We start from the raw sequence: 467291 nt of genomic DNA on the forward strand, positions 1-467291 counted from the left end.
TTGGAATATTCACATTCAGTGGCGTATACAGAAAAAAATCGAGGTGGGGATCATAACTTTGGCGTAGAAAACTGCAGCTGAACTTTGAGAGAAACACCATGTGGTATGGGGCTCTCCCCCAGTAAAATTTGAAAATATATAGGCTATACTTCCAATTTGGTAGAGATTTACAGAATTTTCACTTGAAAAGTGCATGTAACATGTTCATGTCAGCATGTTCATAGAACATGATATATGAACTTTTATAATGTTGCAAAATCTCAATGTGAGGACGATGAAGTTAGTGATGATGGTTTAAGCAAAATATTGGGTATTTAAAAAAAAGATCATTGTTATCAGGTATACCTAGAAATATGTGAGATGAAGCGCTCTACCTTGTCTCAGGTTGTAGAGCACAAAATTACGTCAAAGATTTTTAATAACAGTATGTATGATGGTGACAATCGGAAGATATTGTTGATTAGAAACTGAAACTCATCAAAATTGATTTTTTATTTAAATTTCACTTGTTTTTGAAAAGTTGTAACTAAGTACTCATCGCAGATAGAGAGCTGCGAATGATTTCGTTCAAAATTTAATAATCTAAAAAAAGGCAAGAGCGAATTTTTCTGTCAGGTGACTGGGTTTAGCGGAAAATATCTGTGAACTGGAAAATTAACCCAAAATACGAGGTTTTTAGGCTACTTCATCTAGCACAAGGAAATTTCACATGCGAAAATTCGTTCTGGACTCTTCTTATGTATCAAAACAATGAATTAAAAAATTACAACCACAATATATATGTTAATCACACCCCCTTTTTTATGTCTTTATTGACTGGCCTATCAAGTAATTATAATTTCGTTTTTCTCTTACAAATTCCATAGACTCATGCTTTTTTATTGAATAACACATAGAATGGAATGGAATAGAATCTCATTATTCATTGAATTGTTTTAAAAATGATAACTTAGTAGTTGCCCTGAATAGGCCTACTGATTATTAGATTGAACTATCATGCTATAATAATTCTGGCTCCAAAGCAATTCTAAAACAAACTTTAATTTTTACTTCACCGTTTCAACATTATTCAATTTTTTTCAAGTTTGCATGATTTTTACTTTTGTGCTCAAGCTTAAATTTTGGAGGGGGGGATAAAACCATTTTCTCAAATATTCGGAGGATGTGTCATCCCTGTCCATAGTGGAAACTACGCCCGTTAATCATTAACAAACTGAGAAATTTTGGGGTTAGGCCAATACCTACTATCACTTATAATAGTAGGTACTGATTAGGCCTCTACTCTCTACAAAAAGATGCTTGAACATTTTTCAAGGATATGAACCACTCATACTTTTAACCACATGCATGCAACTGAATGAACTATAATCAATCAGAGGAATAGAATTTATATTGGAGTTCTTCACAATAATAAAATGTAAAAATGAAAAATCGACTCACTTTGGAGTGCTATCTGTAGTTTTCTGCTACTATATCTTCGACCCTACAAACCACTCATACTGTCTAGCTCATAATCATCATTGAGCTATTCAATCATTCCTAAAATATTTTTCTATTTTTATAAATACAATATGTATAAAGAAAATACGACATTGCAAGCTAAATTTTGTTGCTGATCCGGCCACAAAAAAAAATTCTACCCCATCACCATACGACCCTCCCCCCGCCCTGTATACGCCACTATACACTAGTCACTGTTATTTCATTTATTTCCATCACGTTAAGCTTTGAGAGGTAGGCACGGTACAAATCAAATCCACAAATCATAATCAGGCTACTTTTGTTCTTTCACTAATCCTGGTCCTGGGTAGAGTTGAAATAATAACTTTTGAAAATAATTGACCTCCTGGAAAAGCCATCTAATATTTTGTAGATGTCATTGAAATGAGGGCCCTCGGTTTATTATAAGTTTGTACGGTATTGAAAATTGAGATTACAGTACCTGCTCTTGACATTCAATTGAAAGTCTGGCAATAGATGTGATTGATAGTGAATCCACAATATCCATACTCTGAAATACATAGAATCGGAGTTATTAATTTCATGTTTTGAAATTAAAATTCATATAAAGAATCAAGGTACCTATAATACATTCTAGGTACATTGTAAAGAATGAATAGTGTATAACATCTATATGAATAAAAGTCTGGTGTGGCGCACTCACACAACTTTCCTTGCTCATTGAACTGTAAGCCCCATTCTTAAAAGAGAATAATTTAGAGGAATAACATAATGACGATTGGCAGCAACATATTTGAAACTACGGTCAGACTACTGTATATTTGTATATATAATTGTTTTCGCCCCACTTGGATGTAATGAGCTGGTTTTCGTGCGTCATATGGAATCTGAAAATGATTGTTTCCTGACCAGGCCGGTAAAAGTTTTACGGCCCTAGGAATGTAAAATAACCTTGAAATCAGCTGATTCTGATTTGATGTGAACGTGTTTACAAAATGGTTTATGAAACAGAATCAGTTTATGCTTCTAGAATTGAATAAAATATTCTGCAATAAGATACTATCATTTTATTTGGACCATTCAGATTCGATTTTCAGAGTAGGATAGAACTTCTAACCTCAACTTTCGCAGTCGACGATAACAAAGCATTGTTGACATCCAAATTGTCCAAATTTCAAGTGCGCTAAAACAGCTGATCAAAAAACTTTTCATTTTGTGTTCATTATTGAAGAATCAAAACATTCATTATAATATCATCTTATTGTCATTTGAAAGAATAGAAAAGTATAAACTCAACCTCCCACATAATTGAACATAATCTTTTGGGTTATTTAAACAGGTTATTTAACAGAATAAAAAATAAAAATACTTGGACTATTTCCTGATATCCAGATTATCTCAGGTTTGCTAGAGCTATGACCTTCCACTTTTGCTTTTGGAAGTGCTTAAATGAACAATTATTCTCATTATATTGTTTATTTTTCTATGTGGCGAAAAATAGCGTTCACACCACGGGCAAAAATGTTTTTCCAGCTCTCAATCTGTTCTAGTCCTCGGCCTACGGCCTCGGACTTGAAAACCGATTTCGAGCCGGAAAAGTCTCATTTTCGGCCCTAGGTGCGAAATATACTATTTCAGAGTACTTTTACCATTGTGTAAATTATTGTGAAATTCGATGATATTTTTTAAAAGTCGTCAAAACAGCTGTTCTATAGATGAAATATCTCTACTATGTGCTCTTTTTATGAACTGCTTTACCTACCTACCTCATGCACGAGAAGGACGTTACATAGTCCATTTCTCAAGGATGGGGTGGACCCCCCATTAGTTTCCCAGAAAGAAGACTCATGCCAGTTGATAGAGCTGGTAAATAACTATACAGGGTATGAATTTTAAAAAATCGGTCATGTCATTTTTGAGAAAATCGTGGAAAACATGTTTTTTTAGTAATTATCCGCCATTTTTCTCAAGAATATTACGGAGCTCCTGCAATTTTCCCAGAAATGAGACTCATGTCAGTTGATGGGGCTCATAGATAGCTATCCATGGTATAAATTTGAAGAAAATCGTTAGAGCCGTTTTCGAGAAAACCGTGAAAAACATGGTTTTTTAGTGATTTTCTTCAAAAATATTACGGAGCTCCTGCAATTTTCCATGAATGAGCTTCATGTCAGTTGATAGGGCTTATAAATAGCTATCCATGGTATAAATTTCAAGAAAATCGTTGGAGCCGCTTCCGAGAAAACCGTGAAAAACATTGTTTTTTAGTAATCATCCGCCATTTTTTCCGCCATCTTGAATTGAATTTCTTATTGTCGGATCCTCATGGTATATATAAGGACCTTAAGATTTCAAGTCAATCGGTTAATAAGGAATGGAGTTATCGTGTTCACAGACATACACACACACAGACCAACACCCAAAAATCATGTTTTTGGACTCAGGGGACCTTGAAACGTATAGCAAACTTGAAATTAGGGTACCTTAATTTTTTTGGAAAGCAATACTTTCTTTACCTATGGTAGTAGGGCAGAGAAAGAGAAAATCGAGCCTCAAATTTTGACATTCGATAACTTTTTTATGTGTGCACCTAATTTGATGATTTTTTTAGTTGTGTTTGTTATGTTCAGGAGCAGATTTATGGCCTATCAAATTTATGATCCGACTTCAGGACTATTTCCTACGGTCCTTCAAAGTTTACATGCAATCCTTATGGGAGGAGATTTGTGAGCTGGCCACATACAGAAATGAAAATCAGCTGTTATAATCAACAGCCGTCGGTAGATCTGTTTTTACTTTCCTTGCCCTACTACCATAGGTAAGGAAAGTAATGCTTTCCGAAAAAAATTAAGGTACCCCAATTTCTAAATTTCTTTACGTTTCAAGGTCCCCTGAGTCCAAAAAAGTGGTTTTTGGGTATTGGTCTGTATGTGTGTGTGTGTGTGTGTGTGTGTGTGTGTGTGTGTGTGTGTGTGTTGTGTGTGTGTGTGTATGTGCGTCTTTCACACGATATCACATCTCCCAGTTAACGGAATGACTTGAAATTTGGAACTTAAGGTCCTCACACTATAAGGATCCGACACGAACAATTTCGATCAAATGCAATTCAATATGGTGGATAAAATGGCAAAAATGTTGTCAAAAACAGGGTTTTTCGCGATTTTCTCGAAAATGGCTCCAACGATTCTGATCAAATTCATACCTAAAATAGTCATTGATGAGCTTTATCAACTGCCCTAAGTCCTATATCTGTGAAAATTTCAGGAGCTCCGCCCCATCAATGCAAATTTTGATTTTAGATTCCCAATTATCAGGCTTCAGATACAATTTAAACAAAATATTTCAAGTGGAACAGATTAAGCATAAAAATCTCTACAATTAATGCTTAGTAATATTTTCACCCTAAAATTGAAAATAAGCTCGAAGTTCGAGAAAATAAGATTATTCAATTGCAAACTGTTGGCAAGTGTTGATTCTATTAAATCATTCACTATGAAGAGATAGCAGACTTCGTGTGTCTGCAGCGCTATTGTCCTGTCACCAGCTGGCTCAGATCTTTGAATAGTAGACTTGAGTACGGTATGCGCGAGAATTTTCATAACGGCAAGGAAAGTTGTGTGAGTGCGCCACACCAATTTTTAAGAATTATTCTTATAATAATGCCGTGGTACGAACGACGTCCAAACTTGGGTCGTAGAATTCGAAATGCTGCAAATTTAAAATATGTACGGGAAAATCAGCAGCAAGGAGATATACCATCCAATTCCCAGCAAGCTGCATTCAACTATATCTAAAAATACAAACTGCTGCACAACTAACTAAGCACATAGGAAGTCCATATTAAGATATAAATGTAAATACTGATTGTTGGATAATTTTCATAACAATATAGTGCATCAGATTAAGCTAAGGCTACACACACTGAGGAGGCGCGGCTTTGTGTTACAAAGCGTTGATTTCATGGAGATTGCCTTATCACACCGTTCCACGCCATGCCCGATTCAGTGAGTTTGAGTTCTTCCATTCAAACCAATAAGCAAGAAGCACCTGGATACAAAATGCCGCATCGCGCCTCCTCAGGTGTGCATCCAGCTGAAGTTTATTGTCATGAGATGCATTAACTATTTGGCGGTACGAAGTTCACCAGGCCAGCTAGTACTTGATAAATTATCACTTTTTGCAAGTAGATTCAAACCTGAAATGATATTCTACCAAATAGGCTTCTAGACCTCGGAGTCTAAATAGATTTTTTGGAACAATGTCCAAAAATTGAATTTTCCTATTTCATTTCGACCAATGGAATTCAAAATTAATGTCGAGAATTTAAAGCTGAATAATTACCGTTCTCATTCCAGAAATGTGTATAAGTGGAAGCACACGAGGGCTGTTCCTTCGTGAATTAAAATACGTAATATAAATCAAAATTTGTGTCAGGGTGCGCCAGGGTTGTATCAAATGATGAGAATCATGCTGAGGAATTGCAGCCACATTTTTATTGATTGACAAATAAATTTAGAATAATAATGTGGAATGACATTCCGTTGAGGTTCTTCCGTATAAAGAATTTTTGTGTTTGGATGAAGTTATCGAAATTCCGGCACTGGGAATTTATTCAACAAAGTACACACCGTAATATATAAATATATAAGAGTGCTACAGACTGACGCTCAAATGCACTCAAGAGACAAATCAGAATATTACAAAAAATTGATATTGAATGACAACTAAAATACAAAATAGCCTAAACGAATAAGACTATAAGCTATAACGTGATATTTTAATGGATTACTGCATATTGAAAAGAAAAAACTATAAAGGAAAAATTCTATGAAGAAATAATAAAAAAATTACAACTAATCTCAATGACAAACTTCACAAACTAAATTGAAGAGTATACCCTTAACCAGAGTGCACTAGTATTCATAGAATGTGAAATTTTCATTGTGCACAGTAAGAAACGTAGATAGATTTCATAGATAGGCTAATATGAGTGCACTATGGTTAAATAATTTCAATTATCATCACGGACGTGATGTATATTTCCTCTTCATAACCCATATAATATATAAATATTACAACTAATAAGAATTATTAAATGTACTTGCATCTCAAAGTATATTTGATCTACATGATCCTTGATTAGAACACTTACAGCAAGGTCTATATAGAGAGGACCTTGACTCACCACAGAAAGTATACTGTAACCATTATTATCTGCAAGCTTTTTGAAGGGTGGTGTACCGTACTCACCTTTTCGATCAAATCGTTGGAAGTTCTCAATAGAATAACAAACAGTATTATATTAGCAGACCGTGAAAGCTGATCTCCATAATTGAACGTGGATGGATATTTAAAATCAACACTCAACGCATAGAATGAATGAAATATATGAAATGTTGTCAAAGCTACTAAAATAAAAGATCTCTTATCACAGACAGGATTCACAACTGTTGTTATTTCTTTCAATTCTGAATATAATATTCGAATATTTTCTAGTTTTGATGGTGTACAATCTGATGGCTTTAGTATGAGAGAATACCATTCATAAGATAGAGTTTCGAATCTTTCTTTGATTTCTTTCAAGATGAAAATTGTAGTACAGTGTACTGTGTAGTGGGAAATGATGTATAATTCACGACAAATAATTTGTAGCAATTTTCTCCAAACAAAGTCTGCACTTATTAACACTTCATAACATGAGGGAGAAAATCCTAAACTTATTCTTAAAGCTATGAGAATGATTATCCATTTACTTCCAACATTTTTTGTATTGTGAGAATATTTGAACTGCTCGATCCTTGTGTCAAATTTGAGAAGCTGATTGATTGTGTAGATAAATCTGGATTCAGTTGAATAGCATATGTAGAAGAATAATGTGACTAGGAAAGTATTGAATGTGTCATTGAAACCATGTTTTATGAAAGGCTCTATGAATCTTATTGAAATAACCACCATGACAGCCCACAAGAATGTAATTAATTTAACTTTGTGGTTGATAGTACCGTCATTTCTTTTGTCTATTGGAAATGTACTCAAACCAAAACATTTACTGACCATAAGCAAGGGCCACAACCTATCTATCACTGTTGGATTATGCAGCATTTTAATAAACTTATGGAGTTTTAAAAACACTTCTCGTTGAAGCGCAATAATTTTTAAACCACCAATTGATAAGTATAAGAAGTGAATTTCTACTGATCCAAATATGACGTACCGTAACTGAACTTTTGAAATACCGTACGAGCAATTGATAATCATTTCATCAATTATTTGAACTATTAAATATCCACTATAGGTATCAAGCATTTAATACGGTACGGTAAAGAATGCACTCTAAATATTTTCATCAACAAAATGAGAAATTGTCAACTGATAAAATCGCTTTTCAATTTTCTCTTGAATCAATCTATTAGTGGTTCAGCCATATGAATTATGTAAGCTGAGAAGTAATTTCCTTAATATGATTTTATTACGGTATCTTTTCAAATCAATTTCGCACTTTCTGACATTTATACGTAAAAACTATTAGGATCACCTCTATGCAATCAGCTTTCCTATGTCAGTCACCCGTCAGAAACGCTTCGATAATAGCTCTTGAGTTTCATTTTCTAGACTCCAAGAAGAGTACGTCTCTCAGTAATTGTTATTTTAAAACAAACCTGAATTTGTTTCAATTTAAAGCAACAAATTCGATAAAAAGTTTAAAGAACTGAAACTGTAAGATTTCTGAAGATTTTTTTGATTCTTAAATGTTGTTTTTCATTACGAACTGCTTACTATTGAATCACTTTTTTGTTATTAAATACGAGTGGCAGCAGTTAAATTTCTTCAATAAATGAATTTATCCACTTACTGTGGCAAAAAGATTTTTCGGTTGGTCCGCCATCTTCAATTATGCTTTTTTGATTGTCAATATACGGTACTAAAAAATTATTTCTTGTTGTGAAAATCATTGTTAGGCTACAATTCAATCAAAAAAGGCTTTTATTAACTAACTAGAAACTTCTGGAAACGGATAGTGGAATAATTGTAAACACGTCGCATGATGAAAAGAAATTTATTTTCTTTAGTCTTAAAGAATCAACCCTTTACAAAAATAAAGAAATTAACCAAACTAATGATTCTGTACAAGACTAGCTTTTATAATAAAAATGTAGCAAAAATGACTAAGGTGAACCAAATCTATCAATAATATTATTCTGTTTTATAATACAGTTGTTAATTTAAACTCATTTATATATTATATCATTTATCACATTCATAACATCAGTTCTGATTTCAAGCAAGTCAATATAACAAATTAATACATTAAATTGATAGGTATATCAAACAAAGTTATAAGATTACAATGGTATCCATAAGGGAGGTACGAACATGATTCATGAAAAATAAATGAACGTTCCAATATGTTAAATAATGTCTTGTATGAGACAAAATCATATAATTTGGTAAGATTGCCAAACCTGAACAGTCTGATTCTAAATAATGACTTTTTGATGTTTGAAACAGCAAAGTCACATCGAACTCAATGATGCTTAATACCATCAAATAATGAACATAAAATGTAATGAAATCATATAAAATATATTTTGATATAATACAATCCGAAGCAGAGATGCATTCTGTTGAGTGACATTGGAATTAGTCTAGTCACTATGTACATTGGTGCTTGCAAAAAAATTATATTGGTCATCTGATTATATAACGTATTATTTAGATACATGAGTAAAGTCCAGAACCATTTTTCCCATGTGAAATCCCCTTCTGCTAAATACAGAGTGTCCCAACAACAAAGTAGTTTTTGCTCATTTCCACTTTCCAGCTATTTCCGCTACATTCAGCCATCGGACAGAAAAGTCACTCACATTTTTTTTTAAATAGAATTTCGAGTAAGATGAAATCATTTGAAGCTCTCTATCCTCATTGAGCACTGATTAACAATTATTCAAAAATCAGTAAAAGTTTATGAAAAAATCAATGTTGATGAATTTTAGTTTTTTATCAACAATATCTTCCGATTGTCACAATTTTAATGCATCTTTCAAAATCCCTCTGCATGCTATTCTGTGACAACCTGAGACCAGGTAGCTGTATATAGATATGAGATATCTCATATAGATTTCCAGGTACACCTGATAATAATGCTACTTGTGTTTCAAAAAACACTTAATTTTTAGCATCAACCATCATCAGATCATCACTTACATCATTGTCCTCAAATTGAGACTTCACGAATGATATCGATTTCTAAAGTCATGTTCTATTAGAATCACCCGTTAGATGCACTAAATAACATACATTTTCCTAGTGGAGAGGCGCGCATGACACCTCAGGATCAAAATTTGATAACCCTCATAACTTTTGACAATGATCGTGCTACACTCCTCGATCCAAATTTACACTCCATTATCGTGCTACACTCCAGGATCAAAATTTGATTACACTCATAACTTTTGACACAATGATCGTGCGACACTCCTCGTGCTACAGCTCGTCAAGGCGTTTCAAAATCACGAATAATTCTTCGAATTCGATAAGAAAATGGAGATCAATTCTTGATTGGAGAATGTAAAACTGGAAAATTTACCGAAAATCCCATGTTTTGGGGGCATTCTGTATTAAGCACAACAAATTTTGCATGAAAAATTTGCTCTGCACTTTTTCATGCATCCAAAAAAAATAATGAATAAGAACTACAATATATTTTTTCAGGCGTATCCCCTTTTTCTTGTCAATATTGAATGAACTATAGTAGATTCATTCTAAAAGTGGATCATTTTCAGCACATTGATATTTCTAAAAAATATTCATGAATAAAGTTTATCGATTGGATTTACGTTTCGGAATATAGAATTTCCAGATTAGTGGAAGTTGTCTGATATTATTATATAGAAATTGTGAAAAAATTTCGAGAATTTGTTCAAAAGGAGAATTTAAAAAGCCTACGAATAGCCCATTATTTTCAATCCGTCACAGTGGTATTGGAAATTTAATGTTTCAATGCTTTGGTATTTAGTCTAAGTTCCATGAATCATGCTCGTACTCTCCATTATTTATTGATGAATTATCACATAATTACTAACTCTACTTTTTACACGATCATAAGATGAGCTAACTAATGATGCTTTACTATGCGAATTGCGAAGAGAAAGTGAAAGATAACATCCAAGTTTACAGACTTTTCAAAAACAGAATTTGTTTTTTGATTTGCCTTTGTAACTTGGAAAAAATAACAACACATCAAGATTCAACATCAACAACATATTACATACTCTCATTCTCATACCAACGTTATACTTCCACATAATTTTACACAATATACAAACAACAATTTCAACATCAAATTTCGGAATAATAATTTCTTGTTATACAGTCTTTAAAAGAAGATATTAAACATCAACATACATACAACTACATGATAAATTTCTTCTTTAGAAGGTAAACGTCATGCATGCAATAATTGTCTTCATCAATTTCGCACAGAATCGAATTCCAAATGCATTTGGAAGTTGAAAATAATACTGTCTCATTAACCGGAGACAAAAAATTTCAACCATGAACTGCAAATAGAACATAGAATCAAAATTCCACCAGAAGGTAACGAAACATTTCAATTTTTATAAGTGAAGATTGCTGGGAAGAAATTATCCACTCATTCAAAAAGAAATAGTTTTCGAGTTAAGTGCTGATCTTCCAACCTGATTTAATGATCTATCTTTATAATTTGTAATGGTCTATTCATGCTTTCCAGTAGTGTTCAACAATATCTAGCACATCATAACAATATCAACGGTTAATCAACAACAGGTATCAAGAACAGTCTAATTACATTGGAAGAACTATTCCAATTGCACAAGACTACAAGGATAGTCCCAATACAGAATTTATTTGAGAATTATGGATTCATAAGTTCATGAAGAATGCTGGTTTTAATATGTGTATTATTAAGTGCTTCATTTTACTATATAGTTACACAAAATTTCACTATTTGACCATGAAAGACAAAATTCTATTCTTATTTTGGTGTGGAAAAAAAGTGATGGGGGAGCTATTTTTTTAAATAATTCGGTTTTCTAATTCCTGTTTGACGGTCAAGTCCTACTTGTTGAAAGTATTTGAGATCTAATCAGATTAAAAAACTAATACTCTGGAAGTTATATCTGAATGAGTGTTTCAACTGCTGAATCTATAGTCTCATCAAAGTTCACATTAGTTTGTTGTGTGTAGTGATAGACTGGGAAGAATTTTGTAGGATCACCAGGTTCACAGCTTACAAGGAATCAGCGTCTTAAGAGAATTATTTCTAGGGGAAGGAATGCATCCATTTTATCTGGTTAATTAGACCAATGTCAAAAGTTGTTAGTAAAATATAGTTATTGTACGACAGGTTGTTGAACGTTCGAATTGATCAATTGTCGATGATAAAAATTCAAGGTTGTTCACTTGAGAGACTCCATGGAAATTCCTGGAAATATTTCAACAAGTTCAAGATGATCAAGTATCTAATGTTGTTAAATATAAAAGTAATCATCTAGAGGTTACAAAAATACATACAATTGGTTCAGTTCACTGAATTGAACGTTTTTATCCAGAAATCGTCTCTCATTGTACAAAATCTATACAAATTGGACACTGATACAAAAATTCCATTTCCCACTCGATTATAAAACTGGTATTTGCTTCATCTCGATTGACGAATAGTCGATAATCTTCTATATTAATAGTTGAATTAACAGATTTTTACAAAAATACATACTTAAAAATTATTGTTCTATTTGTAGCATAGCTGAAGCATTGATATGGTAGTTTGAAATTTATTTCAATGGAATCAATGCTTAGCTCTGCTGCAGGTTAGACGTTCAGGTCTGCCATCATTTTGCGGAAGTCGGAGAGGGTGTTGTAGTCCGGATCGGAGTCGATGTCGGCGAAGTCCTTGTTCGAGTCCGACTTGACAAAACTCGGATTGTACCTGCTCAGCGACAGAGGACATGGTAGAAGTTCTGGCATCACAGAATGATGAGTAATCAGGGCAGTCAGCGTAGTAAATTCTTTCGTGAATCCCTGCAATTGATAGAAAATGTAAATGTTATGGAAAAACATCATTGATAATATACATCAAGTTCAAGATAAGAGAGAAATCTGAAGAAACGTCACTCAACAAATCGATAATAGTTGGAGTGTCACAAAATTATTAGTCACTGAATATATTCTTCAAGTCAACTTCAACTTATTCTCTCTATGACTTCATAGTTCATCGTTAATGTATTTCGATTAAAAAGTACCTGTTCAAACAAATTATTGATTTATCTCGAATTATTACATCTACGATCATTCTACCAGAATTTTCTTCCATTTCAATTTATCAAAATCGGAAGAAAAAGTAGGCTAAAGTAGTAGAATTCATTTGAGTATTAGAGACAACGATAATAACACAAATTGACAGGAATAATTTGGTGGATCAATTCATTGGAAAATGTATAAGTTGAGATTTTAAAATGATTCTCACTTTAAAAAATCATCACACGTTTTTAATCTTACACGTTTTCAAAGCATCATTAGCTTTCTTAAAAACATTTATTTGAATACCGTATTGATAGTTCCTGTTTTGAAGATTTAAATCCTTTAAAAGGCTTTGAAAAATCTGTTACATGGTTTATCATTCTAACAACTCAGTAAATGTTGATTATGATTGGAGTACCTGTATACAATTTATACAGAACACACCTTCTTATTCTATGTAGAGGATACTTCAAGTAGGAAAAATAATCTCAATTGCAGGATCGTACTCGAATTGTAGTATCCATTGCCTATAATTGACGATCACCGATATTTTGAATTACTGTTGGTAAATAAGTAGCATGTAGCCTTACCATTACTATTTGAATCGAATAACTCACCTTGATTTTATATCCTTTATTGGTCCTAATAATCAAATAATGTGCAATACCGAGGGGCTGGAACTCTCGAGGTACTCTCAGAGATAACGCGAAGCAGCCTGGCTTGCTGGTACTCTCTCTCACCATGAAAGCTCCAACTGGTTCCTGTCCTAATACCTCGAGGGTGATCTCCCTGGAAATGAAGTTTTCATCCATTATTGATATCAATCTTGAGTTAGAATATTCAAATCAAAATTAAATATGATTATTTATTGGAAGTTATGGTAGTTTAATGTAGTCCGCATATATTGTAACAAAATATTGAAATCCATTTATAAGTTAAATATTCTTAATTTCAGTAGCCTACAATGAAGCGCTATTGTGATTTACCCGTAAAAGGAATCAAACCATGTATGTTTCTTCAATATAGACTTTAAAAAGCGTTATAATCATTATGAGAAGTGCAGATGATAGATAATTGATGAAATTTAAAAAAAATGGTCTTGATAAGATAATTGAAACAATATTCCAATGATTTGAAAGTTCTTATTGATAGAAACATTGAACCTGTCCTTTATATCCCATCTAAATAGTTTAGTAAGTAGCCTACTAGAGCCGAGCCAAAAAATTGAACCATATCTTCTACCCTTGGGAGAATAAGAGATTCGAATTAACGATAAAATATTAATGAATACATCTAACGACAGAATATAACGACCGAATAAAATAAACTGTGGTTTCTAGACCACGAGACTGATTTCAGATAACAGGTCCACACTCTCGCTGACATTCTTGAAATGATACTTCCTCCTGTGCTCAACTGTGGCCCATACTGAAGTAGACTATACTCTGTACAAAATAACTTTTGACTTGGGATTAACAAGCGCAGCAGAGAAGGCATCGAGTGGTAAGGATACAACGGCGGCTATGTTTCCGTTCGGAACCGGCCAACTTCTAGTGGGTATTCAAGCGCTCATGTTAAACTTACGAAGTTTCCTCTCTGACTAGACTGATTCTAATCCACAAATTGGCAGCTGCACTTCAACCTATGACTATCCATCACTGTAATTGGCTGATCTCCCTCCATTTCTCTGCATCACATATTCCTCCAAGTTAAAAGCTATTTTGTACAGAGTATAGCTGTATGCTCTCACTAATATTTTTCAAGGATACTTTGAATGTTCTGTAACTTTTTTGTGAATTTCACGAGTTTGATTAGGCCTATGTGAAATTTGTAATGAAATAATATATGTAGTCGCGTTACCTGGGTATACCGGCCTGGAACCATGGCGCCGCTCTCAGCTCTCCTTCCTCGGGTCTGTTGGTCAAACTGTCAGTCCTCTCAGGAGGGGGAGGTGGAGGGGTTGGCGTGGCTCCGGACACCGAACTGCCCGAGCTGATCTGCGATATTCGTTTGCCTTTGAATTCCTGCTCTGTTGACGCTGGTGAACTTTGCAGGAGCCTGTCAACAACAAACATTTCTAGTTTTTATACTGTCATTTCTACTCTGTGAAAAATAAGTGACAATATGTGAAAGAAAATATTGTCATTTTGACATAACTAATATGTGATAATGGGCAGAGTTTTTCTCATGTACTTCATAATATTTACAATTATGAGTGGCAAAGCAGAAGATCCATTGCAAATCTGGATATTTTTATAAAGAACAACTTAACTAGCAGAGTTAATGCAAAAAGCAATAGTAACAATAGTAGAGATAGTGATACGAACATAAATTTATCTTGTGTGACAGATGTTTATAATGTTGCTTATAATATTAGGCTTGACAGTATTGCCAGTTCAGTGAGTTGTGTCGTTCGTGTGACATCATAAAAGAAGGATGTTGTCGTTCTATAAACAATATGTACAGTATATTATTGTAAAAGAGCAGTACAAGTTTGTGATGCCTTGCTGTCACCAAGCTGCTCTTTGTAACTCACGTATAAGCCCTCACGAGCAGCTCAAGTTTGTATTTACTTGCTATCATAGCAATCTGGCTGATGCACTCTGTATGTATAAGCCCTAACGAGTAGCTCAAGTTTGTGTTGCGTTGCTATCACCAAGCTGTTCATTCTATGTATTTGCCTTCAAGATCTCTCAAGTTTGAGTTGCAATGTTATCACCAAGCTGCTCTGTTGTATAAGCCTTCGAAAAAAACACAATTTGGGCTTAATCAAGGTACTAAATGATAATATCGAGTTACCTGGCTCGCTCAGGTCTGGTGTCAGAGTTTTCAGTTCACAACTGATCAATCTCAGGGCCTCTGACATGACCTAAGGACAGCTTTTTAGGCAGCCAGGACCGATGGTTTAACGTATCCATCCCAATCAAGGTACTGACATTAGCAGTCACCTAGTATTTTCGATTGCAATGTGCTTTATGAGTGTGATTATGTACTTGATGAGTGGGCTTAATCAAGGTACTGACATTATAACTTACCTATTATTGTCGATTTCAATGTGCTTGATGAGTGGTTGGGTGGGAGGGGGTGGTGGCGCAGGGGGCATGGGGTCCTGCACGAGGGGACAGGCGTCGTCTGCGGTGGGGGTGCCAGCGAGGCCCATGGCGAGGCGCTTGATGAGGGGTGGCTTCTCGATGAGCCGCTTGTACGAGTTGAGTTCGGTGGGCGAGTTGCTCTCCTCGCTGCTGGGCGTCGAGTGCGTTGAGTCTGTCCTCGGGTGAGGACGCAGACCGGGGATGGAGGATGGTGGTGGAGGCTGCTTGTGGTGGAGCACCGACGTCGGCGCCACCTCAACGTTCATCTCTGTGTCGGCCGTCGACACTTTGCCCGGTATCTGTTTTGGCTGCAACAACAATAATTGCTTAGTTCATTAAATGCATATTATTTTGTAAAAAAATATTTCATTAGAGTGAGATTCACTGAACATTTTTAATATCTTTGCTACATTTTCCAGTTTTTTTTTTTGGCCAATAGCTTTTTTCCAACCCCGGAGATGCAAGTCTGAAATTATTCAAGGTTAAATAATAGCAGTTAAATCAAAATCAAGACTGCACGGTTACAGCACAACATATTACAATCTATATATTTTTCATCTTATTGTAGCTATTTTCTTTATTCAAACTTGAAGTTTTTTTCTATTATTATTTCTTATGTTCATTTATTTATTTATTCATGTGCTACGTCATTATGATCTATTTCCTTCTCAAAGCCTCACACGGATCATCACACGGGGGCACATTAAATCTGTTTAATATCACTTGTATTATTGAATATATTGTAAAGTGTGTTTTTTGTCCAAGTAATTTGAATTCTCACAAATTACATTAATACATTCGAACAATACTGACAGTTATGAGTGAATTCCACAATAAAAGAATACAAAAATATATTAATTGGTTAGTTTTATTAGTTTATTTATCTATTAACAAAATATCAATCAATATTAGTAACAAAAATCAACTATTAAAGTTCAATAATATTATTGAGTAGCAATCACTGCACGGAAGGGGGAAAGCTGGTAGCCTAGGCCGGTTGCAGACGATTGCAGTGGTTTATGGTTCGTCGGCAACCAGCCTAAAACTATACAAACCAGTATTAGAATGAACATCTGTTTTAGAATCAAATTTACTGTTAATAAACTTGCTGGAATATTGAATTTTATAGTCCAGTCAAGGAAAGATTATAGAAGGAAAAGTTGGGAAGACAATTTTTGACCCCGCAGTTCTGTTTAGGGTAGTTAGGAGGTAAACATATCAAAAGTCCCCACCCCTACCCCCTGTGCTAAGGTGGTGGGGGTGGTATGGGTATACCCTCTTTTGAGCATTCATTGTCTGGACTATTTAGTGTTTGATCACAAATTTCGAATGTTCAGCAATTGAACAAAAAGTTGAAGTTTGGAAGAAAGATGGCATATGATGAATCCATTATTTTCATTTGATCATTCAACTTAGATTTCAGTGATCATGAAGTTCTGCATGCTATAGAGAGTTAAATTGCAGAAGGAGATTGCAGAAGGAACTATTGAAGAAGGAAAAATAAATGAGAAATTATAAAGAAGGGATGAGAAACAATGGTTAAAGGATATTATATACTAGCAGGTAACCCGTGCTCCGAAAGGGTCCAATTAAAAACTTGACAAACTGAACACATGACCTACTGAAATCTTGAATAATTTAAAATAGGCCTATACCACCCTTGGTAAATTGAGAATCTATATGCAAAATTTCAAGGTAATCAGTCCAGACGTGATGATGATATAATACAATTCTTCCTTGTATTATACCGGGTGTCTATAAATGAATATCGGGGTTTTAACGCTTTATAAGATTTATTACATTATACTTACAGTTATAAATGATATGTCAAATGAAAGAGCAACTCAAACAGTTTTTGTTCGTTGGCACCAGTGCGCATGTGCGTGAAATGTTTCCGCGGCGATCCGCTAGAATGCGGTATAGCAAAGATGGTTGAACGTAACTGTACCCGACCGCTGGATTGGCCGCAAGGGGCCCAATGACAGAGCTTGCTATGCGTGGCCTCCACGGTCACCCAACCTAACGCCATGCGATTTTTACCTTTGGGGTTTCATCAAGGATCGTGTGTATGTGTCTCCGTTACCAGCTGACCTCCTTGAATTACGAAAGAGGATTGAAGCAGCTGTTGCAACAATTACAGAAGACACACTACTCAACGTTTGGGAAGAACTCGGCTATAGACTTGATGTGTGCCGTGTGTCAAATGGTGCTCACATAGAACACTTGTAAGCTTGTATATAAAACTGTTTGAGTTGCTCTTTCATTTGACATATCATTAATAACTGTAAGTATAATGTAATAAATCTTATAAAGCGTTAAAACCCCGATATTCATTTATAGACACCCAGTATTATAGATAGATGAACACAATGATAATAAGCTGATGGAAGAAGTTGAAGATAGAAGATAAGAAGTTTTCAAGATGGGCATTGGCCCTTAGTTTTGATGCCTAATAATGAAAAAGCACAAACTTTCGCTGAAACTGATATAAATACACTTCAAATGACCTTTCTCAAGCCTTCCTTTTATTATAAGAGAATTTCCAGCTATTGCAGATGTATCGCTCTCGCAAATGGCTATTGCTATTGCATGTGGCATGTTACTGGAGAATAAAATTTGGAAAACTCTAGAAAAACTTCAAACACGTAACTTTGGTGTTGGAACATGCTGTGCAATATGAAAAATGCCCAAATTGAAGCAAGTGGGTTGTTGAGCGAGGCCTGTGATGAATTTCACTTGACTCCTATTTTTGATATGCTAGCCGAAAAGCGTGGAAAGTCATTGTGAGACTTTCATCTTTTTTAATAAAATCTTGAGCCTCTTCAGTTATTGGGTGAGTGAAGTCGTGTCCTTTGTGCCCTCTTTTCAGCAGCATGTTATGAGACTTGCCGTATGCGCGAGTTATCACTCACTCGGTCAATGCTGTAGCAGTCAGCCAGAAGTATTCATTCATTCCTTTTCGCAACGTCAAGATCCTTTATGAAAATCCATTCATCTTGAATTCCATTTCGAGTATACTGTCGTGCATTCAATATACTCATTGATATGGGGTTATGAATATTTTGGACGCATACTACTCGAGCATCTTTCATGACGTAGGCTAGCGTGAACTTGATGGAAATGGGAAACGTAAACTGGATTGGAAAAGCTATCCGAAATTGGATTTACCAGTGAAAGCCTTGATATTTCAATATTCAGTACGAACCCAATGGTATCATTCTCTGTTCAAAGTCTTTCAAGTCACTATTCAAATTCATACAAAATTATGACAAGATGACCTTATCTGAGGTTGACGAGTGTTTTCATTTTTATTTTTATTGGATTCCCTTATAATTTTATACAATGTTTAAATAGTAGTTACTGCACTGTAAATTCAAATTAAAATACAGTGGGATAGAATTATTGTGAGTAGCTTTCTGAGTGCTCAAGATAAAATAATTATAGAAACTTGATTCGATTAAAAACTGATTCTACTCGAAGTTTAATTGAGTTCGTTTTCAACTATGATGATCATTGACGATTTTTCTATTGCTCATTCCTGTGAAACTAGTGACTTACAACAGACAAGTTTCTTCGAATATGTAAACCGATATAAGATTTGCTGCTACTTTACAATTCAACGGATACTACTGATATTAGTTCGCCTGTTCGTAGGATCTTTTGCATTTTACACTGTAACTGGGGAAGTGGGAGAGAATTCAGTGTGGAATATTCATTGCGTGGTCCAGAGTACAACCAATTATTATCGTTATTCATGCTCAAGTCCACTCTACTATATATCTACTCTCAACAGCGTAAATAATCGAAAAATAATGGGAACTATAGTCCATTCAAAATAAGTTCCGACTTTGAGGAATACAAGGAGCAATGAAATGGAGGGAGATCAGTCAATTACAGTGATGCATAGAGTCATAGGGAAAAGCACAGTTGCCAATTCATCGATTGGGACGATTACAGTCAGTCGTCTCAGTGAGGAAACTACGTATAGCGTATCATGAGCAGTTGAATACTCACTTAGAGACTACAGACCGCTGGCCGCTTTAACACGGCAACATCGCCACCGCTGTATCCCTACTTTTCTCTGCTCCACATAACCCTCCAAGTCGGAAATAATTTTGTATGGACTATAGTAGTCAAAACGAAATTAGACAATTATTAGGCATTAACCAGTGCTGCTGGAAATGGAGTTATGACCGGTACATTATTGGGCGAGCAATCGATGGTTGAGAGGAGATTCAGCCAGCGCGACCCTCGCAGGGGTTTGAGGGGTAATTATAAATCCAGGTGTCGGCCACCTGCGGTCAAGCAGTACCTTCAAACTGTCAACATTGTTTTAATGGGAAGCATCAATGCTATTTACAAGGGATACTGACAGTTCACAGTGAATCTAACCATAGGCCTTAGAGGCCGGCTAGAATAATTATTCACCACCCTCACCGGGTTGGAGCAGCCAATGTCTCCCCCGACCCAACCACAACCGTACCAGATGAAATTGGCCCGTAAGGCATCTCTCCGCTCATTGGTGAGTTATGATAAATTGGCCTGGCCGGCTGCTGTAAATTCACATAACCTCAAAAGTATGGTCGGCTAGTAGTAATCTGATCGCATGGAGTGATTCGTATATTGAAAAGCTATTGATTAAATCAACTGAACTGCCGGATGCAGCCATTAAAACAAGAGAGAGATATTTGGGGTTTTGAGGGAGGAATAGTTTAGATGTGCAGATGCCGGGTTGACGTCGAGTATGCTGGAGTGAGAGACGATTGGAAGTTCAAGTGATATTCTAGAGTATCAAATACAAATACAAATGGAGATAAATGGATAATTGCATTGATTACATGCTAATAAATATGAAAATAATATTATTTGATATTCTAGTAGTTGTAATTGTAATCCAGCATCTATGAACGAAATTCGAATCTTGGAAGAAACAGATGGTTTAGCAGGAATACTGCTGTTTTTCGCGTGATGTGAATAATTGGACAAGTATTATTAAAATCAAAATTATGATTGTAATAATTTGATGATAAATGAAGCAAAGAAGAATAATGTGCTGATAATCATGGATGAATTATTTCGTGATTTTCCAATAACATTCGCCGATTACAATTTTTTCAACTTCACTGTTGATTCCAGTTCAAAATGCAACTGGGAGTTTAATTCATATTGTTAAGTAGACTAGCGTTGCGCAAGGAAACTTTTGAATTGTTTCAAGTTGAATATCCAAGGTTATAAGAACATTCATCCACTTCTCATCATCAAGCTTGTTACAGTTGACTGAGAACATATGTGAAAACGTACTTCCTGGGGGTTCATCTCTTAAGATGGAGTCCCACGTTGTGAAGCCATTATGTGAAATGGTAAACCTTTGCCCCACTTGTTGGGTGATATTATGTAAAATGGTAAATTTAGTATATATAAGAGCAGTTGCTAAAGTCCCTAATTTGCGAATAAATTCGCAAATAGTTAAGGCCGTCCGGCTCGCAAATTTGCTGGGTTCAAACCGCAGCTCTAGCTCAGTGGTAGATACATGAACTTTCCAAATATATTTAATCACCACAAGGTTCAATGACTGGTGATTAATAATAATTCTTACCGCTGCTTCTATGAAGTTTTTGAAGAATACCAATAAGGAACTCAAAAAGACAGTTGATGACTGATTACCAGTAACCATGTATCCAACCGAGAATAATGAAGACCAACTATAGTTTTTTCTAGTTGATTTTTAAAACGCTCACCAAGAATACAGGTATCCACCAATTTATCCTGCCGAAATTCCTTAGAACTTACAACGCCAGTTCTGGAAGTTCTCTGGATCCTTATATGATATAACAGGAACCTTATTAATATAATTATTAATATGTTCTTTCTGGCAAACTAGTATGACTATCATCAAAGGATGATAAGTACTGAATGCTCTTAATAAGATCAATATTAATTGATTCACTAATTTTATATGCTGCAGAATATTTTTTCTTGGTACTGAGACAGCCCAAACTGTATATCACGAGATGAATTAGGATAAAATAAACTTCTATGATTTTGTATGCTGACATAAAACACAAAATATATTCCCATGAACAATATATATATATATATATATATATATATATATATATATATATATATATATATATATATATATATATAATATTTATAATATTCTTATATCTATAAATTTTCAATATATATAAATTCTTTTCTAATATTTGAATAATTATCACAAGGTTTATTGGCATTCACAATATTGTGAGCTTTAAAGATTATAAATATATTATATTTAATACTGATACTTTTTCCTGTTTTACTGTTTTTCCTGTATGCGGACGTGACCTTTCTCTTAAGGTCATTTGCATACAGTAATGACTTATTTCTGCATGTTGTATATGTATTATAATCTTTGTAACTTGTGAATCTCTATCTTGAATTGCTGTCCACTGTTATTTTATTGTATCTCTAGTAGAGTAGTCTTTTTGATGTATTTTTCGTTCGCAGTGTAGCTCTAGTAGAGTAAGCAATTAACTGTATTGTTTTTTGTTTTTGTTTTTTTGCTTCTTTGTTTTGTTTTTTTTTCTCATTGTATTTCTATAGTGGAGCAGAATGATAATACTGCATGCTTAGTTTTCTATTACTTTTAATTTTCACATGTTCTGTATTTTTTTTTTCACGCAGAAATAAAGTCAAAATTTATTATTATTATTACTTGGACTTCCAGTCAATTCAGAATTCTACAATTTAAAACCTGTTCGGTCTGTAGATTTAATATGACATGCTTTGATCAATTAGCAAATAATAATTAATAAAATTGATATTTAAAAAATAAAATCTCAGGGTTTTTAATGAGTCCGTGCCGTGCATGGAAGTAAGCTTCCTACATATATCAAATAGAATTCATAAAACGTTCTCATAAACTATATGATAGCACTCCACACGTTGCAAAATTTCCTTGATTCAAATCTATTTATATAGCGCTTTGATTAATTCCCCAACTCTTAACAAAAGGCCTTTATAAAACGAGCTTGTTTGATCTAACACTCACATTAATGATGTTCTTGACGGTCTCGTAGAATGAATTAATTATTTCCAATAATTAATTATGCAGGTCCTTTTCGTTTCGGCTGGGCTCGCGTGTGGTCCAGATTTCTTATAGATTTCTTTCCGAATTAAAGATATATTTATGGGAATTGATTACAATTACGAACTCTTCAACAACACTGAGTTCACAGATAAATAAACATTAATTACAAATAGTTCACATTTAAAAAAGGGATTGGCTTGATAATTTTAAAAATTTAACAAGAAGGAAGAACCCTAATTTCCATGTGCATCCTTTCAGAACGAGATCACAAGCCAGAAGTGGTTTTCAGAAAAATTTTATCTCTTCCTTGAACGATTTGTAAGCTTCTTTCTGATTGGCTTCTAATTTAACAAACTCAATACAATTGGTTGCTTCAGATTCAGGGTTTCTTCAACTTTATAACAGAAAAAATAAATAAAAGTATTTATATAAATATATGGAGTGATTGTCTTAAACTATTCTGATAAATAAATCGCGATATACGATGCTAACATGTAACATATATTTAGTTTTTTATACGAGTTTTGTATACCCTTGATTTTTGTACTTTTTTAGATTGTAATAAATATTTATGCAGCAATAATAGTTGTCCCTATTTATTTACATAAATCTTCCTCAGTAGACTATAATATATAATACACCTTTTGTGAGTAAACTTTATAATTCAAGTTGTACTGGTTGATCGAAAAATCAGCTGATTTGTTAGGTATTGATTCAAATAACTATCTATTTACTCTAGATCGATTGATTCATTTAAAAGTGTAAACAAATAATTCTAACCTCAAATGTACATGCAAACTTTTATTTTTTATGATCTGCCAATAATAAATAAGCCGCTTTATAATTTGTAATTCTGCCAATGGATCCTCATAGTTGTTGAATCACAATTATGCATGTTTTTTCTTATCATTCTAGATAATACGATTACTCTTTTATCACTAACAACATTCGATTTTACTTGAGTGGTTCTTTGACTAGGTTATTTTTCTTTTCCATTTTATAATTCTATTAAAGTTCAGTAGTTCATTTCAAAAATATTTTGTGGTGCTAAAATACCACGTGACACATATCATTATTGAAATGTGTTACTTGTGTTGTATTGAAATATCCCCTACCGCCATTCCATTGAAAAGTGATTCAGAACATTGACTGAATTTTTGATAAAGCATTCAAATATCATGATTGTGAACTCGTGTATTGTGTAATAGAAACAATGAGCATACCCAGGGCTGTGTTGCTGCAAGTTGACCAATCAATTGGTGGAATGAATAGTTCGTCATATTTTGGAATGTGAATTGAAACATGATTCGCTACAACTGAGTTTGTCATTTGGGTTGTCAAACTGACAGATCCATTGTTAACAGGAGAGATGCAGCTACATTGGGAAATTTCAATTTCATACACAATAATGACTAACAGGCTTTGATTCTTGTTCACTAAGCTGAAAACGTTGTTTTCATTAGCGATGTATTGAAACTTTGTTCCATCATTAGAAATAATACTTTATAATAATATAACAGCCAACTCCGTGCGGAGCGGTTTGTTGGGTTGAATCAGGGTGTGTTGGTAAGCCCCGAAAAACATACAGCCAACGAACGGTCATTAAAGAGGAGCCTCATCTAAATCTCCATTAATTAATGCGCATCTGAAACAACTAGAGTTGGTAACGAATTCCAACTCAGAAAACAGCGGATGTGTATGTAGCGGGGGAAATAAGAGCGGAGAGAAAGTATTGTTACAGTGATAATTTGTGAGGGGATTAGATAGGCAGGCATATGGTGTAAATTCGCGATTGTGTGTGTCGGAGCTCTCTAACTAGTATATTCTGCATGAATACATGGGATGAATACATATTAAATGGAAAATTCACCTTCCTCTTGTATGGGACCGGTGGAAACTTTGTTGGTTACCATTACTGAGATCCCTTCTACTCCGTCACGAGAATAATCAGTAAAATAACAAATAAACGTTTCTACGATAATAATAATTCAACTATCCCTCCTTTATGTGCAATATATTCCCAGTTACGATTGAAGATTCAAGGAATGCAATTAATGAAATTCACTGTACGTTCCAAGCGTACTGGTTCATTTGACTTCAAATGATGAGCTCTATATTAATTAACATCAGTCTTCGTGTTCATATCACGTGATGCGAGGAACGGTCTGATGAGAAAGAGGTGATTGGGTATGCGGGAAAGCATAATTTTATCAATCATCACACTGATTCCCCATCGGTTAACTCTATTATTATGCATTACTCAATTCTGTGAGCTTATCTCACTGCATAGCTCCAGTTGCAAAGTTTATTGTCGAAAATCCAAATCACGGCACACATCGAGCTGAATGCGGGAGTAGCTTCGGACAAGAACAAGCAAGAAAACTTAAATTACATTCCAATTTAATCAAACATGGATAATTATAATATTGAACAATGCTTGTTTTTGCGATTATTCTTCCAATGAAGCAGTTTTTATCACAAGCAGTTTTATCTGAAGAAGGTCAAATAATTATTAGAAGAATCTGAATGTTCATTCATTATTGATTGAGCGCTATGCAAAACGAATTACATCTAGGAGAATGTTCTGAGTTAGCAGTATAATGGTTTCAAAGTTCCTTTGGTATATTCATCGAGTTGATCAACTTTCCAAATTTTGGAATCCTCAATGTCTTTAAAATAGGTCTTTACCTTTCACAATTCCAAACTCAAGATGAATGGGAACCAGAAAGTAAAATTGATAGCTCAATGCTCAAAATAACTCTTGCAATTGAAGAGCTCCAATGATGATAATGATGATGATGATGATGACGACACAACTCTCAAAATGTGGTTCTGAAAACAAGAGCTGGTGAACCAATAATAAGTGCATCGACTCCATGTGAATGATTCAGTTTTGAGCCCTCGATTTTTGTGTCTGTAAGGGAAGAAGCGGAGGATATTGATGCCAGACCAAAGCAGCCAGCTCTGTTTACTTTGCCTGTACTGAAACTCCTTGTAAGCTAAAAATCGTTCTAATATCCTTCCACTTGAAACTTCTCAGCGCCAGAGTGCTTCTCTGGCAGCTCCCAAGCCAGATCCTTGCAGGCCGCTTATATTCAGCCAGGTTTTGTTTGAGTTCCTGTTCCAAATAGCTCATTAGAAGTATAAGGAGAGCATTTTCTTTTCGTATTAAGAATCGAATAACGAGGAAAAAATCTTCCAGTATACCATGGAGTTCGTTGTGTGATTTCAATAGATATCAATCTGAGAATTTGAACTAGTCTTTTGGTTCGTTTCCAAGATTATCGACAATTATTTGACCGATCGTAGTGAGGTCTATGTTTCAACTCGATTTGCTTTTGTCTGTCTGTATGTAACGCGATTACGGCCAAACGCGTTGATAGAATTCGATGAGATTTGGTGGGAATATTCATTTTTCAACTGCGCGTCGATGTATACACAATTTTTTTTGTTGAAATTTTGCATTTTTAGGATAATATGAGAAGAAAAGGAATTCAACCATACTCTGATATCAATATATATATATCATCTACTTTGAAGATTGGATCAATCCACTACCTCCGTTTATGGAGGTAGTGATCAATCATACTATCGAATTATTCATAATTAATCAGCTGACAAGTGAATTATTCATTACATGCATTACACAGAGTGACACAGATGTCTGGCCGTGTCTATTTCTATAAGGTAGGGTTTCAATTTTTTTTTTAATTTGCGAAACCATCAGTATCAATATTCTCACATTTGAAAAACAAATTTAATAGGTGATTAAAAATAGAATGAAAATGATTAAATGAACTTAATAATGCTGAAGAAAATATAATATTCTTGATTGAAAAAAATAGTTGAGAAATATTTTTATCAGATGGAAAGATTATCACGAAACTGGATTAATATCATATGGGATACAAATTCAAACGTAAACTAAGTTTATTAATATGAAGTGAGTTTTTGATCTTGGAGAAAACAAATAACAGTTTTCAAGAGTAAATATTATGATTCAACTGTGAATTGTGATTCAACCAAACACCTTAAAGATGGTTGACAAATATCAAATAACAGTTTTCAAGAGTAAATATTATGATTCAACTGTGAATTGTGATTCAACCAAACCTTAAAGATGGTTATCTCTTCAAGGTCTTTGGATTCAACTGAATCAACTAGAACAGGTGACATCAGATTCTCGTGGTAGATGAGAAAACTGTGTGAGGTCTACTGTTCACAAAACTACTAGTTAGTTTGTTTTCAAATATTCTTTTCAGTTCCGTAGTTTGGATTATCTACTGATGACGCTAATGTCAGCTGTAGCATACATTTCTTGATGGTATTTCGGTGACTTTTTATTATTTTATATAAACTAGTAGTTCTGTGAACAGTAAACCTCACGCAGTATTCTCATCCACAAGTACCAGATGTCACCTGTTTTAAATGTTAACAAACTCAGTTCACGTTTGAATTTATATTTCATATGATATAATTCATCCAGTTCCGTGATGATCTTTCTATCTGATGAAAATTAATATTTTAGAATCAAAAATATTATAATTTCTCCAGCATTATTTAGTTCATTTTTTTATTTTTATTCACCCATTAAATTAGTTTTTTCGAATGTGAGAATATTGATACTGATGGGCACGCATAATAATACCATGACTACAGAACAAAATATTGAAACCAAAGACCTTAAAGCTGCGATTAGACCAAATTTATTAAAAAAATGTTAATAACTCAATCCTTTTACATCATATTAGATTGAACATAACTTATCATACACATGATGAGCATATGTGTTTGTCAACTTCCGTTCAATCTAATAGAATCTATAAGGATTAAGTTATAACCATTTTGTTAATAACTTTGGTGTAAACCCAGCTTAAAGATGCATACCTCTTTAATGGCTTTGATTGAAACTATAGACCTTATACAAAAAAATACAGTAATAGACTGGCTTCTCTCCACACATCTGTGTGATCACTTGTCAGCTGATTTATGATGAATAATTGTATAGTCTGATTTTTACTTTCCTTGCCCTACTACCATAGGTAAGAAAAGTATTGCTTTCCAAAAAAAATTAAGGTAGGCCTACCCTAATTTCAAGTTTTCTATACGTTTCAAGGTCCCCTGAGTCCAAAAACATGATTTGTGTGTGTGTGTGTGTGTGTGTGTGTGTGTGTGTGTGTGTGTGTGTGTGTGTGTGTGTGTGTGTGTGTGTGTGTGAGAGTGTATGTGTGTGTGTGTGTGTGTGTGTATGTGTGTATGTCTGTGAACACGATAACTCCATTCCTAATCAGCCGATTGACTTGAAATTTTAAACTTAAGATCCTTATACCATGAGGATCTGACAATAAGAAAATCAATAAAATTGAATTCAAAATGGCGGATAATTACTAAAAAACCATGTTTTCACGGTTTTCTCGAAAACGGCTGATTTTCTTCAAATTTATACCATGGATAAATTTATAAGCCCTATCAACTGACATGAGTCTCATTTCTGGGAAAATTGCAGGAGCTCCGTAATATTCTTGTGAAAAATGGCGGATAATCACTAAAAAACCGTGTTCTTCACGGTTTTCTCGAAAACGGCTGTAACGATTTTCTTTAAATTCTTACCATGGATAGCTATTTAGATAGCAGGAGCTCCGTAATATACTTGAGAAAAATGGCGGATAATTACTAAAAAAAAACAAGTTTTTCACGATTTTCTCAAAATAACTTGACCGATTTTTTTCAAATATTCATACTCCGTATTATTTATCAGCTCTGTTAACTGGCATGAGTCTCCTTCCTGGGAAACTAATGGGGGGTCCACCCCATCCTTGAGAAATGGACTTTGTAACCTCGTTCTCGTGCATGAGGTAGGTAGGTAGAGCAGTTCATAAAAGGAACACATAGTCGAGATATTTCATCTGTAGAACAGCTGTTTTGACGACTTTAAAAAAATGACGACTAAAAAAAAAATCATCGAATTTAACAATTTACACAAAGGATAAAGTACTCTGAAAACAATTATATATACACATATACAAAAGTCTGATCGTAGTTTCAAATATGAGCAAGGAAAGTTGTGCGAGTGTACCACACCAGATTTTTACTCTAATATTGGCGTATGAAGGAGGCTCCTTTCTCCTTTTATATTATCCTTGAAATGCAAAATTTCCAAAAACCTCGTATATACGTCGACGCGCAATTTAAAAAGGAACATACCTGTCAAATTTCATGAAAATCTATTACCGCGTTTCGCGGTAAATGCGCAACATATAAATATATAAACATATAAACATTTAAACATTAAGAGAAATGCCAAACCGTCGACTTGAATCTTAGACCTCACTTCGTTCTGTCAATAATTGCTTCATTCTTTAAAATAATATCCCTATTTTTACAACCACTGCTTATAGAAGAAAACGAATTCAATTGAGAAGGATGTGCTATTCATGAGAAAATGCCTTTTGTTTTCTCCCTAGCTGTTTTGCATAAGAATGAATACCTTACAAATAGAAAAATCTTCGGTGGAATGAAAATAACTCTAGCAATCTATGGAGAATACAACAGTCATCATATGAAACATTTACATGAGATAGCCATGAAGCCTGAATAACGTAACTTAACTCAACTTCGAATAACGTAACGATGAACGTGTTACTTTCAAATCTGACCTATATAAACATTAACATTTAAACAGCATCGGTGAACTTCATCACTATTCAGTTTTCTTGATTTTAAAATTTACAAAATAGTAACTCAGGAAGTGAAATTGCAAATTTTTATTGAGAAAAATGAAGAACCCAAGACATAACCTATAAACTTGAGTGTTGATAGGAAATGACATTGGGTAATACGGCAAGGCAGAACATCCGAAAGGATCTCTCTGCCGATAAAAGCCATAAGAGTAAATAAATAAATCACTATACGTATTATGTGATGGCAATGAATAATGTCATCACGGTCACGTCAAGTACTCAACGATCAGATCTAAACTACCACTTCAAAAAATGTTGATAGAAACATAATTATGGATCTTGACGATTTTGATGGGCGAAGACAATCTCTGTGGGTTTTTTTTTAATGAAGTTGATTGTTTTTCGAGCAGCATCACCCCACGCAGTTTTGACCACCTGTTCAATGACTGTATCACTGATGTGAGCTGATTTACTCACACTGGAATGTTGTTTCCAAGGCCTTCAAGTCCAGTTGAGAGTTATTAAGTATGCACTAACTCAAAATCATGTGGGAAGGCTATGACGTTACCTATATCCTCTCAATATCTTATTGTTCGATGAAAATTAGTTATAGGCTTTAATATTTTCAAATATTTTCACCATACAGGAGGAAAATTCAGTTCCTGTATAAGATTAAAATTGAAAATCCTGTATAATACAGTTGCATAATTGGGAATCGCATACATTGATGAATATTAATTTTTGTAATAATTGATGGAACCCAGTGAATGATTTGCGGGAGAGTGTAGAACTTTCAAGCAATGGAGGTGAATTTCTTTTCTACTCAGCATCAAGTGGTCAGACTTCACAGGAATGAGGGTTGACTGATCGCTTTGTGTTGATATTCTCAAATGCATACATTCATGGCTTACTTTAGATATAGTAGGCTATGATACATTCTATCGAAGATTCATGTTTTACCCACAAAGCAGGAAAATCTCTGTTACAGCTGAGTACAATAATAGCTTACCGCGTTATAAAACTGTTCATCAGAACCGCAATTCAACTGTACTCAGTTAATAATATCATATTATGTGGTTTCGCACGTTTTGAATGCGAAAAATATAAGAAAATTGACGCGAAAACATATCATTTTCAATTTGTGGGTTGATGACATTGTGGTTGAATTCCTGTTTTTCAGCAGTACGATGGATATTTTATTGGAGGGGAAGTTTATATTCCAAATCAATCTCTTATACCTCTCTGACGACCCGAATAAATCGAAAAAACAGAGATAAATTAAATGTGATATTTATGTATAGGGGTTTATGAATAGGAGTTCATGTATAGGAGTTTATATAGGAGTATATGTGATATTATGAAGAGAGTAACTAGTGTGATATAAAATCATGTTATATAATATTTTTCAGATCAATTTTTCGATTTGCTTTTTTGAAGAAATTAGAAGCACATGTTACTGTATGTGTTACAACATTGCTGTTAAAATTAGGACGAAACTGAGTAGAAAATGCTTCCAGTTCCCAAATAAACTATACTTACACAAGACATTCACGATTCTAACATGCTATTAACAATTTTAAAAGCAAATAGTTTATCGTTTCTTCAATGACTTTTGAATAGATCTTTCTATGCTAGTAGAGTAATAATGATGAGATAAATGAGATGAGTGATATTCTCTCTTGCTCTCAACTTCTACTAATCACAGCTTTTTATGCTTATTTTCGATTCCATGAATCCTTTCAACGGAGTTGAATTCATCACATTAATACTTTTTAAGCAATATAGCTATATTTTTGTGCTACATATTTCAAACTCTGCAGAGTGATCTGCATCTGCACTACTTCCTCTTCAATTAAATTATACAATTTATTATTCATCTAAACAGAATCCAAATAATCCAGCAAAATACTGCTTTATTAATGAATACAAATCCAATTCGGAATTGAGCTTTCAACTCGCTGAAGATATAAAACATCCTCCACGTTTGTGAGCAACAGACTGTTCATTTCTTCAATTTGTCCGAGTTAGAATTCAATTCCGATTTCATGAGCTCGAATCAGTTTCAGCGATCGTTGGCAGAGTGAAAGTGGTGTTCTGCTTTCAAATTCAAATGAATTTGTTGCAACAGCAGCAGCGGGAGCAACGGCAGTAGCTATAGCATTAGAGCAGTTCAGGGGAAAGAAGGATTGAATGGAATGGGCGAGTGATGTCCGGCAATGGAGCTACGCTTGGCAGCATCAGCTAACACACTCTTGGTCCTCTGTCACACTAATTACCTCCATCGTAAACACATTAACCGCTTTCAGTGTGCAAGCAAGTAGCCCGCTGCTAGTCTCGGATCTCTCATTCAATGTCAATTTGCAGCGGCAGCAGCAGCAGCAACATCATGAGCTTGTAGTTGCGCCCAAGCGTTGTCGTGCCCTCGCTCTTATTAAACTGCACCGGCCCCTCTAATGGATTGACGGCAAAACATTATCGCATTGCTACGGCCTCAATCCCGGCGCATAAAAAATGCAACAGCAAAAAGCGCGTGTCCTCCAAATAATCGGACAAATGTGTTTGCCATGCTAGGCCACCGCATTCGACAAATCCGATTTGCGACTGCTATCCACTCAAAAACCATCGGCAATGCTGTCATCTGATCCCTATCAACAAACTGAACCCATTCCGATTATCAACGTAATCACCTGCAAAGTATGAGTGGGAGTCACCTCAATACTCTCGGTCAGTTGTGATACGGCCGAGCATACCTACTCAATTTATCTAATTCCAATGCGACTTGAGTGTAAGAGTAGTAACTGCAATAGTTGCTCAAAATTGTTACATACCCTTCCTAATATATCCAGTTTCTATCAGTTAATCTGATACACTATAGAGTTGATTGAAATTTGAAAAAGGAGTAATAATAATATTGAGTTACTCATACGAATTTGACTAGTTTGGTAAGAGATTCAATGACATGCATTCATTTTTGTGTCTTATAAATTGCAATGATGGAAAGCAATGTTATTAGATATAGCTCCTGAATATACAAACTCCATTGTACAACTGTAGGATTGACAGCAAGTAATAAATGATAGGATTGTTTTTAAGCTACGTTTTTGGAGACATTTGCAGGGACACATTCATTTCCTGGAATGCCATTGATGGATCGTATTGATAGTACCCTTTGAATGATTAATTTCAGGTTACCACAGATATGGATTGAACAGTGAATAAAGCTAGTATAGTCACTGGCTTCTGGAGGTAATGTATTGGGAGTTCAAAGAATACATCAGCTTTCCAAGGAACGTGTATTGATACTGAGTATATCCAAGTACCGAGCTCCATGAATATATGGGAATACTAAATACACACGAATTGATGAAGTATGCTTGTACTTTGTATAGAGTATCATACAATAAATTCATACAATCTACTCGACTATTATCTAGGAATAACAAGGATTTTTCTACCTGTCTTGCTAACAGTGTAAAAAGAATCCAAAATCCAATATTATCGGCGCGCACCAAGCTATTTGATCCATTTATTTCATCTATTTGATGTGATTTATACCCAGACCTTTTCCTGATTCGATAAATATTAGATTATACATTATATCAAGAATCATGAGAGGTTTTATCATGAAAACCAAATAAGAAATGAAAATCGGATTGAATTATGAGTGATGACATTATCGATTATTGATACAGTGTTGCTCTGATAGAACAGATAGGAAATGAATGAGAGAAAATCTCATCCAAAATAACGGGTATGGAAATTGAGACATACATATTATACTCAGTTGAAACATTCTGTACTCTCTGCATTTATCAAATGACAGATGCATCCATACACGGAATGAAACAAAAGAGTGTTTTGAAAACTCAGTAGTGAAAGATAAAAGGTTTGTTTTGTGGACGTGTGACAAGCAAGCCACCACCGACGATTGAAATATAAGCTTAATTAGAATAATAAAGCGGAAAATTAACAACCACTGTTCCATTATCCTCTCTTTTCCCAGTGAGCGTCTAATTAGCTGTGATAAAATTATGCATTCTAAATACGAGTACATTTGAAAGCTGCCACTTCGTTGTAACCAGTACATAGATCTGTGAAATGTTATCTTTACAAATCACATGCAACTGTCCCACGATGAAACTATTGTTCTTTTGTGAAGAGTTGAAAACGTATTTAAATCCTTTTCAGTTTCATAGTTGGGTGGATTAATGTAATATCATGTCGTCCAGTATTTTCTATGTTCAGCGTATTCTAAGTAGAGTAGCCTACACATGATCACCCACGATTCAAGCACTTTTAAGTACATGAAAATAATACACCTACAAATTTTTCAGATTTTTTTCTGACATGTGCACTATAAGTTCATACTTCCAGTATAAGGAAATTAGCATTGAAAAATGACCTTGACCGCATCAAATGCGTAAGAAAACGGTGATTGTACACAATTAGATTTTTCGATATTCTGCCGACACAAAATTCGTAGTTTATTGTCAATTTTTTCGAATTTGAGCACTACAAGTTCACGGAGCCGTTTTTAGCTCATTCAGGGAATCTACAATTTTCCTAAGTGCTCATACACAATAGTCACAACTTCCTTCTTTGTTGATCATCTGGTAATACTTTGTAGTTTGAGAGATAGAGGAACATGTTTTGATTAAACCTTCCATCTATTGGTGGAGGAAGCAAATAAATTGTACAGCCAATTCTTAACTTAGACATTGTCACCTATAAATTTGGAAGAAAAATAGGACAAGGACTACCTTATTATTTTATCTACCAGTTTTATTACATTAGCATCATTTGCATTGTAAATAGATGAATGAATAAATGAATAAATGAATAAATGAATAAATGAATAAATGAATAAATGAATAAATGAATAAATGAATAAATGAATAAATGGATAAATGAATAAATGAATAATGAATAAATGAATAAATGAATAAATGAATAAATGAATAAATGAATAAATGAATAATGAATAAATGAATAAATGAATAAATGAATAAATGAATAAATGAATAAATGAATAATGATAAATGAATAAATGAATAAATGAATAAATGAATAAATGAATAAATGATAAATGAATAAATGAATAATGAATGAATGAATGAATGAATGAATGAATAATGAATAAATGAATAAATGAATAAATGAATAAGAATAAATGAATAAATGAATAATGAATAAATAATAAATGAATAATGAATAAATGAATAATGATAAATGAATAAATGAATGAATAAATGAAAAATGAATAAATGAATAAATGAATAAATGAATAAATGAATAAATGAATAAATGATAAATGAATAAATGAATAATGAATAAATGAATAAATGAATAAATGAATAATGATAAATGAATAAATGAATAAATGAATAAATGAATAAATGAATAAATGAATAAATGAATAAATGAATAAATGAATAAATGAATAATGAATAAATGAATAAATAATAAATGAATAAATGAATAAATGAATAAATGAATAATGAATAAATGAATAAATGAATAAATGAATAAATGAATAAATGAATAAATGAATAAATGAATAAATGAATAAATGAATAAATGAATAAATGAATAAATGAGTGAATGAATAAATGAATAGATGAATACATGAATAAATGAATACATGAATAAATGAACGAATGAATGAATGAATGAATGGATAAATCAAGTGTGCCGAAGTAGGTCTGTGCCTATACTTGGAGACACACTTCACTCTTCATGCGTTTCCATCACCTATGTCATTTCTTGTAGGCCTATTATATTCCTTACACTATTATTATTTATATTATTGTTCCTTTTGATTAAAATTTTCAAAAACAAATTCCCTCCAATCGATCAAAACATTTTAGAAAACTTGGTAAAATGTTTTTTTTTTTTTGCCTGTTTGGCGCCTCTCTAACTTGGCACCCGGGGCAGCCGCAATCTGAGTACCCTTCTTAAAAATTCCCACTCACAACATTATAGGCTATCAACATTTTAAAAATTTCAAAAAAGGGTACCTGCTTGGATTTTTATCTATATTTCTTGATATACCTTGTTTCTATATCCTATCAAATTGTGTATGAAGTGTTGATGTTACTAACCCAGGGCAGCCTCTGCTCGTGTATTTGGGAGGCAATCACCTCCTGGAAGGTGGGTTGTCGCTGCAGCTGGGCTGCGTATGCCATTCGGAAAGCATTTCCCACTATCGAGTTGAGTTCTTCCGCCTGCAAACCCAAGCAAAACAGTCTCTTAATCTCTGAATTATTGTTACTCAAAATCTGTTACAAAATAGTAATCAACTATAAACATTCGGATCTCTTGAAAATAACACACAGAATATCGAGCATGCAATTAGAGATATGATGTAATTGAAGGAAATAATTACTCGAATTGCCAAAAATTTGGCAGACTGAACATCAAATCTCCACTGAGATGATTCGGTTCTGTTCCCAATTTGAATAATTTCAAAACACTTCACATCAATAAATAATAGCATTCCATATGATTCTTGAAAGTCAACCTTATTATTTGTTGTTCATTCCAGTTCCAGGTAACTGACTATTGGAGTATAATATTGGAAGTTCTTTTTCAAACATTTTGAAAGGATTCCAAAACTCAGAATATCATTTGTTGGGGGTTCAGACTCTCTCTGCTAATAATACCAAGAAATTATAATGTCTTCTACTGTTATCAGTAAGCAATCAGTAAGCAATATATTCAACAAGTATTACAGATTAAATCTATAATCATTCAGCTCATTAGTGTGTTGTTAACAAATTGTTTGTTGATGAGTAACTGGGAAGAGTATTAACAAATGTTAATCTGTTCATCTGATCGAGATGGTAATAATGTGATTATAAGTGAAATGTCTGTTTACTTCAAAAGTATTATGCCGATGGCAACAAAATATTTGAAGAATGACTAATATTTTGGTATTGGAATCTCTATGGATTTTTCAACTACCTTATATTTTTCATACTACATTATAGTCGTATAAAATCAGATAAAATCGGTTACTTTCTGTTGAAGTAGCCTTAGGATTATACCAAGAATAATCGCATGTAAACAAACTGAATTTGAGTACCGTTTGAATCATCTAGGTTTAGAGGATCGATAAATACCGTTAAATCCATAATTGCATTTTCTTGATATAAAACATTAATAGAAGCAATACCTGAATACTCTATTCCAATCAGCATGGAATTATTTCTTCCTAAAATCATTATTCTTTCAATTCTCTGATTTCTCTCCATAGGGTTTCCTGAACTATCTCATTCCTTCATACGGTTTCCTGAACTATTTCATTCCTTCATACATCTATCAATAATACTGTAGCCAGTTGATTCCGCCCACTATTTCGTGAAACCTCGAAGGGTGTGAAACAGAAAAACTCAAAGACTCTAATAAATGGATAGTTATGATTACTAAACTCATAAATATTCCAACAATTGCAATATCCTATTTGTTTCCATCGATAATTACGATAACCCAAGATTAGCTTTTTTCAAGGGGTTAGTGAGTCTCTTACACAACACAGATTTTCATGTAGTAAAAGTTCTCCATTGGAACCAATTTGGTATACAACCTGATTGTACTAATTGATGAAGATCTTCTGTGAAATGGAATAATAATGATATGGGGGAGGAGATAAATCCAATATTAGTGAATTGAATATGATAAAAGATGTATTTACAAGGTTGTAATGCACTAGAAACAGTGATCGACTTTCTTAGTATCTTCGCAGAATTGAATACAGAAGAAAGGAGTGGGATGGAGAAGTCTGAATTCCATTCCACTTTTAAAGCTCATTCTTGTGGAGACTATATGATACAAGGATTTTTGTCCGAAGGGTCTCGCTTGTCTAAGATGATATCGACAGTCTGTCGAAGAAGAGCGGGTTTGTCAGGATCCGGGATTTTTAGTAAATCCTTTTCTGGTGCGTTCGAAAGCTGGAGAGAGAAGAGCATGGCATGCCCTGCCCCGGGGGACTTCGCGGTCCCAAGCCGAGCGCGATTTCATTACATTTGTCTTCTCAACACTAGTCCCAGTCCCAGTCCCAGTCCCAACTCCCAGCTCTGTGAAAATTGTAAACAACCCACGATCGCACAGCACTTTTCTATTTCTCATTTTCACCAACACATTTTACAGCCACTTGAAACTTTTCCAGTTGTTTTTGAAAGTAGTTATAATTTAGTAAGAATTGGAGAATTATAAAAATCGGTTCTAGTTGCTATTTCTCCAAGTGGGGGTGATAAAAGTGACTGTCTACTTAATGACGCTCTTCTAGTAAAGTAGGAAAGACTACAATGGTTGATTAAAAGGGTGTTTAAGGGTTGTGATTTATTCGGAGTTCATATGGTAAATACTTGAATAATACTCACTTTAATTGTTCAAAATATTCATTTCTCCAGTGGCAATAATAAAGATTACATTGGATGATGTTTCCCTGAACATCAATATACATGGTGAATATGACGTGTATTGTATATTCAATATTTACAAATTTTACTTCATATTGACTATGTACATTGAAGTTCAAGGAAAAATCTTGAAAATCTGTTTTTTTCAATAGAGGTTTAATAAGTAAAGTTCCCCTTAAATGCATCCATCGAATACACATGAATAATCATGAGGAGCACGTAACATGGTACATGAAACGTGAATAATTGAAGTTAGATTGTGATTGAAGTCTGTCAATACCTTACTAAACACATGTGTGTATGACGGGCTGACATACCGATTTCATGGCATGGGAGCCAAGAATGGATGGATGGTGACGGCTAGGTTTAAGTAAACCAGTTTTTGAACATGTCACGAGAGCTAAAACCACAGAAAAAGAGAGAGAGAGTGAATCAGAGAGGGGTATAGAGAGGAGAGGGTACGAGAGAGAGCGAGAAAAAGTGCGCGAAAGGAACAGGTGTGACATATTGGAAAATGTCGTTTAGTTATGGAGTGCGTTATGGTAGGAACATGATGGGCACATCAGTTATTTGGACAACGTCAGGTGATGAATGGAATAATGAGCCGCGGGTTGTGGCACACCGCGACACAGTCGGCCATAGTGACGCTACACCGGGCAACGTACGCCAAAAGTACTGCAAAAGCAAATACACGCCATCACTGATCTCAAACAACATAGTACGCCATTTGTGCTCCTCTCACTCGCTCACTCTCTCACTCTCTCTCTCTCTCTCACTCTCTCTCTCTCTCTCTCTCTCTCTCTCTCTCTCTCTCTCTCTCTCTCTATCTCTGTGTGATTGAATAACCAATCTCTCTCTTTCCACCCACACACTCCCCAATTTCCCGAATTGTCGCTGCCCTCTCTCTAATCCCAAGCGAGCGTTTTTTTCACTCGATGAAAACTGATCGATCTCTCGATCACGTCTATGTCAACAACGCTCTGATTGGTTCATCATCAGAAATGACCTGGGAAATTCTATTTCATTCTTTATATTATTTTAAATTATTATCATAAGTATTTCAATAAATATTTAAAAGTTGAGGAAATTTAAGGGAAAATGATTGATCTACAACAGTCTCCATACATTTATATATTTTTTAATAATCATAATATTTGCAATTGAAGATCATTTCATACCAAAGGTGACACTACGCTTTAGTGATTATCAAAGTTGATGATGATAATTTATAAACTTGTGCGTGTGTATTGAAAAGAATAATAATGAGAACTGAATTTGTTAATTCCAAGTTAAACTTATAAATTTTCCGTAAATAATGTGAAATGATAAATTTCAAATTCACCGTAAAAGCATGTGTGATATTAATATGAAACACTATCAGGATGTGGAGGAAAACAAGTAAAAAGTGACACTTGAATATTTCAATCACAAGATTACAACCCCAACTAATTATATGCAAAGAATAGCTTGTTAAGAAAATGAGATCTCCTCTTCCTCTCCTCTCCTCTTCAACGCTGATAATTTATTTAATGACAACGCTGTTGATTCCATCACTCCAAACTTCAGTATGTCTAATTTTCAAATAAATTTGGCGAAAGTTACGTTGGAATCAAGATATGATCTTAGTCATTTTTGTGCTAAGAATATATTGAAGTCGAGGATTTTTGTAGCCTGATCCTCTGATTAGAAGAGTGGCTATTCATAAAAAGGATTACTGATCGAGCTTCTTTGGAGACCAACCAACGAAATTAGATGTTCAGAGAGACTAGGATCTCAAAGAAAATTTCTGACCAATAAGATAGAAAGAAATGAATAAATGGAAGTGCGATAGGTATCCACTGATAACAAGAATCTTTTCAGGCTCTTTCAAATCTGTTGATGCGCTTGAAAAGTCCGTCTGAATCCCACGAGGTTCCAATTAACTTTTGGCATTTATCAAGATTACTTTGTTCGTGATAAAGTTTTGGAGAACACCCAGTGCCTGATCGTGATCTATGATCGATGTTCAAATTAACTGTATCACGTAGTGAAGGCAACAGCTTCATTATACTTCCTGAAACTAAATCGCGTCGAAGACTAGACGAAGGTACTATACGAAGATATGCACAGCAGAGCCACTCGGATTCTAGGGAATCGAGCTTTTTTGGAATACTGTTAATACTTAAAAATAATATTTTGCTATAAATACTGAATGAATTTTTTAGTACGTAATAGAATACATAGGTAGTTCACTACAAACTGAGCAACGGAATTGATATTCTCTAAATACGAATAATGTGCTATCAGTCAATAAAAAAATCAAGTGAAGTGAAATAGAACTGAGATACACAACAGTTGTGAGTGATACATAAACTGTGAAATATAAGTGTAAGCTTCGAAAAGAAAGAGAACATTCCTGACAATGATGAACAATTAAGCAAAAATAATACTACTTATCCACAAAATCAACTTGTATGTCTTTAATAGTTTAAATGCCAAGACTGCAATAGTTGAGGAATGAATTTCAATTAATCTATCAATCCATTTAATAGTTCCAAATTGGAAGCGTATACTGCGATTCATTGAACATTACTTATTCACCTATTTTGTTGATATATAATCATCAATTGATAACAAGTTCTCATCATGAATTATCTATATAATTATCAAAGAGTTCCTAATCTTCCACTTTTGGAGAAAGTGTGAGATGTCTGGAAAAATGAGATGGGTGCTGAGTTATGAAAACTCCAGCAAGTGGTGGAGGTGGGAAAGACAGACGAGGAACACTTTGTTGACAATGGTATTTTGGTGTAGCCGGCGCCTCTCAAATAGTTGGCTTCATCTCCAATATACTCGCCATTCTTTCCTTCTCAGTTCATCTCCACTCACAGTAAACACAGAAAAGAGAAATTCGCCACTTTACGATCCACCCACTCTGTTTATCTTGGAAACAGTCACCCCAAATGAAATTGGACAGATATGTGATACGTGCTCTCCAGTGGTCCTCGCGCTCTTCTTAAACAATTCTCAATTTTATAGCACACTATTCAGCTCCAAATCTAATCTCCCATATATTTTTAGCTTTGTTAGTTACGTTATCACATTTCTAGGATGAAGAGAAGAGTGTTAAGTACATGAATGATAGAAAAAGTGTATTGTATCTCTTCTACCGTTTGTGTTTGTTCCAATTTCATTCCACTCTCAAGTCCCTTACAGTATGATCTGAATACTACTGTCCAAAACTGTATTTTAAAGAGAGGAATCTATCAGAATTATCGTATTCTCTAGAATGTTGATTTCATTTTGAAAAATTCATACCTTCTTCAGCAAGGGCACAGCTAATTAGCAATTATTGATTACTACTGTTAATCATTAGATTGGGAGATTGGAATCCCTGTACGAAAAGGGAATTCACAAAAGTGATTACAATTAATAATATTGGTTGAACAGAGATGATTATTAACTGAGCTATATCTATTTATAGAACAATTTTATAAAATAAATAGTCTAGAAATGTATAAATAATCCCTAGGCAACATCAACACTATGTCTTTGCAATTACAACTCAATGGAATGAGGGGAGAGACGAAGAACCCGATCAAATCAATAGGGAGGTTGGAAAGAAGATATATGGCCGCCGTATCCAGTAAAGAATATAGGTAAAGTCTCTCGCAAAGTGCTTAATGCTGTTCATTTCCTCTCCTTTTACTCTGTGCCTCCATTTGATTTGATTTGTTAAGTCTCTTTCAGAGTTCATTACAAATGGACACCTGCTACCAAATAGCTCGATATCAACCGAAAACCTGCCATTGGCCACAGATCTACTTCATCCATCTTAGTGAGATCTACACTCAGGAAGGCGTTGAAATCAGTGGATTTTGTAAATTTATGGCTTTTTGAGCCTTTTGTCATTATTTATGCCTCCACTATAAAATATACAATACGATAAGTAATGCGAGATACTTGTTCTATGCGATTTAAACTAAGTTGACTTCCCCAATTTTTCAAAAAGTTGATAAAAAAATACTCCTCCATAGAATTGATGGGAATTGGAAGCCGTAGAAATAAATTCAAATTTAATCAATTGACTGACAGATGAGTGCTATTGAAACAATTTGTGGTAAATTTATTAGACTCATACTCACAAAAACGAAGCAGTGATACTGTTGGAAGCATTCTTTGGGAACAGGTGAATCGGAAAAAAACGAAATAAAGCCAGTTTTATCTGAATGTCCAGCAGTGAAACATCAGACTGACATCTTTACGACAACCTATATCTACTAATTCAACGCTCTGCTAGCAATGATGCTCATTCCTTCTATGGTGCCAATAGTATGTTGCCTCAATTCCCTCTTATATTCACAGTCAGATTTATTCCAAGAAGAACTACGATTTACCCCAAAACTGTTTCTCATTCAAATACTGTACAAACAATGAGTTCATATGGAATCCATTTTTCATCTGATGTTCTCCTCACTTCAATTTTGTGATTCCCAAGTTATTTCGTTGATTGGGGATTGATATATTATATAATGTTCACAAGTCAGTGTAGCACACATACATACACTCGTACAAACACACACACACATACAGAACAATGCTTAAGAAAAACACATTTATAGTTCCAGGGGACTTGAAAACTGTTTTTTTTTCGAAAGCAATATTTTTGTTACCTAGGTGGAAGTGCGAAGGAAGTACAAAAACACGTTTCTGGGCTCAGGAGGCCTCAAAACATACATAAATCATGAAATTAGGGAACCTCCATGGTTTTGTGAAACAAATACTTTCATCACCTACTATAGTGAAAACACAATTACCAGTAATCTCACAGATTGATAACAACAAATCTCCCATTACAAAATCAAGAATATTGCTTTCAATCACTTAATGCTCAAAGCAATAACTTGTACAGTTTGAGTCGTGTAAAAAGGAAGAAGTATTCCCATTCAAACTATACGAATCCTTTAATTGCAAGTTTTGATTCTGAAGAATCAGGGACATCTAATGAATATTCTACAATATAGAATTGTCGTTTTCAGAGTCTTGAATCTTACTGGGAGCATCCATCTGTGGATCAATGCTCTGAAACTTGCTTCTGGAGGAAAAAGTTAGGAGTTCAGATACCACCATTCGTTCAGAATCACAGGACTGAAAAATGATTAATTAATGAATGAGTGCTCAGGTTCTTAGATATTGCTGCACTGGATCCTATTCAAGAGGCACTTCATCCTCAATGATCAAGGACAATAAAATAATTTCTAGATTGGCTGGGACCGTAATCAAATCAAAGTATCGCTTTGACCCTTTCTCTGCTTCAGTGCTTTGAGAAGATGGAGCATTGTCTCGAAATACTCTTCAAGTATCATGTTTTGATTTTTATTGCCGATTTTCAACTTTCCGATGAATTGAGAATGGATTGACTAGAGGCTCATCACAGAGAAAAATACAAGAAGAATACTCAGTCGGTTCAAAGGTGAGAGAAGTGTGAGACTTCGAAAAATGAAGTTTGGGAATTTTTGAATATATTGACTAAAATATTAGGAAACACGACATATATGGAAAACAAGACCTTCAGTTACATTATTTGGAACAACCGGTAGGACAAGTAGCAATCATAATATTTATTTCACTTACTTAACAATATTTTTATTATTATGTTCGTCTCCATCTCAAATAGCTTAATATATATATAATGTAGAGTCTCTCTACTTCAATATATGAATCATGTGAATTGTATACAAGCAAGGAACGGGACCTGTCACACATGACTCTAAATTCACCCCAACCAGAGAGAAGTGTCATCATTATCCTCAAAATAATTTTGCTAAATAGACTACTAGAAAGTAACTGGTTATTTAGAAAAGTCATTAGGGTTTAATAGAATCAACAATAGGCACTCAACAAACCGATCAATTTATTATGAAGTAACAATCAAGTACCCCTAAAAATAAATAAGGGTAATGGGATTCAAATAGGGATCATTAAATCCTTATTTTAGCGATCATTTATACATTTCATACATTTTTTTGCTCGACCCAAGACATTTATTTAATTTCCTATGTAATATCCTTACTTTAATTTCATCAATAAGGCTTCTCATTCGAGTTTTGATTCCAACAATAATGAATATCAATTATCATAAGTTAATTCTGCATAAATATTCAATCCTAACGCATATTCATAAATAGCCTTCTTCAGTTTCTGTTTTCATATTCAGGGTTTTTTTCTATTTTGCAATAAAACTTGGTTGATTGGAAGAAAAACATCTGATTCATGGAACATACCCAAGAAGCGTCTCAACCTTTCAAATCAATGAATAGTAAGAATCAATTCACACTTATCAACAATCCACTTATAGTATTTCAAGTTTGAATATTATCTCAATAGAGAATTAGAAACATAAGTAATCTAATCATCACGATTACTTATGCTTTCAAAAAATCGAATCATAGAAATTCACAAAAATCAAAAGCTGATTTTGATTTTTATTTGATAGAAATTCTCTGAAATTACCACCTCCGTGGGAATATGTTAGATTGGTGAGTAGTACACTTATTGATACACACTGTCAGTAATTTGCGAAAGTTTGGTTGGAAGGAAATTGATCTGACAATTCCTCTCTGTAGGTAGGAAGGAGAACAAGTACGATTACTAGAGAGTAACACTTACGGACCAAGTACACTTGGGTGATAAACACTGTATTAGGTACGTTAGGAAAGTTTTTTTATCTATTCATTTATAGAGACAAAATATTGAGCCCTATGTATTTCCTTGACAAATACAGCAATACAAGGTCATTATTTATACAATGAACATATAATAACCAAAGAAAACTCACAATATTGCAATATTAGTTTAGTTTGAATTGAGAAGGAGTAAATTGTTATTGTATGGACAATATGTAGTAAGGGAAATATGTACGATTACATGACTATCAACTAGTACACTTAGTTGATACACACTGTCAGTACGTTGCGAGAGTTTGGTCGGAAGGAAATGGAATGGACCAGAAAAATAGCAGGCGAGTAGGCGCGTCAGCCTGGCGTGAAAGTAGAGTATGAGCGTGAATCAAGTCGGCTGTGAAATATGGCACTCCTGGTCGGTGGACGACTGATCGACACGCATTATGGGTAATAAAGTGTGTGCTGGCATGTGAGTGCGTGAGCGTGTGTGAATGTGAACGAACGGGGAAACAGCGGCAAAAGCTTTTGCATGCGTCGGTCACAGGGTTAGAAAATTCCACCTTGGAGACCACTAAGCCACCACCAACACTACCCCATCAAAGTGGCGTATGAAATGACATCAGATTGCCTCTGTAAATAAGGGTCGTACATTTTATTGAAACAATTAACTGTTCTAGTCTAGTCTATTAATCTATAGGGTAATCTTTGTGAATCAACGCTTGATCAATTTATATTAGAAAGAACAGAACTTACTATTCACGATTTGATATAGCAGATTCCTAAAATTCTCATTGTAGATAAAAGATTTCATCCTCTCCTCAGCATGAATTAATACAACAAAACCTATTATCACATATACAAACCTGGTTGTCTGTGCTACTTTTCTATTTGATTGAGATAAGTGGATGAGATCTTTATAATGAGCAGAGAAAATATAGAACTGAATTGAGAAGAAAGCGTTAAGATGAAACAACAATAACCGATTGATTTTGTTGCTAATACCGTCTCATTCTACCACGTTTCCCTTCACTACGATTCTTATCTAGTCCATTTCATTAGCGGAACGTTGCGTTGAAAGATATTGCAGTCTCCTTCACAATAGAGATTCCTGCCCTGGAAATAGTGAAGTATATTCTGCGAACTGATAAAATGATGTATTAGGTGGAGGTCCACATCATGTATTCTGCACTCAATGATTTCCAAATTTTGTTTTGTACTCCAAGAATACATGAATGAATAAGTTTCAGTTATCTCAAGGAATTGACAGGCTTATAAGAACAGATGGAGGCAGAATCCTGAAATGGGAATAAAATAGTTTGATTGGATCCGGTAGGATATAAAAAAATAAGTCAGTGTGAAGTCTCCAAGATCACATAATTTGTTTAAGGATAACAGGAGCAATTATCTATTACTTGAATCTTTAGAAACAGCTCCTAGTTCTAGCAATAGTCAAAAACCATGATTTCTTAGTGTTCACCTGTTTCAATCAATAATTTTCCATATTTTAATCCATTGGCTGAATAAATGTTTTCCATATTGGATCGTATTCTATTCCAAACACTTCAAACACATTCAAATCTCTCCGAGTCACATAGCTTCTAACCCAGAAGGAGAAATTCATTACAACTAGAGAGTATTCACTCTAATTTTGAATTTCCCATACACTATGATTACAACACTAATCGATATTTTGAGCTTTTAGCTCTCAAAGATTGATTGAGAGCTCAAATTAGGAAGCATGAGTCAATTCATGTGGAATAACCGATTAGAGAAATATGTCCATCAAGGAAAACTTCAGCTCCTTCCCAAATGAAAGCTGATAACGATGTCACAAGAGCTGGTTTCTTGTGAAAGCAGGTTGGATTCATAAAGCAAATAACTTACATTACTCCGATGCGCAGAGCTGTGTGACTGTGCATACAAAACCCGGGATTAACTCATTAGGTTATTTCCACGTTGGTAGAGAGAAACTACAAAGGAACGCAAATAGAGTCGAGGAAATTTTCTCTGTACAAATATACCTTTAAATGCAAGCTGAGCCGCTGAGTTCAAGAAGTGGATGTCGACTTCATTACAACTTCATCTATGTCCGAACACATTCCTTTGTCTTGTGCCACAAAAATAATTGACCGTGAAATTGGACTGCCCAAAATTGATAATGCCAGAAGACTGGGTAAATGGTTCTATAATGAAGTTGAATCTTCCATTACGGAAGGATGGGTTTTGATATTCAACATGAAAAGTGACCTCTTGCATCATGGTAGATAATTAATACGGTAAACCTAGATTTTGTACAGAATGAAAGAACAAAGTCGATTGAAAATTATTAAATGAACAAATTGAAAGGAGACTACTATGAAGTAGATATGAAAATGAAACTTATGAAATTTTAAAAACATAATAAAAATGGAACTGTTCGAACACAGAATTCTAAATCCAATTCATATAAAACACCCACACTTTCACAAATATGAATGAATTTATAGAACTAAAAAGTTTATTTGTTGCATTCGAAAACAAATTGAATAATATGAGAGTCCAACTAGAACATTCTCTTGACAAAAGTGATAATAATTTTCCAACTTCAACCAACCCTGGCTGAAGTAAAGGCCAAAGATGTTTCATGTGATTATGTGACGACTAGAAAAGGCTAACCTACATTGACAGTATGCTGCTCCCTAGAAACTGTTGACGTAGAATACATAATGATAAATTAACGAGCATATCGACTAAACCGAGGACGGGCGGAGAAGCATTTTCAGAGCAAACTGAAATGACGTGAGCGGTGATGGTGCTGAGAACTCTTTGCAAAACGCTTCTTCTCTATCTCCATATCTAACTGGGCCAACATCAACCCAGTCATCAATCTAACTCTTGTAAGATATCTCCTATTGCATCATATCTGATATTAAGCTGGCATCAGAAGGAGAATATCGAGATACATAATGTGAGCTACATTTGAGAAACTAATGTTGTTCCATCACTTGCTGAAATCATTATGAAATAAATCTGAGAGTGATAGAAGAGAGAGAAGTCGCAACTCGTCGAAGTGTGATGTTCCATAATTTGAATTTGGATCAGTGAACTTCTTCGGACATCAAAAGCGATAATAGGCAAATATAATGAATAAAGTTAATCACTATAATCAAGATATAGATGAGAATCTTTTCCTAAATGACATGATCCGTTGAAAAAGTTTGATATCGAATGCGAATATGAGCTACAGTGAATGGAAAATGCTCTAATTCTGAATTGTGCAGATAAGTACTTTACTACGTTTTCAGAAGACGTGAGTAGTGAGTCGTGAGTATACCGCCTGGGCTACTATAACTACTCTAGTTATCTAGACAATCTGGAGAGCGAATGACTACTCTCGGCAACAACAACCTGTCATTCGCAAGAAAATTGTCATGCATTTACCTCGCCATTTTGATGGCGTTCTGCCTGCTCTACAATTGTCCTTAGTAGCCCGTAAAGGGAGGCGCGGTGTGCTTTTAGTGCGTTTTATACGGCTTTAGCTGAATGATGCAGCAATTTAACGGCGCCCCACAAACGCTATAACTCAACAGTTTCCTGTCAACAGACGCCGATCTCGGCTATCAACGCCTTATTCCGGTCACTGATAACCCAAGTACCAGCGTTAGGGAGTTCATCCCCCAACTAGCCTTGGATCAGTTTTCCTGTAGGAGATGACCACAACAACAGTATAAAGAAAACTTTATAAACCACAATGAAAATGATGGCGGAATAGCCTTTTAAATGCCATGGAAAGAGCAAAAATATAAAACTTTTTACGAGATGTATACTCGAATCCACCCTCATAATATGGTATCAGGACAGTTTTCCAGTAAAGCTTTAAAAGGAGGGTGTTTACAAGGGATACCACGATACAATAATTCTAAGATAGTCATCTACTTATTTCACATAATTCGAGATGATTTCGACAAGCCTTTATGGTAGAAAATGGTGGAATGATACATTATAATGAATACTCTTGTGAGGATGATAGGATAAATAATGAATTATTGTGAAACATTAATAATGAAATTGTATTTTCACTGTAATCTGACAACCTATTCCTTTCATTCTGTATTTTGTATTTATTGTTTAAAATTGCCTCACAATGAGAGACATTACATCATCACAAGGGCTAGTTACCTGATTGAAGTTAGCGGTAGTTGTTCTCTGTATGCTGTTAGTAATACTGGGATGTTGTTGATTATGAGAAAAAGTAAGTATGAGGCTGTTTTGGAATTACAATTCCCTATGAAAGAATATCAATGATTTCCATGCGATCAATGCTGATAGTTGAAAGTGGATCTCGCTATAGTCACACATAATGTCGGAGTTTCAATGAAGAATCTGCGTTTAGCTGAATGGTTAGAAGTGGCAGTGATTGTGAATAATATGTGTGAGCCTCTGTGATGCCGTTCACGTACACTGATGGTTGGCGAGAGGGGATTTTACGGAACTGTGCCATGGTTGATGCGGGCTGGCAGGCAGTGAGTGTGCTGAGCAAGGAAGGAATTCCGGTGTGATCCGCCTGTGAACAGGGCTCGCGGTCAGAAGGAATGTCAGGAATGCAGCTGGAGTGCGCTGGACTAGGCACCAGGACATCTCATTCCGATAGCAACCATTTCCAGACCAATTACCACAATCTGGGCGTATCTCCCACCCTCACCAACACAGATCAACTTCTCATCATTTCCCTGCACTCATCAATCGCACCGTAGTCGAAAATCCGACAGCATAGCTCTTCCACTTTTTTGTCCACTCAACCACAATTTAGAAATCGTTAGCTTTTTGAAACGGAACAGATCTCAGCTACCGTTTGGTCGGATTACAACTAATTCGCTTTAAGAGCTTTTAAAGGCTTATTCCGGTTGCTCACTCTGAGCGCATCTTCAAGTTTATGTTCAACTGCAACCTGAAAGATCAACAAGGAGAATTTGTTCACATTCTTGGGACAGGAATAAATTGAAGAGTATTATAACCCATCCAGACTTAAATGGTGGGATTAGGGAAGTTCTTTTTCACATTTTTCAGCTTTGGTTGCATAACTTCTTTTCCGAACGTGACAAAACTTATCAGAAAGTTGGGTAATGTCAGGCTATCTGACACATAATATAGAAATCAAAAAATAAATGAACAATGTGAAAGAGTTTGAGTTTGGAGTTATACGTCGTATTCCATTTGCCGAACAAATATCATAAACAATCGAAATTATGAGAATCTCAAGCCAGAAATATATTTCAGTATTTATAAAATTATCCTTGATCAAAATTCAAATGAAATATAAATAGGTAATGGAAAAAAACAATTACTGTAATAATTATTCAAGCTGGATATCACTTAAAAGTGGAAAAATAACGAAAAGCGAGTGAGCAGGCTGGTGTCAGAGTTTCCATAAGTATTTGAAATAATATTAATAAATTGAAGAATTGAAAGAGTTAATCATCATAGAATGTTACATGTAGAGATGAAGTTTGTATTATAAAATTCACTTGAGAGATGGCAGATGAATTAATAATTCAACAACAAAATTTAGAGAATGATAAAATTATTCTTCGAGAGCCCATGTCCATCGACGTACTACAACACCCCCCCCCCTGAAAATATTCTCAGCTGCTACAGCCCCACCCCTTGCATTGGAAAACCCAGAAGATTGGGACTCCCCAGCAAGATTGATTTTCAGCACCCAATCCAAAAATTTCTAGGACGTAGTCTAAACGTCCATCCAATACAGAGACTTAAAATAATCTATTTTCAAATATGAAAGGGAGGAAGGTAGTTCTGATGTTCACAGCAAGAAAGCACCTCTCAAGCCTGGGCAGACGACACAACCTGGGCATTACTTACGACTACTGTGATATTTAAAGGGATTACTTAATTCAATGACTCGTTATGTTCATTTTCACCACAAGCTATATTATATCCAAAGAAATAACTGTGAGATAATTATGAGCGAAGGCTGGTATTGAATTCCTTGGAATTAGTTTATTACACATTAGCTCAACAATGAAGAGTGCAGTGAATGAAGCTGACTTTTGAATTCTTCCGACTAATTGAAAATTTGAGTTACATTGAATTCTGTATCACGCAGCGGGAACGCTTTAATTGGTTATGAATATTGGAGTTTGACCTTTTCAGGGCTGAAATAAAATATTCAGTGAAGCGAAGCCAGGAAAAGATAGCATTGGAAATTCTAAAGAAAGCAACGTTGAAAAGCACCGCCGCCCTGAATTCAAAGAATTACATGCTAGCTTGGAGACCAACTATGGCTGTAATCTTAGATATGGCAAAAAATCCTTTGATGTCAACCAAATCGCTGAAAAACGATCTTCCTGAATTTTTAACAAAGGATTTTCCGCCTTTACATCATTATCTGCGAAAGGCTTATTCTCATCAATCCAGATGCAAGAAAAGCGGTACGCCAACCGAAACGCTATTCATCATTAGGAAAGCCCACACAGAAAACTAAGCAGGCGTTTTCAACGATCTGATCTATGTTAATTTCTTCCATTTTTTCACAGAGGAGCTGCACTATTTGTCCTTAATATATCATTCTATTATATAATTTGCGTTCTATAATATAGCAAACAATTTTTCAGGTTATTGTTTGGAGGAATTGCCAGCTTATCCCTTGGAGAAGGGATATTACAATTACAATTCATCAACTCTATGGAGAGCTCTCTTGGTTGAGAAAATAAGTTCATTGTTTGAATCATTGACATTAGATGGAAACGTGAAGGTGATTCATTAAAAATAACGAACAAATAAATTTTTTTTTAATATTATGGTAATTAGTAGAGTATGATTTATACCGAAGCTTACGAGAATAGTAATTTGTGATAATACAAATTGAGAAGGTACGTATACAAGAGATATGCACAATATTAACTCGGTGTTTTTCCAATCAATTCTAATAAAAACTCCAAAAAGTTTACATTTTGTAATTTCTCCACTTTCCTTTGGAGAAAACACGCCAGGATACAATATTAACAAATAAAAAAAATATTTTCATAGTATGCTCATTGATGAAATATGATTCGTTCCGCAGCTTACGAGAAAAGTTATTTGGTATAATACGAATATTGATAAAGTACATACATGGGAGGTATGCACAATATTAACTCGGAGCTATCTAAATAAATAATTACTGTATAATAAAAACTCCAAAACTTTTTCTAGTGTATATCTTGTTCTGTACACATATTTAGGGATATTATTAGCGAATCTTACTACCTATGAAACAACTATACATTTAATAAACAAGGCAGTAAAATTCCCCTAATGAACAAGGTAGTAAAATTCTTTGTGGGCCACCTATAAGTCCTGGAATGTTATTTGCGATCTGGACAAGTTAATGATGCACCGTCATCATTTGCATTGCTAATATCCTTTTCAGGATTTCATTTACCATAGTGATGCACATTACGGTTGTATATAATAATAATGCCCATTTTCAAACTCACATTATGTTTACGTAACCCTAAAATCATCAATTTGCTACTTGAAAACATTGATGACCTCCTTGGTTAGCCACTACTAGCAAGAAGTGAAAGTTCTGCTCATTGCAATTCAGCAGAGATTTATGATACAGTAATGATGAAATATGAATATTTTTAATGTTCTTCAGCCTTTCAACAGTTAATTCATGAGCGCATAAATTTAAAACAAGATTGTTACTATTGAGTAAACCATCGATTAATTGAACATGAGGAACTGAAGTATGAGCTTCATGAAACAAATCATCAATTAGAAAACTACAGAGAATAGTTATTTGTGCAACTAGTGCGCAAAGTGCCACTTTGAAAGAAACGTTTACGCACGAGCCATAGGCGAGTGCGGAATGATGGTTTCTTGAGTGCAGCAAAGTGGCACTTTGCGCACTAGTTGCACAAATAACTATTCTCTGTAGTTTTCTAATTGATGATTTGTGTCATAAAGCTCATACTTCAGTTCCTTCTGTTAATATGCTAGGGGTAAATTTTGATGAAAGGCTGACATGGACTTTACATGTTGATAGTATGATCAGGAAAATAAGTAAAAGTCTTTTCCTTATCAGAAATCTGGTGAAGTATGTTCCACACAACACCGTTAAAGTGGCATACTTTGCTACATTTTATTGTTATGTTGTGTACGGTATAGAGCTTTGGGGTGGTACTTCAAAGGAAAATATTCAAAGAGTATTTGTACAACAAAAGAAAGCGATAAGGTATATGGCGGGGCTCGGATACAACCACCCTTGTAGAGAAGCATTCCGATCACTATCCCTACTAACAGTACCCTCTATTTACATTTTCAGGCTGATTGTGCATTCTGTCCAAAATAGAACGAATTTCAGAATTAGAGCCCATTCACATTCGTATAACACTAGAGGGAGAGAAAACTTTGTAACTCAGCCTCATAGGAGGAAATTATTTGAGAGGAAGCTATGCAGGGTGCAAATTTTATAATAGACTTCCAAGCTTTTTGAAACTATTATCAACTAACTGTGGATTGAGAAAATTCAAAGCTAACCCTCATAAATTCTTAATAGAAAAAGCCTATTACTCGGTGGATGAGTTTCTGGAAAACCATCCTTGAAGACTATTAGATAAGTAGGTATTGTAAATTTTTATGTATTTGTTATGACTGACATGCTATATTTTCAAGAAAAATTTTTTTTTCTAATTGGCGCATTCTTGTACATTTTTATGTATATTTGAATAAAGATGATTGATTGATTGAAACTTTGCGCACGTATTGCACATAAAGTTTTTCCTACAGTTACCATAGAATGTGAAAAGTTAGTAATAGACGGTGAACATGTCCTATACCAAATAAAATGTTTGTTTGTGCAAATCTTTAGTATTTTCAATGCTGATAATAAATATTGCAACCATTTTATAACAGAATTATTCCAAATTTCAGTCTGAATGACAATAGAATGAATATCAATCATATTTTATTCAACAAATGTACAGATACATTGAATAACGTCATACATAATAAAATAACAAAACACATAAAACAGTCAATAACAAATTCATCACAATCAAATATGTAAAAATTCTTCAAATGAATATAAGGACAATCCTATCAGATATTTCTTCAGCTTGGCTCTAAAGATTGTCAACTCCTCTATGAATTTTAAATTTCGGGGCAGCATGTTAAAATATTTCTCTCCCATGAAAGCTGTCTTCATTTTGAAAAATTCTAAATTATGTCTCTGTACTATTCTTCCGGATCTAGTATTATATCTATGTGAAATACTACTTCTCTTTTCGAAATCAGTGAATTTTTTAAAGTACATTATTACATCAAAAACATATTGCCCATAAACTGTCAATATGCCTAGCTGAAAAAAAATTTGTTTCACCGAGTCCCTCCTTTTTATGTTCATGATAATTCTCAGAGCGATACTTCATTTTATAGTTAATTGAAGAGGTTACATCAATCCTCTCCAATTCCACATATTGCTGTCTTCCCTTCAAGTAGGATGAGAACCAGGACAGCTCTTTCCCCAGCACTCCCATGCCCTTGAGTGACTCTAATAAAGCATCATGATCGACACTGTCAAATGCACGTGTCAAATCCAGAAAAGTACCCATTACCTTATCACCCCTATCCACCGCATCTATAATCGACCCAACAAAATCTACTCCTGCTGAGATAGTCGATCTGTTAGATCGAAACCCATGCTGCTCACTGTCCAGTATGTTGTTGGACTCTAGATACTTCACCAACTGGTCATACACCACCCTTTCCAATATTTTTGAAAACACTGATAAGACAGAAACTGGTCTAAAGCACTCAGGACTTTTGGCATTCCCCTTCTTAAATATCGGTATGACTCTGACTATTTTAAAAGACTTTGGGAAATATCCCGATATCAGTGAAGAGTTAATTACATGAGTCAACGGCTTAATAATTGTGGGTAGAACTTTTTTTATTATCGCCATTGGAATGTCATCAGGTCCAGAAGAGAATTTACTTTCAAAAGTAATTATAATTTTTGCTAATTCATGTGATGAAATCTGTATGAATCTGAATCTTGAGGAGAAATGATTATTATTTTGAGCATTGAGTGTACTTAACAGACTAGAGCTGTTTGGAATATTTGGTACTACATGGGTTTCAACTGCCCTTGTAAAAAAGTTATTGAAAACATTACATATGTTGTAGGGGTCGGTTACAAGATCTCCTTCATTCAGAATACTACTAATATTAGGAAAATTAGTTGAGTTTTTGCCAACCTCAGCATTAATCATACTCCAAGTTACTTTACTTTTATTACTGGCTTCTGTGATTTTTTTATCGAAAAATCTCTGTTTATTTACGTTAATAAGGTGTCTCAGAGCATTTTTCTTATTAATAATTTGAAGTTTAACATCCTCGCTCTTAGTAATTCTATATTCTGTCTCAAGTTTGACCAGTTCATCTCTTCTGTCTACAACATCAGTGCATGACACTCCTTTATGACATTTAACATCTCTGAAGCGTATTGGGAAATTAATATCAAAAAAGTATTTAAAAATAGAAATAAAAGTATCATATTTCTCATTCACTACCGATTGGTAAACCTCTATCCAATTATGTTCCTGTAAATCTCTTATAAGAATTTTCAAATTGCAATCATCAAACTTACGGCTAAGTTTCCTTAATTTTTTATTTTTTGGTCTGTTGATATTCCTAATTTCAAATAGCTGAGCGTCATGATCAGAAATGTGAGTAATAATACCAGACACTTTTACATTATTATCATCGATATTTGTTATACAATTGTCTATTGCAGTTTCAGAGGTTTCAGTAATTCTTGTGGCAAAATCAATCTTATAGGTCATATTGAACATTTTCAGCACGTTATTCAACTTATGATAAGTAGTATTTTTTTCCAAAACATTGATATTTAAATCACCTACCAATACAACATTTTTAAACTTCCTGCATAATATTTCTAGTAAAATTTCCAACTTATCTAAGAACGGATCTAAAAAGCAGTGCTGTGGCGTCCTATACAAGCATGCCAAAACAAAGGAGAAATTATTATCAATAGAAAATTCAGAAACACAGCACTCAAACTCTTTTTCCTTAGCGATTAAGTTTATTGCTGGTAGATTTACACTTTTACTTTTTAAATCTCTCTCTTTATTCACAAGAATCATGACTCCACCCCCTATCTTATTACATCTACAATATTTAGAGATAATCTTATAATTGGGTATATTCAACAATGCTGATTCACCTTCTGACATCTTATGTTCAGACAAAGCTAGAATATCCGGTCTTATCTCTTCCAAATTAATTTTCAACAGATCTAACCGTGATGGCAAATGCTGGACATTTTGATGCATGATTGCAATTTTTCCGTTCTGAAATGTATTAAAGTTGTTTTGTTTAGGTACGGTAAATTTCGGATTAACACCCACAATGGGAGTAGAAGAGTGAGCTAAGTTGACAATATTATTATTCAGTGTCCCTTTCGCATTGCCCATAGTGGGTGAGGGTGGGGAATCTAGACTAAAAAACTACTGATATCTGCTTCGTACTGATTGATCGACAATGCAGTATCCCGATTACAATTTGTCAGGAGAGAACAATCCAGAACACCTGAATGGGTTTTCTTTATCAATGTATCAGCTGAGCTCACTGGCAAAGGAGGATCTATTGGATTCATCGCAGTAGGTATTGTTCCAATAGGCTCAGGACTGCAGGATACGGGAGAATTTGGCAGAGGGGGTAAATATTAATATTATAAAGTTATATGAGATTCAATTATAATAATACTTCATCTACAAGAAGTCATCAGCAAGTGTAGAAATGGCCATATTACTTGTCTGGATAATATATGTATTTTGAGCCATCAAAGAGCCTCACAAACGTTATACTTCACCCGTGATTAACAGTCTATATTCTCCTATCCGAAAACACAAAAGTTATGCAGAAAAACTTTGATTATACTTAAACGGTGCCCATTAATTTGTTTTATTGATTATTTGTCTATGCGATCAAAGCTGTAAGCTTATGTTTTAATTTTTCGAGTAATGTGAATAAATGGATAAGTTAATAGGCACAGGACTGATCAAGGATTAGGCTAGTGATCAGCCCTCAGGACAGACTTTAACCTGACCATTCTATGAAATTTTCATGTGTACTATTTATTCCAGTTCTAAATATCCTCAATTTTGAGTCTGAATGATATATTTTACACAATTAGTGTGAAAATATAGTTTCAGCTTGTTTTTTCTTGTTAATACATTAGTAAACGTGTCAATTTGGCCTTTCTGCTTTTCTGGCCAATCGCCCAGTTGCCGCATGAAACGTATAATTAAGGTTATAGGCCTACTGAATTATTTAAAACGTGATTAAATCATATTATATAGACATTACATTTACCTAAAATGCTGAACTTCAATCATTCAAGTCACTGTTGAGTAAACAATATATTGTAAATCCAGTGTTTTTGATTACGGTATTCAATAACATCTATTCTGTATTCTGTTTCTGATTCATCAACGGCATTCATTGAAGTTGTTCTACAAAAATGAAAGTAGAGATGTTTCGGGGAGTTGAAGAACTGAATAACTTTCTTTGAAGTGTAAATATTCATGTTTCAAACCTAATGGATACATTATTGTTTTGAAAATATAACCTTAGTATAAGTAGTAAGAGTAACCTAACCACAAAAGTGAATAAAGATATAAAAATACTTGATTCCTTGATCATAAAAATGGTCGATAGATGTTTCCAATGTCTTCCAGTTAAAAATATAGGCATCTCACACATAAAAAATCGTTCATGATAACTTTAATAAAATAAAATACTGATATTGAATACTATCAAAACTTCTTGTTTATTTACTGTTTGTTATTCAATATCTCACGGTAATAATCAGCTGTTTTACAAAAATTTCCAGCCAGCAACATATTCAGGTTTACCAACAATTCTTTTACTTTGCCGCACTCTACCGTCATAAAGCGTGTTAACTATTTTGTGTTGTTATGTTGCAAATTTGGAGTGCGACAAAGTTTTTGCCGCACTCAAATCTACATTCCCGCACTGGGTGTGGGAATAAGGTATTTTGCATACTATAATTGATGCGGGAATGAACACTTTTTCGGGTAACTGTAGGAAAAAGCTATAATTTAATCCATTTTAAACCAATTCACTAGCATGATATCTGAGAGCCTAACTAGGATTATTCTCTGATTTTTCCAATTGAGAGTTTACTGAAATCGTATTGAATTTCGAATGCAGGTATTAGCTTTTGTAGGCAGTGACTTAGAAAGCAAAGTTGATTGAGTAGTATGTGTAACAAGTGAGGAGTCAACAGTATGATATAAATTACAATAATGCTTGATACTTAAAATTCTTAAAAGAAGGATGAGGAAGGGTGTGGGGATCATAATGATGAGGACAGAATGAATTCAAGGATCTCATCATCACTTTGAAGAAGAGACAAGACCTTTTTGCAAGAAAAAAGTGAATGAAAGCTGGAAAATTTCAAGTAATATGAAAGTAGCAGATTACCATTGAAGATAAACGTGAAGTATCAAAGAGAATGGTAAACTGACTGAATAGTTGATTAAAATCTATTCAATGCATACAATAATGAAGCACACGGATGAATCAATCCCAGATTTGATTGAAGACACAAATGTCTACAGTTCATACATACAAGAATGATTGATTACAAGAATACCCAATGAATAATATGACTGTGCTATAATAATATATGATATACTGATATGTACTGATGAAATATTTATTTTTGTATAGGGAGTACTTATCTAGTGACTCGATCATTCCCTTGTTTAGAGGCACAGAAATAAATGAGTAATTCATGATTTTTCACGTTTAAAACTACAAACAAATATCCTTTCAAACATTTATTTGAAATGATCGCTTGATTCTCGCAAAAGACCCAAATCTCAATAGGAAAGATACAAATTAGATAAATACAAGTTGAAGTTGAGTGCTGGCTAATGAAGGTCCAGCCGTTGCTTTCTCATTAACGTTTTTGTGGGCTATTCACTCTTGTAGATCCACTACATAGCCAACCCAAAGCTATGCTCCGTCCTGATTAAATCTCACCTAACCTTACCATCGTCATTCTAGCCAGTTTTTCTCCTAAGCACTGGACTAAAGCACGCATACAAACGCACACTGTTTTCCACTTTTCCCCTCGAGAAAGCATGGAAGTCCCACACAACCTAACAATAATTGGACTTAGAGCAGTGTAACGTTCCTTAAAAGCGCTTACACGGCGTTGAGCTAGTAACCTCTCACACTCTGAGCCTGTATTGAAGTGAGCCGTTAATGTTGAGAGAGTTAGCACTTCTTGTAAGGGTCGAGACATTCTGGTAGAATGCCACTAAATTGACAAGGAAGAGGCATGAAAACCTTGGCACGTACAGCGAGAAACTGGATCAATCATCACTGATCACACAAACACTGCAAAACAGTCCCATGAAAAATATTTTTAACAAAATTTCAATATTCATAATAACCTTAAGGATTGAGTTTATTTATTGTAATGTTGTAGTTGAATATTGAAGAATGATATTGAAAAGTAAGTGCAATAATACTAGCAATGTACAGATGCAGACTTAAATCGAAACCTCAGAAAATGATCAAGTGATATGTATTTGCATAAATACATACATGGAGGCAACAGGTAAAACCCTTATATGTCTCCTTGAAACATTACAATACATATGTCTCCTTGAAACATTACAACATTCTTCATTCAAAAATTAGATTTAGAATAAATAACAAGCTAAGAATAAAACAAGAGTAAAATAAAATAAGAACAAAATAAATTAAATAACGAAAAAGCGTCTGAAAAATAAAAATATATCTTATAATAGCCGTCAGGCTCGCTTCGCTCGCCATATCCGTCTAGTATCTTATATTTATTGCTGAAACTAATTTCCAAAAGAAAAGATGAGAGGTGGAAAAATCTGGTGTGGGGCACTCACACAATTTTCCTTGCCGTTATAAAAATTGATCACCTGACGCTAGTGTTCACGCGCATCGCAAGTCTACTACTATTCAAAGATCAGAGCCAGCTGGTGACAGGACAATAACGCTGGAAACACACGAGATCTGCTATGTCTTCATAGTGAATGATTTAATAGAATCAACAGTTGCCAACAGTTTGCAATTGGAATAATCACATTTTCTAGAATTTCGAGCTTATTTTCAATTTTAGGTGAAAATGTTACGAAACATAAATTGTAGAGAATTTCATGCTCAATCTTTTCCACTTAAATCTTTTTGTTTAGATTATATCTGAAGCCTGATAATTTGGAATCTAAAATAAAACTTTGCGTAGATGGGGTGGAGCATCTGAAATTTTTACAGATATGGAACTCGTGGCAGTTGATAGAGCTTTTCAATGACTATTCCAGGTATGAATTTGATCAAAATCGTTGGAGCCGTTTCGAGAAAATCGCGAAAAACATTTGACATTTTCGCTATTTTAGCCGCCATCTTTAATTGAATTTTATCGAAATTGTTCGTGTCGGATTCTTAATTGTAAGAGCAAGAGCAATCCTTATATTGTAAGGATCTAAAGTTCCAAATTCCAAGTCATTTCGATAATTGGCAGATGAGATATCGTACACACACACACACACACACACACACACACACACACACACACACACACACACACACACACACACACACACACACACACACACACACACAAATATTTTTGAAAGCAATACTTTCCTTACCAATGGTAATAGGGCAAGGAAAGTGAAAATATGCACTTGAAATATCTTACATGGGCACAAACCATGTGCTACAGAACAAAGAATCATGTGGGCACTAAAGGCCATTCCACACAGCACGTGGCGTGCGTGGCTGGACGCATGCCACGCCGGCCACGCTAGCCACATGCCAATTCACACCGCCACGACTGTTGCGATGCTATACCGGCCACGTTTCCCGTCATTATGCAGGAAGATGTCAACTCCGACGGTCCCGTGGTGTGAATTTGGATTTTCTTGTGGCTTACCTTGGTTTGATGACTCCAACAGCAGCAGCAGTAGTGATAATGAGCTGGTTTTATTGTATTCGGTGACAGCAAGGGACCAGTGGGTACATCCAATCAATAAAAAAAGGAAGACCTATGGCGAATTCCATCATTTAATGCGCGACCTTGAGGCTGACAATGATAGTATACGTTCTATACGATAGTGTACGTCTAGTATACGTTCTGCGCATGCTCTGACCAAAACGTGGCCGGACACGTTTGAAAAGATCGCTCAGAGAGCGAACGGTAGCCACGCGAGGCTACTATAGCAAGCGTTGCCGCGTGGCCGTGGCTGCTATGTGAATTGCTTCATTTGATTAGCTGGGAAGCGATGTTTTGAAAAGTAGCTAGCGTGCGTCCAGCCACGCACGCCACGTGCTGTGTGGAATGGCCTTAAGAAGAAAAAATTTCATAAGGAAACCAGGCCACAAATATCTATCCTAAATAAAGCTGCGTTTACACCAAAGTTATTAACAATATGTTAATAACTTAATCTTTATAGATTCTATTAGATTGAATGGAACTTGACAAGCACATATGTTCATCATGTGTATAATAAGTTATGTTCAATCTAATAAAATCTATAAAGATTAACTTATTTAACATCTCGTTAATAACGTTGGTGTGAACGCAGCTTCAAGCCCTCCAGAGTGTTGCGGAATCTTCCACGAGAGCACCCAAAGACATCTGGGCGCCCAGAAAAGAGATTGAAAAGCCTCTGAATTCTATTGAATGGATAGTTATAATAACTTTCTATTCTGGAGCATGTTACAAAGAAAGAAAATGAAGAACGACGAGCTATGGATGAAATTTAGATATTAATTTAAGATAGTAAATAAGCAGAGTCTATTTTATCGTTTAGTAAATTGTAAAGGAAAATAAGGGATCTGACATCCCTCCTTGATTTTAATGTTTCAATTCCAAATATACACATCAGCGTATCAGTTGAGAAATCAAATGGACAGTATACAGTAAAATCAAGTTATCTCAGTATCTTTGTAACAACATTTTTTATTACCACCCCAAAACAATCAAGATTGTTCCAAATTTAAAAAACTTCTGATCTGGAAATTAAATTCCTGCTGACCACATGCGTTGCTGAGCCTATTCCTGGATGAGGCAACTTTCCCAATAACTCAATAATTCTAATACAAGTTTTTATATATTACAAACTGATTACCTGATAAATCAAGCTTATGTAAGAGTGGGATTATTTTATATTTCTAATGGATAATTTGAAAAAAGGTCATGCCTTGGAGGTAGGTTTTTACGTTTTTTTCTTGTTGAAAAGTTGATGAGAAATCAATATTTATGTATCGTCCAGAATCGAAGGACAGAAATTGTAAAGGTAATGTAAAACCGAATAATTTATCTGCTTGTCATCCTTGTTGCAACAGAAAATCGCTTAGAAATTCCAAGAATGACTCACAATTAAATCCTAGACAGGTTTGAGTGGTCTCTGGATGCTTGATTGCGGGTCATTGTACTTCGCGGATCTTGCAGTCGACAAAAAGCTTGGTGAAGAAATAAAGTGGTGCCAATGTGCCCTCCATTGCGATATTTAATCGACTGTGAAGGAAGTCATTTATTCAGTTACGGCAAACTCGGATGGCAAGCAAAAATGAGCAGGATAAAGATAAGTCTTCTCTAGAACCAGGTGAATGTTGACAGCTGCAATGATGGCGATGAGTAGATCCACTCCACGACATGCCAATGCACCCGACAAGATATGACAACACTAATTGTTATTTTTCCAATTAAAATTTCTTTCATGTCTAAGCTCCTGAGAAGTGAAATGAGAGCTTCCAAAAGAATAAATTGTTATCAATAATTTATTCCACAAGAATCAATTATAAATGTTAGATAACGTAAACAGGAACTTTGGAGCCTACAAATTCTTTTTTCTCTTAAATTGATGAATGCTAAATGATTATGCGGTTTTAGTTTAATACCATTAATATTATCTATATACTTGATTAAGTTCTGTTAATTTCAGGCTCGTACCATTCTCTATTGCCAATTGTAACACAGTTGCGAATAAACCAAACGACTTAAAGATATTCCAAATCTGATAGATAGTCAAATCCTCATTGATAATCTATTCTATTGGATCCATAATTGATATTCCAATCATATTGACAAACATCATATCCTTACTCTTAGTATATCCTTGTCTATTTTTATCATTCTTCTTATTCCTATATATTATCTATTTGTCTATTCATTATTTTCATGACGTTCAAATACATGGTAATTTATTCTCTCTAGAGCTGATTCACTAAACTCTGTAAACTAAACGCCATGAAATATGAGCTTCGCTCATCTCATTCGGGTACATTAAGATCATTATCCTCATTAGAAGAAAGGAGAGAGTTGTGAGTATAATCTCGCAACAACTCTGCAAGCATTGATACAGTGGGAAGCAACGGATTATAATTGCTTGCTTCAAGCAAGCATTCTCTCCTTGGTCTATTTCATCTCGCTAAATTCAGCAAGAAGCAAATCACGATGTAATCTTCTATGCTGAGAGTCATTATTTTGAGAGGTCTGTTCAATAAGAGTAGAATACAATATTTAACAGCTGTGGATGTTATTTTCCTCATCATTAATATTTTACTAGGGTTACAATTCCGAAGGGATCAGAATTTAATACTATCCCCTCGAGGAAAAACTGGAATATTGAATCAATAATTGACTTTCCATGAGAACCTCAGCAAAAAAATGATGATTCATATAGAATGTTACACTGTAGAAAAAACTGAAAATCTGAGTCACAGGATGAAATCTATTACATCAATGCGATCATTTACGAAAATAAAATCGACATTATTTCTAATTATCAAGGACTTCTATTGATTCCATAATCGAATAGTGCGTTAAATTTAATATGATCTTGCATACTTGGTAGCTGAAAATCAGAATTAAATAACGTAGAATGTATTCACAATATACTCTTGTTACAATATGGTACATACTAGCCCCTTGACTATATTTTCTTGTGCTTTGGAAGTTGGTGATACATTGTTACATAGATATTTTTACGTGCAATTTATTATTCTATAACTCACAATTGGTCGAAGTTTTCTCTAGAGAATTCATGACGTGAAATGATTACCTGAAACAAACATTAACATTCATTAGACAGTTGAAAGCAATACAAATCATTTGAGAACATTGGAAAATACAATCTTGTTGTATCAAAAAGGAAATTCACAATAAGAATTGAATTGAATTGAATTTATTTATTTCCATAAAATAATACAACATATTATAGAATATAATACATACACAGGGTATAGTAACTACAAAAAATTCAAATTAATTAAATAACGCAATACATAATAGTGGGAATTATCCCCATTAATTTGATAAAACCATTATTACTATTACTAAATACTATTAATTGGATTATTATTATAAATTATAGATCTATTAATATTATACGGGAATGTATTATATGGTGGATGTGCAGCATACCAATACCCTGATCATGAAATAGTAATTGCCCACATAGACTGTTTGGGAGTCAATGAGTCCAGCACTTTGCCAATCCAAAATTAATTTTATTGCTCTAATTATTAAATTAATGTTTAATGTTGAATCAACTAAAACCATCCCTACACCCTCCCCCCCCCCAAAATCATCTCACACACACACACGTCAGCTGTGGAGAATCAACAAGCAGCACACAAAGAGTAAATTGAGAAACGAAATAATTGTAGCTAGAGATTCCATAATAGATCCATGAATAATTCTAGATAGAGAAAGATATATATGAAAAATATATTGTTGATAATAACTATAATAATAATATATTAAAATTTCAGAAAAGGAGAACAAAAAAAATAAATAGAATAAATAAAATGCAATTGAAACTACAGTTGGTTAATCGATTTCAGAACACGTTCACACTGATCCTCATCCAAAGTCGTCAACCAGTTTGATATTATTCTTTTATATTTGGATATACCGCAGGCCCCGAGCTGACTTATTGGGAGTGGAACATTTGACATGATAACGTGACATAGGTAGGAGATATTCATATCACAGGCTGACCGAATATTTCGTGGAAGGCCAGAATGAAAACGGGCACCCCTTGTAAAATAGTTGTGGTTATCTTCTGGGTTGAAATGCATTTCATTTTTGTACATGTACATAAGAACTGTTTTAATAAAAAAAGCTGTCTGATTCTGAAAACAAGAAATATCTGAATAGTGCCGTTTAATCTGCTTCTAGATTCATTAAAACGATCTTCGAGCCCGCTGATAAAAGTTGATAGATCCAAGCCCTGGCAGCGATAAGCGCATAAGATGTTATATTTCTGGCCGTCCTTATAGCAATCAACATTTAAACAATTGACTCCTCCAACACTTATTTCATTGCAGTAAGCTTTCAATTCCGACTTCACATACATCAACACTCCATCATTTTATTAAACTTAACAGTAGTGTAAAAGCTAGAATATTCATCCAAAAAGGTTGTTCTCATCAATATTCATGATAGTATCTTTGACGAAATATTGTAGTTCTCTCATCACAAAATCTTATGACCCTAGCTGAACCACTGTACGTAACTTGTTTTCTTTCAGCCTGCTCTCGAAAAAAGCAAGAAACGCTGGAAAACGTAGATTTTGGGCTTATGTTTGACGTTACTTCAAATTTCTTCGGAAGTTTAAATTTTTACACCTGTTCCTAAATTTGACCATTTTCTGATCATTTATTCTCAGTTAAGTAAACGCAGAAAAATTTAGGAGACTCGCTGAAAAACACTAAAATACCTCCGATATTTGCGTATCTATGGCATTATCTCGAAGTCTTTCCAATATAACAGTTTCATACCAAATCTGAAAGTTTTTACTAAATATGAACATTATATATTCTTTTTTTCTCAAAAAAAAGATAAACCACTGGAATATCGCCTATTTTGGTTGTAACTTTGGGATATTTTTTTTAATTTGTCCTTAGTACTCCCCTAGAGGGCCAACTGAACATACCTATCAACTTTGAACTTCATGGTTTTGAATCTTAGTTTTGTTGATGAGTGAGTGAGTTCTACTATTTGGCTTTCTCATTTACAGATAAAGATAGTGGTAAAAAAATTTTGCGTAGTCAAATATCGAATTCTAAAGCTGCATTTACACCAAAGTTATTAACAAAATTTTTATTTCTCCGTCCTTATAGATTGTATTAGATTGAACATAACTTATCGTACACATGATGAACATTATGTGTTTGTCAAGTTCCGTTCAATCTAATAGGATCTATAAGGACGGAAAAATAACCATTTTGTAAATAGCTTTAGAAACCACGAGACTACAAAATATGCTCAGGAGTCTACGGTTAAAAACTACTAGCACTTGTTATGAGGCAATTCAGCACTATCTAGCTATTGAAAATGAAAATTTGAAGCTATTTCCTTTTAAACAACACTGTAAACAGTTCTTTATCTTTTTTGAATAATTTATTATGAATTATCAAAGTTGTAGTAATTTTGAAACACTGTATAACCTTGAAAATTCCTTCTCTGATGACGGTGATAACGCAAAATGTGGGATCTGGACGTTCGAATAAAATTCGATGCGTATGAAGTTGCCGCTTTGATCACATGCGCCACTGTATTCACGTAGTGGTCACGGCTGTCGTATATATATAGTCGAGCCTAGAGACGGCTGCTACACGGTGTCCGTACGATAAAAATCGTTGATCGACGTGTTTGTAATCACCCATTCATTCCATTGCGCCACTATAAAAATTTGGACGTTCGATTTTTTATCGGACGACCAAAATCGATGTGTGTGAAAAGCTGATTTTTTTTGAACGTCCAACGTTCAATCGGCTTCACTACCACATAGCAAACAGCTGATGCGAATAATTTAAAATGCACGATCACGATCAAAATCGTTATAAAATCGATGTGTCTGAAAGTCGTAGGGTCCCAATTGACAGAATCCCAAACGACCGAAACGCTATATTTTCCCAAACGGCCGAAAACTACTTTTTCCCAATTGGCAGAACGCTTTCTGTCATTTGCGACAAACTAGAGAAACTTTCTGTCGTTTGGGAAACCTATCACTTTCGGTCGTTTGGGACTCTCACCACTTTCGGCTCAATGCAACAAACAACGTTTTCTGTCGATTGGGAAAATTCTCTAAGTTTTCTATCATTTGGGATTCGGCTGAATGAGAAAGTTCCAGTTTCAATATTTCATTAATTCTGCCAATTGGGAAAAAAGTAGTTTTCGGCCGTTTGGGAAAATATTGCGTTTCAGTCGTTTGGGACTCTGTCAATTGGCATGCCACCTCTGAAAGCTACTTCAATTTTTGGTCGTACGGTAAAAATTCGAACGATCTTTCATCGAACGACCAAAATCGATGTGTGTGTAGCTAGCCTAGTTTATACGATGCCAATTGGCGAAACAATTGTCATAAGGCATGACATGAAATTATTGTCTTCGTATAAACACTTCAGGCCAATTGTCTTGCCAACTGTCCCGACAATTACAATTATAAAGCCCGAAATTCAACTGTCTCAGGGAGTAGACTATGGACAGTCAATTGGGCCCAGCGAGACCCCCCACCACTCGGAATCTCAGTTGTCAACAACAGATGACGAGAACTCGGACATGTTTGACTGTCAACTGACGTGCCAATAGTTGGCCGCTTATAAACATCTTCTCGTTTAACTGGCCTGGCCTCCGACAATCCGCAACCACCTGATGACAATTGTCCAAAGACAACTGTCACGCCAATTGGCATCGTATAAACTAGGCTTTATTCATTGTATATTTTTGGCAATAAAAATTGGTAGAATATTTACCAACAGCTCAAAAACATTTTGAATATTTTTTTCTGCTCATGTGAACCCTTCCCATTTCTCTCGAGGAAACCTTGACATTTAGACAATCTCATCCTGAAGAATAGGTAATTCTGGATCGGATTGCATCAACTGGAGCGACTTCCCATGGGAATTTCTCAGTACTGTCCAAATAAAGCGTCATAACAAAGGATGCATTCCTGTTCATCCCGAACTGGTAATGTTATTGCAGAGGCCGGGAAAATAAATATGGAATATTCGAGCAAAGCGCATCTAATGGCCATGAACAAGGCCAGTCACAGCCGGTGGTGTACAATGACGATGACCATGGTTGTTAACAAAGTCGGATACAAGTATGACAAATGGGTAATAATAACTAGCTATATAAATCGATGTTCCACATAATAGCACTGTGCCCGTATTGCTTTTCACCGTCCAGTAATCTAGGAAATCCTTTTCACGTCAAGACGTCTACGGAACAATGAGAGAACAGCCGGAAGCAGCACACCTCACTAAGTGAAACACTTGAATTTATTCACTCTTATTTCCATTCCAACTCCAACGCTACGTTTGAATGAACAGGATAACTCTGTAATAAGTGGCTGAATTTGAGGACTTAAAATTGAAAATATTTTTTCTGAATTTTCTTATTAACTGATGATTTCTGAGTTCATCCGATAGAGGATCAATCTTTCATCCACATACTACTACGTTCAGCGAAGACGTACTAATATCATGATAAAGATAGAGTTCTCCTTCTCATAGAGATTTTGCTGATTCGATCAATCCCATCAAAGTATCTCAATTCATATAATATTAAACCTTCTATTCCTTCATTCTCTTATTATTTCTCTATTCTTGAACATTATATACCCCCACTTTTTCTATTCTTCTTCACATTTCCCATTTAGAAATAATGCTGAAGATTTATATTATGCTGAAGATTTAGACGCCTCCCTTATTGCTCTAATGTACTAATTGCAGAAATTCAATTCAACTGGACGAAGAATGTGAATTATTTTTCATTTATATTTGTTGAAATTCGGATGTTGATTCGAATTCATCAACACAGCGTTCGCCAATGTTCATTAGAAGATTTGGGAGACAGTAGCCTAGGTGTTAACAAAACCGATCGCTTTTTTACTGGATCAAAAATATAGTTATTAATGCCAGTGCATTGATTTAGTAGCTTGATTTATTCATGACATAAATCACGCCAGAAAAACTAAATTGATATCACAGTGCAACGAACCACGTGCAAAGAAGTACAGCTTGTACCGGTATACAAACTTATGTGATTATCAAAGCAGAAATCTTTTTTCAAAGGGTAGTATTTGCTACCCTTTGATCCAACACGTTCAAGAACAATTTGATTGCAAGGATAATAATTTATTGAGACTACTCACGCTATGGTTCATATTATGTTTTACATCATACTGCATGCTTTGCTAATGGTTTTATCCACTGCACAATATCCGTGGCTCTACTAATTTGATTCTTGAGCTGTTACTATATCACATAGCTGCAATTTACTTCAGTTACACCTTCTGAATGAGATTGAAAACTTAGTTTCCCTTAAAATGAGTTTAAATCACTTTTGTTCTCAGGAAATGATAGTCTGACCTGGATATTCAAATTCTTTGAATAAATTCTACAAATGTTTGATGTGAATGAAAATAGTAGCTTATTTTAAGAAAAAAGTGTGATTCAAATTTCATTCATCAAATTGGAAACAATACAAAAGACGAATACAATGTAAGATTTAAAAACACTTCACTTATATGGGCTACTTTTGTACAAATTAATAAAAACAATATAAAAACTTGTAGTACCATTTATTATTAAAAACTTCAAAATTCAAACTATTTAATAATAAAGAGTACTACAAGTTTTTATATTGTTTTTATTAATGCAAGATTTATAAATAATGGATATTAAGTAATAAATACACACTAAAATTCCATCAATACATAAATACTTAAACTTAAATACTTTCAATCTGACAAGGCCAGCAAAACCTAGGTTTGTGCGCTGGCATACGTAGTATCACACTGATAGACTTTATAAGGGAAAGGGGAAAAAATGATGATCGTCAAAGAAAAAATGTTTGTGAGAGGGAGAAAAGAGGATGAGTAAGAAAGGTATGTAGTTTTGAATTACTAGAAAATATTATTGAATTTCCTCTGCAATTTCATTCAATTCTATTAATTGCAAAGTTGACCTTGAGATCCTGTTTATGAGGAAATTTCCCGGAATACAATTTATTTTATGGCATATATGATCCTACACATACTTAGTTTGTGGCATAGGAAAAATGGTTGGCGAATAAACACTGTACCTTTTCACATGAGCTGTGAACGGATTTTTATTCTTATTCCTGTATACAATTGTTTACAATAATTTGCCTGATTTTCAGAACTTTCAACTCGTTATACAGGATGATTCATAATTATGGTAAAATAATCTAATACGTGATAGTAGAGGTAAAAATAAGAAAAAAAGTTCTCATAAACATATATCCATAAACGCTTCATTAGCGAGCTATACAGGGTGTAAGATTTCGCCCGGAATTCAGTTCCTCTCGTGGAATTCACCGATGCTGAATTGTTTGGGGACTGGTTTTTGAAAAACTTATGCTGGATTCATATGAAAAAATATCTGAAAAACTGAATAAAACTAGTCTGGAAGCTGTAGTGTGAGTAGTTTTTGAGAAAAAAGTTGAAATATGCAAAAAATTCAAGTAGAAAAACACAGACTTCTACGTTTGATGCCCAATAACTTTCTTTAATGACCAGTAAACAAATAATTTTTCGCAATAAAAATTGTAGAGAATTTAATTCTGAAAAAATTATGTAAGCTGTGTGAACTAAATTTAAATAAAAGTTGGATAAAATGTATTCTTATGTAGTACATTACACCACAAAATTTGCTGTTTTATGAGGAGAGAACTAATAACTCACAGGTTGTAGCTGATTGCAAATAGAACATTGATTTCAAGAATCTGTCAAAGAATTATTTGTAACCATTTCACTTTGCTTTTGTGTTAAGTGTTAACTTTTTAAAAAATGACAGGTAATTTTAGACATTATTCATACTCCGAATTAGCTGACATGCATTTTATGTATGGAATGGGACACTACTGTAATAGTATTGAAGCAGGACGTTTGTATCAAGAGAACTTTCCTAACCGAGTATGTCCAAGTTCAAGGTTTTTTGCCACTATTCATCAACGTCTGTCTGAGACAGATTCTTTGATATCCAAAGAGCACATTTATGCAGGCAGAAGAACAAGTTCTTATTATTATTAAATTTATGAACATCCCGAGAAGAACACAAGAGAAATGTCAGTGCAGTTTAACGTCAATCAATCTATTATTTGGAGGATACTAAAAGAGGAACAATTACATCCATACCACCTCCAGAAAGTACATACTCTACTGCAACGAGACTGTATTCCCCATTCTGGTATTTGCCGATGGTTTTTAGTAAAACTTGTTTACCCAAACTTCTCAACAACCGTTTTATTTACCGACGAGGCACACTTTACAAGAACAGCTATCGTTAACGTCCACAACTAACATATTTGGGCAGCTGAGAATCCTCATGCCATCAATCCCAATCTTCCACAACATCAGTTTTCAGTAAACATTTGGGCAGGAATCATAGGAAATCATCTACTTCTGTTCGAGCTTCCTCCCAGGCTTAATGGCATAATGTACTAGTCTTTTGGTATAAGTTTAATGTCATTTAGATATGCTACTTTCATATTAAAAAAAACTTTTCATAAAAAACCGAATATTTTATTTGCAATCAGCTACAACTTATGAGTTATTAGTTCTCTCCTCATAAAACAGCAAATTTTTGTGGTGTAATGTACTACATAAGAATACATGTTATCCAACTTTTATTCAAATTTAGTTGACACAGCTTACATAATTTTTTTCAGAATTAAATTCTCTACAATTTTTATTGCGAAAAATTATTTGTTTACTGGTCATTAAAGAAAGTTATTGGGCATCAAACATAGAAGTCTGTGTTTTTCTCCTTGGATTTTTTGCATATTCCAACTTTTTTTCAAAAACTACTCACACTACAGCTTCCAGACTAGTTTTATTCAATTTTTCAGATATTTTTCCATGTGAATCCAGCATAAGTTTTTCAAAAACTAGTCGCCAAACAATTCAGCATCGGTGTATTTCACCAGAGGAACTGAATTCCGGGCGAAATTTTTCACTCTGTATAGCTCGCTGATGAAGCGTTTATGGATATATGTTTATAAGAACTTTTTTTCTTATTTTTACCTCTACTATCACGTATTAAATTATTTTACCATACTTAAGAATCACCCTGTATATATAGAGTTGAGGTGTTCTTTCTTTCTGGATGGGTCTTCAAACCTCGTCCCCATACTTTTATCACATATTGGAAGATGGCCTGAGCATATTAAGCGTAGTATATTATCATTTTGACTTATCATGTTTAGCTAATTCAATCTATGAAATAATTTATGATTGACCTATTCCATTTTTCTATAGATGTTGTTTCTGTAGATAATTATTCCATTTTAAATATCCACCCGGATGAATACTGAATTCATTGACCCTCGCTAATGCTGGGCAGCCACAGCAAATTTTACACATGAAAGATCTTTGATGCCATATCATGTTAATTCTATCAACAATCTGTCGTGTTACCATTTTTCTCAAATTATTGTACAAAATTATACTGCCCAGGATAGCCTAGACAACTATACTCCGTTCAAATTAACTTCGGACTTGGGATGGACCGACAGAGAAGGGTTAGAGCGGAGCAGAGAAGGCATACAGCGGCAGGGATACAACGGCGGCTATGTTGCCGTTGTGTACCGGCCAGCGTTCTCTAATTTCCAGTATTCAAGCGCCCAAGTTAAACTTAGGAAATTTCCTCTCTGCAATCACAGACTCGACTGACTCTATTCGAAAAATTTACAACTACGCTTCCACCTATGACTCAATCCATCACTGCAATTAGCTGATCTTCCTCCATTTCTCTGCGCCGCAAACTCCCCCAAGTCTGAAGAAGATTTGCACGGCGATTCAGTCTGCTAGTGCTACCTGGTTGCAGGTTCGAATCCTGCCGAATCCTATCGAATAGGCATGGACGTTTGATCATCTCATGTATCAACCTCGAACTTCCCATTACTCACGCATACGCAAAGATCTCATGTGGGCATCATCCGCAATAAAAAAATCATGAATTAAGAACTTCTAATTTCTTAAAAAAATTTCCTGTAATCAGAAAGTATAAACTGGTTACTCAAGATACTTATTCTTGATTTGGCGGAGCTTTCTCGTTAGTACCAAGCACAAGAAGATAAAACAACTCTCATCGGAGACACAACTCACTGCAGCTTGATGTTTATTCGCAATTAACAAGCTACAGTAGTAACTTATCCCTGTCTGCAAGTCAAACAGTGAAAAAGCACTTGTTTTATTTCTCAATACAATACTCCATTGATACACACTGCTTGTTCCCGACAGGATGTGAACCAGTTGTGAGTCCTGAGAACAGCTCGCTTCTGTGGGGAATACGAATTCGTTGAGCTGGCAACAAACTCAGGAAGAGGCCACAGACAGGACATAGAAAGTCGTGTATGTTCCATCTAACTTATGTTGAGCGGAATCGGTGATGAATTCAGTTACTGTTGCGTCCATTGAGACAAACATTTTCCGTAATGTTCTATTATGTGCTAATTAAGGGCATTCACACAACCGCCAGGACGTATTAGACCAAATTTGGAGGAGCCTCGTGCACCTGGATTTGGGGATAAAGTACAGGAAAGAAGCAATATCTACTTTGCAGGCTGAAGGAATTCCACTTGAATACCTAATTAACTCTTTAGAAGGACAAGAGACCAGGAAATCTCGAGAAAAAAGGCAGGAATGACGTGCGCAGGTTGCTTACCTCTCGACACAAGCGAGACTACATTCCTAACTAGACAACTCCATCCTGCTGCTCTCTTTTGTTCCATATTTTGTCAAAATTCCAGAATCTGGAGCATCTGATGTTATCTGAACCAGATAGATATTCTTATACGTCCACTATCAAATCAAATCAAATCTTTTTATTTGTCTCAAAAACATAATTACAATGACATTAATGGTTATAAAAGAAAAAAGTAAGATACAATACAATTCTATCATACAATGGTTGTAATAATACTTTGAATGGACAAAATACCTGAATTTTGATAAATTGTAGAAATCTAGATGGAATCTATAAGTAAGAGAATGCAATCATGAATTCCTAGTTGTCAATCTAGTGATTATAAACATTCATTCATTATCAGAATCCCTGCCACGAAATATATTGAATGGGTTTTTTTTTTACAGAGGATGACTCTTAGCCCAATCAAATAGTACATCGGACCAAACAATAATTAAGGTAATTGATTTTATTGTTTTAATCGGACCATTTGGGCATTAGTAAGAGTAATCTATGGTTTCCCACCAACATTTCTGAAGGCATAACTTTTGGCAGCCTGAAAACCAAGAGATTTTGGTACTTTTTCAGTTTTTTCACGATATCTCCAAAGCCAATTTCATCCTCTAGACTATTTTTTATGAAATCTACTCTAGTGAATACTTTATAATTTTCACACTATAACACTGTATAACGTGCACTTTTTATTTCCAACAATGACCGTTTTTAGCAATTAGCAGTTTGTCTGAATTCACCCAAAAGAAGTTAGCGCCAAATCATGAGTCTCATAAATTAAATCACCACCCTAAAATATACCTACCTTTTTCGTTCCAACTCTGTCATTAGTGATTGTATCGACAACTTAGTAATACTCCAATTACGATCAAAAAATATCAGATACCACTTTATAAGAAGTGAAAAGGAAAAAACATGGATTTTGCGATTTTTCGCAAAGTTGAAAAAATTAACAATTTTCAACGAGCTATAACTCGCTTCCTATTAGAGACAGAAAAACATTTAGGGGATGAAAATTGTATAGAATTGAATGCTCTTCAAAAAAGAATAGCGCAAAAATATTTATTGAAAAATTGGTTTTGGAGATATCGTGAAAAAGCTGAAAAAAGTACCAAAATCTCTTGGTTTTCAGGCTGCCAAAAGTTATGCCTTCAGAAACTTTGGTGGGAAACCATACATTACTCTCACTGATGCCCAAATGAACCGATTAAAACAATAAAATCAATTACCTTAATTTTTGTTTGGTCGGGCCGCATTATAATGACTATTTGACTGGGCTATCTCAAATACACCCACAGAAGAACAAACCGAACATATCCACATATTGATAGCTCACCACATATTGATTGGATATCAGCTCCAATAACTGACAGGCATGATCATCAATATCACTTCCAGCGGTGGTCCAGAATTCATCTCAACCATGATTCTCGAATTATATTAACTTTTAATGATAGAGTGTACACGGCCCAACTGGAAGGACGAAATAATGTCCTACCATTAGGACGTCCTCCACAAATTCATAGTAAATCTTTCGTACTGCAGGCAGGACCGTTCTTTGCACCATTACACAGAGGGAAATTTCACGTTTAAGCGCAAAAGAGTTGAACGTGGTAGCTCTGTCTAATCAGTAATGACTGACGATCTAAGAAAGGGTGACCGCGTTTATATTTACACGACTTATCTATAATTTTCTAATCTTCCAGGGGCTCCATAGAGGTTTCCAAATCCTGAGCAAAATCAGCCGAGAAATTCAATGGAACCAAGTAAAAGGTTGTAGCTCTAATGCTTGATGAGATAATCGGCAAAATTTCAATTTTTTACAATAATGAAAATAAATAGATACCTGATCATTAATTTAATATACATATTAACTGATTACTTTACCTGTTTACTTTTAACTGATGGGACACTCTTTATATGAGTATATTAATAGCGATTTATACTGAAAAGATTCTGATGTTAATTTCCATAAATTTCTGCATCACTTATCCTTTTCATAACTTATCTTGAAATTCTTAATTAATAATAAATCAATATAATTATTTTGTGAGTTGCCTCACTTTTTTCAAAATTTTAAAAATAAAACAGAAACACAAAAATAACAATATTGTGAAGATTTAATTTTTGTTCTCTCAAAAATATAGTTTCAGTTGTACTCAAAAATATAGCTTCAGTTGATATTCATGAATATGTTTAACTTTTATCACCCCATTATTATGCTCCTCATTCATTAGTTTAATTTTCCAGTTTTTCGTTTTGCTGCTCGCCAAAGCAAAGTGGTCGGGCGCAGGCAGGTCCAAGCACTCATGTCCAAGTAGTGCCAGGTTTGCGTCCTGCCAGAAGACCCATATACAAAATTCCTGCTGGTCCCTTCCGGCAGGACAAGTGCACTCTATCACTCACTCATCCATCCAACTTCGATCCTCATACATTATAATTCGAGAGGTATAGAATTAGATCCATTGCTCTCAATAATTCAATTTTCAAACATAAATAAAAAATATAAAACAGTAATTACATATAGTGATTGAATATCCCTCTCATGAATCTTACATTAGGTTCGATCAAGCATTTTCCTTGAAAAAAAACCAAATCAATGATTCCAGATTGAAAAGATGAATCAATGATGATTCTATCACACGGGAACTTGATGAGAACAATAGGAAGGATAGAAAAATGTATTTGAGCAGGAATACATTTTTGAAATCAACTCAACTCCACTATTCCAATCGAAATTGAAATTATAACCGTTTCTATACATCACGGAAAATACATAATATTCGTGCTTTGAAACGAGACGAGTTGAATATCAATATCATGAATGAGAAAACTAGGCCACTACTTCAATATGCATTACAATACGATGTAGGACACTTTTCAGAATTTATTTCAACCTTGAAACTGTACAATGGATACTGTTGAATACAAAATGAAACCTTACCGGCTCGCCAAGAACGTACTTGATGTTTACTTACTTCCAGCCGCTTTTTTGCACTCACTCCCCAGTCTATGTTTTCATTTTTGCAGCGAAATTTCATAATGCACTCTACAGACGGATGACAAGAGCTTTTCTTCAGCTTATTTCGTCGCCTTTTGTCAGACAGGCAGGCCTGCCAACGTCACTTATTCCGTCGAGCTGTGCGATAAAAAATGCAGTGCACTTTCGATAAGGTGGCTACAAACAGGCTATTTTTGTTCACTGACGCTCAAACTCCCTCATCTCGCTTTGAAACGTGTCTCACAATAACTTTTCCCGTCAAGAATCCATGGAAAAAGCTGATAACATGCATTTTACCGACTTGATGAAATCTCTCTGCACCTTATCTCTTTTCCTTTTGAGTGTCAACGGAGTGATGATGCGAAAATTGCATTTCAATGGAATTGCATCGAAGGATACATGCAAGAGGCAAGAGAACACACATTTATGCGCAGATCTCTCCATTTGTGCTTCCAATATCAGAATCCACTTTAGATTCAGAGCAGATTTCCCTCAAGTGAGATTCTATGTACTATCTAATGGTAAACCTAAGATGATGGGGACACAGTAAGGTCGAATCGAGTAATGGGTGAAAGCTCTAGAATTATAATTATTCCAACTATTTCCATTTATATGCGCACTCTAGCATGAACATAGGAGAGTGGCTAGATATAATCTAGATGCCATTACGTTAATTCCAAAATCAATATCGAAGCAGCGAAAGTAATTTGAAAGGGAGAAACACACAACACTGATGAAATAGTTTACAAGTAACATGTCCTAATGCAGACAAAGCTGAATCAGCTTGAGGAACTGAAATTGCTGGCATACTCAGAGCTGAAATTTAATGTTTATATGGTGATGATGATATAGGTATCATCTCAATAAATTCATTGAGTGATACAATTGACCAATTCATACTCTCACATCAAAAATACGTCTCATGCCTGCTGATGGAATGTACAAGATTTTTTTCTAGTGCTTAATATCTTGGATAAAATTGAATCTCTTTCGATTCTTGTGCTAGGATAGGATGAAGAATACAGTATTACAGAGTTGTTGGGATAGTTTTCCCATTTTCGTTTCAAGTAAGGCGTATTCAAGTTCGTTATTTTTCAAATGAATCGCTCGCTTCGCTCTCTCAGGTACTATAAATAGGTAGGCCTACTCTAGTTTTCGATAAACGTCACGATCCCTATAATTATCAGAGAAAAGTCTATCTCGGACAACTGAATCTTGCGTTCTGTTGCGAATTACGCTGCAGGCTCATTCGCCCGGTGCAGAATAAAAGCAATTTGACAGTCACCGATGTTGGGAGACTACAAATCCGACACACCTGGCTATTTAACGAAGTTTGTCTCTGCCTGTACAGAGGATGGGAAGCAGTGAGCAGTTTCGGCACCAGACCTACGACTGTTGACCTCAGGCTTCCTCCCGTGAATGGAAGCCTTAATAAGTTATAATTCGTTCATTCTGCCGGGCGGCGGACTAGGGCCATTGCGGCTACTTCCGACCCGCACACTCCATTAATAATGTCACCCCTTTCACGGTGTCTGTCCCGACAGTCTTGCACGGCACCACTCCCGACCAGTGTATAAATCTAGATTCGATATTAATCGAGTAAGTTGGGCCTGGACCCAACCCTTGTAGGCCGCCCTGCTGCACAAACTCATTACCAATTTCCTACCGAAGCATTCATGCTTATTACGAGTAAATGTATTGCCTCGACTTCAAATCAAGTTCAAATGCACACAACGTATTGATGTAGCTATGCAGATCTACGATTGACTATTTTCTATTGAATAAGCGGAAGTTCCAGTCAATATGAAAAGACTTGATTTTTTGTGAAATGGAATTGAACCCATTAGTTGGTTATAGTCTACCAACTGCGTTTATTTACTCAACTATTAAAATCAGTAATAAGTTTTCAAATAATAAATACTGAAACACGAAGACATTCTCAATTAAAAATAAGAATACTAGTAGTTCTGTGAACAGTAGACCTCGCGCAGTTATAAACCGCAGCCTCCTCTTATACTGTCCATCAGAGTAAATCTTGTCTATAAGTCGTGTCGGTGAGATATCGGTGTAAAAACGGCTAATGGCTGTCGGGGTTGGTGTATAAAAGAAGCTAACATCAAAAGCTAATCTCCTTCAAGACATACCAGCAACAGGACAGCCCAAGTTCAAAGCAGAGAAAGTTCGAGAGACAATACTATTTCATTTTAGTTATTAATTGCATGCGCTATTGCACGCAATCAATAGTTAATTAATTTATTTATTCACAATGGAGACAACGGGTTTCCCCAAATATGTCTCCTTAACAATAAAAATTGTACAGATACAAAGTAGAAAAGAAAAATAATACGAAATTATGCAATAATAAATAATACAAACAACGAAAATACCACCTAATTCAAAAATGAAAAATACAAAGATTTCAAATACTTATGAAAAAAGTAAAAATAAAACAAATTGAGAATTCAAAATTCAAAAATTATAAAAATTGAAGAATATAATAACAAACAATGAACAAAAATTTTATCAATAGAATAAATAACATTTGTAACTGAACGACGTCCAAAAACAATATGCACATCCACACTGATACACCAACTATTTATTCGATCAGATCATGCTTACACAAGATTTAATTATTATCATAATAACGCTTTCCGGAAATTAGCGCGAGAAAACCAGAAAACATCTAGGCGCCCAGACAAGCTGTTATAAGTTCTTTGCATCCTATTTGATAGTGCATAAAAATTGCATTCAATGAGGCGCATGCCCCATAATGAGGCATGCGATTTATAGTCTACACAGCAGCGGATTTTTCATCAAGTTACATTGAGATATTGAATTGCATGCGTCATGGCATGCGATTTATAGTCAACTCGACAGCTGATTTATGATGAATAATTCTATAGTCTGATTTTTACTCTAATATTGGCGTATGAAGGAGGCTCCTTTTCCCTTTAATATTATCCTTGAAATGCAAAATTTCCAAAATCCTTGTATATACGTCGACGCGCAATTTAAAAAGGAATATACCTGTCAAATTTCATGAAAATCTATTACCGCGTTTCGCCGTAAATGCGCAACATATAAACATTTAAACATTGAGAGAAATGCCAAACCGTCGACTTGAATCTTAGACCACACTTCGCTCGGTCAATTAAGCCCTTCATTTTGGATGAAAATTGGTGGATGGTAGAACGCTGTATTTTCTTAAAAGTTCAATCTAATATAGGAGTAACTAGATTTTCTGCAGTGATTTTCAACTTTCACATTCAAATCAATGCCATTTATAATCATTTTGAGATGTATCAAATGCATTTTCCAGTCAATTATAATTATGTGAGTTCTAATCTGGCTAATCGTGTGAATGAAATGCCCTTTTCATTGATCCGTATTAAGAATGAGAATAGGAAGATTTGTATCATACGATCCAAATCTATCGCTGTCAGGAAATCAATCAAAGAAAGAATTAATTATTAGTAACACTTCCAATAATATCCAAGAGAAGTATTGCTCGATGTAATGTATTAAAGAAGCATCCCATCCAAAAGATTGAGAATGAATAACGTACGGTGATCTTACATTCTTGAGTACGTAATCAAACATACATGGGAAATTACTCCAAGTTTAAAGGTGAATTACTTACGGTGGTTCCACATTCAAGAGTATATATAATCAATCAATTGAGCGTACAAGGAAACAGTATTTACAGTTTATCAACTAGCATGTATTTTAGGAGAGAGCCAACAAACTGGTCTGAAAACCGAGATTTCGAAACGAGAATTCCTTTCGTATGACGCTGTTTCGATGTATACGACGATCCGAATAGTAATAACACAAGACGTTCATGGTTGTTGGTGAGTGTGGGAGGTGGACGGAGGTGTGGGCTTGATGGTTCCCTTGTTCCAAATGCTCGTCGTTCCGACTCCATCCGACACGCCACTATTTCGCGTTCACTGATGACATTCCAGATAAGGCTAGGGCAGATTAATTCCACACACCGGACCAGTTGGTCTGATATGACGCGTGCTGTGCGGGGCAAGGGCCAATATACACTAGGTCGCCCAGCATCAGCATAGAATCAGTACTGACCATCTCATAAATCGTGAGCACCTCCCTGGAGTGAGTCAAAGAGGCGAACTCGACTTCACAGAATTCTTCAATCCCAACACTTTTGGTTTTGTTAATGCAACTTGATGTAGTGGAATTACTGAATTTGGAATATCTATGATACTGAGTTCAGCGTTTAAAACGTTCTTTTGAGGTTTCAATAAATCTCTTCTGTACTACTCAGTTGGAATTTATACTCTCACTCATTTTTTAACCCCTACTTCCAGTAGAGCATAAATAACAGATTCTATGGACAGTACTACACTACATCGCTTTGGTGGAGATGTAGCCATAGGGCGAGAGATTATAGCCATAGGATAATAGCCAGTTATGACGACTTTGATAGGACTTTAACAGTGATATATTAATATTTATTATGAACAATAACTTGTGAGCGTTATTGCCCTGTCACCAGCTGGCTCAAATCTTTGAATAGTAGACTTGAGATGCGCGGGAACACTAGCGTCACGTGATCAATAACGGCAAGGAAAGTTGTGTGAGTGCGCCACACCAGATTTTTACTCTAATATTGGCGTATGAAGGAGGCTCCTTTTTACTTTCCTTGCCCTACTTCCATAGGTAAGGAAAGTATTGCTTTCCAAAAAAAATTAAGGTACCCCAATTTCAAGTTTTCTATACGTTTCAAGGTCCCCTGAGTCCAAAAACATGATTTTTGGGTATTGGGTATTTTGGGTATACACTGTGTGTGTGTATGTGTGTGTGTGTGTGTGTGTGTATGTGTGTATGTCTGTGAACACGATAACTCCATTCCTAATTAACCGATTGACTTGAAATTTTAAACTTAAGGTCCTTATACCATGAGGACCCGACAATAAGAAATTCAATAAAATTCAATTCAAGATGGCGGAAAAAATGGCGGATAATTACTAAAAAACCATGTTTTTCACGTTTTTCTCGAAAATGGCTCTAACGATTTTCTTCAAATTTATACCATGGATAGCTATTTATAAGCCCTATCAACTGAAATGAGTCTCATTTCAGGGAAAATTTCAGGAGCTCCGTAATATTATTGAGAAAAATGGCGGATAATGACTAAAAAACCATGTTTTTCATGGTTTTCTCGAAAACGGCTCCAACGTTTTTTTCAAATTTATACCATAGATAGCTATTCATAAGCCCTATCAACTGGCATGAGTCTCATTTCTGGGAAAATTTCAGGAGCTCCGTAATATTCTTGTGAAAAATGGCGGATAATGACTAAAAAGCCATGTTTTTCACGGTTTTCTCGAAAACGGCTCTAACGATTTTCTTCAAATTTATACCATGGATAGCTATTTATAAGCCCTATAAACTGACATGAGTCTCATTTCTGTGAAAATTGCAGGAGCTCCGTAATATTCTTGAGAAAAATGACAGTTACTAAAAAACCATGTTTTTCACGATTTTCTCAAAAACGGCTCTAACGATTTTTTTCAAATCCATACCCTGTATAGTTATTTATTAGCTCTATCAACTGACATGAGTCTTTTTCCTGGGGTACTAATGGGGGGTCCACCCAATCCTTGAGAAATGGACTTTGTAACCTCCTTCTCGTGCATGAGGTATAGGTAGGAACACGGTTTTTACTTTTTCTTCTTCCATATACCGTGGGTAGGTAGAGCAGTTTATAAAAAGAACACAGTCATAGTCAAGATATTTCATCTGTAGAACAGCTGTTTTGACGAATTTCAAAAAAACATCGAATTCACAATATTTACATAAAGGAAAAAGTACTCTGAAAACAATTGTATATACACATATACAGTAGTCTGATCGTAGTTGCAAATATGTTGCCGTCAATCGTCTTTATGTTTTTCTCCTAAATTATTCTCGTTTGATATTGAGGCTTAGGTTTATTTAGCGAACTATATTGGAAATTTTAAGGTAGGGTTATAAAAAGGGCACTTTGTTCCGTGGATGTTTTTTTTACAAGAGAAATATTTGATCAAAATAAGAGGGAAGGTTTTTAAGCGAAAACAGATGATGTAAAATTTTAAATAGTTCAATGAGCAAGGAAAGTTGTGTGAGTGAACCACACCAGATTTTTCCTTTAATATTATCCTTGAAATGCAAAATTTCCAAAATCCTTGTACATACGTCGACGCGCAATTTAAAAAGGAACATACCTGTCAAATTTCATGAAAATCTATTACCGCGTTTCGTCGTAAATGCGCAACATATAAACATTAAGAGAAATGCCAAATCGTCGACTTGAATCTTAGACCTCACTTCGCTCGGTCAATTAAGCTCTTCATTTGTGTGTAACGGAAAATTGGTGGATGGTAGAACGCTGTTATTTCTTAAAAGTTCAATGACAATAAAGAAAACATTCATTGGCAATGTTAATCTAATATAGGAGTAACTAGATTTTCTGCAGTGATTTTCAACTTACACATTCAAATCAATTCTATTTATAATCATTTTGAGATGTATCAAATGCATTTTCAGTCAATTATATTATGTGAGTTCTAATCTAGCTAATCGTGTGAATGAAATGCACTTTTCATTGATCCGTATTAAGAATGAGAATAGGAATATTTGTATCATACGATCCAAACCTATCGCTGTCAGGAAATCAATCAAAGAAAGAATTAATTATTAGTAACACTTCCAATAATATCCAAGAGAAGTATTGCTCGATGTAATGTATTAAAGAAGCATCCCATCCAAAAGATTGAGAATGAATAACGTACGGTGATCTTACATTCTTGAGTACGTAATCAAACATACATGGGAAATTACTCTAAGTTTAAAGGTGAATTACTTACGGTGGTTCCACATTCAAGAGTATATATAATCAATCAATTGAGCGTACAAGGAAACAGTATTTACAGTTTATCAACTAGCATGTATTTTAGGAGAGAGCCAACAAACTGGTCTGAAAACCGAGATTTCGAAACGAGAATTCCTTTCGTATGACGCTGTTTCGATGTATACGACGATCCGAATAGTAATAACACAAGACGTTCATGGTTGTTGGTGAGTGTGGGAGGTGGACGGAGGTGTGGGCTTGATGGTTCCCTTGTTCCAAATGCTCGTCGTTCCGACTCCATCCGACACGCCACTATTTCGCGTTCACTGATGACATTCCAGATAAGGCTAGGGCAGATTAATTCCACACACCGGACCAGTTGGTCTGATATGACGCGTGCTGTGCGGGGCAAGGGCCAATATACACTAGGTCGCCCAGCATCAGCATAGAATCAGTACTGACCATCTCATAAATCGTGAGCACCTCCCTGGAGTGAGTCAAAGAGGCGAACTCGACTTCACAGAATTCTTCAATCCCAACACTTTTGGTTTTGTTAATGCAACTTGATGTAGTGGAATTACTGAATTTGGAATATCTATGATACTGAGTTCAGCGTTTAAAACGTTCTTTTGAGGTTTCAATAAATCTCTTCTGTACTACTCAGTTGGAATTTATACTCTCACTCATTTTTTAACCCCTACTTCCAGTAGAGCATAAATAACAGATTCTATGGACAGTACTACACTACATCGCTTTGGTGGAGATGTAGCCATAGGGCGAGAGATTATAGCCATAGGATAATAGCCAGTTATGACGACTTTGATAGGACTTTAACAGTGATATATTAATATTTATTATGAACAATAACTTGTGAGAATAATCGAACCCTCACAATCTATAGGATATAACCAGTAATGAATTGATTCATGGTAACGAGGAATAAAATTATGGTATAAATTTGGTAAAAATATTGTCAAAAGTCTCTTGTATCGATTTTCATTATTGCACCATTAGCAAACTCTATTCCTGCCATTTTCACTACTTGATCTTCATATTTTTTAAATTTTAAGGAAGTGAAATTTGTGGGGGGGGGAATGGGGGAAGCTTCAGATCTATGGACTACGCTTTCGTTTTTTGGAATTTGAAGAACTGCTTTTTTAAAAATGTTGGATATGTTCTTAAATGTTTCCAGATTACAGCTTTGAAACGCATGGTAAAATATACTTTTAATTCCATATTTTTTAAGAAATACATTATTGTAAACAAATAAAAGAGGACTCTAAATAATTATAAATTCAATGATATCAAGCTTGCCAATTATTTGAACGTTTAGCCGAGAAGTTATTTTCAAGTTGGCATCTTGCAACGCAGAAGCTTCACTTATCTCCATATTATGTGGCCACTGTAATCGCAACGCCCTGAATCTCGGATCCGGTGTGGCTGGTAGCTGCTTTATTGCACTCGACAGCTGCATTTTTTGTTTTAGACAGCATCAATTATCCCCATAATAATAATCGTCATCATCATCATCATCATCATCATCGTCACCAATGTACGCCCTCATTCCTCCAGCAAGAATCTCTCAAGACTTGCTTTTTGTCTCAGCATTCAGTTTCCGTAGGATGAACGCAAGTTGGACAATTTCTACAGAATAGAGATGGAACATTAATTCCTTTATCATTTATTGTATTTCTACAGAAATTCCATCAGAAAAGAAAACAGTCCATCGACACTCCACACAAGTGGATGTTAAATTGTGAAGTTACAGTAAGACCATTCAAAATTATTAATCAGACAACTCAAGTACATTATAATGTATTATAAATCACAATATTTTACATGAATACAATATACAATAATCATTGTGATACATAATAAATGAATTCATTGACTGGATGAAGTCTTAAAACTCATTTCTTAATTCAATTATTTGAGCCTACACAGTTCTAACATATTATTTCGGGCTTTACTCTGAATTTCTTTTTACAAGAATTGGAACGAGCGTTCAAAAAATTTTTTTTCTTATTGAGCTGAATTTTCTATATATAGAAGAAGTTTGATTTAGTGCGGAAACATAACATTGAAATCAATTATCAAGTTTTACAAGATTTTATAGTATTAAAATGCAAATGGAGCTCTGCACTTTTCCATCAATATCCCTGAATGTATATTTACGACGAAATTATCTCCATATCAAACAACCTACAAGAACTAGTTGGAAAACTACAAAATTCATTTGCATATCAAACCAGACATGTATGCAGTAATTAATGGAATTATTTTAATCATCACTTGAAATTACCAACGATGTGTTCTCCATTAACGTTGCTCCCGATTCCTGAGCAGTATGTACAGAATATTATAATTGGAATGCTCATAACGGTGTGGGATTGAACATTGAACATGAGCAACCTATCAAAACAGTCATGTTGACAAGATCTGCTTCGGATGGATGTATCTAATAATAATTACCAGCGAAGGCCTAGTAACCAAACCAGCGGGATTCTTGACATTTGCTCGATGGTTCATGAATTTATGCATTTTCCACGTCTGACTTTCGTCGATTATCTCGGTTTTAAGGACAAAACATGTTTCGTTAAACCGGTTTCCGAAGATGTGGGAGTGGATGAAATATTCTTGAAATAATCAAGCCTATTTAATTTCCACATACTTGGCCAAGATTGCTGAGAGAGTTTTTGTAGGATGAACGTATTTGCATCCAACTGCATCATCAAAACGATGAAACCAGAAGGTAATATGTTAAAAAATTTATAATAATCATACAAAATACGAAATAATGATCCGGTTGCGCAGTGTCGTTAATTATAATGCTTGGAAATAATTCATGCAAACACGACTTTCCTCATTGAATCGTGCTCCATGTAGCCTTCCTGCTTCAATTGCCCTAATTGCTTGATTGATGATATGGGGTACGATGATAGTAGGAAATTTTTATGTACCATTTTCTACTTCTACATCGATTTGTTGAGGAAATTACATGATATGCTAAACTTCAAAAACAGCTTTTAAAAGAATTTTGAAAGGTATAAAGCTGGAAGAAGCATATAATATGTTGTGATACATAAAAAATTCTTCATAAATGAGTCAAACATATATTTGGAAGGTGATTTGGAATTCTAAAATTGAAGAGGAACCTTCATAGCATTAATTCCTATGATAGAGCTATGACTGAAAACCAATTAAAATTCTTATTTCTTCCTCAAATCATGATGGGACCCCTTCAAAGCAGTCAAATATAGTTAAAAAATAGTAGTCAGAGATCATTTCAAAGCTTAAATTGTACATGAATAATTTACAACTCATTCTTTTCTTGAAATCTCACCTAAATCCATCCTGATTTGATGACGTGGTTTATGAAGAGGAGTAATAAAGTAGCAATGAGGGAGAAATCCAGAATACAGAAGAAAGTCGAAGACGTTTTGTACAAACACTTATTTTCAAATTACAGTGTAATTTGAAAATTTGTGTACCACATGAACAATAATTATGTCCAACAGGATGTGAATAATTTATATTCTATATTAGTCTATATAATCAGCTTCTTATCAATGAGATATTTTTAAATAAGTGAATTGGTGTTCAATCTACATGCATTTCACGTCTAGATCCTTCATTCTTATGATTGGTTCAAACCTCGTTTGTTACTCTCACACTTCACTGCTATCAATTTCCAAGACCCGAATCGTGTTTTATGTGCCCTTCATTCCACTCGATTTAATATTGCCGATTCCCCTTTCCATTGCATTTGAAAAGAATGCATATATTTCAGGCTACGAGGTAACTTCGTACCAAGGCAAGGCACCATCGATTCTCACGCGGCTTCCGTCATTATATTTTCGTTTGACAAAAGAGATTCTCCACTTGGCAGCCGATAGTGCGAGTGTCGTGGATCCAGCCAACTCTGTTCCAGGCAAAGGTAGTAGATATCGAGTGAGGTGACTCTGTTCCTCCTCGTACTCATTCTCTTCCTCCTTCTGTTTCTGATCATCCCAACTCCGCAAACCTCAACCAACCTCCTCATTGAGTCCGTACATCTTAGGCCAAACCTCAGCCAGATCAGTTCTTGACTGCTGAATTGATATGCTCCTACACTAAATCTTACTGATTCTCCGGCATCCGCAGACGTGTTTGATTTACGGCCTCCACTTATGCTGCCCTATAGAAAATTGAAAAATAATTTTCAGCTCAAGTTCAGGATCGAAAGCGATTAGCCATAAAAATTGATATTGGAAAGTGAAAAAGATTGGAAGATAGAACTGATAAGCTTTCCAGGAGGAAGGGAAATTCCAGAAATATAAGGAGAAACTTTTCATTTTTTATATTAGGGACGAATTCAAAAATGTTGAAATAAAAACACATATATCATCAAAATCTACAGTTTATTTGGTACAGGACCATGGTTTACAGTGACTCAGTCGAATTTTGGAAAAATGATGCTTTTTCTAGGATTCGTTTGGTTCAAGATACACTGTTTCCATTTTCAAGAGAATATCATGAAGAATAATCGACATCAATTATTATGAATATTCTATTATGAACTGAACTTGGACTTTCGGTGACGTTTTTGATAATAAATAGGGAGAAAAAGAAATAACAATAAGAACAAAGTGGACAGAATAGGATCATTTCAAATACAAGTGAATAGTAAGCGCGATTAATAGAGAAATAACGTGATAGTATGTTTTTTCTCACACTACTTGTTTCTATTTTATGTGAAAGTTTTGGAAAAAAGGGTGCTACAAAAATATTATCCAATTAATCAACATTCCAAGTAGCCCTATCAAAATACATTATAAGAAGAGAGATTGTTTTAATAAAACGAGAGTCTGAAAAATGGTTTGAAGATTGAAGAGGCTTCAGAGAGAAAAAAACACTGTCCAGGTGGATATCAAAGCATCAGTGGCAGCTGGAAAAACATGCCTAAGAAAATATATGAGAGCGACGTATATAATTTGCAGATCATGAGCGAGCACAAAAGTTTTCGTAGAGTATGTCAAATCAATAGACTCCTTGCTGGATGCAAAAGTGTTTTTAAGTAATACCTTCCAAGGGTTCCACATGAGAGAGCATTCTTTATTTGACTGAAGAGCTTCAAGCTGGGAATTGATGGACTGGAGGACCCTCCATGTCTGTTGTTCAAAAGAAGAAGACCTCATCATTTCAGTGTGATCCGGTGGAGGAGATGGTAACGTATAATAGGATAGGAGGGTAGCGTCTTCAGATTTTTCTCGATATGCAGCAATAAATGATTGTTGGCTGGGATGCAGCGACTTCATAACGAATGCTCTCTTTGTTAGAGGATTGTGTGTCGGGACGATTCACATTTAGTGGATTCGCGTGGGCATTCGGAAATGTATAAAATATGAAGTGGTAGTGGGGTCTATAGCTGGAGTGGCATTATGAAGAGCTGGGCAGTCAATAGTTTCCTTATAAGCGAGGCTCTTCGAATTGTCGGCTCAGTCGGGGTCGCTTTGTTGGCGAATGCGTTATCGACTCTCCAGACGAACGACTTCTCAAGTCACAATGTGAAGTCTGCCAGCTGGAATCAGTCGACTACTCCTGCTTGCACCTGCTCATGCTCAAGGCCCTTCTCCTTTCATCCCCACTTATCCATGGCCAAATCTTGAATTATGATTCACGATTCCGAATTGAAAGATACTGAGATTCACGAATCACCAGCTGTTTTCCCAGGACAAAAAGTGTAATCTTTATCGAGTAGAAATTTTTCAGCATCTACTTACTTTTAATTATTTGATAAATTGAAGTTTTTCGGCTCAGTATTGTGAGTGTATTTTATTTATTCATTCATTATTTCATTGGCAATTACAGAACATAATTATAATAAATATAATATGATTGGGAGAAGACAACAGGCATAGCCCAAAACTGTCTTCTCCCAAATTTTTACAAATAAAAGTTTCAAAAAAGAATAAGGTTAAGATTTCACTTTCACTTCAAATATTGTGAAACTATATTCCTAAAATAACTATTGAGCGTCTCTGTTCAAATGCTCCTCTCCTATTCCTCTTCGAGCACATTAGCACAGAAAAATTTAACTTTTGATTCACAGATAAAACTAACGTTTATGTTGTTATAAGGGATTTACTTCATTGACTTGAATTATAACCAGAACTATATACTTTACAAGCACTCTGATATACTTCAATAAGTTACCATATATTTTCTATTAAAAATTTTCTCTCATTTAAGACCATGAATTTCCTCTATAGAAAATCAGGAAGTCGATCAAGAAATAGTTCGAAAAATAACACTAGTCAAGTTAGTGAAATCCCTTTCATAAATAGTCCCTTTCAAGAATTATTTTTATATGCATCTTTGTATAGTCAAATCCACCCCACACCGTTAGAAATGTGATAACGATTTTTTAAACATTGGAGATTAGCTAGTTAATCTGTTATGATTACTTTATCGTCACTCTAAATGGGAGATGCTTCTGTAATCTCTTGTAATTTTCGGTATGCAGACATTGAGTGTTAAAAATAACAACACATTTTTAATTGACAGGAGAACATTTATCTCCAAAGATTAAGTTCATACATCCGGTATTAAGCTTGACAAATACATAATGTTTGCCCATTAATCTCGTTGAAGATCGTTTGGGAGGAATTTCGGACGCAGGACATTAAATGGACAACGTGAATAGGCCACGCCAGCAGCTTCCATCCCACGATTATGCTTATGAGTCGTAGTGAGAAACGACATGAATTCAAGGATTTCAGTTTGCTGCCCATACAAACTTGTGTCGCTTCTCAAGCCGAAGTATGAAGGAGATCTGTGGAATGCGCAGAGTCACTCGGCTGCTGGCCGAATGACATTCGTGTTCGATGTTTGGTGTTTGGTGCCGCTCTTGTAACTGCTGCTATTCTTTCTTTCATTTGCAGACGAAATGGGTTCAACCAGCTGAGCCTCCATCAGGGTTCAACCTAACGGTTGATCGTCTTCTCTCTGTTGCGGCCTTTTTTTTGCAATTATCGTTGAATTATGTCGAAAATACGGAAGAAAGAGGGTGAAATGGAGTGAATGACTCATCAATTTACAACGTTCAGTGAACGAAACGCGTTCGCTTACGAAGTGTAAGCAGATTTGAAGATTTTTAATGAAAACATATAGAGCTAGCTTTCTTAGTCCCTAAAGTAAGATGAGGATATTGCTATACATCTTGTAGTATTGATAATTTTATGATATAGTTTGTGGATGAAAGAAATTGTCCCTTAAGTTTCATGAGAATAATATTTAATGTCTTCATCCATTTTATTTAAACTATATTATTTACTCACATTTTTCAAATAATAACCAAGATAGAATAAGAACAGATCAGTGACATTCCACTCAACTAAACACTGGAAATATTATTCTCAATAGATATTTGCAAAACAATAAGGGATGAATAATCATTATTGGACGAAAATCCAAATTAAATGCTGTAAATCACCCCGAAGACTTCTGCTACTGCAAAAATCAAATATTTGATTATTAAATATGGTATAATGATGGTTATTAATTCATTAGCATTCGAATAATTGCAATATCTCAGTAATTTCCATCTGTAATAAGGGATGAATTCGATGTCTTCACAAATAAAATCGCCAGAAGTGAGAAGAGGCAGAATAATAATATAGAAGAACAATAAGTTTGTAATCATCATTCAAATTCCAAAAAATACCTTAAAAAAATAATCGAAGAATAGGAAGTTTTCTCGTCATATTCTGCTGCGTCCTTTATGGAAAAAACTTTTATTGAATTTTAGCAAATTAATCAAGTATAAATTGTTATATCACGAAAAAATTTGTAGTGATTGATTCCTTTCAAGTACAGGGAATGCGCTGTTATGAATCAATGAAACATCAATGATAATGAGGTAATGACCAAAATTGAAAACTTTAAAATCAACAACGTAGGCCATAAATAGGAGATGAGGATGTTGATTTTCGCAAGCCATAAATAGTTACTCAAGCTGCTCTGCTTCCTGGTTGTGGAGAAGAATCGCGGAAGTTTAATGACTTTGCGATTGGTGCGACTTGGACTTAGTGTGGCACATAAAATCAATTATTTCCGAGAGTGGAGCAGCGGGCCATGGGCCTGAACTTGATTGCCTGCTTGTTGAAGTTAAGGTACGGGGAGCGACGTTGTATTCCGCGGGGAGGCGGTCATAAACTGGGCAAGATAAGACTCGCAACTCGCATAGTTGGCAAGGTGAGATACTCCGTTGAAACTGTCAGGATTGGCTGAATGGGAAGCATTGATATTGTTAATGAAGAATGCTGACATTACGAATCTCACAACAGCGAGCATTCGGCGTACCTCTCTTGGAGGCGGAACTCTTTGGAGGTCCGTTTCGTTCCCGAAGCAACAATTCACAAACCGACCAGCTCCCACCTCCCAGTCCTCTGCGTATTCGCACTTCCAAGTTATTCTCGCCACCTCAACCTGGCTGCAAACTCGCGTTCCGCTCCGTCCAACCCGACATACCCTGCTCTCAGCAATTGACTACCAAACTACCTTCCAACAAACCACCGATAGTTATCAAGTGGGTTGCAAGCGTAGTTTCAACATTTGAATGAGTTCGCTTAGCGTGTTATCTATAACTTCTTGTTAATATACAGAGAAAGGTTAATAAAAGCAATATAAAAATCTTGAAGTACCCAAATCTAAAATCTTGAATCTTAATTTTTTAAAACTTTAAAATAGTTCAAAAACTAATGACCCTAACTTAGGTCATTTTCAAGTTGACAATAGTTAATAGTCTGTTAATAGTTATAGTTAGTTAATAGTTGACAATAATTAATGTAAAATACACTGTTGTATATCCATACTTTTTCACTGTTTGAGAAAACATTTTCAAAATTACCAAACAAACAAACAGAGATTTGAGCAACCAGGCATCTACTAATTGAAATGTAATGATTTTAGTAAACTGTATATCGGACAGGCTGGACGTGACTTTCAGACAAGATACAAAGAGCACATCAGAGTCATTAATAAACCACATAGCCACACAAACTTTGCTGACCATATTATATTAACAGACCACACATACACCGACATAGCCACCAATCTTGAAATCCGCCATATCTCACAAAAAAGCAGAAAACTCAATGTATTGGAACAATACGAAATTTACAACCACACAAAACAGTTTCCCAACAGTCTCCTAAATGATCAAATAAATTTCTCTTCCCACACACTCTTTGACAAAATAGTCCACAGTTCAAAATTACCGCCTCACTAAGTATCCACCAACCCCCACCACAACCTATTCCTCCACCTTCATCCCTTAACACACATAGCCTTATCATCTGAGTAAATTCCCACCGTCTGATGATGACCAACAACAGGTCGAAACGATCGTCACTACAAAAGTGTTTTTTTTTAATTCAAGTTCAATGTAAAATAGTTGACATTTCAACTTGAAAATGACCTAAGTTAGGGTCGATACTAGTTGTTGAACTATTTTAAAGTTTTTAAAAAATTAAGGGTACTTCAAGATTTTTATATTGTTTTTATTATTCTTTTAAAAAGTAGCCCATGTGAGAGAAAGGTTATATACCGTATTTTTCCAACCAAACACTGTTATTGACGGAAAAGATACCTCAAAAAATGTTAAACATTTATTGCGAAAGGTTGATAATTTGTATGAGACAATTTACTGGCATATTTTGAAAAAAGTTTGGATTAAAAAATACATTCATTTATAATAATATTGGGAGAAAACAAAATAATATTGGATAATAATTGAACAATATAATGTATATAATATGATATTAAATAAAATGTATAATGAAATAAAAACACACTTATATTGTCAGTAACTCAGTCGAATTTTTAAAATGTATTTATCTTGAATTTTATCTTGCAAGTTATGCAAGATAATAGTTATCGGATTGAAGAAGTAAGTTTACGTTACGTGGTATTCTGTATTCAGATTTGATATACTCATCTGTACTATTATATTATATTATGAAGGAAGGAATTGTATACATGCATACATACGTACGGGATATGAAATGCAATCATGTTTAACGCATCATCACCTCTGAACTACTGAACTGATTAACCTGTGCATAAAGATTCTCAATTTACCGAGAATAGTTATAGGCCTATTTTTATTTCAATTTATCAATAAATTATAATATTTCAATGATTGAAACAGATTTATCCAATTTATGATACAGAATTTACGTAGGATAAAGCACTAATCATATAGTTTTTCTTTTGTGAATTGTTACAGTTGTTAATACTTAGACTGTAAAACGAAATTCAATATATTTGTGCTTTCAAAAACACCCTTACGGAGCATAGGCGTAAAAGCTGCTTCTTCCAAATAAACATGAGCAAGGTATGAAGAGAATAAGTGGGAATAGTTAATAAGATGGAATATTAATAAATGTATCTTCGTAATTGAATCTCATCAATAATTGATAACTCAACTAGAACTTTTTCTAGACAAAATTTGTTCTCAATTCACGGTACCCGATTTTTTAAAGTTTGAGGAGCCAAGAAAGTTATTCTACCATCAACAAGTTGACGCTCAGATTGCTCATCAACTAGATAATTTCTTTGATTCAGTTGGGAACAGGAATCTACGAAAATTATTCCAATGAATATACAGGTCTAGTGTTCTCAATTTTCAACTAAAAGAGTAGGACAACATTCTTGTAATAACTATTAACCAATTTGATTATGCTGGCAAAGTAGGTGAGCTAAGAATAGCATATTTGAAGAGCAACTTCAACCTGTTGAACAGGTTGGGACAGCAACATTATTCAAAGGGTCAAGGCATGTGAAGAGGATCGAAAGAGTTTATCAACAGTTCGTAGTCAATCATCATTGGCTATAGCTACTTTCCTTGTAACATATAATCATTATTATGTGGAAATTTGATTTCGGAAGCAAATTTGGTAACCGTTGATTAAAATAAAATTGAGTCTTCACATAATAATTTGGGATTATTATGCTAATGAGGATTTTCGGAATCACGTTTCGAGCAACTATTCCGTGCAATTATTCCCAATATTAGAAGAGGTGGATGATTTCAAAGGCTATCACGATCAAAAATTGGTAAGTAATGTATAAGATTTCTTATGCATATAATTGATTTAAAAGGTACAAAGTTGTTCCTGTATCATTCATATCAACCAATAGAACTCTCTTCGTATTGAGTTCCAAGATAGTGATAATCAAATTTTACAATATTCATAGCTGCTTTCTGATTGCCCTACCTAATAACTAAATTAGCACGAAAAGAAGTATGCCTACGTTTTTGTCATCAATGTAATCGTCAAGATATATAATTAATCGATAATTTATTCCACTGGTTAAATTTGAAATAACTTTGAAGTGGAAATCATAATCTCTGAGTAAGTCTTAACAATTTGCCGCCTTGTGGTGGTGGCATCATCACAGACCAAGGCGAAACTATCACATATATTACCTGACCCGTGTAGTCTAGACTTTTATACATATTTTATATAAAATATATTTATATTTTATATATTATTGATAGTTGATGCTTTCCTATTTTCAAGTTACATTCACATTTACATTTCCTATTTGGAAGTGACATTTGGTTATAATAATTACGCTATTGGTAAAATTATATTTCGCTGATTTTGAAACTCACCTTCAATTGTTGTCTATGTCCACAATGTCTGCATGAGTAGGACAAATAATCTGGAGGATTTATGCTGACTGAGTCGTCCACAAGTTTCCTATAATGAACTCTGAATAGAGGCCCTGGGCCTTGACAGTTGGAACTCCTTCTTCCCATATTTTAGAATTGAAATTGTATTTTTGGCACATTACATTCTCAATAATTGAGAATAAGATGAACTATTCATTATTCACATATCACACACTGTCACAACACTTCACTGTTCACTTCCCTGAGAAGTAAAAAGCTAAAAAAAAACAATGAAATGATTGTAGTTTAGCAGAACTGATAAGCATTGAGAATAACAAACTGCAATGTGGGTGAATCTGTTTTTTGTGTTTTTTGTGGGCATTACAAAGAAAAACTAGATGTCACTATAGCATCAATCAGAAACTCTCTCAAATTTTGATTTTGCTTGAAGTTCCACGTACTAAGTAAATTCAATTGAAAACAATAATCTGTAGAGAAAAACAGATTTTCCCAATTTTGCAGTAAAGTATTATTTTAAATAATAATTATAGTTTTCTATAATGATTCACGATAAAATAATGATTCCACATACAAAATACAAAATTGCTGAGGATTACTAAACTGGTTAACATTCCTTTCACAAGGATAAATTGACAGTAGGTTTTGTTTAGAATCTTATTCAAATTGAGAAGACTAATATTCTAAGACAACAGAATAAAATAAATAAAATTTAAAAAAGAATAAAAATTGAGAATAAAAAAAAATTGGTCGGCCACTTTGAATTCAACTTCATTTTTTTAATGGGAAGGTGGACATGTGAGACATGGATTCCATACAGAATTCCAAGATAAAATAAAAATGGCTAGAACCGCAGATTGATAGCTCGGATCGTTACGAAGATATACACATTCGAAAATATTAATAAAGCTTCGAATATGAAAATTTATCACAGTAGGTTAGGACATTTGGTGTCTGAAATCATTCATCAAAATTTTAAATCAAAATAATTAATACCTCGCAGACCAAACATCAAACTCTCAGTTCAAACTGATTAGAAGTGTGAGTAGTGGTTACAATAAGTGTTTTCTGATGCAAAAAATTAATATAGTTCTGATTTTCAATATACTCATTATTTTTTTCAATTTATTAGTAAGCCTATCTAAATTTTAATATATTTGAATGATTCAAGATATCGATGCGTGGTTCTAGCCATTCATTTTCTTTTAAACCTGTCAAATTTTCTTTGTTAAAGAATACTTATCAAGCCGTTTCCGCAATTCTCGCCATCCTTGTATATCAATGTAGAACACAATGAAAAAACTTCTTTTCTAGAGTGTGGGCGAAATTCCTATCTGATTACAGTTGGGAAAATCTGATTGAGCATTTCCTTTTTTCTACGGGGTAATAATTTCCAGTAGCTACAAAATTACATAGCAAGGATATTTGTAGCACAGAGCCTAGCAATCAGATTCGATTAGAGGGACTGATAATGATAGTCCGTCAAACGAATTGTGTAATAAAAAAGTGATTTCATGTACCGTATGTGATGAAAACTCAATTTGATTATTTACATCACACAAAACAAAAGGACTGAAACGTGAAAGGACCAAAAAAAGCTAATCGAATTACCTAATTTCCTATTTGGAAAAAATGATGATGGGATGTTTATCAGTTGGAAATTAATTACTGATTCTTCGATGAACAAATTCAAATTATCCATCTCTTTGAATCAATTTCCGAATAATATGCTGCAATTTCCTCCTAGCATTCCATCTCACGTCGTGCATAGTATTTGTTGCTCCTGTAGAATGGTGAAACCAATAGGATTTCGAAGTTCTATCTCTATTGATTGATATGATATGTATTTGTATATATTCATGTATTAATGTATTTACTACTTTATTTTGATGTATTAATGTCAACTACAATAGAGATTTCAACAAAAATGTTTTTAATATGAACGATACAGCGACATAACGAATGGTCGTCAATGCCTGATGACAACTGCTTGATGTCAAACATTTTATTACTAGAACTAGCATTAGAAAATTGTGCTAATACTTGAAGGCTTTGTTCAGCTATTCAGTATCATGAGAAATAGCTTTTTTGCAACACATCAGCCATCATCAACCTCCATGAAACACTACTCTCATTGAAGGGCTGATGGAAATATTCTGATCCCAAAATTCGAATTGAATCAAAACTTTTGTAGGAAAATCTTTAAAAATGATGATTATTGGTTTTGTTAGTCGTCCAGCTGGAACAATATTTTAGAGAGCCTGATAAAACCCACATCAATGGGAACAGAATTGAGATAAGCTCCATCAACACGGTATATTTTTTATACATTTCCCCGAACATGTTTCTGGGATCGAAGAGGATCTGCGCCTAACAAATGGAAGCATTAGTGCAAAAATCATTTTTGTAGAAAGCTTTTCGCTATACTTTACTCGCGTAGCGCATCAAATATAATACGCATCTTGCAACGTGTTATTCGGGTGTGTAAGCTGTTCGGAGAGCCGATGAAAGCCGCGAGAAATCTGGAAAAGAGGCTCTGGAGAAACCTCCTTGATGGAGAGAGTGTGCATGTGTGAGAATACTAGGGCTGCAGAATAGTGTTGGTAAATGCGCGTGTGATCGCATTCATCATTCGCAAAGTCTTGAGTCGGCTGCTAGCATCACTGAGGAATCCGACCGGCAAGAGCTCCGGAATGTGTTATCTCCTCATAAACCATCTAATTTATGCCCTAGACCAGTTGATGGGTACCTCTTGAGCGTGAGCCTCTCACCCAACCCACATCAGTTCACGCTATAATCGGCTAAAAAACAAAATTACCAAGTGTTAGGCTACTAACATCAGAATTGAATTACTGAGGGCTGTTCTGCTTTCAAAGACAGGAAACAGTACTGACACTCATCATTTTAAAGATGCAGATGTCGAATTCCGATACTATTTTGTGTTCAAACTTATTCGAAATCGGTTATTTGTAGTACCTAATATAATCACTATTAAACCAATAAGAATGATCAATAATGATGATAATAATTTATCAGGAACTCAGTTGAAATTGTATTCGAATCATTTCCAGAATGAATTCTCTACTCAAGGGAATTATTATGACTCAATAGAAAACTTGGGTTGAAAAACACCTTTCATTCTTCTGAGAAGAGGTTATAAGAAAAGGGATGGAAGAATAAAATATTTTAGTTATAAAATAAGTGATAAGACAGATGGTAAGAGGAGGGGAACAATAAGATAATGGGCCATATGAATAAAGTTGAGCATTTGCTTATACTGCTTCATTTTCTATGAATAAACGTGAGCAAGACCTTTTGCTCATGCTCATCAAGAAAATAGTTTGAGCATTTGCACAAAAGTAAAAGCTTCTGCTCAAAATTGTATGAATAGACTAGAGCATTTGCTCAACTCTTGAAGCAAATGCTTCAAAAAATGTGAGTTTAGTCTGAAGCAGATACGATCACAACTAATAGTTGAGAACTATAAAACTTTTTCAGATTCAACCATGATACAAATTAATAAATACATAAGTTACCTATCCAATATAAAGATAGCCATCACAGAATAGGAAATAGGCATTTAAGAAGAGAGTGAAGACGATTTTAAGAAGGCTATGCTATTGATATTATAAGATATGCTTAAGATAATTATAGTGATGACATTTTTTCACGCTATTATTTCAAAATTCTAAACTCAACTAACCTATAACTCAATTCATAAATAGAAACAGAGCAGACGACGCAAACACAAGCGGTGTCTCCTAACTTGCATATTTAGCGCTTACGTGAGCTATAAAAACAAAGTAAGGCCACAAAGGCGAATCAGCTGATGAAAAATCATTAAAATACGTGAGCATTTGCTCCAGAGTTCAGGAGCATAAGGTAAGAGTAAAAGGTGAAGCTTATTCATATAGAAATGCGTAAATGATTATGCTTCTACCTAATGCTCATGAGCAAAACCTTATGCTCCATGCTCTTGCTCATGAGCATATATTTGCTCTGGTTTTATTCATATGGGCCATTGTTCAAGCTGAACGACTAACAAAAACAATAATCATAATTTTGAAAGATTTTTAAAAGGGGTGGTCCATTTCTTATTATGATTCGCAATTAACTTCTGTATTTATACAGCATATTATCGTCTGGTAATTATGGTGGAGAGGATTTCCACCGACCATTCTCTTCAACTACGAAGAATTGCTACAAAATCTCATCATCCACACTTTCTCCAGCAAAATCTACTGAATTTGTTTCTCACAAAACATCCAGGAGCGATGCTATATAATTATGCAGCTGATGGAATGGACAGGAATGTGTCAAGTTATGTAATAATATTGCACGTTTTCCCCTGAATCAATAGTCGCGGTCTGTCTGTTATGTAAGTTCAGAAATTCATGAATTCGGCTATTATGGTGATAACCCCCGTGAAGGCCCAGTGTATAATTAAACTGATGGGTTACATTAAGTAATCACTTGGAAAAGCAGGAACTCCTCTGATAAGTGAGCTTGGAACGTCGTCTCATACTGCTACAGTGAGGTCTATGTTATAATGGCAGTGGAGAAAGATAGGTGAACAACGTTGACGATCCTAACTGTCTAGTCAATGCCTTCTTGAAATTGATACAGGTTTACTAATGTAATATTAATTGTTCATCTTCGTTTAAAATAATCAATTATATTTTATTAAGCAAAACTTATATTTTTCAATAATTTCCTAAAGAATTTTCATCATTAAGATGAAATATCTTGTGAATTAATTATTAATTCTGCATTGTTAAAAGCCGATCGGGCAACAGAGCAAAGCTAGATAGAGATAGCGCTATCCGCTTTGTTGAATGATAGACAAGGATAGTCTCAATAGCATTGCTAATCAAACACTGCCATTATAACGTAGACCTCACTATAGTAAGAAACTGTCTGGTATTGGAATGTGTGATACGGACCGGACTTGAACGAAGTGACGTGCTTCGTGAACTGCTGTTAGCAGGGTGTCAGCTTGAAACCTGCTCCACCAACTGAGCTTCAAAATAATTCCCTGAGGTTTCAGAGCACATCTCACATTATACAACAATTTATCTCTAATTCCAATGGGATTTGGCATTTGGAAATGCCAATTTGGGAATCATTCTCAGAAAAAATAATGAAATTATTAATACGTTCAGAAGAGATGGAAATCTATTTTCAATTAATAGGAGGATGTCGAAATTACAATAAAGAGTATTGAATTTGATTCATTTTAGAAAAAACCCCTTACATTTTCAACGATTGTTTCACGTGAGATAAGCGTTCCCCTATATTTCCAACTGCTTTATCACACCTCTTCAATTAATAAAGATTGACCATACATTGAATCTTGCACTACCTATTTCTAATATTTCTACTAAGGAAGACACTGATATGTTATAAAATATGCATTTCTAGTGTGTGGATGGTTTATACTTTATGGACAACTGAGGGTGTTGTATCATCCAAAGAGAGGTGAATTCCTAATACTGTGTGTGCCAGACAACAGCATTGACGGTTTGTTGACGGCTTATCACAAAATTGTAAGCTACAATCTAATAAATATTTAGATTACGACTTATGTATGCTATTTTCGAGCACTACTCACTTCACTGCAAATATCACAAACTACAAGTATCACTATTAACCACAATAACCAGCTACACTTCAATTGTGAGTTGATAGACACTTTCGTAAACGTAGTTCACTAGAAAAAGCTAGCTGGTGGTCTTCCAGCTATGAAGAATGTCGCAGCTTTATCAACAACGTGCACGGTAGGCTGATACTGCGGAATGCGCCACCGAGGATACCGTTGCAGGTCTTCTGGCATCTGCCGTCCAGTGCAACAGACGGTTAGCGGCAGACCGGCTGCGACTTTCTCATCAGCGGTGAAACGACACGGAAGAAGACATACAACACACAGACACGCGTGACTATCTCGCAGACTGACTGCACTCGACTCGACTGGGTTCTGGGTTTGCTAGAAGAATGACTGTGCGTTAGTCTGGTGGGGGAGTCCTTTGCTTACCCCCTCCAGCCTTTCAAAACCGGTCACCGACTCCTCTGTAGAAAAATTCACAAAATACTGTCAGCATTCCGTACACTTAACACCAATGCTTCCCATTCCACCAATGCTGGACATTTGAATCTCACTACAGCACCAGTTCACAGCGGAACAAATCCAAAACGAAATGCCTTGCCTTGCCTTCCTTGCCACTGCCTTGCCTTCCTCCAGCAGAGCCTGACTGCTGCTATGAATAGCACAACGATGACGTCATCGCAACTATTTCAAACATCTCACGCCGATCGTGAAGAATCCAGTTGCAATCGAAACGTACTCGACGGTTTGTATGAATATGGAGTTCCACGTTGTTGTTTTGCTGCCAATTTCCAAGCAGGAGGCAAATCGACTTGTATTCTTGAATAATGTGATGTGGCAGGAAGGAGTACGTTGAATCAAATACAATATTATAGGGTATATATGATATCATTTATAGGAATGTGTTAAGGAATATCAAGTCCTTGGTCTCACGTATCACGTCCGAGGAATCCAGAAAGGTTCTGAAACATACCTGCCATCACGCTCACTTCACGCTACCTATAAATTCAGCTGATATTAAGTTTCTATTATTCATAGTTGTGTGAAGATAGACTATCATTCCTAAGTAGATAAGGCAGTGGTTGTCCTTGCCTTAGTTTGGAATAATATCTAATGGGAATGAGCGTCGTGCACTCAAGTCTTTCTCTTGATGCCAGTTCTGCGAACTGTTCTTATATGCGTCTGTCGCATATTGATATCACGCGACGTGATTCGAGTCTGCTATATTAGATATATATACAATATTAACATATGATTATGTTATCATGTTATCATATTATGATGTTCACATTAAGACGGAGTATCAAAAAATGAAAAAAGCTAACAAATCAATGGAAATATGAACATCACACAGAAGAGAATGGTGGAGAATCGAGTGAGAACTTCTAGTCGAGAAGCCCAACTTTCTTTTCAACTTTGCATATCCAAGAGACCAGACCAATAGACACATTTCTATGTTTCGAACTTTTCAATAACAAGATTTCACCAAGAGCGGAGAAAGCTAGGCAATCAAAGTGTATGTCAGCTTCCTCTTCTTGTACTTTCATATGTGTTGTACAATAAAGGATGCTTTATCAAACAACTTTCTGACTAGTCTCGACTTCCATTACATTCTTCCGATTTTTTTTCTCATAATTAATTCTACAGTTTGAAACATCTTTCCTTTATCCACCTTTGTATAATACACAAATGATTTCAGACTGCGGTTAATATCAGATAATTTTTTTTAAAAACATTTTTTTTATTCAAGATTTTTTTCGAAAATTTTCGTAGAGGTTTCTTACTATTGGTTGAAAATGGGTATTTCAAAGTGAATTATTTTATCTTTTGATGGAAACTTGAGAAATGATTCTTTTGATGAGTCTCATTCTCACACTCACACTCACACTCACACTCACACTCACCTCACACTCACACTCACCCTCACCCTCACACTCACACTCACACTCACACTCACACTCACACTCACACTCACACTCACACTCACACTCACACTCACACTCCACTCACACTCACACTCACACACACACACACACACAACACACACACACACACACACACACACACACACACACACACAACACACACACACACACCACACACACACCACACACACACACACACACACCACACACACACCACACACACACACCACACACACACACCACACACACCACACACACACACACACAGAGACCAATACCCAAAAACCACTTTTTTGGACCCCGGGGACCTTGAAACGTATATAGATTTAGAAATTGGGGTGCCTTAATTTTTTTCGGAAGCAATACTTTCCTTACCTATGGTAATATGGCAAGGAAAGTTAAATGACTGTTCTGTATGTAACCCATCCAGCAGTGCGGCCTCAGGTTAAAGACTTGCATGCTCTAAAGACGTTGCTTCATTTCGAATAATTGTGCTGTATTCGGTGTTGAGAATAAATTAATTGATTCTTGGTAAATTATCTATTTTGCAATTGGAAAATTCATATACTGAAATTTCAATAATAAATGTTCTAGAGGGAATAATGCTTTTAAGAGGGAACTTTTATCTAACAAAATTTGTAGAGGAAGATTTTAAAAATATTCTAGTTGAGAAAACGGTTGAATAGTCCGGGCGCAAATGTCATGGATAAGGCACTCCGTGGTTATTTTTGGGTAACAGCCGTGGAAGATGTCTCAATTTCTTCGTTAGGTCTATCATAATAAGGATCGTGATGATGATAAGTCGAAATCACAGGCAAACACCTCGGAAACAAGATGGCCGCCAAAATTTTCAGGGTTTTGCTATACCGCTTGTATTTCAATAACCATCCAAGATATTCAACCGTTTTCCGAGACGAAAATATTTTAAAACCCTTCCTCTACAATTTATTTCTAATAAAATTTTCCTCTAAACGCATATTTTTCTAGTTACAACCTTCAAAAGCCCAAAAAAACGTTTTTTCTAAATTTTTTCAAACTTCATTCCATTATAATTTTTTTTGTGCAAGAAATACAGAGAAATTTCAAAGATATAAAATTTAGAGTGCTTTTTCAACTTTGAAACGATATATCGCAATGCGCTGTATGTCGGAAAATGAGTACTCCAGCGCCCTCCAAAGAAAACTCGTTTCCATACGAGAAAAACGTTTTCCATACGCTTGAGGTAACAAGCTAGAACTATAAAATCGATTTTTACATGACTACTTCAAGATAGATACTTGCAAATGGTCTTTGTTACAACAAGCCAAATAAGATTATTGATAATGGAAACAATGAAAATATTCGACATCATTGAAAAATTCAAGATGGCGGTCATTATTGACATAACTCTTTATATCGCTTGCTATTCAGTTATTGTTAAAGATATCAGATTGGTTTCATCACCAAAGTGTTTAGAATCAACCAAACTATCATGTCCGAGAGAAACGTCTTATTTTGACCACTATCTTCATGATTTATTCAACTTCAAAAAACTTAAAACTTACATTTTTTGGGGACAATATTTCACTTTCCTACCTGTAAATGTATTCACAGTGGAAATGCACTGATGTTATTGGCATAGTTTTTTGGAATATTTCCAAAGCTTTAAAATGACATCTGGTTGGAGGCTGTAAGTCCATATTCCACGGCTGGAGCGTCATCGGAAAAAGAGAGAAAAGTACTGTTTGCAGCGGAAAAAACGCTTTTTCCACCAAATGCCAATCCCAACAATTAGAAAACCGTGTAACTCATGACTCCTGGAAGGTACAGACTTGGGAATGGTATCAATCTCTTTGTAATGCCTAGGTGCTCACTAAGAAATCTTTTGGCGATATTTCAACTCTAAGGGTGGTTTTTAAGGGTGTAAAGTTCGTCTTTTAGCATGTATATTCTTCTTCCAATCTCTTAATTATAATTGAAATGTCTATATCATATGTTACTATAGAACTATAATCTAGAGAGAGTACCTCTTCAAAACAGTTGTTGACTACTGGCAACTAAACTAATAATTTTGTCAGGTTGGCATTAAGTTGAGATGACTTCATTAGGTTGGCACCAAGTTGAAGAACTAAAAATTAAAATGCATTTATCTAGAACAAATTGATTAGGCACTAATTTTTATTTTTCATAAAACAAACTTTTATGACTGCAGTTGCTTCAATCAATTCATCCTATTCTATCAAGACTAATTTTGTTTGTATATCTGACATAGCAAAAACTGCTTAAACAGTTTCGATTAAATTTTAATAATTCAGTATGATATATGGAGGGTATTTTTAAAACTTCAGAAGTGTCCGTTGTGGAATATATTTGCAAAGAATGATGAAATTGGGCCAAAATATAACTTGGGCGAAATAAGGGGTTATTTAATAGAACGGCCAAATAGCTGTTGAAGCTTTTCCTAATGTAAAAATATCTTCCATAGAAGTAAGGCGCTTTTCCCATGAATCAATAATTATTTCCAAACATTGATTGTTTGTTCTGAAAATATTAGAGAATATGCATAATAGTTCGTTGACTGTCAGTATTCCTCATTAATAGCATCAAAGCTCCCCATTCAAACAATGCTGACACATTGATGTCAATCTTACTATAATTTGGTTACTTTAGATCAGATGAAGATAATAATGTTGATGATCGCTACTGTTTCAATTTCAATCATGTTTGACATTTTTACTTTCCTTGCCCTATTACCATAGGTAAGGAAAGTATTGCTTTCCAAAAAAAATTAAGGTACCCCAATTTCAAGTTTTCTATACGTTTCAAGGTCCCCTGAGTCCAAAAACATGATTTTTGGGTATTGGTCTGTGTGTGTGTGTGTGTGTGTGTGTGTGTGTGTGTGTATGTCTGTGAACACGAAACTAGGAACTCCATTCCTAATTAACCGATTGACTTGAAATTTTAAACTTAAGGTCCTTATACCATGAGGACCCGACAATAAGAAATTCAATAAAATTCAATTCAAGATGGCGGAAAAAATGGCGGATAATTACTAAAAAACCATGTTTTTCACGTTTTTCTCGAAAACGGCTCTAACGATTTTCTTCAAATTTATACCATGGATAGCTATTTATAAGCCCTATCAACTGACATGAGTCTCATTTCTGGGAAAATTTCAGGAGCTCCGTAATATTATTGAGAAAAATGACGGATAATCACTAAAAAACCATGTTTTTTACGGTTTTATCGAAAACGGCTCCAACGATTTTCTTCAAATTGATACCATGGATAGCTATTTAATTGATATGAATATGACATAAGCCCTATCAACTGACATGAGTCTCATTTCTGGGAAAATTCCAGGAGCTCCGTAATATTATTGAGAAAAATGGCGGATAATCACTAAAAAACCATGTTTTTCACGGTTTTCTCGAAAACGGCTCCAATGATTTTCTTAAAATTCATACCATGGATAGCTATTCATAAGCCCTATCAACTGACATGAGTCTCATTTCTGGGAAAATTTCAGGAGCTCCCTAATATTATTGAGAAAAATGGCGGATAATCACTAAAAAACCATGTTTTTCACGGTTTTCTCGGAAACGGCTCTAACGATTTTCTTTAAATTTATACCATGGATAGCTATTTATTAGCCCTATCAACTGACATGAGTCTCATTTCTGGGAAAATTTCAGGAGCTCCGTAATATTATTGAGAAAAATGGCGGATAATCACTAAAAAAACATGTGTTTCACGATTTTCTCAAAAATGACTTGACCGATTTTTTTCAAATTCATACCCTGTATAGTTATTTATCGGCTCTATTAACTGGAATGAGCCTCCTTTCTGAGAAACTAATGGGGGGTCTACCCCATCCATGAGAAATGGACTTTGTAGCCTCCTTCTCGTGCATGGTAGGTAGGTAGAGCAGTACATAAAAATAACACATAGTCGAGATATTTCATCTGTAGAACAGCTGTTTTGACGACTTTTAAGAAATATCGAATTTCACAATTTACACAAAGGAAAAAGTACTCTGAAAACAACTATACACATATACAGAAGTCTGATCGTAGTTTCAAATATGTTGCCGCCAATCGTCATTATGTTATTCCCCTAAATCATTCTCGTTTAAGAATGAGGCTTATAGTTCAATGAGCAAGGAAAGTTGTGTGAGTGTACCACACCAGATTTTTGCTTTTGATGCCAGCTGCTATTATTACGTGGAATAAGTTCTCATTGAGTGAAATCATAATCATTGAAGTCAATTATACTAAGAAAGCAATTTCTGTTTGAATATGTGTGTTTGTGGATATGTATGTATGTCGGATGGATCTCGAAACGGCTCTAACGATTTTTATTAAATCAGGAATATAGTGAGTTTGCAACAAAAAAATTTTGGAAAAGGTCTCAACTCTGGGAAAATTCGCTGAAGTTCCTTGAGAGGGGATTATCGGTCCCTCAAGTAGCAGCTGATCAGAAAAAAAGTTTCCATTTTCTGTTGAAAGCGTGAGGGATTACAATGAGAAAGATTACAATAGCTGTAGTTGAGTCAACAAATTTGGCGACCTAATTAATTAAAAACATTACAGTATTCATGGAACATCTGGAAGAATAGATTCAGAAAGTGACCGGATTATAGCAAATTAAATTTAAAATCGATCTTTTCAAACATATGGTAGTTGAATGTAATGTTTATTGTGAGGTGATAAAAATGCGACTAATTTCTTCAGCTTCTGTTGTATTGGTTCCTCTGCTGCTCTATGTTTGTACGCAGCCATGGCCTTGAGAGAGCCAGTTGCACTGTCTGTCAATCCATTATCCGGACTAAATACCATGAGAACCAATGAGAGAAGCCTTCTATTAAAAAAAAACCCTACTCTGATTAATTCTCATGAAATTCAAACCTGATTGAAATTGAACAGGCTTTTGTGCTACTGGGCCTGATATTTTCATGTTTCAATATCAGCTAAAAACTGGATCGAAAAAAACATAATATTTCATCAGCTGCTCCTATTTCCTTTCATGATATCATTACATGACACAAGACAAACCTATTGATATTGATAGATCACAATACCAAAGTTGTCAATCCTATTATATCAAGAGAGCAATTTCTGTATATGGTTATGTATGTCCAACGGATCTCGAAAACAGCTCTAACGAATTTCACGAAATTTGGAACATAGTAGGTTTATGATATAAAAAATCGATTGCACTAGGTCTCATTCCCTGGGAAACTCGCTGAAGGACATGAAAAGGATGATAATTATTCATTCTTGGAAAAACAGATGATAATTTTGTCGTCTGTCGATAACAGAAGATGCGAGTGCCTGTGTAGGAGAGAGATAGAATTATGTCCAGTTTTTGAATCTAGAAATTTTAATCGACTTGATCAAAATAATCTGATTTGTTGACATGACATGGTATATCATCCTAAAGTAGAGTATATCATAATTTTCAAAGTTAATCATTATTTTACAGTTTTAAGTGATTAGTGAGTGTTTTTTGTTCGTCGTCTGTCGATAACACAAGATGCGTGAGTCTGTGTGGGAAATCAGCTGTATAATCAATTAGCTTACCGTATCTCATGAGGAATTTAATCTTCAATTGCATCAAGCAAAAGCAAAAATAACATGATCACTGCTAATTTGATAATTGTCAACGGGAGATATTAATTGCCAATGAATAAATTCGAGGTCGACTCTTAAGCCCCGCCCAATATTCTACAAAACTCTCTGCAATTGGACCACTATTCTACAGAGCAGTTCCAACACATCATTTAATTATTCAAAAGATTTGACTCAATAATTTTCATGTCAAGTTGAGGCCTAATCTCAAAAACGATTACTGTATAATAGTTTTGGTAGAATTCAGATTATAAATGTTTCACAAAAATAATCTTATCTTTTAATTCCCGTAGCGAAGCATGGGTGCCCTGCTAGTAAGTTCTATATTAACTCGCTTCCGTTAACATCTGTCCCTATCTGTAACATACACGTAATTAATACTACTTGTTATAGCAATAATTGCTATGACGATTTTTTTTGTTCAAAGTGTTAAAATATGAGTAGAAGCTATTAGTGTTCACTTGATTATTCAATGCATAGGTACCGTACTCATTCATTTCATTATTTTTCCATCTATTAGTACCTTCAAATGTTGAGATCATTGAAACGGTTTGAGATATCGATGTACAGGTTTCGCCATTAATTTGTCTTTGAAATTCTGTATCGAAATTGTGTATCACCTTCTCAATTGAAAAATTGAAGTTGGATCCATATGACGGATCCAAGAAGGCGGACAAAAGTTTTTAAGTGACAGAAAGTTGTATTTTTGAATTGGAATAGGATTTCTATGGAACCTACTACTGTGATATCATACTTGTAAAATATATATTCAGCTGATTCCATAATAATTCTCACCAACTATGTATAATTAAAGATCCTTAAGGATATTCTTGGACACCCTTTTGTCCTGGGGTTGAGAAATCGGCCCCAAAGGCGGATAAACCAGTTTGAATGATAAACGGCATAAGGATGTAGATGGCAACGGGCAACCGCTACATTGAAGATCGTGTATGATTTGCCCTGGTAGAATCATGATGACAGGCATCAGAATCAAATTTTCCGGAGTTTCAAGTCCCCCAATCGGATCTCCGGGGGGGACAGTTTTGATGAATGCTTCCAAGATTTAAGCTCTTCGAAGTAAAGTGAGGATAGGTACCTGGAATGTAAGAAGTGTGCTTGAAATTGGTAAGGTGCACAATGTTATCCAGGAGATGAACCGCCTAAGTATTCAAGTAGTGGGTGTCAGCGAGTGTAGATGGAAAGATAATGGACAAAGAGATATTCTTGACAAAACTGTTTATTACTCAGGTAGTACCGATGGCTCAAACTCCAATGGTGTGGCTGTAATAATAGATCAATCCATTAAGAAAGCAGTAAAGAACTTTTTACCTTTGTCAGATAAAGTAATGCTTCTTCAATTGAACTTAGACATTGGCACTCTTAATCTTATTCAAGTCTATGCCCCACCCCAACTGCGGAAAAGGTAGATGAAATTATTGAGGAATTCTATGAAGATGTCAGTAGAGTGATGGAAGTAACCAGACATCAAGATGTTACTATAGTCATGGGTGACTTGAACGCAAAGATTGGACGGTGTCAAAGTAACAAATGGATTGGACGTTTTGGATTGGGAGAGCGGAATGAGAGAGGAGACCGCCTCCTTCAGTTTTGCCAGGAGTATAATATGGTTATTACAAATACTATATTTGAGCTACCTAAGAGACGGTTGTATACGTGGAGATCACCACAGGACTCAAAAGACAGAATAGTTCGAAATCAGATTGACTACATCATGATTAATCAAAGGTATAGAAATGCTGTCAAAAGTGCTAAAACATTTCCGGGTGCAGATGTTAATTCTGATCACAATCTTCTGGTGGCAGAGATCAGAGTAAGGCTGAAGAAAACAAAGCCGGCAAATGTATATACGCGTATTGATGCCAAGAAGCTCAAGAATGTCACTGTTAAAGCAAGAGTTTCTCGAGAAATAAATGATAAGCTAGAATCTATAAATGATCAAGTCTGTCTAATTGATGAGCCAGAAATGATATGGGAGGAGTTCAAGACTGCACTATTACAACCAAGTAGGAAGTATCTCAAGTGTGAAAGGTCAGATAAGAGTAAACAATGGATGACTGAAGAAATACTCAATCTCATGGAGGAACGACGTCAGTTCAAAGGTGGTGATCGGCAGAAATACAAGGAAGTTAACAACCAAATCCGATACAAATGTAGGAAGGAGAGGGATTCTTGGTTGAAGCAGAAGTGTGAGGAATTGGAACAGCTGAAAGCCCTTAATGACTCTTATAACATGCATAAGAAAATAAAACAGTTCACTGGAGAGCAAAGTAAGAGAGGATACTTGATGACTGACGAAAATGGAAGGATAATTTTGGATGTGAAGGAGCAACTGAAGTCTTGGGAAGAATACATTCAAGGACTTTTTGAGGATGATAGGGAGTTTGTTTGCTGTGATATTGATGAGGACTCTGGTTTGGATATTTTGAAGAGTGAAGTCAAATTTGCCATCAAGAATGTCAAAGGTGGAAAAGCTGTAGGTCCAGACGAACTTCCTGGAGACATCCTCAAACTTATTGATGAAGAGTATGTGGGAATTCTTACACACTTATATAATAAAATCTACAGGACTGGTGTATTTCCCACTGAATGGTTGAAGTCAATCTTTATCACTCTTCCAAAATGTTATACCCATCAACAACCTGAGGTATGCTGATGATACTGTCCTGCTGGCTGAGAACATAGAGGATCTCCAGAGAATGTTGAATAGTGTCATCACTGCAAGTAAGGAAGCTGGTCTAAGTCTCAATGCCAAGAAGACAAAGTACATGATTTTTACTAAAAATGCACCTCCTTTGGATGATCTCTTTGCTGGAGATGAGAGATTGGAGCGGGTAGATGCATACACATATCTTGGGGCCCGGGTAACTTCTAATGCTGATCACTACACTGAAATTAAAATCAGGATAGAGAAAGCACGTGCTGCATTTATCAAATTGAAGAGTCTACTGATATCAAGAGATATAAAAATGGATCTCCGAATACGTCTCCTTAAGTGTTTCGTGTTTCCAGTTCTGTTATATGGCATGGAAGCATGGACCTTGAATAAATTATGTGAAAAGAGAATTCAAGCCTTTGAGTTTTGGATCTAACGCAGAATGCTGAGAATCTCATATACAGACCATGTAACAAATGAAGAGGTTCTCAGAAGAATGGAGAAAAGGCCAGAGCTCATAGGTGAAATTAAGGAACGAAAGTTAAAGTATCTAGGTCACATAATGAGGGGAAAGAAATATGAAATATCGCACCTTATTATGCAAGGAAAAATAACAGGCAAGAGATCAGTGGGCAGAAGACGAATATCTTGGTTGCGCAACTTAAGGGATTGGTTCCAGTGTACATCCAATGACCTATTCAGAGCAGCTGTAAATAAAATTAAAATCGCCATCATGATAGCCAACCTCCGCCATGGAGACGGTACATGAAGAAGAAGAAGATGTATAATTACAAGTTGTGGATCTCAGAGATCAATAAAACAGTTCATAAGCGAGTTCTTTAACCCAGGGGGTCTTTAGTTTATGATGGTACATAGTAACAGTCTAAAAGCAATCATTAGGTCATGTCAGAGGCCCTGGAATTGATCAGGTGCGACCTGAAAAATCTGACACCAGACCTGAGCCAGCCATGCTACTCGCTATTATTATTATTATATTTTTATATAATAATACAGATGGTATCAATGAATTTTGCACTCTACTTGAATTTTCTGTACAAGTGACATAATTATATTTTCCACATTGATATTGTAGGCCTACATATTAGTTTTGAGTATCCATTGAGTTGGTTGAGTTATTCTTCAAGTTATTTCACTGGTGCAAAATTATGCCATTCATCATCAATGAGAATTCAGAATTTCAGAATTCAGAATATTGTACAAACATATTAGTTTTGAGTTATCCATTGAGTTGGTTGAGTTTTTCTTCAAGTTTTTTCTCTGTTGCGAAATTATGTCATTCATCATCAATGAGAATTCAGAATTTCAATCAAATCAAACAAGCTTTTACAATTTTATCTAATCCAATCAGATAGCGATACACTTCTATATACTTATATTTTCATAAGTAGCGATATACTTTGATATGAAAGTCAAAAATTTATCTTGTCATTCAGCAAATCGCCATTCCTTTACTGAATTCAGAATCCTTCAATGACAAGAGCGAATTGAGAGAAAGAGTCCCTTGCGAGAATGCTTAAACCCCTCAACCCATTTTCCGAGAGAGTTGTAATTTGAAAGTGACTCGAGTGTCAACTTGGTTTAACCCTTAATCAGGTATCTTATGCGATTCAAAATTACAAGATTACTTTTGGAATTCATGTCTTATTAAGTTACCAAAGCAGAATTCAAAGTTAAAAGGCATAACAAATGCATGAGGTTGGAGGTACACTTTGCAAGAAAGCATGCGAGAATTACTAACTAGTCTACTCTCTCGGTTATCGCTTCCAAGTTCTCGCGTACCGGTAACATTAATTGAATATGGTAGCAGCTGCAAATGAAAATCGTTCCCACTCTTCAGCCGAGCTTCTGAGAATGCAATTAAGCTGCGTCGAATTGAGAACTGAATAAATATCGCTTCTTCCTCATTTTGTTTTCGATATTTCTCAGAATGTATCTATCTTTAACTCGAACAAGAAAGAACAGCCGTGAGCCGAAATAAGGTCTCGCGATATATTGCTCTCACTTGAAAAAGAAAATTGAACTGTAAATAATTCGACAGTTCGAGAGAAAAGATTGAAAGCCATGTTCCTCTTCACACCCTCTCTTCCCTCGACAACTCCAACTCATTTTACAAGCTGCCACATTCCTGTGATAAAATCTTCATCAATTCGCTCCAAGAATTCTCAGAATGAAATATTTTGATGGGAAACTTTCTCTCGTGAAACTTTTTCGAGCAGTGTGGGAACGGAGACATACTTTCAAAAATGAATCAATTGACAAGCGACATACGACTTCACTCATCTTGGCGAATTTTCTGTCTCACAAAATACTTGTACAGGTTCAGGTCTCCTGACATTCATGACACTCATTTGCCCTATATTCAGCTATATGTGAATATAATTTTCAAAACTTTGCAACGTATCCTTTTCTTCCAGCCACATTCGAAAAATATACATTTTTTCATAAACTATGATTTGTGTAATCCCAAAAGGGTTTGATTACATCTGGTTCCTTCTGGAATGGATACTATATGTCAATTGACTTGTTTTAAATGAAATTTGAATTCTCAATATTTTCTCAAACATTTCAAATATTAAAGTAATGTGAACTAATAATGTTATCAGCATTATTATCCTGTCATCCAAGAACTCCAAAATTTCAACTAAACCAATTTTCCTTGACATTTTGTTAGATGATTTCCAATCGCTTCAAGAAACAACAATAATTCAGTATTTTAAGTCCAACTTTCAGTGTGGAAATTGAAATTGTTGGAAATTTATAAGATCCAAAAATTGAAACTTGTTCCTCATTATCCTATTAATTGAATGGTTGTGGCAATTAAAAATATTCTAATAGATTGATTGAATGAAACTTCCTTCTGCTGCAAACAGACTTGAGCGCCAAGAACATTTCATTCTCAATCAGCTGATTATGCTACTGAGCGTAGCATCAGTTGATGGAAAGCGGAATGCACGTGTTCGTGGAGCTCAACTCTCACTATAGGTAGATTAGGTTGGTAGAATAGGTAGACATGGTTTAAAGAAAATATCTCAAGTCTATTTCAGTATGATATATTCTTCATTCCAACAAATATCACATATCATTAACGATTATTATTAAAATATTGGGGGAAAAGAAACAATAATTAACCTTGAGCTACTATTCTTACTCGAATGTTTGTAAAATGACCAAGTCCAATAAAATGTTAGGTTTTCACTTTCACATAATTATGTGATCACATTGCAATATGTTCAATTGCACGTCATTTCATACATGAGCCGAAAAACAAAATCTGGAAAGTGCCATTGAAACACGTTGTGACATGCATCTAGATACCCACTGAACGCAAACAGCAAGTGCACGCGTTCAGTTTCAGTGTTCCTTTTGCTTTTTCTAGATTGTGTTTCTCATCTGCAGGCTTGGTCATGCATAACCAAGCATGCACTTGACATAGATACGTATTCAATATGATCACACCATAATTAACATAATACTAGTGAGCTTATCAATTTCTTAACGATTTAGTGTTGCAGGAGAAAACCACCCACCAACAGTAGTATGTTGAAGTCAATCGAGTTGGAAAAAGAAGTACAGTACTAATCCGGGATTCAACTTGCATAACTGATCTGTGTAATCACGGGGGCTTTGGCGGCTCATAACTTTCTGAACAGGGTCTGACGCCAAATATTGCAAGTCATTTGAAACAACGTAATTAACTGCTGTCAGCCAAATGTATTTCGAAGCACAAGCTCCAACAAGTGACACCACAAAGCAGAGGGATCAGCGAAGCCCCACAAGCAGGAGCTCTGCTCGGTATCTGGCCGTATTACTCATGTAGACATTCATCCTCGAAGTTCAGGGCTTAGCAAAGTTTGGGCGCGAAAGCCAAATTCATTTTGTGAGACGGCATTACCTAGCGGATTTGCTCAATGGACCACCTGCACTAGTTTTTCTGCTCCATTCGTCTTGCTGTAATGCCCTCAGCCCCAACACTAATCCCTTCAGGCTTCACTCGGCCAGCCTCTCTAATGAATTAGATAGCGTCGGCTGCTACTGCTTTACCTGGCTCCAGTTCACTTTTGCCATCAAATTTCCATATTCATTTCATATTCTGGCGCCCGATTATTAACCTTGTCGCTCTTATCACATACGCTCCTCTTTATCACACGGTTCAACTAAACTGTGCAATGTCTTCTACATGTATGAGCGACTTGGTTGAACAATCTGGCTGGATAGAGTTTTCGTTCCTGAAATTGATTTCTCTCTGATTTCCTGGTTTTGACAAATTTATGATGGGAGTATGAATGAAAGACCAATTTCAAAATCCAATTTATTTATTTATTTAATTTCCAACGGTATACACAATTTCAAAAGAATACAATAGTAACAAGATCAACAAAAATAACAAGACAAATATAAATATAAATATGAGATACATAACATAAAGTTAAATAAGTAACTTAGCAATCCAGCAATTCAAAAGTATAACAACTAATAACAGTAATATGAATGAAATGTACAAATATGCATTAGAAACTATCAGCGCAAATTCAACAACTTGAAGCAATTGCAAACAAAATATTTTAGCAATAGCAAAGTAAACACAGTAATTTACATGTAAGATACCAATTTCATGTGAACAGCGAGCATTTTCAAACTTGTTTCAATCTTACGTTTTTCAGTAAGCGATGTCACTACACTGATTAAGTATCAGAATAATTAACATGGAATAATTTGTCTACTGAGCATGAAATAATCATTGTCGATCTACAATGAATTATAAGAGAAATCTTCATAGAATGAATTTATTTTTTATTCTAAATCTTATTCACCTTTGAGTAATGTGGAATTAGCATTTTTTAAAAATCATTTCGATATGAACATAGAATTATAATTCCATAATTTTCTCTGAAAACTTCTCGCCAATGAATATAACATGGAAAGTGACCTAGTATTCGACATTTCCTGCAGTGATCTCATAGTAATGAAGTCAAGCAGATTCCCAATCCTGCATCTATGTATCATTCCTATGTATAAAATAATTATAGATTTTTTATGACTCCATTTTTGACCGAGCGAAGTGAGGTCCAAGATTCAAGTCGACGGTTTGGCATTTCTCTAATGTTTAAATGTTTGAATGTTTATATGTTTATATGTTGCGCATTTACGGCGAAACGCGGTAATAGATTTTCATGAAATTTGACAGGTATGTTCCTTTTTTAATTGCGCGTCGACGTGTATACAAGGTTTTAGGAAATTTTGCATTTCAAGGATAATATAAAAGGAAAAAGGAGCCTCCTTCATACGCCAATATAAGAGTAAAAATCAGACTATAGAATTATTTATCATAAATCAGCTGACAAGTGATTACACAGATGTGTGAGAAGCCAGTCTATTGCTGTATTTCCATAAGGTCTATAGTTTCAATCAGGTACTTGTGGATGAAAATACTGCGTGAGTTCTATTGTTCACAGAACTACTAGTAAAGCTGTATTAATTCATAGGCATCGCTATCTGTACTCAGACAGACAGGAGGATATTTATTTCTAAAAAATGCAATTTACAAAATAAAATACTTATATTATGTACTCAAACACAGTTTCATTACAAAAAACAACAACCAATAAAAACCATCTCATGAATACACCAAGCCAAATAACATTTAGAAATTGGTTTGCATGGGCGAATGCCTGTGCGCAAACCATAGTTGCATACTCAGATGTTTAGAAAGAGGAAGGACACACCAGATAAATCTTTAAAGCGACTGGTACAATGTAACGCTAACCTTGAATTTTCCCATACACTGAGCGTCCTCACAAACATATCAAAGGTATTCATTTGAATGCTTTCAAAAGCGGAACAAGTCCCACTTTCATTTACACATGTAAGATTGAATATCATTTGAATGAAACAGCTCATTGATTGATTCAACAACTCCATTTGGCGAGACGGGAGATACCGGTACTGGAAACAGGAGACTGAGAGAGAATTTCGAGCTAACACCTCCGTAGAAAAGCGCTACGACGATAAGGATGCTCAGGAGCGAATTTGCTGATAGCCGGCCGGAACAATGCCTTCCTGACAGTTATCAGCTGGCGTCTCCAAGACAGGAGGGTGTTTTACAGGATACGCGATATTGAGAACAAGCTGCTTAACACGGCTTGTTTCAGCTCTTGTATTATGTAAAGTTACTTGTAGTAGATACAATCTCCCTCTTCTAATTGAAAAAGGTGGAACCCTTTCGAAGGGGAGTTTTCGAAGTAACCAGTTACATAGATTTAAACAGAAGAGCAAAGGAATGTTAACTATAATAACGAATGCGTCGTGATACAAATACTTCATATTTATTTAAGTGTTCACATACTGGAAGTGGAATACTTGTTCAAAAGACCAAAAAGGACACCTTGTTTTGGAGTAGAAAGAAGCAAGTATTTAAGTATTGATCAGAAATCTTGAAATTTACTATAGTGATAAGACCTGTTATTCAACTAAGGTCGAAAGTTTCTTCTTGTTCACATTTGCAATAATTGACTGTTGTAACATGAATAAATCATAGTAGGCCTATAGCAATAGTCTGTATTTTTTTAGTACTTGGATTATTGATAAAATTCAACATCCATAGATTATCATCCATCAACAGAATTGTTACATTTGTACTGCTGTTATTAGATTGAAAAATGTATTTTCAATTTTTAGAACTCGTGGCTGGAGCTCGACGCTTCTTTTTCCAGTCACACCAAAACTATTGTATTCTGATGATTATTTTTTCATTATTCATTCATCAATTAGTGCATGCAAATAATTGACGATTCTAAGACGATTTCGCAGTTATAGTCATTCAATTTTCCACATTATTTAAAATTTTTATTTCTTTTCTTCTCGCACTCTCCCTCATAGATTTTTTTCTATTATGATTTTTTTCACAATGATTTTCCTACTCATTTATTCATTTATTTATTGGAAAAACTTCTTCTGTTTACAAATTTTGTCTAAAATCGTTCAATATTTATTCATATACATTTTTTCTATTTGATATTCATTTTTTTTCACGTGGGCAGGTTTACAGTTACGATATTAATCCACGTTTACACCAGTATTGTCAACAAAATGTTTCTTTTCCGTCTTTACAAATCCTACCAGATTGAACGGATCTTGGCAAACAGAGAGCAACAGATTGAACGGACTTAGTGCAGAACCACATCATGTGTTTGCAAAATCATGCTCAATCTTATAGAATTCATAAGGCCGGAGTAACTCTGGTGTAAACGTATCTTTTTCTCAATTCATACAGTTATAATGAGCAGGTTCATAACGTTTGTTGATTCAACAAATTTCAAATTTTCCAAAATTACAGAATAGTCTTGAAATTTCCTTCATATTGGATATTGATAAAGATTCTGTATATTTTGTGGGAATATGGCGATTAACACTGATAATGTCAATTTCGTGATTTATGTTGATGTTATTATGGATGAATGAACATTTATGGATGAATTCTACCGAATTAACATAGAATCTTCAGTAACTATTTTTATTAAATAGGACGACTAGCAGTCAAATTTCTTCAATAAATGAATTCATTCACTTACTGTGAAAACGAGATCTTTCGGCAGGTCCGCCATGAAGATGGCGGAGAGATCTCGTTGTCTTAGTGAGTGAATAAATTTATTCATTGTAGAAATTTGACTGCTAGTCGTTCTATTTGATAACAAAAAAGTGATTTAATAGTAAGCAGTTCGTGATGGAAAACAACATTGAGGAATTTTTAATGTTGAGTTCGTAGAAAATAGTTTCATTAAGAACTTTAGTTGAGAAAAACCTGAGCAGCAGACAGACGATCAAAATGCTATTTTTGGCATTTGATGCAGCTGAGCTTATCACGTGGCAGTGACAGTGATGATGCACCACAATAAATGGATATGCGCGTGCGCGTGTCTTTGATGGAGTTCTGGCTCGCTGGAGAGGAACAGAGCCGATAAGAGTTGCGAAACAAAGCCTTGTCTCTCGATATCATTCAACTATTATAGTTAGTACCCAGTTTTGAACTATTTTCATCGTTACCTACAGAAGAACATGGTCTGGTTTGGGAAAAAATCGCTCAGGAATTACTCATTCTTGCAGACTCCCTTTTTAATTGGAAAATCAATCATAATAGAGTTTAAAGGTAAGATTCTATCGTATAGAAACTTAATATTGGAAAAAAACAACTGCAATCAATCAAACTCTAGTTTGATACCTACCGCATTAGATTGATTTCTTTTAATCTCTTTTTAATGGATTCATCAATCAAAAATAAATAAATAAAATAAAAAATAAATACATACCTATTGATCTATACTGTAGAAATATACTTTAAGAAAAAGGTGACGTTGTTCTTAACTACTTTTGGAGTAGACAAAAAACCGCCTGTTATCTTTGCTTCATCCTAAATTATTTGAACGATAGAATTAGAAAAATATGAATTTAGCATGCTCAACAATTGACTATTGTTCTCACACTTGGGGAGAAATGGATAGTCCAGCGAATAAACAGACAGATTGACAATAAGAACTTTAAACAAGAAAAATATTTCTCTTCTTGAAAAACTGGAGACTTTGCAATGGTTTTCGCTGTACGAATGTTGAATGATAAGATTAACAAGAGAAATTGAATTTCAGTCTACATGAAAAATAGATGTAGCATACAATTATTTCCTGTCATAAAATGCACTGCAGATAGAAAAATGTTTTTCAACCTCTTCTTGATTATGCTCCTTTTTTTCTCTATATTTCCACCAGTCTTTTGTAAGTCTACAGTAAGTTGAAAAAGAAGTACAGTACTAATCCGGGATTCAACTTGCATAACTGATCTGTGTAATCACGGGGGCTTTGGCGGCTTATAACTTTCTGAACAGGGTCTGACGCCAAATATTGCAAGTCATTTGAAACAACGTAATTAACTGCTGTCAGCCAAATGTATTTCGAAGCACAAGCTCCAACAAGTGACACCACAAAGCAGAGGGATCAGCGAAGCCCCACAAGCAGGAGCTCTGCTCGGTATCTGGCCGTATTACTCATGTAGACATTCATCCTCGAAGTTCAGGGCTTAGCAAAGTTTGGGCGCGAAAGCCAAATTCATTTTGTGAGACGGCATTACCTAGCGGATTTGCTCAATGGACCACCTGCACTAGTTTTTCTGCTCCATTCGTCTTGCTGTAATGCCCTCAGCCCCAACACTAATCCCTTCAGGCTTCACTCGGCCAGCCTCTCTAATGAATTAGATAGCGTCGGCTGCTACTGCTTTACCTGGCTCCAGTTCACTTTTGCCATCAAATTTCCATATTCATTTCATATTCTGGCGCCCGATTATTAACCTTGTCGCTCTTATCACATACGCTCCTCTTTATCACACGGTTCAACTAAACTGTGCAATGTCTTCTACATGTATGAGCGACTTGGTTGAACAATCTGGCTGGATAGAGTTTTCGTTCCTGAAATTGATTTCTCTCTGATTTCCTGGTTTTGATGACTGACAAATCTATGATGAGAATTTTCTTGCTGATTTCCTGGTTTTGAAGATTGACAAATTTATGATGGGAGTATGAATGAAAGACCAATTTCAAAATCCAATTTATTTATTTATTTAATTTCCAACGGTATACACCAATTTCAAAAGAATACAATAGTAACAAGATCAACAAAAATAACAAGACAAATATAAATATAAATATGAGATACATAACATAAAGTTAAATAAGTAACTTAGCAATCCAGCAATTCAAAAGTATAACAACTAATAACAGTAATATGAATGAAATGTACAAATATGCATTAGAAACTATCAGCGCAAATTCAACAACTTGAAGCAATTGCAAACAAAATATTTTAGCAATAGCAAAGTAAACACAGTAATTTACATGTAAGATACCAATTTCATGTGAACAGCGAGCATTTTCAAACTTGTTTCAATCTTACGTTTTTCAGTAAGCGATGTCACTACACTGATTAAGTATCAGAATAATTAACATGGAATAATTTGTCTACTGAGCATGAAATAATCATTGTCGATCTACAATGAATTATAAGAGAAATCTTCATAGAATGAATTTATTTTTTATTCTAAATCTTATTCACCTTTGAGTAATGTGGAATTAGCATTTTTTAAAAATCATTTCGATATGAACATAGAATTATAATTCCATAATTTTCTCTGAAAACTTCTCGCCAATGAATATAACATGTTTTGTTTTGGAAAGTGACCTAGTATTCGACATTTCCTGCAGTGATCTCATAGTAATGAAGTCAAGCAGATTCCCAATCCTGCATCTATGTATCATTCCTATGTATAAAATAATTATAGATTTTTTTCTATTATGATCTTTTCACAATGATTTCCCTACTCATTTATTCATTTATTTATTGGAAAAACTTCTTCTGTTTACAAATTTTGTCTAAAATCGTTCAATATTAATTCATATACATTTTTTCTATTTGATATTCATTTTTTTTCACGTGGGCAGGTTTACAGTTACTATATTAATCCACGTTTACACCAGTATTGTCAACAAAATGTTTCTTTTCCGTCTTTACAAATCCTACCAGATTGAACGGATCTTGGCAAACAGAGAGCAACAGATTGAACGGACTTAGTGCAGAACCACATCATGTGTTTGCAAAATAATGCTCAATCTTATAGAATTCATAAGGCCGGAGTAACTCTGGTGTAAACGTATCTTTCTCAATTCATACAGTTATAATGAGCAGGTTCATAACGTTTATTGATTCACCAAATTTCAAATTTTCCAAAATTACAGAATAGTTTTGAAATTTCCTTCATATTGGATATTGATAAAGATTCTGTATATTTTGTGGGAATATGGCGATTAACACTGATAATGTCAATATCGTGATTTATGTTGATGTTATTTATGGATGAATGAACATTTATGGATGAATTCTACCGAATTAACATAGAAACTTCAGTAACTATTTTTATTAAATAGGACGACTAGCAGTCAAATTTCTTCAATAAATGAATTCATTCACTTACTGTGAAAACGAGATCTTTCGGCAGGTACGCCATGAAGATGGCGGAGAGATCTCGTTGTCTTAGTGAGTGAATAAATTTATTCATTGTAGAAATTTGACTGCTAGTCGTTCTATTTGATAACAAAAAAGTGATTTAATAGTAAGCAGTTCGTGATGGAAAACAACATTGAGGAATTTTTAATGTTGAGTTCGTAGAAAATAGTTTCATTAAGAACTTTAGTTGAGAAAAACCTGAGCAGCAGACAGACGATCAAAATGCTATTTTTGGCATTTGATGCAGCTGAGCTTATCACGTGGCAGTGACAGTGATGATGCACCACAATAAATGGATATGCGCGTGCGCGTGTCTTTGATGGAGTTCTGGCTCGCTGGAGAGGAACAGAGCCGATAAGAGTTGCGAAACAAAGCCTTGTCTCTCGATATCATTCAACTATTATAGGTAGTACCCAGTTTTGAACTATTTTCATCGTTACCTACAGAAGAACATGGTCTGGTTTGGGAAAAAATCGCTCAGGAATTACTCATTCTTGCAGTCTCCCTTTTTAATTGGAAAATCAATCATAATAGAGTTTAAAGGTAAGATTCTATCGTATAGAAACTTAATATTGGAAAAAAACAACTGCAATCAATCAAACTCTAGTTTGATACCTACCGCATTAGATTGATTTCTTTTAATCTCTTTTAATGGATTCATCAATCAAAAATAAATAAATAAAATAAAAAATAAATACATACCTATTGATCTATACTGTAGAAATATACTTTAAGAAAAAGGTGACGTTGTTCTTAACTACTTTTGGAGTAGACAAAAAACCGCCTGTTATCTTTGCTTCATCCTAGATTATTTGAACGATAGAATTAGAAAAATATGAATTTAGCATGCTCAACAATTGACTATTGTTCTCACACTTGGGGAGAAATGGAAAGTCCAGCGAATAAACAGACAGATTCACAATAAGAACTTTAAACAAGAAAAATATTTCTCTTCTTGAAAAACTGGAGACTTTGCAATGGTTTTCGCTGTACGAATGTTGAATGATAAGATTAACAAAAGAAATTGAATTTCAGTCTACATGAAAAATAGATGTAGCATACAATTATTTCCTGTCATAAAATGCACTGCAGATAGAAACATGTTTTTCAACCTCTTCTTGATTATGCTCCTTTTTTATTTTTCTCTATATTTCCACCAGTCTTTTGTAAGTCTACAGTAAGTTGAAAAAGAAATTCTAAGATTCAAGAGAACTAGTGCGAGAAGTCTCCAACAAACTGTTTCAATTCCCGAGACAGTAGAGGAAATCTTTTGTACGGAACAACGTTAGAATTGTATTCGAAAATAGTTGGAGAGCTTCGATACAGTAATGTTATTATCTCTCTTCCCCTCGAGCAAAGTAAGTATTCCAAAGAAAATAAGAAACAACTTTCATCATTTGGGAATAGCACAAGTTAGAATTTTCTTATTTTTTTGTGATGGCTTAAAATCTTGGTAAAATCTTTATCGTGGTTCAAGTATATCATGATAATGATAATAATAATGTATAATATATAATGTATGTGCACTATTTGTACGATATAATAAAATTCACAATACATATTGTCACGTGGTAATTTGAAACCACCAAATATTTTTAAATGAGCCAATGAAATGTAATAGAACTATAAAATTGGAAAGAAGGTTAGACCTATCCAAAGAGTAAATCAACTCGAATCAAGTATTATTAGCGAGTAGGAGTAATAGCATTATCAACAACGATAAGAAAACATGTATTATTGTGATTTAATAATTATGAGAACCCATTGGTAAGATCAAAAATTATAAAGCGGCATAATTATTATTGGCGGATTATAAAAAAAAAAAAAAAATAAAATGCATGAACATTGAGGTTAGAGTTACTTGTTTACGTTTTGAAAAGAATTAGTCGATCTTGGATAAATCGATAATTATTAGAACCAATACTGAACGAATCAGCTGATTATTCGATCAACCCATATGACCGGTTGAATCATATAAAATTCACTCATAAAGGATATATTATGTATACTAAAGGAAGTCGATGTGTAGAAATACAAATAACTATTATTTCTGTATAAATATTTATTATAATCCAAAAAAGCATGATAAATCAAGAGTATACAAAACTCATATAAAAACTAAATGTATTATCTATTAAAATCGTATGTTACGATTTATTTATGAATTCAATTTAAGATAAATACTCCATATATTTGTCTAAAATCGTTCAATATTTATTCATATACATTTTTTCTATTTGATATTCATTTTTTTTTCACGTGGGCAGGTTTACAGTTACGATATTAATCCACGTTTACACCAGTATTGTCAACAAAATGTTTCTTTTCCGTCTTTACAAATCCTACCAGATTGAACGGATCTTGGCAAACAGAGAGCAACAGATTGAACGGACTTAGTGCAGAACCACATCATGTGTTTGCAAAATCATGCTCAATCTTATAGAATTCATAAGGCCGGAGTAACTCTGGTGTAAACGTATCTTTTTCTCAATTCATACAGTTATAATGAGCAGGTTCATAACGTTTGTTGATTCAACAAATTTCAAATTTTCCAAAATTACAGAATAGTCTTGAAATTTCCTTCATATTGGATATTGATAAAGATTCCGTATATTTTGTGGGAATATGGCGATTAACACTGATAATGTCAATTTCGTGATTTATGTTGATGTTATTTATGGATGAATTCTACCGAATTAACATAGAATCTTCAGTTACTATTTTTTTTTAAATAGGACGACTAGCAGTCAAATTTCTTCAATAAATGAATTCATTCACTTACTGTGAAAACGAGATCTTTCGGCAGGTCCGCCATGAAGATGGCGGAGAGATCTCGTTGTCTTAGTGAGTGAATAAATTTATTCAGTAGAAATTTGACTGCTAGTCGTTCTATTTGATAACAAAAAAGTGATTTAATAGTAAGCAGTTCGTGATGGAAAACAACATTGAGGAATTTTTAATGTTGAGTTCGTAGAAAATAGTTTCATTAAGAACTTTAGTTGAGAAAAACCTGAGCAGCAGACAGACGATCAAAATGCTATTTTTGGCATTTGATGCAGCTGAGCTTATCACGTGGCAGTGACAGTGATGATGCACCACAATAAATGGATATGCGCGTGCGCGTGTCTTTGATGGAGTTCTGGCTCGCTGGAGAGGAACAGAGCCGATAAGAGTTGCGAAACAAAGCCTTGTCTCTCGATATCATTCAACTATTATAGTTAGTACCCAGTTTTGAACTATTTTCATCGTTACCTACAGAAGAACATGGTCTGGTTTGGGAAAAAATCGCTCAGGAATTACTCATTCTTGCAGTCTCCCTTTTTAATTGGAAAATCAATCATAATAGAGTTTAAAGGTAAGATTCTATCGTATAGAAACTTAATATTGGAAAAAAACAACTGCAATCAATCAAACTCTAGTTTGATACCTACCGCATTAGATTGATTTCTTTTAATCTCTTTTTAATGGATTCATCAATCAAAAAATAAATAAATAAAATAAAAAATAAATACATACCTATTGATCTATACTGTAGAAATATACTTTAAGAAAAAGGTGACGTTGTTCTTAACTACTTTTGGAGTAGACAAAAAACCGCCTGTTATCTTTGCTTCATCCTTAATTTTTTGTGAATTTATTCGCAAAAGAGGGAATTTAGAGACTGCTCTTATAAATACCAGAAACATCGTATTATCTGTGAAGGAATTACAATCCACAACTTCTCACAATAGCTTCATAACGTGGGACTCTATCATAAGAGATAACCCCCCCAGGAGCACAACTTCACAATATGGAATATTTATACGATGTACAAGACATATGTGATTGTTTTTTTATTTCAAGAATAGTACTTTCTATAACACTTTTTATCAAATGAGCTCTAAATTGGGCTTATAATGCAGTTCAGTATTCACACAGAAAATCTTAAAGGTTTTTTACTATTGCTATACCAGTCAATTAAGATTCTTGATAAATTTGGTTTATCTTGCAAAAATTTTAAATATCGAAATATCTTATCACTTCGCAAACTTTTTTTAGTCCATAGTACATTTTGAAACCTGAATAACTAATTCTATTGATATTAAAATGTCATTCTGACGAGGTTTGAGCTTCAGGTCACTTCCGGTGATTCAGTGATTTCCTGATTAGGAAGGAATTAAAATTTCTTGGAATCCATTAACTTGTGTTAAGTTGGTGATTATGGATGAGCAGAGTAGCATTCGAAATTTGAATTTTCGAATCTCAGCCTACAATGGAATACAGATTAGTCTGAGTATCTACGAGTGACTGAAATCGGGATGAGGGATGTGATTTTGAGAGCTTCCAACTTGAAATATCTTCCAAGTTTTACAGAAGCTGGCTGAAAAGTCTGGAGCCTCATCATGTCTTTCAGGCAATTTATTATTCATGGACCACATTTTGAAAGGAATTAATCGAAAAAGTTGAATTTAATGACACAATGAATAGCGACTGAATTTTGCAACGCGGAACGGCACCTGAATAAGTTATCATTTTTTCCTAAATGGATTCTGTTTTGAATCTCAAATGCGAACAGTTGAGAATTTCTTAGAACACCAGATAAGGAGCGTTTCCTTTGGATTGAGAGTAATTTCAACAAACATTTCTTCTCCTTGTTTTTCCTTGTTCATCTTATTTTCAAGCAATTGAATATGCAATTATGCGATATTGTTGCAAATGTTATTGGAGTGAGATGTTATACAAGAATTTAGGATAAAATATATTTAAAGAGAACGAATTCAAATTTCAAGCTTGATGAGATTCCAAATATTGAGTGCTTATGAGAACGAAACCCACAATCTTGATTTCCATCTTGTTTCATCTGCACATTGCGAACTCAGAGAGGACAAATACTTCTGACAAAATGTGACATTGCATTCATTCATCCAATACTTATTTACAATCATTATGGAAATGGAAGACTCGCATTTGACAATGATACTATCGATTGGCAATGATTTATGCTGCTGCCACAATGTACCACATGTAATTCGCTATCGATTCATATATAAAATAATTGATACTTTTAACACGTATTTGAAGTGAACGAAATAATAATGTTTATGACTATGTCTGTTTTGAGAATAGTGATCGTAATCGTATTATTCTTCTTCAAAAGAGATTATTTTCTATTGGAAAAATCTGGTGTGGCGCACTCACACAACGTTCCTTGCCATTATGAAAATTGATCACCTGACGCTAGAGTTCACGCGCATCTCAAGTCTACTATTCAAAGATCTGATCCAGCTGGTGACAGGACAATAAAGCTGGAAACAAGCTGCTATCTCTTCATAGTGAATGATTTAATAGAATCAACAGTTGCCAACAGTTTGCAATTGAATAATAATATTTTCTCGAATTTCGAGCTTATTTTCAATTTTAGGTGAAAATGTTACTGAACATTAATTGTAGAGATTTTCATGATCAATCTTCTCCACTTGAAATGTATTGTTTAAATTGTATCTGGAGCCTGATAATTGGGAATCTAAAATCAAAGTTTGCATAGATGGGGCTGATCTCCTTGAAATTTTACAGATATGGGACTAGTGGCAGTAAATAGAGCTTATCAATGACTATTCTAGGTATAAATTTGATCAAAATCGTTGGAGCCATTTTCGAGAAAATCGCGAAAACCCCTGTTTTTGACAACATTTTCGTCATTTTAGCCGCCATCTTGAATTACATTTGATCGAAATTGTTCGTGTCGGATACTTATATTGTAAGGGCATTAAGTTCCAAATTTCAAGTCATTCCGTGAATTGGGAGATGAGAATCATATCGTGAACACAGACGCATATACACTCATACACACACATAGACCAATACTCAAAAAACACTTTTTTGGAGACCTTGAAACGTTTTAATTTAGAAATTTAGAAATTGGGGTACCTTAATTTTTTTTTGGAAAGCAATACTTTCCTTACCTATGGTGATAGGGCAAGGGAAGTAAAAACCAAATCACATTTGGTGGATACTCTAGTTGCGTTATGTGAAATTTTTTGTTGAAGCTTCGAAAATTCATACAATATTAACCTTCACGGATTCAGTTTGATCCTGTCAAACCAAATGAGAGCCGGGATTGGCTGGCCTTGCCACTTTTATTCACTTGAGAGAGGTACAAACTGAAACTGTATTGTAGCGATTTCAGCTCGTGAAATATGATCACGAGTGTAGTGGAGATGATGTTCTGCTGGATGATCAACCCGTTATATTTGGTCGACGCTTCGCTAGTTTCGTCGTTCAAAGAGGATCTTCGGAAGAGTAAACACAGTCTGCGTTGTGAACTATATCCGTAGCGGGGGAAATATTGTGTCTAGCGGTTTCAAAAAGGAAGTTGTGGCAGGGATCCGCACGGATATTATCTGTTTATATTCAGTGAAAGAGGAGAAGGACCGGATGAGGTGGTGGAGGAGTAGGATGAATAGAAGAAGTGGCAGGAGGAGGAGAGGAGTAAGGAGAAGAGGATTGTGAAGAGGAGAAGGCTTGTTTCCTGTGCAGCATACTTGTGTCTCGTCTGATTAAGACACAATCGCTGATCCTAACTGAGGATGCAGAGACACGCGCTCTCTAATGGCGTCCTAAACGCGAGCATTTGTTTGCCACCCTCAAAAACCACTGCCACTCATCTTCTAATTTTCTAAGTTACATATCTGAGAACATTCCACCTGTTGTGTGAAGGCCTACCAAGTTGGCCTACCAATATTTGACGAATACGTAAAAACGAATAAAACTTCTCGAATGATAATAAATGCAGCTCAATAAATGATAAGTATTCTGCTTAATAATCTACATCAAAGAGATAATTTATTTGAAATAGAATAATGTAATCTTCTTCCGAAAAAATGGGAATCATTTCTTCGTTTTATAAAAGTTACGTTTGATAAGTTGATAGCCTGTGAAACAACCGTATATTTCTCAATCAAATAGTTCCATATGATCATACCAGGTTACATTACAGTAACTTAATTTTTCATTCAATCATTTAACATATTATAAGATATCAAGTTCTAAAATTTATTATACATATTCTCTTGCTCTATTGGTCGTCTGGTATTATCAGTTCGGGTCCAGCAGCAGTAATGGACTCGATCGAGAAGATTTGTGAGTCTAGAACAAAAGAGTTCGAGTATATGTTTGCAAAAGCTTCAGAGTACACCGGATGAAAATTCCCGCTTCGAAAAAACTCAACTGAACTCGCAACAATGACGCCAAGAATCCAAAGCCATTAGCGAACAAAGTCCTCCATTCAGATCGACGCTTTTCCAAAGAGAATTTTGTGGAACAATACGGGGCTTGGAAGTCACATTGTTATCTTTTATTGCATCGACAGATCGATCTCCAAGTTTCATTAGGAAGCGAATCGAAAAAGACCTGTTCTCCGACGAAGACAGAAAACAGAACAATATTATTTACTCGACAATGATAATAATTATTTGCGGGAAAGGTGCTCAGAAGAGGATGACACTCAAGAACGCACTTGGAGTGACGTCACGTTCCTGCACTCTATTGTTCGATATAATTCAACAAACTGACGCCTTGTAACGTTCGTCGTTATCGTTGACGTTCTATTGGTCGGTAACGAGCACGCCGAGCAATTAGTACAGACTTCTTCCAATCTCGAAGAAGCAACAGCTCTGTTGCTTATAAAAAAACGTCAAGGAATCAGGCGATTGTCAGTTCTCTTTCGAAGTGAAGGACACTCCATCATTTTTTATTTGCTGCTCCAGTATTTTCATTGATTGGTGTAGCGCATTTTGGGAATGATGTACACCTTGTTAACTGTTTACTACATGAAGGATTGTAATGCAATGGGTATAGTGTTTCATAAGTAAAAGTTATTCCAATATGCTTCAAAAAATAGTATCCAAATTGAAGAATTCTCTTTTAAATCAATATTTATCATGAGGATAAACTTATACTCTAAATAATGATACTTCTGTTCTTCTAAGTTCAACTGCTGGAAAATCATGAAAACTGTCAGTACTTCCGCTGCTGTTCCAGTACAAACATTTCGTTCATTCGGAAAAGAAAAGCATTAAAACAACTATAATCGTAGTCGTCGAAGTGGAATGTTTATAAACTAAACCAATCATATCTAGAATTGAAGACCTCATTCCTCCATCATAATAATTAAAGTCATCCTTTGAAGAATAGTATTTGAATCGTTATTATTAAGTCATATAATAATAATATTGTTCAGATACTTTGGAAATGTATTGCTTCGATGTACATTCCTCAAATAAGAATAACCATGGTATTGTAGATCAACAAAAACCATGATAGTGTATGAATAAGTATATCAGAAGGAACTATATTGTTTTTGAAAGTAAGATTCCAATATGATAACAAGGATTTGAAGAAGTTAGATAGATCGAAAGAACTGGGAGCACGAACTTTATCACTTATGTTTCCACCACTTCCACAGAATTGCAGCAGAAGCAAGAGAGAAGAGAGTGGAGAGCAAAACGTTATCTGCGATGACGGATCAATAGGAGACACTTCTTATAGAATTGTTTATCGTCTCCAGGTTTCTACTGCTGTGTGACAGATTCTGATGGGAGATCGAAGCTAATATGCAGTCTGCTGTCGTGCAGTGGGAGACGGAGAAAAAGTTTGACAGTTGGAAAATCTCTCGGAACAGTTCATTGTCACGCTTGACCTGCTCTTGCGGCTGACAAGTGGCGGCATAAAGAGGAAAATAGCATGCCACAAACAGAGACAAGTCTGCCAACAAATCTCCTGTTCATTGATTCCGAAAGCAATCAGTTTGTATTTACTCGATCTGAATCCGAATAATCAGCTTACTCCTTCCCATGCATTAAAAATGGTTTCTAAAAATTGATTAAGTAGCCTACTGAAACAACAATGGAATCATATTAAAATGTTCCTTAGCACGAAATAGTTTTACATAGAGATTTGAAAAGAAGCTATTGTATTTAAAAATTATATTTTACAGGGAAAAATTGGTTGTGATTGACGTGATGATTTTGTGATAGCATTGAATTCAACACTTTCTTTGGAACTTCCTGCGATTCAAACTTTCCAATGATCATTTCCTCTCCATGTAAAAACTTGCCGTATAGTCTAGTCTAGACGTATAGTCTAATTATTATTTCATTGAATTAGTCACACAGCCTCCGTTTAGTTTCATTGGGATGATTTAGAAATGAACCAATAACTTCAATGTTGATAATTATTCTTGAATCGCTCAAAACATTATTATATTGTACATGTAGACTTTGCTTCACGGATTGAAGTATTTTTATTTTGTCTTATGTGCTCTTGTGAAACATATATAAATATTCTTACAGGAATTTGTTATAGAATGTTCAACAGTTCAATTTTTTTTCAAATATGATTTTTCCTACGACTTATATAGGATGCAATTGAGACACAATCATCTACAAAAATGCATTTAAAGCGTGGGTTAATTGGTCAGGGAACAGCCTAGCACCGAGCAGTGAGTTGAGTAGAGTGATTTAGGGAGTTGGTGACCGACGCATAGCCAAGTTTAGCAAGGTAAAAAGCTCACGTTCACATCTAGCTGCAATTTGCTTAATGAACAGTTAGTGGCTGTTCTGCATCCGACTAAAATGCCTGCCCACTTCACTACATGCTTTTGCAACATCACCACATTTGCAGTAGACCACCTCCCTTCCCACTGCACCGTTCGAACAGATCGCTCTGCCAGACTGCTGTTGAAATACTGCTTTGCTCTTTTGCTGCTCCAATTACTTGGTTCGCAACGCTACAAATCGCAACAATTTCGTCAATTTATCACTAAGCGAACCACCAGCGCTTGACCGCACCATAACTAGTGATCATTATTCGACCTGGCCATCATCTGAATAGTTACCCAGCATGTATTGAACTGGACATAAACACAGTTACTCTTAAAACCACCCATGAATAAGGACTTAGAACAGCTTATAAGCTTTCTAAATCAGAAATAAAGTCAAAGTCTATTAGGCGTTTATTTTCATAACCTTTATATTATTATAATAGGCTGATGTGATGAAGACATGCCAGTCTTATCAATTTTCATAAAATTTTACACTGTTTTCAGAAATGTTGTGGAACTTCTCCATGATGACGTGAAAAAGTAATAATTATACAAATATTGTCAAATCCACAAAATTAAGTTTATTTAAAAACCATACTCGAGTTTCAACGCCATATGTTGTGAAACATATGATCTGCGAATGACCAGTCTACTATCTTCCAAGAGATATTCGTTGTAACATTGAGTTCTATATTTAAAAAATTGGAATGTTTGTCCCAAATACCAGTGGCAATGCATTATTTTATCATCTCACACTCAGAATCCTGTAGTTATTCATTCTTAATTCGTTCTAACCATTCATCTGTACAAGGAAATGCCTCAATTAAACTATTCCAAAAAATTTATTCATCAAAAATATCTGTATTTCCCACAGGTTTTTCAACTGGATTCCTTGGTAATGCATCTGGAACATAAAAATGTTTCCCTTGAGTATACACTTAATTTCGAAGTTGAAGTCTCATTTGAAATCTTTGTAGTCTTGCAGACAGATCTGGCGTTGAAAATCGAGTATGGTTGTTGAATAAACTTAATTTTGTGGATTTGACAATATTTCCTACTTGTTGAAAATAACTATTCTCACATTTCATTATATTTCTCTCATATTTGACATGAAAAGGGCTTCCTGACAAGTTGATGCACGAAACTGCACATGAAAGGAGTGCATGGTATCACTCAGCATGGAATAACCATTGATCTTTGTTCAAATTATATTACAAATTCTTAACGTTAAACGAAGCTTGACAATTTGATTTCGACTTTTGATAAGAGTAAATTCTGATGAAGCTTGGAGAAAAAACTGATTATTCAGTTTCCAAACTGCAATTATACGAGGGTGAATCAAATGAAAACCTTAAAAGTGTTTTATATTATTTATTTTGAAAACTGAGTGAAACTTACATTTATAATATTTTGAAATTGTCTCCTTGGAGTGTTATGAAAGTGTTCGACCGCTTTGGAAGCGCATTGATACCACGTTTGAAGAACTCTTTTGGTTGTGCCTGTTGCTACTCGTGCACCGCGGTTTTTACTTCTCCATCACTTTGGAAATGCTTGCCTTCTATTGCATCTTTAAGCTTACCGAACACATGAAAGTCATTAGGTGCGAGGTCTGGAGAATAAAGTGGATGAATTCAAACTATCAAATTCAATATTCTGGATAGTTTGAACCGAGAGACGGGCTGTATCTGGTCGGGCGTTGTCATGCTGTAACAACACACCTGAAGTGACAAGTCCTCGCCGTTCACTCCTGATTGCTGGCCGAAGTTGATTTATTAAGAGATTTCAATAAGAATTCATGTTTACTGTCATTCCCCTTCTCAATGTAATGCTGCAAAATTAATCCGTTCATATCGCAGAGGAGAGTCAGCAAGAGTTTTCCTGCTGATCGTTGAGTTCGGATTTTTTTATTTTAGCGATGAGCTATGGCGCCACTCTTTTTTTTTTGTTTCTGGTTGATGGTAATGTTTGTTTATAGACAAACATGAATCACCATACTGTACTGTCATCCTGCGATGAATTTCCATTGGTTTGACACCTTCACTGCTCAATAAACGAATGACTGATCGCTGATCTAACGCGGTGCATATTGATAATGGGGGGGCCATATTATAACTGAAGTCACTGCTAATCGTGTGTAGCGAGGTCACTAACGCACCTGGTAGTCATTGTGTAAGCTCCAACGAACATTCCTGCAAACTTTTGGATCAATCCTACAACTTCTCGGAACTTTACAACACTTTTAAGGTTTTCATTTGATTCACCCTCGTACTTTTATTGTACAGTACTGACGTTCTATCGAAAAAACATGGAAGCCTCACTATATATATTATAGGAATACAAGAGGTGACCACCAATGAAAAAGTAAATGATTTACTTCCTTAGTTTTGACGGATTAAAAATTAAATTTTCAGAACTTTCGAATAAATTTATAACATAGCACAGGTCACGATTGTTCAGTTGAAAACAATGATTATACTGAATTTGATTTTCGTTTCTAATGCTCAGATAATGCTAAAGCGCGAGCGCCTGTAATTCGTCGAATAGGCAACCTGCCTTACACATGAGAAGCTCCGTCTAATTTGTATTTATATGAATATTCTGGAATCTATTCTACTCATCTCGAAAAATAGCAGAATGTAGACATGTATCCTAACTTGAATGAGTTTTTTGTGTGTTATAAATCGTGTTATGAACATCCTCACCGGAGGACTTTTCTAAATTTACAATATCAAGAGAGGAAAAATCACATCGGCAGAACGATGTCTTGGATAGAACAAGCCTTACTTATAAATCCTATTGGATTTCTAACTTAGTTCAATTATGCGAAATAGCCCAGTAATCATGGTATGCATATTATTATCTCGGTATTATACAAAGATAACGTGTTTATTGTAAGGAGGTAACGTCTCTCTCCATAATATGCAGTTGGCTGAGTGCTGATGTGCTAAGTAAACACGGTTCCTTCCTCAATGATTTTTGTTTATGGTTATTAAAATTCTAGCTCAATGTTTGTCTAGAACTGTTGACAGAACAAGACCAGAGTTGACACGCACTAAAGCTCTTTCAGAGAGAGAGAGAGAGAGAGAGAGAGAGTGAGAGTGAGGTATGAAGAGAGTGTAAAGGAAACGAAATCCAAGTAAAATGTTTGCTTTTGTGCGCGTAAAAGCCTGTTAAGTCGCAATCTGAAAAATCTCGCTCCATGACCGCTTCCTATGAATTTTAATAAAATTTGCTCTCAGCCCCTATGTATTTGTTATTCAAATATTTAGTCAGACAACGTGCCCACCCCAAGATGGAGAAGGCCCTTTTTACTCTATCGACTTTCTTTCAGTTGGGCCTCTCTATCATCGTTGACAGCAAGCCGGTAGATGGGAGGCAGCCTGTGGTTTTCATTTCTCCGAGTCACGCTATGCCCGAAATTGAACATCTTCCCATCCCTCGACCAAGAGCATCAATCAAATGTGTCTGCTATTTATTTCCTAATACCCGGCTTACCGGATACAAAACTGATCTCTGTTATGTTTCTCAATACACATCAGATCTGATGTGATGCCATGGTTCACAAACGATGAAACGGAACTCGATCGGAAAGCTCTTGTGAAAGTGAGCAAGGGTTTGAAGTTTTGATCCAACTCCATATTATTAAAACTATATAATAGATCCAACTCTTAACATCACTTTCAAAAGACACTCTTTTGAACAATTTAGATATAAAGTACTGCCATAAATTTATACTCTTCTAATTCAATCGGCTAAAAGCGTTATGGAACGGCTAACATCCATTACACATTTTATAAGAGAATCAAATGAATTTATTATTTAAGAATGAAATGAAATTTGATTGTTATAAAAATGAAGTTGTTCTTTCCTTGTTGGAATTCAAGTTTTGGTAGTTTTTGATCTGTATGATTTCGGATAAGACAGCTGAAATACATGGTTTATATTTCAGACACTACATCACTTTGGTTAATCGCTGAAGAAAACAATAGATTAGATGCAAGTTCCATAACATATTCATAAAGAACATCACTAAGTCATATAGTTTCTGTAATATATTTTTTTAGTGTATTTGAGTCACTATATTAATTTATAATTATATTGAGCTACTACAAAATGTTAACAATTTAAATGCTGGTATAAATTAACTAATTAGTGTCAATCAATTGCTATCTATATCACTTATTACCTCTTGCAAACGTAATAATTATGTTTCACAGTTATGTTCTGTGAAGTGTCATTTCGAGAAAGCTGGTGCAAATGTGAAATGTGTCGATTTTAATATTTTTAAGATAGCAATCAAAGTAAATTTCAAAAATCTATAGTCTAGTTTCAGTAATCGCTGAAAAATTGTTAACTCTAATCTTGTTTTCATGATATCCTCCATGTTCCAGTTTTAGTAATAAATACAAAATATGTCAGATAATTTTACAACTGATCCAACTCAATAGTTTTTCATAACATCACTTCCCAAAGTCATTTGTTTTAAGCAATTCGGATATAATGTACTGAACGTGCCATAAATCTATTAATATTCTAATTCAATCGGCTAAAAGCGTTATGGGGCGGCTGACATGCATTACACATTAGGTGAAACACACCAGCAGTGGTGGAACAGCAGCAGTTGTAAATTATTAAGAGGGGTGGCGTAGCGGCGACTTACCTGTTCAGCGTTTTTAGTGACAAACGAGTGACAGTACTGAAGACTGAAGTGGCCCTTGGGTTCTCTGGCCAGGAAGCTAAACTGACAGTGGCTTGGCTCACACGTGGCGTACGAGATGCGTCTCAGTGCGTGCGCCATAGACACGCGCTGGAACAACACAAAAAAAATCGCTGCAGATAATTCTTCCTCACTACATTATTTGATATTGACATCAAACTATCAGTGATAATCATAAGAATAATCATGAGAACGAAGATATTCAGTGAAAATGTCAGTAAACCTTTCACAGTAACATCAATGCTTCCCATTCAACCAATACTGACAGTATGAAGTAAATCTTACTTGGGAAACATGATAAATGAATGAAACAATATTGGCCGAACACGTTCAGCGCATTACAATGCTGCAACATGGTTTGCGATCATGTTCTCTTGTAAGTGGGAAATGTGAATTGTTGTGAACACATAATATCAAATAGTCTGTTTCATATTCAAAATTTAATGGGATTCCATATTGAAAGTACCGGTATATTGGAAGAGATTTTTCCCTGAATAAAAAATTAGAGATACCTAATTGGTCTTCAAATTGAATCAGATTTACGAAGATAGAATCATGGTACTTTTGAAAACTATGATTGATTGTCTGAAATGAAATTTTGAAACTACGAGGATGGTATTTTCCATAGTATAATTTCAATGTATTTTGAATTCAGAATATCATGTTTTACAGACGAGAAATAATACATCCATAGAATAATTTCATGAATAAATTATTGTAATCAATCAATTCTAAAAGGAATAAAACTTTGTGATTTTCAAGAATAAGTTATTACTATACATACGTACTAAAACAGCAATCTCATTAATAAGGAACCATTACTTTTCAGATCGAACTGACATGTGAGTTATAGCACCATTTCTTATATCCATTCTTAGCAAACATGAATATTATTTCTATTGATCTGTATTATGAATCATTATTATCAGTATTATAAATCATTGAATTGGAGATTCATTAGTAACTTTTCAAGTTTGATGCAATGAAGCATCATTATTTTATCAACAATGAAATTTCTAATGGAGGATGATTGATATCGAAAAGTTTATCATTTCTCCTCCATCCAATTGATGCGTGAATCGTTACTAAAGGTGATAAGATATATGGTCAATATATCGAATCAACGATACTTCAGATCAGACATCGGATGATGTGATTTTAATGTTTGAAACCGGTACTATTACATATCAACGAAGCTCACGGAGATTTCCAGATTCCCGTTTCTCACGTTTGATAAATAGGCATTATTCCCCATATCTTCTTTTACTGGGTAATTGTATGTGTTTCTCACAACTACCACATCAAGAACTCGAGAAGTTCTTCCTTATCCACTCATGCCAACTTTGTACTGCATACGACAGACAATAGGACTGCGCTGTATTTCAGACAAAGTATGTCGGTAGGTATTGTGTACAGTCTTGGAGGAGTGGATTAGCCGAACTTTTTCAGGCCGGGATTTTCCGATGAAAAAGTGGAGAGGAAAAGTTTTGAGATTTGGGTCGAGGAAGAGCCGAGCCGTAGGCTAAGTCGGAACAGGAATCTGCAATATAAAACCAAAGTTGGTGCGCTGCGAGTGGAGGAGTGAGAGTATTGTCTAGCAGCGACAATGGCTGGGCAAAGTTTCTGGTATGCCCTTGATATCGCGATATTGCCTCCGACGTTGACAATGCCAGACGCTATCGACCCACCGGCCGCCCAAGATCCGATTTGCCTTCTGCCTTCTGTCACACGCTCAACGCTCTCAGCTCTCAGGGCTACCACTCACTTAGTGGTGCCTTCTGTCATATACGATCAACAACAAACAAACCAGATTAACAAACTCTTGTGACTCAACTTGATAGACCGATACATGCAATCATGTGCAATATTTTTAGATGGAATATTGACTACTTTTAGATATATGAAGAAAAACCAATAAGTGATAACACTGCTTCTTGAAATTAATCGAGAAATTGCCATGTTCATACAAAATAATATCTCCTCTGTAACTTTCACAAAACGTTCTATTCAAATGATGATTAATGGTGGATAAATTGAATTATGGAAATTAATTATTTGAAAGAAGATTACTTGAAGACACGAGTATGTAATTATTCACAGGTATCTCTCCTCAAGATACTTATTGGAACGTAACAGAACAATTTTTTTCGAGTTCACAAGAGGAGAAGTAACGGCAACATTGTTTTCCATGTAGCAACCAGAGAACGGATCCATGTTCCACTTTAATAATTTATAAATAAGTAGGCTATCAAGGGCTCTGCTCAACACACAGCTTTTTCAAAAAGTCATAGACCTATAACTATAATTTTACTTCAATGGAATAGCTTTTTAAGTATAAACACTCTCTTAAGAGGACAATGAATAAAACTATGGTGGACGCTTGGAATTAGAAATGTGTTTGAAACACATAGGTCTCCACTATGATGATTGTACGGTATATGTATAATACATCCTACTAGCTTGCCCGGCGAACTTCGTACCGCCAAAAAGTCAATGTATCTCATGTGATACTTGATTTTATTTCGTGAATCATTAAATTTATCTGACAATTAATTTTTTCATTTACATCTAAATACGGACTTTCTATGTGCTTGCTTAGTCATGCAGCATTCATTATTCCGAAAACATATTCTTCTCAATCAATTGGAAGTAATATCTATCAGTGAAGTGTTGAATTAAAAAAAATAGAAAAGTTAAATCAGTGTTTCAAAGATGAACTTAATGCGTTTATAGTGTTGTTGATTATCCAGGAAATATGCGATATACGTTGAATCACACAGAATTCCATACTCTTTTGCATCTTCCGTTTTGGGATTGTTATAAGTCAAATTAAAAAAAAAATTATTCTCTCATCCTTCAGTAATTATAGTTTGTGTAAAATAAGTTGAGACTTGGCCCTATATCCCAAGAAATTACAGGGTTGCCAAATCGTGTAAAATTGCAACTTTCTTGAATTTCCAATTCAACGTCAGAATTGGATGTAGAATATCATCCCCGATATCCTAGTAGAGCTAGAAAAGTTTCAGGTTGAAGGATTAAAAGGAAATTTAACTTTTATGATAAAATTGGAAACATCGCGAAGATTTGTTTTTCTTTTGAATATCACTTCGCTTAGATCATGTAGCGTCGTATGAGTAATCATTTTATATCAAATGACTGTCTCCTTTCTATTGGTGTCTGGATCATTTTTATCCGACCCACACTTATTTTTCAATTAATAATTATGTTCGTCAATGTCGAGACATTTCGAGCAGAAAACATTAAATTTTCGACATGCTAGAAACTTTTTTGTTTCAAAAGATAAGTAGGTGGTGAAAGCAAGAAAGTTTCTCGGAAATAATTGAAATTATTTTTCCAATTGTCAAACGTTCTCGGAAGAACGTATTTTGGCCTCTGAGGAGTTTCAAAGTCAAGGATAGCGGCTGAATAATGTGCCGCCATATGCTATCAATAGCTGGGATCAACAAATTCAAAATACAGAACGATTGAAAAATTCAGCAACTGCAAGCCAGATGATCATAATAATCAAAGACCTTAAAGAGATATAGACCCACAATGCCTATGCCTTCCCAATGATAGCTCTTACTTGAAATTGAAGGCCGACATTGGGGTATTCCAGCACGAGATATTATATCTATATATTTTCAATACTAAGATTACAAGAATACTAGATTACAAAGGCAATGGTATGTAATAATCTTATAGGTTGCCCCCTCAATGGCCGATTTCAATTCCAAGTACGACACTAGCGCTGCATGTGAGTCTATGCATCTTTAAGGTCTTTGATAATAATAGTGAAAATGACAACCTCGCATTGAATAATCCAAGCGGTGTTTCATGACAGCCTTTCTAGAGGCAATAAGCTGCTTGCGTTTGAAATAATTCAGTCAAATAATCTTGTAAATTGCCAGCCTTTAGCATACCATTATCTACAGCTGGTACCAATCAACTAAACTTCAACTCCAAACTTCCGTATACCAGTACACAATTTCAAATCAAATCAAATCAAATCAAATCAGTTTATTTCCACATTTGGTACATTAAAAGAATATGTAAAAGTGCATACATTTCATTGTTTTTACAATATTTCAAACAGGTTATTAAAGATTTTTTCTTACATATTATACACTATTACCATAATACATAATATAGAGTGGAGTTCCCCCAAAAAGACTGTTCGTCTGTGGTTAAGGGAGAGTTCTTATCAAGCAAGAGTAATATGTATCTCATCAAATAATAATATACTACAAACATATTTAATTAATAAGATATCATTTTGTCTACATCAGAGGAGAAAAAACAAGACAAAACATTTTGTTTTTGTTTGTTAGCGCAGAGTGATCATAAAAGTAAGATACAGAAAAGTGAAAGAGCAAAGGGATCAAGACAAGCGGTGATGCAAATGTAATATTAGTATTTTATAATCAATGCTGGGATGCTACGTGTAGGGTGAAAGAAGAAGTTGTTCAGCTCCATTCCAGCCCAAGCCAAAGAGCCACCCCACCAACCTCCTTTTATACACCACATCGCTGCAACCCTCGGCCTCCCTCATGTCTTCCGGCAAATTCCTATAGATAATTTGAGCTAAGTAAAAATACGATCAGAGGAAATAATAATCACCGCTAAACAAAAGTTAATAATATTAACTTTTTTGCTTTCACCACCTAATGAATGAATAGTTTATTTATAATTGAATGTCAATTTACATCGTTTTTTTTATGGCGAGTTGATTTGAACTCAATCAGAGAAGTTTTGATAATACAAATTTATCTGTTTATTACAGCTGTTTATAATAGACATTCAATTTTATATAGATTATCCAACTCCAAAATAATTCTATACTTATAAAATTCTTATCTCACTCAATCACTCACTCACTCACTGACTCACTCACTGATCACGATTTCTGGAAAACTACTGGACGGATTGCAACAAAAATTTAAATATAGCTTCCTTATAAGTCCTCGGTGCTCAATAAGAAATCTTTTGGCGATATTTTAACTCTAAGGGTAGTTTTTAAGGGTTTGAAGTTCGTCTTTTAGCATGTATATTCTACTCATTCCAATCTCTTAATTATATAGTATATTTCGCACCTAGGGCCGAAAATGAGACTTTTCCGGCCCGAAATCGGTTTTCAAGTCGAGGCCGTGGGCCGAGGCTAGAAAAGATTGAGAGCCGGAAAAACATTTTTTCCCATGGTGTGAACGCTATTTTTCGCCACACAGAAAAATAAACAATATATGTATGAGAATTATTGTTTATTAAGCACTTCCGAAAGCAAAAGCGGAAGGTCATAGCTCTTGTAAATCTGAGATAATATCTGAATATCAGGGAATTGTCCAAGTATTTTTTTTTTATTCTGATTTTGTCTAAATAACCTAAAAGATTATGTTCAATTATGTGGGAGGATGGGTTAACCTAAAAGATTATGTTCAATTATGTGAGAGGTTGAGTTTATACTTTTTTATTCTTTCAAATGACAATAAGATGATATTATTATAAATGTTTTGATGATTGAATAATAACTCAAAAAATGGAAAGTTTTTTGATCAGCTGTTTTAGCACACTTGAAATTTAGCGGCCTGGAAAACAGCTGCTTTCTGTGCAGTGTGGCGAAAATTGAAATGTTGATACCACATGTTAATATAGAACTATAATCTAGAGAGAGTACCTCTTCGAAACAGTTGTTAACTGGTAACTAAATTAATAATTCTGTCGGGTTGGCATTAAGTTGAGTTGACTTTGTTAGGTTGGCATCAAGTTGAATATCAAAATGCATTTATCACGGATAAATTGATTAGGCACTACTACTACAATCAGAGCTATTCCTGGGAATATTATATTATTATTTATTTTCTATTTGAATATGTGTGTTTGTGATTATGTATTTATGTCTGACGGATCTCGAAAACGCCTCTAACAATTTTTATTGAATGAGGAATATAGTACGTTTGCGATAAAAAAAAATATATTTTGGAACAGGTCTCAACTCTGGGAAAATTCGCTGAAGCTGTTTGAGAAAGGGTTATTGGTCCCTCAAGTAGCAGTTGATCAAGAAAAGTTTCCATACTATGTTAAAAACGGGAGAAAAAAAAGTGTGAGCAAGTGAAAAAGATTACAATAGCTTTTGTTAACTTACCAAATTTGGCGACCTTATTTAAAAACATTGCAGTATTCATGGAACATCTGGAAGAATAGGTACAGAAAGTGACCGGATGATAGCAAAAGAAATTTAAAATCGATCTCTCCAAACATATGGTAGTTGAATTAATGTTTATTGTGAGGTGATAGAAATGCGACTAATTTCTTCAGCTTCTGTTGTATTGGTTGCTCTGATGCTCTATGTTTGTAGCAGCCATGACTTTGAGAGAGCCAGTTGTACTGTCTGTTTATTCCTAATCCGGACTAAATACAACGAGAACCAATCAGAGAAGCCTTCTATTAAAAAACCCTGCTCTGATTATTTCTCCTGGAATTTAATCATGATTGAAATTAAACAGGCTTTTGAGCTACTAGGCCTGATATTTTCATGTTACAAAATCAGCTAAAAACTATATCGGAAAAACATGATATTCCATCAGTTGGTCCTATCCCTTTCATGATGCCATTACATGACACAAGACAAACCTATCAATATTGATATTGATAAATCACAAGTAAATTCTAAAGTTGTCAATTTAGATAGAAATTAAATTAAGTTACATGTCAATTTACATCTTGAATGAAAAAGGCTAAGAAATTGTCAAAGAACCACTGATTTATTGATAATTAGAAAGACCGGTTTCGGTTATTACACCATTGTCAATCTCTGATAAACTAAAACTAAATACAAGAGCAGCAGAATTTATACTAGTAGGCGAGTACTGCTATTGGTCAAGGGCATGAACGCCTGCCATTGGTCTAGCTAGACAGTCTCCTCCCCCTCAATGGTGTGACAAAATGGCGGCTTAAGCAACAGAATCGCCATGATAATAAAATTTACTTTTAGTACAAAATAAGAAACAAGAAAACAAGTGTGAAAGATAATAAAACAAATATGTAAATGGAAAAACTATTGACTAATGTATGCTTACAATATTTTATGATAAAACTAAATTTGTAGTGTTGTATTGGTTGAAATGAATCTGGTCATTTAAACTATACTGGGAATTTTCCTTAATTACTCTGGTTATTTCTAAAGCCTCTAGAATATTCAAAGATCTGCCTTTGTTATTAACATGCAGAAACTCAACATTCTCCCTTAACTGTGAACTTGTGATTATTTGTTATCAAATGTTCCGCAAAGTTAGATTCCCCATTCTGTTTATTCCAATCTCTGATGTGTTCTTTAATTATACTTTTGAAACTTCTACCAGTCTGACCTACATAACAAGCATTACAATCATCACATTTAAGTTTATACACCCCGCTTTTATCCCAAATATCAATTTTGTCTTTACTCCAGCTAAATAGACTATTTAAAATCGGTTTTGTCTTGAAAGCAACATGAAGTCCATTCCTCTTCAATTCCCTACCTATCTTATCAGATACAAGGCCTAAATATGGGATTGTTATCCAAGTCTTCTCCTCACAGTTTGAGCCTACAAAGCTAGAATTGATTCAAATTTGTCTATTAATTTTACTGAATAATCTGTCCACCATACTTTCTTCATACCCATTTGTGACAGCTATCTGTTTAATTTTAGTGATCTCAATATCAAAATCATGATGGCTCATTAGTTTAACAGAGATTGACAATGGTGTAATAACCGAAACCGGTCTTTCTATCAATAAATCAGTGGTTTTTTGACAATTTCTTAGCCTTTTTCATTCAATATGAATAATTACCACAATATCAACTTCTCAACTACACAAAAAGTGAAACTAGCAAGTCAATTTACATCCCTAAGCTTTTGGTTTCAAGCTAAGATTAAAGAAAGAAATCATATAATGATCAATAATCAGTAGTCAATAATCAAAGTGATTGAATAAACTCTATTTAGAATTATGCAAATTAACATAAGAATGTCCACTTAAAAATTCCCACTTCAATATTAATGATAGTAAAGTTTAGAACATGATAAATTAGCCACATTAAATTATTAGCCAAATGTTAGACTAACTATTATGAATGGACTCTTACATATGAATGGACTTCCATGGAAGAAAGAATTAGTGGATTGGCTGCTTTTACACTTTTGAATAAGTGAAAGGAAGAGTAGAGCTGCGTTTACACCAAAGTTATTAACAAAATGTAAACATTTGATGAACATGTGTGTGTGTCAAGTTCCGTTCAATCTAATAGAATCTATAAGGATTAAGTTATCAACAATAGAATAACTAATAAAGTTTAGGATAAAATACATGGGTGGTTATGGAGCAGCACACACACTCTTGTCTACTATCTATCGATGGCTGTTGGATGACGCAACAGCTGATTTCTATTTCTGTGTGTGGTTCACAAATCTTCTCCCATAAGGATTACATGTAAACTTTGAAGGACCGCAGGAAAGAGTTCTGGAGTCAGATTAAAAAATTTGATAGGCCATAAATCTGGTCCTGAACATAACGAACACATCTGAAAAAAATCATCAAATTCGGTGCTCATATGAAAAAGTTATTGAATGTCAAAATTCGAGGCTCAATTTTTATTTATATCCTACTATATTAAGCGAGCAATTTCTGTTTGTCTGTTTATATTTTTATAATATCTAGTTATTTTCATACCTGGTTATCTGGTTATTTGTGTTAAACCGATTTCGAAATCGGCTCTAACGATTTTCTCGAAATTTGAAACATAGTAGGTTTATGATATAAAAATTCGATTGCACTAGGTTTCATTCCTGAGAAACCTCACTGAAGGACATGAAAAGGATAATTCATGCTTGGAAAAACAGATGATAATTTCGTCGTCTGTCGATAACACAAGATGCGTGAGTCTGTGTGGGAAATCAGCTGTATAATCAATTAGCTTACCGTATCTCACGAGGAATATGATCTACAAATTTCAATAGACTTGATGAAAATAATCTGATTTGTTTACATGACATGGTATATCATTCTAAATTAGAGTATATCATAATTTTCAAAATTAATCATTATTTTACAGTTTTAAGTATTTAGTGAGTGTTATTTCGTTATTCAATTTGGTTTGCAAACAATAGAAATTAAAACTATTTCTGTTTTCAAAAATGTTTGGACTGAAAATTTGACCTGAATTCAAGTATATGGAACATAACCTACTTTTTGGAATATAAATCAAAATTCGGGGAAGAATCAGTTTTGGGCTGTGTCTGTTAGTCCTTCCCCAATCATTTTAAAGAATTGAGTTCTGTTTATCAATAGAATATCGGGGGATCGAGCTTTGCTCTGGAGAGTAAAAGCATAGAAAATTTGTAACGAAAGATTGAATTTATAGTTTATATTTATTTATTCATTTTCTCAATCATACAATTATTTCTACAGTTATATGAGGAGGCACAACAGGCTTATGCCCAAAACTGTCCCTTTTCAAATTTATACTACAGTTCAAATCAAAATCCAGGTTGAGCTACTATCACTCATCAAAATAACAATTTATTCACACTTCAAAAAACAAACACATCATCAATTACAAATAGATATACTATGAATTCGATTTAGAATGATATACTACCTATGTTTGCTACATCATTTGTTAATAATATTCTATGTACTATCCAGATACAGATAACCACATAACCATATAAATATACAGAAATTGCTCGCTTAATATTATAGGATAAATAACGAGCGAAGCTTGGTGCCCCGATATTAGATTATATTAAGCGAGCAATTTCTGTGGATCTGTTTATATTTTTATTATCTGGTTATGTGGTTATTTATGTTTAACGGATCTCGAAAACGGGTCAAACAATTTTCACGAAATTTGGAGCATAGTAGATTTATGATCCCTGGGATCTAGGGTCTCATCCCTGGGAAAACTCGCTGAAGGACATGAAAAGGATAACAATTATTCATCCTTGGAAAAACAGATGATACTGTAATTTCGTCGTCTGTCGAAACAGTAGATGCGTTTGTGGGAGAGAGACAAAATTATTTCCAGCTGTGTAATCAATTATCGAGAAATTTTAATCTACTTGATCAAAATGATCAAAATCTACTTTGTTAAAAAACTAACAGACCTAACTCATGCTAGAACTAAAACCATAGAAATAAGTAACAAGAAAAAACCTATAAAAAAATGGATTACTCCAGCCTTAGTCGCGTCAATACAGGAGAGAGATAAATTACATAGAAAATTATTAAAAAACCCCAATAACTTAGAATTGATAAATCAATATAAGAGATACAGAAATACACTCAATACTCTGATAAAAAAAGCAAGATTAATTATTTTAACTGTAAATTCGAGGAACACAAAAACGATTCTAAAAAACCTGGAAATACATTAATGAACTACTCGACTTGAAAAAAATTCAAAATCAATAAATCTAGATGCTACTACTCTTAATAAATATTTCGCTGGTGTTGGAGAATCGTTCGCTAGAAAGATAACCGATAATACAGACAATATAGAGATTCCCAAGTCAATAGCAAATCCTAATGTAAAAAGTATCTTCCTCATTCCCACAAAAGATTATGAAATAGAGTTATTAATAGATCAACTCAAGAATAAATTTACACCAGGTGTTGATAACTTTACAGGACCTTTCCTCAAAAAAATATCACCCTCTATAACCTCACCTTTAGTTCATATATTTAACAAATGTTTAAGCGAAGGATATTTCCCTAGAAAATTCAAAGAAGCTAAAATTATACCATTACCAAAAACTGGAGACCTTGGGAACCCGGATAGTTACAGACCGATTAGTTTAATGAGTAATATTTCTAAAATACTAGAAAAAATTTTGAAAAACAGATTAATGAGTTTCCTAGATAAACATAAAATCATTGACAACAATCAATATGGTTTCCAAGCAAATAGTTCAACCAAAGATGCGGTAATCCACCCCCACAAAGTACCCCAACTCCCAACTCTTTAGTTTTTAACATTAGTCAGTGTATGACAATAAAATTCACATCTTAAGGTGCTTACAGATTTACGCGCCGCGAACATGAGCAATTCACTTTTAATCAGCTGATGCCAAGCTTTTTATATCTGTATTTTACCGTTTCTGTAAAAATACAGATATAATCAGCTGATTAAAAGTGAATTGCTCATGTTTGCGGCGCGTATATCTGTACGCACCTCTACATTCTAATCTTCCAAAGGACATTATTTACCTTTGGTCTTGTGAGGAATTCTTTCTGTTTTCATAATATATACCATCGTTTCTTATCTCTTAAAAATAGAAATAAAGTATTTTTTGATATTATTTTTGAGACTAGCAGTGCACCCGTTCTTGTTCGGGAGGACTAGAAAGAACTTCATTACATCAGGAAAAACTACATGACACATATTTTAATAGGATATTAAAAGATAAGTAAGGGAGTCTTTGCTTTTTAAATGTTAAGGTTACTTATAAAAAGTTGAATAATAATATCATTGATAATTCTTTATTGCAAAAGAATATTGCATAGCAATCTTGGTAAACATTCATACAAATTTGGAACGATTTTATTCTTACAATATATAATGTCGGCAAGTTTAGGTATTCTAAATCCTATACTATTAAACGAGCAATTTCTGTTTAGATGTTTTAATGTTTAAATTTTTAGATGTTTATATGTTTGTATTTCACCGGATCTCGAAAACGGCTCTAACGATTCTCACGAAATTCAGAACATAGTAGGTTTATAATATGAAAATTCGATTACACTAGGTCTCATCCCTGGGGAAACTCGCTGAAGGACATTAAAAGAATTTATTCATCCTTGGAAAAACAGCTGATAATTTCGGCGTCTGTTGATGATGGAAGTGAGTGAGCGAGTGCATGTGTGTGGGACTGAGACAAAATTATGACTCAGCTGTTGAACTTTTGTACATAATTCAATCGGGTACTTAGTGACAGTTGTACAAAAGCCAGATGAATTTTAATCCTGATTAATTCCAGTAGAACCAATCACATAAGCTATCTTTTTGAGATGGTCTTCTGTGAATTGGTTCACGTGACATGAATCAGGATTAAAATTTAACATGCTTTTGTGAGAGAAATTTTTGCATTCCTCTGCGAATTAATCTCAATCCACTGTGATTAGATAGAACCTTTCTGTATGAACTATGAATATTTATTATAATTTCTTCTTTCGTAATAATTTTCATATGCTTTTGTAGGTACTCTAGAGCGGAGCTCGGTGCCCCGATATTTATCATGAATTGGAATAGGTTGTCACTGATGTTGTGTTGTTGGTAGTATTTACTTTTTAACATTACAGGAGTAAATAACACAAGTCGAACAAAATGTATCTTTAAATGGTTTGGTTTTTGGAATAAAGATATCATCTGAACAAGTACATTTTGTAAATTCTATCTATTAATACCAAATATCGGGGCACCGAGCTTTGCTCGTTATTTATTCATTGATAAACAGATTTATTTCATTGATAATCATTTCTTTGAAATGATTGGGGAAGTTTTAACAGGCACAGCCCTAAACTGTTACTTACCCGTTATTTATTCACTACAAAAAATATATTTCGTCTGTGATTTATTCACAGATGAAATCATCATCTGTTTTTCCAAGGATGAATTATCCTTTTCATGTCCTTCAGGGAGTTTTCTCAGGGATGAGACCTAGTGCAATCGAATTTTGACATCATAAACCTTCTATATTCCGAATTTCGTGAAAATCGTTAGAGCCGTTTCCGAGATCCGTTGAACATAAATAACCAGATATAGAAATAGAAAAATATAAACAGATATACATAAATTGCTCGCTATTATAATAGGATAACAACTTATAGTCCAGTCAAATAGTCGTTTTTCAGGAAACAGCCCCGAAATAATTTTTTCGATTGTTCTATATATATTTTGGGGCGCTGAATTCTAATCTGAAATTTGCTGACACACCAGAAGGCGACTTCACCCGAAAATTTTGGATTTTTTTAAGTTTTCCATTTAATCTCGAGAACCTTGAATTTTTCGAGAAAAAGCATTCTCTATATAATATTAAAGATAATAAATTTCCAATGAATTGAGTGGTCGCGCAGGACTATTTTTTGGATTTTATATCTGAAGTGTTCCACAAGATACGCAACTTTGAATGTGCGAGAAATTTGTGATATTTTCCCCATTCTCACAGTCTCGCATATGCAACGTTGCGTATCTTGTGGAACACTTCAGATGCAAAATCCAAAAAGTGGTCGAGGTTGTGATTAATTTTCTCCTCTTTTCAGTCCCATGAAATATACTTCTGTTTTCAATACCGTTCAAAAGTTACAGCCAATTAAATGATGATCTTTATTTTCTCATTTTTCTTGCGATTTTACTGTTATTAAAGAGTCTCTAAAATGAGTACAATGCATGATAGAAACTTTCGATTGGTCTTAAACGAGAGAAAATTTCATGCTCTATAAGCTGAGTTGCCCTAAATTGATCTTGCATTACTGTATATATCGAAAAACTGTCGAGACTGTGAAAATGAGAAAAATATCGCATATGTCTTGCAACAGCAAGGAAACTCAAACACAGGACCATTAAAAATTAAAATGAAGCAAAGGAAATCAGAATAATAGTGGATGATGAAGTTATAATTTATTTTTGTCAAAGATTTACCTTCAAACTCATAGGCTTAAAATTACTAAAATTCCTGCATACAAAATATTATCAATTGTGCTTATGCTTTATATTGAGTTACACTTAGCAAAATATAACATTGTAAAGGTGGGAAAAGTTAACTACATTAGGATATCTCTATTTAATACCTTGAGTTTTTAATCATAATTCAAAATGTTGACATAAAATATACAAAAAATCATGCCCCCCCAAAAATGTTGATGGCGCAAATTGCGCCATGCCCCCCCCCTTGTGGGCACCCCTGTTGAGGTGTGGGGTGGAGCTTTTGATACGCACTTGAGAAAACTGTTTGTCCTCCAAAAACATATTATAAGAGCAGCTCTAGGGAGACCACGTTTGTACCCAAGCCGAGATATTTTTATTGAACTTGATGTACCAACATTGAGGCAAACGTTCATGAAAACCGTAATATTCTACATAAACAAGAATCACTCTCTATTTTCAGCTCGCACTACCCCTTACAATATGCGAGTAAATCATTTCAATAGATACAATATGCATATGATGAAGCTCACTACATGTAGGCATCAATTCTTTTATTACTGTAATCTTTTCATCAACTTAGTTCCGTCAAATTTCATTATAGAAAAACCAACTGGTAAATATCACAAAACTGTGGAAGAGTGGATAAACAGGAATTTCTTTTTTAAAATAACGCTACAATAGATTTAGTTACTCTTAAGTATTCTTTAGTTATTAGTAAGTTTTTAAAGATGTTCAATCATATATATATAATTATTTAAAAAGCCAAATAGAATAAGTATTCTACAAATTTTAGTTAAGCGCTAAACTTGTTAAATCTAATAATGTAAACTCACTGCTGGCTCTCAAGTTCTTACTTATGCCAGCAGTCGCCAAAATAAAGATAAATTAAGTTTGAGTTTTGCTTATTTGTTTAACACTCTGTAACTTAATATATTGTAATATTGTAATTTTGTTTTGGCAATAAATTTCAATTTTCAATTCAAAAAAAAATAATAATAAAATAATCTGATTTGTTGACATACATGATAATCATTATAAACAAGAGTATATAATAGTTTTCAAAGTTATTTATTATTTGACAATTTTAAGTAATAAGTGAGTGTTATTTTGTTATTCAATTTGGCTTGTAAATAATCTGAATTAGAACTTTTTGTTTTTAAATGTTTGGACTGAAAATTGAACCTGAATTCAAATGTATGGAACATAATCTTTCTGCACTATTTATAGTGTATAAATCAAAATTCGGGGAAGAAACAGTTTTGGGCTGTGCCTGTTAATCCTTCCCCAATCATTTTAAAGAATTGTGTCCTGTGTATCAATAGCTTATAAATAAATAACAAGCGAAGCTCGGTGCCCCGATATAAATTATATAATGAATTGGAATCAAGGAGAGAAAAATTTTCCCAAAAGAAATCTTTCAATGGGTATGTTCATTTCAGTACAAGCCATTACTCCATAGTTCTATGTACTTCTATTTAAACACTTGTTAATTTATTGCGTTTTCCCTATTAGAGAGTTCAGAACGTTTCATCTATACAACTTTACAAATTCAGCTTCACTATCAACGCACTACTCGATGTCCATCCAGTTGATAGTGTCTACATAGTTCTGCAACTAAACAGTATATAAGGTTAGATCAGGCATGAAAATGAGGAATCGAATCATCAGAAATCGAGATAGCAGGAATCATCAACAAGGGAACGCGAATCAGGAAGAGAAGTTGGATTCCTGGTTTTCGCACGACCTAGGTGAATGCTAACCGCATTCTTGTGCATGAACAGGTGCAGGAGTTGTAGTTGAAACGGGCGTGGGAAGCGGGTGGAGAGATGCTGGTCTGTGATGTGCGTGCGGTGTGCGCTCGCCCTGTGTGCATTGATTGATGTGGCGCGCAAGTATTGTTTACAGCTTCACGTACGGCTGGCGGACTAGCGCCCGCTCCACACAACACAGACCGTGTCTGTCCGTCTGTTCTCCGACACATTTTTCCAGCAAACAAAACCAAAACGTTTTGATTTGTTCAGCGCCAAAACAAACACAATAGTTATCGGAATCAACATTGAATTATAACTTTGTTTGGTCTTCGTATTTCACAAAAGTTCCGCCTCTGGAACTATTTCTATTTCAATACACGCTACGATTTGACGCACAACACCGTATCGTTGCCGAGCAAATATTGACAAACGGCATGAGCTGTATGCTTTAATCAGGATAGAGATGCATCAACGCGATAAAGCTGTGCTTTCCAATGAAATTCCTCAAGTCTGTTGGCCTGGAAATTTTCAAGGAAAAAGCATCACTAGAAGCTTTAATATTTGAAAAGGCTAGAATAACAATATCTGCGTGTTCACTGGAAATAATCAACAAAGGTAGCGCCTGTTATTTGCATGAATATGACAGAACAATGTGGAGTAATGTAAATATTTATGTGTGAAACTGATATTGATATTTTCAATTACCAATATGACCTGATGATGAGTACCGACTACAGTTCATTTACATCTTTCCGTTCAGAGAGTTTCAATTATTGCAAATTACAAGCAACAGAACAAATGAGGAAAATATTGAGAATATTTTCATCACAGTTCCGCAGAGGGTATGCGTTTTCTTTGATGAAATGTGGGATAAAGTAATAAGAATATTAAACGTATTGACTGGAAAAAGTTTATCTACTGATATATACGATGAACAGTAGATATACAGTGAATATCTCGATGCAGTTGATAATTTGAACACAGTTCAAAAAATTATCAGAATTTGTTATAGGCATTAATACAGTTAGATGTGTTTCATAATAAAAAAATGAATTCATCGCAACAGAAAATTCAGAAGCATCATACTTATGACGAGATTTGCCGTGTAGACTGCTTTTAAATTATGAAAAATGATTGAGGAGTGGATATAGAGCTTGATAATTCAATACAAAAAAAATGATATAAAAATTGTAGAAAAATTCTTTGGATTTTTGAAGAATTAATTCCATTCCAATTATGGTAGTTAATATTCACTATCGCGTTTCTTTATTTCCCCACTTGAGTTCGATTTTGAAAATGCAGTGAAAGATGTTCGATTGTATTTTGCAGTATTAAAACTACAATTTATCCAGATGCCAACATAAACCCATGGGTTTTTAAGGGTAATTTTTGTGCTTCACGGTCCACTCATGTTGGCGGCATAAAATCAGAACAAGTACCTACTTCAAAGTTAGAACAATAAATTCTAAATACCGTTATAAAATCCGAATGCAACCCTTCCAAGCCGAGCGCTGACTGGTCTGGCTTCCCACTTTTGTCGAATAAGTCAAGTTCACCGGAAATAGTAGCAAAGCAAAACAAAAGTCGGAACCGCGTTATTTATCATGGAAGTAAGTTGTGCCGGTGTCACTCATATTAATCTTGCCTTTTATTCGCTCAGTTTTAATAACAATTCCATAGACGATTATTAATAACGGGCCAACAATAGAGCAGTCTTGCTTGGTCTCCTGGATTCCCGTCTTCCCCCTACTCTTTTACCCTCTCACTCACTATTCTCTTCAGCCTGTATTATTAATTCTCGCTTACAGCTGGCTCTTTATTCGCGGCCTATATGCCTATATAACCCTGAACCGGGGTTGAAATGCGCCTTCCTTCACACCCCTCCCACCACCGCACATAATACCAATCTGCACCCCTGCACTGCTATGCCACCTCCTCCGCCATTCATTTTATTATAGGTCGTGTTTTGGATTCTGACTAAACGGCCGCAATGAATCTTGCATTCATTTCAACTTTGCTATTCTATTGCCATTTCAGTACTCTATTGCAATCACCATCTTCATAAAATAATTATTTCGCTCGTCATAACTGTAGAATGTAATATCCTTTCACTCGGACGGATATTAAAAATGATAAAAATTATTGATGAGATAATCAAGACCTCTAATCCATGTGCTCATTAATATTATTGTGACCATTTAAGAATGAGTATAAATTACATACATAGCACAGTTCTTCTATAGTAATATATAATTATGATAAATGAGTGAATTATTGTAATCTGCATTATTTCCAGTCTTCAGTAAACTGATTATTCCCTCTGATCAACTGATTTAATTTCTCCTTTGAAATTGGCTTGTAACTGGCAATAATCGAACCTTGGTGATCATTATATTAGCAGAGTGTGTAAATTTTTGTTACATACAAAAATTCAGAAAAACTGCAACTATAAAGATAATTATTTATGAATATTATTCAATCAATCAGCTGTCAGTAAACAAGACATAATGCAAAATTATTTTTGCTGAACTTCCATTCAAATTTATTCATTTATTGAATTATTTCCAGTCATTATAATAACAGTAATTTATACTCATATGAGAATGATCAACAGGCTTATTCCCAAGACTCTTTGAAATTTTTGTTCCCTACAGCCTATATCAGAATGTAGGTTATGTAACTATAACCATAGAGAAACAATAGCGTAAGTAGATATCCCATGGTATAGGGCGTTTATGTTGCAACTTTTACTGTTATCTCAAGCCGATTACTGTCGATTATTGTCGATTTTTACTGTTTGACCGGGTGAGAGTGTATGAACGGCACAATATGAGAGACTACCAGCGTCATAAAGCTTCACGGGAAAGAACTACGTGGACTATAGGCTTGAGATAACAGTAAAAGTTGCGACATAAACGCCCTATACCATGGGATATCTACTTATGCTATTTTTTCGCTATGCTATAACTTGATAAAAAAGGACTAAACACTCAAAAGCGCTAAGAATAGAATAGAATAGAATAGAATAGAATAATAGAATAGAATAGATAGAATAGAATAGAATAGATAGAATAGAATAGAATAGAATAGAATAGAATAGAATAGAATAGAATAGAATAGAATAGAATAGATAGATAGAATAGAATAGAATAGAATAGAATAGAATAGAATAGAATAGAATAGATAGAATAGAATAGAATAGAATAGAATAGAATAGAATAGAATAGAATAGAATAGAATAGAATAGAATAGAATAGAATAGAATAGAATAGAATAGAATAGAATAGAATAGAATAGAATAGAGTAGAATAGAATGGTTCTAGCATGAAATTTATTTTGAGAGAGGAAAAGAGTATTTTCTACAAGCTTTCTTCATAGTTTTCTCATGAAGTTGAACTTAAATTTCTTAAAAATCCCGAGAGTAATTAATTTTGAGACTGAATATAGTCTGACTGTTTTAGTCTGTCAGAGTATTCAGTCACAAGTCATGGTAATCACATCTGAGGTTGAATATGAAGCGTACACAGTAATTGTGGGCACGCTGCATCCTCTGTAAAAGTTGAAGTGTCATTTATCAAGTGTCACAATGTCACAGTAGTTGAAAATTGGGAAAATCTACTTCTTGACTAACATAATCCTTGTGAAGAAAGGGATACAGTCAGCAATCTTCTTCAAAGTCATAATGCTCGCAATGACTCTCTATTGCAAGTCAAGGTCACATGATTGGTCCAGTCCAAAGTCTTAGTCATAGCGAGTCCCAAATTTCTAACATCTGAACTATACTGCAATTGAACGTTGTTGATTGTGATGTAAAGTCCATTCGAAATGTCGAGTGAGTTCAAGAGTCTTGAGTAGCCAACCATCATTACCTTTGACTTTGTCTCATTAACTTTGAGTCCATTATTTGTAGTCCATTCAATAACCCTGGCCAAGTCAGCCTTGACCTCCTCCAACACAATGCTGAAATCATATTTGTTGAAGTGTTTGTAGATTTGTAGGTCACGTCGTTAATGTAGATGCTGAACAGAGATAAGAAACTTTCCAAAATTGAAAGCAAACATTCAAATATACTAAATTTCGAATAAAAGTCATAGTTTATAATGGCAGAATTTCTTTTTCCCATGAAATTTATATTTCAACAGGTTGACTTCTCTCAATGAGAGTCTGGAGTTTCATAGAAGACTGAAATACTGAAATAGGATACCAAAACTCAAATACTAGAAAAAGATATCAAAGCGGGAAATAATACTTACATATAATATTCATGTATCATTTTATTTTACTGCTTTAAATTCTATTTTATGAAATTCCTAAGAGAATCATCAAATGTATAGAAAATATCTATTCATAGGTTTTTCCATGAGTGGATTACATTTTTTCAGATTATGACCCAGCAAGCGCTGTAGGTGAAATGAATACATGCTAATGGCCAAGAAAGCTTTTCTCTAAGAGAGTACCGAGGGGATAAATAGTAGGGAAAATGCGCACTCAAGCAGTAAGGAGACGGGAGAGGCACTAAGCAGAGTACTTCTCATCCGCAATGAAACGCTATGTAATGTTTTGTTTCACACGCTCTCAGCATTCTAACGACTCATTGTTGAATCAAATGAGGGTTGCCGGAGCGTATTGGACATTGCGTATTGGAGCATTACACCACACATTCAGACATGAAACTCATTCACACATGCGACACAACACTAACACCAACACGTCTAGAAATAAGGCTGGTCGTCCTCTTCCACTTCAACTTCTTAAACACTGTTCAAGTGGTTATAAAGTGAGCTCCAAGCCTCATGTATCCCCGCAACGATTATCTGTAACTTGAAACATACAGCACAATTAAACTCTTGTAAAACTTGTTCCAGTTGACTACACATGAATATACGTGATCACCCCCTACAGTTTGACAGCTGAAAACAGATTTAAATTTGCTGCTCCCCTGAGCTCGAAATTCTATTTTCAATAGATAGAGAATCATAAAAGAATTGTAATGAGATTGATAAGTCATGAGTAGTGCTATTCAAAGATCATGGAGTAAATTGGAACCTAATATAAGAGGTTTTGTTTTTACATAAAATTGCCCCCTGTGGGTTGGGGGAGCTTTGAGTCGATCATCGTACTCGAGAATGTGTTGAAAACCAGAATTCACCCACAGCATCCATGCTTGTCGTAGGAGTAGGAGGCGAATAAAATGGACCTCAAAACAACTCCAGAAGTTGCCTTGCCTTCAAACCCCATCAGGGCAGTTTCGGAGGGGCAAAAAGATAAAACCAAGAGACCAGAGATGGGTGAAACTCCAGGCATAAAATATGTGGGTCAAGAGGCTGAGTCGAGGGTGGACTAGAGGCAGTTTGGCGTCCCCTCTCTCAGCGGAAGGACCTACAAAATGGCCAGGAGTGGATCTCACATAGGTCTCGAGGACTAATCAGTCTGAAGAGACTGCCAAGCATATCACACTGGATTGCGACAAGGATTGCAACCAGGTGATGAATGGGATGTTAGTATAGGGAAAATCTCCTCGTTCTTGTAAAGGACATAAGTATTGGTTTGCCTAACATATTACTTGGGAACACAATAAGCTTCGATTGACGTGTGGGGTTCTTTGAACCTTTGGATCCTTGAATCCGTCCCTTCAAAAACAATAAACAAAAATACATAAAATTTGTATATACCTCATATTTGTTTTATCCTTTTAAACAGAATATATTGATTGATCCATTAATATAGAATTCCATTCAGAATATTTATCGAAACCAATCATGATTATTGATCGATCTTAGGAAGGTATTATAATAAGTCTCTAATTCTCAAATATAATTACACCAAAACTTCATTTTGGAAGGAGGGGCTCCCTCAGTTTTGTCAAATTGATTTATTCAGCTTTCTGTAATTACATGTAACATTTTTGAAATATCTCTTAATGAAATATTGATTGGAAATTGGAGCAAACTTTTTGATTCATAATCCACAATATTACTAAACATTTACCAAATGATTCACTTTTCCTGTTCGGACGTTATACGAATGTTCCCCATTGTTGTCTGGCGTTGTGTGGTGGAGGGGGCAATTAAAGGGTGATGCGCATAGCATAATCGCCGCCAGTTGCCGATTGACAGCCAATCAAACAGCTTACTTCTCGTAATGTCGATTTTTGCAAAGTGATCTATTGATTATTTATTGTGATTTATTACAAGTGTCGTCTCGTCTCGTATCGTGATCTGGACCCGGGATTCTGGAAGCAAGGAGGATTTGGACATGAAGGTAGGCCTATGTTATTGTGCACTTAGCCATTTTAATTGTTCAACTTGCTACCCGACGCCAGACAACCCAAAAAGTTCTCGATGTAATTGATACAGTCCACAAACCAGAGTGCTGTTTGAGCCAGCCTCTGTCGAATAAACATTTTCCATTTTTAAAGTAATTTGTTTATAAAAATTAAATTGTTGTGATATGAACAAGATTCTTCAGCAAATTACATCTTATGATATCTCCGATTAAAGCTTTGACAGTGGAAGTTAATGGATTTCATCTATAATGAATATTTACATAGCAATATAATATGATTAGGAAGAGGGAATTCTATTAGAAGTCTAAATGTGGGCTACTTGGAAAAAACACTGAAGACATTCACAAAACAAGCTTTCCATCAAATTAAGACTCTACTCGGACTGGAACGCCTGCTTCGAATGCGATAAGAGCTGCTAAGATGGCGGCGGCTTGATGAAACGATGAAAAAACTGTGAAACTCGATAAATTTGCAGAATGCTTCCGTACTTTGTTCAGAGTGCTGTTGGAGTGAATAATGTTGTTACAGTGAGGAAGCTGTAGGAAACAGGTGGCTTTGCAGAAGGAACATCATCTCGGCGACTTGTCAGTTGTGATGGGTGGGGAGGTGCTTTAGCCCTGATGAAGAGGTAGTTTTCACACGTTCACCAACAATGCAACTTTCCCTATAGTGAGGTACACTTGGAACTGACAGTATCAGTTGCATGGGGCAAATTGAGGTTATCCTTAGGTAAAGCTGACAATTTCAAGTGAATTTCACTGTAGTATCTGAGCGGCTGCTTTACCGCCTTCTAGGCATTCTGTTTCTTAGGACAAACGGTGTGTCGCCAGTCACTAATCGTGTTAGCGGTAAACTCGTCTTTGGACTCTTCCTTCAACCTCGTCTCACCCTGTTCCAACCCCTATCCCACCCCACCCCCCTCCTATAGCCGGGCCACATCCTACTGAATCGCCCCCGCTCGCTTTAATCCAATTCGACGGTGGTTTCAAGCGCCACTAATTTGTTTACTTTGTTACTTCCGAGCTAGAGCCCAAACTCGGCAGCACCGACACTCTTCATACCGAGTAAACAAAGGGGCGGCAAAATTTTCGCGTAACTCACAGTCCTACCTTCCTCTCAATCCGCCCCCCCCCCACACACACACACAAGTCAAAACAGTAACACCATCATCATCATCATCATCATCATCACCACATCTTTCGAGTCACTGTTAAACGAGGTCCTCTTTATCACTCTATCAACTTCATCTCTCCCACTCACATGACAAAGTTGGTTCGACAGTACATATCGAACCTGCCAGACTACACTGTGTAAACTTAATTACCGTTGAAACACTTCTGCTGTCTGTGAACGTCAATCTACTTCAACAATTTTCAAAATATCTTTGTTGAAACAATCATTTATACTGTTTGTTCACGACTTTTGTTATTAAATTGAATTCGTGAAACCGTTAATGTTGCTGTTCCAGTGGAAATATCTCGACACAGTCGGCCGTATCGTTGAGGCAAAGAGTAAACACAGATTGATTGATTGATTGATTGATTAGTTCGAGGTTTTAATCAATAATTTATTAATGATACTCGAAGTTGACGATCTATTTACAGAACACTCTATCATGAGGCATCGTTATTGAATATAATTCTAGAAAATACTCGGATTGCGACCGAAGACTGATACTGTAGTAAAAAGTAAATTCGTATTGCTTTTGTTACTGTAGTTAATTAGCATATTTGAATAAAAATACGCTACCGACTGTGATGTCACGTGTGACACACAATATAATAATAAAATAAAATAAATCATCGGAAAGAATTAACGAACTGAAAACAATCAGCCTAGTCAAGGTAGAATTGAATTTCCTTTTTGATAAGAGGTACTGCTATTATCGATAAAGCGATTAAATTAGATTAGATTAGATTGGATTTCTTTATTTATGTATGTTACAATATTTGAAGGCTTATACACTGATTTACATAAAATGACGGTAATGCTAGTTATTCAACGAATTTCACAAAGTATAAATAATTAATCAATGAGAATAAATATAGAATGCAATTAGAATAACGATAATAAAATAATGTGATGTAACTTCATAAATCGGCGGTGTTTCAACAAATAATTGTCGATTCTTTTAGAAGGATATAAAATATCCTTCTCATTAACACACGACCGGGTTGTGATGAATTAGAGCTGTTGGGAATTATAACTCGAAGTAAAGTTCGAATAAGAAACTCTACTTAATAAGTTGGAAACTAGTTGATAAGAGCTCAATGCGAGAGCTAAGAGCTAAAAACTAGCGATAAGAGATCAATGAAAAGATCTTATTATACACTAGTCTAAATTCTTTGGCAGAAATAAAATTGTAAAAAAGATGTAATTTTTTGTTTCTTGGCAAATATCAACGTTTGGAATTCTTGGAGAGGTTGGAATTCTTGTTATGATTTCTAGGTCACATGATCTCAGATCAGCCGGCAATTTATTCTACTTATTGCTCGATTAATCAGCTGACCGACCAATCAATTATTGTCATAAAAATATTTTTTTTATTTCACTATAATTATAAGAAATAGCATGGCCACCTCTAATACCATCTCTGTATAATTATAATACCGCTAATACCTCTATGGTAATATCTATATTATCTATAATATCTATATTATCTATAATATCTCTCTAATGGCCATCTCTGTATTAGAGGTGGCTATAGTAATAGATGTAAGGGGAGGGAACGGTATGTAATTTAAAGGCATCAATTATTATGATACTTCGAAAATTTATTGGTATCTAAAAAACCACGAAAAACAAGAGTAAGTTATATAGAGATCACAAGCGATCAATGTATGGAATTTGTACAGTTTTTGCCTCATTGTTTAATAAGTTTCATTTAATTGTAATTCTTAAGGCCTACTATACAATTTAGTAACCTAAAATAAGTGTTAATAATTAATAATAATTTTTTTTTATTCATTTGTTGAACAAAGAGCTAGGGAAACTCGAGCAAGAAGGTGAAATTAGCAATTAGAGCAAAAAGGTGAAATTTTTCTAGAAACACAGCTCTCTCAATTCCCTTTAAATTGTTATACACTTTAAGTTCAACAAGCTGGTATGATAGGAATATATATTTTTCTCTATGAATATGTCCATTGGGGATTTTGACTCCCCCGTAAATTAGGTTGGTACTACTGACCAGTCATCTGTCAACTCATTTCCAACAGTTGACAATCGCCCTCCGAGATATTGTCTGTTTTTGTGCGTTTGGGGTCTACCTGACCCCAGTGTGTCTTTTGAAGTTGTGTTTTTGTGCGTGCAGTGTTGAAGTTAACCGCTTGTAGTTTCATGATTTCTCCAAAATGAGTCTCACAGATGATGATATTTTGCGTTTTTTAAATGAAGAAAGTGATAGTGATGATATTTTTGATGGTGATGACACGGATGCTGATGAAGACTACCAGACAGAAGAAGATTCGGCTGATTCTTCGGACGAGTTTACTGTGGATGAAGATGAAGATCAAATGGTGGATGAAGAGAGAGAAGACAATCAAAATGAACAACGTGATAATGAAAATATTGTACCTGGTGAACAACTCCAAGATAGGATTAGAAATAGGAATCTGTTGAGGGGTAAGAATAATTATGTGTGGAGTACTGTAGTTCCAGAACGTAGAGGCAGAGTTGAAGCTCGTAACATAGTCACTCAATTTCCAGGAGCTAAAGGATTAGCAAGACAGTGAAGAGCCCTTTCGAGTCGTGGAAGTTGTTATTTGATGATCAAATTTTGGGAGAGATATTTCAAAGAACAAATGAAGAAATCACTCGGAAGAAAAATAAAATGGAAGAGAAAGGTACAGCAATACAGACTTATCACTTCAACACAAATCTAGAGGAAGTTTTAGCATTTATTGGACTACTATTCTTGCAGGATTGTTGAAAAATAATTTCAGGAATTTAGAGGAGCTGTGGTCTAATGATCTGGGTAATCCAATTTTTCGAGGAACCATGCCTCTAAATAGGTTTAAATTTTTAGCAACATGCATTCGTTTTGACGACAAAAACACAAGAGAAGAGAGAAGAGCAAACGACAAACTGGCCCCTATTCGTAATATCTGGGATAGATTCATCAACAACTGTAAGGAATTCTACTCTCCCTTCTCACATTGCACAATTGATGAACAATTAGTAAGCTTTCGAGGAAGATGTCCATTTCGAGTGTACATCAAATCAAAACCAGATAAGTATGGGATGAAGATAGTGATGCTGAATGATGTGAAGACTGCCTACATGCTGAATGCTATCCCATATGTTGGAAAATTGAATACACCAAACAGAGAGCCTATTGCTAGCTACTATGTGCGAAAACTCAGTGAACCAATTCATGGGACCAACCGAAATATAACAGTGGACAACTGGTTCTCTTCTATTGGACTTTTTCAAACAATGGCTGAAGACTATAAGCTGACAATGGTTGGAACTCTCAGGAAAAACAAACCTGAGATTCCAAATTCATTTAGGAATTTCAAAGAAGCAGAATCTTCCTCTTTTGCATTTGATCACAACAAAACATTGGTTGTGCACTCTCCAAAAAAAATAGGAATGTTATCCTCCTATCTACCCAGCACTATGGTGCAAATATCGACGAAGAAACCAAGAAACCTGAAATTATCCTCTTTTATAATCAAACGAAGGAGGAACTGACACCTTTGACAAACTTTGTCACAGTTTCACAGTGAACAGGAAGTGCAATCGCTGGCCAATGAGATTTTTTTTCGCAATGCTGGACCAGTCATCCATAAACAGTATGGTACTCTATCTACTGAACAGGGCAAATAAGGCACTGTCAAGACGTGCTTACCTACATCAGTTGGCAAGGGAATTCATTACACCCTACCTTCAAGTTCGCCTTCAAACCCCAACTCTAAGACGACATCTTCGAAGCATGATAGAAGATATTTAAATGTTCCTCAACAACCACAAGCTGCTAACGTCGAACCAACTAGAAAACAACGTTGTAACTTCTGCCCACGATCCAAGGACAGGAAGACAAAAAATATCTGTTCTGCTTGTAAGCTTCCAATGTGTGAGGAACATCGTGCCTTTGTATGCTTGAACTGCCAATGAGTGAACATCTCGATTGCATAAACATGGAAATTTTTTTATCTAACTTATAGTTCTGTATGCAATTTCATAATATTTAAACGAGAAATTAGTGTTGTAGTTGTAGTTGTTAGTCAGTTGATTTTTATAGAATATTAGTACAAAAGAACGTAAATTTCAGTTTCACGTAAGGTAGGATCTGTATAATTTTTTCACAACATTATAGTTAATTAGTAATATTATATATATTATATTTTAGTATTGAGACACATAAAAATTTTATTTAATATGGATTAATGTTTTATCTAAATTAGTTTTGTATGTTATTTCATAATATTTGGAGCAGAAATGAGTGTTGTAGCTGCTACACAGTACATTTTCGTAAAATGAGAATACAAAAAACGTCATTTTCAAAGTTTCACGTAAGGTAGGATTTGAATTATTTTCTCAAGATATTAGAGTATATTAGTAGTATATATATTGTAGTATTGATAAACATCAAAATTTTGGAAATTTGCGTAATAAAAAAAAAAATTGAGTAAAATTTTCAAACCCATGTTTTTTTATACTTATTTGTTACCATTTTCACAATATTCAATTTTATCTTAGTGAATAGAGATATATTTCCATCAATTTCAGACATAAAGTATTTAAAATAGACTAAAGAAAGTAGTCATACCACAAAAAGGTGAAAAAAAATTAGTTTAAATATTTATTTTCAAATTTTTAAAATGGGGTCCATCAGACCCCAGAGTGTCTGTTGTGTTACAAATTTTTAAGTGTGTCTGTTGAAGGTTAAATTAGATTAGATTAGATTGGATTTCTTTATTTATGTATGTTACAATATTTAAAGGCTTAAGGCCATTCCACACAGCACGTGGCGTGCGTGGCTGGACGCACGCTAGCTACTTTTCAAAACATCGCTTCCTAGCTAATCAAATGAAGCAATTCACATAGCAGCCACGGCCACGCGGCAACGCTTGCTATACTAGCCACGCGTGGCTACCGTTCGCTCTCTGAGCGATCTTTTCAAACGTGTCCGGCCACGTTTTGGTCCGAACATGCGCAGAACGTATACTAGACGTATACTATCGTATAGAACGTATACTATCATTGTCAGTCTCAAGGTCGCGCATTAAATGATGGAATTCGCCATAGGTCTTCCTTTTTTTATTGATTGGATGTACCCACTGGTCCCGTGCTGTCACCGAATACAATAAAACCAGCTCATTATCACTACTACTGCTGCTGCTGGAGTCATCAAACCAAGGTAAGCCACAAGAAAATCCAGATTCACACCACGGGACCATCGGAGTTGACATCTTCCTGCATACTGACGGGAAACGTGGCCAGTATAGCATCGCAACAGTCGTGGCGGTGTGAATTGGCATGTGGCTAGCGTAGCAGGCGTGGCGTGCGTCCAGCCACGCACGCCACGTGCTGTGTGGAATGGCCTTTATACACGGATTTACATAAAATGACGGTAATGCTAGTTATTCAACGAATTTCACAAAGTATAAATAATTAATCAATGAGAATAAATATAGAATGCAATTAGAATAACGATAATAAAATAATGTGATGTAACTTCATAAATCGGCGGTGTTTCAACAAATAATTGTCGATTCTTTTAGAAGGATATAAAATATCCTTCTCATTAACACACGACCGGGTTGTGATGAATTAGAGCTGTTGGGAATTTTAACTCGAAGTAAAGTTCGAATAAGAAACTCTACTTAATAAGTTGCAAACTAGTTGATAAGAGCTCAATGCGAGAGCTAAGAGCTAAAAACTAGCGATAAGAGATCAATGAAAAGATCTTATTATACACTAGTCTAAATTCTTTGGCAGAAATAAAATTGTAAAACTGATGTAATTTTTTGTTTCTTGGCAAATATCAACGTTTGGAATTCTTGGAGAGGTTGGAATTCTTGTTATGATTTCTAGGTCACATGATCTCAGATCAGATCGTCGAAGATGATCTTCGACGCTAAGAGGAAGCTGAAGGGTTCCGGCGTCACCATTCGCGAGGATCTGACTGCGGAGCGCCTCAAGATCCTCAACGCTGCGGCCGACCGTCATGGGCATAGGAATGTCTGGTCATCGGACGGGAGGATCAAGATCTCTATCGGCGAGGGAGGATCCAAGAGGGTCCACACAGTCGAGAGGATGACCGACCTTCAAAAAATAAAGGTAAATTAAATCATTTCAGGATTCGATTACTAAGGTGCCCTTCACTACAAAAATAGGAAATTCGTATTAAAACATTTCACAATAGATATACCTTGGCATTTTTCATGAGCTGGCTTTCTGTTCTATAAATGAATCTTTCCACTGCTATTCATGATTATGTATGAGGCAATTATTTCAAACTAAGGAGATCCACATTTGTTAATACTGATTAATAATTTATCTTGATATTAATTCCCAAAACTACGTTCAATGCATCAACTACTATACTCCAGAGGGTACTTAGAGAATCATTATCTCTATTTTACTAATAATTATTACATCTCTTACCAAAATTATTTCCATAATTAATAATTTTCGAAATGCTGAATTTCAAATAAATGGATGATTAACATACGTTATAGATATGGATGTAATCTATAGGTAAAGATAGTAATCTCTTCTATATTAGGTGTACATAATGATATCTCCTACTGTTGCCACAGCTCGAGCAATGGAAGCAAATGTGTGAAGAATTATTGATAGAACGGAGGGGTGGGTAGTCTGTTCATATGCTTATATAGGGGCTGTTTCATTTAATGTTATCTTAGACATTCATCACTAAAATATTACAGTTCTCAATTTACTACTTTTATTGTTATTGCAACTCCCAATAGTTAATTATACTTCTAATACTATATAATATTTTTCACACTTCACCGTTCAATCCTATTTAAAACTCATCTTAAATAATCTAGCACTTTCTCCATCGTCTCCTCTACTTCTTATTTTTCTTTCTAACTTCTCTTCTTGATCTTATATTTATAATGATTACTTGAATATTGTTGTTTGCGATGATGATTATTATTCTTTTTTATTCTTCTTCTTCTTCTTCTTCTTCGTCTTCTTCTTCTTTTTCTTCTTCTTCTTCTTCTTCTTCTTCTTCTTCTTCTCTTTCTTTTTCTTTTCTTCTTCTTTTCTTCTTCTTCTTCTCTCCTTGATTAATTCAAGATCACAATACGATGTTCTATTTCTTATTCTATAGTTCAGTTTCATAAGTTCTTCTCAATTTGTGCACATTCCTTCTTTCTCTTCTTTTCTTCCCCATTGTTATCATTATTTTCCCTGTGATTTTTTCACTAGCTATCCAGCATGTTCAAATGTTTATTTCTCTTTCTATATCTATTTATCTTCCTACCTTTTCTCTTTCTATCTGATTACCTTCTACTAGTATCCATATATTATATTATAATATCCATATTTATCCACATAATATTCGATTCTTTCCCACATTGGATCATACTATTCCTCTTCAATTTTATGGGGATATTATTCATTATCAGTTGTATTATGTATCTTTTCTCAATTGATAACTTTCTTCAAAGATTTTTCGTTTTTCTGCTGGCTTTTTCTTCTCTTTTTCAGTTTTTACTGGATCCCATTTCGCTCTATCTCCACCATGAACACGATCTTCCACTACTGGATTCATCTCTCTCTATCTCCACTTGGACTCGATTTTCCACCACTGGATTCCATCTCTCTCTGTCTCCACTTGGACTCGATCTTTCACTACTGGATTCCTTCTCGCTTACCTCCACTTGGACCCGATTCTTCCACTACTGGATACCTACTCACTCTATCTCCACTTGGACCAGATCTCCCACTACCAGTTCTTCCTCAATCTTCGTCTTATTCACCATTAGGATTATTCATCACCGGAACTCCACACATCTACATCTTATTGTGTTTAGTGAATTTTGTTTTGAACTAGTGCTTTAAATAGTGAAGGGAGCCGAACTGTCAAGGCATGCTGAATGCACTCGAATCAAGAGACTTTTTCATTTAGGTTAAGTTTTATCAGTTTCATCCCCATTTTCCCCGTCATGTGTCGTTCTGAGGTCGGTTCACGATTGGTCTGCTGCTTCCATGATGCCTCTCACTGACACGTCAGCTCGCTCGCCCTCAAGTAGGTATGATTATTTCAATAATAGTAATAATGACGCAGGTATGTTTCTAGCAAATAAGCTCCACTCTTTCAAAAAACTTTTCAAGGCTGCTCACCTTAACGTACAATCCCTCAGTTGCCACATTGATGAACTCAGAGCAATCTTCCGTTTTCAGGACTTCAATATAATCGGAATTTCCGAATCATTTTTGAAGCCTAGTATTTCATCAAATTTTGTTGCATTGCCTGGATATAATCTTTTCCGGAATGATAGATTAAATAAAGCTTGTGGGGGTGTAGCAATTTATGTGAAAGAAGGTATCAAAACAAAAGTTTTAATCACATCTAAACAAGAGTATTGTTCCAGACCAGAGTTTATGCTACTTGAATTATCCTTATCTAGTACTGATAAATTACTCGTTGGTATCTGTTATCGCCCACCAAAAATAGGTCATTTCACAGATTTCGAAAGTGCCTTGCTTTCTCTTATGCCTTGTTATAACCGTATACTAGTTATGGGGGATATGAACACCGACTTGAACATGACAAATCGTAACTTTGACTACTTTCAACTGACTACAATTTTCCAATGCCTAAACATGACTATTTTACCTCTCGATCCAACTCATCATACTAATGAATCAGACACACTCATTGACCTTCTCATTGTTAGTGATCCCAATGAGGTTGTTCAAGCAGGCCAAATCTCAGTCCCAGCTATTTCTAGACATGATTTGATCTACTGTGTACTTTCCATAAGATACCCAAGCCAGAACAGAAAATTATCACTTATAGAGACTTCAAAAACTTTGATGAAGCCGCCTTCCTGACTGATGTGGCTCAGACTCCATGGCATCAAATTGAAGCATTACCCTCAGTTGATGACATGGTCAAGACTTTCGAGAATTGGACTTTGACTTTGTATGACAAACATGCACCTTATGTGACAAGGAGGATTAATAGAAAACGACGAGTACCGTGGATGACTGAAGACATACTTAAGATGATGGGACGTAGAGACAAAGCACATAGAAAATTTAAAAAGACATTTGACTTGGACAGTTTGATAGAGTATAGGAGCCTTAGAAATAGGGTTAAACAGGAATTACGGACTCAAAGATTAGGTACTTGAATTCGTTTATGACAAACAATAGACAAGACTCTAAATCACTTTGGCAGGGAATAAAAGAATTCGGGCTTGGCAAAGAGAAATCGAATCCACAAATTGACTTACCATTGAATAATATAAATGACCATTTCGTTTCACACTCTAACCAACGCGACGAAGTTGTCATTGCTAATCACATTGATGATCTTGAAGAGCAGGTTACAAACTTAGATTTACCAATCACTGATCAATTTCATTTCCATCCAATCTCAGAAGAAGACACTTTCAGAGCAATTCAACGTATTCATAGTAATGCTATGGGTGTAGACAAAATTCCTATAAATTTATCAAGAAGATGTTATTTGCTGTTTTACCAACCATTACATACATTTTCAACAAGTCACTTGAAGAAGGCATTTTCCCTGAAAACTGGAAGTTTGCTCTGGTTCGCCCTCTAAATAAAGTTCCATCACCCAATAAAGTTGAGGATTTTAGACCAATCAGTATTTTACCTGCATTGTCCAAAGTGCTAGAAAGACTCATTCATGCTCAAGTTGTAAAATTTCTAGACAACAATAGTAAGCTTCATAACTTTCAATCAGGCTTTAGAAAATTCCATTCAACTGAGACAGCTCTGCTTCGTGTCACTGATGATATAAGGTTAGCTATGGACCAAAGAAAATGCACCATCCTCACCCTATTTGATTTTTCTAAAGCATTCGATACTGTTGATCATACAGTCCTTCTGAATAAGTTGGCTATTCTTGGTTTCAGTCACAACTCGTTAGTTTGGTTTAAATCCTATCTATTAGGTAGGAAACAATGTGTATCTGTCGGTGACAAAAAGTCAACTTGGAAAAACGTTATGCATGGAGTACCACAAGGTAGAATTGAATTTCCTTTTTGATAAGAGGTACTGCTATTATCGATAAAGCGATTAAATTAGATTAGATTAGATTGGATTTCTTTATTTATGTATGTTACAATATTGAAGGCTTATACACTGATTTACATAAAATGACGGTAATGCTAGTTATTCAACGAATTTCACAAAGTATAAATAATTAATCAATGAGAATAAATATAGAATGCAATTAGAATAACGATAATAAAATAATGTGATGTAACTTCATAAATCGGCGGTGTTTCAACAAATAATTGTCGATTCTTTTAGAAGGATATAAAATATCCTTCTCATTAACACACGACCGGGTTGTGATGAATTAGAGCTGTTGGAATTATAACTCGAAGTAAAGTTCGAATAAGAAACTCTACTTAATAAGTTGGAAACTAGTTGATAAGAGCTCAATGCGAGAGCTAAGAGCTAAAAACTAGCGATAAGAGATCAATGAAAAGATCTTATTATACACTAGTCTAAATTCTTTGGCAGAAATAAAATTGTAAAAAAGATGTAATTTTTTGTTTCTTGGCAAATATTAACGTTTGGAATTCTTGGAGAGGTTGGAATTCTTGTTATGATTTCTAGGTCACATGATCTCAGATCAGCCGGCAATTTATTCTACTTATTGCTCGATTAATCAGCTGACCGACCAATCAATTATTGTCATAAAAATATTTTTTTTATTTCACTATAATTATAAGTAATAGCATGGCCACCTCTAATACCATCTCTGTATAATTATAATACCGCTAATACCTCTATGGTAATATCTATATTATCTATAATATCTCTCTAATGGCCATCTCTGTATTAGAGGTGGCTATGGTAATAGATGTAAGGGGAGGGAACGGTATGTAATTTAAAGGCATTAATTATTATGATACTTCGAATATTTATTGGTATCTAAAAAAACACGAAAAACAAGAGTAAGTTATATAGAGATCACATAGCGATCAATGTATGGAATTTGTACAGTTTTTGCCTCATTGTTTAATAAGATTCATTTAATTGTAATTCTTAAGGCCTACTATACAATTTAGTAACCTAAAATAAGTGTTAATAATTAATAATAATTTTTTTTTATTCATTTGTTGAACAAAGAGCTAGGGAAACTCGAGCAAGAAGGTGAAATTAGCAATTAGAGCAAAAAGGTGAAATTTTTCTAGAAACACAGCTCTCTTTAAATTGTTATACACTTTAAGTTCAACAAGCTGGTATAATAGAAATATATATTTTTCTTATGTTCAGTCACTTATCGAAGTGGGAATTTTAGCTTATGGGGGTGCCTATAAAACATTACTAAAGCCCTTGGAAGTTACACAGAAATCTATTATTAAAACAGCATTAAGAAAACGTATACGCACTCCTACTGATGAAATTTTTGAAGAATTCAATGTTTTAAGTATAAGGCAAATTTATGTAAGAAATATATTATTATACATGTACAAAAATCATAAAGATATGTTTAAGAAAATTGAGCACACTATCGAACTCGTTCGTCAGAAGCAATAGGAATCCAAGTTCCAAGGCTAGTCAGAAGCTAATACTGATAGCAAGATTATTCATGATCTGGACCATACCTTAGCCCAGCGGAGTCATAAAGGATTTGGCTAATTAATTATTCATCGAGAACTTCAGCGACCGTCTACTGAGTGAGTGATAGTTAATGAGTTCATCAAATAAGGCCTTTTTTAGTGAATTGGGGAGTTATTTAAAAGCGCTTTAAAAATGTTGATTCAAGCTTGAATACTTCGCAACGTGTTCAAAAAGAAATCATATTTCATACGAACTTTTTATATAAATATATGTTGAAATCTGTAGGAAGCTTATTTCCATGCATAGCACGAATTCATATCCCTGAGATTTTAAAACAATCATTTTATGAATTATTTATAATTGGTTGAAATTTTATTGAATCTATGAACTGAACATGTTCAAATTTGCTAAATTCTGAAATGATCTGAATTTATACATCAGTATTAATAAATATTTTGTAATAGCAAATATTATTGGTATAAGACTCCTGCGATATTGGAAATATTGATAAGCTTATTTACATTGATATATTTTTGCTGTTGCGTTTATTTATGGGAATATATAAGTGTTTTAGTCAGCATACAAGGTTCTTAGAAATTTTTATTCTTAACCTGATCCATCTCGTGATATACAGTCTGAGCTGTCTTGGTACCAAGCACCATTGTTATGCAACACATTCAATTGGGAATCATTTAAATTAGTTTTTTTATTATGAGCAACTATTACCTATCGTCCTTTGATGATAGTCACATTCATCAGTCAGCAAATATTTATTGATAATTAAGTCTTCTATATATCACACTAGCAGGTAACCCATGCTCCGCAAGGGTCTATTTTAAAACTTTACAAACTGAAAACTTGACGTAATAAAATATTGGAAAAATCAAAATAGGCCTATAACAATCCTCGGATTAAGAATCTATATGCAAAATTTCAAGTTTGTCAGTTGAGTAGTTCAGACGTAATGATGCGTCAAACTTAATTTTCCTATTCCGTACGTGTATAGGCCTAAGCCAGTTCTTCCCTTCATTATTATTATAGATACGGTAACTGAAGAAAGCATAATACTTTAAAAACTCATAGTATCATATTGATTTTCCTTCAATACATCGATTAGATCCTCCTCAATCAGGCAGCCTTTTGCTTCCCCAATTCCAAACAAAATACCTACAAATTCGTTTCACTCCTAATTTGTGTCCAATAGTAGGCCGACATTTAACTGAAGAATATCAATTATTACGGTACTAATTTTATTATGCTCTATCTATTCATGCATTTCTTATGAATTCCAATGACACAGCATGAAACCCATGTACATTCCATTTGTACTGGTTGCAAAATTTTACATAGAATAATTAATTGATGAAATCTATGATCAATCTTAATGAAAACAACTTCCTTCAAAAAATAATTTATAATAATACGTTTCGAGGGAAAAAATTAAGTACAAAAAAAACGGAAGAATCGGGATTCTAACCGAGGAGCACTCGCGCCATAACCGAGTACTCTACCGCTAGACCACGGCTGCGTTCAAAATATGATGCCTTATAACGTTATAACTTCCTTACTTACAAACGAACATATTTTACAACAATGTAAGCTATTCTGTATAAAATTTCTTGTCCCATAAATTAAATTTGAACATTAATTCTAAAAAATCTAGAATGAAAATTGAAATTTGGGCTTGAAGGTTCACGATTTTGATATTTTTAGAATCTATGTGCAAAATTTGGAGATCTAAATCATTACATACAATCCACAAGTTGACATGTTTTGATGCGAACAAACACAACCCTACTCTCTCTTATTATATAGACTAGCAGGTAACCCGTTCTTCGCAAGGATATATTTTTCAACTTGACGTAATGAAATATAGAAGAATTAATGAAAATAGGCCTTTAGGAATCCTCGGTTGATTAAGAATTTATAAGCAGCATTTCATGTAAATCAGTCCAGTAGTTCAGACGTGATGATGCGTCAAACATAATTTTCCTATCCTCTACACGTGTATACGTGTTCAAGCCAGTTCTTTCCTTCATTATAGTATTGAAGATGATAGATAGGTGGATGATATATCCATCTATCTATCATCTTCTATACTATAATAAAGGAAATGAATGAGAATAAACTTTGAAAGGTTTGAGATATCGATGTGCGGTTTTCACCATACCTTTTCTCTGGAAATCCTGTATCGGAATAATGTATCATATAACCACCTTTCAATTAAAAAAGAAGCTGGATTCAAAATGGCGGAAAAAATTTGGGTGTGACGGAAAACCTGTTTTTATCATTTGAAAAGTATCCCCAATCTAATACCTATCTTCTTATTTCCCTTTTAAGAGAAATGTTCTGCTGCTTCTTTACAACAACAGAAAGCATGACAAATAATTGAAAACTTGACAAACTGAAAACTTGATGTAATCAAATCTTGAATAATTCAAAATAGGTATATAACCATCCTCGGTTAAGCAAGAATCTATATGCAAAATTTCAAGTTAATCAGTACAGTACTTCAGACGTGATGATGCGTCCAACATAATTTTCCTATACTTTACACCTGTATATGTGTATTATAGTATAGAAGATGATAGATGGATGGATGATCATTGTTATTTTACTAAAAGATAGAATAAGTTGAATAGTTTCCCTTTCAGAGTGAATTTTGACAACCCACAAAACTCATTTTTCATTTGAAGATTTAACGAAAAGGTGCATATGATCTTATTTTTTCTGCTAAGCTTGACAAAATACCCCTCATTCCAATATTAACATTTTTGACCGACTGTACAGTCATTCTATCAGGGCTCGAATAATTTTGAAATTTTAATTAAAAAAATGGAAGAGAATAATTTATTCATGTAAATATCAACACCTTTATTCAGAGACATATTAACTGCATGCGTTTTCATACTGCATACAGCATTGATGAAACTGTAAACGTTTATTAAGCACTTTGTCTCAAAAAACTGTCCTAGCTCAAAAATTAATAATCCATGCCACGTGTAGGCCTAAAGGTGCGTACAGATATACGCGCCGCGAACATGAGCAATTCACTTTTAATTTTAATCAGCTGATTATATCTTTTTTTACAGGAACGGTAAGATACAGATATAAAAAGGTTGGCATCAGCTGATTAAAAGTGAATTGCTCATGTTCGTGGCGCGTAAATCTGTACGCACCTTGAACATTGCATCAGGAAAACGAAGTTTCAAAACTATGTTTTTTCTAAACAAATGTTTTTGAGATAATTTCTTCGATGCAGCTGTTTCACATTCACCATATTATTATACAGAGTTTGTGAAAATGAAAATATTCATTAATTATCAAAACAATACTATTATTATATTAATAATAAAAATATTATCATTATTATTGAAAATATTTATCAATTATCTAAACAATATTATTGAGGTTAAGTGGTATCAGGTGGAAAGCAATAATAGAAACAGATGTTCCTTTTTTATTTCGACCATTATGATCTGGTGATTTTTTATGAAATTGTATGTACGAATTTTTCATTGATGAAATTTGGGCTTCCAGGTGTACGAGACTGATATTTTTAGAATCTATGTGCAAAATTTGAAGATCTATATCATTTCCGTTTTTCCGGTATGCAATCCACAAGTTGACATGTTTTGATGCAAACAAACGAACACACGAACAAACACAATACTACTCTCTCTTATTATATAGATAAGGTTCCAGAGATCTTCTAGAATTGGCCTCGTAAGTAATAAAGAATTTCAAAAGGATAAATTGGTGCACACCAATTCATGCTAAGCGTTTTGTGACTCAATTAGAAAAATTATAGTTGAGTTTCATTATTCTTGATTGGATATATGGTTAATGTATACCAGTCACCGACTATCTTTTTGATTTATTTCTTGGTATTCCACAATATCTTCAAGAGAGCGGCGGTAAGACTTAGCAAAATATAAGTTGTCTAGACCCTTCATGGTCCATTATTATAAAATTACTCATGCATTTATCACTGAGTTGGAGCTGTGGCTAGAACCCATTATATTTGCGAGCCGGACGGCCTTCAATTTTTGCAAATTTATCTACAACATAGGGATCATATAGGGACATGTTGAACACCTAAGTAGCATTTCATATAAAAATCACTATCAACGTGGGCATATATTGGTATATCCAAATACAGCATCACATGACATAATGACCAAAGTTAGAGAGATTATTACATAATATGATAATAGCTTATATAATTTAGATAGGAGGCTGCCAACCAATCAAACGATTGAGCTGGAAGAAGAAGATGATAATAGCTCTGCTACTTGTTATTTTTCGCTGGAAATTCCGTGAACATTAATCATTTCGATTAACTGTTTCTTGATTGACTGATTCTTGACAGAAAATGTCGCTTCCTTCTTCATGAGACTTCTAAATAAAAAAATACAACTTTTTCCATGAGAATTTTGTGTCATAACGGAATTATTATATTACAATCCCCATATCATAGGAATTATTATTTAGTAAGTCATTTTAATTTATAGCGAGTCTATTATTACTCTTAAAGCACTTTCCTTACAATAAATTGATTCCTTATTTTGGAACTGAATGAATTCTCATTCGTAATGATATTAATGATCAGCTCAACAAATCTCAGCTCATCAGCTTACATTCACCTTCAAATATTTGGGATATCATGAGAAAGTTGGGGCCTATTTTAAGATATTTAGGTGTTTGATTTTGGAATTGGCCTCCAGATGAGAATAATTGTATTTCTTATCTCGTTGATGACAGAACCTCAGTTCTTCAATAATATTGCAGGAAAAAACGTGTCAAAGTTGTATAATTTCGATTTTTTGGTCTAAATCAATCATATTATCAACACTCGCAGCTGCACTGTGGATGAATATTTTTAATAATGCTCTTCCACAAGAAATCTGGCTATTCACTCCATAAAAACATCATACACTTTGTTATAACAGTGGATTTTCCGCTCTCTTCAAGACAGTCGCTTGCGCTAAGAGGCGTAAGTTATGACCCGGGATCAACACTGGAGATGTATCGTTGAAGGGTGACATCAGAGCATTAGGATCTTTATAATTTGAGAGTGTCACTACATCCTGCGCCAGTTTTTGAGTTCACGCGGGTGGATGGGAGTGTGTGTGCGTGTGTTTTCGTGTTTGAGTGTTATGTTGCGTGGCATGGATGGAGAAGAAAGCAGTCTAGAAAACATGACGACACTGTGTTTCCGACGTCTGCGAAGTGGTAAGAAGTAAATGGCGGTATCCGACGGAGTAGAAATCGCGACGTACCAACCCACTTGCCCTTTCCTATCGTAAATCTTCGCCTCCCTCACCCCTCTTCGTTCTCTTCCACATCTTCTCCTCGACCTACGTCTTCCCATCTCACCCTCATACTCACAACACCCACGCCGCCCACTCAGCTTGTGGCTCTTCGCACAAAAATCTCTTATTTTATCTCCCAAAGTGGCTGTTAGAAAAACTTCTATAAGTTTTATGAGGGGGGTCCTAGAAAAAACAGTAACCTTCTTCCATTAAACTTGGATTGTGGTAAGTGCCTGAATTTTTCAACCCTCATAGATTGTAATCTGTAACTAGAATTGTTCGAATAAAACAGAGCTGGTGATTCTGCTAATCGCTCCAAAGGGATGAGGAAAACTTAGATAATAGCACATTTTCAACCTTCTTTACTTTACTCCACTATACTGTAGACGAATTACATAGACATGAGATGAACTAATGAGATATTGTACTCACCTTAAAAAGGTTTTGAAAGCTTCAACATTGTAGAATATCAAATCTCATAAAAATTAAATTCAAAGACTCTATAATTTAATTTATATCATCAGTGATACTCAATTTAATTATTTGTTTTTATAGAATAATTAAAAATAACATCTATCAACAATTATGCATTTAGAAAAACTTGGCCGTCTCTACACTTTTGTATGACTCTGAAACCTGGGTACCAAAGAGAAGGGAGTGGAGCAGGTTACAGGCGGCCGAAATGAGATTTTTAAGGTCAGTGAAGGGATGCACCAGAGAGGACAGGCTTTATAATATCGATATCCGTAGAGAGCTCAATGTGATCTCTATACCTCAACAAGTTGACGAGAATCGACAAAAGTGGAGAGAATGGGAAATTCACGTTGAGAGAATGGGAAACGGAAGAATCCCGAAAGCTGCCATTGCTTACAAGCCAGAAGGGAGGAGAAGTATTGGCAGACCAAGAAAAAGGTGGGAGAATGTTTGAAGGCGGAACAGGTATTAATGCCCTGTAAGAAGACGACGACGACGACGACGACGACGAAAAACTTGAAACTCTTACTTCTAAATTCTTCATTCAATTCTTGGAATTCTAGGAATCAAATTCCATTAAAAGGAAATCATTTGATGGTAGGCCTATCTGGGACTAATGGGAACGATATTTTCAATAGTGGTGGGATCGAATGGAAGCACTACTCTCATCCTTGTGAGAGCATCTATTATGAATTTATCAAGTATTTTACTAATATTCACAATATTCATCAAGACTCTGCCTTGATCAATATCTTGGAATCCGTTGATGTTCCTGCACAACACAATTCAGCAGTCAACGTATTAAGAGTATGGTAAGCTATCAAACCATGGCGGGATTGAATTTCTCTCCAATTGAGTTTTCAAGTATCTTGTCCTATAACATATTATCTGTATCAAGATAAAGACAAATGCTGACATTCGTAGTGAAATTGTACTTTTTTAATCGAATATTCATTTAGTGAATTACAAATTTATTCCTCATCTATTATGATAGCTGAGGTCTATTTTTGTACAGAAAACTGAAAAATGAATTTACTTATCTAATAGTTATTGTTAGAAGAGAAAATCAGACAAGGCAATTGAGTGAGTAGGGAGAATAACTGGAATAACATGATGTGAGGTAGCACAGAGTTACAGAGAATCACTAATTGGCTTGGAACGTTACATTTCCAGGTGTATAAGCGACTGTGTGTATCTGTCGGTCTCTCTGGACAAACACTTGAGGTTACACATTAGCTCTGAAAGCTTCCGCAAACGCCCCAGCTGAACTTGTCAGAGTGAAATAGGCGGTGCCGTGTTACTTGCACCCCGCTCCTCACCACCAAATAAAGGACAGGAAGGCACCTTGCAATGTAGCAAATACGAAACTTGGCTCCAAGTAACTTCCTTCGCACTTCTCGATCCCTTCTCGCTAAATGCGATTCTTACTCTGTCACGCAATAAGAAGGATGAATAACATCCTTGAGCGGAAAGCTTTCTTGCCACCACACTACTCACTCGGCTCTGCTAATACAAACCGACTAACGGGAAACAGAGCATGACGTGACTGTTTACCAAAATCAACACTTCTAATTGGATTATCTCGTTTCCAGATTCTTGAATTGAATTGATGAAGTTAGAAAGTATATAAACTACTGCAATATCAAAAGGATTATGTATTACCAAAGAGGATATAATAGTATATTTTTCTATGGTATTAAGAAACACCTCTTAGTGTTTATGAAGAAAGCAAAGAATGTGGAGCTCTGCTCATAGATTAAAACGTATTATTCTCGAATTCATCAACCACTATCGAGGATCACTATCTAGGCTTGCAAACCCAATAAAGCATTTTTAGGCTTTCCAAGAGAATTCAAGAATATCTGGTTTATCATACTTAACACTTTTCATGTTTTAAACGAAATAAGCATAGCTATTTTATTTTTTGGAAACAAAACGTATGAACATAATTGAATTGAAAAAAAGGAATGATGAGATAGGAGTTGTGGGCTACATTAAACATCATCCTTGGGATAAACATTATACATCCTGAATAGAGAATTTTCGACCAACTTGGAAAGTTGATAATCTCCTCTATTATGATAGACCAGGTGCAATCTAAGAGCAAAAGTTATTACTCATCTGATTAATCAGTTGGAAGGGAAATTTCATACAATTTAAATTATTCAATTCAATTTCAATACAATCAGTTCAACCAACATCAATAGAGGTAAAATAGTACGGTAGCTATAGACACTAACAGCTCAGTGACTGCATAGTTCATATCCTCGATATTCATAATGGGATATCACACATTAATCCTATTCATTGATACTACATTTCTGGCAATCACATAGAGCAGTGACTAACAAAAGAAGTAAGCCAATTTGATGTGTGAATCAGGATTATGTTGGATCATATTGGGCTTACGTAGGTTCATTGAAATTGATTTGGCTGCTGACAAAAGGCTCATTAGATTCCAATAGGATTGATACTTTTTCATGTGGTTCAATTGGATTGACTTCTCTTTCAATAGATTCGTTGATAATTGCACCTTTTTGGCTTCAATATGGACAATAAATAGCTGGTGGGCAATAATGGAAGCCGCAAGGAGCGAGGCTTTGACAAAGCTCTTTAATGGCTGGTGTGGACGAGCTTTGTTTTATGAGGCCATTAAATGGACTGCCCAATATTGTTTTAGCGGTGGACAGCGTTGCAGTCCACTTCCTGTATGCTCCCACTTCCCGGCAGCAGCGTAGCACACCACCTTTGCTGGCGTGAGCACAGCACCACTGCTATTCAACATTTTTCTCTTATTTTGCAGATGAAGAGAGAGAAAACTTGAACGTTTCACTGCGGAACGCATTTAGAGTGCTCCCAAGTTCTTTTTCCACTTTGGTAACAGCAGGGTTCAATTGTATCAAATTTAATATTTTAACCATTCAATGTTGTGACATTTTTATAGAAAAGAGATATGCTGTAGAATAACTATGAGACTCTCCATGATCCAATTAACTGTGAGCCTAATTATGTAGACGATAATAGTAGACTTATTCATCTCAAAAGTAACCTTCCAAAATTATTATGTTCTTAAACCAGCCTACAGAATTCACCATAATATTATTTATGAACATAATATTTTGAATAATTCACAATACGGATTTGTTAACAAGAAATCTACTATTGACTTATTATAAAAAATGACAAATGACATCAATGATGCACTAAATGTTAATAAGTTTGTAATAGCGGTGGCAACAGATTTGAGTAAGGCATTAGACTTGGAGAATTATAAGATCATGCTATCCAAACTAAAATTAATAAGAATTGGTGGAAAATTACTTAGGATATTTGAGGAATTTTTCAGGGATATGAAACTGCCATTTTAAAATTTTCATTGGAAAGGACTATGAGAAGAATTGTTCAAACGTTGTGTAATGGAATTGAAAGAAATCTGTTGGGAATTTAATCATTTGATTTATTAGCCAAGTACCATGACTTAACAAGGAAATATTTTAAAGAGGAATATAGTGTATCAAATGAAATTGTTTATGGGTTGCGACAAAGAAATTACAGAACGCAGAGGTATAATAATATTTATGGGAAAAGCTTACCTAATAATAGAATACCCGATTTATTGAGCTCTCTCCCCATAGAATTAAGATAATTGGAAAGGAAAGGTGAAACTAAAAGGAAATTAAAGGCATATTTTATGAGAATTAATAACAAATAGGAAAAATATCTAGCATTACTTTAGATTATTCTGGTTGAAATCATTGAATGACTTACCCGTTGTAAATGTTAATGAGGTTAGAATACTTGATTCAATGTTATAATAAGTTGGCTATGGTTCAAGACGCATTTGAAGCTAGCAGTTATACTTCCAGAATGTTATATTATTCACTAGCCGTCAGGCTCGCTTCGCTTGCCATATCCGTCTAGCCAGGGGGCTCCGCCCCCTGGACCCCCAACTGGGTCGACCAAGAATGAAATCAGCAGGCTCGCTTCGCTCGCCTGCATTTTTCATTTGAGCATTTTTATCATATGTTAGGACAATCCAGTCGGGGGCCAGACTAAACTTCTTGCTAAACGGATATGGCGAGCGAAGCGAGCCTGACGGCTAGTAATATAATATTCCCAGGATTGAAGTAGCAGTGCCCAATCAATTTTTCCGCGTTAAATGCATTTAAATCTTCAACTTGGTGCTAACTTAACAAAGTCAACTCAACTTAATGCCAACCTGACAAAATTATTAATTTAGTTGCCAGTTAACAACTGTTTCGAAGAGGTACTCTATCTAGATTATAGTTCTATAGTAACATATGATATGGAAATTTCAATTATAATTAAGAGATTGGGAGAAGAAGAATATACATGCTAAAAGACGAACTTTAAACCCTTAAAAACAATCCTTAGAGTTAAAATATTGCCAAATAATTTCTTAGTGCGCCTCTAAAGGGCCAACTGAATATACCTACCAAATTTGAACGTTTTTGGTCCGGTAGATTTTTAGTACTGCGAGTGAGTGAGTGAGTGAGTCAGTCAGTCAGTCAGTCAGTCAGTCAGTCAGTCAGTCAGTGAGTGAGTGCCATTTCGCTTTTATATTTATAGATAAAAACTGAATTGAGCCTAGTATAAGTAGATTAGTTTGTTAGATAATTTATTTCATATTCAACAAGATTGAATGAAAACACATAAAAATACAATGTATGATTTGAGCAATTAAGAGTTCAGAATTGAAAATAGTGCGGAAAAATTTTTTTGTTGAGTTTATTTCTTGTAATGCTTAATTTATTCCTGATGATAATTATGTTTATACTCTGATGAAAGTAAGGTTATAATTATTATTACGAAAAAGTCAAAATCAAAATGAGTTGTAGCAAGAGTAACTAGATAAATCTTGGTTGTAACCTGTGTGTATGTGTGGCTGAGACGATGAAAATCAAATTGGCAGCAAATGCCTTCTGTATGGATATCTGTGTATTATAATACTGTGACAAAGTGGGATGCTAAAAAAGTGTACCGACAGACAATCTGTACTGAACTGTTTTCGAACTTCTGTTGTTGACTTTGTGGAATTATCAAAGAGTTATAGAAGAATTTATTATTGTCTGAAAATTTTCCAAATTTATATAATAACTCTCAAATAGCTAAATAGCTAGAGAGGTTATTATAAATATATGTACTTGATGAAATGTAATGTTGTGAAAATTGAAATAAATAAATTGAAAATTGATAATAATGATTGATTTCAGGGATAAAATTGACTCCTAAAAGCAATTGAGTGATTAATCTGAAAGATGGATACTTTTCCACCTCATCATAACTGAGAGGAACAATAGCTTTAAGAATAACTATATAGATTCAAACAATAGCTATAGATCCTTTACTTGAAATAACTATCAGGCATGGATAGCTTTTCAATATAGTGAGGTCCACGTTATCATAGCAGTGTAGAATTGACAATACTGTTGCTGTCCTTTTCTATCATACAACAAAACAGATAACGCTATCTCTCTCTAGCTTTGCAATATTGTCTGTTTGCCAGAATATTCTGTTGTTACTTTTGACAGTGACTGTACAAAAGCAGACAAACAATTTCTCAGCCACTATTTTTTTCACCATTCTATCAAAATACTCTAGTACACAAGTCGTATAATTGATTTAAAATGTATTTTTGAAACAATTGAATAATTTTTAGACATTACTGTATAAGAAACACAAATTGAAATACCTGAATTGACATTTTAGAAGTTGATAAATAACCATCCTAGACTTCATCCATGCTTCAGTTAGCCTACACGTATAGGTTAGACCTACTCGTACCGGTATAAATAATATTGAAAGGTTATTTCAGAATTATTTCCATTCAAATTACTTATTTTAAATAGGATTTCTATTTTTATATCATTTTTAAAAGAAATTGGAATAGAATGCCTACCGAATAACATAATTTCCGTTGTTTTGAAATATTCAGATTGGTATACCACAGCTTTTTAAATTAGCCGCCATTTCAGGTTTGTATAAACATAAAATCTGATCTCAGTTATGAAAGCAAATTTTTGAATCAAATTATGGAAAAATATATATTCTTAATTAATTTAATCAGTCAAATCGATTATTTTATCAAGGAAATGATAATTATTATTAGATAAAATTTAATGGGATGAATTGATTAACAGCTGTGTACAGTCAGTGGCAAAATGGAGAGACTTGGCAACGTTTTTCTCCTATCTTTCTCCACTGCCATTATAACGTGGACCTCTCTATAGCTATCAGGTCCCCTTTACTTGATACTTATAAGAGACAAATCACGTGATTCCCATAATTTTTCGATCATGATATAGATATAGTCGAATCTTATAATATATAACCAAACTCAAACAACCAAACTCAAATCTAAAACTGAAATTGCACAGTACTGAAAGTCATGAAAATTTCAACTGCACATATCCAGAAATAGAAAAAGTAAAATCGATAAAATACCTTGGTGTTATGTTGGACGATCATTTTAAATGGACTGCACATATACACTATATCTCTGTAATTGATTGAAGTATCTGATTCACACTTTTTATAGAATAAACCAGTTAGCAAACCTTGCCATTATTAGAAATACAGTATCTATTTAGCATATGCATATGTCCTTTTCACCTACTGTTTGGAGGTGTGGGGTGGTGCATATGATACTCATTTGAAGAAAGTTTTCACTGTACAGAAATTTTTGATCCGAGCAGCTTTGGGTAAACCTCGGATTTATCCAAGTAAAGCCATTTCTCAAAAATGAACTTCCTAACGATCAGAAAAAATTGATCCTATCTTTAATAAAGCCCGTGCACTCCCACACTTACCACAACCCCGTGCACTCAGCTACAATACTCGACCACTAATTACAAATAAATTTATAATACGATTTTCCAGACTCTCAGTAAGCAGAAGGCAATTTGATCACAACTGCAATATTCTCATAAATGAAATTCCTAGACATTTTTTAACACATGAAATAAATAAAAACTTTATTACTCTAATTGATGACTGGGTTAAATCTAACATTATTTTCAAAATATTGTTTTAATTTTGTGATTATGTACACAAAAAAATTTAGCAATTCAAATGAAATTAGGGTTTGAAAATAAATATGAAAGCTCCATATTAAATGTTGCAAAATGTGAGAACATCATTATTTATTTTTCTGAATATATTACAGTATTATTATTATTATTTTTTTATTTTTATCTCAACTCATTGCTAGCGAACAGACTAATTTATTGTCTATGCTAGCAATGCCATTAAAAATATATTATTGAAAATTGAATAAATTAATATTTATGTATTTTAGTTGAGTGCAGTAGCATATACTTATTTATTTTTGTATATTGCTTTTTGGCAAATAAATTATTATTATTATATATGATTTGGGGGTATGTGGTAGTTATCCAGGAATATGCAGGGTTAATTGATAAAGAGAAACAAAAATTGGTCTTCTTCAGTGGAAATATGTTTTTAAAGAGAAAATATCTTTTTCAACTTTAAAATAGCTTCATATTATTCATATTCTCCCTCACCAGCTATTAATGGATGTAAATGCAGTTATTTCGGTGTTATCGGATTGAGTTATAGAAATTAAAAGCTATTTTATACTAATTTGAATTTGTCCAGTAGCAGCCGGGCAAGATTTTCGCTGCAGATTAAGTTGTGTTCCGGCTATTGCTGTGAGGGTGGCAGAACATGTACAGCCAGTACGTCATCCCAATGGAGTAATATTCTGTCAGGAAAGATGTAGTCTAATGGGAAGGGACGGTCCTCAGCCATTATTTCACACAAGGGTCAGCCAAGTTGACCAGAGTGGAGAGACTCCCTACACTTACAGTCTATATAAATCTCTCTGGCATACTGTTCTTACAAGCTTCGAAGCTTGTTCTTCTCCCCTTAGCAAGCTTATCTGCATGGACTCTTGGCATGTGGACCGCTGCTCTTTGTCTTGGCAAGAGCTGATCGCAATCTGAGAGAGGACACAATTACTCTTCTTCTCTTGTTTTGGTACGATTCACTCAGTGAAGTAAACAGGTATTTCAATTTTAATTTACATTGAACGTTCTTTCAGGAAAATTACAATCAAGCACTACAATATTCGTAAATCCACTTATTTTTTTTTAGTATTTTGGTGTTTCTTCTAGAAAAACTTCTCCAAGTGACTAAACTTTTAGACGTTTTGTCTACTCGATTTGTGATTCTTGATGGCAGAAAATTTGAATTTGAAGTAACTTTTATAGTTCGATTTTGAATTCTATCTCAAGCAAGCTTGAAAGATATTGACGTTTATAAGTAACCATAATTGATACTCTATTGTACTGATCTGTATTTTACTCTATTTTTTCATGAGTTTATTTGTGTATTTGTAGAGATTGGAATTGATTCTTCGAGCTATAATCTATAATGTTCAATATAGATGTACATTGAACCGCAGAGCTTTCACCCTACATTCTTATTCATTGGCAGGCTAGAAAATTCTAGAGGGACAGAGTTCAGGGTGTAAGATATTTGTAGGCCTGAGTATCGGTGATAAGCCAACGATCAATTACAGTAGACGTCATTAATGTTCAAGGAATCTGAAATCAAATTTTGTTAAGATTTTCATGCGCACAAGTGTCGTTAACATTTGATTTGGGACAAAAATGCTTCTAGGATGACATATAACGCTGGAGCTGCCTCTTTAGCCTAATCACTAATCGAGTGCATTGAACATTGCGTCTTTTACTCATATCTACGGTCCCCTATTGCCCCTCCTAGGATGAATTCAGTGATGTCATCCCAATAAGTTTAGTTTCCGAAAAATCGATAAAGTAGTGTTTGAAAGGAGAAAATCCGAAATACCTCAATAAAGATTAAAGAATGGAAGAGAACAGAAATGGGAAGCACCCGATGATACTCGCAAGCTCAGCTGAAATGACGAGCGGCCAGGGTAAGCATTAATAAAACGCCATATTGATGGTTCTAGTTGACGGCATCATAAAAAGCCTTCTCATTTATGACCGGGTCATCATGGCTTATGGCTGTCGTCCATATGCGCCATCTCATAACCTTTCATAACGCTGTTCCACTTACAATGGCCCACCCATCACTGATCACTGCCCGCTCCGTTTTCGATGAAAGCTATGGCACTGCCGCAGCAATATATGACCAAACTCCGAGTATACCAGTAGTTTCAAGTAGTTTTTCAATGCAGAACCTCAATTCTTTCATATCCAGCATGTGTGATGTTCAGTGGAGTTTTGAATAATCCATACGTTTCAGGTCCAAACTCATCAATCATCATCATTTTGATCTTGAGCACCATGAATATTTCGAATGACAGTCAATGGAACAAGATGAAAATTTTGGAATACCAATTCTTGAAACGTTTCAATCAATGAATCAAATCATGCCTCTGATAAGCCTTTGTATCCATATGTGATATGTGAGAACACGAACTGATATTTTTCTCCGTGACTTTGGAGACTCTAATTAGGCTTGTGACGCTTGTATTGGCAGATTGAAACGCATGGAAATGTGTACACACATGTCATACATTGTTTTGCCGTCACAGCGAAAGTTTTCGAGCGGAGTTCCTCAAGATTAGGTTTTTGTATCTTTGATTTTTTTCTGTTTATTTCTTCTCCGCTGCTTCATTTGTGATGGACTATTTTTGTATCATTATAATTCGTAATTTTCGAGTGGTTTATTTACTTTAATTGGTTGTTTATTTTATGTTGAAAGCCTCTTGCTAGTGACTGAACATGCATGATGAACATTTTGTGTGTGTGAACAAGATAAACATGCATGTATGTACACACATGTTTATTATTCATGTCCTACCTTTAGTGGCCAGCCTTATGTTTAAATATCCAAACTCTCTCTTGAATAATTCTTGTTCTCAACGTTCATGGTCTTCAATAATACTCTAAATCAGAGTTGAATAGTGATCTTAAGGAGGGGAAAGAAGTGGGCTTACATTGATATTGATACCGTCTTGTTACTGCATAACATCAAAGAAGCAAATCCCGTCTTGCGGTCGGTTTACATTCTTGGTGTATGATGGTGGTGTATTTGATACTGTACGATAATGTTTCAAAGCGTACTTCAATGATGAGAATATTACTAATACGTGCATACTTGAGCTGAGCAGGATTGGATGCTTGTTAACAACTTATCTTGGAAATTTGATGAAGTTTTCTGGGAGAAAATGTGAAGATAGCTTTTGAAACGTGGGAGTCATTTTATAATTGATAATGGGTAACATATTAATCCCCTGATGTATTCAAAATTAAGATAGTCGATTTGATCGATACTGTTGAACATTGTTATTCAAAGAGATTTAACATCAGCAAGACTGATCATTAAAGTATGTGAAAACGCTGATCGTTCTGTAGGAAGGGATCACTGATTCATTGATCGAAGCAATAAAAAAATTAATAGGAAATTTGTGATCAGTGAATTGATAAACAATTCTACTGATTATTACTCTTTTAGGTATAAGTACTTGTCCAGCAATTGATTATGCCAGTATTGTGAGCAATACCAATGTTACATCCAGAGATGAACCCATAAAAAAGTGGATCACCATGAGGTAGAACCGAGAGCTCAAAATAAAGGAGTACACTCCCTCTTTAACATGGTTGTATTGAGAATATTCAGTTTCATCGGTGACTTCAGGTTAATTTGTAATAACAGTACTGCAACCGAGTTCAAGAGAAATCTTCTTGAACTTTAAAAAACTTAGTCATTATAAGTTAATAAACCGAGATGATTATGTGTATGCTCCCTCGGGTTGAAATTTATTATCAACAATTCTCATAAATTATTATTATATTGTATCAAGTGATTCAATTTATAAACGGTTGACATTGACAATCAGCACTAAAGCTGTTAATTGGATAGGCACGACGTCTAGGAGGAAAAAGTATAGGACACTCCAATCCTCATGGGAAAACCCTTGAAAGATTCACATTTTTATTTTTAGTTTAGTTACCCTGGTCACAAGGGTAATCTTCCACAGGAGTTTATTTGGTAATTTGGGCGAGGGAACGTTCTCAAGCTGGCATGGTCGAGTTTCGATGCTCTTGAGAATATATGTTTCGAAAAATATGAATCAATATACACTCTTATATGCTGCTTTGCGTCACTCCTGGCAAGGCGACGATAAAAAATTGATAGCGCCCGGCTAGCCAGCGTATAGGCAACACGTGTTGCATGACGGCACAGAGTGGCCGGTTGCCTTCTTCTCTACTTGAAATCGTATTGTGTATCGTAAATCACGTGGCACCGCGAACTGTATCTGACTGCCGATCGATAAGTTTATACTCGCCGAAGCTCCTCCATTTATAAAATCAAAACACTGCAACGCGCTCTGCATGAAGTAGCAAGCAGGCCTGGTCTTGTTCAGTCTGTCCGTCCATACCTTCGGCGGTGAAAAATGATTACTGTTGAAATTCACGTAGACATATTCAGGTTTTTACGGACTATTTCGAGAGGATGTCAGCTCTGGCAAAATCCCAGGTAAATGATGCTGGCTTACTGCGTTGCAATCGCTCTCGACTTCTGATTCTTTTTTCTTCATGATTCTTGAACTGAATGGTTTTCAATACAAATCAATCGAATGTGATTTATAAGATTTGTTTGATGTTTGTAAAATTTGATTGTTGAGAGAGAGGTCGAGATCAACAAGAGAATAATCTAGGTTCGCTCAATGTGAGAACGAGATGAAACTAATGGAAAAAAATACAGTTCAAGTTGGATTGATGGAGGTATTATTATTCTAAGAATTTTGTTATTGAGTGCTGAAGAGGGAGAAAAGCATTCATATCCCGTCGATATTATTGTGTCAGCTTTTATATACATTCGCCAGGAAATTATAACTGTTTTTCTCTCCATAATCTCTTATACATTCTAGTGAATGATAAGTGTTTGTACAAATAATGAAATACAAAAATGGAAATTAATATTCGACTACCAACGACATTATCTTTGGAAGGAAGAGCTTACCTAATCATGATTTCTATTGACATCGTATCATTCTATCAAATTATTCACTTTTATGAAGATGGACTGTACATTATGAAACTTCAAGTATTCGCTTTTTCAAGCTAGTCATTCTTAAAGTTGGAAATTCTGATATACAATGATTGTTCATCTCTTCATTAGTTTATAGAAATTGATGCACATTCAAAACCAATCGTGGATCATAATTGACATAAACTCTGGTATAGAGAAACTGACATTTATGATGAGAAACGCAAAATAACAATTTGGTCTACTAAATCAATGATAGGAAAGCGTTGGAAGGAAAAGTATATTGAGTCTACGCTGAGAAATTATGCCGCAGAAAGTTGGTAACCATCAGAATGTCGAAGATTGCGAGCATGCTACAAAATTATCCGAGATTCAGCTTGGAGAAAGCTCTGTATCAACTGCTCAGAAAGTTCACTCTCAGTTCAGATGCGAACTTAATCTAGTGAATTGCAGCTCATGGCGCACTCAACTTCTAACGTAATTAAAATTTGTATCTCGAACAATGTCTCAGCTACAGCTATTAGCGGAAGTGATAATGTAATTGCAAATTTGTATCACACTCTCTTCGTCTGCAGTGTGCAGCAATGTCACTCAAAGTTATTGGATTCTATCCCATGGATCAGAATGGAGATAACTTCTTTCAAATATCCATAAATAATGCATGATGAAATTATCATCTACCTATAAGATAGCATGTCTCCTACACGATATCATAACTATTTGAAGCTAGAAGGTATGAAGAGTAGTAAGTTGGAAATTCATAGTGAGCAAAGAAACATTGATACTCTATTCTAGAAAATATAAATTATCAGTATGAACGAAAAATATTTTAGTGAGGAAGTGATCTGAGTGCAAATCGTATGTTTGGGAATCTCAAGTGAGCTACTTCAAAAAGTTGGATTCATTTTGGATTATCGCATTCCTCTAACTCCAACAGTATTTTGTATGCGTGATTTAATAATAATTAAATTATTATTATTCTGTATTGAGTGTAACTGAGAGACAGAAGGCGTGGAACGTTTTAACTCGCTGAATCTGGAGTACGAATTTCCAATATTCATTGAATATTGAACGATTTTGTCACTACCAATTCAACAACCTTCTACACTACATGCAATATGCTGCTGTTACAAAATAATAAGTTATTCGATCAAAAGAATTGTCAGTGGTATATTGATATAATTCACCGATATTGCAAGCTCTTGTAGAATGAGTTTGCAAGGACATTAGTCACGAACGAAAAAACTCAATCGAGTATCACGATGAATCGAATCGAGAATCGAGTATTTCTCAACCAAGAAGACGATTTTCCGATTTTTCAGTGGTGACAAGCTGTTATTCTGTATGTCGCAGGCGAAAAAGGATTGAGTCGTAGTAGGATGGGAGCAGATTGAACGCGCTGAGGACGATTGTTAGAAGCGACCTCGAGCCTGGAGCAATGGGGCTGAAGCATTATCCGGCAATCCATCATAGACCCGCCCCGGGACAGGTCCGTCCAAGTGTCTTCTTTCCTTCAAACTTCTGCCATTCGTTGCTGCTGCTGTTGTCTTTTTATCCTGGCCTACTCCCAAGTGTACCATAATAATTTCTTCTGCCTCCACTTCTTCGCCTCACTAGATCCCTGTAGAGAATATAGCCCCGTCCTTCATTCTTTATCATGCCGCCAAGACACAAGGAAGGACAAGAAAAGAACTAACCGCGTCGATATCACGATTCAACTTTGAAGATAAGTCAACGGGAATGATATTTCTAACAAATGCGAGCTGGAATCAATTTGCAACTTTTTGAGTGATATTGCCCTATCACTCAAAGTAATGTTGTATCTATGCAACATTTTTTCCATGCAAGATAGTTGAGTAATATGAAGTGTAGATTTTATCACAATCACACAACTGGTAAGAGAAATTTGAGTTTCCTCGATTCCACTTCATATTTTTTATCTCCATTGATTTGATTAATTGTGGTGAGCTTAATGGAATATTACATTATCTGGAGGATTTCGATTTTTTGGGACAGATAAACAGTCCCCCAAAACTTCTATCAAGCTCTCAGAGAGGATCTCGTATGAGCTGGATTTCAATTTATCTTGCCTATAAAATTAGATGAACTAAAAGGTTCTGTTCAATTATGGTACTAAGGTAAAAAGGACGGTTAAGGAGTAGAGGGGTTGGGTTTTCGCTTTCAAATAACAATAATAATTATGTTGATATTAATTAAAACGTTCTGATAATTTAAGATAATAAGCACAAATGAAAAGTTAAAATATAAACAAACTGAAATTCAGTTTGAAATAAAATCAATTTGAAACAAAACCTTTTCTTTGTAGTTGAAATTTTCCTTCACAAAAAAAGATTATCACCATTGATCCACTTCTAAAAACTCCAATTGAACATTGCAGGCTCCTTCTTGTTAGTCACTTATCACATTACAATTTATTTCAATTCACTTTCTCTTCTACCATTATTCTGAGTTGAAAATCATTAATTCTTCTCAACAAATTTCTTACTCCCAAACTACTAATAATTACTAATGTCCTAATGTTTTGAGCAGGGACTAGAGAACTTGAGACCCCAGTTCGATAACAGTCAAGGAGACATTGTTGGTGGTGAAGTTGTACATAATGTTGCTAGGTGTGGATCGAAATTGCTGGAAACGTTGTTTAAACAGCGAACGCTTCCTCAGCTGCAGCAGGCAGAGGAAATTGAACAAATTTCCTCCTGTGCCTGTGCCTTGGCGTTGGCGTGTGAACATTGTAACCAGTAACACAGACTCAGTTGTGCCATTCGTCTCCCAGCACCCACCAAAATGGAATTCTAATCTGATTGAACTTGAGCGAGACTCACAACTGAGGAGTTAGACTAAGCTCTATCACACATTTATGAATTGATTCTGATACATTCTACTTGAGAAACTGGATAAGTAGAAATACACCCCTGATAGCAGCACTTGATTTAATCAATAGTTTTTGAGCTATGAATAGCATTTGATAGTTTCTCATGTGTAAGGAGCTCGATAGTAAAGATTCAATATCAAAAAAGTTAAAGGGTTATTGATGCTGATTTCAGAGTCGTAAAGGTTACATTAGAAGTCAGATGTTAGATTTATCAACTTTGTTTTGAGAGAATTGTTGATATTTTCAACTGCTATATTTATACCTCATTATTCAAATATAAATCACAACTAGAAATGAAACAAATAAATATATTCGAATAATTGTATTGCTTGGAGGTCTTTTCCAACCTCTTTATTGTTTTTGGCCAGGGTTGCAGAGGTGATAAATGGAAGAGAACTTTGGCTATTAAGCCTCATAAAGGCTTCACGTATAACGGAGCTTGGTTATTCCTGTTTAAAATTGTTTCATGTGAAGAATTCTGATCCTCTAGTAACTAATGGTTTTGATGGTTACTCTATGACTGTGATTGGAGGAATTGTCAATCAAAAAGCAAGAGGAATAATAAAATATCAGAACATCAGAAAATATCTTGCCAAGAGCCAAAAGAAAGGGCTTCATTCCAAGTCCATAGTCCCACAAAGAGAAGACCAGATATTTTGCTCAGTCTTAGATATCCTTATCCCAATGCAGATGCACTGGAAAGCAGTGGAATACCTTGGAGATCCGTTCGCAGCCGCACAAAGAGCTTTCATGATTAATTGTCTCCTCTTCAAAGGTAAAATCGGAACACTTTTCCTTTGTTTTTGCTAGCGGGACGGTTTTTGAATCTTGGTGTGCTCGGTGGGCTTACAATGGAAATCGATAAGCTACTTTATTCAGCTTAGTCTATTGTTTCCCTTCGTTTGCAGGTAAAATGATAGTCTCGAGTTTGGATTGTTGGCAATTTATCGTGCCTGGTGGTGGTGAGAGGGTGGTGCTTGTGCTGGTGATGTCGAGGAGCTGTGTACGGGAGTACGGGATCAGGCGGCGTTCATTAATAACGTCGCGGACCTATATAGAGTGTGTAGCTATGCTACAAAAGGAGGCCGAGCTCATTTTTCTTGTAGGATTCTGTCACCAGGTGTCGTCCTGTTCACTCATTCATCACCGACCGCCTCCCTGTGACGAGAAAGCGTGCGCTAAACCGTTCTCCGTATTAATTATTTCCTTTGTCGATCAATCACTCAGTTAATCTGTCTGCCGTGTTTGTGCAATTCATTGGATCAGCCGCAGAAGATGGATCACCAATGCTCAGCATCCAGCAGCCGCCCACCATTCATTCCGTGACAATCTTCTCACACAGCCTCCGTCCAGCCTTCATTCAAAAACAATGAACAGATGATCAACCCATCTCAAACGACGTTTTCAGCTATGAAAACTTCCTGCGACGTTACAAATTACCCTGCAGGTGAGAATGTCTTTACTGACTGATGGAGCTTTCAAGTACTAGGAAACTTTGGAGACAACTCAGAAGTAGAAAAGAGTAGGGGAGATAATCTACAGATAATCTCTCTATAATCTACTTATCATAGAGGAGAAGATGTGGAAATTTTTATAAGTAGTGTAGCGGACGCTAAACACTGAATACGGATACCTTAAAATTATACGGTTAAAAATACGGTTAAAATCATACAGGTCGAGCAAAAATCCCGATGTAGATAATTTACGGGACTGCGTCTCTAATAAGCTCTGAAGGATTAAAATACGGTATTTGGACCAAATATCGTTCAGAATATATTTCGAGAACAGAGTCTTGTCGGGTTTTAAGCTCTATTGTAGGAAATTATATGATCTCTGGCTGCATCTGCTGTACGGTTGATGTATTCGCTCCTAAGTCGAGGTTGGTATAAGGCCAGTTTCACACGGCAGAGACCTCGCTCCTGGAATATCATATTACGGAAGATCATATTTCATATTTTGCAGCTCTCCTGTACTTTCACATGGGGATCTTACGAATAAGCCGACAGATCCAACAACTATGCCGACGTTTGCTCGACGGCGAAGTTTAGGTTATGTTGATTAGGCTGCAGTAGAAAAAAGGTAGTCTGCAAAGATATGATTCAATGGGTAGGCTGTGATTAGGAAGAAGTTTGATAGTTTGTGTGATTCACAATGTAGTTTCCAGTTAATTCAAATTTATTTCTTTCTCAAGCCCCAATCTAGATTTGATTTCGGTATTTGTTTCAAAGTTTCCATTCCAATTTGCAACTATCCATTTTATCAAACTTGGCTCAAAACGAATGTGCCGGTGGTGTAAATCATTTCTTACAAACGCATTTCCTCTTTGTCGGCCGGTAACATGCAGTTTGATATTTTTAAACCTGACATGCCGGTGGTGTCTGTATGTTTTTCCAAACATTATTTTTCTTCCCTGCATGCTGGTGTAAGGTCTGTTTGATTTTAACCGGACATGACTGCGGTGGTTGTAGGTCCTTCTTAATACTGTCTTCCTTTTTCCTTGCATGCTGGTAGGAAGTTTGATGTGGGATTTCAGCCTTATATGACGGCGGTGTAGATAGGTTCTTCTTGACACTATTTTTCTTTTCTGCATGGCAGGGAGAAATTTGATATTCAATTTTAGCTTAACATGACGGCGGTGGTAGTAAGTTCTTCTAGATATTCTTCTTCTTTCTTGAATTGTTTTGCTGCTTGTGTGTGGTCTTGACTTTATGCGGATTTTAATTGTTCTAATGTTATTTTCTGATTGCTTTTGATGGATACTGATTTGATGTGTTGCAGGTGCTGTCCTTGGTGGATGGGAGATATGGGCGGTCGGCGGTCCGGGCTGCTCTTCAAATTGGTGGGCAACGTCCTTGGATTCCTGGTGTGGCGCGCGGTGGTACGGGCTGTCCCTCTACCTGATGGATGTCGTCCTCAGCTTGGCGGGTGATGTCGTCCGGCTCCTCCTGGCGTTCTGCGGGGTGCGGTGCGACTTCAGTCTTGACATTCTCGGTGGGTTGGTTTTCCATACATGTGTCACGTTCGCTTGCCTGTTTTATGACCTCCTCCTTGGGTGTGTCTGCCTCTGCATGCATGGGCTCGATCATTGGTCCAATATTGATTTTAATTGTCTGACGTTTCTCCTCGATTTGCCGTCCTAACATCCTGCTTCTCTCCGCTGCTTCCTTCAACTGTTGATCCAGTTTCTCAAAACCTTGTTCACTTGCCTTCTTTACTTCTTGAACTTCCTTTTTTAATTCTTCTTTTGTTTGGTCGCTTTTTCATTTAGGTTGTTTATTGCTTCCTTTGTTTGTTTGTTGTCTTTCTTTACCTCTTGAATTTCCTTCTTTAATTCTTCCTTTGCTTGTTTATTGTCTTCTTTTAATTCTTCCTTTGTTTGTTTATTGTCTTCTTTTATTTGGTCGCTTTTTCTATTTAGATTGTTTAACTCTTCATTTGTTTTAGCTATTGCTTCATTGGTTTTCCTTATTTCTTCCAGGATGATGTTCCAGTCTACAGCGGGAGTATAGTCTTCAGTCAGCGGCGGAAACTCTGTGGTATGAGCTACGGGCGTCTGGACCTCTGGAGCGGTGGTACATGGGCGTTTCTCCCGTGCAACATCTTCCATCCTTGAAGTCGGTGATGCGGTCTCCCGGATGCGGTGTGGTTCTTCCATAATTTATTGGATGATATAAAGATGCAAGTGCGTTGAAACGACCGCAAACATGTGAGGTTATGTGAAACGATTATAAGTGAATGATCAAAAATTGAAATAGTGTGAAAATTCGTTCAATGAAGAAATACAAAAGTATGATTCAATAATATGTTCAGTGATGAAGTGAATCAAATTAGCAATATCGTTAACATAAAATGATAATAACATAAAGGATACACAATGGATAATTATGCAGTAACGAAGGTACGTCTCTTATAATTTATTATTATTACTATTATAAACATTTTACTCTTATAATTCCTTGACGCAATTCTATATAGGGCTAGTATTTTACACAAAATTTTATATGAAAGCAGCAATGCTCTGCTTGAATTACTCCACAATATATCCGTGATTTAGTTTGGCTTCCCTTTTTATGCCTTAAAAAATTTTAAAAAATGTAAATAACTTCAATCCTCTTTTCCATAAAATTTTTTTATAAATTGTTTTGGCATAGACCTAATGCTCTTAAAATAATATGACTTCTCTTATGGTATTTCTCATACCTATGACTTATAATATGACCAACTTTCGAATAACACAATAATGAAATTCTGAGTTCTATTTTTTCTCTAAAAAATTCATCAATCGATAAATTTCTTTTCTGTTCAAAAATTGGGTATGGTACGTCTTGTTATTTTATATAACAATGAACAGTAAATATTAAATTCAAAGAAATTTACAACCATGAAATTTTCAAAAAATTTTCCCGTTGTCAGCGCTATAGTATACTGAGCAACTTAATAGTCCTCGTAGTCGATTATCCACCTCTTCAATGCCTATCACTGTTGGGCGCCAATCATGTAAAGCGGTAATTTTACATGCCTCACATACGTAGAGTGAATCTTGCACTGAATCAATGGTGTTGAGGTTATAAATTTTGTGACTGCGTGCGTGGACGCTAAGTGTACACCAGACTGATTGATTCACTACAAGATTCAATACAATTGTCGGAATCGCAGGAGGCCTAAAACGCTCGCTCACCCTTGATTCTTCTTATGACAGATTGTATGGTGATGAAATTTTTATAAGTAGTGTAGCGGACGCTAAACACTGAATACGGATACCTTAAAATTATTACCTGTGAAGAATGAGCATACAAAATCATACAGGTCGAGCAAAAATCCCGATGTAGATAATTTACGGGACTGCGTCTCTAATAAGTTCTGAAGGATTAAAATACGGTATTTGGACCAAATATCGTTCAGAATATATTTCGAGAACAGAGTCTTGTCGGGTTTTGAGCTCTATTGTAGGAAATTATATGATCTCTGGCTGCATCTGCTGTACGGTTGATGTATTCACTCCTAAGTCGAGGTTGGTAACAGATAAAAGCTGATATATGAGCAGGTAAGGACAAAGAACAAATATCTCGATCTGACCCCACTCACTACATCCACTTAGACCTGTTCCAATATCCAGCTTAATTCAATTATTTCAATGATCGTATTCGATCGGTTCTTGATAATATAGAACGTATCAGACACAATAATTGACAGGCTTAAGAAATAATCGAACTCAGAAAACGAATTAACAAAAATTGAAATATATTATAATAAAATATATAATCACACAGTGCAGATTCAGAATTTGATTCACAGATTGATAATAATTTAGCATTAACAAAAGAGTTAAAAATTTTCTTGTGCTTGCATGACACCATGCATGATTCGACAGAATTTTACAATTGATAAAAGTTAACAGTTTTGAAAAAATAATGAAAAATGAATAAAAAATGTTTTTTAAAATTGTTCGGGGTTGTGCTTCTGGCAGCGGAGGATAGTTAATCAACCACAAGTTCTTATGAATTCTATATGAATAAATTCTAGGCTCTTAATAACTAAACGCGCTTGTCGGCGTGTCCAATAATTTAACGAAGAAAATTTTATATTTTTCTGCACTGAAATATTTTCAAAGCGTAGATTGGGGCCCCTTTAAACTTATAACTCACGTGAAATTCCTTGGCGGTCGTGGTTTTCTTCTTTAGATCAAAATCGTTTGATCGGCGGCGGTCCAAGCTTCGGTCTCAGCACATGGGGAACTTTAATTTAATATTTCCTTCACCAAATTAATTAAGGGATGATTTAACTTTAAACTTTTAATTTATCGATTGATGAAAATAGATTTACAAATAACAAATAGATTAGCCTAAAATATTGGCTCACAAATAGAACATATAAAATCGAACGAAAATCTTACAAATAGGTCTTGGTAACTTTAACGAGGTCTGAACGGTGAGGATTTCAAAAGGGAAGTGCAACGTCTTCTTCTAAGCTTCTTGGCTAGAATCTTTCTCTGAGAAAAAGATGTAATAAATTTGCATGAAAATTTGCCATTGGTATAACGATTGTGACGTAGACGTGACGTCAGTGGCAAGCAATAGAATATAATTCCTTTAATTACGATAATAATTTAATTTTTATAATTCTTAAAACTTCTTAATCTCCTAGACATAGTTCCTCTTATACAATGTACATGTGCTAGCGTATATGATAAGGCAGGTTCGTTGTCTGATAGTAGATTAACATGTGTTGTTTTCAAACGATTGCCTTTTGGTGCTATTTCTATGCACTATGATTGGCTTAGACTTGCCAAAGAGATTCAATCACCATGTGGTTCAGTTGAAGTAATAATTAATAAATTAATATTCTTATACAATTTTTATTATGTTTGAGACTGTTATAATTGATTTCTGCCGTTTTTATCAATAATATAATGTTCATGCTACGACCTAGTTAGTTACAATAATACTTGACATTATAATATAATTTTTTAAGTAATAAATAATTTCAACAATAATACATACATTTTATTTTCTTTATTCGAAATTCTTGGTCCTTTATTGATAGTTTTTACTTTTTTAGAAATAAAATTATAGCTTGCATGAATCTGGCATGACATTTTAAAATTCGCTGAATCAGTCAGCTGTGTTTGAGCTGCTTTAAAACATCTGATCGGTAGTAAACAAAGTGTAACCTCAAAATTCAATGAGCAATTCATAAATGGTTCGTACTTTATTTGCAGAATAGTTATAATTTCATTAAATAATTCTCTAGAAAATATTCAGTACAGAACGGTACTCTTATCTAATATACAGTTACTGATAAGTAAGCTTTATCGCTCGGTCGCTAACTATTCATTTAGCAAATTCTTTCATTTTAAAAGGTAATCACAATTTTCCTCTCTTCTCATGAGGTCTATTTAAAAAATTCATCACAATAATGAAGCAAAATAATGTAGACGTTCTGAGAAATCACTATTATAGTAAAAACATCTATTGACATGGGCCACTTTTTAATAAATTAATAAAACGAAATTAAATCTTATAGCACCCTTTATTTTTAAAAAACTTTAAAATAGTTTATAAACTATTATTTATAACCTGACGATGGTATAATATCATTGTTAAACTATTTTAAAGTTTTTAAAAAAATAAAGGGTGCTATAAGATTTTATTTTGTTTTATTCACTATTATAGTGTATTAATATTATTGGATTTCCACCATTAGTATAATCCAGAAATTTGTTTAGGAAGCTATAGTTGGTTGAAAATTTTAAAATTTCTCTTCCCATTGATGAGAGGTTTTTCTACTTGTATTGAATTCAATTCTATTGTTTTGTATTTTGGTTTTCCATTAATTGAGCGAAGCAGCGCTGCCTTGAATTGACAGTGGGTCGACGTCAGCTAGCAAGTGTCAAGCATTAATGCAGGCTATTAATTCAGCATGTTGACGACACCTGGTGATGGATGGGCTTTTACAGCGCCACCTTCGCACCTGCTCCAATAGCCATACCACACATCAACCACTCTCTCACTCGCACCCTTCCTTCACAGTTCTCTCTCTCGCACTCAGTCTTTCTGTCTCCAACTCTCAAAATCTCTTCTAGTCTCTCTTGAACTCTCTCATCATATCTGTTTTTCTCTTATTCACTCAAATTATCATCCCTATACTCTTTTCCATCCTCTTTGAAACATACAAATCTCTCGATAGCTCTACCATAATTAACACACTCTCTTCACTCTATTTCCTACACACCATCTCTCTCTGACTCACTAATACCTATCCGGAAGTTATAATAATTTACATTGCAGATATTAAGATGTTGAAGACAGATTTGTAATTTCCGGGCTTTACCTAAGATTGTAATTGATTATGTTTGGTTCATTTTCTAGAATCACTGAATTATATATCTATATTGTCTACTCAATGGCTGAACATTAATTTGATGAATTACTGTAAATTGGATTTAGAGTTGGTGATTACAGCGTATGTTGAATTTTTAATACTTAAGGATTGATAAGATTATAGATCAATTATTGAGCAGTAACTTGTATTTTTGATGAAATTATGTTAGTGAGTTTTAAGAATTATTTATCATTGTCTGACACTGGATTCAAAATAATTTTCATGCCCTGGTGAAGAAAAAAATCAGAACTACTATTTTGGTGTGACTGAATTTTTAAACATAAATTGGACAGATTTGGCAGAGAATTCTTTCTGCAGTGTATAAAAAAGTAATGGCGCTATTTTAATGTTCTGGCTACCATAATTTTGAAGCGACGAGCTGTGGTCCGATAAAATTGCCAAAAGAAAAGATTTTATTTATTCAACAGACAAAAGAGCCTCATCTTGAACGCTCTTCAGCTAAGCTCACGCTTGTAGCTTGCTTTTTTATTATTTTTCGCATTGCGTTTGTTTGCTTATGGATGAGATTGCTCGGGATAGAAGGATGATTTCTTTGCGGACTCTTGTAACACAAGACAGTATACTCTCCTACGGAATTATATTTTCAAGTTAATGTAAAGTAATGTAGCCTAATAACATGTTCCAAATCGTAATGAGATAGTTTTTATCAATCTTACATCATAATCTATCAACTTGTACAATAATCATAAAATAGTGTCTTGATACTCATCTATTTTGCTATCCATGTAATGATGAACTGCGAGTTAATAATTCGTTTTTGAACCATTATGACGACACTACAGTCAAATATCTAAGAAAATGGTTTTCAATCAATTTTCAATAAGAGTGTTGGAAATGGATTTTTAAAAATCCGAAAGCGCTCCACGTGAGTATAGTTTTCAATAACTATTGTTCAAAATATTATAGACTGTACCTAGTGTCGTCATAATAGGTCAAAAACTATATGTATTGATGTTCATAAAAAAATATATTTTCCTACTCATGTGATTCAAATCTGTTGGTGAGAAATGAGTTTGCAAGAGTTCTCAGACTATTTATTGTACATGTGCACTCACTCATTTTTTTCATACGGATAAATCAATATTTTATAGTGTTTTCAATAATTAGGCTACTTTCCATGATTTCAATTATTGTCTCCACGTGTTCATGAATCATACATCATATATTGAGGAATCAAGAGATTGTAAGTGATAAAACTAAGTAGAAGTAGAAAATTAAAATCTTGTAAATTATTATTTGCGATAGAACTTTTATATTTCAATTCGCATTTGATAATATTCAATATAGGGTGATACCATAGAGAAACGATAGCATAAGGTTTACGCTAAGACTATTGTTTTTCTATGGTGATACCTTCTTGGAAACGTATCGACACGAATAATCACGATATTCATCATACCTATAACTCCAAGGTAACTTGAATTGAAGTTCTATTACATTTTGCATTGTTGAATATACGCTAATAGATGAGTGATCGAAAAAACAGATCCAACTAATTTTTAATATTACTGGCATACTTCTAACGAAATTTATTGACCGAGCGAAGTTAGGTCTGAGATTCAAGTCGACGGTTTGGCATTTCTCTTAATGTTTGAATGTTTAAATGTTTAAATGTTTAAATGTTTAAATGTTTAAATGTTTAAATGTTTAAATGTTTAAATGTTTAAATGTTTAAATGTTTAAATGTTTAAATGTTTAAATGTTTAAATGTTTAAATGTTTAAATGTTTAAATGTTTAAATGTTTAAATGTTTAAATGTTTGAATGTTTAAACGTTTAAACGTTTAAATGTTTAAATGTTTAAACGTTTAAATGTTTAAATGTTGAATGTTTAAATGTTTAAATGTTTAAATGTTTAAATGTTTAAATGTTTAAATGTTTAAATGTTTGAATGTTTAATGTTTAAATGTTTAAATGTTTAAATGTTTAAATGTTTAAATGTTTAAATGTTTAAATGTTTAAAGTTTAAATGTTTAAATGTTTAAATGTTTAAATGTTAAATGTTTAATGTTTAAATGTTTAAATGTTTAAATGTTTAAATGTTTAAATGTTTAAATGTTTAAATGTTTAAATGTTTAAATGTTTAAATGTTTAAATGTTTAAATGTTTAAATGTTTAAATGTTTAAATGTTTAAATGTTTAAATGTTTAAATGTTAAATGTTTAAATGTTAAATGTTTAAATGTTTAAATGTTTAAATGTGTAAATGTTTAAATGTTTAAATGTTTAAATGTTTAAATGTTTAAATGTTTAAATGTTTAAATGTTTAAATGTTTAAATGTTTAAATGTTTAATGTTTAAATGTTTAAATGTTTAAATGTTTAAATGTTTAAATGTTTAAATGTTTAAATGTTAAATGTTTAAATGTTAAATGTTTAAATGTTTAATGTTAAATGTTTAAATGTTTAAATGTTTAAATGTTTAAATGTTTAAATGTTTAAATGTTTAAATGTTTAAATGTTTAAATGTTAAATGTTTAAATGTTTAAATGTTTAAATGTTTAAATGTTTAAATGTTTAAATGTTTAAATGTTTCACATCATGAAATTCTAAGTGAAATGGGATCATTCGGAACTCTCTATCTCCAATGAGTACTGAGTCATGATTTTTTAAAAGTGAGTGAAATTTGAAGGAAAAATCAATTTTGATGTATTTTAGTTTTTGATCAACAATATCTTCCGATTGTTAACATTTAGATGTATAATCCGAAATCCCTCTGGGCGTATTTTTGTGCTCTACAATCTGAGATCAGAGAGAGCGCTCTATCTCAAATAGATTTTCAGGTACACCTGACAACAATGCTCCTTGTATTGTGAAAAACACTTAATTTTCAGCTTCAACCATCATCACCAACTACATTGTCCTCACATTGATATTTCGCAGAATGACATAAGTTCATGAGATCATGTTCTATGAGAATCACCCGCTAGATGCACTTCATTTCAGTATTTCCTAGTGGAGAGGCGCGCTTAAGGACACCTCAAGGATCAAAATTTCAAACACTTATAATTTTGACACAATGCTCAGATTTAATCTTACCTACATTTCATTCTTCTCGGCTCGTCAAGGCGGTCCGGAATCATGCATTATAAGTCACATTCGGTCGAAAAATGAAAAATTTATTGTTAAGTGTACTGAAGCCCATATTCCAATACACAAGAAATGACCGATTTCTATATTCAAAGCTCTGTATCTCTGTAACCCCTTATTATAAAAATCATTACTTGATCTTGAAATGTGAATTAGCATTTTTTCTTTTTTCTTTCATCTGCTGTAAACGATTCATGAAAAAATATGAGAGATTTGATTGTTGAAAAAATCCGGAAATTGTAGATATTTTCTCATATCAACAGTTTTGGCAGTTCTGTGATATGCCAGAGTGATCCAAGATGGATTTTAGGCAGCTGAGCTCGTAGAGGATGAATTTTTCTACAATTTGAAATCAATCGTGAGTTTCTTTGATGTATCTGACTCGTTTTAGAAACTCTCGATCAACAGTAAAATCACGAAAAAATGTAAAAACTGAAATCGACATTTTTATAATCTCCTGTAACTTTCGAATTGTACTGGAATCGAAAGTATTATTAATTAGAGTGGGTAGAGGAGGACAATTTTCACATCCTCACTTGATTTGGAAATTTTATCAGAAGTATTTCACAAGACATGCAGCTTTGAATATAGAAATCGGCAATTTTTTGTGTATTGGAATATGGGCTTAAGTACACTCAACAATAAATTTTTCATTTTCCAACCGAATTTGATTCATGATGCATAATTCTGGCCCGCCTTGACAAACCAAGGAGAATGAAGTGTAGTACGATTAAATCTGAGCATTGTGTCGAAAGTTATAAGTGTTTGAAATTTTGATCCTTGATGTGTCCTTAAGCGCGCCTCTCCAGTAGGAAATACTGAAATGAAATGCATCTAGCGGGTGATTCTCATAGAACATGATCACAGGAACTCATGTCATTGTGCGAAATATCAATGTGAAGACAATGTTGTTGGTGATGATGGTTGAAGCTGAAAATAAGGTGTTTTTCACAATACAAGGAACATTGTTGTCAGGTGTACCTGGAAATCTATTCGAGATAGAGCGCTCTCCCTGATCTCAGATTGTAGAGCACAAAAATACGCTCAGAGGGATTCTGAATTATACATCTAAATGTTAACAATCGGAAGATATTGTTGATCAAAAACTAAAATTCATCAAAATTGATTTTTCCTTCAAATCTTACTCATTTTTGTAAAATCATAACTCAGTACTCATTGGAGATAGAGAGTTCCGAATGATCTCATTTTATTCAGAATTTTATGATCTAAAAAAAGGCGAGATCAAATTTTTCTGTCCGATTACGAGATTTGGACTCGTAACTTTGGATTAAATGTTGTGTAAGCATGATCTGATCAAATAAATAGTTGGTGTATCAGTGTGGAGGTGCATAATATGGTTTGGGACGTCGTTCAGTTATAAATGTTATTTATTCTATTAATAAAATTTTTGTTCATTATTTGTTATTATATTCTTCAATTTTTTTTATAAGTTTTGGAATTTTGAATTCTCAATTTGTTTTATTTTGAAATCTTTGAATTTTTAATTTTTGAATCAGGTGGTATTTTTTTTGTTTGTATTATTTATTATTGCATAAGTTCGTATCATTATTTTATTTTTAATTTGTATCTGTACAATTTTTATTATTAAGGAGACATATTCGGGGAAACCCGTTGTCTCCATTCTGAATAAATGAATAAATGAACTGTTGATTGTGTGCAATAACGCATGCAATTAATAACTAAAATAACATAGCATTGTCTCTCGAACTTTCTCTGCTTTGAACTCGGGCTGTCCTGTTGACAGAATGTCTTGAAGGAGATTAGCTTTTGATGTTAGCATTTTTGATATACCAACCCCAACAGCCATTAGCCGTTTTCACACCGATATCTCACCGACACGACATACAGACAGGATTTACTCTGATGAACAGTATAAGAGGAGGCTGCAGTTTATAACTGCGCGAGGTCTACTGTTCACAGAATTACTAGTTTTAAGAATGAATGAAGAATATAGTGCAATGAGTGAGAAGGATGTAGTGTATTTTTCATAGTAAGCGGCTAAGAACTTCTCTGAAAGATTTTGGTATAAAAATTTCAAGTTAGAAGATAATATGATAAAAATTAATAGTCAGTGTGACTGGTTTTAATATGATTAAAAAATTCACAGCTCCATCATGAATTCATAAGAAAGTATATGAAGCATGAAACTCTGCTACTTGACTGAAGTTGAATGAATGCTGAGAAGAGAATAAATATGAGCTCATTCGTGTTGGGCGAAGGGATCAAGGGTTTTTGCAGCTTGTATAACTAATAGATATGATCAAACATTGGAGCTTCAAACTTTTTGGTTCTTTCAGTTCATTAATCAATCATTATTCACTTTCTATCTTATTCCCAGCAGATCATGGATGGACCATAATGTTTCCAGCTACTACAACGAATCTCTGAAGAGCCTCACTTTTTTGATATCAAGCCACTCTCTGCAGGGTCGATTCACTTCAAGGAGTACTATTACACTGCGGTGGGCACTTACAGATGCTTTTTGCAAGAGATGGCGACTAGAAAAAGTGAGAGTAAAGATAAAACGAGGAGTTGACCGGCCGAAGATATTAGTAGTGGAGTTGATAGATTACTCGCCTTTTCTTAGAGTGACGGAGAGCCGGGACAATACTTTTCGGACGTCATGATTAATCGAGCCATTTACGAGCTTCTTCGTGCGATGACCTTTGCTCCTGGCCGATGCGACAGTCGTCTCAGGATCGAGAAAAAGGAAGCGGCACAAGAGTGCTATGCGGGCGGTCAGTTGCAATCAAGAACTCTCGACGAACAAGAAATAGAGAAAAAGAAAAAGAATAGGTTGAAACGAGGAAGAAAGTGGAAAAGTGAGATGAGGAAAAGTAGGAGGCCGTGGTGGCGATGGAGGAGGGTGAAACAGAAGAGGTATGGGAACAGCAGGCGTTATTTGTCACATCGGGTGTGCTCCCCTCTCAATACAGTTCCAGTTTCAGCCACCAGTGCTTGCCACCGATTGCAAAGAAAATCTTCCACTGAGCACCAAACAATCAATTTCTCCTCTCCACTTATTGCATTTCTCTTGGACTCATCCGATTTGTAAAACATAAAACACTACTAATGTGCCACTGGGCCACATCCACGTTACTTACGCAGCGTTTCCACGATGTTAGTAGATAGTCTTGTTGACTAGCCCTAGTTAGACTCAACACCTGTCAAAAATTTTCTGAAATCTACTCCCAACGCTAGGGAATCATACATTTCTCTTGGTATCAGATGGAGTTGGTGGTGAACTATCCATGAGAAGATATCATGCTTTCCAGCTAAATTCAGTGGACTAGACTTCTCACGATCATCATTCTCTTCTTTGTGATTATTTTGAACTATAAATTACAAGGGATGTAGTGTAATGTAATGAGTCCTTGTTCTAGTTCTTATTTCTCAGTATCTGAACCAATTATATTTCTTTTCTAATTTCTGATTTTTCATCAAATTTTGTTCCATACAGTCACGATAAATCAATATTTCATTATTCATGCCTGAAAAATTCAGTTCTATAGCCTTATTATAGGATCGAAAGCTTGTTAATACAATTGAAAACTCTCTAAACTAAGGAAAAAAATGTAATGTATAGTCAGAGGGAATAGAGGGACTAAAATTGCTCATTCAAAGAGTGGAAGTTTGAATGCAGTTCTTATCAATAACGACTTCACAAGTTATTCATCAATCTTAAGGAGTTACCTCTGTGAGTCCTCCTTGCTTCGACTCCATCTTTACCTTATGCACACGATATAAGAGCAAGGGAACTTGAGCTGGAGCGGTGTGCTGTGTGTTTCTGTGTACAGTGGCTCTTCAATTACGTCCTCCGGCTGTGTGCACTGCAAATATTGTGCTCTTTTAATTCCGTTTTGCTGCAACGTTATTGGAAACGAAAACCACGAGCGGGCTTACTTCCTGCCTGTACACTGCGGATAGTTCAAACATTTAGCTTAGTGTTCCTAGCCTGAATTAGACTGCTATCGCTGTTACTTTTGAATGTTTTCCTGCAGAGGATGATAGACGATAAATTCAAACGTACTTAGAACTCAACTCAGATGTGGCTCAAAACCATCTGAAACTATTTTGAAAATTGTTTCATTTTACTGCCTCCTCTTTAAATAATTCTATGCATAGCTCCATTACACCGGGCCGTTTTCAAAAAGAAGGTCGATATTCCATCCAAAATCATGTATTATGAGTTAAGTCCTTGTATTCGTCCACCAATATAAATGAATGTATCCTTGGTCTTCTGAACTGATACTTCTGAGCTAGTTCTATCTTTAATCGGTAGTCGAAGCACGTGAAACTATGTTTCAATACAATAAAGGAAGCATTCTGGATGCTTATACCATGCTATGATAATTTACAGTCCTAGAGATTTGATATAGTAGGCCAAGGTCAGCTATGATTATTTCACAAATGAATTTTGAAGCAGAAATACATAATTATTGATAACCTACAATCATGCTTATTTCTTGTTCCTCCCAAATTAATGACTGATTTTGCTTCTGCACGATGTGAATAGATTCTACAAATCCTAATGTAACTATATTCTGCGAATTGAAAACTACTATTCAAAGAAGATATTATTTAGGACTCACCTTCCCGTCGGGGCTGCATACTTTAATACCAGCTAAAGAGATCACCAAAAGCACAGGTTTCGATCGTGGGCAATCCTGGAACAAGCAATAGCAATACATGAGTTCCACGATCAGGACTTGGAAAGAGATTTAATTTTATAATAAATTATTTTTTCCATTTCATACCAGTCTTCCGAAAGTGAAAAGTCAAGAAAAGAGAAAATTTGATTGCTCAAATCAGTCAAGTGTGTATGTACCACTTTCTAGTAATTTATCATGTTATTTATCTTTATTGATTCATACAATAAGTACAGAATCAAAATGATAGGAAGAGAAAAAATAAGGTAACCTTGTGCTATTTCTCTCCCAAATCAAGATTAGGTTATTACACATATGGCTATAATATTATTTACATTTACATATTATTTTATATTCAAATGTCCCCACAAAGGGCAGGCTATAGGGAACACAAATAAGAAATTGGAAACAATATCAAATCTACTTTTTGAGAAGTGTTTGTTTGTTTATTCATTCATTCGAATAAAGTTAAAGTAGGAAGTTTTTTTCTGTGTTATCGGACTTTCTAATTAGTATGAAATTATCCGGGAAAAGTGAGAAATCATCCAAAATGCATGAGAGCACTAGCTCAGTTTCCGTAAGATAAAATAAGTACAATTACTCATTCAATAAACTACCAACTGATTTAAAATAATGGTTTTTTCTGTATTATCATTAATTATTCAATAGAAAGTTAGGAGCACAAGTTGCCTGCTTAAGAGAATTCGTCAAATTAATATTATTTTCTTGGTATTCCATTGAGCTACTGGCTATGATCAATCCATTCTTTGAAGAAAGGATGTATCCACATTAGAGTAGGCTAAGTGTTGCATGTAATATAAAACCAAACCAATTTTATTATTCCAAACCACAGAAATAGAAAAACCTATTTGGATTCTCCTCGAAACTACTTATAATGTGTAGGAGGAAAATAAAACTTCCTCTTCAAAAATCTACAGGTATAATGATGCATCACCAAATCATTAATCATCTTTTCACACAAGATGGCTAATGTAAGTGATATGTGAGCACTGATGGTGAGTAGATGTATGAGGAAGTAAATAGCTGATGCTATGAGTATGAGCAAGCAAAGGGGAGGAGGGTGGATATCAACCCGATGAAGCATGATGCCCAACCGTTGATGAGCAAGGTGCAAAATGGGGATGAGCGAACGCCAGCAAGAGAGCTGCTTCTTTGGGTGACTGAGCATCAAGCAAAGTGACGCAGAAGGGTCGCGGAGTGTAAGATGACGACCGGCCGGATAATGCTTCCCTTCATCATATATTATAACGCATTACCGTCATGAGGCCTAGTACTCACGCCTTCCTTGCTTAACTTGTCTACTTATGACTCACTCGGCTACTTACTACTTATCACATTATGAAGAATGTTTCTAGGAGATTGAGCTTTTAGAAATTCTAGAGTGACAGAGTACTAACTACCACATTTTCTGAAGAATATTAGAAAATCTACAAAATCCGAATGGATAAATAAAAATTCCTATTTGAAGAAATTTATAGGTCTAAGTGAAATAATAGGCTAATATCGCCAAAGATGATAACGTTAAAGATTAGATAATATCAGGCATCATGGCTAAATTGTACAACAGCCGAATAGAAATGAAAATAATTTTTGCTACCTGTATAATATTATATAAAATATTGAAAATTTGAGGTTAGGCGTAAAACATCTACTGATCGGCGACCTAATGATCGACCGAGTCGCATAACGTAGAATCTGACCAAACACCTTGGCAGAAACTTATTGTGGCGAAACAGTATTCAACTTGAGGAACTAAACGTCCCACGTGGCTAAATATTGTAATATGAGAAACAACCTATAATCTGTAAAAAATTACTTTGCATGTAAAAAGCATATTAAAAAACCCAAACAAAAATAATTAAATGTATTAAGGAAGTAGGAGGTTACTGGGCGCATGAATACTATAATAATTTGCATGCACCAATCAAATAGTGGCAATTGATAGGCGGAAATAGTGAGCCAATTCAGATATATTTGTATATATTTCTACAAATGATAAGAATTTATAAATTATTATTGTGCAGTTTATGTTTGTATACGGCCCAAAGGCAAATAAATTATTAAAGATGTAACATAAGTAATAATTTAATAGTTTGGTATGGTCTATTTGAGCCATGAATGGCGGAGGAACAGAATATTTAAATTTCATGTAAATTTAGAAATCGGAAATGAAAATTGTGAATGAGAAAAGAGAACTTCGACACTTGCCTGCCGACAACCACCATGAGTTGTCACCAAAAATTATAGAGCGTAATATCTTACTATACCTTTGATAGCTTAAAGTAAATCGAATTATTTAATTTTTTCATAAGACTTTGTGATGCTAATGTAAAGCAGAAGTCATTTTTAAATAATTTTTTAACCCCTTGGAAGAGACGACTCCGGCTACAAATAATCCAGGACCACCAGGAGCTTGGATTGACATCAGTAGCTCATAGAAAATTCCAGCATGTGAGTGAAAAATATTCGAAATAGTGATAGGGCGCCCTCAGTGCTTCGAAATGAAATAAGAATCAAAGCTAGCTCGTCGAAAGGGTTTTTTATAAATTAAGAATTTGGTAAAAATACTTGCGCAAGTAAAGATAGTATAAAAGGTATTTTATTAGATAGTAACGAATCAATCCATATATCAAAAGATCCATTAATCAAAGAATACTAAGTTCTAGGCTGTTAATACAATATTCATATGATCATTAACTTCTGCAATATAATTTGCGATAATATAATGTAGCTCTGATTCACTAGATGAATTGATCTATCTATTCCGTCAGGTGCCGAATAACACACCCTGAGATAAAAAATATTTATTATAAAGAAATCTATTGGAAACCATAGAATTCAATATATATATTTGGATTATTAGTTTATCAATTTATCATGCTGATTTAAGAAATTTATTCGAAATAGAATTGTCCAAGTCGACAAGTATCAGCAAGCTGATATCGAAGCTACATGCAAATAAATGCATATGATCATAAAAATGAAAGCACATGGTAGCGTTTCGTGCTATAGAACTTATATGAATAGTATTAGCCTGTGATATTTTATTGATTTCGATTATTGTTTTGTCTTATATTATATATTTCTGTCGCTCTATATATTTTTGCTCTGATTTATTTTTTGAGATATTTGTTAATATATGTATCAAATTGTTTATGGTGTACGATTTATTTTTATTCCTCAATACTATAGGATAAGTTTTACATATATATTTTTATAAATTATCAGTACTTGCTGGCTGACAGGTCATTAAGTCGGTCGGTCTTCTGGGAACAATCCTCTCGATCAAGTAATTTACTTCTTGTCGCATGAAGCTTATGCCTTCCTTCATGCATCCGTCTCACGTGAGTATTCATCATTTGGCGATCAAGATAGCAGTTTATTATAGAAGTGGCGGAATGGAGAATAATTATGGGTTACGAACGTGATAATTGACCTGAGATGAGAGTGGTTATTCAATTGATTGGTGAGCTAGATAATCCTTTGCTATTGAACTCAACTAAATCAAGTCATTAAATTCATTAATTTGAAAATCACAAGTTATACATCACTTTTAATACAGCTCTTCCACTAGTCTTGGACGTATTTCAATGAATGAACAATGATCAATGATATATTATTTCACAGGTGATCTGCAAACCTGTAAATCTATATCGATCCGTACCTGCAAATCTGTATAGCAAGAAGTATGATAAAAATATTGTTGTAAAGTTTGCAATATTCACTCATATAATTATTTGATGTCTTGTGAAATTACCTTTATCCTCACTCAACATTCTCCAAGAATGCTTCAGCAGACAATTTTGATATTGATTTGTGAACAAGAATGTGTAATAATATCAAGAGAAAAACTCACTTCGAAACAAACTCATACGCTTCAAGTATGACCTACATTAATAATGTGGAATTGGTTTACCAATTAATTAAACAAATGTAAGTTTATTTAGAGTTTAGTAAGAGTTTATTTGAGTATACAATGGAAGCGAACTTGAAAAGGGAAGAGAGAAGTCCTTCGTGGAACACTTATAATTTGAAAACACAGTGGAACGGCTTATTATTTGTTGTGCACTTTAGTGGTTGCATCGCAGCCAACTTATTCGATACACCATCAGCATCACGAGAAACTTTTTCCGTCTCCATAACCGATATTAATGTCTGCTCACTTGTTTACTGTTCACTTAAGAGAAAAGTTGATTATTTATGGCCTTTTTTTGCAGCTGTACACTCAGCATCTGAGACGGTTGTAATTCTTCGATGAGAAAAGTTGATATATTCTTGAGAAGCTGGAAAGTTATGAGAGGAGTGCGATGTTTACTCGGATAGTTGAAGGACGAAGGGCGGAAGGCCCCACCAAGTATAGGATGCTTATGCTTTTCACGATATAGAATAAAACATTAGGTACTCTAAAAAATGTATACTCAATTCAAATTGTAAATAAATAGTGGTACAGAACAGAATATATAATATTCCATAATCTAATGATTATTCTAATCATTCGATAAATATTTCATGAATTATTCAAGGTTGATCACTAAATCAAATAGCCATTCATTGAATGATTTCACTTCCACAACTACCAGCAGCATTTTTATAACAAAAATAGATTCTTCATTATTCTTATAAGGATTTCCAAAACTGTATTCCCCAACGAAGGACCAGACAGATAAAAGTTTATGACTTCACCTTTACACACAAATACACTCAAATAGAAGACATTAGTTAAATGACTTTCTTTCTAAAACTCTCTGTAGTTATAGAAATTGAAGATATTATAATAAATTCTTCATGCAATTAGAGATTCCTCAAACTGAAAGACCACACGAATAAGAGTTCAGGACTTCACCTTTATCAGAGTACTGAGTTTATCAGAGAACTATACCTGAAGAATAAGATAGAAAATTGATTCGTGATTTATTAAGAATTGAAGGTAAGTTAAAACAGGAATAATGAAATTCAAATGTCTTGGAGAGAATGCAAAACAAATTGCCTTCTTCCAGTTCATTCATTATTCCAGAAGATCACCCGAAGTACAGATGTACAGCAACCTTCCATATACAACAAAAATATCTCACAAGCAGCACAAAAATATGTTGAGCCATGAATATCATTTTGCTGATTCAATCACAGGCAGCGTCAAAAAACAACAAACTTCCTCGTTTCTTGAGCCGCGAATAGAGCTGCGGGCTGCAGGCGCCACATATCATCACTTGAATAAAATCACTGTTCATTCTGCTGCAAACTTTCAATTACTCTCGGGAGAGTTGTTCTTCGCAACTCAATTTCAGAGTTCCCGCAGCCACAGAAACTCAACTCCTTCAAAATAATATTGAAATTCAGTTCAGATATCAATGACAATTGAATGAATTATAGGACCGGCATTATTTCCCTGTAGTACTGGATTAAATGGCGAATTGAATATCATTCAAATACATATTCTATCTGTATTGAAGTCCACGTCAGTGGAATAGATAGGACAACAGCATTGCTGATCCTCTGCGTTATCACTGCTTCTTATAGTGGATAGCATTCCCAATATATCCTATATAAAGCTGCGTACACATATTCGCGCTTCCAACCAGCACCGAGCACGCTCCTCCCTCGTACCGCCCTCGTACCACCATCGAACCACAGTCGCTCCGCCCACGCACCCATCATGAACGTTATGGAAGATAGATCTTCTCGCGTTCTCCGGTCGAACCACTGTTGCTCGCCGGTCGATCATTAATCGCTCTGCTGGAGTGACGTTCGGTTGCGGAGCAGAGCGAAAGTCTGTACGCACCTTAATATTAGTTTATCATTCCTGTTAAAGTGTTAATAATAACAAATTATATTCTATTCGTCAAGAATGGAATAGAATAATAATATATTGTCAGGACTAATTATAAATATTTTGGTAATTATTAGATTTCTACATCGTCCTGAAACAATCTGCCAACGTTGAGGAGGAGGCGAGGGAGAGAGCTATCTGCTTAGTCTAATGACACAATTACTCTCGGTGCAAAATATCAATAATTAGCCGGCAGGCTCGTTTCGCTCGCCTTCTCCGTCTTGCAAGGTGGCTCCGCCCCCTGGACCCCCGGCTGGATCATCCAGTATTAGGATTATGTAGTGCCGGGTAAAAAATCTCTATTTATATTGATAAAAATATTCAGTTATTTCTCAATTAGAGACTTGGTTAGAATAGTTTGAGAATTATTGTATTTCAGTCTGATAGTTCTTCGAAATTTGAAACAGGAATAGTATAGAAAACTTGACAAACATCCATATCCAACCCCATTTTAATTCCCTTGATAAATGTGGAAAAATGCATTGAAACTCAATGAAGACCTTGAGAAAAGATACCCTCTAAAAAAAGCTGTAAATGCACCTATATGGGGCATATCTCTGGCGTAATTTCGAGGTCCACTCAAAACAAAATTTCTAGACCCTAGCTGAGCCTGTGCACCAAATTATAAAACTTTCTCTTAATAAGTTCCTGAAAAATGTGAGAAAACGCAGAAACAACGCTTAGGAACGCAAGGAAAACGCAGTAAAACATCCTATCTTGGGTATATCTTTGGCGTAATTTTGAAGTCCTCTTAAGAAGAAATTCCTAGACCCTTGCTGAACGTCTGTACGGAATTTTGATCTGTCAATTAGTTCTCGAGAAGGTCTGAAAACCGAAGGAAAAAAGCCGAAAAACCGCCGATCTTGGACGGAACTGAGGCGTCTGAACATTAGGTTGAACTTAACTTTCAATGCAACATTTTTACTTTCTCAGCCCTAATACCATAGGTAAGGAAAGTATTGCTTTCCAAAAAAAATTAAGGCACCCCAATTTCAAGTTTTCTATACATTTCAAGGTCCCCTGAGTCCAAAAACATGATTTTTTGGTGTTGGTCTGTGTGTGTGTGTGTGTGTGGTGTGTGTGGTGTGTGTGGTGTGTGTGTGTGTGTGTGTGTGGTGTGTGTGTGTGTGTGTGTGGTGTGTGTGTGTGTGTGTGTGTGTGTGGTGTGTGTGTGTGTGGTGTGTGTGTGTGGTGTGTGTGGTGTGTGTGTGTGTGTGTGTGTGGTGTGTGTGTGTGTGTGTGTGTGTGTGTGTGTGTGGTGTGTGTGTGTGTGTGTGTGTGTGTGTGTGTGTGTGTGTGGTGTGTGTGTGGTGTGTGTGTGTGTGTGTGTGTGTGTGTGGTGTGTGTGTGTGTGTGTGTGTGTGTGTGGTGTGTGTGTTGTGTGTGTGTGTGTGTTGTGTGTGTGTGTGTGTGTGTGTGTTGTGTGTGTGTGTGTGTGTGTGTGTGTGTGTGGTGTGTGTGTTGTGTGTGGTGTGTGGGTGTGTGTGTGTGTGGTGTGTGTTGTGTGTGTGTGTGTGTGTGTGTGTGTGTGTGTGTGTGTGTGTGGTGTGGTGTGTGTGTGTGTGTGTGGTGGTGTGTGTGTGGTGTGTGTGTGTGTGTGTGGTGTGTGTGTGTGTGTGTGTGTGTGTCTGTGTACACGATAATCTCATCTCCTAATTAACGGAATGACTTGAAATTTGGAATTTAAGGTCCTTACACTCTAAGGATCAGACATGAACAATTCAGATCAAATGCAATTCAAGATGGCGGCTAAAATGGCGAAAACGGATCCAACGATTTTGATCTAATTCATACCTAGAAGAGTCATTGATAAGCTCTACCAAGTGCCACAAGTATCATATCTATAAAAATTCCAGGAGCTCCGCCCCATCCATGCAAATTTCTATTTTAGATTCAAAATTATCAGGCTTCAATTACAATTTAAACAAAAAATTTCAAGTGGAAAAGATCGAGAGTGAAAATATCTACAATTAATGTTCAGTAACATTTTCACCTGAAATTGAATATAAGCTCGATGTTCGAGAAAATAAGATTATTCAATTTGCAAACTGTTTGCAACTGTTATTTCTATCAAATCATTCACTATGAAGAGATAGCAGACTTCATGTGTCTGCAGCGTTATTGTCCTGTCACCAGCTGGTTTGAATAGTAGACTTGAGAATTGAGATGTGCGTGAACACTAGGGTCAGTTGATCAATTTTCATAACGGCAAGGAAAGTTTGGTGAGTGCGCCACACCAGATTTTTATGTACTTCAGCTGAGCCTGTGTACCAAGTTTAAACTTTTTTCCAATTGGTTCTTGAAAGAGCTGAGGAAACACTAGAAAACGCAGATTTTGGGCATATCTTTGACAATATTTTAAAATATGTTTTTAGTGCGCCTTGTAAAATATCGAATTTGGGTAGATAAAAATCCCTAACCAAAATAGTAATAGGTCTGAAATAAAGTAACTGGCTAATATCGCCAAATAGATAACAATTAAGATTAGATAGCATCAGCTTGTTCTAGCTTAACGGTACAAAAACCTAAAAAGGATTTGAAAGGATTTGTTGCTAATAAATATATTATTATATAAAATATTTGAAGATTGAGGTTAGGTATATGCATTCAGGGATCGGCGACCTAGAGATCGATCAAATCGAGCAACGTAGAATCTGACCAAAACCCCTTGGCAGAGCTCTATTGCAATCAAACAGTATGCAATGTGAAAAAACACATGATCACGTGGCTAACTATCAGGTAGCATGAAACAAATATTAGTGTATAGAATATTAGCTAGCATGTAGAGAGCATAAGTAAAAAACCAAATAAAAATAATAAAGTGTATTCAGGAAATAGGAGGTACCAGGCGCATGAATACTGAATCAAATTTGCATGCACCAATAGCACAACGGCAGTTAAGAGGCGGCAACTGTAGGCCAATTCAAAAATATTTCTATATATTTATATAAATGTTCTGGATTTATGTTAAAACATTGTATAGTCTATGTTATCGATATGGCTCGAAGGCAAAGAAATTATTAAACGCACAACCTAAGTAATAATTTGATATTTTTTGTACGATCTATTTGAACCTAAATGGCGGAGGACTAAGATATTCAAATTTTATGTTAATTTGAAAGTCGGAAGTAAGATTTGTAAAATTGAGAAAGGAGAACCAGCACTCGCCAGCCAAATGCCACCATGAGAGGACCCCAAATATTTTAGAGCGTAGTACCTTGCTAATAAATTGTAAAAGTTAAAGTTAGATCAAATTATTAAATTTCTTAAAAGACTTTGTGATGCTCTTGTAAAGCAGAAGTCATTTTTAATTTCAAATAATTTATAACCCCTTGGAAGAGACGATTCCGGCTACCGTATTCCAGGACCATAAGGAGTTGGATCGACATCGGCGGCTTATAAGAAGATTTTCGACACGTGAGTGATAAATATTGAATTAGTGATGGGCGCCCTAGTGCTTCGAATCTATCTAATAATCAAAGCTAGCTCGTCGAAAGGGTTTTTATTATAAATTAAGAATTTAATAAGAGAAATACTTGCGCAAGTAAAATAGTATTAAAGGTATTTTATTGAAGAAAAAAGATAGATCAATACATTTCAGAAAATTCCATTGAATCAAAGAAGTATAAAATCTAGGCTATTAAAACACATTCATATGGTCTTTAATTTTTGCAATATAATTTGCGATAGTTTGTTATAGCTCTAATTCACTAGATGAATGGCTCTACCTATTCCGTCAGGTGCCGAATCTTGCACCCTGAGATAAAATATATATTCAATACAAAGAAATCTACTAAGTACAAGAGGATTTAATATATATATATATATTTGGATTATTAGTGGCTAATTTATCAAGTTGATCTTAAAGAACCTATTTTTTAATTGAATTGTCCAAGTCGACAAGTATTAGCAAGCGCATATCGCAGCTACATGCAAAAGGATGCATATGATTTTAAGATAAAGGCACATGGTAATGATTCGTGCCATAAATCTAGAATATAAAGTTTAGCCTGTGATATTTTACTGATTTCAATTATTGTTCTATTTTTATATTATATTTTTTATCGCTCTTTATATATTTTTTGCCTCGATCTATTTTTTGCATTAATGTTTAATATATGTATCAAAATGTTTATGGTGTGCAATTATTTTTATTCCTCAACACTATAGTATAAGTATCATATATATATATTTATTTTCCAATGAATTACAAGAGTTATAGGGGAAGCTCATACCTGGGCCTATAAAGATTTTTATGAGACTGAATCCTATTAAAAAAACCAAGACCTAATTATATAATTATATCAAATTTTCATGCTCTACTGACTGATGCCAAGCAGGAGGCTAATCGTTATTTAAATATAAAGAATAACGTGACATAAAACATGCCGTACCAACGTGGGACTGATGATGAGAGCCGAGCTCATTGAATAATTATTTGAAATTAAGTCAATAATCATATTGAAAATTATAGATAACTTATACGAGTATTGAGGAAAACAGGCGAAGTAAAATTTGTATTACTTTGGGGAATCAATAGCTTTAAATAAAGAGAAATTATATGTTTTAAAGAAAATTTTATATTATGTTACTGTAAAAAATATATGTTTATAGAGAGAGATTATATTTTATAAGCCTAAACTGCTATTACTTTCTAGTCAAGAATATATTATGTATTTAAGCCGGTTGGAAAATAAGTCACAGTCTGTAAACTAGTCAAGAATTAAAACAAAACATTGGGGGCGCTAGAGCATTATAAAAAACTTAAGTATAAATACCTTGTCTTTGAGTATCCAAACACTTTACACATCACTGTTTCACTGTAAGTCCCGGTTTGTGTCTCTTTTTTAAGCATTTTCGCTTATTATTTATCACTTTTTTAATTAGCATTTATCATATTTGACACAATGAATCACACTCCCGCAAACTCTGAAGTTTCATATATGTACGGCGGTTGCACAGATCCCACTTTGTCGACTCCAAGCACATCAAACCCCACCATGGTAGATGCCAATACGCCACGAGAAAGGGAACCAGGAAGTGTCGGGTCGATAGTCTTCGATCCACAAGGTCTGCAACCTCTATCATCCACTCGAATCGACGCCGCTGACACACCATTGAATCAACGGATAGCAGAGATCAACTTTGAAGGGGGCGAGGAGCAGCCTGCAGAACCCGCATCGCCAGAGGCCGAGTCACACCTGGGCAAACAAAGTATATTTTCAGTCACAGAGCTAGATCCGTTTCAAAAGGTAATAATGGAACAAACTAGCAGTATGTTCAATATTATGTTACAAAACACAATGGATAATATGATGCAGGAGATTAAAAAAGAGAATGCTGCAATAAAAGAGGCAAATAAACAAACAGTGGAACAGGGCATGAAAGAGACAGCAGGCGCTATAAAATCAGTAGAACGACGGTTGGATAAGATTGAGACTAAAGTAGAGAATCATAGGGAAGAACTGAAAGCAATGATAACTCTACAGAAAGAAAGTCAGGATAAAGTTACGGCAGGATTATCGGAAAGGTTGGATACGGTTACCTGTGAACTCAACGAAAGGATAGATAACCTAACCACACAAATCACTACACCCATTCAGGATATAACAAATAACATTAAGGCCGATTGCCATCAAGAAATCCACAAACAAATTACCGTTGCCAATCAAAATTTAACAACTACAGTTGACAAAAATATTAACAATATTAAAGAAATACAAAATAAACAGATTAATATGTCCACAAAAATGAACCAACTGCAAGGTAGCATCAATCAAAATACAGAAACCTGTAAAGCTTTAAACGGAACTCTACTAATTCAAAAATCCACTCTGACTCAATTAAATCAAGAAATAAACGCTAATAAAATTACACATAATAGTCAATGGCAGATGACACAGGAAAAAATAACAGCATTAGAAAATCATATTCAACAACGACCTCAAGGGATTCAAACAGATAACCTCAACTCACATAGTATATTACAAGGACTGGGCAAATTTGATAATACTGATCGCCATTTGCAACCTCAACCATTCATTGATCAGATAAAATTAGTACAAACTCTTGCACCTACCTCTTGGAGCATGTGGCGTCTTCGTTTGAATAGTTTATTGATTGGCGAACCCCTGATGTTCTTTCGGAGTAGAGCCCATGAATTTACATCATTGGATGAGTTTGTAGCTGTCTTCCTGGAACAGTATTGGAGTAAAAATAGACAAATGGATGCACTAGCCAATATCATTGCTTGTGAGTTTAATTCTAGGACAGACGACACATCCATCAATTTTGTTAATACCCTTAAACTGAAAAATGCTCAATTAGATGAGCCAATGTGTGATTCAGTTTTAGCAAATATAATTGTAAAAAAGCTACCTTTCCAAGTCAGAACAGCATTGGCTACACAGCCAATAACTAGTTGCAAACAGCTGATAGATTATTTATACAATATACAATCTATGATGACAATATCAAATCACCGGTCAGATCAAATGTATGCACAGAATCAACCTAATTCAAAAAGTAATCAGTATAACAGCCAAAAATATGAACCGGTATCATATGATCGCTACCGATCTGCCCCTCAATCCGAACGCCGCTATGAGCACAAGCAAAATGGTAACTGGAATAATGAAAATTTTCAAAATCGCACAACCAACCATTACGCCCAGCGGAGCAACCGCAGGAATCACTATGATGGCTGTGATCGATTAAACTCAAATAATAGTCACACTCAGAATAATTACAACAGAAATTATAAACCACCACCTCATCAAATTAGTACAACTTATACAATAGCGCATGCAACAGGATTAAATCAACAAAAAACACGGAACCCAGCACTCAACGACCCACCACCAGATATACAGAAAACTACAGCTAATAAACCAGGACTATATGATACCCCCAATATCCAACCCCAAAAAACCGCCACCCACCATGCAATTAAAACCAGCTGCAAACATCAATCCCTACTAAGTATCCTGTTTCCCGCCGAAGACCCATCACCGCCGGAGAACACAAACAGTCGCCAGGAGGAGACCGCCACCATACTACCCGCTTTGAACGTCACACCCGCGCATCATTCGACCCCACCAAGGCACCCCAAGGAACCCAGGATAGAGGACCAAGAGGATGTCACCAGGGAGGACAGCATCCAGGACAAGAGGAGCGAGCACCGCAAGGCCCAGAGACGAAAGCGCCCAAGGACACCCAGCCGACATCAGGACGAGGAGGACGGCATTCGGGAGAACATGCATCGCAAGGCCCGGAGGCGGAAGAAGCGAAAGAAACGGAGGAACCACGCGCGCGCATACCGGCCGCATGCACGCTTCAAGAGGCAAAGGAGGACATCGAACCAAAACCGAGGAGAACAGGAACAGAGCATGCATCCGCGGCACATTCGTTTTAAGGAAGATGATCAACGATGTGACCGGAATAACGGGCCAAAGAAATGGGATAGAAACGGAGCTACTGATAGGACAAATATGGATTCATGCCTGGATAATAATGGAATGAATTACTTGTGGATATTGATGGACAGAAGGTGGTTAATAAAATCAAAAGAAATAAGGAATAATGTCAATAAAATGGAAGTACCTGGCTACTACCTGATGAGAAGTTATACTATGGAAGAAATGATAAATGTTTGGATATGGTGTTTAATGTTTGTTATGATGGCTGTGATATTAATAAAAGACTGTGTTGTGGATAGGATGAAAAATATTGTATTGTTGTTGTTAAATGAATCTACTATTGATGATTGGGAATTTAATATTACAAGAATGTTTGTTGTTGTGAGCCTACTAATTTATAAAGAACTGAAATCGAGAATTTTAAACGAAAATGAAAGGAAGGAGGAGTTAAGAGTGCAGGATGATTGGGAAAAGAACAGATTAAGAGGAATTACCATTAAGGAAGCTAGGATTTGTTTAGAAAAGTATACAAGATACAAGGGCTTTGAATTTATGAAGGATAGATTAATAATAGGACAGCCTCAACAACCGGACAGCAGATAACCGAACGGCCTACAGCAGTATAGCTACAAGCAGAAAGCTAAAAGATACGGCAAAGCCACGAAATTTCTACATGCTGTATCGTCAAATTTGAAATAAATACGATAAGTAATCAAGGAAAACACCACTATCAAAGAATTACTGACCTTTCTTAATAAATTTAATATTGATGAGGCCACCTCGTGTCAACAAATCAGATTTTTCGTTTCCTTCCAACTATCAAAACCTGCAACAAGCAAGGGAGTAATTTTTGAATATGTAATTAAATTAGTTACATCAAATAAAAAAGGACACAAGCGGGGATAGAATAATTAAAATTGTTAATTACCTTTAAAAGGAAAAAATATAGCAGTTAGGTTAATTACAAGTTTCGACAACCAGTTCTGACGTAAGCAATGTGAAACGTAGAACAAGCAGTCAGCTGGCCAAAGCCACCCGAATCGAATGTAGCGCTCAACATGATTATAAAAAAGTATTGTAACCCCAAAATGTTATTTATTATTGTTATTTATTATATTATTAATGTTAGTATATTTATTTATATGTTTTATATTTATTACCGTTAGTTATGCCATGTTTGTACCCTGAAAAAACCTAAAGTGAATGCTAGCTACCAAAAAACCAAAGAGCCATTAGCAAAAGAAAAGATTGTACCTGATGTATAGAAAATTATTTATATTAAGACCTAAGAAGTACTATAAGATATAAGCCCAGAAGTTTTGTAAATTGAAATTATTGTCTGAGAAGAATCAATTGTGAGAATCAAGAAATGTGTGTAGTTAGGTTGGCGGCCCTGCGAGCGGCGAATTTAAAAATATTATGTTTTAAGTGTTGTAAGGAGGAATGCGTTTAGAAGATTATGTTTATGATATTTTATGTGTGTTGAGGAGGAGAATTTGTTATTGTATTTGATAGAGGTCTAAAGGAGATGCAGCAGATAGATCTGCGAACTGTGATAGAAGTCTGAGAGTATAATTTATAAATAAAGTATGGTATATATCGATGTATTGAAGGGTGGATTTTCATTAAAAACATTGTGATTCTCAAATATTTTGAATTCAAATCCAGGGGCGCGTGTAAAATATCGAATTTGGGTAGATAAAAATCCCTAACCAAAATAGTAATAGGTCTGAAATAAAGTAACTGGCTAATATCGCCAAATAGATAACAATTAAGATTAGATAGCATCAGCTTGTTCTGGCTAAACGGTACAAAAACCTAAAAAGGATTTGAAAGGATTTGTTGCTAATAAATATATTATTATATAAAATATTTTGAAGATTGAGGTTAGGTATATGCATTCAGGGATCGGCGACCTAAAGATCGACCAAATCGAGCAACGTAGAATCTGACCAAAACCCTTGGCAGAGCTCTATTGCAATCAAACAGTATGCAATGTGAAAAAACACATGATCACGTGGCTAACTATCAGGTAGCATGAAACAAATATTAGTGTATAGAATATTAGCTAGCATGTAGAGAGCATAAGTAAAAAACCAAATAAAAATAATTAAGTGTATTCAGGAAATAGGAGGTACCAGGCGCATGAATACTGAATCAAATTTGCATGCACCAATAGCACAACGGCAGTTAATAGGCGGCAACTGTAGGCCAATTCAAAAATATTTCTATATATTTATATAAATGTTCTGGATTTATGTTAAAACATTGTATAGTCTATGTTATCGATATGGCTCGAAGGCAAAGAAATTATTAAACGCACAACCTAAGTAATAATTTGATATTTTTTGTACGACCTATTTGAACCTAAATGGCAGAGGACTAAGATATTCAAATTTTATGTTAATTTGAAAGTCGGAAGTAAGATTTGTAAAATTGAGAAAGGAGAACCAGCACTCGCCAGCCAAATGCCACCATGAGAGGACCCCAAATATTTTAGAGCGTAGTACCTTGCTAATAAATTGTAAAAGTTAAAGTTAGATCAAATTATTAAATTTCTTAAAAGACTTTGTGATGCTCTTGTAAAGCAGAAGTCATTTTTAATTTCAAATAATTTATAACCCCTTGGAAGAGACGATTCCGGCTACCGTATTCCAGGACCATAAGGAGTTGGATCGACATCGGCGGCTTATAAGAAGATTTTCGACACGTGAGTGATAAATATTGAATTAGTGATGGGCGCCCTAGTGCTTCGAATTAATCTAATAATCAAAGCTAGCTCGTCGAAAGGGTTTTTATTATAAATTAAGAATTTAATAAGAGAAATACTTGCGCAAGTAAAATTAGTATTAAAGGTATTTTATTGAAGAAAAAAGATAGATCAATACATTTCAGAAAATTCCATTGTATCAAAGAAGTATAAAATCTAGGCTATTAAAACACATTCATATGGTCTTTAATTTTTGCAATATAATTTGCGATAGTTTGTTATAGCTCTAATTCACTAGATGAATGGCTCTACCTATTCCGTCAGGTGCCGAATCTTGCACCCTGAGATAAAATATATATTCAATACAAAGAAATCTACTAAGTACTAGAGGATTAAATATATATATATATTTGGATTATTAGTGGCTAATTTATCAAGTTGATCTTAAAGAACCTATTTTTTAATTGAATTGTCCAAGTCGACAAGTATTAGCAAGCGCATATCGCAGCTACATGCAAAAGGATGCATATGATTTTAAGATAAAGGCACATGGTAATGATTCGTGCCATAAATCTAGAATATAAAGTTTAGCCTGTGATATTTTACTGATTTCAATTATTGTTCTATTTTTATATTATATTTTTTATCGCTCTTTATATATATTTTTTGCCTCGATCTATTTTTTGCATTAATGTTTAATATATGTATCAAAATGTTTACGGTGTGCAATTTATTTTTATTCCTCAACACTATAGTATAAGTATCATATATATATATATTTTTCAATGAATTACAAGAGTTATAGGGGAAGCTCATACCTGGGCCTATAAAGATTTTTATGAGACTGAATCCTATTAAAAAACCACGACCTAATTATATAATTATATCAAATTTTCATGCTCTACCGACTGATGCCAAGCAGGAGGCTCATCGTTATTTAAATATAAAGAATAACGTGACAGCCTCTAGATGGCCACTGAACATACCAATTTGAACGTATTTGGTCCAGAAGATTTTTAGCTCTGTTGATTTTGAATGAATGAGTGAGTGAGTGAATGAATCCGTGTCATTTCGCTTCTATGTATAGGTAGATAGATAATCAAGTGCTGATTTTTCCTCACTATAGCTTCAGTTAACTTTCAATTACAATACCATTTCAGAAGAGGTCAATAGAATGTCTGATCATGACTTATAACGGAAATTGATTAGATTTGTGTTGATTCATTTTTCTCTCGTAAAGCTTTATTATATTTTGTTTTAGACAAAAAAAAACAATTTCTTCCTTTCATTATACAATGCGATAAAGAGCACAACATGATGAATAGAGAATTTTGAAAATAATGCATAAACAGCATGATAGAGGAACCCATAAGAGTAATGTTTGTTTCTTTCATCAATAAAAAAATATGGCAAATGGTCTTCCCAAGAAATCAAACCATAATAAATTCATTATGAATATATTAGTAAGAAAAAAATCTTCAGCATGCATTGTGGAAAGGTCATTGAACATTTTTCAATGGGGCATTATTACTCTCTTCCAACAAGATACTCTTTTAATAATTGGAACATTCCTTCCTGTTAAAGGAGTGACACACAGGCCACCCGGAAGCAATTCAAAAAGAACGTCAAAGCTCACAGCTCAACTCACTGTCAATGGAACAATAGCGTTCAACAGTTTATTTAATAACACCGAACACGAGGCCGTTGGACTTTTCAATTAAGGCCGGAGAGTATCCCGGATTTAATTATTCCTGTCGCTTTGCTCACGCGAACTCACTCCACCCACCCTTAACCGTACTTCCCAACCCCCCTCCACCAGGCTTCATCAACCATGCAAACTTCTATCTAACTCAGATATACACGAGTTTTATCTCTATCTCTTTTCCGAACGTGGCTGAATCAAGCTTAATACCAGTCTCAGATCACCTCCAGGCTTTGGCTGTGTCTCAGCACATATGTTCCAGTCTGAAACTTTCTGGAATTAATTTCGTCCTAATAACTTCGTCAATATTCTGGGCTATACTATTGCACTACAGTCATGTCTATTTTCTGCTTTGATTACTTGTGGAGAGTCTATATATGGAAGATTAAATATGTTTGTCCATCATTATTTCTGGTTCAGAGGGCATGGTCTTTTAGATTAGTTATAATTGAATAGAATACTGCATAACTATGAAGAGAATGAGATGCAATGATGAAGCGCTATAATGAAAGCTGATGCTTTGGATCATCAGAGATAAAAATGTGCCAGAATAGTACTTCACGTCACAAGTCCGGTAACGATAATTTACCGCATGAGTATGGTTATTTCTACCCGAAACGTAGTTGATGGAGCAGATGATTGGAACAAATAAGCACATGTTGTTCCCAATTATAATCTCAACACTAGAATGCCATCTACGGACCTTGTGCAATAGATAAATTATTCAAGTTATACATTCTATGAAGCTTGGATTAAGTACAGTAATTATTTCTTTCTGGTTATCAACTGTGAATATCTGTATGGAATGTTTGTATTTTAAATATATTCTATTGTCCAATTTTCTAACAGAAATCTATACATTTATGTACAGGAGATGTCTGTATCATTCTTCATTATTATTTGCTCTCACGAAAGACCTCCTCCGTCTTATCAACTTTCATTTGAGATATGCAAAGAAATCACGCGTGAAATTTGAAGTGCAGTCATTGAAAATGTATTGAATTGGAATGAATTGATAGCAGAGACATGGGTCTTTGAAAAGGGTTGAGGTTCTATATCGACTCGCTCATTCTCAAGAGTCATTCATTTTCTCCAACTCATTTATTCATGACAAGTTACACAACTGGGATGTTGTATCAAAAAGTCAAGCATATACAATGTCAATACAAGAACAGTGTATTCATTAAGTCATAATAATCTGCTCCGGATCGACCTAGGAAATACAAAATGGGAAAAATTCCCCATTCACAGAATCTATTACTTGCTCAAGTTTCTTTTTACTGCAAAAGTGTTGGGTTGAAGAGCTGAGTGTAACAGATATGAATATTGTTGTTTGTTTAAAATATCTTGATAAATTCTTAATCATTCGATGAATCCTTCTATATTTACTAGATAACAAAAACTGAACTAAGTGAACAACTTATAAATCAAACAGTTATCATGTGATTGAATAACATCACATGATATCCAAACATCTTCCCCACGCTAATCCACGCTAATCCACGAAAAACATCCCACGGCATTGGTTGTTCCTCGTGGATTAGCGTGGGTCTACTTTGCGGCGGTGCGGGCCTTACTTTCTCGAACATTCTATTTTTCAACCATTCCTTTGATTTCATCTTCTTCTTAAAAACCTCTCATTTCTCCTTAATATTCTTCCGCTATTGGACTTCACCACATAGGACCGTGGGGTATCAGTTCCATTAATAATTGGAGCATTTCTACTCCAGGCTCCCATAATTTATTTTGTTTTCCAATCTTGGATATAAATGGGCTGATTTTCTTAGAAATAAGAGACACGTTTCCGTGACTGTTTATCGTATGTTGCTTTTTGTTGAAATTTATAGTTCTCTTTTTGCACTGCTATTCCTTTCCGAGGAAGTTTTTGAAGTTTCAAACTATCTTGAGGATAAGGAAACATTATTGTTCTTATCATTCAATATTAACTGAGCAGGAGAATAATTGAGACCCGCAACACAACTATTCCGATAGTTAAGCTAACTGAAGTTTAAATCGGTTTTGCTTCCAGCACACTTTCTTATCATAGTGTTTGCTATGTCCACCCCCCTTTTCAGCTAAGCCGTTAGACTGAGGATAACGAGGACTTAGTAATTGTAGTAATTTTGAAATCATCCGTATGCTCTAATCGAACACTACTCTTTTTCATCCTACTCAGTAACACACTGTCTTTCACAATTTCATGTGGCAATATATTCACATCTGCTTCTGTATCTGATTTGAAGTTTACTGGTATATGTTCAATCAATAATGTTCAAAACCAAGCCTTTTCATTGACAGTGTTAACTAGATGTACTGAATCAATGAACTCGTGAGCTTCAACTATTGCTGTTGAATTTTCCACAACATTATGTAATGGTTGAGGTAACCTTTGCTCATTCACTCTGAAATTATTTATTTTAGTTTTATTCAGGCACATTTTGCTAAAATGATTCATCTTACCACATTTATTAAAGCTTTTACCAGACGCTGGGCAGCTCCTACCTTTTACATGCTGCATCACGAATAAATAAATAAATAGAGTGGAATTTAATGAATAAACCAGCTTTTTATAGGTGCGTATACAATCTTATGCTCCACAGAGACGCGCATTCAACTTTTCATCAGCTAATGCAATGCTTATTATATCTAATATCGAAGCACCGAGATTCGCTTGTTATTTATATATTGATAAACAGAACAAAATTCTTCAAAATGATTGGGGAAGGACAAACAGGCACAGCTCAAAACTGTTTCTGCCCCGAATTTTGATTCATACACTATAAATATTACAAAAAGAAGGTTATGTCCCATACACTTGAATTCAGGTCCAACTTTCAGTTCAAACATTTGGAAACATAAAATTGCTAATTTAGATTGTTTATAAACCAAATTGAATAACAAAATAACACTCACTAATCACTTGAAACTGGAAAATAATGATTAACTTTGAAAATTATGGTATACTCTTATTTAGAATGATATACCATGTCATGTCAACAAATCAGATTATTTTGATCAAATCGATTAAAATTTCCAGATTAATATTTCTCGTGAATAAGCTGATTTCAAATAGTTGAACAGCTAAACATAATTCTGTCTCTCTTCCACACAAGAACTCACATCTTCTGTTATCAACAGACAACGAAATTATCATCTGTTTTTCCAATGATGGAGTATTATTCTTTTCATGTCCTTCAGCAAGTTCCCTTAGGAATGAGACCTAGTGCAATCTAATATTCATATCATAAAGCTACTATATTCCAAATTTCGTGAAAATCGTTAGAGCTGTTTTCGAGATCCGTTGGACATACATAACCAGATAACCAGAAATCCGGATAACCATATAATCATTTATACAGAAATTGATCACCTACTATAATAGGATATTTTTCAGATACAGTATGAAACATCAGCTGATGTTTTAAGTAGAAGTATCATAAGTATAGACACACTCTAAAATCCTATGATATTAAGTGAGCAACTTATGTATATCTGTTCATATTTTCATATTTTTATATTCATACCTATATTTCTATATTTTTATAATTTTATTTTTCCATATTTATATATATATATATATATATATATATATATATATATATATATATATATCAAAATGATTTTTTTTTATATTAATGATATTTTTTTCAAAATGATTTGAAAAAAAAGTTAAAACATCAAAACATCAGAACTGAAAAATGTCAACCTTATCATTCTACATCCATTTACTGAGACTTTTGTTTGAGCCGAGTGTAAATCTATATACATAAAAATGAATGTCTGTTTGTTTGTTCCCTATAGACTTGAAAACTACTTGACATAACGGCATGAAAATTTGGGAATATGTTGTGTGAATATTGGGGATGGTTTCTGAAGAGAAATTTTAAAAGGGGGGATAATAATAATTGGTTATTAATCCATTTCACAGACCTATGTTTTCGAAATTGTCGACAGAGCGGCTACCGAAGAACAGAAAGATGATCATGATTCAAGATCATATTGTGATAATATGATTGAGCACCTGAAGCTACCAGCTGTATAATAAACACGTCACCCTGTGATAAATTGTTTACTGGTATTAAAACGGTAGTTTGGAGTTGAAGCTAGTGTAGTTGATTGGTACCAGCTGTAGATAATCGTTCCTTAAGAGACTTATACAAATAATCATCACTGCCCTATCATTGAAAAACTGGAAAATGTTTGAAAAAAAATATTCAACTCATGAAAGAGAGTTTTTCATATTGCATCCTGAAGAATGAAAGAATAATTTAAAAATTTTTAATTCAACACTTCACTGATAGATATTACTACTAATTGATTGAGTAGAATATGTTTTCGGAATAATGAATGCTGCATGACTAAGCACATAGGAAGTCCGTATTGAGATGTAAATAAAAATATTGATTGTCAGATGAATTTCATGATTCACCAAATAAAGTCAAGTGTGACATGAGATACATTGACCTTCTGGCGGTATGAAGTTCGCCGGATAGGCTAGTTGTAAATAAAGCTTTATTATTAATAGTCAACGCTGAGAAAAGACAGGCTCAATCATCAGGAATACTATAAATTCTATGAGGGACCAGTAAGCCATTAATTTTGAGTAGTTCAATCACTTCCACCATGGACTCTGGATACATTATGGACAATCAATAAATCAATACGTTTTAGTAATTCAATTCAATTCAAAAATACGTATGAAATTTATTAGCTACAGAATAAAAAACTTTTGATTGCAGTGACCCCAACTACTACAATATGGATAACCATTTGGATCAAATATAAGGAATTACTCACATCTCTCATCAACTAGTACTTTTTATTCACAAAATATTAACAAAAAAATTGTATTTAATGAACTCACAGCTGAGGTTTGCCTTTTTCTGGCCTTGCTACAAATAAATGTAGGTATATGTTCGACATTTTTTTGTAATCTTGTTGTCTATTAAGAAAGTTTTCACTGTGATTTTTGATAGCAATAGAATTCGAATTAGAAAAAATAATTATCAACAAACTCCTAGCCAAAGAAAATCTCTGTGCTCTGTTCTAATCGGAATGTATGAGACTCCATATACAGCTGATAGAAGGCATAAACCGAACTGGCCAAGAATACAACAATGAAACACACATGTGGCAATAAGCTCGCGCTCCTGATTTACGAAAAATTAATTCTATCAGCTAATTGATACAATTATTTTAAGCTTTCCAATGATTACAACATATGTTAGAATATGATGTGTCAATAATTATCTCAGTTTCATATGTCGTTCACCTTACCATGCTCATAACCTTACTCAATAGGATCCTTTTTCATCCTTTGAAATCCTTAGAGGCAGAATATCTCAAAATCTGTTCTTAGTGCGTGTCTAGCATGTTTGAAGAATATTTGTGCAAAGTTATAAGTCTGTAGGGCAATCAGTTTTTGCTGTAGTGTGATTTTACATCAAAATTTTCGAAAAAAGCCCTCTTCTGAACCCCCCTGTTCTCCTGATCGGAATTTTTCTGCATAGATCTAATAGCTGAACAAAAAAGTACCTCATGACTTTGCTGTGGAATGAGCGGTTAAAAAGTACAAAATTTTTGGGGGACCCCAGCTCCCTCAGGGGGGCAAATTTTCGAAAATCCTTTCTTGGTGGATGTTTTGAGGCTACTATAAACAATTGTGCAAAATTTCAAGTTTTTAGGCTCAGTAGTTTGGGCTGTGGTGTGATTTCAGTCTGTCGGGGCTTAGCCTTTTATAGATATAGAGATTTATATATTACTATATTTTTATATTGATATATACAGTAGAAAGTTGATAATTCGGATGTCAAAAATCCAGACCGTCAATAATCCGAATTTGTCTCTGGCAAGAAATAAAATTTTCATACCTTTCGCCCTTGGCGCAAAGCTCCAAGGCATAATACATCAGTACTCCTAATTCGGTGATTAACATGATCAAGGTTCGAATCTCGGTCAATGACATTTTTTTTTGTCGATGAATTTCGACTTTTATTACCTATTTTTTATATTAGTTACCGTAGGCTACTTACTTTTTTAAATTTCAATCAATTTTTTAGATATATTTTGAGTAATTTGAGACAAAACTGTGAAACATGCAATTATATTAATTTTTTTCATCACATTATTTCAAAATAGTAATGAAAATTCTATTCATCCATTTATCTATGAGATATTGCATCGGGCGCAAAGCGCTTTTATCTGGTAAATGTATTTCATCCGATAAATGGAGGAATTATTATTTATTTTGGAAGTATTATTTATAATACTGTATTATAAGGCCAGATTGCACAAAAGATATAAAAAACACTCAAATTCTCAAGAATGTCCTGCAATAGGAAAGACTTGTCATAGATGTTCCCGAATTGGACACTTTTCCCATGTGTGTAAAAGTAAAATCGACAAAAATCGACAGGCAATTGTAGAGAAATCCGTTCAATGCCAACGTTGCGGATATAAAAAACACTCAAATTCTCAAGAATGTCCTGCAATAGGAAAGACTTGTCATAAATGTTCCCGAATTGGACACTTTTCCCATGTGTGTAAAAGTAAAACGCTCAAAGAAAAACTAACTACGTCAACTATTACTGCAGCTGGTATAGCCAGTAATCTTTCTAAAGCTACAATTATTGTTTCGGTGAATGGAATAAATACACCAGCTCTTATTGATACCGGAAGTGTTGCCAGTTTTATTGATGAAAAATTTGCAAAAACAAATAAATTTAAAACTGCATCAGATTCTTGTTTTATAAGATTTGCATCTGTTCAACATAACACCGCTACAAAAGCATGTGTTTATAGCAATATTGTGTACAAAGGAAATGAATACAACAATATTAAACTCTTGGTATTAAAAGAATGCTGTTGCAATGTGATACTTGGTCACGATTTTTTGATGAATCACTCTACAATAAGTTTAGCATTCAATGGTAATAAACAGCCTCTTGTAATAGATAATAATTCTACAACCACATTTCTATTTTTATATTTTATATTTTTATAGTTTTATATTTTATATTTTTTATTTTTATATTTTTTATTTTTATATTTTTTATATTTTTAATTTTTATATTTTTATTTTTATATTTTATATTTTATATTTTATATTTTATATTTTATATTTTTATATTTTATATTTTATATTTTATATTTTATATTTTTATATTTTATATTTTATATTTTATATTTTATATTTTATATTTTATATTTTTATTTTTATATTTTATATTTTATATTTTATATTTTATATTTTATATTTTATATTTTATATTTTATATTTTCATATTTTTATATTTTATATTTTATATTTTCATATTTTTATATTTTAATATTTTTATATTTTATATTTTATATTTTATATTTTATATTTTATATTTTATATTTTATATTTTATATTTTATATTTTTATTTTTATATTTTATATTTTATATTTTATATTTTATATTTTATATTTTATATTTTTATATTTTATATTTTATATTTTATATTTTTATTTTTTATTTTTATATTTTATATTTTATATTTTTTTATATTTTTATATTTTATATTTTATATTTTCATATTTTTATATTTTTTATTTTTATATTTTATATTTTATATTTTTTCATTTTTCATTTTCATATTTTTATTTTTTCATATTATTATATTTTTATATTTTCATATTTTTATATTTTATATTTTAATATTTTTTTCATATTTTAATATCTATATATATTTCCATATTTTTATATTCCTATGTTCTCATAATTTTATATTTTTATATCTGGTTATTATGTTCAATGGATGTTGAAAATGGCTCTAACGATTCTCACAAAATTTGGGAAATAGTAAGTTTATGATATAAAACTCGATTGGACTTGGTCTCATCCTTGGGTAAACTTGACATTAGAAGGATAATATACATCCTTGGCTGAAACAGCTGAGACTTTCTTCGTCTGTGGATAGTAAAAAGTGAGTGAGTGATTCTGTGTAAAATCAAAATATCGCATCCCCGAAATTCATAAGATGACATATAGCCAGCTGTAAAAAAATATAAACACAATCATTTTAGAGAATTGTGTTCTGTTTTTCAATATATAAAAATAATGAGCAAGGCTCGGTGCCCCCCCCAATATTTAATTTATTTTTTATATTTTATATTTTATATTTTTTCATTTTTCATTTTCATATTTTTATTTTTTCATATTATTATATTTTTATATTTTTATTTTTATATTTTAATATTTTTTTCATATTTTAATATCTATATATATTTCCATATTTTTATATTCCTATGTTCTCATAATTTTATATTTTTATATCTGGTTATTTATGTTCAATGGATGTTGAAAATGGCTCTAACGATTCTCACAAAATTTGGGAAATAGTAAGTTTATGATATAAAACTCGATTGGACTTGGTCTCATCCTTGGGTAAACTTGACATTAGAAGGATAATATACATCCTTGGCTGAAACAGCTGAGACTTTCTTCGTCTGTGGATAGTAAAAAGTGAGTGAGTGATTCTGTGTAAAATCAAAATATCGCATCCCCGAAATTCATAAGATGACATATAGCCAGCTGTAAAAAAATATAAACACAATCATTTTAGAGAATTGTGTTCTGTTTTTCAATATATAAAAATAATGAGCAAGGCTCGGTGCCCCCCCCCAATATTTAATATGAAGCAGGAGGCCCTTCACTATAGTCTGTGTAGAACAAGTTGAGACTTGGCCCTCCATCCTGAAAAATTACAGGGTTGCCAAATCGTGTAAAATTGCAACTTTCTCAAATTTTCAATTCAATGTCAGAATTGAATGTAGAATATCATCCCCGATATCCTAGTAGTACTGGAGAAGGTTCAAGGTTGAAGAATTAAAAGAAAATTTAACTATAATGATGAAATTGGAAACATCGCGATGATTTGTTTTTCTTCTGAATATCACTTCTCATGGATCATGGGATGTCGTGATGCGTAATAATTTCATATCAAGTTAACAGGGAGAATGTTTCCTTTCTATTGAAGTCTGGATGATTTTTATCTGACCCATAGTTATTTTTTAATGAATGATTATGTTCGTCAATGTCAAGACATTTCGAGCAGAAAACATGAAATTAATATTTGACATGCTAGAAACCTTTTTGTTTCAAAAGATAAGTAGGTGGTAAAAGCGAGAAAGTTTCTCAGAAATAATTGAATTTTTTTTCAATTGTCAAACGTTCACGGAAGAATGTATCTCGGCTACTCAGGAGTTTCAAAGTCTAGGATAGCGGCTGAATGCTACTGGGATATGCACCTGACCATATGTTGAGCTGGGATCAACAAATTCAAAATACAGAACAATTGAAAAATTCAGCAACTGCAAGCCAGATGATTATAAATAGTGAAAATCAAGGTACCTAGAATACATACGATGTATTTTTCGCCACACTTGGATGTAATGAGCTGGTTTACGTGCGTCATATGGAGGCCAAAAGTGATTGTTTTCTGACCAGGCCGGTAAAACTTCACGGCCCTAGGGCTGTAAAACTACCTTGAATAACAGCTGATCGTGTCTGATCTCACAAATCATAGAGAGATAATCTCATAATGACTGTAATAATCTATATAATTATGTATCGTGAATCGCGGTATTATGTCTATAATATATTTCATAAATGACTGTTTCATAATTTAATATTTATAAATAGCCTCAAGATATATAATGTTGGCTGCATTGTCCATTGTCAGAAAGGTACGTATCGCTAGTATTTAAAAGTGAAGAATCGAATTTGAAATGAAAGTACAATAATTGTATCAATATTTAAAATTAATAATAATTATTAAGAATTATTGTTTCTTTTTATTATCGAATACCACTTCTTAATGCAATACAATCAACAATAATAATAAGAAAATACAGCAGAGTTCTGAAGTTTAAGGTAAGCCTACTGGTGAAACTCATCCTTTCAACTGAAAATTCCTAGTAATTTTTCCGAAATTCATTATTAAAACTGTTAGATATTATATTTCTTCAATATTAAACCATATATAATAGTCATTAGGCCCACTCAAGATTGAATCTTTGAATGTTTTCTCTATGATTTAACTATTTTCAGAGCAATATTTTGTTGTGAAAATGCCGGCAAACCAGCTTCAAATTTGCTGCTATACACTATATTATAGTAGTAGCCTAGATATGTTACCTGACTTAATTCAGAGTGAAAATTTTATTGTGAGACAGATAATATATTAATTTTAATAATATAAGTCATGAGCCAAAGTCTGTTGTACGCTTTTTAGGAGTGAAGTAAACTTTAGAAGTCCAGTTCACAGTACAGTATTACGTGTCTGCTTAGTCTTATGAGTCAGGCCTCTATGTTCAACAATATGCAATGGCCGAGAGTGTAAAGGCGTAATACATCAGTACTCCTAATTCGGTGATTAACATGATCAAGGTTCGAATCTCGGTCAATGACATCGACTTTTATTACCTATTTTTTATATTAGTTACCGTACTTACTTTTTTTAAAATTTCAATCAATTTTTTAGATATATTTTGAGTAATTTGAGACAAAACTGTGAAACATGCAATTATATTAATTTTTTCATCACATTATTTCAAAATGGTAATGAAAATTCTATTCATCCATTTATCTATGAGATATTGCACCGGGCGCAAAGCGCTTTTATCTGGTAAATGTATTTCATCCGATAAATGGAGGAATTATTATTTATTTTGGAAGTATTATTTATAATACTGTATTATAAGGCCAGATTGCACAAAAGTCTGTTAAATATTTGAGATTAAATGTCATGAGAACCAATCAGAATAGACTGTAAATACAAACAATTTGAATGTACATTTGACCTCTCAGAAAAAAGTAGTAGAATCTGCTAGAGGATTCATGTTCTCAAACAATCATAACTGCCCATTCGACTTCTATTTGAATAATAAAGAATAAAATACTAGAGATTTGTTGTATAAGAAGTATAATGATTGTATAATTTATTTTACATGAAAAACAAAGAATTAACTGTCAATAATGATTATCTTTCATGATTTAATATGTATTTATGTATCTAGTATAATTGAATAGGTATTTAAACTATCAATAAATGATCATTTCTATAACTTGATATGAATTATTTTGTAGTTTTGATACCGAACAATAGAATACGATGATACTATCATAACCTCATTAACATTGTATGATTTATAGTAGCATAACCTTAAAATTTTGCTTTCAAAATTGCCAACTTAACATATTATTATTTTTTTTTTTTTTGGTGTGGCGAAAAATAGCGTTCGCAACACGGGCAAAAATGTTTTTCCGGCTCTCGAACGCTTCAAGTTCTTGACTTCGTCTCGAACTTGAAAACCGCGATCTTGAGCCGGAAAACGTACATTTTCGACCCTAGGTGCGAAATATACTATTCTATCTCTTTTCTGTATAGGGCTACTTGTAATATAAATATAAAGAAAATAAAAATCTCAGTACCCTTTTTTTGAAATATTTTATCACAACATGTTTCGGACATTTATGCCATTTTCAAGTGAAAGTTCATTTTCATATGAAGTAAATAAATAAATACTACTGGAAGATTATTATTTTGATCATGTGTCAGTGTATTCATATGTTTTATGAACTAGGACTGTAAATTTTGGGTTTAAATTCGCATGATTCTATCAAAAATTGGGTTATTGGTGTCTAATTGGATTAAGTTTATTATTTTATCTCTGTTTAATTTTGCTGCTTTATAAATATGGAATTCTTCTTTGACATTCAGTTTTTGACTTTTATTACCATAAAAATTATATTATAAATTATTACCATATTATATCTAAATTCAATATCAGCTTCTATAAAATTTACGATGGAAGCTCAATAACATGAAATAAATTTTCTTGATTTAACAATTAGTATGAAAGATAACAAACATGATTTTTGCATTTATAGAAAACCCACACATACAGATTGTATAATTCCTAGAGATTCAAATCATCCTCGGCAACAAAAAATTTCAACTTTCAATTCAATGATATACAGGCTAATAAATATTCCCATGTCAAAAGATAATCACAGAAAAGAGAAGAATGAATATGAATACACTAACATATGATCAAAATAAGAATTTTCCAGTAGTATTTATCTATTTACTTCATATCACTTGAAAATGGCATAAATGTCCGAAACATGTTGTGATAAAATATTTCAAAAAAAGGGTACTGAGATTTTTATTTTCTTTATATTTATACAATGTATTGTATGTATTCTATAGTGAGGTCCACGTTATAATGTCAGTGGATGAAGATAGAAGAATAGCGATACCGATTCTCTGCATTAAGTAATAAAATTATATTTTTACACTGTCTAAAACATAATTGACATCGTTGTGGACCTAGAAAAGGATAGTACCACCGGCTTTGTCAAATGATAGACAAGGATAGCAAAACCAAAGTTGATCAAATACTGTCATTATAACGTGGACCTCACTATAGGTACATTGTTGAAAATGACAACCTCGCCTCGAATAATCCAAGCGGTGTTACATTACAGCCTTTCTAGAGGCAATCAGCTGCATGCAGTTAAAATAATTCAATCAAATAATATCTTGTAAATTGCCAGCCTTTAGCATACAATTTGGTACACAATTCATACCATGCTGCCGCTCTTCTAACTTTAAAATTTCTTGGATACCAAAATACGATCTTCCGACTACATTTGACAATTGAAAAAAATAATTTCAACTATTTCTGAGAAACTTTCTCGTTTTCACCACCCACTTATCTTTCGAAAATGTTGAAAAATTCATGTTTTCTGCTCGAAATGTCTCGACATTAACAAACATAATCATTAATTGAAAAATAACTATAGGTTGGATAAAAATGATCCAGACACCAATAGAAAGGAGACATTCCCATCCCCCGTTAATTTGATATAAAATTATTACGCATTACGACGCCGTATGATTATGAGAGAAGTGATATTCAAAAGAAAAACAAATCGTCATGATGTTTCCAATGTTATCATACAAGTTTGATTTCCTTTTAATTCTTCAACCCTGAAACTTTTTTAGCACTACTAGGATATCGGGGATGATATTATACATCCAATTCTGACGTTGAAATGAAAATTTGAGAAAGTTGCAATTTTACACGAATTGGCAACCTTTTAATTTCTTCGGATGGAGTGCTAAGTCTCAACTTATTTTACACAGACTAGAGCAATTTGTCTCTTGAGACCTAGATGTACTTGTCTTAAAAAATGAATATTATATCACAGGCCAAATAAAGAATCGTTCAAAATGACCGGGAGGATACTGCCTATCAAATATGGTGGCACTGTGGCTACTAGAAGAATGATATTTCACATCAACATTATTTTGAAGTAGCTGTTGAATGAACTCATGTGATGGATGGAACGGACGTGGACGAGACAGAGATGTAAAATAAATGTAAGAAAGAGAGAAAACCAAGAAGAAGTGGAAGCTAATTGGAAGGCAGTGAAGCAGTATAATTAGAAGGCCGTCACTTGTCAACAAGCAATTATCATGCAAAACGGTGGTCGTCAGTTGGTTGGGTGATGAAGAATGGTGAGGAGGGGGTTGATGAAGGGGTCAGGTGACATACAGGCAGCCGCCGCACTTCAATATTCGGCTACGTGGTTTCGACAACCCCAATAAACTGCCTCCTTTCCTTTTTCATCGCTCGATCCCCCAAGAAGAGCCGAGAATTTATTCGAAAATCTCATTTTGGATTAGTGCGGTCTTCACTGGCTGGAATGGACAGGTGGAAATTATTCATAGAGTGGGAGGATCATGAATATCTAACATCTTCCTACTTGACAAGCTCCATTCAAACTTCAGTGTCGGAGCCATTACACAAATTGAACGTGGTGAAAATGCACAAGAATGCTTGTCAACATAGTTCCCTCATATTTTTGAGAACAATAAGATATCCTATAGATATGTTAGACTTACTCATTGGAGCATTTCATTGGTTGCCATAGTTTGCATTTTGCATATCAAAGTTATCTTAATATGGCAAGAAAAAACCAAGAGGCTAAATTGAATGGGCTGAAATGGGATGAAGACCCATTTTATCATTCAGTATCTTGTGAGATCGTTAATATTGTGTAACTCGGTACCTACATACCTACCTCGAGGTACCTACATACCTACCGAGGTACCTACCTCGGTACCTCGCATTATTCTTGTGATACAAGGAGAAGCTGATAAATCTTTATCATGTTACTCAAAATTGAATGATATTACAGTAAGAAAGTACACATTTATTCACAATTCATATGTCACGTGTTCTATGGAATCATCAAGGAAAATTAAATCTCAATACAATAAGACATACATGATCTATTTTTTCTGTACATGAAAGTGTATGAAACTGGTCAAAAATTCTTTAGTAAAGCACATTTGAGAGTGGACATTTTTCTCCTCAACCCTTGAAGTAGCGGAATGGAGTTGTAAACGTCAGATTGTCTTCTAAAATGATTGTCCTGTCGCATAGAGAGGAGAACTAGACTGTCTAGTCTGAGAGCTTCTGTGGGCTCATTGCTCGGAAAAACCCGACTGCAACTTCTGTGAGCTCTTTTTACTCATGAAAAAAGAAATCTATCGATTCCTTTCTCCCATTTTCCTCCAATAATAAATAAAATGAAGTATTCCCCGAACATAAGGAGGCGTACAGCAGGCGGCAGGGGGTCGGAGAGTGATGATTGGGGTTTAAGGGGGTCGCGGAGAAAGGGGGGCTTTGATTGAGTGCGCCAAAGAAAGTATAGTTTATACTGGTGGTGAATGGCGGGGGCTGAAGGGTGGGGGTTGGTTGCGTGGCTACACTCAGCATGAGGTCCACTGGGGCAGTCTCCATGGAAACACATGCAAGCACACAAAACAGCCACCAACCTCCTTCCTTCATCCTCTCTCACACAGGACCGCTTTTAATAAAGGATCTCTTGCTTTGTGCTGCTTCCAGGAGGCCTCTCATCAGCCGAAATTACTTGCCTACCGCTAGAAAACTTGTCCTAGCCTCAGGTCTCAACCACTCCCTTTGCGCAAAATAGTATTTACTAGTCGTCGGCCGTAAAGCTTGGCTTTCCCCTGCAATGACCGTGATGAGCGCGCAGTCTACGTCCTGTGAGAACTGGTCATCATGTTCCTTACATCTACGAGTTAATACTTGATAACTGTCGTTCGATTTTGAGTTTCTCGACATATGCATAATTGAAGTGATTTTCTTATTAGTAAATGAAAAAACTTCTTCGGAATCTAAATTGATGATAAACTAATCCATTATTATTATTAATATTATTATTAGTATTATTATTATTATTATTATTATTATTATTATTATTATTATTATTATTATTAGCTTACTAAAAAATATCAATTAAATTTAATTATATGTATGAGTATTTTCAATGAACTAGCAAGGAATATGTCAAGCGGAGATGACATACTCAAATTTTACCTGTTGTGTATCCGTTTATAATATCGTTCAGAATAGAATAGAATGTTTTCCCCATTTTACAAAAAAAAGCAAGTGGAATCCAATACTAGCTCTTGTTGATAAGAGAAACAGAAACACACCAAAAAAGTTCTCCAATTACGAATTTGCATAAAAATCACTGCTCAGAAAATTATGTCTTCCTATGAGACATAATAACTACATGAAATTGGAATTTTGATGAGAAAATGAAACTGTACTCATAAGAGCTATCAAACAAAAGTTCCTGATCATAAGGATTAAAATAAATAAAAATAGTATCTAGTAGGCCTACTACAAAGCTACAATTTCAATATTGATGTGAAATAGAAATTTTAACTTGTAAAGTGATGAATTAGTTAAGTGAATACAAGTACGAGTCATATTTCCTATCATGAATATCCTCAAGTATAATATTCTCACTGCAGTCGTATGAAGGATTGAAAATAAGTCTGGTTAGTCTGATCTATTTTCATTGATTATTGAATTTATAAGTACGGATAAGGAATCCAATAAATCTCAATTGGCAGATTTATTCTAAAAAATGAGTATGATTGGGAATAAACCAAACATTTCAATTGAAAAATGATATTCATGAATAAGAGCAGAAGTAAAGCTTTTGATATTTTGCATGTTTCATAGATCACACAAAAATCAGTTACCTGATTCAAGAAAAGAATCGTAGGATCTTTATATCAAATTATTTCACTTTCCCATTTGGAAGCCAGTATTACTCACTGTCCTATAAGAAAGTCTACAATCTCACAATAATTTCATGAAATAACTCGACTTGGGAGCTCATTGTGATGAGAGTATTCGTCATGCTTGAGACAGAGGTTCAATTGCGATTCAATGAGGGTTGCTGCAAGTGCTGTGATCGGGTGTTGAGGCTGCGCTTGGCGCTGAGCGGAAATCACGGATCACACGGTCTGGCGGCAAGAATATCGTGACAAGCGAGAGGCAGGGAAAAGGCATGAAAAATAAGCTGGCAAGAGGTGGACGGACTTCCACTCAGGAAACCACTATTCAAAATTCCAATAACTGTCATATCTGAGAATGCGACTCTCCACAATCTACTGCAAACGTGCACGGAATTTCGTCTCCCTTTTTCTGGTCATGTAGACCACACTTGCTTCATCTCATATCTTTCGCACTGGATAAGATCTACTCCGGATTGGTGCACGTTATCTTGCTGAAAAAATATTCCATGTAAACTCACATTGATCTTCATCCAGAAGCGGTAAACATTCTTCTCCTCGGATGTTTTTTTTTTCAAATGAGAACAAGTTGATTCAAACAAGTTCATATATTGCTAAGAGTTTATTGTTATGATCAATTTCCAATAATAATCATTGTGATTCCATGTTATGATTTTTCCGAACGAGTTCGAAAGCTCGATCAATTTCATACAAAAGTTCATACAATATTATAAGAATAAACCATAACCTTTCATGTGATTTCCATTTTTTCGACAATATCCAATTTCAAATCCACTTAATTATTTCAACGATACTCAATTATTACAAAAACTTGATTGATTTAAGAACCTTTAAAGTTGAGGAACCTGTACTACATCCCGATATTAAGCAAATCAATTGAGAAAGTTAATTGCTAAACTTAAGTTAGAAATACTGCACTATATCTTTCCAATTTCCAATATGTAATGATTATCGCTACAAGAACTCTCTAGAAACATCCATTGTTGTTGAATAAGCAATAATAACTGTGTGAGATCATCTTCCTCATTCCCCTTAATGCCTGTTCAATATATTGTATAATTTGAACATGATATATGCACGTTATAGGTTATTTACATCACTATCTATCTCTATTTTCTCGATATTTCCTCAATATTTCAACCATTGTGAATTATGAATGGCGATGAGTTTTGAATTCACGATCTCCAGCATATTTTCAGCAGTAGTTGACAAACAAATTTTCAAGAGAAATGTTTTAGTTTTGAAACTCCCCAAATTTTCCCGTTATGTGAAATCAAGCTTTCAAAATAGTATTCCAATTGCCCACAACCATTCAAACTCATAGTTTTCCTGCACTGTTTCGAGATTTCAAGTTATCCAATCATAACAGATGAGCTTGAATGTCCGTTGATACCTGGAGATTCTAATCAAAATGTTTAGAAAGATGAAAGTAAAAAGCTGTACTAAATCTGTCCAACTTGCAACGTAGAATGTATTCTGTTGCTTTATCTCTCTCAAAATAACTGTTATGGCAGTAGGTAGACCGCCTCGAACAAATCTCTCGGTTGCCAAAAGCTCTCTTTTTGTGAGAATACAACCAGCTACCCTCATCTATTGTAGAATGGAGAGAGTAGGCTGGCACTGACTGTGTGTAAAACCCTGACTGAGAAATATATGGCATCCCACGCCCAGCTCAGGCCGCACACGTGCATGTGTATTTGTGGGCTACAAATACATGTCGTATGTGACACATACTACAAGCTCTAGCAGTAATAATGTTCATTACACAAGTCTTCTTTTTGAATTTATGATCAAGTTCATATTGCTGAAGACTTATATCCTGAAAAACACATAGTAACAGTAGTTAATCTAAATTACTGGATTGTGGAATTGGACAACTGAACGATACCGGTATTTGTTCCATGATTAGCTTAAAATTGACCATGTATTTCATGGTCAATTTTATTGATAAATCAATTTTTATTAATCATATTCATTGATATTTTGAGTACCTTCAATCGGCTGGGCTCATAAATTTCATGATAATAGTATTGAGTAGAGTTAACTCTTTTCTTTACTCATTTGATACTTCCAAATTCAGTTAAAGTATTTGATCAGTGTACATGCTAAATCATTCGTTCCTCTTAACGAACGACAACATTTTTCACAAAAGGATGCTAATGTTGAATTCTGCGAAATTATTCGAAGCAAATTATTAATTTCATAAACTAGAATATAAAAAATTCGAATTCTATCAATAAACAGCTTCATAATATACTTACAAAGGCATCAATCATATTCATGAAGCTCGATGATTTAATCTTTCTTGATTCGATGGTTTAGCCTCAATAATATAATAAATCAGAAAAAAATCAAATAGACTATAGAACTATACAGAACAGAATACACCTTTCTTCTATTCAGGCCAAAAAAGAGATCATTGAGCATTATATTCTGTACTTCACAGTACAGAGAATATTCTGCTATCATGTCTTATCACTTGTTGATTTTGGATTTTCCCCCTTTACTACAAACGCTCCAGACAATGAGGCGTACAGGTTGAGTTCCTCATTTTTTCACCCCACTGCATCCTTGCCAGGATGCCAGTCACCATTGATGACTGAGCAAGTCATCATGTTGTGAACAACACATTTTCAGAAAGGCGATTCCCATAATTGATAACATAGCTGTCACATGCATACACACATGAGAGAAGAGCGCCCGAAACAGTTTCACTCCAAAAACGACAGAAAAAAATCTCCCAAAATATCTGAGGGCAATATACAAGAGCACTTCTCGAATACTTTCGAAGCTGTCACATCAAGTGATATGTAAATGAAAGAGGACTTCATCACAAGTAGCGCCTCAAAAACTCTCTGACCTTTCCAACTAAAGGGGTGATGACTGCTAGTGATTAGATATTTTGCCTGCGTGATTTTGTCGGTCTCTTGAGAGTCATGTGATTGGGGGATGTGAGAGGAAGAGAACGGAAGTGCGAAAGTGAGAGAGAGGGGATGAGAAGGTTAGAGGGAGAGAGGAGAAAGAGAGTGAGTGGGTGTGAGAGGGAGTAGGGAGGGTCCTGTGTCTGGTTGCAGTTGGGATCAAAGGACTGGTGACTGGTGCGTGTTGAGAGCCGCGACAAAGTGGCAGCAGACGCAAATTGAAAACTCGACCATACGTGAAAGATGTGCATGCCTGGCTACATTAGCGGTCTGCGACCCTACTCAAGGCGATAGTGTCTGTCTGGTGTGGTCGAGGCCTTATCGCTCCTTTACACACGCGCTCTCTTGTTGCTTCCTCTTTGTTTCACTTCCTGAGCGTCGCGTTTTGTTGCATGTTTCCGGTCTATCACCCCCGCGACAAAGAGTCACTCTACATCTGACAACCTCGAGAGACTAGCTTGTCTGCAGCCTACTTTGCCTACTCAACACAGTCTATGGACTGGCATCAAAGATGCGGTTTATTCTGTGCACTGTACATACTAGTAATACTCAATCTAATTCTATTTATATAAAAGCGAAATGGCACTCACTCACTGACTGACTGACTCACTCACTCGCAGAACTAAAAATCTACCGGACCAAAAACGTTCAAATTTGATAGGTATGTTCAGTTGGCCCTTTAGAGGCGCACTAAGAAATCTTTTGGCGATATTTTAACTCTAAGGGTGGTTTTTAAGGGTTTAAAGTTCGTCTTTTAGCATGTATATTCTTCTTATTCCAATATCTTAATTATAATTGAAATGTCCATACCATATAGAACTATAATCTAGAGAGAGTACCTCTTCGAAACAGTTGTTCTGGTAACTAAATTAATAATTTTGTCAGGTTGGCATTAAGTTGAGTTGAATTTGTTAGGTTGGCACCAAGTTGAAGATTGAAATGCATTTATCGCGGAAAAATTGATTGGGCACTGCTACTTCAATCAGAGCTATTCCTGGGAATATTATATTACTAGCCGTCAGGCTCGCTTCGCTCGCCATATCCGTTTAGCCAGATGTTTAGTCTGAACCCCCGACTGGATCGTCCTAACATATGGTAAAAATATGACATAACATTTCAAATTTGGTAGGTGTGTTCAGTTGGCCCTTTAGAGGCGCAATAAGAACGGATTTGGAAAAATTTCCAAAGATACGCCCAAAATCTGCGTTTTTCCAGCGTTTTTTAGCGTTTTCTCAGCTTTATCGAGAAAAAATGAACATAAATTGTTCAAATTTAGTACAGAAGCTTAGCTAGGGTGTAATAATGTTGTTTTAGAAGGAATTTGCAATAACGTCAAAGATACGCCCAAAATCTGCGTTTTTCCAGAATTTTTTTAGCGTTTTCTCAGCTTTATCGAGAACAAATTAACAGAAAATGTTCAAATTTACTACAGAAGCTCAGCTGGGGTGCAATAATGTTGTGTTAGAAGGAATTTGAAATAACGCCAAAGATACGCCCAAAATTAGCGTTCTCTCAGCTTTTCTGCGTTTCCTCACCTTATTCAATAATTGATGGAAATATATTGAAAAAAATTCAGTACACAGGTTTAGCTGAGGTGGAAGAATTTTGTTCGCCAAAGATATGCCGATATAGTAACAGGTGTTTTTCGAGATCAAATTGACATAATACGTTCAAATTCGGTACAGAGGTTCCGCTGAGGTCTACATGCAGGCGAGCGAAGCGAGCCTGCTGATCTCATTTTTTGACAATCCAGTCAGGAGTCCAGAATTCGGTACAGAGGTTCCGATGAGGTCTACATGCAGGCGAGCGAAGCGAGCCCGCTGATCTCATCATTGGACGATCCAGTAGGGGGTCCAGACGGATATGGCGAGCGAAGCGAGCCTGACTGTTAGTACCGAGTATATTTTCGAGATAACCCTTCTAATAAAAACAACGGTAGAAAGAATTATTTGAGTTTTAAACTATTCGATATTGAAAGAACCCCGATCAGAGTTTTTTTTACAAAAATGAGTTTTTTGTTCATTTTTCGTTTTCAATCATCAAACATTTGTTAGCCTATCATATTGATGGTTTGCATGTTGTTCTCTGTACTGTGTTCCACTGTTTGTTTCACTTAAGAACATTTTTTGATATTCAGGGGTGACCATCTCCCCTCCAAGATGAATTACGCACCCCCCTCAAAAATCTCCCAAATACCTCTTAAATTTCAGTACCACCCACGACTCACGCAAAAAAGGTTCCTTCCGTTGATCACTACTTCACTGCTGATCATTTCGAGACCCCCTGTGAGTAGTCCTATTAATTCTGTAATATCAAAGACTGAATAGCTTCAGCCTGAATAGCTTTATCAAAGTTGTGATTATTGATTATTATATTGGTTAATTCCGAAATAATAAATTATTATAAGAGAGAGTGAAATTATAAGAAATAGGGGGAGAACTTGATATTATAATGTAATACATATTTCTAAAATATTTTGATTCTGTATTTTGCTGCTTTTCAATATAGCCTATAATTATTTGATGTGTATTCACCGATGTGGACAATAAAACTTGATTCGATTTGAGCTTGTGCCGACCATGTAAGAAGGGCAATGATGCCACTTCAAAATTCATGAAACACAGAATATAACCCGGCATGAAATCAAACCAGAATCATCATTGTTGGTCATCCTTGTACACGTAGTAGGGGTCATTGAGCCTTCTCCATTGTGAGTATCATAAGACATTTTGTAAGGTCAAGACCTATATTTTCGACCCTCCTGAAAACTAGAGAATCACCCTCAACCCGCGCTGGACACACTTACACCCACCACCACACTTACACACACCACCACACCCCACACCCCAGAGACCCATTCATAAAGCCCTATCATTAAATGTCAAGCTTATAAAAAGGCAACTGAGGATAGTACAGTGACATCAGCAATAAATCCCATCTATTACAATATTATTTCAACAATCTAAGATTCAAATACATACTACAATGGATATTATTCAGTCCGTAGATATTATAATAATTAATGTAAGTTTCATAGGCTTAGCTTCTATACTAGGAGTTTGTGGCTTGAAGAAAGTAAATTGAATTTTTATGAACAACTTAATTTTTTCGAATCTAAGGAAGATTAATATCTCTGGAAATGATTTGAGAAAGATTCTCTCTCGTTTTTTGATGATTTTCATGTTCAATATTTCATGATTTCCAATTTTCTTCCTATCTTTTTTCATTGTAATCAGACTTCCTCAAATCGAGACACTGCTGTATCATATCTATCATTTGGAAGATATAATACATGAGAGCTCTGTATATTTCTTTATAATTTGGAAAATGAATATTGCACATAATCCTTTCTGATTTGAATGGAGTTGTCGTGAGAGCAAATGTATCTTTGGTAATTGAATTAGGTTTGCGGTGGCTCTAGGCGTCTGACTGCTCAACTCTGCACCAAAACCACATTCGGATGGGGTGAGCGTGCCAAACCACTTTCGTTTGCCTAACTTCCACCATTTCGCACCAAAGCTATAAATCCAATTATTGTCACTGAACTTCTTCCTCACAAGTTTTAATTATCTTTTGACAAAAGGAAGACAAAAGAATATTCACGTGCCAGTTGTGATGCTGTAAATATGACTCACAAAATCTCAAAATCTATCCTGACAATCTATGCCTAGTCACATAGTTTTCTCAACAAATAATGTAGAAATATGGACAAACTCCTCATTGAATTCTATAACAGAAATATTATGTCAGTGTGAATTTCACTCATACAGAAAAGTGTGAGGCCATTGAAAATCCAATAAGTGGCTCCACAGATCATTGAATCGTAATAAAAATGACAAAAAGATAATGTTTAAGAAATACCTGTATGGAAGTATGAACTTGATATTATAGAAAGATTGGATTGCCCAAATAGAATTTGCTCAAACTAATGAATGATTTACTTCAAGTCTTCATAATTATTTGTTTCTACAAAAGCAAATTTGTACGAAATGATTCGAAACTCTCTCTAGTTTGAAACAATGTTTTTTCCTTCACCTACAATAGAATTTTGAGTGGGATTATTACTTCAATAATAAATAGCTCATGAATCATTTGTAGAAAAAGGGAATTTGAATTGTCATATTTTTTAATGGAATTTTGGTTGAAATGGCAGTGAAGCTACAATTCCCAGTGATTAATTTATATTTGATAAGGAAAGTTATAATAACTTAATCATCGATGTATGACTGAAGGTTTTTTAATAGTAAAGCCAACAGTGATAGAAAAAACAGTCATAGACTTCCAAATTGAAGAAAATATTTTACAGTAGAATTAGGCATGATCCATGTCCTGTAACAGAGTTCTTTTATTCAAAAACCGTTTGACTTAATTACAGCATTTTGAAACTGCTACGTTTATCCCAAGCAGGAAAATTGATATCTGACTCTCAAAGATGGAATGCTCCGCTTGTGAATGCCTCGTTGTTTTGAAATAACATATGCGTTCCCTAATTAATATAACAAAGGATTAATATAACAATTGAGCATCACATGAGTGGAGGATAGCTGTCTATGTAATACCGACGTATGCTTGTGCATTTCATATATGTAGAATAATGAATGAAGCAGAATGGCTAACTTGATGACTTCCCCGGTTTCAATTTCAAGCTTACGGGGACAAAAAGATATAAGAGCTGTACAGGCAGTTTGCGTGTTTTAATCATTTGCGAGTTATAATCCTTCTCGGATCATAAGATCATAGCAAAGCAACTCATATTTACTTTTGTCGATGTTTGAAGACCAATAAGTGAGTTTTTCCAGTGTTTGCAGTTAAGACTGAGGATATTGTATCGGTCGTATCGCTGATCCTTTTTTTAGCATACTCTTCCTCATAATGAGGAAAATTACTCCTCTCAATCTGTAATCCGACGATAATAAGAATAGTTGGTCATTCTGATTCAATAACTTGATCGTCTCCTAGAAATCACTATGCCATTTCATCTATCTCATCACTATCTTCATCACTATTAATTTAATCTATCTCATTTAATGACAACATTTTTTATTGGAGTAAGGAATCGTAATTCTATTGAATTGTATCGTGTTCAACGATGCAGAGAATTTCAATATTATAATTGGATATAACTGAGTATTCAAGGACCAGAATTATATATTTTACCGAATATTCACAATAGACACTCCTATTGTCATAATTTGAGATGATTCAAATTGGTGAAATGCACATTGATGTTGGAAACTGGAAATGGAAATGAGAATATTTTTGGACTCAACTTCCGCTCTTCCCTTATCATGTTTCATCCGCTCATTTTCATAGTGAACACAATACTAAAGATAATTCTCGTGCAATTGCAGTTACTTAACCAAGAGCCCCACAAACTCACCACCATTAAAACCCGAAATTTCGCTTGATTATTCTTGTTTTCATCTAATTCCAGTTAATAATATTGCGTTACAAGAATATCTACTTAGGATTTTTACTTTCACCCTACATCTTTCATCTTCATCTTCATCTTGCTATGTATAGCGCAAAAAAACTTCAAAGTATTATATGTGATCCATCTTTACAACCATTATTTGTTCAATCGTGAGGAGAAAATTGGTTGAGTAAATATAAAAGACTTCTGATTGGAATACACTGTCTCTTGTCAATTAATTCCACTCCATTAATATAAGAAACTAGCTGGCTGGCGAACTTCGTACCGCCAAATAGTTAATGCATCTAAAGATAAACTTCAGCTGAGGAGGCACGATGCGGCATTTTGCATGCAGGGGCTTCTTGCTTATGGTTTGAATGGAAGCACTCACACACGCTGAATCGGGCAATCGGGCATGGCGTGGAACGGTGTGATGAGGCAATCTCCATAAGATCAACACTTCATTTTGTTTTTAGTCGAAGCGTTTAGAACAAAACACATGGGTGGTTCTGGAGCAGCACACGCTCTTGTCTACTACAGTAACTAATATGACCAACAGTATGGCCATTGACTGTCATGTGGTACAAATCCGCTATTAATATTCCAAACAACTTTATAGTCCTATCATTTCATTTACCGATTGGAAACATATTTTAAACTTCCGATGAGTTTGGTATAACATTTTCGAAGGTAAATTGATTATACTTCAATATAGACCAATAAAGTTCATTCAAATAACACTAATAACTCTTAAAACATCTATCTTTCTTCCCTCGGACTCCTCGCGGACCACTTCCAGAGCTTTTGAGGACCACTTTTTGGAAACCACTGATCTACATAAATATGCAGAAAGATTTATTTCAATTTTCTTGTATTTCCTTATCCAATTTATTGGTTCGACCTTCTAATAATCTAATTTAAAAATATTTTTGTGGTTCGATTGGATATAATATTTTATGAAATATTTAACCGTGATTAAGTGCTGATTAAAGACGTCTCTACTTCTATGATTGATTCTTTTCAGTCCTGAGAAGCCTACCCATAACATGTTCAATTTTCAATAGCTGTTGATTATGAATCTCGATAAATCACAATATCATGACATATTTCAAAAGTTTATTAGATTTTGTTGGGGAGATTCAGATTTCAGGTTACCTACGATACCTAGGTACCTTTCATTTTTACTCCCTATTATCTACCCTAGACTTTTTTGGGGGGATTCAGCTTTCAGGTTACCTACAGTTATATTATAACTTTCTATATACTCAGTTCAATGATTAATCAACATATAAAGCTAAATTGGTCTAATCAGTTGTTATTGTTTATTGTGTAATGTCTAATCTAGCTTTCCCTAATATTATCTTTCTATGTATTAGTCCAATCCATTACTGATATCTTATTTGCAATCCATTACTAAATTGGTTTAATCAGTTGTTATTGTTTATTGTGTAATTTCTAATCTAGCTTCTCCCAATGTTATCAATGTAACTGTTTCATATGAATACGGTATTAGAATCAATGTAAAGTAGTCCTAAGCAATATCCTGTATTATGTAGTTGTAGTGTACAGGCTCGGCCTGAATAAAGTCTTTTTAAAAACGCACAGTGTGTTCCTGCACCCTTAACTGGCGCCCGAACTTCTGTAGATCTTCCTTGTGAAATTGTTCGTGCTCTGTGAACTCTCCCAGGCCGAATTTTTTTTTCCTCAGCACTCCGCCGAGTTTTTCATAAGAGAACTACGAAACCCTACAGCAGGACACCGTGCAAAGACTCAGTAGCCAGCCACGAAAAGCAACAACCAGAACTGCAAGACTCCAATACTCACACAGATTGTAACCCGCAGACGTTATCATCTCAATCATCTGCTATCCACCACTGCGGGCCAACACCTAAATAGATTTTCACCAATTCCAACACGAGTTCCAGCAAGGAGATTCCTGGACGAACCTCTCGAAAAAATCTTAAGTGGCCTCGAACCAGAACAGTCGACATCTGATGTGCCGAGCCAACTAGTTCCAGCGACCCACAATATCAGTGCTCCACGTCCGGACCCTCCACATCACCTGCAACCTCAACTTCAAGAACTTCACGGATCTCACCAACTTGAAAAAGGTACAATGGCTTCAAAAATCCTATCAGCCAGCATTACTAATTTAGTACCATCATTTAATGGCGACCTTCTAGAACTCCCCTATTTTTTAAGAATTTGTCAAGAAATATATGATGAATTCTGTAGCCAAAATGTGGAAGCACGAGAAACTAACCACTGGCTTTTATTCCACCACACTTACAGTCATCTCTCAGGGGAAGCCCGTACGGCTGCCCGAGGTTGTAGAACTATTCCTGACTTATTGACTGCAATTAAAAATAATTTTTGCGAAAAAAGACCTATAGCTGACTTAGCAGCACAAGCCATGATGCTCAAACCATTCAGTAACGAGTCAACCAATGATTTTCTTGATAGGCTTAAGTACAAAAAGAGTGTTATAATCGATCGCTATAGCATGGAGAAACTCTCTGATGACACAATCACTTACTTGACTAGTCAACTTGATCGCACATTGATGACCACTCTCATTCGAAATGTACCAGCAGACTTTGCTGCTTTCCTTAGGGTACACAAAATTCTAACAATTGAAGATGCTCAAAACAGCTTATTGCATGATTTCGACGAGTCATTTGATTCCAAACCATCATTTCATAACTCATTTCATAACAATAACTATCGTAACTTTGAAGACAATCGTAATAATCGCTCCAGTCACTTTAATGACGGTCGTAATAATCCCAACAGAAACAATCACTACAATAATCAGCAACGAAACGTTCATCCTGGCTTCACCAGACACAACACCCCAAATTTTGAAAATCCTCCCAAATTCCAAAATGGCAGACAATTCAGTAACAATCACAATGGTAGTGCTTTTGCAAATCGGAATCATTCTGATTCCAACACCGTGTCAATGCGCACTGTTTCAAACAGAGCATATCAAAATCATCACATTGTAGAAGAGTCTGATGAAAACTCTTCAGTTGAAGATCAGCTCTCCACATTAACCAAACATATATGAACCTTTTGACTGAAAAAATGACCTCACTTACTGATCATTTTTTAGAAACAGGCAGGGACTCGAATGTACAAACCTTTCGAGTCTACCCTATTTTATTGACCACAAAAACCGCAAATGGCTAATAGATACAGGCTCCGAAAAAAACTATATTCACCCGAGCATTCTTACCAAAGATGACCAACTAATTAAGAAAGATTTTATAGTTAAGACCGCCACAGGGGCAAAAATGGGTCACAATTTTATAAAATTTGACACTTTCGAAACATTTGGCTCTCGACTCATAGTTCCTTTGCAAGTATTTCCTTTTCCCAATGGCTATGATGCATTATTGGGTTGCGAAACATTGGAACAACCCGTTAATTTGTCAGCCTCCGTTAATTTGTCAAAAATGCAACTTGAATTCGAAAATGGTATCTTTATTCCCCTAAAACGTGAAAAAACTAAAGTTGACCTGAAACGAGGATTGCATAAATACAAACTTCCCGTAAAAGGTAACCTCAAATATGGAGTCGTTCAAAAAATCGAAAATAATGATTTTACAATCGAAGATTCCCTCGTGCAAATTGATAAACAATTTACATATTGTCTGATTCATGCCAACCAGGACAAGACTGTTTATCTTGATCCCCTTGACATTGAAGAAGTGCATCGTGTACACAATCATGGAATAATACCTGATACAAATATCTCGGTCTCTAGCCTCGATATGCAGGAATTGTTCCACTCTTTTAGTGAAAATACATTAGATGAAATACGCAATGAAATACCCTCTCTAATTCGTACATCTCACATGAACGAAGAAGAAAGAGAATTTATTATGGAATTGTTATCAGAGCTCCCTGAAATAATTAAGCGTGAACACAACTCTCTAAGAAGCACTAATCTTCTCCAACATAGAATTAAAACCAAGACTGACGATTATATCTATACCAAGAACTATCGCTACCCCGAATGCTATAGAGAAGATGTTAAAATTGAAAAACTCTTAAAGAAAAAGGTCATTCAACATAGTAATTCCCCGTACAATTCCCCAATTCTGGTTGTCCCAAAGAAAAAAGATGCGTCCGGTAAGCGTAAAATCCGCGTAGTAATTGACTATCGTAAGCTTAATGACATCACTGTAAGTGATAGGTTCCCACTCCCTAACATAGAAGATTTATTCGGAAAAATCGGAAAAGCTACATACTTTTCAGCGATAGATTTGTCATCAGGTTTTCACCAAATTGAAATGGATCCTGAATCTATCCCAAAAACCGCTTTCTCCACAGAAAATGGTCATTTTGAATTTCTGCGCATGCCTTTCGGTTTAAAAAATGCCCCTCCGACTTTTCAAAGAGCAATGAATCTGATTTCTCAGACACACCCAAGGTCCTTGTCTACATGGACGACATAATTACTTTTTCAGACAGCCTTTCCGAACACAAAAAGCATCTTCGGACGGTATTACAAAAATTGAAAAATCACAACCTTCAAATTCAATTGGATAAAACCGAATTCTTCAAACGAGAACTATTGTATTTAGGGCACATAATTTCGAGTGATGGCATACGCCCTAATCCAGAAAAATGAAACGCTGTAAGGAACTTTCCAATACCTAAAACACCTAAATCAATTGAACAATTCTTAGGTCTCACTGGCTACTACCGTAAAATGATCCATAATTACGCGAAAATTGCTGAACCTCTTACGCGTTGTCTTTACAAAGATGCAAAAGTCGATCCCACAAACAAGGAATTTTTAAATGCTTTCGAAACTTTAAAATCTGCATTGTGAAACGAACCAATTCTCAGACTTCAAGACTTCTCAAAAAGCTTCATACTCACCACAGATGCAAGCCAATTTGCGATTGGAGCAGTCCTGTCGCAAAATTTTGAGAAAAACGATCTCCCTATTGCCTATGCCTCTCGCACTTTAAATAGGTCAGAAGAAAATCTCTCTACAATTGAAAAAGAACTTCTTGCAATCGTATGGGCATGTAAACATTTCAGACCATACCTATACGGCCGACGTTTTGTATTGAGAACTGATCACAAACCTCTTGATTGGTTGAAGAGTCTGAAAGAACCCAATTCAAAACTATTACGATGGCGACTCCTATTAGAGGAATTTGATTTCGAAATTCAATTTTTAAAGGGTAAAACCAATTTTGTGGCCGACAGTTTGTCTAGAATAAAACTTGACACGCACGATCTTTTAAATATTGATGACTCTGACGACCTTGCCTCAGTTCTTCAGGATTTCATTGATGACTACTGCCCACCTGAAATTCCCAATAATCGCAATGTAAGTACTCAAGCGGTACACAGTCAACTTAGTTCAGATAATAATCATATTGCAATCATGGATGAGGACAAGATCGTTAATGTTGAACACAATCAAATAATTATCAAACGAGGTACAGACGATCCCACATTCCAAAAAATATTTAATAAGAATCGGCTAACCATTTATTTCGACGCCTTTTTCGATCTAGATTGTATGCTTGCTATTTGCCGTGAATATCTAAGACCGAACACAACTTATGGACTTTTTTGTAAAGGAACAGGTATACTAGAACGCTCATTTACAGACTTTCAAACACGGTTCACTTCCTTGATTCGCGAACACTTTGCGACCATTACCATCAGAATATATTCTAAGTTCTCTATTGATGTAACTAAAACTGATGAGCAACAAGAGATTATTGCACAACACCATGTAGGTAAAATATGCCATCGAGGTATTAATGAAAATCTCGCAAAACTTAAACAGAAATACTACTGGCCATGTATGATTGATGATGTTAAACTTTTCATAAACCAATGTACTACCTGTGCACAAACTAAATACGAACGCTACCCAATTAAAGAGAAGTATCAGATAACACCTACGCCGACTAAACCATTTGAAAAGCTTCAAGTCGATACGTATACCTTCAAAAAAATGAAAATCTTAACTATAGTCGATTGCTTTTCAAAGAGACTAACGACATTCCCCCTAGAAACTCTCAACTCACATGAAATAAATAAGACCTTCATTCAATATCTCTCCTTTTTCCCATGCCCCTTCGAGGTTCAATCAGACAATGGACGAGAATTTGATAACCACAGTTTCAAACAGCTTCTTCATCTTTATGATATTGAACTCCATCTTACAACACCCGGTCACCCAGACTCTCAAGGCCTAATTGACGCACTTTTCCTAAATGCTAATTCTCTAACCAACTCTTCTATCGATATAACGCTCCTTCAAACGCTATTTCAACTTTTCACTTACCTATCCAATAAAATGGAGCATGTAAAATCTTATAAAACGCAAAGTAAACACAAACGAGGTATTTCAATGGTCTAGGTACATCAATATCTTGGATCACAGGTAACATGGACGCTAATGACAAAGAACATTATAATTCAATTGTCAGTGAAATAGGAAATAATGAACAGATAATCCAGAAAAACCTGGACTCACAAATTATTTATAATCATAGGTTAACAGACAAATTTAATGACAATATGGAAATTATTCAAAGCAACAACGCTGTTTTACAGGATTTTTTACTGAAAGCCTCACATGAAATCCATGTCATTGAACGTCTTCAACAATATTCTCTTCTATTAGAAAGTGTGTCTCTTCTTGAGCTTCATGTAAATGATATTGTGGAAAGTCTGGAATTTTGTAAAAAGAATATTCTATATTCTAGTATTTTATCTCGCTCAGAAATATCTTCAATAATTTTAAATACTCCCGATAATTTGGCATCACGAGACGCTTCCGTGCTATAGCAGATCTCAAACGTGCATTGCGCACTTGGTAATGATTTATTGACTTACTCAAATTCCTAACATTCCTCACATTCAAATTCCTATTGAAACCTTGTTATTAGATTCTTATTTTATTATTTCGTATCCAATCACGCCCAACGCAAAACTGACAGATTACAGACAGTATACAATGAAAATCAACAAATCTATTGTATCCTATTGTAAAGGCGAATTGTATGTTCTAGACGATTGTGTTTAATCTCTAATACTAGGTATTGTAATAAGCTTGATAGGTGATCCATGTATTTTAGATTTATTTAGTAATAATGAATTGAAAAATTGTGAATTAATCTCTTTGCAAGCGACTTGTGGTTTTGTAAACTATATTGATAGCATTAGTAGTTACTTGATCTATAAGAACATTAATGTACGATTGTGTGTTAATGGTAGTGAACAATTGATTAATTTGCATAGTACTTCACTCTTACATGTTACGTTAAATGAAAAAATGTGAGGCTTCAATACTCCAACAGTTTACAAGGACACTTCACCACTTGTTATTTCAAAATTTCCGGCTCACCTGAAACAACTTGATGTTAAATTCGATACAGTTCATTTAGCGAACCTAGGAGATAAACATTTAGACATACTTGAACCAATCATGATTGATGATTCAAATAAATTTTATGTTGTTGTAGGATTAATCTTATTTGTAACAATTGTAATAGCTTCTCCATTTGAAGAAATCCAGAAATCATAGTAATGTAATTGTACAATCTGTTCCACTTAAGAATTTGCCAAGTCGATTAGCCATACCAACTGGACTTTAATACCTTTCCGGGACGTAAAGGACTTGGGGAGGGAGGAGTTAGATTATAACTTTCTATATACTCAGTTCAATGATTAATCAACATATAATGCTAAATTGGTCTAATCAGTTCTTATTGTTTATTGTGTAATGTCTAATCTAGCTTTCCCTAATATTATCTTTCTATGTACTTAGTCCAATCCATTACTGATATCTTATTTGCAATCCATTACTAAATTGGTTTAATCAGTTGTTATTGTTTATTGTGTAATTTCTAATCTAGCTTCCCCCAATGTTATCAATGTAACTGTTTCATATAAATACGGTATTAGAATCAATGTAAAGTAGTCTTAAGAAATATTCTGTATTATTTAGTTGTAGTGTACAGGCTCGGCCTGAATAAAGTCTTTTTAAAAACGCACAGTGTGTTCCTGCACCCTTAACTTACGATTCCTAGGTACCTTTCATTTTTACTCCCTATTATCTACCATTTACTATTTCAAGTTCTAAAACTATATTGCGAATATATATAAAAAAAACTTGAAAGAGATTATATCGGAGTAATCACGGAAATATGCTTTGATAAGTAAAGGCGAACGATTTCACTTATATTCCACTATAAGCTGCATCATAAAATACAAATATTTGGAATCTTCATGGTGACAGCGGGGAAAACTAAAAAATATTCAACTGTGATTTATATATTAATTTTATAAAATGTTATATTCAATTGAGCCTAAAATATTTTAAAATTATATTATTATTAGAAGGTCAAACCAATAAATTGGATGATGGAATACAATAAAAATGAAATCTATCTTTCTGCATATTTATCTAGATCAGTGGTTCCCAAAAAGTGGTCCGCGAAAGCTCTGGAAGTGGTCAACGAGGAGCCCGAGTGAAGAAAAATTTATGTTTTAGGAGTTATTAATGTTATTTGAATGAACTTTATTGGTTTATATTGGAGTAAAATCAATTTCTCTCTGAATATGTTTTACTAAACTCATCGGAAGTTCAAGATATGTTTCCAATGGGTAAAAGATGTGATAAGTTCCAAATTTCCAATGCAATAAGATAGGACTATAAAGTTTGTTTGGAATCTTAATGGCGGATTTGTACCACGTGATCGAGCTAGCCAGTCAAATGCATGACTGTAGGTAATATAGTTATTACTGTATTGTCCACTATATTTCTATCGACGACTGTTGGATGACTCAATGATTATAACAGCTGATTTTTATTTCTGTGTGTGGCCAGCTCATAAATCTTCTCCCATAAGGATTACATGTAAACTCTGAAGGACCGTAGAAGAGAGTCCTGAAGTCGGATTATAAATTTGATAAGCCATAAACCTGGTCCTGAACATAACGAACACAACTAAAAAAAATTATCTAATTCGGTGCACATATAAAAAAGTTATTGAACGTCAAAATTTGAGGCTCGATTTTTATTTATATTGATAGATTGCAATTGACATAAAAAACAATCTTTTTGCTCCACAATATCAATATATTTGTTAATAGAGAGAGCATAGTATTATTGCGATTCAAGTTCAAGTTCATTGCCCATTCACAAGTATTACATATATATATATATATATATACTTGTAATACCTAATGAACTTGAATCGCAATAATACTATGCTCTCGAACTATTAACAAATATATATATATATATTATATATATATATATAATATATATATATATATATATTACATAGGAAAACCAATGAGCTACCTGATATACACTTCAATGATTTTCTACTCTCCTATCCACGTTTTTATGTATCAAATCTACTATGTAGATTTTCAAAATAATATGAATTCAGATATTAAGCATATTTTGTTCAATATTCAATTTGTCAGTTTATTTGCCATCCTATTGATCAATCTTCACATTTGCGCTTAATAGCTTCCTCTCAATTATTGAAGTCAATTTTGTTATGAGAAATGCAATCAAGAAAACATTGATAATAATTTATCACTACTTGTGAGAAATCTATTAGCAGCATCTTACTGAAATTCTTAAGTTACGCTGCATCATTTTCAAATCTCTAAGGGATCGGAGGAAGAAGAAATTTGAACGAAAGGCTACTTAGAATGTTGAGCCCCTCCGCTTGACAACAAAAATCATTCCACCCAAGCTGATTGGTTTCGGCACGGACAGAAAAGCCAGGGGATTTTTCCCTTAGACATTATCTGGAGAGAAAATATTCCTTGGACAATAATGAGAAGGGCTGCTCCTCCAAATTAATACTTTCTACTCACTAAGTTCTCGAATGGCCCGACTTAAAAGACTTGCGGGAAACGAGAGAATTTATTGGAGTTGTAATTGAGCGATAAGAACTCATTCATTTCCATTCCAGTTGTTTGAACATTGCTACTCGTGGTTCGATTCCCTCAGATTAATCTCTGAACAAGAGCTTCACGGAATTGGAAGAGGCATTTTGGTCACTTGTACAAATTCGCAATTGAGTATTCCAATAATTCTCTACGCTTCTATCCACATTATTTGAATTAATCAATGATAGTATATGAAGAAATTCTCTGAACAAGAGCTTCACGGAATTGGAAGAGGCATTTTGGTCACTTGTACAAATTCGCAATTGAGTATTCCAATAATTCTCTACGCTTCTATCCACATTATTTGAATTAATCAATGATAGTATATGAAGAAATTCTCTGATGATGACTAAAGTAGAAACTTCTCCGCATTCAAAAATTGTAATGAGAATATTGAAATCTATAGATAGATATTGATACAAATGGGCAGTACAGTACAATGGTAGAGCAGTACCCTACGAAAATGATTGCAAATTCTCTCTCATGCTAATCTACAAAATGACTATCCTATAATATTAAGTGAGCGATTTCTGTAATATATTTGGTTATCTATATGGTTATATTTATGTACAACGGATCTCGTAAATGGCTCTAACGATTTTCACGATATTTGGAACATATAGTAGGTTTATGATATAAAAATTCGATTGCACTAGGTCTCATCCCTGGGAAAACTCGCTGAAAAGGATAATAATTATTCATCCTTGGAAAAACAGATTATAATTTCGTCGTCTATCGATAACAGAAGATGCGAGTGCCTGTGTGGAAGAGAGAGAGAATTATATTCCGCTGTTGCATCAATCAGAGAAATATTATCTAGAAATTACAATCGACTTGATCAAAATAATCTGATTTCTGACATGACATAGTATATCATTCTAAATTAGAGTATATCATAATTTTCAAATTTTATCATTATTTTACAGTTTTAAGTGACTAGTGAGTGTTATCATAGAGAAACAATAGCGTAAGTAGATATCCCATGGTATAGGGCTTTTATGTCGCAACTTTTACTGTTTTCTCCAGCTGATAGTCCACGTAGTTCTTTCCTGTGAAGCTTTGTGACGCTGGTAGTCTCTCATATTGTGCCGTTCATACACTCTTACCCGGTCAAAACAGTAAAAATCGACAATAATCGACAGTAATCGGCTTGAGATAAAAGTAAAGTTGCGACATAAAAGCCCTATACCATGGGATCTACTTACGCTATTGTTTCTCCATGGTGTTATTCTGTTATTCAATCTGGTTTGTAAACAATCTAAATTAGAATCTTTCTGCTTTCAAATGTTTGGACTGAAAATTGGACCTGAATTTAAGTGTACCATATGGAACATAACCTACTATTTGGACTATTTATAGTTTATAAATCAACATTCGGGGAAGAAACAGTTACGGGCTGTGTCTAGTCCTTCCCCAATCGTTTTAAAGAATTGTGTTCTGTTTATGAATAAATAAATAACGAGCGAAGCTCTGTGCCCCGATATTCCGTATTATATGATTAATTTTTTTGGAATGCAATGTCTACTACAATTATCGAAAAAATTCCATTTTCAATACATATTCACTTGTGCGTGGGTATTTAGATAATATAATAAGTATGGAATGGATCCAGATTATTTAGCATATCACCAGAGCAGATACAAAATATATTATCAAATTTATGACTAAACAAACGAACGATCTACACTGAATCATCATCCAAATCCAAAAATACTTTTTACTTGATACTATCAATTTCAAATGAGTATCTCTTTCAAACTATTTGATTGTAGATTTGATTTGATGTTTGGGATGAGAAATCCTAATACTGCGCAAGATTCCACAATAATAAAAATGTTTCAATTTGAATTGATTCAATTAGAAAATATATGATTGGATGAGTTCTGAGTATGGTAGTTGAGTGAGAGAAAAACACTGGAAAATGAACGCTTTATTACCAAAAAGTAGCCTTTACCCTACAGGATCATGTGAATGAGAGAGAAAATAAAAAAATGCATGCTAACTTCTAGCTGAACCAAATCTTCTGTCAATTAACACTTTTCAGTTGATCAAATTGTCTAAAAATTAGCAATAATATTCCACCTCCATCATCCTAGGGTAAAGAGGTAGGTACTTATGGTAGCGTAAGTAGAAACAGAATTGATAACCAAAAAAATGTAAGCCTCCAAATCTTCTCAAAATATAACTAGCCAATTTTCTAGAAATTGATTAGCCTGAAATGATGGAGTTGGAATATTATTATGGAATGGAACATAAAAATCTATGAAGAAGAGTGCATCTTCAAGCTTTGAACTGATCTTATCAATGTAACTAGCCAATTTTCTAAAAATTGATTAGCCTGAAATGATGAAGTTGGAATATTATTATGGAATGGAACATAAAAATCTATAAAGAAGAGTGCATCTTCAAGCTTTAAACTGATCTTATCAATGTGAAAATATCTGTGATAACTGACTGTCAACTGTCATTTTACAGTGACCTAGGATGAAATCAGGTTAAAAAACAAATTTTTTCGGGTAATAAAGAACATTGAGGGAAAAGGAATAAGGAAATATGATTTGTAGCTGGCATTAATTGACTGCAACGTTTCTTCCAAAGAATTCTGCCTGCGAATTGTGGAAAATAGCATAATTTATAGAAGAAGAAACTAGAAGCAATTTTCCAGAATTGAAAGGATGTTGATGTTGTCAATACCACTATATTACCACTGTTCTTTCAATTATGGGGAAATACCACAGAATCATTCACCATAATAGAATCAAATAATCAAATTATCCAGAAGTTATTGGAAAGATTTACTTCTCATATAATTTGAGTAAATTATACCGGTAAATTTGATCCAATAACTGATTCTTGATCCTCACAATCAATCGATCATAAACGTTTGATAGGGAAGAATTTTTACTTTCCTTGTCCCATTACCATAGGTAAGGAAAGTATTACTTTCCACAAGAAATTGAGGTACCCCAATTTCTAAATTTATAAAGGTATCAAGGTCCCCTGATTCCAAAAAAGTGGTTTTTGGGTATTGGTCTGTATGTATGTGCCTGTGTGTGTATGAGTGTATACGTCTGTGTACACGATACCTCATCTGCCAATCAAGAGGATGACTTGGAATTTGGAACTTAAGGTCCTGTCACTATAAGGATTCGACACGAACAGTTTCGATCAAATGCAATTCAAGATGGCGACCAAAATTATGTCAAAAACAGAGTTTTTCGCGATTTTCTCAAAAACAGATCCAACTATCTTGATCAAATTTATACCTAAACTAGCCGTCAGGCTCGCTTCGCTCGCCATATCCGTCTAGCTAGGGGGCTCCGCCCCCTGGACCCCTGACTGGATCGTGCAAGAATGAGATCAGCAGGCTCGCTTCGCTCGCCTGCATTTTTCAATTGAGAATTTTTATCATATGTTAGGACAATCCAGTCGGGAGTCCAGACTAAACGTCTGGCTAAACGGATATGGCGAGCGAAGCGAGCCTGACGGCTAGTAATATAATATTCCCAGGATTGAAGTAGCAGTGCCCAATCAATTTTTCCGCGATAAATGCATTTAAATCTTCAACTTGGTGCCAACCTAACAAAGTCAACTCAACTAAATGCCAACCTGCCAAATTATAAATTTAGTTGCCAGTTAACAACTGTTTCGAAGAGGTTCTCTATCTAGATTATAGTTCTATAGTAGCATATGATATGGAAATTTCAATTATAATTAAGAGATTGGGAGAAGAAGAATATACATGCTAAAAGACGAACTTTAAACCCTTAAAAACAACCCTTAGAGTTAAAATATTGCCAAAAGATTTCTTAGTGCGCCTCTAAAGGGCCAACTGAACATACCTACCAAATTTGAACGTTTTGGGTCCTGTAGATTTTTAGTTCTGCGAGTGAGTGAGTGAGTGAGTCAATCAGTCAGTCAGTCAGTCAGTGAGTGCCATTTCGCTTATATATATATAGAAGAAGATTGGTATTTGATAAGCTCTATCAATTGCCACAAGTCCAATATCTGTCAAAATTTCAGGAGCTCCGCCCCATCTATGCAAAGTTTGATTTTAGATCTTCAACTATTAGGCTTCAGATACAATTTAAACGAAAACTCTAAAGTGGAAAAAATTGGACATGGAAATCTCTACAATAATGTCCAGTAACATTTCCTCCTGATATTCAAAATAAGCTCAAAATTCGAGAAAATAAGGAAATTAAATTTGATTCAAATGCAAACTTAATGAGAGAGGCAACTGTTTATTCCAATGTACTAGAATGTATTCTAGGTACCTTGGTTGATTCTATTAAATTATTCACTGTAAGAGATCACTGCAGAATTATTGATCCACTACCTCCGTGAACAAAGCAGTGGTGCATTCGTGTGACATCCACACAGGTCCAATAAAAATTCGTTGATTTCTGCTGATCTATATCAACTAGTATTTTTATTGGTGTAGGAGCTTTACCTGTGCTGAAGTCACACGAATGCACTATGACTTTGTTTACGAAGGTAGTGATTGATCTCGTCAGCTGATTGATTTCAAATTATAATGGGAATTTTCATAACGGCAAGGAAAGTCGTGTGAGTGCGCCACACCAGATTTTTGGAAATGGTGTCCTGCTGGAGGAGTCTTGATTTCTGTAGCTGTAGAATATGGTTCGCGAAATGAAATCCAAATTTTATCCAGTTTATCCAATTCCAATACCTCATGAGGATAATTCTGTGAATAATATGATTCGATAGATTTGATTCAATTTGAATTGTTCCGTCGATATCGAATATGTTGAAATGATAAAACTGCTGCAATGCTGAATCGAAACTAGTTTATCCGAATCTATGATGTGGACGTCCAACTAACATGGAGAGGAAGTAACGGACTAACAGAATGTGATAATATAAAGTGAATTCAACCAGAATACTATCACAGATGGAACAAAATAAATGGAAATTTTGCTGTTCTGTTCCAAAAAATATTAGCAGAATAAAAAAATCAATAAGGATAAGTTCAAAATCTGTCAACTGACAGTCTACAATTAATATATCAGTCTGGTATATCAATCATTTCTCTTCCAAAGTCATACAAATCAAGAAATCTAGAATATATTATATCATGAATTGAAGTTGTCTTCCAACAGATTATATTTTCATCTCACACTGATGGTGTGAAACCATTTTGAAACTATGTGAGAGGTTCCAAGATTGACAAATAAAAAACTGATTTTAATGAACTGGGGAGGGATGTTGGAGCCAAGTGGTGTAATGTTATTTCAGTCTTAACATAGTTTATTGGATATAATATACTGTAATTCATGAAGCTATCATAATCCAATAATATTTCCATCGAAATTTGATAGGAATTTGAATTATTGCTCGTGTTTCCTAGAGTCACGGTTCTCCAGAATGATTTGATTATGTTTAACTATTTCTGCCGTGAAATCATTCGATTCACAAGTTTTATTTCGAATGTACCTTATTGAATGGATTATTATTTTTCACTTTGATTCAGTGGATCGACAATCAACATCCTATAGTGAAATAGAATCCCAAATTGTGAATAAGCTGGAGCATGCTTCTCGATTTTCTTGCATTGGATTGCTACACACATGGGAGAGATAGTGTCTACGTGTGTGTAATCTATTGCCAAGCGGGAGAGCAGCGCTTTTCCGCTAGCAACAGTGTTTTGACAGTGATAAAGCCAGCGTGTTGAAACCTTGAAAGTGAAGTCAGCTGTATCGGACATCAAAGGGCTACGCCAGAGTGATGAGATGCTCTCCCAAATTTAAATAGCAATTTCCTTTCACCCTTCGCATGTCAACGGTTTCAAAAACGTATTCAAGCCATTGAAAAGCAATCAATGCATCGCATGAGCCACATCCACGTCCTCTTTTGTTCCCCAATGAATACAGCTCATTCAACAGTTTGTAACAGTCTATAAAGTTTGCACTGGCTTAGCGTCGATTGTATCGGCCAAGTAAGCAGAAAGTTATGCATTCCAATTCTAGATACGTGTACCGAGTGAAAAGCTTGATATGAAAGTTCTTGGGATTGATATGAATCAGTTTAGAACAGCTCTAATCGAATGAGATTAATCAAATTGAATTGCCAATCGGATCGAGTAGCTCATACATTTAGAGGAATGAAAATGTTTGGTCCATGTCTAATCAATAGACATAAATAGAATATTATGGTATTAAATGTATATTAAAAACGTAATAGTATTACAATAGATTGAAAAGTTTCATTTTTAATCTTCCAATAATAACTATTCAGTTCAATATTTAAACTGTGCTTCACAAGGGTCTGTTGAAAGCACAAATAGATTGAATTTAGTTATTTTTATAGTTCCATGCTAATATTGAAAGTAATAATTAACAACTGTAATATTTACAAACAGAAAATAATATTTGGAGTTTTTTATTTGGCTTTAATTTCACATAAACTTTGTATCAAGAATTGGATGAATTTGTTTTGATTATTAGAACTACAATCAATTGATTATTGAAAATGAAAAAAGGTTCATAACTATGCTCGGTGAATTGAGAATTTATTTGCACAATTTCAAGTTGGTCAGACATCTGTTTCCTATTCTGTACATTGAACCAATTCCTTCCTTCATAAATGTAGTATAGATGAGAATAGAAGTAATTAATTTATCATTGGAATATAAAGCTATAATTGAAAGCTAGACAATAAGAACCACTTTTCTTTTATTTGTGAATGGCTGTAGTGGATACAATCCAGAAAAGTTATTCACACAATAATTATGGAAGACGTTAACATTTTAGTTTTTATGATTGAAATGTGTGAGAACCTACAGACTACACAGTTTTTTCTCTCATGAATCATTGCAGCATACAGTACTACAGTCAACCGTACGAAAATAGTCCGATGAATATTGGAACAACTGAGTAGGTCTACTTTCCAAACACCCCCGCACCCTTAAACATTGCCGAATCGTTAAGTCGTTGATTGTAGTATACAAGTAAACAATTCTGATTCATTATCAGCTGTGGACAACGACGTTTATTGATTCATACAATAAGTACATTAGTCTGGGCGCAAATGTCATTCCGTGGTCATTTTTGAGTAACAGTCGTGGAAGATGTCTCAATTTCTTCGTTAGGTCTAGCATAATAAGAATCGTGATGATGATAAGTCGAAATCACAGGCAAACACCTCGGAAACAAGATGGCCGCCAAAAGTTTCAGGGTTTTGCTATATCACTTGTATTTCAATAACCGTTCAACCGTTGTAGTTCTACCGTTTTTTTTGAACGAAAATATTTTTAAAATCTTCCTCTACAATTTTTGTTTCATACAATTTTTCTCTAAAACGCATATTTTTCAGTTATAATCTTCAAAAGCCCAAAAAAACGTTTTTTCTAAAGTTGTTCAAATTTCATTCCATTATAAATTTTTTTGTGCAAGAGATACAGAGAGATTTCAAATCTATGAAATTTAGAACGTTTTTTAACTTTTGAACGATATATCTTCAGGCGCTGTATGTCAAAAAATGAGTTCTCCAGCGCCCTCCAAAGAAAACCCAGCATGATTTCTGGTGCGTTTTTACACATGCATGAGGTATCAAGCTAGAACTATTTAATCGATTTTTTCATGACTACTTTAAGATAGAGACTTGCAAATTGTCTCAATCTCTTCGTTACAACTATACGAATAAGAATATTGATGATGGAAACAACGAAAATATTCGACATCATTGAAAAATACAAGATAGCGGTCATTATTGACAAATTTTTATATCGCTTGTTATTCAGTTATTGTGAGAGATATCGGATTGGTTTTACCACTTACTATGCTCGTTCAAAAGTGCTTTTTGCGAATCCTTATAGAAAATTCTACTTTTATGAGAGGAAAGCTGGAACCTTTGCTCACACACCTTTTCACTCCCCCCCCGACATGCATTGTGTCTGATAATTAATTAGACTTAATCTTGCATTCATAAGTTTTCGACCCTCCCAACATGTCTGAGAACACGTCAGTGAACATTGTAGAGTGATGCTTTATAATTTCAAAGAGGTTGTCTGCCTCTGTTCACGAAGAAAACTTAAAACTGCCATTCTAGTGAGGTCGCTCCGGCAGGGGAATCGTATTCAACACAGTCAGCCCGGTAACGCATGACTTGACTTACGACAAACTTACTCGGTGAAAATTTCTTTGAAAATGAAAACGTTGAGAACGTACGACACGTAGCACGCTCCGGCGAACATTTGCTGGCTAATTAGTCGTGCGAATAAAGAGACGCACCAAACTCACATCAACACACGTGCGTACTCAATCGTAAGCACACATCTGTTTGTTACTTTTGGCTTTCACATCATTCACTTCATGAGTGAAATATGAGGGTCGTACCTGCCTGCGAATTTGACCATGCGAGAATAATAAACAGCCATTTTTATCCAAATTCCACCCATTCTGACATTACTTATCATAAAACTCTCATTTTATGAAAGCTGTAGCGATGTGATTCATTTTCGCACTCATCTACTGAACTTGTAAGCTTCTGAATCGAAACTCTCAATGGAATGGAGGAACTCTGTAGGAAACTCTTCAACGAATGATTCTAATGAATGATTCAGGTCTAAAAATCAGCAGTTTTAAATTTGGAAACCTGTAACAGTTGAATGTGACAGATGTGCCAACCTGGGTGACAGCCTTCTGGCTATCCAGTACATTTTAAATTTGAAGTGAAATAGTAAACAAGGACTTACAAAAAATAGAACGTAATAATATGTTCAATTGAGTCTTAAATGAATATTCTCCTTCTTTTATGGCGCTTCCATGGTGAACCTTGCCCTCCGCAACTATCAACCTCCACGCACCTCTATTGTTGACTATGGCCTCTCCAAACCCTCACTTTCAAGCTCCTAAAATTATTCAAAACCTTATCCAGCCATCATCCTCTCCACATGACCCAACCACCTGATTCTTTGACTTGAATAAATATGAAAAATTAAAATAAGCATTTGAATGAGTCTTGAATGGATAATTAGCTTTTTTATCTAATCATTTATTATCAAAGTCAATTCCGGACTTGAGGAAGCTCTTATGAGCTGCTAAATAATTAGATGATCGAAAGCCAACAATCTTTCATCAGTCTGTGAATATAAATAAGCCATATCACTTAATCATTACCATAGAGAAACAATAGCGTAAATAGATATCCCATGGTATAGGGCGTTTATGTCGCAACTTTTACTGTTATCTCAAGCCGATTATTGTCGATTTTCAATGTTTTGGCGTGGTGAGAGTGTATGAATGGCACATGAGAGAATACCAGCGTCACACAGCTTCTCGGGAAAGAACTACGTTGACTATCGGCTTGAGATAACAGTAAAAGTTGCGACATAAACGCCCTATACCATGGGATATCTACTTACGCCATTGTTACCTAATATCATCTAACGACTGGTTCATAGACTAGACAAAAGTGCATGTGATAGAACTTAATTGGGAGAACGTAGTCACTGACATGATGAGTTATATGAATAATTGTTTAGTTTTCTTGAAATCTTATTCGGTTGCTTCTAGGTCTAATACGATCCAGATTTCATCCTTTCAAAAATACATGTTCTTTATCGGACTGTCCCTTTTCTGAATGTTGTCTGAGAGACGTGCTCAAAGTGGAGAAAATATTGTGATGATAGAGAAGACGAATAGGTTTGACATGCGTCCCAGGTAAGGTCACAGAAACCCTCAGTTATAATCACACAGACGCTGCTAACCCACATCTCAGCATCCAAGCTATCGATTTACTTTCAAGAGCAGCTCTTGTTGGAACACTATTGGATGACGAAGTACCAGAAGTCAAATACATGGTTGAAACTCTGAGTATAATAAAGGTATGTTTAAAACTTGACCGATAACTTGCCAATGACTACGAATTTGTGAGTTTGTATGATCGACGATTACTTTCGATTGATTTTGTCAATGTTCCGAATATACATATTCTATTTAAAGCTATATGAATCTTGAAACACATTGAATAGTTACTAGTTGAGTGATAAATCAATGTGGATAGGCCTGGGGGTTGGGGTCAATTTACAGAAACTTTGCTTCCGTTTTTCAATGATATTGTAATAAATGACCAATAACTACTATAGTAGGTACATCTAGGAAATCTGATCACCTTACCGTAGGTCTTAAGCCCTGCACAAACACATCGATTTTTGTTCTACGATATTTGGCAGTCCTTATGAATTCTCTCAGATTAGATGGAACTTGACAAATATCATCTGTTTGGAATTATCTATAAAATCTGAAAGAATTTATAAGGACTGAAAAATATCGTACGAGCAAAAATTGATGTGTGTGTAGCTAGACTTAGGCCATTTTCAAACTCTATGATCAATCAGAAGTGATTGCTGGTATACCAGACTTTCATACACCGTATGCAATGAAAAACTTTGTATTAAACACAATCATATGCTCGAATACAGTTATAATTGACCTAGCGATGTGAGGTCTAAGATTCAAGTCGACGGTTTTGCATTTCTCTTTATGTTTATATTTATGTTCCGCATTTACGGCGAAACGCGGCAATAGATTTTCATGAAATTTGACAGGTATGTTCCTTTTTGAGTTCCGCATCGACGTATATAATAAAAGGTTTTTTTGAAATTTTACATTTTAAGGATAATATGAAAGGGATAATAAAATATCTCCTTCGAACGCCAATATTACTGCGAAAATCAGACTATAGAATAATTCATCATAAATCAGCTGTCAGGTGGATTATTAATTATGCAATCACACATGCAATTAATATCTTAATGTAACTTGATGAAAAATCAGCTTTTGTGTGGGTTATGTAAAGCCGTATTTGACTTGTACATCTGCCAGCTAGCTGTAGTTGGTAGAGCAAATGAAACTTGGGAATTTATATATTCGCCCCTGCTGAAATAAAATATCACAATGTTCTTACCAGCTCTTCAAAGAGCTCATATAAAATTCTGCTCTCATATGCTCCAATCTGCCGCTGCTTTGTCGACTGCTTTCTCTTTTTTTAGGAAACATGTTTACTTCAGAAAGTCCAAAATAGTAACTAGATGCTGTTAGTGATACATAGTATATTAACAAATATTGTAGCAAACATAGTATATCATTATAAATCGAATCCATAGTATATCTATTATTTGTTGATAATTGTTTGTTTTTTCAAGAGTGTGAATAAATTGTTATTTTTATGAGTGATAGTAGCTTAACCTAGATTTTGATTTGGACTGTAGTATAATTTGAAAAGGGATAGTTTTGGGCATAACCTGTTGTGCCTCTCCATAGTAAAAAATAATTGTAAGACTGAGAAAATGAATAAATAAATATAAACTATAAATTCAATCTTTCGTTCCAAATTTTCTATGCTTTTACACTCCAGAGCAAAGCTCGGTCCCCGATATTTTCAATTAAATGTGCAAATAACTTAATATAAGCTTGATTTCTTAACATAACTTTTAGACGAGCTAGCTTTATTATTTGCAGCAATTCGATGTAATGAAGACCATTTAAGCATTATAACTCACTGCGACTATTGTTTGAATTTAAAGTTGGAACGTTGCATCCCCCTCTGTGTCCATCTAATAAGCGCTGTGTCCAGCGCCTTATTAGTTTGGTAGGTCGTTGTCGTCTTCTCCTATGGGGATTAATTTAAATTAGCAACTCTTGTCATACAACGACTTCACTGAGTTGTAGCAATTGATTAATAATAAATTTTAAATTTAAACTTTGCCGTGAAATATTATAACAAGGATTCAGTTCACATCTCCCGTCTTTTGGCTGGTGTCCCTCGTGATCTCTGGCAAGCAAGTGGGGTGATTCTCTCTTTTTTTCTCGACGATACTTCCTTATACCTAATTTACATATAATTTAAATCTCTATTTCCTTTGGTGAATTCCACCAAAAACAGTATGACGTAATTGAGTCTTAGAAAGTAGACCCTAATATGAAGATAGAATACATTAGAGTAGATAAATATTTTTCCCATTTGATGACACTCACATGCAAGTCATAACTGTGCGCATAATTTAAAGATAACACCATATAATATATTAATATATTAATATTATTAATTAATTTGAAAAATCCCACATGGTGGCTTTTTGAATTATTTACTTTTAGCGCCTACCAAATACCAGACTCTGATTGGTGTTTTGAGATTTTTCTAGTATAAACGTCTGTTAGTGTTGATACGATCAATAAAAAAATCTGGTGTGGCGCACTCACACAACTTTCCTAACCGTTATGAAGATTGATCACCTGACACTAGTGTTCACGCGCATCTAAAGTCTACTTATAAACAATGATCTGAGCCAGCTGGTGACAGGACAATAACGCTGGAGACATACGAGGTCTGCTATCTCTTCTTAGTGAACAGTTTGCAATTGGATAATCACATTTTCTCGAATTTCGAGCTTATTTTCAATTTTAGGTGAAAATATTACTGAACATCAATTGTAGAGATTTTCATGCTCAATCTATTCCGCTTGAAATTTTTTGATCAAATTGTATCTGGAGCCTGATAATCGAGAATCTAAAATCAAACTTTGCATAGATGGGGCGGTGCTCCTAAAATTTTTACAGATATGGGACTCGTGGCAGTTGATAGAGCTTATCGATGACTATTTTTGATATGAATTTGATCAGAATCGTTAAAGCCGTTTTCAAAAAAATCGCGAAAAACCCTGTTTTCGACAACATTTTCTTCATTCCAGCCGCCATCTTGAATTGCATTTGATTGAAATTGTTCGTGTCGGATCCTTATATTGTAAGGACCTTGAGTTCCAAATTTCAAGTCATTCCGTCAATTGGGAGATGAGATATCGTGTACACAGACGCACATACACTCATACACACACACACACACACACACACACACCAATACCCAAAAACCACTTTTTTGGATTCAGGGGACCTTGAAATGTATAGAGATTTAGAAATTGGGGTACCTTAATTATTTTCGGAAAGCAATACTTTCCTTACCTATGGTAATAGGGCTAGGAAAGTAATATATCCCACTTCCTCTATTTCCATTATGATTTCTTAAACATTCTGTTTATTGATATTTGGATGATAAATATTCTTTGTTTTTTCAAACGTTTTTTTGTCCCTTATTTAAAGCATGCAAATGCTCACAAAACCCTTCTGGCCCTTGTTTTATAAATACTGTTCACATACAAACAGTATTGTCATAGCCTGTTATAGATAGAGTAAGCCCAAAGTTAGTAGAGTAACGTTAGAGTAAGCCATGGTATTTCATAAATGAGCTTTGTATTGAGAAACAGCTGTTCTGAATTGTGAGTTGTTCTTTTTCTGGCTCTAAATTTTGTCAAATTACGCAAAAATGTTCCAATTAATGATGATTTGAGTGTGTAATTTTTGTTTTTTATTCTGTTTTAATCACCAAAATTTTAAATTCTTAGTTTTCGTTGTTTTTTAGTGAAAATGGACTAAATTTTAGAAAAGTGAAACCATAACCCTAACTCGGACTTTTAAAATGTTATCTAAAATTGGGAGAAAAATGGTACAAGGAGTATCCTTAGTTTTTCTCTCCCAATCAGTTCTACTTTGTAAAAATTAAAAATGAATAGATAAAAGTAAAATAAACATACAATTATTCAACTAGAAAGTGGCTGGGATAATTATTTGTAACCGGCTTGAACGCCGTTGATGTCGCCGACAGGCACTATTAGAAGTGAACCTAACATCAAATTCTTTAGTGGATCTTATCTTATGTCTCTACCGTTTATTACTTATCTATCTCAGTCAATTGATAATTTTGCAGTTGATGATATACTTTTAGTTTCTTTCAATGAGACCTATAGTCCAGTCAACGAAAGATTATAGAGGGAAAAGTTTGAAATACAATTTTCAACTCCACAACTCTTTCAGGGATAGTAAGAGGATTAACATATCAAAAGTCCTCACCCCTACCCCCTGTGCTAAAGGGGTGGGGGTGGTTTGAAAGTACCATTTTTTCATTTTTCGCTTATATCTCGAAAACTATGCATCTTATGAACATTTGTGTTCTGTGCATAATTGAAGCTTATTAAATTACCAACAATTATTGTCCTCTACGTTTTTCCCATATCTCTCATACTTTCTGAGATATCCGCTCTTGAAGGTGAAATATTTTTTGAAAAACCACGTCTGCCTTCAATTTTTTCATCTTTTTGACTTATAATTTCTGAACGATTGATGAAAAAAATCCGTGCTGATTATGAGCTGATAGAGCATCAAATTATCTTCAATTTGATGTAGTTTTTCACTATTTTAAGCACTTCCCTACGACTGTTGCAGCAGTTTTAGTGTTGAGAGTGAAATTTTCTGTTCAGCAACAATAGATCAGTTGACAATGAAATTTGGAGGGAATGTTTGGAACACAATTCTAGACTTTGCAGCTTTGTTGAGACTAGTTTGGAGGTGAGCAAAATCCCAACTCCTAAATCATGTGCTGAAGGGATGAGGGTGGTTCGAAAGTTGCATTTCCCACTTATAACTTACATGCTTATATCTTGGAAACAATGTGTTCAATTGTCATAATCAACTGAATAAAAATGAAGCTTAATAAATTTCCTACAAGTTTTGTTAGGTAGAGGTTTTCGATAAATCCGATACTTTTCGAGATATTTATGTTCTAAAAAGATTTTTTCGCTCTTTCAAGTCTTATAACTTTTCAACAATTGATGAAACAAGAATGTGCTAATTACGCGATTGTAGAGCATTGAATTATCTTCCATTTCATGTATACTCAACTATTTCACGCATTCCATACGACTATTGCAGCAGTTTTAGTTTCTAGTGTCAAATCTCAAGATTTGCGACAAGTAAATTTCTTCAAATATCACACTATTCTGTCATCATAAATTGGCAGTGTGCTTCAGTATGAACATTCATATTGAATACCTATTGGAACATCTGCGGAACTAAACACAGGGGGTGTTTCTAAACTTCCTACCAAACAAAGACACTCAAAACTGAAACTGCTGCAACAGTCGTATGGGTATGCGTGAAATGGTTGTCTCGTACGTAATGGTTGTCTACAGTCTCGTAATCAGCACATTCTTGTTTCATCAATTGTTGAAAGTTATAAGACTTGAAAGAGCGAAAAAATGGAAGAAAAAGTGGTTTTTCGAAAATGCATCTCTTTAGAACATGAATATCTTGAAAAGTATCGGATTTATCGAAAACCTCTACCCAACAAAACATGTAGAAAATTTATTAAGCTTCATTTTTATTTAGTTGATTATGACAATTGAACACATTGTTCCCAAGATATAACCATGTAAGTTATAAGTGGAAAATGCAACTTTCGAACCACCCTCATCCCTTCAGCACATGATGTAGGAGTTGGGATTTTTGATATGCTCACCTCCAAACTAGTCTGAACACAGAACACAAATGTTTATAAGATGCATAGTTTTCGAGATATAAGCGAAAAATGAAAAAATGGTACTTTCAAACCACTCCACCCCTTCAGCACAGGGGGTAGGGGTGAGGACTTTTGATATGTTAATCCTCTTACTATCCTTGAAAGAGCTGTGAAGTTGAAAATTGTGTTCCAAACTTTTCCCTCTATACCTTTATTTAAGCATTCGTTGCCTGTACTACTAGCTAATTCTCTTTTAAACAATTTTGAATGTGTATCAAAACACATCGTTATAACTATTAATTGCATACAATGACGCATGCAATTAATAAACTGTCCTTTGATAATCTCGACCTTCCTCTGATTTCAACTCGGGCTCATCTGTTGCCAGTATGTCTTGAAGGAAATAAATTTTAGAACTTTTGATATACCGACCCCAACAGCCACTAGCCGTTTTCACACCGATATCTCGCCGACTCGCCGACATGACATACATACAGATTTTACTCTGATGGACAGTAAAAGAGGAGTCTGTGGTTTATAACTGCGCGTGGTCCACTGTTTACAGAACTGCTAGTTATCTTGACATGAAAAAATGTTAATCTTTCAAATATAAGAAACTAACATCATTTATCCCTAAAAATACAGAATAATTGATAACTACTCTATATATCTCAGTTCATTCATTAGTTTCAATTGATTTGTAGGAGATTCCAGCCTGAAAAGAAATGTAATGCAATGCCGACGAAGTAAATAGTATAATCTGATGCGTGGGCTCCGTTGTATATCCACAAGGAAAACCTTCTCAATACTTTGAAATAATTAGAATGCTTTTGTTCTGCAAAAGTGGAGGATCCATATTGTATGACTGATATATGGAAACAAAAGACGTGGAATGCGAAATAGAATTCATTATGCTTTGTTCGAGCCATCTTCATTATTATACAACGGGCTTCTATTTTTGACGCTGAGCAAAACATTGTTTGGTTTCTGTTTAAAATTATTTCGAATTGACGGGTTGCGAAGTGCACATACAAGTCGAGAATGAAAAATGTTTTCAGAAGAAAAGGAATAGGGTGAAGCGAGGAGTCGATTTCGAATACTCAGTGGAAGAATAGGAGAGGAAAGCACGATGGAAATTAAGTTGAACCCGTTCCGAATGAAACGTGATATTAAAAATACTCCCCGGGGGCAGATTCATCTCGGAAGAAACAATTTTTTTTTATTCTCTTCTCGGAACAGAGATGGAGAGAGCGGTGATAATTTTGAAGGAGTGAGAAAGATTGAAGTGGAGAGAGACTATTGTCAGTGTTTGAGTGAGTTTATGTGAATATGTGTGTATTGAGAAGGGCGAACGGAGACCGTAAGGCGATGAGTGAAGAGATGTATTTTCACTAAGGGTTTCATTATGAAGGAAAGTTGATGTAAATTCAGAGAAGCGCTCCATTTCCCCTTTTCACTGTTCCTTCTCGGTTCCTTCGTGAATATGAATACAATACAGAATGTGGCATCACCGAAATGCACTACCTACAACCACCTTGCTTTGCTGTCTGGCTACCACCACTTGTTGCTGATACTTTTCTTGTGTCGGCGTTTTGTTCTAGACAACCTTTTTCAACAAGCTCCTTCACTTTAAGTACGTCTTCCTCGCACCCTTTCCTCCTGAAACCCACTCTAATCCTTCGAACGTTTATCTATTTATTTGAAAGCAGACCGGGATTCAAACCCAGATATTCGAATCCATTTATCAAGGACAATGCCATCTGCAGTAGATTAAGGAATGCTCAGTGCTACTGCTGAGCGCATTATTGAATATTCTCTCTTAAAAATACAGAGTATAACATAATTGAATTAATTCAACGGAGACCGAATGAAATTGGAGATAAAAAGTAGCATCACCGATTCTAGACATTTTCATTTATCAAAAGAAATGGAAAAAAGTAATCAGACATTCTCAGGCACCATGATAACAATGGAATTTAGATAACTTCGAAATATCTCCAAACAAAACATGGAAATATTGAGATCTCAAGAATGAACTAGAATTAATAGCCCAGTCCTGGTGCTATAATAACATTGGAATTTAGATAGATCATTTTTTTCCATTAATAACATGGAATTGAAATTTGAAGCTCCAAGAATAAATTATGAAGAAGAAGAAGAATAATATGCAACTCATATGTAGAACGTCATTCTAAGATGTGGAATTGAATTTTGTCAGCAGAACTTGCCATAATGTGGTGCTGGTTTTCATTCAATAGTTCCACTAGTACCAACAAATCAATACTGTCCATTAGGCTTAAATATGTTCCGTGTCTCATGAATATGAATGATTGTTGATTGTTTATTGAGTATCTGTTTAATAACTTTATATTAAGAGTATGTGATTATGTTAGCAACAATTTGTGCTTGATTTTGAATTATTGTTTGTCATACATGTATGGCAATATATGAAGAATGACAATGAGTTTCATCATTCAAGTGCTTGATAAAAAACTGAAAAGGATATATATTATAACTGAACGATGTTTCCTTTTTCAAATTGTGAACCTGGATTGTTTCCCGTTCCATGCTTATCTTTATATTTGTACTCTTGAATGTTTTGAAAATCAAAACCAAGCACTATATATGCCAAGATATTACAAATGCACTACAGTGCACAAATAGATCAATTAATTTTGTTGTAGCAGAACTTCGAATGCATCTTTATACCACCATTATTGATCAGTAATAAATGTTATCAATTCTGTATAGATTCTAGAATCAATACATGCATCCACTGATCGGTTACGACTCATAAGAGGGCACGGCGCAGCATGCAACTTGCTGTACACTTGCTGAATGAACGAACTGTGTAGGGTTCTAACAGAGACAAACAAGTAGGTCTAACGCTTATCTTTTCTCTATGGTTCTAGTTAGAATTAATCTCATATCATGTTCTAATCGGTGACTAAATAATTCTAATCACTGAAATACAAAGAACAAGAGTATTCAATTTCTATGTGCAATAATAACAACTGAATTATTTGAAAACTCCTTTCGTCAGCTATCAAACATTTTTCTGCATTTTTCATACAGAGCAACAATACTGGAGAAAGTGTGTGGGTCCAATCCACAAACAAAATATAGAAAACTGAAGTTGTCTCAATTTCAGAGACTGTGTTCAGAAATAATCCTTTTCCAAATGCTAACGATGAGCAGGCCTACTATTTTTAGTGAACTATATTTGTGTGATATAAAGTTTGTTATCATTATTATTACACATGTTATTATTGCTCCAACCAGTTTTGCACTTCTCCAGAGTCAAAGTTCTTTTTCATTTGTTTGAACATCGAATATCGACTATCAAAATCAAATCTTCATTTTCAATAGTCAAACCGTCATGGGAAAAATAGACGCTGGCATAATAAGTTGGATGCTCCTCTCTCATCGGAACAACTAATAATCATTTTTTAGCCTAATGCCAGCTCTTTTCTGTGAAGGAATCTCTGACTTGATTCTTGTTTTCATACTTATAGGCAGTAGTTCTTAATCGAGAATTTTTAATTTCAAAAAGTGAGATAACTTCATTGAAGGCCTTCAAGCCCTCCAATAAAACACTAATCAGGTACCCAGAGTTCTACTTGGAGTTTCAACAGAACTGAAATTTGCAAGGTTTGGATTCCAGAACAAACTTGAAGCTGCTTTCAAGTGGATCTTGAAGAGTTAAAGTCCAATGATGTCTTGGCAGTTTGATGTATAGTATCGATGTGATGGCTATTCACTCGCACGAGTACACCCAGAGTCGTTCTATGTAGTGGATGGTTATTTAATCAGGGGAGTATACCTATTTATGGTCGTTGTATATAGTGGGGTATACCTGTATATCCACGAACGAAACGTCTACTACTCTAGATGTGAAGTCAGCAGTGGCAATAAGGGAAGCCGCTTCAAGTGTCCAGCTATTTCACGTCAAAGCCAACAGCTCACCAAGTCTCAGACCAAATTAATAGCTGCCTCGGTTTTGGACTGTAGTGAAGTGGACAGGCCTGGCCAGCACCTTTGATCAGCACTGAAGAGAGAGTCCAGCTCCGGCTCCAGCTCAGGCTGTTGTCAAATGTAGTGCCTACCCTGTGCTGCTTGCTATTTGATGCGGAGAAATTGGTCTAAGGTGAGCACAGTGAGGGAAAGCTCTTCAACTTGATTATTGCCTGAGTGCTTTACAACGCACAAAGTGTCTGAGATCACAAATTATACTTGCAGTAAATTGAAATGATTGTGTAATGATGGAATGTGTAATTGAATACGGAAATGGAAATGAATAGGATGCTAAACAAAATTGAACTCATCCACTGTTTTTTCTGAGACATTATTTTTAGTTATCCAATATGGGTTCCGAAAATAAGCTTCTGCTGTTCATGAATCTATGATAAAATTCATTCTCAAATCATTATACAGTAGGCCTTCTTATCATGGCTCTGATTTGTAGATTTCCAGTTTATATGATCATATTATTATATTTATTACTACTCTGTGTTTATGGAATCTTTGAAAAATTATTGTACATAACACTATAATATAATAACGTTTCCTATTTTCATAACCTACGAAGTGGAATTCTTGAATGTAACTATTCATGAGGTGATCCAGATAAGGTGAATATCTCCTGAGTATAAATCATGATCGAAATCCGAATGCAATACAACATATATTTGTGGAATGCGATTCTATATAATATATAGAAAATATTACATATTATGTAATTCGTCAAATAATCTATCAACATAGTGCATCTGCTTGTAGGCTTTCAATAGTCTATGTTTCTTATATGGTCATGATAATATTTTATTTCAATACGGTATTTATTTGGATTATTGGATATCACATTATTCCTATGGGAATCACTAGTACATCGGAGTTCAAAAGATTTGAGCAGGGCTGCTTGCCTTGGACCAAGGCAAGCTTTAAGCTCGCGAAGTAAAGCTTATGACTTCTATTATGAAAGAAGCTTACTTGACGGTTTTCAAGCTGGAGTATTTTTTGTTTATTCTGTACAACGCAAATACTTGCCAGAGAAATAATAACAAACATCTTCATGAAGCATGACAGTTTCGTATGCCAAAGCTCCAAGGAGCTTATTCCCTACATTAGCCTTCAAAATACCTCCATGAAACCATGTATTGTCAATATCAACAACAATAAACACAAGTAGACGCACCCTTTGTGAACACAGATTTTTCGTTGGAAGTCTCCGAGTTCTTAGATTACTTGGGGTGAGAATACAAAAGGAGACCATGTGGAATGACGGAGCAGTAGACTTTCCGACTCTAAGTCCAAATGCCCCGTGCAGGGAAAAGGAAAGAACTACTGTTTTCCTTTTCCCTCCTCAGTGCTGTTTGATGCGAGGGATGAATGCTTAAGCAAGCAATTCGAATGGAAGGTCTGCATCAAATGTCACTTAACTCGTCCTCCCCTCTTTTCATAATGAATCGAGTTGCTCTTTTCTCTCGCCATCATTTTGTTTAATACAAATGGCATCCTGTTCAGCTGTGAAACCACCGTACATCCAAATCCCTTTCAAGTATCTAATTTCCATTGCAACTTACAAACTTACAAAGACAAACGATGAATTGCAACCCCACTGAATAAGGCAGCAGTTTCCAATTTGATGCTTGGAAATGCATGAGCAAACAAGAATATATTGCATTGTTGACGAATTATTGTATTGAAGCCAGAGTTGTGAAGCGAGAGGAAAGACAAGTTTTATAAATAATATTTATTATGAGAAGGATATTCCATAAGAATAGCTCATTGACTTGAAACATAAAATTTCCTTTGTATGATGAAATTCTCTAGAATGCCAGAATATTCAAGTCCCATGCAAACTTAAGGAATAAATCAGTTATAATTCGATTAATATCATGTGATAGAGGATATTTGGACCAAGGAATTTAGAAAAAATGGAATTTTGAATATTTTTATGATTTTGCAATAACTACAAATAGTATTCATCGGAGTCATGAGAATCATTATAAATGAATCTATGATTGTGAGATTGAGGGGATAAGGATATTTCTATATTATTTGTCATTCATAGTTTCAATAGATTCGCAGATAAAAGTTTGAAACCTTGGATGTGACGACCAATCATTTAGCTAGAGAGATACTATACACACATTTGAGTTGAAAGTGAACTCTCAGTTTTTCTCCTACACCCAAGCTCACATTTTTCCATGCTCTCAGAAGACGTGAAATATTCTCCAAACATAGTAATCATCCCTTGCTCGTGATAATGTGGATGAAATCGCCATGATGACCTCAATCTTGTTTTGAAACATAGATAATAAAACTAATGGATATTTAAGTTCGATGATGTTACTTGACAAATCAATTAGTTAAAAGGATATCATAGTGGGGATCGCTCGAAGAATTTGAAAAAAACAAGGGTCGAGTGAGGGTGGTTGTAAGGGTGTGGGAGGAGGTGGAGTGGCAGACGTTTCTAGATTGAGAGAGCGAACTGTTAATGCACAGCCGTGCAGGCATTTCGGTTTATGAGGCATCGTAAAGCTTTCTGCATTGATTCAGTCTGGAGCTTCTGTTCGAGCCATTACCGAGGAAAAGTCATATAGATACAGGATAGAGGTAGGCACTATGACAGGAGTGGAGAGAGAGAGACAGCACTGTTGATAACCATGTGAATGAGAGAGCTAGCAACACGTGTGAGATCGCGACTGTCTTGTGAAAGAGGTGGTCTAACTACCACTGCCACCCAGATCCGATAGTAGGCCCCAGTAACAGAAGCTCCCAAGCTTTCTCCTCCATTTTAGTGGTTTATTGCATCTTCCAGTCCACAATCCCCTCAGTACTTTTCATTTATTCCTTAAATACAACGGGCGATTTCTTTTAATGGACCTTATACTGAGGCCTTTTCCATTCACTCAATTTTCCTCGTCGGATCCAATTTTTGCCAAGTTTGCCAATTCAGCTGGCAAGATTTAAGATACCATTTTCAGTTATAAAGCTGTATTTATGGTAACAAAGTTTTCAAATCACTGCTCTTCATTGAATGTTGAAGTTATTATCCTTTCCTTTTAGTAGAATTTGTAGTTCAATCATTATCATTCCTGCCACTGCTCAAGATATCATCAATACTATTGGAAAAACTCAATCATAATTCATATGTATCATTTAAAATATGACAACGTTCTCATTGGAATAAATGAACTGATTAACTAGTAGGAACAATAATTATTAGTAACAATAGAGAAGAAAAACGAATTATTAATATTGTTCGAACATTTTTCCAATATCGATTACAAGATAAGAAAGAATTGGTATGTATGTATCACGGTATCTTCTCAGTTCATCATGGAGTCATAATTGAATAGTCGAATAATAAAAGTATTTTCTCGGTATTATTATATCCGAGCATTGCTATGAATTCCATTACATCTTGGCTATGATATTCAACAATTGATTTCGTCAGTATTCTTATTCCTCACATCACGATCATTAGATGAAGAATAAATGACATCATTGAAGAACAGATTCCTAATCAGTCCTTATTGTGCAAACCAGTTGGAAAAAGAGATAGAGGACGTCCAAGAAAAAGATGGTCCGATTATAGAGACGATGAGGCTCGGAACAGGCAATGATGCCTTAAAACCGTGGAAGGAAAAAGAAGAAGAAGAAGAAGATAAAAGACATCATTTTGCATTCATGGTGGATTCTTGGTATATCTTATTTGATAACAGTGGAGAATGAGATCAGTTACAAGTACTATAATCTCACATTCACAAAAAAATTATGACAATTCAAGATAAAATGAATTATTATAAAGCGGCAGCTAATGACTTCGACTTTGATATGATTGATCATCTTATATTTTACATTTACTATACAAAGTGGGTGAAAAGTCCGAGAACGGCTTAATATCTCATACAAAAAGGTAATTTGATGGTGAGTGTGATTGGGGATCCTACTTCAAATGAAAATACTACTTGACTATGACTTCAAAAATCTGGTCCGCCATCTTGAATCCGCCATATTGAATGCAACTTCATTTTTTAAATGGGAAGGTGGTCATGCGATACATGATTTTGATACTCCAATCACACTCACCTTGAAATCACATTGGTTCATGAGATACGGAGCCGTTCCCGTACTTTTTTCTTTCCTTTCTGCTTTGAATACTATTGATTAATAATGTGAATATCTTCGGAACGGTTTGAGATATCAGTATGCGGTTTTCGCAATTCATTTTTTCTTGAAATTCCGTATCGAAATCATGTATCGCATAACCACCTTCCTATTTAAAAAAAAAGTTGCATTCAATATGGCGGATCCAAGATGGTGGACCATATTTTTAAGTCATAGTTAAGTAGTATTTTCAATTTGAGTAGAATCCCCGATCACGCCCACCATCAAATTACCTTTGTGTATGAGATATCAAGTTTTGAAATGATAAAGCTTTATACTGCTTTGAATAGTATTGATTAATAATGTGAATGTCTTCTAAACGGTTTGAGATATCGATATGCGGTTTTCGCCATTCTTTTTTTTGAAGTTTTGTATCGAAATCATATTAAAAAAAAAGTTGCCTTCAATATGTCGGATCCAAGATGACGGACCAGATTTTTGAAGTCATAGTAAAGAAGTATTTTCAATTTTAATAGGATCCCCAATCACACCCACCGTCAAATAACCTTTGTGTATGAGATATTAAGCCGTTCTCAGACTTTTCACCCACTCTGTATAAAGGTGCGTACAGATATACGCGCCGCGAACATGAGCAATTCACTTTTAATCAGCTGACTCTATCTGTATTTTTACAGAAACGGTAAGATACAGATATAAAAAGCTTGGCATCAGCATTAAAAGTGAATTACTCATGTTCGCTGCGCGTAAATCTGTACGCACCTTCACAAATATTCTCAGTAGAGTTTACTATAGGTTTACTAGTTTCAGAAGTTGATAATATATATATATATATATATATATATATATATATATATTAATATATTGTTCATATATTATATGACTTTGGGAATTGGGAAAACTTTTCTATTTCTATCTTTCAAAAGAGGTTCACCATCACTTTTGTATCGGTCAGCCAGATTCTATTAAATGACAAGAAATATGGAGAACTGCAGTAGACTAGCAAACACGATCCATGAAAAATAGTGGAAAGTCTGTGAAGCTCCAACTTGACAATAGATTCGAACGTTTTTGTCTTCGGTTTGCGGAAGAAGAGCGGCGAACAAAGTTGCTTGCCAAGTATTAGCAGTGCTTTTGAAGCACTGTTTTTGTTGAGGCTTAAAAACTTCAACTTTGAAACCTTTCTCGTTCATTGCGCGCGATATTATGTTCCGCTTTGAAATAATAAAGGTGAAGTTTGAAGTAGATGTAATTAAAACCGTGTTAAGGAACGAAGTTTAGCCTAACAAGTTTTTGGTTTCATTGGGAACTGAGATGAGGACACATGAGATGTATAGGCCTACTGTACGGGATGATTTTATTAGTGACAGCTTAAATCCTCCAATAACAGAGTAGTTCATTCTAGGGGTTGAGAGAATGATGATCTTAAGGACATCAAAAAAGAATTGAAAAAAGAAGTGGAGTAACAATAATTGTTACTTTAAAAAAATATATTCTGTTCAAGGAAGTGCAACCAAAAAAGATTTGAAATGTTCCTACTGCTCATCTGTAATCAGTAACGTAATGTGATATCATGCGGTCCTGATATGACTCCTGAAGGAGATATATTTCTCGTATGAAATCTTCATGTCCTATATTATCTTCATATTATCCTTTTGTAACTGTAACATAATTTAATGTAGTCATAATATGTTATGCCACAGTGATAAATATATAAAGCATAAATATGAACTGATTGAAAATGAGAATAATTTATCCATAATGATATCTCATGTAGAAGAATGATTACAAGGATTATCTCTTTTGAAGAATATCTATATGACTCATCTCATTTCTCCTTAAGTACATTACCACAATAGACTGTAGAAAAAACGTGTACAATGTAATTATCTTGCAGCTTTGGAAACTCGTTCAATTAATAGAACGTACACCCTCTGATGAATCTCTCATAAATTATCTTGCAGAATCATTCATTTCTGTAACACTGTATTCATTCTAAGTGCACAATCTTCCAAAGGCTGGCTCTTCTCCCCTTTCCCTGAGTTCACGCCTTACCGCCATGAACATTTTGCATTCAATTCCTCCCCTCAACAATCTACCCATCGGGGAGCATTGTCTGCGAACAGTTTAATATATCAAATAGCTTGGTAATTATACTCCACATTCAGTAACGTTTCCCTCTCCTTGGTTGTAAAGCCCATCAGCCCTAAAACATCCGTCTGGCATTCACCGGACAGCCCAACTATTAACGACTTGATTCCCCCACAAATTCTAAGCTGCGAGCACAATCTGTATCGATCGGGTTAAGCAGATAGTGTTTCTCTCGCAATTGTTCGTCCTCGTCATATTGTCGCCGAGCAGGTACCCTTAATTAATGCCAACGATCGAGTCTTTGTTATTAGAATTACAGTGGACTGTTGACACAGATTATGGCCCGCTTGTCTGCAGCTCCTCGCTATGGAAACCCCCTTATAATAACAGACCTTTACACTGATATTAAATCTATTCACATACGTGTTGAATAGTTGAAAATTCAATAGCTCTCACAGTAAGTGCTCTGAAATTGATAGGAATGTGAGACAATTCGATCGTTAAAATACAATACAGCAAGCTCAAATCTATACCATGGAATGATACTATCATATTATATTCTATGAGATAAATTTTGTTTAGCAAACAGAAGTTTGTTCAATTATCTGATTATAATTTACCCTCTGCATGATTGTAGATTGTAATAAATTATTTTTGATTAGCAAGCAATATCGCTTAAAGATTTTATAGGTCTCGAGCAAACAGCTGCTCTATTATCGCCGGGTGCGATAGCAACAAGTGAAAGATTAGATAATAACGGGTATCCTGGCTACAATTAGAACAGCCAAATAGAAAAGAATTTTATTTGCTATTTATTGAACTATACAAAATATTGGAATTTTGAGGTTAGGCTATAATACTTACTGGTCGGCAACCTAAATAATCGATCAAGCCGTGTAATTTGAAATTTAGCCAGACACCTTTGGCAAATTTTTGTTGTAAACAAATAGCATTCAACTAGAGGATTTGGTAACCACATGGCATGCTATTGTAAATGAAAAAACAACTTAAAAAGCTTATAAAAATTTATTGTATAAAATGAGCATGTACAAAATACATAAAATAAATAAAAATATTAAGGAAGTATGTATATTCATTAGGAGCATGGATACATTTGTAATTTTTAGATGAACCAATCAAATTGCAGTAGTTGATGGGCGGCAATAACGAGTCGATTCAAAAATAACCATCAGTATTTATATAAATGATAAGAATTTATGAGTTATCACTACTCAGTTCATGTATCGGATGTAATCCGAGTAATTATAAAATGTAATACCTAAGATATAGGTAATAGCCTAGCAGATTGGCATGGACTATTTGATTATATAATGGCGTAGTAGTTGAATATTTAAATGTATGCAAATATTTGGAAGACAGAAGTATGATCGTAGAGAATAGGGGTAGATCAGAGCCCACTTGCTTGCCAGACGCCACCATGGAACGCCACTAAATTTATAGAGCACAAGTCCCTTTTTTTGTTGAATTGTACGTTTGAAAGATTTATAGTTAAATTCATCAATTAATTTTCATAAGACTTAGTGATGATTATGAAACGATTATGATGCTGTATTAAGGCATAGTCATTCAGATATTTATTTATTCCCTTGGAGAAGACGACTTCAGCCACCAGAAAACCCAAGACGACGGGAAATTCGGATCACCACCATCATCTTGAGAATTTCAGAACGTGAGTGATAATTATCGAGAAATATATAAATCTAGGGCGCCCTCAGTGCTTCGAGTGAAACAAGATTTAAAAAGCTAGCTCATCAAAAGGTTATATAAATATTGAAATTAATATAAAACTTGTGCAAGTCTTGAAAAGTACAAAAACATATTTTACTTTGAACTTTTTGAACTTTGAACTTTATTTCCAAAAAACATTACAAACAAAGAAAACGAAGAACAATAAGGGAACTTACTTATTGCATTAGCAAGTTGATGCTAAATGTAGCTATATATTTATAGTTTATTAATAAGAAAGTAACATTGCTGCTAGAATAAATATAATATAAATTATACATAATTACGGGTAATATTTGAGGGAAAATGATACCTGCATAGGTTCAAAACCTGTGCGCAGGGAGGTTATTCAAAAAAGATCAAACAAAGACACAAAGAAAATTACAAACGAGTTGATAATTATAACTAACGTAGGTAGGTACCTAAAAAAATAAAAGTGGAAACTTTCCAGAGATGAGGTGAGAGAGAGTATATAAAGAAGAAAGCAAGACTATGAATAAAACAAGCATTAGACTAATTGAACAATAAAGTTCGCATAGCTATTTAATAGTTATGCTTAAGGAACCTAATGGGTTTGCAGTTACCAACGATGACAATAATTATATTTAATTACATTACGGTACTGCTATGTTACTATGAACAAGTTAACTAAAAAAAGGAGAAATGAAAAGGAGTACTACGAAACTAAACTGACAGAACAAACAAAACCATTGATGATAAGTTACTGAAGCAATCAAATGGGTGCAAACTGTTTTTAATCGTAAGCAAGTAACTCAAGATCTTTTGATTCAAAACTAGGGAGACTATTGAAATAGGAGTTCACTAAGATTATATTCCAGTATAATATTTATCCAATTTTTTTCCTTTTCCGATATTCATATTAATATTCAGGAAGTCTCGAGGAAGACTGTTCATCAATTTATTTGATACATAGAAGAATTGTCGACGACATACATCAAGCACGGTCCGATCATTATTGTAGATTATGCTAGAAGGTCTTAAGTGGTATATGGGCTCACGCAGATTGAAATTATTCTTATTTTTCAATATAAAGTGAAGAAGGCTTTTGGTGTACAACTGTCTCAGCGTTAAAACATTGAAATCAATAAAAAGATCGTTACTGGGGTATCGTCTAGGTTTGGATGAAATAGCTCTAATTAAAAACTTTTGAACAACGAATAATTTATTGAAATGAAGGTTTCTGGCATCCCCCCCCCATGCAATTATTCCGTATTGCAATACTGATTGTCCATAGGCAAAGTATATCAGACGAGCGATATCCTTAATGTTTAGCATACCAATATTATAGAATTTGTGAATGAGGTATCTTGACCTACGGCATAAGCTCATAATTTGTACATCTCATCTTAAATGACAATCCAGATGGACACCCAGAAATCTAGTGTTTGTAACCGATTTTATTATTGGACAATCACAGACAGAACTGTCCCCACATGAGTGAATTCTCAGCTCATTCAAATTATTTGGGAGACCAGTCTTATTTGGAGAGAATGTAAGATAGATAGTTTTTTCGAATTAAGGGTCAGGGTATGATCTAATTAAGAATTATAAATAAGAACTATTACTAATTAAGAACTATATCAGATTTACATGTCTAAGGATGCACAGATGAAAGAAATATTTAAATTTAATGTTATAATATATATATGCTCACTCGATCATTAATTTTATTAGCAAATTATAAAGATATAAATGAAGCTCATGTTCACTGGATAAATTGATTCATCTAATTTCCACCAGGGGCCGAACCTTTAGCCCTGATATATATATATATATTATATATATATATATTATATATATATATATATATATATATATATATAATATATATATATATATATATTATATATATATATATTATATATATATATATAATATATATATATATATATATATATATATATATATATTATATATATATATATATTATATATATATATATGAGATTTTAATCGACAACCAGTAGCAAGTCGATAACTGAGCTGCATAATCTAAATGCATATGGTTATTGATTTAAGAAGCACATGGTAACTTTTCGTGCTATAAACTAAAACCTAATAAGTGAGCTAGCTAATCTGTGATACTTTCTTTTTTACTTTCCTTGCCCTATTACCATAGGTAAGGAAAGTATTGCTTTCCGAAAAAAAATTAAGGTACCCCAACTTCTAAATTTCTATACGTTTCAAGGTCCCCTGAGTCCGAAAAAGTGGTTTTTGGGTATTGGTCTGTATGTGTGTGTGTGTGTGTGTGTGTGTGTGTGTGTGTGTGTGTGTGTGTGTGTGTGTGTGTGTGTGTGTGTGTGTGTGTGTGTGTGTATGAGCGTCTGTGTACACGATGTCTCATCTCCCAATTAACGGAATGACTTGAAATTTGGAACTTAAGGTCCTTTCACTATAAGGATCCGACACGAACAATTTCGATCAAATGCAATTCAAGATGGCGGCTAAAATGGCGAAAATGTTGTCAAAAACAGGGTTTTTCGTGATTTTCTCGGAAACGGCTCCAACGATTTCGATCAAATTCATACCTAAAATAGTCATCGATAAGCTCTATCAACTGCCACAAGTCCCATATCTGTAAAAATTTCAGCTGCTCCGCCCCATCAATGCAGATAGATTACCAATTATCAGGCTTCAGATACAAATTGAAACAAAAAAAATCAAGTGGAGTAGATTGAGCATGAAAATCTCTACAATTAATGTTCAGTAACATTTTCACCTAAAATTGAAAATTAGCTTTAAATTCGAGAAAATGTGATTATTCAATTGCAAATTATTGTTGATTCTATTAAATCATTCACTATGAAGAGATAGCAGACCTCATGTGTGTCTCCAGCGTTATTGCCCTGTCACCAGCTGGCTCAAATCTTTGAATAGTAGACTTGAGATGCGCGGGAACACTAGCGTCAGGTTACCAATTTCCATAACGGCAAGGAAAGTTGTGTGAGTGCGCCACACCAGATTTTTGATATATATCTTTGTTCTTATTTGTACTGTTTTTGCTTGTTGCTCTATACATATATATTTATTTATTCGTTGATATTTGTGTAATATATTTATATTAATTTTTATGGTGTATCCTTTATTTGTTTCACTACCTCCATGCATGACCAATCTCATTTTAATCTATCTATTTACCAGTATCGAAATATTAGTAAGATTACCATCCGACTATATTCTTCACCGAATAAGTTGGTTTAGACAGCGATATACAGCATTGATAATCAAATCTTTGGAAATAATACGTTCCAGAGATTTATATAAATTATCCAATATCATTAAATACGACCAGAATAATCTAAAAATTATAGAATTAAGTTGCAGCGGTGCGAATTCTCGCATCTATACTTGCGGATTTCGACAAATCAGTCACAGAACTTGTGAACTGTTGGAGCGGCCGACGTCAGTAACCGGCAAGAGCAGAGAATTGCGGGAGCTCCTGGTCGAGCCAGTAAGAAATTGGTATTATATATATTCTAAGAACCACAACAAGGGTTATATGTTTTATTACTCATGCTCTATCGACTGCAGCCAAGCAGGGCAACCCGTTATAGAAAAAAAATAACGTGACAAGATACATAATGTCACTGAAATTATATGAGTTAGATAGAATGGAGATGCCATCAACACGCATTACTCAATCTAGTCTAGACAGTCAATCGCATTATTACTCAATCGCATTATTAGACAGTCTAGTCTTGGCATTCGGTAGAGAAGGTTGTTTTTCGCTCTGGCTGATTAGATAGTAGTAGTAGTGCCGATCCGTAATACAGAACCGTGTTATTTAGCCTGTTCAAAATGGCTAACTGTTCATTGTGTAATTTGGTTTTGAATGATGTTAAGGACGAAATCAAATGTGTCGAGTGTAATGATGCATTTCATGCAAAGTGTTGTCGTGTAGGTACAACAGAAAATCTTCGTAAACTGGGACAGAAAAAAAATAACTGGAAATGTGATGAGTGTATTACATTGAAATCTTCCGTTGACAATAGTGCTTCAAATAGTAACCTGGAACTTGCTATTAAAAACCCTAGGTATAAAAATGGACAAGCAGTTTGCAGGAATGAAGCAGTCACTTACTGAAATGATTCAATCGGAATTAAACGTGTTACGTCTCGAAGTCAACAAATCCGTAAAAGAGTACGCGAGTTCAAAGAATGAATGTAAAGTTTTGCGGGATAATAATGTTCGCATGCAAGGTGAGATTTGTGATTTGAAAAATGAAATTAACTCTATCAACCAGAACCAATATTCAAGGAAAGATAATGTGGTGATTATCGGTGTTCCCCAAACCAAGGGAGAGGACGTCTATCTTATTCTGCAAAAACTCGCTGAGATCTTGAAAATTCAGTTTCATATATCGGACATTTCAACTGCACATCGCCTGAATAATAAAGGAGGCCCACATCGACCCCCGATCATAGTGAGACTTATGTCTAGGAACTGCCGCAAAATCTGGCTGAATGCGGCTCGTAAAATGAAGGGAATTGAAGCGAAGTTACTGCATGAATCATTCGATAATAAAAAAATCTACATTAACGAACACTTAACTGATTTTAACAGATCACTTCTCAATGCTGCGAGAGACTTAGTGAAACAAAATAGGATCGCGTTCGCTTGGGTTAGAGAAGGTAAAATCTTTGTTAGGAGAAATCCGGAAGGTCCAGTGGTAAGGGTTATTGTAGAGGATGATTTGAAAATATTTACGAACGACACTGAACAAGGAACTAGGAAATAAACTGTAAGTTGCAAGATAAAGTCATGGTTACAGAATGGTGGCGGTTTGAACTCTTTATTAAGTTAATTTTCTGATAAATGCAAACGTGTTGGGTTTTTAATAATTTAATAATTTCCTATTTTTATTTGTCTATAGTTATTATTTTCCACGTGCAGGATTTATAGTTAATGAACTGTGTTACTGGAACTTTTTAGGTGATTTAAATTAGTTTATTATTGATGGAATAATATATTTAATTCTATAAAACATAAAATGAGTTAGCTTTGTTCAACAAAGAAGTAAGGAAGAGAGTTGTTGTAGTGAAGGGAAAAGAGGAAACAACTCATGTTGGCATGTTATCTCACAATAATAGTTCTTTATAGGGGAGAATATTATGGATACTCAGTATTTTCTAGGATTATTTTAAATTGATTTTTTTTCTCATCTGAATTGAGTCGTAAATGGGAGTAGCTATAATTTCCTTTGTTTCTATTGTAATATTTATTTTCGCTTATTGATTTCATATCATGTAAGTTCCTTCTATTGTCTATTCTATTAATTTATTCCTTGGTTTTTATCAGTGCAACATTCCATTTTCCTTCAAATCTATTCATTTCTTTGAGAACTTGTTTCATTATTATTCTCATGTACATATAAGAATAGTATCTACTTCTATTTATGATTTTGGATATCGTTGTGTAAACATAATGACAATCTAAGCTAACTTTTCATTGTATTAATAATTATTTTCCAGCTAATAAATTTGTTTGTAATTGAAATCGAAGAGCATAAGCATACTTTTGTAATCCTATCATTTGATATTATCATTAAATCTATTGCCTTTAATCACTAAACCAGTATAAAATATGAGATTTTCTATGTATGTTCCAATTACTAGGAAACATTTTTCGAAATTTAATAATTTACATTAAATGTAAATCAAATTTTGATAATATACATAATATATTTCTTTAATTACTACTATTATTATCATTATTATATTCATTTAGTAATTAATCAACGCCACTTTAAGTACCGAACATTACTTGGATATATGAACTTATTTAGGCTAATGTATAAAAATATATATATATATTAGAAAAAGGATCGGCAGTAAGAAAAATGAATGTGTTAGATGAATTGAGTGACTACAGACACGTTGGTTGTGAGGAGTTTGATGAGTGTGGTGTGTATGCTGGATTTTTGAGAGAGAATGGAATGAATGCTTTAAGTGTTATACATCTGAATATTAGGAGCTACCATAAAAATTTTGACGATTTTATTGTTCTTTTGGAATGTCTTGGATTTAAATTTGATGGCATTATTTTAACCGAAACCTGATTGAGTGTGGATGAGAACATAACACACTTGGAAGAATATTCTAGCTTTCGTACTTCAGTTAAATTTAATCAGAATGATGAGTTATGTATGTAAGATCTGAACTGAATGCATCCTGTGAAGAGATTAATGTTGGAAGAGTAAATTGTCTAATATTGGATTGCCAAAAATACGAGCTGAGTTATAACGTTTTATGTGCTTATCGCTGTCAGGGCTTGGACCTGTCAAATTTTATCAGTGGACTTGAAGATAGATACATCGATAGGAGGAATAGATTGAACAACACTATTGAGATTATCGCTGGAGATATCAATTGCAATATTCTTACTGACCAAATTGATAATATTAGTAACAGATATCTAAATGTGCTCTATGGGGCTGGTTTTGTTTCCTGCATTAACGTTCCTACAAGGCGGACGGCCTTCACTTCGACTTGCATCGACCACATTTTTGTCAGGCACTTTGATACGGAGGCTCTCCGTCCGGCCGTTTTCCGGTCTGACATTACTGACCACTATGTAACGTCTATTTTAATTAAAAATGATAATCAAGCTCAGAATGTACCAAGATTTGAACCTCTCCAATTCCATGCTACCATTGATTACTTGAAATTCTCAGAAACTGTTTCACAGCAAACCTGGCAGGATGTAACAATGATAGAAAGCGTCAATGAATCTACTGAATCATTCGTTAAGAAAATTCAAGAAATTAAACATAGTTGTACAACAAATAAACCAAAAAGAGTCCAATTAAAAAAATTAAAGCCCTGGATAACTGATTCGCTTATCAAATCGATTAAAAAGAGGAATAAATTAAGTAAGCTTGTTATCAGACAACCCTTTAATTTACAATTGAAATTATACTACAATAATTATAGGAAAACATTGAATAGATCATTAAAAACTACAAAATATAATTACTATAGGAATAAATTATTATCCGATTCTAAACCTATTTCATTTTGGAGAACAATTAATGAAATATCGGGTGTAAATCCAAGGAATAACTCATTTCCTATACAAAGTTTTCTTACTAATAGTAACGACAGCCGAAGTCCTCAAACAGGAAGTTGTGCTACGGTTTCTGATGTTACCAATAAATTTAATATATTTTTTTCAAAAGTTGGAGAATCTCTTGCAGACGTTATAAAACAAGGCAACCATAATATTAATCTACCTGACATGGATCACCCTCCATGCAATTCGATTTTTGACTTACAGCAGGTGAGTGAGATGGATGTTGAAAACTGCATTTTGGAGCTACGAGGTGGTTCTGCGCCTGGCTGCGATGGCATATCAGCATCTCTTTTGAAGGATAATATAAAATCTACTGTTACTCCTCTTCGTCACATTATTAATAGAAGCTTTACATCAGGAACTTTTCCGGATATTCTCAAATTAGCGAAAGTTATTCCACTCTATAAGTCTGGCATTAAAAATGATTTAAATAATTATAGACCTATAAACCTTCTTAGTTTCATTTCTAAGGTCATCGAGAAATGTTTCAAGAAGCAATTGACCAAGTACCTTAAAAACAATAACATTCTGATGGATAATCAATTTGGCTTTAGGGATGACCGGAATTCGTCTAATTGTTTCTTTCAGCTTAGCGACTATCTGAGACAGGGTATTAATAATAATAAATATATTCTATTACTATTTATTGATCTGGCAAAAGCTTTTGACTCCATTGATCACGATTTGTTGTTGAATAAACTGACGGCCATAGGAATAATTGGTGCTGCACACGATTGGCTTAAAAGTTTCCTGTCAAAGCGTCGCCAGTTGGTATCTATTGCAGGAGTCGAAAGTAGCATCCAAGATATCAATTATGGTGTGGTTCAGGGCAGTACCCTCGGACCAATTCTATTTCTGGTCTACATTAATGATATTATTCAGGTAAATATGAGTGGTAAAATGATGCTTTTTGCTGATGACACAGCCGTTTACTTTGAGGGAGACAGTTGGGAAAATGTGTTCAGAGTAGCTTCAAGTGAGCTAAGACAATTGAAAAGCTGGTTTGATATCAATATACTCAGCATGAATACAAAAAAAACTAAGTGTTTGCCTATTTTCCTGCGTGACAGTCGTGCTCCCCCTACCAACTTGGAATTGAGGGTTCACACGTGCGGGGCTGATTGGGGTAATGCATGTGGCTGTGATTTAATAGAGACTGTCTATGAATATAAATATTTGGGCATTCATATAGATAGTCGATTGACATGGAGCTCTCATGTTAGATACCTTAATAGTAGGCTGAGAAAAATGATTTATGTGTTCAACCAGCTTAGGGGAATCCTCAATATAAATCATTTGAGAACAGTGTATTATGCGTACATTCAGTCCATTATTTCCTACGGTATTATCCTTTGGGGAAGTGCACCCAAAGCGTTGTTAGATCAAATATCAGTGACTCAGAAAACTAGAATAAACGTTGGCCTTGGTCTTTGCAGAAGATTTCCATCCGTACGATTGTTTCAGGTCTTCAACGTTTTCAGAATCAGGCAGCTATTCATTAAATCATGTTCAAGAATAAAATATATTTCAATTCAGAGTCCAATCATCATTACATGACAAGACATTCCCGCTTTCATCACTCGGGTCTTCAACGAAACACCCGTTCAGCCTGTGATAGGAATATATCATACCTATGCCACACTATTATGAATAACATTCCTCAAGAAATAAGTCAGCCGGGCGCATGTAGTTTCTCAAAATATAAATCAATAATTACAAATTGGATAAAAACGCTGAATGAAGATCAATGTGAACGGCTACTTCAATCTATTTATCAATAGGATATTGGTTACTTCTAATGTTTTTGATATTCTCTTTGTCCCAATCAATATATCTTTTTGCCTAGCGGTTCACCTTGTGATGACCAACGTGTCTGTGGTGTGTGTGTGTGTCTGTGGTGTGTGTGTGTGTGTGCGATTATGAAATTGAAAAAAACTTATTTCTCTTAAGTTCAATCAGGAAAAAAATGTATACTTTAATCACACAGTACTGGACTCATTGACCCACGAACAGGCCAAAAAGGTCTATGTGGGCTCTTATATTTCATTAAATAGAGTGAATCCACTTGGGATAGGTGCAATAAGAAAAGTTATACCACAGTAATATATGCTAAAACATTGTTGAACTGGATTAAACTAGGAATATTATTATCATAAATATAATATAGATGTATATGATAGGGAATAGGATAAGGTATTATTTGTATTACATATCTCAAGTTGTGTATTTGCTCTGTTGAAATATTATTGTAAATTGTGTAAATTTTGCTGAAATAAATTCAATTCAATTCAATATACCCTTTTTATGCCTTGTGTGGTTCCATCGATTCTCTTGAAAGTAGTACTTGTATTATACTAATAGGATAAACATGCCATCACAATAATATAACAGAACTGTACACATTGCTACTATTACCAAAATATGTTGACTATCATATCCCATCAATAACTAAGAGCATAGATTAAGTCAACAACTTAGATCTGTGCTAGAAGCTTTCCTACTATTAATTAAAATCCGTATTCATCTATCAATTCCAGCCTGCTTAATTCAAATAATTTGTACTATCGTATAACATCAAATTATTCATGTGGTTTTCACTATGAACGTTTTTCCTAGAGATAATTATGATGATATTGATATTCATGATTCTATCTATTTTCTTATACTCTTCTTCAAAGTAATAACATTTTTCTTCAGCAACGTCACCTTAAAGGAGAGATTTTTCCTTTAATCATCGGTGAATTTTTAAGACTTTGAATGCATTGAAACTGATGTAACCACATAGGAGTTGAGATCAAGGGATGAAGTCATTATCGGATCACGTGGTGTGGTTTGGTTTTTAATCCAGGACGTTGATGATGAGACAGACAGGACCATTACACATAATGCAGCCATGCAATGAGAGGAGGCCCGCCTGTACGTCTATTGTCCTCGTTGGAAGGGGAGCTCAACTCAGAACTCACCGAGGAACATCCATCTCAGCCGCTGGCGAAAGAGGGGCGGTCAGCATTGTCTCTTCGGGGTACAAGCCAGCTCCCCCGCATTCATCTGCTGCGAACACCAAGCAAATCACACGTGAAAAAGAGTATTGCCTTGCTCTTCTCGATGTGGTGATGCGAGTACTGCATTCCTGATTGCACTGCGTGACGACTGCACTTGCCGCTCTACATTTCTACTGCAAATTTCCAGTTGCTTGATTGTGGGCTGCAGTTGAGAAGGGTGCAAAAGGCTCTTGATGGAATGTTTATTTATTTATCAATTTATTGGCAAAATATAATTACAAAATCCGGAGAAAACGAACAGGGATTTGTCCAAAACTGTACCTATTCTAATTAAAATAATAAAATGTTTATAATAATAGTGTTAACTGATTACTAAATACTAGAGCGAACGGAGTTTAAAATAGAAATGAGTTATAATATAAAGTGTGTAAAAAATATAAGTTAATGAGTGAAGAGGAAAGGTTTTGGCGAAATATTTACGGAGTATTCGACATCAGCATTCATCTAAGCAGTGAATTATCTACTTTGAATGTTTTTGTCTCAGTTGGAAATGATCAAGCATGAATAAGAAATAATTTATTCCTTATGTTTCTAAATTCATTGAAAATTATACGTTTTTGGGAATTTCAAGCAGCTTTAAATGAAGAGATGATCAAATATGAATTGAATTGAATAATTGCCTTGATCAGAGTCAGAGTGGGGACTCTAGGTACTCTCTGCCTCACAAATCTTGATCCCTACCCCAATAAAGTGATGATAGATATTATGAGAGTTGCATAGACTGTGGAATATTATTATAGGAAGTTAAGTGAGATTACTTGGTTTTATTATTGTAGGTTATGGAGAGACTCCTTATGGAGGACTTCCCTTATCTATATTTAAATGTTTTTTTTATTTTACATTCACATTCCAATTAAAATTTACATTGAAATGTAAATTCAATGTATCTCAAGTATCACGATGATGATTCAGTTGAAACATCAACCTCCCCCAAGAACAAGAAGTGTCAGGAGATAAAAGACGCACTGCTATAATTATTATGGAAATCACCTCATATTTAGAACATGATCAACAACATTGTTATTTAACAACAATATCAATAATAATATTGGTTATGTGGAGTCACAATAACAATTTAAGAATATCACGAACCAAATATGTTTGGGGTGTATCAAATTAACAATGTAGAATCGATTAATTAAACAAATTCCTGAGGTTCAGAGGCTACTCTATTTAGCAAGTGTGCATTCGCTGGTAGTCGCAGTAGCAGCATAGACAGCATACAGTATGCGGGTGGCATGTGCAATCCAATTTCAACCGCTGTATTTGACAAAGCAGATACCGTTGTCGTAAACATGTAATGTATTCATCTGGTCGATCTGATGGAGCTGCCGTGGTGGTATTCGCTAGAATTACCAATAAATTGGATGATCCGAAACAATGCAATCGCCTCGCTCCGGCTCCGGTACGTTGAATTGATACGTCAAGCTGCTGACTACATGCTTGTTCCACGCAAAATAATGATGATAATGGCCCCTAGGATATTCAGTCATACGCTGACAAGCTCCTAAACTGACATCGCCTGGAAGCGAGTGGCTTGCCATTCCGCAATATTAGAGCTTCAGCAAGGTATATTCTCCAAAAATATCAGTATCAATAATATTGGGCTCTATCAATTTTTCCAGTACTTTCTTCTGAAAAATATAAAGTTAAATAATAATAATATGACTATTTCCCGTTAATTATGATTGGAATACTGTATAGTGAAAAATAAATAAAGCCACTCATCATAAGGCTTCGAAACTTGAAGCTACGTGATGAAATTTATAATTTTGTTTTGTGAAGGTTGAACTACACTCGCATGGATTTTAATACGATGTGATCATGTGACCATGATCATGTCATGGTCACATCGTATTGAAATGAACTATTAATTGATTGTTTGGTTGTATGAAAGAACAATCATTGTTATCCTACCTGATAAATTTGAGGGTATTTTGTTTTATACTATAAATCTAGAAAAGTGAAAAAACATCGATCACCAATTTCCAAATTCACAATAATAATTCATCTCACATTCAAATAAGAAAAATAATTTCAATTTGATGAGATTTTCGTCGATTGAACATTCCTAATCTCATGTAATAGTATATTTCGCACCTAGGGTCGAAAATGTACGTTTTCCGGCTCGAGATCGCGGTTTTCAAGTTCGAGACGAAGTCGAGAACTTGAAGCGTTCGAGAGCCGGAAAAACATTTTTGCCCGTGTTGCGAACGCTATTTTTCACCACACCAAAAAAAAAAAAAATAATAATGTTAAGTTGGCAATTTTGAAAGCAAAATTTTAAGGTTATGCTACTATAAATCATACAATGTTAATGAGGTTATGATAGTATCATCATATTCTATTGTTCGGTATCAAAACTACAAAATAATTCATATCAAGTTATAGAAATGATCATTTATTGATAGTTTAAATACCTATTTAATTATACTAGATACATAAATACATATTAAATTATAAAAAATAAGCATTATTGACAGTTAATTCTTTGTTTTTCACATAAAATAAATTATACAATCATTATACTTTTTATACAACAAATCTCTATTATTTTATTCTTTATTATTTAAATAGAAGTCAAATGTGCAGTTATGATTGTTTGAGAACATGAATCCTCTAGCAGATTCTACTACTTTTTTCTGAGAGGTCGAATGTACATTCAAATTGTTTGTATTTACAGTCTATTCTGATTGGTTCTCATGACATTTAATCTCAAATATTTAACAGACTTTTGTGCAATCTGGCCTTATAATACAGTATTATAAATAATACTTCCAAAATAAATAATAATTCATCCATTTATCGGATGAAATCCATTTACCAGATAAAAGCATTTTGCGCCCGGTGCAATATCTCATGGATAAATGGATGAATAGAATTTTCATTACTATTTTGAAATAATGTGATGAAAAAAATTAATATAATTGCATGTTTCACAGTTTTGTCTCAAATTACTCAAAATATATCTAAAAAATTGATTGAAATTTTAAAAAAAGTAAGTATGGTAACTAATATAAAAAATAGCTAATAAAAGTCGAAATTCATTGACAAAAAAAATGTCATTGACCGAGTTTCGAACCCTGATCATGTTAATCACCAAATTATGAGTACTGATGTATTACACCTTTACGCTCTCGGCCAATGCATATTGTTGAACATAGGGGCCTGACTCATAAGACTAAGCAGACACGTAATACGGTACTGTAGTACTGTAAACTTGACTTATAAAGTTTACTTCACTCCTAAAAAGCGTACAACAGACTTTGGCTCATGACTTATATTATTAAAATTAATATATTATCTGTCTCACAATAAAATTTTCACTCTGAATTAAGTCAGGTAAGGTATCTAGGCTACTAGTATTTATAGTGTATAGCGGCAAATTTGAAGCCGGTTTGCCGGCATTTTCACAACAAAATATTGCTCTGAAAATAGTTAAATCATAGAGAAAACATTCGAAGATTCAATCTTGAGTGGGCCTAATGTTTTCTCTATATGGTTTAATATTGAAGAAATATGTATCATCAGTTGTTTATCAACAGTTTTAATAATGAATTTCGGAAAAATTACTAGGAATTTTCAGTCAAGGATGAGTTTCACCAGTAGGCTTACCTTAAACTTCAGAACTCTGCTGTATTTTTGTTGATTGTATTGCATTTAGAAGTGGAATTCGATAATAAAAAGAAACAATAATATTATTAATAATTATTATTAATTTTAAATATTGATACAATTATTGTACTTTGATTTCAAATTCGATTCTTCACTTTTAAATACTAGCGATACGTACCTTTCTGACAATGGACAATGCAGCCAACATTATATATGTGAGGCTATTTATTAATATTAAATTATGAAACAGTAATTGAAATGTGCGTGTTCGTGGCGCATAAGTCTGTAGGTATCTTAATAAGTTTTCAACTGGTAATGCTTTATTTTATAGAATGTGTTCTGCAAAACTTAGTGATATCCAGCTAGAATTGGCATGCTAGCAAACGGAGTTGTTCACCCAGGTTCAACCGACTCAAGCACGGAACAAAGACATTGGACATTTGATAGAATCAAGTTCGGGAAGTGGCTGCTTCCTTCCTACATGCTCTACATTGGTCACGGTCTACTAATGGCAAGCAATGAGATGAACAGTGGTTTTCCAGCCGTCTCTTGGCAGAGGGCCAGCCCTGGCGCTGGTGGTACTTGGGATTGTAATGCGTTTCAGGGGATATTCAGAGGCAAAAGTTCGGCCGGTATTAATGTTTTCGAATGATGTCCATGCTCGCCTGTTTTTTCACAGTAACACAGATAAAATAAAAAACTGCAGTGCGAATAGAGAACGTGGATTTTGATTTACATTATTTTCCCTTCATCCAGGAATGTTGTTAAGACTTGGCTTCTCATATTGTCAATATTGATCAATAAAAACACGTACAGTATGCGGTGAATGATGTGAGTTATGATTATGAGACGAAACATTTTTTGAGAAAATGTGTCAATACACTATTATGAAAATTTCCAATGAATTTGCTCTTTGGAGAGATCACTGTAGGTGATCAATCCTTTAAAAAATAATAGAGAGTCAGCTAGAAGTCAACAAGAAATAAAAGTAGCCACCTAGAAAATGTAAATTGAATAGAAAAACGACGTTCACTTGGAAATGGTTTACAGATTTGCAACACAGTCCACAAAGTTCAATTTGACCACCGTATGTTCTCTATGATTTCAATGTATTTTTTAATTTTTCATGCCTCATTCTCATAGGATCCAGGAATTTGTTTATTACAGCTCCCAATCTATAGTAACGGAGCACTTTTTTACTAATTTATTGTTGTTGTTTCTAGAGTAACAGACTCTCGTTCCTAAACGCTATCAGATTTCTATAAGCTCTTATCTAGGGTATTTTCATAACAATAAGAAGTCATAAGCGAATAATCAATGAATCTATAACACTAGTTCATTTGCTAAAACCCATATAATCCAAAAAAATTGAATAATGAACAATTCTTCATTTATATTTTATTTATTCATTTACAATGCAAATGACACTAATGCAATAACATTATAGAAGATAAAATAATAAGGTAGTCCTTGTGCTATTTTTCTTCCAAATTTATAGGTGACAAAGTCCAAGATAAGGTTAGAATTTCACGTGTACACTTTTTATAAAATTTTAGTCCAAAATAAACATGAAAACCATAAATTTTGAATTTAGATACCACTTGACCAATTACCAATTACCACTTGAAACTAAGACTTTGAAGTTATTTTAAAAAATGTGGAACCATTGAAGAAACACAAACTCTTATTGACTTTACACTGATTAGAGGCAATATTCTTATTGACTTTACACTGATTAGAGGCAATATTCTTATTGACTTTACACTGATTAGAGGCAATATTCTTATTGACTTTACACTGATTTGAGGCATTTGTGTTATTGAGCTAACACTAGACTACTTATCCGAGTGGGATACTAGTTACCAGCAGTGCTCAGCTTGCTTGCACGCCTAAAGCTCTGAACAAAGATCTCCTTAACGTTGAACATGACATGACAATAAGCTGCAAATCTGTTGCAACCAGGATTTACACTCTCAGTAATGGACGACCTGTAATGGCCTTGCCTATTCCAATGTCCGCTCCGAGGGTATTAGTCTAAAACCCTGCCAATTACACGTGCTCTCCGATAAGGCTGGCATCTGAAGCTGCCACAACCGAGATGTTCAGTTTATGGACTACAGTAATTGAAATTCTGTAACTTGCATTAATTCACATCTTAACCGTCAAGTAATTATGAAAGCTGCGAAACTACATAAATACAACATAATGATATTATCAATTACAAAGATTTGTTGGAGATTGATCTTTGCATACCATTGATTGATGATGGGAATGATGGTCGATAATAATAATAATAATAACCGTGTCAAATTGTCAAGATCGTAGTGAGGATCTTGACAATTTGACACGGTTTTTATTTCAGAAAAACATGATTTGATTGCTGATGAGTCAATAATTCTGATATTCATTATTGAGGAAATCACTATACTCAAGCCTGTGTGATATTCTTCCAATAAAAATATTATTTCTTGTTCAGAAGACCTGTTTTTATAACGAATGTAAAAATGAAAATATTAGGGAGTGTATTCAGGCCCAGGAAAGATTGTGGACAATATGCTATTCAGTAGGAGTACTATAATTAAAAATTATATTCGAATTGAATGCAAGCATAGATATCATTGGCTCTCACTTTGTTCATAAATTAATAAATATGAATTGAACTATATTCTCCACGGATGACAGGGTATAGAAGCACTTAATCGATGAAGCACTTATGAAAGCAAAAGAATCACTTAGCGATTTGCAGTTTAATATCCCTTTACCATAATTATTGTGCGATGTGCAAAACATTTTTATTAAATGAGATCATAATAGTATAGGAATCCATAACGGTACTCAAACTTTACTATAGGCTACAATATGCGTATTGGGTGGATACATTATTTTCATTTTCAACGGTCTTTCTAGAATTTTAATGAGATTTCAAAATAATGTGAGATACTTCTACAATTGAAGTGCCTAAAATATCATGAAGATTGGACAGGAAGCTACACAAGCCAGTGAATTTGCGAAGAAAAAAATTGATTCTCGAAAAAGAAGGGTGAACGTGAAACGGACGATACAATTTGAAGCTGAGCAGTGAGCAGCCATTAGAGAGGATTAGATAAGCAAACTGGAAGAGAACGCTCATGAGATTCAGATCCTTGCTATTAATAAAACGTCGAAATTAACGTCTTTCGTTCTATTTCTGTCGTTCGTCATGATGAATGACGGTTTATTATTCATCAGGCTTTGCAAAATATGGATTCCGAATTTCACTTTCCATGGAAATAATTTATGGGATAGAAATTTGAAAGAAGTTTGGGTGCAGAAACTTTTTCACCAACACGTTTATCCCCATCGATGACGACCCTCTCTTTGAACCCTTCTTGTCTTTTCTCCTCTCATTTCTTTAACACTGCAATTTTTCTCCTTCTCAACTCAACCTCTATCTTATCCATTACGTTTGTCGTTCTGGCTGCATTCGATGAAACGGCGTTACGAGGGTCGATTATTATTTGAGGGGAGCCTCTTTATCTCATCACTATAAGGACTTACACTTGTTAGAACTTCTCAGCTATCATTCATTTTTTAGATTCCCTTTGCTGCTATTCGCATTTCGACAAACCTTCCCTCTTGGAAAGAGAAAAGAGACGGGCATAAATGAGAAAAATGGTAGTTGCTAAGGAAAAGCATGTTAGTTCCCAAAGATTTCTCTCTGAGGGCACCCTAAATCTTCATTCATCATTTTTGTCTCCATTTTTTGGAATAACGGGAAATGCATACATCATAACCAACTCAAGATATCCCTTTCCAAGTGAACCCTCAACAGAAGAATTTGTACATCGAGTTACTCTTGCCGTGGATGTCATGAGATTCTAATCTTCTTCTATTTTCAAACAGGGATAAGGCTATTGTCTGTTCCGAGTCATATTCAGCTCATAAAAGGGAAAAGTATGAATTTTGTTATCTCAATATTAAAAAATGTAATTCAGTATAATAAATATCTCAAGAATATGAAATTGTTTTCAATCTAATAACATTTGTTTTAGTTTTATCCATTCATGGTAGAACTAATCATTGCCACCTTTTCCATGACCTGCCTGTATCTCTTTTGCCTATTGGCTGATACATGAAAAATTTTAGTGGAAGCTTATTAGCTGACATTCGTTCAACATTCTCTTTCCATTGTTGGCGATACAATGCAACTCTCTCATTCAGACATAAGATATTCAGCTCCTTCCTTGTGTCCTCATTCCTGATGTGACTTCTGTCACACCCCTTAGTTCTGATGAGAGATCTCATCTCAGCTGCCAGGACTTTACTCTCAAGTGGCTTTGATGTAACCAAGATTCACTACCATAGAGTAGTGGTGGAGCTGCCATAGTCTTATAAAATTTCATTATTGTGCCTGTGGTAGCTTTCTCCCCCAATGTCCTATTGATACTTCCACAAATCGTTTGGAACCTCCCTATTTTCTTCTCCACATACATTTCATCTTTGTAACTTATGTCACAGCCCAGATATGTTAATTAAGGCACTTGCTCCTAAACTTCGTTATCTATAAAAATTTAAGATCTAATTGGGTACTTTTCTTGAAAGCCATGATTTCTGTTTTCTCCTTTGATATCTTGGAATCATATACATTTTATTGAGATTTTATTCAATTACTAAATAAGGATTTCAATATTCAATTGATTATTTCAGTGCAACTACTTGTCTGATATATACAAAATTGTGTGTTTGAATTCGGCTACGAAATAAATGTAGAGTTGCTGAATTGGATCTATTAGCCCGGGAGGAATCGCGCCTGGTCTTTACACCCAGTCATAATTGATCATGTCAGTTATGTGCACATATGGAAAATATGAGTTCCTCCTCATTACCTTGAAATGAACTCTTTCACCATGCATTCATGAAGTTAGCACCAAATTTCCGTTGTCATAGTCATTATTACCCACGTGGTTGTGTACTAGTTGCAAAAATAGACGCATTACTTTGTTTTTCCCATCACGTCAAATTGTCGATTTGTAAATCATTAGATAAACCGACTCGATCAACATTATCTGATTTAGATCTGATTTATTTATGTGATTCAGATGACACATTAAGCAATCTACTCAGGCAAATCCACTCAGTTGCCGTCTCGACGATAGGCTCTAAATTTGTGGCACCGCTATTAAATATTCCGAGAGTTTTCCTACTAGTAGTTCTGTGAACAGTAGACCTCGCGCTCAGTGAGTTACATTGACCTGTTGTTATGTTTTCTCAACAATTAATAAATAATTTATCAATTAAAAATGTCTAGAAAAAATCCTAAATAAACAGAGCTTTCTATCCTATATCGTACCGTGATGTGTCGTCCCGGAATGTGAGTGTGAGCGCTGTTATCAGGTCTGGCTGCAACTGTCTACAACGATGATGGAAAGATACAATTTTCAAGATGTTCTTTGTTTTTGAACGGGTAGTATTATAGTCAACTGTCTACTAACGTTAATGGAAAGATACATTTTCAAGATGTTCGATGTTTTTGAACGGGTAGTATTATAGTCCACTGGACAGCTGATTTATGATGAATAATAATCCTATAGTCTGATTTTTACGGTAATATTGGCGTATGAAGGAGGCTCCTTTTTCCTTTTATATTATCCTTGAAATGCAAAATTTCCAAAAGCCTTGTATATACGTCGACGCGCAATTTAAAAAGGAACATACCTGTCAAATTTCATGAAAATCTATTACCGCGTTTCGCCGTAAATGCGCAACATAAAAACATTTAAACATTCAAACATTTAAAAACATCAAGAGAAATGCCAAACCGTCGACTTGAATCTTAGACCTCACTTCGCTCGGTCAATAAATTTAGAATTCGATTCCCAAAGTGAATCAAATGTTCATAAGATCCCATAAATAAAAAAAATTCATGTTGTTATTCTCTGTATTATGTTGAGCTATTTATCTTCTCATTCTTTTTAAGTAAGTTGTATCAATTGTAATTATTTAAAAAATGTAATAAATAAAATAAGAACTCACTCTAAGCTGCTCCAGATGAGACCGCACAAATTCAGCTCTGCTTGTTTGATCAAGCCCAGTTACCGGTGTAGAGCCCATATACTGAAAAATGAATATAACAATATTGAGATGAAACCAAGAAAATTAAACACATCAATACACGTAGCTGAGAATATGCAGTTGTAATATTTGATCGATATCTTGATTATTCATTATACTATATTTACATAGCTTGATATCAGAAATAGGCTATGTATTCATTTTGAAAAAGCATCGGGAAATGCCCAGAGCTAGAATAATAATTATAATCATATTATATTAAGCGAGCAATCTCATAAATATATATTTATTTATTTGGGTATTTATTTATGTCCAACGGATCTCGAAAACGGCTCTAACGATTTTCACGAAATTTGGAACATAGTAGGTTTATGATATAAAACTTCGATTGCACTAGGTCTCATCCCTGGGAAACTCGCTGAAGGACATTAAAAGGATAATAATTATTTATCCTTGAAAAAACAGCTGCTTATTTCGTTGTCGGTCGATAACGAAAGATGCGAGTGCGTTTGTGAGAGTGAGACAGAATTATTTTCAGCTGTTAAACAATCAGCTCAATCAGCGGATCTCACGAGAAGTATTATCTGGCAATCAGATAAACCGACTTGATCAACATTATCTGATTTGTTGACATGACCAACAACATGATTTCATTCAAGATTCAATATTTTTTTATTTAAATTAAAGAACCTAAATTCAAACTTTTCTGTTTTCAAATGTTTGAATTGAAAAATGGAATTCAAAACTGTATGGAACATAACCTACTTTTGGACTACCGTATTTATAGTTTATACTTCAAAATTCGGGGAAGAAACAGTTTTGGGCTATGCCTGTTGGTCCTTCCCCAATCAATTGAAAGAAATGTGTTCTATGTTTCAACACAGATTAAATGAGTAATATTCACTTACTTTATGGTATCAGTGAATATAAACTATGCTTTTGTACTACAGAGCGAAGCTCGGTGACCCGATATTATTCATTTATTTATTTGGGTATTTATTTATTTGGTTATTTATTTATGTGCAACGGATCTCGAAAACGGCTTACGATTTTCACGAAATTTGGAAAATAGTGGGTTTATGATATGAAAATTCGATTGTACTAGGTCTCATCTCTAAGAAAACTCGCTGAAGGACATGAAAAGGATAATAATTATTCATCCTTGGAAAAACAGCTCCTAATTTCGTCGTCTATCGATAATGGAAGATGCGAGTGCTTGTGTGGGAGACAGAATTATGTTCAGCTGTTGAACTATTGCAATCAATCAGCTTATCTTACGAGAGATATTATCTAGAAATTTTAATCGACTTGATCAAAATATCTCATTTGTTGACATGACCAACGATATGATTTCATTCAAGATCCATTATTTTCATTTATATTAAAAATATGGTAGCAAACATAGTATATCATTCTAAATTGAAGTACATTAACATTTTCAAAGTTACTCATTATTTTACAGTTTATTTTGAAGTGATTAGTAAGTACCTAATATTTTGTTATTCAATTTGATTTGTAAACAATCTCAATTCGAACTTTTCTGTTTTCAAATGTTTGGACTGAGAATTGGACCTGAATTCAAGGGTATAGAACATAACTTACTTTTTGGACTATTTGTAGTGTAGGCTATAAATCAAAAATCGGGGAAGAAACAGTTTTTGGCTGTGCCTGTTAGTCGTTCCCCAATCATTTTGAAGAATTGTGTTCTGTTTATCAATAAATAAACAAATATAAACTATGCTTTTGTACTCCGGAGCGAAGCTCGGTGCCCCGATATTAACAGTAAACTGAGTATAAGCGGACTATAGGAATCCCACTTTACTAGAAAAAAATTATATACAATTTGGAAGAAGATCAGAAACAGAAACTGCCAGTGTTTATGGGGCATATTGGCGACCCCACGCACTAGTGGAGAGTGCTAGATCATCTTCAGGAAATTACTGCATTGGACTGGTCATCCCAGCGCCCCACCATAACAATTCGCGCAATAAAACAAAAGATTGCTCTTCTTTCATCAAGACCTTGTAAACAAGTTGCCTCAAAACTACTGTAAACCAACTAAGCTGATTCCATGTCCAATTCATCCTGCTGAACAACTAGATAGAGTCGTTCCAGCTTAATTTATAGCCTATGTTCTCGTACTATTATCCTGTTATCTACAGCTTCGCTATTGCCAACTCTCCCCCTAAAAACGTGATATCAGATATGGAATATCTCTGGACGAATGAAGTTCTCCTTTTTCGTCGACAATGCCCGAAAAATATTTAGTAAAGCTATTCCAACTCCAACAATTGACAGATTTTCTTAATAGTTTGCAATAATCAATAAATTATAAAATCAATAATTCCTTATTAGAATACTTCCAGAAATATTCATTACTGTCAAATTCACTAAGATAGAAATAAAATTTCAAGCCACATATATGATGGAAATAGCGGCGTAGACTAACCGTATAGACGTTCCTCTTATCTGTGAAAATGAGTGGGTCTGGAATAGGTCTACACTATTATTTTGAAGTAGGTACTATTTTTCCATAAGATTTTACTCCTTATCCAAACCATTGCAGGTTGAAATGCAGCCTACAGCTTGTGCATTGGTAATGGGAAGTGTGTGGGTGATCTTATGAGATGATCAAACGTCCATGCCTACAGCGAGATTTGAACCCATAACCAGATAGCACTAGTGGACTGAAGGGTGAACCTTAGTCGTCTTGGCTATCCTGGTCGGATGAAATAGTTTGTTTCTTATAATATGTATCTGAAAATAGCTTGTTTATGCTAATACCATTGAATAAAAGATTGAATACACATCAAAATATACTTTATTTTAGCTCTAAAATAGCTGAAGGCTTCCTCTAACAATCCAATTATATCGTATTATTGCCAAAGAATTTGAATTCAAGAACACAATAAGTTTTCACTTAAGCCTTATCATTCCCAAGGATAGCTATGTCTGTTTTCTCACAAATTTCATCTCCGGTGAGAAAGTGTTCAAATGAAAAATGCCCGATATGAAATTAGATTCCATCGATTAAAGCTCTGCAATAGCCCTCGGAAGAGTTTTTCATGCGGCTTATGATGTAATCTGAGGAGGCAACTCGTCTGCCCATAACGGTTGCGCCGCAATTTCCTTGGCAATGCCTGAGTCTGACATTATATAACCAGGCTCCCTCCCTCTTCTGCCACTCACTCACCCCCACCCCATAATACCACTTCAATGTGCCCTTCTTACAAGCACGCCGGTTTTCAGGTCTGCCACTGATGTTTCTCCAAGGGCTGCAAAATGACAACTATATTTCATTCTTTCAATAAACCACAATACTTTCTATTTGCATCATTCCATGTCATCGCTCTATCGTTCCAAGGGCATGTCATGAACATCGATTGCATATCTTCGACCAAACGCACCTCTTAAGAATGGTGGGCTATAAACTCCAGAATTCCTGTTCCTATGACAAAAATAAACTCTCATGTTAATGCTAATAGAACTAGATTACAATGAGACCGATCATAGAATCCGACTAATTTTATTAGTTATTAATCAAAGTCTCAAAGAGTCTGGTTTCATGGAAAACAAAACAAATATTTTTCGATGATGAAGACTTCTGAACGAAACTTGGTCAACCCAATTCCTTTACGGTAAAGTTTAACGGTTCAATAAGCATTTAATATGCTACCCGCTGGTTCAAATCTGAATGAAAATTCAAATTTTTTTCTGCAGCATTTACATGTACAAATAAAATAGGGGCTCACGTTCAAGCTTAAAATTTTCTTGAAATTCAAGTGCTCAATGGTCTTCAAATTGAGAATAAGAATCTCTATGAATTTTATTTCTAAATTCTAGACTGTCTAATGCTGAGCTGCAACAACGTGGCTCGATTACCTTCAATCAGTTTATTATTCCTACTTTGTGTCGTTGGTCCAGTGCCAGTGTAAACGATATTTCACTCTAGAATGGATTAAATCCATATTAAGTCTTGATTGTTAGGCTAGTTTCACACTCATTCGGTTCGTTTCGTTTTCGGCAAATTCCGATAAGTGTGAAACGATGATTCGGTTTGAATTCGGTACCGAATAGCAACCGCATAGCACCGAACGCCCCCTCGACACGAATAGGTTTCATCATATTCGAATTCGTTGCTAGGGAAACAGGAAAAACAAAGTCTTTTACACACGCTTGCCTTTTTTGTTTTTATTTTAACCTGATATCGTGATTATCTGTTTCAAAATTTTCCAAGTCAAAATCATATGGTCAATTCATTTCTGTTAGTTCACAGAAACATTTTTTTTTCAATGAATAGTTTGCTGAAAAAATATGAAAGATATAAATTAAAACTTAGGGAGAATTTATATTTTTTTATTTTTCCACGAATATTACATGATTTCATCAATGGAGAGAAGAGATGAAGTTTTTTATACCATGTGTCAAAACAAGGAACAAATTTTCAATTAAAAAAATAATCTCTCTGAACTTCCAGAATTAACATAATCAAAAAGAAACTATTAAAATAATTCAAATTTTTAATTAACTTTAAAATGTTGTTGTTCAAGAAATAACATCTTACAATTTAACACCAACTGTTATATTTAAATATACCAGCATGAACTGTGAAAATCCAAACACAGCTGTGTTTGAAAAGAAAATACCTAATTAGAACCGTACGAATTGAAACCTGACATGTATGAAAGCCTCATTCGTTTTCGGTTCGGTTCGGCTCGTTAGGCTAGTTTCACACTCATTCAATTTGATTTGTAAACAATCTCAATTCGAACTTTTCTGTTTTCAAATGTTTGGACTGAGAATTGGACCTGAATTCAAGGGTATAGAACATAACTTACTTTTTGGACTATTTGTAGTGTAGGCTATAAATCAAAAATCGGGGAAGAAACAGTTTTTGGCTGTGCCTGTTAGTCGTTCCCCAATCATTTTGAAGAATTGTGTTCTGTTTATCAATAAATAAACAAATATAAACTATGCTTTTGTACTCCGGAGCGAAGCTCGGTGCCCCGATATTAACAGTAAACTGAGTATAAGCGGACTATAGGAATCCCACTTTACTAGAAAAAAATTATATACAATTTGGAAGAAGATCAGAAACAGAAACTGCCAGTGTTTATGGGGCATATTGGCGACCCCACGCACTAGTGGAGAGTGCTAGATCATCTTCAGGAAATTACTGCATTGGACTGGTCATCCCAGCGCCCCACCATAACAATTCGCGCAATAAAACAAAAGATTGCTCTTCTTTCATCAAGACCTTGTAAACAAGTTGCCTCAAAACTACTGTAAACCAACTAAGCTGATTCCATGTCCAATTCATCCTGCTGAACAACTAGATAGAGTCGTTCCAGCTTAATTTATAGCCTATGTTCTCGTACTATTATCCTGTTATCTACAGCTTCGCTATTGCCAACTCTCCCCCTAAAAACGTGATATCAGATATGGAATATCTCTGGACGAATGAAGTTCTCCTTTTTCGTCGACAATGCCCGAAAAATATTTAGTAAAGCTATTCCAACTCCAACAATTGACAGATTTTCTTAATAGTTTGCAATAATCAATAAATTATAAAATCAATAATTCCTTATTAGAATACTTCCAGAAATATTCATTACTGTCAAATTCACTAAGATAGAAATAAAATTTCAAGCCACATATGATGAAAATAGCGGCGTAGACTAACCGTATAGACGTTCCTCTTATCTGTGAAAATGAGTGGGTCTGGAATAGGTCTACACTATTATTTTGAAGTAGGTACTATTTTTCCATAAGATTTTACTCCTTATCCAAACCATTGCAGGTTGAAATGCAGCCTTCAGCTTGTGCATTGGTAATGGGAAGTGTGTGGGTGATCTTATGAGATGATCAAACGTCCATGCCTACAGCGAGATTTGAACCCATAACCAGATAGCACTAGTGGACTGAAGGGTGAACCTTAGTCGTCTTGGCTATCCTGGTCGGATGAAATAGTTTGTTTCTTATAATATGTATCTGAAAATAGCTTGTTTATGCTAATACCATTGAATAAAAGATTGAATACACATCAAAATATACTTTATTTTAGCTCTAAAATAGCTGAAGGCTTCCTCTAACAATCCAATTATATCGTATTATTGCCAAAGAATTTGAATTCAAGAACACAATAAGTTTTCACTTAAGCCTTATCATTCCCAAGGATAGCTATGTCTGTTTTCTCACAAATTTCATCTCCGGTGAGAAAGTGTTCAAATGAAAAATGCCCGATATGAAATTAGATTCCATCGATTAAAGCTCTGCAATAGCCCTCGGAAGAGTTTTTCATGCGGCTTATGATGTAATCTGAGGAGGCAACTCGTCTGCCCATAACGGTTGCGCCGCAATTTCCTTGGCAATGCCTGAGTCTGACATTATATAACCAGGCCTCCCTCCCTCCCTCTTCTGCCACTCACTCTCCCCCACCCCATAATACCACTTCAATGTGCCCTTCTTACAAGCACGCCGGTTTTCAGGTCTGCCACTGATGTTTCTCCAAGGGCTGCAAAATGACAACTATATTTCATTCTTTCAATAAACCACAATACTTTCTAGCCTATTTGCATCATTCCATGTCATCGCTCTATCGTTCCAAGGGCATGTCATGAACATCGATTGCATATCTTCGACCAAACGCACCTCTTAAGAATGGTGGGCTATAAATTCCAGAATTCCTGTTCCTATGACAAAAAAAAACTCTCATGTTAATGTTAATAGAACTAGATTACAATGAGACCGATCATAGAATCCGACTAATTTTATTAGTTATTAATCAAAGTCTCAAAGAGTCTGGTTTCATGGAAAACAAGACATATATTTTTCGATGATGAAGACTTCTGAACGAAACTTGGTCAACCCAATTCCTTTACGGTAAAGTTTAACGGTTCAATAAGCATTTAATATGCTACCCGCTGGTTCAAATCTGAATGAAAATTCAAATTTTTTCTGCAGCATTTACATGTACAAATAAAATAGGGGCTCACGTTCAAGCTTAACATCTTCTTGAAATTCAAGTGCTCAATGGTCTTCAAATTGAGAATAAGAATCTCTATGAATTTTATTTCTAAATTCTAGACTGTCTAATGCTGAGCTGCAACAACGTGGCTCGATTACCTTCAATCAGTTTATTATTCCTACTTTGTGTCGTTGGTCCAGTGCCAGTGTAAACGATATTTCACTCTAGAATGGATTAAATCCATATTAAGTCTTGATTGTTAGGCTAGTTTCACAAACATTCGGTTCGTTTCGTTTTCGATTCGTTTTCGGCAAATTCCGATAAGTGTGAAACGATGATTCGGTTTGAATTCGGTACCGCATAGAACCGAACGCCCACTTGACTCTAATAAATTCCATCAGGTTTCAATTCGTTGCTAGCGAGAGGCTTCTTTCACACACTTTCGTTTCGGTTCGGTTCGTTTCGTTTTCGGCAAATTCCGATAAGTGTGAAACGATGATTCGGTTTGAATTCGGTACCGAATAGCAACCGCATAGCACCGAACACCCCCTCGACACGAATAGGTTTTATTATATTCGAATTCGTTGCTAGGGAAACAGGAAAAACAAAGTCTTTTACACACGCTTGCCTTTTTTGTTTTTATTTTAATCTGATATCGTGATTATCTGTTTCAAAATTTTCCAAGTCAAAATCATATGGTCAATTCATTTCTGTTAGTTCACAGAAACATTTTTTTTTAATGAATAGTTTGCTGAAAAAATATGAAAGATATAAATTAAAACTTAGGGTGAATTTATATTTTTTTATTTTTTCCACGAATATTACATGATTTCATCAATGGAGAGAAGAGATGAAGTTTTTTATACCATGTGTCAAAACAAGGAACAAATTTTCAATTAAAAAAATAATCTCTCTGAACTTCCAGAATTAACATAATCAAAAAGAAACTATTAAAATAATTCAAATTTTTAATTAACTTTAAAATGTTGTTGTTCAAGAAATAACATCTTACAATTTAACACCAACTGTTATATTTAAATATACCAGCATGAACTGTGAAAATCCAAACACAGCTGTGTTTGAAAAGAAAATACATAAGATAGAGTTCCTGAAATACATAATTTGAATGCATAGACTAGTAGGAGCGATGCGATAGACAGGCCATTACGCGCATTAATCATGGGGGAGGACCGCGCCGCAGCGTAACAGTGCTACTTATCCCCCTCCCACCGCCGCATCTATGATCGTAACCCTCAAACTATATATATCATTGGATTCAGCAAGAAACGGCCTACAACGTTTATTGGGAGCCTTTTCCTCTAAGTCGGCTAACTTGAATATTCGAGAAATAACAAAAAGTCCATAATAAAAAAATACATTTTTCGAGATATTTTATTTTTTTACGGAAAAACTATGCGGTTTATCGCAAAAATGTATAAGACCACATTGACAGCCAGTTATGTGTACATAATATTGAGAAAAAATTGAAAGCTGTACTATGAATAGTAACTGCAGGACAGGCGATTTTATAAACGCGCGTTTTTTACAACTTACCCCCCTCCCCCACAAGCTGTCGACCACCCTGGGACGTGACGACATCGAGTTTCATATACACTAAAGACCCCCTAACAATAATCCGAAGTCAAATTCTCTGCCTCTCTCATGTATGCTCAATGTAAGCCAGCGCCTGGACTAAGTGCCAGTGTAAACGATATTTCACTCTAGAATGGATTAAATTCATATTAAGTCTTGATTGTTATAATGTGGTTCATTTTGAGTTTTAGTCATTAGCTGGTTCAACTGAGTTTAAGCTTCACACGTGTCAAACTGCCCTTAGTATTGCAATGATTCCGAATAAAAATTTTTAGAATAATATTATTGTTTTATTACTCGATAAAACCCAACACACTCCCCATGCATGAGAGAATCAAACTATGTATTCTTCTGTACGAGATTATATTATCATAACACCTCAACTTCATAGTATATTACAGGTTACAATAATGATAATCAAATTACAAGTATGTTGTGCTAGAGAATAATCAAATGAAACTGGTATCGGTATGCTTCTCATAACTATTTCTTATGATGATAATTCCTTATTGCTCATTATAAAATAGATTTCTTATAGAAACTTTGAAACCAGTTGGAAGCTAGAATAAATTATCACAGCATTACATTCTTATGAGACAAATATTAATGGAGAAAAAGCTCAGAAAGATATTACTATCGGCATTAATTTTGAAATAACTCTGGCAATCAAGAACAGACGATAAGACCAATATGATGGAGAGGCAAGCTGCTTCCAGGATTACACACATGTGAGCTCCAACGAATGTCTCTTCATAGGTACAGCCTCCCTAGGAGGTAAGGTGGGTAATGCAATAATGGCAGCAGAAATAAGAGTTGGTTGGCAAGGAGGGGAAAATTAGGATTAGATCTGCGGCAAATTGACCGGAGTACCGGAAATTAAACTGCTCCAGAGCTCGGGGCGATGTAATCAAGCTCTCGAATAGAACCATTAATATCATAACTATTGCCGCATTCTGGTTGACGGCAGAGACGACCAACCAACGACTAATTAATTTATACTGACTCAAGATCAACATCACTTAATTGATATCTCTTCCAATCATAACCTTTAATAGAGATTATTTGCTCCTGTCATGAACAAGATGTTGAAAAGTACTCCACCCAACATTGTGGTGGAAATATTGGAATATGATGAATCCATGTTTTTTACAGTTAACTCTGAAGTTAAATTCGTAAACCTTGAAACATTATTTAAATTCTCCACATAAAAGTATTTTCACCAGGAAGTGTTTGATTCCACAACGCGACGTTGAAGCTTATATTGAATCATGTAAATATCATAAGTTACTAATTTTTTATTTGTTGAATTGTGAAATAAATAAATAATGAATAGTTGAAAGATAGAGATACAAGTGGTAGATGCCACTCCTGCGAAACTATCATAGTAAATGTCAATTTTCAATTGCTCTTCAAAAATAGTCATCTATACTGAATTATTCCAGTGAAATGTAAGAGTTTACTAATGTGTTAGAGATGTATCGCATTATGTGACTGGAGATAGCAGAGGAGGTAAAATCTAGTTGGCTTTATTCATGAGGGAATTCACTTCACATCGGATAGCCGCCATGTGTAAATCAAATCTCATTATATACATCATGTACATGAAAAATGTGAAGTATTGCATTTCAAAATTGTCATGCTCCAATCTATTTCAGACTGGTTGATGGAAACAGGCAGCTTTCATCTGGTGAATCAGTAGAGCTTGAATAGAAAAAGGAAAGGGGCCTATATGTTGCTCATCCAGCATATTTCATTGTAATTTTTTACTAATAATTAACAGACTACTAACTTGATATGAATGAGATTTGAAAATGAAAGGTCTACTAACTACATCACACCTCCAACCGGAATCATCAACTGAGACGTTAAGCCCGAATAATTTTTCACAATATCAGATCTTTTCATCGGCACGTTTCTCTTGATATGTTGCGTAGTCTACATTAATTAACTGGTAAACAGGAGCGTCAAGCGTGGGTGATAGGGATAGAGATGGGTTGGAGATGAGGTGATTGTTGAAAGTCATCGGTACAACAGCATCCGCCTGAAGAATTGAGATTAGTTTTGACAAGTGAAAAGTGGCGAGAGACGGTTGCAAATTTTCCGGTCGGAAGTGGAAGGCTGTTCCAGGGGGATTGGATCCCCCCCCTGCAGCGGTGACGTTGACTTGCTGAAAAGATAAGACTTTGTGTTGCTGTCATTCTGTGTACAGTCTGTTGAACATTACGGCCAATATACAACAGTTGTTTCGCAACATATATATTGTTACGCACGCTCACACTTTCATCGAGCTTCGAAGAAAATCTGCACGCAGCTCACAACTGATAAGTCTCTGTGCACACTGTGCAGATCAAACGTTCAGGCTTTTGCTGATAACAGTTCGCTCACTCACATACACACTGATAGAATTGTTTCTTTGAAGAATATTTAGCGATTTTCAGAGTTAATTTACCAGATCGGAAGACTTGTATATACAAGGTTATATTAGAAATTTGCATAGTAACAGGCATCTTTTATTCAATTTTATTTAATTCCTCACTCCTTTAAGAGAAATTTTGTTTAGGATTTTGAATTAATCATAGTAATAATTATTGATGAACACGCTTTTTGAGGTGATTATGATGCTCACGTGGAATGTAGTTGAATTGGAGTCTATAGACATATTAATTACACTTTAAAATTTGACACCTTGAAAATGATATTCATATAACTTCATCACACATTGTGATTGATCTCCCAACCAAATTTGATGCCCAGATTCACCAAGGTCGGTGAGACATCAGGTACGTTTAACAAGTGCACTATAAATAAATATGGTGATGGTTACTAGCGATAATTCCAGTGCAAACTTGTAGAGCGTACCCGACTTGACCATAATCAGATGTCTGAAACTGGTGTAACGTTTTGGGGTTACATGTGCCCAGCTGGCAGTAGTCGGTAGAGGAAATGAAATTTTAATTTTTTTTTATATTTTTGCGCCTGCTGAAATAAAAATACCATATGGTTCTTACCAGCTCTTCAAGGAGCTCATACAAAATTCTGCTATTAATTTTGCTGCAAACTGCTGCCGCTTTATCAATCTGCAATTCCTACCGCTGCTCTGATTGACTCCACAATAATTATAGATGCTGAAGATATAGATAAATATAAGGGTTCTAGATATTGCACAAGACAATATGGTATTGACACCAATCCAACTCGCTACCATCTGACGAAGGGGTCAGCAGTGTGAGATAATACCGAGTGTGATCAACAATGGTATTTAGTCAGAATTCCTTATACCTTCTATTGATTTGTAGTACTGCTTCAACTTAATTCTATTACCCTGTTTCAGACAATTCGATTTCAGTAACTATGTTGAACCATTTAAATAAATCTTGAGAATGCAATATTTCTGAAGATCCAACGATCAATGCTTGCTGTATATCGCTGATTTATCCAACATTCGATGAAGAATATAGTTAGTTTATAATTTTATTAATTTGTCAATAACGATAAAATATGCTAGTACAAGATTGGTCATGCATGAAGACAGGATTATAAATGAAAGGTACACCATTCAACAAATAAAATATATAATTTCACACAAATTCATATGCAATGAGCAATAATAAAATATCAAACGATAAATATAAAAACAATATGAGAAAGTACACAAGAAAAAAAATCACAGATAGCTCAATAGAAATCTTACTATGCTTACTAGTATCGATTAATAATTCTCGTAATTTTCCTATCAGCATAATTATATTATATAAATTTATGTGGCTCAATCTGTCGACTTGCTTTCGCTAGTCGAATAAAAATTTATAATTCCATATTCCAACAATATCAGAAATAAAAATTAACTCGCAGTGTTTGAGTTCGGCCGTCAGTGGAATTTAAATAAAATGAATTATCCTTGGAACTTTGAGCATCTGGTAATTCTTTTAAATAATACTGATACTAAAAAAATTAAATGAGCATATATAATAAATTAAATATTGATAGATACCAACTCTGAAGATATTTAAATATTTAGTTCTCATTAATGTTCTTAATTAATAAGACTTTCCCTTATTTTGAATAATTGCGCCAATAAGTCTAAATCAAGCTTGATTTTTGAATGTAACCTTCGACGAGCTAGCTTTATTAAATTTTGTGTGCCAAAATGCACCGTTATACTGGATATGACAGTTTCAAGGCTTGTTCACACCAAAGCTCAGTGAATCTGCCGAGTTATCTGTGGGCAGACAGATCTTTGGACTCCTATTGAGGTATATTGACTGTAGAGTTTCACTCCTCTAGGAAAACATCTGTGGACTGAAAGGAAGCTATTTTCGATATGGAATCTCTGCCAAATCCTTTATTCTCATTTTTTAAGCAAACACGAGTCAAGTTGTTTATTTCAGGACGCTGAATCCGAATCTGAAATCAGAATTCTTCTACCGATATCAATATTCTCCTCATAAATACGTAACAACTCAACTTTCATTTAGCTCGAAAGTGCAATGTATTAAAATTATGGAAGATTTTACTCTACGAATTCAAATTCGATATGAGAGGTACCAGTTGTTTAAAACAGTGTGCTTTACCGGTTTAGTTGAATGCCCGCATATAACTGCAATTGAAATACAAATAAAACCAAGACTGCGAGAGGCAAGTTTTAATGGCGAGCTACTTTTCCGATATTCTCTAGGAACGTAAGAGAAAAAAGGGTTGTCGAGAGAAAAGTTTGCAGCCGTGTGAAGAAGCTCTGGTGTGAGGAAAAGGAGGAGGAGGAGAAGAGCGTGCTCTTGTTTTCTCCAGGCAGCTCCTCGAAGTAGGATTCCAGGACGAGAAAAGAGGATAGAATGTCCAATTAACAAGCCAACGATTGTATTTCAGCCGATTGTCTTCGCCCATCAAACATGAAGGTGAGCGTCAGCATCTTTAAATCTCCAATTACAGAGAACTCTACAATAGCGGTTGTTTAAACAAAATCCACGAATAAAACACTGAAAGAGAGTTTACTTGGAAGCTCTCAACGGTTCTTGATTGGCTAATAAAAGTGTGTCTCACTTACAATAGACCTACTATGACCTATTTCTATGATCCTGAAAAATATTATTTGATTTGTTGAAAGGCTGATGACATAACTGGGCTCCTTGAAATCACAGTGGATTTGGACATTACATTCCATCACAACATTCGACTAGTATACATTGAGTGATCCAATACGAGTAGCCATGAGATCTGGTTTATCTAATATTGTATCATTTTCGAAGTTCAAACCCATGTGTTTCTCTCTGGCACTCGTATTTCTTAGTCTTGATTCAACCTTCTTTTGAATTCCTCATGAGTTCATAAAATTATTCTTCCATCAAAATGTCATGATTTATCAATGATATATTTATTGTTACATTTAGTGAATGTAAAACCATGAGAAAAATAATTGAAATATTAGGGTGGAATGAAGAATAGGTAACGTGGATCTTAAATAATCAATATTGAACGAGCGTTAGCGAGTTCTCACTTTTGACTTACTGAAGGCCAAGGTCGTTCTCCGTCTGGTTGTATGTTCTACAATGTTTTTAGAAAGAATTGATTAATCATTTTTGAATTTTCAACCTTCTTACAAGTCGAGTTTTTTGCAAAACAGCATTGACTCACTCCTTCGTCCTTTTTCAAGATATAACGAATAAAATTGAACGTGCATAGGAAAAAAAATGTTTTAATTTATCATTCAGTCAGCTAAAAAATGCATTGCATGAAATTACTGCAGTTTTTTAATTTATAATATCAGCTGAGGCTATTTGGGAGCTATCACACAGACAGTCATATGCTGATACATGATTTCAGCTAGTTAATATACAACATAATTTACAACTTATGCGTCAACAATCTGATACGGGTTGAGATATCAATATGTGGTTTTCGCCATTCATTTTCTTTTGGAACTCTGTATCGGAATCATGTATCTTGACCACAACATGATTTTGGATTCTTATGAGGATCAAATATATTGAAGCGACAGAGTAATCCTTCATTTCAAATAGGATCCCCAATGAAACCTACTGCCAACTTATTCCTGTGATAGGAATATTCAGCTGTTTCTACAATTTTCACTAACTCTGTATAATTGAGAGTTGCGGGTTTCAAAGATTACAATACAACAGTTCATGAGCGAGTTCTCCAACCCAGGGGGCCGCAAGTTATTGTACATCATCATTGACTCATTCAATAATCATTGTTGACAAATCATGATTTTATTGCCAGAAGTTTTTACATTACTATAGGGAGTACTATTTTCGTAATTCTTCATTTCGTAGCTTCGAGATTCCATATTTATTGAGTCATCAAATATGATATCAGTCTCTAATTTTCGAAGATTATAAGACAGCAAGAAGTGGAATCAGAAATAGGTCAGTACTAGGTATGAAGTGAAAACTCTCAAAACGTTACTGACTTTTGTATCAATATAACCATGATCTTCATCATCCGTGGAGACCTTTTCACCAACTTGATAATCAAATTTGTAGAGATTCATTCTTTTTCCGGTGTCAGACCCTTGGAGTGCAAGACTAATTTATTCGTGCTCGACAAGTCTTTATAGCGTTCAACGTGAATCAAGCCCGAAAATAAAAAGGGGGAGCGAGTAAAGACATGCGAGAAGAAAACTAAGGTCTTCCTTCTTCCCTCAGCCATCAGTACTTGGGAAGTAGACTGGGGTGCAGATATAATGGCAGAAGCGGAGGGATTGTCTTGCCCTGATCAACGATGTAGTCTGGTCTGTGAGTGATTGTTCGCAGAGCGATTGAGACCCGGAATCGCTTGGGCGCATGTGATTCAATTACCAGTGCTTCGCACAACCAAAGAGATTCAGTCTCTTCCACCCTTGCTCACAGAGGGCATCTACTCCATATATTGAGCTATATTCTCTGATAAATCAACATTTAGCGTCTTCTGGGAAAGATAGCTTCGATTGAAGATGAAGAGAAGGAAATGCGTAAGATCTCAGGAAGGATGGATTTTTAAATGCCGAAATGATCAGAAGTTCTTGCATACAATTATTTTCAAGCCACTATTCACTACATACTTTCTACATGAGATAGAAAGTGAGTTCCAATGAAAATTGGAAGAACGTATCTCATGAAGAAAAAAGCTGGAATTAATCTTGAGGTTTAGTTAGACGATCAATGCCATTATTTGCTACCTAGTGGGCATATTTCACGCAAAAAATGATAATTTGAATATGCCATTCTAGATTGTACAGTGGTTGAATCATTTTCCAGGGTTACGAAATATTATTGGAGTTGTAGAAGTTATACGGTGGAAGACAGCCGGTGAAGTCAATTTGTTGAGTGATAAGAAGATAATAATATTATTATTCAGCAATATTTGGGAAGGGATTCAGTTCAACAAAAACGTTCATTTAGGTTGAAGATAGTGATATTAGAGAGGGTGGAGATTATTATTGTAACAAAAGCAATTTATATCCATCATTTCCCAAAAAATAATCAGGCCCACCACGTTTCATTAAAAGTGAACTAATTCATCAAATCACCGCCGGGAATCCTCAAAGTAATCCGTAGGCTTTTCATCGGTGTTCCAGCATAATTGATAAATATTAATTAAGTAGCTGGAGATCCGGCGAGAGACAGCCAGAGGTCGGGTGAAAAGTTTGTAAGAAAGAAATATTTTGGTGAAGCGAGTTAGCTTTCCGAGTGTTGGGCTGTAAAAAGTGGCAGAGATAAGACGCCAGTGACTATGCACAGGGAACTGAGAACTTGGACGTCGTCAACTGCGGAGAATATTGTACCGAATAGATTGGGCGGCCAATGGGAGGGAGATAAGGAAATAAATAGCGGAAAAGTGTTTCAAAGAGGGAAGAAAGTTTTCGCTGCAACGATGACATGACAACGGGTGACTGGAGGGCTGCAGCAGTAAAGAAGCCCGGCAAGAGGATTTAAAACGGTCGTAACAAGCGACGGTGGCCATCCTATCTGTTTCGCTTTGATTTGTCTCTAGACGCTGACCCAACATCTGCATAATGTATGCTAATTGTGCAGCAGCTCTTTCACAGCAACGTTGTAAAGAATATAAGCAAGCATCCCTTTTTAATAGCCACCCGCAGACGGAGAGAAGTGCTCTAAACGCGGCCACTGGCGTCCATTACGATACATTTCAAACTTTCAGCATTCCTTATGAATACCACCTAAGCTTCCCATTCAACCAATGCTGACGGTTTAAAGTGAATCTCACCATGGATAGTAAGTAATTTGCTGCACTGTGTAACGACAACTTATTTTGTGGCGCTTCCTTGTTTGCTTGCCCCGTTGCATGCGGGCGCCTCATGCTCTCTGCATTACTCGCCGTTTTCATCTCATCACATTTCTGCTGCATAAATTACATTTGTCAACGCCTAATTAGCGGCCTACCGACTATCACGTTGAACCGATCGTGAACGAAGTTTCTATGCCATAGGCTTTGCAAAACTTTAGCAGGGACTTTTATAACGTCATAACACGATATATATATTGTAATGTATAATTTGAATTAATTTTGTTCCCAGGGCTGCAGATTCTACAATCATGTACATTCAATATCCCAAATGCGGGAAGTGGAAATAAGACATTATCAATATCCATCATAGGCAGCATTGTATCAGCACCAACTTTAACAGCGTATATACGTTTTCCCAGTCTTCAAATAAATTTACTCCTGGTAACGATTGATAAGAAGATCTACGTCACGATTGGAGAGGTGAACGAGGCATTGATTTTGCTATCATCCAATTACTCAGAATAGACAAGACTATTGACAATTTGCTAATACTTTTGTTGTATGGGTGAACTCTGACCGTGCTATCCATTTCGGATCACACAACACTGTGTTATGTTTTCAAAATAATTCTAAGCTTAGTAATCATATGAATGCTTTGAAACGCATCACCAGAAGGCTTGTTCACACCAAAGCTCTGTGAATTTGCAGAATCTGTGAATGAATTTTTAAAAAAAGATCGATCTCCCGTCACCAACATCTACCAGTCATCCGGTAGACGTCCCAAGAAAACTCTGCTCGAAAATGAGTTTCAAATCGAGCTGGGAGGGATTTTCACCAAGCATCCAAGCAGACATTTTCAATGAAGATCTCTCTTCAAACCCCCAAATCACGTGAAAACTTTATCAATCAGAATGTTTACAAGATAAAATATTGAGAAACCAAAATCAAAAATGATAATCAAGATTTGGTAACATCAAAGCCACTTGAGGGTGAAGTGCAGACAGCTGAGATGAGATTTCTCTGCAGAAAATAAGGTATATGACAGAAGAGACAAGATCAATAATTAAGACATAAGGAGCTGAATATCTTCTGCCTGAATGAGAGAGTTGCATCGTACCGCCAACAATGAAAAGAGTAGCCTATGTGAAACGAAAGTCGACTGATAGGATTCCACTAAGGATTTTTAATTATCAGCAGGTGGGCAAAAGAGATATTATAGGCAGGCCACGGAAAAGGTGGCAATGATTATTACTACCATGAAGGGATAAAATTTAAAAAAAAAATCAGATTGAATAGATTATTTTATTGATAATAATATAAATGAAACTGAATTACATAAATGAAACTGAATTACATTAAATTTATGATATTGAGATAACTTATCAACTTATTTTTTCATTATAAACTGAATGTGAGTTGGAACAGGCAATAGTCTAATCTCTGTTTGAGAGAAGAAAATAATTGCGATGTAACAACTGCAATAAATGAGTTTTTGGGGCGAAGATTAGTAATAATAGAAAAGACGTTTTCATAGTATTAATGAAATGGAAAACGTTTTTAAGATTCCAAGTATCCCATATTTCAATATATAAATTCCTGGATTTCACTTTGTCTCATCATACTTTGTCTATATGCCCTAGAAGCGTCAATTTGTAAATTTTGGGAGGGATAAAGCGCTGTACGAACCAACGCGCCATCACTTGGAGAGCTGCGGAACTAAAGCAATCGATAATGAGACTCCCTAGCGGACTTGAATGACATCTACCGGGTAGAGCTCTAACCATTGCTCCTATCATTATTCACTAAAAACAGTATTATAGTACAGTACTTTTCTGGCTTTCTTGTTTGTGGTACTGGGAGTTGAATAAAGAAAATATTTGATGAAGATTATTTTGATGGAGTCAGTTTTAAATGATTCTATTTCTACCTCTTCTTTCTAATATAAATTTAATATATTCGAATTTTCAGTGGGTAGTACTACAGAAAAATGATCTAGGCATCTTTAAAAAAAGGTAGGTACCTATCTATTACATTTATTCAGGTATCTTTTATCTATGCTAGTACCAAGTTCCCTACAGTTTCTCTCAACTTATTTTTTGGGGGACTCACATTTTGATGTTTATCCATTATTGCGACTCATTCCAATACCCCCTCTCCAGTTTTCGAACCACTGATTATTGAATTCACAATTCTAGCCGGTAGACTAGTCAGTTGCTTTTGTATTGGTTGATTACTCAGCTGTAAATTGGGTGCGTACAGATGCGCCACGAACACAGGCATTTCACTTTTCATCAGTAGCTGTTATTCTTATTATACCTATTGTACTATTCCTGTAAAAGTGCAGATAAATATAATAACAAGCATAGAATCAACTGATGAAAAGTAAAATGCGCTTGTTCGTGGAGCACAAGTGTAGGCCTACACAACTTTTAAATAGTTCTAAGAAGCTTAAATTTATTTCGAAGTTATAAAAATGAGGTTAATGAGAGTTTTGCTGGTGGCGCGGATTAGGGTGTGGGTCGGATCAACTATTCTAATTTTTCTTCAATTCTCAATTTCACCTAAGTATATAAACATAGCCGTTATTATCTACATAATTTTCTATCCATTATTTATTTAAAGCAAAATTATCAAATTATCTTCAGGGTGATCTAAAAAAGGTGCCCATGAGTCAGGTCATGATTCATCAGATCAAAAGAAGAAAAAAAGTTCTAGTCAACATAGGTCCGAAAATGCTTGGTTACCAAATTATACTAAGTGAAAAAAGGTTCCCAAAAGTCGGGGTGTGATTCCTCAAAAAAGAAGGAAAAAGTACTAATTAGCATAGGTCCGAAAATCCTTGGCTACCAAGTTATACAGAGTGAAAGATTTCGTCTGCATTTCAGTTCCCCTGCTGAAACGAAGCCCTACGGGTATGTGTTGGCTGTTAATTCGTCACATATCTCAAGAACTACTTTAGCTACAGGTCTGGTAACGGTTTTCTTCAATTTTTCAGTTCATTTTATATGAAGTACGATAAAGTTTCAGCAAGGGAACTGAAATTCAGACGAAATCTTTCACTCTATAACTTGGTAACCAAGCATTTTCGGACCTATGCTAATTAGTAGGTACTTTTTCCTTCTTTTTTTGAGGAATCACACCCTGACTTTTGGGAACCTTTTTTCAGAACATTCTGTATATTTAAGGTGATACTGAACTGTAATTCAGCTTGGTGTGCAACCTGTGCATGCGTGAGTGAATGTTAGTTTGTAACAATGTAGGAGTAATTTACATTTGAAACTATTATCTTTTTAATGTTTATTTTCATTATGATTTCAATGTAAATTTTGAGTTTGTAATATATATTTTATTCACATTTTTTTACTTAGCTTGAAAACGTTTTTCTTAAATTGAATGTCAAACTGAAAATATGTGACAACAGTGGAAAATTGAACGTAATTTATAATCATTTCTCAACAATCCATAATACTATATAATGATCCATCCACACATCCAAATTGAGTTGCATAAGTGTATAAGTTTCATAGTACTCATCAACTCATCAAGTTAGTAGAAAACCATGAAGATTAGATAGTAAATTGTGAAAAATAAACTGAATCTGGCTTACATAGCCAATCAATCATAGCATATCAATCATATTTTCAAGAATCAACATCATCATAATGAATAGATTAGAAACTCAAGACATGACATATATATATTATATATAACGTGATCCATCAATAAATCGCCATAACTCATAAGTGAATAATTATTCAATGAGACGAAATTGTGATTGACAAACTAGCCATTCACTTGGAAAAAAATTATTAACTTTGTTGATCAACCATAATTAAAAAAATATTTCTTACACCACTACGCAATTGAATACATGATGAATTGAATGAAAAGAAGGGGAGAAGAAAAAACTGTGTTTGGACAATATCTAGTCTTTTTATTCAGAAAGGATAATAATTATCAAAATATCACAACTACTCAGGGAGATCATGATGAATCGGTCCAAACTGCACAAATCGGTTCCTTAGAGGTGCTTACAAGAATATTTCCATTGTTGGAGAAGCTATAAACTTGAACTTACAGCTCATTTAAGCCTACTGCTCTGACAAATAGAGACATTCTGGCAATAAACAGAGGGATCTTTTTGTAACCCCAATCTTCTAGAATCCACACATATTTCATCTTTCCAGTTCCAGTTGATATAACTCTCACTTCCATGTCTTCCTTGTATAGTTGCAGTCGAGCCCGATAGCAACATAAAAGTCCTATTTTCTGGAATATGTGGGTTTTGTGTTATTTTCAAGCTACTCAAAGTTAACTGTCCAGCACCTATTCCAGTGATTTTGAAAATATCTGCCATATCTTTAAAATTGGGAACCTCTATGCTTAAAGCTTAAACGCTGTATGTAGATGAGGCCAGTGTGTCTGAGAAGCCAATGAGGTGAATGTCTGAGAAGCAAGCTTTGAGAAAAGAGCTTTCAGAGTTTTCGCATGATCACATCTACAGTAATTCGATTGTATATTTTTGACAAAATATCAATACTAATAATATTATGGATTGCAATTTTTGCTTCTATTTTAATGTTGTTGATGAGTTTCTCAGATCAATACTATCAGAGAAAAACGAATAGTATAAAATAATTACATGTACCCTTTTCAGTGAAATGGGGATCAACCTTGAATTTTATGAGCCCTTGACTATTCAAATATGGCTTTTTCCCTCATTCCCGTTGGAAATCACGATAAAACGTTTGATTCAAATAGCTGTGAAAACTTCGATTTCGAACATACAATAATAACTACTGACTATTTATAATAAATTATTTTCCATACATCAGATCATGGAAGTATTTTGTTACTAATAAGATAGGATCAATATATCACTTCAAAATATTTATTAGTAGTATACATTATACATTATGGTAAAGTTATACATTAACTTTTTTCAACAGTTCTTATGATGAGTAGAAATAGGTGATTGGAATGTATAAAAATATGGATTGAAGCTTTTGCAATCAATTCCTCAGGATACTGAGTCTTCAGAATAAAATTACGATAACAAGAAAAACTATGTCAATATTGACAGGAATTTCTACTTAGGTAATATTTTATATAGAAGCTCCTGATATTGAATTTCTACTTAGGTAATATTTTATATAGAAGCTCCTGATATTGATTATCATAATCATGTGGATGGAAATGAAACCATCTTCATGTTAGTCAGCTGTAACCTATGGAAAAAACTCTCTTATGATAATTTCTGTTTGTAAAAGTTTTTGCTATATCCTCGTTGGCCTTTATTCTACGTATTTGAGGAATCTATGTAACACAGAATATTTTGGTTGAGTTTTTATTCTTTGTCATCATGTCGCAGTCTTCCTTCAGTTTTAAACCATCCCCAGCTAATTCAAATCGTGGAAGTTTCGGTTCTTCGGTTAGTGAATGTCTGACGATTACAGGTAAAGCCTACCTTTCGAGGAAATATCTCAATAATTTTATTATCATGTTGACATAATATCAAGTAGTAACGTCAGAGATAATAATACGCTTACTGATATTAAATATTTTTTTCATTTTACTTGACATTCCGGATTGATTTATGAGAGGGCAGTAAGCCTATTGCTGTATTAAACAAATAAAAATATTTCAATTGTTCAATATTCTGAACTGCGTTTACACCAAAGCTATTAACAAAATGTTAATAACTTAATTCTTATAGATTCTATTAGATTGAACATATTATATTTTATCATATACATGATGAACTTATGTGTTAGTCAAGTTCCGTTCAATCTAATACAATCTATAATAATTAAGTCAACATTTTGTTAATAACTTTGGTGTAAACGCAGCTTTATAGGCATCAACTATCAATGCTGCATAAATAGTCATTTGAGCACTAAAAGGAACAGAAAAACTCGTTTTACTTACATGATCCAATGTTACCTTGCAACACTCAAAAATCGCAAAAAATATAAATCATTTTTCCTTAATAGTTGGGTGCCATCACTCAACTAATCAAACATATCTCTCAATAATACTAACTCATCGACTAATATTGAGAAATTTATATTCAAGAACTACCCATGAAGTTGTGTACCTAGTACTGTATTTCTTTTCAATTTCTCAGGGAAATGAATAAAATTTAGCTGCCTCATCCTCATAGTCTTAGTTTTCAAGTTATTCATGCCAAATGATTCACTTTCTTGATTTCAGATTAATGTAGGTAAAATTTTCAATATTCATACAGAGATACAGTAATTGATTGATGAAAATTTCCACATTCTGCCTAGAACAGATAGATCAAATTTGGATTCTGAAGAATGTGGCGAGAAGATTGAAGTGCTAGAACTATTGAAAGGTATTGATTGTCCTCGGAGAGTGATTTCAATAAATCTTTCAATTGAATGCTACAAAAGGCCAGTGATTGGTGACTTGTACAATGCACTCGAAAGATCTAAAATACACGTGGATAACAACTGTAGAATCTACTGGCAGAACAAACTCAACTCTATCTTGCCAATTTTCAACCACATAACATTGTCTCTATTCCTACAAACGGCTTCAAACTTCAATAGAAGGTTATTCATAGTCAGGGATATGACAGCTGGTGAGTGATGTATTACATCAGCTTCAGAGTATAATAATTATTGAAATTGAAATTTTCCTATACAGAAAATTCATGAATTTTTAAAGCAATCATTTTTTATCATGATGATATCAAACCGATCATCAGTAACGGGAAGAGCACACAATAATTCACTCATCACAAAAGAAGAACCCTATTTCTTGAAAAATCTATGTCTCAATTATAGATTTGGTCTACCATAACTATAAAATAGACCTCTTTCAAATCCAGTTTCTGGGAAACTAGGCAGGCTAGTTTATTAACAAAATATTATACATAGAAAAGTATGATTAGAGCTAAGATTATTTGAAATAGGATCAGAAACCTTCAGTCGGTCCTGTCGTGCTTCAAGGATATTGTTCCTCAATGTATCACAAATTGAGTATGGAGAAATGAGTAGTAAAATGCACTTTCAACCACGAAAAATGATCTGAAATTGTCAGATCTGAAATTGGAGATTGCCTATTAGTGGGCTGCTACAGATGGTGGGATCAATCAACTATCTCAAGTATTCATTCATTTAATCATTCAGAATTACACAACTTAGAGAAAAGTACCACAGGCTTACGCCCAAAACGGCGTAATATGGTATATCATATTGTATTAAGCGAGCAATTCCTGTATATATGTATGTATAATGATTATGTGTGGTTATCTGGTTATGTGGTTATATGGTTATATATTTATGTTCAACGGATCTCGAAAACGGCTCTAACGATTCTCACGAAATTTGGAACAAAGTAGGTTTATGATATGGAGATTCGATTGCACTAGGTCTCAACCCTTGGATAACTCGCTGAATGACATTAAAAGGATAAATACTTCCTTGGAAAAACAGCTGGAAATTTTGTCGTCTGTCGATACCGTAATGGAAGAGAGTGAACGAGTGCATGTGTGTGGGATCATCCAGCTGATCTCACGAGAAGAAAAATTCAGCAAGAGAAACTTATTTTCGATTATTTCTATTTTTATAGAAAACATGTTTACTTCAGAAAGTTCAAAATAATAAAATAGTAACTGGATGCTGTTAGTGTAGAATAGTACATAGTATATTAACAAATATTGTAGCAAACATAGTAAATCGAATTCATAATATATCTATTTGTAATTGATGATGTGTTTGTCGTCTGTCGGTACCGTAATGAAAGAGAGCGAACGAGTGCATGTGTGTGGGATCATCCAGCTGATCTCACGAGAAGAAAAATTCAGCAAGAGAAACTTATGTTTGTTTATTTATATTTTTTAGAAAACATGTTTACTTCAGAAAGTCCAAAATAGTAAAATAGTAACCAGATGCTGTTAGTGTAAATAGTACATAGTATATTAACAAGTATTGTAGCAAACATAGTAAATCATAGTCAATCGAATTCATAATATATCTATTTGTAATTGATGATGTGTTTGCTTTTTGAAGTGTGAATAAATTGTTATTTTGATGAGTGATAGTAGCTTAAACTAGATTTTGATTTTGGATAGTATAAATTTGAAAAGGAACAGTTTTGGGCATAAGCCTGCTGTACCTCCTCATAACTGTAAAAATAATTGTATGACTGAGAAAATGAATAAACAAATATTAACTATGAATTATTCAATCTTTCTTTACAAATTTTCTATGCTTTTACACTCCAGAGCAAAGCTCGGTCCCCCGATATTCCTATTATATCAAGCGAGCTGTATGTCTGTTTATATTTTTATATCTGGTTATCTGGTTATTTATGTTAAACGGATCTCGAAAACGGCTTTAACGATTTTCACGAAATTTGGAACATAGTAGGTTTACGATATGAAAATCAGATTGCACTAGGTCTCATCCTTGGGAAAACTCGCTGAACGACATTAAAAGGATAATTCATCCTTGACTGAAACAGCTGAGACTTTCGTCGTCTGTGGATAGTAAAAAAGTGAGTGAGCAAGTGAGTCTGTGAAAAATCAAAATATCGTATCCTCGAAGATGATGTATAGCCAGCTGTGAAATATAAACACGATAATTTTAGAGAATTGTGTTCTGTTTATCAATAAATTTAATAAAGATAACGAGTGAAGCTCAGTGCCCCGATATTATTATGTTTTATCGAAGTCTAGTGCTGAAGGAGAAGCACCGATAGGCCTACAGGTGACCAAGATGAAAACAGCTCGCTTGAATCAACCCAGCATAATAGCAAATATAGCGTAAAGCTAATTGGTATGATAGTAATACTTCTCAGTAAAGTCACTCAATAGAGCTTCAAATCGAATGAGATTCTAACATATCAATTTTTCCAGGTAGAAGAAACAAAAGTAAGATGGATTTTGGATTACATTTGTATACAGTTGACAAAACCGATGAAGAAATAATTCTTGGTGTGACTTCAAACAAGAATAAGATGTTCGATAAAACAGAAGAAGCTGCAAATTCGTCACTACTGTTGATTGGTAGATACGACCATATGCCCATTGAACGAGCCCGATCAGCTGTCAAAGATAAGTCAACCGCGTCATCAAAAAGAGATAAGACTCCTAAAACTGTGAAGAAGAGTGGAAAAAGTGTAAAATGAAATCTATCAATCTTTCATAACATGAATCCATGGAAAGTTATGTGGAGTATTTGATGTACTTTTGTACTTTATCAGTAAATTCCTTGAAAAATATGCGGTTTTTGTTGGAAAACGTATGTATCGAGAAAATAAAATATTTAACAACCTGAACATGAAGCTTCATGGCAGAAGTTCAATTTTATAGCACAAGACGAGTTTGATAGAGATGGCCTTTTTATCATTTTTCATTCAATAGAGTTTGCCTACGTTTTACATACCAATATTCTAGCAAAGCAATCTCGTCTTTCCGAATGGAAGATGAATCATGATTCTTATGTGAATTACAGAGCTTTCATAAACCAATAAACCGTGAAGAATAGGATTCTTCGTTTAGGATTCTCTCTATACAGTATAGTAAATAGTTAATTTACGATCGAATCCAAGAAACTAAAAATGATAACATTTGCATACCATACTATTTATCTCATTACATAGAGTTTGTAGTATGGTACGGGGTGGGGCATACCAACTTAAAGAATCAAATGTCTTAGCACCATATCTTTGATCATAGAGAAGTAGCAGTAAGAGATCTGTACCAAATCGGTAGGGACATCACGTAAATCAATTTTGTGGTCTTCATCCAGCAAGCATCAAGCATAATTAACGCTCCAATGTGGTCGCTCAACTACAATCACAAATGTCACAGTCTCAATGATAATAATCCATCCACATTATCATCTTTCCAACTACAGATCGCTGAATAGTCAGTGTTTCATTCAGATGGAATTGCATTGCAATGACATTTGTATATAGTACAAGAATTTTGCATGTATGACCATGTTATGGTTTGTTCTACATAGTAGTTCCGGAATGCATTCATGTCGTGCAGAATCAAATTAATTTTAATGTTTACATTCCTTATAACAGAGCAGCTCTATCATCTATAATATTATACAATAATGCAAATCATCAGTGGAAGAATAGCACGTTTCTTGAGTATTAATAATATAAAGATTATTATAATAATATTATAATAAATAGAGAGATAATGGTATATTAGAATAATAATGATCTCATGGAGGTCTATGTATCTTCAAAATTTAAATATGAATAAAAATAAAAATCCCAGTACGGTACCCTTTTCAATTATTTTTTCACAAGATGTTTCTGACATTAATGCCATTTTCGAGTCCAATGTCATTTTAATGTCCGAGACATGTTGTGGAAAAATTTAAAAGGGTGCTGAGATTTTTATTTTCATTTATATTAAAAGTAGCCCTAAAGGAAAAAGACTATCTTCAAAATTATTTGCTAATGAAAACCTGTTGATCTCCATGCTTTTCTGATCGCTTTGTTATAATTGAGTTATCGTTTTCGTTGGTGTTAGTTTTATTTGTTTTCAGTTTAGAATCCATATCATCTTGAATCAGTCAAATAAGGCCCGTATGCAGATACTCGGTTTAAACGGAGAAATTTCAGCGGTTCGTTTAAACCCCGTATGAAACACATTATGAAACACAAGTGGACGTGGTTTAGCGTAATGATGGCATATGGCTCTTGATTCACTTATTCACTAGCTACACCAGAATATTGTAAAACGAGAATATGTTACGAGTATGAACAGTTTCAATATTGAACATGCCTAGAAATTCTGTTGTCCCTGGGTGTAAATCGAACTATTTTAAAAAAAACCCTGTTAGTGACAATATTTTTACTTTTCCCAAAGATAAGCTGAGGAAAAAGTGGACAAGGTGTATCCGTAGGAAAGATTATAAAGTCACTAACAATTCGGATGTGTGTATCAATCATTTTAGAGCATCAGACATTATTAAAGAAGACAAGTTTTTGTGTGAAGATGGTTCTTATGTGACTGCTCCAAGAAAAAAAGTAAAACTATGTGATGGTGCCTTCCCTACAATTTTCCCAAATCAGCCTTCTTAAATATAATTAAATCGTGTGTAAAGGTATTGGGCAATATATTTCCAAACAATTACTGCAACATGAAGAATAATAATCAGTTGCCCAAGCAAGCAAAGTCGCGAAAATTGAGAACATTGAATTCTTAGGCTAGAATAAAATACAGTAACGATAATTATTATAAGCTATGTGCATGTGAATTCAAGATGAATGCAAGAGAATGCACTTGAATGCTATGTGCTTGAGAATAAATAAAGTCTAGTTACCCTATCATATAATTACTTCTTCAATGAGAACCTTATTTAAATTCTTAAAAATGATTTTGAACAGTAATGAGTTATTAGAGAGAGCTGAAACCTATCTGATGGCAGTAAACTAGTCAACCACCTACGGCGGCCATCTTGTTTGTATGCTCATGTATTTAGGAGGTCCTGCCTGAACATTTTGGTATTATACTGAAATGAGATTATGATGATATGAAAATGAAAGCAAAAATTTACAAGAGAAGTGTGGTATTATTCAAGTAAAGCGAATCTGTAATTCGTTGATGAACAATTTTGTTGACCTCAGAGAAAATAGTATCGGATGAAATACCCAAATAAAGATCTTAAAATATCTCTCAAATGATAACTATTCTAATTTTTGTATATTATGATAATAATTAATATAATATATCCTGAGGAATAGCTATTAACAATTTAACATTGTATCTAACAAAAAGCAGAGTCAACATTCTGAGACATCATTTTCCGATTCACAACCAATCAGAGAGATAAGAACGTCTGTTCTGGATGATACTTTCCCTGAAGTTGAGAATACTCTTCTCATGACGTTGCGATAGAGGCGAAATAATCTGGGATTGGGTAGGAAGGAGGAGAGAAGAGCACAGTCGCTTTTGTTGCTTGTTGGGGTAGAGCTAATCTCTTCCGCGTTCTTATCGTTTTTAGAAGACTACGTTTGCGGACGAACTATTCCATTTTATCAGAGCTACTTCCATCTTGTTCGGTTTTCGATCATGAATCTGATGACTATCGGAGAATCAGCAGTCAGCTATTTGAACTTTACTTTTTAACTTGATGGTCACTGGTAGGCCTATGTACCAGCTAAAGACATGACAGTATTGGTTTCTGTGTAGCCTATATTTAGCCTTGTTCTGTTATTCAAGTTTTTCTCGTAATACTTTCTTAAGTCACAAGGACGGGAAGGGGCCTTTTGCAGGCGAGAATGATGTTTCTAGTAGAGGCGTTAGCCAAGACTAGAATTTCATTCGAGCACTCCAAAAGACATTCACGTCCAAGTATTTTTTGTCATAATAATCTAGAAAAGAATAATTGAGAAACAGAAAAAAATTACCTGCCTGTGCTGACATTACTACATGCATGCACATAAAGCAGACAAACTTTTTTACTGCTTGAAATTTAACAATAACACTCAGAGATGGTGCCACCATCACCCGTCTCTCCAATTTGCGTTTGTTGATAAAGTACTGTCATGTTGATGAAGTCTTGTTCATGTAAAATTAGGATGAAAGAGTTTTTCCATCGTGAATTTTACTATGAATTCATGCATTGTGAACAATATTCACTGAGAGATAATCACATGAGTAGATACTTTTATTGTAAGATTCATGATAACACCAATTTGAAAAACGTCTTTGCGTTTTCTAGAATTTCTCTGGGATATCCCTATCACTTGTATAGTGGACTGTTAATACTTGATAATAAGACTGTAAGGCCAATAGGACCGAGCATTATGGAGTCAATGCTTGTCTATGTTCAAAAATATCTAGTTGAAAAAACAGTCAACAGACACATTTGAACAATAATTATCCACTCTGATTTAAAAATGGATAATTTATTGATAAACAATAGGAAAAATCTCTTAGAATTTTCATCGAGAACTATTTGATGAGCTTATCAATGAAATACAATACTGCGGACCATTTTCTCTCCTACAAGTGGGTTAACAAAGAAGAGAGTGGATTACAGTGTTCAAATTGTGTGGTCCTGGAGTGTATTTCACAAGATAGATTTGAAAGTTGAAAGCACTGTGAAAAATCAATACTTCCATTTCGAATTCACTGACTACGACACAGGGAAATTATTAATAACCCTTATTCAAGCTTCGTGCTTTGAAAAGAATGAATTTCTCGTAAGAACTAAAGTTTCATTTTAGGCTTAGGCCTATCTGCCCAAAGTGGATGATGACAATACGAAAAGAGAGAGATTCCATCCTAATGAAAAAGAAGCCCTCAAGCATTTTAAGCGTCATACATCCGTGAATTGTTTGTGGTGACTTGAAAAGAAAAAATCCCTTGTAATTTGATACTTGAGAGCTGAAGTTTTCATATGAGGCACATCAGAATGGAGGTTGTCTCCAGCGATGAATGCTGAGAGAAAGTGATAAATTCCGGCTTACATTGAACAATGTGCAGCTATCGTTTCAAAAAGATGAATGAACAAACAACCTACTTGAAGTACCAACATATAAGCCTTCAAGAACTCTAAAAAGCGTTAATAGTTTTGCTCCAATTATAAAGGATCATGAATGAAGATAATTGCCTCGTGAATATCTGAGACTTTCTGATGCCTATTGAAATATTATCAAGGAAGGAGAGAATAAAATAAAATGCTAGTTACATTCTCTCTGATATTGTCTGTGTAAACTCCCGAACCGAGAGTTTTTTCAAAGTAACCTTATCAGAATGAAGTATTAAATGATATTATTATCATTCGCATATGAATATCATGCAGAAGAACATAGTGTTGAATTAAATAAGGTTTGAAACATCTTGACAACTCAATATATTTTTATCAAGAAGAGGATGATATTTTCAAGACACCTAATCGTACTAGAGAGAAGAATATTTATTTCGAAGTGAATCTTTATCGGATTCCATCCATTGTTCACTCTAAAAATTGATTCTATCACATTGTACTCAAACGAATTCAATTGAAGAGCTTAAGTGTAAATTGCATTTTCAAATTCCCTTTACATGTTTTACTTGGTTGGTATATTGGTATGTATTAAGAATTATTTTGTCTGATACTCTAACTTTTTACTCTAACTTTTACTTCTGACTTTATTCTTGATCGGATTCTTCCCCTGGAAATTGTATTCCATTGGGAAATACTATTGGAATAATGAAAAGTCACATTTCAAGTTGAAATTAGAAAATTGAATATGGTTGGAATGGGGAATATCAACAGATGGAATGACATACTTATTTCAAGATTCTCACTGAAATTATACAACTAAAAATCATCCTATTTGTACTTCGATTTCACCTTGGTGCATCAATTGATGCAAAACATTGTCTAGTAAGTAGATAAGTATCTTATGCGGATTATTCCAAGTTTTATGTTGAAGCAGTAAGTCTCAACATTCATGTTGAATCTGAACAAACTCGTAGTCCCTAATGAGTCATAATCCTTGCAACGTTCACAGTTGCATACCAACAGTCCATTGTTTCAGTGTGAGACCTGTTCGAAAGTGAAAGAAAGACATTGAACTTCTACATTGCTTAACTCTTGTTGAACATAAACGGAGTTGCAATCATTCTGCATAGTTTATCACTTGAAGGTGATTGCAAATTATCCACACACAGAGGAATGGAATTCAATTCCAAAACTTTGCTTGTGCATTTGAACATTATTCATTCCAATATTATAGTCCCGTATGTGCAGTGTAGTAGTCATTGAAAGAAATTATAGTCATTGTATTCACTAAATGACAGTACTAGCCTGTGTTACTGGATAATAATACTTCAAGTAGGCCAATTTGAACAAGTAAAACGGACAAATCACCTTTCTAATATTGAAAATTATGTCTTCGATATAGAGCACGATAATAATAATGTATAGCCTATATCTTCGAATGCATGTATTAAAGTAATGTGAAGCTCTTCTTGGGGAATTACTATCGCTTCCAAGGTTAGGTCGACACACGTATAACGAATCTTGTACTGAGTCACCAGTATTGAGGTTAGGAATTTGAAAATGCGTGCGTGGACGCTAAGTGAACACCAGACTGATTGAGTCACTACAAGATTCGATACAATCGTCTGAATCGCGCGAAGCATAAACACTCGCTCACCCTTGATTCTTCTTATGACTGATTGTATAATAAACAAATTTTCAGAGGTAGTGTAGCGGTCGCTAAACACTGAATACAGATATCTTAAAACTATTACCTGTGATGAAACAGCATATAAAATCATACAGGTCGAGCAAAAATCCCGATGTAGATAATCTACGGGACTGCGTCTCTAATAAGTTCCGAAGGATTAAGATAGAGTACTAAGGACCAGAGATCGTTCGGAATATACTTCGAGAACAGAGTCTTGTCGGGCTTTATGCTCTATTGTAGGAAATTATATTATCTCCAGCTGCATCTGCCATACGGTCGAAAAATTCGCTCCCAAGCCGAAGTTGGTAACAGATAAAAGCTGATATATGAGCAGGTAAGGACAGAGAATAGGTAATCTCGATCTGACTCCACACACTACATCCACTTAGATCTGTTCCAATATCCAGGTTGAATCAATTATTTCAATGATCGTACTTGATCGGTTCTTGATAATATAGAACGTGTCAGACACAATAATTGACAGGTTTAAGAAATAATCGAACTCAGAAGACGAATTGACAAAGTGGAAATATAATATAATAAAATATATGATTTGACAGTGCATATTTAAAGCTTGGATTACAGATTGAAAGTAGTTTAACATCGACAAAATAACTAGAAATTTGCTTGTGCTCGCATGATACCATGCATGATCCAACAGAATTTTATAATTGATAAATTTAATAGTTTTTAAAAAATAATGAAAACAAATTATAAAAGATTTTTCAAAATTACTCAAGGTCGTGGTTCTGGCAGCGGAGGATACGCTACATGATCAACTACAAGTTCTTATAAATTCTATACCAGATAAAATCTAGGATCTTAATGGTTATAAGCGCTTGTCGGCGTGGCCATTACTTTAACGAAGAAAATTTTATATTTTTCTGCACTGTATTTTCTTTCGAAGCGAAGATTGGGGCCACAAAATATAAAACTCACGTGAATGCTCTTGGCGGTCGTGGTTCCTTTAGATCAAATTTGGTATGATCGGTGGCTGGTCCAGGCTTCGGTCTTAGCACGTGTAGAATTTTAATTAAATACTTCCTTCACCAATCAATTAGGGAATAATTAAATTAGAATTTCTAGAATAATCAATTGATGAATAAATTCACAAAATAATAGATAAATTAGCCTAAGATATTGGCTCACAGATAAAAAATACAAAAATCGAACAAAACTTCACTAATAGGTCTTTGGTAACTTTTCAACATGGTCTTAACGGTGAGGATTTTAAAAGGGAAGTGTCTTGCCTTCTTCTAAGCCTTTGGCTAGAACCTTTTTCTGAGAATCTCTGTGTAATTAATTTGCATGAAAATTCGCCATTGGTAGAATGGTTATGACGTAGGCATGACGTCAGTGGCAAGCAGTAAAATATAATTCCTTTGATTACAATAATAACTTAATTTGTATAATTTTGTAAATTGCTTAATTCTCTAGATACAGTTCCCCTATACAGTGTACATGCACTAGCATATATGATAAGGCAAGTTTGCTGGTTGATAACAGATTAATATATGATGCTTTCAAACGATCATCCCTTTTGGTGCCATTTCTATGACATATGATTGGCTTAGGCTTGCCAAAGAGATTCATTCACCATGTGACTCAGTTGAAACAATAAATTTATAATTTAATATTTCTATAAAATTCTTATTATATTCGAAACTGTTATACTTAATTTTGCTGCTCTTATCAGTGATACAATATTCATGCTATGACCTAGTTCGTTACAACAACATTCAACATTATAATGTAATTTCGTGAGTAATAAATAATCTTAACAATAATACATACATTTTATTTTTTTAATTGAAATTCTTTATCCTTTTTCTATTGAACTATTGTTCTTAATTTTAGAAATAATATTATAGCTTGCATCAAAACCTGGCATGCCATTTATAATATTAAGTCAGTCAGCTGTGTCAGAGCTGTTACAAAACATCTGATCAATAATTCTTTGAAAAATGCGTAGTACAAAACGGTACTCTTATCTTATACTCAGCTGTTGATAAGGAAGCTTTATCGCTCGGGTGCTAACTGTTTGTTTGGCAAACCTTTTATTTTATAAGGGTAATTATTATTTTTCTAGTTAATTCTCTCCTTTCATGACATTTACTCAAAAAATTCATCACAGTATTAGTAGTAAAGTTCAATGATTGAAGAACGCAATTTCTAGTGCAATATTTTGATGATTTCATCATTTAGAACAATACTGAATGAAAATCGATCATTTATGAAATCCAACATCAGAGCATCCAGAAAACCATCAAAATATGGAAATCTTATGAATATATCTTTCTATGTTCAACCAATGATTTGAATTATCTTTACAGTGAATGATCGTTTCATTAACAAGAATCAAGCTGAAAAAGTACATTGTATTTTCTTTCATGTTTATTCAATTGAACAGTTTGCAATTTGACTTGATGTAAGCTACTCTGTATTAAGAGAATTGTGAAAAATTGTAATACATTCCAAAGTAGAGATAAAAGGAGGACTTGGAGAATTAATAACTAAAAGTGATTGTCGAAAAACGATAGAGAGATTTTTTTGAAATAGTGATTGAAAATTAAAAATATAAAAATTGAACTCACAATCTCCACGGGAGGGGATGAAGATGACAATTCTATTACATGGCAACTCCATAATTATCCATGTAAATTTTCATCAAAGCCTGTCGAATGCAGACTTCATCACTGGTTCGAATAGCAATCCACTTATAATCTATTGTTGTAATTGGGAATTGAACGTTTTTATCTTTTTTCAATTGACAAGATAATCAATACTACTCCTGGTCAATCCATGAATCCACCTCAAAATTATATTTTGGAATTGTTCATTGTCATGAGAATCCAAGTTGTGATGGAGTTTTCCTGAACTAGTTGAATTTCAATTTCTTGTTACAAAATTTTTATTTCCTGTTTTTTAATATGAAGCACATCTGAAGCTGAGTACATACTGCTACCAAATCGCAAATTTACCTCGAAATACATTTTATTTTGATCGGTTTGAGTTAGTTATGTAGTGACATTGAGATTCAAATGTAGGGCTCTTTTACAATAGGCTCTAAGAAGATTCGCGAAGAAGGGTTCTAGAAGATTCCAGTTCGCTCTTTAGAAATATCTGTATGTTACTCAATCATTATAATATTAGATGGTTGAGAATTGAAAATCTTACCACCCTTTTTGATATATATTTTTATTATCCACAACATGTTTCGACTGATACTTTAATTTTGATTTTGATGTAAATACAAGTAGCCCTAACCAAGAAAGTGAACAATATGAGATTTGCAAATGGTCATCAACTACCTACTTTGGTACGGTAATTTGAGTATTTTCGATTGAAGACTATAGGCAAAATTCTAATAATCTAACAAGGTCTTCCACCTACATATCACTCTAGAACGCTTTTTTAGGTTCTTTAAAAAAAAATTCCGGGGAATACCCCCAAACCCCCCGGATAACCAAGCCCCCTCCACCCATCCACCAGAGAATCGGTCCTAGAATCGCCTGAGAACTAAGCAGTACACTAGTGTGTACTACCAGAGACAAACAAATAGTTACGGTTATCCTTTCTCCATGGTACTACTAATAGCGTTCTATTTCGCCCTGCCAAAGCGACATTTCCGATATTTTATTTGCAAAATTATATATCATTGAATTGAGAAAGAATAGATTTCAAACTTTCATTCGTAGTTTTTTTCGATAGAATTGCTTACAAAGAGGTAAATTAAAAAACAAAAATGAGTCTAGTTGAAAAAAATTAATTTTTTAGATGATTTTGTTTATATCAGGATAACTTTTAACTTTATCGTGAAAGTGCATAGGACCTTTATTATAGACCATTATATTAACAACCTAATAAAAAAATTCAACTCTATCAGATGATTGGTTACTGAGATATCGAGCTTCTAGTAAAGGTCGACATTTTAGCTTCAAATAGGGGCGGGGGAGGAAGCAAGAGGGGTAGGTTCGAGGATTTTTGTGTGGAAACTTCTCTTATACCAAAGTAGCTTTGAGCAAAGTTTCAGCTTTTCACTAATTATTTCCGACAAATAATGCCTATTTTTTGCCATCATCGACTGGGATATAAGTGAGTACAGAACGGTCAGTTTCAGCTTTCAGAATAGAGGATACGTCGAATTCACGATCGGCCTCATTTATTAACTTAACACAAACACATTTTTTGAAGCATGGAAGTGAGTAGGGTGAAGTTTCCATTGCCGTTCAGCACGACGACATTCAAATTTTCTTATAATTGCCAGCTGATTGATGGCACCGATCTAAACCAAAATCTACACCGTGACCCATTGGTTCCGTGTTCGCATCTTCACGCTTTAAAATAAAGAATAGTATAAAGAAATTAAAAAAGCTAGTTGTTCGAACTCAAACTTTAGAATCATTCCAAGTGAAATAAATTCCTTTTTGTGTAGTTGAGAAGTTGATATTGTGGTAATTATTCATATTAAATGAAAAAGACCAAGATATTGTCAAAAAACCACAGATTTGTGGTTTTCTGACCAAATCTTACTAAACAGAATTTATTAAACAAATCTTTTATCAGAATTTTCTGACAAAAATCTTTGGTTTTTTGACAATTTCTTAGTCTTTTTCATTCAATATGAAACAAATTACTATTGCAGCCTGGTTCAATAAAATATCGTTGATATTCTCAATTGTTTGCAACAATAGATACACAAGACCTTGACTTCCCAGTAAACTCTATAGCTGTTCTTGAAACGACTATGTGAAAGAGGAAAGCTATTACTCTAGTTACAAAGGTTATGCTATAGCCTACCAAAGAAACACGTTTGAGCAAACAATTCATAGTTGAATAGTTGTAATGGTTACAAGGGATCAACTCCAATATCAGGATATAATCGTAACAACGAGAATTTGCTTGTCATCAGTGTGAAATAAACAAAGAATAATATTCATAGTATACACATGATTGCAGTCCATATAATAATAGTTATAGGGAACTCGAATAGTACTTCAGTATCTCTTAAATAGAAACCTCAATGGACTTGTGGATATGAATAGTACAACTTGTATTAGAGGATATCTAGCACTTTGGTAAATGAGATGAGACAAGTCAGTTATAAATTAACGTATTTATCCAATTTATCGTATCGAGACGACATATCCAATGACTGGTATTAGCTTTTTTCGTAGGGTAGGCTAAAATTGCTAATAAGAAAGGGAAAATAAAGAGAAGATCGATACCTGAGAGAGTTTCTCAAACCACTTAAACGTTGGAAAGAACCATCTGCATGTGCATTCGAATGAGCCATTTGACAGCCAGTTCGGATTGTGCCAAGAGGAGATGTATTAGAGTTATGCCAATAAAATCGAGAGACAAGTTCAATAACTGCGAGTTGAATAGGTTCGTCACACCCGTTTACTAAGCACGCGGATAAGTTCCCAAGATTATGCACTTGTTAATACAGTCATATTCGAAGAATGAAACCGGATTCTGTCGAAGCACTCACGTGCAATTTGCCCTGGCAACAAGAAAACGTCTAGAATGAGCTCATAATCAGCGAATCCCACTCAACGGGAATTGAAATGTCCAACATCTTGGGTTAGCTCTAATATAATAAGGTATTTTGCTGAGTAAAAAGTCATAAAATTCTTACACTCTTCACTGGTCACCTATCATTCCGTGTTTGGAATTGAATTCAAACCTGGATTTGTTTTTCGCGCTTGATACGAGTATTCGAGAGCTTCTTGTGATTAACGATTAAAGTATACAATGTATATCCTATCAGACGCAGGATTTTCGATGTAAGTACTCATTATTGACATATAATGTTCATCATTGAAATTAATTTAATGGCTGTGGAGGACGTCAAGCAGGAGAATAGATTGGTTGTGCAGATTGTGAAGGCTACAAGGAATTAGGAATTATGGAATTGAAAAAAGGAATTATGGAATACTGTGAACACACCTGACAGATATGAGTTTCTCATTACCAAATGACTATCAATAATAATTAGATTTGATGATGTAACAAATCATTTAAAATAAAACTCCACTCATTCCTATTTCAACATACACTTATATACACGAATATAAAATTATGAGAGTCGTATTTCTACAACTATGTTATTAAAATATTCCATATCCAAATACTTCCAACACGCCTTCAAAGTTTCATCCTCATTTACGTGAATTCATTAAATAAAAGAGAGGATTCACATAACAAAAAATAAATATTGTACAGTCATTTTCTTGTCAAGAAATAACAGAACTACGATAGAACTATTATGAAACTGTCATAGTAGAACTATGATAGATTTTTGATGGTCGGAGAATGTGGGTTGTTCACATCTGCAACATTATGCCATTGTTTATTGTTTTTGAAGGACGGATTCAAGGATCCAAAGGTTCAAGGAACCCCACACGTCAACCAAAGCTTATTGTGTTCCCAAGTAGTATGTTAGTTAGGCAAACCAATGCCTGTGTTCATTACAAGAACCAGGAGTTTCCCCTATACAAACATCATTCATCACTCGGTTGCTTGTTGCAATCCAGTGTGATATGATTGGTAGTCTCTTCACACTCATTAGTTCTCGTGACCTACGTGAGTTCCACTCCTGGCCTACTTTGAAGGTCCTACCGCTGAGGAAGGGGTGGCCAAGTTGCCTCTAGGACGCCCGGCCACCCTTGACCCACATTTGTGCCTGGAGTTTCACCTATCTCTGGTCTCTTGGGTTTTTGTTTTTGCCTCTCCAAAACTTCGCAGGGTCAGAAGCCTCACCTCTCCCAAGGAGTTTTGCCTAAATGGCCGTCCTTCTCTGAGCAGTGGTGAGTTTTGGTCTCTCCACCCGCAGACTCGTGACCAACATGAGTTCCACTCCTGTCTTCTTTGTAGGTCCTTCCGCTGAAGGAGGGGTCGCCAAATTGCCTCTAGGGCACCCGGCCACCCTCGACTTAGCATCTTGACCTACATTTGTGCCTGGAGCTTCACCCATCTCTGGTCGCATGGGTTTTCTTTTCGCCCCTCCAAAACTCTGCAGGGTGAAAAGCCTCACCACTCCCAAGAAGTTTTGCCTGAATGGCCGCCCTTCTCTGAGCAGTGGTGAGTTTTGGTCTCTACGCCCACAAAATCATGACCTACGTGAGTTTCACTCCTGGCTTCCTGGAAGGACCTGTCTTCCGCTGAAGGAGGGGTCACCAAATTCTCTCTAGGGCATTTGGCCACCCTCGACTTAGCTTCTTGACCTACATTTGTACCTGGAGTTTCACCTATCTCTGGTCTCTTGGGTTTTAATTTTGCCCCTCCGAAACTACACTGATGAGGCAGATCCCGTGGGTTTGAAGGCAAGGCAACTTCCGGAGTTGCCTTGAGGTCCATTTCAGTCGCCTCCAACGACAAGCATGGATACTGTGGGTGAATTCTGGTTTTCAGGGGGCAACATTATGCCATACAATCCACTTTTCAAAATATGCACTTATAATCCAATTCCCATAAATTTTACAAATTAATTAATAATTTCACAAATTGAGACCTGCTATAAATGATATAGGACGTTCTGTATTTTAATAGTGGCAGTGCTTAGGTAGGGCAGGATCTTCTGCTTGTCTATGAAAACTTCAATAACTAGTATCATAAACGGTTTCGTGGAAACTATCCATGAATAATTTTATCTTATGCTCGAAAATATATCTGCTTTCAGAGGCTGGTTCATTATCTAGAGTGCATTACACATTTCTTGGTGTCCAACTTTTAATACCGTCGTTCTACAATAGACAGCTAATAAAGTACTCAGAAAAGCTAGTGCTTTGTTTACATTTGCGTTTGAGATATGCTCTTTAATCCCAGGGTGATAACATGTTCAAAAAGGAATGAGTACTATCCTTTTCCACGCACACGGAGAATTTAAAATTATGAGAGTCGTATTTCTACAACTATGTTATTAAAATATTCCATATCCAAATACTTGAAACACGTCTTTAAACGTGAATTCATTAAATAAAAGAGAGGATTCACATAACAAAAAATAAATACACACTATCTTATTCTTGAGTGAAAATTGAACAATTATTGTGAAAGCTCTACCACAGTGTAGCAGCTGAATATAGTCAACTAGTATCCTATACTATTAAACAAGCAATTTCTGTTTAGATGTTCAGATGTTTAGACGTTTAGATGTTTAAATGTTTAGATGTTTAGATGTTCAGGTGTTCAGGTGTTTAAATGTTTATATGTTTGTATTTCACCGGATCTCGAAAACGGTTCTAACGATTCTCACGAATGTCAGAACATAGTATATAAAATACTATAATCTATAAAATCAGAACATTATAATATAAAAATTCGATTGCACTAGGTCTCATCCCTGGGAAAACTCGCCGAAGGACATTAAAAGGATTTATTCATCCTTGGAAAAACAGCTGATAATTTCGTCGTCTGTTGATGATGGAAGTGAGCGAGCGTGTGCATGTATGTGGAACTGAGACAAAATTATGACTCAGCTGTTGAACTTTTGTAATCACTCAATCAAGTACTTGGTGCCGGTTGTACAAGAGCCGGTTAAATTTTGATCCTGATTCATTCCAGTAGAACCAATCTGATGAGCTATCTTATTGAAATGGTCTTCTCTGATTTGGATTAAAATTTAACATGCTTTTGTGAGAGAAAATTTTGCATTCCTCTAGGAATTAATCTCAATCCACTGTGATTAGATAGAGCCGTTTTTGTATGAACTATGAATATATTATAATTTCTTCTTTCATAATAAATTTTGTATGCTTTTGTACTCCAGAGCGGAGCTCGGTGCCCCGATATTAACTGGTTGGGCTATGGTTTTATTCTTCACAAGTATATTAATATCATATTGTTTTTAGTTGTTAAAAGTACATTTAATCAAAAGTACAATATAAAATTTTTTTGAGTACTTATTGTACAATTTAGCCTGAATTTCAAATACATCTAAATGATATCCTGGTATTGTTCCACAAAAAAATAAATTTATTTTGTTTGAATTGTGTGAGAAGGTCTTGATGACGAAAAATAAAACCAATAAGAAACTCTCATCCAACTTCTTCTGAAAAATCGATAAAATTAAAGATAGGAGATTGAACATCAAAAATATTATTACAAGAATAAACGTTTATTGTGAAAGATTCACAAGAAGTTTGTGATGGTTTTGTTGGTTTCCGTTTAATGCTGTGCTTAGCGTAGGAGAAAACCATTATCTGCTGGAATACTATGATGTTACTATTTTTCAAAGGGTAGTGGTAGCCAAGAGAGGAAAAAGGGTATAAAACAATTGGGATGGAGGGTTTTCTGTGCTGCAAGATAAGCTCAGTTACGCTGCCAAAATTCTACCTGAACCAGGTCTGATAAGGTGCGGTTAACAAGGGAAAAGATTACATGCGAAAATTTATTTGTGAGGCAGAGTTGGAATCGCTCATATTAATATCACTACTTATGAAAATTATGATCGAGTGAAGCACATTATGAAGCAGAGAGGGATATATGATTTAGTAGTCTACGAATATTAATTATCATTAAATTTTGGATTTATCCACTCATCATTGAACCACTGACTGAGAACAGAACTTGCTAGGCTTGCCAAAACGCAGAAAATCTACTGCTATATTATAGTAATAGGAGTAAGAATTTTCAACAGGTTGGGAGTACGGAATTATGGTTTTGATGATTAAAAAAATAATAATAAAAAATAGTTGAAGAATAAAGCAATAGAGGAAATTCTTATCTGTTACTCATATATTATACAGAGTGGGTGAAAATTTCGAGAACGGCTTAATATTTGATACACAAAGGTAATTTGATGGTGGTTGGATTGGGGATCCTATTCAAATTTAAAATACTATTTTACTATGACTTTAAAAATCTGGTCCGCCATCTTGGATCTGCCATATTGAATGCAACTTTTTTTTAAATAGGAAGGTTGTCATGCAATACACGATTTCAATATAGAATTTCAAGAGAAAATGAATGGTGGAAACTACACATTGATATCTCAAACCGCTTTCAAAATGGCGGATCCTAGATGGTGGACCAGATTTCTAAAGTCATAGTGAAGTAGTATTTTCAATTTGAGTAGGATTCCCAATCACACTTACCTTCGAATCACATTTTTCCATGAGATACTAAGCCATTCTCGGACTTTTTTCTCTTCTTTCTGCTTTGAATGGTATTGATTAATAATGTGAATAATATCTTCAAAACGGTTTGAGATATCGATATGCGCTTTTCGCCATTTTTTTCTTGAAATTTCGAATCGAAATCATGTATCGCATGACCACCTTCCTATTTAAAAGGATAAAGTTGCATTCAATATGGCGGATCCAAGATGGCGGACCAGATTTTTTAAGTCATAGTGAAGTAGTATTTTCAATTTGAGTAAGATCCCCAATCACACCCACCATCAAATTACCTTTGTGAATGAGATACTAAGCCGTTCTCGGACTTTTCACTCACCCTGTATAGAGTATTCAAATACTGTTTCTGTATCAGAATTTCTAATATCAAATAACGTGTACTTGTTGACCGGACGTAGTGAGGTCTACGTTTCAACTCGATTTGCTTTTGTCTGTCTGTATGTAACGCGATTACGGCCAAACGCGTTGATAGAATTCGATGAGATTTGGCAGGAATATTCCTTTTTCAACTGCGCGTCGATGTATACACAAGGTTTTATGAAATTTCGCATTCTAAGGATAATATGAAAAGAAAAGGAATTCCTCCATACTCTTATATCACTATACAAAATATATATCATCTACTTTGAAGATAGGATCAATAGTCCAGTCAATATAGACATAAAAAAGGGGGTGTGCTTGCAATTTATATTGTAGTTCTGATTTTTCAATATATCATTTGGGTTCATAAGAGAAGTCCAGAACCAATTTCTTTATGCAAAATTTCCTTGTGCTAGATACAGGGTGGCCCGAGAACCTCGGATTTTCGGCTTATTTTCCAGTTTCAGCTATTTCTGCCAAATCTCGTAATCGCACAGAAAAATTTGCTCTCGCCTTTTTTCTCAGATTATAAAATTCTGAATGAAATGAGATCATTCGGAACTCTCTATCTCAAATGAGTACTAAGATATGATTTTTCAAAAATGAGTGAAATTTGAAGAAAAAATTAATTTTGATGAACTTTAGTTTTTGATCAACAATATCTTCCGATGGGCGTATTTTTGTGCTCTACGATCTGAGATCAGGTAGAGCGCTCTATCTTATATAGATTTCCAGATACACCTGACCCTTGTATTGTGAAAATAACCTAATATGGGTTATGGCAGTATATGGTGAAATAATGCTCCTTGTATTGTGAAAAACACCTAATTTTCAGCTTCAACCATCATCACCAACTACATTGTCCTCTCATTGATATTTAGCACAATGACATGAGCTTATTTTTTTTTTTTTTTTTTAATCACATTACTATTGCTATCTAGTCTTGAGACTAATGAGCAAATTTTATCAAACCTAATTTACTAATTGAATATAATATGGACTACAGTGAAACTCTCTTTAGAATTTATTACTGCTACCTACTAATAATTATTATGTACATCTATTAACTGTACTACTTAAGCTAGATTTCACTCAATCACTGCTCTGCTTTTTCACTAGACACCACTTTCACTGCACACCAATTCAAATGGTTTCCTTCTTTTCAGTCTCCGCACCAACCCTCCGTTGTCTAGCAGCTGGATTGCTTCGACGTTCGTGTGTTGGTGGAGCCGTTCTTCATGACTTTCTGCATACCTTTGAATCTCACAGGATACCATGTTGACTCCCAGGTCCCTATGGATGTCGCTGTTCCGCACATACCAGGGAGCATCAACGATGTTTCGGAGCACCTTGTTCTGGAATCTTTGTATGATGGTGACGTTGCTCTGTTTGGTGCAGCCCCATAGTTGTATTCCATAGGTCCAAACAGGTTTGAAGATCTGCTTGTAGAGGAGCAATTTGTTTGGTATTGAAAGTGATGAGTTTCTTCCAATAAGCCAGTAGAATTTCTTGTATTTTATGTTCAGTTCTTCTTTTTTCTTTTTGACATGCTCTTTCCAGCGAAGCTTAGCATCAAGAGTCATACCTAGGTATTTAGCTTGATTTTCATGTGGTATATAATTCCATTGATGTTGATTGGAAGGTACACAGCTCTCTTGTTGGTGAAGTTAACATGAATCGACTTTTCCTCATTGAGCTTCATTCTCCACTTTTTGGTCCAGTCTTGTATCTTGTTGACAGATCTCTGAAGCTTCGCTGTTGCAATACCAACATCACTGTCTACTGCTAGTAGGGCGGTGTCATCTGCGAACGTGGCTGTGGTATTCTCCTCCAAATTAGGGATATCACTAGTGAAGAGAAGATAAAGGACTGGTCCTAAAACACTTCCTTGCGGAACTCCTGCTTTTATCTCTCTTAGATCAGAATATGAATCTTCATATTTGACTCTAAAGTACCTTCCTGTCAAATATGATTGCAATATTTCTGTAAATTGCTTAGGAAGCATTTTCTTCAGTTTATAAAGAAGTCCCTCATGCCATACTTTGTCAAAAGCTTGCCCTATGTCGAGAAAAACTGCTGAACAAACCTTTTTTTCTTCCAAGCTCTTCTCTATTATATTAACTATCCTATGTACTTGATCAATTGTGGAGTGTTTTTTTCTGAAACCAAATTGATGATTAGGAATTAATTGCTTTCTCTCAATTATTGGCTTGAGTCTACTCAATAATATCCTCTCAAACAACTTTGATAACACAGGTAACAATGAAATTGGTCTGTATGAAGCTACTTCATGTGGTTCTTTTCCTGGCTTGAGTAACATTATAACTTCAGCTACTTTCCAGACTCCTGGTACAAATCTGAGTCTGAATGAAGCATTCAGGATGTTTGTTAGCTTGATGAGTGCTTTCCTTGGTAGATGCTTCAGGACTAAGCCAGTTATCAGGTCAAATCCTGGAGTTTTCTTAGCATTCATAAGTTTTATTTCCTTTCTCACTTCTTCTACTGAGACATTCATTAGTTCTTGATTTTCCTGCATGATGTTACCTTCAATTTCTAGATCTTCTTGAGCTGCAACGTTTGGCTGGAAGACATTCACAAGATGATCAGCAAATGCCTGTGCCTTTTCTTCATTATTCTTGCCCATTGTCTATTCAGTTTCCTAATAGGGGGAACTTGTTGGATGGGTGTTTTTATTTTCTTAGAAGCCTTCCATAGTGAGTAATCAGTGTTGCCTTGTCCTGTCAAATTACTCAAGTAACTGTTGATTGATTCATTTTTAATAAACTGTATCTCTCTTTTCAGTTCCTGTGTGAGAGTATTCAGTAATCTTTTATCTTGAGGAGAACGTGAATGCTGCCACCTCCTTCTAGCTCTTCTTTTCTCTGCAATCATTTCTCTTATTTCCAATGGATAATTATTTCCTACTGTTCTTCGTTTCCTAGTCTGCGGAGTATTACACCAGGCTGCCTGTTGTATATCAGTAACAAATTTTTCCAGCTCCTCATCTATTTGATCTGCAGTTGTTAATGGTGAATTCAGGTTAATTCTTTCCTCCAACACTTGCTGAAAGCCATCCCAATCTGTATACTTATTAACTAGTGTGGGATAATTATTTTGTTTTTGTAAAATAGTGTCACTCAACTTCAGAATAATTGGAGAGTGGTCTGAATTGAGATCAAAACTTTCCTCTACTTGCAAATAGTTTACTGAAATGTTTTTGATTATGAAAAAGTCTATGAGATCAGGTATCTTACTTGTATCTGTAGGCCAATAAGTTGGTTTTCCAGTTGAAAGAGATTCACATCTTGACTCTCTTACAGCTTCGTAAAGTACCTTGCCCTTATGAGTTGTTAATCGTGATCCCCAATGAATGTGTTTTGAATTGAAGTCACCGCCAAGGATAAATCTCGTTCCCAACATATCAAACATTGATAGATGATCTTCTTTTCTGAATGAATATCGAGGAGGACAGTAGACAGCTGCAACTACAAATCGATAATTAACTGCTTCCACACATACTCCTATCAATTGAATTCGTTCAGTTTCTAATTTAACGTGTTCATTATGCTGAATGCTCTCTTTGATTATGATTGAACTCCCCCCTCTCGCAACATTGTTGGGATGTAAGGCGTGGTAGGTCCTGTAACCTTTAAATTTTATGTAGGACTGTTTTGTAAAGTGAGACTCAGAAATGAGACAAATATCTACATTATCTATGTTTAGAACTGCTTCCAATTCCAGTTGTCGTTGTAAGAGTCCATTTGCGTTCCATTCCATTATGTTTAGTGAACGAATCATTTTGGTTTTTGTTGTCTATTATTGTCTAATTTCTCGATGCGAGATTGAAGGGATGAAATTATTTTCTCTTGTTTATCAAGTTTAGATAAGATGAGCTGTAGGATTTGTGAGGTGTCTTTTACTTCTTCATTTTTCTTCATCTGCGATTTATTTTCTTTGGATACGATTTCGGCGAAAGTCATTCTCTTTTCTGTGGGCCTACTTTGATGTTGAGTGGGCCTACTTTGAGAATTAGCCACATTCCGAGCCTGAGAATCGACAACATTTTTTGATGTTATATTCTTACTGGCTACCCTACTCGAGTTACGTATTTTTTGTAACTCAATTGCTACAGAGCAACCACGGTAGCTTGCAGGATGAGCTTCACCACAATGAATGCATTTCGGTAGTGCTTCACTAGGTTTCGTACACTCCTTTGATGCATGTTTTCCAGCGCACTTCACACATCTGGCCTCCTTGTTGCAATAAGCCTGAGTGTGGTTGAAAGCCTGGCAACGCTTACATTGAGGTATTAGATTAACTTTCTTCAATGCTTCAACTTCTACTCTGCAACCCAGAATATGTTTAAGTTCAAAAACCTTCTTAACATTCTCTTCTGCGCTGAACGAAACCATGAACATGTCTAATGGTTCTTTAGTTTTCCACTTCAACTTATTCACTACATCTACCACTAGCAATCCCTTAGCCTTTAAGTCCTCCATTATGGATTCTATACTACAGGAGTGATGAAGTTTTTTATCATCACTCTTATGGGTCTCACCTGTTTGTTTTCATACGAGTGCCAGTTGAAACCATCGTTGATTAATTCTTTTGTAATATTTCTGTACGTTTCTGAATCTACTGAATTTACTTTGAAAGTCTCTCTACTCAAGAGCTTTATTCTAAATTTTTCATCTGAAGTCACTTTTTTCAAACTTTTATGAAGAGACTCCAGGCTCTTTATACCATCCACTATGATTGGTGGCGGTGGCGTTTCTTTCTTCTTGTTCTTTACTTCCTCACCTTTATTCTTCTGCAATGAGGTGATTTTGTTCAACTGACGATGGTTACCAGTAGGCTCATTCTTTGGTTCAGGAGACAAAGTACTATTTAGTTTCCTCTTCTTTGTAGTACGTTTGTTACGGGCCCTGATCCACTCAGTCTCTTTTGCCAACTCCTCCTCATTAGTTGAGTAGTTTTCAGCAACTGCTGGACTGCATGGTTGTTGAATGTTCTGTTCTATTTTTTGAAATCGCAATTCTAAGTCTTCAATTCTCCGCTGAAGTTCTACGTTGCTCTTCTCTAGCTGCTTTCTCTTCTCATCCGACTCCTTCCAGGCGATGAAGAGTGCATGCTCGGCGGCTGAATGGAGCTTATTTGATTTAATATAACGATCCGGTGAACACTGGATCTCTGATGGTTTGGTGGTGTCCATGTTCTCGATGTTGCTTTCCTCGTCTTCTTGCTCTTCAAACTCCGGGGCAAGAAAACTGGGTAGTTTCAACAATTTTCCACTTGACGTAGCCATAGTCAATAATTTGCGAACATACTTTTCGAAAAGCCCTCGTACTCACTCACGATCGCGGAAACGCGAGCGCGAACGAAAATTGAAGGCCGCGCGAAAGTAGGTCACTTCAATTGCATAAAGACGGCGGATTTTAACCGAAATTTGATGCAATGTTTTGTTCCACTTAAATACCGTGAACAATCAACTGCTGACTCACTACTTCTACTGCACTACACTACGAGTACGTCTGCACTGTATGAGAGCTAACGCGATACTGACATGAGCTTATGAGAATATGTTCTATAAGAATCACCCGTTAGATGCACTTAATTTCAATATTACTTTTCTTGCCCTATTACCACAGGTAAGGAAAGTATAGCTTTCCGAAAAAAATTAAGGTACTCAAATTTCCAAATTTCTATACGTTTCAAGGTCCCTTGAGTCCAAAAAGTGATTTTTGGGTATTGGTCTGTGTGTGTGTGTGTGTGTGTGTGTGTGTGTGTGTGTGTGTTGTGTGTGTGTGTGTGTGTGTGTGTGTGTGTGTGTGTGCGTGCGTGTGTGTGAGTGTGTGTGTGTGTGTGTGTGGTGTGTGTGTGGTGTGTGTGTGTGTGTGTGTGTTGTGTGTGTGTGTGTGTGGTGGTGTGTGTGTGTGTGTGTGTGTGTGTGGTGTGTGTGTGTGTGTGTGTGTGTGTGTGTGTGTGTGTGTGTGTGTGTGTGTGTGTATGTGCGTCTGTGTACACGATATATCATCTCCCATTCAACGGAATGACTTGAAATTTGGAACTTAAGATCCTTACAATATAAGGATCCGACACGAATAATTCCGATCTGATGCAATTCAAGATGGCGGATAAAATGGTGAAAATGTTGTCAAAAACAGGGTTTTTCGCGATTTTCTTGAAAACGGCTCCAACGATTTTGATCGAATTTATACCTAAAATAGTCATTGATAAGCTCTATCAACTGCCACAAGTCCCATATCTGTGAAAATTTCAGGAGCTCCGCCCCATCTATGCAAAGTTTGATTTTAGATTCCCAATTATCAGGCTTTAGATACAATTTAAACAAAAACTTCCAAGTGGAAAAGATTGAGCATGAAAATCTCTTCAATTAATGTTCAGTAACATTTTCACCTTAAATTGAAAATAAGCTCGAAATTCGAGAAAATGTTATTATTTCAATTACAAACTGTTGGCAACTGATTCTATGATGAAATATAATGCGACAAATGGACGCATTATAATGCGACCTATATAATGATTCTATTAAATCATTCACTATGAAGAGATAGCAAACTTCGTGTGTCTCCAGCCTTATTGTCCTGTCACCAGCTGGCTTGGATTTTTGAATAGTAGACTTGAGATGCGCGTGTACACTAGCGTCAGGTGATCAATTTTCATAACGGCAAGGAAAGTTGTGTGAGTGCGCCACACCAGATTTTTTCCTAGTGTAGAGGCGCGCTCAAGCCTCTATATTGAAATGAAGTGCATCTAACGGGTGATTCTCATACGTTGTGATATTCTGATGCGTTGTAAAACATCATTGTAATTAATGTTGTAATCAAAATCTATTCTGATGCGTTGTGAATCATCATCGTAAAGTTGTATATTTGTGATGGAAGAATATTATCCATTATTATAGTAGTTATGAATAGGATGATAATGAACACATTAGAACGATAACTTTTTTTTAATAAATCAAATCAAATTTTATTCACCAATTAACAACAGTTTTATATGAAAATGAATAAATAATTTGTAGTTAAATAATTGGCGTGGCTAGAAAAAGAAATCTTGTGCTCTAGCCACGAGTTCAAAACATTTCTTACCTATATTTTAACATGATTTTGGAATTAATACAGCTCTTTATAATATAATCCAGACCAGTACAATACATATAGACAAATATAAATAAAAAATCATATACTTAATGTAATATAATTAATAATATACAATATAACCAAGATACTTCAAATATTTAAAATAGCACTAGAATTTCAAAATTATAATTAATCAAAAGTGTTCACAAGAGAGTATGCAGGAGAGCACTATAGAAATTATATTTCAAAGTACCATTTTCAACATTTATTTTGTATTTTCCACAACATGTATCAACTTTGAAGTCATACTCAAGTGAATGAAATTTTCATGTAAATACGAGTAGATCTAAACAAGAGAGCACAAGTATGAACACTACAGCAAAGGATAGGAGTTGGACAGGAACTGCAATCGAAGCTGTCAACAAATATTCTATGTATTTTCATGAATGAACTGGAGCTTAAAAAAGTAGTGTTCCACAGTCTACCACCTATTGCGATTATTCCATCAGCAGTGAGAGCTCAGTTACAATAGGCGGCTCCACATCGTTATTAGGCCAATCTGACGATTAACACAGGAGAGGCAAAGGCAGGCGGATCAGGTTGCAAGCGAATAATAAATAAGCCACAATTTGGTAATGTGCCAGATATTTTCACCTGTACGCCGCTGTAAATGCCGGATAGAGTTGAAATGCCGACAACAGACGTTTATTTATTGCACAGCTTTTGCACCGACCTCGGACACCGCTGTGACAGGCAACAGGAACTCAGTCCACTGTCCACACTCAACAACCAACTTTCACTGCATAGAATAGCTCAACTGCTAATCGAATAATAATAATAATACAGCCGGATCCTTCAGCCAGATCACACTTTTGGATGCCATGCCACACTCAGCGCTCAACTTCCGACATCTATTTGTAACTGGTCAGGAAATAACTTTAATTGATAAATATCAATTTGATTAATTATTAAATCATAGAGATATGCCAGTATATCACGATTGTTATTTGAGAAGATGTGATGATTCTACTTTTTGCTCTACGAGCTACTTACTTTACAATGCAAAGTATTGGTATGACATAATTCTCAGAATAATGCTGTAGAACAATAAGAGCCATTAAATTCTTGTAGGCCTCTCTCACGAAGATTGATCTAGCTTGTTATTGGAACTGAGAATCTTATAATAATACTAGAATTTTTTTAATATACACATGAAGTACCTACTCATCAATACTAATTATGCAGACTACATTATCTTGATTATAGAAAGGAGTGAATGATTTATTGCTGCTGCGGAATTCTTAGAGCCTGTTTGATTGTCAATAATAAAAATATAATTCATTATCCACTCACACGTAGTTATAGACATCCACAAAATACAGAGGCAAATTCACAAAGCACTTGGCTAAATCTGAGTGAAGAAATCATTTAATTATTGGAAGTTCGTTGGTCTAGATCTGTGTAATAAGTATTTTTTCGTTTTTGTTTTTGTGATTTTAGAGATTTTTGTCTTCACCAAATAGTTTACCATTGCTGTAATGATTTCTCGGCAGAAGATATCGCACATTTTAATAATTACGCTGGATATAGAATTTGAATGATTTCACTCTTACTGAAATTGAAATGCTATTTTATGAACAATTATCAAATGAATGCAGTCACAAGATATAGAGAAATTATTTTTCTTTTCTAAATAGCCAATGAGCTCTTTTATGCTTCGATAAGCTAAAGTCAAAATCAAATGTTACGTCAAGCATCAATTAGAGATAGATGAAATCTCATACACAATGTACTTATTGGGTAGAGAGAGTAGCAACTCGGATACAAAATTTCCTTTCTGTCTTTGTATGCTCGAAATCAATTAAGAAGGTAGCTAGAAGAGTGGGGAATTACATTACTAGGGTTAAGAACTCCAAAGGGAAAGTCATTCAATTTGAAAGCTTAGGTTACATCTCATAATCCTCATATTCACATTGAATCTGGGTCACATTTCTAATTTCCAGATGAAACTTAATTTGGCTCGTATCAATTGCAAAGTTAATCAACTCACGAATGACCTGGGAATCAAGTGCTACACATTTGAAAGGTGGAAATGTCATCAAATTATGAAATGAAAGTTGTAACATGGAGATGAAAAGCAAGGCAAGATCATCTGTGCGTGTGAATGAGCAGTAGCTGGGGATCCACTCTACTTGAACATTGTCAGTTGTTTACTGTCGCCAAGATTGCATCGCTCACCCACCATGGTTTGCTCATGTTTGCTCGACACTTCATTAGGACATTGTTTGCTTGTAGAGTGTAGGCTATGTGGAGCGCAAGATATGAACCACATTCATCGTGTTTCATGCATTCCTATTTCCGACGACTGCGACGGAAGACAACTGCAGACAACGCTCCTCGCTAACATTGATCCAGAGATGACTGTGACACGACGCTTCACACCGGACATCAATCATTCGTTTCGATTTGAGTAGCTGAGATTACATGAGTTATTCGATTATTATGAGTTGGCCAAAACATGAGGTCTGAAAAATCAAAGTAACTGAGAAAACTGGAGAGTCAAGACTAACCAATAGCTCAGTCATGAGATGATTTTCCCAACTCATGTTATTATAATTGAGATTTGTAAGTTTGCGGTACCCAATCTGAATGGTATCTCATATTTTGTAACATTATCAAGTTCTTCTTTGGCGATATCTCTATTTCCATCAGTTTGAAGTTATTGAATATTAAAGGAAAGATTCATGTGGTTGAGATAAGACATTTTATTTAATAATATTCTCTCAATGAAGTACGATTGAAGTCTTGAAAAATACTCGTCACTAGAGGATATAAGATTATAGAATAATTATAACAAGGAACACGATTGTGGACTATACTCATCAAATCTTTCTAATACATGCCTGCTTTTCCCCCTCATTCATATTTTGAATAGCTGAATCTACATAGCTACTGACAATTTCTACTATCAACCTAAAAATTTCCCTGGAACTCCTAAAAAATATATTTTTCATATTCATAGAAAATTTGGATGTTTGAAAATTAGTTGAATGCAACCAACTTTATCAAAATAATCAACCAGAATCAAACAGCAGATAAGAATAGTTTGAAACACTCGATCACAATTACCAGATTCTATGAGTGAGCATTAAAAGTTATATTATGGGAAATATTACAGCCAATATCAATACAAACGAGTATCAAAAGAGAGTATGTTTGTTATAGCTTATCATTTACGAGTGAACTCTTTTAAAGCCAATTGCAATACGATAACCTAACCTAGAGCGAAGAAGGTATATTAAAGGTTCATGAATGAGAGTCAAGTTGAGGAAAATAGAGTTCACTGTTCAGTGAGGCGGGAGAAATGAAGAATTTCCGAATGTAGTTTAAGAGGAAAGAAAAGCGCAGGTTTTGTTCAAACAGCGGGTAGTGATGATAGGAGGGGGTAACTGTGGGGGGGATGCAAGAGTCAGTCTAGCGACGTGCTTTGAATCCAGAATCGTGATAAATCGATGACTTTACTAATGTTTCTGGAAACGACTGATCTCTACTGCCAGGATAGACTCATACAATATTTATCATTTGTGGTCTATTTCGAGTGAGAATACATACAGAATGGATTCTATCGTATTTGAATGGTTGGCTGCCCAGGAAACACGACCATTCTTCAAGAAGCAAGCAGGAACCGAATAAAGAGAGTGAATCTGTGGTTATTTGATTTGTGAGCGTGCAATCTCAGCATTGGAAGGCATTCTGCTCTCTTTTCCACATCGAATTATATTATTGTGAAAATGGCATTGAATTGCAATACACAAGTGAAACCTTCTCATTCACAAGAATCAATAAATAATAGACATCAGTATTGACACAATATATATGAACATAGTTTACAGAAGTTATGAAACTACAATATTTTTATCATTTATGGTACTTCATCAATAAGTTCACTACGATCATCATATGATAATTTCCTAGAATTGATAATCATGGAGATTTATTGACTCACCATTAAAGATAATGAGCCGCTAATTACGTTAACTTTTTTCAAAGACGTATGCCTTTTGTGTCTTGCCCTAAAGCGATCTGTAATATTTTATTTCCAATAATTGACATAGTGATATCATATTTTGAGCAGGGGCTCTCAGACGAAAAAAACAAAATTTCAATTTTTTATCGAGTAATTGAGAAAACTGGCATAAACATGAAAATTTTAATAGATTTATCTAAAAGATTAGTCAGAGCTAGAGCTCTGTCAATATAAGTGGTATGTACTCCAATCATATAACGTCTGTGTAAGGATTTTCACTCGAAAAAAGCTGCATAGAAGTGAATTTTCAATCTTCAATTTGTAGATTGCTTCATTCGAACGAGGCTGCAGGTGAGGATAAATAAAACTATTATAAGGTGAGAACTTGTTCAAGTATTTTGATAGGACGACTTGGTAGTTTAAAAACAAAGAACCACTAAAACCCTTGTATTATTTCAATTTAGACACGACTAGTTTCGAGTATACATCCTATTCTCAAGTGTCAAAATAAGAATAAATTTCAGGTATATGAATGTCAAGAAGTGACGAAGACTGGTGGAGGAGAGGGTTGGCAGGACGAAGGAAGAGGTGACCGAGAAGACGGACCAATGTGCAACAGGAAACTTTCTAATAATTCGAAAATGATACTGACCTATATGGAACGATTTATCTCCTGAAATCGGAAACCTTCCAAATCCAGGGCAGTCCAAAACAATTCACATCAACTTTGCAAAATACAGGCTATATAATCTCTCTCAATTAGTGTGCTTCATTTATCATCAACATGTGGTGGCTGAAAGACCAGTGTTGTATTATTTTAGGATGTACGCCTTACACTCTATCCAGGCACTACCGGACGGTGAAAGGGCGCATGGAAGAACCCTAGGGGCCACCCTTATGATTGCAAGCCTAATCCTATCATTATGCCTTCACCTCTGGAGAAGTCTTGCCGAGGAGATTAATGATTCCGTTGAAAGGTTTTGCCTTCCGCCCATCCTCCCTACTAATCGGCTCCTGTTACTGCTCCGACGAGATTATAATTTTGGACCACCTTCGTGACCCTTGAATCCTTTCCTAGCCCCCTCACACTGATACACTCCTTGCCAGCGATTAGAAAAGCGCTCAGCAAACAATGGACTCTGATTTCTCACCAGTCTATTCTGAACAGATAGTTGAAATATGAGAGGATTCGTTTGTTAGAATGGAGTGCGAGAAACAAGATAATTTGCAAAACCCAAACGGAACTATTCTGTTATCAAATAAAATTCACTTGAGACAGTACCACAAATTTCATACTATTCTTAGAAGCTGTACCTGTTGGCCTACTGCTCCGGTAGAAAGATGCGTTGCGGTTGGTAATAAATTGTCAAAAATCAGATCAATTTTTTGAAGTATCAAGAATTTTCAAGAGTAGAATGCATGAACCCATCCAAGTTTTATGAGTTCGAAAACACATTTTTATGACAGTTGCAATAAGGCCACTTTTGCCGTTCTATTGCACGAAAATTGCCTAAGCATAATATATTCACTCTAGTAACTAAATACTCTGTAACTAAAATACAAATTCACGCGATCTCGATCTATTTCATGGATAGAGCCAGCTGATCGGTGTGAAATCTATTCTTTCCATATTTTCAATGTTGAATTGAGCAGCTTTGAAAGTCTTTTTCTCAAAAAGTACTCAACTTCTAAATCTAATCGTAATCTCCTACGATTCTTACAATTTCAGCTTTCATACAAATTAGGTACATTGATACTCACTAGTCACTTGACACCATGTAGAGTGATTTGTTGTCCATAATTTCCATTAACTCTGTGTCATTAAAAGTTGCGGATTTCAAAGATCTACAACAGTTAATGAGCGACTTCTCCAACCCAGGGGGTCACTAGTCTTCCAGTGACAAACGAGCAGATATAGTAGAATAATGTTACATTTTTCTATGCATTACTACTTCACCTTCGATTACAAAACTAGCTATATTTCTTTTATCAATAGAGCTTTTCTCATCTCTCCTCAGTCATTAATTTTATCTCACCTAGTGTACACTATCTAGTGATTTAGACCTATCATGGATCCGTGAGAACGAATCCTAGGCACTCAACCTCCCAAGTAAGATAGCCAACGTGACCCTCAGCGAGGGTGAAGCAGTCCTCAAGAAAGATCTCGGCTGTCAATCGGCTATAATCAGACCGCTGACAAGTGAGAAGTGTGCAGAACTGTTATGGAAGAGGCGGACTGTTCTCGATACTCGCCAAGAGCCATTGGGTCGTGTCTTTTGTGCCAATTGAAATATTGTGGTGTCGGAGCTTCTTTACATTATCCGTTCAGGGATCAGTTGTGACGTGAAGGATGCAGTTGATGTTGGACGCCCTCTCGAGCCGAAGGAGGAGGTGGATGACGGAGAGGATGAAGAGAAGGAGGAGAAGAGGAGGAATACTGTATCAAGTTCCCCCAGGAGAGCGACAGAGAGGAGAGGAGAGTGGACGACGAAGTCCTCTCATTCTGATCACCTTCATCGTCAGATTTATTGACTGTTCCCACTCCACTTCACCTATTCCACTCCACAACAATGCACTAACTCACCTGGTAATGCTCAACCGTGCATATCCGCAAACGTAAGACGAGCTTTACCGTTCGATCGACTAGAAAACGAACTGATTATCTCGAATGACACTCTACTATGTCAGATCAACTTGATCAATTATGGTTTCATGATCCAAGATTTTCACTGATCAAGAATTCATCAGAGAGTTCAAATTGATAAGCTGGTTTTCTTGCTGGATCAATTTATTTGGTGTTAATTATAATTCCAGAATCCAGAATGATACTGAATAGGTTGAGGATGGGGTCATCATGCTCAACCCTTAAGCATGCTTGAACTCAACAGCTTACCAAAAATTGATTTAAAGGCCCAGTCATTTTTCAATCCTATATCGAATAGTAAGTCTCTCAAGGAGATATTCTCATGACACGTGATTTTGAATTGTCTATCTCGATTTGTAGAAACACATTTAACCCTTCTCATGTCATCTTAACTGGATTTACTTTCAAATATTAATAGTACAATAAGCAAGGGTATGTAAAGAGACATGACTTGATCATAATCTTCGATTTCAATCAAGATGTTTAATGAAACTAATGAAATCGTTATTATATTAATCAGTTCGTACTATGTGTAACCTTATTTGAATTCGGGAGAGGCACAAGGTTATCTTTTTTTCTCTCACTATAATTTTCAATGATTCACTTATTGTATGAATCAATAAAGAATAGAGACTTTTTTGAAATCTCTGGGGAAGACAGCAAGCTCCAGCAAGGCAGAGCCAGTATGGCCAGGTGAATGGCCAGAACAGAAAAACCTAATTACAGGAAGGGATATTTCATCAGGCCCAGTTCCTCTGCCAACATTCAGAGCTTCCAATCTGCGTTGAATATTGATTGGAGTAATGCAGCAGGATGGAAGTAACTGGTTTCAACGAGAATCAAATGTCGGGACATTAACCGTGTCCTGCACAAAAATAGATGAAAAATGATCAGCGAAGAGTTCACACTACTTATCAATAGGAGTTGCAGAACTTCCTGTGTCCAGTCTCATAAAAGTAGGTCTGGCTGAGCCTTTTCTCAAACCATCCACATGAGTCCAGAAAGATTTAGAATTTGTCTCAACAAATTCCTCTAATCCAAGTAAATAGTTATTGTATAACACCTTCTTGTCAAAACACGACATTGATCCCTCAAATTGCAAAAAACTTTATAGAGCTGAATACTACCAATTGCCTTATACTTTCTATGAGCAGTTTTCTTGGCTACAATCAATCTTCTTAATTCAATGGAACCACTCAGGGAAACAAGAGACATGAACCTTTCTAATGAGTGTGAACCTCTTGATGGTCAAGCTCATATACCTACAGAAATTACTGAAATGTTCCTCAGCTCTAATGTTATCATCAAAATTTGCAACTGGGTAATTCATATTTTGAAACTCCAAAAATATGGAAGCTAAATCGCACTTGTTAAAATCAGGTATTTGTTTTACATAGCAGGGTTGTGTCCACCTCCTGTTCCAGGAATATAATATGTGATGAGTGCCTTTGAGGATACCTGCCAGGTCGATTGTCTGTATTTAGACCTCTCAAAGGCCTTCGACAGAGTTAACCCCTCTCTCCTGGTTGCCAAACTGGAGGGTTATGAGGTGCATATGTCATGCTCAAGTGGTTGAACAGCCATCTGAGGGACAGAACTCTGATTGTCAGAATTCTGAGGGTCATATGTCATCTCCTTTCCTGGCTCCCTCTTGAGTCCCTTAGGGATCCCATTAGGGCCCCCTCCTCTTCAATTTGTTTATGAACGACATTAAAAGCTTCATATCATCCATGTTTCTAATGTATGCTGATGATGTCATTCGACAGGGTATTGCAAGACTTAGGACATGAATCTCTGCAGCATTCTCTCATCAACCTTGATTTGTGGTGCCTTGATAATGGTATGGCTCTGAATGTAACCAAGTGTGTTGTAATGTCTTTCAAGCGTGGAACAAGTATACTTGATTCTCAATACTCCTTGAGAGGCATTCCTTTGAAAAGAGTATGCAGTTTCAAGGACCTTGGAGTGACTATGACTCAGTTTCTAAGCCCACTGGATCACATAAGTGTGATCACTGGAGAGGCTAGATCTCTCCTTGGCTCTATATTTAGGTCCACCAGGGATTTCAGTTCTCCCGAGAGTCTCTTGGTTTTGTTTAGGGCTCTTGTTCTTCCAGTGTTGAAATATGGCTCTATTATCTGGGCACCATACCATCTGTACCAGATTAACCTGCTGCAAAGTGTGGAGAAACGTTTCGTGAGGATGCTGAGCTGCAGGATGGGTTTCAAGTACTTTGAAGTTCCTGTGGAGGAGATTAAGGGACAGTCCATCTCCGCCCTTTGGTTCTGAGGTGGGAACACAACGACCTGATCCTTCTTTTCAAGACTGTCAATGGGTATTTGGACTGCCCTGAACTTCTGGTTAGTATTAACATCTGTGTTCCAAGAGGAATGTGCTCAAGGTTCCATTTTCCACAGATGCTCTCACACAACAGCCTATGCCTATAATAGTGGGCTTTCTAGAATACTTCGCTCTGGTTTTGAGGCTGCTGCAGTTGATTTTGATTTCTTTGGGGTGTCCTTGGGCTTTCTCAGGAGAACTGTGAAGAGATACCTGCATGTGTGATTTTGGTGTTCCCTTCCTTGTTTATGCCCCTTGTGGTAAACTTCCATGGGCCTTTTCACTTATATGTAATATTATATGTTAACTATGATTCATTCTGTATTCTAATTTTTGTCTTCCAAACTATCCACATAGATGTTTTTTTATTGTTGTATATTATTATTTATTCATATATTCTTTGCTTGTATCTCTTTTTCTATGTTATTTTTATGTGAAATTCGTGTTGTACCGTTGGAAGTTGAATGAATAAATATATAAATAATAAACTTTCTTCCAACTCACAATCATCAGCTTCCTTCAAGCATTTCTTTGCCAACTCACACGAAAAAAACTCCTCTGTTTTTCGTGATCATTGATCAGAATAAAACACAAACAGGAAAAAATACAGAAGCTAGTCTGATTATCTTGTTAAATCAAGACTTATGGGACTTATGGGCTATGAAAGTTATGTTAGCATTGATTTTGTGAGCTTTTTCGCGCTCAAAGTTACTGTCACACTAGCGTAAGTTGACACTTAAGCTATTATGTAGGTCACTAACTGAAGCGTAACTGAAGATAAGTTTTTGTGTCATTCAGTTTTGTTCAAGTCAAAGAAGCGTAACAGAACATATGCTTTTGTGTCATTTATTTCATCACTCGATTGTAGATACGATATCCACTTATCTTTCCAATGGCTAATGCAATGAGATAAGCGTGTGTGTCACTAAATAGAACACGAAAAGTTATTCAGATAGGTCAGATAAGCTAAAAAACAGAATTTTGTAGATACGCTACTATGACTCTAAACCCTCGAGCTGATCGGTGTAAAATCTATTCTTTCCATATTTTCAATGTTGAATTGAGCAGCTTTGAAAGTCTTTTTCTCAAAAAGTACTCAACTTCTAAATCTAATCGTAATCTCCTACGATTCTTACAATTTCAGCTTTCATACAAATTAGGTACATTGATACTCACTAGTCACTTGACACCATGTAGAGTGATTTGTTGTCCATAATTTCCATTAACTCTGTGTCATTAAAAGTTGCGGATTTCAAAGATCTACAACAGTTAATGAGCGACTTCTCCAACCCAGGGGGTCACTAGTCTTCCAGTGACAAACGAGCAGATATAGTAGAATAATGTTACATTTTTATATGCATTACTACTTCACCTTCGATTACAAAACTAGCTACTTACTTTACTTTCATTGGCGCTACAGTCCGATGTGGACCTTGGCCTCCTGCACAATTCGCCTCCAATCGTCTCTCCTCTCCGCCACATTCTCCCATCCTCTGATGCCCAAAACACGCAAATCCGCACTCACATCCTCCAGCCATCTCCTCCTGGGCCTTCCTCTTCTACGCGTACCAATCATTTTACTTTTTAACAACTTATGCGGTAGTCTGCAGTGCTCCATTCTCTGGACATGCCCCAACCATCTCAAACGTTGCGCCTTTATAACTCGAACAATATCTTCTGGTCCCTTGAAATTGGCAATCTCTTCATTATTTCTGATACGCCACCCATATTCTGTCCTGACTGGTCCCATGATATGCCTTACAATTTTTCTCTCAAAAACACGCAATGCTTGCTCTTCTCTACTAGTCAGCGTCCACGTCTCAGCACCATAGGTGGCCACTGGTCTGATCAGTGTTTTGTAGAGCCGCAGCTTAGACATGCGTGATAAGAGCTTTGACTTCATTAGTTTCATGTGGACAAAGTACGCCTTGTTTGCAGCTAAAATCCTGCTTTCCACGTCCGCTCGTACCTTGTTCTCACTATTGAGAAGCGAACCCAAGTACTTGAACTGCCTCACATTTTGAAGCCAAACTCCTCCCCCACATTCCAGATCACCAACATGTCTTCTTCTCTCATTTGCTGACATCATAAGATATTTAGATTTTTCTATATTAATCTCAAAACCCAAACGGAACTATTCTGTTATCAAATAAAATTCACTTGAGACAGTACCACAAATTTCATACTATTCTTAGAAGCTGTACCTGTTGGCCTACTGCTCCGGTAGAAAGATGCGTTGCGGTTGGTAATAAATTGTCAAAAATCAGATCAATTTTTGAAGTATCAAGAATTTTCAAGAGTAGAATGCATGAACCCATCCAAGTTTCATGAGTTCGAAAACACATTTTTATGACAGTTGCAATAAGGCCACTTTTGCCGTTCTATTGCACGAAAATTGCCTAAGCATAATATATTCACTCTAGTAACTAAATACTCTGTAACTAAAATACAAATTCACGCGATCTCGATCTATTTCATGGATGGAGCCAGCTGATCGGTGTAAAATCTATTCTTTCCATATTTTCAATGTTGAATTGAGCAGCTTTGAAAGTCTTTTTCTCAAAAAGTACTCAACTTCTAAATCTAATCGTAATCTCCTACGATTCTTACAATTTCAGCTTTCATACAAATTAGGTACATTGATACTCACTAGTCACTTGACACCATGTAGAGTGATTTGTTGTCCATAATTTCCATTAACTCTGTGTCATTAAAAGTTGCGGATTTCAAAGATCTACAACAGTTAATGAGCGACTTCTCCAACCCAGGGGGTCACTAGTCTTCCAGTGACAAACGAGCAGATATAGTAGAATAATGTTACATTTTTCTATGCATTACTACTTCACCTTCGATTACAAAACTAGCTATATTTCTTTTATCAATAGAGCTTTTCTCATCTCTCCTCAGTCATTAATTTTATCTCACCTAGTGTACACTATCTAGTGATTTAGACCTATCATGGATCCGTGAGAACGAATCCTAGGCGCTCAACCTCCCAAGTAAGATAGCCAACGTGACCCTCAGCGAGGGTGAAGCAGTCCTCAAGAAAGATCTCGGCTGTCAATCGGCTATAATCAGACCGCTGACAAGTGAGAAGTGTGCAGAACTGTTATGGAAGAGGCGGACTGTTCTCGATACTCGCCAAGAGCCATTGGGTCGTGTCTTTTGTGCCAATTGAAATATTGTGGTGTCGGAGCTTCTTTACATTATCCGTTCAGGGATCAGTTGTGACGTGTAATCAGTTGATGTTGGACGCCCTCTCGAGCCGAAGGAGGAGGTGGATGACGGAGAGGATGAAGAGAAGGAGGAGAAGAGGAGGAATACTGTATCAAGTTCCCCCAGGAGAGCGACAGAGAGGAGAGGAGAGTGGACGACGAAGTCCTCTCATTCTGATCACCTTCATCGTCAGATTTATTGACTGTTCCCACTCCACTTCACCTATTCCACTCCACAACAATGCACTAACTCACCTGGTAATGCTCAACCGTGCATATCCGCAAACGTAAGACGAGCTTTACCGTTCGATCGACTAGAAAACGAACTGATTATCTCGAATGACACTCTACTATGTCAGATCAACTTGATCAATTATGGTTTCATGATCCAAGATTTTCACTGATCAAGAATTCATCAGAGTGTTCAAATTGATAAGCTGGTTTGCTTGCTGGATCAATTTATTTGGTGTTAATTATAATTCCAGAATCCAAAATGATGCTGAATAGGTTGAGGATGGGGTCATCATGCTCAACCCTTAAGCATGCTTGAACTCAACAGCTTACCAAAAATTGATTTAAAGGCCCAGTCATTTTTCAATCCTATATCGAATAGTAAGTCTCTCAAGGAGATATTCTCATGACACGTGATTTTGAATTGTCTAACTCGATTTGTAGAAACACATTTAACCCTTCTCATGTCATCTTAACTGGATTTACTTTCAAATATTAATAGTACAATAAGCAAGGGTATGTAAAGAGACATGACTTGATCATAATCTTCGATTTCAATCAAGATATTGAATGAAACTAACGAAATCGTTAGTATATTAATCAGTTCGTACTATGTGTAACCTTATTTGAATTCGGGAGAGGCACAAGGTTATCTTTTTTTCTCTCACTATAATTTTCAATGATTCACATATTGTATGAATCAATAAAGAATAGAGACTTTATTGCAATGGCCCTGAAGAGCAGCTTAGAAGAGAGCGAAGGGAGCTCGAGATTGAGTTACAAGATTTAGGATCAAGTTTGAGATTTTGCACGGTACATTCTCAAGCATTCTTGTGGTTTGTAGTGGACAAGATTAAATTACATTCGATGGTTAATGAATTTGCCAAGATGATTTTACTATGAAATTGTGGCATTAGTGAAAAATGCAATGTAGTATCAGATATACATAGCGGTCTAAGCTCACCACAAACGATCATGTTCTGTTGGATGATAATAGAAAATATTCATTTTATAAGAAGAATGAATTAGTAGAAATGTATAATGAATATATTAGTAGAAACACATTTAACCCTTCCCATGTCATCTCAACTGGATTTACTTTCAAATATTAATAGTACAATAATCAAGGGTATGTAAAGAGACATGACTTGATCATAATCTTTGATTTGGTTCAAGATTTTTCATTCACTAATACATTTCTATTAATACATTAATAGTGAAGTCCTAATTAATAGTGAGATCGAGTGATAAAGAGGACTTGAAAGTCCCAACTCCGTCTAATAAAGATTTTCTTTCATTTCATTTCATTGCTTCTTGAACAAAACTGAGTCTATACAAAAGTACTTGAAAGCTATTGAGTTTACCAAACCTAATAACGTTTGAAATTTCATCTCCAAATTCACATAGAACAGATAATAAATACTTCATAGTCCAACCGTATTACGTAACCCTATCTTGCTGTATGACTCAACAAGTATCTTTTGTTGTGAATTGATTATTCTTGTTAGATCTTTTAACTTCAATTGTTTAACGGAAAACACCCGAACACCATACCTGAAATACCAATACCAATGACCTGAAATACCAATACTAATGACCTGAAATACCAATACCAATGACCTGAAATTGAAAATTACCGAGTACGATAATTGAACAGTTATAGACACTGTAACATATTGAAATTTGGGTAGATATAAAAATCCCTAGCTGAAATATTAATAGGTCTGAGTAAAGTAACTGGCTAATATTGCCAAAGAGATAACATAAAGATTAGATAACATCAACTTGTTCTGGCTAAACTGTACAACAGCCTAAAAGGAATTGAAATAATTTTTTGCTATTATATAATATTATATAAAAATTTGAAGATTGAGGTTAGGCATAAACATTTAGTGATCGGCGACCTAACGATCGACCGAGCCATGCAACGTAGAATCTGACCAAGCACCTTGGCAGAAATCTATTGCGGCAAAACGGTATGCAATTTGGAAGAACAAAAGGTCACGTGGCTAACTATTATGATGCATGAAACAAATAGTAATATATAGAAAAGTAACTAGCATGTAGAGGGCATATTTAAAAAACCTAATAAAAATAATTAAATGTATCCAGGTAATAGGAGGTTACCAAGCACATGAATACTGAAACAATTTGCATGCACCAATCACATAATGGCAGTTGATAGGCGGCAATAGTATGCCAATTCAAAAATATTTATATATATTTATACAAATGATTGGGATTTATATAAAATTGTTGTATAGTCTATGTTATGGATATGGCCCGAAGGCAAAGAAATTATTAAAAATACAACATAAGTAATAATTTAATATTTTAGTACGGTCTATTTGAACCTTAAATGGTGGAGGACTAGGATATTCAAATTTTATGTAAATTTGGAAGTCAGAAATGAGAATTGTAAAATTGAGAAAGGAGAACCAACACTGAGAGGTCCCTAAATATTATAGAGCGTAATACCTTGCTATAACTTGTAAAAAGCTAAAGTTAGATTGAATTATTAAATTTCTTATAAGACTTTGTGATGCTCTTATAAAGCAGAAGTCATCTTCATTTTTTAAATAATTTTTGTAACCCCTTGGAAGAGACGACTCCGGCTACCATAGTCCAGGACCACCAGGAGTTGTATCGACATCAGCGGCTCATAAGAAGATTTCAACACGTGAGTGATGGGCGCCCTTAGTGCTTCGAAATTACCTAATAATCAAAGCTAGCTCGTCTAAAGGGTTCTCTTATAAATTAAGAATTTAATAAAAAATACTTGCGCAAGTAAAGATAGTATTAAAGGTATTTTATTAGAGGAGTAATGAGTCAGTACATTTCAGAAATTCTAATAAATCAAAGAAGTATAAAATCTAGGCTGTTAATACATATTCATATGATCTTTAATTTTTGCAATATAATTTGCGATAGTTTGTTGTAGCTCTGATTCACTAGATGAATTGCTCTACTTATTCCATCAGGTGCCGAATCTTGCACCCTGAGATAAAAAATATATATTCATTACAAAGAAATCTATTAGATACTAGAGAATTTAATATATATATTGGATTATTGGTTGCCAATTTATCAAGTTGATTTTAAGGAACCTATTTTTAATAGAATTGTCCAAGTCAACAAGTATTAGCAAGCTTATATCGCAGCTACATACAAAAGGATGCATATGATTAAAAGATAAAAGCACATGGTAACGTTTTGTGCTATAAATTTAGAGAATAGTATTTAGCCTGTGATAGTTTACTGATTTCAATTATTGTTCTATTTTTATATTATATATTTTTATCGCTCTTTATATTTTTGCCTTGATCTATTTTTTGCAATATTTGTTAATATATGTATCAAATTGTTTATGGTGTGCAATTTATTTTAATTCCTCAACACTATAGGATAAGTACCATATATATATATATATATATATATATTAATTTTCAATGAATTACAAGAATTATAGGGGAAGCTCATATCTGGGCCTATAAAGATTTTTATGAGACTGTATCCTATTAAAAACCACGACCTAATTTTTATAATTAATATATTAAAATATTTCATGCTCTACCGACTGATGCCAAGCAGGAGGCTAATCGTTATTTAAATATAAAAAATAATGTGACACAAACGTGGCGCCCAACGTGGGGCTGATGATGAGAGCTGAGCTCATTAAATAATTATTTGAAATTAAGTCAAGACCCATATTGAGGATAATAACTAAAGACAAGTCTAGTCATATTAAAATTTGTCGTGGATGGATAATGAAACTATAGATATATGAGTATTGAGGAAAACAGGCGAAATAAACTTTGTATTACTTTTTGGGGAATCAATAGCTTTAAATAAAGAGAAATTATATGTTTTAAAGAAAATTTTATATTATTGTTATTGTAAAAAATATATTTTATAGAGAGAGATCATATTTTATAAGCCTAAACTGCTATTACTTTCTAGTCAAGAATATATTATGTATAAGCTGGTTGGAAAATAAGTCACAGTCTGTAAACTAGTCAGGAATCAATATTCAATATTGGAGCGCTAGAGCATTATAAAAAACTTAAGTATAAATACCTTATTTTTGGATATCTACACACTTTGCACATAACTGTTTCACTGTAAGTCCCGGTTTGTGTCTCTTTTTTAAACATTTTTTGCATATTATTCATCACTTTTTTAATTAGCATTTATCATATTTGACACAATGAATCACACTCCCGCAAACTCTGAAGTTTCATATATGTACGGCGGTTGCACAGATCCCACTTTGTCGACTCCCAGCACATCAAACCCCACCATGGTAGATGCCAATATGCCATGAGAAAGGGAACCAGGAAGTGTTGGATCAATAGTCTTCGATCCACAAGGTCTACAACCTCTATCATCCACTCGAATCGACGCCACCGACATACCATTGAATCAACGGATAGCAGAGATCAACTTCGAAGGGGGCGAGGAGCAGCCTGCAGAACCCGCATCTCCAGAGGCCGAGTCACATCTGAGCAAACAAAGTATATTTTCAGTCACAGAGCTAGATCCATTTAAAAGGGTAATAATGGAACAAACTAGCAGTATGTTCAATATTATGTTACAAAACACAATGGATAACATGATGCAGGAAATTAAAAAAGAGAATGCGGCAATAAAAGAGGCAAATAAGCAAACAGTGGAACAGGGCATGAAAGAGACAGCAGGCGCCATACAATCAGTAGAATGATGGTTAGATACTATTGAGAGTAAAGTAGAGAATCATAGGGAAGAATTAAAAGCAATGATAAATCTACAGAGGGAAAGTCAGGATAAAGTTACCGCAGGATTATCGGAAAGGTTGGATACGGTTACCTGTGAACTAAACGAAAGGATAGATAACTTAACCATACAAATCACTACACCTATTCAGGATTTAACAACTAACGTTAAGGCTGATTGCCATCAAGAAATCAACAAACAAATTACTGTTGCCAATCAAAATTCAACAACTACAGTTGATAAAAATATTAACATTATTAAAGATATACAAAATAAACAGATTAATATGTCCACAAAAATGAACCAACTGCAAGGTAGTATCAATCAAAACACAGAAACCTGGAAGGCTTTAAACGGAACTCTACTAATTCAAAAATCCACTCTGACTCAATTAGATCAAGAAGTAAATGCTAATAAAATTACACATAATAGTCAATGGCAGATGGCACAGGAGAAAATAACAGTATTAGAAAATTATATCCAACAACGACCTCAAGGAATTCAGGCAGATAACATCAATTCACATAGTATATTGCAAGGACTGGGTAAATTTGATAATACTGATCGCCATTTGCAACCTCAACCATTCATTGATCAGATAAAATTAGTACAAACTCTTGCACCTACCTCTCGGAGCATGTGGCGTCTTCGTTTGACTAGTTTATTAATTGGCGAACCCCTGATGTTCTTTCGGAGTAGAGCCCATGAATTTACATCATTGGATGAGTTTGTAGCCGTCTTCCTAGAACAGTATTGGAGCAGAAGTAAACAATTGGACGTGCTAGCGGACATCATATCATGCGATTTCAACCCTAACTTAGACGGTGCATGTACCACTTTCGTCACTGCCCTACAGTTCAAAAATTCTCAATTGAGCGAGCCCATTAACGAATCGGCACTAGCAAGTATTATTCTAAAGAAACTACCGTATCAAGTTAGAATGGCACTCGCCACCCAACCCATTACTGATTGCAAACAGCTAATAAATCTATATGACATACAGTCTGTGATGGCAATGTCAAACCACTGATCAGACCAAAGATACACACAGAATCAACATAACTCAGAAAGTAATCAGTATACCAGCCAAAATTATGAACCGGTATCATATGATCGCTCCCAATCTGTCCCTCAATTTGAACGCCGCTATGAGCATAAGCAAAATAGTAACTGGAATAATGAAAATTTTCAAAATCGCACAACTAATCATTACGCCCATCAGAGCAACCACAGGAATTATTATGATGGCCGTGATCGATTAAACTCAAATAATGGTTACACTCAGAATAATTACAACAGAAATTACAAACCGCCACCTCAACAAATAAGTATAAATTACACCGTAGAGCATGCGTCCAGATTAAATCAACAAAGAACAGAGAACCCAACACCTGATAAACCACCAGCAAAAACCAGCCGCAAACATCAACCCATATTAAGTATCCTGTTCCCCGCCGAAGACCCATCACCGCCGGAGAACACAAACAGCCGCCAGGAGGGGACCGCCACCATACTACCTGTTTTGAACACCACCAAGCATCCGCGCACAGAATCCATGCACCCGCACCAATGGACACCACCGAAGCAGACAGAGGACCCCAAGATAGAGGACCAAGAGGATGACACCAGGGAGGACGGACTACCGGACAAAAGGAGCATGCACCGTAAGGCCCGTAGACGGAAGCGCCCGAGGACACCCGACCGACATCAGGACGGAGAGGACGGCATTACGGAGAAAAGAGGCATGCATCGCAAGGCCCGGAGGCGGAAGAAGAAACAAAGGAGGAACCGCGCGCGCCGATGGAAGCCGCATGCACGCTTCAAGAGGCAACGGAGGACACCGGACCGACACCAAGGAGGACAGAAAGAGACTGACAGCATGCATCCGCGGCACATTCGTTTTAAGGAAGATGATCAATGATGTGACCGGAACAATAGGCCAAAGAAATATGACAAAAATGGAGCTACAAGAACAAATATGGATTCATGCATGGGCAACAAGGAAATGGAAGATGGACTATTAAAGAATGGAAAGTGGTTAATAAGAGTGAAAGAAATAAGGAATTATATTAATGAAATGGAAGTACCTGGCTATATGTTGAGAGATTATATTGTTAAAGAAATGATAAATCTTCTGATATATTGTATACTATTTGTTATGGCTGTGATATTAATAAAAGACTGTGTTGTAGATATGATGGAAAATATTATATTGTTGTTATTAAAAGAATCTATTATTGATGATGGAAAAGGTAATATTATAAAAATGTTTATTGTCTTGAGCATAATGAGTTATAATGAAACCGAGATCAAGAACATTAAATGAAAATAATGAAAGGAAGGCTGAGTTAAGACTGCAGGATGATTGGAAAAAGAACAGATTAAAAGGAATTACCATTAATGAATCAAGGAATTGTTTTAAAAGATACACAAGATACAAGGGCTTTAAATTTATGAAGGGTAGATTAATAATAGGACAGCCTCAACAATCAACAGCAGATAACCACCGGCCTACAGTATAGCTACAAGCAGAAAGCCAAAAAGATACGGGAAAGCCACGAAATTTCTACATGCTATATCGTCAAATTTGAAATAAATACGATAAGTAATCAAGGAAAACACCACTATCGAACGAATTACTGACCTATCATGATAAATTTAATATTGAGTTGGACCGCATGGCAATAATCCGATGTTTTTATTTCTCCCAACTGTCCAAAGCCTGCAACAAGCAAAAGAATCATTTTTAATTATGTAATTAAATAATATACATCAAATAAAAAAAGACACAAGCGGGGATAGTATATTTAAAATTTGTTAATTACCTTTAAAAGGAAAAAATGTAGCAGTTAGGTTAACTATGAGATTCGACAGCAAGTTCTGATGTAAGCAGTATGAATGTAGAGCCAGCGACCAGCTGAGCAAAGCCACCTGAATCAAACGTAGCACTCAACATATGATTATGAAAAGAAAAGTATTGTAACCCAAAAATGTTATTATTACTGTTATTTATTGTATTTATCAATGTTAATATATTTATTTATATGTTTTATATTTATTACCGTTAGTTATGTCATGTTGTTACCGAAAAAACCCAAAATGAATGCTAGTTACCTAAAGCCAAAGAATCATTAGCAAAAGAAAAGAATTGTACCTGATGTATAGAAAATTATTTATATTAAGACCTAGGAATTACAATAAATATAAGCCCCAGAAAATTTGTACATCGAAATTATTGTTTGAAAGGAATCAGTTATGAGAGAATCAAGAAATTTGTGTAGTTAAGTTGGCGGCCTTGCGAGCGGCAAATTTAAAAATACTATGTTCTAAGTGTTGTAAGGAGGAATGTGTCTAGGAGATTATATTTATGATATTTTTGGTGTTGATAAAAAGAATTTGTTATTGTATTTGATAGAGGTCTAAGGGAGGCGCAGCAGATAGATCTGCAAACTATGATAAAAATTTGAGAGTATATTTTGTAAACAAAGTATGGAATATATCGATGTATTGAAGGGTGGATTTTCATTAAAAACATTGTGATTCTCAAATATTTTGAATTCAAATCCAGGGGGCGCATGTAACATATTGAAATTTGGGTAGATATAAAAATCCCTAGCTGAAATATTAATAGGTCTGAGTAAAGTAACTGGCTAATATCGCCAAAGAGATAACATAAAGATTAGATAACATCAGCTTGTTCTGGCTAAACTGTACAACAGCCTAAAAGGAATTGAAATAATTTTTTGCTAATATATAATATTATATAAAAATTTGAAGATTGAGGTTAGGCATAAACATTTAGTGATCGGCGACCTAATGATCGACCGAGCCATGCAATGTAGAATCTGACCAAGCACCTTGGCAGAAATCTATTGCGGCAAAATGGTATGCAATTTGGAAGAACAAAAGGTCACGTGGCTAACTATTATGATGCATGAAACAAATAGTAATATATAGAAAAGTAACTAGCATGTAGAGGGCATATTTAAAAAACCTAATAAAAATAATTAAATGTATCCAGGAAATAGGAGGTTACCACGCGCATGAATACTGAAACAATTTACATGCAACAATCACATAATGGCAGTTGATAGGCGGCAATAGTATGCCGATTCAAAAATATTTATATATATTTATACAAATGATTGGGATTTATATAAAATTGTTGTATAGTCTATGTTATGGATATGGCCCGAAGGCAAAGGAATTATTTTACATACAACATAAGTAATAATTTAATATTTTAGTACGGTCTATTTGAACCTTAAATGGCGGAGGACTAGGATATTCAAATTTTATGTAAATTTGGAAGTCGGAAATGAGAATTGTAAAATTGAGAAAGGAGAACCAACACTCGCCTGCCAAATGCCACCATGAGAGGTCCCTAAATATTATAGAGCGTAATACCTTGCTATAACTTGTAAAAAGCTAAAGTTAGATTAAATTATTAAATTTCTTATAAGACTTTGTGATGCTCTTATAAAGCAGAAGTCATCTTCATTTTTTAAATAATTTTTGTAACCCCTTGGAAGAGACGACTCCGGCTACCATAGTCCAGGACCAACAGTAGTTGGATCGACATCAGCGGCTCATAAGAAGATTTTGACACGTGAGTGAGAAATATTGAATTAGTGATGGGCGCCCTTAGTGCTTCGAAATTACCTAATAATCAAAGCTAGCTCGTCTAAAGGGTTCTCTTATAAATTAAGAATTTAATAAAAAATACTTGCGCAAGTAAAGATAGTATTAAAGGTATTTTATTAGAGGAGTAATGAGTCAGTACATTTCAGAAATTCTAATAAATCAAAGAAGTATAAAATCTAGGCTGTTAATACATATTCATATGATCTTTAATTTTTGCAATATAATTTGCGATAGTTTGTTGTAGCTCTGATCCACTAGATGAATTGCTCTACTTATTCCATCAGGTGCCGAATCTTGCACCCTGAGATAAAAAATATATATTCATTACAAAGAAATCTATTAGATACTAGAGAATTTAATATATATATTTGGATTATTGGTTGCCAATTTATCAAGTTGATTTTAAGGAACCTATTTTTAATAGAATTGTCCAAGTCGACAAGTATTAGCAAGCTTATATCGCAGCTACATACAAAAGGATGCATATGATTAAAAGATAAAAGCACATGGTAACGTTTCGTGCTATAAATTTAGAGAATAGTATTTAGCCTGTGATAGTTTACTGATTTCGATTATTGTTCTATTTTTATATTATATATTTTTATCGCTCTTTATATTTTTGCCTTGATCTATTTTTTGCAATATTTGTTAATATATGTATCAAATTGTTTATGGTGTGTAATTTATTTTAATTCCTTAACACTATAGGATAAGTACCATATATATATATATATATATATATATTTATTTTTTAATGAATTACAAGAATTATAGGGGAAGCTCATATCTGGGACTATAAAGATTTTTATGAGACTGTATCCTATTAAAAACCACGACCTAATTTTCATAATTATATTAAAATAGTTCATGCTCTACCGACTGATGCCAAGCAGGAGGCTAATCGTTATTTAAATATAAAAAATAACGTGACAACACTAAAGTGGATCTCCTATAAAAGTGCAGTCTTGGAGTTCGTGACCTTAAATCACGATTAGTGCAGAGAAATGGAAGCGCCCAATGACAATTTAGTTCAAGAATTCCAAACCAATGTACCAACGATAGAATCCAGTCAAGTATTCCAGATGAATTGTTCAAACGATCTATTTCTAACACAGGAAATATCCAATATCAACACTTGAATTAGATTCAGCTCCTCATCAAGATTAGAACATTTCATGTCAATACACTATGAAATAGAATTTGATATTCGAAAACAGATCCACAAATTATGACAAATTGGTGTTGTGAATAGCCTTCTGTGATATTTTGGCAACTAGTTCAGTCTATAAAAACAGTGTGATATTTATAGACTAATATGCTCGATCTGAAAATAAATCTGAATCGCAAGACAAACGTAAATTTATTTTTATGGAAACAACATCATGTGTATCATATCTCACAACTCACAACAGAATACCTTATGTGATCAAGAATAGAGTAGCCTATAGTACTCAGATTGATGTGCTGCCCTAGCACTTTGGTATCCTACTCGTTTATTTATACAATGCATTACCAAGTCTATTCGAATTTCCATGATCTCGCCAAGTTGAGTTAGTTAGTTACTTAGGCAAATTCAGAGCATGTCCCAGTACAAGCCCAGGTATAGCCTCCCACTTTTCAGGATTTGCATGAGTAAGTCGACTGATTCTATGTAAAGCTTGCTCGATGAATCTGTTATTCCTCAGCCCTTCCAGTCTGGTCACACCAAGCTCCATTCTTCAAACCCGGCTCACTTCCATCCTCATAAGCTCCTCAAATTCGCCGGCTTGTCATTGTCTCTCACTCATATGAATACACCCTTCCATACATCGCTCTCGCTTCGTTGATACTCTTTCAACTTCTCTTCATCCTTCTTTTCGGCAAAAACAGGCTTTCGGCAACATTTTCAACGTCACCCTCACTTAACCTACTTCCTTCATTGATCGATCTCAAAGTCTTCGAAGAACCTTTGTTCTCTGATCCTATTTACTGCCACGTTTACATGCTATTTAGATCGTACACTTTCGGCTCCTTCAAAAGCTACCGTACTTTGGATGTCTTGTCTCGCATGTACCGGTAATGTCTTTTGTTTCAGAGTCTGCAGCTCAGCATCAAAATTCCTCCTCTGTCATATCTAGCCCATACTCGTGTGACCTAAAAAGAGATATAACGAGCTAGATGTATCGCAATAGATAGAGTACGTTATTGAGTTTAGAATGTTATGATGTTATTCTAGACAAAACATCTTACTCGAAACTCAAAATAGAAAAAAAAAGATTAAACGACAACCAAAGAAGAAAGTATCAGATTATTATTACATGGAGTGCTTCTCAAGTATGCAACAGAGTAGTTATCTCTTCTTTTATTTTCCTCCCGCATTCTATAGATTCTCAATTCTCAATTTCATTTCCTACAACCCCTCAAATTTGCTACTACAATAAATTAGAAAGTGCACTGTATTAGAGAGTGTGTATGATATAGCTTTAAGATAATAAACAAATTGTTTAATCAATAAATGTTGAGGGTTGGGTGAAATTGTATCTCAGCACCCGGTTTCATTTCAATCCAATGTCCATTTCAAACGTCTTATTCGAATAGGATATCAAAATGATTGCATTGTAGCTATAATATGAACAGAAGTATATTTCTATCAGAAAACTTAAAAATTCCAAGATTTATCAGAAATATCTCAAATCCCAGATATAAAAACGAGATAAACATTTTTTATATCGGTCATTTTACAATGACCAATGTATGATGCGACCATTATGTGAATAGAACCGGGAGAGGTGTAATAGAGGTGGAATTGATTACAGAATATTTTCAAATTCAGATAAATATAACGAAAGAATCTGAGATTTTGATATTATATTGTTAATAGAATCGTATATAACACTCAGGAATCAGTTTCATGTACAGTACTGTTGTATGAATTTTGATTTGTACTCGTCAAAATTTTATGCATCCACTGTACAATAACATAATAATTTGAGCTCTGGATGAAGACTATGCTACTTCAAGTTTTATCAAGTTGCCAATTCCCATAATTTCATGAGTTTCTCTCAACCTCACAAATATGAATTGTCGTTCTCATGTAACACTCTCTCATATCACCCTCCGCTTTGTTAGGCTATTCCCTTATTGTTTCGAAGTGAATTAACTGTGGAAGCAGAATATATTCTAAATAAAATGTTTGTAAACTACACAATCAACTTCAACTCTGTTAGGAACAAAGTCGTGCATACAATTGTTAGCGAAAACTTTAATCCGTTCCAACATTCATTTTTATGAAATTCAACAAACCTCTTGAAAAAGCCAGGATAAACTGAAACTGAATCGAAATGCTGCATATAGAGATTGCTATAGACCATAAAGGTCAAGCGCGACTATAACTTTAATGAAGGATCACCCTCTTGACACTTCCAGCAGGATTGATCATGACTTTAGGCATGAAAATAAGCTCACAGCATGAGAAGTCCTTCATTTCCAAATTGTCTCCCTCTTGAATTTTTCAAATCATTACTCACTTTCATTTCATTCATTCTAAAATAATACTACAGAATGCAGTTGCTAATGTCTATTATTAGTTCCTGAGGCTGGCCACTGACAGATAACGGTAGGACATCCATGAACAAGTGTGTACATGCATGTTTATCATGCACACACCCACATGTTCATCATGCATGTTTTGCCATCAGCGAGAGGCTTAAACAAACAGCTGTTTGACAGCTTCTTACATAAAATAAACAACCAATTACAATAAATAGTAAACCACTGGAAAATTACAAATTATAACAAATACCTTAAAGATGCATAGACTCACATGCAGCGCTAGTGTCGTACTTGGAATTGAAATCGGTCATTGAGGGGGCAACCTATAAGATTATCACATACCGATGCCCTGGTAATCTATAATATTACAAATATATACTAGGTGGGTGAAAAGTCCGAGAACAGCTTAATATCTCATACACAAAGGTAACTTGACGGTGGGTGTGATTGGGGATCCTACTCAAATTAAAAATACTACTTTACTATGACTTTAAAAATCTGTTCCGCCATCTTGGTTCTCCATTTTGAATGCAACTTTTTCTTTGAATAGGAAGGTGGTCATGTGATACATGATTTCGATACGGAATTTCAAGAAAAAATGAATGGCGGAAACCGCATACTGATATCTCAAAACGTTCCGAAGATGTTCACATCATTAAGTTATTGCTGAAAATAATGATTATTTTTCAATCTCTTGAACCAGTATAGTTCAGCTTAAAAAGCAGAATTTGAACCAAATGTTGACCGATTTTCGATTGAATTATCAGCACAACGGCTCTTTCTTGTACTTCTTGAATTTACAACTGGGATACAACATAAAATAAGTTCATCCTGGACAATAAACATGTTTCGTTCATCCACCTACATGATTTATTACTAATATTTTTTTCAAATGGACAATCCCAAACACCTCACACAATGATACCCATTTGCCTACAGATTGCATGCACCTAAATCGAAAACATGTTTTGCACGTATTGCGTTTTGTGATTGCAGTCTTGCAGCAGTGGTGCAAGGGTGTAACGTGAACCGTGCGGCGGGAAGAGATTGGCATGCAATTGAGAGCAGTCACCGCGGGGCGCCGCTGAGAGGAGAGAGAGATCGAGTGAGAGAGAGCACGTGAGTCGCTAAGTGTGGCGTGGCTGTAATTACACGGGACTGTCAAAGCGGTCGACCGCGAAAATGAATAAACAATTAGCCGTGCAAGAAACGTGGGCTTGATGGTAATGCGAACGGATGATTTAATTTTCGTGGGTCGTCGTACGTTCGGCTCGCTTTTCCGTTTCTTCAGCCGTAAATCTGACATCGAGTTACCTGCATGCAGCTATTCAATTCAAACTGTCAGCATTTCTTTTTGAATAACATCAATGCCTCCCATTCAACCAATACTGACAGCATGAAGTGGATCTCACTATGGTATTGCCAATAGCTGCCGCCAATGGTTGCTTCCAATGCTGCTTCTGCGATTGCAATCCAGCTGTGTGGTGACTGGTGACGGTGACCCTCCCCTTCACAATAACAAGCAGAGTGTCGCTCGCTGAACGCGGGGGCGCTACTAAGGTCAATGACATCGCTCCAATTAAACAGCAGCCAATGCTACATCAGAAATTTATGTGCATTGCAATAATATGGACACCACAGGTAAACTTCCCGCGAATAATAATTATGTTTGAGTGTGACCTAGGCTACAATCAATATTCAATTAAATGCTCAACAAATTAACAACTAATCATGAGTTGTGAGGCAGTGGGAGTTGGATTACACACAGGAAGAACTGTACTGAAATAATCAGAGAGACAGTGAGTTTAAGAGAAACAATAAATTGGAAGTTGATTGATTCCGATTGAAGAAGTGATCTACCCCTTCCCAATGGAAGCAGGTTCCTTCCTCTTATGATAACATTCGAATTCAGTCATTTACACACCACGAGGAATAAGTATATATGAGGAAATTATTTATAAAAACACTGAAGGAGAATCAATTTTTCTAAATTTTCTTGAAAAATGAATTAAATGAATAATGTATAATCGAATGTATCATGTACTTGATAAATAACTAGAAATATTAGTCTACTTGGGCAAAAGTGAATACAGTAGGTAGATATGTTTGGTCGCAAAGGAGAGAAGAAGAGAAAACTAGAAATGCGGAAGAAGATAAATTCTCCTCAAAGAGTGAGGAAAAACATTGACGATCATCTGATTATCAGTAGGTAGTAGAGAAACTAAAGAACAAGGAAATAATAAAGCTTTTTGTGGTTGTAGTCGATAATTAATACTACTAAAACCTATTCAGGATTGCATTATATGAGTTAACCATCTCATTCCAGTATAGAAGCAAAAAGTCGAAAGTTTCATATGCATTCAATAATTAATGTAAATCAATATTCTAGATGTAAAATAAATCCTATTGGCATGAATACTGAAATAATTTGCATGCACCAATCACACAATGGTACCCATTTGCCTACAGATTGCATGCACCTAAATCGAAAACATGTTTTGCACGTATTGCGTTTTGTGATTGCAGTCTTGCAGCAGTGGTGCAAGGGTGTAACGTGAACCGTGCGGCGGGAAGAGATTGGCATGCAATTGAGAGCAGTCACCGCGGGGCGCCGCTGAGAGGAGAGAGAGATCGAGTGAGAGAGAGCACGTGAGTCGCTAAGTGTGGCGTGGCTGTAATTACACGGGACTGTCAAAGCGGTCGACCGCGAAAATAAATAAACAATTAGCCGTGCAAGAAACGTGGGCTTGATGGTAATGCGAACGGATGATTTAATTTTCGTGGGTCGTCGTACGTTCGGCTCGCTTTTCCGTTTCTTCAGCCGTAAATCTGACATCGAGTTACCTGCATGCAGCTATTCAATTCAAACTGTCAGCATTCCTTTTTGAATAACATCAATGCCTCCCATTCAACCAATACTGACAGCATGAAGTGGATCTCACTATGGTATTGCCAATAGCTGCCGCCAATGGTTGCTTCCAATGCTGCTTCTGCGATTGCAATCCAGCTGTGTGGTGACTGGTGACGGTGACCCTCCCCTTCACAATAACAAGCAGAGTGTCGCTCGCTGAACGCGGGGGCGCTACTAAGGTCAATGACATCGCTCCAATTAAACAGCAGCCAATGCTACATCAGAAATTTATGTGCATTGCAATAATATGGACGCCACAGGTAAACTTCCCGCGAATAATATGTTTGAGTGTGACCTAGGCTACAATCAATATTCAATCAAATGCTCAACAAATTAACAACTAATCATGAGTTGTGAGGCAGTGGGAGTTGGATTACACACAGGAAGAACTGTACTGAAATAATCAGAGAGACAGTGAGTTTAAGAGAAACAATAAATTGGAAGTTGATTGATTCCGATTGAAGAAGTGATCTACCCCTTCCCAATGGAAGCAGGTTCCTTCCTCTTATGATAACATTCGAATTCAGTCATTTACACACCACGAGGAATAAGTATTAATGAGGAAATTATTTATCAAAACACTGAAGGAGAATCAATTTTTCTAAATTTCTTTGAAAAATGAATCAAATGGATAATGTATAATCGAATGTATCATGTACTTGATAAATAACTAGAAATATTAGTCTATTTGGGCGAAAGTGAATACAGTAGGTAGATATGTTTGGTCGCAAAGGAGAGAAGAAGAGAAAACTAGAAATGCTGAAGAAGATAAATTCTCCTCAAAGAGTGAGGAAAAACATTGACGATCATCTGATTATCAGTAGGTAGTAGAGAAACTAAAGAACAAGGAAATAATAAAGCTTTTTGTGGTTGTAGTCGATAATTAATACTACTAAAACCTATTCAGGATTGCATTATATGAGTTAACCATCTCATTCCAGTATAGAAGCAAAAAGTCGAAAGTTTCATATGCATTCAATAATTAATGTAAATCAATATTCTAGATGTAAAATAAATCCTATTGGACCCTATTGATTCCAAATTGTTGGTGAATGTTATTATTTTATTTACTGAGATATTTCCTTAAGCGAAAGCTCTGCATTGCATATTTCTACAAATATGTAGATATTATCGTCAATCAGTCATTTATTAAAAACGCAACATTCCACTTGCGAATGAGAAATCAAGTATATTTGAGTATGAGAACTCAAAAGTGGCTGTCAAATTAAATTTCGATTAGAAACCTAAAATCAGTTTCCGAGATTTTTCGATAAGCAACTCTAAGAAATCACCAAGAATTTGATTCACAATAAGGCTTTTTTGAATGAAAAATATTCCTGTGAATTCTAGTTGTGAATTGAGCAAAAGGAAAGCTATAACTCATTTCAGGAGAAAGAGGATGACTCTATCTGTGCGATCTATAATGAAGGAGGAACCAATGAGATGAAGCAAGGGAAAAGTTAGAGAAGAAGAAGAGTGTGAGAAGTTTTGATGAAGCTCTTAATTCAGAAGTTTGTTTGATTTATTCATATAGAATTAATATTCCGAACACAGGAAGTACTTTTTCATCTACTTTGCTGCAAGTGAAGCACATAGACGCTAGAAGCTGGCTGGCAAGACGCAAGACTGTCATTAGTAGCCTGAAAACTTGCCAGAAACTTCTTTTCTTTTACTACAATCATTTTCATAATCAGCTGAGAAGCTCCTTCAAACAAACGTGAGTTCAACTTCGTACTTCAAGTGCACTATAAAATTTATTAGCTCTGGATTTATCAAATCAGTACCAATGGACTTCATAATATAATATTTGGCTGCAAATAATAAGATGCAAATTTTGTAGATTGTCCAATGAAATTTCCAAGTCGGAATTAATTTTCCCTGGCTCTCAAGTTACCAAATTGTTACTCTTAAGTAATTAAATATCATTCATTCTCATTACTCACCATTTATACTCACAACACTTCCTTCTACTCGTGACTCATAATAAGATAATGTAGCACCCATTTCTGAGTTCATTCAATTTCTTCACAATTTAAAATACATTTACAAAGAGAAACTACTCTAAAAGGTAAACTGCGAATGTTTTCTCCACATAAACGAATCTGTGTGTGGGGATTATCTGAATGATCAAAGTAATTAACTGCAGTTATTGTGAAATTATTATGGTCAATGCATGAGTACCATTTAAGTTTATTGGAATGATATACTTGCTATTCGTTATAATAATCATTATTTTAGTATAATTGAAATCAATTCAACAAAAGCCACAATATTCTAGTTGCAGATTCATGGTATAACACATCTGTACAGGAAACCGTAGTTCATCCTAGCTTTGATTAAATACATCAGTTCAATACAACATTTCCATCATCATCAATAGAAATATTTTTTCTAAAATTCAGAAAATATACATTCCCTATAATTTCACCTCAATTACGATACAAGACACCAGAAAATTTCGATTATACAGCGTTATTGAAAAATATTTTCCCACTCACTCTAGTCGATACTGAGAAGGAATATGAAAAAGCACTTACCGCAACATCGCTGAAAATCCTTTCCATTCCCTCTGGCATTTCTTGATGCTTCTCTTTGCATTTTACTCGCACAATAGGTGACCAGTCATAAATCCACTTCCTACTCTACACTCTCGAATACTTTTATCTAAACACTAAACATGAATATTATTGGAACTTTGTGGAACGTTGTCAATTATGTGATTGATTATTACCTATCCTTCACTTTTCTTTCACTTTCTATCACAAGCTGAGCTCAACACTCGAGATTTCACAATAAAAATCTCAAAATTTTCTCAGTAATACAATGTAATCTATATGTTAGCTATGGTAACCATTTGATCTCGTCACTTCTGAACCTGAAACAAAAATTAACTAATGAAAAATAAAACAAAATTAGAATTCTGTAGAGAAATATAAATTATAAGGAAAATGAGGAATATAGGTTGAGGGACAGAATCTTAGGGTAAAAACAGAACGGTCAGTTCGATAAGTAGATATCCATCTTTCTTCCATATCTATTTCTATTATATTAGCCTTTATCCATATCTATGACGCCAAATTATTTTATTATTGCACAGTGGCATCGGTCTTTACCGAGACCTATTAGTTCTGTTTGCACCTTTACATCATACTTATATTAGAAGATTTCATATTATTTAGAGAATTTCTGAAAAGGTGTACATTTATTATTTGAATTCACTTGAAATATGGGTGGTGCTTTGTTTGTAGATATGATCTGTGTGAGTTTGAAGTTTTACATTCCAATGTATTTCAATCTTCAATACTGCTCATTTTCTCCACCACTTATTAACTCCTATCACTCCAATACTACACATTTTCTCCTATTCCAAAGAATAGAGTGATTCTTTCGTGGAAGTGGAGCTACTTATGAAAATAGAGATCTCATTCGAGTTCTGTAGGACTCCAGGTCCAGAATCTTATTATCATTTTTTGTTCGAGTAAATGCCGCTATCCAAGGACATTTCTTCTGGAAAGCACAAGAGTAATGAGGAGATAATAACAGGGGAAGAGGTGTGTCGCACAGCTCAAGAAGATGGAAAATGAGTGGAGCCTTCGAAGAGAGACAAAATTGTTCCGTTCAACAAGAGCAATTTGACACGAACGTTAAACTGTCACTCCTGGTTTTTCAGAGAATTTGAATCCTTGCCATGTCTCTCTATTGGGTTTCATCTTGAATTACTTGTGCGCTATCTCTTCGTATCTACCACTCAATAATCAATCCAATCCAATACTCCATTTCTGGAATAACTTTGTCATTTTTAGTTCGTAGCATTATTCACTTGGAACAATTAATCTGATAACAGAAGCTATAAACTAGATGAATGTGACAAAAATACCATCAACTATTTGATGATCGAGAGGTAAGTACTCGTTGATCCGATAACTGAGCAATCCAGTGATGATAATTCTCAAAAATCAAATAAAATCCAAAAAATAGGGTTTCAAGGAAATTATTACAGCAATAGTTCAAAGTTGCAATACAATTTTTTCAACACGATTTTCTTATTTTTCTAAATTCCAGCTGCTACTTGATGGTTATATAAGACATGTTATGTCATTTCGGCAACAAATATTGATTTTGACATTGAAAGATATATAGTGTTGAAATTAATACCCACATGCTTCATGGAAAAGTCAGTAATGTTCCAGTTCCATAGATGCCATACACAATAGTCCCTAATGGTACAGATATTTGTAGCAAAACGATTTCAAATAATACACTTCGCATTTCTGTCCTATCTGTATGAGTAATAAGGGAATTTTATCACTCCTATCCGTATACTGTTAAATACAGAGTGAGTCATATGTATGGGAACCCTTCAATAAGTTGGAGACTGTTGTAGATATAATACTGTAACTTTCAGGGTGAGTTATTGGTCAAATCCTCTACCTTTTGACGTACAACAGAATCCCAAACCCTCATAGGGGGGTGACTTAGGGGTTGTAACTCGAATATTTTAAATGTAAACACACATTGTGTGGTACATAATTTTAAAGGCCTTTCCAAAAGAGAAAGACAACATCAATTAAAATGTTCCATGATATTTTTATCCAAAATGGCGGTTGATTGAGTTTTTAAAGAAACAATTGAAAAAGTTTAACCATCCGCCATTTTGGGTAAGAGTATCATAGATCATTTTTATCGATACCATTTTTATTGTTTGTAAAAATCCTTCAAAATGATGTACCACACAATGGCTGTTTACATTTTAAATATTCGAATTACAACCCCTATGTCACCCCCTTATGAGGGGTTGAAATTCAGTTGTACATCAAAAGGTGGAGTATTTGACCAATAACTTATTCTGAAAGTTACAGTATTATATCTACCACAGTCTCCAACTTATTGAAGGGTTCCCATACAATCATATGACTTACTCTGTATAATGCCCTCTAACTGATGTTGAGGTGTGTTTTCCGAGGGAACAAGACATAAATTGTTTGTAATTTTTCTGTCCCATGCAGCTTTCATGTGATAAAGACTCATTCCCCACTCACAGTGCGGTTTAAGCTTGATTAAAACTTTTGAACTGTATTCTATTGAATCGTCATTTGTTCATGTCAATGGCATCGAACCAAATTTCAAGTTTAGTGCAAAACTTGGCAATTTTTTAGACAAGTTTTCAATTATAGAGCCATTGATTTTGTATCAACCTACTCAAGCGGTTTTCAGCATTGTCTAAGACAGAACGAGAATAAATCAAGCAACGTTGTGAGAAGTTGAAAAAGCATAATAATTATTTCAATAATTTTTATTGATTACAATCGTCATTGATTTGCTTTGTGTTGAGTGTTCTAATTTGGTGTTATTTGATTTCTGATTCACCATTCTTTCGAAAAACCAAAATATTAACATCAGAAATAAAATGTATTTAATGATGATTGAAAATCAATATCGTTCTTAATATAGTTGAGAAGTGGAAGACGCATTGTCAACATTGTATGAAGTATTTTTAATTCTCATGTACATCTATATTGATGCAGTACTCTTATTTTTATTCTCATCTAAAACTGGTAATATTCCCACAGGTTGTAAAGTATTAAATCTGGGTAGATAAAAAGCCCTAACAGAAACAGTAATAGGTCTGAAAATAAAGTAACTGGCTAATATCGCCAAATAGATAATAACTAAGATTAGATAGCATCAGCTTGTTCTGGCTAAATGGTACAAAAAACCTAAAAAGGATTTGAAGGAATTTTATTGCTCATAAATAGATTATTATATAAAATATTTGAAGATTGAGGTTATGTACATGTATTCACGGATCGGTGACCTAGAGATCGATCAAATCGAGAAACGTAGAATCTGACCAAAACCCCTTGGCAGAGCTCTATTGCAATCAAACGGTGTGCAATGTGAAAAAACACCTGATCACGTGGCTAATTATTAGGTAGCATGAAATTAATATTAATGTATAGAATATTAGCTAGCATGTAAAGAGCATAACAAATAAACCAAATAAAAATAGTTTAATGTATTCAGGAAATAAGAGGTACCAGGCGCATGAATACCGAATAAAATTTGCATGCACCAATAGTAAAACGGCAGTTAATAGGCGGCAATTGTAGGCCAATTCAAAAATATTTATATATATTTCTATAAATGTTCGGAATCTATGTTGAATTGTTGTATAGTCTATGTTATCGATATGGCTCGAAGCAAAGAAATTATTAATCATACAATCTAAGCAATATTTTGATATTTTTGTAAGATCTATTTGAACCTAAATGGCGGAGGACTAAGATATTCAAATTTTATGTTAATTTGAAAGTCGGAAATAAGATTTGTAAAATTGAAAAAGGAGAACCAGCACTCGCCAGCCAAATGCCACCATAAGAGGACCCCAAATATTTTAGAGTGTAGTACCTTACTAATGATTTTGTAAAAGTTAAAGTTAAATCAAATTATTAAATTTCTTAAAAGACTTCGTGATGCTATTGTGAAGCAGAAGTCATTTTCAATTTCAAATAAATTTATAACCCCTTGGAGGAGACGATTCCGGCTACCATATTCCCGGACCACATGGAGTTGGATCGACATCGGCGGCTTACAAGAAGATTTTCGACACGTGAGTGATAAATTTGAATTAGTGATGGGCGCCTAGTGCTTCGAATTAATCTGATGATCAAAGCTAGCTCGCCGAAAGGGTTTTTATTATAAATTAAGAAATTAATAAGAGTAATACTTGCGCAAGTAAAATTAGTATTAAAGGTATTTCATTGAAAGAAAAATATAGATCAATATTTCAGAAATTTCTATTAAATCAAAGAAGTACAAAATCTAGGCTATTAAAACATATGCATATGATATTTAATTTTTTGCAATACAATTTGCGATAATTTATTATAGCTCTAATTCACTAGATGAATGGCTCTACCTATTCCGTCAGGTGCCGAATCTTGCACCCTGAGATAAAAAATATATATATTTGGATTATTAGAGGCTAATTTATCAAGCTGATCTTAAAGCACACATTTTTAATTGAATTGTCCAAGTCGACAAGTATTAGCAAGCGCATATCGCAGCTACATGCAACAGAATGCATATGATTTTAAGATAAAGGCACATGGTAATGATTCGTGCCATAAATCTAGAATATAAAGTTTAGCCTGTGATATTTTATTGATTTCAATTATTGTTCTATTTTTATATTATATTTTTTATCGCTCTTTATATATTTTTTGCCTCGATTTATTTTTTGCATTATTTGTGTAATATATGTATGAAACGTTTATGGTGTGCAATTTATTTATTATTCCTCAACACTATTGTATAAGTATCATATTATATATATTTATTTTTTATTGAATTACAAGAGTTATAGGAGAAGCCCATATCTAGGCCTATCAAGATTTTTTAAGACTGAATACTATTAGAAAACCACGACCTAATTATATCAAATCTCATGCTTTACCGACTGATGCCAAGCAGGAGGCTAATCGTTATTTAAATATAAAGAATAACGTGACATAAAGACATGGCGCCCAACGTGGGGCTGATGATGAGAGCCAAGCTCATTGAATAATTATTTGAAATTAAGTCAATAACCATATTGAAAATTATAGATAACTTATACGAGTTTTGAGGAAAACTGGCGAAGGGAAATTTGTATTACTTTTTGGGGAATCAATAGCTTTAAATAAAGAGAAATTATATGTTTTAAAGAAAATTTTATATTATTAGTACTGTAAAAAAAAAAAAAAAAAAAAAAAATACATGTTTATAGAGAGAGATTATATTTTATAAGCCTAAACTGCTATTACTTTCTAGTCAAAAATATATTATGTGTTTAAGCCGGTTGGAAATAAGTCACAGCCTGTAAACTAGCCAAGAATAAATTAAAACAAAACATTGGGGGCGCTAGAGCATTATAAAAAACTTAAGTATAAATACCTTGTTGTATGAGTATCCAAACACTTTACACATCACTGTTTCACTGTAAGTCCCGGTTTGTGTCTCTTTTTTAAGCATTTTCGCTTATCATTTTTATCACTGTTTAATTAGCATTTATCATATTTGACATAATGAATCACACTCCCGCAAACTCTGAAGTTTCATATATGTACGGCGGTTGCACAGATCCCACTTTGTCGACTCCAAGCACATCAAACCCCACCACGGTAGATGCCAATACGCCACGAGAAAGGGAACCAGGAAGCGTCGGGTCGATAGTCTTCGATCCACCAGGTCTGCAACCTCTATCATCCACTCGAATCGACGCCGCTGACACACCATTGAATCAACGGATAGCAGAGATCAACTTTGAAGGGGGCGAGGAGCAGCCTGCAGAACCCGCATCGCCGGAGGCCGAGTCACACCTGAGCAAACAAAGTATATTTTCAATCACAGAGTTAGATCCGCTTCAAAAGGTAATAATGGAACAAACTAGCAGTACTTTCAACATTATGTTACAAAAAACAATGGATAATATGATGCAGGAGATTAAAAAGAGATTGCTACAGTAAAAGAGGAAAATAAACAAACAGTGGAACAGGGCATGAAAGAGACCGCAGGCGCTATAAAATCAGTAGAACAACGGTTGGATAATATTGAAACTAAAGTAGAGAATCATAGGGAAGAATTAAAAGCAATGATAACCCTACAAAAAGAAAGTCAGGATAAAGTTACGGCAGGATTATCGGAAAGGTTGGATACGGTTACATGTGAACTCAATGAAAGGATAGATAACCTAACCATACAAATCACTACACCCATTCAGGATATAACAAATAACATTAAGGCCGATTGCCACCAAGAAATCCACAAACAAATTACCGTTGCCAATCAAACATTAACAACTACAGTTGACAAAAATATTAACAGTATTAAAGAAATACAAAATAAACAGATTAATATGTCCACAAAAATGAACCAACTGCAAGGTAGCATAAATCAAAATACAGAAACCTGTAAAGCTTTAAACGGAACTCTACTAATTCAAAAATCCACTCTGACTCAATTAAATCAAGAAATAAACGCAAATAAAATTACACATAATAGTCAATGGCAGATAACACAGGAAAAATAACAGCATTAGAAAATCATATTCAACAACGACCTCAAGGGATTCAAACAGACAACCTCAACGTACATAGTATATTACAAGGACTGGGAAAATTTGATAATACTGATCGCCATTTGCAACCTCAACCATTCATTGATCAGATAAAATTAGTACAAACTCTTGCACCTACCTCTTGGAATTTTTGGCGTCTTCGTTTGACTAATTATTGATTGGCGAACCCCTGATGTTCTTTCGGAGTAGAGCCCATGAATTTACATCATTGGATGAGTTTGTCGCTGTCTTCCTGGAACAGTATTGGAGCAGAAGTAAACAGTTGGACGTGCTAGCGGACATTATATCATGCGATTTCAACCCTAACTTAGACGGTGCATGTACCACTTTCGTCACTGCCCTACAGTTTAAAAATTCTCAATTGAGCGAGCCCATTAATGGATCGGCATTAGCAAGTATTATTTTAAAGAAGCTACCATATCAAGTTAGAATGGCACTCGCCACACAACCCATTACTGATTGTAAGCAGCTGATAAATCATTTATATGGCATACAGTCTGCAATGGCAATATCAAACCACCGTTCAGACCAGAGATACGCACCAAATCTACATAACTCAAAATTTAATCAGTATAACAGCCAAAATTATGAACCGGTATCATATGATCGCTACCGATCTGCTCCTCAATTTGAACGCCGCTATGAGCACAGGCAAAATGGTAACTGGAATAATGAAAAATTTCAAAATCGCACAACCAACCACTATGCCCAGCAGAGCAATCGTAAGAATCACTATGATGGCCGTGATCGATTAAACTCACATAATAATCACACACAAAACAATTACAACAGAAATTATAAACCGCCACCTCAACAAGTAAGTACAAATTATACATTAGCACATGCAATAGGATTGAATCAACAAAAAACCCGGAACCCAGCACCCAACTACCCGCCACCAGATATACAGAAAACTACATCTAAACAACTATGTCTACATGATACCCCCAATATAACAATACAAGACAGCCTACCATCAAAAACCGCCGCCAACAATGCAATTAAAACCAGCCGCAAACATCAACCTCTATTAAGTATCCTGTTCCCCGCCGAAGAGCAACCCGCCGACGATCCATCACCGCAGGTAAGGCAGCCCGCACATCAAGAGACCGCCACCATACTACCTGTTTCGACCACCACCATGCATCCGCACACAGAGCCTACACCCGCGCATCATATCACCACACGGCAAACCAAGGACCCCATGGAAGAACGAGAGGACGGCATCCAGGACAAGAGGAGCGCCCACCGCAAGGCCCGGAGGCGGAAGAAACGGAGGAACCGCGCGCGCCGATGGAGGCCGCATGCATGCTTCAAGGGGCCGAGGAGGATACCGGACCGGGACCAGGTTGGAGAACAGACCACCGACGTCATGCATCCGCGGCACATTCGTTTTAAGGAAGATGATCAACGATGTGACCGGAATAATAGGCCAAAGAAATATAATAAAAATGGAGCTGCTCACGAAACAAATATGGAATCATGTCTGGATAATAATGGAATGGATTACTTGTGGATATTGATGGACAGAAAGTGGTTAATAAAATCAAGAGCAATAAGGAATTATATTAAGAAAGTGAAAGTACCTGGATATTATATGATGAGAGATAATACTATTAAAGAGATGATAAATGTTTTTTTATGGTGTTTAATGTTTGTTATAATGGCTGTGATAATATTGAAAAGTGATGCTATTGATGTTGTAATTAAGACCATGTTAGTGTTGAAGGAATTTGTTGACTGTTGGAAATCTTGTATGGTGAAATTATTTGTTATTAAGGCTGTGATGTTTGCTAAAAATTGTGATGTTAATGAAATAATGAAGAGGATAATATTATTGAAGAAGTTTATGACCTATGAAAAATCTTGCTTTACGAAACTGTTTCCTGATATGATTAAAGTTATTTATAAAGAAACTATGTGGATAGTATTGAAAGAAAATAAATGGAAGACTTTGGATCAATTAAAAGAAATTATTATTAAAGGAGCAAGGAGTTATTTGAAGAAAGAGTACACCAGATACAAGGGCTTTAAATTCATGAAGATAAATTATCAATTAGGACAGCCTCAACAACCGGACAGCAGATAACCGAACGGCCTACAGTATAGCTACAAACAGAATGCAAGAAGATGCAAGTAAACCACGGGATTTTTACATGCAATATCGTCGAATTTAAAATAAATACGATAAGCAATCAAAGAAAACACCACTATCAAGCCAATTACTAACCTTTCGTAATAAATTTAATCTTGGCATAGAACCGCATGGCAACAATCCAGTGTTTTAATTCCTTCCAACCGTTAGAAGCCTGCAATAAGATAATGTAGCACCCATTTCTGAGTTCATTCAATTTCTTCACAATTTAAAATACATTTACAAAGAGAAACTACTCTAAAAGGTAAACTGCGAATGTTTTCTCCACATAAACGAATCTGTGTGTGGGGATTATCTGAATGATCAAAGTAATTAACTGCAGTTATTGTGAAATTATTATGGTCAATGCATGAGTACCATTTAAGTTTATTGGAATGATATACTTGCTATTCGTTATAATAATCATTATTTTAGTATAATTCAACAAAAGCCACAATATTCTAGTTGCAGATTCATGGTATAACACATCTGTACAGGAAACCGTAGTTCATCCTCGCTTTGATTAAATACATCAGTTCAATACAACATTTCCATCATCATCAATAGAAATATTTTTTCTAAAATTAGAAAATATACATTCCCTATAATTTCACCTCAATTACGATACAAGACACCAGAAAATTTCGATTATACAGCGTTATTGAAAAATATTTTCCCACTCACTCTAGTCGATACTGAGAAGGAATATGAAAAAGCACTTACCGCAACATCGCTGAAAATCCTTTCCATTCCCTCTGGCCTTTCTTGATGCTTCTCTTTGCATTTTACTCGCACAATAGGTGACCAGTCATAAATCCACTTCCTACTCTACACTCTCAAATACTTTTATCTAAACACTAAACATGAATATTATTGGAACTTTGTGGAACGTTGTCAATTATGTGATTGATTATTACCTATCCTTCACTTTTCTTTCACTTTCTATCACAAGCTGAGCTCAATACTCGAGATTTCACAATAAAAATCTCAAAATTTTCTCAGTAATACAATGTAATCTATATGTTAGCTATGGTAACCATTTGATCTCGTCACTTCTGAACCTGAAACAAAAATTAACTAATGAAAAATAAAACAAAATTAGAATTCTGTAGAGAAATATAAATTATAAGGAAAATGAGGAATATAGGTTGAGGGACAGAATCTTAGGGTAAAAACAGAACGGTCAGTTCGATAAGTAGATATCCATCTTTCTTCCATATCTATTTCTATTATATTAGCCTTTATCCATATCTATGACGCCAAATTATTTTATTATTGCACAGTGGCATCGGTCTTTACCGAGACCTATTAGTTCTGTTTGCACCTTTACATCATACTTATATTAGAAGATTTCATATTATTTAGAGAATTTCTGAAAAGGTGTACATTTATTATTTGAATTCACTTGAAATATGGGTGGTGCTTTGTTTGTAGATATGATCTGTGTGAGTTTGAAGTTTTACATTCCAATGTATTTCAATCTTCAATACTGCTCATTTTCTCCACCACTTATTAACTCCTATCACTCCAATACTACACATTTTCTCCTATTCCAAAGAATAGAGTGATTCTTTCGTGGAAGTGGAGCTACTTATGAAAATAGAGATCTCATTCGAGTTCTGTAGGACTCCAGGTCCAGAATCTAATTATCATTTTTTGTTCGAGTAAATGCCGTTATCCAAGGACATTTCTTCTGGAAAGCACAAGAGTAATGAGGAGATAATAACAGGGGAAGAGGTGTGTCGCACAGCTCAAGAAGATGGAAAATGAGTGGAGCCTTCGAAGAGAGACAAAATTGTTCCGTTCAACAAGAGCAATTTGACACGAACGTTAAACTGTCACTCCTGGTTTTTCAGAGAATTTGAATCCTTGCCATGTCTCTCTATTGGGTTTCATCTTGAATTACTTGTGCGCTATCTCTTCGTATCTACCACTCAATAATCAATCCAATCCAATACTCCATTTCTGGAATAACTTTGTCATTTTTAGTTCGTAGCATTATTCACTTGGAACAATTAATCTGATAACAGAAGCTATAAACTAGATGAATGTGACAAAAATACCATCAACTATCCATCCATACCATACCATCATTTGATGATCGAGAGGTAAGTACTCGTTGATCCGATCACTGAGCAATCCAGTGATGATAATTCTCAAAAATCAAATAAAATCCAAAAAATAGGTTTCAAGGAAATTATTACAGCAATAGTTCAAAGTTGCAATACAATTTTTTCAACACGATTTTCTTATTTTTCTAAATTCCAGCTGCTACTTGATGGTTATATAAGACATGTTATGTCATTTCGGCAACAAATATTGATTTTGACATTGAAAGATATATAGTGTTGAAATTAATACCCACAATCTTCATGGAAAAGTCAGTAATGTTCCAGTTCCATAGATGCCATACACAATAGTCCCTAATGGTACAGATATTTGTAGCAAAACAATTTCAAATAATACACTTCGCATTTCTGTCCTATCTGTATAAGTAATAAGGGAATTTTATCACTCCTATCCGTATACTGTTAAATACAAAGTGAGTCATATGTATGGGAACCCTTCAATAAGTTGGAGACTGTTGTAGATATAATACTGTAACTTTCAGGGTGAGTTATTGGTCAAATCCTCTACCTTTTGACGTACAACAGAATCCCAAACCCTCATAGGGGGGTGACTTAGGGGTTGTAACTCGAATATTTTAAATGTAAACACACATTGTGTGGTACATAATTTTAAAGGCCTTTCCAAAAGAGAAAGACAACATCAATTAAAATGTTTCATGATATTTTTATCCAAAATGGCGGTTGATTGAGTTTTTAAAGAAACAATTGAAAAAGTTTAACCATCCGCCATTTTGGGTAAGAGTATCATAGATCATTTTTATCGATACCATTTTTATTGTTTGTAAAAATCCTTCAAAATGATGTACCACACAATGGCTGTTTACATTTTAAATATTCGAATTACAACCCCTATGTCTCCCCCTTATGAGGGGTTGAAATTCAGTTGTACATCAAAAGGTGGAGTATTTGACCAATAACTTATTCTGAAAGTTACAGTATTATATCTACCACAGTCTCCAACTTATTGAAGGGTTCCCATACAATCATATGACTTACTCTGTATAATGCCCTCTAACTGATTTTGAGGTGTGTTTTCCGAGGGAACAAGCCATAAATTGTTTGTAATTTTTCTGTCCCATGCAGCTTTCATGTGATAAAGACTCATCCCCCACTCACAGTGCGGTTTAAGCTTGATTAAAACTTTTGAACTGTATTCTATTGAATCGTCATTTGTTCATGTCAATGGCATCGAACCAAATTTCAAGTTTAGTGCAAAACTTGGCAATTTTTTAGACAAGTTTTCAATTATAGAGCCATTGATTTTGTATCAACCTACTCAAGCGGTTTTCAGCATTGTCTAAGACAGAACGATAATAAATCAAGCAACGTTGTGAGAAGTTGAAAAAGCATAATAATTATTTCAATAATTTTTATTGATTACAATCGTCATTGATTTGCTTTGTGTTGAGTGTTCTAATTTGGTGTTATTTGATTTCTGATTCACCATTCTTTCGAAAAACCAAAATATTAACATCAGAAATAAAATGTATCTAATGATGATTGAAAATCAATATCGTTCTTAATATAGTTGAGAAGTGGAAGACGCATTGTCAACATTGTATGAAGTATTTTTAATTCTCATGTACATCTATATATTCAATTGATGCAGTACTCTTATTTTTATTCTCATCTAAAACTGGTAATATTCCCACAGGTATAGTTTTTCAAGACATGACGTTTCTTCGATTGAATGCTTCGTGAGAAATTCTGAATCATTGTCTATCTCTTTTTGTCAATGTATTCAAGCTATTGACAATTCAGTTATGGAATTGGTGAGCAGTGGCAAAGAGCTAATAATTCTATGAGCTGTTCCGGTATGAGTCACGTGATATATTTTTTCATATATATTTTGTAGTATGCAATAGCAAAGGATTTTTCAAATAATCTTTTCCATATAGTAATCTATGGAATATTTCAATAATTGGGATACTTTAATGCTCAATTATAGTAAATGACTAGTATCCTCGTAATATTTTAAAATTAAATACAGTGTTCATATAATATTACAAGGGTACTGGATACTTTCTATAAGTTAATTAATTAATCTATGGATACAATTTTCGTTATCATTCTCATGTTTATCTTCGTTTTTCTCTTCCCTGTGATGAAATCGACCACTGCTACTGCGCAATTGAATTCTATTAGGAATAATGTAGGTAATCAATATTTATTGATGCAACAGTTGTATTTTAAGTTGTAGACTCTTGATTATTTATATACATTTCGGACTCAATAATATAAAATTATTGAAAGTATGACAGAAATTTGCCAAGTGTAAGGACAAGTAATCTGTTTCAAAGAAAATAATTGGAATAGATTATACCCAAATATTCACTCTATTCCTGGAAATATTATCAAATTTATTGGTGTATCGAAGTCTCCCTCACAATTAATCTACGAGATTTCTCACCAGCCGCATAAATAAATGATCAATCCACTAGTTATTTTTCAGTTCATCATGAATCCCGAGCTGATAAGGATTTCAAGTCGATAGTGATATCATTCATTACAAGATTGAAATGATCTAGAGAAATAATCTACAATTCGGTTCGCTATTTTGTAGACGTTCATAGAAAAACTTCTGCAAAGAGTTCGACAATGAAACTTTCATTTCTGTTCCGCTTTACCGTACATAAGTGGCTGCTTTCTGTCATTTTCTCTTTTATTAATTTTATATTAATCTCTCTCCCTCAATCAAATCTAATCTAGTCTAATATTTCCAAAGAATCATTTTACACGTCGTGTTCACAACATTTCGGAGCAGAATTATATCGTCGTTAGGGTTAACATAATACACATTAGTTGGATAATTGGATTATTCTATTTTACTTTATAGGGTATTGCTAGTTTTTCTAGGTTATTGTATTCTATTGTATATTGGATTATTCACTGAGTTCAAAATTCTCCTTCTTCTTGAAGTGCACTATCCGTTTCGGGTTCATATAAGTTGTTTATAATTTGGCGCTTTTCTACAGCATTCATTACACTGATATCCAATCACAATACTCATTACACTCTATTCATGATATTTCTCTTTTATCTCTAAGCATGAACTTTTTACGAAATCAATATTTATAATAATCACCTTACGATAAGACTAGTAGTTCTGTGAACAGTAGACCTCGCGCTCAGTGAGTTACATTGACCTGTTGTTATGTTTTCTCAAAAATTAATAAATAATTTATCAATTAAAAATGTCTAGAAAAAATCCTAAATAAACATAGAGCTTTCTATCCTATATCGTACCGTGACGTGTCGTCCAGGAATGTGAGTGTGAGCGCTGTTATCAGGTCTGGCTGCAACTGTCTACTAACGTTAATGGAAAGATACATTTTCAAGATGTTCGATGTTTTTGAACGGGTAGTATTATAGTCCACTAGACAGCTGATTAATGATGAATAATTCTATAGTCTGATTTTTACGGTAATATTGGCGTATGAAGGAGGCTCCTTTTTCCTTTTATATTATCCTTGAAATGCAAAATTTCCAAAAACCTTGTATATACGTCGACGCGCAATTTAGAAAGGAACATACCTGTCAAATTTCATGAAAATCTGTTACCGCGCTTCGCCGTAAATGCGCAACATAAAAACATATAAACATTTAATCATTCAAACATTCAAACATTTAAACATTAAGAGAAATGCCAAACCGTCGACTTGAATCTTAGACCTCACTTCGCTCGGTCAATTATTCAAATGCCGTTGTTTAAATTTTAAAACCCACTCCTTTATTAATAACAGTTGACAGTGAGGGTGTGCAGTAGCAAATTATGTAGCAAGTGAGCTGTTTGTATTGTAAATAAAGACGAAAATGTTGGAAAGGCACAAGTCGGCGTGGTCGGATCACCCGTTGAGTTGATCATCCGAGGGCGGGCAACAGGCATCTCTATAATCTCCTACCATCAATTCTATTTTTTAGTAATATTAAATAGCTTGTTTGTTAGAGAGATGTAAATTTCCGGTTGAAAAACATATGTGACATATAGAGAATTCAAAAGAAGTATTCTTGCCTTTTGCGCTGGTATCACATTTGCCAAAATCAAGTTATGATATGCAAGTCCGTATGTCTTTTATTTGCCGGGGATTCTTACATTCGGTTTTCAAGTTCGTGTTTTATCATTTATATTTTATTACTCATCTTACTTGCGACTGATTTGAAATCTAGGTTATATACTCCTCTTATTAAAATTTCTACATTGTTTTTGTTAAAGTAAATTTATTATTAACACTCGAATCTGAATAGCTCTTTGATAAAATACAGAATGCAATCTAATCAAATACAGATAGCAATCAGACAAGGATTTGATTAGTGTTATACTATGATACAATATACAATTGAGACAAATTTCTCCCAAATAATAATAATATTCCTGTTGACACGGCTCACTTGCACGTATTAAATCAGAAGAGACTACTCTTTTCCTGTACTGTAGCCATTTTCCATCAATAAAACTATTTTCAGTGTGATGAAATAAGATACAATAACATAAATTTAAAACTTGTTATTCGAACTATAGGCCTACTTACCAATAATTATTATCACTTATGCAACACTGGAATGAATAACTTTTTATTCATTCATCCCTCAACTACCATAGTTCCACAGTAAAATAATATTGATCTAAACTCATCTCATCTATCTTCAATGAGAATTTCAACATTCTCTTCAATCTCTAAAATGTATCTCCTATATACTAACCGTTTTCTTAGCTGATCGTTTCCAATCCATTTTCCATAAATTCTTCCATTACTAAATACATTCCATTGAAGATTGTCGTTTATAAAGTTTTGCAAACGGCTGATACACATTATTCGTGAGTAATTTCCTCAATTTAAGTAATTCATCTACAACAGTGAATAGCAAAATGTATTACTATGATTGATTATTGAAAATACTAGAATTATGTAATAAAATAAAGTGAAATATAATTACCTGAACTGCTGAAAGCGAATGGTTTGTTTGGTCAAGCATGTTAACTGATTACACTTACACTTGAAAAAACTGCACAAAACACACATCGCGGGTAGGCCTAGAACGGCAACGATCGCACACACGCACGCACCTAATAGTTTAACTAGCTGAATTATTGGCGGCGGTCAGCAAAAAACAAACATAAACATGGTCATTGACTTGGAATGCTGCAGCCAGAGAGGAAAGTCTGTTAACGAGCAACAGGAATAGAGGCATAGGGCCATACTGGGTACCTATCAGATTCACATGAACCTGTCAGCATTGGTTGAAAGAGGGAGTTGATGTTGTTTATGATAAATTCTGACCACAAGAGCACCACGCGATGCCAGTAAACTCGGATTGACTTTGGCACTTCTAGTTGCATGCACTTTAAGCACTAACCTCGACGCGCACTGCACCCAGACTGTCTGCTGCTTGGTCGCGGGTCTCGGGGCGCTTGCACTCTGCAACTAACAACTACTGCAGCCTGGCACAAGCCAATCTCCCCTCCACTCGCCAGTCACCACCAACGTTTCTCTCGTAACGGTGCATGTCATCGCGCTGTGGTGTCCTCAACTTGTCCTTATCAGGCGTAGGAGTCGCGCTGCGACTAATCAGCTGGGTACACCTTGGGATTGTTGATAGTGGATTTTGTTTGTTAGAGATAAGAGTTCGCTCTTATCCTTGTCTTTCCACAGGGATCGATATAGATAGAATTTTTTTGTGTAGTTGAGAAGTTGATATTGTGGTAATCATTCATATTAACAATTGTTTTTTGCCAATTTCTTAGTCTTTCTCATTTAATAGATAGAAATATTTTATAGGAAGTAGGGAGTGTATTGTATATTACAGGAGAAGGCATCTGATCGATTTGGTGCATCTGGAAATAGATGTTGTTAAAGAATTCCATTTTGTAAGGCACGATGTATACCGGAAAAACGCGATACATGTTTGATTATTGCAACAGAGTACACTATATATGAAATGTAAAAATTTTTCCTGGTACTTGACAAAATTATCACTGAGATTGTAATGATTCCATGGCACATGGAGGGTTGAAGCTGCTTCTAATCGCAATAAAAATGTACTTTGATGAACTAAGATTTCTCTTCTTTCAATGTGATTATTACCGTAGTTGATTCACATAGTACGATCATGATGATATTTCAATTTTTCTAAATGCGTTCTATCATGAATGACACTATAATAAAGTTTTCTTCTAGGATCCAGTCTCTGATTTTAAGTGATTGTTATCGAAGACATTACACTGAACATGCTTATAGGAAACATGTATAATACCTCATTTCTTTAGTAATTTTGAATGTTATGCTGAAAATTATTGACGAACTGAAACCTTACATCTATGGACTTCGTTCAAGTAATAAGAGTAGACTCGGACTTGCCACACATACATTACATGGTACTCTCCACTTTTCAGCAGAGAGTGAGTTTCCCACCTGTTGATAACATGTTAAAACACCTCAATGTTGTCTATTGTCAATCTGTGCGACTATTGCAAGTTCAAAAGATGATGTGAGGGCTGATTGGCTGAGAGCAATGTGCGGACAATGAATAAGTTATCTCGAAAAAGCTTTTATGGTTTGTATCTACTAAATAGTATCCTAATGAGTTCTGTTCGGTTGTATATTTGGAAATTGTCACAAAACACGAATAAAGCACTGATCACATTGCACACTACTGCGATTTGTTTCTCATGACGGCGAAGGCAATGTTTTTAACCATTAAACCACGGCTTGAAAATTCTTCCTCTCCCGTTGCCGTCATGCGAGTCGCAGTGGTATGCATAGAGTATAATTCAAACAAGACAATTAATTTTTTCGATCATACTTGCTCAATCAGAAGCTGGCCAGGTCCCGTCACAACAGGTCCATCACTGGAGACCCTATTTTTGACAGTTTGTGAGAGCACAGAAAAGAGTGATGCTGTTCATTACTTTACGGTGAGAAGCACATCATATTTTATCCATTAAATACTATATGAAGAGTATTGCTATGATGCCAGATTGATTAACTGAACAAAGGAAAAAAATAAATACAACAGGAATATTTAGCATATTTCAAGTTTTATAACATTGGGTGAAGTGACTGCAAATCTCCACTATTGCTTCGGTTATCGTTTTATACTGATTCTAGATTCAAGGTATCAAATATGATCACGTTATTTGAAACTTAATCATCAAATTGTTATAAATGAAAATATATTCGTTTGATTCTCTTAAAAACCAATAAGTTAAGTGTGAAGCTACCACGAATCACGTTCGTAGATAATCATTGTTGATTGGGAGTTTTCAATACTGTTTCAAGATTATCAAATTGTTGTATAAGTTTCTTGAAGTTTCCCATTGATAAAATAATGTGAGAGACATGTAGGTTGAGATTCATTATCATTATCTTTTTCTTATTAACATAGAATAAAGTTTCTTTTTGAAATGAATCCTAATTGAAAATGAATGAGACTTACATCCTACAATCCTTGATGAGACCATGATTATCAAGTGATTTAATATCATCTCATGATTATTGACTACTTGATTGCTTGATTGCTTATAATTACATACAAAGTAGCCGATTCTTACAAGAATATGGTCAATGTGGGTCCTCCTCAATATAATACATTATTCTCATCAATCTTCATGTCGCTAAACTTCAACTTTTGTTCCATTCACATGCTGTGACTAGGAAATGGAATCATTCAATAACTCTTGAGCGACATGTCCTAAGTGTCGAGCACATGGCTCTGGGCACTGGCAAAGTGACTGCATTACTATCAGTACTGGCACAGTGACTGCAGATCGAAAGCGACTGCATGGAATCCATGTTATGCAATCTGGTTTGGATTATGAAGTGAGGATGAATCTGCTATGTCGAAAGTAGCGCTAAACATCAGGTGAAAGTTGAAAAGCGTTCAACTTGCACTTCTTCCCCAAAACGTTTATATCGCACGATTTCTTCTTAGCTGCTCATATTATTATTATTATTATTCAATCAATCTGAGCATTAAGCGAAAATACTCATCAACTGGAATCAAAGCTATAAATGCTGGGTTACTATTTTCTGAACTAATTTTAATATTCCAATCAATTTCCAATAAATTAGAATAATTATTAATGATCAATATCAAGCTACTAAACTCATAATATTTCACTATGCATGTGAATAGATAAATTTCTATCAATCAATTTATAAGTGAGGAGATATATTCACCATGGAATATTCAATATCTTATTTAATACTGACATGGAATTCTTTTTATTATATCAGACTTTCAAACGATCGTTATATAAAGAAAGCTACCTCACTTTCAGTATTCAGTAATGCTCAAAACAGAATGACGATAAGAATTGGGTCAACTTCAGATTGAAGACTGCTCCTGTTCTGTCGATTGAAGGAAGATACACGCGGCATTCGATGACATCACATTCACAATAAAGCATCTTATCATTACTTCTAGACACTCACCTCTAATCCTGAAATTCAATTTGTCTCAGAACAAGAAATGTAGGTGAAGTTGAAAAGAGACCGGGGTAAGAAGAGTTGAGCTGAAAAGCGTGAAGGTATAAGTAATGCCAGAGAAAATGTTCTTTTTATCGCTCCATAGCAATCTATCTTTCGAGGTTTTAAAGAAAAAGAAGAGAGCGCCGCATTGAGATGGGTGGAATAAGTGGATGGGGTGACCGACAAGAAATTCGCTCAAGTGCTATGAAATTCGATAAATCTCCGATAATTCGCGAATACATCTTCATCCGTGCAGCTTCAATGGCCTTTCTATCGTTCTCAATTTGAAACAAGAGAGCAGAATCGCTGCCTTGCCACGGAAATGAGCCGATGAGCCTGTACTGTCATCGCTCTCAACCTCCTATAGGAAGATATTTCATTCGCTTTTACTCTCACTCTACTCTTCTTACTCGTGGAATTCGACTAATTCGTCCACTCCATGTTTAAATGGTTTTATCTCTTATCGACGATATTGTAATTCCGTTTTTTCGAAGAAAACGCACAAGTTGGACAGAGTCTCATAAGTAATTTATCTCTGAAAAGATCCAATTCGAGAGTAATATGTGCTATTATTTGAAAAGGAAGTGAGCTATAAAAGCATTACTGAAGGATATTCGTGATGATGGTTATGAAAAGCAGCGTTGAATGAGTATAATTATTATTGATATTCTTCTTCTAGATCTTTTCGGATCTTTTTAAACAAACTTTTTGAGGAGAAAATAGTATTTTTCATTTGCTTTGCAAGATTGGATTAGTTTCCAAAATAGTTCAAAATACAGTATAGTTGAATAATTGAACATGGATAGTGGCTATTCATTGAATGAAACCTTCATTGTCGATTGAATGTATAATTGAATAATAGTGTAAGTTAAAAAAGTTAAAACTGGAATAGCTAAAGACCATTCTTTTACTATTTCTTCCACTCAAATTGAACATTTGCCATGCTATCGGTGTTAAAAATGATTATGTTTTGGAGAAATACTTGAACATTTATATTCAAAGTACATTTCTCATTAATAATTATCAATTGGTATATCGGGATTGTCCAAGGAACTGAAGATGTGGAATCTCGCCCTCTGAAACTTATGACTAACCCTGCAACACCTGTGACAACAAACATGGCTGTGATACATGAAAATAATGTTCAATATCTATGATGGAAAAGCTTTATTATGTTCTGAATCTATGTATTGGGAGCTGAGATACGTAACGCTCAACATAATTATGACATTAGAGATTCAGGGAGGAGTGGAAAAATAAGTAGAAATCTAGCGCATACGATATCAATCGATGCGAGGTGTTTGAGATTAATTAATTCGCAATTCTTCCAAAAGCCACTAATGAACTGAACTGTAACAATAATTCATAAAGGCTGATGCTGGCGGCGAACAAATTAATCCCAGATGGTGGTGTACGGTGTAGACACAATAGCTCAAACATTTGAAAATAGTCACAAGCACACAATACTGGAAAATTGAAACACATTGGAAGTTTCTCGATTAAAACAAATGCGGTATCCTACTAGGACACATTTCCCGGGTAACGATGATAGAGTGGCGGGGTGGTGAATACACAAATGTGGCGGCAGAAAGTGCGGTTGGGTATTAGTTGCAGAGGGAGCATCTCATCAAGCTTGTTGCCGCGAATAGCTTGCCGTTCATTATAAACAGTGCTGCCGTCGTTGGCGAAAATTAACCTGGCAAAATGATGTGATAAATTTTTACGACTATAAAAGATATTCACTAGAATAACGGCTGCTGTGTCGTTATATACACTGCTCAGATAAATATGGGTTGTCTAGTCAGCATTTTCCATTACTGGGAAGTTCGCTTTCCAGAACACAAATAATTAACAGCTATACAAAACATGTCATGTGGAAGGATTGAGTAGTAACAAAGTACAATCCACAGGGATTTCCTATCATTTTTTGGTTCCTCACTTTCTTTTGGGAAACAACAATCCATCATCATTGTTTACTGATTTAAATCCGATATTTTGGCAATTTTAGACACCCACTGATCGTTATTCAGATTGTTCCATGTGGAAAATTCGCCAAAGGCGCAGCTCCCACCAGAGCTGAATACAACATGAACAAATTTTCCTCCGATAGTATTATGATCGCTCTATTAAAATACGAATTAGTAGCATTGATATGAGTGATCAATGTAGAATTATTGTATTGCTTATCGTTGCGTTGCCTCACGCTGCTATGAGTTTTCACGTATCATTCAAGCTCAGCTAGGAGAACTGCACCTGAGAGTCGAAAAAATTTGATTGCTATTTTCGACCAGACGTCAATATTTTTATACTGGAATATTTATCGCTTATGGAATATCAACTGAGCACTTTTTGATGTGGCCGTTGTAGTAGACTAGGAAAGTTCCCATTGAAAGCTATGAACATTTTATTCCATAATTTAGTGGTGGACAGTGATTGGAACAGTCACCGATTTGATAGCTATTGCAACGACCGATGCCAGAGCAGATGTTGATCAAACTTGTGAAGTAATGAGCAAAGTTCAGCCAGGTAGTAGGCTTCACGTTGATTTAGATGCGAGTTGCAAGCACAGTCTAGTCTATTGCGAGATTCACCCTAAACTGTCAGCATTATTTCAATAAGGAGCATTGGTTTCATTAATAAGAAATACTGACAGTTCTAATGAATCTGACTATAGTCGGGTGACTTAACACAGCGCGATGGGGATGCAGCACAGCACACCACTAGAGAGCAAAATGTTCTCTAGTTATCTCTAATCGAGTTCGTACATCATATTTCATGCTTATTTTATTAAAGCACAGTGGAGAGGAAACTTTCGAACCATCGTTTAATTTTAGTAACAGCACTGAGGGGTGTGAGCTTCACCTAATTGCACAAACGAGGAAATCATAAAACTTCACATGATAGCGCTGCTACACAACAGTAGCTATTCTGGAATTTGGATTTTCGAAATATCTGAGAGCTACTCTGAATATATATGCAATTAATGCAAATGATGGATCAATAGTTATTGATCCATAGAGAGATTGAACTGGAATTTCATAGAACAATAATTCAATTCAATTCATAATAACATATCTTGTATATCTGACAAGCAGACAAGGGATGAGTCATAGAAACATAAAACGAACACATAAAATAAAAATAGAAATGAACAGTGAATAACACATTCAAAACTGATCATTTAGTGGTGCAAAGATTCATTATTGGAATAATATGCCTCATCGACGAATCGCTTTTTCAACTGGTCTGTTCTTGACAGGAATTTACGAATCTGGAAAGAGAATCAAGTATTCATACTCTCACAACGATGAATTTGACTCATTCACCATGACATTGAATGAAAAATTTATTATATTGCAATTTGAAATTCCCTTTGAAAAAACCTTCAGACCATTTGAATGAATTTTTAGCACAAAACTAAATATTTCAATAGAATAGAAAAGCATCCAACTTTTAAATGAACGACAAAAGAGCGCTCTTTGTCACCTCTCAGCTGCTGTCCCAGTTGGCCACATTTGGAATACTCGAATGCGGTCGCAAATAATATCGGATGGGAAGTTTGCACGTTAGCGATGACTGTACAGTAGTGGCTCGCTCTGGAAGAACAATACGGTTGCAATCCGATAATTCGGCGGACAGAGCAGAGCGCCACTGCTATTGCAACCTGTTCCCATATTTCACTGAGCCGGATTCGGGTCCGGGTTGAGACACAATGGACCGCGATAGCCCGAATAAGCTGGTTTTCGGGAGATGCCACTTTTTCCGACCGGTAAGCCACCGCCGCAGTAGCCGTCCACAAAGAAATTTGCATATCGCAGACCGGGCGGACAGATTCAGTCAGCGGTCAGCGCTCAGCGCTCAACCAATCCCTGTCAGCACTCACACCGACTCCATTTCACTTTGCTTTATGGCACCCGGATTCAAAACAAGCATCTCTTCGCTAAATCAATTCTCTTGTTCAGCTCGTTTACTTTTCCCTCAGCACTTGTGTCACTCAGCGTAAGTGCCCATTTCAAGCTTTGCGTCCATAGCATGTCCATCTCGAGTGGTGTGTTATTGATTCACAACGGAAATATCCATGGAATGAAATTGCAGCACAATGTATGGTGATTGGAAGTAACACTCTTGTTATTGGAGATCAACGTCATAAAGCTATCGAAGCATCAACACAATGAGAGCTTTGTACATTCATAATAATTGATTATGAATTTCTATGTGAAAGAAGTATAAAATTGATAAAGACAATATCACTTGAATATTGAAGATTTGTTGTTTCAATCCTATCGTAATTAAAATTCCATTTGGCTGCGAATTGAGAGTGGTTTAGACATCTCTTTTTTCTCTTAGAAATATGTTTTCCAACATGACCATCGAAGTACTCACCAGAATGGAAGATAATTATAACATCCATATTCATATTTTTTCTCTCTGTCATGTATGATACTTTTCAATGAATTATCACGAAGTACTCCAGTATAAATATATTTTAAAGGACTCATAAAATTTTGATAATATTCGAAGAATATTCACGGTCATTAATAGGCTTCTGACATCGAGGATACAGAAGACAAATTTGGTCTTCCAAAATGTATATGTCTCAAGTAGCCTATAACTTCTGACTATGTTTAGATTTGATTATTTTATTTCAAAAACCTCTTTTGCGGGTTGAATGATTTTGCAAAATGTCAGGTTCTGATCAGGAATTGAGCTCGAACTCAGTAAGTGAGTAGAATGTCTCCAATGAAACATAGTACATAATAGTAATACACGATCCAGACAAAAATCTATTCTGTGGCTTTATGGTATTCACAGCTAAGCTGGTTGAATGCACTTTATAGTATGACGTTCCAAACTGACCTTTAATGTAGGCAAGACTTGAACCGCTTCTTGAATAAGTAATAAATTGTTTAGTCGTTCTGTCAAAGTCTGAAGGAGTTTTACGAGCTACAAAATATTTTACTCACCTCCACTCAAGATGTTCTCGGTTTATGGACTGTCTGATCCAATATGCAAGTGGATTCGTAAATACTCTGTCAAAGAATCAAGTCTTGTCTCTTTTACTGAGCTGTTCAGAGACCAACAATCTCGAGAAACACAGTTGTCTTCCAATTCAGAAGAATCTAGTGAGAAGCGTTTATTTAGACTCATTATGGTATCCGTCACAAATATTAGAATTGTTTCTCATTGATTGATTGAATCGTTGAGTTCTAATGTTGGATTCAAGCAATATCTGAAGTGATATGGTACCAGCTCTCATCCTGAGTGGCTATTGGAGAGGTATAGTAACTCTCAAACTATTCCGACGAAAATAATAATTTATTGATCATGGCAGATAACTCTACACAGTATTGTACTGCTTCGAAGATGAGCTATTTATGAATGAGTGAATCATAAAGACTGACTGAAAATCGAATGACTCATCCTCCAGTGTTTCTAATTTGACAAAAACTATTCACAACACATCGACAACAATCCACTTGCACCAACCCCAATCAAGTAATTAAACTTACTTCTAACATCGTGCTGATCTGGAATTCATATGTATCCTGCTTGATGCATCTCGATATTAGTGAGTCAGAAAATTGAAGCTTCTTTTAGAACGAAGTAGTTCACATTGAGAAGATTGAGCACCATTATTTTCTATTTTTGAAGATATTTGAGAAAAGAGAAATCATAGCTCTCACTATGACAGAAATTTTGCCACCAAATCATGTTATAAGAGTAATGTCCCTAATAGTCCACTTCACATTCTCCTTATTCTTGACAATATGTCAACATTACTTTTTCATAAAATCCACAGTTACATTTTTCTCTTTTTCTACAGTTATAGCTTACCTCTCAATGCAAATTCCAGAGGAGAGATTCAAAATGAAATGATCGGTGTAGCGAATGTTGGAAAATTGAGATTAATGCTTTTTCTTGTCGATTTGTTGGCCGTAATTCACAGCGATTTCGGAAGCACGATGTCCTCCAGGCACCGAACATGAATTCAAATCTCTGGAAAACATCTGAGCCATAAATCCAGTTGCAAAATTGAAGAATAATGTCAGCAAAATGGCCAACGTCAAACAATAGATATATGTTCTGTTCGCTTCTTCCCTCAGGCATTCCCTCCTCTTTTCCTGCTGAAGCTTGAGTGCTCGCTTTTCGCTTTTCGGGGTTCTCACATGCCAGGACACTCCACCAAGCCAAACCAACGACGTCAACTTCTCAGACTTTCTCAAAAACCTACCAACTGAACAGCAAGCAATCTATTCATTGCTACAAATATCTAATTCATCATTCACGAAATTGTTATGCATCGTTGACTCAGTTTTTCAATATGATGAATTCGATTAGTAATCAATTGAACGCTCTCATAATGAATTGAATTTGCTGTCCTCGAAAACGCATACAAAACTATAACAGGTATGAAAAATACAAGACAAAACTGCAAAATAAATTATCTGAGTATTCATATTGTCATCGTCAATGATATAGGTAAAATTATAAGAAATAGTAATTGAGATGCACTGTACAAGTTTGCACTAATGCTTCACTAGAATGTACCCCACTGTACCATATTAGAGAAGAGCTCATTCGTACAAACTGAATTTTGATGTGGTGATGATAATAATAATAATAATATAATAATAATAATAATAATAATAATAATAATAATGATGATAATAATAATAATAATAATAATGATGATAATAATAATAATAAATATTCCAATTACATTGAATATACTTCAGAACGGTCAACTCTAACATAACGTATCTGCTCTAAAGAATTTCATTAGCATTCAGGAAGTGATATGGTCCAGTCTCGAATTAGAATTCCAAAGATATTCCGCCCTTGTAAGCGATTCAGGATTGGCGTAGCCGGACCTCTGGACTCCAAACACAGTTTAGAAAAAGGCAAAGATAAAATGGGATCCACCCAGCCATTATGTTCAAATTGCAAAAGAAGTTTACACTGCAAGAGACCGTGTATAAAAGAATAGATTATTCCAGACCTCTTTACAAGCGCTATTTTCCAATAAACTGAAGCAGGCGAAGGGTCGCACTCCTAACTTCTCTTTCGGAAGTTTGAATCCATGTCCATGGAATGGGGTATTTCAATATACAAAAAAAGCTATCAAAATGTTTTGCATAAGAACGGCTCTCACTGAATCCAGTTTAAACAATACATGGCGTTATTCACAAGGCCATTCAAGCTCGCTTATTAGAATGTAAATTCAAGTCAAAGGAAAATGACATTTTCTAAAATCTAAAGTCAAGGAAAATGAAATTTTGTAGGTTTGAAGAATTTTGAAAATCTTATTCACAGTCGCCACGGGGTTCTCAATAAACTATTCTTTTAATATGATTATTTACATTGTTGCATCATTATTTATTCTATATAGATATTATCATCTATTTAATAATTCTATTATAAATTTATCATCCATTTTTGTCTTAATCGGTACCGTAAGTAACTTACAGTCAATCAAGTTGTTTCAGTTTCAGCTACGTTGAAATTTATCAGCAAGAATAGCGCGATTTATTAGTCCTATTGCAGTCCCTTGATATGGGAATCATATTTTGGGATATCTGGGGTACATAAAAGTACTGGAAGCAATAACAGCTAATAAGTTATGGGATGCGTATACCGAGCAAACACTAGACGGGCCCGGTAACGGCTCTTAATACAGTTGTACGATGCAACTTTTATACACATGTTATTTGTATTATATTTTCGATTATACAGTCTACTACGTTATTATATCTGATGTTTTTTTTTAAATGTATGAATTCAGGGCTACTTTCTTGTATTTATAAAATAGAATTATAGGCCTAGTACCCTTTAAAATTAATAAAATATTAAAAAACAAGAATACAAATTGTAATGTATCTACTATTTTATCAATTTTAAAGGGTACTAGGCCTATAGTTCTATTTTATAAATATATCTGATGTTTTGTATCTGTGAAATTTTAATAAAAAAAAGTAGGATTGATTGGCTTCTTAGTCCTTGAGAGCTGATTCTAAACGTTATCAGAGTTTTACAAAACTTCTCTCTCCCTGGTTAAGCAATTACCACTCGTGCTTAGGGATGAAAATAATAATCTTCTTCTTTGTCCAATCGTGAGATTATCTTAATTACATTGCAACCGTAGAATCAAGACCCAGTCCTACAAAATGTAGAAGCATTAATATCCTTTTCATTTCCTGAAGATGACTATTTCCTGATAATTATTCAAGAATAAAGTGGTAATTATCATTATCATCACATTGGAGCCAAGTAAACATATCCTCTGATCAGATCATTGATGAGAATATTTCTTCGTATTTATGATTGGAATCTATTTTGTAATAAACTAGCCGTCAGGCTCGCTTCGCTCGCCATATCCGTCTAGCCGGGGGACCCCCGACTGGATCGTCCAGAAAAGAGATCAGCAGGCTCGCTTCTCTCGCCTGCGTTTTTCATTTGAGCATGCTTCATTCCATCAGAAAGTCAAAGTACTGAGAAAACGCAGAAAAGCTGAGAAAAACGCTGATTTTGGGCGTATATTTGATGAAATATTAAAGTCACCTCAACAGAAAATTTTTAGACCCTAGCTAAACTTCTGTACCAAATTTGAACATTTTCTGTCTATTACTCTTGATGGAAGAACTGAGAAAACGCAAAAACCCGCTTATTTTGGGCGTATCTTTGACGTTATTTCAAATTCCTAGTAACACAACATTATTACACCCTAGCTGAGTTTCTTTACTAAATTTGAACATTTTCTGTTCATTTATTCTCGATAAAGCTGAGAAAACGCTGGAAAAACGCAGATTTTTGGGCGTATTTTTGGAAATTTTTCCAAATCCGTTCTTAGTGCGCCTCTAAAGGGCCAACTAAACATACCCACCAAATTTGAACGATTTTGGTCCGGTAGATTTTTAGTTCTGCGAGTGAGTGAGTGAGTGAGTGAGTAATAAATATATATATAAAAGCGAAATGGCACTCACTCACTGACTGACTGACTGACTCACTCACTCACTCGCAGAACTAAAAATCTACCGGACCAAAATCGTTCAAATTATATATATATAAGTATATAAGTTACCATTAGTCATTATTTAAAAAATATTATTCTACTTACTGTTGTCAATGTTCCTGAGCTCAATCTAGCCCGAATTATGAGAATATTCTTTTGTAAAGCTTTGATAAGATGCTGGAATGAGATGCCCAATCTCCACTTCCCAAGGAGAAGTCATTTTCTTTGTGAACATTCTTGAATGAAGATGAGTTCTGAAAAATGACCCAAACAGGGTTGATGAGCTAGCTCAACGATTACTAATCCCCCACTTTCAACTCAAGTCTGGGAAAAGATATATCGCAGCTTTCCAACGTCATTCTACTCATCATTCAGCTCCATTGGAAAATTTCTGTTACCGCTATGCTTTTAGATGGTCTCTTATCCTTAAGTTTTTTGTTTTTGATTTCAAAGTTATGTTGAATGTGCTACTGAATTTTCCAAGGATACATTGATTCAAAAGAGATCAAGTTATCCAACAAAACTCTGGGATTGGAAAAAAACTCATCAAAGCTCATTACATTTTCATCGCTTCAAAATGCGTTACAAGAGTGACTCCTGTAAGATTGATTGATTGATCTTTATTTTGTAAGAGACAATTCACAATGAAAATCTTTGATCTCCCTGCAATTATCCAATAAAGATGTATTCACTCATGTTATTCAAAGTGTGTATGAAGATATATCAGACACAGGGGTAATGCATTTTTTCTATGATCAGTGGCTGCCCCCCCCCCCCCCGAGAGCTCAGATAATTTTTCATTTCAAACATGAATTTATCGAAATAAGTTCATATTTTATTCTTAGAGCAATATTAATGATAAAATACCAGAAAATCAATCTTCCAGCAACTGAAAGAATCTTCTAAGCAATGATTTAGAGGTATTGGAAGCCCGTAACTGTTCCAGTTAACTAAAATTTCAATTGAAACCAAATTTCAAAAATACCTTAGCAAATCAAAAATTCAATTTCTCAGTAAGTTAAATGACAGACAAAATGAATCAATTCAAACTCTCTGTGTTCGAGAGTACCAAATTTTAATCTTCCAAAAGCATAAGGATTCCGGATTCTCCAACTGCATTATAGTTTATAACAAATTATCTTGAATAGCTGGCAAAATCGCTAAATGAAAAGATTTTATAGGTCTCTAGCAAACAGCTGCTTTGTTATCGCCGGGTGCGATATCAACCAATGTGAGATTAGATAATAAATACCCGTTATTATACCAAAACCTCAAGCGAAACCAGTTACCAAATGAAGCCAAATCCAAGAATATAGCAAAGCAAAAAATTGTACCTGTATCTAGAGAATGTTATTAGAATAAGAGACCTAGAAATTGTAAATGAAGTATGAGCCCAAAAATGTTACTCAAATGTATTTAGAAAGAGATTTATTGTATAAGAATCAAATGTTGTTGTTATGATGATGTAAGTTGGTATCACTGCCAAGCGGCAGATTTGAAAATGTTGTATTATTGTTAGAGAAGGGAGAAATGGAATTAAGATGTGATATTTATGATATTTTTATGTTGATAAGGAGGAACTTGTTATTGTATTGATGAGAATTAGAGGGGCGTATGCAGAAAGAGTCTGCAAGTTGTTGTAAAGTTTTGAAAGTGTTTTTGGTGGATATTTTATGTTATGTTCATGTGTTAGAGGAAGAATTTGTATTAAAAACATTATTGATTCTCAAAATATTTCGAATTCAAATTCGGGGGCGCTTATATAACAAATTATCTTGAATAGCTGGCAAAATCGCTAAATGAAAAGATTTTATAGGTCTCTAGCAAACAGCTGCTTTGTTATCGCCGGGTGCGATATCAACCAATGCGAGATTGGATAATAATGGGTATCCTGGCTACAATTCGAACAGCCAAATAGAAAAGAATTTTATTGCTATTTATTGGATTATATAAAATGAGAAATTTTTGAGGTTAGGCTCTGGTCGGCCACCTAAATAATCGGTCAAGCCGTATAATTTGAAATTTAGCCAGACACCTGTGGCAAATTTTAGTTGTAAAGAAATAGCATTCGACCAGAGGATTTGGTAACCACATGGCATGTTATTGTAAAAGGAAAAAAAACTTAATAAACTTAAAAATATTTATTGTGTCAAATGAGCATGTACAAAATATGTAAAATGAATGAAAATATTAAGGAAGTATGTATATTCTATCTGGCACATGGATACCTTTGTAATTTTTGGATGAGCCAATCAAATTGCAGTAACTGACTGGCAGTAAAAGCAAGTCGATTCAAAAATAACCCTCATTATTTATATAAATGATAAGAGTTTGTAAGTTATCACTACTCAGTTCATGTACCAGATGTAATCTGAGTGATTATAAAATATAACACAAAATATTTATGTAATAGCCTAGCAGATTGACATGGACTATTTTGATTATGTAATGGCATAGTAGTTGAATATTTAAATGATATGCAAATTTGGAATACAGAAGTATGATTGTAGAGAATAGGGGTAGATCAGAGACCACTTGCTTGCCAGATGTCACCAGGAACGGCCACCAATTTTATAGAGCACAAGTCCCTTTTTTGTTAATAATTGTACATTTGAAAAATTTAAGTTTAAATTCAATAATTAATTTTCATGTGAAAAGTCAGTAATAGATGGTGAACATGTCCTATACCAAATAAAATGTTTGTTTGTGCAAATCTTTAGTATTTTTAATGCTGATAATAAATATTGCAACCATTCCACAACAGAATTATTCCAAATTCAGTCTAAATGACAATAGAATGAATATTATAAAGTTAAGCTACATGAGATTCAATTATAATAATACTTCATCTACAAGAAGTCATCAGCAAGTGTAGAAATGGCCATATCACTTGTCTGGATAATATGTATTTTGAGCCATCAATGAGCCTCACAAACGTTATACTCCACCCGTGACTAACAGTTTAATATTTTCCTATCCGAAAACACAAAAGTTTTGCAGCAAAACTTTGCTTATACTTATATGGTGCCCATTAATATGTTTTATTGATTAATTTGTCTATGCGTTCAAAGCTGTAAGCTTATGTTTTAATGTTTCTATTAATGTAAATAAATAAATAAGTTAATATGCCCAGGACTGATCAATGATTAGGCTAGTGATCTCCGGAGCCCTCAGGACAGACTTAAGTCTAACCTGACCATTCTATGAAATTTTCATGTGTACTATTTTTTCCAGGTCCAAATATTCTCAAGTTTGAGTCTGAATGATATATTATACACAATTAGTGTAAAAATATAGTTTCAGCTTGTTTTTTCTTGTAAATACATTAGTAAACGTGTCAATTTGGCCTTTCTGCTTTTCTGGCCAAGCGACCAGTAGCAGCGTGAAACGTATAATTAAGATTATACTGCATTATTTAAAACGTGATTAAATTATATTATATAGACATTACATTTACCTGAAATGCTGAACTTCAATCATTCAAGTTACTGTTGAGTAAACGGGATGTAAATCCAGTGTTTTTGATTACAGTATTCAATAACATCTATTCTGTATTCTGTTTCTAATTCATCAACGGCATTCATTAAAGTTATTCTACGAAAATGTGAGTAGAGATGTTTCGGGGAGTTGAAGAACTGAATAAATTTTTTTGAAGTGTGAATATTTATGTTTCAAACCTAATGGATACATTATTGTTTTGAAAATATAACAATCACAGCCTTAGTATCAGAAACAAGAGTAACCTAACCACAAAAGTAAATAAAGATCTATAAATACTTGATTCCTTGATCATAAAAATGGTTGATAAATGTTTCCAATGTATTCTAGTTAAAAATATAGGAATCTCACACATAAAAAATCGTTCATGATAACTTGAATAGAAATAAAATACTGATATTGAATACTATTAAAACTTCTTGTTTATTTACTGTTTCAATATCTGGCCGTAATAATCAGCTGTTTTACAAAAATTTCCAGCCAGCAACATATTCAGGTTTACCAACATCTCTTATACATTGCCGCACTCTAACGTCATAAAGCGTGTTAACTATTTTGTGTTGTTATGTTGCAAATTTGGAGTGCGGCAAAGTACTTTGCCGCACTCAAACCTACATTCCAGCACTGGGTGTGGGAATAAGGTATTTTGCGTACGGTACTATAATTGATGTGGGAATGAGCACTTTTTCGGGTAACTGTAGGAAATAGTTATTTGTGCAACTAGTGCGCAAAGTGACAGTTTGCTGCACCGAAAGAAACGTTTACGCCCGAGCCGTAGGCGAGGGCGGAATGGTTTCTTGAGTGCAGCAGAGGAACTTGGCGCACGTATTTCACATAAAGTTTTTCCTACAGTTACCATTGAATATGAAAAGTGGGTAATTACGGGGTAAAATTGCCTGAAATGCATCAAATGTTTTTCTGTGTAATTTTATTATTGATAAAAACCTTAATCCTTAAATCCCAAAGTCCTCGTTGTCCTTGGTTATAATATATAATAGTAATAATTTGCGTGTTGTGCTTCGTTGCACCTCTGCTCACTATAGCAGCCCAGTCACTGTTACCAACTTCATTTTGATTTTGCTGCACTGTTGATCCATATAACCTACTAAGTATTTTGCGTTGCCATGTTGCAAATCTGGAGTGCAGAAAAATTTTTCCCGCACTAGAGCGGAAAAGTGATTCTTTGCGTTCTGTAATCAGTGCAGCAATGGCCACTTTTCAACGTAACTGTAGGAAAAATATATTACTACAGCCTGCTGTAGTAAAATAGTCTAGATTCAATCACGGTCGAGGAAAATGTATGAAATACAATCCAGCCTACCGCGTTAACGAGTAAGCATTGATTGTGGCGGGAGAAAAAGGGATTGGCTGTTGGAGCTAGGCAGGAAACTACTGATTGAAGTGTCAATCATCATCAAGAAATGTAATTGGCAGGCAATCTGGTGGTAGCTTTGGCAACGACGCTCATTTTCCAGTTCCAGTTTTATGTTGACGAGAGCTGCCAACTTCCCCATCAAATTTCACGGCTGGTTGCGATTTCTTTTATTACTTTTCATATTTTCATACTTATGTGAGTGTATCTGCTTGCATTATTTATGGCATCGAGCAAGTCAACAAAGCTTATTTTACAGCTCATGTCGATGAAGTATGGAAATAATTTTCATACTACTTGGAAACATTCATGATACATTTTAGTATCAAATCATGTATGCTTCAGCCAGATCGTAGACTTCCAGTATCATCAGTATGCTTCTGCCAAACTCGAGGTTCAATGACTTGAAGAAATTTATTTCGGAATATAAAACGAATTCGATGCATTATGTTAAGAAATCACAAGCCCTCAGATATAAATTTGAGATGAATCAGAATGATTTAGAGACACTATCTATTTTCAAATTCAAAATTTACTTAAAATTTCTCAATATTCAATCGATTAATGAAGAAATCTATCAGACAACAATCAGTTTCGATATAATAAATCTATAAAATATATATATATTTATATAAATATATATATATATATATATATATTATATATATATATATATATATATATATATATATATATATATACTAGCCGTCAGGCTCGCTTCGCTCGCCATGTCTGTCTAGCCAGGTGGCTCCGCCCCCTGGACCACCGACTGGATCGTCAAAAAATGAGATCAGCGGGCTCGCTTCGCTCACCTGCATGTAGACCTCAGCGGAACCTCTGTACCGAATTTGAACGTATTATGTCAATTTGATCTCGAAAAACACCTGTTACTATATCGGCGTATCTTTGGCGAACAAAATTCTTCCACCTCAGCTAAACCTGTGAACTAAATTTTTTCAAATATATTTCCAACAATTATTGAAAAAGGTGAGGAAACGCAGAAAAGCTGAGAAAATGCTAATTTTGGGAGTATCTTTGGCGTTGTTTCAAATTCCTTCTAACACAACATTATTGCACCCCAGCTGAGCTTCTGTAGTAAATTTGAACATTTTCTGTTCATTTGTTCTCGATAAAGCTGAGAAAACGCTACAAAACGCCAAAACGCAGATTTTGGGCGTCTTTGGAAATTTTTCCAAATCCGTTCTTATTGCGCCTCTAAAGGGCCAACTGAACACACCTACCAAATTTCAAATTTGATAGGTGTGTTATGACATAACATTTAATGTTATGTCATATTTTTATGATTATGTTAGGACGATCCAGTCGGGGGTCCAGACTAAACGTCTGGCTAAACGGATATGGCGAGTGAAGCGAGCCTGACGGCTAGTAATATGATATTCCCAGGAATAGCTCTGATTGAAGTAGCAGTACCAAATCAATTTTTCCGCGATAAATCAGGACCTCCCAAATAGGTATTTAGGAGGTACTGGATAAATTGGTATTTAGGAGGTCCTGGATAAATCCATTTCAATCTTCAACTTGGTGTCACCCTGACAAAGTCAACTCAACTTAATGCCAACCGGACAAAATTTTTAATTCAGTTACCAGAACAACTGTTTCGAAGAGGTACTCTCTCTAGATTATAGTTCTATATTAACATATGGTAAGGACATTTCAATTATAATTTTAAGATATTGGAATGAGAAGAATATACATGCTAAAAGACGAACTTTAAACCCTTAAAAACCACCCTTAGAGTTAAAATATTGCCAAAAGATTTCTTAGTGCGCCTCTAAAGGGGCTCCGTGAACTTGTAGTGCACAAGCCCGAAAAAATTTGAAAAAAATTGACAATAAACTATGAATTTTGTGTCGGCAGAATATCCAAAAATTAAATTTTGTACAAGCACCGTTTTTTTTTTACACGCATTTGAAGTCGCGGTCAAGGTAATTTTTCAATGCTAATTTCCCTATGCTGGAAGTGTGAACTTGTAGTGCACATGTCTCTAAAGGGCCAACTGAACATACCTACCAAATTCGAACGTTTTTGGTCCGGTAGATTTTTAGTTCTGCGAGTGAGTGAGTGAGTGAGTCAGTCAGTCAGTGAGTGAGTGCCATTTCGCTTATATATATATTATATATATATAATATATATATATATATATAAATTAATGTATGTTTTTGTATCTTTATTTGTTTGTTTGTTCCCTATAGACTTGAAAACTACTTGACAGAACGGCATGAAACTTAGGGAATATGTTGTGTGAATATTGGAGATGGTTTCTGACCAGAAATTTTAATAGGGAAGCTAATAATAATAATTTATTAACCCATTTTACAGACCTATGTTTTCAAAATTTTTGGCCGAGCGGCTACCGAAGAACGGAAAGATGATCATGATTCAAAATCATATTGTGATAATATCATTTAGCTACCAGCTGTAATAAACACGTCACCCTTTGATAAATTGTGTACTGGTATTAAAACGGTAGTTTGTAGTTGAAGTGTAGTTGATTGGTACCAGCTGTAGATAATGGTTCCTTAGAAGACCTATACAAATAATTATCACTCCCCTATCATTGAGAAACTTGAAAATGTTGGAAAAAATTATTCACCTCATGAAAAAGAGTTGTTCATATTGCATTCATTAAATTACTGAAGAATGACAGAATAATTTACATCTTTTTTTAATTTATCTTAGCTTATATTCATCCTAGAATGGAAGATGGAAAGAATATGGAATTCTATGTAATTCATCGTACATCGCATATTTCCTGGACCATCTATTGACAATCAACAACTATGAAAACATAATTTTCATCTTTGAATCACTGATTTAACCTATCTATTTTTTTTAATTCAACACTTTACTGACAGATATTACTGTCAATTTAGTGAGAAGAATATGTTCTCGGAATAATAAATTCTGCATGACCAGTCACATAGGAAGTCCCTATTGAGATCTAAATGAAAATATTGATTGTCAGATAATTTTCATGAATCACCAAATAAAATCAAGTGTGACATGAGATACATTGACTTGTTGACGGTATGAAGTTCGCCGGGTAAGCTAGTAAAGAATAAAAGTGCTTATGTGATAATGCATTGGAAATACTGTACAAAGTCAAGAGAAATATTTAAAAAATATCTTAGAGGTTGGTTCGAGTTTTTTTATTTGTATACATTGATATCAAAAAGTGATAGCTCTTTGATATTTTATCCCATTATTTTGAGATCCTAGAATCTCTGAGATGAGAATCCACTGTTGGAGAAGTAGCTAAGAGCTTTTGTTCCAGCTATTGAATGGATAGTTCATATTGAATTAATATCAATGTTGATCATATCAACAAACCCTTCGGTGGTATTCTGATTCCTCTCTCAGTCATCACTAAGTGTATTATTTAAACCACTCTTTGAAATTCTCCTCCCCTTGATATAGTCATGTTGCCATGTCCTTCATTGAAAGTATTCTGCCACTTCTTGGTCGGCGAAACCAATTACCAACTAAACAAACTTAGCCCCAGTGGAGAAGAGCTTTTGCAAGTTCTATTGGTACTTCAGTACCAAGCTACAGTTAAATGCGTTCTAATAAGGTTTAAATCTCTAATGAGGCTTTCTAATGGGTTCAAGACTTCTCAACTGAAGTTTTATAACTGTTTCATAGAATGAGCAGCGATCCGCAAACCATTATTTTTATGAAAAACTTGGACGGTTAAGCTTTGCTATGATGCAACCACTTCCTCAATAATAAAAAATGTATGTACTATACAACTGGCGAATCCAAGGTGTCCTTATTGCATTGTGAGACTTCAAGAAGCTGATAAGATCAATAAAAACTATTTTTGTTATTGTTTATCCAATCCAAAATTAATAGACGTAATGCGATCCAAAATGTATTGATAGCTCCACTTTATTATTACTTCAAACTTTCGAAGTACCGTGGTGAGAGTGCGAGAACAAATTTGATTACTTGTTATCAGTCTATTAGAAAAGTTTTTGCATTCTATCAATTGATATCATGTATGAACAAATTCTTGAACGAGGTGAACATATCCTAGAAATAGTTCAGACTTTTCCTTCAAATTTTTAAAAACTATGAAAATTATTTGATTATGAATTTATATTGTTCCTTTATTCGGAACAATAACATTATTTCCTTCGTTCCTTTATTCGGAACATTATTAACTTTGTTCGGGGACTTCGTACAAAGTTCCTTAATTTCTATAATTCACTTTTAAATGCAGATTACGATTTGATAATATTGACTGAGACTTGGCTGCACAGTGGCATAATCAGCAGTGAAGTTTTCGACGATCGCTATGCTGTCTATCGGAGTGATAGGGGCGGGGGTGATGGCTGTCAGAGGGGAGGTGGAGTTCTTATTGCAGTAAGAAGGTCATTACAATCTGAGCTCTGTATTGAGCTTTGTCAGAATGATAATTTTTGTTTTGATACCGTAGGGATAAGACTAAAATTGAGCTCAACTTATTATCACATAAATGCTGTTTACATTCCACCGTCAACTCCATCGAATATTTTTATTGGCTACTGTGAATATATTGAATCTTTAAATGGCATTCTCAGTGGGAATTTAATGATAGTTGGAGATTTCAATTTACCTGAAATTGACAATAATACTTATGATCTCTCTTCTGGTTCACCTAAAGTAAAATTTCTTTATCGTTTCATGTCATTCTATGATCTAGTATCATATAACACAGTGCAAAATGAGCTTGGTAGAACTCTGGATTTAGTGTTGAGTAACTTTCCAGTAAAAGTAATGAAGAGCGATGATCCACTTGTCCCTGAAGATGGTTATCACCCTGCGTTATGTGTGGATGCCTCATACTCAGTGACGACGTCAGGGCTAAATTCAAGCCACCCACCTGAATTTCATTATGAATATCATAAAGGAGATTTTCTCGGTCTCTATCTTAGTCTCCGTGATTGCAGTTGGGATTCCGTTTTTTGTAGTGGTGACGTTGACTCTGCAGTAGATAAGTTTTATAAAATACTTTACCATCATTTCAATGAGTTCATTCCTAAGAGGAGGGTGATTTTTTCAAATAATAAGTATCCTCCCTGGTTCACACATGATATCATATCTGATTTGAAATTGAAGAATAAGTGTTCAAGAAAGAGAAGAACTTCACCTATCATGATAATATATTTAAAACATTACGAGCATCTCTTAAAACTAGAATTTCAGCAGCCTATGAGGCATATTTAAGTAGAATTCAAAATAGTTTGCGAAATAATGTTAAAAATTTCTGGAAGTATGTGAATTCGAAAAGAAAAACTTCTTTTGTGGAGTCGACCATGACACTTGACGGAGAGTCCTACTGTGGGGCAAATATCGTCGATGGGTTTTCTAAATATTTTAAATCTGTTTATGAGGCTGATACACCTGATGCACAAGAGGGGGTTCCTGAGATGTCTGAGTGCTGCTCATTGTTGAATGGGGGTGTTGGGTCAGTCTCTTTTGATGACATCCTGTCTGCGATTAATGAGCTTAAGTCTGGCTGCTCTGAGGGTCCTGATGCGATTCCAACTTTTATTGTTAAAGGCTGTGCCGCAGTCTTGATAAAGCCATTGAAATTTATTTTTAATTTATCTTTGAGGACGGGTAAATTTCCTTCAAAATGGAAGGTGGCAAGGGTTACTCCAGTTTTCAAATCTGGAAATAGAAATGATATAAAAAATTATAGGCCAATTTCTATTTTAAATTGTTTTTCTAAAGTTTTTGAAAAAGTTATTTATTCCATAATTTATGATCAGGGTCAGAGAATTATTTCACCCCAGCAGCATGGATTTTTACCTCGTCGCTCCACTGTTTCCAATCTTATGGTTTTTAGTAATGAAGTGTCACATGTTCTAGATGATGGAGGGCGTACTGATGTTATTTACACAGATTTATCAAAAGCCTTTGACACTATCAACCATAGACTTCTGATAAGAAAACTTAAAGTGTTGGGATTCTGCGATACTCTGGTTCATCTTGTTCAGAGCTACCTTCAAGCAAGAAAACAATATGTAAAAATTCAACAATATAAATCAGAATTCTTTGAGTGCACATCGGGGGTACCTCAGGGCTCTAACCTTGGGCCACTCCTTTTTATTTTATTCATCAATGATCTCCCATCTGTTATCAATAAATCAAAATGTCTTTTGTATGCAGATGATGTCAAGTTGTTCAAAGAAGTCAATGATCTGAGAGATTGTTATGATTTACAGATTGACGTTGACAATTTGTCCAAGTGGTGTGTTACAAATGAACTAAAAATAATGTAGGAAAATGTAAATTCATGAGTTTTACTCGACAGTCTTCTCCTTTCATACATGTTTACCATATAAATGGTATACCATTAGAAAAGGTGGAATCGTTCAAGGATCTTGGAGTGGTTTTCAGTTCTGATTTTTCTTTCAATGCACATGTAGATTACATATCTAACAGAGCTAATCAGCAGATGGGATTCATCTTGAGGACATGCTCACCCTTTGGAGACATAGTGCCTTTGGTACTGTTATACAAATCAATTGTAAGAAGCCTGATGGAATATGCTAGCGAAATTTGGAATCCATATTATAATGAACAGATTCAAATACTAGAACGAATGCAGAATAAATTCTTGAGATGTATTATTATAAAAAGCACAATGTTTTCTGCCCGTTTGATTACCCTACCAATTCTTTAAGAAGTATGTTTGAAATTAAATCACTGAAAGTCAGACGTGACGTCAAATCTCTTCTTTTCCTTTATAATCTTTTAAATAACAAAATTGATTCTCCGTATCTGCTTTCCAAAATTAATATTTATATAAATACCATTGCTCGCCGTTCGACCTTTTCTTTTCATATCTCACGCTCCAGAACGGTGAGTCATTATAACTCTCCTCTGAATAGAGCACAGAGAATTTTCAATAGTTGTTCTCAGCACTTGGATATCTTTTGGTTCTCCCCGTACAAATTCCGTAGGATGGCGTGCGATCTAGTCGATAATATTATGTGATTTGTCATTTCGTGATTTGCATTTCTTTCTTTCATTAATTTTATGTGGTAGTGATTCACAGACATTCTATTTTTCTTTTCATTGTAGGCTAAACTTGAATCAACAGACTTTATTAAGTTTTAAAGTTCAGGGTTTAATTAATTACCTTTGCAATTTTCTCATTATAAATATTGATTTATTTGTTGTGATTTATTGATAATTATTGATCAATTGAATAATTATTTTTCAGGCCTATTGATTAATTTATTGTAGTTTATTGATAATTTATTGATTAATTGAATACAGTAATTATTGATTTCAAGTTTTCTAAAATTGTTAAAATCTTATATTTAATTTCATTCTCATTCATTTGACATACTTTTGTTAGTATTTTTGATTCATTCAATTTCCATTTCTTATTATTTCACTTACATTACATTTCTTGTTTTTTAACATTTCTTCATACTTAATTCTTAAAATACATTTTTGGATTGTATAGTGTATGATTGTAATGTGTGAAGGAGGCAAAATGGGTTTTTACCTGTTGCCTCCATGAATAAAATTATTTATTTATTTATTTATTTATTCAAGCGCTTGCACAGATAAGGATTGATCAAACAGGTAAAACAGATCAACAATACGGATCGTCCATTGCACTAATTTCCAATCTATAAAAAATAGTTAATACAGTACTAGTAGAGCATATGGAACTTTACTTACCTTTGCGGGTCTTATAGCAGCAGTGCGAGAGTTGAGGTTGCTTTTACTTTCTGATCTGGCGATAACACGGCGAAAGCACGAACCGTCTGGTAAATCGTTCCCATCTGAAAGAAAAATGACAGAAATGTAAATTCTTAGTATGCATTTTTAAAGCCTGAAACTGGAATTGGTAGAAAATTGGTACAAAATGCTTTGTAATCTGGCGATCTAAACTGAGACAGAAAAGATAGAGATATAAATAGGCTTGATTGAACAAGCGTTAGCGACTTACTGGAGGCAAAAGTCGTTTTATATTTATATTGTAAGGACCTTACGTTCCAAATTTCAAGTCATTCCGTTGATTGAGAGATGAGATATCGTGTACACACATAAACACACACACACATAAACACACACACACACACACACACACACACACACACACAACACACACACACACACACCACACAGACCAATACCCAAAAACCACTTTTTTGGACTCAGGGGACCTTGAAACGTATAGAAATTTAGAAATTGAGGTACCTTAATTTTTTTCGGAAAGCAATACTTTCCTTACCTATGGTAATAGGGCAAGAAAAGTAAAAATGCTTTGATTTATCATTTAGACAGCTGAAATTAAATGCACGCTATTTCTTTTATTTCTCCATTCACCCAAAATAGCTGATGATATTTAGCAGTTATCATCAGACTATCAGACAGATATTTATGCGCCGACTCATGATTTCAGCTGAATGATACACAACATTTTATTTAATTCATAAGCTCCCGCTTCCGTTAACGTCTGTATGACTGTCTATTGTATGTCTGCAACATACGCGTAATTAATAATACCATTTGTGATAGCAGTTGCTATGACGTTGAAAAATTTGCTATGGAAAATTGTTTTTGTTCAAAGTGTTAAATTTTTTAGTGGAAGCTACTATAAGTGTTAAATAACTATTATCCAGTACATTGAAATGTACGTATTCATTTATTTCATTTTAGTATCACTTGTTAGTATCTTCAAATGTTGAGATCATTGAAACGGTTTGAGATATTCATGTGCGGGTTTCGCCATTAATTTTCTTTTGAAATTCTGTATCCAAATCAAGTATCACATGACCACGACCCATTTCAAAAAATGAACTTGGATTCTAAATGAAGCTGGATTCAAAATGATGATGGATCCATATGACGAATCCGAGATGGCGGGCAAAACGTTTGAAGCGACAGAAATTAGTTTTCTTTTGAATTTGAATAGGATCCTCCGCATGGAACCTTCTGACATAATCTTACTTGTAGAAGAAATATTTAGCTGTTTCTATCCCGCCAACTCTGTATAATTACAAGTTGCGGATTTCAGAGTACAATACAACAGTTCATGAGCGAATTCTTCAACCTAGGGGGTCGCTAGTAAGCCCATTAGATATGAACTGATGAACACTCTACAAAGGTAGAGTTGTGGAAAGAATATAATCAGGAAATTCTATGCTCCAAGACTGGGCAAGCGCCTTCCTAGGGCTGTGGAAAGATTTTAGGGAAGGCGTGAACATATCAAGTATAAAAATCTTGAAAAACGTAATATATATATATATATATATATATATATATATATATATATATATATATATATTATATATATATATATATATATATATATATATATATATATAAGTATGAGTGTATAGTTCACAAAATTCGAATAGTGTTTTTAATAATCATTGCACTCAATTACTTGGGTGCTAGCATAATATGAGGTATTTAAGAGGAGTAGGAATTCCTGGATCAAAGTTTTGGAGTGAATTATCCCAATCACCCAATTCGACACTATTCATCGATTATTCCAGATTCGTTAATTTATATTTCCTCATGAATAATATACTTTTTATTAGTCTCTCATCTTTCATATCACTTTTTTATATAGAATGGTATATAATAATTTGACTCAAAGGTAGCCTAGATCGTTTGCGAGCTCCTTATGAAGGGTGGAGATTGAGATTGGATTGGTTTTTACCAATTCAATTATTTTTATCAGTATCAAAATAGCATGATTACTGTGAGTCTTCATTATGAGAGTTTATAAACTTGCGCGCACAGATGATGATGTTATTCACAAAGATGTGTGAGCAGTGTGAGTAATTTTTTCGATGCTTATTCTGTACATTACAAATTTAGGACCAGGTGCACCATATTAACGTTAAACCACGTTCAGTTGTAGGTGTGGTTGCATTCATCATAATGTGTTTCATACGGAGTTTAAAAGAACCGCTGACATTTCTTCGTTAAACATATTTGCATAATTATTTAACAGGCCTAAGAAAACAATACTACCTCTCTCCTCATTGCAAAAATCTGTCTCTTCCTACTTATGAGAATGAAACGTGTTTAAAAAAATGTTCATTGCTGCATGAATTCAAGTACCGCAATTCTCAAAAAGCATATATAGTATGGAATTCAGAAATCGAAGTTGAGATAAATCAATATTGTCTTCACTGCAAAAATTGGTGCAGCATTCTCCAGTCACGTGACTGGAGTCATACACTGGTAACAGCTGCTTGCTGCTATATTTTTCGTTGTTTTTGTTCCTTGTGTCTCAAGGGATGTTCAGCTCTGATACAACGAAAAAGGGTAATATATTATTACTAGCCGTCAGGCTCACTTCGCTCGCCATATCCGTCTAGCCAGGACCACCGTCTGGATCGTTCTGGAATGAGAACAGCAGGCTCGCTTCGCTCGCCTGCATTTTTCATAATTTGAGCATTTTTATCATATGTTAGGAGAATCCAGTCGGGGGTCCAGACCAAACGTCTTGCTAAACGGATATGGCGAGCGAAGGGAGCCTGACGGCTAATAATATAATATTCCCAGGATTGAAGTAGCAGTGCCCAATCAATTTTTCCGCGATAAATGCATTTAAATCTTCAACTTGGTGCCAACCTAACAAAGTCAACTCAACTTAATGCCAACCTGACAAAATTATTAATTTAGTTCCCAATCACCAATTCGACACTATTCATCGATTATTCCAGATTCGTTAATTTATATTTCCTCATGAATAATATACTTTTTATTAGCCTCTCATCTTTCATATCACTTTTTGATATAGAATGGTATATAATAATTTTACTCAAAGGCAGCCTAGATCGTTTGCGAGCTCCTTATGAAGGGTGGAGATTGAGATTGGATTGGCTTTTACCAATTCAATTATTTTTATCAGTATCAAAATAGCATGATTACTGTGAGTCTTCATTATGAGAGTTTATAAACTTGCGCGCACAGATGATGATGTTATTCACAAAGATGTGTGAGCAGTGTGAGTAATTTTTTCGATGCTTATTCTGTACATTACAAATTTAGGACCAGGTGCACCATATTAACGTTAAACCACGTTCAGTTGTAGGTGTGGTTGCATTCATCATAATGTGTTTCATACGGAGTTTAAAAGAACCGCTGACATTTCTTCGTTAAACATATTTGCATAATTATTTAACAGGCCTAAGAAAACAATACTACCTCTCTCCTCCTTGCAAAAATCTGTATCTTCCTACTTATGAGAATGAAACGTGTTTAAAAAAATGTTCATTGCTGCATGAATTCAAGTACCGCAATTCTCAAAAAGCATATATAGTATGGAATTCAGAAATCGAAGTTGAGATAAATCAATATTGTCTTCACTGCAAAAATTGGTGCAGCATTCTCCAGTCACGTGACTGGAGTCATACACTGGTAACAGCTGCTTGCTGCTATATTTTTCGTTGTTTTTGTTCCTTGTGTCTCAAGGGATGTTCAGCTCTGATACAACGAAAAAGGGTAATATATTATTACTAGCCGTCAGGCTCACTTCGCTCGCCATATCCGTCTAGCCAGGACCACCGTCTGGATCGTTCTGGAATGAGAACAGCAGGCTCGCTTCGCTCGCCTGCATTTTTCATAATTTGAGCATTTTTATCATATGTTAGGAGAATCCAGTCGGGGGTCCAGACCAAACGTCTTGCTAAACGGATATGGCGAGCGAAGGGAGCCTGACGGCTAATAATATAATATTCCCAGGATTGAAGTAGCAGTGCCCAATCAATTTTTCCGCGATAAATGCATTTAAATCTTCAACTTGGTGCCAACCTAACAAAGTCAACTCAACTTAATGCCAACCTGACAAAATTATTAATTTAGTTGCCAGTTAACAACTGTTTCGAAAAGGTACTCTATCTAGATTATAGTTCTATAGTAACATATGATATGGAAATTTCAATTATAATTAAGAGATTGGGAGAAGAAGAATATACATGCTAAAAGACGAACTTTAAACCCTTAAAAATAACCCTTGGAGTTGAAATATTGCCAAAAGATTTCTTAGTGCGCCTCTAAAGGGCCAACTGAACATACCTACCAAATTTGAACGTTTTTGGTCCGGTAGATTTTTAGTTATGCGAGTGAGTGAGTGAGTGAGTGATTGAGTGAGTGAGTGAATGAGTCAGTCAGTGAGTGAGTGCCATTTCGCTTTTATATATATAGATAGATGTTGTGGTCTCATGTTGGCCTCAGTAGATTAAGAAAGGAAATTGGTTTTTTCAGTGAGAATCATACTGTCAGTCAGCTTGCTTTTACATAACATTTCTTCTTCCCATTCAATCAATGCTCATTGAGCAAAGTGCAACTCACTCTTATAGGCTTCATTCTGACATACTCGGTTATCAATTATGAAATAAGAGCCGTGTTCATTTAGGACTCTCGAGAACGTTCATAGTCAAGCACATCTTGTTTGCTAAAGGACCAATAACATGACAAAACCAATCAGAACTATCCTAGAAGCTTCTTCAATGATTTTCATCGGTTCCTGAATTTGACTTAGCTGTTAGTTCATTAATTTACGTTATTTAGTAACTCCACCTATGGTGAAAGACTAGAAAAAGGCCACATTGTTCCGTGGATCAAAATATACGCTTCAAAATATCATACGTTCTATGAAAAAAAATCTGCTGTGGCGCACACGAGGTCTGCTATCTCTCCATAGTGAATAATTTAATAGGATCAACAGTTACCAATTACAGTTTGCAATTGAATAATCACATTTTCTCGAAGTTCGAGCTTATTTTCAATTTTAGGTGAAAATGTTACTGTACATTAATTGTAGAGAATTTCATGCTGAATCTTATACACTTGATTTTTTTGTTTAAATTGTATCTGAAGCCTGATAATTGGGAATCTAAGATCAAACTTTGCATTGACAGGGCGGAGCTCCTGAAACTTTTACAGAAATGGGACTTGTGGCAGTTGATGGAGCTTATGAATGGCTATTTTAAGTATGAATTTTATCAAAATCGTTGAAGCCAATTTTTGAGAAAATCGCGAAAAACCCTGTTATTGACATCATTTTCGCCATTTTAGCCGCCATCTTGAATTGCATTTGATCGGAATTGCTCGTGTCGGATCCTTATAGGGGAAGGACCTCAATTTCAAGTCATTCCGTTAATTGGGAGATGAGATATCGTGTACGCAGACACACATACACTCATACACACATACACACACACACACCACACACACACACACACACACACACACACACACACACACACACACACACACACACACATTCAAGAAATTTAGAAATTGGGGTACCTTAATTTTTTTCGGAAAGCAATACTTTCCTTACCTATGGTAATAGGGCAAGGAAAGTAAAAATGTAGATTGTTTACAGTCAACTAAGTAAAGATGCAATACCTGTTCAGTTGTCTCACCTAATATTATTTATTATATCTCAACATTCCTCTAGCTCTAGAAAATCTTGAAATGTTTACTTGGAATTAAGGTATCTAGAATAAATGTATTCTAGGTACATTGCTTGGAACTATATACTGTATTCGATCACTCTATCTGGAAAATATAAACCTATAAGGAAAGCGAACTATTATTTGAATCTGAACTGGATCAAATAAGAGAGTCCAAAAAATTCATTTCCAAATCAATTGAATCAGGGAAATATCATATTATTGAACCTTGCATAGATTTCTTATTTCAATTTAATCAAATTGACTTCTAGATTGGTCGCCAATCATCCTCTCTCAAATGTCAATCAGCTACAAGAAGTACAGTATTTTTGAGAAAGGGCATTTACAAATAGAATTTCCAATACAGATTATTGTAATGAACAATTGAGAAAAAAGTATATACTACACGAAAAACTTCTCCTTGCTCGAGAAACACTTCTCTCATAAAGTTCCTCTACCCACTTCATTTTTGTCCAAATACCATATTTTATCTCTCAAGATTTTAGTGGAGAAAGTTTCAAGTGAGAAAAACTTTTCATTTTCTAACATTAATAATTATTAAAAGTTGCAGGTAATTCACTTAGCATCTGTTAATTTACACTCCATACTCTGCACTGACCTATACGTATGAGGAATTTAAATTTTTGCTCCGAAATAATAAATAGAAGAGCTTATAATCTATTACTCTCTCATGAGAGATTTGAATTCCCGTCACATTATAACTATTTATACCACGAGTCTGTATGTTGCCCTCTGCTAAGTGATAAACACCCTACGATAGTTCGTGTTGAATGATTATTTTGGGGAAAGTAATTTGTAATTAATTTGTGATAAACTACAACGTTCAAAATATGGATATTAACATGAGGCTATCAACACGGCCCTATTGAAGCACGCATATTGCAGCTCAGAAGGATTTCTCTTAATGAATGCCAGCAATAACAATATTCAACAGTAGCCTACCGAATACGGGAGAAGGCAGATGAGTTTTCATTGTGATATTGTGATGCTGTACGCAAGCAATTTAGTATTGTACATCGCAGACTACAACAATGACAGAACAAATCTATGGGCTAATTAATCAGCATCATTCACAGTGTCATGGGAATTTATAATGCGACTGCAGTAGGCTGGTAGGCTCATACTGTTCAACTCTCACTTTTTCTCCTTTTGATCAACATTGAACGTGATTATATGCACTTTAAAGTGATATTATTAAGGTTCGAAAGAAATCGATTGTTTCTTGTTGAATCAACATTGTACAATACAGCATTCGAATTTATTAATTAATTGTTCTTTAATTTAGAGTTTCAAGTTTAAATGGGTGTACTTATTTGGGTTATACCTATAATGGTGAGGAAACATGTGTAAAGTGCAATGTAAACTGAACCTTAGGAGCTGAAGAAATTCGGTATATCTACCATCTATATCTACATAAAAATTATTTCAAAACCGTTTTTTTCTTTGCTGAGGGTGATTCCCACATGAGCTCAAGGCTTGTGCGTGGGTAATGAGGCGGATGATAATGAAAGATGAATGGACCTACAGTTTTAGGTGGGTTCCGAACCCAAATCTAATTTACAAATGGATGTATTAGAGTGCATATCGGTCAATAATATAGTATTCAGTCTTTGTTGGCTGAAAATTGCTTTGTAGTTCTAAAATAGTTGCAAGAAGTTCTGAGCAGTTTCAAATATACCCGAAAATAAATTTGCTTGCCGACATAGATGTCTGAAAATGTCCAACAACTCACATAGCAAGTTGGCCAGATTCAAGGAATTGCCTTGAGAGATGTGAGGGATGGAAGGAAAGGAACAAGGGATGTAGTGGAAGTTAGAAGTTGCTGTCGCAATTTGAATTTATTAAAGGCAGTGGTGATAAACAGCGGCAACTTCAAGTTGAACAGTTTGGGCGGGCTCACGGTTCACTCCTACTCCAACCAACTTCTAGCATGCAGCGGTCGTGAAATTCTAATTAAGCTACCTACCTAGCTTCAGCCCATTTTTAATCTGTCTCTTCTAAGAGGTCTTCATTTTGGCAAACTAACATCAATGAAGCATCGCTGCCTAGAAACTACCTTCGCTACTTGACCTGGAGCCTCAAACTTCCAGAGTTTTTTTCAGAACAATAACAGTCCAGAGATTGTAGAATTGGTAACTTTTAATGACTTTTGAAACGTGCCAGCAGGCAAGCTCTAAATTTTTTCTCGTAATTATATTTGGGATCATCAATCATATAGGTTTGTCTTTGTTAACGTATATGGACTTTGGCTACATTTGCTTCAGTCTCCACTCTTATTGACTTTAAGACAAGAGACAAATCGACTCTGAAGAGACGCAAAAAATACCTCATCGCATCATTTCTTGGAAGCATCATAGTCATCTCATCATTCCTCATCATATTCTTGATCCAAATATATTTGTTGCAACATCTGCGGGAATAAGGAATATCCTTATATTTTTCCGAACAAGATGCATTAGAAGAATGCATCTATCAATAGGGCAAGGATTTGTAATGAACATCTATTAACGGCTTATCGGTGTTCGACTGTTCGCTAGACCAGTTATCAAGTGATCATGTCCATTCATAATCAAAACTACCTATAAGTATATTATATCATATTTATCTTCTCGAATAATTTCATATCACAGATTATTATGTTGTTCAACTTGGACCAGTGTACAAATCCACAACAGAAACGCAACGATTTCCCTTTTATGAACCTTCTCTACCATCTTTCGAAGAACGGTAGCTCGAGTAGATAGCATAGTAAGTTGCCTACCTTTTTTTTGAAAAACTTGGCACAGAATTAATAATTTCAGGCATTGAGATTCAAGCGTTGTGATAGGAACCATCGCAAAAATGTAGAGGAATTGATGTTGTGATAGTTTATTCGTATATCGATCAAAAATACTTTAAGCTATCAATCACAATCACGACTAATTCATCACATTTATTATGAAGATACTGTACCGGTTTTCGTTGTTACATCATACAACTCTGGCAATTGAAAAAAAAAACAAATTTTTATTTAAAAAGAACTTGGAATAGTTGGTAGTTTAACTTTGACTCATTCATAATTAAATAATAGATAGAAACCTCCACAAATCAAAAATAGTGTTATATGTTGCCATTGATTTAAATTAAATGGAGATCTCTTACATGTAAAGTGTGTAAATTCATTAAATTTTATAATTTATCATATTGTATTAAAGTAATAGGGTAGGTCTAAAGCTGTGAATGTTAAACTCAAATCAAGAAGAAATGCACTGCCCACAGTAGGAATATTTTTTGATAAATCTACGGTAGGTATCTATTCTCAAAAAAGGGAATAACGTTATTTGACAAGAATTTACTCTGACAGCTTGTACCAGCCTATAGAGACGTGAGATTCTCATGTCTTTATCTTCTGGAACAGAATTCAATCTTTATGAGAAAATTTCCCAGATCTATGTGAATGGATTGATGCTAAGAAAATTATCACACTTAACAGCGTTATCCACAAAATATCATCAGCGAAAAAATGGTAAATTGGATTTTCCATATAGCCCAACAGTATAGCCTACTAGTATTTTTTCCAGCAAGAAGGCTTAAATGATTCAATTTAGAAATGTTATCAATGTACACGTAAATAGAAGTTGAAACGCAGTAAGTCTGAAGTCCAATAAAATAAAATGAAACTGAAACATTTCCATGATTAATTTCTATTTATTGTTTCCCATTTGCAGAAGGAGGCAGTTGAATCGTATACAATATTAATCAAGGGATGAGATTCCCTTATAACTAACTCTTCGGGCACTCAAAGAGTTCGTCGACTATTTCGTGAATACTAAGCTTCTACGCTACTACTTAGAAACTTTTGTTAGCGTTAGATACGGAGCACATGATTGCACGTAATTTGAAAGAGTCACCTAATATGGGCCATCATATAATAATCGTTCGCAGTGACATTCCATTCTTTTCGATTGAACCAGACAGTAGTAGATCACTAGTGAGATCACCAGAAATGGTATTATCGTGTATAAGATATAAGAAACTAATGATTTGAATTTTTTCCTGAAAAAAAAGTTAATTTTAAGTAGGATATATGATGTAATTAAAAAATTTTGTTAAGTAGACAATATCTCTTACAGTTGTTATAATAAGGTCTAAATAATAAGGATGACTTGAAATTTTCAATCTTTTCCCAAAAAAAATTTTTAGTAAACCAGTGATCAATTACGGTATATCAAAATCAAAATTTTAATAGTATCAATTTCTAATACATTTTATATTACTTTTAATTTTTGGTTAATGTGGTTGGTTGTTATCAATTAGTTGGTTAACTACCTAGTTTAGTTGGTTTTTATAAGTAAGCAAATAATAATAGCAACATTACTGGCTATTAAAGAAAAATACTGGACTCAATACTATCAATATAATATTGACAGTGTGCACTTAAATCAAGTGGTATCATCAAGAGTTTTAGTACAGTATTTTGACGTTCAATGGTAAATGAAATGTAAAAGTTTAGGTGTAGGATCGTTAATTAAGTTATAAGTTTTCAATGTTGATATAAGAAACCCACTGATAGAAAAAAATACATTGATTTTAATTCAATTGGGAAAGATTGCAAAACCATTTAAATAGATAGGCTATTTGATTAAAAGATTACAAGCACAGGAGAACGCATACCACCAAATTCTTCGATTGAAGTCTTGTTGTCTCAATTCACGCAGTTGTCTCTCTAGAGATGGGAGTAGAACCTGCTTCTGGTAGGTTGACACGGAGCAATTATGCATCAATATACCAATAATAATTGCCTTCTGAACTTCGATAAATTGAAAATTTCCGTTTACCCAGTAAAAAGATTTATATAAATAAAAATCAACATTCCTTCTCATGTCCACTGATATCTATTTTTTGAGTTCATATAATGCTGCGAATAAAAGGTTGATTGAGAGTTTTTAAAACTTCATGGAACTATCAAAAATCATACAGCAAATAATATTGTCATCTGAGAAAATAAACAAGCTTCCTCAAAAATCTACTAAATTACAAACTGCTGATGTTTTTAACCTGTTTTGGGAACAAGTGGAATATTGAATTACATTTTGTTACTTTCAATCATCAATGGTTGAGTTCAAAGCCACTGATCGGTGAGTGAACGATGAGATCGGTGAGTGAACGTGGCTCTGAACGAAGTACTGTTTTGTCGTTGAACGATGCATAGACTCACATGCAGCGCTAAAATATTTGGTATTGAAATCGGCCATTAAAGGGGACAGCCTGGAAGATTAATACATACTAAAGATCTTGAAAGTTTTTGTGATCTCTAATATTACAAAAAAATATATATTATATAATATCTCGCGCTAAAATACCTCAATGGAACCTTTAATTTCAAGTTAGAGATTGGGAAGGCATAAGTATTGTGCGTTTATACCTCTTCAAGGTCTTTAGTCTAACTGATAAGAAAAAAAAAACGTCATATCCGGTTCGTTCACTGATCAGTTAATCGTACTTTTCCACCGATGAAAAAGAACGTAAATAGAGTAGCTGAACGTAAACAGACATAGCTGAATACGAGGTTGTTTACAAATAAATGGACTCCATTATAATGTATTTGGGAGCAGAGAAATGCATGATTACATAAATTCAATAACATTTAAAATATTTGAATGATCAAGTTGTAACCTACGTACAGTAATGATGAATTGTTTCATTCTTCTATTTGGAGACAAGTAGAACATTGAATTACGGTAGTCTACATTTTATTACATTTTTAAACATTAATATGTGAATTATCCTATGTACAATGACATTCTAAAGAAATAAAATACTCTGATCATCCCACTTGGAGTTAACCAGGACAACAGCAACTATATAACTGGTTATATATTATACTAGCCGTCAGGCTCGCTTCGCTTGCCGTCTAGCCAGGGGGCTCCGCCCCCTGGACCCCCGACTGGATCGTCCAAGAATGAGTTCAGCAGGCTCGCTTCGCTCTCCTGCATTTTTCATTTGAGCATTTTTATCATATGCTAGGACGATCCAGTCGGGGGTCCAGACTAAACTTCTGGCTAAACGGATATGGCGAGCGAAGCGAGCCTGACGGCTAGTAAATATAATATTCCCAGGAATAGCTCTGATTGAAGTAGCAGTGCCCAATCAATTTTTCCGCGATAAATGCATTTCAATCTTCAGCAACTTGGTGCCAACCTAACAAAGTCAACTCAACTTAATGCCAACCTGACAAAATTATTAATTTAGTTACCAGTTAACTGAGTTAATAACTGTTTCGAAGAGGTACTCTCTCTAGATTATAGTTCTATATTAACATATGGTTTATCACGGTATATTTTCATCTAAATACCGTGTGGTGTATGACCTTTTTTAATTATAATTAAGAGAATAAGAAGAATATACATGCTAAAAGACGAACTTTTAACCCTTAAAAACCACCCTTACAGTTAAAATATTGCCAAAAGATCTCTTAGTGCGCCTCTAAAGGGCCAACTGAACATACCTACCAAATTTGAACGTTTTTTGTCTGGTATATTTTTAGTTCTGCGAGTGAGTGAGTGAGTCAGTCAGTCAGTGAGTGAGTGCCATTTCGCTTTTGTATATATATAGATATAGTTACTGTAACCAGGACGTCCCTTAAAGTAGTATATAGAAAATCTTGAATTAGCACAAAAATTTATCCATAATAAGAAAAGTAATTTCTTCACTCACTATTGTCTTAAGTAAATAAAAAGGTTACCGTACTATACGGTATACTTCGATTCAAACTTCTGTAGCACCGGCCTTTAGCGAACCACCACCACTTGAACCAAATCTCAATCAGCAGTTTAAAGCGGAATTCTATTTAATGATGATTTATAGTAAAATCTATAATTTATAAAATTAATTCAATTTAGTCAGTCCAACCTCCCCCTCCAGTTTCTAGAGTAATTGACTGCTCTATTTGTAATTTTAAAATGAAACTAGTAGTGGGATGAGATTATTTGGATATTCACTAGAAAAAAGTATGAAAATAATTCATGTTTTTCGACATGATTCTTGTGAATCTGAATGTTTGATTATATATGTAAATTACCGTATGCTACAAGATATTCCAGTAGACTCACCTTCCTCATCTGATAGATGCCTAGAAGTGGCTCGGTTGTTGAGAGTGAGTGACTTCCTGGGGGGACCAAGGGTGGCAGTCACTGTCAACCCGTTCAGGCGGAGAGTGCGTGTGCCTCTACAGTGCGTTGTCGTCATCTTTCACTCAATTTTTGCTCACTTATCATATAAACTATTGTTCTCAATATTTTCTACCATAGATGAGTTATATTATTTAGATATGGATCATTTATTTCAATATTTTTTTACATGTTATATTGTTTTCTAGTTGAAAATGTTAGTTTTTTATTTTATATTTCGTTGTATAATTATTTGGATATTCACTAGAAAAATATGAAAATAATTCATGTTTTTTCGACATGATTCTTGTGAATCTGAATGTTTGATTATATATGAAAATTACCGCGTTTGCTAGAAGATATTCCAGTACTGATTATTATAATAAGTGATCATCATTATAAATATTTATTTCATATTTAGACAGACTGATACATGTATGAATACATACCGGTATTGTATGAATAGCTCATTAATTTTATCTTATTCATATTCTCATTCATCAATATTTTTTTCTATACCTCATCACAACTTGAGCCATTGTAGAGTGATGCCTATGCTTGATGTAGGCTCCAAAAATCTAATTGATCTGGACCTATATTTTTCAATCATGATTCATTGTGGATGAATATAATGATAGTGAGTCAAACATTGAATTGAAAACTATGAAAGAAGGAGTCAGAGGATATGAAATGTTATATCAATAATATATGGGTTCACGCTCTTATAATAACAACTCTCTGAAGTAGAATACAGATATTTCCTACCTCACAGGAATAATTAATGAAAATATACATTTTATCCATAACCTTGATATGGAAAGGTTCTACAATACTTTTGTTACAAGTGAGAATTTTCATTTCAAATTTTTAGTTGTATTTAAACAATATTGAGATGAATATTCAACAAAATTAGTTTTATAACTTTGCATATTATACATGAATACTCATTACGTTATTCCATGTTATGTAATATTCAACGATTATATTTTTATCTGTTTACTTGAATACAAAATTTATTTATGTTTACTAATTTGCCTAAGTGAAAATAATCAACCATACTACACAACACAAAAAAGAAGTGATGAACAATATGTAAATCCATGACAGAACTAGTCAAAGTTTTACTATTTTCCAACACGTGCGCAGAGCAATCTGCATAGCCTACTCGTGGTTTGCAGTTGAGTTTTAATCCAACAGACGCAGTATCCTCCAAAGTAGGGGAACGTTTATCAAATTTTATTAGCACATGAAATTCAAGAGTAGAATATTTTCTTAGTCACTCTAATTGAATGTTTTCAGCATAGATCACTCTGAACTCTCATATTGAATAAATTAATCGTATAGGTACTCATTATATATTTGTGATGGAATATCAAGTTTTATGAATGGAGTTAATTAATATAAGTATCAAATAGACTACTTTGACTCATGCAGTATCACAATAATATTTCTCCACGTTCACGCTAATGGCTGCTCCTAATTAAGTATTTACAATGAAGAAAATCCAATTTATTAAAAATGTAATACGATTTTATAACAGCAGATATAAAATAGATTATAGCATACTTGCTTTTTCACGCTCAGATACTCACTTCAACTTGCAACTTATTAGCCCAACAATAATACGAGTAAATAGAACAAGTTCTTTATTTCAGAATGTTGAGAGACTATACTAATCTATATTCATCTTTCCTCTCTACTTTTTTAATTTTAGTGACAAGAAAATGAGGTTTCATACTTTTAACATATGAGTTTGAAAGTGTTGATGGTGTAAAAGCTCCTTGAATTTCATAATATCTTCAATATTCAATCAAATCAAAAATGAAAAAATTAATCAATATTATATCAGAATTAGAAATTTAGTGTAGGTACTGAAATGAACTCTTCAGAAGGGAAAACCAAGAAAAATTATTATTATCACTGAGAAATAACCAATTAGGTTCTATACATGTATATAATTTACCTATCTACATCAGCACAACCATTTACTTAGTTTTGTTCATATGTTCACACCCTATATTTATTATATTTCTAGTTAGTTCGTAATAGTTTTAGCAACTAATTATGAAGCGTTATTTATAGAACCGTGAAGTTCAATATAAACTTTCTAACTGGCAACGTTTATATAAGGAAATAACGTTTTTGTATGTAATTCAGAGGTAATTATGTATAATTTTCCAGACTGGAAAATACTTCCACGCTCCACTATAATAGGCCGGTGACGGGTTAAGGAAGGTAACGTAGCACGAGAAAAGCTCGCGTTTCAGACAGGCGGAGTCGATCAGCCGTTGGCGCGTCGCTAGCAGGGTGGCGAGGCAACTGCCACTGAGCAGAGAGCGTCGCGACGTTCACAAACAGGCGCAAGTTCCACCCTTCCTCCCACTTCTACACATACACCCCCCCACTCTGTCACCATTAGGCTTAGTCACCACTTTGCCGCCACCTGGCCTCTTACAACCTACTTGAAGCACGTCCATTCATCCCCGACCCAGCCTACTACTATTCCAAATGAGATCAACTTGCCATCACCTCTAAACCACCAGCGGGATGTGTCTTTTCCTTTCTTGTCTCTTACTCTATTTCACCTTGTCATGGAGCTTCTGATGTATTAACTTGAGCCCTATTTACAGAAATTCTGGTTTGGATTTTACTATGGAATACTACTATTTTCTACTATCTCAAGGCTGAGGAGAAAATCTTATTTTCTTCAATAGAAAAGTTGTCATTAATGAATGCTTCAACAATATCAACATTTCTGAAGGTGCAAACAGAACGAGTAAGTCGCGGTGAAGATAGATGACAATAAGAAGCTGTCATATTATGAGTTCATTCGGAGTCATTGATAAAGATCTAATAGGTATAGAAAGTCGATAGCGAGGTGAAATCTACACATCGACCTGACCGTTTTGTTCGTACCCCAAGATGGGATGCTTGAGATGCTTACTATTTTCTCAAACTGAACAACATTAAAAAAATGCAAATCAATTCCTCTTCTTCCAGAGCCCTTATTCTCATACCCTTCTTCTTCTTCTTCAACATGCTCTGGATCCTTTCCTCGTTGGAATGACAGTTTTCTATTGACTTTGCTTTGTGACATTCTTTCTTTACTCATCTTTTACCTTCCTGTCTGGCCTCCCTTGGTCAAGTTCTTGCCTTTCAAGCCCTGGTCCCTCAATCACAAGTTGGGGACAAGGGGCTTATTTTCCTTACTCATTCATTCTCCAACATAGATCGGCCAATGGTCCTGCAGGCAGATGATGACTCAGCTAGTCACAATAGCGGAAGGAGCGGAAGAGCCAGACTGGTCCTCCTAAAGGGAGTTCTGGCGTTAGGCGTTAACAACCTAGCACAGGCAAAAATCTAAAGGTTGACAATACGGGGGAAAGCAGTGATGCTCAAAATATTGGAAACCTCTTTAAAGATTTTAGTCGAAGGAGTCCATCCAAAAAACGGGAATAGCAACATAGAAAGTTTATATATGGAACTTGGAATGTACAAGGTTGGAAGAATAAAGTATTGGAAGTCACTCAAGAATTCCACAAAATGAAAATAGATATACTAGTGACTAGCAAAATGATGCATTGCTTTTTTGGAGTGGAGTAGATACAAACCAGAGAGCCAAAGCTGGGATATTTATGCTTATCCGGAAAAACTTAAAAGGTTCATAAAGTCATGGAATCCAATTAGTGAGCGAATAATTGAAGTAGAGCTGAAAATTTATGGCAGAGAGATAGTAATCCTGGGAGTTTATGGTCCTAATGATGTCAGTCAAATGCAAGATAAAGAAAAGATTTTTGAACGCTTGAGAGTAAACATTGAAAATATAAATGAACGAGAAAAAATCATCTCAGCAGGTGATTTCGATGGAAAAACAGGCAAGATGATTAATGACTCAGTTGTTGGCAGCTTTAGAGAGGACAACCCAAATGACAATGGAGAGAAACTAATAGAGCTCTGTGAACTACAAGGTTTGAGAATACTCAATGGTTTTTACAGGCATAAAGAAATCCATAAGTTCACTTGGACACAAGCATCTCGCATGCTCAAAACAATCATAGACTACATCATAATGAAGCAGAGAACATCAATATGCGTGAAAGATGTACGTGTTAGAAGAGGGCCAGAATGTGGATCGGATCACCAACAATTACTTTGGTCAAGGCTAGAATTTCCATGGAATGGTTGTAAATCCAATAGTGGAGAAATTCCTAATTTCGGAAACAGGGGCTGCCAAGGGAAGAACGAGAAAATATGAGTTGGATTTACTAGCAACATTACACTATGAAAGATCTTTATCAAAGAAGAATAGACCAAAAACTAATGGAATTCAGGTTTGACAGCCAAGAAGAAATCTACAACCACATAAAGCAATGCATACATACACCAAGCAGCATTGGAGGCGTTAGAAGAAGAAGAAGATAGATCTCAAAGGAAGTATAAGCACAACTTAAGTGAGGTAACAAAGCGAGAAATGAATAATAAAAAAGTACTCTATGAGAATGGTTGAATACAAAAAAAATTGAGGACTTGCAGAAGTATAAAGAGAAAAATCTGGTGTGGTGCACTCACACAACTTTCCTTGCCGTTATGAAAATTGATCACCTGACGCCAATGCTCTCGCGCATCTCAAGTCTACTTATAAAGAAAGATCTTAGCCAGCTGGTGACAGGACAATAACGCTGGAGACATACGAGGTCTGCTATCTCTTCATAGTAAATCATTTGATAGAATCAACAGTTGCCAAGAGTTTGCAATTGGATAATCACATTTTCTCGAATTTCGAGCTTATTTTCAATTTTAGGTGAAAATGTTACTGAACATTAATTGTACAGATTTTCATGCTCAATCTTTTACACTCAAATTTTTTGTTTAAATTGTGCCTGAAGCCTGATAATTGAGAATCTGAAATCAAACTTTGCATAGATGGGGCGGAGCTCCTGAAATTTTTACAGACTTGTGGCAGTTGATAGAGCTCATTAATGACTATTTCAGGTATGAATTTAATCAAAATCATTGGAGCCATTTTCGAGAAAATCGCGAAAACCCTGTTTTTGACAAAATTTTCGCCATTTTAGCCGCCATCTTGAATCGCATTTGATCGAAATTGTTCGTGTCGGATCCTTATAGTGTAAGGACTTTAAAGTTCCGAATTTCAAGTCATTCCGTTGATTGAGAGATGAGATATCGTGTACACACATAAACACACACACACACACACACACACACCACACACACACACACACACACACACCACACACACACACACACACACCACACCACACACACACACACACACACCACACACACACCACACACACACACACCACACACACACACACACACACCACACACACACACACACACACACCACACACACACACACACACACACACACCACACACACACACACACACACATACAGACCATTACCCAAAAACCACTTTTTTGGACTCAGGGGACCTTGGAACGTATCGAAATTTAGAAATTGGGGTACATTAATTTTTTTCGGAAAGCAATACTTTCCTTTCCTGTGGTAATAGGGCAAGGAAAGTAATGAAACGTATAGAAAACATGAAATTAGGGTACCTTAATTTTTTTTGGAAAGCAATACTTTCCTTACCTATGGTAATAGAGCAAGGGAAGTAAAAATAGAGAGGTTAAAAGGTTGATAGTGCAAGAAATGAACAATGATGAGTGGGAAGAACGATGTTCACAAATAATAGATCTGTATATTAATGGAGGTGCAAAAAGCTCAGGATCCTGAAGAGTATTGAAAACCCTTCGAGCCAATAGGAGAGAATAAATCACTGTTACCAAAATCAAGCCTACAGAGTGGGAGAGATATTACAAAAACTTGCTCACAGAATCAAGGAGAGAGTTTCTTGGTAATAATGTAATTCCTGAAGATTAGGAACAGCGAGAGACTCTAGTATTGCAGGAGGAAGTGGAAAAGGCTATACAAACATTAAAAATACAATAATCTGCAGGACCAGGAGGCATCAATCCGGAACTGATCTAGTTTGGATCTAAAAAGCTGTTTGAAATCTTGACAGTGCTTTTCCAGAGAGTTATTGATGGGGAGGAGGCGCCAGAAGAATTCAAAATAGTGCATGTGACTTCCATATTCAAGAAAGGCAACAGGAATAGGTATGAAAACAACAGAGGTATTGCCGTTCTTCCAGCTATGGCCAGAGTGTATAGGAAAATTCTGGAAATAAAGCTAGAGAAGGAAATAGAAGGAAAGATTGGGTGTAACAGGCAGGATTTTCGGCGGGTAAATCATGAGTAGATCATATATATACTCTGCAGCAGATAATTCAGAAGAAGTATGCAAAAAACAGGTCAGTGCATCTTGCTTTCGTGGGCCTTATGAAAAGCCTATGATACAGTGCCTTGAAAGAGACTTGTGAAAAGTGATGGAAACCTTGAAATGCCTCGATATCTCTCTCATCAATGCCACAATGAAACTATATGACGGGAAGAGGATTGGTATCAGGATTGGTAAAAACTTGACACATCCATTTGAATCATCAAAAGGTTTGCTACAGTGTTGCAGCTCATCTCCAACTCTGTACAAGATCTTCTTAGAAGATAAGTTACGGACATGGAAGAGAAAGTGTCAAGGAATGGGAATACTTATCAGATGAGAGAACCTTTTCACCTTTGTTTTGCGGATGACCAGGTTGTGATTGTTCAGGATGAGGAAGACCTAAGCTTCATGATGAGGAAACTGAAGGAAGAGTATGGAAGGGCTGGTCTGGATATAAATATAGACAAGACGGAGTATTTGCAGAGAAATGGGAATTTAACCATTGATGACAATACTGAGATAAAAGGAGCAAAAAAAATTAAATTCCCTGGGTTCACTATCACACAGTCTGATAGTCCTACAGAGGAAGAAATAAAGATCAGATTGGCACAGACAAGAAGTTGCATAAGGCAGGTGCACCTAATCTTATGGAGTATAAATATCCATAGGAAAACTAAGCACAGGATATTCAATACCATCGTGAGAAGTGTAATGACTTATGGTGCATAAGTATGAGTGACAAAAAATAAAACAAAAAGTAAAATAAAAGCTGTCGAATCGGAGTTTTGAAGAAGGTGCTGTGCGTTGGCCAGAATGGATAAAGTGAGGAATGAGGTGATCAGGGACAGAATAAAGGTGGAGTCTGATATAGCCTAATGAGATTCATAGAAGACAAGAGGTTGATGTGGCATGGTCATGCCAGAAGAGCTATTGCTGAGTAAGTGAATTGGAATAGTGACAGATTGGAGTCCGCTGGGGCGGAGGAGGAGAGGAAGACCAAGTAGAACTTGGAGGGATGAAGTGGATGAGGCTATGGTAATGACGAATTTAAGAGATGGTGAGTGGGAAGACAGACAAGGATGGAGGACTCGGCTAAAAGAAGGAAGACAGTAAAGTACTGTAAAATCCTAATATATATTAATCAATTTACTTGTTAATTTATTGACTGATTGGAAAAAACTTTCCTGTCTAACTTATACTTCCGAGTCTCACACTTCTACAATCATTAGGATATTGTTCAATAACATAGAAAAATATAATTCAACAAACAGCTGCATTCCTCTGTTTGTATCGAGTGTGTCAATTTATCAATAAAAGGAGATCATTCATTATAATAAATTTTAATGCGTACTGATAGTGATGCACTATATTTATTTATTTATGAGTTCTCGTCATATATCTAGGTGATCAAATCATGACGTTCGATCACCATTATCCGTCCAATAAAAAATTCTAATTCAATATTTTTTGTGTAGTTGAGAAGTTGATATTGTGGTAATTATTCATATTGAATGAAAAAGACTAAGAAATTGTCAAAAAACACAGATTGATTGATACTTAGAAAGACCGGTGTAATAACCGAAACCGGTCATTCTAAGGATCAATGAATCTGTGTTTTTTGACAATTTCTTAGTCTTTTTCATTAAATATTCTAACTCATTTAATTTTTCAATGAGTCTATAATAATAGTAACAATAATTATGATTTGATCAGACTCATCTTCTCTATACTTATAAAAGGCTAAGCCCCTACAGACTGAAATCACACCACAGCCCAAACTACTGAGCCTAAAAACTTGAATCTCTCTCTATATTATTATTATTATTATTATTATTATTATATACTTATAAAGGCTAAGCCCCTACAGACTGAAATCACACCACAGCCCAAACTACTGAGCCTAAAAACTTGAAATTCTGCACGATTGTTTATGGTAGCCTGAAAACATCCACTAAGAAAGGATTTTCAGAAATTTGCCCCCCTGAGGGAGCTGGGGCCCCCCCAAAATTTTGTACTTTTTAACCGCTCATTGCACAGCAAAGTCATGAGGAACTTTTTTGTTCAGCTACGGAAAAAAATTAGATCTATGCAGAAAAATTTCGATCAGGAGCACAGGGGGGTCCAGGAGAGGGCATTTTTCGAAAATTTTGATGTAAAATCACACTACAGCTCAAACTAATTGTCCTACAGACTTGAAACTTTGCAAAAATATTCTTCAAACATGCTAGACGCGCACTAAGAACGGATTTTGAGATATTTTTCCTCTATGGGTTTCAAAGGATGAAAAAGGATCCTTTTTAGTAAGGTTATGAACATGGTAAGGTGAATGCCATATGGAACTGATATAATTGACACATGATATTCTAACATATTATGTTGTAATCATTGGAAAGCTTAAATAATTTTATCAATCAGCTGATCGAATTTAATTTTCTGTGAATCGAAAGCGCGAGCTTATTGCCACGTGTTTGCTCCATATTGTTGTATGCTTATGCTTGGCCTTCTATCAGCTGTATATGGAGTCTCATACATTTCGATTAGAATACTGAGCACAGAGCTTTTCTTTGGTTAGGAGTTTGTTGAAAATTCTTTTTTCAAATTTAAATTTTATTGCAAACAAAAAAAAACATTGAAAAATTTCTTGATAGACAACAAGATTACAAAAACAAGATGTCAAACATAAACCTACATTTATTTGTTGCACGGCCAGAAAAAGACAAACTTGAGTACTATTAGCCGTGAGTTCATTCAACATAACTTATATTTTTGTGTAGATATTTTGTGAACAAAAAGTACGAGTTGATGAGAGATGTGAGTAATTTTTTATATTTGATCTAAATGGTTATTCATATTGTGGTAGTCTGGGTCACTTCAGTCAAAGTTTTTCATTTTGTAGCTAATAAATTTCATACGTATTGATTGTCCATAATGTATCCAGTGTCCATAATGGAAGTGATTGAACTACTCAAAATTATTGGCTTACTGGTCCTTCATAGAATTTATAGTATTCCTGGTGATTGAGCCTGTCTTTTTTCAGCGTTGACTATTAATAATAAAGCTTTATTTACAACTAGCTTACCTGGCGAACTTCGTACCGCCAAAAAGTCAATGTATCTCATGTCACACTTTACTTTATTTGGTGAATCATGAAATTTATCTGACAATGACAATCAATATTTTCATTTACATCTGAATACGGACTTCCTATGTGCTTAGTCATGCAGCATTCATTATATCCAAAACATATTCTTCTCAATCAATTGGTAGTAATATCTAACAGTAAAGTGTTGAATTAAGAAGTGTTGATAAATCAGTGTTTCAAAGATGAATTCAATGTTTTCATAGTTGTTGATATTCAATAGATGGTCCAGGAAATATGCGATGTACGATGAATCATCACCAGGAATTACATATTCTTTCCATCTTACATTTTAGGATGAATATAAGCTAAGCTGAATTTAAAAAAAAAATGGAAATTATTCTGCCATTAATGAATGCAATATGAACAACTCTCTTCCATCAGGTGAATAATTTTTTTCCAACATTTTCCGTTTACTCAATGATAGGGGAGTGATAATTATTTGTATAGGTCTTCTAAGGAACCATTATCTACAGCTGGTACCAATCAACTACACTTCAACTCCAAACTACTGTTGTAATACCAGTAGCCTACACAATTTATCATAGGGTGACGTCTTTATTACAGCTGGTAACTTTAGATCATTCTCAAGAGGTGAAATGCAGAATAGAAAAAGCGAGGGCTGCATTCAATCAGATGGCAAAACTGTTCAAGAGTCACAACCTTAATATGCACATCAAAATCAAACTCCTCCACTGCTACATTTTCTCAATACTCTTCTATGGGATGGAGTCATGGACATTGACCAAGTCAACTGAAAAAAGACTCGAGGCTTTTGAGATGTGGCTGTATAGAAGAGTGTTGAGAGTTTCATGGATGGACAGAGTAACCAACAAAGCTGTATTGGAGCGAATGGATAAGGATTTGGAAGTGATGAACATCATCAAGAGCAGGAAGCTTGCATATTTTGGCCATATAATGCGTAATGAAGTAAAATACGGCCTGCTGAAATCCGTTCTCCAAGGAAAGATCTATGGCAGAAGAGGACCAGGAAGAAGGAGAATATCATGGCTGAAAAACCTGCGTACCTGGTTCTCCAAAACTACAACAGAACTTTTCAGGATGGCTGTAAATAAGACAACCATAGTCAGGCTGATCGCCAATATTCGGAACGAATAGGCACTAGCAGAAGAAGAACTTTAGATGCTGAAGCATATTATCTCAATAAGATCTTGAATCATGATCATCTTTCCGTTCTTCGGAAGCCGCTGGGCCGACAATTTCGAAAACATAGGTCTGTGAAAAATGGATTAATAAATAATCATTATTAGCCACCCTATTAAAATTTCTGGTCAGAAACCATCCCCAATATTCACACAACATATTCCCAAAGTTTCATGTCGTTATGTCAAATATTTTTCAAGTCATTGGGAACAAACACACAAACAGACATTCATTTATAAATATCTATATATAGAAGATAGAATTCTTTACGTCAAGTTTTCAAATTATCAAGTTCGAAAGTAGATCATTGCGAAGAACGGGTTCCTGCTAGTATTATTAATTAGTTCGCAAACAATATTATTATAATTATTGTATTAGTAGGTACTGAGATGGTTGTTTGCATTTCAACTCACATTCCAATTATAATCCAATATCGAGAAACAGGCTCAAAACTCAATCCAGAACTGTTATTATCCACTTGTACCTGATGGGACTGAATCAATAACCTCTAATAGCTGCAATCATCTAGAAATACTTTTTTTTTGTTTGAAGAATGTAAGAAATTTACGCGGAATTTTTTTTACATTTTTTTATTTTTGCATTTAGTTATAGCCTACATTGAATTGTGCTTGTTCATGTTCAAACGACAATTTATTGCTCTTTTCCTACTATATGATATAATATAGATAAAATTTTCTTCATTCTCAGAAATGACTCAATGATGAGGATTTTTTTTATTTTAAATATTATTATACTATTTTCGATTTGCAACGCTCACGAGCGGGCAAAGTTTATTCTTTTGCTGGTGATGCCATATATAATACGTAAATTATATATACATACGTAAAGAGATATTTATGATTTTGTATTATTATTTTCTCATTTTTAAGTTAACACTTGTATTTTGTTTAAATTTATTGTTCATCATATTTGATTTGCTCTTTATTTGTGTTTGTTTTTTTAAATGGCGAAATAAATGATATGATTTGATTTGATTTGAAATATCATGTAATATTCATTGTCGCGTTATTGTATCATAAATGGAAGCTAATAACTCAAAATTCTATTTGTCTTTTTATTTCTGAAAGACAACTCAGTGAACAATCAAATGCATTCAAAAGCATCTTGGAACTTGAAACACCTTTAATGGATGTCAAAGTGCTTGAAGTCACTCCATTTAGAAGAATCACCTGAGCGTCTTCAATTCAGGTCATCGATTTTCTATTATGTCAATCACTCGTGCAGGAGAAAATAACGAATTCATATTTTCTGATCAATACTCTCATGAGTGAAATGGCTCATGCATTGTCATGAATGACTATCAACGACTATATAATGTAGTGATGTTTGTAATAACTTAAATATTGTTTGATAATGAAATTTTTGATAGATCACTGAAAATGGTAGTCTACCTATTATCGTTACTCTTCACAAAACCGAACGTACAGAAACTATAAAATCATGAACTATACGGTTAGGATCCGGATTTTATGAGTTTTACATGTGGTAGGCCTACTATTGATTCCAGAATATTGATAAAGTAACAGCCAATTTTTATATGTTTGCTTAGTAAAGCAATCACAAGTTTGCATTACATTTTTTCAACTTGTCGACGCAACAAATTCTTCAAATAACATGATTCATTCATAGACTACCAATATTCATCAATGGATATCCTCATTCTTCAGAGATTATTGTAATATTTCCAAAAAAAATCTATAGAAATGGATACGCTCCCAAACACAAATAAATAGAATGCAAGTTATGTTATAATTTACTACTCTCATACCTACGGTCAATAGTTTTCTAGGAAAGTAAAACAGGGAGAGTATTGATGGAACATAAAATGTGGATAGAAACTAGAATGTATTTCGATAAAATGTGTACGGTCTCAAAAATAATAAAATTGATTCGATATGTTGAAATCATATCTGCCCCGGATCAACCTTTTGTTTGAAAGCATCTCCAAGTATTTTAGCACCTTCTAGGTTCTCATCGAAACCAGGCAGCTCGGTTTTACACTTCTCGTACCATTCTGATGTTTTCCTATGACTAGATATGTCATACCCCATTTCCTGAAAATAAAAAAATTCATGAAATTTGTAACTTTCATGACTGATGTGAGAGAATAAGATTCTGATTCTCTACACAACACAAACTATCAATTGGATATCCACTCACACCACTGTTTCAATATTTTTCAGTTATTGCAATAAAATATATTCACATTTTGTGTCTTGAATATTTTCATCATTGACGTTCAGAAAATATTTTTTTCTAAAATATTGCACAGCCCACGTACATTATTGATTTCCTTACAACATTAAGGCTGTGCAAAGGCTGAAAAATTATTCAATGTTGTTTTCCATCACGAACTGCTTATTATTAAATCACTTCTTGATATTAGAAAAAGAAACGACTAGCAGTCAGATATTTTACAATAGATGAATTAATCACTCACTGTGACAACGAGATCTTTCGGCAGGTCCGCCATCTTCTTGGTTGTCCAAGAAGAACTAAGACAACAACCAAGAAGATGGCGGACCTGCCGAAAGATCTCGTTGTCACAGTGAGTGATTAATTCATCTATTGTAAAATATCTGACTGCTAGTCAGATCTGCTAGACTGCCATCTTCTTGGTTGTTGTCTTGGTTCTTCTTGGACAACCAAGAAGATGGCGGACCTGCAGAAAGATCTCGTCACAGTGAGTAATTAATTCATTTATTGTAAAATATCAGACTGCTAGTCGTTTTTTCTAATAGCACAAAGTGGCTAAAAAATTTTTTCTGATGACATTTTTTAGAGTTTTTCGATTAGTATACAATGAAGCAATCAAAATGAACAAGTTTTCTCAGAATTTTTTTCTCTGTTCATTACTTTTTGAGATATGAGCAAAACGATAAACAATAAAGTTTAAATTTTTGGGACAGGTTATTTCAAATTCGGTAAAAAATAAAGACATTAAATCTTGAGTTTATATTCTCCATTATATTGTTGATTGAATAGAAAAAATCCAAGAATATTAATTTTTGAAAAGTTATTCAATTTACCAAAAATGACAAAAATAACTCAACTAAAAGTAATAAATCATTTTTGGTAAATTGAATAACTTTCTCAAAAATTGATATTTTCAAAATTTTGTTTTTATTCAATCAACAATAACATGAAGAATTATTTATCTTCAAAAGTTCATGGATTTATCTCTTACCGAATTTTAAATGACCTGTCCCAAAAATTTAAATTTCATGCGCTCATATCTCAAAATGTAATGATCGAAAAAAACCTGAGAAAACTTTTTTATTTTGATAGCTTGATAGTAAGTTTATACAAATCGAAAATCTTTTGAGAATGTCACCAGTAGAAAGTTTTTTTTAACCTTTGCACAGCCTTAATCAATTAAAGCCGGCTCCAGACATGTGTCATTCGGCAAGCAGCGAATGTTCGGCGTTCGGCGATTAACGAGCACACATCTACACACATGCGTGGTTTGCCGAGCACTTGCTCGTTTTGGGAATAGCGCAAATACTCGTCAACTGAATGTCATCTACTGTCAACATGAAATAGCTGTTATGTAGCTAAGGTGAACGTGAGCTCAAAATTTAAGTGGTTTCATTCTTTATTTTGTGAATTTAAAGTTTGTTTCATCTTTTTACGAAAGTTTTACTATCAATCTATCCAAATTTAAAATTGTCTGTTTTATTCTAATCTATATTCTCAGATTGTGATTTGATGTAGAAATTGAAATGAACATAACTTATGTATAATATTTGAACAATTTGAAACTAAATTAGGAAATTGGAAAAGTTTCAGGCAATAGCCTGTTTCTTCTTTTTCGATCATTGTATTGTTTGTGCTAACCAAATAAATAAATAAACATGGATCTCGATATTGAAGATGCTCTTCTTGCTTATCCTGCTTTTATAAATAAACCAAACTAACCCTATGCACCCGGGTCAATAACTGTATAGGACATGAAAAGCACTAGAATTTTAACTTCAATTGATTGAAAAAAAATATTTGTAGACATTTCTAAAACATTTAAATAATTCAGTAACCTGGACGGGACTGGTTATTATCTAGTTTTCATCAAGATTTGAATTATTCATAAACCCGTGCTCAGCAAGGGTCTATTTTAAAAGTTGACTAATTAAAAACTTGAGCAATTAGAATCTTGAAGAGCTTGAAGTAGGCCTAAAACCATCTTCGGTTAATTATATGCGAAATTTCAAGTTAGTTTTAGTCAAGTAGTTTAGGCGTGATGATGCATGAAACATAATTTCCCTATCCCGTAAGTGTATAAGCCAGTTTTTTTCATTATATTAATATAGATGAGTTCTTCAACTTGATACTAATATTTTAATAAAGTGACAGAACTCAAATCTTCTTTAGAAACCTTCCTCAACCTAATGCCAACCTTACAAAATTGGACTGGGTATTAATTTAGTTACCAATTTTAACCATCTGTTTCGGAGAGGTAGTATTTCTAGATTATAGTTCTATATTAACATAATATTATGGTATGTACATTTCACATGAACATTCGTCCACTTTGATGTGTTCATAAGTCCCACACCGACCGGGAAAACAACGAGCACGAATGTTCACTGCTTGCCGAATACCAAACATCCATCCACACTACTCGTGATTCGGCGAGTATGCTAGGTGTTCGCCGAATGCCACATGTCTGGAGCCGGCTGAAACAACTAGCACGAATTTTCGCTGCTTGCTGAATAGACAAACATCCATCCACACTACTAGCGATTCGGCGAGTCGCTGTTCGGTGTTTGCCGAATGATGCATGTCTGGAGCCGGCTTTACAATATAGATTATGAAAGTTGTTCGAAAGTTGACAATAATTATTATAAATATAAATTTACGCGGGATTTTTCCAAACATGCTTTTGGCTCACATAATATGCTGGATGTTTCTTGTTCAAACAATCGATATGTCTTAACAAAAACTGAATGGGGACTTGCAATTATTGAATAATATGAATCCCTGGGAAGCTTTTCAACTAACAATATTGAATATTTCTCTGAAATATTTGGGACATTTAAAAATGTTGAGTATTTGATGTTTGAATTAATAACAAAATTATGATGCAGCTAAGAAAACGATAATATTGCTTAACAATAATTTGGAAAAGCTAAATATTTTATCTTTGAATGATAGGTACTAGGATTACTATAAACAGCTAGAAAAACACACCTCAACTGATTCCAAATATAAGATTTTCCCACATAAAATTTGTCTTTAAGAACAGACATCAAATATAAAAAAGAATGCTATAAAGTCAAGATATTCGTTACGGTATTTATTATGACAAAATTGTTATTGTGGGTAGACATTTATAAATCAATCAATATTCATTTTAATTTGTTCATATATGAATCTACGAATGGTAGATTCGAGATTTGATTCCACTGCGATAAACATTGTCTTATGGAAATTTTCTTATTTTCTCTTGTGCTGTTCTTGTTATTGGCTTCGTAGGACATACTATTATTTATTATATTATCCGACCTTACAGCTTCAACCAAGAAAGAAGGATGATAATGTATTTATGATGAAGACTCACAACAAGAGTAGAAATGGAGGCAGCACAACAGCAGTCAGCGATGGTGAACTCAGTGCCGGCCAGCCATGGTCTGCCTGTCAGGAACTGGTCCATCCATCCCAGGGCTTCTTCCATGCTCTTCTTCTTTTCTTCACCCACTGTCTTCTCTCCAAGCCTCACAACTGGGAACTGCGAATATGGAGAAGACCAAAGCAATAAATAATTGAAAGCAATCATTTACTCAAACCCGAAACATTTATTTATGTAGTTAAATTCATAAGGTAAAGTAAAGTAAATTCGTATGGCTTTTGTTAATAGGGAGTCCCTTGCGGAAAGGTTCCACCGCCTGAATATATAATTTAAGCCGTCAATGGGCATTAAGACTGTCATACTTCAGCCGGGACCGACAAAAAAAGGTGCCCATCCGATAACACGGGAGTGATCTGGTTAAATTCATAAGGTTACAAGTAATTTTATTTGAATGGGTTGATGTTAATAATTTGGAAGGAAGAACTTGGTAAATTCAACTTTTGGATTGAAAATTAAGACTAATGAGAAAATTAAAAGAATATTGGATAGTTCAGCCTAATCAAGAGCATAGCAAGACAAAAAAATTAAATTATTATTACAATTTAGTTGTGTAAAGCCACACATTTTTGAGTAAGGCTCAAGTGGCATGCAACATGTCAAGTTCAGGATCGGGATCCTGAGAATGCGTTGCAGCACTCCTCTATTGTATAGGGAAATGCCTCTACATATGTCCTGGTTATCTTAGATAAAAACACTTTATTACCACCACACAACCTAATATCCTCTGGAATACAATTATTATAAAACTTCAATCCTGAGTAATACGGCCCTTTTTCAAGCAGAGAGAGTCTATGAATTGGGAGCTGGAACAAACATGCATTTCTACCTCGAGTTCTGTATGCATGATTAATTCGGTCAACATTGAAATGAATACGGTATGAAATTTATTTACAATGGAAACTATCATTTACGGTATATTAATGGAATTTTCAAAACTAAAATGTTGCTGTAATTTGAACAAATAATAATATTGATCGCTCAAAACGTTGAGATGAGATATATGGAGAGGAAATTTCTAAATAGTTTAATTTTCACAAAAAAATTGATGGAACTAATTTATTACTGTTGAAATTACATGAATTGACCAAGCTATTGTCAATTAGCTTGACCAATAAACATATATCAAAATATGAACATATATAAAAAATTGATACATATATCAAACATATGTCAATATATATCAAAAATATACTTGAACATATATCAAAAATATGTTCATATTTTTGATATGAACATTTGCATTCCTACAATGCAAATGTTCAAATGTACCTTGCTATTCATGATGATATCGAAAATATGTGCTCACATTTGGCGTTCACAGCCTGTTATGGGTGTTGCAAGGAAACGGAGATTCATGAAATAATATCATAACAATGAATGAATTCGTATAACTAAATCAATAATGAAATGGCATGTATCGATCATGCCATTCATTCTCCTACAATCAAAATGTCCAAAAGTATCTCTTCAATTATCAAGTTCACATCAGGAGGATGTTCTCTCATTCGGCGTTTTCAGTATGTTAATGTGCGTACAGATATACGCGCCTCCAACACGCTCCGCACTCGCTCCGCTATCGCTCCACGCACGCTCTGCACTCGCTCCGCAATCGCTCCGATCATGAACGTTACGGGAGATGTTAGCTCTTCTCGCGTTCCACTCTTGCTTCCCGGTCGATCATCAATCGATCTGCTCGAGTGACGTTCGATTGCGGAGCAGAGCGAAAGTCTGTACGCAACTTTACGCCTGTTATGAAAACTTTGAAATGACATAGTATGAAACCTTGGGGAATGGCAGTGATTTTGTTTTGGATGCTTCACTTTAGTTAATGTATTGTTTTAGTACGTATGCACCTTGCCTTCAATATAGGGCCCACAGGGTACATGACTTCAAATGTGGCAATGCTGTCAAAATATTCTAAAAAAATCAAAATATATATGTGCGGTACCATTTTTATAAAATGCTTTTATCGCCATCGCACTTTCAAAACCAGTTCAATGACTCATGATTACTAAATAGCAATGCGTTCACATCAATTTTGCAAAATTTTGAATAACTAACGACTCTGAAGCTTCCAACTGTCACATTACAAATGGCTCGTTTCCCAGCTCCACCCTATAACAAAGAGCTATACAGAGCGTTAAATATTATGGAGATTCCAGTAGCACCATGGTGTTCTACAATACAAGATAATAGACCATTTTTCAAAAGGTAGGTTCAAATTTTGTAAATATTCGTATAGCTTCACTATCAAATTTGAATTGACATAGTAGAGCTATTTCTACTCTTTTTTAGAAAATGTTATGACAATTTTTATTAATCACTTGTAGTAGCCTACCGGTAAAGTTTGGGTGGAATCAAGAATCGATTCGTTAACATATTCGTTAACATTCATACTGTTGATGAATATTGTGAAAATTGTATTATAATGAATTTAGGATTTATCAATTTAGGTGAAATAATAGTAGGTAACCAATAATCATGAGCTGTCTTAAAGAATCAATGAATTATCTCTCCTTATTCATCCGGTAGTGTTCATGGAAAATCATCCACAAGATGATCAGGTAGATTAAACTAAAATCCTTATTATCCTCTTCAATAATGATTCCATGGAAGAAAACTTTCAAATGAATTTACAATCTTACAGAAAATTATGATCAAGGACATTCAATTCGATTTACTACTTAATAATTTTTGTTCACTTACAAATATTTCTCTCACTCTTCGGTAGAGAATACCGACATCGAAGTACAGTCTTTGGTCCACAATGGCTTTCTGTTGTGGGTTCCTCGGATAGAGCTTATCGTCTTTCCCATAGGCTGTTACTAAATAACTTGCGATGGCATGACTGTATAAAACAAAATATAATAGGATTGTAATTTATGTTACAACGTTTCTAATTTGACTTGAGAGATTTATATTGTTGTAGAATTGTACACTTTATAGCAGAAGATTCATATCAGGATGGCCTAGTTGGAGCTGTTGGATGTTGTTGACCTTTATCCGACCTTGGAGAACTCATTGTGAAGTTGGAAGTGTTGAATAATTTAAAAGATCATTATACATTTACAACTTCTAATTGGTAAGTTTATAACTCTCCAATTCTCATCACAGCATACTCTGCATTAGAATATTTTAGATAACAGGGAAGACTAATAATGTAGAAATCAAGTAATCCTTCTAATATCACCGTTAGTATGATATGTGACTATGTGTCCTATAATGTGTTTTAGTCTGAAAACATTTTCAATAAACGGATGCACATAAATGTAATATATCGGCCTGCAATTTTGCTCCAAATCGAATTCAATTGAATTCAACTTGAATTTCATTTGATGGAATTCCAATAATGGTAGCCTACTTTCATAAATTGAATGTTTGATATTTTATAATATTCATTTTTCTTCTTGCGAGACAATGCATGTTCAAATTTTACCATCATAATTATGATAATAATGAATTTAAATCTCAATATTTTGAGAATAGGCTGAGGAAACAATAGAAACCATAATCATCAGGCTATACAATCTTGAAGATTATCCGCTATTATGAAAATTAAAGAGAGAATTCGCAAAACTGTCATTCTGAAAATATTCAATTTTAAATATTATTTTATTATTAGTTTAATATTTGATTTGCCCTTATATTAACTTTTCATCAAAATTTTGGAGAGAAATGGTACAGGCTCAGCCTAGTTTCTTACCCATGGTCATAATTATATTATTATTGTGTTTTGTACGTAAAATTATAAATTAATGAAAATTTAAAAATATAATAGGCTATAACAACATTATTGGAATTAAAATTTAAAGTCACCTATCCCAAAGAACAAAATCATCATCTTTCAGGGTGGGTATAGTGTGTTGAGGATTGATCTGGAACAGAAAAGAAAAATATTCTGATGAATGTGTATTGTTGAAAGACATTCAAAGCAATTTCCTTAGAAAAAGATTGTCAATTCTAGTGGGAGATGTGATTTTACTAGCTGGTTTGTTTGATAAGTGGAATAAGAAACAAAGATGTCTTACCAATTCTCATTACTCTTTATTTATTTAATTATACACCTGACAGAAAAGTACCACAGGCTCTTATCTTGATTTGCTTTGTACAGATGAAACTAAGTCGAAAGAATATGAGGAATATAGCAGAGACAGTTTTAGCATTGGTATGGAATTCACTCGAGTAAAATGAAAAACCTATATTGCAAAGTGAAATAATTTATTTTATATTTGATAAAGCAGTAGATTTTTCAAATAATTATTCAAGAACTCTTGATTCTAGAACATTATGACTGTAGACTTGGACACTACAAAGTCTTCAAATTCTTGTCTTTTTTCTTTTGGGCTACTTTTAAAATACCTAAATGAAGATATAAATCTGAGTACACTTTTAAATTATTTTGTCACGATATGTTTCGGCTACAAATGAAAATCAAATTTTCATTAAGATAATACTAAGACTAAATGTATTAGTAGCCAAAACATGACGGGACAAAATAATTTAAAAGGGTAATCAGATTTATATTTTCATTTACTTTAAATTCTTTTTTCTTTATCATGAATTGAAAGGTTTCTAGTGGAATGAATAGAATATAGAGTTGTCACTGTAAATAATTTATTATTGGCTTTATTTGACTTGTGCTAGCAATGGTTTTTTGAAGCTAAAATTTGAACAAGAGATTCCAAAAATTTCCAATTTTGAAATTTTTTATTTCAAGTTTATCTGATTCAAGTATTTATAGCAAACGGAGCTTACCTTGATGAAGTCTGGTTCGAGTTGTTTTCCTTCAAAAAGGTTTATTTCTTTGATTTCAACGGGAACACCGACAGCTCGAGCTGCTAGTAGGGCACCCCTGGAAGGGGCACTGTATGGGAAATGATATAAAGTCACTGCTGCCATATTCTATTGTTCGAAAATATCAGGGTTCAATGAGTAGTTTTCGTCTGAAAAAGAAAAATCACCTGACTCAATTTATTGTGCATATAGTAACACATTATTGATGTCTTATATATATATATATATCAATCAGAATCAGTCTTGAATGAGCCATCAGAACTATTAATGTACCAAATTAATTTGTCATAAATTATGGACTTCTGAAAACATTGCTGACAAAACAATATTGGATAAAGCTTCATTTCTTGACATAAGTGAGAATAATTTCGTATTTTTCTATTAGAAATTTTATTGAGTTACATTTTTTCTTGAGTAGAAAAATAAGGGAATGCCTATTCTATTGGAAGTAAGAGTCTCTATAGCTTGGAAATATTTTAATAAAAAATTGACAGAGCTCTATAATACATTGCTCCAATACGAAATCAAATATTTTAAATAAATCATTCAGGATCATTAACTTTTCTAAATCTCAATTAATCAAGAATTCATTCTCGTGCATGAATGAGTTTGGAGTATTAATAGCAATAAATTTAATAAATGAATCATCATTCTCTAATATAATATAGAGGAGACAGATGATACCTATTATCAAATAATATTATAGAGGCATCTCCAATCTAGGCCTACCTATAATCTGTATTCTCGTTCAGTAATAGTCTATAGGTGAAAGTATCGAAATTTCAATAGCTTGAGATCTGAAAGAGAAATTCATCAATATACGGTGTCTAAATTCATTTTTATTTGATGAAACAAGAACTGAAAGCTTTCTTGTAAATAATACTTTTTGACACAAATCAAGCTTGCTGAGCACTTAATCAGTATATATATCATCAAAAAAATAGATGAGAGATAATATAACAGTGATAAAAAATTGAAAAGTACCTACCTACGCACCAATTCTGCAGATAAGCACACCAAAACAAAATAAAAAAGTTTTAGAAATCGAATGTGAACGATGTTGACCACCACACACTGTGTTTGCGTTTTGTTAATGTGCAAAAGATGTGAATGTTAACCAACGCCCACTACCTATGAAGAATGACACTGCTTATCTCCCATTTCTTGACGTTTGCAAGCAATTCACTAACTGATTACCTTCACTGTGCAGCAGAGTAACTACGTAGAGTAGTGTATAGAACTGTCGACACTTGGAAACTCATGCATCAATGATAACAATATTATTCAATGTGAAGTTTTGTAGACTCTATAAAATATATGAAAAGTAGAATAATAATAGAGTGACTGTAATAACTTGAAACAATTTCAAACAATACTAACAACTAACCATGAACGTCATCTTTCTCAGCACGCAACAAGTTTACAACTCTCAACAACCAGTTCTGACCAATCTCTTAAACACTGCTATCAAGCCCGCGAACACGAAGAGTTTGAAATTTGTTTGGGAAGGGGATCAGGTCATTGGCCTGTGGTGAGCTTTCCCTTTCTCCCAAAACTAACAAAGAGGGAAACAGAGTGATGAGAAATGAGAGACAGTGGAAGAGTGAGTGGTGTTGGAGTGTAGTGTGACATAATGAGAGTGGTGCATTGAGTGAGCAGCTACCGTACTGTGCAAGTGCAATAGATGTCTCTCTCAAGTGGAAAAATGAACAAATGAGTTTCTCATGTTTCATTGAAATTGGTGACTTGATAACTTTGAAGCTAAAACTTGAAAATATGTGAAAAAAAATTGAATGCGGCAATAGAATCATCAAATTTTGTAAGAATCATTACATAACTAATATTATTCGATACCATATCCTTCTACACCTTACAGTGTGAATACGGTAACGATAGGTACTTACTTTCTCCACCCCTTGCCAGCAATTATATCCTATATTTTCTATGTATTTGAGAAGAATAATTTGAAGCAGGAATCACGCTCAGCCCATGAGGACTAGTTTTGTGAAAAATTCAAGACTGAAGCGAACTTTTTGTGAAACTTACTATCAAAAATCATCGTTTCAACTTTAAATTTTGGAAATATCCAGGAAATAATATTGAATTAGACAACCAGGTTTCTTTGAAGTATGAGACTTCGAAACCAAAATAATACTCTAAAGAATAAATCCATTCCTGTTGATTTTCTCTGAAAACAATATGAATTTATTATAGACCAACATTTTATAAACCATACAACTCAAGTATAATTTTTCCTAGGACAAGGCATTAATCCAACAAAAAAACTATATGGATATAATAACAAGCAATAATGAATGTGTTACTACTTACTATTATGTATAATGCATATTAAAAGGCTACTATTTATAAATTGAAATTTGAATTTTGTAAATAGAGAACTCTATTCCTATCACCTTGGTACAATAAGTGGGATTGCAGAATAGTGGAACGTATATGCATCACAAAAGCTGTAAATAAATTTATTAACTTAATAAGTCAATATAGGTAATATTATTACAATGGAGCTTATATATTTTTCTTAATTCGATAATAAATATCATGGAAAAAATTTCAATAAATCATTGTGAATATTTTCAAATACCTATTATTATAGATAAGATAATCTTTTTATTCAACACAGTACACTTCATAATGTAATAGTGTGAATATTGAGTGGGTATTATTGTAGTTGTTTTTGTGTATCTTATTTTATTTTTCAGGTTTTTGAACTGAAATGAACTTTGATTTTACTGTTTGTTGAACCCTGCGTTTTTAGTGTGAGAATTGACTCTGTCTTGTTTGAATTTGCTAACTTGTTGCTTAGTTGTCGAAATTAAAGCAATTTTCGTGCATTTTCCAATTTCAGTTTCAATTTCATGTCGAAAAAGCCACTGTATTTGAAAATTGTACGAGCATTGACCTTTTTGCAGCTTTGGCTTTTCCACTGGAAGTTATGCTCAGCGCTCGTGGAGGGGGAATAATTTTTAGTGAAAAGGCCACAGTTCGAATTGAGACGTAACTGAAAAAACATGTAACGGTGTGCGAGCCTCGGTCCTCTGAATGGGCCCATTTCCCATTCAGAGGGACAAATTGTTAAGTTTTCAGTAATTTCTATCTAGTTCAGTAGGAAACCAAATTTTATAGAGTTAGTAGGAGTAGAATCAGGAAATTATTTGTGCGTGTGAGTTCAAGTATAGTGAGTTTTATTAAAGCGTATGTGAGTGTTTCTGAAGAGTCCAAGTTTGAATATTGTTAAAATGGTGAGTGCCGAACTTTTGTTGTTTTTCTTATTAAGCTCAAAATTTAATTTCATAGAATGACCGAGGCCCGAATTTAAATGCAGCAAGTTAGCAGGTTCCCAAAATGTATAGATTAAATTAATTGAATATACCTTCTTTTTCTGAATCAGTTACTGAGTAACTCTGTTGGAAGATTTCTATTGATTCGTTTAGAGTTCAATAAACCTGAAGTTGAATTTTATTAGTATTTTTCATTGAAGTTCCTGGCTCGTAGTTGCTAGTTGCTAAAATAGGTGACAATTAGAGATAATGATGATAATCTGTGCATTTGAATGAACGAATCCACTAAAAGCTCCCAACCAATCAAGGATTCAAATACCGGTTACAGAAATGATGTCAGGTGTGGTGTAGGGTTTAGAAATACCTCCACCGGTTACAATAATATACAGTTGAATAACGTCAGGTCTTAATAAGTAACAATAAAAAGCACACATGGAAGACTAGAGTAGGCCTACATATAAACTATGCTACCTTCTATCACTAAAATCCTTCACACTGTAGTAGGCTTGTGAAACCAAGAATTTATACACTTTACTCTTAAAAAAATTTTATATCAGACAAGGACTGCAGCTCGGTAAGTAAGTTGTTAAACAATTTAGCTCCAATATAAGAGGGCATTTTCTCGTACAGCTGCAGTCGGTGTTGTCTCAAAGACAGTTTATGTGGATATCAGCAATTGTATTCAGATCAGATAAATGCTTGTGAGTGAAAATTAACAGTTTGAAGATATACATTGATGGTAGCGTAAGTGTATTTAAGTCAACAAAAGCCTGTTTACAAGAATCATTGGACTTCAGCCCCGCCAAGTAGCGGATTGCTCTATTTTGTAGTCTAAATATTTTTAAAAAGTGTAACTCTGCAGTGCTTCCCCACAACTCTATGCCATAAGCCATGATGTAAGATCTGCGATGGATCGAGGCATGCTGACAGCAATGGTTTCTTTTGATTTCAGCAAGGCATTTGATAACATCTCTCATTCGACTCTTATTCATTAATTAAAAAATCATTGTCATCTTTCACCTCTAACACTTTCTTGGTTCTCTTCATATTTGAGGGGTCGGTTCCAGGCTGTCATGGTTCCTGGTGTAACTGAGGTGGACTGGATGCCTGTTTCAGCTCGAGTGCCTCAGGGATCAGTACTTGGACCTTTCCTTTTCTCCATTTACATAAATAACATAAAAGAGATCATTGCTCATTCTTCATTCCACCTGTTTTCTGACGATCTAGTGTTTTATAAGCATTTCAACCCGGGTGATTGTGTGGAGCTGTCACGCGGATGAACCTGGATGTCTCTTCACTCTCTGTGTGGGCCCGATCTTTTGGTAGAGAGTTAGTGGGGAGGATATTTTTAATATTCTTTCCGAAGGATGGACATTACTATGTCCAAAGCTCCGCCAATTTATGTAGATGCATAACAATATAATTATTATCTATAGTTATTATATTACAAATTGCTTTTTCATATCATATACAGTTCAATAATTATTTTCTTAGTCTATATTATGTAAATTCATCTATAATTTTGCTGTATTGTAAGCTATTGTATATAAGTGTATAAGCCAGTATATATTGTAATCTACATAAATAAAGTACTCAATCAATCAATCAATCGCATTGCCTGTCGTTGAATACACAGAAAACGAAATGCACTGTTGTTGATTCACAAAGACGAATTAGACAAGGAGCGATTGGTCTACCTTCTGTAACCTTGGATGGAGTGGAACTCATATATGATGATAGGATCAAGCTGCTTGGCATGCTGATTGACAACGCACTCACTTGGGAGGTTCATGTGAATGCTGTAGTGAGAAAGGTGTTTGCAGGGATGCATCAAATGAAAAGGTTGAGGAGATTTTTGCCGTGGGAGTGAGGAAGACTCTGGGGTTCAGGCGCTTATTCTCCCCCATTTTGATTATTGTTCAATGGTGTACAATGGTGTTTCTGGAGAGCTGAATGGCAGGCTTCAAAGGGCATCAAACTATGCTCTGCAATTTATTTTTGATGCTTGATAGAATGACCACGTAACACCCCTGTACAGAGAACTTGATTGGCTAAAATTAGAGCAGTGACGATTGTATTTCATACTTTGCCAAACCTACAAACTAATTGTGGGAGGTACTGGTCCGCAATATTTGAGAGAAGGACTTGTACTCTTCACTGAGGTTCATCAGAGGGATACTCGGTCTCACTGCTTCTTTCTTCAGATACCTCAACACTGAACAGCAATTTTCAGAGCTTCGTTCTGTGTTACGGCTTCTCGTAAATGGAATGCTCTGCCACTTTATATCATCCTTTCCCCATCCTTATCACTATTCCAAAAGAGAGTGCACCGACACCTAGCTCTTGCTTCTGGATATTGACT

At 34.7% G+C, this 467291-nt stretch overlaps 3 protein-coding genes across 9 annotated transcripts; 1 reads left to right on the forward strand and 2 right to left on the reverse strand.

Moving 5' to 3' along the window:
* Positions 1–9208: 9208 nt before the first annotated feature.
* On the reverse strand, positions 9209–442914 carry LOC111058609 (tensin-2). 4 transcript variants are annotated; one of them, XM_039433079.1, is made up of 11 exons: positions 442540–442914; positions 440520–440840; positions 427661–427764; positions 306305–306385; positions 206978–207052; positions 136142–136288; positions 35693–35815; positions 15777–16141; positions 14602–14799; positions 13359–13530; positions 9209–12522 (listed from the first exon to the last, which is right to left on the reverse strand). In XM_039433079.1, the coding sequence occupies exons 2-11, from the start codon at positions 440653–440655 to the stop codon at positions 12313–12315; spliced, it is 1611 nt and encodes a 536-aa protein (XP_039289013.1). In that variant the 5' UTR covers positions 440656–440840; positions 442540–442914; the 3' UTR covers positions 9209–12312. The 4 variants fall into 4 exon arrangements, with proteins under 4 accessions (XP_039289013.1, XP_039289003.1, XP_039289022.1 ...); XM_039433069.1 differs by having other exon boundaries at positions 440520–442903; XM_039433088.1 differs by lacking the exons at positions 427661–427764; positions 440520–440840; positions 442540–442914 and adding exons at positions 386762–387099; positions 402541–403040.
* Positions 328361–332453, forward strand: LOC111064620. 2 transcript variants are annotated; one of them, XM_022352380.2, is made up of 3 exons: positions 328361–328600; positions 329440–329751; positions 332032–332453. In XM_022352380.2, the coding sequence occupies exons 1-3, from the start codon at positions 328507–328509 to the stop codon at positions 332301–332303; spliced, it is 678 nt and encodes a 225-aa protein (XP_022208072.1). In that variant the 5' UTR covers positions 328361–328506; the 3' UTR covers positions 332304–332453. The 2 variants fall into 2 exon arrangements, with proteins under 2 accessions (XP_022208072.1, XP_039289050.1); XM_039433116.1 differs by having other exon boundaries at positions 328404–328600; positions 329435–329751.
* Positions 442915–453036: 10122 nt separating the features above from the next.
* Positions 453037–463281, reverse strand: LOC111064619 (glutathione S-transferase 1-1). Of its 3 annotated transcripts, none has more exons than XM_039433126.1 (6): positions 462619–463281; positions 461592–461779; positions 460653–460711; positions 459543–459684; positions 456768–456935; positions 453037–453264 (listed from the first exon to the last, which is right to left on the reverse strand). In XM_039433126.1, the coding sequence occupies exons 2-6, from the start codon at positions 461733–461735 to the stop codon at positions 453115–453117; spliced, it is 663 nt and encodes a 220-aa protein (XP_039289060.1). In that variant the 5' UTR covers positions 461736–461779; positions 462619–463281; the 3' UTR covers positions 453037–453114. The 3 variants fall into 3 exon arrangements, with proteins under 3 accessions (XP_039289060.1, XP_039289079.1, XP_039289069.1); XM_039433145.1 differs by having other exon boundaries at positions 463018–463266; XM_039433135.1 differs by having other exon boundaries at positions 462828–463117.
* Between the last annotated feature and the right edge of the window lie 4010 nt (positions 463282–467291).

The sequence above is a fragment of the Nilaparvata lugens genome, chromosome 1, assembly GCF_014356525.2.
Source record: "Nilaparvata lugens isolate BPH chromosome 1, ASM1435652v1, whole genome shotgun sequence".
NCBI classification, from domain to species: Eukaryota; Metazoa; Arthropoda; class Insecta; order Hemiptera; family Delphacidae; genus Nilaparvata; species Nilaparvata lugens.

Bases quoted from the DNA above. Each gene is read 5' to 3' on its own strand.
- LOC111064620 (XM_022352380.2), top strand. From the start codon at position 328,507: ATGTCGCAGTCTTCCTTCAGTTTTAAACCATCCCCAGCTAATTCAAAT. The intron at 328,601-329,439 runs GTAAAGCCTACC...TGCCTAGAACAG, and splicing joins TGAATGTCTGACGATTACAG to ATAGATCAAATTTGGATTCT. The intron at 329,752-332,031 runs GTGAGTGATGTA...CAATTTTTCCAG, and splicing joins AGTCAGGGATATGACAGCTG to GTAGAAGAAACAAAAGTAAG.
- LOC111058609 (XM_039433079.1), bottom strand. From the start codon at position 440,655: ATGACGACAACGCACTGTAGAGGCACACGCACTCTCCGCCTGAACGGG. The intron at 427,765-440,519 runs GTGAGTCTACTG...TTTTTCTTTCAG, and splicing joins GCATCTATCAGATGAGGAAG to ATGGGAACGATTTACCAGAC. The intron at 35,816-136,141 runs GTAAGTCGCCGC...TTGGGTTTGCAG, and splicing joins TCACTAAAAACGCTGAACAG to GCGGAAGAACTCAACTCGAT.
- LOC111064619 (XM_039433126.1), bottom strand. From the start codon at position 461,735: ATGGCAGCAGTGACTTTATATCATTTCCCATACAGTGCCCCTTCCAGG. The intron at 460,712-461,591 runs GTAAGCTCCGTT...TTTCTGTTCCAG, and splicing joins TCGAACCAGACTTCATCAAG to ATCAATCCTCAACACACTAT. The intron at 456,936-459,542 runs GTAAGTGAACAA...CCATATTCGCAG, and splicing joins GAAGAGTGAGAGAAATATTT to TTCCCAGTTGTGAGGCTTGG.